General features: G+C 40.8%; 13 protein-coding genes across 43 annotated transcripts in view; 6 read left to right on the top strand and 7 right to left on the bottom strand.

Moving 5' to 3' along the window:
• Positions 1-10,733, bottom strand: part of MRM1 (mitochondrial rRNA methyltransferase 1) — a 17,912-nt gene extending 7,179 nt beyond the window's left edge. The window contains exons 1-3 of one of the 4 annotated variants that reach the window (XM_074974669.1): positions 10,692-10,733; positions 7,718-8,384; positions 4,036-4,109 (exon numbers count right to left, since the gene is read on the bottom strand). In XM_074974669.1, the coding sequence (XP_074830770.1) occupies positions 4,036-4,109; positions 7,718-8,348 (705 nt within the window). In that variant the 5' untranslated portion in view covers positions 8,349-8,384; positions 10,692-10,733. The other 3 variants (XM_074974666.1, XM_074974667.1, XM_074974668.1) reach the window with 3 other exon arrangements.
• A 13,614-nt stretch (positions 10,734-24,347) lies between these two features.
• DHRS11 (dehydrogenase/reductase 11) lies at positions 24,348-95,007 on the bottom strand. 3 transcript variants are annotated; one of them, XM_074974565.1, is made up of 7 exons: positions 94,871-94,950; positions 44,012-44,221; positions 35,334-35,428; positions 33,686-33,815; positions 32,266-32,358; positions 29,930-29,995; positions 24,348-28,078 (listed from the first exon to the last, which is right to left on the bottom strand). In XM_074974565.1, exons 1-7 carry the CDS (start codon positions 94,913-94,915, stop codon positions 28,037-28,039), a joined length of 681 nt encoding a protein of 226 aa, XP_074830666.1. In that variant the 5' UTR covers positions 94,916-94,950; the 3' UTR covers positions 24,348-28,036. The 3 variants fall into 3 exon arrangements, with proteins under 3 accessions (XP_074830666.1, XP_074830664.1, XP_074830665.1); XM_074974563.1 differs by having other exon boundaries at positions 24,350-28,078; positions 94,784-95,006; XM_074974564.1 differs by lacking the exon at positions 24,348-28,078 and adding an exon at positions 28,121-28,261 and having other exon boundaries at positions 94,784-95,007.
• Positions 48,581-51,061, top strand: LOC142000547 (uncharacterized). The gene is made up of 3 exons (XM_074974931.1): positions 48,581-48,595; positions 49,753-50,005; positions 50,594-51,061. Exons 1-3 carry the CDS (start codon positions 48,581-48,583, stop codon positions 51,001-51,003), a joined length of 678 nt encoding a protein of 225 aa, XP_074831032.1. The 3' UTR covers positions 51,004-51,061.
• Positions 95,008-108,452: 13,445 nt separating the features above from the next.
• On the bottom strand, positions 108,453-134,627 carry GGNBP2 (gametogenetin binding protein 2). Of its 3 annotated transcripts, none has more exons than XM_074974598.1 (14): positions 134,609-134,627; positions 133,018-133,142; positions 127,426-127,506; positions 125,656-125,909; positions 124,723-124,821; positions 118,438-118,551; positions 115,511-115,720; positions 114,205-114,379; positions 112,276-112,470; positions 111,191-111,341; positions 110,851-110,976; positions 110,606-110,757; positions 109,759-110,001; positions 108,453-109,027 (listed from the first exon to the last, which is right to left on the bottom strand). In XM_074974598.1, the coding sequence occupies exons 2-14, from the start codon at positions 133,108-133,110 to the stop codon at positions 108,824-108,826; spliced, it is 2,097 nt and encodes a 698-aa protein (XP_074830699.1). In that variant the 5' UTR covers positions 133,111-133,142; positions 134,609-134,627; the 3' UTR covers positions 108,453-108,823. The 3 variants fall into 3 exon arrangements, with proteins under 3 accessions (XP_074830699.1, XP_074830698.1, XP_074830700.1); XM_074974597.1 differs by lacking the exon at positions 134,609-134,627 and adding an exon at positions 134,290-134,417; XM_074974599.1 differs by lacking the exon at positions 134,609-134,627 and adding an exon at positions 134,290-134,417 and having other exon boundaries at positions 115,517-115,720.
• A 3,348-nt stretch (positions 134,628-137,975) lies between these two features.
• On the bottom strand, positions 137,976-143,397 carry PIGW (phosphatidylinositol glycan anchor biosynthesis class W). Of its 2 annotated transcripts, XM_074974429.1 has the most exons (3): positions 143,178-143,397; positions 142,386-142,552; positions 137,976-140,174 (listed from the first exon to the last, which is right to left on the bottom strand). In XM_074974429.1, exon 3 carries the CDS (start codon positions 140,164-140,166, stop codon positions 138,646-138,648), a length of 1,521 nt encoding a protein of 506 aa, XP_074830530.1. In that variant the 5' UTR covers positions 140,167-140,174; positions 142,386-142,552; positions 143,178-143,397; the 3' UTR covers positions 137,976-138,645. The 2 variants fall into 2 exon arrangements, with proteins under 2 accessions (XP_074830530.1, XP_074830531.1); XM_074974430.1 differs by lacking the exon at positions 142,386-142,552.
• A 1,996-nt stretch (positions 143,398-145,393) lies between these two features.
• On the top strand, positions 145,394-175,093 carry MYO19 (myosin XIX). The gene is made up of 25 exons (XM_074975006.1): positions 145,394-145,609; positions 148,958-149,098; positions 151,175-151,319; positions 152,378-152,526; positions 153,090-153,203; positions 153,932-154,064; positions 154,341-154,410; positions 154,854-154,956; positions 155,207-155,303; positions 155,831-155,907; positions 156,747-156,837; positions 158,573-158,744; positions 160,507-160,580; positions 160,683-160,804; positions 162,870-162,983; positions 163,460-163,636; positions 164,665-164,811; positions 165,393-165,500; positions 166,656-166,726; positions 167,898-168,004; positions 169,796-169,965; positions 170,778-170,907; positions 171,126-171,211; positions 171,745-172,053; positions 172,992-175,093. Exons 2-25 carry the CDS (start codon positions 149,087-149,089, stop codon positions 173,118-173,120), a joined length of 2,907 nt encoding a protein of 968 aa, XP_074831107.1. The 5' UTR covers positions 145,394-145,609; positions 148,958-149,086; the 3' UTR covers positions 173,121-175,093.
• ZNHIT3 (zinc finger HIT-type containing 3) lies at positions 173,303-265,516 on the bottom strand. Of its 7 annotated transcripts, none has more exons than XM_074975010.1 (6): positions 265,409-265,516; positions 178,970-179,064; positions 176,819-176,850; positions 176,605-176,697; positions 175,209-175,289; positions 173,303-174,632 (listed from the first exon to the last, which is right to left on the bottom strand). In XM_074975010.1, exons 1-6 carry the CDS (start codon positions 265,490-265,492, stop codon positions 174,442-174,444), a joined length of 576 nt encoding a protein of 191 aa, XP_074831111.1. In that variant the 5' UTR covers positions 265,493-265,516; the 3' UTR covers positions 173,303-174,441. The 7 variants fall into 7 exon arrangements, with proteins under 7 accessions (XP_074831111.1, XP_074831112.1, XP_074831114.1 ...); XM_074975011.1 differs by lacking the exon at positions 265,409-265,516 and adding an exon at positions 196,128-196,198 and having other exon boundaries at positions 173,304-174,632; XM_074975013.1 differs by lacking the exon at positions 265,409-265,516 and adding an exon at positions 208,244-208,325 and having other exon boundaries at positions 173,305-174,632.
• On the top strand, positions 202,359-247,508 carry CA4 (carbonic anhydrase 4). Of its 3 annotated transcripts, none has more exons than XM_074975008.1 (8): positions 202,359-202,485; positions 229,728-229,781; positions 231,491-231,661; positions 235,431-235,588; positions 236,572-236,664; positions 237,271-237,334; positions 237,966-238,129; positions 247,245-247,508. In XM_074975008.1, the coding sequence occupies exons 1-8, from the start codon at positions 202,428-202,430 to the stop codon at positions 247,341-247,343; spliced, it is 861 nt and encodes a 286-aa protein (XP_074831109.1). In that variant the 5' UTR covers positions 202,359-202,427; the 3' UTR covers positions 247,344-247,508. The 3 variants fall into 3 exon arrangements, with proteins under 3 accessions (XP_074831109.1, XP_074831108.1, XP_074831110.1); XM_074975007.1 differs by lacking the exon at positions 247,245-247,508 and adding an exon at positions 239,457-239,790; XM_074975009.1 differs by lacking the exons at positions 231,491-231,661; positions 247,245-247,508 and adding an exon at positions 239,457-239,790.
• A 4,920-nt stretch (positions 265,517-270,436) lies between the features above and the next one.
• On the bottom strand, positions 270,437-419,199 carry USP32 (ubiquitin specific peptidase 32). 6 transcript variants are annotated; one of them, XM_074974362.1, is made up of 34 exons: positions 418,987-419,194; positions 387,106-387,233; positions 359,335-359,440; positions 358,249-358,367; positions 344,891-345,050; positions 327,100-327,231; positions 325,247-325,354; positions 324,027-324,142; positions 323,558-323,620; positions 319,375-319,458; positions 315,570-315,631; positions 315,340-315,442; positions 312,147-312,339; positions 310,172-310,347; positions 309,194-309,334; positions 305,650-305,809; positions 303,015-303,169; positions 300,506-300,587; positions 297,688-297,762; positions 296,832-296,970; positions 295,732-295,837; positions 294,636-294,809; positions 292,733-292,907; positions 291,800-291,951; positions 291,102-291,213; positions 290,102-290,313; positions 288,337-288,521; positions 286,601-286,687; positions 284,913-285,033; positions 277,885-278,076; positions 276,959-277,253; positions 275,930-276,357; positions 273,466-273,558; positions 270,439-272,928 (listed from the first exon to the last, which is right to left on the bottom strand). In XM_074974362.1, exons 1-34 carry the CDS (start codon positions 419,042-419,044, stop codon positions 272,755-272,757), a joined length of 4,866 nt encoding a protein of 1,621 aa, XP_074830463.1. In that variant the 5' UTR covers positions 419,045-419,194; the 3' UTR covers positions 270,439-272,754. The 6 variants fall into 6 exon arrangements, with proteins under 6 accessions (XP_074830465.1, XP_074830463.1, XP_074830467.1 ...); XM_074974365.1 differs by having other exon boundaries at positions 270,445-272,928; positions 312,294-312,339; XM_074974363.1 differs by having other exon boundaries at positions 270,446-272,928; positions 305,692-305,809.
• A 13,896-nt stretch (positions 419,200-433,095) lies between these two features.
• Positions 433,096-442,854, top strand: CHCT1 (CHD1 helical C-terminal domain containing 1). Its single transcript, XM_074974944.1, is given in 8 exon segments — positions 433,096-433,140; positions 433,142-433,287; positions 434,142-434,268; positions 436,216-436,391; positions 438,019-438,118; positions 441,021-441,214; positions 442,678-442,720; positions 442,723-442,854. Coding segments are annotated over 8 exon segments (963 nt in total).
• A 7,134-nt stretch (positions 442,855-449,988) lies between these two features.
• Positions 449,989-489,930, bottom strand: APPBP2 (amyloid beta precursor protein binding protein 2). The gene is made up of 13 exons (XM_074974855.1): positions 489,734-489,930; positions 472,272-472,360; positions 469,789-469,940; positions 468,951-469,074; positions 461,332-461,500; positions 459,386-459,475; positions 457,860-457,927; positions 457,677-457,782; positions 456,613-456,737; positions 456,271-456,356; positions 453,890-454,080; positions 453,248-453,413; positions 449,989-452,362 (listed from the first exon to the last, which is right to left on the bottom strand). Exons 1-13 carry the CDS (start codon positions 489,872-489,874, stop codon positions 452,109-452,111), a joined length of 1,761 nt encoding a protein of 586 aa, XP_074830956.1. The 5' UTR covers positions 489,875-489,930; the 3' UTR covers positions 449,989-452,108.
• Positions 489,931-502,232: 12,302 nt separating this feature from the next.
• On the top strand, positions 502,233-539,895 carry PPM1D (protein phosphatase, Mg2+/Mn2+ dependent 1D). Of its 2 annotated transcripts, none has more exons than XM_074974853.1 (6): positions 502,233-502,939; positions 512,654-512,882; positions 515,514-515,638; positions 531,083-531,273; positions 531,822-532,064; positions 538,475-539,895. In XM_074974853.1, exons 1-6 carry the CDS (start codon positions 502,477-502,479, stop codon positions 539,027-539,029), a joined length of 1,806 nt encoding a protein of 601 aa, XP_074830954.1. In that variant the 5' UTR covers positions 502,233-502,476; the 3' UTR covers positions 539,030-539,895. The 2 variants fall into 2 exon arrangements, with proteins under 2 accessions (XP_074830954.1, XP_074830955.1); XM_074974854.1 differs by lacking the exon at positions 538,475-539,895 and adding an exon at positions 533,991-534,131.
• Positions 539,896-546,605: 6,710 nt separating this feature from the next.
• BCAS3 (BCAS3 microtubule associated cell migration factor) overlaps positions 546,606-576,716 on the top strand; it is a 489,647-nt gene continuing 459,536 nt past the window's right edge. For 6 of the 9 annotated variants that reach the window (XM_074974372.1, XM_074974378.1, XM_074974377.1 and 3 more), the window contains exons 1-7: positions 547,299-547,535; positions 547,817-547,901; positions 548,488-548,575; positions 552,427-552,481; positions 554,714-554,789; positions 556,682-556,788; positions 569,525-569,606. In XM_074974372.1, coding sequence (XP_074830473.1) covers positions 548,505-548,575; positions 552,427-552,481; positions 554,714-554,789; positions 556,682-556,788; positions 569,525-569,606 — 391 coding nt within the window. In that variant the 5' untranslated portion in view covers positions 547,299-547,535; positions 547,817-547,901; positions 548,488-548,504. Of the gene's footprint in view, positions 546,684-547,298; positions 547,536-547,816; positions 547,902-548,300; positions 548,346-548,487; positions 548,576-552,426; positions 552,482-554,713; positions 554,790-556,681; positions 556,789-569,524; positions 569,607-576,716 lie in introns of those variants that run through there. The other 3 variants (XM_074974376.1, XM_074974374.1, XM_074974373.1) reach the window with 3 other exon arrangements.

The raw sequence follows: 576,716 nt of genomic DNA, 5'->3' as shown, positions 1-576,716 counted from the left end.
TTCTGACCAGGGATTTTTAAGGCTGCACAGCTCCCTGCTATGATATCCCCAGCAGGCCAGCCTGCTGCTCTTTCCGAGGGCTATGAACAGTGTATTCCCAGCTGTCACAAGTTACCACACAGCTCTTTCCAAGCACACACACATTTTCTAAAGGTAGAAAGAATTACAGAGAAAGCATACAGAAAACAGTAAACAAATTTAAACACACACTAAACATACCAGGAGTTACCCGTCAGCCTTAGAGGCCAAAGTCTTTCCAACCCTTCCGCAAGGGTCGGGGTCCCTCTTGTCCGTTTGCTGGATCAGAAAGAAGGCCCTGAGTCAATTCAAACCCAGCCTTTTAATACCAAAATCCCTTTCTCTGTCTGTTGGTTTCTGGGAAAACCAGTACATGCAAACCTCCCAAGGGGGTGGTACCTCTCTGGAGGTGTTTGCAACCTAAGTGATTCACTTTAATCGAACTCCACTGTTTCTGGTTCCTGGAGGAGCTGCGGTAACCTTCCCCTCTGGAGTAGAATACATTCATATATAAATTTAACACAATGCCCCCAAACATACTGCAAGGGGTTGCAAATATCTGTCACATAGCTTATACCAGCAAAAAAGTGCTTTTGCCGGCATAACTTATTCCAGTCTGGTGAGCAAAATAAACTATGTTGGCAAAAGAATTTTTTTGCCGCAGTAGCTGCATCTCTGCTAGGATTTCTGCCAGCATTGCTAAGTCCTTAAAAAAATATCACACCTGTAACCAATACAGCTATGCCTGCAAAACTTTAAGTGTAGGCCTGGCTTAAGAAGCCCAAACCAAAATTTTCAAACTTGGGTGCCTAAAATTATACCCTCAAATATGGAACCTGATTTTCAAACACTCTGAGCACTTTCAGCTCCCAGTGCCCTTATCTAACTAGTGGGCCAATTCTGCTTCCCTTACTCTTGTTGAGTGGCAGTTTAGAAGACTAGGAATCCCATTTTGTTTGATAAAATCTCAGTACAGGTGCCTTAATTTGGCCAGGGTCCCTTTAACTAGAAAATCCACTTTAACAAGAGTCAAGTTGCCACTTCTTGCCAGCTTCATTTCCTGTGAAATCTGCACTTTTTACATTACACTACATTAAATTTACGCTCCTGTGATGCCACAGGTTAGACTGACCAATCTGGGTCCAATTAAATGGACTGCAGCAATGGCCCAAAATGTTAATAAATTGAGCTTTATAGTAACACGCTGATTCTTCCAGGTGTTTCAATTAAATATCAATATCTTTTATGTGCTTTTTATCTCACCATCATCCAGAGCTCTGGTGGGAGGGGATGAGGGCTCCGGCTGGGGGTGCAGGCTCTGGGGTGGGGCCGGGGTTTGGGGTGCTGGAGGGAGCTCCAGACTGGGGCCGAGGGGTTCAGAGTGTGGGTGGGGGCTCAGGGCTGGGGCAGAGGGTTGGGGTGTGGGCTCTGGGAGGGAGTTCCAAGTTGGGAAAGGGAGTTAGGGTGCAGGAGGGGGTGCAGGCTCCGGGAGGGAGTTTAGGTGCAGGAGGGGTCTCAGGGCTGGGGCAGGGTGTTGGGGTGCAACAGGATATTTGAGGTGCAGGCCAATGGGAGCTGCGGAGCTGGCGCTCGGGGCAAGGGGAGCGTGTGGAGCCCCCGTGGCCACATCTGCACCTAGAAGCTGGACATGCCGGCTGCTTCTGGGAGCCACGCGGAGCAGGGGAAGGCAGGGAGCCTGCCTTGGCCCTGCTGCACTGCCAACCGGACTTTTAGCAACCCGGTCAGCGGTACTGACTGGAGCCACCAGAGTCCCTTTTTGACCGGGAGTTCCGGTTGAAAACTGGAAGCCTGGCAACCCTAATGCAAGGATATTTTTTGTTTAAAGAGTCTTTTCAAAGCCTTCTTCCCTCTCTGTAGAGTCATTCATCAGAGGCTTCATTATGGAGCTCAAATCTCCAGATTCGTTTTGTAGCTGCCCCTCCAGCGAGGTGAACACATCCACAGCATTTCAACCCACCCACAGTTTCTCTTTTCCTCTACATTTTAACTGCTGCACAATGCTGCCCTCGTGTGACCAGCCTCTGAGCAGCAGCCTGTAGCGGGTGGTGCATAAGACAGAGAAACATTGCACAAACTCAACAGAGGCCTCACAGGTTATGTCTACACTGCAGCTGAGAGCGAGCCTCCCAGCCCAGGGAAGACAGCTAGGCGCTAGCTCCACTCAAGCTAGCGCACTAAAAATAGCAGTGTGGATGTTGCAGCATGGGTGGTAGCACGCACTAGCCGCACAAGTATAAGCTCGTCTGACCCAGTGGATCCATGCTCAGGTGGCTAGCCCATACCACTGCCCGTGCCGCAATGTCCACACAGCTGTTTTTACTGTTCTCCCTTGAGCCCTCCCCAGTGCATCTGTCCACCTGGGCTGGGAGCCTTCCTTCCAGCTGCAGTGCGGACATACTCCTAAAGGCTATCTCAGAGCTGCCTACTTGCTCTGGGCTCAGTGACGTTGCTGCAGCAGTTTCTTTCTCTCAGGCTCCTTAATAACTTCACAAAGATTTTGTGCATCAGCTAACACCCCTTCTTGGGATCTGGTTTATTAATATCAAGTTCTAAAGGAAACAAACCCCCTCCCGAAACTTCTCCTTCAGCAAGCTTGGTCCCTACACTCTAGCCTCTCTAGCTGGTACTGGCTCTGCACTTCCCGAGCCCAGTGCCTGGGAGCTCAGAAGAGTTGTGTAGACCTGCTCACACAATCCTCCTGCTCCCTTTTTAACTTCCCCCTCAGAAAGCCTGATTTAGCCGCATGACCTGCCTGTCATGTGATATTATCATTCTCTCCACCTGCTAAGTGTCACAGGCGGGGCTGGGACCCATCTCCCCTTAAAGGATCAGTCACACTGAGACAGGTGTAGGGTACAAATTTCAAAAGCATCTAAGTGACTCATGAGCCTAAATCCCATTTTTCAAAGTAACTTAAGTCACTGAAAATGGGATTCAGTCGATTTTGATAAATTACATCAATATTAGATCTGCTCTCTTTGCACATTTAGGGGGATTTTCAGAAGCACGTAAGTGCCACTGACTTTCAATAGGAGTTGTGCTTTTGAAAATTCCCTTAGCTCTTTAAGGGACATTCATTCAAAAGGATTACAAAGTGCTTAGTTCAAAAGCATCAACCCAGACACCATGGAAGCAGGTGACTTTATTCGTTTCAGTTTATAAAAATGTTCCTATATGAAGCATTAAGATCTACACCCACTGATACACGGAGAGAGGTACTCACCTGGCCCTGCAATGCATTTATTGCAACTTATTTACTGATTTTAGCCCCCTTAGAAAGCAGACACTGCACAGTCTCCTTTGGCTTGAACCATTGTCCGCAACCAGTGGGGAGTTCTCCCACAGACGCCTTGGACTGAGGCCGTTACTGCTAGTCTAAAAACAGTTTGGGATTTTTATCTAGTTAGATTGTAAACTCACTTGGGCAGGAACCATCTTCATGCTACATATTTGTACAGCGCCTAGCACAATGGGGCCTTAATCCCTGATTGGGGTCATAAGCACCAACACAATACAAATAAATAATAAAGTGGCTGAACCAGGTTCTCACCACTGAGGAGAATCAGAATAAGTGGCAGTGCTGTTATTGTTCAGCTAATACATGGTATGGTGGCCTAAAATAAGCAGTTGATATATATTTATTTATTTTAAATTCCCTTAGCTGTTTAAGGGCTATTCATGCTAAAAGGTTACAAGATCCTTAGTTCAAAAGCATCAACCCAGGCAAGTGCCTTTATTTACTTGATAGATAAAGATACAGCTTATAGCTATAGATAGTAAGTGAAGCTGGGTGTCATTTGTACCTTTGAAAACCTCCATCTCTGTGATCAGGGATAAGTGTGTAACAGCTTATAACTATGCACCTAATGCTGTAAAATGGTGATCTCCCCTACTGACAGGCCACGCAATCTAGCTGGTGAGACAGCCTGAAAGTTCTTGGGACCTGTAGTGGTAAAAGGGCAAAGAAAATAAAAAAGGAAAGCTGGGCTCTTCTACCTTCAGAAATCTCTGGAGATTATCTGTGCTGTATACTTCCAAAACCTCCATGGCTCCAGCGCTTGCTTTGCTCACTGTAGGAGTAAGGGGGCAGCTGTCAGTAGAGAAGCCAAGAAAAGTTCCAAGTTAAAACAAAGCAAAACAAAAACCCTGAAAAACTGTTTTTGCTAGGTCATACTACTGCCTTCATGACTCACTTTAAATCGGTTTACAAATGATTCTAATCACTGTATAGATGCACTTTCTTATAGGGAATGGGAAGTTTTGACAGGAACACAGGGACGAGGCTGGAGGAGCATTTTTGAGCACAATGAACACCAAGACTAACTAAAAATGGTAATAAAACAAAACTTCTCATCAAACCAAGTTTAAATACCTCTGGCTATCTTTATATGTACCTACTGCACTCGTGACTCCTCCCTGTTGTTAAAAATCTATGTGAATCCTAGCCTTGCATACATGAGACCCTCCTGCCACACACCTGAATCAGCGGGGCTAATCCCCTATTTGCCTCCCTCAGCAGAAGCTGTTCAGAAGAGAGAGGGCAGGGAGAAGTGAGCATCCCTCCCATTATCACTGGCCTCACAAGGCTTCTACACTGTCCTCCTTAAAATCTCTCCTTAAAACTACCTCTGCTGTGATGCCTACAATGCAATAGTTAGGCTGCTGGTCTGCTGGGACCATTGCTCATCACCCCGCTCATAATCCTCTCGCTATTCCCTTGTGCTCCCCATGTCTGTCCATTTCCACCTGTTGTTTCTCATTTTATACTTAGATTGTACTTTCTTTAGGGCAGGGATTATCTTTATGGTATTTGCATGTCCAGTGCCTAGCACAGTGGCACCCTACTCCCTGACTGAGGCCTCTGGGTGCAACCTTAATAGTTCTACTACAAAATAATCATATTCCCTCTGCATTAAAATATATTTCCAAAAAACACACACAATGGTGGACTTGCTCAGCAAGTGATATTGATCAGAAAAGCACAGCTCAGAGGTGCAAGAATGCATTAATCCCTGGAGTGAGAACAGCAGGGACCAGGCCAAATCTTGCAATCGTGCAAGCAGCAGTCTTGCACTTTTGAATCTAGAGGCAGAGTGACTAGAATAAACGTACCGTGGAAGGAAAGAAAGAAAAAAAACCTAGGGTAGTAAAGGATTCAGGGCTGTTCTGACTAGCAGCACCTGTGCCTTTTTAAACAAATTATACACTGCCCTTAGGAGCGACGGACACCTGGCAATCTGCGTGTGTGTGTGTGTGTTTGTGCATAGCACAGAACTGAGCATGCTTACAAATCTCTTTGCATCCGGAGAGATCCCATCTCTCTAGCTATCCTGAGGTTGTATACTGCTGCCCGTCATCACAGTAGCTGAATGCCTTCCCTCTAAAATCAGTAGCAATAGTCTTCTCCCTAGCAGACTTCAAGGGGGCTCCAGCTCTGTTTCAGGGCAAAACTCTACTTGGGGGTACAGGTTTTCAATTTTTTCGGTAGCATCTTGGGGTAGAAATCATGTCAGTTCTGTGAGGGTCATTTTTATGATGGAAAGGCCTTCTCAAAGAGGAAAGCTTTGCAAGATTTCCTAAAGATGGTCAAACCCGATGTCCTCTGGGAGTTTGTTCCATAGCCAGATCCCCTCGACCGAGAATGCTTCGTCCCCACCTCTCACATACTTTTTCCTGGGCTTTGTGATCTGCATTGACCCAAAGGAGCGCAGCTGTCATGGTAGCGAACAAATCAAAATTGATGTAGCTGGGGCATGATCTATTAATTGCTTTGAAACTCTCAGTAGCTCAAACATATACACACACCCTATAAAAGGATATGGCCATCCACTTCCGGGGTGGAACATGGCAGCTCAACAATTTAAGACCGAAAGTGAAGAACGCAGCATCCAGCTGAAACTACAAGGTAGGCAGGAGGCAACAACCTGAGCTGGAATGTGTCCAGAGTGGTGGGACTGACTCTTCTATCCTTACAAAAAGGATGATAAAATCTTTAATGCCTATAAAAGGACCTTGGTTTTACCTCTTATTTGAAAGACTGGTGAACTGCTTAGGCAGAGACAACAAAGCAATACTTACTGGAAAAAGGAAATTACTCTTGGCAGCTTGTATAGAATAAGCTCAGAGAAAGGCTCCGGTTCCCTTTATGTGGAGTTAATAGTACAGCACTGGGGGACAGGACAGTTAAGAACATGTGAGCAAATCCTCATTATATCCTGGAGTCCTTCCACATGCAGGATCAGACCCATAGGGTTTGAAAACTTGGACTACAGAAAAAAAATCCCTTAATCTCTCCACGGCTGGAAGGGAATGGCTTTTCGGTCACTGAAATGAATGAGTGCAGAGGGGGCAGTTAGAACGCCAAAGGTTAAGATATGTTTTTAATCCCTTTGCAACTCAGAAACTCCTACAGCAATAAGGGGAAAAAGCAACAATCGGGGATTGCCCAGTGTGCTGATGGCTACACAACACGCTGTCCAATAGGAAGCAGGGGATTTTCTGATTTTGACTCATCGTCCTGCTGCAGAAGCAGTGAGAGGGCAGTCCAATGGGGAAAAGTGCACCCCCCACCCCTTCCAGCTGACAAATGGAAACTGCATTAACTGGCTCCTGAGGCAGTTGACTTCAGCAGCCTCAGGTATAGGAGGAGGACTTCAGCAATAAAAGGGGGGAACGCATTTGAAAATGGAGAGATCCAAGGAGTTAGCAAACAAAACTTTCCCCATCTTCCATCCCTGAAGGAGCACAGGTTGCTGAAACAAAATCAGCATCTGTCCCAAAGCAGCAGGCAAAGCCGATATCCTAATGCTGCCATTATTTACACAGCACTATCAATTCACAAGGCACTAGACAAAGCAAATAAGAGATCTAGGTCCCTGCCCCAAAGACTTTACAATCTAACAGAAACTAAAACAAAACATGGGACTGCACTGGTGAGAGGAGCATCGTAGGAAGGCCCTGTGGAAAGGAGGGGAATTTAAGAAGGGATTTGAAGGAAAAGGAGGGCACTTGGTAGACAAGAGGTGGGGGCTTTTCCAATTATTGGAGGACTCATAAGTGAAAACCAGAGATTGTAGATGGGGTGAAACAACAACAACACCACACTCGACCTGCTTTTCATCAGTAGCTCTCAAAGTGCTTTACAAAGGTCAGCATTATTATCCCATTTTACAGGCAGGGAAACTGTACAGGCACAGAGGCGTGAACTGACTTGCCTAAGGTCAATCAACTGGCCCAGGGTAGAACTGAGAATAGAAGCCAGTGCTCTATCCACTAGGCCATGCTGCCTCCCATATGCAGAGCTTCAGCAGCCAGTGTAGTTTCTATATCTGCTTGGAACACGCTTTGGGGGTCATTTAGGGTAAAAGGAGCTATACAAATATGCAAGATAGTAACATCCTTTGGAAGCCAGCAGTAATGTGAACAGGAAACCCCACCACAGAAGCAAAGCATAAAGTTTACCTGTCCTTTTGGCTGGTCACCACTCTGTCAACTCCTAAGAAGTGTGCGGAACGCAGCACTGCACCCAGATTCATAGGATCCTGTATCTGCTCCAGCACCAGCCAAATCAGCTGTGTGCCCAGTCCAGTGGCAACCCCAACATGGGAAGCTTCAGCTTCTTCCAAGCTCCTAAAATGGAGAGGAGTAGCCTCTAAGCAAACTCCCTGGTGGACTTTACCTTTACAAAGGGCATCCAGCACCTGCCTTCTGACATGGTGCACGGGGACCCCGCAGGCCTCAGCTCGTTGGACAAACTCTTCCATCACAGGCCGTGCGCAGCTGCTGCCCGACTTGAGGAATAACTTGAAAAAGTCCCTCTTTGCCTGCGACAAAGCCAGGGAGCAGGGCGCAATGCCAAACAGGATCTCCGAACCTTTGGTCCTTTCAATGGACATAGGCTTTGGCACTTGTCTCTTCCGCTCTTTTGAAAAGTCATCCTCTCTCAGGTTCCTAAATTCCTCACTGGAAGATGCAGCCTGCTCAGTGCTTCTCATGTTAGACTTCCACTGCCACCGCAAATTCTTCTGACGGGCGAGACCTTTATAGCTTTTGTGAGGAGGATGTGATTTGGGCATCACTTGTGCAGCATCCCCAAGTCCCGACATTGGAAGATGGTGGCTGCCGTGGTGGTGTGAATTTCCTTCATTCCCAAACCCTGGGGGCGATGCACATTGCGAGGGCTCCTTCTCCTGAGTCGAAAAATGTTTGACTGCCTGAAAATGACTGTTGCAACTAAAAGCAAATGAAACTCTTGCAGCTTTCCAGATGCTGAACTTAAAGATCGGCACCATCTCCACCACAAAGGCCATTCTACCACTCAGTCTCCTCCCTCGGAATGGCTACCCCTTGAAAAAGGAGATAAAGGGCCAGTTATGCAATATGGGTTAATATCCCACTAATATTTACAATTTTAAAACATGCTTATGATCAGAAAAAAGGACTATTTACAAATGGAAACTTTACACTTAACTTCAACATCTACTCCCTGCCTGTGTTCCAAGTCATAGCTGTTTTTTGCTGACTAAAATAAGTTTTTAATATTAGCCTAATATGCTCATGGGAGAATGAGCTGGATTCCATTCTTGTTCATGCATCACTAACAGAATTAGCTAAATTCAAACTGCAGAATCTTTCACTGATGGTCACATGTAAGTCACAGAAAGTGTCCAGCTTGACTCTCAAAATTTAGTTAAAATACTCTGGGCCAGATTCTGAGCTGGTGGAAACTGGTATAGCACCATTCAAATAGAAGATGCTATGCCAGTTTAAATCAGTTAATGATCTGGTCCTCTATTTCATCACTCCAGCCCTCCTCAAGCTCTGGCCAATAACAATAACTTACAGTCATGGTTAAGAATGTTCCCTGCATGATTTTCTTTTAAATACACATCTATTTAATGCAAGCATTTCTGATTGTATCAACAGACTTAAGAAGCCATAGGTTGTGCCATATCATATGAGAGAGTATTTCATAGATTTGCAATAAAGTTGTCATACTGAGTATTACCTGTCTACATGATATATTATTGATGAACTCCACGAAGGAAATAAATATACTTTTTTTGTGTAAGTATATATATATATTTACAGTAATAAACTCAACTGGCAGGACTTGTTCACACTGAATATAGTCTATTTAAGGTTTTTATATGGCCCCCATTGTCATACTGAGTACCTTACAAACTGTAACGTATTTATTGTCACAATACCCCCCTGAGGTAGGAAAGTCCCTCTTTCTATTCTGGACTCTCTCGTTGGCCTACTGGATGACCTTGGCCTACTCACTTCCCCCTTCCGTGCCTCAGTTTCCTCATCTGTAAAATGGGGGCTAATGATAATGACTTCCTCTGTAAGGTGTTTTGAGATCTGATGAAAAGCACTAGATAAGAACTAGCTATTATTATTATTATCCCAGTTTTCCAGATGGGGAAGTGAGGCACAGAGCAGCTAAGTGATGGACTCAATGTCAAACAGGAAGTTTGTAATAGAGCAGGAACATGAAGCAAGGTTTCCCACGTTCTAGGCTTGTGTCCTAACCACTGGACCCTCCCCATTCCCCTCTCGGGCATAGCTTTATTAGCCGAATATATTGCTACAGACATAAAAACAATAAGCAGCTGCACCAAGTCTGCATCGATCCTTGCGGCAAAACTTCAGTCATCTTCAAGTGCTTGCTGCTGTTGCAAACCCGAGCACCAAGGCACCCGTCTGCTATCCAGTAGCATTACAGCAGTGGCCCTCAAACTTTTGTACCAGTGACCCCTTTCACACAGCAAGCCACTGAGTGCGACCCCCCCCTTATAAATTAAAAACACTTTTTTGCATATTTAACACCATTATAAATGCTGGATGCAAAGCGGGGTCTGGGTGGAGGCGGACAGCTCGCGACCCCCGTATAATAACCTCCCCACCCCCCGAGGGGTCCCGACCTCAGTTTGAGAGCCCCTGGATTACAGGAAGATGGAAACAAACGGCCTCCAGGGGGGAAAGAACTGCGGGTTTCAGGGCTGACGGGGCCGGGACTCCAGGGCTCTCCGTCCAATTCCCAGCTCGGCCACGGACTTCTTCTGCGGCTCCGGGCAGGTCCTATGCTCTCTGCCTCGGCTGCGCTGGCCACCAGGGCGCCGGGCCAAGGCACGGGCGGACAGGCAGGAGATACCCATGCAGCACGGGGGACGGGGGCCCTGGAAGCACGGTAGCAACAGGGCTCGTTACGGGGAAAACGAGAACGGGGCCCAGCTCCGGGCCGCGGCGTGGGGCTGTTGTCTACCCGCTGCGAAGCCGGAGGCGGGTGGTGCTGGACCAGCCCAACCCCAGGAGGGAAACGGGAGTTCTGCGGGGCTGGGAAACCCCGCGGGCCCAGCGGGGAGGAGACAACGCCGCGCCCGCCCCGCCGCACCGCAGGCGCCTTACCCGCGGGGCTCGGGCCGGGGGGCGCGAGCCGGGCCTGCGGCCCTGGGCGGGAAACCCGGGAGGCAGCGCAGCGGGCTGGGGAGGGGACCCCCCCCCCGCCCTCAGGGAAACGGCTCCAGTCTCCCCGGGCTGGGGGAGGGGTCACCCAGACCCCGCCAGCGGTGACCCCTCGCCGGGAGGGCTGAGAACTCAGCAACCTCTTCCCCGCCTCCGCCGGGCGCCCCCACACACTCCCCTACCTCACACTCCACTTCCGGGTCCGCGCGCCAGGCCCCGCCCCTAACCCACCATAGAGAGGAGAGGACGGCGGGGCGCCCTGCCCTGCAGCGCCACCTGCTGGTAGGCGTTGTCCCTTGCGGGGCGTGCCCCGTGGGGAAGGCCTGGTAGCGTGGGCAGCTGGGTCACTCAGGCTATAGCAGGTCTCGGGGGGGGGCAGCTGCTGGGCAGGGGGCACCAGCACCAGGGGCTGGAGATCAGCTGCGCCCTGGAGGTTGCCCGGGGGACCAATGCGTCCTGCATGTCCTGCAGTGGGCTGGCACAGCCCGAGAGCGCCCCCAAGGTTCTCCCAGGGTGGGGTGACCGTGCCTGTGCCCTGGAGTGGGCCGGCGTGGGCTCTGTGCCCCAGAGAGCGCCATTCCCCGCAGAGAGCCATATCCCAGAGACGTGCCCCATACCCGGCCGGGCGCCTGTGGGACCGGCTGCTGTGCCCGAAGGCTGGGAATAATCATGCTGACGCCAGCAGATGCTCAGGACCCATGGTCAGACTATCCAAGTGAAAACAGCCCCTTGGCAGCGTGCACTGAGAGGAGAGACCTGGCCTGGCACCTGCAGATTTGCCTGCTTTCCCCACTGAGGAAAATCCCACCACCACCACACAATCTCATGCCGAGCACAAGCTTTTGACTCCCATCCACCTACTGTGGCTTTAGTTGCACACTAAATGGTTCCACGGCCTGAGATATAAGCTTATTTTGTAAAGGCATCATTTATGATGATGATTTTCTATCCTTTAGTGTATGTATTAGTTTGTATTACAGTAACACTTAGAGACCACAACGGAGATCAGAGTCCCCTTGTGCTAGGTGCTTTATAAACACAGTGTAATAGACAGTCTTTGCCCCAAAGAGCTTCCATTCTAAATAGACAAGACAGGTAAAGGGGAGACAGAGGCACAGAGAGGTGAAGTGACTTGCCAAGGTCACGCAGCAGAACTGGGAGTGGTATTTAGGTCTCCAGCTTTGCTGATATTTTCTTGGAAAAACTAACTTCTTGGCAATTATTACTTCCCTTCTCTGTAAAGTGATGCACTTCCGCAGAAATTCCCAAAGACAGGGACCAGCTCTTTATCTGTCCTAGTTTGACAACTTGATTTAATTTCCACAACTGCCAAGTAAACCTTGAGAGAATGGCCCAAGTTGCTAAAGATGTTTGATTCCTTGGTTGCCAGCAGAGGGAGCTTGGCTACTACTAATGCACAGAAAACCTCCTGATGTACAATGTTAAAATCCAGTTAGGGTAAAGAGATGCTTGACAAGGCTGACAGCATAAACAAATCTTACAGAGCCAAATTCATCCCAGGTGTAATTCTGTTGGCTTCAGTGAAATCTGGCTCAGGCTTGTGCTTGAAAATGCACGTTTAAAAATGCAGCTTCTTTTGCTAATGACCAAACGCCTCAGCTCCTCTCAAAGAAAAAGCTGCAACAGTTCTAAAATGCCAGCTCGGAGGTTGGGCATGACCTGCTGCTAAAAGCACAGTGATGGTGGACTCAGGTTGCCACTTTTCAGATCTCCGGATTGCCCATGACTTGATACAAGAGAGTATGTTACATGATCTGGTGAGGCTGTGTCATGATGTCAGAAGGCAGTAGCGTCACATACTGGTACGATTGGGTGACATAGACCTCATCGACAATACAAAGTTGTACCCTTTAATAAATCAGTGTAGGCAAAGCAGTGGAACCTTCCTCATGTGGGTTCAGTATAAAGGACTATACTGGTATAGCTATTTTCCTACAGCAAGGGGAATAACTGTACCATATAATGCAACTTTATAATGGTATAACTCTACCTAAACTACAGCGTATACCAGGATAAATCACACCCCTAGCAGACATAGTTATCTTAGTACAACTTTCAAGTGCAGATCTACCCCTAGTGTCATTTGAGTCATAAAACTGTTACAATATCAGAGGGACTGGATATTGTGCTACAAGCTGAGCTTCCAGGATGTGGGACTGATTGGACAAAATCTAGGCTGTCCCACAAATTCTGTGATACACGGCAGATGTGTGCCCACTACGTGCCATCCTGCTCGCCCGCCAGTTTGCTTTCTCTGGCACTCGAAAGCAATGCACATCCTGCTTTCCGACGCTGAGAAAGCAGTGTGACAGCTGGTTACGTACAGTCACAACCCAGCAAGTCCCTGTGCGCAGGATACTTCTACAACAATAATACGTGGACCTTCCATCCAAAGATCAGGTGGAACGTTGAGGAGTGGGATTGGGGGGGGGGGGGGAGTTAAGTGTTTCTTTCAATGAGCTGCAAGAGCCTGGAGACAGGTGAAGGGTTTTGCTCTAGATTGCTGTTGTTAATAACTCTTTATAATTCATATGGTCTCATTAGAACATTCCCACAGGAGCCCATGGTCTGCCTGAAGGACTTGCGCCCCCAGTAACAATCACCTTCTAACGAGTGCCCTGTCTGCCTTTCCCTCTAAGGCATGTTGTTTAAATATTACGAGAGGGCGGGGAAGTGACTCCTCCTATCTCTAATAATCAAAGATATTTGAATAAGGCCTTGCAGCAGAGCTTGGTATGTAGAATTATATTCGACACAGGCAGAGAGCACATGGAAGGAGCTGTCCTACAAACACTTGGCCACAGTCCCCCTGGTTGAAAACAGGTTTCAGAGTAGCAGCCGTGTTAGTCTGTATCTGCAAAAAGAAAAGGAGTACTTGTGGCACCTTAGAGACTAACAAATTTCTTTGAGCATAAGCTTTCGTGAGCTACAGCTTACTTCATCAAAAGCAAAGTCCATATTTTTGCTACTCATCCACGCCCCTCTGTTGCGCAGCCAGTGGCCAGCTGTCCTCGCAGCAGTGCTGAGCCCTTATGGTGCCCACACACAGACTGGGAGGATCCATAAAAAGAGACAGCCTAGTTTCAGAGCTGCAGACTCACTTTGTTTTCTCCTGCAGATCAGGAGGTTCTAGAAATAGAAGGAATCTTTGCACGCTGACTGCAGTGTCCTGGGGACATCGCCCTCTGGATTTCTGCTGCAGGAACAGACCAAATCAATCTGTGCTGCTGCCTTCTCCCCCCAGATTGCTTATGATGTTCCGTGCAGTTAAGGCTGAGGCTGCAGCATGTAAAGATTACAAATAACCTAGCTGGGCTGAGGGCTGGAAAGGATCCATTCTGTCCCCTGGGATCCGTTTTCTTGATGGTTCTGCCTATGCACTCTTCACAATTGCTTATGCCGCATTCCAAGGCATCTCAGGAGGACATAATACTCCACATTTCTTCATGGTGCCTAGTCAGGGGCAGCTGACATGTTTTCTTATGTTATTTATGTTATATTTATTACATTTGCTATTTCTTTGGTGTGCTGGTGAGAGCCCACCTGTTGGTGAAACTTGTGTCACTCAGGGGTGTGGTTTTTTACACCCCTGAGTGACATAAGTTATACCAGTAAATGTGCTAGTGTAGACATACCATAGACACCCATGTCCAGTAGTTAGCCAATGACATGGGACTTCATTTACCCCTCTGTAAAATGAGTAAAATACCATTTATCTAAGTGTCGTGAAGCTTAATTAATGCCTGTAAAGGACTTGATGATGCGAAGAGACACAACCCGGTCTAGAAGAAAAAAACCAGTTCTAATCCTGGCCCTGCCACTGACGGACTTGGCCATCTCTTTTAATCTCTCTGAGTCACATTTGTTCCCTCTGTATTATGGGGATGATACTACTTGCCTCTCTGGGATGTTTGGAGCATTAACTCTTGTTTGTACAGTACTTTGAACATGGAAAGAGCCGAGTGTTAGTTTTTGTAATAATACACTATCCGCAATGTGCATAAAGGGAAATGTACTTTCATTGATTGTGTGTGTTCAGGAACAGCAGCAGCTTGGATGGTGTACGTACACACTTCAGCTCGCAAGCTACTCTTCTGCACCAAGTACTTAGCTCCAGATCATCAAAGGCATTTAGGCACCTAACTCCCATTTCCCACTCTCCCACCCCGCAGTGTCCCAGAGCCCAGGCTCCAGCCTGAGTCCAGAAGTTTACACAGCAGTGAAACAGCCGCTCAGCCTGGGCCCCGTGACCCCAAGTCAGCTGGCATAGGCTAGCCACGGGGTTTTCTGTGCTGTGTAGACGTATCCCTAGAACGGCAGGTGTGAATGACTGCACAACATAGTCAGAGAAGGTGCTACTTCTATTACACTTTGCCTGTGACCCAGAGACAACACATGCACCACCCAGGTGGAGCAGGGTTGTGGCTGAACCAATGGCAAGGTAACAGAACAGAGGAAAACAATTCCTTGGCCTCAGCCTCACAATCTGCAGTGTAATAACGTATTAGGCGGAATATCGGGCTGGTGGAATTGGAACCCTGCCACTGAGCTCTTCTCTTTACTCCACATACAATATATATTTGGGGAAGGATAAATGCTCTGTCTCCTTAGGGCAATTCCAGCTGTGATGGGAAGTGCCTGTTTGGGAGCACAGACCTTTCACGCGCCTTGAAATAAATCAGATTTTTTTTCCCTTGGCTCAATTAAATAGCAAAGTGGCTGCAGCAATAATGAAACCTTTTTCTACATAATGAAGTTTCTGGCTCTCACCGTCAAGCGTCGGAGGGTGTCAGGAGCTGTCTTCAGACTGCTTGGCTCTGGGCTCCAAGATGCAGAGGCATTCAGGAACAGTCCTACACAGCTGTGCTGCCTAGGCCAGCCTCCAGCTGGTGTAAATCAGCTTTATCTCCATTGATTTCAATGGAGCCCTGCTGATTTACACAGGGAACCTGCACATGACTCCCCTAAACAGAGCCAATGTTATCTCTCCGCACGTGTACAGTGAACCCCATACAAGCCACTTTTATTTAGGCAATCTCCTTTCTTAAGAGACTGCCTTCAAAGCCACTGGGCCCACAGCAATGCATCTCCATCCACTTCAGTTCAATACTGTTATTTCTTATGATTCGTATTACCATAGCACCAAGGAGCGTCAGTCAGGGACCAGGAGCCCATTGTGCTAAGCTGCAGCTGTGTAGAGAGGCTGCACTCTGGATCCAAGGACCCCCCAACATAGCTCCAGGGCAGTGGATGGGTTTTCCTTTCCAACTCACTGCCCTATATGACCACATTAGGGCTCATAAGAATGGCCATTGTGGGTCAGACCAAAGGTCCATCTAGCCCATTTTCCTGTCTTCCGACAGTGACCAATGCCAGGTGCCCCAGAGGGAATGAACAGAGCAGGTAATCATCAAGTGATCCATCTGCTGTCACCCATTCCCAGCTTCTGGCAAACAGAGGCTAGGGCCACCATCCCTGCCCATCCTGACTAATAGCCATTGATGGACCTATCCTCCATGAACTTATCTAGTTCTTTTTGAACCCTGTTATAGTCTTGGCCTTCACAACATCCTCAGGCAAGGAGTTCTACAGGTTGACTGTGCATTATGTGAAAAAATAATTCCTTTTGTTTGTTTTAAACCTGCTGCCTATTAATTTCATTTGGTGGCCCCTAGCTCGTGTGTTATGAGAAGGAGTAAATAACACTTCCTTATTTACTTTCTCCACACCAGTCATGATTTTATAGACCTCTATCATATCCCGCTTTAGTCATCTCTTTTCCAAGCTGAAAAGTCTCAGTCTTATTAATCTCTCCTCATATGGAAGCCGTTCCATGCCCCTAATAATTTTTGTTGCCCTTTTCTGAACCTTTTCCAATTCCAATATCTCTTTTTTGAGATGGGGCGTCCACATCTGCACGCAGTATTCAAGATGTGGGCGTACCATGGATTTACATAGAGGCAATATGGTATTTTCTCTTTTATTCTCTATCCCTTTCTTAATGATTCCCAACATTCTGTTCACTTTTTTGACTGCCGCTGCACAGTGAGTGGATGTTTTCAGAGAACTATCCACAATGGCTCCAAGATCTCTTTCTAAAGTGGTAATAGCTAATTTAGACCCCAAACGCTAGCCCTTTTCAAACACAAACCTGTGCAGGTTTCGCAGTTCCTGATCACAAGTGTGCGCCTCTGGGGAACACATTCGCTACATTCAGCTTAGTCAAACGTTGAGCCTAAAAACACCAACATTGTCCCTTTTAGCATGTCTCCACTGTGTGCGTATTTCAAATCAAACGATTTCTAGGGGTTTTCTGCCTCATAATCCTTGAGGGCTGTATTTGTTACATCTGCCTCCTTTACCCATCTCCATAAAAGTCTAGGATGCTATATAAGAAAGGTGAATCCAGTTGTCCTTTCTGCCCTGCACCATGTGATAAACACAGGGTAACAGTACAAACTATTATTATCTTGGATCGATTAAAAGACAGTAAATCATTAGCAACTCACTTTAAAAACAAAAGATATCTACAGAGACAGGAATGTATAGATTACTTCATCTTTCATTTCTATAGAGCGTGCATTACCCTGGCTCTAGCACCTTGTTGTGATGCTAAGGCAGACAGTTAATTTCAGACCCATCACTGAATTACAGCTGTGCATTGGAGACCAGAGGCAGTGGGAAGCAGTTGTGTGTATGTGGGTGTAAATCAGAAGGCCTAAGGCCCTATTCATTAAAACTGTGTTCATTTAGGAAATAGAAAGATGAAACGGCAACTTGCCTTTCCTACCCTCTGGTATTTAAAGCAGTTGCAGGCTGCTGCTGGCAGATGGCATTTTCAAGCAGGCCCATATGTTCCTCTCCAGCTTTATTTAATTATTGTGAAGAACACACACACTCACTCACTCACTCTTTGCACCCACAAAAATAAAATCAAACTTAGAAGTGCAGAGGCAGATTCTATTCTCACATTCCTGGGCACCTGGAGATCAGGTCCAAAAAGACATTGGTCGGGGAAAGAGCAGTTCAATGAGACTGGGATCCTTTGGGAGCTCTTCCATTTTCCAGCAATATTTGACCCTCTGTGCTCCTGAGCCTTCTAGCCTTATAAATAGGCCCTGGGAAGCGAGAGAGAAAAATTACTGTGTTGTAGTACAATGCACTTCGGCCATGCCTCCATCAGCTCCTGCCACTGGGCAGGGTCAGCAGTTTTCCACCAGCTAGCGTCTGTTTTCTGCAGACTTTAGGTGTTTTTATGCTGTCAGGTGAAAAGGGACCTTTGTGTAACTGAGAATCAGGCCCAAGGTCTCACACCAGTTTCATACTGGTGTAACTCACTTGGCTTCAATGGATTACTCCTGATTCATTCCAGTGCGATAAGGAAGCAAGTCTGCACGTTGCAACGGCAACAGGTTTCATGAGACATTACCCCCTGCATTTATAAGGTGCCCATCAGGGTAGTAGCCATCTGCCATTGCATGAGTTTATAAACACATCAAGGCCTTGCTCCAGAAGAGTCAGCCCCCGACCCCCCAACAGAAATGACATTTACTTAAGAGAAAAAAATTAATCTAATTTGCTTCCCAGAAGAGAACAAGTCACCAAAATCATTCCTCAGCATCAAAGCGGGTACGGAGCTCTCTCTCTGCCATTAGTAACACAGCTCAAAAATGTCCATTGAAACCGGATTTTTAACCTGACAGTGCCCTGTCTATATGCATCTGTCTACAGGCCTGATCCTGAGCCCGCTGAAACGGACGATAGTGGAGCCGCTGATTTTAATGAGCGGACACATGCACTATACCTGTCTAGCTCCTGTACATTGATTTATAAGATACTAGGGTGACCAGATAGCAAGTTTGAAAAATCGGGACAGGGGTGGGGGGTAATAGGTGCCTATGTAAGAAAAAGCTCCAAAAATCGGGACATCTGGTCACCCTATAATATACTTATCACTGTAGCATTTGGGCAGAGGTTGTGGATCTGAACAACCTGTCCATGCTCAGCTGGACACAACTGGAGTGCCAACAAGCCCTAACCCAAAGGAAGAGGTATAGAGCAATCCTTATTACCTTTGCATTTATTACTATATGCCCTTGCTTGTAACTAGCCCTGATAAATACCCTCACCACCTAATCCACCTAAGAACGCTCTTTAGGGCTCCTAATTTACCATGATCTTTCAGCGACAGCTTTGTTTTTAGCTTCCCTTTTAGCCTGAGCAGGATGTGCTCCATATACTGTATTCCATTAGTGCCTTTTGTCTGCTTTCCAAACTCAAAGCATTTTTCAAAACCAGGGCTTCTGCTTTGCTGACCACAGTTAAAGGAACATTCTGTCTTCTCCCTGATAGGGTTTGACAGTCTGAACATGGTACCTTCCTGTTGCCTCTTAACTGCCCCTCATTAGGCTGGATGACCCTCAGTTTAGACCCAAATTTGTCTCAGTCCCATCCAATGTTGTGGCCTCTCGCTTTCATCATCATCCAGAATTGACATTCCTGACACCAGGTCATGTAGCTGCCATTACAGACAATACAAACCATTTCTTTAGAGGCTTCTTTTTTTAAGGCAGGGGCAGCTGCTCATTTTGGGGATCTCTCTCCCCACTGCATCCCACATTTGGCCTTGTCATCATGAGGTATCCATCAGTCTCCCCCACTGATGGAGCTACATACCCATCTGCAGAGAGACAGGCTTTGCCAGGGGAACCGCTCTGCGAAGCAACAGCAGTTTGCCTGGTTTAACTCACACTAGAAAACAAAAGAAAAATTAGGACATAGCATCACCAAAAGATCCCAGTTCCAACCTATAGACAATCAGGGCACCGTGGCATGGGTATTCATATTATTCCCGTGTTACGGATGGGGGATACTTACGCACAGAAGGGCTTTCACTGAGCTCACACAGTGCATCAGTAGCAATGGTCGGACTAGAACCCAGAGGTGCTGAGTCCCCATCTCCTGCTCCAACCGTTGCCCATCTGCCTCAGTGTTTCCATGTCCCTTAGTTCCATAGCACTATCTGGGCACCTTTTGTGCCCAGTGCTAATCCCCAGGCTATTGCTGAGCACCATAGGTCTGAGTGGATAATAAACGGGATGTAATAGCAGTCAGCAATATGTAAGGGCTGGCCCTTCCTTGATTTCACTGGAGCCTTAAAGTTATAGTAGCAGGACAACCAGAGAGCTAGCAAGGAAAGGGTCATATACCAGCCGCATTTTTGTAACCAGTGGTTTGTTTCCAATATCTCTAGGGGTTACTAGGTTAAAGAGATTATCCTTAACAACAACAAAAGACATGGTGCATCACGGTGCCTCTGAGCTCATTAACGCAGAGCTCAAGCACCTGCTATCCAATTATCAGGTTTTCATTGTCAAGACATTAAACAGAAAACTCACCGGTATTTTTTTAACCACCTAATTATCACATGCCACAGGCTGGGGTCAGAGCAGGTGTGTGCTGAGCCCGTCCCCGTTCTCCTGCTTCCCAGCAGCTGCCGTGCCCTGATCACCACTCCGCCAGTGAGCCTGGGGGCTCGGGCCTGTGAGCCAGAGCAGAGCCCACACTGCGCAGGAGGGAAAGCAAGAGCAGGAGTGGTGCGTTCAGCAGTAGTGCTGAGGCTGCTGCAGTCAGAAGCCAGACTAGGAATATAGGTCATGTTGGAAAACAAGTTAAATCCCAAAGCTTGAACAAAACCAGCTGATGCTTTCTTACTTTTTTTTTTTTTTTAAAAAGATGTTAGACCCCTGTGTACACTAGCATGTAAACACATATTAGCTAACATTTTAAACATGGATTCTTTTCCTAGTCTCTACATGGCTGGAGAGCAGAGATCTGATCCTCTCTCAGGGCTTGTAAACCTACGAACCAGGCTTGACAACTGGCTACAACCTGTTTCTCCCCATGTGCAGCAAGGCCTTGTCTACATTACTGGGGATCTACCTTGATTTCAGCCATCAGCAGAGCTGCAACCTCCACACGCAAAGCTAGTATTTGGATCGTTGCTACAACGGGAGTTGCACTGGGGCAGTGACACCAAGAGTTGGAAATAGGACTTCCCCAGGATAGACAAGGCCTTAATTAGTTCTGTAAATCCCGCACATACCAATGGGAAAATTACTCTGTCCCCCAGATCCCATTGTCCTCTGCCAAGTGAGGCAGACACTGGCAACGTGGAGCAGAACGTGAAACCAGCCTGCGCAGACACTGCTTCACGGAGGGTCCCCCCAGGATGGTAGACAACAACTGCATCCAAATGCGGAGTGGAATCAAACAGAAAGCCATGTCATCGACGGGCTGACAACTGGGACAGGAAAATTAGCCTCAGCACAGCCAAAGGGAAAAAAAAAAAAAAACTTAAGCAGCTGGGCAGAACAAAGCTAGCTGGATAATTGACCTTTATCAAGGGGGAATATATATGGCCTGGTAAAGGTCAATGTTGTGTCTTCACAGGCAAGGTTACAAAGAACATAAAAGAAGAGTACAGGCTGCTGTATTTGCCAGAAAGCACCGATGAGCCTCCAGGACAGGCGACATGAAGAGACTGCACAATGCTGCCTTATCCAGCAGTGTTTCCTCCCTCCACAGCTTTACGGGGAGGGGTCAGGTGTACCTAGCAGCCCGTGGCAGCACAGCCAGGAAAACAGGCGCACTGGGGCGGGGACTAAGGGCTAAATTTAGCTCTCAGTTGTATCCCTTTAAACTAACAGATTTATTCCGGTTTCGAGGTCAGATTGTGCCACTACGCCACAGACACGACCGGGGGGCTCTGTGGAGCCCTATCAGCCCCCAGGGAAGCTCCAGGCGGAGGACGCATTGCACTGCATGCAGACAAACTGGGCTGGCTTCTCCTCTTCTGTACGCTGGTGTAATTCTGGAGTCACTCCATTGCCGAAAGTTGAGCCCCTGTGGGTGCCAGCTCTGAGCAGCCCCTGACTGTGAGAGCCTAAGGGCTGTGACTGTGGCTGGGCCCTGTAGAGAGGGCTTGAGATGGAAGCTGCATTCATGCATGCACACAAGCTCGCCACAGCCTGGCCCACAGACTGGTTTAAGGCTGGCAGAATTTGGCCTTAGATATCTGTCTGTGCGCACACATCTGGGACCCACATGGGCAGTCTCTTCTGTCCACCCCGAACCCCAGTGAAGTCAATGGGACTCTGTGTGGGAAGAAGGGTCCCTCTGTGGGACCGGGGCCTCAGAAACGTTCCTCTGATGTGTTGCCGGTTTCCAGAGCTGTTCTTGAACTCCTCGCTTCCGGCACCACCACCCAAAGAAACCCAACAGCAAAAAAACAACTGCTGAGAACTCAGGGGCCTCTCAGCCTGGTACGAAGCACATGTACATTCTGAGGCCCAAGGAGCGCCTTAAATATTAAAAAGCAAGTGAGAGAACGTCAGTTACTCCAGAGCTATCTGTGACTCCCTTCTGCAAGGCATTGTGCACTCAGGCAGGCTGTAAAATTCAGTGGACAGCTGAATCTGTCCAAACAATGTCTAACCAGCTGGAAATATAAATTGTAAAGGTGAAATCCCGACCCCTTGAAATCAACAGCAAAACTACGATTGACTTTACTGAGGCTGGTATTTTACCCTAAGTGTTTACAACTGAGCTACATCATATTTGCAACATATTTAGGATTACAAATAGGAATGGTTCATAAACGATGCATTGAATCAGCCAAATCTGCTCCCATTGGCTCCAGTTCACTATTACCCTGCACCTTTACACCAGTGCAAAATGCCACCGTTCTGATTTGGAAGTATTTTTATGTCCTCTTTACACTTGTGTAAATGACTAAACTGGGTGCAGGACAAAGGTGAACTGTGCCCATTGACTTCAGTGGGTGCAGGATCATGTCCATAAGAAATGTGAGTTTGAGCTTTTGGACCTTTAGGGTTTTTTCCTGCACACCTTGCTCACACAAGTAATCCTCTTAGGCCCAGCTCCTGCAAAGTGCTGAGCCCCTTCTGCAAACCTGGAGGTTCAAGGCCTTAGAGCGTGTATTCTAACATTTGGACAATCTTTTAAACAACAAAAGGATTTAATAGAACCAGTCAAGTTTCTTTTAGTCCTTTCTAGTATTGTCAACCTGAAACTTTCAAAAATCATGAATCAGGCCCCCAAAATCATGAGATTAGCTTTAAAATCATAAAATGTAAAGAAACACTGGGCTCTGTTTATTTGCCTTCTGGTTTTTGAACCTTTAGAATGCACTTACATTACCTTTCTAAGGTTTTCTCTGCAGACGGCTAGCAACTTACTATTTTTTAATGAAAGCTGAGATTCTCACATAATCACATGACTCCCGGAGCTAGGGCTTCATGATAAATAGCAAATAATAGGAGACGTATGATAAAAATCACTAGAGTTGGCAATGCTGCCCTTCTATTTCACAAGGTCTTTCTGGCTGCTCACAAGACACCCAACCATTCGTTAATACTCAGTTAACAATTTTTTTCCAGCCACCTGTTTGTGGTTGTAAACAATTCTATTTGCACTTGGGTAAATTAGAAGGTGATTCATAAATAAATAGCCATGATGGAAAAAAGTCTTCTGTATTGTTTGCCCCCCAGTAATGAACGAAAGACTCCCTACAAGGATACAGTGCTAGTTTCAGATGCAAGTCTATGTTTTCCAGGGTGGTCGTAGCTCATTTCTTGAGTAGTTCAAAAATGCAATTCAGAGTCAGATTCTGCCACCCCGATGTTTAGTACTTTACCTCACAGACAGTCCCATTGAAATCAGTGCAAGTACTTGCAGATTAAGGTACTACTCAATGCGAGGACGAGTAGCAGAGTCCAACTTAAACTGGTTATTCATGAGATAACTGAATGCTCTTTCTGCAAACATCTCCCTCTGAAAGACGAACATCCATGAGGCCAATCGAAAGTCCGCTGGAGTCATTGGGACGCCTTATATTGACTTCAGTGGGTTTTGGATCATCCTCTGTATGTTTTAAAGCAATTACACGAATGGTTGCCATGAAAGTAAGAGCCCAACCATCAGCCTTTACTCACCTGAGACCTTGGTTTTAGTGAGAGTACCCTTAGCGCAGACCCTGCAGTGGGATTCATTTGGGTGCTCTGGTGGATCCCTGTTGAAGTTAATAAGGCTCTGTACAGGTGCAAGGCCAACCCATGCGGCCTGACTGCAGGCTTGGGGCCCACCTGAGGAAGGGATCAGACCCAGACCCAGTTGTTTTAAAACCACTCTGTTGGAAAGTGTTTACTTAAAATGCTGAGACAAATAGTTCATTTTGCCCCTGTACTATGAAGTGGGGGACTGAAGGAAGAGGGACAGCTTTCAGGAGGGACCTAGTTAGGTGTGACACCAGAGGCTCCGGATTGTATGCTGGTGGCCCAGTGCTACCTGACATCAGTGGCCTCTCTGCGTGTAAACACTGGTCTCTATGCATGTTCAATAAAAGTCTTTCTCCTGCAACTCCGCCTGCCTGCTGCATCACTTAACCGCTAGCAAAACCACCACCAGCTCTTAAACCAGTTTCTGAGTCACCCATTCTTAGAGATGTAACCTGAGAATCTTCCCTCTGCCATATTCGGACACAGGCATTGGCAGATACTGTCAGAAAGAACATCTGTATCTTTAATAAAAACAATCACTGCTACCATTTAACGTCAAGAATTAACATCCGTTTCCAGTAGTGCCAACAATGTGCTAGGCCCTGTACAAAAACAAAGGAAGCTATGTTCCCCACCCTGAAATCACTCCGCTTGAATTCTTCATAAGACAAGTGTTTTTTTACACACGGATTTAACTGTATATTATATCTTTAAAAAGTAGGACAAAACCATAGTATTTTTATCTTTTTATTTTACAGTTCACAATTAGAAACCTATCGATAAATTAAACAGTTCACCCTTCTGTTTGGGAGTTTCAAAACAACCCCTCCTCTTCCTAGTCGTGTTGCCAATGCCACATCATTCTGGAAAGATGGCTCGAAGTGCAATCCATCTAGGTAAGTGTAAATGAGAGGCAGAGCAGCAGAACTAGCCATCTGTTTTCAAGCCCCTTAAAGGTTTGCACGTGTTTTAGGAAATCAGCCAAAGGTAGAAACTTAACTGGCAGCAGGAAAAAAATTCCCTAAAAAATTTGGAATGGAAAATATACTGGACAGTTGGAAGCAAAATAATTTGAAAGACAACACATTATTTTATCAGTCTGAGAAGGTTACAAATGTAGAAAAGCATTTGAATGGGACTTTTAAAACCACGAGGCTGCCAGTTCATATTTTAAGGAATACTAGCAAACTGGAATGGCCCTTTTCATAGAATATCAGGGTTGGAAGGGACCTCAGGAAGTCATCTAGTCCAACCCCCTGCTCAAAGCAGGACCAACCCCAACTAAATCATAGGAAGATACCTTAGGTACTGCTTTCTGAATTCAAAGCAGAATTATCAATTTAGGCCCTGATTAAGAAACACACTTAAGCATGTGCTTAACTTTAAGCATGTGAGTATTCCCATTGACTTCAATGTTAAGCATGTGGTTAAGTGCTTTGCTGGATGGGGGCAGCAGGTTTCCAATTTCTAAACATTAATTTGGCTCAGACTCCAAATATTGTCACCATTTCCAATATTTTCTTTTTATAACAACACATAAGAATGGCCCTACTGGGGCAGACCAAGGGTCCATCTAGCCCAGTTTCCTGTCTTCCGACAGTGGCCAGTGCCAGATGCCCCAGAGGGAATGAACAGAACAGGTAATCATCAAGTGATCCATCCCCTGTCGCTCATTCCCAGCTTCTGGCAAACAGAGACTACCACAAATGTGGCACAAGTGCATCTGTCAAAATGATGAGCTCCAGTTCCCAATGCATATAAATCTTTGGAAGAACACCAAGAGTTTTAAAGTTAAACCAAGCTGAATATCACAATGGTGCTGTACAAAATCTGGGAGGGCAGCTTTCGAAAATGTCTCACTGCAATAATGCACTAATGCTGTGACCCTCCTTACCCCAGTGCCACAAATCTGAGCACAACAAGGGCTCCAGTATCTAGAAAAGCATGTGCCAATTGTCTTGAGCTCTGTTGGACTGTTGTTAGGGACAGCGTCTGTTAATCAAGGCTGCACTGGTGTCCCCTAATTCAGCACCCAGGGGAATGCTGCCCAAGCAACAACAACAAAAAAAAAGGATGGCCGGAATGCCGCCCCTGGAATTGTGCCACCCCAAGCACGTGCTTGCTTTGCTGGTGCCTAGAGCCAGTCCTGGTTAAGTGGGACTTGAGTGGTGCATTTGCTTGTTTCAAGTCCTCTGCACAGTGATGAATTTACCCTACAATGAATTAAAAAGCCAAATCCAGAAACGGCTGAGTCAGCACTTGCCTTACCCAGGAGGGAGGGGGATGAGAAACCAGGAATGGAAAGAAAAAAAAATAATGAACACACTTTTAAAGAGAAAAAAAAGTTCTTTGTTTTTTCATTTATGCCAGCATTACTAATGTATGCATTACCAGCTATTCTGGCCATATCTGTCTACTGTTGCCAACCTTTGGCACAAGCAATTCTGTGTATCACAAGATGTAATTAATAATACTTAATAACAATACTTAGCACTTACATAGCGCTTTTCATATTCAAAGTGCTTTACAAAACAGATAATGAGTCCTCACAACACCCCTGTGAGGTAGGTAAGTATTATTATCCCCATTTTACAGATGGGGAAACTGAGGCAGAGAGGTTAAGTGACTTGCCCAAGGATAAAGAGGGAGTTGGAATTCAGGAGGTATTTGGCCTGATCCTGGTCTCTCGTACACTGATATAAACAAGGAGTAATACCCATAGATGGTGTAAAACTAGTGTACGTGAAGATATCAAAATCAAGTTCCCTGGCTCCCAGTCCTTGCTCAGGTCACTTGACCAAACCTGCTCCACCTAATACAACAGGTTCACCACCGGAAATGCTACAGGAAATTCAGAGCACAGCAGAAGTGAAATCAGAATCTTAAGGCAACACATATTAACAGCTCCACAATTGCATATCAGGTTGGAGTGCACACCTATGTCTCTTTTATACCATTCTAACGGAGCCTAAACATGGTAGCTAAAGTAGTTTCGCAACTGTAAGTGTAATCAGCTATGGGCCTTACTGTCCTCAGTCCTAAACCAGTGTAAATCAGGTGTAACTCAGAGGAATTACACCAGCATAAAACTGGTTATGAGAGCAGAATGAGGTTTTATGCAGAAGTCATGCATTCTGGACAGCTTCAGTATGGTTCACCCCTCTCTCTCTTCCCCCGCAACTCCAAAAGAATCTGATCGTATACCATTTCACAGTTTCAACATTTCCAACTCACTAACTTTCAGCAATCAGCGTTTAAACAGCACCATACAGCATTTCTAAGACTGCGTCAATATTTCCAAAAAGTGTCACTGCATGCAAATATCAAACATACAAAAACATCAAGAATGCTATGAGATGGTACAAAGGATATATATGATCACAAGAAGACCGTACACAGTTTTATTTTACTTTTATTAAAAAGACCAAACAACTCACTCATACTTTAACTATGCCACTTATACGTTAGATCGTCATTCCCTAACCTGTGGAAATTCAGGTGCGTATCCCTCCGTCTATCTACCTACCTAGAAAGAGAGAGAAACGGCAATCACACAGAGATACTTCTTCAGATCTGTCAGGCACAATTCATGTAAACAGGAAAGGAGTATTCTTTACACTTCTTCTGGCACTGTGGGCTACAATGGGGAAGGGGAGTCACATGCGCCATTACTGACAAGGAAAATTAGCTTTGAATAGATGCAAGAGGAACAGAAATTAGATTGACTGATACACAATATACACCACAAATCTGAAGCATTAAGTATGTTGAAAAAGGTGGACAGCGGATGTCTTGTCTATTGTTTTGACTTTAGAAGAGAGGACTGGTATTAAGACAAATCCTTTGTTCTAAGTACAAAGGAAATCTCCTTCCAATGCATTAGTATGTCACAGCTGAACAGGGAGGAGGTGGAAATCACATCTGCCAAATGAAGTAGTTGGGACACCTCTGACAATAATACTTAAAAAACAGAGAAGAAAGTGACAGGTCATGTGCCATTTAATTCATTGCAACAATTCAAAGAATGCACAACAGCAGAAAGGAATCAGCAACCAAGTGATGCTTTGAAGTTGGCAAATATCTCATGACGCTTCACCTGTGTCTGTCTGGAGCATCAGCAAACAAGACCCAAACAAACTAAACTAAAAACCCAAACCAATCATATACAGTATTCCACTGATTTGCTTCCCTGCAGTGTTTTCAAAATTACATTTACAGTAATAGTGAGGGGGAGAGATACCCAAGACCAATAGTAATTTTTTTTACTGGCTCAGCACTAGCTCAGAGAGAGAAAATGAAAATTAATTCTTCAAATGTGATCCTTGGCATCCAATTAAAATGTTGTCAACCAGCAGATGAAACCCTAAACTGCTGGAGGGTGTGAAGGGGGATTGATGCATGGTGCTGCTTGCATTCTTCTTCATTTGCTATGAAATCTGCTCTGTAGGCCTCATCTGAATATCTCCGATCTGGAAAAGACCAATAGGTGATTTTACAGTAGCACTGAAGCCCATTTTAAAAGGTTCGCAGTGTGCTAAACATAAACATGCTAACCATGAGTGAAACATAATAATGACAAACTGCAAATGAACACAATGCATATGACAAGATATAGATCCCTTCAGAGTTATTCAGCCACCAGTCGTTAGGTTCTGTTGGTTAAAAGAAAAAAACCTGTTATTAAAAACTATGATTTTTTTCTTCTAACAGAATTACAATGATTTTAATCTTAGTACACAGAAGAGAAAGAAGACAGCGTAAACTGATATTGGTTATAAATCCTCATGCTTCAGGGCATAAAGCAACTTCTACCGAATGAGAGTCAGGAAGGAACATTGCTCACAGCCAGGTTATTCTATAACCGCTTATTGCACAGATTCTTGCAACTTTCTCTGAAGCAAGTAGTGGCCACTGTCAGAGAGAGGACACTGGACTAAACGGACCACTGTAACGATTCAGGAAGACCGCTCTTATATCCATATGTCTCATGCCCTGGCTTTACAGGAGCCCATGTAAAGATCTTGCTAGACATTTTTTTCATGTCCAAAGTCATCTGACATGTTTTCTTGCTTTCGTGGTATGGACCTGATATCTACATGGATCTCCACTCATTAATATTTTTTTCAGAGACTCTACAAATGTGGATTGTCAGGGGTTTGTCACTTCACATCAGCAAAGAGCTGAAACGCAGCAGAGAAGCAAACTATTTATTTATTATACAGTGGGTGAAAAATACATCTGGAAGCACAAAAGATTTGAAAACCCCTTTGGGACCCTCGATCAAGAGGCATAATGCGAGTGCAAAATAGGTATCAGGCAGATTTCCTAAAGTGCTCAGCACCCAAAATCTGGCCATATAGCTGAGGAATGAGTGGAGTTTGTGCATAACACAGAGGGAGACATTCAAGTTATTTTCATGTCTGAGCCACAAATTCATTGTGATTTTAAAAGCAACTGAAAGTAAAAACTACTTCAAATGCAAATTTAATAGAGGCATAAAAGCAAGACAGCCAGGAGCAGAGGATCAGCTCTTCAGTGTCTAGGAACTATTGGATTTAGTTGTGGTGAGGTATTGGAAATTTGATACTTCACTCTGAATTCGCAGCTTGCAGGTGTCCTCACTGGTAACAGAACCTGTGCTCTTTAGCACTAAAAGCACAGGCTTCTGGAACTAAAGGAGCAGCAGTAGTAGTAGCCTGTTATCTTCTGTGTGGACCAGCCACTGGAGGGGAGCGGGTGCACCTAGGTGTCAGACCTGTTAACAGCCCATATGGCATCCTTGGGTGAAGTACTCAGTACCCCTTGGGAAGAGCTGAGGGACAGGAAGGATGGTTCAGTGGGTAGAATGCTAGCCCTGTAGGACACCTGCATTCAATTCCTACTCCGCCACACGCATCCTCTGTGACCCTGGGCACTTAGCAAGATTGGGCCCTAAATTGGTGACTGGTAGAATCTGATCTAGCCCCAAGAATGTCCGCAGGACATCAGGCGATTCAGTTCAGAAGGGGCAAGAGATGTCCATGTTCCTTCCATTTTATCTAGGTTCTAGAAGGAGTCCCAGATAACTTTTCTCTGGGGGCAGGAACTTTTTATCTTGTAGACGTACAGTCTTTAGCGGTTGGATCCTTGCAGTTTCAATGTTGCCATAAGGTACATGTAAACAAAAATGATCAATGTTAATCCCTAGGCCATGCTCTTCTGAGCACACAGCTGATATGGAGACTACAATGCTGATTAACAGACGTCAGGTCTGCAAAATTCCCCTTTACTCTTTCAGTTACACACAACAGAGATGTTATTTTACATGAGCTGCAACTTACCTGTACATGAGGTGGAGCGCTTAGTACATATATGACAGCATTGGCCATATCTTCAGCTTTTAGACACTGGAAAGACAGAACCAATATTAGCCAAGACAAAGGATTACTTAGGAAAATTTAACAGTAAAATTGCTCAGTTTTTAACAAACAACACTTAGTGCATTTCAAAAAGAAAAAACAGACATGGGGAAAACTGCATAAACAATTTAACAAGGGAAGTGGATTGTTTTTATTTTTGCATCGGCTATTATTAATATTACTATTACAACAGTGCTTTGATGCATCAGCTGAGATTAGGCCCCCAGTGTGCTAGGTGCTGTACAAAAACATAGTGAGATAGGCGCTGTCCCAAAGAGCTTACAATCTAAATAGATGAGGCAGGCAAGACTCAGAAGGGAAACAGAAGCAGAGAGAGAAAGTGACTTGCCCAAGGTCACACAGCAGGGCAGCAGAAGAGCAGAAACTAGAACCTCGCTTTCCTGACTTCTAGTACCATGTGCTCTCCACTACACCACTCTGCCACTCCTAGGAAGTGTATTTCAACTTTCTGGACCTCAGACACTATCCCTATGAGACATATTGCAAATACTTCTAGCAGATTTTCAGCCAGTGGCATAGTCATAATTTAATGCCTGCAAAGATGATTTTACCGGAGCAATAGATTTTCAGAACTGGGCTGTTTGCTAAGGAAAAATATATACTCTTCTCTCCCTGCCTTAGTCAGCAGCAGACTATTCAGTATCAAAAGTTAAACATACTCTATGCACATCACTCACGTGTGCTGGCTTTTATGTTCCATACTGTGTATAAACAAAAAAGCTACCATGAGCTAACCAGCATAACTAGTGAGTTTGTGATGTGCAGAGAGAGTTGTCAAGCTGCCAAGGAAGACCTGCTCCTTAGGTTAGGCAAATTGTGATCACACTCCATAGATTCTGGCAGGCTCAGGTTGGGTTTTAAGCTTGTTTTAATGGGATCTGTTTTATTTAGACACTTGCTTAATATATTTACAACCCAAAAGGCTGATCAGAATAAAACTCCCAGTATAGTCATTGTGTTAAAGATGAAGGGACAAGTCCCAGGGTGTGTCCAAAAACATCTGGCCCAATAAGCAAAGGATAGCAGCAGTAGCAGAAACCACACATGGGAAAATCACCCTGGCAAGACTCCTCATTTCCCCTCTTAGAAAGGAGGTTTTGGGGTGAGCAAGGGATATGGCCTGTGACAATGTGCATTACACAGATCCACTGGGCCAAAATCCTGCATAGGGTGGGGAGGAGAAGGATCAGACCATATCTGATACTCTTATCCCTGGCTTGGATTACAGCTTATTGCTTTACTTAGGGTTAGACCAATCAGTTGGGTTGAAGATTCCATCCCTCAGCCCCAATGTACTTCCTCACAGAGCTAAACTTTCTGCCCCTTACCCAGGATGGAGACCTACATTCTGTTTTTGTAGTGGGGAAGAGAGGGCAATGTAACTAGGAGAGATATGGAAAAGCAACCTCTCAGCAGAAAGCTAGGGGTTTTATGAGGAATGGGGTGACACTCCAGACTTCATGGACAAATTGGGTAATAATTAGGAACATTGAAATTTCCAGACTGGATCAGTCCAGTGACCCATCCAGTCCAGTGACTCATCTCCATACTGATGAGTACCAGCCATTTCAGAGGAAGGTACAAGAACCCTGCATTTGTCAATTAAGGGATAATCTGCTCCCTTGGAAGGTTCCTTCCTGACCTCCATTAGTTTGAGGCTGGCTTGTGTCCTGAAGCATGAGGGTTTATATTCCTCCTACAGCACTTCATTAAATAAATCAGATTTAAGATGAGCTCCGAAGGCAAGATGCTTAGTTTTTAAAAAATATTTTAAACCAACATCTCTACAAGAAGCTGGTTAGAGTCTGAATTTCCAAAACTGCAAGGTCGAACTTTCAGAAAGTGTAGTAGCTAATGGGGTACACATTCTCTCCAATAAGACACAAGTCACTTAAACCCACACAATGTTAAAAATTGGTTGATCTTTATACTTGGATGTTCGTTCTTCTTGTAAATAAGAAAATTTTAAAAAAAGACTGAGACATATTAAAATCTACAAGGTATATGTGGAGGTCAGTGGTTCAGTCTGAAGAGCCAATCCTGCTGAGAACCTCCTAATGGGTCCTGAGTCCCTTCACCTCCCATTGATTTCAGTGAGAGTTGAGGGTGCTGAGCATTTTTCAGGAAGTGCTCAGTGACATGCAGACTTGGGGTCCTAAAAGATTATTAGTTAGAGAGAGATAATTAGCCATGCAATCAGTGTAAATGTACTCTGCATTCGTTTCTCAGTTCCCTACCCTAATGCTCTCGTAGGTTGCAGCAGCTCTTTCTGGATCATTATCGTGAAGTTTAAAAGCAAATCCAGTTTCCACCAGTCCTGGAGATATACACTGGAAAAGAATAGAGCACATCCTAATGGGATCTGTAACTCCCCTTTCATTTAAAAAAAAAAAAAAAAAGACAACTATGTTAAGAGAATAGATATTGACTTAAAGATCACTGAAGGGTATTACCATGGGGACCTCTGATAGATATCCCCTACCCCACAAAGAGAAGGTTCAGCACAGCAAATAACAAAATAACTTGCAACACAGTATAACTGCTGAATAAAATACCTCTGAGAGCCAAGCTTACTAAACAGTTCGAGCAAAGCTACTATCTGACTGGTATTATCCATTTTTAATATATTTCCCCTCCTTCCTCAGTAAGTTACCGCAGCTCAAAAAAAGCTATTCTCCCAACAGAATCCATATCTCCTGTCTCTTGGTCTGGTTCCCCATCCCTTTCTCAGAAGGGAAACTGAGGCACGGAAAGGCTAAGTGACTCGCCTGAGGTCATTCAGTGAGTCAGGGACAAAGTCAGCAGTAGAACACAGGTCTCATGACTCCCAGTGCGAGGCCTTGTCCATTCACATTTCTATACTTACGTCTATACTCACGTTATCTCTTCACTAACATGAATTAAGCCTCCTCAGACCCTGGTGAGGTAGATAAGAATTATTAACCCCATTTTACAGATGAGGGACCTATGGCATAGATAGGTTAAATTTCTACAAGCATCCTTAATTTTGGTTGCCTCAACTTTTGGGTGTTTAACTTGGACAAATTAGGTGCTGATTTTCAGTATGCGGTATTCTGAAAACTGTTAAATCTGTACGCTGTCACTTTTAATTTCAGGGATTTTTCCTGGTCCTTCTTGCAGGTTAGGGAGGTTGGTAGGGGATCATGTGATATGAGTCTAACAGCAGTCAGTCAGCATTCAGCTTAGAGTAAGGTTGGGTGAGTTGTGCCACTCTGTTTTAGGGAGCAGCCTGCTTTCTCGCTCTCTGTTTATTTGCGGCTCTTACGTGTTATTCTGAATTCTAAGAAATAAAGCAGTGTTACATGGCAACCTTGTGGTAACAGTTTTTATGTTTTTATCTAACTTCTCTCGGTGTGTGCCACGAAACATAACACAGTGGTTCTGAGAGCCTGTATGTTTGAGTAGTAGGTTCTCAACATCCCTTGAAAATCAGGCCTGAGATATCTCAAGTTTGGGTGCCCAGAAGCTGAGGCACACAGCAAGTCAGAGGCAGAGCCAGGAACAGGTCTTCAGCCCTCTGGTTTAGGAGTGCTACCCTCGCCCTCAAAAACATGACTCAAAAGATAAAACTTCCGACACACATCACGAGCGAGCATTCCACTGTTCATTACAATAGCCGAGAGAAAAACCACTCACTGTAGCTCGTATATGAGTCTTGGCTTCCCTAAGTTCTTGTCTTAGCCCCTCCGTCAATGCTGTAACCGCGTACTTGGTGGCACTGTAAAAATGAACAACTGACTGTGGCACGACACTGTGACCGTTCATGCTGAGAAGAGAACAGAAAGAAAGGGGGTGATGGGGGGGGAGAGCAGGGAACAGCCTGAGACGTCCCAAACAGGAACCAGCACCCCAAAGAGGGATGGGGGGAAACAACCTACCTATCCGACATGGATGAGTACATACGGAATTTCCCCCTTTCCCGCTGTGAGCTAGGAAATGAGCTAATGGGCTGTGAATAGTGGAGGAGCATAGTAAACTATAAAATGAAATGGGGGGAATCATGTACGCTGAGATTTTTTTTTCTTTTAACAAAATTGATTTCTAGAACTAGTTGAAAAGTTTGGAGTTTTTTTTTTTTTTTTGAAGGGGTGGGGGCAACATTTTTATGACAATCTTTCCGGCTTTTGACAGGAGTGGTCAGAATGTTGAAAACATTTGAAATTTTCAATGAAAATGTTCCAAGTTTTTAACCAGCTCTACGAAGTTCTCCAAAACAAATTAAAAAGAAAGAAAGTTCAGACCCATCCCAAAGACCGAGCTCCTAGGGCTTCAATATGGGATAACACTAAGGCTCTGTCTACACTGGGAGTGTTAACCAGAGGTAGCTGGTCAGTGGTGTAGCCACACCCGAGAGTCGACAAGAAAAAAAAAAAAAAGCTAAAAGCTGTGATTTGTACTGGTGCTATATGGCTGGATAGACACCAATGGTTGTAACCAGGAAAAATCTCCAGTAAACAAAGCCCGAGTTTATTAGAAGGTGAGAGGAATGTTTGTAATTGTAGGTACAAACAGAATAGGACAACATACAGGGCCCAGCATCAGTTGAAGTCAATATTAGTACCAGACATGGGACTGTATCATGCCAGTGCAGAGGGCCAATAAAATGTGTAAACCCTACATTGTGGCTGTGAATGGAGACCCCCTTCCCAGACGGCTTCTCCATGCTACCCCTACATTTGCCAGCTCAGTGGGCAGCGAAGAGTCTGGGCCAGGGAAGAGACCAGAGGATCCACGTGTTTGTGCAGATTCCTAAGTGGGTCAGCTGTTGTCTCTGCCTGTACCTTGGTCCCGGGCTGGAGGAGTGAATTTCATCTTCCCAAACCCAACACTTCACCCACACAGAGCTCCATCATTCAGGCTTTACATGAATGAATGTTGTCCATGAAGCACTGCCAGCATGGGTGCCTGGGAGAGAAGAGGGCTCATTGATAGCCTGTGTCCCGATTCTGTGTGCACACTGGCACAAGCCTTATCTGGAAAAGGAGAAGCTGCGAAGTGCTACAGTACAGGCCCATTACTAGAGCATGAAACAATGTGGGACTCGTCAGTAACACATACTGGCAAGCTGCTGCACGAATCTTTGGTATCGAAAACAGAAAGGCCCAAAAACATACATGCACAGAAAAACTCCCAGTGAGATACAGACAGACTTCCAGAGACAAGCAGCAGGGGAGACAGGGATGGATAGCTTTGCACTGTAAAGCAACAAAAGAAAACAGCGAAGAAAGCCAACCCACAGCAAATTAGGGTTATTTTCAGTGACAGCCACAATCCAGTCTCTCACCTGTTAATGTTAATAATGTGGCCATCATCAATGTTTCTCTCCTTCATGGACCGATAGACCTCCCGGGTGCAGATACTTACGGCCATAACGTTGACCTGAAATAGCAGGAAAAAAATGAAGATTAAAGCCCATTGCAGTGATCAGGGATTTCATGCTCATCTTTGTATGCTTGGGATAAACTCTGCCTTGACTTACACCCCATGTAACCACACTGCAGCCAAAGAAATGGGTTTTGCTTAAATATACTAGCACGCACTTTAAAACAGGTCACAGAGGGAAATGTGGCTGGAACTAGCGTTGGTGACTTGCAAAGAATCCACAGCCACCTGGGACTTCACAGTTGTCACTACAATTCAACCACTACCATTCAGAACTTAGCAGGATAGAAGTCTGATCCTTCAGCTTCAAAGCACAGGTTCTTACAACTTGAGATAAAAAAGACCTGCCATTAGCTGTCACCAGTATAGGTCCTCAGATAAATGCCAGGCAGTTCTGATTCCACCCTGTAGAGTGCAGTGGTGACATATACACCCTAGCCAGTTCATTACAGTATCTATAGGACTTGTAAAGTTTGATACCATAACAACATCATTCATTTTAGGGGATTAAATTCTCTAGGCTTTGTCTCAGCCAGTATGAATTTGATTTAATTGTTTTAAAACAAAGTGAGAGGAAACTCGTGTTTGGTTGGTTTTGAGTTACGGGAAAGTGAAAACTATGTTTTCTCATTGTGAGTTCTTTGAGGCAGGGACTGACTTTTTATTCCGTGTTTGTACGACACCTAGCACAGTGGGATCCTGGTTCATGACTGGAGCTCCTCACGGCTACCACAATAAAAATAAATTAATTAAATAATAATAATAAATAATAATAGTAAAAAAAATTTTTTTTACTACACATTGGCTGAGCATATAAACACTACCTGGGCATTTAGCCAGCACAATGCCATCACACTGGGAACTTGAGGCTAAAATCCTCACATACCAGGTTAAAAATTTACCTTGGTTATGTGGGAGGTCTCTAGAGGTCTCACCAAAGTTGCCCTGTATTCCAGGGCTGGAGTAAAGCCCAGAATAGGCAGGGTATTTCAAATCTATTTGATTTCACAGTTAGCAAGGTCAAGGAAGTGTGAATGGATTGTTTCAATCCAAATCTTAAACAAACAACCAAAAAAAAAAACCTTTGCGATACAGATCTTGGCTTTTAGTAGCACAAATCCATGAACACCAGTGCTGCTCCCTGTGAAGCCGTAAAGTCGTGAGTATAATGGCCTCAGATTCGTATCTGATGTAAATCAGCATTCTTCCACTGAAGTCAATGGAGCCGTGCCAGCTTACACCAGCTGGGGATCTGGCAGCTTGCCTCTCTATTAGGCTATTTGAAGGAGCAAGGACAGGGAGGACGGGGGGACATTTCTGCACTGTTTAATGTAGAGAGCTAAAATCATCATGATCTTGCAACACAGAGCGCTTTACAACATGCAGTTACGTTTGGGGAGGATGCCAAAAAGTTAACGTTTTACCATCAGGAAAAAAACCCAAAAACCCCACCCACCACACTATGAATCTTATTAACAGCGCTAGTTTAGTGACAAGTGTAGGGAAATCTATCCATAGCATCAAAGAGCCTCCACGCCTCAGCTGGACAAAGGTGAAGAAGCAGCTGCCAGGATTCATTTCACTTGTCCTGAGGCTCGCAATCATCTCAAGTAGTTGAAGCCTATCCAGGAGAACGTGTTAGATCTACTGGCAAAATCTGCCAGTGTCAGAGCTACCGGTTTCACGGGCCTCTGTGAAAACGTGCCTTACACGGTACTGTCTTGTCGCTTTGCATACACACGCAGCAGAGGTATAGTCAAACAAACTGCAAAAAGCACCCCCGGTCAATGAAGAACTGTCAAAAGACCCAAGAGCCAGGACTTTTCACCCAACCCTGCACCATGCAAGAGTTCCTGAATGTGGTAGTATGTGTACTGGAATCTTTTGCCCTGGGCTGGAACATAGCCCACATGGAGTGTATGGAAGGTTCTGCTTGAATTCGTGGCTGTAAAGGTCAGTGGGTAAAATGTGAAGGAGCTGTTCAAAGATTACTGTGTAAAATAAGGTGTGTACACAGCACGGGACTCCAGATGCTCCTGAGCAGAATGTAGAAGGCTGAGCAGACTTTAGTCCGGTCTCATTTAGAGCACAATATTATAAACAAGCTGGGAGAATAGAGGGGAGAATGGAAATCTCATAAACAGGAGGAAAGGAGATGGAAGATTTTTAAGAGCAGGTTAGATACACACTTATCAGGGATGGTCTAGATAACACTTAGTCCTGCTTTGAGTGCAGGGGACTGGACTAGATGACCTCTCAAGGTCCCTTCCAGTCGTACAATTCTACGAAAAGAGAGGAAGGCTAGTCCTGTGGTGAAAGCACCATACTGTGGCCCAGACACTCAAAGGTATCTAGGTTCCTATTTCAGTGAGAGTTAGGCGCCTAAATACCTTTGAGAAATTGGACCTGAGTCTTTGGGCTGGTGTGGATGGGCATGACAGGTGGGACTACAGCCCTGCCTCCTAACCCTTTCCCTTTGGAGGAGCTTAGCCCTGAGTGTCCCCTATACAGCCAAGGCTGTAACTATGACCAGCCTCTGCACTGAGGATGCAGGCTCTTTGCATCCTCCCCCACTTGGGCACCCTTGCAGGGGGCAGCCATAAATCACGCCATTAAAGTTTCAAGGCCTACCAGACATTGCACAAGGTGGTGGCTCTTGCTGAGTTTGAAAGCCTGGATCTCTGATTTGGTGTTAAACGTTAACCTTTGGTTATCTGTTTTCTGGGCATAAACCTGGCTGCTGGAAGCCTCTCTGTGCCAGGAGATGCAGGGATTGTTTTCCAGGTATGGTGCGTGTGCGCTCCTATCCCAAAACCACCACCTTGTGATAATGCAGAGCCATCCCATGACTCGTTGGGCGTTGAGACTTGGGGTGAGATTTTCAAAATCCCACTGGGTTTTATATCCCTAAATCATATAAGTGCTTTTGAACCTTTCCCCCCACCCCCACCCCCGGTTCACACCCTAGCCGGGAGCTGCATTGTACATGTGGAGACGAGCCATGCTGAGGAAGCAAACATTGTTTTCATTCTGCCTGTGATTTTATGAGCTAGATCTTTAGCTGGTGTAAAATCGGCACAGCTCCATCAAAGTGAACAGAGCAACGCTGATTAACACCAGCTGAGGACCTGCTCCAACCCTTGTAAAACCTTTCCTCTTTTTGATCAGAGGGATTGTTGCCTTTGATCCACCTTGCCCGGGATCAGCCAGTTCTCATTTCTGACCTTTTCAATTTCTCCGCTACTTTCTGGCTCTACCTGGAGTGATTCAAAGAAAAGAAACTCAATAAAGAGATATTGGAAAAGTTGGTAATTTGCTGGGAGTCCCAAAATAGAATCAGCTGAGCAATATCCTACCAATATAGCTCTCCTCTCTCAGCAATGGATTGGCAAGAGGCCATTTTTCTGCCCACCCAGCTGGAGACAAAGTACCTTAATAGGAAACAGAATCAGGGGGAAATTCAGACAAAACCATGCTGTAATACCAGCCAAATCGGAGGTCCTTCTCGAGATTCTGGCCAACGTCAATGGGAGTGCATCTGACCAAGGACTGATAAAAATCTCAAGGCTTGTTTCCCAGTTGCTCCATTCTTGCACTTAGGGGAAGGGCACAAGGGTGGCTTTAAACCACCTTTGTACGCCCCATATGCTGGGGTCCTGCAGGAGCCTGGCTAGCCCCTGCCTTGAGACTGCTCGAATGTAGCCCTCTATGAGCCCCGGGACACAAAGAATAGCCGTAATGCAGTATGCATCCGTGATGCCCCTGACGTCCCCCTACACCAGGGGCTGGAGCCAGGGGCCTTCTCCACACCATTCAAAGGAGCTCCTCTGTACAAGGGGCATTTTGTGGATATTTTCAGACTAGGGGATATTTCCACCCATTTTAAGGCCCCCTTATGGGACCAGAGTGGCATAAAATTCACACTCATACACTGTGCATTTGTTAAGTGCCAACAGCTTGCTCAGTGCTGTAGAGGACACAAAGCGGATGTGGTCCATGCCCTAAGAAGCCTGCAGTCAGGGGCGCGGGGGGAATAAACAACAGACAACAGTTCAGGCGACGAGGATCTAGAATCCTGCAGCAGAGCAGTAGGGGCTGTAATAAATAAATGATAGCACTTCTTCGGCTGGTGGAGCCACAGGAACAGGTTTCAAGGAAGAAACATGGGAAGAGGGATCGTTAAAAGTCAAAGTCAGTCTCAAAAGCTCATAAATGATGAAAGAAGGAACAATTTAAAAACCCTTCCACTAGATTTAAGGCCATAAATGTCTCCTAATGAAGGGATCTACGGTTATTTGGGGATTTTTTTTCCCCCCTCTCCTTCAGCACAGCTGGACTTTGAAATGCTTCCGTAACACCCTTCAAAATAAAAGCGTTCTCTAATGCTTTTCTTCCTGCAGAACATTTGAAGAAATTCTCTACGTACTATTCAGAGCACTGCGAAGACCCAATGGCCCATGAAAGGAGCTGGCAGCCTCCGTTTCAAGAAACTCTTGAAAAGTTTTGGAAAGTGCATCAGAACCAGACCAGACAGATGTTGATTAGAGGCACACATGTGGCACTCAGTAAGCATATCCCTCTGATGCATATGTAGTTAGAGAGAGACAGCAAAAGCCCCACTACCAGACCAAAAGTTGTACTCAGCTACAGTGTATTCAGAGAGTGAGATTTCCAAGCTGTGAAAAGGGGACTTTTCAGAGAGGAAGAAAAACCCAGAGCTATTTTTAATGGCATTTTCAATGTTTACTAGCAGGTTAAAAGTCATGAGCCAGGTTCAGTAAAGCTGCTCAGATCAGGATGGCTTATAGCACACGGGGACCTGTGGTTTCCATGGACTTTCCCTCCAGATTAAAAGTGCCACCGAAATTGGGTTCATTAGACACAAGTTAGGTTCAGCTCTCAGCTGCTGGCAAGCTTTCAATAAAGCCTTCACTTGGATAATATTTGGACATCCCGGTTTATCACAGGCGGCATAACATCACCCTGACAATTAATGCCACAGCTAGGTCAAAGCAGACACACACAGGTATGAGGTCTGCACACAATGAGCAGAACATACACTTCCAGAATGGAGGACTCTCTTTGTCATTTCCCATAACTTAAAATTAGAAAAAATAAAGTTTCCAGAAGAGGGAGAGAGAACAGAAAGTATCTCTCATGCTGTAAGATCCCAAATCACCTCACAACCCTGCCTCCATTGCAGACGGACTTCCGACGTTTAAAGGCACAGTGTGGTACAGAAAACAGAACCATAAATACATGCACTTATCGTTAATATTACAATAGCATCTCCAGCTAAGATTCTGGTCCCATTATGCTAGGTACTGTATGTACATATCATAGAAGACTGTTTTTGTAAATAATGTGATAGAATTTCACAATTTCCTAGTACGGCACGTGAAATCAGCTCAGTGGTATCCAGCTCTAACCAGATTTTGAACGGAAAATAAAGTACTAAAGACCAGAAAAAAAGGAATGCTATAGCTTATTAGGCTGAGGGTCGGGGGACTACGGACCTGAGCAAGCAAGATTTAAGCTAACTTGGGGTATGTTGGCTCAGGCTGCAATCACACCCAGTGGCTGCAGTCTAGACATACCCTTAGTCTGTGAGTGGACGTTTGACACAACTACGCGGTAATGACTCCCTGAGTGTGCAGGGATAGGACCGTCCTCTAGGGCTCCTGGAATCAGCATGCCACAGATTCCAGGTCACCAATATTACACACAGACCAGGAGAGAACATTCTATCACATGAAATCTATTAATCAGCCGTGGGTTATAGATACATCATCCACTTCCAAGGAGACCTTTGGAGCATTTGTCTACTATAAAGGGGACCTCCGTGTTGAAGAAGTGTGACACGATCACGACAAAATGCAAATCTACAGGAAATTGAAAGCTTTTGTATTTTGGTACCAAGTCAAAAAAAAAAAGGGCTCATGTACTGGATTTGTCATATTTTTGTTTGGGGGGAGGGTGGATTTGGAGAGGGGGCTGCTTGAAAATAGGTCTTTTTTTCAATTAAAATGAAAACGAGGCCATTCCCAAGTTAAAAATAATGGGAGCTCAGCACCTCTGAAAATCAGTCCTAAGGTAAAATATAATCCAGTTAAAATTCAGAATTAAACAGTGACGCAGTATTGCAGACCCCAGTAATATCACAACCCATAGTTTGGAATTCATGTAACACAAAATGACGAAGCATAGTTTTGGCAAGAAAAAGCAGAATAGTCCACAAGTGGCAAAGCCACAAAAAAGCAAACTGTGGTCTTTGCCTTCACGAAAGAGGACAGCAACAGCAGACCTATCCATGTAATGAAGTCATCCTGCAGGTATGTAGCAGACTCTCCTGGAATGCTGCCACTTCTGTAGCCCAGTGGGCTAGTTTGCCTTTATTTACTGCTTTGCATTATATTCTGATTTGCATTAGATTTAGCAGTAATGCAAGAAACCTACAGGCCTGTATCCTGTAAGACATTAGCTTCAGCAAGTTAGCATAAGGCTAAGATCTGTGACCCTGTGAACTTTGAACAGGTGAACTTTGAACAGATAAACGGCCCAACCGAAAACCCCAAGTATTTGGGGAGTTTAAGGGGAAGTTCTGACCACAGATAAATAATTTAACTACAGAAGTGTCCTGGCAACGAACCGACATACATAACAGGTACATGAGATACATTTAAGGCTGGCCTGCTTACTTGCCTATATATCTTTTCTTATACGTTTGTTATGGGTTTGATTATTTGTTTTATTATAATAGGTTTATAGTAGAGTATATTTTGGCTGTAACATAAGGGACCTGCAAACCACATCCTGTATGTTGAGCTAAGGCAAAGTTAGCATACATATGGTTTGGGACCTTTCACTAGATAAATGGTGACGAACTAAAGCATATGGTTCATATATGGCTGCAACCTTTAACATAGAGGATGCATTGAAGTAGGTTGGCATAGGGGCTTTCCTAAGTTCATACCCTTTTAAACTTAACAGGTACACCACCACTTGGAACTTGGAAAGAGCCAAAATAACCAGTTAGGACAGAAATAACAAATGTGATACCTAACCACAAAAGGGCCATGGTAACGAACAGACATATACGATAATAAGTTAGGATCATTGATAAACTAACCTGTAGGAAAAAGACACTCCAACATTAGTAAGGTGAGGAAATACAAATAAGGAGAAGGGAAAAATCCCCTACTGAACATGCATCAAACATAGCGGCATCAGCATAACGTATTATAAAAGCCTAAGGGCGGTAGGAGAGAAAGATGTAGTCCTTGGGAGGTGCCACAATGATGGCCACTGGTGAAGATGAGGAAGGTGATGGTGATGAGGAAGACGATGGCTAACGTTTCAGGCTGTTCTACAAGGGATGGTGTGAGTATATGGGTGTGCAGATGTACATGCTGTCGTATTTCTATCTTCCTAAGTTGGGGTGTTTGTGACCGTGCTAAATGTATTAATAAACTATATTTGTAAATATAAGAGAGTTCCTATAGTGTGTGTATTGCAACTGTGTACATCAGGGTTCCCAACTGTATAATAATTTAAATAATACTGGGCATGATCTTGGGGCAAGAATCTGGCAGCCCCCAAAGAGATAACTGGGGATTCTTAAGTAATCAATATAATTAATACATAATCTAAAGGTCAGGCAACACTTCTAGGGTGGAACACAGCAGTTGTTTAACAGCACACAGCAACAGTGCTCAATTGAGATGGTGAACCTCTGTGGGGGGTGGAGATTTTGCAACATTTCTAAGACTATTTGTTAGGCTGTGCCTTCACATTTGCCAATCTTTTTCCCATGAAATTTATACCCATGTTTCACCCCATGCCAGAAAATGATCTCATTTAAAACCAAAACTTATTTTTCTTGGTAAAGAGAAGCCTGTGATGAGTACTATATTGGGGCAAAATAATCACTCCCCACCCCAAACTAGGCCAGGACCAGTGGATGCCTACAGCATATCAAGATAGAGAGGCGGGTCTATTGGCTAGGACACTGGGTTGTGACTCAAACTGGGTTTGATCTCTGGCTCAGCCACACCCTGCCTGGGTGACCGTGGGTAAGACACTATCTACTTAATGCCTCTGTTCCCCATGTGGAGACAACAGAATTTTCTACCTCACAGGAGTGGCCTGAAGATAAAATCCATGAATGACTGTGAGGTGCCCAGATACTAGAGTGATGAGGGCCAGATAAATGCCTAGACAGACATACCACAGTGTATTTTTTAATTAGGATGTCCTCTCACCATCCCTGCTCCTTATTTCCCCACAGTCTCTTTGTATTTGGTTTTCACTCCACCTGGTCTCTGCTCCATTTTTTGCCCTATTTTTTCCGGTGGAGAGTTTCCTCCCTTTCTGCTCCCTTTTCCCCCAATCTCTGCCCTACTCTAATCACTCCTACATTCCAGATGGTTCAAGAATCAGGCAAAACACATTTTCCCACCCCTAGCACCCAGCCAGCAGGCGACACTCGTCTCTGCGTCCAAACGCTTGGTCATGGCAAAGACTCCCTTCACTCTGTCCAGCCCATCATAGTTCCCATTGTCTCGCGGGCGAACTACTCACATCTATCATCATCCTCCAACCCTCCGTTTTCCCAGACAGCAGGGGCTCGGGGCGAGCCAAGCCAGCATTGTTGATGCACACATCAACCCCTTGATGTAGAGTCTTGATTGCAGAGAACATAGATAGGATCTCCTCTTCATTGGACAGATCGCACTTATAGGGAATTAGGATGCCAGGGTATCCCGCACTCTGGCATTCTGCTGCCAATTTCTAGAGAAAGAAAAAAGGAAGGAAGAGAAAAGCAATCAGAATCCCTTCCCCTGGGAAAGGCCCAACTGATCAGCTGTGCACTTCATTTCTGCCAGCAAGTACTTTCGTTAATAGTTTGTATTACAGCAGCACCTAACAGCCCCAACCAAGATCAAAGCCCCACTGCGCTAGACCTGTATAAATGCATAGTACGGGACAGTCGCTGCCCCAAAGAACTTGAAGTCTAAATAGGAAAGACAGACAAGGGGAACAGAGGCACAGAGGGGGAAGTGACTCACTCAAGGTCACAGAGCCAGGAACAGAACCCAAATTCCAGCGTGGTACCCTATCCACTGGACCACGCTGCCTCTGCAGATAAGGCTGCCAGAATCTCCTGTTCTGATGACTAAAATTATGGTCCTTGACCCTTGATTTTAAAACGTCTTCACAGAAAGGGACTAAGGCTAGGTCTACACTACAAGCTACACTACCATAGCTATGCCACTGAGGCACAGTAGTGTAGACACTTGCTCTAGCGATGGAAGGGGGGTTTCAGTCACTGTAGTAAATCCACGCCCTCGAGAGGTAGTAGTTGGGAGAATTCATCCATCATCCCATCGACCAAGCCATGTCTAAATCGGGGCTTAGTTTAGTTTAAACTACATCTCTCCAAGATGTGATTTTTTTCATACTCCTGAGCAATGTAGCTACATCAGCCTAAGTTTTAGGTGTAAACCAGGTCTCAGACTTGGCAAGAGGAGGCCTGATCTTATGTGTAGCATAGGCTGTCTTGCTAATTGCCTGTCACTTGCACATTACATTTGCTCATCCAGCTCCACAGAGCTTATCCTCTTGGGTTGGATGCTATAAATGTCACAGACATAACTACTCAAAACTGAATTCCCCTTGGTTTGCATTTGTAAGGCCAGATCCTTAGCTGGCGTATATCAGCATCATTCCACTGAAGTGAATGGAGTTACATTGATTTACCCTAGCTGACAATCTGGCCCCATGCTGTCTAATGTGTGTGCTGGATTGTAGTATTTTACAGTAAGAAGATCACCTCTGCACCTGGCAGATTTTTTAAATATCAGACATTTCCAAGTAGCTTGAATAAATTGAACCAGGGCACAGCATGGACTGTGTTCTCAGAACCATTAAAGGATTTATACAAAGTTCAGTCTTGGCCCTTATGACTCTTCACTGGACAAGACAACTATCCTTCACTGAAGTCATTTTTTAAACACTTAAATGTGCTTATTATTCAGATCACTTAATTCAGCCGCCTTGCATGGTGCACATAATTGTCAACCTCTACATTTATAATAAAGAACAACAAAAAGCAAAATTTGTCCATTGAGCCGCCGGGCAGTAACTCAAACAAAACATATGCTCTTATCAAATAATCCCCCCAAAAACACCCAAAGGAGAGAAAGCCTTGTAAAACAGATAGCTTTGCCTTCTGTCCTGAAGATGGTCAGCAAATTTAGGGCCTGATCCAGTACTGTAAACCATGGGAGCCTTTCCATTTACTTCAATGGGAATTGGATCAGGCCTGGGGAGGAATGAATTCAAGTCAAAGGTCCTCCAAACACACCAATCCTGCACTGTTAGCTTGAGCTTTTTATTGATTTCAACAGGACTTAAGTATGTACTTAAAGTTAAGCACATGTTTAGGTCTTAGCTTCATCAGGGACTTGGTTTAAGCTGACTGGCTTCCATACAAGTACTTTTCAGCGCCATCCGCACTACAGCGTATGCGCCGTGAAACACTGATTTAGATCCACCGAGTGTCTGAGGTCTTGGCACACCCCAAAATGTACAGTAACAGAGCCCACGCCTGGAGGTGACTTGCTGTTGATTTAAGTTTCATTCATGTGGTTTAACTAGCCAAAATAAATTACAAAGCACCAGCTCTTGAAGGAATCTTCCTAAAGGGCACTTAGGTTTGGGAGGACTGGCCTGTCTGCTGCCCACAAGGAAGTGATCGAGGTAAAGGTCTAAGGATCAGATCCAGCAGCCACTGACATCAATGGAAAGACTCCCACTGATGTGAGCGGGCACTGGATCAGGCATTAGCATTGCTGTGCAAGAATGATTCCCAGGCTAGTGATTCAGCCCTGATCATCCAAGGTGTCTTACTGTGACAGACGTAAAGGGTACCATATATAATAATATATATTATTAGTATTAATAATAATACAAATAAATTACAAATAAATTGATCAATTATTATTAAATAATAAATATTACCCTTCCCTTACCAAGTGATATATTCAAAGGGGTTAGCTCTACAAAATGGACTAAAACCTATCATTAATGCTTTTAGGTCATTCTGACCTCCTGTATATCAGAGGCCACTAAACCACCCATACTCAACCCAACAACCAGAGTTAGACCAAAGTACTGTATTACGGCCCTCGGTGACTAAACTATTGTACGTCTAACCTCGCTCTTCCCAGTTGAACTGAGGTGTTTGTTTTATAAACCAGTCTTTGCAGTAACAAGTAATTTAAACAACAACTAAAAGGCAAGCAAAAACCATGCCTGGCTTCTGGCGAGTCCTGTAGAGGACAGGGTCTGAGTGAAATTCACTCTCAAAAATACACACGCAGAGCTTTGTTAATGCAAGCACCAGGAGGGGATGAGTGATTTAAGTTGAGCTCTCCGCAACAATCAGTTTGTCAAAGAAGCATCAGTGGAACATCGACATTAAAAGAACTAGCTCATTTTTAAAAGACACAGGGTGAAATAAATTCTGCCCCACCCAAGGCAATGGCAAAGCTCCCATTGATTTCAATGAAACCAGGATTTCCCCCACCGTGCGTACATTTTGGGAACTAGTTACCTTGACATTGTCTTTTAAAATTAATACATAAAGACAGAGTGAAAGCGTACCAGAGTTCACACATTGCCTTCTTGGAATATAAATACTCAGCTGGAATGTTAAATAACAACATATACCATATAAAGAGTTCCTTTCTTTGAGGGGAAAAAATTAAAAACCAAATCAGTAAATGAAACTGGATTCTCTTAACTGTTCCCCTTCCTTTTCCATAAAATATGAGGGTTACAGCTGGTTCACATTTTTCAAAATTCACCTTTTTGATTACATTTTCCATTGAAATATCTATTTTTGCCCAAGAGGGTTGGGGGGGAGGGAGAAATCACAACAAAATGTGATTCTCTCTCCCCTACTCATTTTCTGATTAGCTCCAGTCAGAATTTTAAAATATTAGCAACTGCTTCAGGGGTGTTTTGGAGGGGGTTTTTTTGGAAGTGGGGGGGACTCAGTCAGTGAGGGGGAGTCAGAAAACCTCTGTTTTGTTCCCAGTTACTGGATTCATTTGTGTGTCACAGCCACATTTTCAAAAGTTACTGTTTCATGTACTTCCACCTTTAGAGGCTGATCTTATCCTTTGAACCTAATTTTCAGAGGCACTCAGCTCCCACTGACTTCAATTGGAGGTTTGCACTCTCAGAGCTCTTAAAATTCAGGAAGTTTGGGACTCCATCAAAGTCAACAGAGCTATCCTGATCTACACCAGCTGAGAATCCAGCTCAAAGAATCTCAGAGGTGGGTACCTAAAATCAGCTGCTACTTTTGAACATTTTGACCTTAACGTATCGCACTGGCAACACTAAAGCGCTTTAATGTGGCTTGTGTGGTTGTGGCAGAGAGCTCTCCCAGCGCTCTAAAAAAACCCCACTTCCACAAGGGGCATGGCTCCCAGCACTGGTGCACTGTTTACACTGGCACTTTACGGCGCTGAAACTTGCTGCACTCGGGGGTGTTTTTTCACACCCCTGAGTGAGAAAGTTGCAGCACTGTAAATTGCCAGTGTAGACAAGCCTAATTCTGACTTGCCTCACAGGCATATTGTGAGGCTTTATTCATTAATGTTTGTGAAGAACTTTGAGATCTTGGGTGGGAAAGAGCTACTGTATTCCAGGTTTGGACAATGCACTCATTATCATGGTATCTGAGCTGGAGACCATGTAAAATAATATTCATAAAGCTTTCAACGTACACACACGGCACCTCCAAATAGGGGCTTGTGTCACTATAAACAATATACATAAGAAACAAGAATGGTTAAAACCTCTAAAAAGTAAGAATATAAAAGCCAGATGGAAGGGTGGGGGGATTCAATACATAAAACAAGAGTCATTTAAAAGACAAAGCACTTGAGAAGGAAAGACAATCTCACATCCTGCAGGCTACTGCAGTGAAGCAAAAGGTTGCCTGCCGACCTGCGGGGAGGTGGTGAGACCTCAGATAGGTTGGGGGAGGGAGTTAAGTCACAAGCAGATCAGCACTGTTTGTGCCAAAGCAAGGAACGTGATCCTTCGGGAATCATTCACTCAGCACTGGTGCAAATGATGAGACAAGGTGTAAGTCAACCAAGACTCAAACCCTGCCCCAGATAAAAGAGAAAAAAAAAATCAAGCTTTAAATATGCAAAGAATAGTACACAGTGATACAAATGCAAATGACGAGACAAGGTGCAAGTCAACCGAGACTCAAACCCTGCCCCAGATAAAAGAGGGGGAAAAAATCAAGCTTTAAAACATGCAAAGAATAGTACACAGTGATACAAAAGTCTGTACCACGAGTAAGTCTGTAAAGTGATGTCCTTTCAAATTAACCTTTCTCCGATATTTTTTCCATATCCTTGTCCTTTATTTCCTTGAAATTTAGCTGGTCACCTTGGGCCTGATTCTCAGTTATGCAAAGGCCCTTTTATGCTACACTGGCAGCATAAAAGAGTGATGGGACTAAGAGTGGATGCAAGTGTAATTCAGGGTTAAAGTAGTTCTCAGAGCTTCCAAACAAGAGGAAAAGGAGTACTAGTGGCACCTTAGCCCTGGTCTACACTAGGACTTTAGGTCGAATTTGGCAGCATTAAATCGATGTAAACCTGCACCCGTCCACACGATGAAGCCCTTTATTTCGACTTAAAGGGCTCTTAAAATCGATTTCCTTACTCCACCCCTGACAAGGGGATTAGTGCTTAAATCGGCCTTGCCGGGTCGAATTTGGGGTACTGTGGACACAATTCGACGGTATTGGCCTCCGGGAGCTATCCCAGAGTGCTCCATTTTGACCGCTCTGGACAGCACTCTCAACTCAGATGCACTGGCCAGGTAGACAGGAAAAGAACCGCGAACTTTTGAATCTCATTTCCTGTTTGGCCAGCGTGGCAAGCTGCAGGTGATCATGCAGAGCTCATCAGCAGAGGTGACCATGATGGAGTCTCAGAATCACAAAAGAGCTCCAGCATGGACCGAACGGGAGGTACGGGATCTGATCGCTGTATGGGGAGAGGAATCCGTGCTATCAGAACTCCGTTCCAGTTTTCGAAATGCCAAAACCTTTGTCAAAATCTCCCAGGGCATGAAGGACAGAGGCCATAACAGGGACCCGAAGCAGTGCCGCGTGAAACTCAAGGAGCTGAGGCAAGCCTACCAGAAAACCAGAGAGGCGAACGGCCGCTCCAGGTCAGAGCCCCAAACATGCCGCTTCTATGATGAGCTGCATGCCATTTTAGGGGGGTTCAGCCACCACTACCCCAGCCGTGTTGTTTGACTCCTTCAATGGAGATGGAGGCAATACGGAAGCAGGTTTTGGGGACGAAGAAGATGATGATGATGATGAGGTTGTAGATAGCTCACAGCAAGCAAGCGGAGAAACCGGTTTTCCCGACAGCCAGGAACTGTTTCTCACCCTGGACCTGGAGCCAGTACCCCCTGAACCCACCCAAGGCTGCCTCCTGGACCCAGCAGGCGGAGAAGGGACCTCCGGTGAGTGTACCTTTTAAAATACTATACATGGTTTAAAAGCAAGCATGTGAAAGGATTACTTTGCCCTGGCATTCGCGGCTCTCCTGGATATACTCCTAAAGCCTTTGCAAAAGGTTTCTGGGGAGGGCAGACTTATTGCGTCCTTCATGGTAGGACACTTTACCACTCCAGGCCAGTAACATGTACTTGGGAATCATTGTACAACAAAGCATTGCAGTGTATGTTTGCTGGTGTTCAAGCAACATTCGTTCTTTATCTCTCTGTGTTATCCTCAGGAGAGTGAGATATAATCCATGGTCACCTGGTTGAAATAGGGTGCTTTTCTTCAGGGGACACTCAGAGGAGCCCATTCCTGCTGGGCTGTTTGCCTGCGGCTGAACAGAAATGTTCCCCGCTGTTAGCCACAGGGAGGGGGGAGGGTTGAGGGGGTAGCCATGAGGTGGGGGGAGGCAAAATGCGACCTTGTAACGAAAGCACATGTGCTATGTATGTAATGTTAACAGCAAGGTTTACCCTGAAAGAGTGTAGCCAGTGTTTTATAAAATGTGTCTTTTTAAATACCGCTGTCCCTTTTCTTTTCTCCACCAGCTGCATGTGTTTCAATGATCACAGGATCTTCTCCTTCCCAGAGGCTAGTGAAGATTAGAAAGAAAAAAAACCGCACTCGAGATGAAATGTTCTCTGAGCTCATGCTGTCCTCCCACACTGACAGAGCACAGACGAATGCGTGGAGGCAAATAATGTCAGACTGCAGGAAAGCACAAAATGACCAGGAGGAGAGGTGGCGGGCTGAAGAGAGTAAGTGGCGGGCTGAAGAGAGGGCTGAAGCTCGAATGTGGCGGCAGCGTGATGAGAGGAGGCAGGATTCAATGCTGAGGCTGCTGGAGGACCAAACCAGTATGCTCCAGTGTATGGCTGAGCTGCAGCAAAGGCAGCTGGAGCACAGACTGCCACTACTTGGTTGTGTAACCAACCGCCCTCCTCCCCAAGTTCCATAGCCTCCACACCCAGACGCCCAAGAACGCGGTGGGGGGGCCTCCGGCCAACCAGCCACTCCACCACAGAGGATTGCCCCAAAAAAAGAAGGCTGTCATTCAATAAATTTTAAAGTTGTAAACTTTTAAAGTGCTGTGTGGCATTTTCCTTCCCTCCTCCATCACCCCTCCTGGGCTACCTTGGTAGTCATCCCCCTATTTGTGTGATGAATGAATAAAGAATGCATGAATGTGAAGCAACAATGACTTTATTGCCTCTGCAAGCGGTGATCAAGGGAGGCGGAGAGGGTGGTTAGCTTACAGGGAAGTAGAGTGAACCAAGGGGCGGGGGATTTCATCAAGGAGAAACAAACAGAACTTTCACACCGTAGCCTGGCCAGTCACGAAACTGGTTTTCAAAGCCTCTCTGATGTGTACCGCGCCCTCCTGTGCTCTTCTAACCGCCCTGGTGTCTGGCTGCGCGTAACCAGCAGCCAGGCGATTTGCCTCAACCTCCCACCCCGCCATAAACGTCTCCCCCTTACTCCTTATTGTGGAGCACACAGCAAGCAGTAATAACAGTGGGAATATTGGTTTCGCTGAGGTCTAAGCGAGTCAGTAAACTGCGCCAGCGCGCCTTTAAACGTCCAAATGCACATTCTACCACCATTCTGCACTTGCTCAGCCTGTAGTTGAACAGCTCCTGACTACTGTCCAGGCTGCCTGTGTACGGCTTCATAAGCCATGGCATTAAGGGGTAGGCTGGGTCCCCAAGGATACATATAGGCATTTCAACATCACCAACAGTTATTTTCTGGTCTGGGAATAAAGTCCCTTCTTGAAGCTTTTGAAACAGACCAGAGTTCCTGAAGATGCGAGCGTCATGTACCTTTCCCGGCCATCCCACGTTGATGTTGGTGAAACGTCCCTTGTGATCCACCAGAGCTTGCAGCACTATTGAAAAGTACCCCTTGCGGTTTATGTACTCGCCGGCTTGGTGCTCCGGTGCCAAGATAGGGATATGGGTTCCGTCTATGGCCCCACCACAGTTAGGGAATCCCATTGCAGCAAAGCCATCCACTATGACCTGCACATTTCCCAGGGTCACTACCCTTGATATCAGCAGATCTTTGATTGCGTGGGCCACTTGCATCACAGCAGCCCCCACAGTAGATTTGCCCACTCCAAATTGATTCCCAACTGACCGGTAGCTGTCTGGCGTTCCAAGCTTCCACAGGGCTATCGCCACTCGCTTCTCAACTGTGAGGGCTGCTCTCATCTTGGTATTCATGCGCTTCAGGGCAGGGGAAAGCAAGTCACAAAGTTCCATGAAAGTGCCCTTACGCATGCGAAAGTTTCGCAGCCACTGGGAATCGTCCCAGACCTGCAACACTATGCGGTCCCACCAGTCTGTGCTTGTTTCCCGAGCCCAGAATCGGCGTTCCACAGCATGAACCTGCCCCATTAGCACCATGATGCATGCATTGGCAGGGCCCATGCTTTCAGAGAAATCTGTGTCCATGTCCTGATCACTCACGTGACCCCGCTGACGTCGCCTCCTCGCCCGGTAGCGCTTTGCCAGGTTCTGGTGCTGCATATACTGCTGGATAATGCGTGTGGTGTTTAATGTGCTCCTAATTGCCAAAGTGAGCTGAGCGGACTCCATGCTTGCCTTGGTATGGCGTCCGCACAGAAAAAAGGCGCGGAATGATTGTCTGCCGTTGCTCTGACGGAGGGAGGGGCGACTGACGACACGGCTTACAGGGTTGGCTTCAGGGGGCTAAAATCCACAAAGGGGGTGGCTTTACATCAAGGAGTAGTTCAGGCAGGACTTCACGGAGGGTTCCAATAAGAAATGGTGCACCTAATTATTGTTCTTATTGGAACAAGGAGGTTAGCCTGGCCTCTGATTGATACATGGCTAGATTTACCTCGCTGCACCTTCTCTGTGAGTGACTGCAGTGTGACCTAGAGGAATGAGTCCCCTAGACAGGGGAGAAGGCAAATGAGTACAAAACAAATCTGGTCTATTTCTTGTTTTGATCCACTCCATCTATCTTTTACATCTTTGGCTGGCAGCAGACGGTGCAGAAGGACTGCATGCCATCCACATCTCATGGCTGCTCGGCAGAAGACGATGCAATAGGACTGCTAGCAATCCATATTGTCTGCCTGCTCACCATAAGACGGTTCAATAGGACTGACTGCCGGACTTAAAAGAATGACCTGGTCAAGTCACTAAAAATTTAGTCCCTGCGCCCATGTCTGCCCAGGCGCTCCTGATCGACCTCACACAGGCGACCAGGAGTACCTCGGACATGACGAGGACGGCTACCAGTCGTATTGTACCGTCTGCTGCCACAAGGCAATGGGTTGCTGCTACTGTGTAGCAATGCCGTGCCGCGTCTGCCAGCACCCAGGAGACATACGGTGACGGTTACCTGAGCGGGCTCCATGCTTGCGGTGGTATGGCGTCCGCACAGGTAACTCAGGAAAAAAGGCGCGAAACGATTGTCTGCCCTTGCTTTCACGGAGGAAGGGAGGGAGGGAAGGGGGGACTGACGATATGTACCCAGAACCACCCGCAACAATGTTTCAGCCCCATCAGGCATTGGGATCTCAACCCAGAATTCCAATGGGCAGCGGAGACTGCGGGAACTGTGGGATAGCTACCCACAGTGCAACGCTCTGGAAGTCGACTCTAGCCTCGGTACTGTGGAAGCACCCCGCCGAGTTAATGCACTCAATGCACTTCTGTGGGGACACACACACTCGAATATATAAAACCGATTTCTAAAAAACCGATTTCTATAAATTCGACCTTATTCCGTAGTGTAGACATAAGAGACTAAGAATAAAGTGACTCCGATGAAGTGAGCTGTAGCTCACGAAAGCTTATGCTCATATAAATTGGTTAGTCTCTAAGGTGCCACTAGTACTCCTTTTCTTTTTGCGAATACAGACTAACATGGCTGCTACTCTGAATCCAAACAAGAGGTAATTTACACCCACTTTAACACCCCTTTTACATGGCTAGAGTGGTGCAACGCAGTGTTAAGCCTGGTCTACACTGAAAATGTCCATCAGCATAGCTACATTTCTCAGGGGTGTGAAAAATCCACAGCCCCGAGAGATGTCGCTGTCTCTAACCCTTGTTGTAGACAGCACCAGGTCGATGGAAGAATTCTTCCATCAACCTAGCTACCGCCTCTCTGGAAAGTGGATTAACTACACCGACAGGAGAACCCCTCCCAGCATTGCTGTGTGTGTCTACACTGAAGAGCTACAGCGACCCAGCTGCAGCGCTGAATGTGTGCTGCTGTAGCATTTTACGTGTCTACATAGTGTAAATGAGAATTAGTCCCTACATCCCCAAGTGACATTAGCAAAAGAAAGACGTCTTTGTGTTTTGTCTCTCCCCAGATACACCTCTTCTATTGAATCCCACAGGAATAACGGCGCTGAACTGAACGCAGTATGGGTTTCAGGCTTTGGGCCTAGGGCTTGACTTCACTGCTAAAAAAAGACGCATTTTTTCATCTCAGGGTAACTAACATGCATGAACCATCCTGAATTAAAAATACAGGAAAGACCAGGCACTTAAGTTTTATATGAGGTAAACTGGGTAAAGTCTAAACTTCACGTGGGGTTATAGTGCTGACCTTGCCTAATTTACCCTGAGGTGAAGCAAAAATGCCAGACTTTCACCGTGTTTTTACCATATTAGTTACCCTGAGGTAAAAAACACACACACCTTTTCAGCAATGAAGACAAGGCCTGATTATGATCTCACCTACACCAGTGCAAACCAGGAATAATTCCACTAAATTAATGGCATTACCAGATTAAAAACAGTGTAAACAAGAGATGACAGCACCTTGTATATTGACAGCCTGGTCCATGACTGGGACTTCTTGGCACTACAGTCATAAAAATAATGATTTATTTACTACTAATAATCAGGACCTGTGGGCCCAGTTCACGATTTCCTGCATCGTATACAATCACACCATGCAAAACTGATTTAAAGTGCTACCATTATCATCTGGTAGCCTTTTATCCCCACTTTGCATTAATGTAAATAACTAAAGGTGCAGGGAAATTGTTCCCTAAACTACAAACCAACTTCCCTAATACTGGCCTTAGCATTACCCCCACTGACTTGTCTGGAGCTCCTCCTGGTTTATACCAGTGCAACTGCAATCACACAGTCATACCTTTAATTAGCAACTAAATCCCAGCAAAAGCGCCTTGTTACAAGTCACTGTCAGTATGCACAATGTAATTTTACATTCAATTTTGTTGAATATTTGCCCTTAAAAAACAAAAAAGGGACACGCATACCATGCTCAGAGAGCACTGGGATTCATTACATATAGTAAACAACAAACCTCTACATTGTGAAAAGCACAATGATCCGGTATCAAAAATCTGGCAAGTGAGAACAGGGTGAAATTCTTCTCCTTCACAAGAAGCCTAAGAAAAGGTCTTTGTGCAGGGGAGGCTTAGGGCTCATTGTATCTGAACAGAAAGATGAAGATTATTGGATACATTTTTTTTCACAGTTCTATTGTACTTGGGTTTGTTTGTCCTGTTTTCCCCCTGAATTTAAGAGGCAAAACTCATAAAGCAGCATTACATTACAGGAACCAAAGGGAATTTGTATGTACGTGCTTTTTAATGTGTATGCTTCCAACATAAATATAGCTCAATTTATTATTCATTTGTGCAGCTTTAAGGGCCTGATTCTCCTCTCACAGCAGTGTAAGTCATTTGAAGTCAATGGTATTACACTGGTGTAAGTCAGAGGGGAATCAGGCCCCGAGTTTATTAGGTGTTTTTTTTTTAATCCTGCCTGCATGCAGAGAGGAATAGAATCTTCACACACATTCACAGGGGATATTAACATTGGTACTGTATTTTGTTTCCTTGCTTAGTTTTCATCTTTTATTGCAGGAGCTTGAATAGCTTTCCAGTGCATCACCTACACACTGTAATGCATTTGTTCTATGCATTCGCACCCTGGAAGCCACATCCTGGTCTCTGCTTCCGCTGCTTTAAAATTGCCCTAGTTTAGAGCAACATTGAGGCTCCTCAAACTTGCACACAGGGCAAAAGCCACGTCCAAACAGCCCCTGGGATCAGAAGGGGGCATGAAAGCAATAGACTTTTGCCTCCCTGTATCAGGTTTTGCATCAAGAACAATACAATGATCTAAACAATACAATTATCTAGCTCCATGTGGCTTATCTATCCTATGTTTTTTTATCCATTCGCCTGGGAGGTTGTGACCTAGTCTGAGCAAACCCTTAATCGTCTCCATGAGAATTTTTAAAGGCAAAAATCAGGTCATTTGAGAGGGGAAAAAAGGTAAATGATCATATTAAAAAAATATTTACACAGACAAGATTCTGAATCTGGATGTGAAAGTCTTTTTAACATTATTTAACTGCATACACATGTTCTATGCGTGTACAGCACCCCGCACAACAGAGGTCTCGTTACAAGATCGAGGCCACTAATAAAGAGAATAAATAACGTCACAGCATGGAGGGTGACAAGCTGTAGGCTTAACACACACAAGTGTGGATAAAGGACACAGCAATTGCATGCATTACCGTTGCTAATTAATCATGATTGGCGATTATTATAAGCATCCAGCTCTTTTATCAAACTAAATGATACAAAGCTAATGAAATGAGAGGCTCTGCGGCTCTCTGTGTGTGTTAATCATTCAACAGCCACAGCCCAAAATTCTCCAGAGGATCCCCTCTCACCCCTTCCAAAGGGCCCTGATGCTAATGAGAAACAGCATCTCATCGCTGATATGTCACATTAGAGACAGTGACAGCTTCCAGTATGAGGCGATAGTCACATGATGTCTGGCTGCTGGGGAGAGATGGACTCTGGCTACAAACATCCACCAAATCACTTGCAAACTCTGTAGCCTGCAGCCGTTTCACCAATGTGACATTTCAGTGGGTGAAATAAAATGTACGTGGCATTAAAGGGAGCTTTCTTTTCCTTTATAGCCCTTCTCTCTGTATCCAAAGTGACTGGCCTATGCGTTTGCAGGACAATGGGGACACAACCCCTCCTGATGTGGTGCAGTGCATGACTATGTGACATACCACATATCATAAGTAGTTTCCTCCACAGGAGACTGATTTGTGTTGCATCCTGACAATGCAAACAGATAACATGTTGCCTCTGCAAAAACTCAGTCAATAAATGGCCCACAGCCACACCAACTTGTGCTGTGATCTGACCCGCTCTCGTGCTCTGTGCAGCCTTATGCAGGGTCAATGCTTGAACAAGAGGCATTCAAGGAGCATCTTGAGAGGGTGTGGTCAAGGATTTCAGAGATGGCACCGTTCCCTCCACGTCCAGGGTGAATAACTGTGGTAGTGTGGCGCTAGGATTTCAGAGCACAGGCTGATTTTTGGATGAGATGTAAAACTAAGGCGTTAGCTGCTTGCAGCGTTTTCCTCATGGGCCATCTCCAGACCGACTGAAATCAGTGGAGCCCTTCCGTTGACTTCCATGGCTGTTGAATTAGGCCCCATCCGGGTAAGGTGCTAATCCAAGCTGGAACCTGGGTGGCCAACAAGGCTGCCTATCTAAATTCCAACTACATTTCTACGGGATACAGTGGCCCAGATTGCGTTGTCCTACAGAAACACCAGTGAGATGAGGCTTGGAAGCTGAAAACCCTGCAAGGATACCCTCCATGTTTTCCCCAAAAGCGTCCCAGTAAATGGACAGCAGCTTTGCCCCCGCAGCTCCTCTGCATCCCAGCTCCCACTTAGGGCAGAGGTTCAGTATAACAAGAGTGATAAACCAGTGCATTAAAGGTATCTCCTGTCTGGGGGACGCTAACAAGCCTGGCAGGCAACTTTCACTGCTTATTAACAGAGTTATTCTTTTGTCAGCTATCACAGAGGTGAACTTCAAACAAAACCTCCAGGTCCAAATGCTATGAAATTCGGGGTTGGTCAGAATTCAAACCAAGACCCAGATCTGAATTTTGCAGCTGGTCCATATCAATATAATGAGCCAAAGCCCACAGATCTAAATACCCTGGTTAAAATCCTGGCCCTAATGAAGTCAGTGGAAGCTTTGCCATTGACTTCACTGGCAATTTCACTCCCTGAACTTTCAGAGTGTTTGAGATCTGACTCCAGAGCCAAATTTTGCAGCTCAGGCACTTCTCAAAGGGTTTTCCTTTTCATCAGTCCATGACTAAGAATGAAGGAAACAGATTCTCTTAACCCTGTTGCACATAGGAAAGCTAAACTATGCAGGTTCCAAGGACGTAAGCAGCTACAATGCATCCTGAATCTGCTGTTGTGAGGGCAGTGGGAATTCTGCTTTCAGAATGCTTTGTTCCACTTGTACAATTATTCAGGGAGGTAGAGAGCATCTGTCAGAGTCACCAAGGGGGCACAAGAAAAATGATCATCTTCTAAATAAATATTAGAGACAGAGAAAAAACAAATGTTATGGCGCACAAGGAAAATGGGGGGGAAAGTACACTGTGAAATCTTCTCTACATGTCACAGGATTTGCAGAGAGAAATGGGAGGGAGTGCAGTGGGAACTGATGTGTGATTGCAGTGTATTTACAAATAATACAGGACCTGTTAACCACAAAACCAAAGCGTGGGCATTGGCTCCTAGCCAGCTTGCCTCTGATGCGACAGATTCCTCCATGCAACATGCGAACAAGAGAGAGAGAACTCTGAAATACATGGCCCCCTACAGCTTTGCAAGAATCAACATTCTGTTCATCTGCCAGCAGAAATTAGGACAGCAACATGGACAAAGAGGCCAGAAAATCCTAACAAGAAAATTTCTCCCTAGCAGAACTTAATGAATTCTGCATCCTAAAAGTGTGACCTGGGAGGCACAACTGGGGATCAGGGTTCTGACTCCAGCTCTCCTGATCACTTGCTGTGTGGCCTTCGACAAGTCACAACCGCCAATGAGTCTCCACTGGGATGAGGAGACTCACAGGCTGAGATTGGGTTTGAGTGCCCAATTCTCATTTATTTTAATTGGAGTTGGACATCCAAATCTCTTAGGCGACTTTGCAAATCTCAGCCTTAATGTCTAAGGGTCTAATCCAAAACCCACCGTCTTCAATGGGCACTAGATCAGGTCCTAAAACACTTCAAATTACTTAAATGAAGGCACTATACTAATGCAAACTGTGATTACTATTATTACTAGCATTACAGAACAAAAGGGGGGGCACTTGCTGAGTTCAGCCTAAATGACGGGGAAATCGATACATTTGAATAGCATCATTCTGTCTGTTGGGCTCTGCTTGTTCTGAGCTAGCCAATATTTCTGTAGGACACAGCATAAAATTGCCCCTCTGATTGAATGATAGCCCTCCGCCCCTTTATTGTGAGTGGTTTCATTTGGTCATCTATGTGATTTTGCTGATAGGCCCACTGTGTGCTGACAAGGTTTGAAGGAAGATGTGTGCTTAAAAAGAGGGGAAAAGACTGTAGCATACACTTAAAGAAACATTTTTAAAAGGCCAGCAGCAGTTAGGCAAATTAAAAGAAGCATCCATAGCTGCTGGGAGGTGTTCAAATTTTAAAATTTAATCAAAGCTAATGTTAAAATTATATAATACACAGGTTAAGGAAGGAGTGTCTGTACATCTGGGTATAGGGCTTAGATCATCCAAAATTACAAAGTTGGTTTTAAAAGTCATAAATTACATACAAAACAATCTGCAATAACCCAAATTTAGATTAAAATTTAATATAGCATCCAAGTTATACAGAGAGTTGGTTTTAGAAAGTAAGTACAGCAATGACCGTATGAGACTCTAGGCAGACACAGCTGATAAGATGGAAAGGGCCATTCATCCATTTTGATCGTAGCTTTACATCAAGGCGTCAGCTTTCATGATTATTTCAGTGGTTGAGAGAGACATAATGCCCCAAGTTCAGAGATCTTCCCAGCCAGAAAACAATCGTGCAGCCTGGATGCCAATACCTCAAAAGGGAGAGCTTATCACGCCATATTTGCCCGTTACAAAGTATCACAGCAGAAGAGTCTCCACAGCGTTGGTGGTCACATTCTTTGCTCCCATAAGCCTGTCCGTGGCCATGTACTTTCTGTACTTGGGATAAGATCTTAATTTGCTCCCAAATGCAATCACTGTATCTTGGTACGTTGTGCCAAGGGAACAGGAAGTCCTAGTAAACAACCTACGCCAGGCACTCAGACACCAAAGGTCACTCTCGATTTTAGGATTTCTGAGCAGCAGACGGCACATGTTAAGCCATCATGCCCACGGCCGTGTAAAATAAACTTTTCAGGAAATTAAGATACACTAATCCAAATGCTGCAGTTAACACGCAGCACAAAGAGCTCGGTTAGTTGGAAGAATATTTCCTTCTGTCCTCTTCCTGATAAGATAATTCTCTCCCCCGCTGAGTCTCCCTAAGAAACTTCACTTGAGATAGATAGAGAGAGGTAGAGATAGAGAGATTTTACACACACACACACACACACACACCCCCCATCAGGTCCCTGCTCCCCCAAGATACAGAAGAAAACAGAACACAGGGCACATGAGTAAACCTACTGGAGACCTGATCCTGTGAAACAGTGTCAAAACTGTTTGGATCAGATTCTCATTTACAGTGCAGAGGGGCCTTAAAATGGGCATGAATTACATTTACATCCAGACCAGTGTAAAAGGGCCTTGTGTAAATGGGAATAAGGCTCCCTCTATCTTGTAATTAAATGTTTAATTGAGGCAAGTGGGGCAATACCCCCAAATTCTGGCATCTGCAGAACATTAAAAAGTTCTAACTGTGGGTGGCTGGGAAGAGAGTGGAGAAAATTAATAGCAACTAATTCCAAACTGACTTCACCTGTCTCTTATTACTGGGAACAGCAAGACAACTGGGCAGAGATGTAACAAGAATGAAATAAAACATCAGGTCGGCTCAAGACTGAGCTGGTCTTAGTTTCGCAAGTCTTGGCCATTTTTAATGTTCCTGAATTGCTCTTCTTTTTAAAAAACTTACAAAGTGCACTGCAGTACACCCAAGGATGATGTGAGAATTTTGTTCAATTACTGTTCCAGCAGTGCCTGGAATTTTGACGGTCACTGTCACTTTCCATCATGGTAAAGCAGGATGCAGTCATTGGATGTTAATGTACCAAGGTACAGAAAACAAAAACAGGACATCCACTATATCTCAAGGTTACCAAGAATCATTGTGCATCTTGGATAACAAAGAAAAAGAGTAAAAAAAAAAACAACAACAAAAAAACCCAACACCACACATTTACAAGCTGTAAAAGTGTAGAGAAACACACACACACAGTCTTTCTTATTTCATTCTCATTGATGCAGGTTTATTGGAGCGATCCAAAATGTTTCAAATTTGAGTTAATTTTGAATTCCAAGATTCAAAATAATGGTAGGAGAGGGGGAATTTTAAACTGTGTGTGGGAAATTACACACGCACACACATTTCTCCCCACACGACCCCAAAGACCAGTAGAGCTGGCTGAAATTCAATGTAATTTCAATGTTTTTAAAATAAATGGGGGGGGAAACCAATCAAATCCCCATCAAATTTCCCCCCCAACCAGGTCTATATGGTCTCCAGTTGTATATGCAACTTTCCCAGCACACTTCTGCACATAGGACAAATCATTGCGGTTACTCTGAGGCACATGCCTACTCAAGGGAGGTTTAAACAGTTGTTGCTTCTCCAGTTTTGAGGGCTGATCTAAGAGCCATGGGACAGTTCAGAAGAATAGGGAACACCTAAAACTTTAGGACATGCTTCACCCCCTTCATCTTTGCTAGATTAGGGAAGAAGTAACACAGAACCAGATAGGTAAAGGTGGGATGGTGGCAGAAGGTGACTAAGGGCTGGTCTACACTACGGGGGGGGGGAGTGTCGATCTAAGTTACGCAACTTCAGCTACGTGAATATCGTAGCTGAAGTTGATGTACTTAGATCTACCTACTGCGGTGTCTTCATTGTGGTGTGTTGACAGAAGACACTCTCCCGTCGATTCCCCTTGCGCTTTTCATTGAGGTGGAGTACCAGAATCGACATTAGAGCGATCAGCGGTCGATTTATCATGTCTATACTAGACATGATAAATCGACCCCCGCTGGAGTGATCGCTGCCCGTCGATCTGGCCGGTAGCATAGACAAGCCCTCATGCTCTGATCTATGCTTTCCATTGACTTCAATGAGCTTAGGATCTGGCCCTCACAGAGCTAGCCCTGGCCAGCAAAAAGTTACTACTTGGCCTGATTCTGATTTCACTTGCATCAGTGGTAAATTAGAAATAATATGACTGAAGTCAATGTAGTTACACTAGAGAAAGAGAGATCAGAATCAGGCCCACTTGCCGTAGGCCAGCGCATAGGGGAAGACTGAGGGGAGAGAATGGATCTGCCAATGCTTGCAGCATCCGAATGATGATGTGAAAAGAACAGAAACACTAGCAGACAGGGATTTTTGTTTAAAGGTTCAACTTCAGTCCTTTGCCCCCTGGGTGTGCTGAAGCTGGCATCACTCACGGGACTGACTGTGTGGACAAGACCACAGGGAAGCCTGGGGGAAGCGTTTTGCATATTCCCTTGGGGAATGAGAACATACCCTCAAATGTATCCAGAGAGAGAGATCCGTCATGCCATTTAAAGTCCACTCCAGGATTCTGCCCCCCTTATTTCTCTCCATGGGGAAAATTTTTAATTCTGCACTGAAAGAAACTAGTTTTGCAATTTCAGGTTTCTCAGGCGATCCATTGCCTTTTCTTTGGTTTGGCTTTCAGCATAAGTTTTCAGTGCACAGTTGTGAGCCAGAGAGAAACCAACATTTCTAACCTCTCTGTTTCCACATTCAGCTGGCTAGTGCTTTTAAACATTCAGTACAACACTGGCATGAAAAAAGATCAGGCCTAGATGCCATAAACCCAAGCGTATGGACCTTGGTGGAGATTCAAACAAAACAGAAGGGTAGACCAGCTGATGATGATCCAGAGCTGCTAATGCTGTTTTCCTGAGGATTGCAAAGGACACACCTTGCCTCTAGTTAATCTCATCATCTTGGCGCTAGAAACCACATACAACAGCATGTAGTTCTTCCTCACTTAATGAAGGGCTCCGCTGTCAAGATTGACCACAGCAATCATCCCAGAAAATCTCCTGAGGGGTTTTTTTTTTGGTTGTTGTTGTTCTGTGCAGTTTGCCACCTGCAGAAACATGAATCAAGATGGCTCTTTTCATCTCCCAGGTTACGTCTGCTCTAGCAAATTCTCTTTGAGAACAAAGCGCCTGGTGTACATCGCTGGCGTTCAGTCTGAGCCAAAAATCGCTTAATGGGATCTTGTGAATAAAGGAAAGTCACAGGCTCTCTTCAAAGACAGACCAGCCTCATGGAAGTTTGCAAAGAAATGGTGCTATGGAAAATATGGATGGCAACTCTACAAACTGAAGGAGATTGTGATATTCTTCCAGGGCATCATTTAACTCTTAGCCAATCCTAAACAAAACACTAGGGACATTTTCTCTGGGTTTCAGAAGGATAGCAGCTGCTGAGCCAACAGACAGCTCAAATAGGAAACAAAGGGTAGGAATAAACAGACAGTGTTCACAGTGAAGAGAGGTAAACAGCAGGGTTCCCCAAAGATCTGTACTGGGACCAGTGCTGTTCAACATATTCATACATGAGCTGGAAAAAAAGGGGGTTAACAGTGAGGTGGCGAAGTCTGCAGATGATACAAAATTACTCAAGACAGTTAAGTCCAAGGCTGACTGTGAAGAGTTACAAAGGGATCTCACAAAACTAGGTGACTGGGCAACAAAATGGCAGAAGAAATTCAGTGTTGATAAATGCAAAGTAAAGCACAGTGGAAAACATAATCCCAACTAGACCCCATCATTTTGTGGGTATAAATTAGCTGTTAACACTCAAGAAAGAGATCTTGGCGTCATTGTGGATAATTCTCTGAAAACATCTGCTCATTATGCAGTGGCAGTCAAAAAGCTAACTCAACATTACAAACCATTATGTAAGGGATAGATAATATGACAGAAAATATCATAATGCCACAGCATAAATCCATGGCACACCCACAGCTTGAATACTGCGTGCAGTTCTGGTCACCCCATCTCAAAAAAGATATATTAGCATTGGGAAAAGTACAGAGAAAGGCAACAAAAATAATTAGGGATAAGGAACAGCTTCCATATGGGCAGGTTCATCTTAGAAAAGACACAACTAAGCAGAGATATGGTAGAGATCTATAAAATCATGAATGGTGTGGAGAAAGTGAATCAAGAAGTGTTACTCACCCTTTCACAAAACACAAGAACCAGAGGTCACCCAAGAAATCAATAGGCAGCAGATTTAAAACTAACATAAGGAAGTATTTCTTCACACAACACACAGTCAACCTGTGGCATTCGTTGCCAGGGGATGTTGTGAGGGCCAATACTATAATGGGGTTCAAAAGAGAATTAGATAAGTTCATGAAGGAAAGGTCCATCAGTGGCTAGTAGCCAAGATGGCCAGGGACACCCAAGCCCATGCCTCTGAACCTCTGACTGCCAGAAGCTAGGACTGGACAACACAGAATGGATCACTTGATAAATTGCCCTGTTCTGTTCATTCCCTCTGAAGCATCTGACACCGGCAACTGCTGGAAGACAGGAGACTGAGCTAGATGGACCACTGGTCTGGCCATTCTTATGTTCTTATATAAATAATACATTTTACTGTCTTTGCTCACAGCTCTTAAATAGTAATAATGATAATCATAAAACTTAGCACCAATATTGCCTGTTTTAATCATAAATATCAAAGCACTTTACAAAAGGTGGGTACACATCATTATCCCCATTTTGGATAATGGGTGGAAATGAGGCACAGAGAGGCGAAGCGACTTGGCCAAGGTCACACTAAAATAGAGTGACAGAGAGAACGGAGGTCGCCTGACTTCCAGGCTGGTACTGTATCCTTTTGCCTTTATATAGCCTTCTGTCTCAACCTGAGATGAGAGATGTCTCAAACCGGGTTCCCAAAAAGTGAGGCACTGAAAATTGATAGAGGATTTGAAAATATGTAGGCGTTAAGTAACACAGCAGGTGACTAACAGAACAAGGACCAAAACCCAGATCTGAGTCCTTACCCTGTAGTTTAGTCGCCACTACACTCGACAAGGCCAGAAGGGACCCCGGTGATCATCTAGTCCGACCTGTTGTATAACACAGGCCATAGAACTTCCCCAAAACAATTCCTAGAGCAGATCTTTTAGAAAAACGTCCAATCTTGATTTCAAAATTGCCAGTGATGGACAATCCATCACAACCCTTGCTAAATTGCTCCAGTGGTTAATTATCCTTGCTATTAAAAATGTACACCTGAGTTCCAGTCTGAATTTGTCTAGCTCGTTAGGCTAATCCCTCCTAACATTCTCCATTGGAAATAGACATTGATCAGAACAGTAAATTCCCTGCTGTTAAGATGACCAAGAACTCAAATAGGGCTGGACCATTTCCATAGGCCAGATTGTCATTTACGCAGAGACTAGTCAGCTTCTGATCACATCTACAGGGGGTGAATAATACAAAAGGCAGTACAGTGAGTCTCTCTAGACATTTATACTAAGCTAATCACCTTGATGTCTATGAAGTGACAGCTTCGATACAGAAATGGGAAAGCCAGGAAATTTTAAAAGCATACGGTAAGCATTTGGTATATGAAGGTGAACTTCAAAGGACAGATTTATCAGCTGAATACCCTTGCTACAGTTTCAACTAAGGCCTTTTCTACATGCAGGAGTTGCATTATTTTAATTATTACATTATTTTAGTTATTACATGACTACTGTTTTCAGCCCCAAAACCCCACAGCATAGACACAGTTAAAAGTGCTTATACCGGTACAGCTTGTTCCCACAGGAGGTGGAATGAGCCTCACAGAATAAGGGACTTTTATACAGGTATAACTGCTTCCATCCTAGGGGTTGTACTCGTATAATAATTTCCGGAAAAATTTTCACCCTTAGCCAAAATAGTGCAAAATCTGTGTGTAGACCAGGCCGAAGGGTCTGATTCTTCATTGCTCTGTGATTTGTGGGGTTATTTACACCAGTGGAAAATGGGTCTGAAATGTGTAAGCAGTTAAACACGATTTGGAATCAGGCTGGGAATGTTTTCCTAGCGTCTAACCGGAGATCTAATCACTGCTCCTGCCCAATCCCAACTCCTTTTGTTCCTATACAATCAATCTCATTGTCATGATCTCATTTAAACCAGGATGCCCTATGGGGGAAGATTATTTCCTGGCAGTTAACCACCAGCTGGTAGAGTTGAAGATTTCAGATGAAGCCCTAGCCCTTTAACCCAGCTTGTCATTAAGTGCCAGCCAGGTGGCCATTAGTACCATTATATATTAGGAAAATATAACAAAGAAAAAATAATTACTTCACATGTTCAAAAGTTTAAAATGGAACCGCCCATTGCCATAGAGACAGTATTTCCTAGCTACTAAGCCTGAAAAGTAGCCAATACAAAAGCAGGATTTGAGCAGGTCATTCCCAACATCCTGTTAGACTTATAATTGTTCATAAAGCACAATGTTTTGCAAGGAGCATCCCTTCAGTGAGGTTCTACTGCATCAGATACTTGACATATAGGGCAGGAATGTCCTCTCACTTATACCAGTCTTACCATTGATTGTGTCTGTGTTAACCTTGACCTAAACTAGCATAAAGGAAAGAAGAATTAGGTCTCCAATAAAGAGCCAAAGGAGGAATCTGGTCCAGCTGTTTAGGATACGTTTGGTTACCTTTTTTTTAAAAAACTGCATCTTGCTGTATCATATGACATGCGCCATGCATATTAAAAATAGACAGCAGCAGTCCTGAGAAGACTTTTGTGCGCTAGACAATTGTAAAGGACACAGTTACATACTTTAGACCCAAAATCTAGGATCCAGTAAATAATTCTTAAAGATTTTACAAAAACTTAATATAAATATTTAAATGACTCTTAAAAAAGGTTTAGGCCCTGATTTGGCAAACTAACCCATTAACTCTATGCTTAATTCATATACTTGAAGGCCAGAACGAACCATAAGATCATCTACTCCATCCACTTGTATATCACAGGTATTTAAATCCCTTTGGCTTAAAGTTAAGCATGTACTTAAGCACTTTCCTGAAAGGGACAGACTGGTGTAAATGCTTACGCGCTTTGCTATATCAAAGTCTTAAACATTTCACCTTGCAATGTTGTAACCCAAATGTTCCATAACAAGAAACTGACTAGAAAGGAAAGTGAAACTGTCTCCTCTATTTTCATTTTCCAAGGTGAGTGAAGTACAAAAAAAAAAAAAAAAAACTGCGTCAATGGTGAAAGGAAATTGGGTTTTGTAAGTTATTTCCATTTTTACTTATTGACAAGTTTGATGCTTGTTTTAAATAAGATGTAAAGCCAGGATGGTAACACAAGAAAGGCACTGCAGCCCAGCGGACAGCACCAGGAGTTCCGGCACAATTTTTATAGTGGGGGTGCTAAGAGCCATTGCACCAAACTGCAAACCCTGTATATGATGGCAACTACTTCAAGCCAGGGGTGTAGCAGATCCTAGTTCCAGCACCTATGGATAGTGAACTGGACTGCGACACAGGAGACCTGGATTTGCTTGCCACTTCTCTGTCACTGCCCTGCTGATTGACCTTGGTCAAGTCATTTCACTTCTCTGTGCCTTAGTTTCCCAATCTGTAAAATGAGAATAATGATACTTATCTCCTTTATAAAGCGCTTTGTGATCTACAGATGAAAACACTAAATAGGAACTAGATTTTTTTTTTGTTTATCTTTAAATCACCAAAAGCAATTGGGATTGCCTATAAACAAAAGTTTAGTCCTTGTTTAACTACAATTGGCTTTTTAAATGATTTCATTAAGCAGGTGGAAAGCACTCTTGGGAGACATTCAAACAGTGTCTGAGTTATATCAATTTAACTAAATTCTTTCAAACAGATTTAAGTGTATCCACACAGGAATATGCACCGGTTTAACTAAATCAATTTACAAAACAAGTTTAACTAAACTGGTGCAATATTTGGGTATTAAATCCCCCTAACTTGGTGTGATATTTGGGTATTAAATCCCTCTAACTTTTTGTTTTTAAATGGATTAAACCAATGTATTTTAAACATAGTTAGTACACTGCTCCTCAACTCAGATCTTCTGTTCCAAGAGGCATGGCAGAAGAGAAAGACTACTTTTGCCCAGATCCCCAAAAGTATTTAGATACCTAACTCCCATTAATTTCAGTGGGAGTTAGGCACCTAAATACCTTTGAGGATCTGGTCTTTTGAAATAGAACATTGCAAGTGGAAAGGCGAACACATGCAGATTAACGAGACATCACATCAGCATTCAACATGGAACGCCAACACCAGGAGCTAACAGAGAACGGAGGAGTCTTGCAGTTTCTAAATAGTTTACACCAAATGCAAATGAAGTGCTGACTCATTAGCAGGAACGAATTTATAACATTGCCCCAGAAACCGTCAGGCTCACCTCTAGGCTTCGACAAAGGAAGATGTGATCAAAAGCTGGTGGAACCTATAGGGAATTCAGCTCCCAACGCACAATTTTCACTCTCCATCATTGTAATATTACAACAGGATATTCTTAGTCAAGACCCGCTCCTGACATGCAAAATAAACTATTTTAAATAATATGTAATGCAGATCAATTATTAGAGCGGATGTTTGTGGAGCAGGGAACACGACACAAGGATTTTCTTGGCCTTACTCACCGTCTATTAACAGTGCACAGGGACAGGCAGCACCCATGGGAAGCAGCTAGGGAAGAGCGGCCACTAGTCATTGTCGCAGCTACTCTGCGAGGGAAGAAGGGAGATTAGATGCCGGCAGTGCTAGAAATGCTGTCTTATCAGCATCTACTGAACTGCCAGTCAAGTAGCTCAGATGAATTGCTATGGCAGAAGCAATGCAATGCAAAGGTGATTTCAGGGTGGTTACAGGTGATTACAGGAACGCCGGCTGGCGTGAGAAATCACAACTCCATTGAGGTCAGTGGAGATTCGTCATTAGCATAAGTGGGTGTATTTGGCTTCATGTTTATAAGGGCACTTGAAAGGGTTTCTGCACTGGCCCCAACCCACCGAGCTCTGCATGTGTTACTTGGATTGTAAGCTCTTTGGACAGGGAAACCTCTTTTTGTTCTGTGTTTATCCAGTTTATCTGTGTAGTAGGTGTCATTAATGATCACTTCAAAACGGTGCTCCTGAATCCAGTTGTTACAGGGAATCATTAGCAATGAACAGATGCTCCACCTGAGTGTTCCACCTTCTTCTGATAGCTTCTGCAGCTTCATAAATCATCTTGCCAGGGTGTGCCAGGCAACAGGAGGAACCCTCATTTAACTCAGGCAGCCTTCTACACACAGAACAAGGTATTATATTGTTGCCAAGAAGGCCAATGGCATTTTGGGATGTATACGTAGGGGCACTGCAAGCAGATCGAGGGACGTGATCGTTCCCCTCTATTTGACATTGGTGAGGCCTCATCTGGAGTACTGTGTCCAGTTTTGGGCCCCACGCTACAAGAAGGATGTAGAAAAATTGGAGAGAGTCCAGCGGAGGGCAACAAAAATGATTAGGGGACTGGAGCACATGACTTATGAGGAGAGGCTGAGGGAACTGGGATTGTTTAGTCTGCGGAAGAGAAGAATGAGGGGGGATTTGATAGCTGCTTTCAACTACCTGAAAGAGGGTTCCAAAGAGGATGGACCTAGACTGTTCTCAGTGGTAGCTGATGACAGAATAAGGAGTAATGGTCTCAAGTTGCAGTGGGGGAGGTTTAGGTTGGATATTAGGAAAAACTTTTTCACTAGGAGGGTGGTGAAACACTGGAATGCGTTACCTAGGGAGGTGGTGGAATCTCCTTCCTTAGATATTTTTAAGGTCAGGCTTGACAAAGCCCTGGCTGGGAGGATTTAGTTGGGGATTGGTCCTGCTTTGAGCAGGGGGTTGGACTAGATGACCTCCTGAGGTCCCTTCCAACCCTGATATTCTATGATTCTATGAAATGTCCAGTCTGATACGTACAAGTCAAATAATTCCGTTTATATTTTAATGAGTGTTCCTGTTACCTTAAAGCACATAAATAATCATTCTCCACATCAAGATTAAAGACACTGCTTTGCAGTGATTGCTAATAGTGTTCTTCTGGGCTGGGAGTATGGACGGAGGGGAATATGCCATTTCTAGTGTGACAGCTCATTAAAACAATGTTTTCCTTGAAGTGTGAATATCCTGAACTGAACATCTTAGATTTCTGCATTTTCCTTAATTCCACAAGGCAGTTCCAGAACACAAATTCAAACTCACCCCTCCCCCACCCTTGTTTTCTATCAGAACATTATTGTTACCATTAAGAAGGAAGTAAATGTTCTGCAGTCATATGTGTCCATTTGCCAGACACTCTGCAGTCTTAGTAACTCACAGAGGGGAGGGTTTAGTGAAAGACTGTGTTGTCCAAAATACATGTAAGTTCTTCCACCCAGCAGGCCTGACTTGTTATGCATTACAGTATGGATCACTGCCTATCTGGGAGTAAATTTCCAAGGCAACCTGCAGATACAAAGCAGTGTGTGCGTGCAATATATGAGGGGAGGATCTGAATTTCAATATCAGCTAGAGAGATACTTTTACAGACACACACACTTCTACTTTATTCTACCACAACTGATGATATTTGTATACAGTTAGATGTTGCTAATTTGTTTTAATTCAACTACACTTGATCAGTTCTTGCAGCAGTTGTGGGAGTATCCATGAAAGTCTGCTCCAGAAAGGTGGGAAACACCTATGGATACACTGTATGAATTTAGGGCTTGGTTCAAAGCTCATCGAAGTAAATAGAAAGGCACCCAAACACACATACCCTTGCATAAAATTATTTTATTAATAAACAAGTCATGATGATGCAACTAGGGGCAATGGGATTAAATTAAAGGGAAAAATTAGGCTGAATGTTATAGAAATCTGTTTTTGACAATTACATCTCTTGGGCTGTGGATCAGTCTCCCAAGGGAAGTGGTGAATCTTTCAAACTAACCAGGGCTAAGCATTAGAAAAATACTTCATGGGAAATAATCTTGCAGGGGTTCCCAGGAGATGGGGTAGATGATCTAACAGGCCGCCTCCGTCTTGATTTTCTAGGGCTCCCCTCAAGTAAAATACACTTGGGGGCTGGCTGAGAGCGGGGAAAGATGTCACAATTGAAGGATTTTTCAGAGTAACAATATTGAGGCAGCATCTGTGGTCAGTGCTTCCCTCCCCTGAAGTGTCAGCATCATACACCACAGTCCTCTGTAACAGCACAGTGGTTCAGCCAGCCTCCCACCAGAATACTCAGAACACTGGCCTCTGCTCTCATTTTTCCCCCCCTAAAACCTTGCTGTGTGAGCCTTTGTATGGACAACAGCTATAAATCAAAGCCAAAATTGTGGAAATGCAAACAAACAAAGGGTAAGGAATGTGCACCTGCTGTTTTCTTCTCTATACTGGAGCTGCTTTATAGATGGACATACACACACATACTTACCTTCCTCACCTCCTCCCCCACAGTTACCCTAAACAGCAGTGTCTACATCTAATCAGCCCAGTGTTCACCAAATCAAGCTGCACCAATGGGCTCCACAATGCTTATGCCTGCATATGAAAAAAAAAAAATACAGCTGAACAGTAGGCCCTTTGAGTCCTCTTACATCCCGTGCACACCCAGAGGGACTGACAACAGAGCAGGGAAAATAGTTTGTGCAATGGGATGTGCCAAGCAGGACTTGGCCTTTGTTCCGAGCGTGTAGCCACAAGGCATTCCCTGGTTCTGGAGACAGCCCTAATTTTTAAGCTCCTCCTCCCTTCAACATCCATTCAGGAAAGATGAACTCTAGGGCTGAACCCGCTCCAACTTACCCAAACTATCCCTATCCCCATATAGCTGATGAATACTTCCTGACCCAGCATATTACTTCCCACCTGATCCCCTCCCACCCCCACTTCTAGAACTCTCCCACATCCCCTAATAAGGATCACTGACCCTCCCAGCTTCCAAACCAGCTAGTTTCAGATTTGCTAGATAGTTTGCTCATATCTGCCAGAGGCCCTGAATGTCTTGCTTCACCTCTGCCCCCTTCTCTTCATACTGATACCTTCTGCAACCTTGGGCCAAGGCGCTTGCAGGCACATGGGGACAACATTTCTTTGTAAAACAGGGTTCATGATTTGAATGTCACCCAGGGGCAAAATGATAAAGTGCCACCCAACACTGGCACAAGAGTTTTTCAAGATGGCCAGGGTGACCTCGCACACTTATGTCAATTGTAAATCTGAGGGACAGTCACTTTCTTTTTGTTTTGTGTTTGTACAGCACCTAGCACCATGGAGTCCTGGTCCATGAACAGGCCACCTGGATGCTACCAATATACAAATAATAAACAACAACTTGACATGGGGGGGTCTAGGAAAGACAGTCTTGGGGCTAAGGTTCAGAAGTGGGAACAAGGAGAATAGAGCCATATTCCCAATTCTGCCACAGGTTCACTGCTTGACCTTGGGCAACTCACTTTAACCATACTCTGCTTCAGTTTCCTCACCTGTAAAATAGGGCATTGTGAGATGAGCCATTCATGGGCTTTGAGAACCTTGGGTAGGAGGGCAAAGTGTTAGTAACAGCAAAGGACGGAGTCTGGTAAATTCCAGGCGTGAATTGCTCAGTTGCAACAAAGTTGGAAGGAGACAGATAAACTTCCAACAACTCAGCTGCAATCTGTGCCACACTATAAGAAACGTGCCTGTCAGTAAAGCAGCCTGCTGACTGGTTGGAAATCACTCAAACACTATCATGGAAAGAACAGTACAAGAACAGCAGGTCCCTGCTATAAGATCAGTCTTTTTTCCTTTTCAACACTCCCCAGTGTTTTGGTTTTTTTTAAACATCCAAATACAGGGCTGGATATTTTCCCACACAGCCCCCAATGTCATTCAGACAAATATTTATGCCAGGGGTGTACAGGAGAGGAAATTATATTCCTCATGCATTTATCTCCATTTCATTGGCTACTACTACATGCCACTATAATCCTGAATGAATTCTCTTCTGAAAAGGAAGATTAACATATGTTTGGAAAGGAGCAGGCTTCTCTCACAGGGCTCTGATATTCCCCACTAGCAAAATATAGTTGATGGTTACTGAATTTTAATATGTTTTGGATTTATGACCCACAGCCAGGTGAAGTGAAGGATTCAGCATAGAGTGGTACAGTAATACTCAGAGTGAAAGACACATACAACAGAGATAGACATTCCAACTTCTGAGCGGAAACACACAGCTGCAGATTTGACATATTGTAATTAAATATCTGCATAAATACCAACACTACTTTAGGCGACCAGCCACAATGGGCCAAGTTCAGATCTAATTTACATCGGTGTTTGTTTCAGAGTAACAGCTGTGTTAGTCTGTGTTCGCAAAAAGAAAAGGAGTACTTGTGGCACCTTAGAGACTACCAATTTATTTGAGCATAAGCTTTCGTGAGCATCCGATGAAGTGAGCTGTAGCTCACGAAAGCTTATGCTCAAATAAATCGGTGTTTGTGTCGTTTATGTTCCTAACAGATACTGATAATTTAAATGTAACCTATGTAAGTTCAGCTTTAAAAAAAAAAATTAAAAAAAATTCATCAGTTCACTTTCCTTTTCTATTCATCCCTAAAGTAATTTGGACTCTTTCTTTGTTGCTCTGACAAGGTCTTCATAAGGATCCTGAACTCCTAGGCATTGTGGAAATGCAAATAAACAAAGCGTAAAGAATGTGCACCTGCTGTTTTCTTCTCTGTACTGGAGCTGCTTTATAGATATAAATGAATAAATAAATAATTGTATGATATGAGTCTTTGATCTTGACTCAATACTTTGTTACTGATATAATTCTCTTGAAATGGTAAGTAATGCCAGTAAGAGTCCACCCCATTTTTTTTTTTTTAAAGAAAGTTTTACTATATATCTTTGTACTTATATGGCCCTGGGTTACCACTGTATCTCTCAGTTACCACTGTATCTCTCCGCATGTTGTAAACGGGGATCTGAGGCACAGAAAGGTTAAATTACTTACCCTAGGTCACGTGTGGAAGTTAGTGATAGCCCTCAAGCTTGAACTTAGGTCTCCCGGGTCCTAGGTACATCCAGTAGCAGATTAGCGCGTGGGCCAATGGGGCCCGTGCCTAGGGGCCCCCACCAATTTGGGGGCCGGCACAGGAGCAGCCAGAACTCTGGCCACACACCTCCACTCCTCCTCTTCCCCCCGAGGCTCACCTCCAGCCAAGCCAGAAGCCTGTGGAAGCGCCAGGTGAGAAATATTCCCCCTGCCTCCAGGCGGAGCTGGCTGAGGTGCCGACTCGCCCCAGCGCCACACTGAACTGGCCCAAACCCCTCCAACAGAGCGGGCCTCCTGCCCCACGCAGCGTGCAGCTGGACCAAGGGCCCCGCCCCCATTCCATGCTGGACCAAGCCCCCCGCCCTGCATGGCGCTAGACCAAGGGCCCCCACTCCGACCTGTGTGGTGCAGGGCTGGAACAAGGTGCACCCCCACACACACACACAAACACTGGAACGAGGCACCCCCACACACATCCTGTGTGGTGCAGGGCTGGACCAAGGGGTCCCTCCCACCCCACGCAACACGGGGCTGGACAGAGGTGCACCCCCTACACACAGCGCTAGAACAAGGCACCCCCACCCCGTCCTGTGAGGGACTGAACCAAGCCCCCCTTCCCCTCCTTCCCCCCCCCGGCATGGAGCTCACTCACGAGCCCCTCTCCCTCCCCTCCACAACATGGAGATGGTCTCAGCCCCCCACCCCCACCGTCGTGGAGCTCGCCTGTGTCCTTCTCCCCTCCCCTGGGCAGGGCTGACCCGAGTGCACCGAAGTTCACCTCTTCCCCCGCTCACACTGCCCCAGCTCCTTTTTGGCAAAACTGAGCATTTGTCCCATTTGTTCTTGCCAGCTAATCACCGTGATGATCAGTTGGCAAGAGCAAATGGGACAAATGCCCAGTTTTGCCACACACACAAAGTCGGGACGTCTGGGGCCAAAATGGGAAGCATGGTCACCCTAGGCCAGGAGTCCCCACACTTTTTCGGTCATGCACCCCCCTCTTACCCATTCTGCGCCTCTCCCGGGAGCCAGGGCCGGGAGCAGGGCTGTGGCCCATGGCTGGGGGCTGTGAGTGGGGGAGCAGCCAGGAGCAGAGCCACAGCTGGAGCTGGGGGCAGGATAGGGCCTCACTGCACCCCCCCAAACACTCCTCTGGGCCCCCCTAGGGGGGTGGGCCCCACAGTTTGGGGACTACTGCCCTAGGCTGTGGTAAGAGCTGTCCAGTGAGCCCAGACTGCTGTGGGGAGCCCAGGACCCTGCATCTAAGCAGCCCCCAGCCCGTGTCCTTGTCCCCCAGGGCAAGTGAAGGGTCCAAAGCTCCTCACAATGGCCCCTGGGCAGCTCTTACCATGACCCGGCTTTGGGCCAGGCCAGGGAGCGGGGCCTTGGGGGTGGGGCCCTATGGCAGAGAGGGATGTAGGGGTCCCAAATGTTCTTTGTGCCCGGGGCCCCAATATTTCTTAATTCGCCCCTGGGTACATCCCCTAACCACTGTCCCATCCTTCCATTCAATCTAATCACCCTTCTTATGGCTGGCTACAGTTCTGTCCAACTGTACCTGTGCTGTAAAAAGCGAGACTATTTTTGGTTAGAAAGCAGAGAGGACTATATATAAATCATAGCCAACCCTCAAAAGTGTCCACCTCTTCAGTGCTACAGATCCAGAGCACTGTGGTCAGAAGATGAATTCGGAAGATGTGGGACTAGGCAGATGGTCTGATTTATCTAATTCTTCCTCCATAAATGCTTATTCTATTTCAGCCATTGAGGCACAATAATGGGCTTGGATGGCAAAATATCTTGATTGTACTGAATCGGAGGCTGTCCTTTTTTAACCTCATTAAGAAATAATAATAAAAAAGAACTGGGGAAGAGATGGGAGATTTTCAAAGCATATTTGAAAAATATAAACACCCAAGGGTTATTTTTTTTAATTTGTTTTTTAAAATGTGTTCAATTCACTCGATTCAAGGGTTGAGAAACTGTTTAGTGCAGTGAAGTATTTGTTCCAGCTGCTCACAAAACACAATTACAGGATCTCTTTCACATTGATCAGGAAAGGAATCTGGTCAAGGGGCAATAAAGGGTGGTTTCTTAGAGGCAGTTAGTATTCAATGTCTCTCAGCCCTTGCTTCCACAAAAGAAAAACAAGCCTTTGCAGGGGGCCAGGAAATTTTGAAGGTCATTAAAATTTTTAAAGGTCGTAAAAAAGCCTCTGGCAAGCTGCGTCTGGGGCCCAATTTAGTGTCAAATTAATGGGGCTCCCCCATGGCACAGAAGCTTTCTGAGCTGCGTGCTCCTGAGGGGTGCTTCCTCTAACACAGCCTCTGCAATCCTTTCCTGTCAATAAGGGGAAATCCAGCCCAAACAAAAATCCCTGCCTTTTAGGAGACCAATTTTTACTCCTCGATAAGAGTGGTCAGCACTGGGGGGAAGCAGCGGGCAGGTTCTAACTCCCCTGGGAAGACAAAAAGAGCAGGCAGCAGCATCTTCCAAGACCACCATGGCAACACAACCAGGAAGCACTCAGAGCCGGATTTCTCCCACTGAAGTCAGTAAACACGGTGGCTGCTCAGCACCTCTGAAAATCAGGCCTCTGCCTTGTTCACTCAGGAGACAGCTGCTTGAGGGGTTGTTACAGTTTTCTGAACATGAGACAGGTAACAACAAAGACTGCAACACAGGCCAGCAAGGTTCACCTTGTCTTTATTAGACCGCCCAGCATTTATATTCTCCTCAGCCAGCTGGGCACACGCACGCACACACACACACACACACACACCTGCCTGTGCTCCCTATCGACATTCTGCCACTTCCTGAATCAATACCCCGTTAAACTGCCTACCGGCAGTGACTTTACCCTCAGACCACAAAGGCTCCCTACTATACCACCATTACTATGCAGAGGAGACAATGGAGATAGCCCTGCATGCTGACCTGGCCTTATCCTTTCAAGTTTCAGAGTAGCAGCCGTGTTAGTCTGTATTCGCAAAAAGAAAAGAAGGACTTGTGGCACCTTAGAGACGAACAAGTTTATTTGAGCATAAGCTTTCGTGAGCTACAGCATCCGATGAAGTGAGCTGTAGTTCACGAAAGCTTATGCTCAAATAAACTTGTTCGTCTCTAAGGTGCCACAAGTCCTCCTTTTCTTTATCCTTTCAAGTTACTGCACATGAGCCTGATCCTACAAACACACAGGAGTAACTTAGCACACATGATAGTCTGGTTGACGTCAAATAAACCAAAGGGCTGTTAATGAAGCAGCAAGCCACTACCGACTTGTGTTGTGTCTTCTACCTACAAGAGAAACAGTCCTGGTTTCGGTTTATTTCTTAAAGATACAGGATTAAAAAATCACAGTGGATAAAGTTCTCATATTACTTTCCGGGACCGTCTTCCTTAAAACTGACATTTGCAGTGTAGTTGAAGCCGTGGCAGTCCCAGGATATGAAAGAGACTAGATGGGTGAGGTAATATCTTTTATTGGACCAACTTCAGTTGGCGAGAGAGAGAAGCTCTTGAGACATGCAGAGACAACAGAAGTTGATCCAATAAAAGATATTACCTCACCCATCTTGTCACCTGTAAAATGGAGTTATTTTAGAGAGACACTATGAACTGAAATATTACCAAGAAGCTATTAACAAAATGCCTAATTATTATTTAGCCTAGAAAATTCCAAGGCAATTTCTGAGGTTGATGCAGCAGGCTAATCATTTTGGAATCGAGTACATTTCTCATTAACTGTTCTCAAGCTGCATGCTGTTCTGTACAGTTCTGTCCCGAGGCTAATTAACTTAGGGGCAGGCTAAAACATCAGTAGCAAAAACGTACCACTTACCCTCAACAAGAAAGGAAATTTATTTTTTACCATTGCACCTAGGAGCCCCATTCAGAGACAAGGACCCCATGGTTCTAGGCGCTGTACAAATACAGAACAAAAAGACGGTCTCTCCCTGCCCCAAAGAGTTTACAATCTAAGTATAACACAAGAGATCAACAGAGGGGCACAGACAGACTGCCGGGGAAGTACAAAGAACCAATGAGACAATATTGGTCAGCATGACAGACCGTGATCTCGGTACACCAGCGTAGCTGCTGTCAATTTTTTTTTTTTAGGAATCGTAGTAAAGGAGAGTTTTTAGGAAGGACTGAAGAGGAGAATGAGGTAGCTTTGCAGATGTTTATGGGGAGCTCCTCCCAAGTGTGAGAGGCAGCGTAGGAGAAAGCATGATGGAGCTTGTTTGAAAATTTAACAAGCTGGTCCTTGGGGCTAACGTCATGGCCAGTTGGAGGCGGGCATTGACATTTCAATAGTGAACTATAGATGGCAGATATGGTGGGAATAAGACATGTAGAGGTTTGAAGGTGAAAACAAGTCTCCATGCATCTGAAGAAGTGAGGTTTTTACCCACGAAAGCTTATGCCCAAATAAACCTGTTAGTCTTTAAGGTGCCACCGGACTCCTTGTTGTTTTTGTGGATACAGACTAACACGGCTCCCCCTCTGATACAAGCAGCTGGTGTTTGTTGAGATAGAGAAGGGACCATTGGTGAAGTGAGTCAGAGAGCAAGGCAGCATGATAAAAGCAATGGGTTTGGAAAATGACCTTTGAAGCAGCATTCTGAATGGACATGAGCAAGACAAGACTGCACTTCACAAAGCGAGAGAAAAGAATGCTGCAGTTATCAGGAGGCAAGTTGATGAAAGCCTAGGCAAGAGTTTTAGCTGTGTGGCTGGAAAGGAAAGGTCATATGTGAGAGATGTTATGCAGAAATAATCAGCAAGATTTAAGGCTTATCTACAAGAAGACGACTTCAGTAAGCTGGGCTGTAAATCTACTTGGCACTGACCGGCCTCACTACCTGGATGCATGCTGCTGACGTAATTTAACAGTTCTTTCAAGCCCTTTGATCTTGTCCTGTTTGAAGGAGGACTAGAGCGAAGCATTCTGACAAACTGTGAACATGCGGTAGTAGTGTGCACAAGGACACTTAGACCACAGCAGGCTAGTGTGGAGTAGAGTCACACCCCAGCTTACCCTGGTCTAACTGTTGGCATAGACAAACCCTTAGACACAGCCTGGATGTGAGGACCTAGAAAGAGTTCCGAATCAAAGAGGACGCCCAGGTTACAGGCCTGAGTGACAGGTAGGATACTAATGTTGTCCCCAGTGATCAAGAAAAGAAGTAGTGAGGAGGGATTTGGGGGAGGAACGGCGAAGAGCTCTGTTTTAGCCATGCTGAACTTCAGCTGATGGCTAGATATCAGAGAGACGGGCCAAGATTTTAGACTGGACAGAAAGAAATAAGTCTGGAGTAGAAGGGTAGCTTTGAGAGTCATCTTTGCAATTTTCCTAGAACCTAATTTACTCCCATGTGCATACACTGAGAGAGAATTTAGCGTTTAGTTAACTAACCAAAATACTGTACAAAGTACATATAGGGTCTAAAGCTTTCCTCTTGCTTTATATTTTATAATTCTGGCACCAATTACTGTGGTTTAAAGTGATTAGCATTTAGTGGTATTCAGAAAATTAAGGCTACCCAAGTCTTAGTGGTCTAGTGTTCTGGGAACTTCAAGCTCAGGACTGGGAAAGATTTTGAACACAACCCATATACCAAACTGAACCAGAGGTACCAAATGCTGGGAAGTTCGGGTTGGACTCAAAAGAACTGAAAGGATAATTTGATAAATATGAACCAATTAAGCTTAAAGACCCACAATTACTGAAGCAGTTTACACTGCCATAAAATAAATCCCACCCGGGGATGGGGTTTGGGAGGGGACTCTGGGTGGGGTCAGGGGGTTGGGGGAGGTGAGGGCTCCATCTGGGGGTGGGGCCAGTGATGAGGGGTTTGGGGTGCGGAAGGGGACTCCGGGCTAGGGCAGGGTCCCGACGGCGCTTACTGCGGTGCCAAGGAAGCAGCCGCCAGGTCCCTGCAGCCTCTAGGTGCATGGACGGGCAGGTGGCTCTGCGCGGTGTGTTCTGCCTTCACGCCTGCATGCACTGCCCCCCCGTAGCTCCCATTGGTCGCGGTTCCTGGCCAACAGGCACTGCGGAGCCGGTGCTGGGGGCAGGGGAAGCGCGTGGAGCCTCCTGGTCCCTGGCCGCCCCGGCGTCTAGGGGCTGTAGCGACCTGGCAGTCGCTTTCGGGAGCTGCATGGAGCTCGGGCAGGCAGGGAGTCTGCTTTAGCCCCAGGCACCGCTGTGCCGCCAACCGGACTTTTAACAGCCCAGTCGACACTGCTGACCAGAGCCGCCAGGGTCCCTTTTCAACCAGGTGTTCTGGTCCAAAACCGGATGCCTGGCAACCCTAAAATCTACACAACTGTTTAGGACAAAGTAAATTTGCCATGTTTACCTGAAGCTGGAGAGGGAATTTATTAAGGAGACAGAATGTAATGAGCTGGAATTGGGCCAGCATTCCTGTTCTTGTGGAAAATGCCATTGGATTGTTAATGTCCGCAAGATCCTGACAAGGTCACATGTCAAAAACAGTGCAGCACATCCTAGTACCTTGGCTCAGTACTGACTAGGAGGAAAGAGTGCTGGCTACTGAATTGCAAACAACCTAGCTTTTCCTTGGCGGTGTCTTATCCAAGTACTAGCCCAACGCAATGGGGCTTTCCTTGCAAGAGGGGAATACAGTAGCACCTGATATGGCTATAGCTCTTATGCAGGTTGCTTGCATTTACTCTATGAGCTGTATATGAATAGGGCATTTGACCGGTACTGATTTGAATTCTTGGCTCTGGCAATAATCTTGGACAAATCATTTCTTCTCTGGGCCTGTGTTCCTCCTTTTGTCTGTCTGTTTAGAATGTAAACTCTTCAGGAGGGACTTCACTGCAGGCACACTGGGGCCCTGATCTCCACTGGGCTCTCTCTTGGCCTTACTGTACTAGCAATAATTAAAAATAATAAATATACAAGTGGGATATATCGGGGGGTTTTAAAGAGTGAACGTTTATATATGTGCATATAGCAGGGAGACTGAGGCCCAGCATTTCTCTTCCCCCTCCTCCTACTTACAGCTTGCTTGAAAAGGAAAGCACTAATCTGTTAAGAAGCTGGGCGTCTAGAATTTACAGTCAATAGCTCATCTTATCAAAGGCTGTTTCTTGAGCAACATCTAACCTTGACAAAGTAGGCCTTGGTTATAAATGTTACCTTTGATCAATAACTGTCACAAATGCATTAAAATTAACCTTTTAAAGCTTGTAACTGGAGCCACATTGTATCACGCTGTGTACAGCCTACCAAAAAAGTTGTTTTGTAGGACACAATATCAATTATAAAAGCAATCCAAGGAAAAAATCAAAACACACTTGTGAAACCAGTTATATCCTGTCTGATCTCCCAACAATCCCCTTTGCTAGTTTGGGTCTCTCTGGTCCTCCTGTTTTGTCCTGTTTATTAAGAACATGGGGGGAATGGCTGGCTAAGGGAACTATGTAATGGGATCCTGAACCTTTTACTTTTCAGTCCCTGATCCTAATCCAACCTAGATTAGTAGTGGCTGAAAGTTGTTGCATTTGGTGGACATTGGGTGGCCTGTGTGATAATAAATAATAAGATACTAACTCATTCATCCATTTTTTATTGTAGTAGCACGTAGGAGCCCCAGTTGTGGACTGGGACCCCATGGTGCTGGGCGCTGTACAAACACAAAACAAAAAGATGGTCCCTGCCTCAAAGAGCTTCCAATGTAAGTGGTCCAATTCCTAACGGCCAGATGTGTGGAGAGAGAAAAGGAAAAAAGTTCCCATTTTGTTGTTTTTTTTTTTTTAGCAGAGAGGCTAAGATTGAAAGAGACAGCTGAGCTCCCTCTCATCCTTAGGCTGAAGGACCTGAGTCAGGGTAAGGAACACAGGTGGGGCTGTGTGGGTAAGCTGTGCATGTTCTGTACATAGAAGACCTCAGTTTCCTGGGCTGTCAATCCAGGAACGTTCACAAGCAATGAATTCACAACATTTTAAAAAAGCCTATAGGTTAATGAAATAAGTGACAGCTGCCACGGGCTATCTTAATGCAAATTGTCAAAGGGAAGACGTGTATGGATCTCTGACTGTTCAAGGATGTGTGTTAAAACCAAGAGGAGAAGAAAGGAAGCACCTCACACTGCTCAAATGTTCCCAGGGGTCACACTACCTGTTTCCAGAGGAAGCCACATCTAGGCCTCCTCAGCTAGAAAGTTGCCTCAATGCAGGAGTTAAAGGAGGATTTAAGATGGAAAAATTATTCTCCAAGAGAAACACAAATCATAGAAAGAGGTAGTATGGTCCAGTGGAAAGAGTCATGGGCTGGGAGATAGTGCTACCCTCTGCCCTGCCAATGACCTGATATGTGACTTTAAGCCAGTTACTTTATCAATCTGTGCCTTGGTTTTCTCGTCTGTAAAATGGGGAGAACGATACCCATCTTTCTACAGCATTTTGAGATCTACAGACGAAAAGAGCAAAAGTACCTTTGGACACCTGTCAAATTATCTACAGTTAGATTCCTTGGCAGCCGTGAGCACAATTTCATAATGCATACTGGTATTAGTACATAGTTAAGGCTCACTCCACCTTGCCACCTATCTCCAAGGTACATTGCAACCATGATCAGTGCTGGCAAATAAAGAACATGTATTTGCAAATCTTAGAGAAAAGGAAAGAGTGGCAGAGGAAGTACGGAGCAATGAGAAGGATAAAACCACCCAAAATTTCACTACCCTTGAAACTTCTTCTCCTATAGGGAAACCAACAGCCTAATGACCTATCAACTTTTCTGAAATGGGACCAGATCCTCAGCCTGTCTAAACTGACAGTTCCATGGGCGAAGCCAATTTACACCAGCTGAGGATCTGGCCCCAAATGAATACAGCTAGGATGGGAGGATGATCCTTATATAAACTAGAAAGAAAGGTGTTTAAAAAGCATTTCACAACTCATCCTGACCCTGGCAAAGCAGATGTGAATGCAGTTTAGCCCTGTGCATACCAGCAGCTAGTTTAGAAACAGTTTTCAATCCCCCTAAGCAGCCGCTAAATGTAATGAAATACGAGGTAGCCCCCTGAGCAGTGGTTAGCACAGCTGCATCAAGTCTAAGCAAGGATCCCACTGAACTCATCCTTTTGCTACAGTCAGAGCTGTGCTCCGTCTGCTATTTTTTTGCTGCAGCTGTGTCCCCAGGGCGTCAGCGCAACGCGCCTGCCTCCCCCTGCTGTGTCTGGATTGTGTTGTGTGTGCAGCACACAGACGACGAGACAACACGCATCTCTGATGTTCCCCTCTTGTGGTGGAGTGGCAGGGAGCCAAGGAAATACTTTAACCCTGTCTCAGTCTTGTAATGTTGTGTCCCACGCTTAATGCTGCGACGTGAACCACAACGTCCTCTTTAGCAACTAGCATCTCACCGTTAAAAGGAAGAATACACATAAATAAAACATGGACAGAATTAACACGGGTGAGGTGAATACGCTTCTGAAGTCTATTACATTTAGACAAAAAGAAACGAAAAATCGACCTCTGTACTCCAAACCCATCTGGTTAAATAGAAAACTAGAGAGCTGTGCAAGAGGCAGCGTGGTCCAGTGGATAGGGCACTGGACCGGGACACAGGGGGCCTGGATTCTACTCCTGACGCTGTTCATGGACAAGTCACCTCGCCTCTCTGTGCCTGTATTCTCTCTTACCCTTTGTTTTTCTTGTCTATTTGGATTGGTTGGGATGTGCATAAGGACAAGAGAGGGGGGTTAATCCAGCCCCAGAGTTTTAAAATAGTAGTTTTAGGTATAGTTCCACAGCCAAGGGGTCGAGGAGAGTGGATTTCTTCCAGCCCAGATGAGCACTTTTATCACATAAATATACAACCCGTACATTGATGACTAAGGTCAGTAGGGAAAAGAGAAAATCACCAGCTAAGGGTATACAATCCAGTCTGAATGGACCTGAAAGAGAACAGGATGATATAGAATTTTGACTGTAAATTCTCTAGGCAGAGGGACTCTATGCTTAGCCCACTTGTCTTATTGTGCAGCATTCTACCACCTACTGCGTTGTGTTAATAATACATGATTTAACGTTGAAAGCCTTCTTATAATTGTACTGGTTAAATTAGCACAAATATGTTCCCTGAAAATTACACAGAGTAATGTTCTGCTGGCTGATAGAAAGAAGGAGTAGCAGAGTGACTTGCTATCTGGTTTCATTCTTACACATGGAATTCATTTTCATATCCCATAGGAGCAGCTTTGTTCTCTCTCTCTCCTCTAAGCCTCTTCTTACAGAGGAAAACATTTAATATGTTCCTGCATTCTAATTAAAAAAAAAAAGCACACTGTTACAAGTGACAGGATGTCCAGCTGCCTTTATTATGCCTCCAAGCCATATAGACCCTACGCTTACCAATAAATACTCAAATTTTATCTCAGGTGTAGAGTGTTGCAAAATGTAACTGATGCATTACATTTTTAAGTAAGAGGAGCAGAGAATCTTGTATCAGCCAGTACAGCCAGGAGATGGGATATTTTATTCTCAGTGACATGAACAGATCTCAAATATTGCTTGAATTTTCTTGTTACTTTAGAAACATATGAGTTTTTTAAATATTCAGCTGTGTTACCAAGTCTTCTCAGTTACAACACTCACAAATTTGTCAGGGTGCCCTTCTCAACACCCAGCGAAAAATGCTATATTCACACACGCAGGTTTCAGACTACAGAATGGTTTTATGAAATGGAAGTCAGAAATTCAAGATGGAAAAAGCCTTGCAGATCACAGAGTCCAACACCCAGAATGAAACACTGCTTGTACACACAATTCTCCTCCCACACAGAGGATAAGAGAAACCACACAAGTGAGTCGCTTAATGCAAAGTACTAAATGCTCTGGGCCAATCCAGCAAAGCACTTAAGTACATGCTCGACTTTAATACATGCATTGCCCAAAAACTTTAGTAATGCGGAATCAAGGTTGACCAGCAGTGCCTGTACCCTTCAAGAACATTGAATACACCTGTACTTAAACGTTGGAAAACTTGGAAATACTGGGTTTCCGTACCCACCAAGAACTGTATTACTGCTTAAATGCCTCAAGGATTCCCACTTAAAAACAAGTCTTTAGCCAAATTAATTTAGCAGACTTGCACAGAAAAAGCAGGGTTATCTTATTCCTCCAAACTTTAATTATAGAAGACCACCACAATTGTACAACTGACACACGTAACCCTTACTCACAAGCGTAGTGCACTGATTAAGATTTAAAGACTTTCGCTGGTGAGAAACTGACTTAAATTGAGTAATGAACTTTTATGTGAGTCACAGTTGCTGGATTGGACCTGTACAGTATTTTATTTTAGACCCTCACTATGGGACATTATTATATAGGATAAATCCAAATGACTAAGCTAGCTCTTTATTGTGCCACACAGATAAAATAACTATTGATCCAAATCAAACCACACAGTAAGTACTGTACTCACTGAAACCAAATGATGTTCTAACTAAATAATAAAGGCCCATGCTCTATTTCATAGAACTGATCCAAAATTTTTCATTTTTCACAACATTTTTGACCAGCTCTAACATTTTACTTTTATTCAAAGTCAAGTAAAGAGTGTACCACTCCCACTACCACTTAAAACCTCAAACCACAATTCGGCAACTCCTTTGTAATCTTGCCTCTTCCTCTTATCTGATTTTCCGAGAGATTAAGAAATCTTGACATAGTATTTATTGCCCTAGATAAATTCCCCCACAAGATTACATATTCTCTCACTCACCAATTTGCAGTAGGTTATAAAACATCTACACATGGTGGTTCCAGCCAGTTTACCTTAGAAGGATTAGAGATTATGAATATGATTATCTGGTTTTGTTTTTAAACCGTACCATTTATGCTCCCCCAGTTAAAGATGGCTTGGATTTATTTTCTACAAACAAGAGTTACGATGGTTTATATATCAATGTATTAGATTTTAATCAGTGAGATATGTACTGTACCAACCGCCTTGCCTACTCTTGCCTCCTTCATCATTATTGCTTCTTCAGCACCCACACTGCCTCTCTCCAATCCATTCAAATAGTCCATGTCACCGTGGCTCCTTTTGACTCCTCCACTGCCTTCCCATTTCCCACTGCATCAAACGCAGGTTGCTTCTCTTCCCCTTTAATTCCCTTCCTGGCTCATCTGCTCTTGTCTCTCACTGCATTGCTCCCATCGCTCCCACTGATGCCAGCCGTGAGCACTCCATTTGCCTGCTTCTCTCCCAAACATGACCAGGCTTCCTTCCACACTGCCCTTTACACATGAAATGCTCTCCCTGAACTAATCCATAGGTCCACTCATCTTTCATATCATATCAGGGTTGGAAGGGACCTCAGGAGGTCATCTAGTCCAACCGCCTGCTCAAAGCAGGACCAATCCCCAATTTTTGCCCCAGATCCCTAAATGGCCCCCTCAGGGATTGAACTCTCAACCCCGGGTTTAGCAGGCCAATGCTCAAACCACTGAGCTATCCCTCTCCCTACTCAAGACCCACTGCCCCTGTGATGCCTACAAGAAACCAGCCTAAGAGTGATGGCTCAGAGGAGCCGCAGTCAGGGATAGCAGTCTGACTTATTTGAAATCACCAAGTTATAAATGAATCTATGTAACCACATGTTCTTTTTAACCTTGCCTTTGTCCTCTCTCCCCACTTCCCAGCTAATATTTGTTACACTCATAGGCGCTGGAACTACAGGTGCTGGGGGTGCTGCTGCACCCTCTGGCTTCAAGTGGTTTCCATCATATAGAGGGTTTACAGTTTAGGTCAATGGCTCTCAGCACCCCCACTATAAATAATGTTCCAGTACCCCTGGTTTCACTCACTTGGGACCCAATCCAGTTCCCACTGAAGTCGACAGGAGACTTTCCATTGACTTCAATGGGAATTGTGTTGTGCCTTTTGCAACTTTCAAATTAGATTCTAAGTTCTTTGGGGCAGGCTTCATGTCTTCCTATGTGTTTGTATAATGCCTAGCACACAAACCTGACCTCCACTCTTTACACTGGTTTCCCATAGTCAAGTTCAAGGCCTTTACCCTCAAGGTGCTGAAGGGCCTGCACCCAGGATATCTAAAAGATCACCTACATCTCCAAGATGAGGACTATGGTTAACAACTCCATTCCAAAATGGAACTTTCTACAAACATGAGGTTAAAGCTTGTCAGTGCAGGAAACAGCTTTCTTGGGGGCCAGTCTGAGACGGCGGAATGACCTTCCCTGGGAGCTAAGGACCACCAGAAACCTCCCACCCTCTGTTCCAAGTGCAAGCTGCACTTCTTTAACCTTGTCTCCTCTAACACAAAAACAGAGCCGTGTGGACACTTAACTATGACCACCAACCAATCAACCAAAACCCTAGCAAAACAAATCACTACACTGCACATCCAATTCCACCCTGGGGACAGGCTGAGAGAAAGAATGGCCCACACAAGACAGATGTTAGTGCATTACTTCATGCACAGCGAAGATGCTCAGATTCTACAGTGACATAAGAATCTAATCAGAATTAGAATATGGAACTTGGTCTTATCTGGGACACTTGGGTACTCTGCAACACAATCTATATACAAATAAATTACCAGTATAAAATGTGCATTTTGTGCTGGTTTTAATAAAAAGCAAAGATTTTAAAAGATAGCATTTCTGAGGTCCACATTATACACAATGTACTTTTGCCAGAGAAGTTTGAGTAACAAAGACCATTAAGCTGAGATTTTCAAAAGCACTTATGAGATTTAGAGAGCACAAGCCTCACTGACTTTCCTGCCCTAAATCTTTCAGATGCTTTGGAAAGTCTCTCCTTTAAAAGTTTTGTGCAATTACCAACATCAGTTACACAACTCAGTAAACTAACCAGTACTACTGTACCAGAGAGGCCCAACAGAAGTCCAATATTCAGTAAACCGCCACTTTAAATGCAAGTCTGTGTACATGTTACAATGGTGCTTATGTTGCCCCACCGGATAGTAAATGTTGTGAAAGGTGATCATCTGTGATTCAAGTTTCAGAGTGAACATTCATTCACGTTTGTGTTTCATACAAGCAGGGCAGAACTCCTTTGTGAATGGATGGATAATGTAGCTGGTTGGAGTGAGGAGTACAGTTTCACAAAGACCAGTCCAACTCGATTAACTAAATATATAAAAACTCTAGCTCCAAGTAAACCACGCAACCCACTTGCAGGATATTATCTGCAATTTTTCAAAAAGGTTCAGATGTAAGCATTACCATATGCCAGTGCTTATGGATACCTAAAAAAGCAAAGGCGTATTAGGAACTGTGCAGATTTAATGCCAGTCTAAAGATATGATAATGAAGATTAAATGAAAAGGAAATGGCAAGATAAAAGGCCACTTTACCAAAGCCTCCCATGGAATGTCAATAATAATTTTCATCTGTATAACTCCTTTCACCTAAAAACCACAAACTGCTTTACAAACATTAAGGGCCTGATCCAAAGCTTTATAAAATAAATGGTAAAACTCCCACTGATTTCAATGGGCTTTTGGATCAAGCCCTAAATAATTACACATCCTAACACACTTGGTGAGTTAAGTAAGCAAGAGCATCTCCCTTTTACAGATCAATAAATTGAGGCACAGAGAATCAGACAAAGATGGGAACAGAACCCAGGAGTTCTGACCTTATAAAAAATTTGGGGTAAACAATCGTTGGCAGATTATGACAAAGCATTACTCTTGCATATGTATAATGTTATCCAGCTTCAGATTAGAGCGCTTCATTATCATAATGGACTAACCTGACCCTCCACAGATCACAATCTTATTGACAAGTTCTGCTATGCCTCTCTAGCAAACAGCAAGTTTTTAGGAGGATCTGATGCTAACCAATCACCCCATAATGAAAGCTATTATAGAGCTAGTTTAGAAGGACTTGTGACCAAGGCGATACGGGAAATGGCTTCTTTTTTAAAGGAAAACTCATACAATGGCATCATTTACAAGATATTACAAAGAAAAAGGAAATGTTAAATAGCCAAAAGACAATAGAGTTTTAAATAATCTGACAATAAACCAGTTTCCCCCATGACAAATTGCTCAGCTCTCCGTCTGTTATGATCTCATCATCCTCGTAGTTTTTATGAAGTATCCGGTTAGACAAAACCTGAATTTCTAGTGTACACACAAAAAGAAAAAAAAAAAACACCACCTTTCACGCCTTTGTTACATTTCATAAAGATGCTTTGTTTGTTTTGTCCTGTATGGGTGACCTTTAAGATTATATCTTTAAAAATAAAACACAGCACCTCCTGACCCTCAAAATATTAGAATGTATGGAAACGCAGTGTTGCTACTGTCACACATTTATTGAGACTCTCAAAATATGAGGTGTTCTTCTTAAAGCCCCAGCCCCTGGAGTCACGTGATTACATGAGACTCAGCTTTTTTTAAAGTAAGCTACTAGCTCTCATGGTTGTGGAGAAAAGTTTGAAAATGTTACCCACAAACACACCAATGGCTGAAAAACCAGAGGGCAAATAAAGATCAGTCCCCAAAAAATGTTTTGTATTTTGGAGTCTGACTTGTGAGTTTTGAATGCTTGGGGCTGGCAATACTGATTTGAGGCCACTCCAAATTCCTTAATTCTGCCCTGTGCTCACAGGGACTGATCCCAAGCTTTCTGAAGTAAATAAGAATCTTTCCACTGACTTCAATAGGCTTTGGCTCGGACTCTGGGTAAAATCTTTGCCCACGGAAGTCAGTGGCAAAACTTCCACTGACTTAAGTGGAGTCAGGATTTTCCCTTTTTACCTTTTGTAAGATGGAGATATCTGATGGAGGACTTTTAAATGAAGTAGGACCTGATGAAGATTTTAAGAAGTTTGTAGCCTGTGACTACAGACATAAATTCCCCTTCTTTGCAGGGTTTACCTGTGGAGTCAAGACTGGAGTACTTGGCTTTGGTTTTAAACTAAAGCAAAATGAATAACTCATAGGGAACAATATATTTAATGAATTGAAGGCCTGATTCTAGTTGGTAAATCAGCTTAGCTCCTTGCTTTCACTGGAGTGATGTTGATCTGTACAGCCGAGAATCTGCCCTTATGACCATTCTCCATTTGCAAATCATCCACAACCAACTTATACATTTTTCAGATTCATTCTTTGTTCAGAGTTATCTGGCAAATACTACTATCATAGCTTGCTTAGAAGAAGGTAATTGTGGTTATCTAATATTTTAAACTCAAAATATATTCGTTAATTTTGATTGGCTAGATGGGTCACATTACATTGTTTTTGCTTCCTGACTGGTTAGGTATAACTCTCATCTCGCAACCCATGCGGCTCTCTCTGTTCTGCTCCCCTGAATACCAGCCCACTCCTCTCTCCCCTATGTGGTTTCCCTCTGCCTCTCCCCACGTGGTGGCCATCCAGAGTTTATAAACTCCACGGAGTTGTTAAGCTATGCAAAAACTGCTTCAAATAACTGCACAATTCCATCCACAAAACTACTCCAAGGTACCAGTCCTTGCCAACCCCAACAGATTAAAACCCATTTGGAGGTTTTAGGCCAAACCATTTTGGAGTTTTGGTGTCCCCAAAATATATATATCAACATGGTCCCAAATAACTTGTTTCATATACCTTAGGCTTGCCCAAAAAATTTCCTACACTGGCATTACAAAAAAAATCACATCTATAACATTTCAGCTAATTTGGTTTAGTTCTGGGGAAGTTTGCTGTAGGGACAAAACTGTGTTTAAAATGAAAAGCTATTTTAACCTCAATTATGGCAAGATCAGCATTTCTCCAATGTTCAGATGGATTTACATGGCCTAGATAAAATGTATTAAACCACACGTAAAATATAAGTGCCTTAAAATGCTGCGTGGCCCCCAGTCAGCTCAGAACATAAACCAATTCTGTTTTTCAGACAATTTTAAAATAATACTTTCCTACAACACAGAAGCTAAAAAACAATAAAATGATATCTTAAATACAGGCAGTAGGTGGTAAATAAAGGTGGATTTTGGTTGAGCTATGTTTAAAACTTAACGGTACAACCTCCAATTCTTCTCTTTGAACAAAGAGCTTTGTGAAAAATCTGATTAGAAACAGGGCAGGAATCTCAGGGGAAGAGCTGATGAAAGAAAAAGTTGAAATTCATTTGCATGGCTAGACTATACAAGGCAAACAGAGACTATTAAACATGTATCTGCAGCAGCCCTATTGATAATAAAGCCAAGAAACTGACCTGAATAAAATAAAATAAACAAGCAGCTGGGGTATCAAATCCTTCTGAGAGAGAAGTCTTCCCAAAGCCTTATTGGCCATGATATTTACATCCTCCTTCCCATGTTCCCTAGATGTCTCAGGTATTCTTCTCTATTACCACAGCCACTCTCCCAAAGCTTCACCATATTCTATTTACATGTATTTTCTGTCTTCAGAGTCTTGCCACCCCATCCCCCAAGCTCTAGCCTCCAAATTCAGGCTTGTTGGGAAGTATTTTTTCCCTCTCTCTGTAGGGGCATAACAATAAAGCCAGCATTTTTAGTATACCTCAAATTTCCAAATACATTGCTGGAGATCACTAGAAGCTGTCAATATTTACATAAACCATGCTACTGCTTAGCTTTTAACTAGCTCTGTAGAGCCAATATTGCACAGAAAGATCTGTCTGGACAAAGGATAAATCAAGCTTTTGGGAATCTTTCCATAATAAAAAGGAAAAAAAAGCATGCCTTACTCTCTAGCAAAACCTAAATTTTCCCAACTAGATTAACAAGCTACTTCCCCTCAAAGGATTTAAACCTAAACTGCGAGGCAACAAATTTAACAATCAAAATAGAACACACACACACACACACACACGTGTGTGTGTGTTTTAGATGTAACCTAATAAAAATATAATAAGTAACTGCTACCCAGTGATTTCTGAGAGGAATATAATTATAGTTGGCTAGTGGTGTACCTCGACTCCAAAAATGACTTTCCAACTTACGCACTGAAGCCCCAGTTCATCCGAGCATTTAAGCATGTACGTAGGACCCAGTGAATTCAAGATTGAACTTAAAGTTAAACATGTGTTTAACTGTTTTGATGAGTTGGGGACCTAAAAGATTTGTAATAAAACTGAATTACTGTACAAAGTGTGATCAAGCTGGCAAAGGAGAGAATATATTTTACATTTATTGCTAGGTGAGTCAATTAAATGTGCCTTTGACCATTACAACAGCAACCACCAGATATGAGACAACGTGTAGTCTTACCCAAAAAAAGTGTATACGTGAATGTATTTCACCCTTACAATCACAGGTGATTTGGGTATCTTTAGTGAACTTCACTCACAGCCCTTTCTGGAAATAATACACATTCATAAACACTAGGTTTCAAACTGGCGTGAACAGTTATGCAGAATACCAAACCATTCTTCACCTCTCCAGCTACATTTTTATAAAATTTACACTCAAAGTATTTATACTATGGTATTTATTATCTTAATGTGGGTAACAGTCAAAATGTACCAGAAACTTTTCTAACAGAGCACGGTGCAGTTTCTGCCCCAAAGAGTTTAGGTTTGGTAGCCATAACACAACAAGTGAAAGCCATAACAGATGAGGGAAAGAGGAGGATGAGCACATGAGGTTTTTACAGAAATATAGTCATGAGGTCACTTAGTTGTTAAGGTCATCTTGTTACAAGATATGTTCATCATTATGCACCAAACTCCCTCTGTAATCTCACCTCTATCCCTCTATTATCCCTTACGGATTTTCTACACTGCAAAATTGTATTGTGCTGGAACATAACTTTTAACAGTTGAATTAGCTGACAGGATGCTGCTGACCATATCTGAGTGGTCTGTCTAGACCAGGACAAATGGTGTTTAGCTTCATATCAGCTGACTGATCATGAATCACACTTAGCTGACCTGATGATGATTCTGAATACAAATTGTCCACTTAGATGTGGTCAGAATCATGTCAGCTAACTTATTTGTTCACAATCATTTTCAAACACCATACAATTCTGCAATGGAGGTAAGCCCTTGTAAAGCAAAATGCCGCCTTACCCAACTACCCTGCACAATCTCCCTCATGTAGGGTGACCAGATGTCCCGATTTTATAGGGACAGTCCTGATTTTGGGGTCTTTTTCTTATATAGGCTCCTATTACCCCACCACCCGCTGTCCTGATTTTTCACATTTGCTGTCTGGTCACCCTACCCTCATAACACTATCTGACCTTTTTTCCCTGTAGTCCTCCTTAACCAACACACCCTTTACTATCCAACCCTCCTTTCTGCTTCATTTTAATATACAGTCAGCTGCATAATGTAATACTTGGCACTTCTATACATCTTTTCATCTACTGAGGTCAAAGTTTTTTATTAGTATTATTTAACGAGAGGGACACTCAGGTCAATTTTTTCCCTAAATTTAGGTTTTGTAAAAACTCATCTTTAGAAATCCTAACACCAATAGAAATATTTCCAGGAATTTTTACAATTTAATTCCAATGGCAACTGTTTTTGTCATGGTTTCCCTGAAATGTCTGCAACCCATACACTGCAGCATTGTGCTAGAACCAGAGAGTAAACTGGGCTCATAAACGGAAGTGAAATTGACAGGACTATTTTCCAAGGTGAAAAGTGTGGAAAGTAAACAAACAGCAAAAATTAGGAGAACTCAGCTGAGTTTTAAAATTTAAGCTAAATACGTTATTTCTAATACACACAGGAGATCCTTTCAAAATAATATGGGCCATGATTTTCAAAAACGGCTAGTGGTTTTGGGTGCTCAGCCTGAGATCCCTTCAAAGGATCTGAAGCTCAAAAAGTGCTAAGAACCCACCTTCTGGAAAGCAGGTCCCTTTCAAGGCACCTCAAATGAGACAACCCCCCCCCCACCCCCCGCATAATGGAGCCAACCACAATTACCAGTCACTTTGGAAAAATCTTGGCCTTGAATTTTAACCTGACAGCTCAATAGAGAGTGTAAGGCTGGGGGGGCGGGAGGGGGGGCGACTATCAACACAGGGGATCTGCAACTTTAACCGGTGACTTGAGAGGTGGGAAGGGAAGAGCTCTCGTCAATTTCAGATGGGGGAATAAGAGTTTGAGGGCCTCCCCACAACTTCCCTGCCCCCAAAATGCACTGGAAGAATAATGGGGACAGGGGCTGCTTGCACTGAGTCCCCAGATCTTTCATCCCCCATCCCCGCTCCGGGCCGCCCCTTGGAAGGTTTTTTCCCCCCCTTCACAGCTGCTGAGAGGGACCCGTCAACCTGCCCCTAGACCCTCGGCTCCCCCACGTGCGGGGCGGGGGGAATCCGGCATTGTCCGCAGCCCGCACCGGGAGCGCTAACCATAAAGGGGCGGGAGGAGAGGCTGCGCCCCAGTGGGGAGGGGAATGAGTGTGTCCCCCCTCCCGGGTCCCAAAATTCAGGGGTTGGGGGGGATCCCCCAGAGACGCCTTCCCATTGCTCCTTCTCTTCCTAGCCCCCTTCTTCCTCCCCCATCCCCTCCCGGCTCCCCCCTACCTCTATCTTGTCCACGCTCCGGGCGCAGCCCACCACCTTCATGCCCCGCTGCACCAGAGCCCGGGCCACCGCCGCCCCGATGCCCACCGAGGCGCCGGTCACCAGCGCCACTCTGCCCTTCCAGCGCTCCATGGCCCGGGCTCGCTCCCCGCACCCGGCCGAGCCGCCTTCCCCCGGGCCGGCACGGGAGACCAGCCAGCCTCCTGCCCGCGGAGGATGAATCCTGCCCCGCCCCTCCTGCCTCTCTCCTCCCGCCCCTTCTCCAAGCCCAGCCTCTCCCCCGTCCTATTCAATATTCAGCAGCCCGGAGCCTGCCCTGCCCTGGGTTTCCTTCGCCCTCAGCCCTGCAGCTTCCCGGGGCGGGGAGGCCGCACAGAGCAGGCTGAGCACTTGCAGACTCGGTGCACACCCTGCAGGGACGGGGAGGCGGCGACCCAAGGACACGCCCGGGAAATGGATTATTTGTATTGCAGGAGCTCGGAGGAGCCCCAGTCACAAACCGGGACCCCAAGGTGCTGTACACACACAGAAGAAATTGAGGGTCGCTGTGGCCAAGGGAGCATAACCTACATGTCTCCTTGGCACTGCTTTCTATTTGAGGGTTGTATGTATTTATTAATTGGTAAGGCACTGCTGCACCAGAGCCCCAGTCAGCTCTCTAATCAGATAAAAATGAGGGTTTCAGCGTAACAGCCGTGTTAGTCTGTATTCGCAAAAAGAAAAGGAGGACTTGTGGCACCTTAGGGACTAACCAATTTATTTGAGCATAAGCTTTTGTGAGCTACAGCTCACTTCATCGGATGCATCCGGTGAAGTGAGCTGTAGCTCACGAAAGCTTATGCTCAAATAAATTGGTTAGTCTCTAAGGTGCCACAAGTCCTCCTTTTCTTTTCATAAAAATGAGGGAATGCAAAGCAGATGAGACAAAGCCCTTAAACTCTTTGGAGCCAGAGACTGTCTTTTTGTGGCATTTGTACAGTGCCTAACACAGCACAGTGGGGTCCTGGTCCATGCACTTCCATGCTACCAGGGTGCAGATAATAAAGTATAATCAGTGATAAGACACAGTAGAATCTCAGAGTTATGAACTGAGCAGTCAACCACAGGCCTCACTTGGAACCGGAAGGCCGCAATCAGGCAGCAGCAGAGACAAAAAATAAAAGCAAATACAGCACAGTACTGTGTTAAACGTAAACTACTAAAAAAATAAAGGGAAAGCAGCATTTGGTTCTGCGTAGTAAAGTCTCGAAGCTGTATTAAGTCGGTGTTCAGTTGTAAACTTTTGAAAGAACCCCTTTTTGTGCAGAGCGACGAACAAACTCCATTCCCAATTTGTTCGTAACTCTGAGGTTCTACTGCAGGGAGGTTAAACAGAAGAGGGGGAGGGGTGGGTTCGGCCCCCCCACTGCGAGTCCAGAACTCATGGTTCTGGTCCTAGCTTTGCCAAGGACTGCCTGTGTGACCCTGAGCTCGTCACTTCAAGGAGCTGAAGGGAGTTAGACTGCCGGCTCATTTGATAATCCCAGCCTTCACCTGGGATAATAAAATACTTCTTTTCTCTCACCTTGCCTATTCTAGACTGTAACCTCTTCAGAGCAGGGACCCTCTCATATATACGTACAGCAACAATTACAATAAGTCCCCAATCTTGGAGGGGGCTTCCAGGGCTACCGTAATAGAAGAAGGATGGTTTTATGGTTAAGACACAGGACAGAGTCAGGACAGCTGGGCTGTAGTCTCAGCTCTGCCTCAGACTAGCTGCGTGACCCTGTGCAACTCCTTTAACCTCTCTGTGCCTCAGAATCCACACCTGTAAAATAGGGATAACACTTCCCCTGCCTCACAGGGGAAAGGGGGTTATCAGGATAAATTCATGAATATTTGTGAAGAGCTCGACATTATAGGCATCTTAGAAATGCCTCTGAATAAAAAGGGATAGACTCCTGTATACATGCTGCTATTTATTTTAATTTATACAATGCTCCTAATTTCAAAAAATCTACATCCATGAAAAAAAAAAATCAATTTAAAACACAGAATACACTAGTGTCACACTGTCACTGCTCAAAACCTGTGACCTACAGAACGGAGGGCCTGATTCTACACCCGAGGAGCTTTTGTATCAATAGAAGCAACGTTGGGCTCTGAGATTACCTACTTCAAAGAAAGAGCCTGATTCTTAACTACCGTTGGCTTCAGTAATGCAGCATTTCACCCAAAGACCTGGATAAAGAGATGAGCTTTGCACCTAGGGTTCTGTAACCTACTTCCTCCATGAGTCTGACAACGCCTGACTGTGTTCTTCCTGCAGCAGGCCCTGTGGATTTACCTATGCACTGAGGGTTTCCCAGGAGGCTAGAGCTGGTTGGAGTTTTGTTTGTGAGCTGAAGGAAATTTCTGAGAGGTCTTTTTTGTCACTTGCAGTGCTTTGTACATGCAGCTAAAGATTAGGAGAGGTGCATATTTAACAAGATATTATGTAACAAATAGATACAAGTCTTCAGAGTCTGGGGCCCTTTACACAGAATAAAAAAAACAGATCAACCAGCCAGCAATAATAACCAGCTAACTTGCTACCCACCTCTTGTCCTTTGGAAAACAGCCCTTTCCTACTTTTAAAGCAACTTTTAAGCTAATGCTTTAGCAAATAGATGAACCTTGCCTTTGTTGAAAGAAACGGAAGGAGGTGAGGATGGCTTAGTCAGAGCCAGGCCAAGGGTCATTAGGAACATGCAGTCAAGCATGGGTCTATTCTGTCCATAGTACCCTCTTCTCCATCAGGCTGACACTGCTCAGGAAAAAGCACAAAGGGAAGGAACAAAGCTCAGACCATTGACAGGAGGCAGAGGAAGGCAACACTTGTAACAATGTAGTAACATTCTCTTTGCAATAGAATAAGATGCTTTCATGAGAAACGGGTAGTGGGGGCAATGAGACCCTCATGATGGCGTGGGGGAGTTTCATAAAGACTTGGAGAAGTGAATTGGGTCTGGCAGGGATGGGGAGATAGGAACTTACCCCCTTAGAACTAAACATCAGGATTGAAATACCTAGTCTCTCGGGGACTTGAAGTTTAAATTCCATCAGGGTGGACTCAGCCCATCATCACTTAGAAGGTAGATTAACCGTGTACCAGGCAGTGTAGAGGGAAGATTTGATCTTCTCTGCATGGATAGCAAAGACCCCTTGGCATTTCTTGTAGGTGCAGAGATTCACTTCAGGGTTCTTAACCGACATTTCCCCCTCTCCACCATTGCTGGATTAGTTGGTTGCCACCCTCAATGCCACCGATGACTGCATTTCCATGTTGCATATTTATATTATTTGCGAAGTGCTTTGTGATCTTTGAGCTCAACGGGGCTATAAAATGTGAGATATTTATATAGATCACCAACCAGACTAACTTCAGATAGAAAAAAACAATGGGAATACCGCTATCTTTTTAACACAACTGTAGGCCATTGAGAGGAACCAGCAAGAGCCAGTATATTTACAGATTAGAAAAAAAACTACTACATTAAACCGGAGGGTTTGGTAAAGGCCAATTATAGCAACAATAAATGGGAATAATTCAAATCTGTGTGTAGGACAGAGTATTTCGTCCAGAATGACTGTGTACCATGTATCTGGGGACAGTTAAAGGCGATTGTCAAGCAGGTTTTTTTTTTTTTTTTTAAAGAAATAGTTTTATATTTGTTTCACCCCTCTTCAACCCAGTTCTTCCCCGTTTTGACTGCCCCAATCTCTCTCAAAGACCAAGTCTATTGCTACCAGTGATGAGCATGGGTTGGATAGACAGGTTAGACTACATAACATTTTAGCTTCTCTTCTACAGAGTTTGCCACCTCAGCCTTAACATGGAACGTTTCAAATCAAACTTTCTATTTGTTTGGCAAAAAGATCACTCAGTCCAGTCAAATTGAACTGAAAATTCACCCAACAGCTTTGATGGGCAAATAGATGAAGACATGGCTACCTTGTCTCCTCGCCTTATAGCACTGCCTTGAGCCCCCAGCCAAGGTCAGAACACCATTGTGGTAGTCTTTGTACATGCACATAGTAAGTCCCTGTCTGAGGAGCTTAACGGCTAAACAGACACAGGATGGGAGGGAATAAAAGAGGGATCATCATCACCAGTTTACAGATAGGGAACTGAGATACAGAGAGATTGTGACTTGCCTGAAGTGCCAACTGAATCCAGATCCAGTCCAGTGCCTTAACCACAAAGCTGTCCTTCCTTCACTTTGACTTCTTGTTTTAACTTGAGTAAGCAAACACCTTTTTTTCTGGCTTAGGTAGGCAATTATCAGCTTCTCCACCTCAAGTGGTGATAAGTCTCCGGAGCGCAGGTCCTAAAACCTGAAACAAATCAAGTGCCCATTAAATGGAACAAGTTTGATTTATTCCTGCGAAGTGCTCAAAAGTCACGTTATGAATAAGGAAAATCTGGAGAGTCAAAGGGAAACTGTGTAATTATGGCTTTTGAGTGAGCCTTGGCAGCCTCCCAAGGTGAGGAGGTAGAGAGGTTCTTAAATAAGTTAGTCCTGAGAAATTGAGACTCTCAGTGTTAGGGCTGAATTTTCAAAGGTGCTGAACAATCATCACAATGGGACATGGGAGTACTCAGCACTTCCGAAAGCCAGGCAAAAAGTGACCTGGACGCTATCTGCCCTTCAGACAAACCCACCCCTTGGAAGCTGTAAGTTTCTCTTTTTGCCTACCATGCTTATTATTTGTACTGCAGTAACAGAGGTCCCAGGGACAACAAGGCCCCATTCTGCTAGTCAGTGTATACACACACACACACACACACACACACACACAAAATGAGAGACAGCCCCTGCCCCAAAGAGATTACAATCTAAACAGCCAAGACAGATAAAAGATGTGAGGGAAAACAAAGGTACAGAAGGGTGGAATGACTAGCCCAAGGTCACACAGCCACTCAGTGAGAGTCAGGAATAAAACCTAGGTATTCTTAGTTCCAGGTCCAGTGCCCTATCCACTAATCATGCTTGGTTTATCCCTATGATTTTGAATGTGCAGTATCTATAAGGCTTGAAATGTATAGAAAACCTGAGGAAAAACTAGGGGAGGTTGGCATTTACATTTTCTTCTAATTAAGTATTTCTGAGAGAGAGTCTCCTTTGGAAGGAATGTATTTGTACCAGACAACTGATGTCACAAATGATGTCATTTTGCAGTGATATGGTTAATTCAACTTCTGAGCAGAGCTGTCAAGCCTCCAGTGACTACTTGTTACTATTCCTACAGCACTTTAGCACTTACACCCCTTTGAACACATAAGAAAACAAGGTCATGCTCCAAGGACCTTTAAAGTTAAGGACCCAATCCCAAAAGATGTAGGTCAATCCTTAGTACTCTGAGCTCAGTTGAGTGTTCATGAAATCATAGAATATCAGGGTTGGAAGGGACCTCAGGAGGTCATCTAGTCCAACCCACAGCAGGACCAATCCCCAATTTTTGCCCCCTATCCCTAAATGGCCCCCTCAAGGATTGAACTCACAACCCTGGGTTTAGCAGGGCAATGCTCAAACCACTGAGCTATCCCAAGTGTTGAGGGCACTCAACAGCTTGCAGGAGTTGCCCAGCGCTTCCCAGGATGAGGCCCTAAATAAATAACCTGAGCAATGCAAGCTGTGTGATGGGAACATCTGCAAGGGATATGAAATCTTTAAAGAAAACTGCTTACAATTCACTAGGCTGGAAAAGGGGCTTCTGTCAGTGACACTCATGCAAAACCGAAGCAGCACATGTTGTCATTGGGACTAGCTAAGCCTTACTTAGTTTCAGACACTGACTAGAATACAAAATTATCAGGCTGTGTATACCTTAACAGAAAGAAAAAAGCCAGTAGGACACAAGGCAACCAACAATACCCAGGAGACTGACAATAATGGGCCCGATCCTCCTGCTATCAATGAAAGTTTGTCAGTGGGTCCTCGACTGGGCCAAATTCATCCCCGCCTGTAACCTTGTTGATGCCCATGGAATGGCACCAGGAATGAATTTGTTGCATGCTGAAAGTGGTAGTGTTTTTAAGGAAGTTCATTTACAAGCTAACCACTATGGCAGGTGTTTTTGAATTCAGATAATATAGTTCTAAACAAAAAGTACAGTACAGGAACCATCATCGACTTCAAGGGCAACTTCCCCCCAAAAGTCAGAAAGCTTTTGCTGTGAAGATAAGGGAGTTCTGTAAAATACAGTAAACTGAGTATGATTTCACTTACATGCGGATATTTACAGGAATAATAGCTGCAGAGTGATTAATATCACTGTCTTATTTCTCAATCATGCTTCCATTGAAATCAATGGACATTTCACCATTCACTTAACTGGGATCAAGATCTGGACCTTAATTTGGTCGACAACCAGCAAAATCAGAAACTACATTTTACTTAGTACCAGGAAATGACCTAAGTATGATAAATAAGATACAAGTTGATGGTGCACCTGGGGTCACAGGATAATTATAGCAGCAGTCTCCAGCGTGCTATAATTAGAACTGTGCCAGTGTTTCCATTTTAAGTTCAGCTTTATGGGATTTAAACAGTCACACTGGACTGGAACTTCACATACAAACTCTGCTTGAAAAAAATGTACACAATTAAAGAGAAATCATATGACCGTTTTTGCAGTAGACAAACAAAACAATCACCGGGCTAAATTTGAGGTGTGATTCTAATGAAAGCAGATGAGTTACAAAAGGAATGAATATAGCCCAATATAATCAAAGTTTTCAAGATGACCTTTCCATTCTTTTTTGGTGCACTGGGGCATGGAGGATGGGATTTAGAAAAAATTATGGGGATTTCAGTGATTTTGAAGTTACAAAAGCAAACACTTTTCACTACAGCAGAGAAGTAAACATTTTTCACAACTTTTTTGTTTTAAACCACATAACTACATGGAGTCCTGTGTACAAGAGACTAAATGGAAAGGTTGCAAAGCCAAGATGCTGGTGGAGTGTTACAAAAATCTACTACCCAACCTCTTGAAACTGTAGGAGTTGTTCTGGATGAAACCACACAGAAGCACATGAAAGAGCTTATCAGAAGGTTGGACCAACTGATGAGTGTTAAACTGTGTTAGGAAGAAGTAACCAACCATATAGTAAGTGTGCTGAGCCCGAAAAGGAAAAAAAGTGGTAAGAAAAGATAATTACATGGACTAATTTTGTAATTACACATTAATTTAATTACATAATTATACAATAATCAATATGAGGTGGGGGAAACCCTGCCTAATTACATATTTAACTGAGACAAGGAAGCCTCCAAAGGGGACACTGAGCCTCTCAGATAAACAACAGGGATATTTGCAGCTGAGTTTTGCTGTAATCCTATTTGTCCATAGACACGCCTAATATGCTCGAGTAGCTGAGATGGCTTGTTTAGATCCTTACATTGTGACTAACTAGATATAGGTTCCCCAACAATACAGCTGCTGCAGGTGTCTGCCCATACTGCTTGTGGGTAACATATTTGCATGCAGGTCAAGCCCATTACCTTAATGTGTAGAACAAACAAGGGCCCCCACTCCTGCAAAGATTTATCACCTTCTCCACATCATAGAATTGTAGAAATAATAGATGAAAAAGCTTCCTTATGCCATCCAGTCCATGTCCCTGCCAATGCAGGATTGTTTCTTAGCACACGTTTACTAGCATGTTGTCCAGTCTGGTTTACATGTTTGAAGCAAAGGGGCTAACACCACCTCCTTGTGGAACTATCAACTCCGTCTACCATGGGCAGAAGTTTTCCGGATATTCAGCCTAAGCTTTCCTTTAACATCACCCCACTTCTCCTAATCATACTCCAGTTTATCTCCTCAAATCATTCTAATACGGTTACGTATCACACTAAAACTCATTTACTGTTATTGATGGCGCACATTTTAAATAGAATTTAAAAAACTGGAAATTCATACACAGACCAGCTTTTCAGTAAAATAGGACAGTGACAGAGTGAAACTAAGAAAATTTAGCCAGCTCAGAAGAGTACCAACTTTCTCCAAAACCTAAGCCTAAAGCGGATCCCAAGAGGCATCTTAATATAAAAAGGAAAAGAGCTGCCTCTTTGAAGTCTGGAAGCCTTTAAAATCGATTGGGCACCAAACCAAACGGTGTGCACTCAAATACATTGCAGATGTTGAAAGAGTGGTTTTCAGACACGTTTACAAGTTCACTCAATTTCAGAAGCATCCCAGAAGACTAGGAAGAGGCAGTCTAATATTAGTGCATGTGGGGGTGGTTGTTCGTGTGCGATCTTTTTTGATAGGCCTATGGGAGCCACTGATGGAGCCAAATCACCACAAGCCCTATGTCAGCCTTATAAATTACTGCCATCCAGAAGCAACTTCCCTCTCTCCCCCCTTGTCAACGTGAAAGATATATTTGGGTGTAATCAGGTTCTTGCAGAGAACAAGTGCTTAGCCCTACTCAACAGTAGAACATCTGGCCTAGGTCATATAAATTTTAAAGGAAAAATGCAGGGACACAGACAGTAGGGTATTACAAAAGACTTCCATTAATTTCAGTTGTGAGAAAAAGTCTGAGGGGAAAAATTTCATAAGATCAAACAGGAAAAAAAGTTCACAGGATAAGCAAAGCTTAATTAAGGACTGTCAGCTTCCTTCGTAAGAAATGAAGATCATGTTTTAATAATTTGTAGAAATTCTTTTGAGGAAACTGCTGAATAAAAACAGCTGATACAAAAGCAAGGATATTTGATTTTATGAAAGAAGAAGAAAGCTGGGCTGTCAGACCACATATCATGTTTCCTGTTTTTCCAAACATTGTGTGTGTTATGATCTCAACCATATTCTAGAAATTATGAAGGCAAAGACCCTCTGGATGCTCTTTACACCACAGACAAATGGTCAGGTCTTAGATTAGAAAACTAGATGCAAATAAATGGGCAAATAATTTTAACCTAAAGGCAATAAATACACAGTTGAAGGGCATGAATTTGAAAGGTGCTGAGCACTTGCAACTGCTAATCTGCTCTTCCAATAAAAATAAAAACCATGATCGTGATAATGCCTTAAGCAGCAGTGCAGAAATATTATATGGGTACTCTGATGACTAAGTATGTGGCAAGGACCATACACTAGTATCAGGGTCATTATTTGCAGAAGTCTATTATAGGTCAAAATCTGTAATTTCTGAGTCACTATGGGCACACGTTATTTCTGCAAGAGCAACAATCAATCATGCACTTACAGTCAGGCTAGATATAGATGGCCCCAATACAGGGTACAGGTTCTAAAAACTAGATCCCGAGTCAAAGTTTGGATCCAAGTCTGTCTTTCCTCTAGGCTGAGGGTAATCATTTTTCAGGGTTTCAGGTCCATGTTTATTAAGAAGAATATATGGACCATGCTCCCAAATCAGAATTCATGCAATGGTGGAGGGAAGCTAAGAACTCCACAGATTTCTTCTACCCTGGACTCCCCTGTTGGATGCAACTTCTCTTGTTAGATACATTTTCCTGCCAGCAAATACAAGAAATTCTCAGTGAATCCATCTGGTGTTACTCCTATCCAGAGCAGGAAAATAAAGTGCCCAAATACCCTCCTTCAAGATTTATCTACCAACTACAATCTCTAGCTTTCTGATTGAAATCATCAGGAGCAGCCACCCACTATGGGAGCCCACTTTGAAAAAAAAGCCAGCCAGATTTGAAATAGATGCTTTCCTTCCACCTTCACTCTCTCACTCTCCTAAAGTGCTGTTTGGCATCAAGTTTTTATTGGTTTAAAATTTATTTCCATTTCCAACATACAAGAATGAAATTACAGAAGTCTGTAGGAAACCAACAAATCCTAGAGCAGAATCCAAGAGTCACAAGTATTCAGCATTTCACTGAAGTATGAAGATACCTAGTTTTACAAAAAATGAAAGGTTGGGTTATATAGATTTATTTTAAATACAAAGTAGCACTTCTTTAGCTCATTTGAGAGGACAGGGAACTGAAAGAGCTGTCTTCCCTTAAAAGCTGAAGTATCCTTAGTGTTTTTCAACAAATGCAACATGAAACCAGAAAAGCGCCATCAAGTGGACAATAGTGCTAAACACACATATTCCTTTGGTTTGTAACTGTCTTTTTTAGCATAGTAAGGAGCTGAAAAACTCATGGATTTGCCATACCAAAAAACCAGAAGTCTTTATTTTATTTTATTTTTTTTTAAAAAGAACAGTTTCAAGAGACTCACTCTCTCTTATTATTTCAAAGAGGTGCTTTAAAGAGAAGGGGGCAATTTTTACAAGGGCATGTCATTAGAGCAGCATGAAGTTTTTTGGACAAATAGTTTATGCAGTTTCCAGAGGAATCAGACTACTCGCAAATTTGCGTCTAATTCTGTGAAGAGTTTCAGCTTTTTTTTTTTTTAAATAATTTTTCTAAGTCATGTTTCAACTTTTTAAAATGAAAGGTTTTGACTTTTTAAAATGTTTTGTTTTGACATTTAGCTAGATTAAAGAACAAAAAAAGCAGAGCACACACAAAAACAAAGAAAAATATCCTGTGGTGCTGAATGAGATGTTTTGCTCAACCCAGAACAATATAGTTAGTTTGGGCTGAACAAAATGTTTAATTTAACCTGAAATGAATTTCTCAGGTTTTTGTTTCATTGAGTAACCCCACAAAAAGTCTATTTTGGGTGAAGCTGAACCAAAAATGGCCACACCAAAAAATCAATTTTTCAGCTCTACACGTCCTATCCATTTTGTTTTCCAGACATCTTGTCCCTTTCCTTTTATATAGCCCTCCATAAAAAGGGCAAGCATCTATTTTCTTACAGCCCACCTCTGCAAGTCCTTCAGGTGTAGAATGCTCTATCCAAATAATTCTACTTACAGACTTGATTATTCAAACTCTGGGATAAGGGAGACTGAGCCTGCCTAACTAAAGGTTTTGGTTAATGATGATATTTTTCATGCAATCATTATATTATAAACTCCCTCAAATAGATATCAAAGGAACAGGACCACGTTTCAGATAGTTGGGAGTTCTAGATAATTGGGTTACACTGTATACCGAAGAAGAGGAGTTCTGTCTCGCTCAAAAGCTTGTCTCTTTCACCGACAGAAGTTGGTCCAATAAAAGATATTACCTCACCCACCTGGTTGCTCTAAACTCCTGGTACCAACATGGCTATAAACACCACTGCAAACTTTAGCCACATGAATCACAGTGGCCCTGATAAAGAATGGTTACTTACACCTTAGAATAACTGTAATCCTTCAAGATGTGTTGTCCATGTGAATCCTGCTGTAAGTGAGCATTCTCTCCATGCACAAGATCATTCTTTTATTAAGCAGTATTTTTGGGACTGCACCTATGCCATGCATGCTCTCACACCCCTACCTGAGGATAGAAAGGCAATGAATGGCCAATCACCATTTTTCTTCACCAATACAAGAATCAAGACTATATTGACTCCATAGTAGCAGGGAAGAAGAGTGGGTTGTTAAAATTCATGGTCTGGGTATGCTTAATTCTGTGTTTCCATGTGGGCAGATGAACTAGTTGACTTCTTGAGGTCCCTTCCAGTCCTACGTTCTTCTTAGGACTCTATGATTGCTCATTTGTGCCCTATTTACCAACCAATCCAGGTTGTTCTGTACCAGTGATCCATCATTATTTACCATTCCTCTAACTTGTGTCATCTGCAAGCTTTATCAATAATGATGATTTTGTTTTCTTTCAGGTCATTAATAAAAGTGTTAAATAGCATAGGGCCTAGAACAGACTACTACTAGAAATGGGACCCTAACAGAAATAACTGACAATGAAGATTCCCTATTTACCATTCCATTAAGACTCATCAGTGGCCAGTTTTTAACCCATCTAACATGTACCATGTTGCTGCTGTGAAATAACTGATTTAACACTCCCATGTTACAAAGTCAAACAGATGATCCACAAAAATGGTTTCAGTAGTCACATGGCTAATTAAGACTTACTCATCTATTTCTTTGTACTTGCATAAAACAGTTGCATTCAGCTGTGTGGTTTGGCACCTATGCTTGAAAGTGACATTTAAATTATACATTAGTATTTTACTTTTAATTAGTAAGAGGACCCAAGGAAAAAAAAGATTCCCTCCCAGCCTGTTCATATTACAGCCAAAAAAAAAAAAAAAAAAAGCAACTTTGATCTAGACTTCAGACATATGAACCTGCTTTGTAAAGCAAAGAAAACCAACCAAGCTCTTACTGATACTAGAGAATCTCTATTTCTGAAGTCTCCTATCAACAGAAATAAGAGGTGGAAGCCAAGTGAGGAAAACTTTATGCCAATCCAAAAACAACTTTTATGGTAGAGAACTTCAATTCAAAGATGTGTAAAGACTGTGTAATCACTTGCATCTCTTTCCCAGCCAAGGCAGTTGCATCACAAGCAATTTGATTATTGGCTACAGAAAGTTTTGGATATTCTTTTGACTAGATTGTTCTTTCCTGCATACTTAATAGGCCAGCAGTGTGATCAGAGATTTAGTCTTACCAAACCATAGATTTTCCAAGTTAACCAGCAACAGAACCATTTCCACATTAAGGGAGAACATGTGTTCAAGACCACCACATTTTACCAAAACAGTGTTTTTAAAATATTAGTCTACAAAAATGAAGTGAGACTCTGAATCAGTGGAGTGCAAGCCAATTTCATTGTACAAAATATAAATGTGGAAGTTTCTGCTCTAAGTACCAACAATTTTAATTGAGTTTTGCATGTTGAATAATTTGTGCGCTTTGGGTTTTTTGTTTTTTAAAAAGCTACTTCCCTTAGCCCCATCCCATGAAGTACACGGATGATTCCATGGCCTGCAGTCTTTGGAAAAAGCACTGCTATTGACACCAAGTTCTGAATGAAGTGTAGTAAGGTAAAAGCAGGACACAATTGGTTACAATCCACCATAAAGTCAGGGGATAGTTCCCAACGACTTCAACGCCAGTTGTACCAATTTACTCCAGTTGAATGTAGTCTACTGCACACAACCTGTGTAATCCACATCTACCAAGAATCAGAAGGCTAATCATTTTTCATGCTGGCATACCTCTCCCACCCCTCCTATCCTCAGTACTGAACAAATAATCCCATGAGACTAATAGGCTGCAACATTATGTTACTGTATTTTTAAACTAACCAAAGCTGAATGTACATTTGTGCAAAAGCACCTGTAATCACCTACTCAAAACCATCTTCCAGGCTTCCACCAGCCAAGGCATCCACCACTCCAGGGAGCAACCCTCCACGTGTGTTGAAATACTGTCTGCTTTTCATTTGTTCAAATGAAGCTTCCAGCCTGTTTTGTGAGGTAAGGAGGGAAATAAGGAAGAGACGCTGGGATACTACTCATCAGTACTAGCATCTGTCTTGTCCAGACATAGCATTTAATCAGTTTGTATGGAAAAGGGCAGGTCAACTCAACTCAGTTCTGCTATCAAAACCTACCAACAGGGACTGATGGTTCAGTAGTTTAGCTGCACTGAAAAGACTTGGTAATACTTACAGCCACAATGTTATGAAAAGTAGAAACATCTAAACCAACTTTTACTATGCATATTAATAAATATTCTTTATTTAAATTTTGCACATTGCGCTTTAACATATTACATCCAAAACATTTTGCAAATGGATGTCTATTTGTAAAATCTTATATTCAGCTCATTGTCATTCTGTACAGAATTATAGGTACAACATTACTTTGCCACTAGGTTGCTTTTTGTAAGTCTCACAGTAAGAGAAACATGTAATGAAAAGAGATGGCATAAATTATGAGAGGCTTGCACAGCTACTCAACTAAAGAAACAAGCCTGAAGAAAGATCAAAATTAACAAAATCATCTCCACCAATCTCCCCACCAAAAAAAAAAAAAAAAAAAAAAGAAAGAAAAAGGATCACATTGATTTTAAGATAAAATTTTGCCGTAAGTCACTAAATTAAGGTTTTGAAAGAGAAGGCGCAGTAGTCATCTTGAGGATTTCAATGAAAGAGAGCTATTTTATTGTATTTAGTTCGCTCCAGCCGTTGTCAACCAACCACTACAAATGGGCCTCTTGTGATCATTTAAGCGGCAGTATTTATTAAATTTCTCCTTCAGATGCTGTCGGTATTGTTCTCTATTGCTGTAAAAAGACTTGTTGTTTGCCATAAATGACTGTATTTCGTCTTGTGAGATAAAGATTTCCTCATCAGAAGTGCATTCAGATTCATCCTACAAAGGAAAAAAAGATAGTTAAAAATATGAACATTGCTCTTCCAACATTGCACATTCTCTAATTTGTAAAATGACAGTGTCTCCAGTTCAAGTTTCATACCTATGTACAGTGTTGTTCAAAGTTTACAGTTGCTCTGAACAAAGAATAATTGTCACATGGTGGCAACACGTAAGTCCTAACTAGCTAGCCCAGTGATCTGGGTTTGATTCACAATGCTTTGCTACATGCGGTGTCTACTCAGCATTGAACTCTGGCAAAGTTAAGCAGCAGCACTGTTTCGCTTTAGAGTGTTATTCTGTTTTCAGGTGAAAGATCACGGCATTAATATGGAACTTTCAAAATAAGAAGCGATGCAGATCAATGAAAAAAAAGGGGGAAATAGTCCAAGAAAATCTGTGCTGGCACTAGCATGCTCCACAAGAACACAGATGGTGCACACATCTTCATTACAAGATTGCCATTCTGCCACTATTATTCCACTGACTCAACTTACTCAAAAATTAGAATGAGACGTCTCCCATAAGGCTGTCTCACCAACACCAACGAACCAGACAGAAACACAGAACACCGGGAACAAGGTATGAGGAGCATCTCCACTTACCTCTTCCCTTTACCAAGCCTTAGCATACCACATACAGAGTTGGAATTCCTCAGAACCTATCCCTAGCACCAAAGATTCAGAGCAGCAGGCTACAAACCTATGCCTTCAAAACAAACGGTTACTTACAAGGAGTTCCACTAAGCTCTTGGCGCCCTTTCCCGAGTCAGGAGCAAGCGAGGGTTCTGTAGACTCTGCAAATCGTGACACCTTTTTCCTGGGGTCAAACCAAGGCAGCTGCTGCCCATTTTTTTCTGAGCTGCAGCAGCTTTCAGCCTGGGGGTCTCTGGGCTTGTCAAGGGGAAACTCTCTGCACACGGTATTTCCTGAGGTCTCCCGGCTACTCGGGTCCGCAATACAACTTCCACGCTTCTGAATCAAAAAAAAAGAGTTAAGATAATTTACAATGGATTACTGGAAGTGTTTTTTTTTTTTTTTTTTTTAAACCTGTAATATTGAATTGATTTCACGATTGGGATACGACGATTTGGTAGAGACACCGGACAGTATTTCCTCACAAAAACAATTCCACAAAGCAGTATTTAGAAAGGGGGTAGAGAAGGCCAGTTCAAATGCTGAATACTTCAGGTGACGGGAAATGGGCACTTGGTATGCTAGTTTACTACCTTCACCTATGTATTATTGATTATGGGACCATGGAGATAACTAGCCTATCACAGGTGTCTCCCACCTGAACAGGGTTGAGGTATTCAGGAAGAGGAGGAGAGGGCATAAGGGAAAGATGCACTACTAAAGTGTATAGGTAGCTGGAGACTTTTTTCAAGACTTAATCTGATACTTGCTTCAAAGATTTTTTTGAATGAGAAAGTGGAGGGAAGGAGGGAGATGAAAAACCCACACCATCTTGCTTATACCTGTAGCATTAGCCACAATCCAAATTGGGTAATCTGCAATAATTATTTTTACAATACATGCATAACTAAGTTAGAATTCTAAAGCAAGCAGTTGTCCTTACATGCTCGTTCTCACACTTCAACATTTTGCTTTTCTTTTTCTTCTTTTTGTTTTTGCCTTTTGTGTTATTCTCTTCAGAATTAGCCCAACATTCCACACAACTATCCCCATCCTCCTCTTTATCCTCACAGCGGTGGACACATGACTCATCACCTGTGAAAGACAGTTGATTTCCTCTCTCAAACACATTTTCTATGCTTTCTATACACTAAGATAATGTTAACATTAAGTTCTTGCTGAACCTACCATTTTCGTCATGGTTACAAATGCCTTCAGTGCAGGCTACATCTGAACCCTCCCGAGATCCCGTTTCACTGCCCTCCATGCTAGATGAATAGCCGCAATCACTACCATTACAATGTGGAGATAAACCTGAGATGAAATGAGAAGTTACTGTAATCTACAGCAGTTAAGTTATAGGTTCTTTAGTTAGGGCTCTACAAACAAGAAGCTCTTAAATTTTTAGTTCATATTCTCTTACTTCTTCCAACTATTTTTTCGAAAGAGAGTGTCTGAAAATATCTTCCCTCACCCTACATTAAAATGTTTTCAGAATAACCACTTATAAAAAATGAGTTTAACATACCTTTCTTTATTTTAGGCGAGCCCAAAAGAGTGCCACTACTGGGACAGGTACATGAAGTGCTTTCGTTGGTAACAATTACTTCTACACAACTGCTAGTATCTTCTGTACTACCACAGGCTTTGCAACTATTGTCCATGAAGTCTGCGTTTTCCTTAAAACAAAACCAAGAGAGGTATGCAAGTGTTGAAATCACCAGCCAGCTGATAACGTTGGTCTATTTCTGCTTTCTTTAAATCTCTAGAAAGGATAGTCCTACCACAAGAGAAACTACTGTGGTCAGATAAGGCTGTTAAATATCATATTGCTTGTTATCACTTCAAAAAGCAAAATATCAAACTTAAATAATACATCCTTTCTTTCCCAGAACGTGGCCATGGAGAACCCTGTTCCAACAGTTCAAAGAACTTACTTCAATAATAGGTACATTTACTGATAGCTAGATTCAGCAGCACAGAACTTGAAGCCATTTGTAAGGAAGAGTACTTTATGGTGCGTCTACACTGCAATTAAACACCCGTGGCTGGCCTATGTCAGCTGACTTGGGATTGCAGGGCTCAGGGATCCCAGTGCTTGGGTTTGTGCACTAGCCCAAACATCTACACTGCAATTTTACAGTCACTCAGCCCAAGCTCGCAAGCTCAAGGTCAGCTGACATCAGCCAGCTGCAAGCGTTTAAATTAAAGTGTAGGCATACCCTTAGTCTCTTTATAAAAGGCCATCATTGGAGGTACTTGTCTTTGAGTAGCATGCAAAACCTGATGTTCTCTTTAGTTAAGTCATCTTTTTAAAAAAAAATTAGATTACTACTTATTCAAATAACCAGAGTTAGATTTCCATAAATCAGAGTTCTTGTTTGAAAACTATTCCTTTACAAGAAGGCAAAACTATTCTAAAGAAGTATAAAGTTTCCTTAGAGAGACACTTAAAAAAAGTTAGTCCCTCAATAAAAATAAATTAAATTAAAAAAAAAAAGCACTGTAGAGTCCAATAACGTGATGAACACGAGAACGCAGAGTGTTATTAACTCAAAATTAGTTAATCAATAGCAACAGAAACTGTTAAACCAATTGATCAGCAATATTTACCTTCTCCTGACTTATTTCTTTCTCTTCTGTTGCCTGTAAGGGAGCAGGAATCTCACACACACACTTATTTTTCCGCCTATTCTTCCGTTTTTGGCGCTTCTTCTCTTGTTTAAGTTCTCGTACTCTTTCCTCTTCTGAAAACTCTTCACAGAGTTGTTCCAATCGACTAATACCCTGCACTTTTTCCACAGCCATCTGTTAATAAAATTCAAAGCCTGTTTAAAGGAGTTAAAGCTAAACTTTAGCTTCTCCATTTATAAAACAGAAAGGGCAATAAAAAGGATATACTGGTAAGTAGTTTGACTCAAAGTGCCTTTGAGTCAATCATAGCACGATCACTCCCAGTGCTTAAGGAAAACTGTCGATTCAAATGTGGCCCCAAATTTAGATTTTTGGGAAGGATGCTCCTAGAAGACTTATGAATAAAAATGCATCAATATAAATTTTATTAAATGATTTTAATTATTTCAAGAAATGTAAGTGGAAAGACATCATAAGCTTAGCTTTGCAGCATTGAAAACCTGAAAACAAACATTAATGAAACAGATTTGTGAATGTTCCTTGTCCAAAGTGAAAAGTGGAAGAGTAAAGCAAGAAAATTGATTTGGAAAAATGTTCTGTTTAAATAATTACGGTACTATTGCAACACAGATAAAGACATAGCAGTATTCTCATGGATATAGCTGCCTGGAGCATCAGCAAGATGAGAAATCTAAACCCTTAAAAAAACATCAGAATCTTCCATAATGTATTTAGAGTTAAGAATATCACAGTAAGGGCTTGCATATATGGGAACTTTGACAAAACATAACTCCCTATGTGGACACTCATCTTGGAATAAGAGTGGCTTTTCTTGGTTAAGCTTAAACCACTTCCAAAGCAACACAAGCTTTGGGGAGTTATACCAGTCTCACTATAATGGTTTATATTTACATCCTACCTGGTATAACTTCCCCTTGTAGACCAGTCCTTCAAAAAAAAAAAAAAAAAAAAAAAAAAAAAAAATCACAGGAAGATTTTAATTTTCAACCGTGTGTTTTAACATATTGGAAAACAAAGGTTTTAGGTTTTGCAAAATAAAAAAACCTGTCACGTTATGACTAAAAATCAGGCTCCCCCATAGCTGTGGTTTTTAAAGCAGCTCCCTCATTAGGGAATTGGAAATGCAAAGCACTGGTAATTCAGAGCCACATCTATAGCAACAACAAAAAACTCTTACAAAAGTGTTTTGTGAGGTTATAAGGTGGGAACAAGTTGAGCCTTAATCTAGTTAAAACTTCACCCAATGGGGATTTTCATCTTTTTTTTTTTCTTTAAACTTGTTCATAAAGATTTTGGACACAGAATCATGAAAAGGAACCAGCAAAAAAGAAAAACCATATAATATACAAGATGGGGAAGACAGAACTATTCCAATAAAAATACTGGAATTTTAGTGTCAAAGGCACTGAAGGATGCATGAGATCATGCGTGAGTAAGTGTTAAAAGGACACTCAGATAAGGTTCTGACCCAAATTTAGGTATTGTAGGTTCTCCCCTTCCCCCCAAGTACTTGGAAGTTTCCAGTGAACGCAGTTTTGTTTGAATGTAGGCATTTTGCTATAGCATTTGTAATTCAAAGGCTTCCCCATCCTCCAATTCTTCACCATAGTTAAAACTAAATAAGGTAACCTTATTACAGCATAGCTAAAACCTGTAGCATAGAGAAGATTTCACCATGTCCCTGTGACCTAGTTCACTGTGGAGAGTCCTGCGTACAGCAGCACTGGACTGGAAAATAAAATAATGGGTGTTTGTCCCATTGTCGAAGCTGCATTTCATGTCAGAATGGTGAAGAATTAGATAATTTTTGTAAGTTAATAGTTAATTTAGAAAACCTTTAGTTTAACTGCTCAGTCATAAGACTTTAAAATAGCCACCCATTTTTACCTCAAAACTCTTGCGTAAAGCATCAACACCAAGGTAAAAAAGCATCTGCCATGTCTGCTCTTCAGCCCGTAGCTTTTGCCAAATTCGGTGTAGTCTTTCATAAAGATGAATACCCAGGCAAGTCAAAACCTCTTCTTGGGCTATGTCTATTGTCTTAGCATGCCTTTCCCTTCGTCTGGAACAAGATTATACTGAGTTGGTTTGGATTATGATGAACAATGTATTGAGGTAGAGATATGCACAGTAATAAACTATTCCTTTCATTAAGAAAGTCAACAGAATCTATTTACTGTACATTTAAGGCAGCTGAATGTGAACATTTCTACAGAAGATAAAACAATCTGAAGAGACATTTGCATAATGACAGTAATGACTGTATAGAGTTCTGCTGTGCCGCATGCAAATGCAAAATACAAGGGACCAGAACAAAAATCTGAAGCTGCATCAATCGTTCTCATGACATGTTCACCTGTGCACAGCACCTTAAGGCTGCATTGCATCTACCATTCTATGGCTTTCGAGGGGAGTTATCCCACCAGTACATGATTTCTACTGGTGGAGGGATATTGCAAGAGCTTTGTTATAATTCTGAATGTCAGTAGGGCACAGTTAAACATTTGATTTTCTAGGATTTATCGTCTATCTAGTTTATAGTCTAGTGAGAATTTTAGTTGCACCTTTAAGAGAGAAAGTAGGAAACAAAATGTTTATAACATCTTTCAAAAAAGGTGAATGCAAGTTTACAAATTACCTACCTTGCAATAAAGCAATTGTATCCCAGTGCCAGTTTATAAACCATTATCTATTAAAAACAAGTATTTGTAACAGCATGCTTCTGCTTTTCTCAACGCACACAACAGTGAGGAAAAGTCTAAGTTATTCAAGTTCAGAACTATATTACCAGTGGAAGATTTTAGGACAGTGGCTAAATTAATCTTTAAATTATGGATTTTATATATATAAAATTACTCAGTAAAACTTTCACTCAGGATTCCCGTTCTATTTCACATATCTTGAACACCTCAATGGGAAAGCAAGGCAGCCCTAACGAGTGAACAAATTAATTTCAAGGCATTTAACAATTTCTTACAATTTTGTTTATAGATTTAAATGAGCCAAGAGATTAATGAAATGTCCACTGCTTTGAAACATCATCATGAAGGTATAGATCAAACACAAATGGTTACATCTAAAAATCCATTATGCAGCAGAGGCAGAAAATATTAATCATCACTCTTGCAACGTATGTTCAGAAATAAAATAAAGAAGCAAAGCGCTAGATAGCCCATTCTAGCAAATTACATACTCATACCCTCCTGCAAACTCTGGTTCAGCTCGACCCAAAAGATGCGCAATGAAGTCTGTTTCACAGCATACATGTATATGACGTTCATGTGGACAACAACGCAAACCCTCATAAAGTGCAGCACAATATCCCTTTTCTTTGCTGCAGTCTAGTTCACCAATAAGAATATTGTATGCCCGGAGCACTTTATTTTTGCAGTCAGTGCAAAACCTGTATTAAAATAAAATAAAATAAAATAAAAAAAAAAAAAGAGAGAAGAAGTGAGTATTCTTATTGAAGTAGCAATTTAGAACAGAGTTTAATACCATTATAAGTGTCATTTAGGAATATAACCGTGCATATTACATTTATTAAACTAAACCACTATAAGTTATTTCAAACAAAAAAGTTAAAAAAAGACTTACATTGATAATATCCAAAGTATATAATAGATTTTATAATATAATGAAGTTGTTAATATGACCTTTCATACTTTAGGGCATAAACCAACCACAAACTCCTAGCATTAGGAAGAAACTTCCCCTAGGGACAGATTATTCCCTGTTGTCTATTACGGAGATTCCTGCAAGATATTGGACCAGGTGAATCACTGGTCCAAGCCAGCACAACAATTCCTGTACCTTTAAAATTATTTTTCCATCTATGGCACATTGTAAGGCGACTTCAGAATGTTTTAAGTAACTACAGTGAATAATGGGAGACATCAAAGAATATATTCTTACCTAGTATGTGCTGCATAAGATCAGTATTTCCATTATAAACTACTTTAGTGCCTTAGATTTTACTACAGCGAAGTGTACATATTAAACAAATAAAATGTGTGCAAGTAGCTGCACAAAGATGTGTAGTTATATATCTAATTCACCTTAAGTGTGTCATAAAACAGTGCACTAAGGGCTTTCAACTAGCTGTGAAGTGCATTATTCACTTTTAGAACAGTGCTAAATCTAAAAAAATGCAACCAAGCTTAAAACTATTTTGAGAAGTAATATTGATATTCAAGGCTTTAATTATTCAAATGACTGACAGCTATGGAAAAAATTCTATGGTCCAAACTCAATGTGCGCCTAGTTCAGTTTTAAATTCTGAAAAGTTGCATGCCTACTTATGTCAACTTTGGGTTGTATGGTGTTGTATTTCCCCGCTAACCCCCCCACAAAAATTGCTTTATCTACTGAAAGAGACAATATTTTATAAGTCAACCACGTTTCAATTGCTAAGCAGTGGCCCATTTCTATCCTATTTTTATGTGGTCAAGTGAGGGAAAATAGAAATATTTATCCAGGTTCCAGTAACATATTATATTAGGCATACTGCCAACTGAAGACAATTTTGAATTTTGTAAAAAGACTGAAGCTGTTTGTGACAGACAGATGTTTGATTAGTTTTATCAAACACTCTGTTCCTATGAATTTTAAGGTTTTCTTTTCTCATAATACATATTGGTGCCTTTGGATTGTTGTAAGGTAAAGAATTTAATTTGGTAAGATAGCTGCCATGCATGTGCAGTTGTGATTTAGTGCACACTCACCAGTTGCCACACTGACCAGAATATTAAAAAAACACTGTCCTATATTTTCCTACGCACTAGAGATAATGGTGCCAAAGGATCATTAAGAACTTTAAAATATTAAAAATAATTTAGATGCTATAGCAACCCTAACTGAACACCCTTGCTTTCACTGGTTTTGTTCTCATTGTTACTTTTATGCTTACACTTTTAAAATAATTCCAAATTAAGACGGTTAATTCTAAATGGAAAGCAATTCTTAAGTTTGCTGAACGGGTCCCATAAATATTATGGCACAACAAGTTTTTATTGAACCTTTTTGGAAATATACAGCTATAACAGCCAGCCGGCTGATCCACAGATCTATTGGACTGTGAGAGAAGTACACGTTAAAAAAAAAAAAAATGCAGAAATTGCACATTTAGGAAAGAATTACTTCATATATTTTTCTAATGCAAGGGGTAAACTAAACACTTTTTACAAAGTGTAATATGGTATCAAGGACCTAAAATGTCAAACAACACTGGAAATACTGTTTTTATTAAACTTAATACATAAAACATAGGCATATTTTGATGGTTAAATATGGTTGATTTTTACCTGCTCTTTTAAAAGTATAACAGGAAACAGTATTGAGAAACTTTTACCATTGTTTTGCTTTAAATACACTCAATCTAGAAAGTTAAAATAATGGTCTGAAGTTCTATCCAGGCATTGCTTTGTTACTACATTTTGATTAAATTGTGAGACTAAGTTACAAGAGCAAGTTAAAAAGGTCAATTATAGCACATTAATGTAGCCACTGTAAGGAATCTAATATTCTCTCAGATCAAGAAATAGTTTTGGAAGTACTGCTCATACTCTTCAATCAAACTCAATAAAAAGGGGCACAGGGTGTAAACACGTGGCGTTTGATTCTTAAGTTATCTTCTGAGAATAGTTTACATCAAATCAAATGCTGATGCCTCAGATAAGTCAACTGCCTCCGATATTTTTCTAATAGCTGCCACATGATAGTTTAATAGTTGCAAATAAGACTTCCACAATCTTTATTACACGGGAAAGGAAATATATTAAAAAAAAGAATGCCATTTCATATCTCAAGTGACTATGTAGCTAGAATTAAGATACAAGTTACAGCGTTGTACTAGCTAAAAATCATAAATGAAAAGTAAGCTAAGGCCTGATCTTAGGGTTCTACATTTCTCCTGCTATGACGCATTATTACTATCAAGCAACCAAAGAGTACATCTTGTTTTTTGGTGTCTCATCAACTATTGCAGAGCTTTGCAAAATTGTCAGAGCTTAACAAAGACCTTTTACGTCAAACTGTATTCTTTATATACTTTGTTTCATGAGAGAATCCCCAGTATGTAAGGTATAAAGCGTAAAAAACATTTTAATTCCCTTAACTTACCTGTGTTTTCGCAGATATGTTTCTAATGTTTCTAAAAGACAACTAGAATCAATTAAAACGACTTCATCCCTGCATTCTTGGGACATGAGTTCCCACACATCCATCCAACAACCCCTGCAGAAAGAAACATAACATACCAATTAAAAACAAAAACTGCACATTAGTTTCTTTTGAGAGAGAAAAAGAGAGAGAAAGGAAAGCAGTAGTGTTATTTTTCTTTAATTATTTTACCTGGCAGCTCCCTGGAAAGGTCCATAGTGGAAAGTGATCCTACATTTGCTCTCCTTCCTGTTGTCTTCACTATTTTTCTTATCTGCACCTAATTTCTCTGTACTGAGTGTGCTATTGCTCCCTTCACTGTAGCATAGTATTAAAAAAAAATTACAGCTATATAACGTCTAGAGTAAACTACAATGTTTTCCTGAAACATGCTATCAAAATCCTACAGTAGCTAATTTAGTTTGAATCCTATATATTCCAAGATACAGGAAAGCATTGCACGTCCCAGAAAAATAATTATTCTTCCATAAAATCAGTGACAAGGACTATCAAATGGAATTTGTTTTCTGCAAGAATCATGATCTCAATGACAAGTTGTAGGTAACATTTCCCCCACCCCCAAAATCAAGTACTACTTTTCATGTAAAGTATCTACAATCTTTATTTCCACAGCAAATTGATATTTAGTTTGCAATCTGAAATTAAGACATGCTTCAATACCATCAACTACTTCAAGTTCAAAGCTAAAACACCATATTTCAGTTATCTTAAACAGCATACATTTGCTGAAAGAGTTAGCAGTTGTATGGCAGAGAAGAAACAAACAATTCACTTTTACTCAAGGGCTTGCTGACTCTCGGAAGTTTACCGAAATAGCGATTTGGAAACAACTACCCTGGAAAATTTATTTCTGTATAAATTCCAGCATTAATACGCCTATGGACGAAAAGGACGAATCTAAATCAGAAAAGGACATGCTTATTCCAAAATAAGGGTATGTCAACACTACACAAGCACTACAGCAGCACAGCTGCAGCTATGCCGCTGTAGTGTGGACACTCACTACGACAACAGAAAGGATTTTCGATCACTAGTAAATCCACCCTGTTGAGAGGTGGCAACTATGTCAACAGAAAAATTCTTCCATCAAAGTGGGACAACCTATGTCGCACAAGGAGTGAATTTTTTTCATAGTCTTAAGAGATACAGCTAGGTCTACTTAAGTTTTAGGTGTAGACCAGGCCTAAAAGTGTCCACACTGGGGCTTTTGTCAAAAATAACTATTTTAGAAGAGTTCTTTTGATAAAATTTCCAAGTGTAAATAATCCTTAAGACTTGAAGTGGAGTCTAAGTTATCTTCTGAGCCCCAAAGGGAACACAATAATGATACGTTTTTTACAATTCAATAGATGGTATGACTATAGGCTCCTAACTACTTGTCAGCCAATAACCACAGTAGTTGACTATTTGTAATTATAAACTACAAATTTAGTATGTTATTGAAAACAAATTAAAACTCCATGTTAAATCTTATATATAATATGCATAATGCAAAGCTGTGATTATCTTATTTAAAGGCAAGGCTTCTTGCAAAGGAAAAATAAAATCAGTCAGAAGTTACTTTGAAGATCATTCACAACTATTTATTCTTGGAGACACACGTAAATTCTATCCCACCTCCTCAGTTAAGCTATTAATACATTTGCCTTCATTCAAAACTGCAGATTTAGTTGGGTTGATAGCAATATTGTGTTGATAGCAATATTGCTAGTACCTGATGATTTCTGCAATATCTAATAGTATATGCAGTACTATATTGAACAGTATATTTTAAGCAAACCGCAAGCCATGTAATTTAAACTGCCTACATACAGCATTATCTGAGAGTTGGAAGCCTCAATTTGCATACTACAGAAATATATATAGATATACAGATATATAGATATAAAATGCGAGTTGAGAGAGCTAAGGCAAAATTTTAATTATGTTCATGTATGAACCATTCTGTTTCACGATCCTCTTTGGTCTGATTCAACCTGAGAATAGGATATATATTTATTAGAGAAAAAGCGGCTTTTGAGGATTCATCTTACAGAAATCAAACGTGCAAAAGACTAAAGTTGTCATATTCCCTTGGATTTACTATATTACTCTAGCTTCTATGCCTCTCCTTATGCCACAAAACAGTGTGTACTACCAATTATATTTCTCTTTATTGAAATGTTTAATCTAGTCAGAGATGGAACTAATGACTAGCTACTATTATCTCAAGTTCAAGACATACGGAGTTTAAAACAAAAAACAGTATCAATTTCATTTCCCTCCTCCTACCCAGCCTCTCAGAGAATGGACATCATAAATGAAAGAGAAGTTTGTGTTAAAAAAAAAAAAAAAAAGTTTGTCCCACAACCTGAAACTTCTGATCAAGCTCTGACATGTTGTTGTTTACTCTGCCAAAGACAGAGCACAACTGATACTGACAAGGTTCCTATACATTCCAATGAGGGATAACATTTACATAGACTTTATAAGGCCAGAAGGGACCATCATGATCATATGGTCTGACCTCCTGCACATTGCCCAGAACCTCATCCCACCCACTCCTGTAATAGGCCCATAACCTCTGGGTGAGTTAGTGAAATCTTCAACTCATGATCTAGACTTCAAGTTACAAAGAGTCTACTATTTACTCTAGTTCAAACAAGCAAGCTTCCAAACTCTAGAGGAAGATCAGAAAAACAAACAAACAAAAAAAATACACAACAAAAAACCCAGGGTCTCTGCCAGTCTGAACTAGGGAAAATTCCTTCCTGACCTCAAATAGGGCGATCAGTTAGATCTTGAGCATGTGGGAAAGACCCACCAAACGGACACCTGGGAAAGAATTCTCGAGGAACTCAAAGTTCTCCCCATTTACTATCCCATCTATAACCCCCAGAGTTGTTTACTAATAGCAATTGCACATGAGCGACATGCCATTGTAGGCAACTGCATCATAGCATCCCCTCCACCAACTTAAGTTTAGTCTTGAAAAAAGTTAGGTTATTTGCCCCCTACTAATCCTCAGTTATTGCCTCCAAAACCAACAGATCAGATAAATTCATGCTTTCATTTGGACTTCTGAAGGAAAAGCTAAAATGGAGTAATGTCTCCATCTCCCTATACATATTTGTAAACACATATGCACTCTCCTTTTCCTTAACTCATGCTGCAGTATTCTGAAGGGTATGTTCTGCAACGCCAGCATTGACTATATTGGATCTTTGTTTCACTTAGTCTTATACTTTTGATCACAAGATTTTCTAAGAATTTCTCTTTTACTAATTAAGGGCTTGTCTATACTTGCAGCACTGCAGCTGCGCCACGGTAGCGCTTTGAAGATGCTACCTATGCCGACAGTAGGTACTCCATCTCCCAGAGAGACAGTAGCTATGTCAACGGGAGAAGACTTCCTATCAACATAGTGCTGTGTACAGGGGGAGTTCAGTTGGTATAACTGCCTTGCTCAGGGGATTATATCAACGTAAATGCGTAGTGTAGACCCGGGCTTAGTTACATTTACATCCCTTGCAGTCCCTGTTATTACACCATTCAACTTAGCAAAGTAAATCCCACCCAACTAGAGATTCAGTATATCTTATTTATTTGCTTGAATTGTTTTTAAAATCAAAAGACCACCACCTAATATGGAAACAAGACAGACAACATGAATGGCAAGATGTCATAGCAGCAGCCAACTAGTAAATTTTACAGTTAAAAAACCAACTACATTTTGAAGTGTGTACACGCCTATGATGGTGGAGGGAACTAATTAATTTTAGGCATTTTTAATACTTCAAGCTCTGCACAGTCCAAATGAGTCAAATATTATGGCATCACATTTTGAATAAATGATATGGTTAACTAGACTTGAGTCTATTTATACTAACATACTATATATTCAATTCAAAACATGTTTATTCATAAAATCTGCAGTCAATGAATCTTGCACACTTTCACACAGATGTATGAAAGACTTACAGAAAGCTTCTACAAGCACAATTAAACACATGAAAACTGATCTAATTTATCTTTATTACACATTCTCTTTTGATTACCAGCAGTGCCTAGGGGCCAACCAAGAATGAGACCCTGCAGTGCTAGGTACTGTACAAAAAAAAAAAAACCCCCACACGAAAGACAGTCGCTGTGCTGAAGATATCATCTAAATAGACCAGACAAAGGGAAAGAGATGCAACATAGAAGCAGAGCTGACAGAATGGTGGTTTGCAACTGTAATGTTAGTATCATGATCCCCCCCCCGCCCCCCCAAAGGAACTGTGGTTTTATTTGTTTCCATGCCCCCCTCAGTTCTTTCCACGGGGTCAAAAAAATCCAGCCACATAAAGCAAACAGCCGTGATAAAAAAAACGATTAGCAATTCAGTAGACTACATTAAGAGAATCAGGGCTACTAATATGCATTAACTTACACATCAGAGCTCTGACCAAGGGCTTGGGGACTAAGTTAGGCCTAATTGTTTATTAAGAAGAAGATTCAGTGGTCACGTTAGAGAGAAAATATTTCAAGTTGATGTGAGAACAGCTACCTGGGCAGAGGAACTGTGACAACAGAATGAGCCACTCAGAACAGTTTGTCTTCGTTCATTTGATACTGACATCATATTTGTTAGGATGGAGGCAGTAGAAAACCGCAATAACTCCACATCCCACCTGAAATACCCACAGGATTGGACATGGGGAAGTAGATACGACTTATTCTGCATGTTGCTATCCCCAAATTGATACGATTGCGATAGGGTGACCAGACATCCCGATAAAAAAATTTGTCCCGATATTGCAGCTTTGGCTGCTCCGGCATTTTTGAGGGTTTTTTTTTTTTTTGCTTCAGCAGCTCGGCTCTGGCCGCCTTTTTTTTGCTTCCCCCATGTGTCCCGATATTTTGTCCATCTCATCTGGTCACCCTAGATCGCGATCCTGCATGTTGCTACTCCCAGATTTTCAACTTTTATATTTTGGGGCAAGTAGTCTTGCCCCAAAATACTGAGCTTACTGAACCAAACTGACTATTGCTTTAAACAAGTATTATAATCCATAAAAAACCTATCACAGGAGTCCAACACACTAGCTGACAGCAATATAAACAAACACTTTTTTAGCTCAGATTTGCAGGACAGTAGAAAATTATCGGAATGTTCTGTACAACAGTTAGCTATTTGCATATATAAAGACTTATTTAACATTTAAATTATAGTAATGCATAGATTCCAATAAGTCTGGGACCCCATTATGTAAACCTTTACGAATATAAGATAATGACAGTCCCGGCTTCAAAGAGCTTATGGTGCTAGTCCTAGGAAAGACCTGGTAAAAGAGGGGATTTTCCTCACAATTTTCATAATTATGCAATTTTTTGTGAAGATAACAAAAAAGTGACACCCCCCCATTCCAAAATCAGCAAAGAATTGTCAAATTAAAAAATGTTGACTATACCCATTATGAAATATTGTTTCAAGCTAACAATATAAAAATATCACTACATTTAAGATGTACATACATTGGTTGGATTTTTCAGTAGTGGTTAAGTGGACTGGATAAGTGAACATATCTGGGTTTCAAATTAACATTGAGCTAACATAATGAGGTTCAGACCACTGTACAATTGTTTCAGTTTGACAGCAGACCGAACCCCCCGCCACTAAACTGGCTTGTAAAAATAACAGTAAGTGTGAGAGAGCTATAAGTTTCCACTGTTTAAGTGAAAGACAGACTTTGCTCTATTCTCTGCAAGTGTTCATCTGTGCTGACTTTCCAACCATATTTAAGAACAGCTGCACACTAGTTTAGCTCCATCCACAATGCTATACATGTTTAAAATATATACATGCACTTTTTAAAATATGGTTTGAAGGCCAATATAGATGGGGCCATTCAAAGTCTTCAAATCAGATTTTTCTGGTGAAGATTTCTACTCTCAAAGTTCACAGACATGAAGTTACAGCAGTGGAATACGACTTTCAAAACAGTTTTATAGCTATAAAATTTTGCTTTTGCGAGGCTGCTAAAAGGGTTTTGGACCTATGCATGCAGTTCCATACTGTATATTGCTGGCCCCCCACCTCTCTGCCTACAAAATTCAGATAAACCTACAGAATTTTCAGTATCTCTTCATAACAACAAATTGTGGAAATAATACTCATCTATAATTCTGTTCTTTGAACATTTTTAGATTTTAAATGTACACAATATACTTTACTGACATAGTATCCAAGTTCTCTTAACTTACCCCAAAGGTTTTGGCTTGTGCGTGTCTAGGGAGTGCAATTGACATCTCTTGTTCTTCTTACTTTTTGGAATTGCATCTATCATATCATTTAATTTGGACCTATGTAGACACATTTCAGAAATCAGTTTTAAAATTAAAGTTACAATTTTGCAAACAAATCTTTACAAGATTATCCAGCGAAAATTAAATGAAGACAGCCTGTTACAGACACTATCAGAGATACAAATACTGTGTCACTCCTTTATTAACTCTAAGCTTTTCTTTTTCCTGCTTTCATTATTGCCTTTGCCTATAAAATGTTTCAGGTAAAGGAGGGGAGGGCAGTAGGCATTTTCCCAACCAACCATTCTAGCAAGCAATACGAATCACAGTCCAATATGCCATCCAGACACATTTATGCCTTTATCGATAGAAAACAAAGCCTCTTCTGTGCCTACTAAGTCCAACCTTTCCTACACTAAAGCATTCCTTCCTCTCACCCCACACGCAAACTTACTGTAGTATAAAATGGTAAGAAAATATCATTTGTTTTAATGTTTACAATCTAGAGAAAAAGGAAAATTCTGTTCTACTGCAAGCATCCTTCCTCTGCCAACGAAAGTCACATATGGCCACTTGGAAGCCATTGGCTAAGAATCTTAATACTAATTCTGAATCCTTTTCACAACTGGAAAAAGCAACAAATTCAACTTGTCATCTGAAAGATTAGCTAGTTTAAACTTTAATAGTTTAACAGATCACACAATTTCCAGTTCAGCTTTGCTTTTGTGTTAATTAGCATCTGATCACAGTGCCAATGATACGTTCGTATCTGCAACAAGAAAACTAAGCAAAACATACATGCAGAAGTTAGCTTATTTCTTTCAGAAAGGGGCATGGAAAGAATAAGCCGAGTGACTGCATTTTGATACATCACTAAGAAGTTAAACTTACCCATGCACATAAAATAGAGTATAAAGCTTCTTTGCATCAGTCATACAGCTTCGAGTTACAGAAAGGACTCCCTTTGGCCCTACCGTAAGGGGCTCAAGTGCTGGATTTCCAGACTCAACGAGCTGGGAAAACAGACGTTCCACACTACGACGACAGCCAACACATGGGACAAGCTGAGAAAGTGCACTCAAGACTTCACGCGATGTCACCATCATGGCAATATTTAGATCCTGCTGTTTAAGCATACTATGTCGCTGAGAGAGAGAGAAAGAGAGAGATGCAATGAATTAATATTTCTAAAGGGTTGATTTTTAAGTTGTTTATTATAGAATTCTAGACTTTCACAGAGGTTTCCTTTCAAAATTCCTTAGTGGATACTGTCTGCAGCCCCAAAATTTCAGGTCACCAGCTCACTACCGTCAAGTTAAATATCACTTTTTTTTTTTTTTTGGGGGGGGGGGGGTGAGATTTGAAGTCCTCCTATTAAGAATTCAGGCCACACCTAACGATTTTTTCTTGAAAGCTACATGCAATTTCATATTAAAAAGTTAATAACTTAATGAAGAGTGTGTACCATTTCTTGGAAACAAAGATTTTGCTTAATAATCATTTACTGAATGTGGGATACAACTTTCAGACTTTGATTTTAACACCTATAACATTAAAGAGCCCCTCATCTTTCAATTACATTTATATAGTTTCAGGAGCCTGAACACCTGTTTAAGAAAAAAAACAAAAACAAAAAAACCCAACACAGCATGTTTCTCTCTTCCCTGTGGTCAGTGAAACTGACCATACAAACAGATATCAAAGCACAAGTTGGGGGTATGAATGTGGGAAAGCATTTTAAAAAAAATATGTTACTAATCTTCTATTGTTACTTGAAACAAAAGTAAAAAATGCAGATAGATAGAAGTCTTTAAAGGAATACCAACATAAAAATATTACCAAAATGTCAGAGATAAATAAAGCAATAGTGTAGCAGTGATGATGCTATGCCGCAATTCTACTCAATATTTGACCAACAGCAGAAGAAACAGTGCAATTATCCTGCATGGCAATGTTTTACATGCAGCATCTGTGTCAGAAATACCACAGTTAAAACTAAAGTACAATATTGAAAGAAGCTACTTTGTCTACTGCTGACAACCCCAGCCTAAAGGAGGTAGAATAAAGAGGGAGAGACAGGATATCCCCCTCACCCCAAAAAGCCAACTTCATTAACATACAGTTTTCCACACCAAAAATTGTGAGAACCACAAATTTGCTTTTTTAGAATCCCACTGTTAACCATACTATAAATTAGTGCATTCACCCCTGCCTTGGAAGTAGTTGCAGGCACCTTATGTTCAGAAGTGACAAATTTAGTTATAATTGAATAAACAGATTAGCAGCATCCTGAAACCAAATAATGGATTAAAATAGAATTAGGAATCACAGTTTCTGTAAAGTATAATACACAAATACACACTGACAACCAGATGTCACTTTGCTAAAAGTTCTGTTTTAAATAACATGGTACTTCATCTTTGGAAAGAAGAGAGTGTAAATAAAGGAGCAGCAATGGGACAAAAGCGTAACATATCCAGTGTCTTTTGGTGCTAGTGCCTAAGACGCATTTCACTGCACATCAAGCTTGCAATGTACTTTATCAACATGGTGACTGATACAGCTTTGAAGAAGTACGTACCATAAAGCAAGTAACCAGAGAAAGTAAAATCTGGCAAATGGATTTTTCAAACTGACAGGAAGTTAAGGATTGTGTCTTACCTGAATGAACTGCTTTAATTGTGCACCATTATTCTGATGTCCATCAAGGTTTAGCACATTATCAGGAAATTCCATCACCATCTAAACAAGAAAAAATAACCTCTCAGAACACAAAAATTCAAACATAAGCCAGACCTGACTTTATTCTACTTCCTTTAAAAAAAAAAAAAAATCTATGTACAGTTGCCTGTTGAATCCCCTCATTCTTCTCACATTACAATAATGGAAGCTTTAAATGTAAGAGTACTCCATACAGAGGTATCAAAATGGTCAGCAAAGCATTCAACTTTGTCTTGCTGTTTTAGAAGACACTTTAGAACATGTGCTTTTCTAAAACATTTCTTTAGGAAGTGGCAACAATCATTAGGTTATACAGCAATATTGATGTTACTAATATGATCTACAAAAGTGGTTCTCAACCGGGGTCTGGGGAGCCGCACGCAGGTTTCGGGGGTCCACGTTACACATGCTGGGGCCCAGGGCAGAAAGCTGAAGCCCCACCACATGGGGTGGAAGTCCAGGGCCCTGAGCCCCGCCATCTGAAGCTAAAGCCAAACATAGTTTCGTGGGGACCCCCAGGAAACTGCCCTGCTTGCTACCTGCTAACACCAACTCTGACTTTTATATGCAGAAAACCAGTAGTTGTGGCACAGGTGGGCCGTGGAGTTTTTATAGCATGTTGTGGGGGGGCTCGGAAAGAAAAAGGTTCAGAACCCTGATCTACAATATTTGAAGAAGTGCTTCAATTAAAAACAAACAAAAAACCCCACCACATATTATTGCAAGGCATTATATAAAGTGATCCAATAGTTCAACTACAGAAAAAAAAAAGTTATGGAAACACGTGTACGACAGTTTAATCACTTCACAGTCTATTCTTGCAAAGTATCAATTTTAAGAAAATATTAATTTAACAAGGTATTCCAAAGGCATTTACATTGCTTTAGATGACTGTAGGTGCAATTCTCAAGTGGTTCAAAGCAAGATGTTAAATCCACAGAGCTATGTGATAATTGGTACAATATTTCATACTATTTCTTGCCTAATTACTTATCATGTACCATGGAAGCCAAAAGATGGAAAAATAAGGTGATCTGGTATTCACTTATGGTGCCATTTGCTAACAGAGAGTCAAACAACACGACTGTTTAAATAACGAAAAGCACTAAAATCTATTTTGCTGGGTTTTGGGTGCAAAATATTTTCTTGTTTACCAAGTGCAAGTTCCCTCAATCCAGTTAGTATTATTTTAAATTTCAGTATCACATCATGGATTGGCAGTTTCAACAGGCAATTCTGTTCTCCCATTTTAACAAGGGGGCATAAATATTTTGTCTGGAACAATAAAAAAAACATTTTACCAGCTGCAGTTAAGAGAACACAAGTCTCTTCCTTTAGTATTCAAATTGCTATTCCCTGCCTTCATCCCATTCCACAAGACATACAGAACTGGATTCCTTCATAGGTACAATTAAGATACGTCTCTTCACAGTTCCTCCAATGTGTATAACAGATAACAGAGGAGATGCAGAAAACTAATCTGTTAATCTTTTGCAGACAGTCAAAGTTTTGTGTACCTTTAATTTAAACACCATTTACTTAAAAAAATGTAACATATTACAATTCCACTCTTACTCTAGTAGCTTACCAAATAACTATAGCTAAATTTCTTCCTCTTATTACCTATGGACTTTAATTTCATTTAACAACCTTGCAGAGAACGTTCCAACCCAGCTGACTATAACTACTGAAAGAACTGAAGCCCTGATGCTACACCTGGCTCCAGGTGCATGGATCATTGAGTCTTCACAGAGCCCCACTAAAGTAAGGATCAGCCTGCCCAGAGCTCTTTATGGAATCAGGGCCCACACCAGTTCAAATTCAGTCCCAAACTTAGATTTTTATTTAAAAAATTGTTTCCATTGGATAGAAACATCCTTGTTTTAAACAAGAAACCTGCTTCAGCGTTTGCATTTCAAATTGCACCATGGAGAGGCAAAGAAAGACTGACTAGAAAAAAAAGTGAAGTTTGCTTAACCGATTTTCATTTTCCAACAGAGAAATGCAGAGAAGTCAAATTTATTTTTAAAATTCAGTTTCAGTGAGCTAACGTGTGGGGGAAAAAAAACCTTGTAATTTAACAGAAGTCTGTTGTTACCGTCCCTTTAAATTGGACTAGTAGCTGAACTAACATGTCAACTCTAAAAATGAAGTAGTTTGCTTCCATTTTCCTTTTCACTAATTCCTTTGCCTCGTTAATTGGCTAGAGAATAGGGGCGCAATCTTCTGAAATCCTCATTCTGCTTCTGCTTCCCCCACAACACTGAAACCAACTCCAGAGCTCTGATGCATCTCCCTTTAGAGCCAGCCAATACTACTCTTTCAGCTAGAAAGACGTTTACTTGAATGATAATATCTATTCTCCCAGCCTTGAAAGCACCTTTGTCCCATTAGAACATGAATGCTTCGTCCTATTCTTTACAGGATTCTGTTTTACTACCCTGTGCCATTTATGGTTTCTACTTCTTTTTTGCCCCTCCTTTGGTCCCACTTTACATGCCTCTGTGGTTCATAACACTTTGCGAGCAACAGCATGTCATTTTTGGTGCAGGATTGTGGTTTCCTACATTTACTATGTTTGTATAGTGCCTGACACAATGGGCTAACCTGGTTCAGGCCTGTAGGTGCTACTGGAATATAAATAATTGTTCCCTGCACCCATATATTCTCTGCCAGTTAATGCTACATATGGTATGCAATCCTGCTGCACATAGCAATTTCCACCAGCTGCCTGAAACTGACAATCTTTGTCAGTGTTGATATCATACTCCAACTGGGAATGTGCTATGTACCAGAATGATCTGTTGCTATTAGTGAAGAAAGACCAATAAGTAATTTCTGTCTTCCACCCCAACATCAGAGAATGCCCTCCAAGGCTCCTGAACAGTACAGTGAAACTGTCAAAGATCAAGCTTTTGCATGAAGTTCTATGGGCAGGAGCTTTTGGATGAAGTTCTATGGGCAGGAGCAACAGCAACCAGTCAGTTCCTGAGGTACTGAAATGGAAGAGGAAGTCCCCACAGTACCAAATCAAACCCATCCCCTCTACAAATCACATAGAGTATGTTATTTTCATGAACTGAAAAGGTAAATTATTTTAATCTTTCAGCAATTTCTCTTTATGAGAAGACAGGACACAAAAGCTAGCACACTGTTCATTTAAAGGGGCAAAATGATACTGCATCTGTGCAGTGTCTATGCCACTTTATCATTATTCCTAGATGATGCAGGAAGTTTCTACCACATTTTAGTTCAAACACACATTTACCAATTTCAGGTCACTTTGATGCTTTGTTTCTAAATTTCAGTTATAGTTTAAGTTTGTATAATGACTTACACAGATGCAGACCTTCTCAATCATCTATGTTTTTAATTAAGTTTTAGATGGGTTACTACCAGTCTGTTTACATCAAATTAACACTCATTGGTACTTTTTTTTAAATTTAAAAGTTAAAGCACTAGAGCTAAGCTTTGCTGACAACTGCAGAACATGCACTACTTTTTCTTAAGTATCTGAAAAAGTATTATAGATACTTAAGACCTAGGGCAAACAAAACAAAAAAAACCCCCAAGGAGACCACCCAATTACTATTCCCATAACTGTTAAAGAGGAGCTTCCAGCATATGTAGAAACGTGAAATTTTTTTGTGACTCCATAGTGGTAACAGAATGAGACTGAACCAATAGTAATGTCTCTATATAATGAGAATGATGGTACTTATACAAATACCTTTCATCTAAAGGGATCACAAAACAACTTACAGCTATACACAAGAACCTCTTCAATCACAACTGTAGCCTACCTCTTGTTTAAAAGCACAATGACAGTCTGATGGCACTGAACAACACTAACCGTTTAGGACAAGAAGAGAAAAATATTTCAGCCCACTAAAATAAGAAGGAATTTTAGGTAAGCAAAATTTAAATTACCCAAATTGTGACTTAGGCAGAACAGCAAGACTTCCCTGGTAAGTCTGTATTTCATTTTAGTCATACTTCAAAAGACACAGGAGAAATACAAGAGGTCTAGAGAGGTAACAAATGCTTAGAAGCAGGAATATCCTTCCATATGAAGAGACTGAACTATTTAGTTCAGAGAGGAGAAATGCGTATACAAAATACTTAACAGCTAAAATACAGCACATCAGGCACTCCTATTCATCATCTCATAATAGGAGCCAGGATAATCACCAAAATAGAAAAACAGGAATTTAACACAGATAAAAGGAAACTTTTTACACAATGCATAATAAACATATAAAGAAAAGGAGTACTTGTGGCACCTTAGAGACTAACCAATTTATCTGAGCATAAGCTTTCGTGAGCTACAGCTCACTTCATCGGATGCATACTGTGGAAAGTGTACTTTCGTGAGCTACAGCTCACTTCATCGGATGCATACTGTGGAAAGTGTACACTTTCCACAGTATGCATCCGATGAAGTGAGCTGTAGCTCACGAAAGCTTATGCTCAGATAAATTGGTTAGTCTCTAAGGTGCCACAAGTACTCCTTTTCTTTTTGCGAATACAGACTAACACGGCTGTTACTCTGAAATAAACATATATCATCCATTGTCACCAGATAGATCAAGGCCAACAACTTAATAGGATTAAAAAAGAGGACATTAATATGGATGAGACTATCCACAGTTCCATTAGATTGGATAAAAATAAAATTAGGGATAAAGTTTCATGCTTCAGGGATAAGGCAAATACTAACCAGCTAGGGTTAGGAAGACACTTTCTCTACAGGCACATTGTGCCACAATTTTTAATTATGGGTTTTTTTGCACCTTCCAGTGAAACACCCAAGAGGATCCCAAACCAAAGCCCCCCAAATTACATTCAGTTAATTTTACTGCATTCACCAGATAGGGAAGAGGGGAGAAGAAGAAGAAGAAGAAGAAGAAGAAAAAAAAAAAATCACACAACTAGATTTTGAACATTAGAAGAGTGCAATGAGAGACAGGACAACCAAACCATCAAGCAATTCAAGGAGAACTGTACAAAGGACAATGTTCTGATGCAAGACCTAAACATCAACAACATCCCTAAATTGTTTTATTTTAAACACAAATTTACCACCAATCCACTTAATCCTCTTCTCACTTATTTTAAAATGTCACTTATATTTGGCCAGCCTCGTTTGTTACCTGAGTTTCATGATTCACCGATTATATTAATCCTATATTATTTAAAGATTGCTTTGCCTTACTTTTGGGTAGACAGACACATGCCTACCACTTCTTGGAAACTGTACATACATGGGCCCCAAATAAGCAAAAAGTATTTTCTGATTTTGTTACCTATATTTTTCTAAAGAAGTCTGGTGAAACATGCATTGCTGCGTTAAGAGTTACCAATTCCCAAAGATTATCGCACTGAGAGAACTCAAAGGAGGAGCCTAAGAGGCATGTCTAAAGAGAAAGGCCTCGCCTAGGAATTGCAACATATCGTCTGTTTATGTTGTAACTGCTAGGTGCTCAGCTAGATACACAGAGATTAGGTGTCACTTGTACAACAGACACTCACTGTAAGGGTGTCATCTATGTAGAGGGGGATCTGCCTCTTTTCGAAGGGAAATTCCTCTTCCCCGTCTCTGCAAACTGCAGCCAGCCGCGCCATCTCTGCTGTTGCTGCTTCCTCCTAGCTTCAGCCTGCAAACAGCCAAGCCCCGGAGAGGTAAATAAGAGCTCTGGTTCTACAAAACACTTTCACCAGCAGGGAAATGAGTCTACTTCATCAGATCGCCTGATTCAACACACTAGGGTGTACATTAAAAATCTCATCTTTCCAGGCACCAGTGCAAAAGACCCCCTCCGCCCAGCCCACACCCATTTTCTGTAGTCAGGTCACTGTTTCTGGGTCTGGAAGAAACTCAGACGGATAAGAGATGGGACTTAAGGTGTAAAGACTGGGAAATGCGACACAGCATGTGGGAGGAGTCAAACCTTGACCCTCTATTGGGGTGTCACCAAACCACGGGGAGGCACTGTGGCAGATCACGGAAAGTCTGCCCAGCCCTATCAAGCGCTAACTAGGAATCAACCCCCTTCCTGTGGGATCACTACGACCGGGGAGGGGAGGGAAAGAAGAATCCGCCCGGGCTGTCAACAGGCCTTTACCCTCAAGCCGTGCCACACACACACACAGGGGGGCCGGGAGGATCCGCCCATCCCTTCGTGGGGCTCAGCCCCATCTCTGAGGCGGTCACCCCCGTGCAGAACCCGCCGCGTGCAGAGGATGTCGCTCAGCCGGCCACCCCAGCAGCACCTGGGCGCTTCCCGGCACGGCGGTTATGTAAGAAGCGGGGGGGGGGGGGGGGAGGAGGTTCCTCTCTCCCGAGCACGGACCCCCCCCCCCGCTCCCGGTCGGGGCCCCTTCCCCTCCACCGGGCCCCTTCTTCCGAGTGCGCCGCCGCCCGCCTCGGGAGGAGGAAAGAGGGGCCCGCTCCCTGCACGGCCCCCCAGCAGAGACCCAGCCCCCGCCAGCTCAGAGCAAAGCGTCGCCGCCCCGGGGCCCGGTAGCGCCCTGCCCCCGCCGCTTCCTGGGCACGCCGAGGAACCAGAGGCTGCCTGCGGCCCACGCGTCCGACCCACCCGCTCAGGCAACTCCCCGGCCTGGGCGCCGACCGGGGGCCGCTCAGCCCGGAGCCAGCCGGCGGGCAGGAATCCTGACAGAGGGGCCCTCCCCTCCCGTCGGGCCTTCCCCGGCCCCCTTGCGCCCGCCTCCCCTGTCCGGCCGCCCCCGTCACCCTCTGCGGGGCCTGTCAGGCCGCCCCGCTCGCCCCGCGGCGGCCTTTACCGGCTCCCGAGCGAGTCCGCAGCCTCAGGCGCTGTGACAAGCCAGCGGACGGCCCGGGCCCCAGCTACAGCGTCTCCTCAGCACCACCCCGGCCCCGCCTACCTCTCGCGAGAAACCGCGGCCCAACCGCCCCCCACCACCATCCCCCCCGCCCGACCCCGCGCCCTCGCCGAAGGAGACCCTCACCCGCCGGAGTCACCCGGGCCTAGGCCGCCGAAAGGAGACCCCCGCCCTGTTACCCACTCGGCTCCCAGGCTCTTCCTGCCCCCGGGCGGTGGAGCCCGTGACCCGCCCAGGCCGCGCCCCCAGCCCTACTGACCTTTACCTCCCGCCACCGCCTTCTCCTCGGGCCTCCGAGCTGGGTTCGGCCTTCACCGGGGGAATGGGAAGCCTCGGAGGTGTCACAAATACCCGCGGGGGCCCAGCGCCCGGCTCCCTCCGCCGCCTCGGGAAATAGTCCGGCGGGGCGTCAGTGCTCCGCTCTCAGGGGCGGGGGTATTGGGGATAGTGCCCGCTGAACCGGAGCGTAAGGGGACTCGGGGCAGCCCCGGGTCATGGAGAGGCGCCGGGGCAACGCCGGCGAGGCGGGATCGGTCCGCCCCTCCCGTCTGCCCTGAGGCGCTGGCTGAGGAAACGCGCTCCCCGCTGTGCGGGTAAGGGGGGGCACCTCCCTCACGGGGGGAGACCCTCTGGGAAGAGAGAGAGGGTGGGGGGCACCCCCCTCTGAGGGGACCTGGAGCCCCCTGCCTGAAGAGGGGTACACACCGCGTGAGGGGCGCCTTATGGAGAGTCAGCTACTTGTCCACCCTGGTTGGGAACATAGTCCAAGGCACCTCCCAGAGACACCCCTGACTTGGCGGGTTTGGTTATGCCAATAAAACTACTAGCAAAAGGCTCCAGTGTGGCCACAGTTATATGGGTATTAAAATCCTTATACGGGCGTCGTTTATGGAGTTCCTCTGGCTAGAGCAGTTATGCTGGTTTAACTGTGTCAACGCTAGGGCGTTTGTGGTCATAGTTATGTTGGTAAAAAAAAATAATCACGCCCTCTTTGACCAACATAGCTATGCCAGTAAAACTTATGTGTAGACCAGGTCGAAGGCCCTGTCTTGAGGGGGTAAAAGGGTGAGAGGGTTTTCCGTCATGTTAGCTGAGTCGGGTTGGCTTAACATAGTTGAAAAACTCTGTTAATGCCAGTGAGGACACAGACTAACATGTCTGAAGCTGTGCTATCAGGCATGCCCTTTGCCTTGTCTATACAGAATTAGATTTTTCTAGCATGGGCTAAGCTCATACCTTTAAAACCCAGCTCTAGATGAGGTACTGGAATACACTATCACCCGCTAACAGGCCCTCTTCTGTGTTTGCCTACATTATACAAGTATTAACAGGGCTTTTCAGTCAGGTTATTAAGCTAAGCCTTGAGCTAACACAATTGAAAAACACCCTTGCTCAAAACTGGGCCTAAGGGGAAAGGAAGGGCTGCCTCTCAGAAATACACACACACGTCCCCAACCCTTGAAAGAAGACAGATGAGGCCAGGTTAATGAGCTCCACCCAAAGAAGACAGCATCAGTTATGAAAGTAAAAAAATTGCTTGAGTCCTGGCACCTCTTCCATTACAAATTAAGCACGGGGTGAGACCCTCCCTCCTAGGGCACATAAAGAGGAAGAGGGTAAGGTGAAAGAGAAATTAGAAAGCTAGTAAGGGAAGGAGAAAAAGTTGGGGGCTAAAAAGGAAATCCCCTGCATTTTATGTGACTGCTGATAAAGGTAGAGGGGAAAATGGGAGTGTGGGATAGGGGTTAAAATAAGAACTAGGTTTAATTCCCACCTGGCGCCTATTTTCAGTGTCATCTGGGACAAATTAGGTAACTTATCCAGCCTTGTGTACATCATGAAAAGTAGCTGTTGCTGCTAACAGATATTACAATAGCTGTTGCTGAACATGATTAGAGTGCATGTGTAGGCAGGAGAAAACTTGTTCAGAACCATTTCCGAAACCATGGCTAAAATGTATACAAACATCAAAATGCAATCTCAGATTCTCCTACCATCATTATCAAGGCCCCATGTACTCTAGCCTAAATTCTCCAGCAGGGTCTTGGTACTGTAGACTGGAAACTCACTTAATTTCTCATTAGAAAGTGATAAGCAAAAAAATGATTTAATGTCTTGTTCATATTGTGCCAGCTTCTCTTGCATCTTCTCAAATCATCACACAGGAGTTAACGTGAAAAGCTTTGTTAATCAAAGAACTCTGCTTTGCATTTATTGGTTCTTTTAACCTGCCCATGAAATATGGTTAGCTATCTGTAACTATTCATGGACTAAACATTCTGTCCTAAAAACTATGCCAATTGCCTCAGGCCAGAAGTTGTTATGCCTGTTATTGACAATAAGGAACATGAATTAATTGGTACTCTCACTAATTCAGTAGTGAATGACTTACTTTATATAGATTTAAAAATGGGTGACTGACCCATGATGTGGAGTTCTGCCATCTTCCACCTACTATGAATAGTTCATTGTTGGGACTGTGACATCAGAGATAAAAGAGCCAACCCCATCCCCTATTTCATAATTTATTTGCATACTACAATCCTATTGGTTTACAGGGCTCAATTGTTAGTCTTTTTCATTACAAACCAAGCCTCCAGTCCTGCAATCAACAGCACGTTCCTGGACTTGAACCCAGCTAGAGTCAGTGGGGCACTGCACAGATACAGTGGGCCTCCTCTAGGGTACATCTACTCAGCAATTAAAAACTGTGGTTGGCCTGGGTCATCTGACTCAGGCTGCAGGGCTGTAATATTGCTGTGTAGATGTTCGGGTTTGGGCTGGAGCCTGAGTTCTGCAACCCCGCAAAGCGGGAGGGTCTGAGTTAGCTGACCTGGGCCAGCTGTGGCTATGCTGCTGGTCTTTTATTCCTGCATAGACGTACTCCTACACTCTACCAGTTGCAGGATCAGGGCCTAAACCTTTGCTCAACAAAGTGCAATTTAAATAATACCTTGCCCAGCCTGCTAGATGTAGTTTGCTTCTTTTACCAACAGACAATTTAACTTTATCATACCCATATACATCCCTATCCTGCACCCAGGCAGAGGTCGTTGTAGGATCTGGGCCTTAGGCTCCAAATCTCCAACCATTAATACACGTGAGTCACTCTGAGTTTATGACTGAGGCCTTAGTTTGGTTGCCACCTAAAGTAACACTTGAATCCTTTTTAATAAATATGTATTATTGGTTATCAGAAAATTGTACTATGAATTAGGGCTGTCAATTAATCACAGTTAACGCACATGATTAACTCAAAAAAATTAATCTTTGCTGGATTGGAGTCACAGTTTTTAATATATTCATTTATTCAATATAAAATTTACCTTTTATAAAATAATTGTTTCTAATACCTTATTCATACCAGGGCCTTATCCAGGAATAACTGTTAATGTACGTACAGTGGCCCCAAACCTACAAACACTTGCACATGTGAATAGTCCTATTGTATTCAATGTGTAAAGTTACTCTTGTGCATAGGTGTTTGCAACATCAAGACAAAGGTCAATAAACAGTTTGTTGATAATACTTTAAAATGTATTTTTAAAAATAAAGAGATCCAGAAATGTAAATAAGGTGTTTATTTAAAAAAAAAAGTGTTACATTTTCCATAAATTTCACAGGGTGATGATATCATTTGGTAAAAATAGACCTGGAAGGATTAGGTTTTTTTCCAGTAAATGTCAATTTCACTGTCAGGACACAAATCAACAACAACAACAAAAAATATTTCCATCAATAATAGCTGAAATTTACAGAAAAGCATAGTAAGAAAAATGCTGCTTAAAAACTTAGTTTGATTTAAGGATATTTACTTAGTAAGTTCTGTTATGTTGACAATTTGTGCATTAATAGCTATAAAGCTTTAACTTCTTGAATCTCAATGTCTACTGTCATTAAATGATTGTCTGACCTTCCCCAATGTCTGATCTCCATAATTTCCCACAATTGTGAAAATTTAAATAGATAAAAATACAAAAAAAAAAAAAAAAAAAAAAAAGCTTAAAACCCATAATTTTGCACACCTGAAATTTAAATTGGTAAACATAGGGAAAATGCTTAAAAATAAACACTGATATTAGCTGTCAAAAAAATTTTTTTAAACTGAATCCTGCCAAGCCTAGATATAAATCATAAATACACAGTATACTACAAACCAATGTGTTTGCACAGAAATAAATCTAAGACAAAATCTGTATTTTCCATTAAAACTATCACTTGAGCATGGCTAACAAAATATAAATTTTACTTGTACACTTAAGATACAAAGTACTAGAACACAAGTAGTTTCAATAGTCACCAGCATTTTAATATTACATTTTTTGCATGCAATATATACATAATTAAACAGTTAGTAAACATATACAAGTGTAGCACAAATAAGGTAAATGTGGTATTGCTGTGGATTGTATCTATCATCATATTCACCATGCCAGTCATAACATTTGCTAGCAAGAAAAAAACTAACTGATTTTTATCAATAGCATTAATTATGCAAATACTTAGCCACTGTCTTTCTCTTTTGATAGATGTGGGCTCTGAATCGTGCTTTGTATTTGTATTAGGTGGTTGTGTAAAATTCCAACAGCAAGGCACTCGAGATCCATTTACCAGAAGTTTTGTAAACACCAAAATAAGATCAGTCACTAAAAAACAGATTAAAAATATCAGGCACTGAGCAACTATCCAGATGCAAAAAGGCAGATTAGCCATCCTGCGGGACACAGGCTCAACATAAACTTGAGACATGGGAAGAAATATAAGGAGTATGAAAACTGTCAGCAGAAAGAAACATATTACTTCAATCCAGTCCTTGACTAAAGTTCTCTTCTTTAACAAATATAACCCCACTTGCACACTAGCCATATAGATAGCCAGATAACCAAAAAGGGAGAACACTCCTTCTCTGTTAGCATTTAAAAATCCAACCCTTGTATCTTTGCCATCACTCCCATATAAAACAAACATCTTCAGATGGGTAGTGTCAAGAATAAGCTGATAAAATACAGCAAGAATCATAGAAACAATCCATGATTTGTTGGTTGGAAATAGAGTTAAAAGTAGTGATGCGGTCATTCTCACAATTGCTAAAGTAAAAAAAAAATTCCAGTGCACTCCATACTCTGAAAAATGTTCATGATACTCTACAGCTTTAACACTGATCAGTCGTCCCAAGCCAAGAAAAACTAATGGCCAAACAGATAACAACTGTCTTGCTAGACAGGAGAATTTGGATTGCACCACACCTGTTTTTTGTCTAACTTCAGGACAAACAAGAGCATTACCAAAAATAAAAGCTCCCACTCCAAAATCCATAGCTCCTGTTCCATAGGTCTCAGTTTTGGCATACCGTCTGGGGTACTGTGGAAAATCCACTGCTAGAATGTTAATTGCAGTTAATATGTTGACGTAAACACGAAACACTGTTATTGATGGAATGTAGTCTGGTTCTAAGCTAGTCTTCAGGAAATCATGTATGATTTGCTTCGGAGGAGTCCTGATACAATGATTTCGTCTGTTGTATATTTTATAAAATAATCCTGCACAGAAGGCCCCAATAGTTATTGGCAAAAGAGGGAGTACAGGGGACAAAATTGTACAGCTGAGCATAAAAGGAACTACTAGCACTGTAAAGTCGAGTAGTAGATGATACTTTCTTGAATGTAAAGGTCTTCCATTGTGCAGATTATACAAAATTAACAGCAAACCTCTGCAAGCTATACACAGTGGAGCTAGAGTTAAACCTATTGAAATTTCTAGAAAACTTGTTCCATTTAAGTTACTGATAAAGGCTTCTTTCAGCAGCTTTTGTGACATTCTTCTTCCTATGCAATTCAAAATGTAAACTAGAATTAATTTTTGTAGTGCAAGAATGTTTTGCAAGTTTGTGTTTAATTTACGCTACGCTTCCTTTTACGTATGGAAACATAAGGCGCATTAAATAAAAATGATTTTCATAAGTACCAACTTAATTTTAGTTACAGGTGAATTCTTTTTGCCTCCCAAAACATACGCTTCCCATAAGAAATGATGCAATGTCATAAGAAGTGTTTTGGCCATCTTGTTGGTTTTTAATGATTCTTAAAATATCTATTAATAAAAATAAAAGATAAAAGCCTCCTTCCCCCCTCCCCTCCCCACCCGACACAATAACAGGCCCACTTCTGCAAACATTTATGTATGTGCTTAACTTGGGACTACTCACAGTAGTAAAGTTAAACACATATGTAAGTGTCTGCAGGATTTATGCCCAAGGTTTAGCATACAAATTTTGCTTTGTTATAGTGAGACATTTAGAAGCCGTATTTTTAAACATAGCTTTGTTACACCAAAGGATTTTTTCTGAACGTTATAAATGTTAAAATACATATGTAACTAGTCTCATAGCATTTATTGTTTTAGAGAATACATTTAGAGGTATTAAATATGCTGCAACAAAAAAGCTGTCGTTATCTATTGGACAGCTGTTCGGCGGCATGTGTGGATTAAACTAGTGGCCTTCATGGAGAAGACTCCAACCCTGCAAGTTACTCCACACAGGTGCAGTGATCTGCCAACACAAAACAATCTGGAAGATTGTGGCCCATGTCCACATCAGAAACATCATCATCACAATTTGCACCTTTGTTTACATTCTCAATGAAGAAACCAAATACAATAGAAACTGACTGAAGTATCCTCTTAAGGCCCCAGTTCTGCAAGCTGTTCCATATAGGCCTGTGTGGAGCAGCATTCAGAAGGACCTAGGTTACACTGGAGGCATATTGGTGGGAAAATAAGCATTGCTCCTGCCTAGGCGTCACTTGTTTTATGGATACATACAGAACATTTCAGTGAAGCTAATCCCTCATTTTTCACAAGCACTAACAATAATTTTGCATATAATGTTAAATAATAAATTTGAAAGCTTACCAGTTGATGAAGCCAGGCAAGCAGAATGATTTCAACATGCATTAACTCAAGTTAGTAGATCAAACCCAGCAAAAGTTTACAAAAATGGATTTTAAAAAGGCATATCAAACATATTAGTTTACATTTCCATTAATACCATTTAAAAAAAAAAAGATTCAAGCAGCTTAATCAAACACAAATTCTGAGGGGCACTGATGTACATTGACAGCTGTCATGCTAAAATTCTTGGAGCCTTCACCTTTAGCAACCATCTCTGTTTTCTCTTTTCTTTACCTAGAAAATGTATCCAGCACAAACTTTGTTGTAAAAAGAAAAAAGAAAAGGAGTACTTGTGGCACCTTAGAGACTAAGGTGCCACAAGTACTCCTTTTCTTTTTTCTTTTTACGAATACAGACTAACACGGCTGTTACTCTGAAATTTGTTGTCAAATGCTCCTTAGAAGATGACTCCTCAGGATTATGAAATAGGAATAAATCATAGAATCCTAGAACCGGAAAGGACCTTGAGAGGTCACCTAGTCCAGTCCCCTGTATTCACGGGAGGACTAAGTATTAAATAATCAATTTCACCCTGTCTCCCTACCACTATAAATACTTTTGAAACTAGCTCTATCTCCATCCACAGCATATTGTAATAATTCACCACCCCTGCTCTCTTAGGCCTTAAACACATGTTTAACTTTATTACTGTGTTTGCAGTGGTGGTGTAACAGTGTTGGTCCCAGAATATCAGATATAAGATAATAGCTTTTATTGGACCGACTTCTGTTGGTGAAAGAAATAAGCTTTTGAGCCATACTCAGAGCTCGTTTTCAGATCTCAGAACCTACTCCAGACTTGAAGAAGAGCTCTGTGTAAGCTCATAAGCTTGTCTCTTTCACCAACAGAAGTTGGTCCAGTAAAAACAGTGGAAAGGTTGAGAGCCAGACTACTATATCCCTTTCAGGAGTCTGATTTGTCTTGTGTACCTGCAAGTTACACCTCACTTAAAACTACTTCCTTACAAAATCAGACATAAAAATACAAAAGTCTCACAGCACACTATTACTGAAAAATTGCTTATGTTCTCATTTTTACCATATAATTATAAAATAAATCAATTAGAATATAAATATTGTACTTACATTTCAGCTTATGTTATATAGAGCAGTATAAACAAGTCATTGTCTGTATGACAGTTTGTACTAGCTTCCCTAGTGCTTTTTATATAGCCTGTTGTAAAACTAGAGAAATACATCGATGAATTGATGTACCGCCCAGAAGACTTCTGCGTACCCCTGGTTGAGAACCACTGCAATAAAAGATATTAACTCACCCACCTTGTCTCTTTAATTTCGTGAGTAATTCCTTTGAAATGAACTACTCGTGGCAGTAAAGTTAAGAAAGTGCGTAAGTGTTTCCATGATCGGGGCCTTACTTGATCTCATAATTCTTTAAATTCACAGAAACAACAACAAAGAACACTGCAAATATATAGCATACCAAGATACAGCTAAATTCAACTGATCAATCACTTCATTTTCGTATTGGACTCCTTGCCCTCCTAGTTTGTCTGTATTTTGTCTATTTAGATTTTAAGGCATTAGGGCAAGCGACGTGCTCTCTTCTCTCTCTGTAAAGTACCATGCACATAAATAGCACTAAATAAATAATAGCAATAAATTAACCAAAATATTGCATCATATAACAATTAAGTCAATTAAATAAAATGAGTTCAAAGACTGTTTTAAGCAATGGTTCCATCTAGTAGTTTCCTTTCTTTACACGTTTGTGACATCCCACAAGAGATGATAGATACCAAGTAATTTTGAAAGAGCTCTAAGGCATTAGCCAGCATATGAAAAATAATAACGGTTTATTTTAATAATTTCTATAACTTCTGTGACTTTGACATTTATTATGCAGGAGATTCTCACCATGAGCGTTCTCTGTGCGGAAGGGAATTTGCTTGTTAAATGAAGTTCTTCCTCCCTCTCTCTGCAACCTACCATTAGCTTCCCTCTCTCTCTCTTCTGCTTGCTTTTACTTCCGGTAGTAGCCTGCCAAAATCCAAATCTAGAGAGGTAAATGAGGACTCTGTTTCCTCCAAACATTTTCACCATTAAGGGAACCAGTCTGCTTTACTTTATTGCCTGATTCAACACACAGTTGGCTAATAACCTCTTCTCTATTTAGTATAAAGCTGCCACCACGAAAAAGAAATGGGGGGGGGGGGAGGAGCCATGCCCTACTTTCTACTCATATAAAGGACAATACCTGATTATTTACCACTACATACAGTTTTTTGGATTAGAGAGTGTGCAGGTGTGGAATATATCTCTACTGTCCCTCTTTGGTGCAACCCAAATATTTACTACTTTTTCACTCTTTTCTTCCAGAAATCTCTTCCAATCCAATCTAGGGGTTTATTGAGCTACATAATGAAGATTTTCTGCTGTTTAATTATTTAAAGATTGTAAAATATTTTAAGATCCTTAGATGCAAGATACTCGGTAGAAATGCAAAGCATTGTTATTAAAAGACACATTTCTATTTTTCTCTTTAAATATCCCTTTTATACTTTCCAAATGTTGGCAAGGGAGGTAGAGAATATGAGAGTTGCCTAAATCCCCATACACTTGTAAATACAAAAAGATGCAATTCACTTGCTTTTTTAGGGTCAAATGTCACCCTCAGATATGTACCTTCAATTTCGATTGAAGTCAGCTTTCCTTAATGTCAATGGGAATTGCAGATGAGCATCCACAGGTGGAATTTGGCAGTTACTGTTTTGGTATAATGGTATATCAATTTAACAATGACCTCTAAAATAATGTTTTCACAAAATACTGGAACATTTCATTTTGGAGGAGACAACTAGGTAGAAAACTACTCTAGTACCTCCCCCGTCCTAATTTTTGTTCTGCACTGAGTTTTTTAACATTTTCTTTAATATCCTGCAAAACAGAAGAATGGGATATAGGCCTGATGCTCAAAAAACAGGATTGCTGTGCAGTTTAAAATAGGTGGAAACTCTTCTTCTGAGTTCTGATCCCCTATAGGGCCTATAATCTCGTGCTGTTTGAGACACCAGAAGTTCCCAGTCTTGCTGTTGGCTGCCCATGAACATTTTGTTCCCCCGGTCCATCCGCCCCTCCAAAGCCACCCAGAGTAGGTGTTGTTGTCTTACATAAGCAGACCATTTAAAACAACTTTTCCCCTGCCTCTGAGTGTTTATGGAATAAGATGGTTGAGGGTTTGATGCTGAAGTTATCAATTAGTTGTTTGAGCTTTGTTGTTGACATACAGAGGTTTCACATAGTCTAGGCATTAGATTTTATGTGAAATATTGTTTTTTTAAAATTATTTTGAAGTTGTGAGAGTTAAAGATAAGCACTTAAAATAAAAACACTTGTATTTTTAGTTCTGAGTGATAATTTACTGTCAATAGTTAGGGCCCTGATCCTACAAAGCCACATGCAACTCCATGCACGTGACAGTCCTACTGAAGAAAATGGGACCGCTCACATGCCTAAAGGTAAGCATGTACTTTAAGTCTTTGCAGGAGTGGGAAATGACATTTTAAATGTGGTATTTCTTGAAAGCGAGACTACAGAAAAGGTTATAAAAATTATGTAGCACTTCTGTCAAGGCACTTTGCAAATATTAATGAATTCAGACTCTCGAATGATCCTTCCCTGGGACAGAGATCGCCATGTTACAGACGGAGAAACTGAGGCACAGTTAAGTGACACTGCAAAACAGAAAGCCGCACTGCCACGCCCCTGTGGTAACCAAAACATCCACATGCCCTCTCTCTTAGCGTATGTATGTACATGACCGATGCAGGCACATCCAAGTTTGGGAGGAGGAAGTGGGAGAAAATGTTGTTAGCATCTCTGCATTAGGGGCTGCTTTTAAAGATTCAGGACAACACCCCTGGATTTGCCATGAAGCCCCACCAGCCCCTACTCCAGAGATCGATGCCCGCAACGTTCCCACCCGCTTCCTCCTGCTTTTAAACCCACAGCGGGGGGGGCGAGGGCTGGAACCAGAGACACGTGTGTTCCCGGCGCCACGTGGTTCTAGCCGCGGTTGAATCAGTCCGGCCGGGAGAAGCGCTGGGCTCGGCAGGCAAGGCCAAGGCGTTCACATTCTTCTTTCCAGAGGCCCGCTGGGTGCCGTCTGCGGGCGGGGTGGCGCCCGGCCAGGGTGTGGGACCGGGCTCTTCTCCGGATTCAAACTGCAGCCTCCGCCCTTGCGCCTTCAACTCCTCCTTCCTCGGCCAGCCCGGCCCCGGCAGCAGCTTTCTCCTTCCCGGCTGCCCGCCTGCCTGGTTGCGGTCTCATGTGCGCGCCCTATGGAACGGGTGAGTCCCAAATTAGGGATATTTATTTTATTCCAGCTCTTCTCCCCCCATTTAACGTTTGCGGCGCTCTCCCACGTCCCACCCTCTCCCCTGTTTAACATCTGATCTGCTCCTTCTCCCCCGCCCCTTATCTCTAATGATGGGAGTGTTTGAGTCAAATTCTCTCCCCCAGCTGCACAAACTCGCCCTGATTCCCTGCACTTCTACACAGTCCTCTCCACTTTACGCATTCTGAGATCAGGAAGAGATTGGTGGTATAGCCATTCTGCTTTACGCTTTTCTGCTATAGACCTTTCTAGATGTGTAGAGTGTAAACTCTTTCTATTTCAGCCCAATCCACAGAATTAACCACTCACTGACTGCATTTAAAAACAGTTTTCAACTTCAGAAGGTCATTGGGGTGCCCTTGAAAGCCTAAAAATCATATTTAAAATCAGCAATAATGCCTTAAATTAAAAATAAGGCTAACTGTTTTACTATAAAGCATCCAGCATATATCTGTAGATTAGATAAGTGTTTGATTAGATAAATAGTTTGTTTTATGCACTATAGAACTATATCTTTAACTTTATATAGGCACTGTAGAAATGAAGTGAGCTGTAGCTCACGAAAGCTTATGCTCAAATAAATTGGTTAGTCTCTAAGGTGCCACAAGTACTCCTTTTCTTTTTACTGTAGAAATGGAGTTTCCTTCATAAGTGTCTTTTGGTGGCAAATCTGGATTAGAGGGGGTTGTCTGCTTATTTTACAAGTCCTTTTGCTTATGGGAAGGTTAACACTAAACTAGATGCTAGCAAAGCCTACTCTAGAATTCCTAGACCACAAAGAGATAATTTCAGTCAAGGTTAAATTGTGTGTGTTTGAATGGAAACATAATCAGGGAAAACTTTAAATAAAACCTCTTTCAGAGATTAATTGAAGGCAGAAAACAAATAACTTTGAACACAACGCAGAAGATGATGCAAACTCCCTCCCCTTTTTAAAAATCACTTTCTAATAGATGTCTCCAGTGTAGTCAGGAAAAGCTATTGTTTTGGTGTTGTGCTTGGATGGAAGTATAGTCTAATAGTTAAAATATGGGGTTGGGAGTCAGATCTGGATTCTATTTTTGGTTCTGTCACAGATTTGCTGTGTGACCTTGGGCAGTTAGTTTGATATCTGTAAACTGGAGTTGTTCTCTCCCGCCCTGTTTCAACAGCTTGTAAGATTTAAATCAGGAGTTTGTAAAGCACTTGCATATTTTAAGATTGGAAGGAGATAGAGAAGTGCAGAGTGGGGTATAACAGTTCCATGCATAACTGTTAATAACATGTGTTGCTCTCTAGATCTTTCAAATTAAGGATCAGTGTACTGTTAAACAAGCCTTATCTTTAAACACCACTTACATGAAACTAAAACCACGGCAGTTCACCCATCTAGGATGTGTGGTAGGACGGATACAGTTATTGAAGCCTAGACAGTCAATCCTTTTTTCATTGCTAGAATAAGAAAGCAAAAAATATGGCAATTGAAGTAAATAGGAACACTCCCTTTGATTCCAGGGGAAGTAGAATAAAGCCAGTAATGAGCAAGTATGTCTTGCTTTAACTTTCAAGAGTCGCACCCTATCCAGAAATGCTCTGACATCACTGATGCTATCAGACCCACTAACTTTTCCTATCTGATGTAACCGCAGGAATGAAGATAAACTTTATTTTCATTGTGAGGAATTTACAATATGCTTTACTCCTCTTAATCCAAGAGAAACCAAGTAGCTGATTTTGCAATAAAGAAATGTTCACACAACTCATTTTCCTAAAGAAGCTTTATTTAATTTTTTTTTTCTTCCTTCAGTGAGTACAAAGAGAATTAGAGGAGATGCACCTAAATAAATGTACTCAGCTAGGTCATGAATCTACTTCCACTCAAGTAAAGAGCAAAGATCCTATTATTTTCAGTGGAAGTAGAATTGAATTTGTTGACCCCGCATTCTTAGGCCAGCTCCACAAAGGCATTGAGGGGCCTAACTCCTACTTAAATCAATGGGAGCTAGGTGTCTGGATACCTTTGAGGATCTGGGCCAAAATGACTTATGCTTTAGAATTGCAAAAAGAAAAGGAGTACTTGTGGCACCTTAGAGACTAACCAATTTATTTGAGCATAAGCTTTCGTGAGCTACAGCTCACTTCATCGGATGCTGTTACTCTGAAACCTGGCTTTAGAATTGGTTATGCATAATGCAATCAAGTTATTCACCTGGACTTCTGAGACTTAAACACATAATGAAAGTTGCACTGAAATACAGAATTTGTTAAAAATAGGACACTTTGGTCTGGTATCACAGCATTCTGCAACTTTAAGGACCTTGATTCTGAACCTGGCTGGGAATCCTAAGAGCTTAACAAGTTCATGTTCACTGGGAAGTTTGGGTGAAGGACAGGATGGCACCTGCAACTTAGTTCAGTACTAAGGTGTCTTTGAGGGAAGCTCTTATCTGGTGGTCTGGCTGGATGAAATGGATTAGAAGTGATCAAACAGTAGCTATAAGTCTACACTTATGTAGAGAACACATGTTAAAATATTAGTGCAAACTGAATTGTAAGAATAGTTTGGGACAATGGAACAAGATGCCAGGACAGATAGTGGAAACTCCTTTGCTGGAAATAGTCAAGACTAGATTTGACACTGCTCTATTGGTGATGAATGATTTGATGATGATGGGCCAAACTGATCATTAGCGTATGTCAATGAACCTGTGAAATTACACTTGTGATGAATTTGGCCCAATTAAAGCGACAAAGGAGAGGGCAGGATTAATGGGCCACTTGGAATCTAAATGAGCCCAAAATAAATAGCTCTATAAGTAAGGCTCTATAAGCTTAAGTAGTTAAATAAAAATGTATTTAATAGGCTAATTCTTTTGAAATCTAAGTGAGGAGTGCATCTAAAGCCAAGTAGTTCTTGGTTCTGCATGTTTCCTAGTTAGGACACTTAAAACTCATTCAATTTGCTTCTTTCAACCCCATGGCTGAAAATATTTTATGCCCCCTCTTTGGTAGTATAACTTGGTGGAGCACAGATGTTGGGAGTATTAATTTTTTTGTTTTTTTTAAATCCCTTTACAGATCAAGTTGCTTAAACGTGGTTGGCTGAGGGCAAACCAAGTATTTTTATTGTTAGTGTAACAACATGTATAAACTAGCTAGCTCCATTGTTAACTAACTCCTTATTCTGGTGGGGCTGGCTTCTCTAGAGAAGAACATTACATCCGTACTAGAGTTCAGGCTTGAGTCTCTTTTTCAGGAAAGCAGTGCAGAATTATGCGGTTTGCATTACTCTTTCTGAAATAACAAAGTTGATTTCTTTTAGGACCTCCACTTTGACTTGAACAAGGTCCACCAGTCTGAGGGCCTTCACGGTATCAACTCTCCTATCCAGGAGTCCTGTTTCTAGAGCTTTACAAATTCACCCATACACAGCATCAGACATCTGAATAATATGCCAAAACAGGTAAAAGCCCCAATATTGTCCGTCTTCACTAATTTAAACTTTTTGTCATAAAATAATGCTGGGCTGAGGTTCAGTTGATTTGTAATCCACAATCGGAGACTGTTAAAGTATTCTCTTCCTCTTTCCCCCTCCCTTGTTGCCCTGCAGCTGCTCCACAAATTTGTGAATAACCTCTGGGTAATATCAAGACACTAGATTTGATAAGTTTAAGGTTTTGATCTGTGTTACTAAAGATTGTTTTTTATATATGGCTGATAAAATGAGTAAGACTAGTGAGTACTGGCAATTCATTAATTTAGGTAGGCCTGCATTCAGGGATGTAGCCCACTACAACTAGAAATTGCAGGATTACAATAGACTATCACTATTTTTTAATCATCATTCTTCAAATTAAATTTTCAATAACATTGTTAAAATGTGCACTTTTTTCCTCCTGCCTGGATTTTAAGAGTTGAGCCAGTTCTTGCATATTTTTGATTTTAGCCATACATATCAATAGATGAAAGTGCATGTAAGGAAGTTGGACTAACTAATAAAAGCCAGCAAAAAAGCCTCCTTTTCCAGGACTTATTACAGCCAGCTCTGCAATGGAGTTTGCAACCATTTATCTACTGTAAACAGTAAACTGATGAGAGGGCAGGGGGAGAACAATGCATATTGTTCCACAGATAGGGGAATCAACACAACAAAACTCGAGTATTATCTGAAGAGCAGTATTTGGCTTTGTATAGTTCAGCATGTCCAGCTGTGAACTCATTGGGTCCTTAATGCTCATACATGGTATGATAATGAAAACCATGTTCATGTCAACATCTGACCTACTCTCGTCTCATTCAACTTTACTGGTAAGCAAATTTTTATTCGTATGCTATAGAATTGTGCATGACTTTAAATCCAGTTATATCCAATCTGGAAAGAAATTGGAGATCCCCAAGTGCATATATTAATTTTGAGGAATTATTATTCTAGTTTGCATATTATTCCTGCAGAGCCATATGTGCAAGTGGTGTCTAGAGGATGTTGTTTGTCCATTTGAATGCTGCTGAGGTCAGTTAAATTGTATTTGCTAACTGTATTCAGCAGCTTTTTGGTATAAACAAAAAACAGCGTGTTAAGACGTGGTCAACTTGTAACGCTAATGATAGTTACATAATTTGGGGGGGGGAGGAGACAGAACGCTTGCAGGAAGGAATGCAAAAATCAGCATTTGCCCAAAAAAAACAACCCAGCACCTGAAACCTGTGTGTACTGGCTACGCTTTTCATTATGTGTGCTTAACAAACAAGTGACCTTCCAAACAGTGTTTTCAAGGACACTGGAGCCCAGAGGCTCAGATTAAAACCTTTAAATAAGTTATTTGTAGAGGGCCAAATTCTGGTTTGATGCAGACAAAATAGCATAACCTCTCCATTCACCTCTCCAAATGGGCACTATATGTACACATTGCAAAACCATAGTTGTGGAGCACTGTTTGGCTCCAAAAAAGGCAAGCCTGGGGAACCTCCATTAGCCTTAGTACCTCTGACAACTAATATGATCTGTGCACCAGCCATTAAGGCTAATAGGCCATTTCCTTGAGTCAGATCTTGTGTTGAATATATGGTGTTTAGAGGAGTCAAAATCCCCTGGTCACGAACCACTGTGTAAGTGTATTTGTTCTTAAAGAATCACAAAGTTGCCAACATCAAGAACTATACATCTAGGGACACATTTATCCATGGTGTCATTCCTCTTGAGTCAGAATTACACCAGGGATGAATTAAGCCCATAAAAATTGTCATTAGTTCACGATCTCTCGTGCATCAAATAAACGCCTTCTAAAGCATGTCTAAAGACTGAAACACAACTTCCACGGTAGTGAGATATATAATAATTTTTTTTTAATACTTCCTGGGCAGAGAGGTCAGACCAGTAGTAAAAATGTGCTGAATTATTTGTTTCTTGCTAAGACTGAGCTTAAATCAAATCTGTCTTATTTGGAAACTGGAAAGGGACTTTAAACTGCAGTTGAAGAGGTGAAAGTCCACCCTGGTGTTCAGTCTATTACAGGTGTTATCTTTTATATGTGCTTTCCAGGTGAATGGCCCAAAGAGAGATCCTGCCATCCAGAATGAGCTTAATGACTCATTCAAAGAAGAGGTTAAAGCTTTTCTGAGTGATGAAGATAAATTGCATCTCTTAGATGATCTTACCAAAGTTAATCCTGTAACCACAACAACAGGTCAGTGTTTGTGGCCGTCAGGGGCATCTCCTGAAAGCTTACTTCACTTCACATAACAAATAACTGTCAACATATACTGTGACAAGATGGATGAGGCAATCTCTTTTATTGGATCAACTTCAATATATTTAAAAGATATTCCCTCATCCACCTTGCCTCTTTAATATCTTGGGACCAACACAGCTACAACAATACTGCATGCAAAATATATTGTGGTTAGCTATTCTGATCCCTGTAATACTAGCATGAAAATAGTACCTGCGGACATGATCCAGAGCCTGTTGAAGTCAATGGAGAGATTTCTGTTGACTTGAGATCAGTCTTTAAACTTGGCTTGATCAATATTCTTTAGCATTGCTTTGAACCCACACCGGTCTCTCAGCAACATGGAACTAAGATTTAAACAAAAAACCTTTCACCTATGTCACTGGTTCAAATACACCTTGAATTGGTAGTGGTTGGCAGTTGTTACTGGATGGCTCTTACATGGCTATGCGAAAGGATTTTGTGCTCTGTCCAGTTTCAATTAACAGATTTCCTTATCTCAAGACACCATCACAAACAGTAGAGCCCTCTTACTGTAATAGTCTTCACAGAGAAGCCAAGGATTGAAATCAGGCTTGGAAACTACAGTCTTCACTTAACTTTAAAAATGGTCCTTTGTAGACTGAGATGAGGCATATTGATGGTACAATGTGGAGAATTCTCCAATGCTTTCTCCTTTTTCTGTGAATGAATAGATGATTCAATCTCCAGGGCTGTGTATGTGGAACCTATAATGAGAATGCATTAGAAATTAATTAGTCAAATTTGGTGTTCTTTAAATTCTTGTTTTTAAGACCAGAAATGAACCTATAAGATGAATATTTATTCATGGTAGACATGCTAGAAATTATCTTATTTGACTATTCTCAAACTCTGTAAAAATCAGATTTAAATCCATCTGTGAATAGGCAGAAAAGATAGTATTTCCTAAAGATTTCTTATACAAATAGGACTGGGGAAAACAAAATACATTTGTTTCCAATAATTGCTAATAGAACGTATGTTTATTTCAGTACTGAAATGTCTGCAAGCAAGGTACAGAGTAGATGTGTTTTATACATACGCTGGCTGCAGTCTTGTGGCTGTAAATCCATTTCAACCTATCTGTCACCTCTATTTGCCTGAGCTTATGAAAGAGTACCACACTGCACTTCGCCCTCAGGTAACGTGGTGACTGTTCTTCTTACAAAGCAAAAGAGATGAAAAGTCATCCAAATCTGAACTAATAAACCAGCTGTGTTAGAACCACTTCTAGCAAAACTATATGCTTTATTCAGCCAGGGCTCTTGTGCATTTTTGCCTTCTCCTCTCGCACTCTTCTATTTGCCAGGTTCATTCCTATAGTGTATAGTTAAGTGCGCGTCTCAAATTTTAGATTTAGAACCTAACATAGAGCTCTATGTAGAAGAAAAGATGTGATTGATATTTCTGTGCTCAAATTCTTCGATCAACTAGAGGAAGAGACAGTATGTTCTAGTGACCTGAGCGTGAAGCTTAGTCAGAAACTCCTGAGGTCTAATCCTTGTTGTGTGGCCTTAGGTTACATAGTTTATCCTTCTGCTTCTGTTTCCTGGGCCCAAATTCTTCTGTTCAGTTCTATTTCCCTACCTCACTGGGTGGGTGAGGATTAAGTAATAGAATCTGCTTTGTGTTAAACATAACTGTTTTCCTTTTCAAACTATATATATATATATATATATATATATACTCACTCTTTATTGTTAGGAGTTGAAACCTCATATCTTTGCTGTGGCTGAACAGACCTACAGAAATGTTGAAAGCCAGATTGAACCAATAAACCAGTCTATAATTGTTAGTGGTGAAAGTGGTGCTGGAAAGGTAAGCATAGGATGTTTGTTTTGTTTGTTTGTTTTGCCTCCCCTTTTTAATCTGGCCACTGTTCTGACATTGTTAGCATGTTCTGAGACTTTAATGTGGTACAAAGCATTTCAGCTAGCTCTCTAATTGGAAGAAGGAAAAGAGAAACACAAATGCAATTGGTACAAAATACAGCAGGCAACTGTAAGCCATTATAGTATGGGGGAAGACAGATGGGAGGGGAATTAAAGGATCTTGGTTAAATTCAAATGTGCCATGCTCAGTAAAACTGCTCTCTGGACCATATTTGTAGTTCTTGATAGAGTAAAATTCCTGTTGAGATCAAGGTAAGGATAGCTGAGTTTGGCCCTTTGTTAGGACTAGATACAATTTAGCGTAAGCCCCACGTGTCAAAACATCCACAAGATTTGAGGAGTTCAGCTTCTAACTCTGACCCTGATTCAACAGTCCATCCCTGCTCAGCAAAGCACTTAAGCAAAGCTGTATGTGAACTATAGCTGTCAATTCTGGCTATAGTTTCTGAATAGCTGTACCTTCATTTTTCTTACAAGAACCTAGGCCAGTAAGGCACGTAAGCTTGTTTCATACATCTGAAAAAAAATCACTTTCCTCAACATAATAACTAGGTGCGCAATGTTGTTTTCTAATAGCCAAAGCTCTTGTCAGACTTGCATCTAATTAATAACGTGAGAGCAGACAAAGGCTTATTGTCAAGATTCTCTTTTTAGACTTGGACTTCCCGATGCCTTATGAAATTTTATGCTACTGTTGCTGCATCATCTACCTCTCCTAAAGGGAATGAAGCAGTGGAGAGGATAGAGAAGAGAGTGCTGGACTCCAACCCTGTTATGGAAGCTTTTGGTAAAGCCCTTTTTTATGTCAGTAGTAAGGGGAAAACAAAACCATGACTACATTGTAAGTTTGTGCGTTTTCAATTTTTATACGAACCTTCACTATTCCCCATTATTACTCTTTTAAAAAATCACCTCTGAAATACTCAAGCAGCATGCAAATCATCCTCTGTATTTGTATGTCCCTAGAAGAAGACTAAAACAAGCTCTGGTTTTTATTGTTTGTTTTCCCCATTATTGGAGAATAATTATGCTTTGTGTCCCCCCACTCCTGGTGACGTCACAGGAAATGCATGTACTCTTCGGAATAACAACAGTAGCCGTTTTGGAAAATATATCCAGCTTCAATTAAACAGGTATTAATTATTATGTAAAATGCTCAAGCTGTGTGGTGGTTTTTTGTTGTTGTTTTTTTGACCTTCACAACTTTCTCTTCTTGCAAACATGTGTGTCTCAAGTCTTCCACAGAAGATGGAATGGAGTGTTTTTTGTAACATCCTTGGTATATTGGGATGAATTAATGTTTCCTGGATTTACCTAGTACATTGTCAACACTGAAAGGACATCTGTCTTGCAAAGATAGCTTTTCAGTCCAGAAGACTGTACCAATGGACTACTCTGCACTGGCATGGCTAATCTATTAAAGATACTATGATAGAGTTCTTAAATTAAGTAAAGACACCAGAAGCTTAAAACAGTATTAAAAGATATGGGGCACCTTGCATGCTGTGTGACAACGGGCTGTCCATAGGACTTCTGTTTTTAAGGGCATATACTAACATGTTTGTTATTTCTCTAGATCACAACATCTGACTAGCGCTTCCATCCAAACATTTCTATTGGAGAAAACCAGAGTTGCTTATCAGGCCCCGCATGAAAGAAACTTTCATATTTTTTATCAGGTTTGTACTAGATTAATTTATCTAGGTATTTCTAAAGTACATTAGTGATAGAACCATTAGATCTAGCAGAAGATCTGCTTGCAACTTCCTGTTTAGAACAGTTCAGTTTTTTACTCATGGTTTAATTCAGTTTTCTGGACCTTGTGTTATCATCCCATTAAGTATGTTCCCAGTTTGCTAATCATCACTCTGCCATTTATGTTTCATACAATATTAGGATTCAGTAGTCTTCTTCTTTTTTTGTTGCAAGATCACAAAAGGTGCCACAAAGGATGAAAGACTGGAGTGGAACCTGCCTGAGGGTGCCAATTTCTTCTGGCTGCCAAATTCTGAAAGAACACTGGAAGGTAAGATTTAAAGTTGACAACTGAGACTGTTGTAGGTAGAATATTAATGGCCCATAGGAGTATGGTCTTAAGGAAGAAAAATCACTCTATAGAGACTTATGGCTCTGGTACATTGGATTTATGTTCCATTTTCACAAAGCCACCTGCCTGACTTTGACTCTGTTCAGATTTCACTTTGCACTGTTAAGAATTTGTACTTGGCATCTCTCTCTGAGGCTAAGTTTACAAACCTCGTGTGATACCTGGCTGCTTCAACAACTTGCTGCCTAACCTCTCGGGCGCACAAAGGTCCAATATTAAGTCGCTCAGTGGCAGTAGTATAATTAATAATATGACTTCTGCTCCTTTGGTTTGGCAGAGCAGATGTTCTTGTGCTTGCAGCTGGTACTTTCAAAGGGGTGCCCCGCCACCTTAGGCTCTGAAAATTTCAGCTGACTTGTCTACACTACCGTTTTGGAGGGATGAGAGTGGTGTTGGGTGGCTTGTTTATGTGTTGTTTTTTTAACAACACCCATTTGGCTTTCCAGAGGACTGCTTTGAGGTGACCAGAGAGGCAATGTTTCACTTGGGCATTGACAGCTCCACACAGAACAATATTTTTAAGGTCAGAAAACACTCTGCAATATCTGTAAACTCATCTTTGAAACTAAGGATCTTGGTATGCATTTGGTTGTTTGGTGTGTGATCAGTCTTAGTACCAAATTCTGCAGGCCTTGCCTTACCAGGCAAATCTCCTACTGATTTCTTAGGCAAAGTTCCCATTAGTAAGGACTGCAGGATTTGACTTGTTAGCAGCAAATCCTAAGCCTGAGTGAGAATCCTGGGTAAGGAATCCTACCCTGCCTCCCCAAGACTGTGGGACCCGTGTGGCTATTGTTGCAGTAGTCCCCGCAACTTCTGCGTTTCTGTCTGTGGGTGCGGAAAATGGCTCTCCTCTGGCATTCCCCAAGATCTTTTTGACGATCCTGCCCACTCCTGGCATCTGTTCAGCTGCATTTAGAGCCCTTGCTAGCAGCAGAGCAGGGTGGTAGGACGATGGGGAGGATGTGCTTCTAATTCTTCATTTCAGCAGTTGACTGTTTTTTGTTCCACAGTGTTCAACGTAATTTTGTAGACAGATGTTAAACTAACGGTAGTTCTTAGTATAGCACCTGTGGCTAGGATATACTATCTAAAGTGTAAATGTTAACTTCCAATGGCTCAATTCTGCTCTCGCTGAAGTAAATGGTAGAATTTTCATTTACTTGAATAGTGCAGGATCAGGAACTAAATTAGTGGCTTAAAAAAAATATAATCAGCGTCTTTCAAAAGATTTCTGGCTTGCATATTTGCGCAAATGTTTCCGCTGCTGTGCTGTTCATCTGAGGTATTTGGAACCCAGATGTCTTTAAAAATGATAGGTGAATCTGAACTCCAGAATTCAAGTGACTGTTTATGTTGCAGATATTAGCAGGACTTCTACACCTTGGTAACATTCAGTTCTCTGATTCAGTGGATGAATCCCAGCCTTGTGAACCAGAAGATAATGCCAAAGGTGAGGCCCCAAACATGCATAGTTTTAGTGTTTAGTTTCCTATTGGGTAACTACTATTGAAAGATAATGGCACCAGAAAGACCTAATGATGTCAGAAGTACATAATCTCATATACTGTATTCTTCCTTTCATTAGGAGACCAAAGTGGGGAGAGGAATGACAAGAACTGTCAGTTAATTGTACCCTCTCCATTATTCCTTTTATCTGTTTTTATAAAACATCAGAATGCTGCACAAACACTAATGTAATCGTCCCACCTCAGTGAGCGATCCCTGTCTTTCAGATCAGGGGAACAGAGTGATTTGCACAAAGGCACAGAGTGAGTTGTTGGAAGAATCATGATCCTTGTTCTTAGTCGTATACTTACACCACATGGTCCCTGGAGGCAAAGAGACCTAGACTGGAAGTTTTATATATATCTATGTGCTTAAATATTCAGGCTGTAATTCCATTTTGAAATTCCAATCTGAGCAAGTCTGTCAAATTGCAGCCTTAGATACTTTACAAGGGAGAACCTATATTAAGCTGCTTTCCTTCTATCCGAAGATCATCTCTATGACCTAAATTTAAATGGCCCCAGTTTTCCATGGAACTAACAGTGAGTGGCCTAATCAGGAAGGCTTCATATTTCTGTTTCACAAGTTCTGACAAATTCCAATGGCTTTAATTTGGGCCCAATAATTTCTAGTACGCTTCAGCTGCTTTTTTGAGTTAGCACGGTCTTAAGTAGTTTACATTTTCTGCATACGTTGCACTAGGAAATCTTGACTCCTCCTACTGTGACAGGGTTAAGTTCTCTAACTATGCCAGATACATTTCCTATTTTCCTAGCAATAATTGTTTGTATACTACCCTTCGTGGATTTAGAGACCTCTTTGGGCAGTGCATGCTGGGGCTTATGTGAGATGACAAAGTAAACAGGCAAGGGTATATTAAGAGATGTGACCTAATTTCGGATGGCCAGTTTTAGACACTGAAGATATGTCTACACTGTATTTTAAGCCCAGGTTTCAAACTTAGGCTCAAGCCTAGCGCCCATTCTGTCTACACACAAATCGTGCTAACCCAGGGTCCCAAGACCCCTTGGGCTTCAAGCCCTATTGCTTTGCAGTGTAGATTCAGCACTACTGGACTCATGTTCTCAGAGTCCACCAAAAGTGTTCCACAATCCCACAGGCCAACTTCCTTTGTCCTCTGGACAGTCAAGTTTGGACAGTCAAGCTTTCCCACACTGCACCGTGAACAAAAAGCTAGAGCGGCCACGTTTTGGGTGGGCATTAGGAAGTCTGGAATATGAGTGATTGGACTGTGGGCCCACATCATGCAGTGTAGATGCTTGAGCTCCAAATTGGGACTCAAGGTTCAACAATTCCTAACCTGGGGCTAAAAATAAGTGTAGATGCTCAAGCCCTAAGTTAACAAACCCAGGGTCTGCTGACTCAAGATCTAACCCCGGGCTTTCATTGCAGTGCAGACATAGCCCCAGAGGTGTGTGCTTTTTAAACAGGCATTGTTGAGCACCTGCAACTTGGGTAAAATTAGTGGGTATTCAAAATGAGAGGCTAGTCTTACAACATTCTGTCTTAAAAGTAAAAGAGCATATTCCATGAAGTCAGAAGCTTCAGTGTGGGCTATCCAAAGGCCACTTTTTAATATATATTAAATTTCTGGAAGGTGCTTAGATTTTAAGAAACAGGTTATATTCCTATGATACTTTTTTGGCTGTTTGAATAAGGTTTTGTGAAGACAACTGCAAACTTGCTAAAAGTATCTGTAGAAGAGCTGCTGGAAACACTAAGAATTCGAACTATAACTGCTGGAAAACAGCAACAAGTCTTCAAGAAGCCATGCTCCAGATTAGAATGTGAAACAAGAAGGGACTGCCTGGCTAAAGTTATCTATGCTAAGTAAGTTCCATCAGCAATGTTGCCGTGACTGTCTATACAAGGTTTAGTTAAAGTGTCAACGTGCCCAACAGGGTTTTATCCTAGTCCAGTCAGTCATTTCTACTATATTCCTCTGCAGGCTATGTAGCATGACTACATGTACTTGTCCTTGGAAAGCTTGCCATGTGATGTCTGTTCAAGAACATTTCTAATCGGTTAAGTTTTATCTTCTACATGTTTGAACATTTGAGGATTTTTTTAGCATTTTCAACTTTCTAATAGCTTCATGTATATAAACATTTTAAAAAAGCATAATATGGCAGCACTTTCCAAACTCTTGTTTTATAGCACTGGCTTTCACATTTTCAGCTGTGAGATTGCATTAAGACAACTGAAAAACAACTACTCTTCCCCTCTCTCTTGCAAATACAGCAATTGCTTACATGGATGTTATGCAATTACAAATGGGAAGGAGAAGTGGTCTGTGCAATCACTAATGGGATTTAAATGCATTTAAAATGTGGCTTATATTATGAAAAAGCTTAGGAATCCCTGAGCCAGTGCTCCTCACTGTAGATATTTGACTTTTATGTTTTGAAAGCGGGAAGTTTGCTTATTGCACGAGTCACTGTTGTTTAGATGCAGCATTAGAGATATATCTCCAAGTTAAAATAGTTTGAATACAGGGGTCAGTGCTGTGAAAATTTTTTCTTCTCATCAACTTCCATGACAGCCCTATGTGATTCTGCCTTCTGATAAACATTAGAGAAACAAATGTGCATATTCTCTCTCCCTCCCTCTCCTCCCCACTTCGAGACCCTGATCTTACAATAAGTTCTGCATAGATAAGGGGCTTAGCACATACCTCATTGTATGACTAGGGCCTTGGATTGTAAGCTTTTTGTGGGAATTGGTCTTGTATTTGTGCAGCTCCTAGCACAATGGGGCCACACTGCTGGTGCTACTGCAGTCGAAGATAAAAAACATGGTATAGGTGATTTTAAAATAAAGAAAACCGTTTCTTGAATAATGACAGGTTTCAGAGTAGCAGCCGTGTTAGTCTGTATTCGCAAAAAGAAAAGGAGTACTTGTGGCACCTTAGAGACTAACCAATTTATTTAAAGGTGCCACAAGTACTCCTTTTCTTTTTGCGTTTCTTGAAGAAACTCTAGATCAGATTCTGCCTTCACACTCTGACTTCCCTTTGATTTGAGTGAGACAACATGTGATGTAAAGTAAGGCAGAATAAGGCCCTGTGTCCTTAACTGAATCAAGCCCTTAAGGGTTTAGGTCCTCAGGGGTTTTTTAGGTGCCATTTTCAAAAGGGCCATAGGCTCCTAAGTCAATTAGTCGTTACAGTGCTGAGCAGAGCAATGCCTAAATACGTGTACTAATCTGCTAAACTCCCACCAAACTCCATGAGACTAGAGGGAGTAAAGGGAACAAACCCGGTAAAATAGGGTCTTGACCTTGTGTTCCCATATTACAGTATAGTCTTCTGCTCTTCAAAACTTATTAGACACAAGTAAGTGAATTAGTGGCGGGGTGTGTGGGCTCTTCATTTGTTTGAGGAGGTCTCTTAACTTTATTCAGATATTCATGGCCTACCTCTGACTTCATAAAAATTAGTTTAGCTGCCAAGATAAAGTGGGAAGCTATAAAATATTGTGGCATTGGCAGTAACAGTCGGAGTCAGAAAAAATCACTGGAAAACATAAATCAACTGATCACTTACCTTGTAAGTATAAATCTTTCCAGCTAATCAGGGTTCTGTTATTTACAGATTATTTGACTGGCTGGTTTTAGTGATAAATGGAAGCATCTATGCAGATTCTCTTGTGTGGACCAACTTTATAGGTATGGTTTCTAGTCCCTTTTAATTCAAGAGTAGAAAGTAAATCTGTAGACCCAAACACACTAGATCTGATAGAAAATAAATATTTTCCCACATTTCTCCAGGTTTGTTAGACGTTTATGGTTTTGAATCTTTTCCTGAAAACAACTTGGAACAGCTCTGTATTAACTATGCCAATGAGAAACTACAGCAGCACTTTGTAGCTCACTATCTGAAGGCACAACAGGTACGGTCCCTCCACAAGATGTCTAACCCAAGGCCATTTTATTTATTCCTACGTTACTACACTGTTAAATTCCTGATTACAAGACTGATTTTGGTTTTTTAACCTAAAACTCTATTTTATGGCCTGATTATGCAATTTTTACTGTGTCACAGAAATAATGGGGATTGCACAGGTAGGTCAGGATTACTTACTTGACCAAGGATTGTCGTATGGGGCCCTTGCAGGGAGGGGGACCATCTGTGGAGGAAATAAAATGTGTATCCACGTACATATTAAAAAGCTGTCACCGAGGGTCCGGTGACATTGGGAATTGCTGAAATGTTCAGAGCTCATCCAGGGGGCATATTGGTGCTGCTGAATTTATTGGGCATCTCTTAAGGTATGTGGAGTCTGAACAGCGATTTCCTCAGAAATTGCAGCCCCCGCACCCCTTTCCTGTTAGGAACAAAGGAGTTAAACCCATGGCTCTGTAATGGTCTTGTGGGCAGTTCCTTAGGGCCAAAATTCATCCCCGGGCAGAGCGCTCATGCAGGGCACTGTAATAAGGGCTTAAATGATACCTAATGCTTTGTGTGGGCCCTTTGCCCTGGCAGTACTCCTCATAAACCAAGTTGCCACTCCCTTGTCCCTTCAATACAAAATAGAACACTTATTGTCTGCCCTGTGTTATTAGTGGGGAAATAGCCCTGGTAGAGGACAAGCAGTATTTCCCACTCTGCATTATAACCACTAGAAAAGAAGGGCTTGAGTTCATTTAGAACCATACAAACATTTATGAAAATACTTTGCGAAGCTGTTTTTGCAACCACTGGCTAGATCACAAGAAACAAACAAATTCATTGCTAATTAGATCTTGATGCATCTGAATATAAATTTCAGACCTATAAACCTTCAGATTGTAAGTGTTTAAATTTGCCAAGTTGTACAGTGTCTAGCACAATGGGGGCCCAACCCTCACTGGGGCTTGTGGCTGCTACTGTAACATACTTGTTGCATTCTAGCCCATTATTACTCCTATATCCCCATTATGCTTTTTGCCCTTTCAAGTGAGCTGAAGGATACAAGGCTATTTACTATTTGTGGCAGTAAGGAGATAGCATAGTAGTGCAAAAGTGGCCCCGAGTGTAAGTTATCCAGAAATTCATGATCTTGTACGCTTGTGTGTTCCACTGACTTTTTTTCTTAAACTGCTCTCCTGGGGTGACTGTGCACAACATGCCAGCACACAAGGGGTTAACAATCCCTACAGATGGAAACCAGGTTTTGCGCATGTGCGCAAATGACTTTTCCCCTTCTGACTGAAACAAAATCATCATCTCCATTTACAGAGCTATTTTATGCCAGCTGCAAGTCACTGCTTGACTTCTTGCCCTTCTTGATATGGCTGCATGCCAAAGAGTTTATATTCCATTCGTGAGTCTGCCTAAGCAAGTTTAACTTGCCACACACTTTTAAAGTTAACAAAAATGAGAACTCGTTCTGCTTTATCACTTGTCCGTTTTGTTTTATAAGAATGCTGAACTCTGCATCACAACTTTGATTTTTAACTGCAATACAATCCTTTTCCTTTTGGATCTAATTTAGTTTTCAAACACAGAACTGTTAGTGGGTGTGTGTTGAGCTCTTGCTTAGGGCTTAATTCTGCCCTAAAGGTGACCATGTGGGACACTCTTTCCCTTTAAGGGAAACCCTGAAGGGGCATCTGAGTCACGACTTGGCTTTAACCTTGTGTGATTGCTCTGTAAAGCATCTTTGCAGTTTTATGAAAAGCTGCACAATTCCCACATATCCCCTACAGATGGCCCTGTGGGGATCTGGTGCTACTTAGGCAAAGATTTTAGAGCTCTTCTGTGAGAAAAAACTTCCAAACATTTGTAGTTCAGAAAATGATGACAAATTTGCTACAGGTGATGTTTAAGGATATGAACTGACTTCTTTAAAAAGCCTACATGAAACAACTGTATGTTGAGTGACAAAAGCCCTATTGTGAAATACTTCACTAAGTATACTGTGAAATACTGGGGCCCTAAGGAGAAGAACATTCTCCACTTTTCTCTTGTATTAGGAAGAATATGCAGCAGAAGGTCTAGAGTGGTCTTTCATAAACTATCAGGATAACCAGAGCTGTCTAGATCTGATAGAAGGAAACCCTGTCAGCATCTTTTCTTTGCTGAATGAGGTAAGTTTAAGAGCTGAACCGATAATAGTGTCTCACCTGCTTTTCTTCCTTTTCTCAACTGTCTCCAAAAATGACCAAAGAAAACAAGTCTGATAGCAGGTATACAGTGTGTACATTCTATTTAGCACGAAACCTGCCAGCAATGAGCTTCATAGTAGATTCACTTAAAGGCGAAAGAGCCAACTGTTCCCATAATACAATACTGGAGCGTCTTTTCCCCACTCCCTCCCCCAGTCTTGCAGGGTATCCCAGGCACTCCATTGATGTCAAACATAGAACCCCAATGACTGGGTCACTTTTTTTTAAAAGTACTTTAACATTAAAGGACTTGGAATACCAAATGCAACATCGACCTTAAGGCATTTTACTTGTCTAAGTTTACTAATGCCTGAAAGATTTTATTTGTTGCGCAGGTAAAGTTTGCCTATATCAAATAGGACATGCTGCCATTCTACCTTTTTGTTTTCATTACACAGGAGTGTCGTCTGAACAGGTCCTCTAACGTCGGCCAGTTCCAAACCCGAATTGAGAACGCTTTGTCTAATAACCGGTGCATAAGCCGGGACAAGTTTAGTAAGAAGCCAAACTTTGTTGTTTCCCATTATGCTGGCAAAGTCTGTTACCAAGTGGAAGGTATGGTGGAGAAAAACAGGGTATGTATTTTAAAAATAAAAATAAGCACATGGCTCATGAAAGAAGCTAGCCTTAAAATAGTGTTTAACTGCTGTTAACACGGTGCATGCATCCACTACTAGTAGATGACTGTTTTGGCCATGTGAAAGGGGTTGATCATCTCAGTCCAGTTCCGAGTGAACAATCACCAGGACAGGTAGCACCTTTGGTAGCAGGCTCAGAGGCCCAAGGATTAAGAGAGCCATGCAGACTCCATGACCTCTCGCCCCTAAAGATGTTCTCTCCAGGGTTTGGTCATGTTGCTGGGGCAGTGTAGAGGCGTTTGCACTACTGTTGCATATTGTGACTAGCAGACTTCAGCTTCCAGAACTGTCATTGTGCATTTAATTATGAATATTAAATTCAGACTTTAAACTTCCACGTGATCAGGGAAACAGCAGCATGGACTTACCTTTGGCCGTTTACTAATATCACAGGGAAACTTAAAACTTAGCGTCTTTCTGCACCATGCCTACCAGGAAGTTAATGAGGTAATCTGTGAACACTAGAATCTATTTTGTATTATGTCATTTCTGATACGGCAAGTCACCTTTTTTGCAAGGAACTTTTAAGAAATGATATCATGTGATGCAGTGAATATCATCTCTTATTCAGCATAGCAAAGTGTTTTAATGTCCATTATGAGGACTGCCTGACGATTAGTTAACTAACCCTAGGGCAGCTTAACTAAAACTAAACTCCATGAGTGCTTTAGTCTTCTCACTGTGCCATCCCTCCATAAGAAAATGCTAGTAACGGACACCATTTTTAGTAAATATGGTCTAACTCTCAGCATTTTCCTATATTTGTGAATTCATATTAAATACATGGGGTCAGATCTGAAATGGTTTCTAAACCATTGCTTTTGTTGAGTAATAAAATTCTGATACAGCCTATTTACTAACCTTATTGACGCCAAATGTGATGACTATTTAGTTACATCTTTAAGGGTGCCTTATGTATCCAAGTAACTCCACCAAATCCTAGTGACGTGTATTTGCCGATATAGGACCCAGTTCCACTGGAGTTACTCCAGCTTCTGAAGAATTCCCAAGACTGCTTGCTTCAGAAGTTCTTTCCCATGACAGAAAAGAGCCAAAATGATACCAAAACCCAGAACAGAGCAGCAGCAGTTACAGTGGTCTCCAAGTTCAAGGTTTGTCCTGTTAGAGTGATGCTACTTAGATACTATATCCTTCTGCCTGATTTCTGCTGCTGTCTTCAAGTAACTTGATGGTAAAATCCTTCCATTTATTTCCTGACTCTGTGCCAAATAATGTTTTGATACACTGGTATAAAACTCCACTGTTCAGTAGAGAGCCTCTGTATTCGAACAAGTAGAAGTTGGAGTCTGTTGTACTTCCTCTGTGCTTTTTAACCCGTCTTGTGGCTGTCTGTCAAACCGATACCTCCGTCTCCGGACTTGCCACAACCGCAGGCATAGAGCAATCAATCCACGTACGAACATTGAATTACCCCCAGAATAAAAAAGTGCCAGAAGCTATCTTTCAATGGAACACTGATCATTTGTTCTAGCTGTCCTAAAAAAAAAACAAACCAGCTGTGCTTATTATGCTGAAATTAAGCAGTTCTGCTCTTGTGGGCCTGTGAACACTGCCATGAATAAACATCAGGATTTTTTAAAAACATAAGTATTGATTAGCCAAACTACTCTGGAAAAACAAAAGGACCTCAGTATGGCATGGTCGTTAATAATTGCTATGTTTGTTTCTATAGGGTTCACTTGAACGTCTGATGCAGATCTTGCATAGCACTACACCTCATTACATCAGATGCATCAAGCCTAATGCTGATTGCAAGGCAATGACCTTTGAAAAAGAGGAGGTAACTCTACAAAGAATTTTCCTCAGAGTCCATGTCTTTCCATTGGTTTCATACTGAGCTTTGCATCAGGCCCTGTATGATAGGGATTGTAAAGCACTTTTCTTAGCAAGTAACTTGAAAGTTTCGTTTGAGACAAGGGAACTTACCAGAGGTATTGTAGATGATACTTAAACTTCTCCAAACTAGGGTGAATCTTCAGTGAGGATCTCTTCACTGCAGCTTCATTGATAAATACTGTGTATGTGAAACCTCAGTTTCTCTTAGATGATGCTGTTCGGTACAAGTTTGGATTTAGTGGTTTGGGGGGCTTGGAGCTCACTCAACCTAGCTCTGAGTCAAGACACATCTTAATGGCACAGTCTATTTTAGAATACACACCTTTAAGCTGTGCCTACTCCTAGTTTCTATACAAGGAGGTCTGCCAACTCAGATGAGAACAGCTGAAATGCATGCTGAATGGGAGGTTCTTTGGGAGCTGAGCAATTGTAGCTAAACTTGGAGAGTCTCAGCTGGTGTAAAATCAAAAGCTCTGTTGAATGGAGCTATGCTGATCCTTATATCTACAAAGGATCTATCTTGATGGCCCTTTATTGACATTAAAAACAAGAATCTGGTTTGAAAATTCAGGATAAGTTTCCTGCCACTTGTGGTGAGGCACACAGGTGGCAAATCCTCAGTACAAATTGCAGGTAAAAGTTTAGCTTGGGGTTGGAGCAAAACAACCTACTTCACAAAGTAAAGGAACTTCTGCCACTAGTGAATGAGCTGAATGTGTGAGGGGGTGGAAATCGGACACCTAGTAAAATTAAGTCTCAAGACTTCTGGCAAACTGCCTGGGATAGGACAGTCCTGTCTTACTTTCTGCTCAGAGTTAAATGTAATGTATCATTTGTTTTAACACACTCACGCTACAGTACTTAGGCTAAACTCCCACTGTAGTAAGTGGGAGATGAGCTCCATAACTTTGCCATCTTTCAAAGAATCAACAGATTTGAGAGATTGAACAGGTGAATGTTAATTGCTCTTGGAAACTTTTTGAATAGAAAGGCTCAAGTCTTTTGAAAAACTTGTAGGTTATCAAAGGTAGTTTGCATTGATAGAAACCCTGGTAAACAATACCTAAACAGAATTAAAGTGTTTACATTCATGCTATAGGTTCTCAGTCAGCTTGAGGCATGTGGCATAGTAGAAACTATCAGCATCAGTGCAGCTGGATTTCCTGTTAGGTAAGTCCTAATGAATTTTAAGTTTCTCGTGTTTACTTTACTTTATCTTCAGAATATAGCTGCTTAGTCTTCATAAGACAGATTTGTCTAGTGTAACTCCACTGGCTTCCACAGAGTTTGACCAGGGACAATTTCATCCCTCTCTACATATTTATATTACAACGTAATTGTGGAGTACTTGTTACTACGGAGATTGAGTGGGTAGATAAGCTCTTACCTGATTAGCCAAATGTAAATTGGCAGGAAACCTACATATTCTGCTGTATGGCTTATTTAGACAAATGCACCTTGGTGAAGAATTTCAAAACAGTGTAGAGAATTTTAGATGCATATTCCGTTTATTTAAACAGAAAAGGCCTAAATTCCCCACCTTCCTTTTAAAATCTCCATGCTGAAAGGCAACAGCCCTATGACCTGTTGGCTTAGGTTACAAATCTTATACCCATATTTCTTATGTCCATTTCTCCACCCCCACATCAGTGTAGCAGTTCATTATGCTGCCACTAGATCAGATCAGCCTTTGTACATGACAATTTTGAAATCTGCCAGTGGCACGGACAAGTCACTTAATTATTCTGTTCTTAGTAAGGAATTTTGTATTCTGAGACTGAGATTTGGAGAACCAACCGGGGATTTAGCAACACAATTCCCACTAATTTTTAGTTAGTTTAATTTAGTTAATGTCTAAATCCCTTAGCTTTTGGTGGAGATTTTTTAAAACCAGCTATCATGAGTGCTGTGTCTGGATTTTTCTCATGGAAACAGTGGGTTTTTAAAGGCATCTGAGCAATTCTTTTGCAGGGTTGTCCTGTATTTAAGAGCCAAGACTTAAAACAGCAGAATAGCTTTGTGATGCAGTAAGTCACAATGATCTCTCTGGGCAGTGATAGCTAGCTTGCCTTCAGTAGTAAAACTGTGTGAGTTTAACCAACTAAAAAAGGAATAATCCTGTTAAACAAGGGCATGGAATATCTGCTGTTGTAGTGTAGAATTCCCTAAACAAAAAATAAGTCTATACCTGTGTGCAATGGAACCTTGCTCATCCTTTCCTTTAATAATCCACGCCAAAAATTTAGTTTCTTTTTTTTTTTCATTAAAAGATAATTTTTAAGCATTGGAGCCATACTGTAAATGGTACTCATGTAGGATTGATTTTCATTTTGGCTGTCAGGGTCTCCTTCCAAAGTTTTACTGAGCGTTATAAGGTGCTGGGAAAATCACGTACATCCAATACAATGCCAGATGAAAATGGTTTCTCTCCCGCTAAGAAGAGAAGAGGTAGGTTTTATTCATTTCGCTGAGCTCACTGTAGTGTACAGAATTTCTTGATATTGCATAAATCAAATACAGCTACTGTATTATCACGTTCAGTTTTGGGGAAGTTCCTCATTTTTGAGCTTTCATAGTATTTTTACATTCTAGTCATTAATTTAATTTCCATACAATCTGGCATTTACGGCAGGTTTTTAAAACTGTTTAACTAAAATTACTTCCATGCTAAACCCTCCATCTTTGTGCAGATGGCTGTATTCTCACCTGGAGTAGAATACGATTTTTCAAATGATCCTGTTTTTTCTTTTGTGAATATTTTTATGTTTTGCATTAGATAAGTAAACTGAAAATTTTTAGTGTTTCTTTTTGTTTGCTTACGGTCCTTTCTCTGTTTCATGTATCTGTTGCCAAATACACAATTGGCCTCTAGCTTTACTGGATTCTGCTGCTGCTATTATACTGCTTCTTCTACCTTTCGCAAACTTCTCTGTGCGAGTCTGTATTTCAGAGCAACAATTGAGGATGCACTGTAAAAAGTAATCCTATTCACAAGGTAATACATATGCTGTGAATTCCTGAAAGAGGGGCTCTTAGGAGACGTACCAGCTCATTCATTGTTAAATTTGGCATGGAAAGTATCTGCAACGTGCACGATATTAATCCATTTTTTAACCTTAATCTAATAAAGTTTGTACATCTAACTTTTAACATAAAAAAGGAAGCCCAGTAAGCTAGGAAACATTGGTCATTGGTGCAAGAGGTTCTAACTCGCCCAGTCTCCTTGTATCTGGGAAAATAACGATTGCTTAGCTTTGGTTAGTTATATGCAGTAAAGTATAGGCAGATAAATATTTTGTCTGTGGCTCTCCATTACAAATTTACTGGACACTGGCCTAGGAAATGCCTTCTCCTGACTAGCTACTTTCCCTGCTTATTGTAGTAGGTAACAGGTTGAGGATGAAGAGGAGGAAACTATTTCCTGTTGAATAAGCAATACGGCTATTGGTTCCCAGTGGTGGCCAATGGAAGCACTGCTCATCCCCAGGTGTTCTGTTGGCAAGAAAAGCAAAACTTCAGCATTCAGCCTAAATGTATTGCTTATTCCAACTCTTCCATCTCCTAAAGAGAAATAAATATTGCAATGAACAAGCAGAAACGTATGCATTGTTAGGGGTGGAAAGATGCAGGGATTTCCAGCTTCCTATATTTGACATTCAGAATCACCAGGCAGCACGATTTTACACTCGGAAAGAGATATGTAGTAGTTCTAGCCTGAATTGTCTGTCCTCCAGTCTTCCTTAAGAAAAATTAACTTGTGAAACCTTTTCTCAACCAATTTCCCTCATTCTCGTGCTCACTCTGCTGTCCCTTCTTTATTTTTTGGCAATTTCCTAATAGTGTGACTAGAACGGTGTCCATCCTATCTCAAAAGTGGCCAGAATAATCCCTCATTCATTGACAGAATCATCTCCTATTTAGGTATCTCAAATGTTTCCCTTTTAAAACTACAATCTAAAGCACTGTGGTGAAGTCCTGCTCTGTGCTTTTGCTTTTTTGCAGAACATTGTCACTGAGGGTCTAAATCCGTTGCCGCTTGCTCCTGTTCTCAGTTTTGTTTTCTAGATTGCATAGGATCTGTTTATCTGTTCAAATCAAGTCTGACTGTTTCTGATCAGTTTCTACATAGGCGGTTTTAACCATTGCAGTAATTCTGCCCTTTTACTTATATTGAGACTATTTTCCAGTCTTTAATTAGATGCTTGACTTTCCCTCCCTTCAACGTCTTGTAATTTGCAGGTTTGACTCCAACAGCAGATGATGATGAAGCGTTACGCTTTGTCATCCATGATATTCTTCAGAAAGTGACTGTGGGACAAAGTGCTGTTTCCCTGAAGCAAACAGAGACTAAATCAAACAACTCTTCGATGTATTGCGGAAAAACCAAAATCTTTATGACCAATTTCATGGTAAGCACGTTACATTCATCTCCTGGAAGAACAAGGGTGCGCTTCTGCAATACGGGTCAAAGCCCAGTTCCATTATAGACAATGACAAAACTGTTGACTTCAGTGGAACCAGAATTTCACACCCTGTTCACATTATTTTAAAAAAAAAAAACAAAAAAAAATAACCTTTTACACTTTGGTATGTGGTGAGAACGCTCCAACGGGAGTAGGCATTTAGTCTTTTAAAAACCCCATCTCCATTGTGTAAGGGACATGAGGTATTCACCCAGACTGTACCTGTTTCCATGCCCACTCATTTGCTATTGCTCGTCACAGGTGCACTGAAGATTATATTCAGTTTCAGGCTGATAAATTTCATTCCTCTATGTGTCAAATCCCCTGTTCACAACGTGCTTAACATGTAGCTGAACTTATAGCTACATGCTTTACTGAACTGGGCCTAGGCTAATGAAGCAGATCACTTTAAACAAGCTTCTTGCATTGGCTTTGATAGAAAGTATCTTTCTTCTAGGCACTTTCCCACCCCTAGGTCTCATCCCTCTCACTTTAGGAATAGCAGACTATCTAATTAGTAGGTCTTTTCTTTGGCTTTTAAAAATATGATCTACAGTTCTAGAAACTGAAATATTTTCATGTCTCCATGGAGACATTAACCCACCACTGTTTAATAGTTTTCTGAAATGTGTTCATGCAAAATACCAAAGGATCCATCTTCTAAATTAATGAAAAATGAGAGGCCAATCACAGCTTTTTCCTTAATGACTGAATGAATATGCAGTCTACTAATGGCAAGATTTTTTTCCTTGCCACAGCTAGAACAACTTGAAGTTAGAAGAGCAGCAGTACTATCTGAGAAAGCATTTTGCATTCAGTGTTGCTGGAGAAGATTTAAGCAGAGGAAGCTATCAAAGCAGAGATGGTCTGCTACCATCATCCAAGCTGGTAGGTGAAAGCCGATACAGGTGTGGTTGTGATGTCCAAAGGTAATTTTTCCAGATGGGTTAAATATTCAAAATGCCAGGGTCTGGGTACCATAATTGAACATTGGCACAAAGTTTACAATTAGGAAATGTATACAACTGGCTTTGTTACAGGTAAGGGCTTTGAGATCCTCTATACACCAGTTCCTTTATTCTTGACTCTTCTGATTAAATCTTCAGCTATTCGCTCCTGGTTAGCAAAGAAACATTTTCAAAGAATGCGCCGGGCTGCTACTGTTATAAAGCGTGCCTGGAGGAAATGGAAAGTAAGTACCATACGAACTGCACTGAGTCAGTGTCTGGTTGCCTGCTTCTTTTTACGTGTTTAAAAATATTCTCCTCCTTCAGGTAGTCATAAGACAACTTAAAAGTACAGTGCTGTGACTGCTGTTTTATTCCTTCCTTCCCATTACTATAAATATGCCTCCTCTGTTTCTCTTAATGGGAAAGGAGAAAACCAGTCTCTGTACTCTCCTCTCCTGGGACCAGAGTTAGTTTTCTCAAGCTGAAGGATGGGGGGGAAAGGCAAGAATTCAGAGTTGAATCCTGCAGTTAGTCCCCTTTGAGGGCAGTGGGATCAACTCCTCAGTTGCTCTTCAGCTTCATTTAATGGGGAGTTAGTGTTTTAACCAGCCACCTAGACTCGTTTAATTCTGCAGAATGTTGTCCTATTGGTTAAATTGCTCATGTTGTTTTTGGAAGATTCTAATAACTTAAGGGCATAGGGGGCTACTTCTGAACTAGCTACCTCTGCTCCTTTCAGTCTCTCAGGAATATTGTTTTGTCTCTCTTCCCTAAGGCAAGAATGGATGCGCTAGCAGCAGAGGAGCTGGATTACGCTGAAGAAAAATTCCATTCCCCTGTTCCTGGTGCTACCGTTTCCTTAGACCGGTCACCTGGTCCACTGGAAAAGACTTGGCCTCTAAGTGCAATAATCCAGTTCTGGCCTCTTGGACTAGTTCTATCTACTGCACCTGTTACAGTGGTTGGGTTTCGAAGAGACCTGTCCCTTCTGGCATGCTTGAAAATACTTCATCGGAACAATGGTTACAAAGTGGAGAGCAATCTGTTCGGCTGTGGCATCACCTCCATTAGAGCACTCCCACAGGTAATGTACCGAACACTGAGAACGCTTCAAAGTCAGCAGTATGACCTGACATGCAACAAACTCTGGTTATTACGTAACGGCATAGCTAGTGAGATTTACTGTCCAAACTTGAGCCTTTTGTGCTTGTAAGACACAGCCTCACCCCACAAATGTCCAAGGCTGAGGGAGACTTCCTGGCTCAGCCAGGCTTCCTATGACCGTAGGCATGTCATTTAACTTATAACTATCTGTGCAGTTTCATAACTTGTGCACTCCATCAGGATGCTGAAGGTTAATATAGTGCTGGAGGCATTTTTGAGACGAAAATGCTTGCAGAAGTGCTAAGTATGGGCCTATAAAGAATCTGCGACACCAGGGCTTTTTAGAATTCAGAGGAGGGCAACACTGAACTATCTCCTCTCCCACTTCTTTGTTTCCAGAAGAGTGCAAATTGGGGAAAGATTGTTAGGTAAAACTACCCCCAACTGGTCAAGTCACAACCCCACATTGCTTCTCCATAAACTGCTCTTTACTTAAAGGCCTAGCTTTTTTTAGTCCTGTTTCTCAGCATGAAATAAACTCTGACACCATCATAGGACGCTAAGCATGAAGGAACATTTGTGTAAGGTGATAAATGTGCTCAGCACACGGGGGCCCTAAATTCCAACCACTGGTTGCATGCACATTGGCATTCAAAACCAAAATCTCCTATTTAAAAATGTAGTATTGTAGCCCTTGCTGGTTTTAATGGCTTATTGTACAAGTTCTTCTCCGCTGTAATTTCCCTGAAGTCTGAGGGCCAAATTTCCCCACCCATACTTACAGTGAGTTGTATTTATTCGCTCTGCAGGTAGTCTAACTTCAGTGGGTTGGTGACTGTTGGTAGCAAACTGAGCCCAGTGTGTGGCTGATTTCTTCCCCCTCCCCCGAAACTAAAAACTAATTATCTTTCTTCCTAGGGCTCTGTCAAGTTTCACTGCAAGAAGTCTCCACTGCCTCACGCAAACATCAGTCCACATAACCAAACCTCTATGATCGCTGGATTCAACCAAATCTTACTGGATAGGAAAAAACTGCTCATTACGTAATATGAACTTTTGGCCACCGTAAATATTTATTGCACTTTTTCCTTCAAGGAAGGACTTCTTTCAAGCTGCTGCTTCTAAATGTTTTAATCTATCTACAATATTCCTGCATGAGACAAATCAGTTTTAAAAATATCTGCTGCTACCCTGGAATCTTGATTCCTCCCCCCCACCCCGCCCCAGTCACATATGTAAGTATTACAGATATATTGGTCATTAGCACAGATTTCTTACTTTCTCCTACAGGTAACAGAGGAAGTATTAATACCAAGAAAACACTACAGTAGGACAAACAATCACAACAACCTTTAATAGAAATAATATTTTTGGGGAAATAATTGAACAAATAGCTCTATGATCTGATGTAAAATATCCTTTCAGCCTTCCACTGCATAGGGAAAACAACTGAGTTTTTCAAGAAATCTGAACACTACTAGGGATCTTCTCCCCCCGGAGGCAAACATACAGCCATTTACCTCGAAGAGCACTAAAATTCAGCAGGTTGCTAATGCTTATGAATAAAATGCAAGAATTGGGGGAGCTTAGTGCTGGACACAACTGTCTCAGGAAAAGTAGGATCATAAGACTGGGCTCAATGTATCTGAAGAAAAATTAACATGCTGCTTTTAAGCAGTTAGATTGTATTGGTCCAAACTCAGATAAAAGTATATAACGAGTTTCACCCTCTTGGTGCTGCTAAGGTCCAGAGCCCTTCACTGTCGCATCCATCCCCAGGATTAGGGTCACAGATTCTGTAGGGGCAGAAGTGTTTCTTAGCATGGGAACCTTTAGAGCAAGAGAGAACTCAAAGGGCTCTTTTCCTCTTGCTTGACCTGAAGCAGGGAAATGTATGTTTTGTTTAATCTTCTCTACCTAGCATTTTAATAAATATCTTGTGCAGCTCTCTGGACTCTAATTTCTCAGCAAGGTTTGTCAAATGCTTGAAGGACAAAGCTTTAAACACTAGGGGGCTTAATCTAACCTTTCTCTTCCTTACACACCTGACAGCAGCAATGCCTAGCACAGCTAGTGTTGGCAATGGAACCTGTACTAAGAGGAAGTAAGTCACAGCACTAAAACCCTAACCTTCAATTACACCTAGTAGATGCACACACATTCCTCTCTTCAGCCACCTGTGACAAAGCTTACCATACGACAACACTGGAGGTGAGAATTAGAGTGCAGACAGCCAGGAGTTAAATATGTTTTACTGGGTGGGGGGGAGAGAGAACCATCTGAGGCTCTTTCAGCAAAGCACATGATAATAAAACGTTTCTTCCAGGTTTAGAAAAATTCATGATTAGTTCTGTTCCTGAAGAGTCTCTCACTCCAAAAGCCAATTCTCTTTCTCTGGAGGTTCAACAACCCTCAAGCAGCAGTCTGCAAACTCCACAAATAATGGCTCTTGCATATATGTTTTCATGAGGGAATCTTTTTCTTTGGCTTGATCTACAGTTAACAGAAGTTGCTGCAGATGGGGGTTGAGTAGTAAGCTTCTCAGTTCTTTAGACTCCCCTATTTTAAAAATAGAAACTTAATTAAAGGAGGAAGAGTGCCACATTGAAATTAAAACAGGCGGGGAATTAATCATGGGTTTGAAAGTGTGTTTTTTGTTTTTTAAATCAACCTAATGCTGCATCTGCTTGAGGAAACCAGAAAAACTTATTATGTAGGAGGGAAACTTAAATATGTGTGTAAGAGGAAAAACCCAAGCCCAACCTTTCCCATTATCTGTTGTCTAAGAGGACTTAAACTCACCCCCCAAAGCTTCAGCAGATGCTACTTTTGTAAATACCTAATTTCCTGCAATTGGAGAATAAGTCCAGCAGTAGAGTCAAAGAATGTATTGCTTATTTGTCCTTGTGTATGTGTTATGGTACTCCCAATTCAGTTTATTCGGAAGTTACTCTTAGTTTTTGTACAAAAACTAACACTTACCTTACTAATGGCATAATAAAGATTCCCATGAAGAACTAAAGACCAAGCACTGAATTTCTCAACTTAGCTTTTAATAGAATTCTTAGGTGTTGACTGAAGCAGAACTGGTGTCAGTTCTTACAGTAGACATCACACATTAATCTTAAAGTTTACCTAAGAGTTTGAGTTTCTGCAGTGGGACTCTGTCCACCTCATCATCTTCTGTCAGGATATCATCTACAGACCAATGGCTTCCTAAGACAAACAGAAATGTGGTTTAACTGATAAAATAGAAAGAAATGTTTGTCTTGTTGCTGTGACTCCTACCTACTACCCCTCACTTAGAACTCAGATGCTTTGCATCACCCGCTGGCAATGGGGTAAACCTCAGCTGTGAAATACTTAGACTCCTTCATCCCACTTTCCTGTAACCTTCTGAGTACCATTCAATGTAGAGGTCTCCTACACAAGACCTTACACAGTTGTAATACCTGAAACACTGAATAGGTATTCACTCACATGGCACTTTCTAAAGAGAAAGGACTTGGCCCTTATGCTTTTGGTATAAATGTATAGGACTCATTTGAAAATCTGGGCAACTACCCATTCAAGTTTAGTCTTAGCTACATATTTAATTTAAAATAAAAAAGCAGGTGTTCCAATTAAACTCACATGTGTTAGCTGTAGAGCCCATTAGCTTGTCACAAGGTACTTTACAAAAGATAGCTATTTAGTAGAAGGATTCTGGGTTCTAAGCATATTCTAACCAGCTAAAGGAACAATTCTATTTGGAAGCAGTACTATTCCAACCAAACAGGCTACATTCTACAGTTATAGAAAAACTTTCCCTCCCTTACATAAACAATAGCAGGCATTTGCTAAAACAGGCAAGTATTCAGCAAAAAGTAGGAACAATTATAAGATTGTTTCAAATTACAGCCTTTATAATAATGTGCTTTAATTTTATGTATTAAAAAACCTGTCTATTTATGGGGGATTAAATGTATTTAGGCAGTTTTAACAGGTTTACAAATCATTGCATTTAAATATCAGACAAAATTATAATCATTACCACAATGAGCTTTTGTTTAGAAAAACATTATATAGTAACCTAATCATTAGATCTCTCTAACTATATTACAGAGGAAGCCTCTTTACCCCAGGATGTGGTGTTTCTGGTACTTTTATTGGAGAGAGTGAAACTTTTGATGACATTTATTAAATCAGGCATGTCTATCCACTGTTAATATAAAAAAAGTGGACAGATGTACTTTTTTTCCTTTTAGCAGACAAATGTTTTTTGCCTGAATACTGAATAAATGGTAACCAAATACCTATTTGTCCTCTATTTTTCTGGGTACATAATTGGTGTGTTAATTTTTCCTAGTCCCTAGGTTTTGGGCTATTTTTCTTTCTCCAATGAGAAGCTAGCAGTAACCAAGCAGATGAAAGATTAACTCTTCGGTTCTTTTTGTGTGACCATTTCTGCTAAGAAGCCACAGAAGGCTCATCTGGTAATCGATATCCAGAATTTATGCTTTTAGTATATTTATAAAGGAAGCAAACATACCTTCATTTTCCACTGGTTTAACTCTTCTGAAAGGTGAGGATGGGTCTGTAATCAGCGTCTTTACAACCCGATCCTGTTTGGGTCTACACTGTTCTATGAAAAATTCAAAGTTACATGAATTCTCAACGGTAGGAAGGTCACAGCTGCAAGTTCGCAGTATCTTAAAAACTCGTTTCGAACAATGTACAACGCTGAGCCAAAGTCATCTTCTTACCTTTATGCTTCTTGTAGCAGGGGACGGAACAACTACAACAAAGAAAAGTGTAAGTAAAGTATAAAAAAAGCCATTTTTTTTTTTAAAAAAAAAACACCCGTTAACGGGTGCCTGTGCGCCACCAGAGACTAACTGCAGCCACGCTCCTTGCAAAGAAAGCAACCTCGGGGATAAGCGGCGGCTCCCCGAGGAGCAGCGCAATGAGTTATGCCCGCTCCCACCACGGGGTCTGGGCCCAGCAGCCCTCGTGAAGGCAGAAACAAAGGGTCTGGCTGTTTTACTTGTAGGGCAGAGGGGGCGCCCCCACCTCTCTTCCCTCCTGCCCCCCCCGCCCCGAGAGGGAAGAGCCATCGCGGGGCTCCGGGGACCCCCGCTCCCAGCTCTGACCCGCGGCGGGCGGAGACCGATGATCCCCTCCCCTGCAACAGGCCGCAGGTGGCTGGGCGGACCCTTCCCGGGCGAAACGGCCAGGCAGCCGGCACGAGGGAGCGAGGGTCCCTTCGCAGCTGAGGGGCCGCGCGCCATTACTGCACGGGGGAGGGGGGAGACCGGGAGCCCTGCGGGGGGGGGGGTCACGGGAAGAACCTGCCGTGCCTGGGAGCCGGGTGCCCCTATGGGGGGGGGTGTTGAACCGGCCGTGACCGGGGGGGGGTTCCCCCCCACGCACTCACTATCTGGCCCGGCAGCCCGGGCAGCGGTATCGGGGGGCGCCGCGCCCCGCGCACACGCAGCAGCCGCCGCCGCCGCTCCCCCCCTGCTGCTCCATGCTCCGTCCGCTCCCAGCCGCCGCCGCCGCCCGCGCTCCGGCTCCGGCTCCGCCCCAAGCCCCGCTCAGCCGCGCGCCGATCGCCTCCACCCGGCCCTACTAATCCATCGCCGAGGCGCGCCGCCCCCAGCGCGGGGGCGGCTAGAGGCCCCTGGCTGGAGGCTCTGGGGACAATGGGGCGTGGGGCTGAGCCAGCCCCTCCCCGCTGGACTGGGGGCCTTGGGGACCGATGGGGACACCCCGAGGAACAGCAGGAGACAAGAGGGGGGGGGGGAGAAGAGGAATTAAGGAGACAACACCCAGGGCCAGGCGCTTAGCACATAGAGCATCAGGGCTGCCCGCCCCCCCGCCCTTAACAGTCACTCAGGTGTTTCTGTAGCAGCCCCGGTGCGAGAACTGGGTCGTGTCTGGTTTCAGAGGAGCAGCGCTGTTAGTCTGTATTCGCAAAAAGAAAAGGACGACTTGTAGCACCTTAGAGACTGTGCCCTAGGGACATGCAGGCTCCTGCCACCCAGGGGTGCACTTGTACTGTTCATTCCCTCTGGGGCCCCTGGCGTTGGCCACTGTCCTTGGGTCTGAGGCCCTGGGGCCCCTCTTATGTTCATGGTTCCAGGGCTCCCAGCCCTTAACTGAGAACCACTCCCCGCGCTGTCCTTCCTGACCTTGTGAGTGGAGGGGTGCTGTGTTACATATTTGGATAGAACAGCATCAGGTGACTGAAGCGTCTCACCCTCATACTCAACTTCCTCGACTGACTCCCTCTTTTGTCCACCTCTTCAACCTACTTCTATTGCCTTTGCCCCAGGAGTGGCTGAGCACTTCCCAGAAATTAAAATACAAACAAAACTCTCTCCTTTTTCCTCCTTTGTCACCAATAGTCATAAAATTGTTTGCTTCCAGTTTTAAGACAGGCATTTTAAAAACAGCAATAGGGCATCTAGTTGCATCTTTGGGTGCCTAAATACCTTTAAAAACCTCGTTCTTACACCTTATTTTCAAGGCTCAGAATGGTCTGGTTCCAGGGTACATAAAAAAAACCCTCCGCCACCCACCAGATCCGTTCCTCTGCTACTCCCCAGAACCATGACCCTGTTGAGAGATTCCAGGGTGACACACATGCCTTGAGGAGACAGCACTATCACAGGGAAGGGACCATAAATTCACTCCCACAGGACCAAGGAATGACACCTCACTGCTTATTTTCAGTCCTGCAATGAGCTCGGATACTGTGGTGATGGACATGGTGTAAGAATCCGAGAACCCATTAACTCATTTTACTTTGCTTCTAAATATTGAGCTACTTTCCAGTTAACAAAAGCATTTTTCCTCTTCTCCTGGCTAGAGTTTCTATTATCATTAGCTAAATTTATGATAACTTTACTTACCTTTGAGACCTTTGTGTGGCTTCCACTTGCAAAGAAAGGGTGGGCATGCAGCTGTAGCTTTTCAACCCAATTTCAGGGCCCTGGGGATGTTCCAGCTGGAAGGAAAAATTGATGGAATCTGGTATTTTCTTTGGTGCAATCTCGTTTATATACAAGGAATGTACAAAGTCCCACTCCTCGCAAACATAGGAAGAACCAAAAACAACCTGAGCAGATTCTTAGCTTACAGCTGCCAGTATCTTTACATACTCAAAAGCTCTCTCTAGTTTTTTCCAGGATATCACACCCCAGACTTCAGAGCCCAAGATCTAACCTGAGCTGCAATGTCTACACAGCTGTTTTTAGAACTGTAGGCAAAGCCTAAATGTGTCAACCTGGGCTCTGAGCCTCACTCTCACAGGCTGTGTAGACATACACTTAGTTACACTAGAGCCCACATAAAAGAGAAGGTCAGGTGTGCTGCCCCAGAAGAATTTTTTTCTCCTCCTTTTTGAGTCACTCTTCTTCTCTCCCCTCCCCTCATCCCTTTTAGATGGTTGAATTTAGTTTGATGCATCCAGACTGGATATTTTTGTTGACTACAGTGACACCTGCTGGAACGAACCTTTCAATGCTCTACAAAGTCAAGTAAGGGGGAGATTTTCAAAGGCATAAAACAGGAGTCAGGTGACCAACTCTGATTAGCTTTTCATTGAGAGTTCGGCTCAAGCTGCCTTTTGTGCCTTTGAAAATCTCCCTGTAAATTCATGCAACTTCAACAGATATTTGGCACTTTTTACCTGGGAGACTATGGGCTCATTCTATTCTATTCTTCCTAGAAACATTACCTACAAGCAATCTACATCAGCATGACCTGCTTTGTTCACTAGGAGCCTGAAAATTAGACAGACAGACAAATCAATGTGAATTTGATGAACCTCAGACTATGGATCACTTTTTGGAACATTAAATATCTATTCTATTCACACAAAGAAAACATTAGTTCATTTAATGTTAGTTAAGGTTACACTGTTACTTCAATAACATCTTCTTCAAGTACTGAAAAACTAGCAGACATATAGTTAAGAACCACGCTTCTATTGCTCTGTCTATACCCATACAAAATGTGTTAACTCTCGCCCATTGCTACCCTTCTTCTACAACTCGTTGTTCATGCCCCTGGCTCTGTACAGTCCCATGCAGCCTTAACTCCAAAATACATACAAGGACAGCACACATGTTCAAAGAAATGTTAAAACCATCACATCTCTTAAAAGAAGAAGTTATAGTTTTAACTATATAGTTATAGTTTTATAGTATGTCTCCTTCTCCTATGTATATTGGATTTAAGGCTGTATGGTGGTTTACAACAAGGAGACAAGGTTAAAAGTTGTTCTCTTTTTCAAAGCAATCCACAAACAAAAGCATGGTTTCAGAGTAACAGCCGTGTTAGTCTGTATTCGTAAAAAGAAAAGGAGTACTTGTGGCACCTTAGAGACTAACCAGTTTATTTGAGCATGAGCTTTCGTGAGCTACAGCTCACTTCATCGGATGCATAGCATATCGTGGAAACTGCAGAAGACATTATATACACACAGAGACCATGAAACAAAACTTCCTCCCACCCCACTGTCCTGCTGCTAACAGCTTATCTAAAGTGATCATCAAGGAAGGCCATTTCCAGCACAAATCCAGGTATTCTCACCCTTCCCCCCCCCACACACACACACACAGACACACATACAAACTCACTCTCCTGCTGGTAATAGCCCATCCCTCTTTGAAACCTCTCTTTATAATGCGCATGATAATCAAGGTGGGTCATTTCCAGCACTAATCCAGGTTTTCTCACCACCCCCCCCCACACACACACACACCCCTCCAAAAACCACACACACAAACTCACTCTCCTGCTGGCAATAGCTCATCTTACAATGTGCACAGCAATAATCCAAGTTTAACCAGAACGTCTTGGGGGGGGGGGGGTTTGTAGGAAAAAAACAAGGGGAGATAGGCTACCTTGCATAATGACTTAGCCACTCCCAGTCTCTATTCAAGCCCAAATTAATAGTATCCAATTTGCAAATGAATTCCAATTCAGCAGTTTCTCGCTGGAGTCTGGATTTGAAGTTTTTTTGCTTTAAGATAGCGACCCTCATGTCTGTGATTGCGTGACCAGAGAGATTGAAGTGTTCTCCGACTGGTTTATGAATGTTATAATTCTTAACATCTGATTTGTGTCCATTTATTCTTTTACGTAGAGACTGTCCAGTTTGACCAATGTACATGGCAGAGGGGCATTGCTGGCACATGATGGCATATATCAGATTGGTGGATGTGCAGGTGAACGAATCTCTGATAGTGTGGCTGATATGATCAGGGCCTGTGATGGTGTCCCCTGAATAGATATGTGGGCACAGTTGGCAACGGGCTTTGTTGCAAGGATAGGTTCCTGGGTTAGTGGTTCTGTTGTGTGGTATGTGGTTGCTGGTGAGTATTTGCTTCAGGTTGGGGGGCTGTCTGTGGGCAAGGACTGGCCTGTCTCCCAAGATTTGTGAGAGTGTTGGGTCATCCTTCAGGATAGGTTGTAGATCCTTAATAATGCGTTGGAGGGGTTTTAGTTGGGGGCTGAAGGTGACGGCTAGTGGCGTTCTGTTATTTTCTTTGTTGGGCCTGTCCTGTAGTAGGTGACTTCTGGGAACTCTTCTGGCTCTATCAATCTGTTTCTTCACTTCCGCAGGTGGGTATTGTAGTTGTAAGAATGCTTGATAGAGATCTTGTAGGTGTTTGTCTCTGTCTGAGGGGTTGGAGCAAATGCGGTTGTATCGCAGAGCTTGGCTGTAGACGATGGATCGTGTGGTGTGGTCAGGGTGAAAGCTGGAGGCATGTAGGTAGGAATAGCAGCAGGACAGTGGGGTGGGAGGAAGTTTTGTTTCATGGTCTCTGTGTGTATATAATGTCTTCTGCAGTTTCCACGATATGCTATGCATCCGATGAAGTGAGCTGTAGCTCACGAAAGCTCATGCTCAAATAAACTGGTTAGTCTCTAAGGTGCCACAAACAAAAGCATATGTCTCCTTCCTGGATAAACTACCATACATGTTGCTTTGCTCTCGCTTTTAAAGAGGGAGTTGCTCACAGTGCTGTTTTCCACATAGTCCTGCTCTGGAGAGGCTTCTTGTGAGAAATAGAGGGACCCTCTTACAAAATACTCATACATTTCTCCCTCTCCCTCACTCTCTCTATTTTGTTGGTCTAGGGATGGGCCTGGAAGAGGGTTAGAGGCATTAGCTGAGATGAGATTCTGAAATAGTCTGGAATTTAGATGGATAAAGGAACAGGCACTCTTCCAGACGAGAAGGACAGAGTAGGAAAAAATATGAATTCTCTATGAAAAAATAGGGATTCTGAAAAGAAAAAGAGAGAACCACTGGCTCTGTACTGTGGCTATGGTAATAATCTGCTACATGGAGTGACATATTTCTGGAAGGAATCCCTTTATAAGACACCGCAAAGGGGTGGACACTGTAGAGCACATTATACATTCTCCAAGTGACAATAGCATCCTGCAGGTTACTGCTGGTTGATCAACAAGTCTCAGTTCCATGCAAGGTGATCAGGAGTGCTAGACTTGAAAGCTAGTGTCCATGTTTGATCTGAAAACAAGTAGAGGGAGAAGGGACCCCCTAAATGGCCGCAAGATAATCTAAAGCAAACATTTACTTCTTTGCAGAGTTAATGGTTGCAGAGTTAATGGTTAAACTGAATGGTTATACTGGCATTAGAAAAGGTTCAGAGAAGGGCAACTAAAATGATTAGTTTCAGAGTAGCAGCCGTGTTAGTCTGGACACAAATCAGATGTTAAGAATTATAACATTCATAAACCAGTCGGAGAACACTTCAATCTCTCTGGTCACGCAATCACAGACATGAGGGTCGCTATCTTAAAGCAAAAAAACTTCAAATCCAGACTCCAGTGAGAAACTGCTGAATTGGAATTCATTTGCAAATTGGATACTATTAATTTGGGCTTGAATAGAGACTGGGAGTGGCTAAGTCATTATGCAAAGTAGCCTATCTCCCCTTGTTTTTTTCCTACAACCCCCCCCCCCAAGACGTTCTGGTTAAACTTGGATTATTGCTGTGCACATTGTAAGATGAGCTATTGCCAGCAGGAGAGTGAGTTTGTGTGTGTGGTTTTTGGAGGGGTGTGTGGGGGGGGGGGGTGAGAAAACCTGGATTAGTGCTGGAAATGACCCACCTTGATTATCATGCGCATTATAAAGAGAGGTTTCAAAGAGGGATGGGCTATTACCAGCAGGAGAGTGAGTTTGTATGTGTGTCTGTGTGTGTGTGGGGGGGGGGGGGGGAAGGGTGAGAAAACCTGGATTTGTGCTGGAAATGGCCTTCCTTGATGATCACTTTAGATAAGCTGTTAGCAGCAGGACAGTGGGGTGGGAGGAAGTTTTGTTTCATGGTCTCTGTGTGTATATAATGTCTTCTGCAGTTTCCACGATATGCTATGCATCCGATGAAGTGAGCTGTAGCTCACGAAAGCTCATGCTCAAATAAACTGGTTAGTCTCTAAGGTGCCACAAGTACTCCTTTTCTTTTTACGAATACAGACTAACACGGCTGTTACTCTGAAAAGAAAAAGGAGTACTTGTGCACCTTAAAGACTAACAAATTTATTTGAGCATAAGCTTTCATGAGCTACAGCTCACTTCATCGGATGCATTCAGTGGAAAATACAGTGGGAAGATTTATATACACAGAGAACATGAAACAATGGGTGTTATCATACACACTGTAACGAGAGTGATCACTTAAGATGAGCTAATACGGGGGAGGGGGGGGGGAGTTTTGTAGTGATACTCAAGGTGGGCCATTTCCAGCAGTTGACAAGACTGTCTGAGGAACGGGGGTGGGGGGGAGGAATACACCAGTCGGAGAACACTTCAATCTCTCTGGTCACTCGATTACAGACCTAAAAGTCAAAATATTACAACAAAAAGACTTCAAAACCAGACTCCAACTAGAGACTGCTGAATTGGAATTAATTTGCAAACTGGATACAATTAACTTAGGCTTGAATAGAGACTGGGAGTGGATGGGTCATTACACAAAGTAAAACGATTTCCCCATCTCCCCACTGTATTTTCCACTGAATGCATCCGATGAAGTGAGCTGTAGCTCACGAAAGCTTATGCTCAAATAAATTGGTTAGTCTCTAAGGTGCCACAAGTACTCCTTTTCTTTTTTAAAAATGATTAGAGGTTTGGAATGGGTCCCATATGAGGAGAGATTAAAGAGGCTAGGACTTTTCAGCTTGGAAAGGAGGAGACGAAGGGGGGATATGATAGAGGTCTATAAAATCATGAGTAGTGTGAAGAAAGTGAATAAGGAAAAGTTATTTACTTGTTCCCATAATATAAGAACTAGGGGCCACCAAATGAAATTAATGGGCAGCAGGTTTAAAACAAATAAAAGGAAGTTCTTCTTCACACAGCGCAGAGTCAACCTGTGGAACTCCTTGCCTGAGGAGGTTGTGAAGACTAGGACTATAACAGGGTTTAAAAGAGAACTAGATAAATTCATGGAGGTCACGTCCATTAATGGCTATTAGCCAGGATGGGTAAGGAATGGTGTCCCTAGTCTCTGTTTGTCAGAGGGTGGAGATGGATGGCAGGAGAGAGATCACTTGATCATTACCTGTTAGGTTCACTCCCTCTGGGGCACCTGGCATTGGCCACTGTCAGTAGACAGGATACTGGGCTGGATGGACCTTTGGTCTGACCCAGTATGGCCATTCTTATGTTAATGAATGTTAGTTACCAGAATTCATCTTACAGTCTGGGTGGCACAAAGCACAATACTCACGTGATCACTCACGAACAGCAGCCTGGTAAAGGGCAGTTTGAGTTTCGGTGCCCTTGGATTTATGATTTGCATTTGTTTTGCAGCATAAATGATCAACAGAAGTGACAGGCAGCATTGTAGGCTTATCAGCACACTGATGAGGAAAATGCAATACACACTCAGGTACCACAGTGATAAGCATATTGTAACTATCCAGAGTATTTTACTTCATATTTTCAGCACTGGATCTACAGTTCCTGTGAAACTAGAGGACCACTTGCAAATCTTGCTTCCCTTACTCACAAGTTTACAGTGCGGAATGCAGCTGCCCTCTTGTGGTGTTCCAAGCAGAACACACATTTCACACCTGTGCTCTCTCTAGCTTTCTGAATGGATCTTAAGATATTAACTCTGCCCTATAAAAGCCAACAAAGCCTGGATACAATGAACCTGGGCTATGCCGTAAGGGTCTTCTGTTTTACCAGGCTTTTACAGGGGCAGCGATGAGGAGGGGGCTGAATAACATGATGAAGTGGGGCGGAGGTCTTTATATGGATGAGTTGGAAGATCTTATTTAAGGTCAATGATCTAATATATTTCTGGGTGTATATAGTATCGACTGTATCTTAGACAGAAGGCTTTTTAAATTTGAAAAAATAAACTAATCTGGATTCCTAATTACTGTACCTTCTCCTGCTTCTTACTGTTATTACTGATGCAATATTTACACACCCTAAACCAAATCAATGCCCCATTGTGGGAGGCACTGAACACACACAGAGCAGGAGACAGTTCCTGCCGTGAAGAGTTTACAGTCTAAATAGACACAGCATGAGAGGGAAAGTAGAGGCACAGATAAGCGAAGTGACTGGTTCAAAGTCACACATCAGTGACAATGCCAGAAAGAGAACCCCAGTCTTCTAGATCCCAGCCCACATTTCCTTCAAGTTAAATCAATGTGAGTTTTGCTATTGACTTTAGTAGGAACAGCACTGTGCCTGAACAAAAGGGGCTGTAGCAGTACAAAGTTTTATTTGCAAATTGATAGGTTTGAGATTAACTTTTCTTTTTCTGGCTAGGGTCCAACTGTTTGTTATCTTGCTTTTAAAAGAATTTCAATATCTTTTACAATCACCAGCATAGATAAATGGTAAATGAAATATTCTGGTTGCTACATGTCAGCTTGCCAAGGTCAACATGGCTGTTAATGCAGCTAAGCAAAATAAATATCACACCCCAGTTTTATCTTTAAAAACAAAACCCACTAAAGGGCAGATTATAATCTCCTGATTTACAACTCAGGTTGAAATATAATTAGTGAGAAACAGCTGTTTAGATGTTGTAATTTCTGAAATACAATTAAGAATACAGTAATATTTAGAAGAAATAGAAGAGAATTTGTCCTACTTGCCCTATAGGACATCATTTATTTTAATGATTATTCATTATTGTTTACCTGGTACTGTCATTTCCTTAAAAGTAATGGATGGCTTTTAAATGCTTGCTTAAAAAAATATAAAAACACCTCCCAGATTTTCCATATTTAGCGTCACAGTCAAGATGGCTTTTGTTACCAATATCCATAAAACACTAAATTGCCAGTATGTAAATGTTGAATTTACCTACGTGTTAATTTAACTGATGCATGTTACCATCATAGTAAACTAAACTTGCTGTTTCAGACCCTCTGAATAAAAGGCTGATGATGTTTAAGGAAAATTTCACCTAAGTCTTTAGAGGTTTCAGAATAATAATTAAAAGCAAACAAACAAACAAACCAAAACCACCCAAAGCACAAACAAAAACCACCTTGAAATGTATAAAAATAAACAGCTTTGTTTTCAAAACTCCAAACCAGCAATTCAAGGACTGATTTTCAAATGATTATTTTGTTTGGTTTATGTGATGTGTGTGTTTGTTTTGTGACTATGAATCCATATTACCTTATTTTCACACACCAGACAATGTCCATTTAAGTAGACTTTTCGATCAAAAAGCTTGTGTAACAAGGATTTCTAAGTGCAGATTTCTGTATTCACAACCATACATGTAGTGCTTTAGGACTACCTCAGATCACTCAAAACTTCTATCCCAAAAATCCCCCCAAAACATTTATCCCAAAAGTTTATTTTGAACAATAAGGGGCAGAGTTGAAAAATTAGTTTTCCATTTTCTAGTCTACGTAAGGAAATATGAAAAAATAAACTATTCAAGTATCCAATTTTTGGGGGGTGGGGAACCCTCCCTCTTTTTAATTAGATGCAGATGAACAAAGTTTAATACCAGTTATAAAATGTTTGCTCTTTTTTATTTGAAAACCCCAACAATTTTCTTGGTACACGATTAACTCCATTGCAGTCTTGATATTGTAAAACTGAAGTGTGTTTTTAACTGAGGTTATAGTTCAAGTTTTAAAGTGGATGCAGTGTGAAACGTAGAAATATGAAGAAATGAAAGGGTAGAAAGTATAGGATCACAAATATTTCACAAAAAAAGACACAATTCATCTATATTTTGCAATTAAAAGGTCTACAGTAAACTACGGTGAGTGCTATGTTAATAGAAAAAGAAATAAATTTTTGCACACAAAAGTGATGATAAATAAATAGCTGAAACTAATTTTTTCCACTGTTTCTGAAAATTTTCATGTAAATGAACACAAAGTCTCCTTTAACAACATGAAACAATACAAAAAAAGGAAGTTTGGTAGTAATGCAAGCACAGCAAAAGCACATCTCCAAATGCAAAGTAAATAGTATCCATGGATTTATTTTTCTCTCTTAATGCAAAATAAATCTTATGTTTCCAATAAAGAGAGACAAATCAGGCATACACAGAACAGTCAGCAGACAAATAACTGCTACTCACAATTCCTGTGTTCAGGGTCAAGGGTTAACTGAATAATCAAGTAAAATTAAAATAATGTAAAGAAAATTGATTTAACTCACAAAACTCTTTCCTTTCAAAACAGCAGCATTGCTATTTTATCACAGCAAGACAAACAGGGGTGCATCCAGAGAAGCACCTAACAGACCATTTGTATGATTGCATTTCTATAGTCCAATGACTAAAGTAGGCTAATGTTCACAGCCAGTTTTTGCTCATTAAAAAAAGCTCCCCTTGTTTGGGTTTTTTGCTCCCACATGCACTCAGTATGAGTTTCTCCACAGATGCCAAAGTTGCAACAGGGAGCTGTCCACTTTCCCTAGTTCTGAAATTGACCCATGGTTGTAGGCCAATCTTTGGCATGCTAAAATCTGAGTGTAGCTTTGCGAGAGAGAACTATAGTCCATTTGAAGAACTACATGCATGCAGAAATAGATAGACAGACAGACAGACAGAATGTGTTATGTTAGTCATATGCAATTCCAGACTAGGTCAGATATTCCCAATGACTTGCACCCGGTTGCTGGCAGGGCACTTCAAAAACTTGAGCTTACCCCCCAATGTTTTGACTTGGAGCGTGTATATGATGGGGTTCCCTAGACAGTTCATGGTTATCATCATAGCAGTACAGTTTCGAAACACATACACACTTGGATACAGGTCAGTGGGACACAGACGGTTGGCTGCATCTAACACAACTCCTACAACGAAAGGTGCATAGGAAAACAGTGCCAGAAGCCAGATAAAGACACCAGTTCTGGCAACCTGGACTTCAGCTGATTTGTAGGTGCCACTGGCTTGTCCACACGCTCCCACTGTGAACTTCTGTTTCCTCAAGACGGCAATGATGCTAAGGTAGGTGAACAGAGGCAAAATAAAAGCCACCACACAGTTGGGGATGGTGATTAAGATGAGGTAGTCAACACAAAAGGGGCTATAGAGAGCAGAGATGTTTTCTTTGTTGTGCAAGCAGTTCCACCCCACTAGAGGTATGCAACCCAAAAAGAATGCAACTGCCCAGTTAATTAGAGCTGCAGCCAGCGACTGGTTTCTGGAAACCCTGCATCTCATCCTGAGGCTTTCTGCCACAGCCAAGTAGCGCTCAATTCCAATGCTGACTAAGTTATAGATGGTAGACAGAATAGACATAGTATAAAAGGCATAAACTATGAGGATATCTTTGGATCCAAAGATTGTGCTTTCTGGATTAGTGATGAACAGCATTGAAATCCAAAAGCCTGAAGAGCTGGTGAGGAGATCAGAAAAAGCCAAATTGCAGAAAAGAATAAAGATGGGTTTATGCAGATCCTTTGTAGACAATATGGTAATGATGACCGCACAGTTGAAGATCACAGATATTATGTTCATGATCAGTTGAGGGATACCCAGTGCAAGGACTAGATGCGAGCTCCAGATTTCAGTGCTGTTGACAGAACAGTTCAGGTATCTGCTCATGGTGGAAAATCCAATTTTAAACTGCTAAAAAACACTGCTTTGTATATCCTATATCCCATGAGAGTGAATACTACAAGATCTATTACTGCCCCCCTGCTCGGCAGTTCAAAAATTTATCTTTTTGATGGAGTTTCTGTTGCCACGATATCATCCTAATAATGGATTAAACTTCAACCCTTGGTGCATTTAAGCGCTTTGGTTATCAATTCAGGGGCATGGCTAAACCCCTTCAGGTTGCTAGGATAACCAAAGGTGGCAAACATATTCAATAAAGTATCATTCCCCTGCCTACGGCAACCTTTATCAAGCAGTAAATATTCACTGCCTACAGTGGCATTATATGATCAGATTAGTAATTATAAAGTCTCTGATGGTATAAAAAAAATAGAAACTAATGTGAATTCAGGCCCTGATTCATAGATAGATTAGACAGAGATAGATATGCTAGTATGGTAATATTTAGCAGAGCATGTCATTGGGTGGAAATTAAATGTGGAAAACAATATTTTAGCTTCACTGTCTTGAGCCCCAATCCATTAAAAACATGCTTAAAGTTAAACTTGTGAGTAGTCCCATTTATTTCAGTGGAATTCTCATGTGCTTAAAGTTAAGCATGTGCTTACATGCTTTTGCTGGCTCAGGGCCCTGGTCTTCAATTCAATTTCTTTGTAGAAAAAGATGCCAATTTATTGCCCAGCTTTCATTTCAGAGCAAATCTTAAAGCGTCTCATATCCTGGATGGTTTACAGACCTCTAGTATTATGTTCTTAACTGAAATCAGCCATTTTCTGCCTCTTTCTAGACCCGATATGAGTCAGGGCTGATAATTTCTTAATCCAGCCTCTCACACAGAATTGTGAGCTGTACTTTCATCTCAGAATGATTCTCAAGGGGTTACACCTACCAGAAATGCTACTAACCATTAAAGCTTCCATACAACACAGCATCCCCTGAGTTAAAATTAAAAATTGTTTTATGCACAAAAATACATATAGTTCATGTGTGCCTAATACATTACATAGGGAATACATCGGAATTTCTAACAGCAATTTGATAGACAGAACCAACAATCTAGTAGCTAAATGCCTGTTGTTCTCACAGTTGCAATTGGTCTGAACAGTAGCTGTTCAAATTTTCTAAGCACAGTACAGACATGGTAAGACAATAGATCCCCAAGCCTGCAATCAAACCCCTTTGCAATGTCCCAGAGGGGCTTCATGCAGGTGAAAGGGTCTGCCCAAACAGAGCCAATTACAGAACTGAAACCTATATTTACAGAAACATCATTTTCAGGCAGGACATTCAAAAATGCTTCATGACCAATAGCTAAATATAAGGGCCTGAGTCTCCTCTCTTTTACAATGTTGTAAATCATGAACACTTCCTACTGTTTTCTTTTTAAGTTAAAACATATACTGAATAAGAGGGTCTAGTCTTTTCGCAGGATTTTCAAAAGCATCCAAGCAGGTTAGGCACCTAACTCTTAATGAAATCAATGGAAGTTAAGCACGTAAGCTACTTAGGTGCTTTGAAATCCCATCATATGTATTTATCTAGTCCTGATACACATTTGTAGAAGGCAAATGACAAGCATCTGTATTTGTATATATTCATTATGGGCTATTCCATGTGGTACCAGTATAATTAATGACTACTTTCTGATCTATTTTTTTTAAAAAGCTATATGAGTTTCAAGAACCAGGTTTAAAGTGCTTCAGCCTAGTTGGAAAAAGGCTGGTGTTGGAACGTACATTATAAAAACGCATGTTAGACAGTAGAGGTCACTGTTGTTATAAAGAATGTTCTACCGCTATATACATTGTGAGTGGAAAAAATGAAGAAATTGGGACAGTATCAGAGCTCTCTGGGAGTACCACAAAAGGGCAAATATTCACATAATCCTCCCTTAGAAAGTTTTTGCTGAGTCTGATGGCTTTCTTTTCTTTTTTTACATCATGTCAGCCAATGCAAACAGTGAATCAATATGTGAATTTGCATTGGTTCACAAACACAGGTACTTTTTTATACCCAAACAGCTGCTTTTGGTCCATAAATTATATCTTTTTTTTATATACAGCCCTCTCTTTTTATCACAAGAAAACCTTCTGGACAGAGGACCTGCTGAAATATTTATGCTGTTATTTGGCTGTCCAAAATGAGGACCCACTGGTGCAAGTTTCCTGTGAGCAAAATAACCAAATTGGGTTATACCGAAAAGTTTATAGAACAGAATAATTACAGAATAATTTTAAATCAGCTGATGATGCACCAAGTCATGAGTCTGCATTATTATTCTATAATCATAGGATTAATTTTTATTCAAAATAAGCATCTATTACAGTGAAATGGTAATGTCGCTACACTGTAACTCCAACAGCGGTTTTGGACTTGATGCAGGAATTCCTAGCATCGGTGAATTTCTATGGACTATGTTATATGGGAGGTCAGAGACTAGATTATCAAAATTGTCCCTTCTGTCCTTAAAATCTATGAACCTGTGAATCACAATAGTTCTGCCAGCATTTTACAACATTCAGCAAACCGGAAACCCAAGGTAAGAAATCCATATGAAAATGCTGGATGGACATGAAAAGGAAACCAAAATAATCCCACTTTATATTAAGGATGCCTTTATAAAGTTGATAAAGGCTTAATAAGTGTTGTAAGCATGTTACAAATGTAAATACTATGCATTATAGAGGGTTATAAGAACATCAGCCAAGGTGTTATGAATGGCTATAAGCAAACTATCGACCTGTTTGACTCTACAACAGTTGATCAACCCTTTATGAAAAAAAAAAATCTATTCATGCTATATTAACCCTTTATAAACATACTCAGTGCAAAGTGTGACCAACAAAAAGTTGTGTGTTAATGCTTGTCTATACACTCTTGTTTGTCCTCTTACGACTTCATCGTCCAAGCAGTTGGCATGTTGTTTTGCTGTGTCCTCTTTTACTATCTCTGCCACTATCACTACCTCCCTGGCAATACCGCAAGGGGCAGCAGTTCCTGTCAGCATCTAGCTAGATCCACTGCATCCACTGATGTACAAGTCAAACAAAAGGGGAGAATAGTGGGACCAGCAACAGTAAAGTTATTAAGGGTAAATTTTTCAAAAGCACCTAAGTTCAATGGAACTGAGGCTCCAAAGTGAAGCTAACACTTTTGAAAACGTTACCTTAAGTCTCTTGGGAATCTAGTGTTCTGGGGTGAAATATCATGTGAAGTGATAGCCTAATTAAAGAGTAATATCAAACAGAGCATAAATAGCTTCTTTGTGAAAAGCTCAGGGATCTTCTTAATTCTCTATTGGATTTGCCAAATAAAATTTTAAAAATCCATCCGATATTATTAGATTAAAGGAGATATTAGTGAAGTAGTAGAGAGTGCTGATTTATTATGCGTTTATGTAGAGGAAGCCAGACTTCTATCTTTTCAGCTTTTTGCAAGAGAGTTTTGAACTTTCAAAAATATATATAAGGAATGGTTTAAAGCTGAGAATGAAAGCTATGCTAGATTGGGGACCACCTACTCTGCCAGAGCTGAACATCTCTCCTGGGCCTCCCCATGAGCGAACAGTGTTACACTGTTGCAAAAAAAGTGATCATCATTCTGGGATGTATTAGTAGGAGTGTTGTAAGCAAGACACGAGAAGTAATTCTTCTGCTCTGCTCGGTGCTGATTATGCCTCAACTGGAGTACTGTGTCCAGGAAAGAAGTGGACAAATTGGAGAAAGTCCAGAGAAGAGCAACAAAAATGATTAAAGGTCTAGAAAACATGAGCTATGAAGGAAGATTCAAGAAACTGGGTTTGTTTAGTCTGGAAAAGAGAAGACTGAGAGGGGACATGGTAATAGTTTTCAAATACATAAAAGGTTGTTACAAGGAGGAGGGAGAAAAAATGTTCTTCTTAACCTCTGAGGATAGGACAAGAAGCAATGGCCTTAAATTACAGCAAGGGCAGTTTAGGTTGGACATCAGGAAAAACTTCCTAACTGTCAGGGTGGTTAAGCACTGGAATAAATTGCCCAGGGAGGTTGTGGAATCTCCATCATTGGAGATTGTAAAGAGCAGGTTAGACGTACACCTTCTCAGGGATGGTCTAGATAATACTTAGTCCTGCCACGAGTGCAGGGGACTGGACTAGATGACCTTTCGAGGTCCCTTCCAATCCTATGATTACCAGAGCATCTGGTGATCTTTATTTAGTGTCACAACACCTCTGAGAAATAGGGAAGTACTACTGTCCTCATTTTACAGATGAGTTACTAAAGCACAGAAAGACTAAGTGATTTACTTAAGGTCACAGGGGAAGTCTGTAGCACAGCAGGGAATTGAACCTAGGTCACTGAAGTCCCAGGCTAGGGTCCTAACCATTAGAACATCCTTCCTTCCATCTTCCCTTGGCCAGAAGCTCAACAGGTTCAGATGTGTACCTGTTACCAGAAAGTAACTGATTTATATCTAGCTGTTTGATACTTACTGATGAAAAGCACTATATAAGAGGTAGGTATTATTATATTATATAGTGTGAAAACAAATGCCAAGTAATAACAATATTTTGCTCTTCTGTATCACCTTTCCCCCCAGGATATCAGAGTGCTTTATAAACATTAATTAAGCTTCCTGTTACCTCTGTGGGGCAGGCAAGTATTAGTGTACTCATTTTACCGATAAAGTGAGACACAGAAATTTGGAGAGGCATGTTTTTTTTAAAATGTCCACTACTAGTGGGTGCCCCAGTTCTTGAGTGCCAGCCTGAAACAATTAGGGTCCGATTTCAGACATGCTGATCCCTTGGTGTTCAGCTGGAGTTGTGGGTTGTCTGCACCTCTGAAAAATCAGGTCCTAGTTGTCCCACACCAAGTCAATTTCCAAACAGGGAGTAGAACCCAGAAGCCGTGACACTCAGCCCCCACACGATAACCATTAAACAACGCCATCTCTTATGAGCACTATAAAAGAAAAAATTGTCTTGAGGTCCGTTAGGTTTTCAAGTGAATCATTAGCCTAATTTAAAAATATTATTTGAATTTTTAAAATGGGAAAGAGTTTGCTGATATATTTAATTTCCAAATTTTGTTGTGGCAAGACAAGAAAAAAATACAGGTCAGGCCTTTGGATCAGGCCTCTCTCTCGCTAGCTCTCTTCTAAATCTAAGAATTTATTTATATTACAGGAGCACTCAGAGGCCCCAGTCAGGCTGAACCATCATTGTGCTGGGTGCTGTATAAACCCACCAAAAAAAAAAAAGGTCAGTCCCCACCCCAAAGACTTTGCAGTCTAATTCGAAACATGAGACAACAGATGGGTCATAGCCTGCAATAGAGGTCATTGGCAGGAGGTGAAAGACCAGGACAGTGGTTCTAGGAACACATGGTTACTTGGACTAGCTATGTGCATAATTTGCAGCTTTCAGTCTTTTTTTAAATGAGACTGAATTGATCTCTAACAGGCCACTTGCCCAGCCATCAGTCAACCTGCTGATTGCTTTGTTTTAAATGCCATATTTTATGTTGCAGGAATATACTGTACCATGCAGAAGATATATGGCACCAGAAAGATCATCTTGTGACTTTAACCATTCTTACGGTCAGCAAACTGATATAAAGAGATAGGAAATTACGGCCTTTTTATTACCGATAGACCAGAGCTCAGGAATGCTTGCAGGAAGTTTGCAGACAAAAAACAGTCCCAATAAACTACAATTTTTTTAGCTACACAAATGAGAATGTAAAGTAGCACGTTTATGGGTGCAAGAGGTCACTTTCCAACATCAAACCCTTTAGGTCCATAGTGTCACATGACTTTTAAGTGCTACATTCTGGTATACATTAGCTTAGGCGTTAGAATATTGAGCCACCCAGCGCTGAATAATTTAACGAGAGTCCTTCAGTCTTGGTCTTACATTGAAACATTCACTTTGAAACTGTGACACCCAACCGTGGAAGGCCCAATACTCTCAAAATGCCCAGTGGCACCAAGAGAGAGCTTGGACTATAGAGTTTTGAACAGCATGTCACTGGGGTCAAGCTTGCAGGAAGTGTGCAATGGAGCTAAGCATGCTCACTTTCCCCCTGAAGACACCCCCTTTTCTCTCTGTGCAGATGGAAGTGCAGGGCACACGCACAACTAGCCTCTCACACCTCGTATGGAAGCGCCTCGGGGCAGGGATCATCATATATCAGTACAGTGTCAAGCATAATGTTATTCAGTCTCAGTTGTGGCCTTTACGTGCTGCTGTAATACAAATAATGAGTGACAGTAATACTATCTGCCAGGATCTGGGTAGAATCGCACCTAGGCGGGCTTCCTGAGAGGGGTCCACTTTATGGGAAAGTCATGCACAGTTTTGTCCATATACATTAGCACAAGGCATGTCAGAATTTGTCCTATGAGGGATATCATGCATCCTGGGTTTTGTGTTGAAACCAAAAAGCAGTTTGTAAAATATCTAAGACAAATTCTGCAAGTCCTTACTCAGGCAAAACTTCTACTGACACCAATGGGAGACATGCCTATCTGAAGACTGCAGAATTTCACCGTGATTTTAAATAAATGCGCAAAAACTGTTCCTGAAGTTATAGGAGAAGATGCAGCACTGCAATGTGATGAGTAAGACAATATTTTGTGTCTCTGTTGCACCTCACATCACCCAGTGTTATCCCTCCAGTCGTTTATGCTTATTTTACATATAGGGAAAGTGAAGCACTGAGAGGTTAAGTGATTTGCCCATGGAAACACAGGAAGGCAGTGGTAGGAATAGGAACACAACCCAGGTCTGGCTCACCATTTTATGCTTGAGCCCCAAGACCTTTCTTGCTATGAAATTCCACAGGCCCAACATACAATAACTATTTTTTCCAACCATCCCCTCATTCTATTAAAAATATTTTTTAACAAACTGTGGACAGCAAATATCCTGTCCCAAATTATGAAAGGCAAAGAGCAGGCTGGGTCTTAAGGAAGAACATACCATTCCTGCTTGCCATGACCTCCAGCACGGTTTTGACACAAGAATACACATCTACTCAGCATTTCAATCTAGATCCAGCAGGCCTGCAAAGAAGGAATATTCAGCAAAGGGGGTAGTAAAAACAAGGAGCCTATTTACCCAATTTTTGTTTTAATTAATGTGGATTAAAGCCTTCCTCTTTGGATAGGAAGACAAGAGTCGAGTGTATAATCTCTTTCCAACATTTTTGCTGGGACTCTTTCAAAACAGAAGGTTTTGCCCCTCCCCCATCCCGTCCCACTCTAGAATTTCTGTGTCCTAATTTTTCAGTTAACTGAAAATGTTCTAGCCATAAATGTGTGGCCCTCAGCAGGAATTTGAATCCAAGATGATCAGGCTTTAATGTCTCAGGTCATTGTTCAGCAGCCCGTTAACAGAACTACATTAGCTACAAGCCACAGATGGAGAAGCAAAAGAAGGAAGTGAAAACCTTCCACAGCCAAAGTAGCACATGACCCAAGGCTATACTAATCTAGTTCTCAGATGTAACATTTTCTAAATGTGCCTAAGTTACTTAGGAGTGTAAGTTCCATTTTTAAAAGTTATGTAGGCATGCATGAGCTTGTCTATACATGGAATTATTCCTGATTAACTCTACCGATTAACCCAGTGGATTAAGATGAACAGGAACCAAGTACTCTTGTTCCAGAATAGGAGTGTCCACACACAGAGCTAACTGGGGATAACTCCATGTGTAGAAAAACCCTTCATCTGACTGAAAGTTAGGATGATTTAGGGCCACATTTAAAATGATATTTTAGGCACCTAAAGACACAGATAGGTGAGATTTTCAAAAGCAACTGTGTGAATTAGGTGCCTGATTTCCATTGACTTTCAGTGGGAGTTAGGTGTCTAAATTGTACGAGCAGTTTTGTAATTCCCTCTAGACACCTATCAGCATTGTTAGTCATTGTTAGACTAAGGGCCAGATTGACAGCCACTTTTGAAAAATGGTACTTAAGCTCCTAGGTCACTTAGGCACATCTGAAAATTCTACCCCAAGTCTGACTAGATCAAGGGCCCAATCTTGTAAAGTTCCCACAGATTTCAATGCGAGACAATTTACAGAGCCAAAGACTCCTCCTGAAAATCTTCTCCGGGCTCTGCACATCCACTAAAATGGCCTTGGCAGGCCCTGTGAATAAACTCCTTTTTCCTTTTCATCTCCTGGACATGGACAGCCTTAAAAGGAAAAAAAACAAAACAAAACAAAAAAAAACATTTTCTGGAATATTACAGTTTGCAATTATTATACTACCTGCACTCGATAAATAATAGTAATTATTATAACTGACAAGAATCACACTTATACTTCATCAAGAATTTTCCAAAAATAGATTTAGAGATCAAGAGAAGGAAAACTTAAAATTTATCTATCTAATCTAGGTACTTATATGACTTCCATTACTGCTATATCAGAGCATCTCAAAATCTTGCACATAGCTTTCACATATCTTCATGGCATCCCTGTAAGGGAAGGAAGTACTATTATTCCCATTTTTGAGATAGGGAACTGAGGCACAGAGAGACTAAAGCTCAAACTTTTAAAGGTATTTAGGCATGGTACAGCCTGTACAATTCACCCAGATGCAGGGCTGTAATTTTTAACCTGCATAGAATTTATGAGGTTGTCTAAAAAGAGAAAGACATTGATGTATACAGCACTGAAAAAGGGAACTTGCGTGTCATGCAGCGAAGTCCCCTACCTATCATTTAATTCTAAAGAAGACAATGCTTCCTGTATTTGCAGTCATAAACCCATCTGTCTCAACATTCCTGCTTTTTGCAACTTGTGCCTGAACCAAAATACCCACGTTCAGACTAGAGGTAAGTTTGGCACAAGGGACTGGTCTTGCAATAGAAGCAGTGTAACAAATCCATGTACTGTAAAAGGCCAACACAATGCCTAGATAAACCACCTGCACACACCTGAGGGCTAGGAGTAGAAGCCTTGTCCTTTAGTTTAAAAAAAAAAACAAAAAACACAGGCCTCTAACACCTGAGCTAAAGGAGAAGTTTTCTGTTACAGCTCTCATTACCTATGAGACGGAAACATCACACACTCATACACACACAGTCATGCCGTAGACCAGAACGACTGCATGGAGATGGGTACAGAGTCACAACAGTTGATGGTAAAGACTTACTGGAGCACATAATGCTGCATATAGTTCTCAGATATAACACAAAACAGATATTAAGCAGGTAACACAAGAACTGAGCCAAAAGGCTCAAGAAGCCCTGCAAATCTCTCTGGATGCCCCACCTACAATGATCTGTTACTGGGATAAGTTCCCCACACCACAGTGAAAAGGGCTCTGCTGTTAATGTTCATCACCCGTTCAAATCCAGCAGAGGCTCGTAGTGAATCAAACTGGTTCGGTGGTTAACGGGTCTTAGTTCTGTTCTTGGAGAAGGTATGTCCATAGTGCAAAAGCAAGCTCCAAAACTGGCACATCTGTTGGCCATCTAAGATTGCGAGGACAGGGTTAAGGTGCAGCCATGGGGCTGTGTGGCCTTTTACTGCCACCACCTATGCTGTACCCGTGTCTGTAGACAGAGGACTTCAGTCTCTAGGGAAGTCAATTTGGCACATTCCACCAGCACTAAAAATTCACTTTTCTTAAAAAATAAACGATCAGACAAACAACCCCCCGACCAAGTTCATGAGCAAATTTGGAAAGGTCTTGTTTCAAACCAGCAAGGGGACACTCTACCAGCATCACCTTTCAGCAGATTAATGCACTGTCTGGAGGGAACTGTTTGCCAGCCTTCCTCACCCCAGAACGAGCACTGTGGCTGCAGCAGCATGGCAGAGCAGACTTGCTGGGAAGGATCAGAGCTAACTCAATGGAGAGAGAAGATGCCTTGGGAGCTTGGATCTCTCCAGGTTTTCCTGCACCTCCTGGTAGGGATATTCCAGCTTTCCCAGCCAGTAGGCAGAAAACCTTCACATAGTGTAATCAGGAGCAACCCCACATGTTCTCTCATTCTTGAGGGCGGGTTTTCCAACTGGAGAGTCCCTAGTTGATCAAGGGTTAATCCTCCAGCATTCTTAGTCCCTCTAAATGCCCCCAGCCTCCCCAGATGGACTCATGTCACTCTCCTGCTCTCTGATCTCCACCCGAAGTGAGACAGGTGCTGACCAAAGCAGGTAGCTGACTGGAGGCAATACACTGAGCACAGTGCCTGCTGCCCGCTACTCTGCCTCTGTTCCATCTGGTGTCCCCCCCTGCCCCCCAGCCATGGTACTCTGATCCAAAGGATCCTGCTTTAATCCTCCCTTGGCTGCTTTCCTCAGATATCCAAGAGGCCTCCAGCCATTCATCTGGAGAGGATGCAAACTGCTTTTACTTCCTGTCTCCAGGCTTCTGCCGAAACAGACTGGCTTAGTCATATGCAAACAGTCCTCAGGAACGTTACAAAAAGCATCACATCAATTCTTGCAGCACATCCTTTGAAGCATTGTGGGGAGTGGCTGGCGAAGGTCAGATCTCTTGGAGGCCAGGATCCAGGCCCCGGCAGGAGATCCCCAGAATTCTTTGCTGCTGAGCGCCAAGCATGATGGCATACCTTTTAGGATGCTTGCTGCTCAGGTTACCAGGCAATACAAGGTTTACCTCTGTCTTGTAGGGGTTCACAAGAGTGTGGAAGGGCTAGTCTGGACTGGGAGAACTTAAAATGTTTTCTGAGGCCAGGGTTTGGGGTAAGGAGAATCTCTGCAGAGAGAGACCACAAAGTGTGGGGGGATCCCACTGTTCTGAATGTCCCCAGTTCTTAGCCCACCCATGGCCAAGGAAACCACTGCAAAATATTCTGCGGAGGAACAGCTATGGAAGGGGATGAATGGCCTTGGGGTTAAAGGTCAGGAGACCTGGATTCATTTTCCAACTCAGCCACAGACTTCTTGTGTGACACTGGATAAGACACTGAGTCTCTCTATGCCTAAATTCCCCCATCACAATACTTCATTTCTCCTACCTATCTTCTCTATTTAGACTGTAAGCTCTACGGGGCAGGGACTATATGTATGTACAGCACCTAGCACAAAACGGGGCCTCTAAGAGTACATCTACACTGCAACTAGGAGCAAGGGTCCCAGCCCAGGTAGACAGACTTGTGCTTGCTTAGCTGGAGCTAGCACACTAAAAGCCCACCCAACTTCCTGGGTCTGAACCTGGGTGGCTAGCTTGTCTCTCCACCGGACCCATGATGTCCACACTGCTATTGTTAGCAACGCTAGCTCAAGCTGATCTAGTGTGAGCCCGTCTACCTGTGTTGGGAAGCTCGCTCCCTGCTGCAGGGTATACATACCCTAAGCATTACTGTAATGTAAATTAAATAATAACGAGAGGATGAACATGGGTATACAGGAGAGAAAAAAAAAGTCCGAATTAAAGGCCAAAGTTTCTCAACCTGATTCTTTGGTCCTAAATAAGGATGACGTATATGAAGTGTGGAATTAAGCTCTTGGCTTTCAGGGAATGCAACCAGACCAGTGGGAGGAAATTGTTCTGGAGGAGCCACCGCCCTCTTCCCCGCCGAAGACCTTATTTTTGCATCTAGCACAACTGAAAAGAGCTCGAACAAACTTTGGTGCACAACCTTCAAGGCCTCCGCTTGACACCGACCCATTCCCTCCCTCCCTCCACCGCTGACTACGTGCTTAGCTTGGAAAACTCCACAGAGGCTGCCAAATTAGGAAGTTCTAAACTCCAACAACCCCCCACCCCAACCCCTTTGTTATTGTCACTGCAGTAACAATTCAGCTCAGCACCAGGTGCTAGGTTCATTATTGTCCGTTCATGTTTCTAAATCTAACCAATCCAGGATGGAAAAATAGCAACCCTTCATTGTTACAACTTTATTTATAGTCCTCATCTCTTGGGGGAAAAACAAAGGCCAGCGCATCACAGATCAGCTGGGAGATATTAAATTGTTATTATTGGCCCCAAACCTTATTCAGGAAAGACACCAACTGAAAGCAAAGGGAGATCTGCCCAAGTACAGACTAAGGAGAGTCTGCAGGATCTGGCTCATTATTGTTGTTTACTATGTACCTGCACACAGAGGATCCCTGCACCAGGGGCTTCCAGTGTAAAGGCTCCGTTCATACGAGGTGATGCTGGGTCAAGTAATTGCACTGGGAGGTGCATGGGGAGAAATTATTGCAGACCTTTACTGGGTAACCCTTACCTTTCCCTTCAAACCAGCTCAGTTCTGATGGATGGCACTTTAAGAGTCAGAGCCCCAGCATACTCATCTCCAGCTGCTCCCTATACTTCTGTTTGATGGAGCAAGCAGCAGGCAGACAACTACGACTCTTCTCCTTCTATCCAAGCCAGGACGTACAGTGCACTAACATGGCCACAGGAAGGATCTTCTCTCCTTTACCCCTTTATTTTCATGCATGGCTGGGTCATAATCTGGCCCTAACTCAGATGCATACAATACAGTTTGAACAGATACACTGTATGAAAGGAAATGCCGCTTGCTAGTAGACTTGTTCATCACACCTCTACTGGCAGAGCATAAAGCCTGTCTGTGAATCAGGCACCTTGAATCAGTGCACTCCATTACAGGGATGAGGCAGTATAAGAACCTGCATTGCATGGCACAGCACAGCAATCAGAAGAGTTGTGTCACTTTTTTATAGTTAAAGGAGCATTGGATGAAAGTTTCGCTCTCATTTAACTGTAGCAAGTTAAAACTATACACACACATAAGGTGCCTGGCAAAATGCATGAAAGCCATATGGCACTTGATAAAACATTGACTGTAATTGCACAAAGAGATCCTGCTTTCTCAGTCTCTAACCCTGCTACAAGTCCGAGTAGCTTCTTATTTTTACAAAGCACTGACCATAATGGACATACTCTCACTTAATCTGAAGGTCATGTGCACTATCAGAGAAGCTGCTATTTTTCAGTGGATAGAAATGAAACACTAAACTAATCGGCTACAAGATATCTGCCCAGTCAGTAAAATATCTGTCATTTAGCCCCAGACACTTATTTAGTGCTGGAAAATCTCACCCCTTCTACAATTCCAGTTTTGGGAGAAATTAATAAATTAAATCAAATCAGGAGTAGGGTATACCTGGAGAAATTAGAAAGGGGAGGAGTTCACCTTCCTGACTACGGCTATCAGGACTGACCACGACTACTTACTCCTGTATAAAAACTCCCAGAGCAGAAATATGATCACATACTAATTGATTCTAGCCTCCTCACTCATCTTATCTAGAATAAGAGATAGATAATGGAATTGATTTTCCTTGTTCTGCTCTCTCTGCACACTGCCAAGACAGCAACAGAAGGTAAGAAGACCATGCTGTTCTTCCCACCCCGGGTATCAAGGTTATTCATATTTGATTATTTGAATTTTGAATACCACTGAATTCTGTTCAAACTCTTTAATCCTTCTATATGATAAATCTGAGGTATTTGTTTGTTTGTTTCTCTCTCAGGTCATTTATGGGTTGGTATCACAAGTGGATTTATTCTGACTGTTTTATTTTACCTTTATGGTTATAGTATTTTTTCACCCCAAGAAAATCCATCAGGTTTTACTTTACCTCTATATGTAATTATAAATGTAAAAGATTCCGTAAAAATGTATTTTCTTTGCCTATGTACTATGCTGATTTAAATGGCATACAACTATAGGTAGCCTAATTATTTTATTTTTCTTCTAATAATGCTAAGAAATAATGTAAGAAATGAAAGAATTCAGGTTCTTTGTCTTATGCTACTTTAGCCTGATAGAGCCATATATTTGTTTAAAAATTAACAGACATTTATAGTTCTCTTTCTTTCTTTAATTAAATTTTTGCTATCCACTGATGATGACTGTGTTAATACCAGATAATGATCTATCATCAGCACTGCAAAAATTTCAGATGGCTTTTGTATGCTAATATTGGATCAGGAATGCAGTACTATTCAATAATATCCTTCCCCATGTAAATATCAAAGTTAAAAATAAACACAACAGTCCTTAGGTAGGGATGAAGGCTCTGAGAGTTTTTGTCCTAAAAAGGAGCAGGCTGCATCATTAAGAAAAAAGATTCAGTATTATCAGATGCATCTAATGTATTGCTGCCCTGTGTCTGAGAGTTTGTGAAAGGGATCAGAGTAGCAGCCGTGTTAGTCTGTATTCACAAAAAGAACAGGAGTACTTGTGGCACCTTAGAGACTAACCAATTTATTTGAGCATAAGCTTTCGTGAGCTACAGCTCACTTCATCGGATGCATCCGATGCTGTAGCTCACGAAAGCTCATGCTCAGATAAATTGGTTAGTCTCTAAGGTGCCACAAGTCCTCCTTTTCTTTTTGTGAAAGAGATGCAGCTTTCAACAAGATAACCCATCTCAAGATCCATTGGCAAAAGTAGCTGAAAGCAGCAAACGTTGAACGTGACGAGGACAGTGTTAAAACCTGAACAGAACGCTACTGAAACGGAGGCGTTTAACCCCAGCGAGGGGTTTTTTAATTCTCCAAATCAACAATCCAGTAATTTACCCTTTTCCACATCCATCCTTTGAGAATGACATTGCAATACAGTTGCAGCTGCTCAATCTGACCGGTGTGGCTCTTCTGTCACTTAAGGCTTCCAATATATAAACCTCCCCATCCACATCTAGTACAGATGCACATGCACAACAAGCCTCTGCTTTTCAAAGTATTCAGCAACTAATATCTCTCCCACTTGGTTCAAAGCCCACAGCTACTAACACACATCTCTCTGACTGCACTCTTGGTGGGCTGTTTTTACAAAAGAGGTTTGTGCTTTTAAATAAGAGACAACCTATAACAGTTTGCTGTATTCACAAGACAGAGCTTAAGTTACTAGGGCTCTGTTTATACTTTTAGGGGGTCTCCCTAAACATGAGTGATCAGAGCTGAATTAAAAGCAGGTTTGATGGGACCATAGCTTGGGGACCTCAAGTTGTAGGAAGCCTTGACCTTTGGTAAGAGAATAATATCACCACCACCAAGCTCTTCTCATGCATATATCTTAAAGTGCTTTATAGAGTAGGTACATTAAGTATTTATTATCCCCATTTTATCAATGGGAAAACTGAGGCACAGAACTGAAGCAACTTTCCCTAGGTCAACCAGAAGCCAGGAGCAGATACAAGAATAAAACGCAGAAGTCCTAAGTCTCTGGCAAACATCCTAACCTGGGCCATGTTGTCTCTCAGTAGGGTAGCATCTCATGAAACATCAGAAATAATTTAATGATGTTAATCGGCTCCTACATATCTATCATTATTCCATCATCAACAGCAGCATAATGTGCCCCCAAAGCATCCCATTTCAGTGCCTCCTGGGGATCACTGGTAGGGACAAGACTGAACATGACAGATCCATGTGAGATCTGGGCAGCTCCAACAGAGACATTCAAACCTTTTGAGAGAAGATTGTTTAAAACCATCTGTAGTACCATCACCATTATTAGCAAATTATGGTCCAGATGTTATGTAACAGGGATACACCTGTCAAAGTGGGGATAGGGAAAATTTCTCCCCAGGGCATATTAGCAGGGACCTTGGAGTGTTTTCACATTCCCCTTGAGCACTGAACAGGAATCAACCATTTACAGATTTACCACCCCAAACTATTAGTTTCTGGAACTTCAAAGGATACACATATGGCAGACCTTGTTCCTTTCATTTTCTATACTTCTACCTTATGTATTTTTGATTCTCATGGAGGTAAAACTTTGTAACATACATTGGCATTGATGGGGTCTGCATGAAATTCTAGCCTTATGTCTCTCTGGGCCATGCAAAGGCAAAGTATGTGCTGTTCATAGCAATGCAGAGTTGCAAGGACAAAAAAATAAAACAGAACAAATAAAGGCATAAGAATTCTTTAACTTTTTCCATTTCCACTTACTGGGGCAAGAACTCTTTACAAACACACATTAATATTTCATACCCAGCTCCGAGATGGCAGAACCATGACACTGTCACCTTAAGATTTCATCTAAAACTAAGGAGAGTGAGAGGTACACGAAAAGAACACAAAGACAGGGTAGTACTGGAGAGCCAAGGAGGAAAGAAATCACTGATAGCCTCCCTGCCTATCCTCACCATCCAACACAAGATTAAATATCACTAACAAGTTATCAAAAACATGATCTTCTCCCAGTAGTTACCTTGGCCATTACAACTGTCAAGGTTCCTTCCCCACTCTGAACTCTAGGGTAAAGATGTGGGGATCTTCATGAGAAACCCCCTACCCTTATTTTTACCAGCTTAGGTTAAAACTTCCCCAAGGTACAAACTATTTTACCTTTGGCCTTGGACTTTATTGCTGCCACCACCAAGCGTCTAACAGGGAAAGAGCCCGCTTGAAACGTCTCCCCCCCCAATCCTCCCAAACCCTACACCCCCTTTCCTGGGGAAGGCTTGATAAAAATCCTCACCAATTTGCATAGGTGAACACAGACCCAAACCCTTGGATCTTAAGAACAATGAAAAAGCAATCAGGTTCTTAAAAGAAGAATTTTAATTGAAGAAAAAGTAAAAGAATCACCTCTGTAAAATCAGGATGGTAAATACCTTACAGGGTCATCAGATTCAAATCAGAGAATCCCTCTAGGCAAACCCTTAAGTTACAAAAAGACACAAAAACAGGAATATACACAGCACAGCTTATTTTATCAGCCATTTAAACAAAACAGAATCTAACGCATTTCTAGCTAGATTACTTACTAAGTTCTAAGACTCCATTCCTTTTCTGTTCTTGGCAAAACCATCACACAGACAGAGACCCTTTGTTTCTCCCCCCCTCCAGCTTTGAAAGTATCTTGTCTCCTCATTGGTCATTTTGGTCAGGTGCCAGGTTACCCTAGCTTCTTAACCCTTTACAGGTGAGAGGGTTTTTCCTCTGGCCAGGAGGGATTTTAAAGGTGTTTACCCTTCCCTTGATATTTATGACAACAACACAGGCAGACTTTTGATCTTAAGTTTATATCCTTAAGCAGGATATGTTCTTCGGTGCTTCCTTTTCTTTCTTCCTTGTAAGCATTCAGTGAGCGGCTGCCAGCACGCTCGCAAAACCTTATCTGAGTTGGCCTGAGAGCATTCATACATAGCTACAGCGTGACAAACTCTTACTCAACAGACCCACTGTAAGCATGAAGGAAGGAAATCCTACGTGCTGCAGGTTACTGAGCATGTGCCAAGAACCGGAGACGCTCAGCCCAATATTTTTCTGTCCTCACTATTCTTCTCCTGGCCCTGTAAGCCTGAAACGCAGGCTTCAGTCATCATGGGAATTGATAGCCCCACAATCTATGCTGTGACAATGAGAAAATTTAACATTTATGTAGTGCTTTACAGCATCAAAGTCCTGTAAAAATATTAACACATCAACCCTCTGATTAAACATCAATCCTGCAATTAATCATTAAACTAATAAGAGCAGTTAATAAGGGAATAATAACTGAGCTTTGGACAAGCCCGCAGAATAGGCAGGAGCGTACCTCACTTGGGATGGAGGATTTGGCCCACAACCGAGGGCTTCTGTGAGCAAGAGAAAGGCGTGGACGGACTGCATGGCAAAGAGACAGAAGAGGAATACGAGGGGAGGAATAGAGGGGAATTCAGGACATATTCATTCATCTCCTTAGGATTATGGTAAGGTTGGAGGCTATGGAAATGCAGCAACTTCAGTCTAATTCACTCCTTAATGCTAAAAGTCCAACGAAAGATAAAAACAAAGCAGCACAGGCATTCGAGTGCTTCCTACTGCGGAGACAGAGACCTAGACGGTTTGTTCTTACTTAGTTGCTTCCATTTTTATGAGACACCCTAACTGGTGGCAGACCAGGAGACACCACTATACGCTACATGGTGTATCTGAAGCTGTCCCCACTTGCAGCCATTACCAGGTGTACTACGTATTCAGGCACAATATGGCCTTTTAAATGAATATACTTTCAGTGTACTGAATTAAAATGTAATAGGCTACGGCGGGTTAGAAACCCCAACTGCTCTTTAATTAAAGAGTGTTTTGTGTGTTCTTACTGGTAGTATGGCAGGAAGCCTCTTCAGAGGTGTCCGAAAGGGTATTATAGCCTTGTATGAAACAAACCTTGAACGGTTTTAATCCTTTACAAGCCACACACCCTCCAGCCAGACAGACATGGCTTCCTTACATATGGCAGAGAAGGAAGAAAACATAGCTTCTTATAAGTCCACTGTATATCCCTCTTTGGCAGTCTTCTTGTAAAAGGATTTCAAAGCAGTATGGTCAACAGCACATGGATACCAAGCACATAATCTTCCGGATACCCCAGTCCCCATCAAACTTCAGGAGTGAATTCAGAGGCTGGTTCTGCAAAGCCTCCTGCAAGCCCCATTGTTCAAGGGGTTGTCCACACATGGAGTTATTCATGAACAGCTCCATGTGCAGATGCTCTTATTCTGGAATCAGAGTGCCTTGTTCCTGTTTATCTTATTAATCAACTCATTGATTAAGCAAGCTAAACAGGAATAAGGTACTCTGATTCCAGAAAGAATATCCACACATGGAGTTATTCTGGAATAGCTACTGTGCTTTAAATTCACACTGTACCTTAATCTGAATTACTTTTCGAATGTAGACAAGCGCTCAAAAGATTACACGGGATCGGTTCCTTAGCCTGCTTCACAGTATGAAACAAGTTGCTGCCATACCAGCAGCTCCGCAACATTTACGTCTTTTTAACCGCTCAACAAATACGGCTGATAGTGCAACAGCAGATGCCTGACCCCACAGTCAATGGGCCAGTACAAGTCCTCCCTTGCTGGATACACGCGTTAGCTCCTCAGCCAATAAAGGGGCTAAGGATCGCAAGAGAGTGCATTCTTTGCTGTGCCAATGCAACCAAGGGCATCACAGTTTAAAGTTCGCAGGTTATTTTTCCCTACTTTTCACTTTGTCTCTGGTAATATTTAATGACTGGGTAGAATTTCTTCTCGTAAAAAAGCGGAGTCAACATCATTAATACTACAAATTCTTTAAAGGATCAGCCTTTGCGTTGTCAGTACAGTGCACGGTCAGCATGTTGTATCCACTCACCCTGTTCATCTCCCTCCCACGTAGCAGGGTAGGTGCAGTATATTACATGCTTCTCCCCAGTGCTCTTCAATCCAGTACACTCATCCTGCAGGAGGAAAGGGACCATCCGATTAGCCATTCCGGGGGAAAATGACATTTCCCACCGGTTTCACGTCAAAGATCATTCCCCTCTGCTACAGCAAAGAGTGCCAACTCCAAGACAAGCACCTGGACAGACAGATACGCCGTTCATAGGAAGCGTCATTTCAAAACAGCGAGAGCATATGCTCATTTCACGACAGCGATAGCAATCGGAGACACTTCTGCTCACAGTCCCTAGATTTAAATTCTGAAAGCAGAAGGGCATGGGAAACTCATTCCCTTTGACTGTTCACGAAGCCCAAGTGTTCAGGCCTTCAGCATGTGTCGCATTAGGTTCATCTTCCCAGTAAACAAGTCCAAGACTTTGGGCTACATATTTGGGATTTTTTTTTTTTTAGTTGGAGCGGGAGATTGGTCAGTAACAATAGCCATTCTCCATATATTGACTTTACTGGATGTTTTGTTTTTAAAGGATACAATATGCCCAGAGGCCCCTTATTAGATTTTTCACTCACATTTCTATGCACGTTACCAACAGGTACATAAAACAGCAAAACTAGGCGAATGTTACAAAAGAATTCTATTCCTTTTTTTTTTTTGTTAGTCATAATCGTATTGAATAGGGCTCCCAAACTTTATCTAGTACTGCCTTAAATAAAGGAAGATAAGAAAGATTCACCTTAGCCCTGCATATCTATTTAACGCCAGCTTCCTTCTTTGATAAGACAATCAAGCTCACCGCAATAGCTTATCATTAGAAAGGAATTTTATTGATGGGACAAGATCATAGGTTATGGCTGGAAAACAGAAAGGGAAACATTTAGAGTTATAAGTTAGAAACTTCCCTTCATGCTAAAGTGACAAGATAATTTGGTTCTCTTTCTTCACCTGGCAGTGAGTTAAGGGCTTACAATTCTTATAAGTCATATGAGATAAGCATATGGGTGTGTATGTGGGGATATATAGATATAGATATATATAGTGACGGGGCAAGGCCAGATGGCTATAGAAAACTAGTGGGAGAGAGATATATTAGCTCCAGGCTAAACAAATCCCTGGTACCAGGATCAGTGAAATGGCAGCTGCTCCAGGTCAATTAAGACACCTGGGGCCAATTAAGAACTTTCCAGAAGGCAGGGAGAAGGCTAGGTTGATTGGGACACCTGAAGCCAATCAGGGGCTGGCAGAAACTAGTTAAAAGCCTCCCAGTCAGTCAGGTGGGTGTGCATGTCAGGAGCTGTGGAAGGTAGTTGCACTGTTGGAGAGGCTGAGTAGTACACACCATATCGGGCACAAGGAAGGAGGCCCTGAGGTAAGGGTGAAGTGGAGCCTGAGGAAGTGAGGGCTGCTGTGGGGGAAGTAGCCCAGGGAATTGTACATGTTATGTTTCTAAAAGGTCAGCTACCATAGCTGATACTATTAGGGTCCCTGGGCTGGAGCCCGGAGTAGAGGATGGGCTTGGGCTCCCCCCCCGCCACCTTTGCCCCCTAATTCTTCACTGAGACTGGAAGACAACAGAGACTGTGCAAGGAAGGATAACTGCTCCTCACCTCCCTCGCTGGCTTATGATGAAAATGGCTCAGTAGACTGTGACCCTTGTCTCTAGAGAGAGAAGGATTACATGCAGGGTCATGGTGAGCCTCTGAGGCTAGCGAAATCCGCCAGGAAATGCGGGACCCACGGAGGCAAGGACAGAGCTTTGTCACAATTATATATATAATGATTAGCTAGATAGACCTATTATATAACTATATGTAAAGCTCCACCATTTTGAGCACATTTTTCTTTAGGCACCCACTTCTTAATGGTCTGGAAGGCATGCATTATAGCTCTCTGTCACTGGGTGACTGATGCCTTTTAAAAGAACAGGTCCAGCTCCTTGTGCTCGAACAGGTGTTCCCAGTTTGGCAACTGAAGAGGGCAGAGCAGCAGCTGTGGCAATGAAGAACCAGGCTGTCAATAAGGAAAGAGGAGCTGGAGCTGCTGAGAATTCCTAAGGTGGGCTGCTGAAGTCCAAGAGGCACGGCAGAGGGAACTGCCTGGGGGAAATGTGCCTCCAGGGAGAGAGCCCTAGGAGGCAGTGGTCAGTTAAAAGGAAGATTCTTGCATTTGGCCCGGAAGCAGGAGTGGGTGTAGCAGTGGGTCCCCCATGGGCTGGGGACAAGCCAGCACCTTACACTGACTGTGAAGAATAAAATTATCATACAAAGGGAAGAAATACTGGGAACTGGAGAGACTTGGTTGAACAAATCTCTGTCCCCAGCTGGTATAGATAAACCACTCGAGAGTTAAATATTGGAGGCGGAGTCTACCCATCAAGGCCGACAATCAAAACTTCCCTGAAATGAGCAGCGCTTTAATTGATAGTGGTTTCCTTCCCCTGTCCCCTAAAACAAGCTAGCCCAGCACAACTAATGCTGATGGTGACTTTGACCCCTAAGCCATTGCATGCAAAAACATTGCTAATAGAGTTAAAGGGCCAAATTCCTTCCTGGCGTACCACTGTAAGCTGCAGGCGAGTACACCAGGGATTAATTTCCCCCCAGTGTTACAATACAGCAGTAACCAGAAGTACAACATATAGGTCAGTTTGAGTATTTTTTTTTAACGTAACGTCAGGAAGACTAACGTAATGTTAGGAAACCAAGAGCTATCAAAAGAAGGATGGCGATGCTGGGAAACCAGGTACCAGCTTATGCCAAGATCTCCATGTCTCCCTGGATACTGACAAATTCATATCTGGAAGTAGACTAGCTCCCCTGGATGTTAGTATTGTTAAACAAAAATGCTTTAATCTCACTTACAATACCTGTATCCCATATTGTAAGGTAATATTTGAGTGTTTACACTGCAATTCTCTCTAACTGTGTAATCACCAGACAGGACCGTAATATGAAATAGTGTGAAATGCTGGCTTCCAACAGAAGGTGTTAGGCCCTGCACAATAGAGAAGGCCAATGGACACCAGACAAACTATTGTGGAACATCGGAGGACAAAAGACTTTGTTGATTGTTCTCCCCACCCCATGGCCACCCCAGCCTGCCCATGAAAAGGTGACATGCAAGTGATTTCCTCCCATCAGCTGAGCTGGTAGCTCAGAGAAAGGGGAAAGGAAATAAAAATCTCTGACAAGAAGAAACTATCTCTGTGCTGCTTGGATTCTTGAAGGCAAGATTTTTTGAGGCATAAACAGATTCCCCAGTGTTTAGCCTGGAGTAGCTCTAAGGGACTTATAGAGCTTGCTTATTATAGAAGTGTGTATTGCCTTTTGAAACTTAAAACTAACTCATTTGTGTGTATGTTTACCTACTTTAACTTTGCATACAATTCTCTTATTTCCTTTTCCTAGTTAATAAATCTTTAGATAGATTATTATAGGATTGGCCACAAGCGTGGTCTTTGTGGTGGGATCAAACGTGCAACTGTCCTGGGGTAAGTGGCTGGTCCTTTGGGACAGGGCGTAACCTGAATGCTGTTGTGATTTTTTTTTTTTTTTTTTTTATGTAAGGGACTATCTATCACAAAGGCATCTCAATCTTTGGGGCACCTAGGGCCATAAAGGCTTTCCAAATCTCAGAGATTTAATCCATGTGTTTAACAATAATGAATAGATAATACCACTTAGCATTTTTCATCCACAGATCTCCAGACACCTTACAAAGATGGGTAAACAGCTCATTTAATCTCTCTCTCTTTTATAGGAGGGCACAATAATGAAAAAGAGGTCAAGGGACTTGTACAAGATATACATAGTAGATCACTGGCAAGGATTGGGAATAGAATCTAGGTATTCTGATTCCCAGTCAAGTGTGCTACCCACTAAGCTGTTAAACAGCAGAGGGTGGGGTTCTAACTAAACGGAGCTGCCCCTTTCCCTGTGCCTTTTGTGGTAGCTAAAACAAATGATGTTCACAACAAAAAACAAAACAATAAACAACTGTATTGTTTCATGGCTGCAGGGGAGCCAAGAAATACTTTTAGTCAGGAAACTAGCGACAAACTGGACAGAGTAGAGACAGAGATAAGTGTGCACTTATTTGCCAAATCCACAAACAAGACTCCTTGGATTTAACAGACGCTGCTACCTTGAACTTTGTGTAGGAAGAAGAGGCCCTGAGGCACAATACACTCTGGTGTAAAACACCAAGGAAGTGAATGGAGTTACGTCCTGTATGTATTGCATCACAGCTTGACCCTGAGATAGCTAAAATGCAGCACAAGGGCCTAATATGGTTCATTTGGCTGTTCTGAGCCTCAGCTGACTTCATCTGTTACAAGATGCAGGTCCTTCTATGCAGACTACAGGTCTCATAACAGCCACCCAGCTCACAGTGGAGCATGGCATGCTGGGCCGTGGTGTCTTGAAGGTCAAGTTGCCAACTTTCTAATTTCCAGAAAACTGAACAGCCTTGCCCTGCCCACTGACCCGCCCCTTCCCTGCTGCCCCACCCCTGCTCACTCCTTCCCACCTCCCTCCATCACTTGCTCTCCCCCACCCTCACTCACATGCTCAATTTCACTGCAAGGCCCAAACAGGCATATTTATTGTTTTGACAGATGTATTATGCTAAGTTCTGGTTTTATTTGTTACAGGGCGCTAGAGCTGGCAGCAAAATAAATAGTCAAAAAGGGTCATTTAAAAAAAAAATTCACAAAAGGTTTTCATGATTCTTTCCCTCCCCTCTTCCCATTTTTCGTAACCAGCTCCATGTTTTTTGTTCATTAAAGTGATTGTAATTGTATGTGTGGAATTAGGACAGTCCCTTAAAGGCCCACTCCTGAAGCCCAAACACAAATCCATAGAGCACAACCACAGAAATGCACCTGTCCAGATACCTATATAATTAAACCTGTAGAAACTGACTCCCACACCTGCATGCAGATATACGTGTGTGTACACATCTAGCATGCACTAACACATATACTTCCACATTATTTATTAAGACAATTGTTGTTTAGTGCCTAGAGACCCCATCTAAAATCAGGGCTCCAGGGTGGTAGGTGCTGGACATAGACGTAAAAAGAGAGAATCTGCAACGAAGAGTTTATAGTGTAGCTAGACAAAGATGGGAAGAAATGTCTGATAGATTGGCTCTTCCGCAATTACTAGTCAACAACATTCACTTTTTAAGAAATAATATTTCTTTTAGAGTTCCCTTCTCTTTTAAAAACTTGTTATGAAATGAATACACAGATATTTTATATCAATTCGTGTGTGCGCAAGCCAGCCAAAGGAATAAAAGTCAAGGAGTTAGGCTGCAAATTTTATTCACACAGGTATACACATGTGGCAATACACGCACCTCCTGACACCAAGACACGCAGTCTCTTCCACACACACAATGCACACATGCACCAACTTGCCTACACAGAGACACTTTCATACACTTTTCCAGGGGCTGCCTAAATCACCCAGCTGGGAAGGGAGGAGGGTGGGCTGGAGGGGAAAAGATGCAGGGGGTAGAGGAGAGAGGATGGGGAGGGAAAGAGGGCACGGTGGGGATGAGAGGGGGCAGTGAAGGAGAGAGGAGTGGGTGTGGGGGGCATGTGGGGATGCAGGGGGAGGCAGAAGGCTACAGGTGCATGAGATGTGGAGGGGCACAGGGGTGTATAGGGACATAATGGGAGTGCAGCAGTGTATGGAGATGAATGGGGTACAGGGTGAGGATGGGATGGGAGAGGGATGTAGTGAGAGGGGATGGGAGTGCAGGGGGTGGCACAGGAAGAGATGTAATGATGGGGGTGCACGACAGGGAGGGATGCAGTGAGGGGGATGGGGTGCAGCCCCATTCCTAGCACTCAGAGACGGGGATACACATACCTTCAACTCCTGAGCGCCAGCGATGGGGCAACAGACCCCGGTTCACAGCAGGGCATGTGCTGCAGCTCGAGCCCTGCCACGCGAGGAGAAGAGGGCCGGGCAACAGCGGGAGAGATGCGTGCCATGCAACCCCTCAGCAGCCGCTTGCGGAGTGCTTGAGTGGTGCTAGTTCCTCCCCTGCCCTGACCCACCCATGGGAGCTGCGCCTGAGAGCAGACCCCCCCCGGCAGCCGCCAAGGCTAGGAGCTGGACATGTCGGCTGCTTCCCGACCTGGGAGCCACGTGGTCTGTAGTGCAGCGGCTAGCAGGAAGCCTGCCAGCCCTGCTGCGGTGTGGCGCAAACCGGACATTCAACGGGCAGGTCAGCAGCGCTGAGCGGAGCTGCCAGGATCCCTTTTGGACCAGTCCAAAACTGGACACCTGGTCACCCTACTCGAAGGGCTGCACCAAAGAGAACGACTGCCAGCTGCTCCATTCTGGGCTAGTGGGGCACATGGCTTTTGAGATCTTGGCCAGACTCAGGCTAAGTGTGGATGCTCATGGCTTAGCCCATTTGTGCCAATAAAACTGGCAAAAGTTTTGGGAACTAAGCTCCAGCAGAGAGTTTAACCAGGCTATTGGGTTGTTACAGCATCAGTGAGAGTGATTCAGCAGCATCCTTGAAGCAGACACTTGTGGGAGGGAATATCAGCATTTCAGTCACAAAGAAGCATTTCCTTGCATTGTCCTGGGCAGAGCCAGTAAAGAATACAGCAACCTTGGAAAAGGGGAGGCTGATGGGAAAAAATCTTATTGTAAATAAGACTTGGAAAACCTTTATCTACAAGCTCTGCTCCATCACCTTCTGGCTTTTAGGCCTCGGAAGTTTTAGGAAGCAGGTTACATTCCCTCTGAAACTCTGTATAACAATGGGAATTAGAAACTCGTTCAGGCTCCTTGTGACTTGAGAAGAAATTAAATGGATTCCAGTGTTAGCGAAAGATATCTAAACAGCAGCTCCGGGGAGAGCAATTCTTCATTTATAATACTATCAGCTGCAGAGTAACTATGCCACCACCCAGGCTGGTGACTCTTCAAAGTAGCCAACCAAGCCACAATTCTGTCCTGGGAGCAGGGGTTCCCTTCTGTTGTTGCTGAGGCTGTTGGCTGTCTCCCCCTTTCTGCTCCTGTGCTAAGCATTCAGGTTGCGTCCAACAGGAAGCAGAAACAGTGGGGAGGCAACCAGATGGTGGCCAAGAATCTCCTGGATCTGCCCACTAATTGCTAATGTGATCAACACCAGAAGGGTGAAAAGAAAAAAGGTAAGAGATGGCCATAGGAAAAGGAATTATGAGGACAGAGGAAGGGGAAAGAGTCAGATGGTCAAAGTGGGCACAGGAGAGAAAGGGGGTTCAGAGGAAGAGCAGAGAATTAGAAGGATCTATGAGAAGCAAGAGGACTCAAGAGAGGGGAAAGACCCAGAAAAGGATATGGACATGGCTATGAGGTGGGGAGGGGCAGGATAGACTGGGGAAATCGGGATCACAGGAGAAACCACAATGAGATAGTTTAAACAGGATTAGGAATTGGAAACCAGGGAGACAGTATTTGAAGACTGTACACACCAGGGAAGGAGAGGAATTGTTTAGAGTGTTAGTAGGAGTGAAGGATAAAGATAAGCAAAGAGAAAATGTAAACTGTACACCAGGAAATGTTTCCTGACAGTGAAGTGGGAGGAGCCCCTGCTTTAGATATTTAAAACTGAACTAGACAAGTTTCAGAGTTGGTATGGAACACCCATTTTTTCATGTTCTCTGTGTATATATATCTTCCTTCTGTATTTTCCACTTCATGCATCCGATGAAGTGGGTTTTAGCCCACGAAAGCTTATGCTCAAATAAATTTGTTAGTCTCTAAGGTGCCACAAGGACTCTTAAGGTGACCAGAAGCCCTGATTTTATAGGGACAGTCGCAATTTTTTGGTCTTTTTCTTATATAGGCTCCTATTACCCCATCCCAATTTTTCACACTTGCTGTCTGGTCACCCTAAGTACTCCTCGTTTTTTTAACTAGACAATACACTCTAGGGGATAATTGCACTGTAGTCCATGAGTAACCGGCTGGATGTGACCATCATCATTTGCATCGTATTCAATGAAAGGTTCAGAAACCAAATCCAGTGGGTGAAGGGAACTTTTACAACTCAAAGTTCACATACACAGGGAGAAATCACACGTTTATTAAATATTGCTTTATCAAATATTGCTTCATAATGCAAATTTTTCAATAACCTAGGCGGGTTTCTGACTAAGTCATAAATACAGTAAACATCCTGGTTCTCAACTTTTCTTAAGAAAAATAATAAAAGTCTTATTCACAACCAACATTAATTCAGCGCTGACTAAGTACTAAAATTAATATTTACTAACAAATCCTTGTCACCTGTTCATTGTGAAACCCACATTCAGATTTATTGACTCTACTTTCCTGAGGAATTCCTGAGTATTTAGCCCATAATATGATCTGTCATTCTAAACCGGAGCTGTGATAGGAGAAAGCTACATACTTATTAATAATTTCTGAACTTCTAAAAGGTTCATAGAAAGTCCCCCAAGGTCAGATGCAGATCCAAATTGTACAAACAAATTATATAATTCATATACAAATTATACAAATCTAAATTATATGCCTCGGTGCATTCTACGTGTAGTAGATATAAAGCAGCCCGGCCTGCCTGAGGTCTGGAGTTTCTCTCGTCTTCTCTAGTTATTTTTCAGCATCTGGATGTGCAGGTTCTTTGGTTAAAGATCCAAGGTTTTTCTGATGCATTCACCTGCCCACTGGAACTGGACGGAGACCCACAAATTCTTTTGACACAGGCCACCAAACAGGGTGTCAGAGGACATTTGATCACATTGGTGAACTGGGCTGGATTCAGACAGGTGATGAAAAGGATCCATACATATCCCACTATCCTTTTCCAGAGGCATTTGCTCCCCTGGCATACGGATGTGGAGATAGTGGATTGTGATTATTAACACCGTCCTGGTGATGCCTTTTTGCTCCCAAGGGGATTCCCCGTGTCCCTCTATGACCCTATTTTCATGGCTTTTGTCCCCATAGTCTGAAAGCTCCAAGAAGCAGCCTCTGCATTTCCAGCCAATGAAATATGCATTTGATACATGCATCCCTCAGATCTAAATCACGTTGTATATTATTATTTAGACTGCAGCAACACCTAGGAGCCCCAGTCATGAACCAGGATCCTACTGTGCTAGGTGCTATTTAAACACGGAATAAAAAGCCAGTCCCATGCCCCCACGAGCTCACAATATATGAACCGGTAACATGTATATTGAACTTAATCAGATCATTTCTGGGCAAAGGGAAAATAATCACTTAATGTCTGAACCAAGGTTGCTTTCAAGGTGCAGTAGTTTTTTTCCAGCAGTTCCTGGGAGAACACACTCTAAAGGAAGCTGCCACACTTCAGTGTGCTTGAGTTCACTGCACTATGCAACTCTGGTGCAATAATTGTTAAAGCACATGATGAGCCACTGTGCTAGCTGGAGATGCCAAAAATACATTGGCAGCCATTCATCTCTGCAACGGTAATGAATATTAAAAAACATGATTGTCAAATGCCATGCAGGTTGACCTGCCCAGGCATTTATTAATTAAGCTTCTTCTGATTAAGTTAGCCAGCCATCCCATCCTATACTTATCGCATCACATTTTACGGTCTCATAATACAGAAGATGTGTTGGTTATCAATTGTGGAGGTGTGGCAATTCTTTCAATGGAGATGGCCCTGAATCAAAACCCTAGATTCAATCAATTTGGAGAAAGCCAGAGCTAAACATTTTGGGGCTCTGTAAATTTTTAAATGTTTGGTAGAACTGGCCAAAAATTTTGCATGTAGAAAGTCTTCCTGCCAAAAAATTAAGATTTAATTAAAACCCCAATTTTTTCATGAAAAATGTCAATGCAAAATATTATAAAAGCTCTAATTAAAGTGTAAAATTTATTCTTCTTATAACATGAATATATATATTTTTACTTAATTAGTTTAGCTGTGACATTCTGAGTAAGTTTCCCTGACCTGAAGGAGAGCTCTGTGTAAGCTCGAAAGTTTGTCTCTCTCACCAACAGAAGCTGGTCCAATAAAAGACATTACCTCACCCACCATTGTCTGTCTAATATCCTGGGACAGACATGGCTACAACAACACTGCATTCATCCCCTAATATCGTCTATATCCCTTCATTTTCACACCTTTTTAAAAATTCCACGAACTGACATGGCCCTCCTTGCTGTCTGCCATCTCTGACAGAAGCAAGAAGTCTGCCCAGCTCTGCACGACTGGCATAAGTGTTGCAAGCACAAAATGCGCAATCCTCCAGTGTGTGCAGAGCCATAATATAGGAATGGCATGGCATTTATCATAGGTGGTTTTTACCAGGTAAAAGCATGGTTTTTACCACCTTGGGAAAAACAAGTGAGTCCCAGTTTAAGGAATTTTCTATATTTTAAAAACTATTCCATTAATGCACATACCACATTACACTTAGTTTTAGTTACATATTCAAATTGTGGTTCAAATTAAAAAACACAGTAAAAGAACTAAAAAAAGCCACTGGGGCTTAACAACCATGTAAAAGAAGCAGTGAGAGATAAAAAGGCATCTTTTAAACAGTGGAAGTCAAATCTGAGTGAGGTGAATAGAAAGGAGCATAAACACTGCTAAATTAAATGTAAAAATGTAATAAGAAAAGCCAAAAAGGAGTTTGAAGAACAGCTAGCCAAAAACTCAAAAGGTAATAACAAAATGTTTTTTAAGTACATCAGAAGCAGGAAGCCTGCTAAACAATCAGTGGGGGGCTCCTGGACCATCGAGATACAAAAGGAGCACTTAAAGACAATAAAGTCATCGCAGAGAAACTAAATGAATTCTTTGCTTCAGTCTTCATGGCTGAGAATGTTAGGGAGATTCCCAAACCTAAGCCGTCTTTCGCAGGTGACAAATCTGAGGAATTGTCACAGATTGAACTATTGCTAGAAGAGGTTTTGGAATTAATTGAGAAACTTAACAGTAACAAGTCACCGGGACCAGATGGCATTCACCCAAGAGTTCTGAAAGAACTCAAATGTGAAATAGCGGAACTATTAACTATGGTTTGTAACCTGTCCTTTAAATCAGCTACTGTACCCAATGACTGGAAGATAGCTAATGTAACGCAAATATTTAAGAAGGGCTCTAGAGGAGATCCTGACAATTACAGACCGGTAAGTCTAACGTCAGTACCGGGCAAATTAGTTGAAACAATAGTAGAGAATAAAATTGTCAAACACATAGAAGAACATAAATTATTGTGCAAAAGTCAACATGGTTTCTGTAAAGGGAGATCGTGTCTTACTAATCTATTAGAGTTCTTTGAGGGGGTCAACAAACGTGGACAAGAGGGATCCAGTGGACATAGTGTACTTTGGGCTATGTATTTGGAATTTTTGCTTTTTTTTTTTTTTTAGTTGGAGTGGGAGATTGGTCAGTAATGATAGCCATTCTCCATATATTGACTTCACTGGATGTTTTGTTTTTAAAGGATACAATATGCCCAGAGGCCCCTTATTAGATTTTTCACTCACATTTCTATATAAGTTACCAACATGTACATAAAACAACAGCAAAACTAGGTGAATGTTACAAAAGAATTCTATTCCTTTTTTTTTTATTAGTCGTAATCGTATTGAATAGGGCTCCCAAACTTTATCTAGTACTACCTTAAATAAAGGAAGATAAGCAAGATTCACCTTAGCCCTGCATATCTACTTAACGTCAACTTGCTTCTTTGATAAGACAATCAACCTCACCGCAATAGCTTATTACAAAAGGGATTTTATTGATAGGACAAGATCATAGGTTACGGCTGGAAAACAGAAAGGGAAATATTTAGAGTTATAATTTAGAAACTTCCCTTCATGCTAAAGTGACAAGATAATTTGGTTCTCTTTCTTCACCTGGCAGTGAGTTAAAGGCTTACAATATTTATAAGTCATATGAGATAAGTATATGGGTGTGTATGTGGAGATATATATATATATATATAATGATTAGCTAGATAGACCTATTATATAACTATATGTAAAGCTCCACCATTTTGAGAACAGGTTTCAGAGTAACAGCCGTGTTAGTCTGTATTCGCAAAAAGAAAAGGAGTACTTGTGGCACCTTAGAGACTAACCAATTTATTTGAGCATAAGCTTTTGTGAGCTACAGCTCACTTCATCGGATGCATCCTGTGGAAAGTGTAGAAGATCTTTTTATACACACAAAGCATGAAAAAATACCTCCTCCCACCCCACTCTCCTGCTGGTAATAGCTTATCTAAAGTGATCACTCTCCTTATAATGTGTATGATAATCAAGGTGGGCCATTTCCAGCACAAATCCAGGTTTTCTCACCCCCCACGCCCCCCCCACACAAACCCACTCTCCTGCTGGTAATAGCTTATCTAAAGTGACCACTCTCCTTACAATGTGTACGATAATCAAGGTGGGCCATTTCCAGCACAAATCCAGGGTTTAACAAGAACGTCTGAGGACGGGGGGGTAGGAAAAAACAAGGGGAAATAGGTTACCTTACATAATGACTTAGCCACTCCCAGTCTCTATACAAGCCTAAGTTAATTGTATCCAATTTGCAAATGAATTCCAATTCAACAGTTTCTCGCTGGAGTCTGGATTTGAAGTTTTTTTGTTGTAACATAGCAACTTTCATGTCTGTAATCGCGTGACCAGAGAGATTGAAGTGTTCTCCGACTGGTTTATGAATGTTATAATTCTTGACATCTGAGTTGTGTCCATTTATTCTTTTACGTAGAGACTGTCCAGTTTGACCAATGTACATGGCAGAGGGGCATTGTTGGCACATGATGGCATATATCACATTGGTGGATGTGCAGGTGAACGAGCCTCTGACAGTGTGGCTGATATGATTAGGGCCTGTGATGGTGTCTCCTGAATAGATATGTGGGCAAAGTTGGCAACAGGCTTTGTTGCAAGGATAGGTTCCTGGGTTAGTGGTTCTGTTGTGTGGTATGTGGTTGCTGGTGAGTATTTGGTTCAGGTTGGGGGGCTGTCTGTAGGCAAGGACTGGCCTGTCTCCCAAGATTTGTGAGAGTGTTGGGTCATCCTTCAGGATAGGTTGTAGATCCTTAATAATGCGTTGGAGGGGTTTTAGTTGGGGGCTGAAGGTGACGGCTAGTGGCGTTCTGTTATTTTCTTTGTTAGGCCTGTCCTGTAGTAGGTGACTTCTGGGAACTCTTCTGGCTCTATCAATCTGTTTCTTCACTTCCGCAGGTGGGTATTGTAGTTGTAAGAATGCTTGACAGAGATCTTGTAGGTGTTTGTCTCTGTCTGAGGGGTTGGAGCAAATGCGGTTGTATCGCAGAGCTTGGCTGTAGACGATGGATCGTGTGGTGTGGTCAGGGTGAAAGCTGGAGGCATGTAGGTGGGAATAGTGGTCAGTAGGTTTAAGATTAAGATTAAGAATGAGCTCTCAAAAATGGATACTCTCAAAAAACCAACCTTCCACACAAACTTCCTTGTGGCTGGACTTTACTAAAACTAGACAAGCCATTTACAACACACACTTTGCTTCTCTACAAAAGAAAAAGGACACTAAACTTTCTAAACTACTACATGCCACAAGGGGCCACAGCAATGGTTCCCTCAACCCACCCAGCAATATTGTTAACCTATCCAACTATACTCTCAGCCCAGCAGAAGCAGCTGTCCTATCTTGGGGCCTCTCCTTCTGCCCCTCCACCCCCACGAACATGATACAATTCTGTGGTGACCTAGAATCCTATTTTCGACGTCTCCGACTCAAGGAATATTTCCAACATACCTCTGAACAACATACTAATCCACAGAGACCTCCCTACCAACACTACAAAAAGAAGGATTCTAGGTGGACTCCTCCTGAAGGTCGAAACAGCAGACTGGACTTCTACATAGAGTGCTTCCGCCGACGTGCACGGGCTGAAATTGTGGAAAAGCAGCATCACTTGCCCCATAACCCCAGCCGTGCGGAACACAATGCCATCCACAGCCTCAGAAACAACTCTGACATCATAATGAAAAAGGCTAACAAAGGAGTGCTGTTGTCATCATGAATAGGTCGGAATATGAACAAGAGGCTGCTCGGCAGCTCTCCAACACCACTTTCTACAAGCCATTACCCTCTGATCCCACTGAGAGTTACCAAAAGAAACTACAGCATTTGCTCAAGAAACTCCCTGAAAAAGCATAAGATCAAATCCGCACAGACACACCCCTGGAACCCCGACCTGGGATATTCTATCTACTACTCGCAAAAAGAAAAGGAGGACTTGTGGCACCTTAGAGACTAACCAATTTATTTGAGCATGAGCTTTCGTGAGCTACAGCTCACTTCATCTCAAGATCCATAAACCTGGAAATCCTGGGCGCCCCATCATCTCAGGCATTGGCACCCTGACAGCAGGATTGTCTGGCTAGGTAGACTCCCTCCTCAGGCCCTATGCTACCAGCACTCCCAGCTACCTTCGAGACACCACTGACTTCCTGAGGAAACTACAATCCATCGGTGATCTTCCTGATAACACCATCCTGGCCACTATGGAGATAGAAGCCCTCTACACCAACATTCCACACAAAGATGGACTACAAGCCGTCAAGAACACTATCCCCGATAATGTCACGGCTAACCTGGTGGCTGAACTTTGTGACTTTGTCCTCACCCATAACTATTTTACATTTGGGGACAATGTATACCTTCAGATCAGCGGCACTGCTATGGGTACCCGCATGGCCCCACAGTATGCCAACATTTTTATGGCTGACTTAGAACAACGCTTCCTCAGCTCTTGTCCCCTAACGCCCCTACTCTACTTGCACTATATTGATGACATCTTCATCATCTGGACCCATGGAAAAGAAGCCCTTGAGGAATTCCACCATGATTTCAACAATTTCCATCCCATCATCAACCTCAGCCTGGTCCAGTCCATACAAGAGATCCACTTCCTGGACACTACGGTGCTAATAAACCATGGTCACAAACACCACCCTATACCGGAAACCTACTGACCGCTATTCCTACCTACATGCCTCCAGCTTTCACCCTGACCACACCACACGATCCATCGTCTACAGCCAAGCTCTGCGATACAACCGCATTTGCTCCAACCCCTCAGACAGAGACAAACACCTACAAGATCTCTATCAAGCATTCTTACAACTACAATACCCACCTGCGGAAGTGAAGAAACAGATTGACAGAGCCAGAAGAGTTCCCAGAAGTCACCTACTACAGGACAGGCCTAACAAAGAAAATAACAGAACGCCACTAGCCGTCACCTTCAGCCCCCAACTAAAACCCCTCCAACGCATTATTAAGGATCTACAACCTATCCTGAAGGATGACCCAACACTCTCACAAATCTTGGGAGACAGGCCAGTCCTTGCCCACAGACAGCCCCCCAACCTGAAGCAAATACTCACCAGCAACCACATACCACACAACAGAACCACTAACCCAGGAACCTATCCTTGCAACAAAGCCCGTTGCCAACTGTGCCCACATATCTATTCAGGGGACACCATCACAGGCCCTGATCATATCAGCCACACTATCAGAGATTCGTTCACCTGCACATCCACCAATGTGATATATGCCATCATGTGCCAACAATGCCCCTCTGCCATGTACATTGGTCAAACTGGACAGTCTCTACGTAAAAGAATAAATGGACACAACTCAGATGTCAAGAATTATAACATTCATAAACCAGTCGGAGAACACTTCAATCTCTCTGGTCACGCGATTACAGACATGAAAGTTGCTATGTTACAACAAAAAAACTTCAAATCCAGACTCCAGCGAGAAACTGTTGAATTGGAATTCATTTGCAAATTGGATACAGTTAACTTAGGCTTGAATAGAGACTGGGAGTGGCTAAGTCATTATGCAAGGTAACCTATTTCCCCTTGTTTTTTCCTACCCCCCCCCCCCCAGACGTTCTTGTTAAACCCTGGATTTGTGCTGGAAATGGCCCACCTTGATTATCGTACACATTGTAAGGAGAGTGGTCACTTTAGATAAGTTATTACCAGCAGGAGAGTGGGGTGGGGGGAGGTATTTTTTCATGCTTTGTGTGTATAAAAAGATCTTCTACACTTTCCACAGTATGCATCCGATGAAGTGAGCTGTAGCTCACGAAAGCTTATGCTCAAATAAATTGGTTAGTCTCTAAGGTGCCACAAGTACTCCTTTTCATTTTGAGAACATTTTTCTTTAGGCACCCACTTCTTAATGGTCTGGAAGGCATGCATTATAGCTCTCTGTCACTGGGTGACTGATGCCTTTTAAAAGAACAGGTCCAGCTCTTTGTGCTCGAACAGGTGTTCCCAGTTTGGCAACTGAAGAGGGCAGAGCAGCAGCTGTGGCAATGAAGAACCAGGCTGTCAATAAGGAAGGACGAGCTGGAGCTGTGGGGAATTCCCAAGGTGGGCTGCCGAAGTCCAAGAGGCACGGCAGAGGGAACTGCCTGGGGGAAATGTGCCTCCAGGGAGAGAGCCCTAGGAGGCAGTGGTCAGTTAAAAGAACAAGGAAGATTCTTGCATTTGGCCCGGAAGCAGGAGTGGGTGTGGCAGTGGGTCCCCCATGGGCTGGGGACAAGCCAGCACCTTACACTGACCGTGAAGAATAAAATTAGATACTTAGATTTCCAGAAAGCCTTTGACAAGGTCCCTCAACAAAGGCTCTTATGTAAATTAAGCTTTCATGGGATAAGAGGGAAGATCCTTTCATGGATTGAGAACTGGTTAAAAGGGTAGGAATAAATGGTAAATTTTCAGAATGGAGAGGGGTAACTAGTGATGTTCTCCAAGGTCAGTCCTAGGACCAATCCTATTCAACTTAGTCATAAATGATCTGGAGAAAGGGGTAAACAGTTGAGGTGGCAAAGTTTGCAGATGATACTAAACTGCTCAAGATAGTTAAGACCAAAGCAGACTGTGAAGAACTTCAAAAAGATCTCACAAAACTAAGTGATTGGGCAACAAAATGGCAAATGAAATTTAATGTGGATACATTTAAAGTAATGCACATTGGAAAAAATAACCCCAACTATACATACAATATGATGGGGGCTAATTTAGCTACAACTAATCAGGAGAAAGATCTTGGAGTCATCATGGATAGTTCTCCAAAGACGTCCACGCAGTGTGCAGCGGCAGTCAAAAAAGCAAACGGGATGTTAGGAATCATTAAAAAAGGGATAGAGAATAAGACAGAGAATATCTTATTGCCCTTATATAAATCCATGGTACGCCCACATCTTGACTACTGCGTACAGATGTGGTCTCCCCATCTCAAAAAAGATATACTGGCATTAGAAAAGGTTCAGAAAAGGGCAACTAAAATGATTAGGGGTTTGGAATGGGTCCCATATGAGGAGAGATTAAAGAGGCTAGGACTTTTCAGCTTGGAAAAGAGGAGACTAAGGGGGGATATGATAGAGGTCTATAAAATCATGAGTGGTGTGGAGAAAGTGAATAAGGAAAAGTTATTTACTTGTTCCCATAATATAAGAACTAGGAGCCACCAAATGAAATTAATGGGTAGCAGGTTTAAAACAAATAAAAGGAAGTTCTTCACTCAGCGCACAGTCAACTTGTGGAACTCCTTGCCTGAGGAGGTTATGAAGGCTAGGACTATAACTGGGTTTAAAAGAGAACTAGATAAATTCATGGCTATTAGCCAGAATGGGTAAGGAATGGTGTCCCTAGCCTCTGTTTGTCAGAGGGTGGAGATGGATGCCAGGAGAGAAATCACTAGATCATTACCTGTTAGGTTCACTCCCTCTGGGGTACCTGGCATTGGCCACTGTTGGTAGACAGGATGCTGGGCTGGACGGACCTTTGGTCTGACCCAGTATGGCCATTCTTATGTTATTATGTTCATGTTACATAAGGCACAGATCAGATTCATAGATTAATTTAGGGTTGTACAAATAAAAAGTAAAGCTGCAGTGAGGGTACTACTAATGTATATAATTATAATATTGAACATCAGAATGTATATATTTTGGTTTGGTATTTTCTCAAGGAAGTTATACGTCATGATTCATATTTCAGTTTTCAATATTATTGAAACAAAAGTCAAAAACATTTGATTATATAAAAGACAATAATGCAGAGTTGTATGCTTGAAGCATTAAGCAATCAGAAGCATACAGAGTTTCAGGATACGAGTGCTGGTCTGTTTAGCCATGCCACACTGTGTAGCAGAAGACCAACTTTGATGTAGTGGATAGACCAAGTCTATTGCTCAGTTTAGAATGGGCAAATCCAAGTTTGAAAAGATTCATTCTATGCTTTTTAGACACTGATGCAATTATTTTTCCCTGTTTCCCGGTTTAAACCGGTATTTACCAGCACTCTGTCCTAAACTAGATTTTCCTGGGAAACTGCCAACCCTGCCATAAGAAAAACCAAATCAGCAGGGAACATGGCGATTTCTTGGAGGACAGTGTATGTGAAGCTGTGGTTGTCAATGTCTGCTGGGGCAGAGATGCTGCCCAGTGTCACATGGAATGTTGGGTGGGGAGTGGTGAAAGGAGGTGCTACACTGGAGTTCTGCAGGGACTGCAAAGGGAGACGAGCCCGAGGTTCACAAGAGTTTGCAACATGCGCATTTGCTGGCGGAGAAGCTCCATTATATCCTTGTGCATCTTCCTCTGCTTTTCCTCGTGGCACTCGTGGCGAACGGGGGAAGTCCCGGATGACTGGAAAAAGGCTAATGTAGTGCCAATCTTTAAAAAAGGGAAGAAGGAGGATCCTGGGAACTACAGGCCAGTCAGCCTCACCTCAGTCCCTGGAAAAATCATGGAGCAGGTCCTCAAAGAATCAATCCTGAAGCACTTACATGAGAGGAAAGTGATCAGGAACAGTCAGCATGGATTCACCAAGGGAAGGTCATGCCTGACTAATCTAATCGCCTTTTATGATGAGATTACTGGTTCTGTGGATGAAGGGAAAGCAGTGGATGTATTGTTTCTTGACTTTAGCAAAGCTTTTGACACGGTCTCCCACAGTATTCTTGTCAGCAAGTTAAGGAAGTATGGGCTAGATGAATGCACTATAAGGTGGGTAGAAAGCTGGCTAGATTGTCGGGCTCAACGGGTAGTGATAAATGGCTCCATGTCTAGTTGGCAGCCAGTGTCAAGTGGAGTGCCCCAGGGGTTGGTCCTGGGGCCGGTTTTGTTCAATATCTTCATAAATGATCTGGAGGATGGTGTGGATTGCACTCTCAGCAAATTTGCAGATGATACTAAACTGGGAGGAGTGGTAGATACGCTGGAGGGGAGGGATAGGATACAGAAGGACCTAGACAAATTGGAGGATTGGGCCAAAAGAAATCTGATGAGGTTCAATAAGGATAAGTGCAGGGTCCTGCACTTAGGATGGAAGAATCCAATGCACCGCTACAGACTAGGGACCGAATGGCTAGGCAGCAGTTCTGCGGAAAAGGACCTAGGGGTGACAGTGGACGAGAAGCTGGATATGAGTCAACAGTGTGCCCTTGTTGCCAAGAAGGCCAATGGCATTTTGGGATGTATAAGTAGGGGCATAGCGAGCAGATCGAGGGATGTGATCGTTCCCCTCTATTTGACACTGGTGAGGCCTCATCTGGAGTACTGTGTCCAGTTTTGGGCCCCACACTACAAGAAGGATGTGGATAAATTGGAGAGAGTCCAGCGAAGGGCAACAAAAATGATTAGGGGTCTAGAGCACATGACTTATGAAGAGAGGCTGAGGGAGCTGGGATTGTTTAGTCTGCAGAAGAGAAGAATGAGGGGGGATTTGATAGCTGCTTTCAACTACCTGAAAGGGGGTTCCAAAGAGGATGGCTCTAGACTGTTCTCAATGGTAGCAGATGACAGAACGAGGAGTAATGGTCTCAAGTTGCAATGGGGGAGGTTTAGATTGGATATTAGGAAAAACTTTTTCACTAAGAGGGTGGTGAAACACTGGAATGCGTTACCTAGGGAGGTGGTAGAATCTCCTTCCTTAGAGGTTTTTAAGGTCAGGCTTGACAAAGCCCTGGCTGGGATGATTTAACTGGGAATTGGTCCTGCTTCGAGCAGGGGGTTGGACTAGATGACCTTCTGGGGTCCCTTCCAACCCTGATATTCTATGATTCTATGATTCCTGCTGGAATTCCTGGGCCTTTTTCCTGTCCGTTCTTTCCTTCTCCAGGCTGCCTGCGACGTTCACCCTCCAGGCCCTTTGCGTAGCGTCATGCAGCACTAGCTTGCAGGATCTCATTGAATGTCATCCCAAGTGCTCTTCTTTCTCCTCCTTATCTGGCTCAGGAATTCCACAGGTGTGGAGACAAATTTAATTGTAGACAACAACCAGGTCAACACAAAACAGCTTACGTTGACCTAACTTTCTGGCACAGACCAGGCCTGAGACAGCAAGAATAAGATGCTCCAGAGGGAAACTCTTGGGCATACTGAGTGAGATCAAATTCAGCTGAGCTGGAATGAGGAGAGATCTTTATTTCTTAAGAAAATTCCTTATTCCACCATATCATCTTTAAAGGTCTAACTTTTTTTTTAAAGATTCCATCCCTGTTAGGTTGAGATGAGATGAGGTTTCTTGTACACAAGAACAAGGGGACATTACATGAAATGAATGGGTGGCAAATTCAAAACTGATAAAAAGAAATACATTTTCCTCACAATACATATTCAGACTGTGGAACTCCTTGCCACATAAAATCATTGAAGCCAAGAATTTAGCAAGATTCAAAAAGGGATTGGACATTGACACAAGAATATCCAGAGTTATAATTGTTAATCCTAACACAGGTTTTGAAAGGGATATTAAATCACGTTTCAGGGTTGAAGCCATCTGTATCAGAGACCAGGATCAGATCTAATGAAGGGGGGAAATTATCCAACCTCTCACTGCAGCAGGGTTCTTACATCTTCCTCTGAAGCATCTAGTATTGGCCATTGTCAGTACTGGACGCATGTCTGATCCAGTAAAACAATTCCCATATTCTGGTTTTGCATCTTTTAATAAAGACTAGGCTTGCCATAGCTTTCAACCTGATTTACACAATGGCTGGGGAATATTCGCTAATGAGCTTTTTGTACAATCACAACATTTGTGTGTGTCATCAGCCAGGGGTTCTCACATATTTTGGAGAGCAGGACACATTTTAATAGAGAGATTGTCTTGTGGACACCTCCTCTCCTCCAGGGACCACCTCTTCTCCCATGCATGATCACATAACATACTTTTGTCAACTATACAGTAGGAAAGTACCTGTGGACTTTTAGCTTTCTTTTAAAGCAATTTAGCAGCTGGAAATAAGGAGTGGGAGTCAAAGCTGTGTGGTCAGCTCGCTCTCTCCCTAGGTCACCGTACCAGAGCCAATATCGCTATGTGGTCATTCTGAAGTTAATCAACGACTCATACAGCTTCTCATTTTAATGCAATTTTGTAAAGTTTGTCTGAAATGTTAATTTCCTCTGTTGCAGGTGAGAAAGAATGGTGCTACCTATCACAAAAATGGACTCACCCCAGCTGTGCAGGTAATTCTAAGCAGTTTGTTTCTGAAATCATTTTAGTGCTGTGCTGTTTTACAAAGGGGCTATTTGCAGCAGTGATACAAATCTTCCCACAACAGCTTCAGCTATCACATGCCACTCCATTATACTCTGAGACAGGGCCGGCTCCAGGTTTTTTGCCTCCCCAAGCTCCGAGAGCGCAACTGCCCAAGCAAAAAAAAAAAAAAAAAAAAAAGGGTGGCCAGAATGCTGCCCCTGCCACGTGCTTGCTTTGCTGGTGCCTAGAGCCGGTCCTGCTCAGAGATTGTATCTTGTGCCTCCATTCTCGGGCCAAATTCATCACTACGGTAAACAGGTGCAAGAACATTGATGTCAATGTAGTAAATCCGATTGATTGTATGTCATCGGAAAGAGGAAAACCCAGTCCAATTAAGTTAAATGATTATTAGGATATTTAAGAGAAGGGGACAGAGATATGTTAATGAGTCCAATGTTTGTTCTGGCTACCAATTTGGTTTTGGCTGAAGAAAACCCTGCCAATATAAGAAGTGGATCTAAAGTGCATCTGAAGAAGTGGGGTTTTTATCCACAAAAGCTTATGCCCAAATAAATCTGTTAGTCTTTAAGGTGTCACTGGACTCCTCCTGGTTTTCCTGTCAATGTAAAAGGAATTTACAACATACCCGAAAGATAACCCACAGGCACCAGGCAGGCATGCAATTCCTTAAAAATACTTGAGGCCTACATTAAGAAAAGTCTTCATATTTTAACTGGACTTGTACCCTTTGTTTTACTTCAGCCCAGTGATACAACAGCCAGCTGTACCACATTCGCTCCTTTGCTTCTATGCTAGTCAGAGCATCTAGTCTCACCTAGGCTGAGATGTAACATACTGGGAATAAAACTCAGGCATTCCTGGCTCCCAGTGCTGCCTTCAGCAAACACTGGAACATGGATCTGCAATTTAAACCTGTCCCATCCCTCCTTTTTAAATACATTCTAAGCTACAGGTTACAAATTTTTACTGTTTATGATCAATTAGCTAAGTCTGACACAGGCATGCTTCCCATTTAATCGGGCATTGCTACACACTTCATCTGCTTACGTTTTCCAGTTGCACCAATCAGTCATTGTTGGGCACATTTCACTGTTTTGCATTTTTAAGTATTTTGTAAACATGTCAAGGAATCTCCCTGTTAAACTCTGCCACTGAAAGAATTTTCCCAACCTCAGAAGCAAATGTAGATCAACCAAGCGGTAGTTTGGCCTTATCAGGATGAAGTCACTTTGTCCTTCAATTCTCAGGGGGTAGCCGTGTTAGTTGTATCCACAAAAACAATAGGGAATCCGGTGGCACCTTAAAAAGACTAACAAATTTATTTGGGCCTAGGCTTTTGTGGGTAAAAACCCCACTTCTTCAGATGCATGGAGTGAAAAGTACAGATGCAGGCATTATATGAAGAGAAGGGAGTAACCTCACAAGTGGAGAACTTGTATGAAGAGAAGGGAAGTTACCTCACAAGTGGAGAACCAGTGTGGTTCTCCACTTGTGAGGTAACTTCCCTTCTCTTCATATAACGTCTGCATCTGTAATTTTCACTCCAGGCATCTGAAGAAGTGGGGTTTTTACCCACGAAAGCTTATGCCCAAATAAATTTGTTAGTCTTTAAGGTGCCACCGGACTCCCTGTTTTTGTCCTTCAATGAAAGCCATTTTTCCTTCCTCTTAAACAGAACCCCGTCTCTGGAATACAGTAAATGTGGTGTGTGGAAAAGATGAACAGTCACCTATCAATATTGTCACCAACAAAGTAGAGTACAAAGGGGACCTGAAACCATTTACTTTTGAAGGCTATAATACCAATCAGTCCTCTCATTGGACCATAGTAAATAACGGGCATACGGGTAAGCTATGGCAATGAATGGGGTTTACTTATTTGCTCTGTTTTATTAGCTCCTTAATTGCTGTCTGAAACATTTTCAGTGTTGAGATTATTTTCTTCACACACTGAAGTTAATTGGCAAGAGCTGATTAATTAGCTATTTACGGATTCAGGTTTAATGTTCTTCCAGGCTGTCTGTCTATTGGGAAGAAATATTACTGGGGATACTCTGTGGCAGTGCTGTGTTGTGTCAGGTTACTAAGTCTAAAAAAACTTTTTTTTTTAAAAAACTTAGTGCTGATTTAACCCTCATATTGGACCAAAAATCACCCAACTATTTCTGTATTATGTCAAAATGGTGGTGGTGGGGGGGGGGAACATGGGAATTGGGATGCATTTGAAGCTGGTTTTACTGTAACCAGTGAACTATACAACCATGCACAAGTTAAAACTTTCCTAGATTCAGATGCGTACTACACAGTACTTGTGTTGGGGTCTAACTGACCACAGGATCAAACACATTTTAAAGAAAGCTACACAATAGTGTCAGGGTCTAACCGAGCCCATGTATGAACAATGAAAATAGATAGCAATAGTAATAATATAAAAGCAAATACAGATACAGCAAACTAGCAACTAAATGGCCTAATACTTGGAAAAAATGGAGCAAAAATTGGTGACCCAGGTTCTGAACATGCAAAGTATTTATACTTCACACATTTCTGATGTATTTTTCTGACTCGTTCTCTGGACCAGAAGTAATATCTTCCCCATTTCTCTGGCTCTGGATCAGTACCCAGCACACTTAGATGCCCCAGCAACAGCATCTGTCAAGTGTGGGCTTGCCAGAAAATGTATCCGACAATCGTGGCTTCCCTGGAAACTTTTCCTAGCAAGTGCAGGCTTCCCAGAAAATCAGTTTGATGGAACTATCTTCAAAGAAATGCAATTTGCTCTACAATTGTGATGATACATGAGGCAAATGTTTTCTGGGGTCTCACACACCAACAGACCATTTCGGTATTTTTTTTTTGCGGGGGGGGGGGAGGGGGCTGAGGGGAGAACACCACTGAAACTGTGATGATAAAAACAATTATGTAGGATTCATATAATCATATAATAATCGCTGCCTCAAAATAAAGACAATCTGATGCTGGAATACCTGCATAATTAATTTGGGGTCCCCCAATGCCTTTTAAGTGACTGTTTTCACTATGCTAAAACCACAACAGGTATGTAGACAAATGCTAACAGGTTGTGCTCATCACAGCTTGAGAATACTTCAAGAAAGAAGAGGCTATGCCTTGCCCATCATGTTTTACTCAAATTTTTGTACCCGTTTGCAGTCCAAGACCGCCCCCCAAGACCTTGGATATACCATACTTTCATTTCCCCACTGACTAACACTGAGGGGTCTAACTGACCCCAGTGACCTTCTCAGTGACTTTTTTTGCTGCACAAAACCCACAACAGGTAGGATAAAATCAATGCAAAAAGATTGACCTCCTCCTACTCTGACAATAATGTATGAAGAGGTACAGGACAGGCATGAAAAAACTATTTATATTTGTGTGCATCCATTTTTGTCAGAGACACCCCAAAGCATAAGGAGAGTTGAAAAAACTTGGGCTGTTGTCAAGAGAACCAGCTGCTTGACAGCCAGCCCCGAATCCGAATGGCCCCATAGCAAAGTGCTCCCCTGGGGGAGAGCTGAAATTTAAAAAAAGCACTTTACAGATGGATTGGGCAATGAGATTTTTGTTTTGAAATTCAGTAGTTAGGCAGATTGTTTTTTCTTACAAACTTCTTCTGATTTTCCACTAATGTGGACAAAGTTAATAGCCTTTTTGGTACAATATAAAATTGTGGAATCTTCAAAGCGTGGCTGACGCTCCGAGAAATGTCTTCGTATAAAAAATAAACTATCGTAGAAACAGCTTAGAACTTTAAGTCCCCAAGACATGCAAAACGGGGTTTGCAGCGGGGGGGAGAAAGTGCAATGAGAATAAGATTGGATGCTATTATTATTTTTAGATTTCAATAGCACCTAACTGCTCTGAGATTGGAACCTCATTGCGCTAGATGTCTTTCGTACACATAGTAAAAGAGAGTCACTGCCAACAAGACCTGACAGTCTAAACAGACAAAAGAAATGTTACTAATCCATTTACAGACAGGGAAGTGAGGAACACAGCTATGAAATGACTCACCTAAGGACATACAGTACAGCCAGTCTTTGGGAGCTGGATATTGAACTCATGTCTCCCGAGTCCCAATCCAGGGCCTTATCTACCAGACCAGCCTTCCTCTCAGGAGGTCCTAATTCCATCTCCCAGAGAGCACAAAGACTGCTGTTTTCAAATGCATCACAAATCTCTCAAGCAGAGGGCGGTTAAGGGAAATTATCACTAGAAAATATTTTTATTCTTCCCGGAGACACGTTTTATTCTCCTGTTAATACCGGACTCAAAGTCTGCTCTTACCTGGGTTTCACTTACCTAGTTTTACTCTATAGCATTGGTTTTAACCCTTTTTCATTTGCAGACCCCTAAAAAATTTCAAGTGGAAATGCAGACCCTTTTGGAAATCTGAGACATAGTCTGCAGACCTCCAGGGGTCCACAAACCACAGGTTGAAAACCATGGCTCTATAGTTAGACTGGTGTAAAGTGAAAGTGAGTCCTAAAGTTGAGACAGAGTAATAGTGTCTTTAACTCTAAACCCTGCAAGACCCTCAAAGCAAATAAATACTGCAGCACACACAATAGGCGACAAAACCAGAAACCTGCAAATAAACCTCTTGAGACCAAGTTCACCTTCTAGAATGCAGCTCTGTACATTTAAAGGGAAAAATCCCTGGTCCAACGTCGCCTTTCTAGATAACAGAGGAAGAAACCTAGGGTTTGTCTTAAAAGTGAGAGAAGCACAGGCTCTTGCTTCTCTCCTGGCAAAAACCAGTCACTTGGACGCTCCCAGCAAGGAAGAGACGGTCAATTAACCTTACGCTGCGTTGAAAAGCTAGTATTGATTTATTTAAAAATTAAATTGATGAGAACAATTGATTGATTACAAAAAGGCAGATGAAGATGCTTCCACAAAAGCTCATTTAACTGGCTTTCACCAAAATAAATAGAACTATAATCCATAGATGGCAGCACACAAATTCTTTTCCGTTATGTAGCATTTTTCATCCATAGGTCTCCCCTTTACAAGGAGAAGTAAGTATCATTATCACCATTTTATAGATGAGAGAACTGAGGTACAGAGAGGTTAATAGCCTGAGCTGTAGAAGTGTTGTGGCACCTGGAGTTGCCATAGACTTCAACTGGAGCCACAGGTGCTCAGTACTTTGGCAAATCAGGCCCTAAGTGACTAGCACAAGGTCATGTAGCAAATCAGAAACTCAAGTATCACAGAATATCAGGATTAGAAGGGACCTCTGGAGGTCATCTAGTCCAACCCCCTCCTCAAAGCAGGACCAATCCCCAACTAAATCATCCAGTATCTGAACTCCTAGTCCTGTGCCCTGGCTATAGGGATTGGACTGTTCCCCATTTTAATTACATTTGAACCGGTACTCAGGAGTGTTCAGAGTCAGATCTGGATCTGAAGTTCATTAATCTAGGTCACTCAATATAAAGGGCTGAGCCAAAGCATTGAATCCAAAACCCAGTGAACTTCTGGGAAACTCTGGATCCAGAGCTTTCGCAACCAATGCCCCTCGCTAGTTTCAACTATTTTTAAAATAAGAGCCAAACAATTTATTTCTTTTTAACTACTTGTTTCTACCAGTTAAAGTTTCTCTTAGCGGGTCAGCAAAGATTGGAGGTGGAGGTCTTCAAAATAAATACAAGGCTATTGAGTTTCACTTCCACTGGGGCACTAAGCTAAGCAAAGGGTACAGCCCTGGATCGGAACACAGCATCGATGGAGAGAGATACGCTATGGAGGTAGGTGAGATTCTCTCTCTGTTAATGCAGCCGGGTCCAAGAACTCTGACTTCTTAACCTAATGTTGAATGAAATAAACCAACAGATTCTTTTGCAAGACTCCAGGAGGAGAATTAAATAACTGAGAATTTATTGTTTGTTGAGCCCTGCGGAGATCACAGAGGGAAAACGATCAGGGTCTGGACGTTTTGCATGGCAAAGGCAAATGTGGAGAGGCAGTAAAACCCAGGGTTATTTAGCCTTCAGAGACGGCAGTAGCATTTCAGGCTATAAAGCATCTATTTCCCAGTCTCACACTTGCTTATTCAGATACTTCTGTTGTGACTGTGCAGTGACAGCTATAAATTCCTTGAATAGCAGTGAGGGCAAATCCTACCCTCCGTAGACAAACCAGGTGGGCTTGATGCAGGAAGGTCCCAAGTGAGTTGGTGGGAGGAAATCACCCTCCACCTCAGGTCATGGAGTAACAGTGGAACCACTGCAGATTCAGGGCGGCAGTAGCCCACAAGCTCCTCTTATACCAGCGGTTCTCAAACTTTTGTACTGGTGACCCCTTTCACACAGCTAGCCTCTGAGTGCGACCCCCCCACCCTTATAAATTAAAAACACTTTTTTATATTTAATGCTATTATAAATGCTGGAGGCGAAGCGGGGTTTGGGGTGGAGGCGGACAGCTCGCGACCCCCCATGTAATAACCTCACGACCCCCGAGGGGTCCCGACCCCCAGTTTGAGAACCGCTGTCTTATACAGATGGGGGAGAAGGGGGGTGGAGCTGCCTTTGGGTGCATGTCTTTGCAAATTCACCAGTCCCATATCTTCCACAGTGCCTCTCGCCAGCTGTGGGCAGGGAGTGGCCCTGCCCCACCTCCACAGTAGAACAGCAGTGGTTTCTCCACACCCAGGGCACAGGGAAGGGGCCAGGATTTGCCGATAAATGGCTATAAAGGGAGTAATAATTGACCTTTAATCCCTGTATTACAGCTTCATATAGTCCACATGAAAGAGGATTTCTCCACTACAGAGCAGGCAGTGAAAGATAAAGAAGGTCTGGCCGTGCTGGGGTTCTTTATAAAGGTAAGTTGCCAGGATTTTTTTAATTGGCCACCTCAGACTGGCACCTACCAAAGCTTGGACCAAGTTGCAGGGTTTGGCTGTAGAACTGGCCAGGAGCCAAAGTTCCCCCAATGTTTTCAGGGGTCCAGATCAATCATTTAAGTCTGGCCTCACCTCTAGTGCTTAGCGAAGGTCTGCACTGCAATCAGAGAGACGAGACTGCAGCACAGCACCCGTAGACACATCGGAGCTAGCTTTGATTTTGCGAGCGTGCACAACAATACCAGTGATGCCACAAGCAGCACAGGCTTCACAAGCCCACCCAGGCCCCTGGGTGTGTACTCACGCACCAAGCCCATGCTACGGCAGCCTCACTGTATTGCGATTCGAGCTGGCTAGATCATAGCTTAGCTTGGGAATGTCTACACATGCAACAGTCACACCTCTGACTGTGGATTAGACCTATCCGCAGTGACTTTCTGTTACGTTCAGCTAATTGATTTTTGTTCAGCTTTCTTTCCCACTTCTCTTCTGTTTCATTAATAATTAAATTAAAAGTTACGCGTCACGGGGGGGGGAAATGTCTGAGGAAATGGATACATTTTCTGACTCAAAATATTGTTTCAGACCGGTGCAAAAAATGAAAACTATGAATCGCTAATAGCGATATTAAATGAAGTTGCTGTCAAAGGTAAGGAGCTTGGATTTATCATCGAGCAATTTGAATTTAACAAGATAATCAGTATACGTTCCTAGGCGTTACAGAGGCTAAGGTCCGGTCTACACAACAGAGCTATACCGGTATAGCTTCGTCGGTCAAGGATATGAAAAATCCACGACCTACCGTCCCATGTCGACAGCGCTGTGTCGGCAACAGAGCTTCTCCTGCCAACATGGCTACCGCCTCTTGGGAGGTGGATTAACTAAGACGACGGGAGAGCTCTCTCTGTCAGCTTACAGCATCTTGATTCAAGCGCTATAGAGGGGCAGCTGTGCCCAGGTAGCATTTTAAGCGTAGACTTGCCCTCAATTCAGAAGAAACTTTGAAGTGATTTTCAGCAAGGAAGCAGGGCGTGGAGAGCTCACACGAGGTGTCCATGTTGTAAAGCTGTGCTCTGCAGGGGCTCTTGAGAAGGGCAGGCACAGTGGTTCCTTGGCTATGCCCATCCAGGAGCCCCCGCCTCCCCCACAACCAGTGATGGGGGACTATGAGGGTGGCACTGCAACAGAGTTGGTAGTAGCAACCAGAGTTGAAGGGAGCTGTAAACCGTGAACCTGTAACCATGCCCACTCCAGCTGACGTGTCTCCATTGTTCTCCTAGGGTCTCAAAAAAATATGTTGTCTTTGCCCCTGGAATCGCTCATTCCAGCTAAAGAGAATCTCACACGCTATTATCGGTACAGTGGCTCCCTGACCACTCCCAACTGCTACCAGGCTGTCGTCTGGACAATATTTCAGGAGCCAATCATACTGAGTGAAAGTCAGGTAATGCATAGAGTTACAGACTGAAAGGAGCAGTGAGGTCATTTTGTGTCTGTCTCACTCACACTCCCCTCCCCACCCTCTTTTCTTCCCTCCCACATATGATCTCATATGCACAAAGTCCAATGTAGGATTGTCCCCTTCTCCATTACCTTCGCAGTCCAGTCTTAAGAGACTCCAAATCCATGTCACCACAACAGATCACACACTGACCAGCATGTTTGCCATCTGTCCCACCACTCATTTTGGTGAAAAAACAAAACAAAACTCAGAATCCTTCCCCGCTCCAAAAAAGGGGGGTGGGCATATACTAGATCTTATATGGCACTTTGCATACAAGGATCTCAGAGCAATTCTCAAAGCAATGTTAGTAACATCACCATTTTAAAGGTGGGGAAACTAAAACACATTGTAATTAAGTGACTTGCCAAAGGCCACACAGTGAGTCAGTGACAGAAGTGGGAACAGAATTCAGATGAATGCTAGTTCAATGCTTTATCCAATGCCCCATAGTGCCTCTAAATGAGGGTCTGAATCATCCCCTAACTTCAGATGTTTTGGAATGTGTCGCTGAATTGCTTCTGAGAACTGAGTAATGGGTGACTGGCCTTTTTCCTCGAGCCCCATTTAGAATTTTATTTTAATAGAACAGAATATTTTAAATTGGTCATGATCTGGTCGCGCTTCCATCTCAGCTCTACCATGAACTCATTGAGTGGGCTTGGACAAGGCACAACCCCTCTGGGTGAGTTCGTCGGCAAACAGTGACCATGATCAGTATGTCCACAGTGTGATACCCCATCAGACTGAGTCCATAAGATTAATGATAGTTGCTCGGTGTTTGCTGAGAACCCAACACCCAGCCAGATGTGAGCCAGTGCAGTGGGGGATGACAGAAATTGGGGGTGTGCCTCACAGCTGGCAGCTGCTGGCTAAATTTCTGCTTCAAGTAGCCAGGAGTTAGGCTCTAGAGAAGAACCAGAGGAGGTGAGGCATGTAATCTTGATCCCCGCAAGTTGTGTCACAGCGACCTGAGGGATGGGGGCAGGAGCGGAACAGAGAAAAGACCTGTCTTTCCAGGGTGGCTTGTGCTAGACAGAACTAGGATGTTTAGCTGGGAGGAAGTTTAAAGAGTCTGCCTGGGCTAGAAGGAAGCATCGATCAGTGATTTGGGGGACAAGTTTTAGTGGCACTGGTTCCATTTAAGCTTTAATATACTCTTGTGGTTCAGAGCAACACCACAGTGAGAGGAATTATAGACTCAAGATAGGACAATTCCCTTTTCTTTCCCTCAGAAAAATAACAACGGTTTTTGGTTGGTGGTGTGCAGGTGGTGAACTTCTTGGAGAAGCTTTACTTCAGTGAGAATAAAACATTACAGATGACCGACAATTTCCGACCTGTTCAACCTCTCAGTAACAGAATCGTGTACCGCTCTGATGTCAGTGTTGTACAGCCTCCTGCAAAGGCTTTATTGGTGATCCCAACACTTATCTACCTCATGAGTCTTCTTTTCCAGTGAACACTACCAGGTTTCTGGGTTTTAATTTTTTGTTTCAAGCACTTCTCTCCAGTTGAGAAGCTCTAGACTACAGCTGATTGTACACCATAGCCTTGGTGTTTTTTCTAACGCTTATCAATAGGATTTTTTTAATATATAAAAATAGGGCTGTCGATTAATCACAGTTAACACACACAATTAACTAAAAAAATTCATCGCAATTAATTGCAGTTTTAATGACACTGTTAAGCGATAATAAAATACCAATTGAAATTTATTATACATATTTTTGGATGTTTTTCTACATTTTCAACTATATTGATTTCAATTACAACAGAATATAAAGTGTACAGCATTCACTTTATATTTTTATTACAAATATATGCAATGTAAAAATGATAAACAAAAGAAATAGTATTTTTCAATTCACCACATACAAGTACTGTAGTGCAATCTCTTTATTGTGAAAGTGCAATTTACAAATGTAGATTTTTTTTGTTACATAACTGCACTCAAAAACAAAACAATGTAAAGCTTTAGAGCCTACAAGTCCACTCAGTCCTACTTCTTGTTCAGCCAATCGCTAAGACAAACCAGTTTGTTTACATATATGGGAGATAATGCTGCCCACTTTTTATTTACAATGTCACCTGAAAGTGAGAACAGGCGTTCGCATGACACTTTTGTAGCTGGTGTTGCAAGGTATTTACATGCCAGATATGCTAAACATTCGTATGCCCCTTCATGGTTCAGTCACCATTCCAGAGGACATACTTCCATGCTGATGACGCTCATTAAAAAATAATGCATGAATTAAATTTTTGACTGAACTCCTTGGGGGAGTATTGTATGTCTGCTGCTCTGTGTTTTACCCACATATTGCCATATATTTCATGATATTGCAGTCTCGGATGGTGACCCAGCACACGTTCATTTTAAGAACACTTTCACTGCAGAGCTGACAAAACGCAAAGAAGGTACCAATGTGAGGTTTCTAAAGATAGCTACAGCACTCGACCCAAGGTTTAAGAATCTGAAGTGCCTTCCAAAATCTAAGAGGGATGGAGCATGCTTTTAGAAGTCTTAAAAGAGCAGTACTCTCATGCGGAAACTACAGAACCTGAACCACCAAAAAAGAAAATCAATGTTCTGTTGGCGACATCTGACTCAGATGATGAAAAGGAACATGCATCGGTCCATACTGCTTTGGATCGTTATCGAGCAGAGCCCGTCATCAGCATGGACGCATGTCCTCTGAAACGGTGGTTGAAGCATGAAGGGACATATGAATCTTAAGCACATCTGGCATGCAAATATCTTACGATCCCGGCTACAACTGTGCCATGTGAACGTCTGTTCTCACTTTCAAGTGACATTGTAAACAAGAAGCGGGCAGCATTATCTCCTGCAAATGTGAACAAACTTGCTTGTCTGAGTGACTGGCTGAACAAGAAGTAGGACTGAGTGGACTTGTAGGCTCTAAAGTTGTACATTTTTTTATTTTTGAATGCAGTTATTTTTTGTACATAATTCTACATTTGTAAATTCAACTTTCATGATAAAGAGATTGCACTGCAGTACTTGTATTAGGGTGAATTGAAAAATACTACTACTATTTTTTTTTTTACAGTGAAAATATTTGTAATAAAAATAAATATAAAGTGAGCACTGTACATTTTGTTTTCTGCATTCAATTTGAAATCAATATATTTGAAAATGTAGAAAACATCCAAAAATATTTAAAATAAATTATATTCTATTATTGTTTAACAGTGTGATTAATCATGATTAATTTTTTTAATCGCTTGACAGCCCCTATATATAAAAATTAATTTCAGGAAACATCCTCAACACTCATGATAAATATAATACAAAGCTCTAGAGAAGCCCTTTTTAAAATCACAAAAGACTTTTCTTTTTAAAGCAATAAAATGTATTAATTGCAACCCTATAACTTTAAAGCAACACTGCAAGTGTGTTTAATGAGCCATCCAGAGGACTTATAGAATCTGTAGCCGGAGTGCCAAAGTGAGGTTCTGAATGCAATATATTTATATGCTGCACCACAAATCAGGGACATGAAACTGCTTTGGTCACTCATAGCATCCGCTATGTCCTCCAACACTAAGGCACAACACCACCTGTTTAAAAAAAAAAAAATCAATCAGTAAGCAATACAGGGCTCATCCTACGTATTGCAGGATACATGGCACGCTTCACCCAGAAGGGAACATTTTCTTGCTTCTCTCTCCTTAAGGTTAATTTTAAAGAAGGGTTTGATTATTTTTTAAATCTACTGCTCTTGGGTTTTAGGAACATAGTTACTATACTGGTTAGACTGTTAGTCCAATCTAGTCCAGCATCCTGCCTCTGGCAGTAGCCAGTATCGGATGCTACAGAGGAAAAGGAAAGCTCCACCCAATACATCTAGCTTCCCACACATGGAAAATTCCTTCCTGAATCCCACTGGAGGCTTAAATCTGAAGAGTGAGGTTTGATGATCCTTTATTGTCTCCCATTGAATAATAAAATACGAGAACTGTTCAGGTAATGCTTCCCCCTGTGGAATTTTTCTTTGAATTTTTTTTTCAGGTTTTCATCAAAACCCTCCAATTTTTTGGTTTAGAATTGATATTTTGTGAACATTTCCATTTTGTTGAAAAAAAAAATGTTCTGATGAAAAGATTTTTACCAGCTCTATAAAATGCTCCCACACTTGTGTGATAGGTAAGACCCATACATATATAAAGGGGGTTGTTCTGTGATTTGGGTTGTTATCTTCAGAGCTTATCCAATCACACACTGGAAATACACTGTGAAGATGGGTTTCTCCTGTTAAATTCTGATCACCTCAACATGCAGAGAGATGCAGTGTCTCAGCTGATTTAATCCTTTGAGCCAATGTAATGTAACATGTTGCAGCCTCTCGGTGAATTTTAAATCTTGGCTATCTCAAAAAGGGATTTTAAACTGGGAGTGCAGTTATGCCTTTTTCTTTAGGGCTATGTTTCTGTACAGGACACTATAATATCACATCCATATAGTCACTCATATGAGAGATATACAAGGGTGCCTGGACACAGTTTACTGAGGGCAAATGGCAGGGTGGGAAATTTTCTTCTTCTCTACTGTATCTATTTAAGTTGATTATGAAGACTTGAAAACCACAATGGAAAAGCAGATTGATATTTATACCTTTAGGAGAATATCCAAAACTGTAGTGTATTTTTATATCGTTTAAGAGATTTCGAGAACTGAATAAAAATAAAAGCTTGTGATTGAATGGTGATGTCTGAATTTTCCATCGGCCTGGCATTTCTCTCTCTCTCTCTCTGCCCTCACAGCAAGTGCTAAGAAGAGGAAGGTATTTTCCCCATCTCTTCTAGACAATTTAGGTTGTATCTTTGGAAGTGTTCCTCATTCCATTTGTGTATTGTGATGCCAATGGTCCCAGAGGTCTTTGGGAGGATCCTTTCTTTACATTGGCCTCCGAGATACTAATTGCACATATTGGAATTATGCAGACTATAGGGCCTGATTTTGCATGGTGCTGTGTGCCCTTCCACTCCTGTTGAAATGGGGGGCGTTCCATTTTATCCAAAGAAATCAGAACCATGGGGTCGCCCAGTACATCTTCATGTCAGAATGGACACATGGCTATTTAGTGAGATGCTAGCTAGCTAGGCATCCATCCATCCCTTAAACATCTTTGTACAAGAAGCAATGGTCTCAAGTTGCAGTGGGGGAGGTCTAGGTTGGATATTAGGAAACCCTATTTCACTAGGAAGGTGGTGAAGCACTGGAATGGGTTACCTAAGGAGGTGGTGGAATCTCCATCCTTAGAGGTTTTTAAGGCCCGGCTTGACAAAGCCCTGGCTGGGATGGTTTAGTTGGGGTTGGTCCTGGTCCTGCTTTGAGCAGGGGATTGGACTAGATGACCTCCTGAGGTCTCTTCCGACCCTAATCTTCTATGATTCTACCTGCCTTCCACTACTTCCACCCATTTCCCAAAACCAGGAAGACTATTAAGAAGCTATGGAGCAAAGAGACTTCACAACGTGTAGTAAACTAGTTATTTGACAGCCTCATGTTTTGCTGCCCCATCCAGGTTTCCAGGCAACAACAGAAACAATGCCATCTTGTATAAAAGCCATGCGTCTTCACTGTTTAAGATCTTAGCAAGGTGATCACTCCCCAGGATCATCTCTCTGAGAACAATGCTCCGTTCATGCAACAAGACCTCTGCATCCTACGAGAGGGTGCTTAAGGTGTAGTCACAGCCTTCTTCACTGAGATCTCACTCGTTTCCACATCCACAGAAGGGTGGGCTCTCAAACTGCATGAAGAGTGGTTAGACCACAGTGCCGGGCTCCAGGACTCCTGGGCGGGGTGGGGGTCTATTTTCAATTCTGTCCCTCACTGCTTGAGTGACCTTGGGCACCTCGCTGTTCCTCAGTTTACCCAACTGGAAAATGGATGTACTCCTTCAGCACTTCAAAGGTTTTGAGACAATGAATTAGTTGTATGCAAAGCACTGAGTTTCTCCTATAAATGGACAAAAAGTGCTACTAATTAACTATGTTAATTCTACTATAGCAAAAAGCAGTTGGAAAACGTGATTTACTGTGAAGGAGACAACACTCATTCACTCCCTAATACTTTAACTGCTGGACGAGGGGGAAGAATAAAAAAGCTGCTGGCAAAGTCAATTGCTTCAGCTCTACACAAAATAGTCTTTCATATTCTATATATGCCTCAATGTGGAAGACTTCAAGCTTACTCTAGGGATATTTTCTTATTCTATATAGGTGAGATTTACCCCAGTGTACAGGGCCTGCATCAATCCCCTTAAACTGCAGTTATACTCTGAGAAGTGAAGCCCCAGTCTCGCAAGGAACTTTGTGTAGGTTCAGGAGTTCCTTGCAGGACAGGGGGAAGAGAACATTATGGGGGTTCTGCCTTATAAGGCCAGATCATCCGCACTCAGTTTACATTTTAAAAGATAGTTGTTTATTTAACTGTCAGCTCATCATATGCTGAAATTCATACTGGCTTCTTTCTGGCTCACACATCAACAGTAATGGTTTTCTATTTGGAATTTAATGAATAATTTTGTTCAAGATGCTTAAGACAGAATAGAATCCAGATCCCTCTTGCAAGGTTGTGTTGGCTCTGAAACGGTAAGAGGATTAAACAAAAGTAATAAAAAATGTACTGTAAGCAGCGTAAGCAGATATGACTCCGCATAGACACAAAGACCTATTGGAGGAGTAGGTGGAACATTTGCGATCACAGTCCAGAGTAAAGCTGACCTTCAAGCCCTTAAAGTGGGGCTCAAGTGGTGATAAGAGACTTGAGCTGTCTTTATGCACAAGGGTGTATTTCTCCCTAAGTGTCTTCAGTTAAACTTATTTAAAGAATCATTTTTCATCAGTATGCAGCACCAGCTGTCGGGCAATGCACTGCATCAGTCTATCTTTGGTCGATGCAAGCTCAGGAATGTTCTGTTCCCTTCCAAGCAATGAGTTTGATGTCTTGTCACCAGTACTTGGCATGCAGCTGCAGCACGTTATTCTTGTTGCATAAAAAAATTAAGGCTCAAGCACTCTATTCCCGTTTATACCATGCACCCATCACAGAAGCCTCGGTCCACGAAGCTCAGTACTGAAAACACCTATATTACAACAATTACATTAATTTGACATGTCATTAAAAAAACCCACCACTCCCTAACAAAACAAAACACAAGACTCCTTTCACCATTCTACCTGCCCCTCAGGAAAAAAAAGTCTTACTATGTATTTTTATTATATGTAATGCCTTGCAACTTACACAGAAAGTTATTAATGCATGTTCTGAGAGACTAGGAGGAGGGGAGAAAATTCAGAAGTCCAGGGCCATTAACTGAGAATCCACCAACATCAGCCCCCCCACATGGAAAAATCTAGCCATTCTCGAAGATGGAAGTGTGCCAGCTCATCTCAGCTACCCCGGTAGAACAGAAGGAGAGACAAGGTCTGTTAGACAACCAGTAGCTAAACCACAAAAGGCTACTTAGGTTAAAGACAATATTTTGAATTGCACCTGAAACCAAACTAGAAATTGGTGCCATCTGCAAAGTGAAGAGATATTAATGGGCCAATGGAACTATAACGATTGACACTTGTTGAAGATCTGGCCCAATATACTCTTTTTGCCAGAATCACCATTGTGCAAGCTGCCAGCCACCTTCCGTGCTAGCACATCTGAGTGCGCTAATTACAGGGCTACATGTCAGTTACTTGGTAAATCCAAGGAAAGCTACAGCAAGGACTATTTGATAAAAAGAAGATTAAAGCAGGATCTTTGGTTTTTCATTAAAAGACAGTTAAGGAAAAATAATTTGTCATTCGCAGTTCATTTCGGTTGCAGGCTCCAGGGGTTGTACATACATAACCATTTATCATCTTACATTTCTATTTCTCTAATGAATTAGCCAGTGCATCTGTTTGAACTGCAAAGATGATACCAATTTAGAGAAGCTCTAATAGCTTCTAATAGCCAAACTATGAAATTACAAGCCCTTGTTTGCCCCTTCAAGTTACCATCAGTCTTTTTTAATCCATTCTCCTTTAAGGTGGTTAAAGGCAATTAAAGGGGATTTATACACAGAAGTTATCTGAAAAAATTGGCATTGGGGCAACTTTAGAGTTAGAGGCTATTGATCGAGAGAACAAGATCTTAACTAAAAATGGGTCAGGGAGGAGGTGTTTCAATCCAGATCAGTACAGTGGCTGGTCAGCGTTTGGCTTCAAGACAGGAATAGGGTTAATGTTCAAGTTTGAAAGTGCAAAACTTTTCTAAAGTTGTCTATTGAGATTATGGCCCAGAATGGCAAAGTCTCACCAGATTAGATGTAGATGTTCTTAAGGATCTCTCTGCCATTCTGGGACTACATCTGAATCATTCTTCTTAGGGTTTTCTATTAGTAGCTATCACTGTAGCATTCAAACACTGCACATGTAATTTTTAGGACTGTATAGAGCACTAAGGTCCCTACTGGACTTCATGGAGTCTTCTATTTTCCTTGTTTAAAGGAATCTCCACTTGGGGCATATACACACCATATACATATTATATCAATTATGGATCCAGAAGTCAGGCCCCTTCCAATTTTGAATCATACTTGGCTTTGGGCCCATGCATTTGAAACTGCCATATTTCTCAAAATTTTGGAGTGTGGGTGGCAGATTTGAGGTACTAACTTGGGTCCTCTTTCAGTTTTAATTTCTAATGCAATCACACTTAATAACTGATTAGCTAAATGAAGTCAGTTCTTCATTGAGAGAGTCACTGTAAACAACTCTAAATGCAATTAAGCTTTCCATCGGGTCACAGCAGTTCAGGAAGCTGAGAGAGACAAGAAATGCCAGATAATACTCATAAGGCACATATTTATATTACCCATCAAGAATTATCTGCAAGACATTGGAAAGGAACATGTCAGTGCAGCTGTGTTGGTCACGTCCTTATAGATATTGAACTTTTGAAGCAGGAGTTCAAGTATATAAAAAAGCATTTTTCATGTGAGTGTTAGCAAGATTTGAAGTTGCCTTTTTTTTTTTTTTTTCTTTCCAGATCGAGCCTTTAAGGGTGGCAGGTGGAAATGACAACACAGCTACCAGATTTTATTCTGAGCAGATGCTTATAACACACCCTTCAGCGGTCCCAATGTGAACTGTACCTCAATTTTTCCCATTACAGAAATGGATATCAAAAGTACTTGCATATCTCACTGCTGCTCATGAGGCTTAATAAATTATTTTTAATCACTACTAGATTTTATATAGAAGAGTACAAAGACAGAATACATCAATATTTTCTGCTGCTATGCATGCAAAGGGGGGATACATTCCAAGCCAAACTGTTACACTTTGGAGACAAAAAGCTAAATGTTAGTGAACAAAGGTAAATTTCTTTTCAATATAGCTAGAAATAGATCTCAGTGGTGTCATCTTTTATTGAATTCATGACTAAAACATAAAACACTTCACTTTACAGAGGATTAAAAAAAGAAAAACAGAAAACCAAGAAACACAACAGTGCTGTGCAGTCAGACCAGACTGTGGAAAATGAGGAATCTGGAAACAAAAGTAATTTTCATAGACAACTTGGGTTTGTATTCGCCTTTGAATTTACTAGTGAATGAATAATGTACAATGATAAGTACAAAAAGGTAATATTTCTGCCCCCCTGGAGTGCCTTCCACATAAGTCTCTCAAAGTGCTTTACACACACACACACACACACTCAAAAGACCCCTGTGAGTCTATTCTTTAACTAATGCATCATCTTCATTGTACAGATAAAGTGAGACACAGAAAAGGGGTGTGATTTGACCAGGGACCTACAGCAAGTCAGTGGCAAATGTGGGAACAGAATCCAGAAACCCAATCTAATAATAACAAAAGTACCTAGTTCTTACATACCCCTTTTCACCCATCAATGACCAAGAGTTTTACAAAGCGGGCAAGTATCATTGCTCCCCTTTTACAGTTGGGAAAAAACAGACACAGAAGTGAAGTGGTCTTCTTAAGGTCACCTAGCAGGGCATAGCTTGCAGTAAAATGCAGGTCTCCCAAATCCCAGGCCAACACTGCATTTGCGAGGCCACACTTCACCCAATGTAATGTCTAGTTTCTCTCTGCATCACTCGGATCTCTCTTTCATTCCATCAGCAATGTCTCTGTTTGAGTCATCACATTTGTAATGGCCCATTGCAGCAGTAGCTAGAAATACAGAGCTTTATGCACAAGACCATCCCTTAACCCTGTACAAGGGGCTGGCTTAGCGGGCTAAACCTCAGGTTCACCCTCTTCCCTCTCAATTGTTTCCCTAGAATGCCAGCACGGGCAACTCGGTCTGGTGACCTGCACAAAGAAGAGACCAGGTCTGGTACAAATGAGTTCAGAGGGGGTCCAGGAGGGAAAAAGACCCTAGAAGCCAAACTCTTGGGTGCTCAGCACAAATACTTGGGACAAATGGAATAAGCGCCAGGGTTTGCCACCACACACCTCGGGGACCTTGGCCCCATTGGCAGAAGGCATTCTGAGCTGAGAACGGAATTTTCTTCTGTTCTGTCACCCACAGGAGTTGACAAAACCATGAGAAAGACCCACAATAATCCTAACACCGGCTAAAACAAATGAGACTTTAAATGTCAGCCTGAAAGGGACAAACAGGGCATCCCTTCACGCACCTTGGGCACGACATGGCTCCCAACCAGGCCCCCTCTGCAGCTCCCACTCCCTGAAGCCCTGCTCACCATGCAGCTTCTGCCCAGTCTAGCTCCCCTTCCCACGCATACACGGCAGCCACTAACGCCCCTACGCCGGCTTCCATGTCTGCTTCCCCTCTCCTCATGCAAGCCCCAAGTCCACTCCCTAGTCTCTTCCCAGCAGGCTGCAGGCTCTAGGAAAAAGCTGAGGTTCCCTATGCAAGGGGGTCCTTCTTACCTGCTTTGTGCACCATTGCCGAGGGGATGAGGCCTGGGCTGCCTAGGAATTCGCCTGGCAGGCTCTGCTGGGCTCTGGTCTGCCAGTCTCACACCTGGGACTGTAGATCTCAAACAGCTGCTCACTGCTGAACAAGCCGTACAACGACCCCTAGCGACCATAGCCGGTACTGCGGGCAGCTTAGCCCACAGGCATGGGGCCAGGGTAGAAACAAGTCCAAATTAGCAAATGCTGGAGAAATTGTCCCTTCCCCGTCTGCCTCAAAGTCTTCCCCCCACCCACAAACCTTGGGGGAGCCGTAGGGGCTGGTCCCCTGGGTGCTGGAGAGACAGGGGGGCCATTACTCATGTTCCAACCCTGTCCTGTGGTTCTAAGTAGGCAGGTGTTGTAGTAAAAAGAAATGATATGATCTAAAAGAAACTGGAATGCAAAGCCAAACAGTTTTAACATGTTTTGGGCATCTCCTCCTCAAGCTTCTTGAATCATCTGTTCTTGGGAGAAAAGCAGAAGCTGCAAACTCCTCAAGCAGAACAGGTTGATGCCAACTTTGATTGCACCTATCAAACCGGTGGAGGCTGGCTTCCCGGTCAGGGAGAGGATGCAGAAAGCTGGGAAATGGTAGACGGGGGGGGGGGGGGGGGGGTATCCAGGTAATGTGGGTAGCATGGACTAGCAGCTGTATTCCTTGTATGTCAGACTGTGCTTGTGACTGACTTCTCAAATTTTAATTGATGGGAACGTTTAAATGTGTAGCAATACATGTATTGGAAACATGTCTTACTGCAAAGCAAGGGATTAAGAATACCTTTTCAAACCCTGATCTGCTACGAGCCAATTCTATTGCTGGAGAATCACAGTCAGACACCACCTTTCAACAGAGATCATGTTTGTGCTGCAGGGACACTGAGAGCTTGTACTTAGGTTTGCTAACCCATGCTTCCACAGATACACTGCTACGGTTATCCAGGCTAGCTAGATTAAAGCTAACACAGGTATGCCTACCCCTACAACAATCACAACTTCACCGGGCAGTGTAGACATACTGTAAGTGGCTCCTCTGGCATGCTTGGCTGAAACTTCAGAGCTGCAACATCTACTGGCTGCTATTCACCCCACCAGTGGCCGCATTTATCCATATTTACAAAACGTGACTCTCTGTGATGGTCTCTGCATTCTTATCTGCAATTCCAAGTTCCCCAAAATTTTCAAGATGGAAACTGGGGGTGGAGGCAGATTTGTTCTCCTAATTGCTTACAAGAGATGTTTTCCCCCTAGCACTCTCCACAAAATGCACAAGCGTTACCCACCCAACACCAAAGCTTTCATTGTATTTTCTCCATTCAGATATTGCAGGAAGATGCTGCCCATTACAATGGGAAGGGGGTGACTGTATCTTGGTAGCCCTTGGTAGTTGCTCCTTTGGAGATGGACATCAGGTAGGGCAACCTGAGAGCCCATCATCCGCAAAGCCAAGGCTATGTAGCTTTCCTTCTAACGCAATGCTCCCCCATCCCTCAATAGGGTGACCCGATAGCAAGGGTGAAAAACCAGAACAGGGGGTGGGGGGTAGTCGTCATCTGTATAAGACAAAGCCCCATATATTGGGACTGTCCCTATAAAATCAGGACATCTGGTCACCCTATCCCTCAACCACCTGCTACAGCTGAGCAGCCGCTAATGATAATGCCGCCGCACAGCGGCCAGACCACAAACAGCATAGCTCCAGCTCAGCATCTCTGCCCTGGGTTCCTCCCTCTATCTCCCCTCCAATCGGAGCCACCCAACTGTTTCAAGAGCTGCCTGCAAGCGCAAGCCACCCCCGACCCAGCGAGCCCCCTCAGGAATTGTCCGCCCATGGTGTCCCTCAGCAGCTGCCCGCGCAACCTTCCTCAACATTTTCCCGCCCAAACCCTCTCCCTCAGCCACCTCAAAATTCTCTCCCCCCCCAGTCCCTTAATGCAGGACACAACTCAGAATTTTCCACCTAAGATCTTTCCACACTAAATCACTATGGTTTTCCTTGCTGCCCCTTCCTCCTCTTGCAGCATCCTCCCCCCTCAAAATCAAGTTAATTTAATAGCACACTGGCCTGCTCTGCAGCAGATTGAACACTTCACACTCCTGGCAGATTTAATGCCTCATCTGCTGTATTAAGACCTCCAGCAAACTCAGCCCCGCAGAGGAGGCACCATTGTAAATTTACCACACAGGTTATCATTGTTCTGTTCCCAGAGATTTAGCACCACTGCTCCTGGTGCTTTGACCAATTTATCACTGCATGGTGCCACTATTTTGTGCCCAGCCCAATTACATGCCTTGTAAATTGATATTTTTGTACCAGAGTACAATGATCCAAAATTTATGCTGAGGAAATTTTCAACACAAAAAAGTTCCCTACAACTAAAAAACTGCAGTGGATTGTTACCGAAGTCAGATGCTTATTAATTACTATTTATTTAGTCTAGCCAAGCGATGGCATCTTCCGTGGCGTGATGCAGTTCTTCTATTTAACGTTCTTCAAAGGGTATTTTAAACACCAATACAACCGTTTCCAGTTTTAACTGACAGGGTAGTAATTTTACCTCATCTTCTCCTTCATGTTTAGGACTCTCACCACTACAAAAAATACACAACAAAATACAGCATTGCCAACCCATTTTGGGTTACATACATTTATACACACATACAAGAATGAAAAGCGACACAACATAATCCTTGAGCCTTAAAATTGCACCTGTCCTGGCACAACAGAGGGAGTTTTATAGGAACTGTGATTAAACAGGCAGCAGGAAAATGTTTGAGTCCAGATCTATACATACCTGACTACACCAATGCAAGAAACTTAAACAGCAAAAATAGATGAACTAGAATGTCTAGCAACTGAAGAGGACTTAGATAAAATAGACATTTCTAAAACATGGTGGGATAATATGGATCAGTTAGATATTGTTTGCAATGTCGTTTTGCTGTAATGGTCCCAGGATATTAGAGAGAGACAAAGTGGGTGAGGTAATACCTTTCATAGGACCAGCTTCTGTTGGTGAAAGAAACAAGCTTTCAAGCTACAAGGATACCTTCTTCAGGTCTGGGAAAGGTACTCAGGCTTTGTCGACATTGCCGTGCTGCTAAAAGGGGTGCAGTGTAACTGCTGTTTGTTGGCAGGGGAGAGCTCTTCTGCCGACAAAGCGCTATTCAAACTGGTGCTTTTCGTCACCAAAACTTTTGTCATTCGGGGGTGTGTGTGTGTGTGTTTTTTTCGCACTTCTGAATGACAAAAGTTTTGCTGACGAAAGTCCAGTGTAGACAAAGCCTCAGTGTCACAGCTAAGCACAAGGTGGAACAGATTGTGTAGCATAAGTAGTTAACACATATTCTAAGAGACCAATCAAGGTGAAGTGGCCTGTTAAAACCTCTGCAGTCATAGGACAAAAAAAGTGGGGTTAGTGTGTTACAGATTGTTATAATAAGCTATAAATCCAGTGTAAAATACTGTAATAGCTGGCTATATTTTATACAGGAAGGAAAGATTAGGTCTTGGAGGTAACGAGTTAAATTATAGTTCAAAGATTTCATTATTAGAAATAACGTTTTTGAGTTGGGAATACCAAATTCCAATGAGTAGATGCCAAGGCCAGAAGGAACCATCATTGAGATCATCTGGTCCAGTGGCTCTCAATCTTTCCAGACTACTGTACTCCTTTCAGGAGCCTGATTTGTCTTGCGTACCCCCAAGTTTCACCTCACTTAAAAATGACTTGTTTACAAAATCAGACATAAAAATACAAAAGTGTCACAGCACACAATTACTGAAAAATTGCTGACTCTCTCATTTTTACCATATAATTATAAAATAAAAATTGGAATATAAATATTGTACTTACATTTCAGTGCATAGTAGATAGAGCAGTATAAAAAAATCACTGTCTCTATAAAATTTGAGTTTTTACTGACTTCACCAGTGCTTATTATGTAGCCTGTTGTAAAACTAGGCAAATATTCAAATGAGTTGCTGTACCATCTGGAAGACCTGTACGTACATATACCCTGGCTGAGAATCACTGATCTAGTCTGACCTGTATAACAGAGGCCACAGAACCTTCCCAAAATAATTTATTTTGAACAATCTTTATTTAAAAGTTGCCAGTAACGGAGAAGTTACCATGATGATGACCCTTGCTAAATTATTCCAAATGTTAATGGCCCTTACTGTTAATAAATTACACCGTATTTCCAGTCTGAATTTGTCTAAATTAAACTTGCTAGCTATATGATCTTGTTATACCTTTGTCTGCTAGACGGAAGAATCCATTATCAAGTATTTGTTTCCCAGGTAGATACTTACAGCCCACTTCCCAATACCTTCCATGTGTCAACAACTGCCACTGTGTCTTCAGTTGCCAAAATCTCTAGCCTCACTCCCTGAAAACTTCTACAATACAGTTATGCATTGTCATCTAAAAAACTACAGGGTATTTAAAATGTAGGGATGGCCTAAAATGAACTGATTTCAATATAACACATTATATCACAAGAAATACTGCATATATGTGTATAGCATTGTTAATTTGCCTATCAAGTGCAATGAGACCCTCACAACTTTTTAATTACCTGAAGCTGGTGGAAAAAAGCTCTACTCTTTGGCCCAGAGTGTTGCAGAAACCAGGAGATCTTGCTGCCCAGTTCAGATCAAACTCAATTCAGAGTATTCTGGGCCTTAAGTCTGCCAACCAATATTATTGGTCAATAATTAGAAAAGTGAGACAGGACAAGGCCAGAACGCTTCTTACAATGAGACTATATTAAATAAATTTTACCATCCTATTAACTAGTTTAGCTCCCTAAAATGTTTACCCCTCAATGCCTCCACATAAAGGTGCTTCATATTTTTTTTTACAAGCATGCAGTATTGCTAATCCTGAGCATTAAAAAAAATAGAGTCAGGCCCCCCAAATCATTACATTGGTTAAAAATCAAATTTTAGAAGTAATAATTGTAGGTGCTTTTTATTTGCCTTTTGTTTTTTTGAGCTGTCAGTGAATACTTGGCTCACATTTCCAAGCTTTTCTGTACAACTACAAGGGATAGAAACTTATTTCTAAACAGAAGCTGAAATTCTCATGAAATTACATGAATTGTAAAGTTGGGACTTTGAAACAAAAACAGCAAAGAGGAGACTCACAATAAAACCATGAAAGTTGACAGCACTGAGCATTCTAAGAACCAACTGGAGTAAACCAAGTTTTAAACACATTTCAGAAGTGGTTCAGTCTCAATCTGCTTGATTTGAACCATGCTAGTGCCAGTGTGGACACGGACAGACTGAACACAGTTCAACTAGACTTCCCACCGCTCACCATCTATTCCTTCTGGGAGCTGTTCTAGGGATTATGGGCTGGGAACTCAAAGGACAGCACAACGAGAACAGTTTATAAAGGTTTTAATGTGGATATGGGGAAAGCCTACGATTCTTAATATTATTCATCAGAGCTAGCATGGACACGGTTTTATTTTAACCAGTTTGGTCTGAGTTATGAGACTGAAAACAATTGCAAGGTACGTGTATAGATTATCCAACTTTGCTCTCAAAATGACACAAGAAAGGCCACACCAAAAAAATCTGGCTCCGAAAATGAAATGCTCCCTCTTCTAGGGAGGCTTGCGCAAATGTCTGTCTATGAAAACTTTAACCTGAAGATGTTGCAAATATCTAATAAATGGAAGGAAGATAAAGCACTAGCCCTAACATTATACATATGAATCTAACACATCTTTTACCAACATATCAAAGGCAACTTTTACTGTGTGAGTTTGGACAAGTGGGAAAACCTTCTTTTGCCTTTAATTCAGCCAAGGGAATATCGGATAAAAGTATTTTCTTTGGGACATGCAAGTCTCCAAGGATTAAGAAGGTTACTGATAAGAATACAGTTTGCAGGTGAGTATCTGTATAAAGACGGTTTCAGAGGAGCAGCCGTGTCAGTCTGTATTCGCAAAAAGAAAAGAAGGACTTGTGGCACCTTAGAGACTAATCAATTTGAGCATAAGCTTTCGTGAGCGACAGCTCACTTATAAAGAAGGATCTTCCTTCATGTAAGTTGGACTGCATGCCTCTTCCTGTGGGGCAGTAGCTAGATGTGGCATTTTTCCAGCAAGTAGTTTAGATTTAAACCACGAGACAGAGAATCCAGCTAAGAATACACAGACTGTTTATTTTTCTGAAAATAAACTTCCTTTTCTTTGCTCTTTGGTTATCTTACTGGCGTCATTCAGAGCTTACGCTGTCTGCATGTCAGTTTTTTCACCGATAACTTTGTTTTCTTCTGGTGCTCTACGGTTGTTTTGAAAAGGACATTAAGAATTATACACAAGATGAAAAATAGTCATACAAGGTATATGTCTGCCTTCCAATGGTGGTCAGGGAAAGAGTTAACACTTTCCCCTTGAACAAAGAATATACCACCTGTATCTGGCCTCACTGAGCCAGAAGCCTAGCCAAAAGTGGATTAGGCCAAACTCAGCTAAAGTGAAATGAAAGGCCTCCCTTTCATTTCATAAGATGAACTCCAATTTAGGGAAGTCCTTTTGCCTGCATTTATTTTAACTCTAGATTTGTGGGCTATTTACACTTCATTCTTCCCTCTCCTTATTCAACCTATGCCATTTCTTGTGTGACATTAATATAATCATAGAAATGTAGGGCTGGAAGGGACCTATAGAAGGCTTCTAATCCACCCTCTTCTCCTGCCCCTCCCTGAGGCAGAGCTAAGTATACCAGACAATCCCCGACAGGTATTGTCTAACCGGTTCTTGAAAACCTCCAGTGACAGGGATTCCACAACTTCCCTTGGTAATGTATTCCACTACTTAACTATCCTTATAGTCAGGAAGTTTTTCCTAACACCTAACATAAATCTCCCTTGATTCAGATTAAGTCGATTACTTTCGGTCCTACCCAGCCCTGTGTTCAAGGGAAAGCACAAGTTTTCAAGTGTAACTTGTATTTTTATCCCATATGATTGTTTAAACTTAATTTCTGCAAGCCATTTGACTACTTTAAGTGCAGACTTTCGATACTGGGAGACAAGAAACTCATCTAAAAAGATGACATGTTAATGTTAGATTCCCCTTTCAGCCAGTAGTACAGCACCAAGCGGAATAAATGAGAAAAATATAGCCACTTGGAGACTCTTAAAATGCTCTGTGTGTGTTTGGGATTTGCTTTTTAAAGATCTTGGCTGCCTGTTCTGTCTTCCCCCAAACTCTTACTCAGCCCCTTCCATATGTTCACTAGTCCAGTCACAAACGTTGCATTATGAGCTTTGGACTCCTTTTTGTAGATCATACTTGGATTCAGATGTTTTTAGAGACAGTTTAAAATAGCAAATGCTAAAGAATTCTCTCTGGTAATTTGCATATGCAATTTCTGGAAAAAGGGAACTGCACAAAAACCTCAATGCTGCAGAAACTATCAGAAGCCTGCATCCCAAGAAAGGGGAAAAAATTCATAGGCAGGAGTTGTAGACCAAGCTGGATGAGCAAGCATCTCAGAGAGATGATTAAGAAAAAGCAGAAAGCCTACAAGGAGTGGAAGATGGGAGGGATTAGCAAGGAAAGCTACCTTATTGAGATCAGAACATGTAGGGATAAAGTGAGAAAGGCCAAAAGCCATGTAGAGTTGGACCTCGCAAAGGGAATTAAAACCAATAGTAAAGGTTCTATAGCCATATAAATAAGAAGAAAACAAAGAAAGAAGAAGTGGGACCGCGAAACACTGAGGATGGAGTGGAAGTTAAGGATAATCTAGGCACAGCCCAATATCTAAACAAACACTTTGCCTCAATCTTTAATGAGGCTAATGAGGAGCTTAGGGATAATGGTAGGATGACAAATGGGAAGGAGGATATGGAAGTAGATATTACCACATCTGAGGTGGAAGCCAAACTTGAGCAGCTTAATGGGACTAAATCGGGAGCGGGGGGGGAAGAGGAGGAGATAATCTTCATCCAAGAATATTAAAGGAACTGGCACATGAAATGGCAAGCCCATTATCAAAAATTTTTAATGAATCTGTAAACTCAGGGGTTGTACCGTAGGATTGGAGAATTGCTAATTCCTATTTTTAAGAAAGGGTGAAAAAGTGACCCAGGTAACTACAGGCCTGTTAGTTTCACATCTGTAGCATGCAAGGTCTTGGAAAAAATTTTGAAGGAGAAAGTAGTTAAGGACAATGAGGTCAATGGTAATTGGGACAAAATACAACATGGTTTTACAAAAGATAGATCGTGTCAAACCAACCTGATCTCCCTTCTTTGAGAAGATAACAGATTTTTTAGACAAAGGAAACACAGTGGATCTAATTTACCTCTATTTCAGTAAGGCATCTGATACGGTTCCACATGGGGAATTATTAGCTTAATTGGAAAAGGTGGGGATCAATATGAAAATTGAAAGGTGGATAAGGAACTGGTTAAAGGCGAGACTACAACGGGTCACACTGAAAAGTGAACTGTCAGGCTAGAAGGAGGTTACTAGTGGAGTTCCTCAGGGATCAGTTTTGGGACCAATCTTATTTAATCTTTTTATTACTGACCTTGGCACAAAAAGTGGGAATGTGCTATTAAAGTTCGCAGACGACACAAAGCTGGGAGGTATTGTCAATACAGAAAAGGACCGGGATATCATACAGGAAGATCTGGATGACCTTGTAAACTGGAGTAATAGCAATAGGATGCAATTTAATAGTGAAAAGTGTAAGGTCATGCATTTAGGGATTAACAACAAGAATTTTTGTTATAAACTGGGGACACATCACTTGGAAGTAACAGAGGAGGAGAAGGACCTCGGAATATTGGTTGATCACAGGATGACTATGAGCCGCCAATGTGATGTGGCCATGAAAAAAGCTAATGCGGTCTTGGGATGCATCAGGCGAGGTATTTCCAGTAGAGATGGGGGGTGTTACAAGTCACAAGTTACAAGGCACTGGTGAGATCTCATCTGGAATACTGTGTGCAGTTCTGGTCTCCCATGTTTAAGAAAGATGAATTCAAACTGGAACAGGTACAGAGAAGGGCTACTTGGATGATCCGAGGAATGGAAAACCTGTCTTATGAAAGGAGACTCAAAGAGCTTGGCTTGTTTAGCCTAACCAAAAGAAGGCTGAGAGGAGATATGATTGCTCTCTATAAATATATCAGAGGGATAAATACCAGAGAGGGAGAGGAATTATTTAAGCTCAGTACCAATGTGGACAAATGGATATAAACTGGCCATCAGGAAGTTTAGACTTGAAATTAGACAAAGGTTTCTAACCATCAGAGGAGTGAAGTTTTGGAAAAGCCTTCCAAGGGAAGCAGTGGGGGCAAAAGACGTATCTGGCTTCAAGACTAAGCTTGATAAGTTTATGGAGGGGATGGTATGATGGGATAGCCTAATTTTGGCAATTAATTGATCTTCAACTATTAGTGGTAGACATGCCCAATGGCCTGTGATGGGATGTTAGACGGGGTGGGATCCGAGTTACTATAGAGAATTCTTTCCTGGGTGTCTGGCTGGTGAGTCTTGCCCACATGCTCAGGGTTTAGCTGATCGCCATATTTGGGGTCTGGAAGGAATTTTACTCCAGGGCAGATTGGCAGAGCCCTGGGGGTTTTTCACCTTCCTCTGCAGCGTGGGGCACGGGTCATTTGCTGGAGGATTCTCTGCACCTCGAAGTCTTTAAACCACGATTTGAGGACTTCAGTAGCTCAGACATAGGTTACAGGTTTGTTACAGGAGTGGGTGGATGAGATTCTGTGGCCTGCATTGTGCAGGTCAGACTAGACGATCATAATGGTCCCTTCTGACCTTAAAGTCTATGATTCTATGAAATGGTAGTAAACAGCCCATCATAAGTACGTACATTATTTACAAACATATACAAAGAATGCAGATTGTTTCCTTGGCTGAAAATTTGACTGTTTAGAACCAGAGAGGATGTTTTCTTAGCTTTCATCTACAAATAAAATCACTATTTATGTCTTTACTGTCATCTCTGTTAACCTGCAATACTTAATTCTGCCTCTTTGCTAGTGCATATAACAGTCATTGCAGAAACAACGTTCATGCAGAGTGTTAAAAAACAAAACCACCAAAAGAAAAACAAAAAACACCACACTTCAGAGTGTGTAAAATCCTCAGGAAAACAGCTAATCCAGCTCATCTGAGAACTGAATATGCATCTATCTGCCATACACCTTCCAGAGCTGCAAGAGCAACAAGGACTTACGTAGACTAGCTCTGCTCATGACTCAGACTCCTTGCCTGTTGAAACAAAAATGTTTGTTTCAGTTTGTATTATATTGAACTCTATCTCTAGTTTTCTTGTGTAAAACTTAAGTATACCAAGCATTAAGTGCTTTGACAATTGCCGTAGCTATTGAGAATTATTTAAATCCCTAATAAATACTTCTGGATTTTATTTTGGGGAGGAAAACATATTTAGAGGTATACTTTTTTTTAAAACAATAACTCCATTGTTTCATATTCCTTCAAATTTGGTCCCAAGACCCCACCCCATATTCTTCTGGTTATTGATAATCCTCATTACACGTCCCCATGTCACTGCCAGTTTTCTTTGCCTCCTGTATCTTGTTGAGTAATCAAATCCCTGGAAGATTATGACAGCAATCCTTCATTATTTCTCTAATTGGCGAACTCTATCTGAAAACATTATGTACGCCAAAGGCTACTTTTTTCCATGGTTCATATTTCACTAGTAGTAATTTAAATTAAAAATAAATAAAAGTAGAAAGATGGGTAAGGAATATAATACTCAGTGAGGTACCCTCAATCTCATCTTGGGCCACCGGCCAAGAATAGTTGGATCTGTGCAGTGACATGCTGCCAATGTTTTATCAAGGGGATCTTACAAAAATTCTCCTTGTGATAAATGTAATTTATTATGGGGATGCAAGTGTTTGCAGTAAGTACTGGTGGGAGGCTGAGGGATTTATTCTGCCTTTGTCCTTTAAACAGGAACATGTTGTTATAGTTACAACTGAGGAACAAGGAAAGACCACTTGATAAACAAATGTCTATTAATTGTACTTGCTGGAAATGCTTATACTTTAAGTAAAAATATGTTGACTAGATTGAGAATGGAACACAATGATCAGTTTGTATCATTTTGGGGGCGGGGGGGGGGAATGCAAGCTTTCCCCATATCTTTTTTAAAAATGCTGATATGGTGCAATAAAATATTTGTATATGGACCAGGGGATAAGTGATCTCTAGCAGGGGTGATTTAGCAGTAAAGGCTAGACCCTTTCATTCAACTTTCTGTTCAGTTTGCTGGTGAAATTTTAACCAGGAATCGATTAACTCAATGTGAAAGATGTTTAATTCAATACATTAAAACAGACAAGTCTGAGCAGCTGCAGCTATAACTACTGGAGGAGAGACAAAGAAGTTATACCTACCTAGAAAGAAAAAGAGAGAGAGAGAGAGAGAGAGAGAGCACGCGTGTAAGACAAAGAATCTTCTGCCTTCTCATGTAAACTGCTCACTCAGCAGTGGTTAGCTTTGCCTTATAAGCCCCATGAGGAATTGCTCGCTGGAGGTCATATGGAGGACCTCTTGCATGTACAGTAGGTTTTTAATACAGCATTAGTAGTGACATGTGATACAAGGCAGCAGCTGCTGATGTTACTGTAGCTGTTACTTCCTTAGGAGTAAAAATAGCATCAGATCAACCTTGCTCTTCACCTTGTCTCATTGTTCTTTTTTCACAAGCACGCTCCCTGGTTTATTTTAATGTCTGCTTAATTTGGCAGTGGAGGGGCTGGATCCTGTCTCTGGCATCAGAGCAAAGGCTTCCCCTCCCTCTTCTTCCCCACATCTTGAGAGCTGAGGCAGAAGGTTCTTCAGGTTTTCCTGTAGCCTCTTATTTAGAGGCCTCCATTTATTCATCATTGTTTCTCCACCACAACCCTACATTCACCTCTAATAGGAAAGAACGGATAACTCTTGTAGGCAAGCCATCACATAGATCAGCCAGCTAGGGGTGTTAAAAAAGTCAAAGGGTCATTTCTGTGTCACGTCTGAGCTCCTCTTAAACAAGGAAGGCCTGAGAATTTCTGTGTAACCTGTACAACCAACCCTCTCAATTTTTTTTAAATATACACTTAAGATCTGCATGATGCCCTTTGCCTCTGCTATTCTTTTAACTTCAGACAGCAACCAGCACTGAATCCACCACCAGGTCACTTAAATCCTTTTCTATTCAGTTCCATTTGTTCTCTACCAATTCACTAGGCCCATAGGCCAGAGAGACTACTCCAGATTCCCCTGAGTTCAGGGGGAAAGTATAAGCACTATATTTGATATCACTAAGAAGATTGGTCACAAATGGTGCAATGCCACTGATGCGTGGAGTTTTTGTGTAGCAGCTATTAACACAAATGGAAGGAGCACTCTGACTTTAAAGTTAAAACAAAGAGCTGAAATCTGACTGGGCAAGTCATTTAACCTCTTGGATCCAGAAGGATAATTTAGTTTGCAAATTACCTTGAAGATACAAGCGCTATGCACATACCAATTAAGGGAGAAAAGGCATGCTTTCTGATATGCAGTGTAGATGAGATTTTAAAGGAATTGAGCTGGAAAAAGAGTTTCTTCTAAATTGTATGGACTTCAGCAGCTGACAAGCCAAACAGTGCAGAGAGAGGTCCTATGGTAGACAGAGTGTACAATATTCCAGTTCCATCATGCCCATGAATGGTCAGTTATTGCAAGAGAAGATAGTCAGTGAGTGATCCAACTTTTATATCAACTCAACCTGCAATTATTAGAGCATGTTAAAAAAAAGAAAAATACAGTTAGTTACTATTTCACTTTTACAAGGTCTATGTTTCATTTAGTTAACTACAGAGAGAGGCTCTATGACACTATATTACTCAAAAAAGAGGGATCAGGATTGGAAAGGGTAGAGAGAGACCTGTTAACAAAAAGGTGTTCTTGCTTCTTTCACCAGAGAAAGTTGAGGTCTGCCTCCTGGAAGCCCCTTTCTGCTCCCCAAAGGGAGTACAGACCTCACTGAATCCAAGGAAGCACATAACTTGAACCCACTTAATTTTCAAATAAGTTAGATGTAACTAGAAAATAACCAACAAAAAATACTAAAAACCAGTGGCGAGTCCTGACCAGCTGTAATGGATGATTACAGTTTATACCGTGTATTACTGGGGCTGAAGCCAATGCTAGTTTTATAAAAAACTTCATTGCCTAGTTACACATGGAGAATTACATAAGCGCTCTCTATCTCACTAAGACTCTGCACCCCATAAAAATACAGCACATTGAAAAAGTAACTTCAGTGACACTTAAGCAATATTACCTGTTTCATAGGTGTTAAGGGCAAGAGGTTGTGGCTTAAAACGTTGGGATAAATAGAGATTATGAAACTTCACTGCGCATCAGTGTATTTTTCCCCCCCGGGAGAAAATAACTTGAATTTTAATAAATCATCATGGCTTGTTTTGCTTTATCAAAGGAGATTTGTTTGCCCTGTCACTATATTTGTAAATTCGGTGTTAAAATCTAGCATACAAGGGTCAATAAATCAGATTGTGTGACATGGAAGCTCCTACTATGGTAGCTGTGTTTTCACAGTTTCAATACTGACAGGGGAAAACACATGCAGCATTCACCACGTGATTTAAAAGAAAACCCAGAAGGTGAAATTCATTCCAAAAGCTGCTGATATGCAACTACAGTCCATAGACATCAGGAATCAATGGGGGGGGGAAAAAACCCTCTACTTTATATGACCACACTAATTTGATCATGACTGACCCAGAGGCTGAAGGGGAGGGAAGCAATAACATATACATGAAAGGTGTGTATACTGTAAATCAGAAAGAAAATAATAAGTAGGATGACAGTTATAGATGCACAGTAAACTATTAAATTAACATAATTAAAGAAGCATCTGACTTTTGAAAGTCTAACAGAGTATGAAAGCCATGAGAAAAGTAGAGTTTGGGATTGTGAAATGGCCCCAAAAGAAAACATTAACTACAGTTAACCAATTTTTTGGTTTTTATATTCACCCGGTCTGGGGTGTGTGGAAAAAACACGCCCCGAGCGACATAGGTTAACCAACAGAAGCACCACTAACTAGCTTTTATACTGGCCACCAGTTCACTAAGACAAACAAATCGTTCAGCTATAAGCATAGGTCCTGAAGAAGGCATCTTAAAAAGACTCCCAAAGAACTTGTTTTACATGACGTAGATTGGACTGGGAGAGAGCTCAGTCCAGAAAGAAAATAAGTAAAAATAAGTAAATTTTCCATTCTGGAAAATCCTGACCTCATTCTGGAAAATCCTTTCCCCCAGACATTTGGGATGTGGCCAGCAGGGAGGAAAAGTTAGCAGGTGGTGGGGACAGAAATAGCTTGAACAGAAGAGAATGTTCCCTCTTCTCTATCAGCAAGGTTACTATATTTTGGGACTACCACTTCGAATACTTTCCTCCCAAAGAAGACATCTGCAGTGAAAGCCTGTAGTGCTTTATGAACACACTGATGCATGATCAGGTGGCAGCTTTACAGATTTCTTCTGTGGTGGCTAACTTCCTTTCTTCCCAGGATACAGCTTTGGAATGAACTGAGTGGGATCTGTTGATTAAACCCTTCTTGGAGCAGTGTATCTACAGCGGACTATGCTTTAGTAATACAGGTTGTTTTGATCCTCCTGCTTTTCGAGGACTTGGCTACCTCCAAGACAAGTGATTTAGGGTGGAAGGAAATCAATGCAAAGGTTTTCCTGAATTAAACAGTTCTACTTTGGTTTATTTTAAGTGCTTTTCTGATATGTTGGAAGTGCCATGTAACCTCTCTTTCACTTTTTGAAGCTTTAGGAAAAATTTTGCCCATACTCTTGCAGAGGCCAAGTATGTGGGAAGATTTGTGAAAGGCCAGGAGTATCTCCTCCTTTCTTAGGACTCATTGTTCAGTGGACAAGCTGTCAAGCTTGAAGTACTCGGAATGGTATATAAAAAAGGACCCTAGGAGAGGAGAACCTGCCTGCTCATAAGATGGAACAAACTTTTGCAACACTTTGTTTTCTATAGAGGTGGAGGCATGTGCACTGTAGAACTGGGTGAAATAACATGATTAAAACGACAACAGGGTTGTAGGCTGAAAGCAGTGGGGGTGAGGACAACCATGAATTGTCTGTTTATGTTTGCTTTCATAGCATATGCACTTTAACAACTGTAGCTCGTTAACCAGCTTGTTTGAACAATGCAAAAAAGGAACAAGAATGCACAAAATGTTTTATTGCTACGGTGCATGCAATATGTCCTTCTCCCACTCAATAAGTCTTAAAAACCTGCGTTGTAAGATAGGACTGTTTCAAAGATTTATATTCTTTTTACTGCAAAGCCGTGTTCAGCTTCACCAAGTCTCAGTATAAATATTGTTATTCACCAATGGGCTGCCAGGGACACTGTTGAAACATTTAGTCATCATCATATAACTAAGATGTTCATGGCATATTTTACTACTCAGAAAAATACAAGCTATGATGTTTAAGGTGACTATGGGACGCTGTGTACTTTCCCATCCTTGTGAAAATGTGTTTGCCAAAAGTTCTAAACACAGAAGTAGGAGAATTCAGAGTAGAGGAAAGGAAAAAAGATTTGAGAAAATAATAGGAAGGCTGGTTAAGGGAATTAGGGAGCTTAGCGTAGAGCAAGAAGGATGGAGACTTTTGTAAAATATGCAAAAGTTTAAATACTATAGAACTTCTATCAGAGGACTTCAAAGCACTTCAGAAAAATGAAGGCGTTAATTCTCCACATATGCCTTGGAGTTGGCTGGTTAAGCTCACCTTTCTTAGTGAGAAAACAGGCCCTCAGAGGTAGCATGTTTTGCTCAAGGTCACACAGAAAGTCTGTTGTATAGCCAGGGAAAAAAACCAAATACCACTATTCCCAGACCAGTGCTCTGGCCACTAGACCAGTCGTCCTCAACCTTTCCAGACTACTGTATCCCTTTCAGGAGTCTGATTTGATTTGCGTACCCCCAAGTTTCACCTCACTTAAAATCTACTTGCTTACAAAATCAGACAAAAATAAAAAGCATCACAGCACGCTATTACTGAAAAATTGCTGACTTTCTCATTTTTACCATATAATTATAAAATAAAGCAATTGGAATATAAATATTATGCTTACATTTCAGTGTATAGTATCTAGAGCAGTATAAACAAGTCATTGTATGAAATATTAGTTTGTACTGACCTTGAGACTGCTTTTTATGTAGCCTGTTGTAAAACCAGGCAAATATCTAGATGAGTTGATGAACCCCATGGAAGACCGCTGCATACCCCCTGGGGGTACGTGTTCCCCTGGTTGCGAACCACTGCACTAGACCATCCTTCCTCATGATGAATTATTCTTATTCGTAAATGAAAGCAGAACAAGAAATAATGGGTTTATGCCACAGCAAAAAAATTGCAGTTTAAATATAATTTTAGAGGAAAATGTTAACTATAGACCTGGTGGGAAATGGAACAACTTGCCAAGAGTATGTGAAATCACCTTCTCTCTTTTTATATATCTATTTATGGACTTAAAAACAATTTGAGGTAATGAAATCAGTCCTGTCAGGATGCAGGTTGGATTAGATGAGCCACTAGGGACCTAGAAAACAGACACTGAAGTGATGTATGATTAAAAACACTAATGTTTATGGGAGGATGGACTTCTCAGTACAAAGCCAAAAGGTGACCATGGTCTCTCCCACTGTTTCTATCTTTTTATGGAGCACTCTATCCATTTGCAATTACTGTTAGATAGCATCATTATGCTTAAGTGTTAAAAAAACTGGCTGTCTATATATTATGCATTCAAAGTACACTCTGCCATGAAAAGTAAAGCAGTATTAATTAACCTTACTAAATAAGAGTGCTGACTTTGATTTTCATTTAACAAATAACAGATGACTAACTCAGCTGTATGTTGTTGGTTTTTTAATAGTGTAACACTAGCAGAGCCAAAATCACACAGAGCCTCATGCAGTTTTTAAGCATCTGGGGTGAGACTTGTGATAGGAGACCTATTTTCAAACTACAGGCCAAATTCCTTAATTGGAGGATCAGAAAACATGATATGGACGATGTAAAAAGTTATAAAAGGTGTAACACTCAGGACTGGGAATCTGTTTACAAAGCCAAAAAGAAAGAAGACAAATAGATTGTCAGAGTCCAAAAAAAACAGTGTCTTTGGGTCTAAATTCTACTGTAATTTATTCTACTATAAATAAGACAATTGCTACCTTCAGTGAAGTAAACACTGGATTTACACTGGTGTAACAAAGGATATGGCTCTATCCCCCCTGCCCCCCACCCCCCCCCCCCAAAATACCATCATCGCAAATGAGAGGAGCTTGTTAAATTCTTTCCAGATGGACACTTAAGTCCTCCCTCACACCATTGTTCAGACACTCTTCAGTGGGAGGATCAACCACCACCACCACCACACGAGGTAGGAGATTCACTTATGAACAGATTTAGAAATGAGCAAAGGCAAAATACATTAAAACATGTTAAAATATTATACTTAAGAATAACTCGTTCAGTCACCATAATAGAGCAGGGAAGCAGCTTGAAAGGAATTAATACTGAACAGAGGGAAATTTATACTGCCCAACACCAATGCATGCCTGCAAACTTGAATTAACAGTCCTGCAGATAACAACAGACATGCCATATAAGTGGACTAGATGTGTCATTCGAGTATACTTTGCATATCAAAATGATTGTAGTGAATCTTCTAATTAAACTGAAAAGTGCTGTTTACTTGGGGTGTGAATAAGTAGATTCTAGTTACTATACTGGGGTTTCATTTATTTTTTTCCCTAGAAAATTAAGTTGGAAGAAGTTTAGATTTTTTGATATTTTAATAGACTTTTACTTTTGTGATTTTAATGTTTTTAAATGTCCATTTTACCAATGCAAGTTATATTCACACTCACATTGTTATAGATTTGCTTTTGCCACAAAATAATTCTCTCATTGCTAAAAATGTATAGGCAATAGTATGTAAACATACCTACACTATCCTCAGATTGATTCCCAGTAGATACCTTCTTTGTATGGGTAAATTCAGCAACAAGTGATGGTTTATTCAGAATTATAGAGAGTTTATAAATCTACTCACTTTAACTTCCAGGTGCAAGTGATCAAACCGGAATTCTTCACTGGGATACCGTGAGAATTAGTTAATCGCACTGAAGTTATAAAACACTGCTTAAGTCTTAAGTAGTACTAATGATATAAGATTTTTCTTAATGTATATTTTCTGATTGACTGGTAGGGAGTACCCATCAATCACATCTGAATCAGCCAATTCTCTCTGCAAAAGAGTTCCAAACTTTTTAGCAGCTCACAAAGTACTTCTGTCTTCAGGAAACTTAATGATTATTATTCACGTGCCAGCAATGTGCTTGGAATTGTACAAGACACAGCATAAGATACTCTTTTCTCTTGCAATCTACAGCCGAGCCCTACTTTGGGATTTGTTAGTGTGGATCACGTTATTCAAGGGGACTCCACAGAAGAGATCTGATGCAGGATTCGGGCCTAAAAAATACACAGACGACAGGCTGTACTGGAAACTCAGAGTAGGAAATAATTTGATATTATAAATGTTAATGCACTTGTGGACATCATATGAAATGAGATAATATCTATATTTAAAGATACCAAATTACTACTTTAAGTATCCTGCTAGTTAGAAGATTAGTAGATAATAAATCAAGTACTTAATCCTTTGGAATGTGGCACAGGGATCTCAAACTCTATTTAAAAGGGGTCCCGGGGGGGGGGGGGGTGAGAGCGCCTGGGGACGCCAGGTGGGGCCAAGGGAGAGACCTGGCCGCAAAACTGCTGGAGCCCCGCAGGCCACATTGGGGAGGTTTGTGGGCCGCAGATGGCCCGCGGGCTGGGAGTTTGAGACCCCCTTTACCACTATGGCATTTCAATACTAAAAACTCATGGGGGAGGGGAAATATTTCAAGAATTTCTATCCGACTAAAGGACTAAAAAATGCTTTAATTTAAGGCAACTTTAAGATGGAACCTCAGTAGTTACTTTCTCTGCATGCCAAGAACACGAAAGCATCACAACTTTCCAAACTGATAATTCTCTCAAATGCTAGTTGTCTCAGCTTTTTTCATCTTTCCTAGAGGAAATGTCATATGAAAGTAAGAAAATAAAACTAAACATGCAAACCAAAGCAATTGTGTGAAAATGTGATCCTCAAGCAAGTAGGAAAGAGATGCTGGTGTTTTCAAGAAAAAAACAGAAAACTTTAAACACTGCCGTTTGAATATCATTGAATTAATGCCTCTATTAGTGACGGTGCCCTTGATTTCAATGGCCAGTTACAATATCTGTAACAAGTTTCAGTTTTAATGGTTAGTTAGACTTTATAGGTTAAACTGGGGAGTCTGAGGTGATTGAAACCCATGGTGCCTGCAGACGTATGCATGGTGCATACAACTGGCAAGCAGGGCCACCAGAGACGAGGGGGCGAGGGGAGGGGAGGGTAAGGGGCAATTTGCCCCGGGCCTTCCATTAGAGAGAGCCCACAAACCAAGTAGCATCGTGACCTGATGCACGGAGTGACAACCCCTGTGCAGTAGGTCACAATGCTACTCACTCGAATTTGCCCCATCTGCCCTCTCCATCTATGGAGTGGCAGACAGGCCAAACCTGAGCATCACTGCGACCCTGTGCACAAGATCACAAAGCCCAGGGTGGAGAGCCGGGCTTGGCCCTGTGGGACAGCAGCCACCGCTGTAGGGTGTGCGAGAGGTGGGCTCACTCTCCAGTCCAGGGGAGTGGAGCGTGGTCCAGACTTGTTGGGGGAGGCACTGGATCCAGTGGCTGCACTGAGGATGGTTCCACAGGGATTGGCGATGATGCCTGGGATCTCTCTGGCCCACATGGTACACGTGTGGACCATGTGAAAGATGTCTGGGGGGCATCCCTGATTGAAACTAGGACCTCTTGCACTGTATCATTAGTCTGTTTTACTTGAGCTAAAGGACTAAGTTCCCTAGCTGAAAGATGTAGCAGACTCATCTGCTTATGCAAACCAGACTCTAGAGAAGGACAAAGACCCATACAGAAGCAATGTGTGAACACTTAAGAAATGTGTTTCTTGGCACATTAATCTGAGATGTCATGACAATTTTTTCACCTGATTCTCTTCTTGCTTTTGCATGTCATACCACGATGGCCCCTTCCACATGAAGGAAATGGGTACTTCACACTCTCTGAAGTGCATTCTTTTACCAATCACATGAAAGAAATAATCAGATCAACACTTGAACCTGAAAGCAAATTGATATACATCATTTATTTCAAATTGTACCATTAACATGAAAAATCTTAACTTCAGCAGTTCTCTTTTTCATTTTGGGGTGGCAACAAGCTTTGAGAAAGAAATAGAAGGCAGAAGATTTTTTTGTAACAGGTAACGTAAACTTGTTACTGTCTCAAGTGAAATTTCTGTAAACAGAAGGATTATTTCCCCTTCTTATTCTTATTTAAAATTCTTGGTGAAAAAAGGCCACGCTGAAAATCCTGACAATGTAGTATTCGGAATTTTGGTTTCTGGAATAAACTGCTTTTATTTGCACCCAGGAAAAACAGCAGTAGTCAACACTGCCACCCTGTGGTTTTGAGCTCCATTGCACTGTTATACTTTCCTTTTTTAAAAAGGAAGGACAGGTCAAATTATTAAGTTTTGTGAAAAAGATGTTATGAAAACTTGAACTGACAAAACTTTGCACTATTTTATTAAAATTCCATTCATTCTAAAACCAAGATTTTCAGCATGAACATTTCCCAACTTCGGGGGCAACCCAAACATCACAATATTGTGCTAGCTTCATGAGAACCTAAAAGTTAAGTGACTAGAAACTATTAAATCTATTTTCATTGTCCAAAGTTGCAAGAAATGCAAAAAGATGACAAAATTAGTTTAATATTTTCACTTTAAGAGGATAAGGTATGATTTGTCAGATAGGTATGGAAATTTACTTCTTAAAAATACGGTTAACCTGACACATTCAGAAAATAAAAGGGACATTGTTAGATTAAAATAATCCAAAGTAATTAAAACCAATTGTTAAAAATAAATGTAGAGAGAATTTTGTTAGCTCATTTAAACAGGTGCAATAGCAATACTGCAAAGAATTTATAACATACCTACTCAAGCCATTCAATCCTTCGGGTCCAAAAACGTATAGAAACTCTTTGAAAAAAAGTACTGAAACTTGAGAGTAGAAAAAATAAACTTTTGCATTAAAAATTAACTTTGACATAAAAAAATTATGACACTTGAGCTGCATCCACAGTTTTTAATTTGTCTGAATAATATAGTTACAGATAAACAAGTTCACTCCATATACAATTACTGATACATTTTTTATACAGCTCATATTCCAATACATCAACACTTTTATTTACATGGTATTTATGTACATTAACATCTTTCTAAAGTCAGTGCATTGTCAATAAGTTTTATACAATAATTTACAAAGTGAATGTAGTTAACTTAATAAATTTCCTGCTAATTCATGAATTAATTTAATTTAAAAAAATAATTACAACCAATGTAACAAACACAGAAGATCAAACAACATTAGTAGATTGTGCTACCTGCTTAAATAAAACCTTTTTAAGTAAATAATTTGAAAATCTTTCAATTTTCATGGAGTTTGGCTAGGGAGATATAGAGAAATGTGATCACAAAATTCCAAAATGAGAAATTCCACAATTCATAACATTTGCTTTTCTTCAACCTCACTGTTTAGACCACTCTAAAGATAAAAGAACACACAAAATAGGGCTCGACACCTTAGGTCAAAGACAATACTTATTTTGAAACTGATCAATCCTTACAACTTCCATTTAAGATTGGGGCGGGGGGGTTGCCTGAGTAAAGACAGCACGATCAACTTTATATAGTTTCTTAAATGGATAAAAACAGCCCCTTTCTGAAAAGTGTATACTTCCTAGTTGATTTGGCATTGTTGTAGAACACACTGAAAGGAGGCTGAATATTAACTAATTTTACAGATCTACAATGTAAATGTAAATTTAAATCAGTAATTATGCCAAGTCTAAAGAGGGATGCTTAAGGAAATGAATGATAAAATTACTAACTTGCTGAGGCTCAGTTGAAGAAAAGGCTGAAAAAAGAGTAAAACATTTACCTCAATTCAGATATGCTAACAATTTAACACGGCTAAAATACTAAAAGAAATGCCTACTCATAAATAACCTTTTTTCCAGTCTTGAACAAGCCCCAACCATCCTGCATTCCTTGCTCAAGCCAAAGCCCCACTGACTTAAAAGGGAGTTTTGGATGGGCAAGGAAAGCAGAATCTAGCCAGTGAGTAATAAAATGAATGCCAAGTAGTAGCAAATTTGTTGACTAATGCTGTTAAAAAGTGGGTTTTTTCAAAAACCCTGCAAATTAATCCCTAGCCTGTTACAGTAAGAAAATTTGAAAATGCAAACCAATTAAAAAACCAAACCCAGTTTAAATTATGAAATGAACAAAAATCCTTCTTGCCTCTTAACATAACTACCTGACAACCATCATTTCTGACGTTTGTTTTAAAAGACATAGTAGACAACGGTGACATCCATTCACTCTGGAGACCTTACAGCAACAAAAACGAACAATGCTTCTGAATTGTACTGGTATGAATTTTTTTTAAAAAGTGCAAAATTTAAAAGCAACACTAGTAATGAAACATAACACCTGTCCTTCCATGAGTTGGGAGCACTTTGTGCAAAGTGCACATTCAGACCCAATGCATATAACCACAGATATTTCTTCTGAGACTTTTCAGTATATAAAAGACAGGATTCCTCAGGCCAGACAGCCATTCCTGAAATTCGCTGATTTGCACAACCAACATGTGGAGAAAACAAAATTATAATAAACCATTCAAGTGCAGAAATCAATCTGCTCTCAAATTATGATTTGGTTGTGCTCCCAACATATTGAAAGCAACAATACACATAAATAGTGGCAAAAATGGAAAAATTCCATAACCATTTCATAAGCTTTGTGCACTTTTCATTTTCTTGCTTTCCCTGTCTTGCCAATAAAATGGGATGAAACTTCAGGAAAAAGGAGGTAGCAATATCGTGTTGTCAATAGACAACACTACAATTTTTTCCCATCATCTTGAATCTAAGGAGAACCTTAGGATTTTGTTAGAATAATTGGTAAACGCTACACTACTCTGTTTAGCTCTTATTTGGACTATTTCATTTAGCTCTTATTTGGTCCTCGTTGCCTTTCATCAAACCATGTTATTTAAAGGCCAATGGCAGTTTTAATCTGATGTCTAACATCAGAATTGTTTAGAGCATGTAGTGAGATATTAGAACAAAAACAACGTTTATGTTAACTGCTATCTAATTAGATTTTTCTTATTGTGCTTTCTGACCACAGGATAAGACAACTGACATTTAGCTTGTTCACTTCAACAACACTGTAGCCAAATGTAAGTTTCATCCTGCATGCTCTCAAACGGTCCATGGAAGATCACTTGTTTACTGTAAAACACAGTACTTTTTATAATCAGACTCAAAATCTTCATCCATGCTGCTTGTGTCTGCCATCTTTTTGCCATCTATCTTTGGCAAAAACTGCGCATAGTCTACCCCCTGCTGCTCGTAGAAAAGAATGTAGGCAGAGTCGGTGTCAATTTCATCAGGATGTAATTCCTGGAAAGCAGAACAAACATTTACTAAAACTTGCAGTTGTACCATTGTGCTACCATCACTGAATTTAAATACATGCATTTACTGTAGAAACAATCATTTTAAATGGACAGTTAGAACAAGAACAGTCACATTTTCTCAATCTGCCTTACTTTATCAGGCGAAATTATTTACTTGAAAGTGAGATGACTTTTATAATGATAATAATAAATGCAATTACTAAGAAAATATTCAAACCACAGTTATCCAGTAGCTTCATCTCAAAATGTCTAGCACAAATGACAACATTTATTTTGTCTAGATTGTTATTGGGCAACTTTTTCATTTTGGTTCAAAATCATCAAGTATGTTTCCTTACTCTGTTAGCAGCTGATATGCAAATTTTAATGTTAAGAGTTTTCCAAGTACAATTTCAGGTCACCATTTTAATGTTCATATGTTACGTTTTTCAAGCGATTCATATTTCTAAACAAACAGTTCACATAAAATTGGGTTTTAGCCCCAACTCAAACTAATCTTTAATGAAAATGAAATATTTACCTTACAGCTGCTGTCATTGTAACAGTACCACTTGTTATTTGGGTTTTTGGCATAAGTGACATAATGACCTCCTCCCATAATTCCTGAATGGCACTAAAAAAAGATTTTTTTGTATTAAAAATATATCATTCATTGAGACTGAAACCGATCTGCCTTCTGTCACTGAGTGGCAATGGTTCAAGACATCCCTTGAAATCAACAGATCCTAAAATGCTCATCTACTGAATGCTTCAATGTTACAGGCTCTACTTGATCAAAGCTCTTTCCTCATGTCAATGCAATCTAGAGCAAGTTCTAGCTACAATCTACCTAGGACATACCCAATTGCGTTATTCAAGGGGATGAAAGGTATGTCATGGATGATCTTCTGGCAGTTCCAGCTCAACCTGGCCAAACTCAATTAAATTTCTCCCTCACACCCTTCTCCTGCATTCATCTTTCTCCATTATACCACCACCATTTTCCCCCATCCCTTTTATCCTTGAAATCATCTAATTCCTTTCCCTATCCATGTGTTAACAATTCATTATCTTCTACAATATCAAGTAAGTTGGATTCTTAATTTGTCACTACAACTAAAAAACAAAAACCCCCACACTTTTCACATCCTAGTCATCCTGTCCCTTGCTTTCTTGCAACCACTCTTCTCTGGCCTCCCTGGTGCCTACATCTCTGCTTCAGCATGTTTAAAATGCTGCTGCAAAGATTATTTTCCTTGCCTGTTGCTCTCACCACATCATTTCCCTCTTTGAACCACACCATTGGCTACTCCTCACCTACCATATCGTGTTTGAATTTCTCATCCCTTACGCATCTCCAGTAACAACGCCAACCTCAGTGTCCCCCTGGTGTTTCTCTCACTGCTCCCCCACCATATTTATCTTCCTCGGTGTTGCACCATATGCTTAGAATAACCTCTCAAACGCAGAGTGTCAAGCTCCCCCTCTCTCTGTGACATTTGTGGGAATCTTGCTGTACAACTTATGAATTCTGGTTGATATTGTAAAGTTATTATGAAATTGCTGTATCATGGAATGCCTCTCTCTCGCTGACAAGGTGTTAAGCATGTGTCCCCAACACCCCAAGACCAGGCACAATGGTGAACTCAGTGACTGCCTGGACTTCATTTGGACTCTGGAGGCTTAAAACATATGGGATCCCTTCACAACAGTTTGGCAAGTATCCAGCAGGGCAAGTGTGTCTAGACCTGACAGTCAAATCTTTCCCAAAGATTCACTTCTTCTGAGAGGTCTACGAATACTCATGAGTCAATTAAATGCCTTCTCCATTCAAACTCAATAAGAGAGAATATAGTGAGAAGGGAGAAATTTAAATAAAATCAAACAGCTATATCATATGCGCACAATGGTCATCAATAACCAGTTAATCTAGTCACTGTCTGCCCCCTTCATTAGGAAAGTGCCTTTAGATGTTGTATTCCTAAGTATTAATAATGGTAAGAAATTAATTAGTTTTGGTATTTTCCAGACTGTCAGACAAATAAATATTCAGTATATCTGTATCTGTCTACAAACATAACCCTCAAACATTAATTTGGCAGGCCAGTATCTGGGAAGCATTTTGAGAAAGTAAAGCTTTATGTAAATGATACTTTAATCATTAACTCTAGGAACAGGTGAGAATCTAAATCTGGCAAAAAAGTCAGGTTAGATATAAGGATACATTTAACAATATGAATTATGAAATAGAATATACTTAAGGAAGACAGCTGAGTCCCCATTATTAATAATCTTCAAAAAAACATTAGAAAAGTTCCCAGTGGACTCAGAGCAAAGAAAGATCTTATTTGACACAGGAAGTAGGAATAGGTAACCTGAAAAGTCTCTTCCAATCCTAACTTCTTATGGACTGTGCTGTATTTCACATATTTTTGAATATCTGGGCTTGGCAAAGCTCACATGCTCAGGATTTAATTCATCACTGTGTAGGGGGGAATCGGAAATAATTTTCTCCCAGTCCAGATTAGCAGTGACTTTGATTTTCTCTGTAGTGTGGAATAAAGGTTGCTTGCCAGGATTATCTGGATAAATCTCACAAACAGTTCCCTGCCATTGTAGGGTCCTCAGGCATTGATGTACCTGTTCTCTGCCTGAGGCACACAATTTCAATTGTTGGGTGTAGCGTGAAGGTGGTGGTGGCGGCCCTGTAATACACAGGTCAGACCTGATGATCTGGCAGTCCCCCTCTGGCAATCCCCCTCTGGCTTTAAACTTTATGACTGACAGATACTCAAGCAGAAAAGCACTGTGCAGAGATTAACTTTTCAGTTATATTCAGCTTTACGGTAAACTGAATTTACTGGAGGATAACTCCATTTAACTCTTCTTTTTGTTATTCTTCTCAAGGACAAATGTTTACTTCAAGTGTATTGCACGAGAAATTCTAAACTTAACAACAAAATTGCAGTTTAAGCATATTTTACTTATATAAAATGTCAACTTACCGAAATGGCATATAGATTGTAAATAGGGTTAAAACAGACTTCTCTTTGGTCATCTGTCATATCTTCCTCACTGTGGTTATCAATCACACCATTGATACTGCCATTACTATATGCATTCTGCTCACAAACGTATCCATTGGCTAAAGTCATCTCGTCCTGAAAAATGAATAATTCACTCTGGCTACCACCCAAAATGTGTCCTTTGCTAATGGCATCTCCTTGGTCAGAAGTAAATTTCTGTTCCTGGTCAGTACCATTCTCTTTACTTGCATCCAAATTTTCTTTGCTATTTGATAGTTTGTTTTTACCTATCTGTGGTAGCCGCAGCCGCCCTTTACCTCTTCCTAAAGTCCTTGGGCTATTATTTGGGCTACTGTTTTTACTTGAAGGACAGCTGGTTCCACTTTTCCTCCCTGGTGATGGAGATGCTGTAAAAGAAAGAAGTTAAAACCTTCTAAGGTAAGCAAGCTGAAAGCCTAGATTTTCCAATATAAGATTTCTTCCAATAACCAGAGACACTAATGAACAAAACTTTTGGGATGGATAACTTCTTTTTTTAAGCGACCAATGCATAGTTTATAGTTAGGACTACAGACTGAAACTATTAATTTTACGTGGATTAGCTGGCAGATCTTACTATGCAAAAAGAGGTCATTTACTCCCCCGCCCCCCAAATCTACAACGGCACATATAGCAGTTGAATAACTTCAAGCCACAGAAAATTTGAAATGCCAATATATACCAACCCTGAATAACTCAACTTCTTATTAATGAATGCTGTAATAGGCTTACAATGGAAGACAGTGGCAGAAATCAACGTTTCAGAATAAACTTAAATTCTGAATCAATAAAACACAAATAACCTCACTTTTACAATGAGTACACTCTTCAATTGGCTTGTATTTTATAAGTTCAAGGGTAAAGATGATTTTGAAGAAAGAACTACCATACGTCTTGTTATAGGTCAATAATCACTAATTTCTACACTGCAATTTATAGAGAGACTGATTTCCACTATTTATTCCCTACCTTTGATATTATTCAAGATGCTACTAGTGTTAAATGAGGATGGACTCCTGTTCAGCACATCCCCTTCGCCTGATGTATAAGTATTTTGGAGATCTGTTTTTCTAGGCTCCCCTTGCAGAATCCGTGGCTCAGAAAGGTCGTCAACCTGGGGAGTTTGTTGCTTTCGTTGACAATGACTTGGATCCCGTTGTACCAGAAAGGCACTTGGGTCAAAATTTTCGCGAGGAAATTTAACAATTTTCTGAGATTTTATCCAGCGGCCATTTACAAACTGAAATCGTTTCAGGTGAATTATCTAGGGTGAAACATATTAAACAAACAAGGTGATGGTTATACCACAATGACCTAATCAAGTAATTTAAATGTTCATTTTATCCTTCCAGAGATATACATACTATAAGATTAGAGCACAAATCAACTTGCATTGTACAATGTGTGTGGTATCTGGGTTTACAGAGGCAACACCTACCAACCAACAGTAGGTAGGAGATACAGCTTTAGTAAATAAATAAATAGTAAAGCATACTTTGTGTGCTTTGGACAAATTCAAAGGCAACAAATGTAGATGCTGCATAATTTAAAGAAGAGAACAAGGCTGTGTTCCATAAAGGTAACACAACCAATGGCACTGCAATAAATGCAATGAACATTTCAATCCTTTGCTGAGCAGAATACCACATTTAAGTAGAGTTATAGCAGGTATTTTTTCATTTACATGATATAAAACGGATAATACACGTGTAGCGACCTCACGTTGCGTCACCTATGATAGCCATGATTCAGTTGAGACAAAAGGGAACACAGGTAGATCTAAACCTTCCTTATTCTGTGAAAGTAGGAAGATGTACCCAGCAATCCGAACTCTCATGATGAGTGTACATTTTTACTGTTGCCCAAAAGAAAAAGAAAATGATTGAAAGTTGTACCAAAATAGGGGGAAGCCTCCAAAGGTCCAGTTTTTTAGTGGCCAGGCAATGAGTCTTGCACTTGGAACAGTAATACATCTCATCTTCTCCCAGTTCCTCCTCACTGGTAAAAGCTCTTAGACAGCTATCCAGATTGATAGGCTCCGCCTGAGCCCGCCGGCTTTGTTCAACACTTTCGTGCTCTTCTACAATCTAAAGAGGTTACCAGATTAAGATGAACTCTGTATCTTGGCAACTTTCCTAATACAGTAGACCCCCAGAGTTATGACCACCAGTGTTACGAACTGCCCAGTCAACCACACACACCTCATTTCGAACCGGAAGTACACAATGAGGTAGCAGCACAAACGCAAAAAAAAGCAAATACAGTACAGTACTGTGTTAAACCAACTACTAACAAAATAACGGGAAAGCAGCATTTTTCTTCTGTATAATAAAGTTTCAAAACTGTATTAAGTTAATGTTCAGTTGTAAATTTTTGAAAGAACCGTGATGTGTTGTTCAGTTACGAACATAGTAGAGTTACAAACAGCCTCCATTCCAGAGATGTTTGTAACTTTGAGGTTTTATTGTACCTCAAAAACACACCAAGTTCTTCAGATTCACATCCAAGGTTCTTAGAAGGTCCTTGCAAACTTATTGGGAAGTAACTTATTTAAGTTGTTTGCAAGGAACTTCAAAAGCAAATTTATGTGATAAAGTCACGTCTGTCATCTTAACATGAAGCTCAGGAACATAAATCTTTCAAGGGCTTAGGTATGACCGCAATACAGAGGATAGCAAGTCTCTCCACTTCAGATCATTAAAGTTGTCAGATGGAGGAAATGGCTAAAAAAGTCAAACTTTTTTATAAAAATGAAATAAGCAGGGCCTGGGGTGTTACCATTTTCATATGCTTTAGTTTACCTAGAATTTCTTCAAGCAGTGGTTTGTTTGTTTGTTTGTTTTTTAGAAAAAGCCCACACTTTGGTACACATTGTGAAATTTAGAAGAGTTATTTATTTTAGCTAGCTCTAGGTCTCCTCTTTAGGATTATTAGGTAGAGAGATGTTACTATACAATTTTTTTAAGACATTTCTATTTTTGTCTGATTCCTCCATTTTTATTGTGCGGGAAGGAAATAAATATAAGGCACATATAATGCCTTTCATCCGAGGATCTGAAAAAAATCCTTTACAAATGTTAATTAAGCCTCAGATGCTCACCTGAGGTACAAGTATTACACATTCACTCTACATACAGGCAAATTGAGGCACATTGAGGTTCATGGCAATTTGATGGCAGCCATCATAAAAACAGGATAACCTTAGGAGATACAGTTATTTTATTGTAGTATGTACTTGGTGGCTTTTCCCATCTTTTCTTTTAATAGGATATTCATTTTCCCTCTCAAAAGTAATGAGATATGCAAATAGCGCCAATGATCCTTTATTTAGATGCAATTTTTTTAGTTTATCCTCTAGAATTTACTCATACTTCAAGCTAAGTTTATTAGCTACCTTCTAACCACCACTTGGGTTACTTCCAGGAAAGTCTCTCTAGAGACATTTTATCTCTACCATTAAATTTAAAGTACTATATTATTGTTTCCTATGCTGTGTTCACACATACTGTGTCCTTTAAATTGGGCGTGGTCTCCTGTTGAACTCCACGTTATTGGAGACTCAGACTGACATCTGTTGGACCATGGTTGGACCATTACATAATGCCTACAGAGGCACCAACTGCTCCTTGTAATAATGGCTGACAGCAAAACCACCAGTCTACTTGTGTGTGTAGGGATCAAGGGTAAAGAACTCAGTCTTTGCCAGCAGAGTTTAACTCTCCATATGTCTGACAGATACCCTATGTGTCTTGAGGTGCATAGTTGAACTTCCATCTTCCCCAAAGTTACCATCTTGGTTCATCAGTACAAGAGTATGGTAATGAAGTTAAAAGCTCCTCCCAATTTAGTCTCACTCTTCCTAAACCTCACATTCTGGAAATAATCTGCAAAAAATTTTGGCCTGACCTTGGTTTTTGGTGTGGATTCTGCCAATCGTAACTTCTTTACACAGCTTGGAGCCTCTAAGTACCAGATTTCTGCCTTCCTTATCTTTGACCTGGTCATCCACCTGTAAAGCTATGGTTTTTTTAAAAAATTATTGCCACCCCTTGTTTCTTCGCATAACCTTCTCTCCTAATCTTGGCACAAGAACCTCTCTGAGATGCGGTACATAAAGTCCTGTATAGTGTCTGGTTCTAAAAGCACTACTCAGTCAGCCAGCCACCCTGTACTCAGCTGACAAGGATACATGGGATCAGCAAGTACCCTGGGCATGAATTTTAAGGGGTGCCATTGGTAATATGGATCTGATTCCCGCAGTGGTGGAGGAATGAACTGGGAGAGAAAGACTGTCCAGTGCTGTCCACTGGTGTCCAGTGTTTTGCTCTCTGAAGTTATGATGGCTCAAGCAAGTTTTCCCTGATATAGGTATCTGGACTTTGGCTGAACCTAGCCTTGTGTTCTACCATTTACTTCAGGATGTAGATAAGGAAAGTCATATCTTTTACATTTAGATATTGAAAGACTTGACATTTTTTGCTATCGCTTTTTTTAAAATACCCACACTTTAGCCGGTGCTTGAAATCCAATTCAAGCAGGCAAAGTCAACTGCTTATTTTGCCATTACTACAACTAGCATGTTTCAGAATGAAACGTAGAGATATTGTGTTTGAACAGTGTCCCTACTCTGACCCTGAAGTTCCAATATTCGAATATTCTAACACTACTTTTCCACAGAGGGCTTGTTTAGACAAACAGCTGATGTGCAGCAAGCTTGGGTGTAAATCCACAGTGCACTAACTGGTCATGTGGACCCTGCTACTGTGCACTAAAAGTTCCCTAGAGTGCTTTGATCTGCTCCGCTGTGAAACAAGAAGCAGGCAGCATTATCTCCTGCAAATGCGAACAAACCTGTTGGACTGAGGAGCTGGCTGAACAAGAAGTAGGATTGAGTGGACTTGTAGGCTCTAAAATTTTACATTGTTTTATTTTTGAATGCAATTCTTTTTGTACATATTTCTACATTGTAAGTTCAACTTTCATGATAAAGAGATTGCACTACAGTACTTGTATGAGGCGACTTGAAAAATACTGTTTCTATTGTTTTTTACATGCAAATATTTGTAATAAAAAACAAAGTGAGCATTATACACTGTGCATTCTGTGTTGTAGTTGTAATCAATATTTGAAAATGTAGAAAACATCCAAAAATATTTAAATAAATGGTATTCTATTATTGTTTAACAATGCGATTAATTGCATGATTAATTTCTTTAATTGTGTGATCAATCACCATTAATTTTTTTAATCGCTTTACAGCCCTAAAATTTACACCACAGTATGCTGTGCACTAGCTGTTCCTCTGAACAAGCCCCAAATTCCATCTGACACTGGGAAATGTTCTCCTTTACAGAGAAATGGGCCAATCCACCCCTTATATAACACGCCACTGGTTTCAATTCAATTAACACTAGAGATTAACTTGGTCCAAATTAAATGATGCCATTACTATGCCAGATGTTTCATGTACCTTTTGGATTGTTACCTCCCCATGTTCTGTAAATCTCCTTCTCTCATGACCTATTTAAAGGTTTTCAACTTCTTCGGCATACTGCAGTCCTTTTCCCCCCAACCCTCCAAACCCTGACAATATGAGTGCCAGCAAGTCTCCAGAATGCACGACATCGAAACTCAAACCAGTTTGCCCCCAATACACAATCATAGCTAGTGACCCCTTCTTTCCTCAGCTAGCCTCTTCCACATTTCGAAACAGAAAAACACAAATTAAGGGAATGCTCCATTCTCCACGTGGCAGGATGTCACAAGCTGCCCCTCCACGGGCAACGCAGGCACACCGGTGTCTCTGTATTGCTAATACAGCCCCTTACTGCTCTCAGAGTCCCCTGAGGACACTTGTCTGAGAATATCGGGAGATCCCGGCTGTCCTTCCTAACTATTTTGAGGGCCCTCAGAGCTCTTCAAAACCCCTCTGAATGACTATGCCTTCAACTTCTGGATTTCAGAAACTACTAACTACATTAAACAAACATCATAATATCTTACAGTAACCTTTCTACTTCTTATTTTAGTAGGGATCGAAGTCTAATTTTGTAAGAGCTCAGCAGTGCTTCCCTTCTTGATCACCGTTAATCCCATGGACCCACCCCAGTGATCTTGCTCTGTTTCTCCTCAGGAGCTCATCGATGATCCTTCAAATTCCAATCAAACCCCTGAAGTTCCAAACTAACAGCCTGGATGCAACTTCCATCCAGGAGGCCAACCCTCCGTGTCTCTGTGCACCCACTGGCATACGTCCTTCACACACATATCCCCTCACACAGTTTCACTAAAGTTTAGTCTATAACATCTGATATCAAACAATTTCAAGTAAGTACAGTCTGTTTTCCACACAGCACATCAGACTTCCTCTAATCTTAGGTCGCCCTCAAACTGATAGGTGAGATGTTTGGTAGAGCTTACATATAATGTGTTCAGGGCATACAATGCACGTTTTAAAATGAGAAGGCAGAGAGCCAACAAAACTTGTGTCTTTCATCGAATGCGACAATATGGGCCAAATTTTCAGTGGGTATCCAAATGTACTTGTAAATACTTTACTAGTGCATCTGCACACATGAAAACCCACTTCTGTGCATCAAGACCATTTAAATGTATGTATAATTGACGGTTTACATGTGTCTCTTCAGGGCTGCATGTGTACAAATAGATTCAGCCTCTGAGCATGTTAAAAATCATAATTCCTTTTGCATGCAGGACACTTTTGAGCAACTTAAGTTGCTCATTATTATTCACCTTAGCAACATACCTCTCTTTGCCAAGTTTAAGAAGGTTACTCACTTGTAACCAGGAGCTCTTCATTAAGGACTCTGCATGCTCACTCATCAGATACACTGGTAATGCAGCTCTGCTGGCTAAATGTTTCACAGTTGTGCCTGTTGGAAATTCTCCTGCCCCCTGCTGCCCTTCCTCTCACTGTTCCTGAATATTCTGAGGGCGAGGCTATAAAAGATGCTGTGGGGCTCAGGCTACCTCAGATCCTCTGATTGTCTCCACAGATCTGAGGCAGTAATTAGGACGCCAAGGAAGAGGGGAAGGTGGGCATGGAGCGTAAATGTGCACAGCCCATGCAATACTGTCATCTGTGGAAGGTGGAATGGGAAGTCCTAATTAAACAGTGCTCTTCAAATACAGCATCCAACCAGAATGCTAGGTCTAGTGCATAATGTTTTGTAAGTGTGTGAACAGAGAGCCATGTAGCAGCTCTGCAAATTTCTACAATGGGAAATATATCTAAGGCATGCCAAGGTATTTGCAGTGTAAAGGCCTGATAGGGATGTGGAAATATGCATCCCAGAAACTGAGACACCCAAAAAATCTGGGGCTATTGGGAGAGAATTATGGATGCTAGGGTCAACATACTGAAATTGAATTTTTTGACGAAGGAGTTGAGCTCTCTCAGGTCTAAGATGGGCCAGAGACAGTTACTGATTCTGAAGAAAGATGGCTATCTGGAATACAATCCCTTTCTCCTGAATTCCTTTGGAACTTCTACTATGGCCCCTACTTCCATGAAAGTGCAAACCGCTATTCTTAGTAAGCTCTCATGAAAGGGACACACTAGCGCCTCCTGAAGTAGTAGGGCATGGAGCCAGTTTTACACTCCCTGTGAACTCTTGAGGTTACGGCGTTGCAGACCACAAATGCTGAAGGAGACTGTCCTTTCACCACTCAAGTCAGATACCTCATATGGGCATCCAAAGCAGGGAATACAACATGATTTAAGAGGCACACCCCTTAAATCATGGCCTCTTCCCCGTTGCAGCCACCACAGGATCTATAAGCTTTCACACCAACATGTAGGAAATAATAAAATAAATACTTAAGAAAATAAAGAAGTTAAAATTTCTAACATTAAGTCTTCTAGGAGGGTAGGTCCAAATTGCATCTCCCTAGAGAGGTTCCTGGCCTGTCTGCTTGCCCAGTTGAAGGGAAGTGAGGTGACCAGAGCACACCACTTCCTCTGATAGCCTTGCCCTTGATTTTCAGGAACAAGAAAGAGAGGGGCAGACAGAGGCGTGAGACAATTCCTATGGGCACTGCTGTGACATGCTCCACTCAAAGCTGCACCACGAGTGCATCCCATGAGTAGGAATGTATAGCGGTCGCTCAAAGAAGGGTCTGTTTTCAAACGCTTACAACCAAAAAGTTACATTTTTAATTTATTTAGGATAAAATTTCAAGAATTGTCAGCCAAGTTCTGTGTGTAAAATGTTTCTTTAAACTATGCACAGACAGGTAATGCATTCTTTTAATGTACAAACGGAGCATGACATCTGGGTTTTGTTTTTGTTTTTTGCTTAAAAAGTCACCCTTGAGGGAGAGCACAAGTATTTTTGTAGGCACAATTTGCAAACAAATCCCAATCCCAAAATCACTTACACATGTTATCTTTAGTCACATAAGTAGTCCCAGTAAGCTAATGAGGCTACTCATGTGTATTAAGTTTAGCTTGTGCACAAGTGCTTTCAAGATTGGGGCCTCTCTTTTTTGTGAATGTTGTCCTGTTTAGTTCATTTATGGAGACTAAATCAAAGGTCATTGTATCGGGACGCACTGGGAATGTGCACCTTTTGTGGTTATCAAAAGCGTCATCACTAAGTAAAAGGCCTATGGATATACCAACGTCACACAAATTGCCCTTTACAGACAACCTTCGTTTTAGCTCTTCCCATTATTGATTTTGTATTCATTATTTCAGTAGAAGATGAAACACAAAAGCAATAATGCAAGTACCTAAATACTGAGAATAAGTTTCTAATCTCGCTCCTGCTGAGATGGACTAATGATAAGCACGCAACCACGGAAGTGATGTTAAAATGGGATATATTTCAGAGCTAATAAAATACAAGTAAATATTGCAACCTACGTTGTGCTGCTGGGTTTATTTTGTAAATGATTTTACCCGTTCCTGTGATGTCTGGTAGCGGAGATGAAGGGCTGTAGGATCCCAGTCTACGGCGATGTAAGCATTTCCAATACAAGCCCTGTCTTCTGCACACTCGATTTTACACCCACGGCAAAATCTAAACGAAAAAAAACCTTTAGCCTCAATGGTGACAGATGAATTATCCAATAACTTAGATTCCTGTTAATCAGGAGGATACTTTGTTCTCCTTCTTTTTCCTGTTCTCAGACCGTGGCCATCACTGTGGTGTTTGAGACTTTGTCTTCAGTGCCAGAAAGGTGTGCTTTTCCAGTAGGATAACCCAGGTACGTTAGCGATCATTCTGTAACATCCTAGTGGAGACCGGGCACTGTAGTTTTTACCACCAGGTAGGCAGGCAAACTCAACACTATACCCCCACCCACAGTTGACCTTGCCTAGCTACCTGGCAGTTAAAAACTACAGTGCCTTATCTCCTCGAGGATGTTACAGCAGGATAGCTAATGCACATACTTTTTCGTAATCAAGACATAGGCTGAATGCTTTCCAACAGCGTATTATGCAACATGACTAGCATCTGTCATGTGTGCTTCTCTTCCCCTCTCCAAATTGTGTGTAGACTTTTAAATGTGTGTGTGATGCAGGGTGGATTATAAGTTAAGGCAAGGTCTTCATCTTCTATAACAGTTTATAACACAAATAGGCTTATTTTTTGTTTCTCTTCAGTCATATTTTTTCCTGGGTATGAAGTCTCCTGGCCCTTGTGAGGACTAGACATCAAGAGGCAGGATCTCAAGGTAAGCCAAGGATTGTCCAGTATAGTGTCAACATGATTAGTTTCAGGTTCACTAAAGGCCCACCTGTATTACAGATATAACCACACACTAGCTTGGTTGTCTCCTACAGTAAGAGATGTACCTGATCTAATATAATTTATTTAATTGTGTGTGAGGACAACGTTGCAGGGTGTAAGACGGTTACACAGTTATATAGTCCAGCCTTAGGTGAATAGTTATACTGGTAATATGAACAGGCCCTAAGGTATAGTTGAGTGTTAAACCTTAAAGAACACTTGGTAATTTTCAAGTGTTTCACACCATAGGGACAAGTCAATTTCTGATGGCTTTTGGGGACTTGAGAGGGTGTTCTAGACTAAGAGAAAAGGTTTCTGGCTACTGGGAAATAGGTTAAGGCTCTTGTCTACAGCAGCTCATACATGCCTTTCCCCAAGGTGAACTGCCTCTGTCACTGTCAATTCCTACTCAGGCTAGGAGGCAATGATTTATATTGGAAGGGCAGGCCTGCAATAGAAAAGACATTTTCTTCATGTGGAGCAGCAGAGAGAAAGCAACCTGGCAACACGGGGACAGTTAGTAAGGGCTTTTTGGATGATCAAAGACTTGTTCTTTTTGGGGGTTTGGTATTGACTTGTCCTGAGGAATGTAACGGGTTAAAATATATTTCAAAACTTGGTGCTGGTTTCCTATGTTGAAGCTTACGTGTCAGAATAGTTTTCAGCTCTGTAAGTCATAAAAGCAATTCTGCAGTGAAAACCTGACACTTGGGGGTTTGGGTTAAATTAAATTCCAAATTCTCATTGTTGGATATTACCTCTTGAAGTCCTGAAATCTATCAAAAATCCATTATCATAAATTACATTTCTGCTTAAGTTATCCCCTGGCTCAATTTTAGAAAGAGCAATTCACCTGTACCATGGACACCACGCACAAGAATTTCCATCCTTCTGAACCACCCTAAGGGTAAATGGATACTGGTACCCCATGCTGTCATCGCTGAAATGGAACAGAATACAACAAGAAATGTAAGTATTGATCTAGTCTGCTGAATTCCTTGCCATACAGCACACACTGTTCACCCCACGTTTGATTTTTTGCTTGGAAGGAACGTTTAATACAGTAAGCAAGCATGATGGTTCATGAGATCAATGCTTAAGGGAGCCGATTCCAACCCATTAAGAGCTGCTTAACAAAACAAGATGCTTCCCTGTGTCATCTAAATTCCACTAAACACTGTAATGTTTACTTTGTAAGTCTGCTCAGCAGGACAGTCACATTAAGCTGCAACATATTTTTGAGGGAGGAGTCCAAAGAGCAGCAGGCATAATTACAATACAAATTAATCAATCAATCAATCACACAATCATACAATCAGACTATAAGCCTCATTTTATCACACGGTAAAATAAAGCTATTGGACCATTTATAAGGACAGTAATAAACTGCAGAGACGGAAATTCATAAATACTTTTAAAGATCCTGCTGAGGTAACAGATCTCACATAAGACTCTACAGCGGTAGAATTCTATGTATACTAGCGGATACATTGAGCCAATTAAGTAATAGTCCAGATTATCAGAGGCTCACAGGAATACACTAAATTGGAAAATGGTCACTCATCTCATCTGAAATACATTGAAATATTTAATTCACTATGTTAAACATTAGAGACTTGTTTAGCAGTCACAATGCTGCAAGAAAGCACCCTGATGTGAACAAAGGGACATAGCAGAAAATTTGCTGGAGGCCAGATCTACACACACAGTTGCACAGATACAACTAAAGGTGTCTGTCTGAACCAATTCAATTAAACCCATACAAAACCCTGTGGGAACATACTTAATTCCATTTAAACCAGGCTTATGTCTGTTAGTCCTGTATACTTGGCTCCTTTCTCTTTCAAGTCTCATTCCTCTTTGAATACATTTAATAATTTGCCACAAAGCCAAACCTTCATCCCATTCAAGTCAAAAGCTAAATTTCCACTAAGTTCACTGGGAGTAGGATTGCCATTGACAGAATATCCATTTACTCCCCTAGCTAACATGGAAACAGACTCACTTGTTTAAATTTCCTCAGCTATAAATTAATCCACCCCACAAGCTACCTATGTAATTCATTACATTCCAGACCATCTAAAATCACTGCCACACAGCAAAAGACCTTATCAGTATCTCATTCTTAAAATACATCAACAGTGCTCACATAAAAAAAAAAAAGTGTATTATTTTCCTGCACCAGGCTATGTAATGAATTATCAATCAACGATTCAAGAATGTGCAGTACGTAAGAATAACTTAAACTGAATCCTAAAAGCATAAGTTAGATAACTATATTAAACGACACATAGCATCATTATTTAATTTGTACTACACGAAGATGGCTTGGCTACAAAAATAACCCACCAGATGGAATCTGCAGGCAACAATGCATTTGACCTAAAAATATATGCAATAGTTTCTAAAATAGTTGACATTTAGAGTTTAATTGGGCATTAAGACCATATCTTCATCTTATAGAATGTCTCATGTCAGCAGTTAAATTTACAAAGAAAGGCTAAGCACTAATACTTTTGAATCCTTATAAAGAAGTCTGTACCATAGTAAAGGGTGATCCCAAGCCATAGGTTAGCACATCCAACTCACCAGTCTTGTGCATGGTTACTAGCTTCCTGGGGAGGGAGAGGGCTGGCAAGCCGGGAAACCTGAATCCATACTGCATCATACAAGTCTTTTTTCCGAGTATGAACAGTACATGGAACAATTAATGGCATTCCAAAGAGACTGGGACGATTCTTCTGAGATGAAAGGAAATATAGTTCCGTCCGCATCTGTATTTACATATTAAAGGAATGAATGTAATGTATTGTTGTGTGCGCATTAACTGATATTATGACTATCAGAAAGCTCTTTCCACTTGTCATTCACTTCAGTATTTTCCTGTGCTCTGTTTGATCTTGAAAGAGACTAATAATTCTACAATTAAATCAGTGAGCATCTCCGAATCATGCAAATAAGTCAGCATTAAAAACTGTTGTTTTTTTAAAGTTGAGTTACAGTCTGAAAGCTCTGTCATTGACTTTTTATTTACTATAGCAAATGTCATATAGACTGCAATTGCTAGGCTGTATCACCGTTTCCATCATAAACCTGTATTAAATTAAACTTCTATTTTCTATTTAATATTACTTATGTCTTTCCCTTCCCCACCAACTGATAACATTTAAAAACGCAAACAAGCACCTCTACATACAAGTCATCAGTCCCATAGTGCAAACCCTGCCCAGTGTTTATCCCTTGAAAAATCAGATGGTATTGTGACTAGAAAACACAACAGGAAATCAGATTTGGGCTTTGTGGACTTTGAGAGATCTTGGACAAGTCATTTAACCTTTGTGCCTTATTCTCCCCATCTATAAGAATGGGAACAATACATCCTATGTAACAGATATTGAGGCTTAATACATTCGTGTTTGTAAAATATATTGAGATCCCTGGATAAAAACAAAAACCAGTATTAGCCAGCTGACCCCCACCATTAATAGAATGCCTAGAAATAGAAAGCTCTAAGCACAAACTTTTGATGGCGTTTCTGCAGGCAATTTGCTTTGCCTTATGGGCTGCATAACCAGTTTGGATCTGATAAAGAACATTACACCAATTCCCTAAAAGATCTCCTACCAACCCTTATATGAGGCCTATGGTGGTGTTATTGGACAATGGTAAAAAAAAAAAAAAAAGCCTCACAAAAATATACTGTGTAAAGGGAAGTTATGCAGTCTTCTAGCCCACAAACCACTGGCTTTAAATGTTAACCGCTTCTAATGCCTGAAGGCTGAGAATGTATACAGAGTGCAGAATTATCTAAGGCACTCAGTCAACCAGCCGTGACATTTATAGTTTAACTTGACTACAGATGCATTTACAAAGAGCAGTTGACACTAATAAAATGACCTGCAAATGTACCATATGCCTTAGCTCTATACTGGTTCTGTAAAGGAGATTATGCAGCTCCAGGTAAAGGGAAAGAAAAGAGTTTCAAGTAGCTTCTCAAATCAGATTTCTTCTGATCAGAGTGGACGCCTGAAAGCAAGATAGATTAGACTACAATGAACAGTCAAAAATGCGTCTTAGCACTAAGGAAATATGCTAAGAGTCTCCGAGGAAAGTAAAACCCCTACATTAGACATGGTGGCTAAACTTTCAAAGGAAAGCATAACACATGCTCATACAACTTCACATGTATGCCTACATAACAGGTGATTGTGCAGATAAATAGGTACTTGTGTGCCCTTCCTAGGACTGCAAATATATATTCATTCACCACAGCTTCATCCAAAAAAAAAAAAAATCACTGCCTTTTCCAAGTAGCCTACACCACACATTTGCAACTAGTGCAGAATATACTAACCATTTTTCTGTGGACTGCAATGATGTAGCCTATAAATGGACTATCAGAAAGCAAGGACATATGACCATTCATCATCCCATTGGCAAGGTTATTCTCGGTTCCACATGGCACTACAGTATTTGGCATTCCATTTGGAATTAGTGTTGGTCTGGGGAAATCCCCATTCATCATTATGTTGAGCATTCCATTAGCTGATGGCCCAGTGGAGAAATCTGAATTTAAGTACAAACACATGGTTACTGAATTATGATACTTGCACCATTAATATTTGTGAACTATGAATCAGCTGCTTTGGCTACAAATCAATCTGCTCAAACTTGCTTGTTAAATGTTATCTTAAATAGAAGTGACCCATGTCATTTACTGAATGCCAGGAATCTACACTCCAAAGTATACACGGACCACAGACAAACATTCACATCTATCCCTTAATACCATCACTTCAAAAACAATTAAGTCTTTGAGAAGCAGATGTAGCCAGCCCCAGTCGCAATATACATCCCACTGTTAGCAGCGTGTCTACTGCTCAAAACAGAAGAATGAATCAGATTCTGTTCCCAGCTTTGCCAAAGATTCACTAGGTGACCTTCAGCAAATCATTTCTCTGTGCCTCCGTTATGCTCCTTTTAAAATGGGTAAATTTAAGATTATGATCTGTTGTGAAGTTTAATCAATGTTTATAAAGTGTACTGAAGTCCTTGGATAAAACACATAACACAGATATTATTGTCCCAGTATTGATGCCAAATCTAATTATAAATACACAATTAGCAACAGCAACCAGAACTTGTAACAGTGTTTTGTTTTGTTTTTTAAACATTTCCCGTTCCATCCAATTGAGTGTATGAAATATTTTTCCCTTCCTCCAAATCATACTTTTTCTTTAGCCTTATCTCTTTCCCCATTATAAAGTTGGATTTTTTCTGTACCTCGCCATCTATACTGATCAATACTCTTGGATCAATTTAAACCAACAGGAAAATGAATAATTTTGTTTTACCTGTTTGCACAGGACTAGACGCTGACGTGGGGGATCCTGGGACCGGTATCTCAAATGCACACAAAAACCCACTCACTGATAACCGAACCTTCTGGTTGTCTTGAGGAAAGTTCTGTAGAGAAAAACAGAATAAAAGGAATAATAGTATAATATAACAGCATTTAGTATTTTCCACTGTGATCCTGCATATATTTATTGTTGAAAATATTTTGTGATGGCAGACTTGGCTTTAAAGTATATACATTTTATTTAGAATTCATAGGTTATTTCTCATCAGGCTTCCGCCCTAAAATATTTGGTAGTGTTTAAACACATTATGTCACTGCTGGTCTTTGAGTTAGGCCCGGTCAAAATGAGAAAGTTGTATCATTTTACCTAAAAATGTGATTTTGAAGTCACTTTAGTTTAACTGGTGCAAATAACTTTGCTTTGGTCTGGTTCTAGAGTGGTTTATTTGGATTCAGCTTAGACCAATTCTAAATGAACCCTGGTTTAAACCAAAATAAAAGCGTTCACATGGACTCACACCATTTAAACTAAATTGATTTAAAAATCACATCTTTAGTTAAACTGGTGCAGTGTTCATGTAGACAAGATCTTATGCTGAAGATATGAAGGAATTTTAGTATGTTGATGTACAGGCTTCAGTAATTACTCTAAGTACTGAAAGGATGCTGGTATCGATGAAAGCATGTTACCTTTATATTAGAGCTATGTACTTCTGCAAGAAGAATCTGTTCTGGTTTTAGCCCACAAAGTTCACTTAGCTGCTTTTTTAAACCTGTATACTTTTCATCCATGTTCAGTCTGAGCCCATATCGAACAGGGGTGGTACCATCTAATTTAATAACTTTAAGAGAAAGAAACACACGTTAGTCAGCAAAATGGCAGTGTTTTTGTGAGAATAATACAGGTCACATTTCTCATTTATTAAAAAGCTATTGTTTCTTCCATTTTAAGACTTGATCTTTTCACTGACTACCAGACACTTTTCTAGCATTTCCAAGACAAAAGAATGTCTTAATACTGGACAAGAGAACCTTCATTACCTGCTTAAGTGTGGGAGCAGCAGTTAAGGGTTTTTTCGTTTGTTTTTTGTTTTTGTTTTTTTTTAAACACTATGTCTTTTTTTTCATGTCTTAAGATCCAAGCATGAAAAATTATTTTTCTTCAGTAAAAGGTCTGAAGATCACGGTACAATTCTGCACTGGGCAGACTCTCAAAAACTATCTGTATAATCAAATTGCTACTGACCTGAAAGCGGTCTAGAAGGCCTCAAACGCTGAATATTACACACTTTAGGCATCAAATCTTTTAGTTGAGACAAAAGAGATGGCAGCACCTGAACTATGCTCACTGCTATGTAAATATTTGATAGCTAAATCATTTTTTTTGTTCTAGTGTAAATGAAGCCCACTGAAATTAGGTAGCTTTTAGTAGTGTAAAAGGGCACATTTATGCTACAATATTTTACCTCAATTCCAAGAAAGGTCCAGATGCATTAGTGCTAAGTGCCAGTGTAGACAGGACTCTTACCACTGTGCCCTGAAAACCTCTTCTGCATCACTGCTGGAATGTGAGTACGTTTTAGGACAGGCAAGACTAGAGTGATTTAAATTCGGACTACCCACCTGTAATTTCTAAGTGCATGTAGCTATCCATTGGAAGAGGCAAGGATAAAAAATTAAAAGGGTCAAATCGAACACTTATGTGCCCACATGTTTTGCATTTTACTTGGGACCTTAGCTGCCCATGAAACAAATCCACTACGATTGATCTGTTTCTTCTCAGATGATTTTCCCAGGCCTGAAACAAAGTGTAAAATAAGTTAGAAATGTAGCACAATTGCTTCAACTTGGTAGAGGGAAGTGTGTTACAAGATTCCAAGATACTTATAAAAATATGGTGCTAATATATGCTGTACTATAAGTTATTTGACCAGTGTTGTAAACAAGCAGGAAACAATTTAGTTTCAACATTAGAAAAACATTTGTGATTTAGGACAATCAGCCAGGGTTACAGTTTCTTTAAGTAGCTCTCGACACTATCACTGGGTATCTTTTCAAGTTTTGCTATACATTGCTTCTGAAAAAATGACTTCCTTAAGATGACATTGTGAGGTTCCACATTTATGTTCTCATAATTTTTAGGTCAAATTTACTCCGTTTACCAGTAACAGTGATTTTTCTAGCTGCCTTCAAATACAACGTAATCTATGAAAAATTCAAGCTGTATTTATTCTGCCACTATCATCATCTGTCACTGATAATAAATATTCTGCTATTTCAATTTAGTGATCAATTTTTTTTTTAAAGGTATGAGGCAGAATAGAATCCAGCTTGCTCTTCCACAGATCTACAAGAGTAAAAATCTATCTGTGTAAGACAAAGAGAGAAGGTTCAGACACAAAGGGAGAAGACTGGCTGAACAGAAAGGTGACATTTGTACAAAGTCAGTTTTCTATTAATGCAATTTAAGAGATGTTATGCTTACTGAAATAGCAGTATATTAATGGAAAGCCTGCTTGAATCCAGTCCAAAACATCCTTCTAAAATGTTTCTACAGATACACATAACACATCGTGTATCTACATAACATCAAGAAAGTTTGGTAAGTTAAGAAAAAAGGGGAGAGTCTCATTAACTTTTACTCAGCATCCATGTGACTGAGAGATCAATAGCTCGAATTTAAGGATCTATCCTACCAAAATATTTATTCCCAGCATCTACAGTTTCTACTGATCCAAATACGATCCTATGTTCAGTTCAGAGGTAACAGATCCAGTATGTAACAAAAGAAAACGCAACAACAGTATTATAATGGAAAATGTAACCTTTAACCTTACTGACAAAATAGAAAGCCAGTATCACAAAAAAAGGTCTATTTACCAAACTACTAAGAAACCATGTGTAACTACCAGAAATACCATAAAATCCGCAAATATAATCTGGCTTTCATCTTAGAGTGCTTGGCTTCATATATATTTCAACTTGCATGAAATCTGAAATTTGAGGGCATATCGCAGACTCCAGAAAGTGAAAGCCAATAAATATGACCAATGCAAAGGTCATGATTAAGAATGAATTACTGTTTACAAAAAATATGCTTTTGCAATGTTAGATAATGTTACGTTGCAATGTAATATTTATTTTCACCTTTTATGGCAGAATCAAGCATCCACAACAAATTTCCTTTTAACCCCACTCAGAGGTGGGCAGGTAAAAGTCTTTATGCCATGAGCAAAATATTTCAGAAATTGTCTAACTGTCCTGCCGTTCTACTGAGTCTACAAACATTCACACACAACGTGCTTCAGTGAGGTCATAAATTTGCATGGATCTTGCTGAAATTAACAGATAAAATCATCACCACTTGCTAAAAGTATTGTGAGGAATCCTATATTGTATTTCAGTTGGATTAAATACTGCTTTAAAAAAAAATCTTTATTTCACTGGTTCTAGAGTGCTGTCAGAAAATTGTGCGTCAGTGCAGATTCTACTGGCCTAGTGTCAATAACTTCCAGTTCAGACACACCTCTGCTGCTACCTCCCAATCGGGTCGACCGTCACTATCTTTCAGTTCTACATATGGCTTATCATGAACTCTGTTCAGATCCTCATGAAGACCATCCAGAAGAAAAGCCAGAAGCTCCTGCGAGTCCTGCTGCTGGAAACCATTAAATCTTGGAGCATATTTTGCTATCGTCCACTATATAAAAAAAAAGAGTAAAAACCAAGAAGTTATTTGATAATAAATCACAGAAACCTTTACTTATAACAACAAATTAACCTAGTGAAGACGTATGATGGTGACCAGTGTAATAAACCACATTTTTAAGTGTTAAAGATGACTACATAAGTTTCCAGGGTCAGAGCGAGGCCAATTGTGAGTTGTGAAAGGTCTTTCATCTCTAATTAAGGGAAATAAAGGACCGTGTTGTCAGCCTGATGTGCACATAAACCAGAACCCCCATTAACATTAGTGACTGTTCTGAATCTACGGCTTCTGCACTGGATTATGACATACCCCACAAAAAGGGTATTACAATGATCATCGTCATGTGTCATATTCATGACATATCTATATGTGCTTGTGTGACACATCCTAAATTGTAATTTAATCTCATAAGAGATTTCTAAATTAAAATTCCTTTAGGTGGGTATCAAACGGTACACTAAATATTCAAAATCCCTTCCAGTCCTATATTTATACGATTCTATTTCTCCAAAGACTGCAAGTAAAATTCACTACTGGTATAAACTACCTACATCACAGACACTTACAAGCTGCACACCTAAGAAAAATTTAGAGGGGTGAATATGAATCTTCTCTCAGACTGTCAATACAGAAACACTGATGGCAGTATATTTATTGAATGGACTAAAGTTTTGAAGGCCATATTTACCACAGCCAGAATTAAGTGGTAAAGAAATGTTTTAATGGTTAAGTTCAAAGCAAATATGACCATTAAACATGCTGAAGTATCATTAAGGAAACTTTTCAAGATTATGAAACAAACAACATCAAAAAGCAGAAAAGGAAAATACATTTGTAATTTTTTTGGACAGTAAAATTTTTGTAATTGCACACCACTTTGCTACCTATAAATAAGGGCACATTAAATCCTTACCCGTAGTTTTAATGGAGCTATGTTCTTTTGAGTTCCACTCCATAGTTCCTGAACCAAATCCCCATAGCACTTGGCCATATGTCCTTTCATTCCTATTGGATTTGTCCTAGAATTCATAAAGTATATTCATTGATGTTTAAATAAAATGAGCGCTTACAAAGCATGGTGGAGGAAAGTGTTTCAGGGTAGCTAGTATTGGTTTATCTCATTCAGCAACAGAAGTCTTCCTTTTTAGGTATGTCTACTCTAGTGCCTGTTACCGGGGTGCCATTTCAGATTTGGGGGGGGTGGGGCGCAACTTTCATCACGATTCCAGGGGCTACTTAGGCACCTGAAACTCTAGGCTTTTTCCCCCCAGATAAGGGGGAAAGGGGCACAACCAAAAATTATAACCCGGGAGGGAGGGGAGAGGGCGGCCTCAGCTCAAAAATTTGAAAACTGCTCAGGGTGCAGGCAGGGGTTAGCTAGGGGCTGTGTGCCGGGAGGGGTGGGGCTCAGGGTGCAGGGAGAGGAGTAGCTAGGGGCTGAGTGCAGGCAGGGGGTAGCTCAGAGTGAAGGCAGGGGGGTAGCTCAGAGTGAAGGCAGGGGCTGTGTGTGGGTATGCTGCTCCGGGGGGTTTGCTGTTGTGGGGCCAGCCATGCACTCAGTTTCTAGTTGGCACAGTGGGGGCAGCTCTGCAGGGTAGGGGAAGGGGTAAAGGGTGCACTCTGCCTGCCCAGGTACATGTAGGCTTGGGGGAGGAGGACACATCAACATGAGCCCATGCCTGGCTCTGTGCAGCAGATCAGGAGGCAGGTGCCCAGTCCTCAGTAGCGCTACCAGTGGTGACTCCATGGCAGGGGGCAGTACAGTGGAGCAGGGCAAGGAGGGGGAGCATTTCCCTCCTGCTGGGAACTGCACCCAAATATTGTGAAGGACTCAAGGAGGGGCAGGTCCCCCCACCCTCTGCCCACCCTAAATGGCACCCCTGGCCTGTTGGGAAGTTGAGTGCTTATAATATTGTGATTGAAAGGACATAGTCATGCTGCCTACTTTTGAAGGCAAAAAGAATTTTAAAGGGTTAAAACATTTAAATGCCAAAGGTCTCACATAAGCATTACCTGTTGAGTTCATAAAGATGTTTTCCTGAGATGAAATACCGTGTTAGAGGTTGTGTGTTACTGACACACTGGATACTAGAATTCATGAAACATGTATTACCCAGATTACTTAATCCAGTGGCACCCTTTTCAGTAGGAACTGAGGGAAAAGAGATACAGTTATTTAACATGATATATTTTAAACACATAAGAAATAGAAGAAAAATTAATCAACGGTGAGATTTCACTAGAAGATTACAACCTTCACCCTGCCCCAATTACAAGATGTCAGTTAATGTGAAGACAACAGACCTCTGAGATAATAAGTGCCCTAAATTTTCATTGAAGTCAACAGAAATTGAGGGTGTCTGGCAACTTGCTAGAATTAGCCCCATTATAAACCACGGAAAAGATACTGGTAATCAGTGCAATCCATGTTGTTTCTGCATCAGTAAGTAAATGATTTTCCTATTCTGCAGTAGCATTACCGTATCATTGTCATTTTTTGTTGTGTTATTCTTGTTCAATAATACCGAAGTCTTCCTTCAACTTAAAAAAACGTAATACACAGAAATATGCAAGTCTTAGATTATAAACGAGGTGAAAAGGAAGCAACTGATTTTTCCAAAAACTGTTAATCCAATTTCAAATTTAGCTGTATTCAGAGTTTGCTGAATGTTGCAGGACTTGATTACCTCTGAATTCAACCCCCAACACTTTTAGGAGCTAAATCTACAACACAGAACAAAACAAATAGAATAGTTGTAACATGTCTGCACCACTACTTTCAATCTTTATGTTCAAAACAAAATGGTTCCACAAACCAGAATATTTTTTTCCCCCTATCATACTTGTGTTACTGCACTTGAACACTTACCTTTATGTCTGTCTATTTTACTACTGTTTGCTATAAATGACATCTCCTCTGGCCAGCTCATGTCTTTGTTTCGAACTAGAAAGAAACACAGTAAAACAAGTTTTATTTTTACCTACTCCAGAGAGCTGAGCATGTAGTTAAAGTGATTTCATTCATTTCCAACTGTTTATTAAAACGTAAAAATTGGTTTATAATTTCAAATTAGTATTCATTCTCAATTTTGTTTTTACTTTATTAACCATACATAAAGACTCCATTGTAATCTTGAGATTTCTTTCCCATTGTAAAAGCCAATTTTCAGGGTTTATTGACTTAAGATTGTAAATGGCATCAGATAATTAGACAGATAGATTATAGGTCCAGATGCAATATCTTTCTCTTTAACAGCAAGATCACTTTTAATTACAAAAAGAACAGGGGTAACTTGTGGCACCTTAGAGACTAACAAATTTATTAGAGCATAAGATACAGCCCACTTCATCCTATGCATCCAATGAAGTGGGCTGTAGCCCAAGAAAGCTTATGCTCCAATAAATTTGTTAGTCTCTAAGGTGCCACAAGTACTCCTGTTCTTTTTGCAGATCCAGACTAACATGGCTGCTACTCTGAAACCTTTTAATTACAAAGGGACAATAGATTCAAATGTATTTAGATATCAGCATGAGGAGAAATTATGACATGAAACCATGCCTCAAGGAGAGAGCAAGATTTAATTTGGTAACTTATTCATCAAGTATTCATCAAATTTTAAGCCACAAAACTCCACATTCATACCCAAAAGTAAGTTAAACGTGCATAGAGGGTATGTCTACACTGTAATTAGACACCCACAGCTGGCCTGTGCCAGCTGACTTGGGGTCAGGGGCAGTTTTATTGCAGTGTAGACTTCCAGGCTTGGGCTGGAGGCCAAGCTCTAGGACCCTGTGAGATGGGAGAGTCTCCGAGCTTGGAAATCTACACGAGAATGAAACAGCCCCATTGCCTGAGCACCAGGAGCCGGGCCAGCCAGGAGTTATCTGCACTGTAGACATATCCAAAGAGTGTAACAGCTCTATCATTATTTTTGTTCAAAAGTTTATTTTTAAAAAGATTTTTGTGACAATATAATCAGTACAAATGCAAGGCTTGAGGCCAATGGCAGTGTGGATTAAGTTTGTACTTAATATATTCCCAAATGTAAGGGGGAAGCTCAAAAGTCTGGCATTAAATTAGCTGAAAGGTCACAAATCTATATACCTTTCTGCCATTGACAAAGGTCCACTCCTTTTTAACTGCTGTTTCCAGTAGTGGTTAGTATAATGCTGGCAGACCAGGTGCCAGCTCATGCCAATGCCCCAAGGCCTTACTAAAGATTGAAAATGCATAGCTGGAAACCAGTCTGGCTCACCTGTATGTTAGTATTGTTAAAACAGGAATTAGATTTGGAGATGTTTTTAGTGTTTGGACTTAATGAAATGCTTGAGATGCATTAATCTCACTTATAGTATTTGTATCCCGTGTTATAAGGTGATATTTACGTGTTTGCTCTGTAACTATAAAAGTGTTTGCAAAGAAACTGGAAACTCCCACAGTCAGGACAGAAGCATTACCAGGTGTGAAGTACTAGAGGTGTCAACAAGAGGTGTCATCTCCTGCCCAACAAGAGGTGTCATCTCCTGCCCAACAAAAAGGTGGTCTATGGACACCAGGCAAACCATTGTGGAACATCAATGGACAAAAGACTGTTGATTGCTCTCCCCACACCCATGAAGCAGGGGCATGCACAAACACTCATCCCATCACAGCTTGAAATGTGGGAGAAAGGAAATGAAAATCCCTGTCACAAAGCAATGGTCATCACAGGCTGGTTGGAATTTGAAGAAGGCAGTATTTCTAAGCATAAGCAACAGATTTCCCAAGCTGCCTAGCTTGTTTTAGTCCTAAAGGACATCTAGAGCTTGCACATTACAGTAGCTTCTATTACCTTTTGAAACCCAAGACTAACTCATTTGTGTGTATGCTTACCTGCTTTAATCTTGTAAATAACTGATTTCCTTTTTCTAGTTCATAAATCTTTAGTTAGTTTACTACAGGATTGGTTACAATCTTTGGTGAGAGATCTAAGGTACAACTGACCCGGGGTAAGTGACTAGTCCGTTGAGACTGGGTGTAACTGGAATATTGTTTTGATTTTTGGTGTAAGGGACTATCTATCACAAAGGCAGGCATCTGGGTGGCAAGTTAGACCAGAGTACCCAAGGAGACCGTCTGTGACTCCATATTAAGGTTGTTAAAGTGCTTGTGGAGCTCACACTTCATACTTGGTCAGTGAAATCTAAAAATTGGGGTTTGTGCCTTGGTTTGTAACAGTCAGCCCGGAGTCTGGCATACACGTTCGTGAGCCACACCAGACAGCTTGACACCCAAAACGTGCCAGGTGCTTTTGAAAGACAGAAGACTACACGATGCCTGCCCCCCAAAAGTTTAAAACCTCACCCATTAGGGACTGAAACATGCAGTGCCATTTCATGATCTGCTGCTTTCTAAATAGGTTGAAGTATCACAGAGTGCATTCTTGCAAACCTTTGTAAATAAAAGCTTTTCTGTGTTTTTTCAGGAGGTGGTGGTGTTGGAGAGGCTGCTTTACTCTTAATTAGTACTATAAGCATCATGGACTGTTCCTGAGATTTTCTTTGTAAGCCAATAATTATATAAGGGATGTATAAGTTTTGTTCCCAAAGCACGGCATATGTTTGACATAGAAAAATTATATTTGTCTAAAATATATCTGTTGATCTTAATGCAGAAACTAATAAATCTTCATTATCCATTTTTATACCTTCTATTACTAAGTGCTGCTCATCTTGGATTTTCAGGTATTCTAACATATGATCCTCATCATCCAGAAGAGTAAGATAGTTCTGCAAAGAAAAAATTACTGTTTATTTCTTGTTTTTAAAAAAATTCAGAGGCTATTTTAAATTTTAATCTTAAAGTAACAGGACTCAGAGTATTAGTCATTTCAGGACATACATTGGTTACCAGCTCCCTACTTGCATACGTTAATTAAACAGAGCTACTTACTTGCATCTCCAAAAGTATCCACTGGCTTTTTAGATAAAACTTAAAAGGTATGTATGTTTTTTCCTTATAATGAGGATAGTGGCATATTGGATGAAACACTAGCTAATTCATAATCAAGAGTAGGTTTTAAGAGACATGGGCAAAAACAACATGGTCTATGAAAAAGCAAAGCAGGAAAAAACGACATCTAGCTAAGGTAAATTATTTCAAATTCCAAGTTGTAATCAAATGTGTTTTTCACAAATGCCTATGGGATTTAAGAGAACATCATTGACCATGAATGGCACTAGTGCTCTTAAATCCTTTCAGCACTTTTCAAAATCTTCCCCTACATTAACTATTCACTGGCTTCCTAGAGCTGATTTGATTTCAATATGTGGTCTCAGAAGTTTTATCATCTTCCATCCTCTCCTCCTTATTAGGACATAGGGAATCTCCATGTATAGATCCTCCCGTAAGGGATGTCCGAACCACGTGCTCTGTCGACTTTCCCTCGGGCACCTGTCAGCTTTCCCCACAGTAAGTAAATAGGTGTGTAGGTAAATTCTAAGGATACACTCTGGCAGCATTGACTTATACAGTCTCTTATTTAGGAAAATCTTTTTTCTTTTGAATATGTGCTATTATATTATGCTGTTTAAGCAAAGAAATATTAATCTATTACATTCTGACTCCCCCTCCATTCTTATCTTTGTTAGTTATCTGTGATTTACAAAATAGGACCAGCATGACGCACATTTGGTTTTGGTCTGCTTTTATTTTTTCCAGTGAAATCTGTAGAAAAGCCACATAAGCAGATTAAACATTTAGGATGTTATTCAGTAAAAAAAGGAGTTCTCTTTTTTTAATGGTAGTCTCCAAATTTTGGATTGGCTTGATTGCTATGTGAAATGTGGCAACAGGCAATAAGCCCCCAAATAATTCCTTTTTCAGACACTCACTTGAGATACCAAGTGACAAACAGCCACTTTTAGCCAAAGAAACAATTCTATTCTTCTGCCTATTCCACAGTTTTAAGTTAATGGACAAATACTACACAAAAACTAATGAAGGTAGTTCTCTCCAATCAGAATAAATAATAAATAATAAATTAATAAATATCAGTGCAGAAATGCTGTATACACCATTAGGCATAGTTGTTAATTTCCTGGGACACCTTTCTTATGGTGACTGTCATGGTTTCTTCTTTTCCTCATAAGCATATAGCTACGTGAGGATCTCCATATCTAACATCACTTCCTATGAAAGCGATTGTAGTGTGTGACGGTAGGTCCATTTGGGGAGACATAGTTCTAGTGCAAATGGCCAGTATGGACTTTTCTACATTATAAAACTTCAATATGTTTGGACCCAGCTGTGAAGAACTGAGTTCCCTGACATGATGGTTACAATAAATTTGCAGACACTGTAGATCAGGGCAAACCATGTTCCTCATTACATCAACTATTCCAGGGGTTCTCAAACTGCGGGTCGGGATCCCTCAAGAGGTCACAAGGCTATTACATGGAGAGTCGTGAACTGATAGCCTCAACCCCAAACCCGCTTTGCCTCCAGCATTTATAATGGTGTTAAATATATAAAAAAGTGTTTTTAATTTATAAGGGGGGGGGGGGTCGCACTCAGAGGCTTGCTATGTGAAAGGGGTCACCAGTGCTAAAATTTGAGAACCACTGAACTATTGTAATTCTTCACTGACATATTCTAACAGCAACGTTCTGCAAGGCAGTAATTTCCCTTTACTATCGACACTTGTGTATATTATGCTTTGTATATTAAAATAATTTAAAATGCAAACACATGAAGAAAGAATGGTTCCTGGATGGCTGCTGACATATTGAAACTGACAGCCTACATGTAACAGGCCGCACCTGAAGGAAGCACATTTTTTAATCTACCTTTAAAGTGGGTGCTATGATGCTACAAATTAGCTCTAAAAATTCAACAGAAGAGGGCTGAGTTGTAATTACATCAGAAAGAAAACCAGGATATATGTAACTTAACATCAGTCTTACAAAGAAAAATTTGCCACATTCTTCACCAAGCAAATCTAAAGATTCCAATTTCACAGCTGGGAGCACATATGAAAACTAACATGCAGGTGGTGGGTCAAAGTCTTTAGTGTCACAACCATTCTGGCCCAAAATTTTCAGACCAAAGTGTGTAAATAGTAGCTACAGCACATGCATCTCTGAATTTGTGTGTTTAGCAGTTTTCTGAAGAGTGAAGATACACACAGCATTTAAAGTCCTTAAAGGTTAAGTTACCTCACTATTGTACAACCACAGCCGCATATCCTCCTCTTTTATACGTAGCCTCTGGGACAGATATTCATGTATCTCTTTAATAGTCTGCATCCGACTAAAGCAGCCTGTATAAGCCAACACTCGTTTTAAAGGAGCACTGGGAGAAGGTACATTCCCTGTGTCACAATCACAAGAAAAAGGCCAAGATGTTCATAACACACATCTGTACATACAGCAACAGGCAGATGAGTTTAATAAGGTTATTCTACAATATACACATTCAAATAAATGCATTTTGTGAAAAAGGAGGAGTACACAGAGCTACTTATGTTATGGTGTTAATATGGGCCATATTGCAATCTTAATAAATCTTAACCCTTGGTCAACTTGCCACACAAGAACACCCAGTATAACTTTGCTAACTTCCATTACCATATTACCATAAGCAGCAACCCTCCCTCCCTGCTTGCTAATAGCAGGGCATTCTAGAGAGGCTGTCCTCGGCAAGACTTCACTACTTTTACAAAATATACTACAGCAATTACCACCATACTATGAAGTAGCAAAACTGATCTGATCTATTTCTTTAGAAGACAAGATATGGAAGGCAAGAGGTAGAGGTTTTCTTTTGTTTTTTAATTAAACTAAAAAAAATTCCTTCATGAAACCTACTCTTAGAAAGCATGTTATATGTAAAGGAAAAATGTGAAAAAATCAGTTTCACTGTTCTTTTCTGGGAAGCAGCACTTCACTGCACCTCTTCTACGGAGATGAATGTTGATCTGTGAAGATTAAATCAGACTGGAAGCTCAGAACAGGATTACTCTCTAACAGACACGGGCTGCATAACACATTTTGGGAAGATGGCTAGGAATTCAACACAGTTTCTCAAGATTCACTCAGATATGTCTGCAAAACTAATTGACTTTGTCAAGTCAAAAATGTCATTATTGGCAGGATTCAATATATGTAGCTCATCTTCGGATAATGTACTTGCAAATATCGGGTTTGAAAAAAATGAGACCAACGTGACCTCTTTCTATTTTTCTGGGGCTTTTTCCAGTTTAAAATTAAAACGTTTTTCCTTCAGTGCACACCCTGACTGAACAGCTGTATTACTTTAAATAAACTGAAGGAGCAGTATAGTTACAGTTCAGTTGTAAAAAGATTAAAAGAACCCAATATACAGCATTATGATACGGAATGACACTACATACTACGGCACTGAAGAGCAAAACTAAATCACAATCATTTTATAAATCAGCAAAGCATCTGTTTTACCGTAAAATACCAAGCAAAGGACTACAATTTTTTTAAACACAAAAAAGCATTTTCTGCAATTAAAGATGAGAGGATTAGTTGTAAGATTACAGCAAGAAAGCATATTTGAAAAAATTCTAAGATTAATATTTGATTCAACAAATAATTAGTGCAGAGCAAAATAATTCCAAATCAAGATTAAATTTGGCATATCAGAAGAACCGATGTATTTGAATTAGAAATGTTTAGGTACCAAACAAAGCTGTTTCCATTATGTAAAATTAAGTAGTAAAAAATGTTTTTGGATACTAGGCGGTTTCTATAGCGCAACTTGATCAAGCAGGCAGCCACTAATTATACAATAATTTTGGGATTGTAATATTACCATATTTTGCAGAATTTGTCAAAGCAGTGAAAAATCGAGCATCTGCATGAGTTTTAAATCGACACTGACTAAAAGGTCAATGTCCTTCCAGGTTCTGATTTCCAGTGATCAGTTCTGCTGGCACCTGTACATGCACTAATATACATGTGCATGCAAATCTCAATTTGTGCATCTCCTGCCACACGGCATGCCAACACTGGAGATTTGCTCGGACACAAATTGTAGGAGTTAGGTATGCAATTGCGTATACAAACCTGATAATTGAAAATCAGACCTCTATCATGCCTTCTCAACCTGTCTGTAAAATATTATGAAACTAAAGGCTACACACTTAGGGTCCAGGACCAGTGTAATCTTAAAATGAGAATAGAGATTGCAATTATGGGGTGTTAGCTGAAATCTAGATTTTCCACTAATCTTACCTGTATGTATTTTCATCCTCTTGCACAAATGCAGCCTTTGTTTGCAAATTGTATCAAGTAAAAGACTTCATATTTCACTTGCCCTAACACTTCTTATCAAGTATTAAATGTGTGTGTTCGAGACTAATTACCTGGTTAACTCAGAACCACTCAATTCACTGTTAAGTGTGAATCAGCAACTGGATGAACACCGCTGATTTATTACAATGTAGTATTGTATGTTAGGGGACTACCTAAAATAAATTCAGATATAAATATTCTATAACTACACAGACTGCAGACAAGGAAAATAAGATTGTCTTCCCCAACTGTTTGTTTTAAGCAGTGCTCATTTCCTCACTCTCACATCACCATTCTGAAATGTGTTTAATAACTACGCAAGTGAACTCACTTAAAAACTGAAAATGCCCCTAGTCTCTCCTCTTTGTACAAGATCTTGATAAAAGCGCTTTAAAGTTTTACCAGTCACTCATTCTGCTTTACAATCGATTAAAAGATGTATAAGCACAGTGGCAGCAAGCTTTTATTGACCTGGGTCTCGCTTTTTTAGAAACTGCGCAGTTGTGTTCTTGCTGCATTCTTACGTTACCTCTCGGTAAATGATGGGGAAACATTCTCAGGCTCATCATACCCATATTCACCCAGATGTTTGATTGCTGTGTTCGAGTGGCAGGTTGCTGTCTCAGAAAGAGCAGATAGCGAGGAAATAACTCTAGCTCAGCGACGCCAGTTTTGCTGTTTTTGATCACCTAGTGAAGACATTTAAAGAAAATTTCAGAGACTTCCCTTCTGAGTCTTCAGGAAGTCCCAAAATGAACCTCTGTAGGGGGCAGAGGCCTGGGAGATCAAAGTACCATACTGAAAATGTACCAGATAAGAATGGACTTTTGGGACAATATGTCTTCAGTTAATTTCCTGGGGAGGTTAATGCAAAAACCCAGCCTTTGGAAGCTACTCCCTGAGAACTGGGTCACTGTCTGCTGATTACCAGTTTCCTACAGATGAGATCAAAGTCTCAAGCGATACAAAAACAGGTGAACTGACCAGCTTGGGTTCTGGCTCTGAATCTGAGACAGTTATGAACTTGAAAAATCCAGTTGTCGGTTTTGAAGAACTGTCACCAACCAGAGCATGAGATGAGAGTTGGGGGTGACCTCTGCTGAAGCTTTTTAGCATGTGTGTAGGTTCTTTTATTGTTTTAATATGTTTTCAACTTAAGAATACATGTGCTTGGTTAGAAGCAGTGTGTTAACTTGTAACTGCAAGCAATACACTGATCACAGCTTCTTGAGAGCGCAAACCACATATGCTGGCCTTTTAGAAACTCTGGCTTGCTGGGGATATCACAGCGTAGGCAGGGAACTGTGCAGCCTTAAAGAACACCTGGACAGGAGGAAGTGAGATGAGGGTCTCTGCACAAGAGAGGTGATGGCTGGGAGCTGGAAACTTTTAAGTGGGCGCCCTCAAGCGACCACTGAGGGGGAGTGCAGGTGCAGTTACCCTGAAACCGTGACAGACGTCTCTTCTAACATTGCTCAAGTATGTTCGTTTGTGTTGTGTGTAAAATGCTGGGGCCTCTTCTAAACTACGAGAGGTGTTTGTTTCCATGAAGATCATGTGCAAGGAGGACAACAGAAGTCAGTATGGTTGTACTGTAAAATAACTGCTACCATTATAGATCAGACAACTGTATAAACTCTTACAACCAACCCTTCTCACCAGCCGTAACACTGAGTATTTAAAAAAAAACATCCTGAAAGAAAACAGTTTAAAAATCTGGTCAGAAACAAAACATTTAAAATACTGAGGATTATTGTACATAGTTGCTTTCATCTAAATGGACCCCCAAATGCTATGAAGTTTACTAAATCAATTGTACGCTATACACAAACAGTCCTTGAATTATAAGATTCTATCTGACCAGCAGGGTGAGCAATACCAAGTTCCTATAAAAGAAAGCTTCTTGAAGGACAGGTGCCACTTTAAGGCTCCAGGGCTACACAGGAGTCATGTCACCCACGAAATACAGTCATCTCTGTGGCAAAACCGAGTACCGGTTAAGCAATGCACAGCAATTTTACGCAAACGTTCAGAACCTGTAGTGACAAACAGTCCATCCAACAGAAGTGGGAGGGCAGATTTTTAGAAGTGAACTTCACAGAATGATGGAATTTGGGCAGGAGACAGGTTCACATCTCTGCTCTTGCACAACTTCTAACTCCATGGGCATGGTGTCAATTTTATGCCTTCTACAAAAGAGGAACTACAGCAACACAATGCCCTTTCCAATGCTTTTAGCTTTAGTTTCACTGACAGTTGAGCACTTGGCTTTGAAACCCTTCCCCTTAAATTGATCTACGGAAGTATAGCCCATGTGTCTGACTAGAACTGACTTAAAGATCACTGTAAGGAACCTGTAATGTCAACAGAATTTTAAGAAAGTTTCAAATTCCTTCGAATTAATAAATCTCGCTTAATTTTTCTTGATCTTGTTTAATTAGTTTTTGATACATTCTGATTAATAATTTATGTATGCCATAGTTAAACTGCATAATACAGCTCTAACAGTATGACCTGTTAAAAGTCATTTTGTAACGCTATATATATTTACCGTGCAGTAGCTAAAGGAGACTTGTGAGACAATTGTATATTTTAACAGTAAATATCCTCATTATTCACTTCTGTTTCAGAAATACTCTGGCTGTGTAGCTATTGCTAAGAAATCACTCAGTAGGATAACAACAGACGTCAACATAATCCATTTATACTCAATTCTATCTACAGTAGGCAGTTTTTGATAGCATGGGGCTGGACTTGAGGTCCCAGGAGGTCCCTTCCTGTCCCTATGTCCCTATCTACATTTGAAAGTAAAAGTGACCTTAAGATACAAGGCAGAATTTAAATGGTTTAGAAACTGCCATGTTTGAATATCGTAAATGCCACTGATATTTACAAATACATCTTTACCCTCCCCTCAGTTTAAGATTACATTTGGAAAACATTAAAAAAAAAAACAGGAGCACCTTGCAGAGTAAGAGACCCATTACTAACTAACTTTTTACGGCAAGTTAGTAAGTGAACATATGCAGTAAAATTCCATGAGCACTGATTCATCATGACACCAATTCATAAAAGAAACTTTGTTGTTTTCATCTGGAGAAAGAGTATCTTAGGTTTAATTATTTATAATGCTTCTTAATAATCATACTATAGTATGTTTGTAAAGGTAACTGACTAAGTAATGTGAAAGCTCACTACAGCCCTCCGCTATCAAGTCTTTGCTGAGAAACGGCTATGCTATCGGGCTTGATGGAAGAAGGATTGGGGTTGTACATTAGGAAGAGGAAGAATTAGGACAAGTAAAATTTTCAGTGGTTGTTAATTTAAAAGAAATAGGCAATCATTGTTCTGTAAGAATAATCATTAATGGAACAAAGCAACTTCTACAATGTTAGCAGTTAACATGGCACAAAAGAAATATAAAAGACCTGGGAGTGAACACCGGGTACAGGATCTGTTCAAAATACAAAGCATTATTTATATTGCCCCAGCACCAAATGGCTCCCGTGAGAATTCAGAGTCAGACTCTGTAACACACAAAACAGTAGCTCTTTGGGGCAGGTGCTATCTAAAAAATAGGTGTTTTTTTGCATTGGCTGGCTAACAAGGATTACAAATTCTTCAAGACAGGGGCCATGTGTTCCCATGCATTTTACAGTGCCTAGCACAGTGGGGCCTCCTAACTCCAATTAGGATTTTTTGGATGCTGCAGCAATATAAAACATCCCCAGGAGACCTAACTGTAGACAACATGGATCACTGTGGAGAAGGTAGGTGGACCTTTGGAGTGAGAACAGCTTACACCCATCTCCCATTTCACACCCCCTTGAAATAACTTATGGAAAGATAATTATAGCCATAGATTGGCTCACGGAAGCAAGGTTGAAATGCAGAGAAAATCTAGAGGGAATAACACTTCAGATTAACTCTGAAACCTTTCGTTAACCAATTGACATTGTGAGACTTGTCCCAGAGGGGAAGATCGATAAGTGGATGTTTAGGCACAAAGGATTGTTAGCATACATGACTCCAGAGTCTGTCCCAAATAAACAGTGGCTATATTCATTACTTACTGGTCTAGGTAATGCCAGGTTTGCCCCATACCAGTGGTAAAGGGCTCTCCATACTGGTTCTGGTACCATTTTATAATCCCTCCCTTCAACCAGATGTGGAGATCGTTTTAATCGTCCGCCTTCCAGTGTTAATGATGCAGCCTTCAAACAAAAAAGGGTGGTGACAGGACTTAAATGGAGAAAATAGCCCACAGCTGCAAAGATTTCAGCTCATGAATTCTAGAACATGTTTTAATTATTTAAATATGCTAGCAAGTGGCAATTACTACCTGTCTTTCATACTGGAAGAAAGTATTTAATTTAACAATTATGTTTAATTTTCACTATTAAATACTTCTCTAAAAGGGACAAGATAAAATTCCTATTTTCCCCCATTTCTTTACCACCACCATCAGGTTATTATTATTTATGTTTCAACATTTATACTGTTAACTGTTTGCATTTCACCCAACCTGAACAGTGAAACTAGACTGGTCAGTTTAATTTTCAATTTATACTCCATTTGTACTTTCTGGTTCACGTGCACAACTGCAACAGCATTATGTTTGGGTTGATAATGCTGTAAGGATATGTTTAAATACAAAAGTGTTTTCAATATAATTGTTAAAATGTTATTTTCATGAAAACATTTCCAGCTGTTTTACTATATTTTGGAAAGCCACTTAAACACAGCTGTAACTTTTTCCTCCTGGAAACTACTTCACAGTGGCCTTTTAAATAAATAGCAAAATAATTTCTGTAGTAAAAGTCAGAACACTGATTACTACACTGCAAATGGTAGATCATACTCAATTTTTTGTTTTGTGGCCAACAAAATTGTGCCAAGTAATATTAAACTAGAAATTAAGTGACAATTGAGAGCTAGTTTTGTCCTGTTGCCTGATTATCTAAATAATAAATTAAGTTTTTACAGCTAGACAATTGGGATAAAGATTTATCAAATATTTTCCTGAATTTCCATAGGTCAGTCACATTTACCTTCACTGGTTCTTGTGTTACAAGTGGTTGGTTATCAATAGCTCCTGGTCTTTGTGGATTAAGTTGTAGCAATATATTTCCACTGGATCCAAGTAAACACTGATTATTATTGTCCGAAGTGTTATGCTGCCTAGCAAAACACATATCGGCTGCTGGAGTACTGGAGTAAAGAAAACCTGTAGAAGAAATGAGAAATGTGTCTCAATTTTAGTTAAATTTTAGCTCAAGTTTAAGTTACATCCCATAAACATGAGCACATCAATTAGAAAATAAGGATAAACTTCTGTGTTAAGACTGTGGTGAAAGTTTCCCCTCAAACAGTACTTGAGTTGTACCAAAGATATATAAATGGGTCCAGGTAACAGAGCACACAACATGCATCTGCATCTGAAAATGGGGACTGGAGTGTAAGATAACTGTATTCCCAAATTAATATTTGGGTATACAAATACCAGTTTCTGGGCACAGTAGCCGGCAGCTCAGGTATGCTGTTACCTAGCTGTGTATATGGTAACCGATATCTAGGTTTCACAATTTATCCCTGTTCATAAAGAGTAACAGGAACAGAGACATGCACAGTAATGCTGTTATATTCTTGGCACCAGACAAGGCAAGTGCCTATCTACATACAGAACCACCTATTGGCTGAATAATGCAATACAGAAATAATGAGGCCTGGCTTCTGGGCTCATAATCAGAAGCAAACAGTTGGCTTTATTAACTGTGAAACATACAGCTGTGGGTGGCTCCAGCATGAGGAAAAAAAGATAGCTTGTTCTGGTCCAGAGAATACAGTATATGTAACCATCCTATTCTTGAATGCCAAATAAAATTGAATCTATTTCCCCATGTTAAGTATCCTCACACCTTCTTGTCAACTGTCTGAAATGGGCCGTCTTGATTATCACTACAAAAGTTTTTTTTCTCCTGCTGATAATAGCTCATCTTAATTAATTAGCCTCTTAGAGCTGGTTTGGCAACTTCCACCTTTTCAAGTTCTCTGTATGTATATATATCTTCTTACTGCATGTTCCATTCTATGCATCCGATCAAGTGGGCTGTAGCCCATGAAAGCTTGTGCTCAAATAAATTTGTTGGTCTCTAAGGTGCCACAAGTACTCCTGTTCTTTTTGCAAATCAAAGTCAGTTAGCTTTCAAGAAAGAAAATCTGTCTCAAATTCTGTCAAGACTTTGCTACCAACAAGATGGCAGAATTTTTTCTGCAGCTGGATTGGTAACATTGAAGTGGGGAGAAAGGAAAGGACAATAGGGAACTCTGAGATGGCCCCTAAAAAAGCAAGAGTAGAGCATCACTTTGAGTGATTGTTCGATCGGCTGGAGCTAAGGAGTGGGGGGGAGGAGTTGAGGTATACAGCTTGCCTGGGCTTTTAAAGAGTCAGTTTGGCTTGGGAGATGGCACAGGGTTGCACTAGTCTGAAAAGATTTCGTTCAAGATAGACAAAGGCTTATCCTAACTCTGGAGATTTGTACTTTAGCTGGGAGACGTATTGTTATGATATTGCTACAGGGACTTTTGTAACTTAAATTATTTCATTTCCTACAGAACCTAAAATTAAGACATATATTGTCCTATATTTTTAATGCCTCAGTCTTTTTCGGCACCTTTCGCCTTCACAGGGAAAGTGGTCTGAGGGCAGATCATTGCATGATGACAGACAGAACTTTATGGGAAATGGAAAACATTATTTTGGAAAATTACAATGATGGGATGATGAAAACAATGTTGAGAATAATTAATAGCATATAGGGAGAAATGTGTTATTTAAGTAATCTTGTCCTCTTTTACCTACCAACCAGACTCAAATGCACTATGACACCAACAGTGCATACACAGCTCATTTTTTTTTAAACTTCAGTCTCGCTACCTTTTAGTCTGGAGGAACCCATGTAATATTTAGATCCCTCGAGACCCATCCTAGATTAAACCTCTATGGGAACAAGATTTTATGCTTACTGCTGGTAGTAGTCTCTGAGGCTTCTGATGCAGTAGAAATATTATCTGAAAACTTTTCTTCTGTGACAGAAAAGTAATTTAGACCTCCTGTTTTGTCTTCTCTCTGTTCTGATGTATGGATTGCATCAGCTACGAGTGAATTCTTACCTCCACTCAAGACAGATGAAGGTTCTATCACAACAGGGTTAGCATCCTATAATTGTTAGAGAAAGAGAAAAAGGTGAACTACTGGCCAACATAAAACTGGAAATTTAAAATCACTCATGTACAGAGTTAATACACCAGCACACATTGTACCAACATTACTTTTAAGGATCTCAAAATGTTCTATAAAAAGATATTTTCCCATCTACACCATGAGGATAACAGAGTTATTCACCATCCAAATCACCGGAATAAGTATTTATATACTATACTGATGCATGTTACAGACAACTATAAAACAGATAAGACTACTTTGTTCTGTCTAAGAATCTGGAAATGGCATGTTTATAAGCAGCTACAGTTATCTGCTATAAACATTTTAAGATCATCTAACTGATAATTGGTTGTAGAAGTCATCTCTACTGGAGGGGTTGGGGGGCTTGGATTGTTAAAAGCTCTGAACAGCAATGAAAAGTTAACTTCAATTAAGTCTGTGAATAAATGTAGGGCTTCTGAAAGTGAACAGCTAAGTCCATTGGGCTAAGCAGGCATGGCATGAGTTATGCACACTTTCCTCACCCCTACAGCTAGGCAGGAAACGATTTTCTTTTCCTGTCAATGTTTTCGAGGTGAATACATTTTCCTGTTCCACACTGGGACACAACATAAACCTTTCTAAGTTTTCTATAAAAAGGAGAGACTGGCCATAGCTCAGGGATTAGGACACGCATCTGGGATGTGGGAAACCCAGGTTCAAGTTCCTACTCTGTTTGAATCCAAGCTCGTCCCCATCTCAGGTGAGCTTCCTAACCACTGCTGTCTTCAGATGTTTTCCATTTTGAAGGTTCAGTTCAGATTTTAATAATTTCAGTTATACTTTAATATCACAAGAGGCTGGGAAAAAGCAACTAGTGAAGGAACAAATTAGAACTATTTTGAGACCATAATGGAGAAATTTGGATAGGAAAAACAAGTAGGTTACTATGGTATAGTGTTTCAATTAGCAGCCATGAAAAACTAGGACAAGCCCATAGTTTTATGGCTCTATAATGGATGCACTCTGAGCCTACACTAATTTAACTGTAGATTTTGACTGATACTTGTTCAATACAAATCACTTTATGTTTCAATTAGATTTTTGGAAAGGTTGCAAATGGAGTTGTTTTAATGTATGTTAAATTTTCCTTTAGTACAACTTCCCTACTCTGTGGTAAAAAGCAATCGTTACAAGAAAAAAAAAATATGGACTTAATTTTAATTCTCGGTAACAGTTTCAAAATATGAAGTTCACTACGCCTCAGCCCCAGCTGCAAAATGCTCTCCTACTAACCTAGGCAACTAAAGAAAATTGTCAGGAAAATTTAACTTCGTTCCTTACTTGTCTGCATTAGAGTTAGGCTAAAACTTAAACCATGGACATTACAAAATGCTGCTTCACTAAAAGATTGGATTCCTGGTCTTCCTCTTGGAGAAACAGCACTGAAAAGGCAATCTGGCTCACCCTTGGGGCAAGGTGCAGGAGAGACCTCCTGTCATCCAAAAGCAACACATCTACCCACTTAAGAAAAAGGTATTGACAAGGTTTGAAAAGAGTCCCATTGAATTTAGAACAATAATAGCCACCAGAGGAAATCTCCAGAGGTTAGAAAGCAGAAGAAAAAATGGGAAATAATCAGAGCTTAAGAGAGCCATGGAATGTCCTTACATCCTCAACAAAAAGAAAATGTATGCAATGGACACTACTGCATTACTGCAAGTACTGCACTACTGCAAGAGTGAAAAAAGGGGAGACCCATTTAAAGTTGCATCTGAACAAGATTTATTTGCAAATTCTTGGCTTGTTTTAAGGCATCATCATCATCGAATAAAGGCAAATTAGCATAAAAAGTAATATGTTCAACTGAATAACAGTGCCCTTGACATAATCCTCTTGTATGTATCTGTAGAGTCCTGTGTAGTTCTTCAATATTTTCTTTACATGGCAGCAGAGTACACATGCCTGTAAGCCACTATGTTGTATAGAGAATCTCACAAGTGCTGGAGTTAAGCAAGGTATTAGGTATGAAACCCTATATGCTTTGAATAAATCACACTATAGCAAGGATCAAATTACTCAGCTTGTCATGCATGAGCAACAGCTGTATTAAATCACTAATTAACAGTGCACACTTTCTAATCTTTACATTTATAAAGCAAGTCACATTTTTATTTATAAGACATCCTCTTCTAACTATTAATATACTTCCTCTTCTGAGAAGCAACTTATTTCACTTAGTTTTCTCCATTTGTGGTTGAGTGAACTGCGAATTATTTTTATTCTGGTCTCAAACAAGTCTTAAATAGATTTTCCCCCCCCCCCCCCACATGTGTATCAAACTGGCAAAGATGTTCTCATTTGCATGCTTTTATGGTAAAGTCTTCAAGGAACATAGCCTCACTTCAATTCACTTTCAAGAGGTTTTGGTAACATACCTTTTAAAAAAAAAAAAAAACCCCACCATGTACTTTGGCTACTTCTCCTTTTCCATCATTGCTACTTATCAGGATATTTGTATATAAATCAAATCATAATCAAACTCCCCCTGAGTTCATTCAGAAAAGGCACAATGCATTATTTGTGACACACACACACACACAAAAAAAAAAATCACATCCATTATTATAATTGGTTATGTTAAAAGCTAACTGGGTTGTGATATTACCAAATAAATCAGACAGAACAAGGAGGCTGTATATTGGCAAGAGGACTCTTATTGGAAAAACTATCTTAAAAAGCTGCAACGATGGGAAAGAAAATGCAGAATAAGTATGACAGCCCAATGGGATCTTAGTGAAAAGTTTAGTATGCAACAGCGATTCTCTAAATCAATTTGTTTCCTGAAATGGATGAGGGATATTTAATTTCTAGCATTCTTTATTTATTTATTCATTGGTTAATTGATTAAGCAATCATTTTGCTTTTCCTTTCCTGTTTTATCAACACCTGCACAAATGGAACATCAAAATGTTGAAATCTCACTGTGTTAACATGAACTACTGCCAAACTTACGTATTTGACATATTCTTTCCATTGCTGCCACCATTGCATTGCGATGAGAAACCAGTTGTGCCCTGGCTGGAGACCATATCTGCTTTCCCGTTCTAACCAACCCCTACAGACAAGAATTAAGAAAACAATACAATCAAAGACATTACTTGAAACATGACAGTTAAAGAAAAAAAGCCAACTACTAAAATGATGGAAACCTATTAAAACAATTTTTTCAATAAAATGCATACCTAATAATTTGTCCTTCCTCTTCTGGGGTAGCAGGTCTTAAACCCAAAACTATATGGCAAACCTAGAGAGAGAAAGGGAGGCAAATCATACCGTGAAGATGTAAGAATGCAACAGTGGGTAAGAAGCAATAAGGGCATCTTCCACACAGAGACCTCTTTCAGAAACAGCATTTGGATGGTGATAGATGATTTCAAATGAACACAACATTCAGAGCCAAGTGTATTTTTTTTGTGGTTTTAGCCAAGCAAGTTACTAAAAGTCATACATTCAACTCCCAAACTCACATGATCCTGTTTGTACTATTTAGCCGAAGGTAAGCCCCAACTTAGATGCGCAAAGGAGAAAGAAAAAGGAAGGGTTAACTAAAAAAATTTTTTTTTTTTTAAAAAGGTCTCTCTCTTGAACTTACTCTGCACAAGAAAAAACACGGAGGTTCCAGTCATCCACTACAACAACGTTTACCCCTGAACTGTAACCCATTTTAATAAACGAATCCGACCCAACTCCCGACAAAGGAAGAGACGACAGCTGGGTAATACAGTATGTAGCTTAGTACTTTTATAGGTCTTCTCCTCTGCTGATCTGAACGTGCTTTAAAAGGAGGGCAAATATCATTACCTCTATTTTGCATGTGAGGAAACTGAGGACTTGCCCAAGGCCATTCAGTGACAGAGCCAGAATTAGAATCCATGCCTCCAATTCCCAGCCCAGTGACTGGTTAGGGCTTTAGACTCTCCTATAAAACAACAAAGGGGTGGCCACCCTGCTCCAAAGAAAGTTCACGCTGTCTGCAGTTTATCCCACTACTGGTGCACGTCAATAACAAAGATCTATCTAAGCTTGTCCACACTTAAGGATTCCCTGTAGAAACATCGATATTCCTAGAGCTCCCTTTCATCTATGAATCAATCCCATCTCCCTGATTATCTTCCCTAGTGTAAGCTAGCTGCATTAGTTACAAACACAGCATCTTACAACAGAGTTTTAACACCTGCTAACTGGGTTGCTCAACAGAAGAATCCTGGCCATCATGTTATGAGGGAGGAAAGAGAAAAGAATCAGAGAGAAAGTAAATCAGTTTCAATACCAATATAGTATTATCAAAATTAATTTGTCTATTAATAATGTATTTCACATGAAATTAATGTTGCTGGTTATTAATGATTGTATGTATTACAGTAATACCTAAGAATGAACCAAGAATGGAGCCCCAGTGGTGGCACTGGCTACACACAGTAAAAGACAATCCCTGCCCCCAAGACCTTGCAGTCTAAAACAGACAAGAGACAGGATGGGGGAAAGTGGTAGAACCCACAGCAGAATGAACAACTTGAAACTTCAAGTTAGTTCCACTATTATTATTTTTGAGTTGGCCTGAAGTGGAAAGAAAAGTGAAACGAGAGAGAACATTGAAGTGAAGTCGAGTGCAGGGACAGGGCGGGGGAAAAGGTTTCTCTCTGCAGTTCAGCCTCCCCCCAGGCCACCTGGCCCGGGGAGGGACCTGGCGGTTAGTTTCCCCAGAGTGGAAGGTTCCGTCTGCATCCATGTGTGTGCTAGGGAAGGGATGGCTATAGCTGGACCCCATTTTACCCCTTTTCCTCCCAGTGCAGCAGTCCCTGATTTGGCTACTTCTGGACCTGCTCCTATAGGTTGGAACCTCTCTGCAGTTGCTCCCCAATAACACATGGGGAAAGAGACCACCCGAGTCCTCCTTTCCCCAGAGTGGGGGGAAGGGTGGGTCCTCCCCAATAGACTGTTTAGTCTTTGAGCCAGTTTCCAGATTGGTTGCTCCTCATTACATGTTTTATAGCCTCTTTTCACGTGTCTTTTGAAGCTATCCATTTGAAAGTCAGCTGGAGATGTCTAACGATTGGTGGAGCAACTGATTTAAATTGATATTACAGTGTGAAAGCTGGTATTCTAATAATCTGAACAAAAGAAAGGCCATTAGCTGCTGGGAAGTGACAGATTTCCCAACAACTATAAACACAGCTGGCTCTGATGTTAGGTTTTTTTTTTTTTAAACTAATGCTATAGTGTACTAGCATCAACTTCTTCAAATAAGCCACTCCTGCTGTTATCAAACCAATTTGTTGAAAGGCTTGATTTAAAGTAATGAAGACTAAATAAATAACAAATACTTCACACTTTCATAGCACTTTCCATTTGTACAGCCCAAGGTCTTCACTAAGGCTGGTAAGCATTATCACCATTTTACAGATGGGGACCTGAGGCACAAAGAAGTTAAGTGACTGCACAAATACATCAGTGGCAGAATTAGTGTCCTCGTCCCCTTCTAATGTCTTGTGCAGTGAGCATGCTGGTCTGGAGATTGCTGCTTAGACAGTAAGAGCTTGGGGGTCCTACTTATAGTGGATTCACGAAGAGAACACGAGGAGGCACGAAAACTCAACTAAAAATATCATTATCAGAATGAGAGTTCTAAACACTTACTGAAGAACAAATACAACAACTAGCCCATCACTGGAGAATGCTTAGATTGCCAATAGTTATTCATTTTAGCTCTGATATACACATATATGTATTAGTTATTAGTTAAGCACTGACAGTGTGTTAGTGCTATTCAGGCCATAAAAATAAAGACATCTGATCCTGAGGAGATTACAAAATGCAAGAAAGAGATAAAATGTACTATAGCTAATGCTACAACATTTATTTAGAAAACAATCGTCCTAGATTTAATTCTGTTTACCAATGAATACATTTGATGGCTTCCAAAAATGGAGATTGCAACACTTCCACCCCCACCCAAATTTTGGCAGAAGTATCATCACAATAAAATTTAAAGTTGCTTTGGAATGAATACATACATAAGAGATCTTGAAGAAAGGGCTGGCTCAGTAGCCTAGGGCTTGGGAGGAATCTGAAATCTTATCTTTTTCTTTGCTGCACCCACGATAACTGCATCCACACACTCAGCTCCTTTGGGAAGGAACATGCCTCTGACCATGCAGCTGATTAAGGAACTACACTGATAAACTCAGAATGGAGCCCCATACAAGTTTTTTTCAGATGGAAGAATGGTGGCTATGTGGGGCCTTATAGGGAGGTAAATTAGGGCAATTCCTCAGAGCTCCATCAGGGAAGGTAACTTCTTTATCCACCTCTCAGGACAAAAAGTTCAGTGGAAAACAGGCAAGGAATAAACAACAAAGAGGAAAACAATCTTTGGGGTTTACATTTTACACAAGATGAGCCAACCTTGAAATGTGGCTGTGCTAAGTTTTTGAGATTGGGCCTGAATTGGATTTTAAAAATTCAATATACATTTGATCCCAAGCTTCTGAATTCCAGGTTTACCTGCATTGTGAAAGGGATGTGATGTGATGATATCTTTCTGTGCATTATTAATAGCTATACATCAATAAAAGACTGCTTAGATACTGTCTACAGAACATGGCAAAAAGAAAAAAAAAGGATTGTAAGCTGCAGGAGCAGCCTCTCTCATTTCCTGTATCACTTTCTTAGGGAAGATTTGGAACATCACCACTTCTAATGGGGAACGTAACTACTGTTACACGTTAAATTTCTTTCCATTTTATGTACCGTGTACTCCATTTTTAACAGCTTGTGCTCCAGGCATCTCACACTTAAGTGAATAATAAGCAAGTACAGCATCATTCAGTCAAGGTAATGCACGTATACAAAAACCACACTTTATTCAAATAGACAAAGCTGTACGTGAGTTGACACAAATGCTGATGCTGTACTATGTGACTGCAAAAAGAAAAGCTGATGAGTTAATTACCATATTGTTAAGGTTTAAATTTGCACTAAATGTACCTGAAAAAGTAGATTTAAAAATTCATTGGCAAGAGCACTCTTCACACTCCAGATCTGATAGTCTTCCAGAGTGAGGTGTCCAAGCTAAGTTAAAAAGAGGGGAAGGCAAATAATGAGCATTATCCATTTTACCTCATTTCTGTGTAAACTGTACATAAACCCATCATACAGAACATGAAAAGTAAGTGTCTGGGAAAGGATTAGCATACATCATTACTGGTATAAAACTTCATGTGAGACAATGATAATGAAATTAAATCCAGATACCAGTTTTAGCTTATCTTAGTCAAAGCACATGTCCCAAAAGAACTACAAAGCACTGAACCTACAAAGAACGAACTATGCAAAGGTACCAGTCTTGGTTCCTGCAACGTAATCCTGTAAGTTTAGTTTCCAATATCCATCAAACACGCTTTCTCAAGCCATGACCAAAACTGCATTGAAGAATCCACATGAATGGACAGGATAGCCATTTTGTAGGATACAAAGCCACACTGAGGCTATGTTTCTGCAACGAGTGCTCCACAGAAATGCCCCAGCATTTCTACAGAACTGCACAGAAGTCAACTGCAGGTTTAGGGTCTAATTGTTGTAAGATTCTAAAGCAGATTTTTTCAATGATGTTCTAATCTTAATTTACAATCTGCACAAAAAAAGCTGATGGCATGAAAGTACCTCTTCGGAGTTTAGAAAAAGCACTGCTCGTTTTAAGTCCATGTATGTCTAATGTGATATGTTGAGTTCTATATTAAATTGATCCTAATAATAAATCTTTAAATGAAAATATAGATCTTTACACGGCAAAATACCAGAATCTTCCTAAGGTCTGATTATTTCATAAACATTTTAAAAGGAGAAAATAATTCAATTCCTTCTTGACAGTCAGGCTGACTGAGGCTCTGGAATCGTGTCTCACCTCGTGTTGCAGGGGTTCTCTTAGTTGGGTTGTGACCAGTAACTCCTCTATCTTTTGCCTGGGACTAGTCAATCCTCCTCCTCCGAGCAGGAGCTCTCCCCCACAGGCCATCTCCCTAAAGCTGGGCTGGTTCTCACCTTAGGGTAGTCTATCTTATCCCTCCTTTAAACAGGATTCCCTCCCTTCATCCTCTCCCTCTAGGGCTGAGAGTTATGTTCCATACAGTCACAAGCTAGGTCTCCTCCTCCTCCAAACAGGAGCCCTCCCTCAGCTCTGTCTCTGGAGATGAGTTGTATCTCAGGCTTCCTTCCTTAGGGCAATTGGTCTTGTCCCTGATTCAAGCAGAAGTTCCCCCTCAACCCTCTTCCTGGGGCTAGGGTTATGCCTCGGGCCTTTTTGGCTCAGGTTAGTCAGTCCTACCCTCCTTCAAGCGGGACTTTCCCTCTTAGTCCTCTCTCTGAAACTACGGTTATGCCTCAGGCCTTAGGTTAATTAGTTTTATCCTCCTTCAAGCCAGAGTTCCCCCTCCAGACCTCTTCCTGGAGCAAGGCTGTGTGTCTTAAGTTAGCTGCAAGGCTTTTACCAATTCCCTTCAGCTGAACATCCTTTCCAGTTAGCTTTCCACTCTGGAGGGTTCAACAGTGTCTGCCCTGTAGTGAGGGACCAGGCAGCCTTTATACTGTTCCCCTTCCCCCACCTCCTTCCCAACTGGTTGGGTGAGAGGGGAGACTTGTCCTGCCCAATCTGCAGGATCCCTGGTTCCATGCTCTTAAAGGTACAACAACAAGATTCCCTCTCCAAGCACTATTCATTCCTGGGGCTGCTTCCACCCTATGCCTGTCCCCCTTAAGTCTCTCGATATCTTCCTACTGGACCTTTCAAACCCTCAAAGGGTCATGTCAGGTTGTATGGTGGGCTGACTAGTAAGAGTTACTGTCCTTGATGGCAGACTACCCCATCACAGAATCTAGGTGCTACATTTAAAACTACACTGCCATTTTGTAATGCTACACAGTTCTGCTTTGTTGTTTCTCCCCCCCTCCCGTGTCTTTACTGTCAGTAACATTAGTAAAGCTTCCTTTTTATGTCAAAATACTTCAAGCAAAGGTCAAGATGTAATACAGCTTTGCAAATGTCAGCTACACAAACTATATTTTAACTATTTGGCAACAGCACAAAGCATTGCTGGCCATAGGTGAATATAAAATACACCCAAGTCAAGAGATCAACAAGAATCCAGATTATAAATATAAACAAGAAATGATGAAGTATAGTGTGACATTGCCCAGCTCTATTACACTTCCTAATTTTTTTTTAATTGCCTGATAAAAGGCTCAATTTGATATTTTCATACTGGCATGCAACTGCATAAACACTTAGTCAGTACTGGTAGTTACTAAATCTCTGGTTACACCTACTTTGTTCACAGTTCATAGGCAAAATGAGATAATGTGCATAGGAGTTCAATAACTCACCTAATTATTGCATCAGCTGCTTTTTCCAGCACTACTTTCATAATCTATTGGGAGGGTCCATTATTTTACATATAATCTTTGTGGAAAAGGTAGGGTCTTTTCCCTTTTACTTAACGCTTTGGGAATGGGTCGTCAACATACTTCGCTACAGACTACCCTCATTGTGGAGCAAACTACAAAAACCTGACGGGATGAAGGAAAGAGCATCTCCGAGGCTACCTTTCCTACTGTTATGACAACGGAAGAATCTTTATTCCAGAGGATGGGCCAGCAACTTCATTGGAACACAGGTCGGTATGGTATACAATTGTTCAAGGTTATAAGCATTTCTAGGTATCCTTGATAACTTTTCAGAAGTAACTTGTAGGTCATCCCATCAACTTCCCCACTTAAGGTAATAAGGCGATGAATTAAATTGTGGAACCAAAGTCATTGTATATTAGGGGAGGTGGGATCATCCTGAACCAAAAAGATTAAAAAGTGCATTTCTCAAATACGTTATTTATCTAGTATGAATATAAAAATGCCTAAAAGTATTATATACGAGCTAGGTATTATTTTGATTATTAAAAGACTGAAGAGCTTTTATATAATCAAGAAAAGTCACGACAACTGCCTCTAGAGTATGTTCCACGGATTCCTGCCTTGGATGTGATAGAGACAGTACTACAGTATATGTACTTCATTACATATGAAAATATTGTAGAAGAAATTTGATCTGAATGTAATATATCTCAACAACTGAAGGCAAAATCTTATGCATTTCAAGGTGATATATATACACAGCATTATAAAGCACTACTGATCACCTGAGGGATAGAACTATTCATCTTCCTATCTGCTGCAGAGTATGAGATACATGCTGACACAGTGAACACACAGGAAGATTATTATCCATTTGTTTTTTATCTAGGACTTGTTGGTTTTTAACAACAAAACACCACAAGGTGTATAAGCCCATTTCTTCTCTCTCTCTCTCTCTCTCACACACACACACACACACAGATTTATTAAAGCAGTACTACTCACACATAAATTCTAGTAATGGCATAGGATGATTAATTTCAGCTGATTATATAAATTTGGACCTGATTTTCACAAGTGTTAAGTTTCACACCGAGATCCCCCACTGACTTCAGTTAAAATTCGTTGGAGCAGCACTTTGGAAAATTTGCTCAGAAGCAGAAAGGTGGATGCAGAAAATGAGCCATGTCATATACACACACACACACCTGATTTTAGCACAACCACCTTCCTTCTTGAAGCATGAACCAATTACTAACATCGTTTTCCTTCTTTGGTGGACAGTCATTTTGCTAGTCATTACTCTTATAAGAAGAGTAATCATTTCAATGCTTTAGGCAAACTTTGTTTTACCAGCATAGAAAAATAATAATTAATTAAGAGGGTGATAATTCTGTTAAAATTAAATTTTACAAACTGACATATGAATCAGAATGTAAGTATAGTCTTTTTCTAATAGATGTACCTGAAAAGTTGCAATGAAAAATGGACATTTGCTTGGTAGAGAACCTACTACTGACAGATCTCTGCACTGAAGCCAAACATGGTAAGTTTACTTTACCTTGGATTACTTTTAAATAAACTGAAATATTTGAGTATTACCTACTTGCCAAGTATTTTCATTTTTATCACAGCTAATCAACTCCTGCCCTTTAGGATTCAACCAGAATCCTTCCCACGTATGTGAAAATACAGTTGGAAAATAAGATAATTGACTGATTCTCTTCAAGTTATCTATTAAAAACGTAAAAGTTCAGCAAGTTCCCACCTTTGTGGTATCATGTGCATCCAAAATGTCTTCTACGATTTCAGACAAGTTCATGCCCAATTCCTTGACAAACGGAGTAGAAAATACAACGTTTAGTGCCTACACATTATTCCAGGGCTATCCATGTCAAGAGGAGGAAAAGAGTGAACATTTAACTTTCAGTGATTTTTATTAAGTATCTGGGTAGTTTAAAATTTGGGGTCTTCATGTCAGCCACATTTTATATCTAAATATCTTTGTACCATAAGCAGAAATTAGAGAGAGTAATTTTACTTTTGTTAGAATCAGCCGGGGGTAACTTACACAAGGTCAATTGCATACATCCCTTTCCTCAATTCAGACATTTCAAGAGGATGTTTTAGTGACATCTGTCTCCAAATAACACTCATACTCTGAAACCTAAAATTGATTCCTATTTTTCAAAGGCCACTACAGAAAACAATAGCAGGTAACTTAAAACATGACTTACAAGTATCTCATCAGTACGGTTGTCTTTCCAGACCTCTAAAAGTGCAACTACCATTTCTTTAAGTTCAGTGCGAGACAAAACTCCATCCCGGTCAACGTCAAAAACCTTAAAGCAAACTGAAGGTGCAGGGGGGCGGGGAGGGGGAGGGGAGAGAAAGGATTATTTTTGCATCTTAAAGATAACTGACAACTATGTTCTAATTAGGGCTACTGCACTTGGTCAACTTCATTGCAGGACAAAACCCTGCAAAGTCACAAGGATGGGACTTAATTGACAGTTTTGAAAATTTCACAGTATGATCTGGGGTTTCTTAGTTGTGGTAGTGGGAAAGAGGAGCTCTCTTTGATGAACTGAAATTCAGTTTTCCCAATTGCTTGATATCTGATATAACAGGGCATGGAATGTACACATATTCAGAATCTGTAGTTTTCCAGCTTGATGGCAATTTTTAAGCTACATAGATGTTGTCATTTTTTCACCTACTTAGGTACATCACAAAATACAAGAAACTCATAAGGAGCCAGTTGAATGAGACTGACAATAAGAGCAAACTGGTTCATGCCAATGGTGTGGTTAAGAGTGGTTAAGCACTGGAATAAATTGCCTAGGGAGACTGTGGAATCTCCATCATTGGGGATTTTTAAGAGCAGGTTGGACAAACACCTGTCAGGAATGGTCTAGATAATACTTAGCCCTGCCTTGAGTGCAGGGGACTGGACTAGATAACCTCTTGAAGTCCCTTCCAGTTCTATGATTCTATGATTACAATAGAAAATAAACTAGCATGAGCACAATTTACGAAAATCTAAAAGGAAGTCCAAATGTTTAGATTTTCCACTATATAATGGGATGCAGACTTTAGCACCATGTATGTGCTAATACAGTTTGTATGTATGAATAGTTAGCAAAATTAAACTACCAAAATAATTTACTGAATACCAACTTTAAAACAAAATTTCTGAAGAGGTTTATAGCTGGAATGAAGTCATAGAATAATAACTCACAAGAATACACTGAATTAATAAATGTTAACCATGTTTAATAAAATAAAGCCTTCATATTTAAACTTAATTCAAGATACAATTGCTAGGTTTTTTCCCCCCTCTATCTCCTTCTCAAGTACAGATTTAAAAATATGTACATTAAATAAATTTGACTGACAAAAACTGAACAGATTTTTTAAAATTAGAAGCTCAATGGGCAATATTTTGCACACTCACATTTTTGCCTTTCTGCCAAGGGTCCCCTGCAACATGCCGACAGCCCACAGGAGATTTCCTTAAAGTCTATGTGATTGTCACGATTTTCATCAAAGGCATTAAACAAACCTACAAACCACAGAAGCATCACCACAAACTGAATGTGATCAGACAAACTCACGAACAATGTTTAGCACTTACATAATGCTTTACATCTTCAAATCAAGGTACAAACATTAGTTACAGTAATTAATCCTCAACACCTGTGAGGCAGATAATTAAGAATTATTATGCCCATTTTATAGATGGGAAAACCAAAAAAGCATGTTAAGTGACTTACCCATGGTTAGACAGAGCCAGGAATACAAAAACCTCAGGAATTCAAAAACCTCAGGAATTCCTGGCCAACAGTCTCATTCTTAGACCATGCTCTCTTCCTAATGTTTAATAATTTACACAAGCCTTTCGTGCATTTGGGGAATAACTTTAGTTGCCAAGGCTGTCATGGTAAATTTTTCAAAAATGCTGAAGGGCAAGATTTTTAAAGTAGTTTAGGCACTTCAAGATACAGATAGGCCCCTAGTGAGATTTTCAAAAATGCCTTGGTGCCTAACTCCCACGAATTTTCATTTGAATTAGGCGCACCTAGGTGCTTTGGAAAAGCCCACTATGCACCTCTCTGCATCTTCATGCACCTAAGTATCTTTACAAATCTGGCTCTGCATAATTTAGGATTATCAATGGGACTTGGGAACCTAAATCCTTAGACACATTTGAAAAATCTTCTCTCAATAAAATCTTTACCCTCAATGACTGAAGTGTACCATTCACAAAAGAGATACAGTAGGTACAATAATAGTTCAGGCTTCTCCACATCAGTCCCAACTAACATGCCCTACCTGTGACACACACCACTTCTTTCTAGGAGAGAAGGGATAGTTTAGTTGCCAGGGTCCATTTAGGGGGCACAATCTAACATGGTTTAAATTGTTTTTGCTTTGTTGGGGACTTACGACAATATAATCCACCTGTGGATGCGCCGCCCCTGTATTTAGCCCCTAATGACATTGCTAACAACGTTGTCAAATAGTGACAATTGTGGGAGTTTTTGTGATATGGACACTAGCTCATAAAGAAGTGGAATGAGACCTGACTTATTCACATGGAGCACCCAACAGCTATTAGATGGTTACAACCTTCAGTCACTACCAACCTGGCTAGGACTTGGAAGGGCCAACCTAGTTATGAATGGCTCTGTATCCCATTACCAAGCTTCTGAGCTAGTCGCTTTCACCCTCTTTATCTTGAGCTGTTATAAAGAAAGGTCTCTTTAATTGACTGTAGGACAACATTTTAACTGAGCACACTGACTATCCACTTTACAGATTAAACTACCTGGAGTTTTTAAAAAATCATTTCCATATTCTTGGCTAAAGACGCAGTGGAATAATTTCGCAAATTAGAGAATTTCAATAATGACAATAAAGAAATTTCAAGAAATCATAAGGTAACTTACACAAAACAGATCAGAACATTTGCCAGCTTTCCTGATAGTTCAGATGTATGCATCTCAGAGGATCTCCTTTCTCTTATCATTCTACATTTGTCAACAAGCAAGCATTCACAACTGCTTTCTATCCTTTTTTTGAGTATTTAGAGCGGAGAGAAATAAATCTTCTCTCAATAGAAGCTTCAAAAAATGAATGAAAAATGTGTTCTTCTGAACACTAAGAAAGCAATACTGCATCTGTGGGAGAGCTTGGCTTTTTAGAGTTCTACAAATAAGCACTTTTGAGATGAGATTAGAGTAGAGTACGATAAGCCCCACACCAATACAACTTCACAGAAAGAGTATTTTTATCAGTGTCCCATACCTTCACTCAGAGACGGATGAATGGGAGGGGAAACTAAAGGGCCAAATGTCTCTAAATCAAAACGTCCAGTTCTTGACTGAGCCTTCAAAAGCCAATATCGTTTTTCAAGATCAATGATGTCTGATTCTTCCACTGTAGATCAAAAAAAAAAAAAAAAGTCAATCTCTGCCAAGCAGAACAAGGTCTTTAAAGCAAACATTTAATTTATATCAATACAAAGAAAATGCATACTCAAGACTGTTTAGATACTTAAAGAAACACTAGAATTATAACATTCACTTATGAATACATAGGAAAGTTGTTAAAAAATCCCATGTAGTTTGTCTGCGAATCTAGGAATATTTGGGACAGATAAACTTTTGCCACTCTTACAGGGAGTTAAAAGACAGCACAATGAAAACATATAATTTCTTTAAAAAGAGAAACAACGAATCATTTTATGCCTGCTTCCTGCACATACAAGACCATACTAACAATGGAGAAACAAGCTAAATTTAGTTTCCTCACTTACAGAATCACTGCACATCACCAGTTACTCCAGAGAGTAAAATCAATTACATTGTGATCTGTCTTGATATCACACGTTCAAAGGTACCACAGAAGTGAACTTTTGCCAGCTGCTGAGTCTGCTGAAGTCTCTTGTTCTATCTGATAAATTTTTTCCCCCTAACACTGATGTCTAACTGCACAGAGAGCATATTTTCTCCAGGCTGGTCCTTAATAGGACATCACACATTTGAATACTGAAATCAGGATGTAAAATGATCATTTATACACAAAATATAATGAAAATCCAAGTACAGGACTTGGCTACTTAATTGAGGCATTAATGTTTGAAAACTGTAAGCTAAAGTTACAACAAATTCCTATACAGAGTACTGTGAAATTAAAACTAACAGTTAATACAACTATGACTTAAACTTACATTTCGACATTACTATCTTTCTACATGTAATATTTATTTCCAACTATAAAATCATTTGCGTTTATTTCTTTTTCTTATTTATTGTTTCTATTAGAAAAGCACCTGGAGACACAATGAGTAGCGAGGCCCCACTGCCCAAATTCAGATTTGGGCTCTTCAGGGCAAGGATTATACTAATTTGAAGACAGGATGCAGTCATGAGTATAACAAGCAATGGGGAAGAGGTGAAGGAAGAAACAGCCACAAGAATGTGCATTAACACAGGCCAGTGACGTACACAACTAGATCGTTTCTACTCTTCTTTTTAAATTTTAAGGTAATTGTCAGATGAATAAGATAAATATGCGAAGTCCCTACTGACCAATTAAATTTTAAAATAGCCAATGGGAAGAGTAAAAGGTTTCCACAAGAAAAGCACGAGCAAAACTCCACATGCAAACAGCAGCCTCTAGAAAACTGAAGTCTTAGATAAACTTCTGTACTTGAAGAAATAACCTGTTCAAGAAATATTTTCCCCAAAGCATTTTACCCATGTGTTATAAGTATGCGTGTCAACAGTGCTTTAGGTTGGTGTGAATTAAGTGTTTCTCAAATATCTATTTAATAACAAAGCTGTCTATATTAAGAAACACCATGTGTGATCTCATTCCCAGATGGTTCTAAGCCCTTAAAACCATGCCAGCTTTCTAATAGGATTTAACTTCAGCTATTTGGCCTGCTTAGACGATAGAAACAAAACAATGTCACAAGGACTAAAAACAGAAGACAGACAAAAAAAGAGACAGTTTTTACATTTCACCTTTGCCTCAACTCCTGGTTTTAGTGGATCAATATAGGCCAATATGTATTCCAGACATAAGAATCTCGTCGGCCTTAATGGCAAAACAAGTTAATAGAAGGGAACACTTCCCCATGCCAATACTGGATTGTGACAGGCAACTTACACTGCCCTATGAATGCAATCACCAGCTGCTTTTTGGTTTACATCTAACCATAAGCATCATACAGATTTTGGAAAAATAAATAGTAGAATAAACTTGCTAACTTGAAAAATAGTTATGCATCACAGCTCAAGGTTAAAGTTGCTAGTTTGTATTTCTCAAACACCACTCATTGGTGCTTTTCATTACACTGAAAAGAGGTGAATGACACAAGAAAAATGTAGTTGTATTAAATTTACTCTACCCAGTTCAGTTCACTAGAGTAACAATCACATTAAAATTAGCGTGAACACATTTTAACAGCCCAGCAGGCATATCGTGTAATGTAGAGCAAGCTACTCAAAGCTACCTTCAACACTGCACATTTGTAGAAATTATTAAAATAAGATTACATTTGAAGCCCAGAGTTTGGACTTCTTTGGGTATCCCTCAACAAAATATTTAAAGAAATTAACGAGAAAAAATGTGCACAATGAAACTATTTTGTTTCCACTGTCTCCACTGCATGTCCAGTAGAACCACAATATTCAATCAGAGCAGTTAGAATTAGCAGTGCAGGAACTCATTACAACGGCGATGAAAACAGCTATTATATTAGCATTGTCATTACCCACAATAAATACAGCATTGATGCACCCACTAACAACCAGTCTAGTTATTCACTGTCCAAGGAGAGTGACGTAAAAAAGCAAAACAGCAGCATAAATCCTGTAAAGGATTTTAAAAATTCTTTCATAGTTTTCATATTCTAGAGTGTAGCAACAACAAATGTAAGGATTTTTTTTTTTCAATGGGCCTTGATCCTGGACTACTCTAGTTTACAGCAACTTCCCTCAGCTGCCTCCAGGCCACTTTGTGACCTGCTGCATACTTTTGTGTCTCAGGAAATTCCTTGCAGGTGTGAAAAATTTCCCCAGGTTCTGGCCCCACTCTAGAATCAAGACCATGCTTTTTAATCTTTACAGCTTCTTTGAGGCCATCATTGCTTTCTCACCATGCTGAAGCATAGGTTAAAAAGGTAAAATTTAAAGGCAGAAAAATAGGTATTAAGCCCACAATTCTGATACTTAAAGAAAAATTTGTTCAAAAATATGCAACTGCAATATTATCTATGAACAGCACGAACAGTGCCTCCTGGAGACTACCAACGTCATAGCCCTGGCTGCTAAGTTGGCTGGATCCAGAGCCCCAAGTCCTGGCCACAGCCTTGCCCTCCTCTCGGATGGCCGTGAACTCCTGCCTTGACTCCTGCAGCAGGGAGTCCTTAAATTCAAACAGTGTGTCCCAGAGGTGCAAATCATACCTCCCCAACAGGGCCTGCTGTTTGGAGATACGGAACTGGAGACTACCCGTCGAATAAACCTTACATCCAAATGGGTCCAGTCTCTTGGCCTCTTTTTTTTGGTGGGTAGCACTCAACAATCTGTCTGTCCCACTCATTCACTGCTGACACGATCAGGGACCCTGGAGTAGGGGCTGCGAGTAAAGGTACTCAAGGTACCCACTTGCTGGAAAATAGGTTTTCTTTGCTGTCCTTTTTGAGGTGGGGGCAGAGAAGAAGGAGTCTGCCATGGTGATCTGACAGGACCCTCACAGCCTCGTTACTGGGCAAGGCCACTATGGAAGGAGCAGCTGCAGCCAGGATATGTATTAGGCTTTGTGCTGACTCCTTAAACTCCTCAACTTCCAGGCCGAAGTTCGCAGTGACCCTTTTCAGGAGTTGCTACAGCAAGAGGGATTGGTCCAACAACTGCCACAAGCAGTAAGACGGTATTGAGAAGGCACAGGGCTGGTGACACCCTTTATACTGGCACGCAACTCCAGAGGGCGCTAAAGCCAGCCCAACAGATAGCACTGAAAGACAAATCTCTGGCAACTGTGCATGCGGTGTGCACACACCTAACCTGGAATGGAAATGAGCAAGAGACTCGAAGAAAGTTAACTTTAAGACCTAACAAAACTATGGTTAGTTTTTAAACCAAAATACACTCAGTATGTAATAAGGGCAAATGTGTTATGATCTGAGATTACTACCAGAGTGATGGGAAAACAAAGTGCACTAAGGACCCTATCCTTCAAGATATGGGGTTGAGGATACTCAGCATCTGGCAGAGTAAAGAAAAACAGATGCGTGGAACAGGAAAGTCCAACGGGCAACTCTTCCATTTTTAGAATTCAGCTGTTCACGCATGCAAGGCAAATTCCTACTGACACCTTATTCTCCACAAGCAACATATGCCATTGTGCTACCTCCAATTTCCTTTCCCTAACACTTGTGTCCATTATGAGTTGTGACCCCTTCCCAAGTACCTCCCTAGACAATCATAAGAGAGTCAGCTTCCAATATAGAAAATGGGAAATGCATATCTATATTCCACCGCAATCCATGATATGTATCCAGAGAAGTAAAAAAAAAAAGTGGACAACCTGAAGTAAGAGGATGTGTCTCAAACAAACAAAAATCCTTGTGAGTATTAAACCACAAAATTCAAAAATATGACAGTGTTTTGACAGAAGAGACCCATGATTTATTTGCTTAAAGCAGTCACTCTGAAGATTAGTTTAAAAGCAAATACCTTCATTTCATATAGGTTTATCCATGTTTTTAAAGGGAAAGGATCAAAACTTTGTGTTGAACAAAAATTAAGCTCTCTATAAAGAGCAAGAACCTGACACCCAAACATTGTGAAAGCATTTTGCATGTTGGGTACGAGCATGCAAAATGGCCGCACCTAGTGCCTAGAAGAAAAACAGGATGTTCTGCATGCCTGCTGTATGGCAACAGCGTAAATGTCCTTCCAGCTCAGAGGTGTTTCATAGTATTGTGGGTTTCTCTCTTCCAGGATGAAAGATTTAGGTGTGCCTGTAAGTACAAGTTATTTTCCCTGTAATCTGCCAGGGAAAATTCTAGGCACGCTTCCTTGTCTTTATCCTCCATGCCACCTGAGTACATACACAAGAAGGTAATTCTAGTTATGAATCAAGAGGTGCAAAAATAGGTAAACTACATGTTTTAAGACTATTATAGCTGCAAGTAGTCTCCTGAGTTTACCTAGAATACTCAACTGGGATGGAACAAAGAATTCAGATCTGGGACATTCTAAAGAGACATTATTGGATTGTCAGGCAGCTAACTCACCAAGATGCAGGTCTAAGATTATTAGAGATCAAACAGACACGGGAGAATCTGTCAGAAGGAGAGAAGACACAGCTGAGGGAAGGTGTATTTTTCTTACAGGTTTAAATGTGCTGGTGTATTGAGAAAGGTCTCGGAAAGTTTCCTGTAAGGAGTGGAGTATTGAATTTCTCTACATTTCTTGTAGCTTCAAAATCAAATGTTTGAGAGAAGAACACGGTCAGAAGAAATGGGCTCCCCTGTGCGAGAAAGTTTTGAGCAAGTGTAGAAAATTGAAGAGTAACATCAATTTATCTGATTATTATTTAGATAATGTGAAACACAAGTTCGTGCTTTCTATGAAAATTTTTCTGCATGTTATGTTGTCCCTAGTTTTCTTGGATTGCTAGAAGTCATGCAAACACTATTTACTTAAGGAACTAAAAACAGCATATAGATTAGTTCCTTTTCTTTTAACCTACCCTTATTTAGAAATAAGGAAATATATAAGGATAACAAGCAGGACAGTTTTGATGCATGATCTAATGGGTGGCTGGTAACGCTTGACAATTACATAAGAAAGGATCAGGGAGTTAACACAATGTCTGAACATCTACCAAAGTAGGTAGCTGGCAGCATAAACATGCTTATTGAGGCATCTGCAACATTTATGTTTAATTAAGGACTATTGGGTAAATTGATTGACAAGATACAAAAATAAAGGAAACTTAAAATGGCTTGTGTTTCATTTAAAAAAACATGTCTAGCATACTTGGTTTCTTCAAAGTTATCTTAATTGCTTGTGCCAATTTAACCTTGGAAAATAATGATTACCAACTAACGTTTTATCTGCATTTTTTGTCAAGCAGTGCTTTGAATAGCAAGGTTATTGAAAAGACTGTTTTCAAATTGCCATCTTTAAAAGGATTACTAATAAAATGAATATGAAATCTGCTACACAGGTAACACTAGCCAGACAGGTCCATTGCATTGATTAGACTTACACACATTATATATTTTAGAAACCAAAAATAAGACAAAGTGTAACATTCTTCATTTACAAGATAACCATGCTTTGTAGAATTCTCCATCAATTTCACTTATATAAAATTGAAGGATTATTGATTACAGTACACGTGGACATGTAGTCTGAGAGGGTCAGTGATTACAGACCATCCAAAATTCTTCAATAAACTTCTGTGTATATAACCTTATAAATCCAACTGCAATGCACAGGATACATTCCTTATTTTTTACTTTATGTTGTAATCTCATATTTTTATTATTATTATTATTATTATTTTAACTAAAATGGCTCCCTTGACCTATTTTTTTTTAAATTGGGTGCCCAATTTAAAAACCACTTTTTACAATTATTAAGCATTTATCCTCTGAAAACACGGCCTCTCTTCAAGGAGTCTCAAATTAAGCACCCAAAAATCGGGCACCAAAATCACCAGTAACCTCTGAAGATGCAGGCCCCAATATTTGTAGTCTTCTGTCATCAGGGTGACCCGATGTCCCGATTTTATAGGGACAGTCCCGATATTTGGGGCTTTTTCTTATATAGGCTCCTATTACCCCCCACCCCCGTCCCAATTTTTCACAATTGCTGTCTGGTCACCCGATCTGTCATTAATTCTGCGGTATGTACTTTTTGTGGTTTTAATCCTTAGCACTGTTTCATATCCCCTGTTTATTTTGTGCAACTTACAGTACATCGTCATTGTATTGCTTTTTGTAACTGAAAATAATGAACACAGTAAAAGATTTTGCACAACATGTAGAATGTCTGAAATATTAGTGTCTCCTAAATAACTGTCAGATGGATAAAGAATTTTACATCTTGGTTCTCCAAATACAAAATACTATAATAAGGCCTGCTCCACTATCATTCAAGTCAATAGGAATCTTTCCACTGACTTTAATGGGTGCTGAATCAGACCTTAGAAGAGTTGGGCTACCAAATCAACAATGTTGTTCATGATGAAACAGACAGGAATTTATTTTCTATATACAAGGAAAACACAATATAGCAACAGCCTTGAATGAAAACATAGATGCAAAATTTCTGGGCACAGCAACTATACAATACGCTGTATATTTTTAAGCTTTTTGTGTAAGTATGTACTCCATACATTTTTGGAGATGCTAGCCTTATACGCCAAGATACACATCTATTACACATTGAGGTTTAATACAATAGGTTGGTAGCCCAGGTCAAATAGCATGTATATATTTTGTAAAGTATGAGACACTTATATCTGGGTTGAGACCCCATTCTACTACATGCTGTACAAATATATAATAAATGGTAGTACCTGCCCCCAGAGTCTCATAAAAGGGGATGAGCCAAAGTGTGTGTTCTCAGTTCATTACATTAGATACTTTCCTAAACTACTAAAGGTATCTAAATTCTTAGGTGGGGAACACATATAGTCATTGTTTTTGCACAGAGTTATAGTACATTGATAGTTTATAGCTCTAAATTCTTTTGTCTTAATGTTTTTGGGTTTTTTGGCAAATTTTAAAGATGAACAACTTTTAGATCTGTAAAATACTTTAAAATTCAAGTTACTTTTTAACAGCAGTTCAACAACTACAATCAGAGCAATGTTAAAAATGTCAAGTGCATATCCAATTACAGCCTTCATAGAGTGTAAACTACTCACAGCTGATATGAGCTTAATAAGTCAAGGTCCTTGCCACCCTTTATCTAATTTTCAAAATATACAATTTCTTGCACTTACAGTAGTAATACAATCATTTATTTACAGTACATATAATCAGAAGAAAGATTAACAGAATATTTTCTGCAGAAATATGGTACCTGAAGAGTTGTCAATCTACTACAGACAGTGAAATAGTTTGAAACTTTATGCACATTAATGCACAGAAAAAGCCTAAGACCATATTCACACAGTTTTGTATTTCCTGCTTAAATATTGTGTACAAGGACACTAATGTTACGAGTATTTCAACATCTCTAAAAATCAATTAATTTTTACCCACCTAAAGGTACAATTCTCTCTGGTTCACAACAATAGAAGCATACCATATTCCCAACATGTTTACTAATGCTCGTCTTGTGTTACTGTTCACCATAATATTCAAGTAAAATCCAGCTCTCATGCACACAAACAGCTCTTCATCTCCAAATAGCTGGGCTGCTACCCAAACAGCAGATGACTGAACAAAAGTATTTTTGTACAAACGCAGTTGTTTGTCACTTTCAAATTAACAGAAGATTCTAGGGCCTCCGGCAGAGAGAGCAGCTTAAAGTGACATACAATGACCCAGCAGCTAAGAGGATAACAAGGTGGTGAGATGAAGATTAAACCATGTTAGGGGTTTTTCATATTGGCCTAAAGCTTGCTATAATATCCTTGTTCTGCTTGATAATAAAAAGGAAAAATGTAGATGCAAGGTGATATTTTTTCTGTTTTATTCAGGTTCTTACGCTGTGCCAGTCATCTTAATATCTAAGCACCTATGCTGCAGATGCAAGTACATATCAATATTAAGAGGAATATAAATGCTCTAATTTCATGACAAACAGGTCCTGACTAAGAATTTCAGGCATATAGCTAAGTTCACAATGCTGGTTCACACCAGAGTATGGTTGTTTTCACATTTACAGTGCAACTGCACAGAGCTAAATATGTATTTCAAGGAAAACTTCATAATTTATACACAGCATCCTTTTGAGTATCATACAGAGATACTGTTGTCAGAAGTGTGATTATAATGATCAAAGAATAGTGTATATAAGTCTAGTTCCAGAAAGCCTTTTACTGAGCGTGAAGCAGATTGCTCATTTCATTTTCCTTTCCTGTTACAGACCCACATTCTAATACATCTCTGCATAAAAGCGTACAGGATTTTAAACCCATTCTTTCCAGAAACAGTGCCCTTCACCAAACATCGTTTCAAACATATGCTCTCTTTTACCACCCATTTGTATTTCAGTCATAGGATTAGCTCTGTGGTTCATCCAAGGCTTCTCTTGTATGAGTTAAATTAACCACATTTTTGGGCAGACAGTATTGCTGAGACATTTTGCAGGGTCAAGAGAGGATCTCAGTAATCATTCACTGGAAACTAATGACTTTCAACATCAGGCTCACCTGCTCCTGTTTGTTCAGATATCACATGAAGCAGTATGTGTAACAATGACTCTCTATATCAGGACAGTCGCTGTACGTTCTACATTTGAATTTCAGTCATCCAAACATTTTTGCTTATGCATAGTGACAATGGTCCGATGGAGGTCAGCACTTCACTTGAACTTAAGCACATGCTCAAGTGCATTGCTGAAGAGAGATGGGATTATTCATGAGTTTAAATTTAGGCATGTGCGTAAATGCATTACTGAACCAAGGACTCTAGAACTAGCTGAATGGATTATCTCAGAATTTTTTCTTGCTCCTGAGTCAATATATTTTTATATAAATACTCCAAACATACTGAAGTCTCAATCAATCATGTCCTGTAAACCCATACCAAAAACAATAACCACAACTTACATTTATAGAGACATCTTGAAAACCCCCCAAACTGACTTAAAAAGATCTCAGTGAATTTACAGGGATAACTCATCCTCTAAAGAAGAGTAACCATTGCCATTCTGCAAAGCCTCAGTAAATCCGGAGCACCTAGCGCACTTGTAGGTTCTACAAAAAAAATAACAAACAAAGGAACAAGTAGAGGAGGAAAAGTAGAAAACAATTTATTTAACTGTAACTAGAGGAAGAATTTTAGGCATTCATAACCCTCGTACAAACACAGAGGGCTGAAACACTGAAGTGATAGGCAAAAGCAGTAGTAAGTGGCATACTGTTATATTAATAAAAACAACACGGAGTCCGGTGGCACCTTAAAGACTAACAGATTTATTTGAGCATAAGCGTCTCTGAGGAATGCATCCGATGAAGTGAGCTGTAGCTCACAAAAGCTTGTGCTCAAATAAATTGGTTAGTCTCTAAAGGTGCCACAAGTACTCCTTTTTTTTTTTTTGCGAATACAGACTAACATGGCTGCTACTCTGAAACTTCTCTAAGGTGCCACCAGACTCCTTGTTGTTTTTGTGCATACAGACTAACCCCCCGATACTTGTTATATTAATAGTGAGTTGACCAGTATGTAAGGAGTTAGAACTTCAGTGATAAGGCCCTATACTGAGAAGAGCTAACAAAAGTTTGCCTTTAGACCAAGTGATAGGTGCTTTTGGAGAAGGAGGATCTCTGTTCTAACCCTGCTGCCAGAGTAAAGTCCTGAACAGCCTGGGTGTGTCACATAGTGAAGTCTCATCTGGCTAAGAACGCTATTACTGAAATACTGTATTTGGTTCTTGGAGTGCCATACAATGTTAGAAACTCCATTTGCAACAATTAATGATTTGCAATGATTTGAGGGGTATTACATTCTCTTCCCACTGAGCACTTGACCGGTATTACAAACTCTGAATTTTATTCTGTTTTGGAGTGCAGAATAAGTTATTATATACTTCCTGATTCTTAACACTGCTTTGTAGACTATGGAATGTAAACAGTATTTTAAATATAAAACCATACATTATTAAAGAGAGATGCAGTAACGTTAAATAAAAAAATGCCAATTAAGAGACCTGTTGACACTGCAGTTAAGCTCCACTCCTGATTTATGGTGTCACTAGAACTCCTTGATAAGATTATAGCCTTGCTTATTACTCTTACATTCAGTATTCAAGAAAATCATGTTAAAAATCAAGAGGTATGGAATACCCAGTCTTACACTCCACAACTGAGAGACATTTAAACTTTGTTTACTAGGAGGAGAGGGTTATATTCCTCAAACCACTGTAAGTCAAATAATATTTCTTACACATACACGGCTAAAAGTTTCTCTCCTCTTCTCATCCCAAAACATCTTTTAAACCCTATAAAATTAAATCACAAAATTATTCTGCTAGCTTTCAACTGAAATAACCACCATTGTAGAATATTTATGATTTAGGTGAAACGGAACAAAATTTGATTAAAAATGGCAAGTGTGTGCAACTTACCGTGACTTCAAAATTTCATTTATAATTGTGCTGAGAAATGCAATTAAACTCATCTGCATTCAAACATAAATGTTATTTACAAGTGAAAAATTGTAATTCTTTTTATGTTTCCTTGATATCGTGGCTCATTAAACAAATCTAAATGGAGTCACTGATGCTTTACAATAAACATTTGCTGTGTGTTTCTAAATCAATGTTAATAACTTCCACTATTTTTATCACAGCAATTTTTCATGTCCGTGCCACATTATTCAAGAAGTTTAATGGAAAATAAGAGGGGAGAACAGTTGTAGCCTGTTTAAACTATGTACCAGCGGAAGACATCCTATGAAATAACAGCTCGGTGTTAGCATCCAGGAAACAGACTAGTAAACCTTTGTTAGAAAGTTTCACTGATTACACTAAAACAGAACTGAAAATAAGCAACTCTGCATTATACTTGGCTAACAGTATTTACCTTTTGTTTTTTAAATATCCTTTCAGTGACTTGTTCTCTCGAAAAGCAAATATCCAAGCAAAAAGCACCAAAGTCAGTCTCCACTCACAGGAAAAACAACTCTCTCACAACAGCACTCATTTTATGAGGGCAACTGTAGTAAGAACACATGGTTAAAATAAAAATAAAAAATACAAAAAACTCTCCTAAAGAATAATGAAGTTGAGTTACACTCTGTACATATCAGAACGTAAAAATTATTCACGCTCTGATACAATTATCTCCAAACTACTCAACCCATTTATATTTTTGTTGCTGCTAAATTTGTATCGTGTAAATCACACAATGACCTTTCTTTTTGACCTCTGGGACCACTAGGGAGATCATCAACAGCAGCCCAGAAAAAGAAATAATGCACAATAGTCAGCAGAGGCAGAATAGTTTACCATTTTCTGGTTGTCATCAGTATGTTCTAGTCAATTTTCCACATTCCAATATCTGATGTGGTATTTACAGCCCTGACACTTGCTCTTTTTCTCATCCTCATTTGCTATACTTAATAGGTAAATAATGGGCAAAATTTATATTTCAATTTTATCCTGAAACTACAACCTATTCTTAGTAATGATGGAGGTTTACTAGATTAAATTAACTACAGCTTAACTTCTTTGCTACACAGCTGTGCGCTCTACAGTTTGAGTCAATTGTATATGGTCAAAGCCATATATAGAATTTTAAGCTACAAGATTCATAGCTCAAATCCTATATGTGGCTGAATATTTAGGAAAGCATCACCTAATGTACTTTTTTATACGTTTTTTGTTGTTGTTTCTTTTAATCCTAACAATGAAAATACAATTTCTTATCAGGTTATATTGCTGGGCAAATGGCCCATAAAAAATGGGAAATCAAAGAACTGACAATACTTCCAACTATCTAGAAACCATTAGTTGTGAGACAAATCGTTCAGTTTCATAATACTATCTGCTTCCTGCTGAAACGCCCAGTAAAGGTTCTAAATTTCACAACAAATAAATATTTGATGATGCTTTAAAATTCTGCTACCTTTACCAGTGGAACTTGTAGCTACAGCCAACAGCATAAGCTGCTATGGTATAGTCAACAAAGCTTGAAAGTTCCTAAAGAAAATTGAAATCAAGGCTCTAGTTTCTCCCAGGACACCTTCACTCACTCGTCTGTTAATATAAAAAATTTTTGGCAGTGAAACAAACAGATTAAAATTTTACAAGTATTAACTCTTCTTTTTTTAATAGGCAGAGAACAAGTTGGTTTCAAAGTTAACACTTTTAGTCAAGACAATTACCATGCCAGAGCACAATTAATTAAATCTAGCAGAAAAATTTCAACACTTTTGAGGAGGTGGTTGTTGTTGGGTTTTCTTTTGGGGAATGGAGAGGCAATTTCTGCAAAGGTGCAACTGGTAAGCCGGAATTGAGATTGTGTAGCTGAACACCTAAGATATCTGAAAGGTATAACTCGTACGTGAAGGGGACAATAAGTATTAAATGGAAAACAGAGACTATTGCACTTCCTCCAGAAGTGCAACCAACCAAACCAGACATTAACCTCACCCTAGTATGATAAGCTTTCACAATCAAAGGAGTTCAACAGCCTATAGAGAGAACTTGTGACACAGGGATTTGATAGAGGCCTGCAAAGTAATTGTTAGAAGTTGTGGTTTTGATAGACTATGGTGAGCATGCAAACATGCACACGCACAGCCAAAATAACTTTAGTACAACCAAATGGAAGGTGAGGTTATCTAGACAAACTTTTTAAAGAGTCAGCCTACTTATGCTATGTAGTCTACTAATTTGACTTAGTCTGCTCTTCTCTCTCTCTACTGTTCATCTTTTTAATTATAGTACTTGGGTATTAGACTTTTTTTTTTTTTTTTTTTTTTTTAGGAATTTCACATAGTTATCAGAAAAGTGAAAATTATTCAGCTTCAGTGATAAGAAGATGAAGGGAGCCTAAAACAAGGGATCTGGGGGAATGGTATAGAGCCAATCCTACTTGGGGCCCGGCTTAAAGGGCATGGACTAAGGAAACCTCCTCTATTAAGTTTCTTGTGCAGGGCACCACTCCAACACACAAGGGAAACAGCTGGAAACCAAAAGACAAAAACTAAGCTGAAGGGGGTCAAATATTGAAAACTAGTAATATGGGACCATCATTCAATAAATTGCGTTTAATATCAAGAATAAAAAAAAGGGGTACTCTACTGGTTTATTATACTTTTTACATATTTAACCAAAAATCTCTATGCACAATTAAAGTTGCAGCAGAAAAAAGGGTTACCTGCCTGTAACTGTTGTTCTTTGAGATGTGATGCAGGTGTGTGCCACAAGGAAGGTCGTTTTCTGACACAGAAAGGAGAAAGAAGAAGCTCGCAAAGGCTCAAAGGGAAGCCCCATAAGAGCTGCTAAGACAGTATTAAGGTTCCACAAAGGAATCGGCTCTTTAACCAGCACATGGAAACAAGTGATTCCTTTCATGTTTCAGAGTAACAGCCGTGTTATGTACCTCGCTGCCACAGGATTTGAAAACACTGACTTCCTATGAATGGGATGATAGCAGCCATACGCCTCAGGAGGTCCTGATACATTTTAAAGTACTCAGACATCAAGGGAGAGGAAGATTTCAGCATGGCAGAGCTGTCCAGGAAGGATAAGGAGGTGGTTTCTTGAGCCAGCAACAGGTACTGTTCTTGCACCACAGGATGCGGTTGGAAAAGCCCTGGAGGTTCCTGGGGGAATGGGCTTAGTGGTCACTTGCAGCTGAGATGGTTTGGGAGTGGGAGCCACCATCAGGACCGGTGAACTTGCTCTGGAACATGTCAAGGAATGGGACTTCAGGAACCAGGGAGCATCACAAGGATTCCAAGGAGGCCACTGGGCATAAGGATAAGGCATTGGGGGACAGTAGCTACCTGGCCAAGAGCCCTTGTCCCGACTATAGGACAGATACCTATACTCAATACCAAAGGGATCTGATGGAGATCTCTGGTGCCCATCTGATGACGATGGGGAAGATGACCCCAACACGGATCTTGAGGAATCCCAGAGGCTCTCTAGTGACAATGGGGTGCCAACCCCAATGGGACAAACAAACAGACTCATCTGATGCCCAATACAGGGAAGGCGCTGGTGCTGAAGAGGAATGGGGGCTTGGCACTGGCAGTACCAAATGAGAGACTCTCCCACCCAGTACTGGGAAGGGCGCTGGTACTGAGGCTAAGGGGACTACCAAACTCGATGAAGGGATCTGCCGCCACGACAACAACAGTTCCAGAGGATGCACCAACGTAGAGGGGGCTAGCGTTCGCCTCAACTCCACCATTTCAGGCCCGAACAGTGCGAGCTGTGGTGCTGACAATCCCTGTAGCTCTGCGATGCAGCCATAAGATGCCAAGGGCACAACGGAGGGTGAGGCAGTAGAAGCTATGGCACCAGTGAACTCTGGAACCAGTGCAGAGTCTAGTGCTGAGATGCAACACAGGTCTAATGCAGCTTGGTATGCTGCCAGCATTGAGACAGCCAGTGCTGGTACTGATGGCTTCGGCACCAGACTGAATGGATGCTCTATGGCTGGAACCAGACTTGAGTGGTACAGGGGAACAGTTAGATGGACATGCTCCTTTCCACGTGCCAGAGGAAGTTTGGTGCCAATCAGCACTCCTCTTGGAAGATGAGTAGGAGACTCCCCAATCCCTGGAATGGTCCTGATTCATTTTATGTGACCTCTTCCTCACTGTACCAGAAGAGGGAGAACGACCCCTCTTCCTCCTGGGGGAAATGCCAGAGCCTGAGCATGGAGTGGCATCGCTTGCCAGATCCAAAGCAGACTGCCAATCAGATGATGGCCTCCTGCTCCAGCAGGTGCTGCTTCAGCCGCAAGTCCCTTGTCACCCGAGCTCTCTTTGGGAACGACCAGCAGATGAACCACCACTTTCTAATGTGTTCTTCGCGCAGATACAGCGAGAACGTCATGTGGGGATCACTGTTAGGGCTGGCCACCCCACACAATGGACAAGCTTGAACCCTGGTGAGAGCATCACACAGGACAGCCAACTCCTCTAATTAATACTATACTAAATAAGAAACTTAACCTAAGGTGCTACTAACTATTACATACAAGGAAACATTTCTCAGAAACTGAGACAAAGCCATGACTCTAGCCATGGGTAGTGAGAAGGAACCAAAGAGCTTGGACTAGCACCAACCTTAAGTGGCCAGGGAAGGGGTAAGGGCCACAGGACACGAACACTGCCCCAGAGGGTACTGATAAGCAGAGTTCTCCGCCTCCAGTGTACAGGGCACGCACACAGCTAAGTATAATACAAAGCTGCATTTTCTCGAAAAAGGACTCTAGTTTGCTGCTCTGGTGATACAGAATCCCAGACCCTTACTGCAGGATTTAGTTCCAGCTTCCTCAGACCACACAGGGCACTGGTTACAATTCATGAAGCCACTTATTCTACTGGAAGAAGTGCAAGTGCCAGAGTTCACAAATCTGGTGGCAGGTATTTAGTTTAAGGGAAGAGGACATTACTTGGATTTTTAAGAGCCTGTGACTGGGTTGACCTCTCACTTGCTAACTGTCAGAAGTGGCTACCTTCCACACATCTTCACTTAATACCATTTACAGTCTCCTCCAGCACATTCCACGTTGCTCATAATTTTCACAAGACCTAGTATAAATAAACTACCTGGCTTCTTCAAGATGCAAGGATATATACACAAACAGTATTAGCCGCCTCATTCCATTTTTTTTAAAATAGGGAATGCTGATCCTGAAGAACCCACAAAGTTACTTATTCCCTCACACGACCATATTATCTGAACACCTCACAAACACGAATGTATCCTATATATAGATATAGAACAAGTACATTATTATCCTCACAGCCCCTCCCCTACCTTGGTCTGCAACATGTCCTGAAAGTGAAACTATCTGGGCAATGTCGAAATCCAAGTAGGTGTTGGGGGGGCGGAATATTGAGAAGTTTAGAAATGAAGTTTTCTTTGGATACTGAGGGGAAAGTACATTTTGATTTGGTTCGGAGAAGTAGTATGATTCACCCTTTGTGTATCTTTCCTGTTCGGACTATAAACTTGGTGGCTTCTGGAACCTCTATCTCAGTTGAGATCTCTAGTCATTAACACAACGTAAATGTTTGTATTACATGCCGGTGCCTCGCAGTTGTATGCATTTGAGGAGAAAACATGCCATTGGATAATCATTAACAATCAAAGCAATGTACTGTATTTTCAACTCATGCCAAGGGCACCTAGAGCTCAGAATAGGAGCTTTTATGGGAGTTATGTAAAACCTAAGTAAACAGACTATATATAATTTTACAGCTGAGATACTGAGGCACAGAGATTAAATGACTTGCTCAAGGTCACACATGAAGTCTGTGGCAGAACAGCAAAATGAACCAGATGTGGTTAAGATATTCGGCAGCAGCTTGACCAAAGATTATCCTTCCTCTCCTAAATGATACCTAAGTCCTTTGAAAACTTTACACAAGGATTATTTATCTACCACTTAAATGTGGCTCGAGAGGTAGCCGTAATACATGCAGTTTTTAGAAGTAGAAGAATAAATTCAATTAAAACTAAGAGAAATTTTGGGTAAGCATAATGTAAAATTAATCAGGCCCTGATTTGACATCCAATCTGAAAAACAGCACCTCATATCATCAAAATGGGCCCTAGTATTACTTCAGGATGGACTCAGAAAAAAAGAGTTCCATCTACATTTCTTTGGCGAGCTTTCCTATATGCAAGTACAGACCAGGTTTCACTCTGTTTAGTTTATATCTAGGACTATAAATAAAGCTAAGACATTGTTCACTGCACCAAGAAATGCAAACGTTAAGAGATACCAGTGACATTTATGAAACACTATTTATAAATCTGTGCCAATATTTGTGATTCTTGGTGCACAAAAAAGGGAATCAAATTAATAAGACTTTGTTTAAGTTCATTAGAAAAAGGAAGATACATGGAAAATATATTTTCCATGTGGCACATTACAACCTTTAAAAAAACAAACTTTGCTGACATCCATTAAAACAAGTCTTGTGACCTCAGTACTGTTTCCGCTAAAAAACTATTTATTTTTAGGATATGCAACAAATAACATTCCTCAATAGTGGAACTGTATGTAGCTTAACTTAATAGAGCAGTAGCGATTTGTTGAATGATCACAGAGAGGCAAAAGTTTTATGAACTCAGGTTAGCAAAGGCCAGATCTATAAGAAAGATACCCATTTATGCAGCAAGAAATGCCATTTACTTACAGTGTGTGACTCCGGCCAGAGTTTGATAGAAGGTAGGGGTGTCACTATCATCGGTGAGTGTAACATACACTCCTCCAGACAGCAGCCAACGAGAGAACGTGAAAGCATCTTTGTTCTGCAATAACCAATTCTTAAACTTTTCATAGTTTACCTTTTCACCCTACAATAAAAGGAAGGAAAACTGAGTAAGTCTTTCTCCTCTTCTCCTGGAGCAATAGTAAATATGAAATATCAAGCTGTATGAATAAGAGGGTGTGGCAACCTCCTCTCAAAACAAGTGCTGAAACAATGTCCATGAGACCATGTCAATTCTTCCACATTGCCCTGTAATCCACCATGAGACTGAGAAATAAGAGCCCTGGGTTCCATTCCAGCTCTGCTACTGACTCAGTGTGGCCTTGGTAAAGTCACTTAAACACGACAATACTTGCCTACCACTCACAAGGTTCTTTTTTTTTAAATCAACTTTAATGTATTTTTATGGTAGCTGATAAAACCCTGAGCACGCTGTAAGAGCACAAAATATTTCCTGCTATATCTATGCAGTGGAAGTGTCTGAAGCCCTTTATTAGTAGAAAACTGACAAATACTAATAGGGACTACTGAAGTTTATCGGTGTCACTGTAACCAGCACATCAGATTTATGCAATACCTATTGACCCCATTGATACCAAAATATTTTGCAATATGTGTATAAATCAATATACAAGTCACACCCAATGAAGATTTCATCCATCACTGAAGTGCAACCATGTTAGAGTGAAACACAGCAGCTGGGTAATATAAAGTATCAACACTACAAATAGTTTAGGGCACAAAATGAAGAAAAATACTGTCATTGAAGCTGCAGGGAAGACTGAGGTAGGCAGAACGTCACTAACCAAGCTGGAATGTGGTTAAGACCTCTAAGTTGACTCCCCTAATTTGCAAAAGTTCCTTGGAATCCTTAATGACCACAAGCAGGCCAGGTCTTGGGTTCCTTATCCGAAAGGCTAAAAATATTAATACGCGGTTCACTGACAACATAATTAAATGGTTTCTCTGCTATTACGATAAATTCAGAAATAGTGAGAAAGGAGATTTAGCTGTAAACAGTTTCTGCGGGCTGCACACTATCGATGATGTTTTTAAGTAGGTAAGTTTTTGTGTCTGTTATGACTCTTAGTAAGCTTCGCAGCATATAAAAATTCTAAACATGCTGCTGCTTAAAGCACATGTATTCATTACGGACTGCCACTCACACAGTCAGGGTATCTATCACCAAAATCTTATCTGTCAATCCAGGACCTTCACGGGTGTATACTTTATGTTTATATATATTCACAGCACTGGCAAGAGATCTGCCAAGGAAGACAATGTTTCCAGGTGAGTTTTAGGATTTTTCAGACTCAGAGTTTAAAGGACAAATACATCTTCTATTCCAACCTCCTGCATATCACAGGACATTAAATTTCAGTTACATCTGTACTGAGCCCAATAACTTGTGTTTAACTGAAGCATATCTTCCAGAAAGGCATCCAGTTTTGATCTGAAGACATCAAGAGACGGAGAATCCCCCACTTCCTTTGGTAGCTTGTCCCAATGGTTAATCACCCTCATTGTTAAAAATGTATACCTAATTTCTGATCTACGTTTCTCTGGTTTAAAATTCCAGCCACTGGTTCTTGTTATATCTTTCAGATTACAGAGTGCTTTAGTACCTGGTATTTTCTCCCCATAAAGGTAATACAATGTAATCAAGGCACCTCTCAATCTTTTCTGATGAACTAATCAGACAGAGCTCTTTGTGTCTTTCAGTGTAAGACATTTTCTCGAGCCCTCAAATCATTTTTGGGATCCTTTTCTACACTGCTCCTGTATTACACATGCAGCACAAAGTCAATTAAGCTAAAACCAATTAAGGCCACTAAATGCTGAATAAGGATGTTCAACGTGGGGTTTAATGCAGTTTAACTAATCCACTTGAAATTCACATCTTTAGTTAATTTGGATTAATTTTCCTGGGTGTCCCCATGTAGGTACGCTTGCTGTGTCATAAACAAATTGAACTGAAGTGACAAAGGAAGTGAAAAGAAATTTTAGAAAAGTGAAAGATACCTTTAAGAATACCTGCATGTTTTTAAAATAAAATGCTATTTGAAATTGCTACACACTGTACTATTGTTTCAACACAGAACTGTGCAAAAAAATTCAAGTTTTCCTGCATCCTTTCTGTAGTTCAGAGGTAATAAGAAAATATTTCACATGCATTATGTAGATTTCCTCAGCTATGTTCCATGAGACCAGTAAAACAGAGTCTGGCTACCTCAATTTTCCCTTTATGTGTAAATGGGTAATTCCCCACTGTGCCTAGATAAAATGCACAAATTGAAACAGAATGAAGTGGAAATGAAACAAGACTATGTTCTAGAATTAAATATGCCTACTTGATAAATATTAAGTTAGTTTTTAACACACATCACTGGATGCAGGACCAAATTGTGCAAGAGTTACACCCTGTGCAATCTTAGTGATGACAGTAGAATTCTATTTTATATTTTCCCCTCTCAAACAACAGAATGGAGAAAAGCTTGTAAATCCAAACACTAAAATTTTGATAGAGTAGACATTTTTAAATAGTATTTTGTACATTTGAAACTATACATCCTTTCTGAGCTCTCATTTCAATAAGGAGGAGTACTTGTGGCACCTTAGAGATTAACAAATTTATTTGAGCACAAGCTTTCGTGGGCTACAGCTCACTTCATCGGATGCATTCAGTAAAAGTACAGTGGGGAGAATTATATACATAGAGAACATGAAACAATGGGTGTTACCACACATACTGTAATGAGAGAGTGATCACTTAAGGTGAGCTATTACCAGCAGAAGGGGGGCGGGGAGGTGGGGTGGGACCTTTTGTAGCGATAATCAAGGTGGGCCATTTCCAGCAGTTGACAAGAATCACTTGCCCCATAACCTCAGCTGTGCAGAACACAATGCCATCCACAGCCTCAGAAACAACTCTGACATCATAATCAAAAAGACTGACAAAGGAGGTGGTGTTGTCATCATGAATAGGTCGGAATATGAACAAGAGGCTGCTCGGCAGCTCTCCAACACCACTTTCTACAAGCCATTACCCTCTAATCCCACTGAGGGTTACCAAAAGAAACTACAGCATTTGCTCAAGAAACTCCCTGAAAAAGCACAAGAACAAATCCGCACAGACACACCCCTGGAACCCTGACCTGGGATATTCTATCTACTACTCAAGATCCATAAACCTGGAAATCCTGGACGCCCCATCATCTCAGGCATTGGCACCCTGACAGCAGGATTGTCTGGCTAGGTAGACTCCCTCCTCAGGCCCTACGCTACCAGCATTCCCAGCTACCTTTGAGACACCACTGACTTCCTGAGGAAACTACAATCCATCGGTGATAACACCATCCTGGCCACTATGGATGTAGAAACCCTCTACACCAACATGACACACAAAGATGGACTACAAGCTGTCAAGAACACTATCCCTGATGTCACAGCTAACCTGGTGGCTGAACTTTGTGACTTTGTCCTTACCCATAACTATTTTACATTTGGGGACAATGTATACCTTCAGATCAGCGGCACTGCTATGGGTACCAGCATGGCCCCACCGTATGCCAACATTTTTATGGCCGACTTAGAACAACGCTTCCTCAGCTCTCATCCCCTAATGCCCCTACTCTACTTGCGCTATATTGATGACATCTTCATCATCTGGACCCATGGAAAAGAAGCCCTTGAGGAATTCCACCATGATTTCAACAATTTCCATCCCACCATCAACCTCAGCCTGGACCAGTCCACACGAGAGATCCACTTCCTGGACAGTACAGTGCTAATAAACGATGGTCACATAACCACCACCCTATACCGGAAACCTACTGACCGCTATTCCTACCTACATGCCTCCAGCTTTCACCCTGACCACACCACACGATCCATCGTCTACAGCCAAGCTCTGCGATACAACCGCATTTGCTCCAACCCCTCAGACAGAGACAAACACCTACAAGATCTCTATCAAGCATTCTTACAACTACAATACCCACCTGCTGAAGTGAAGAAACAGATTGATAGAGCCAGAAGAGTTCCCAGAAGTCACCTACTACAGGACAGGCCTAACAAAGAAAATAACAGAACACCACTAGCCGTCACCTTCAGCCCCCAACTAAAACCCCTCCAACGCATTATTAAGGATCTACAACCTATCCTGAAGGATGACCCAACACTCTCACAAATCTTGGGAGACAGGCCAGTCCTTGCCCACAGACAGCCCCCCAACCTGAAGCAAATACTCACCAGCAACCACATACCACACAACAGAACCACTAACCCAGGAACCTATCCTTGCAACAAAGCCCGTTGCCAACTGTGCCCACATATCTATTCAGGGGACACCATCACAGGGCCTAATCACATCAGCCACACTATCAGAGGCTCGTTCACCTGCACATCCACCAATGTGATATATGCCATCATGTGCCAGCAATGCCCCTCTGCCATGTACATTGGTCAAACTGGACAGTCTCTACGTAAAAGAATAAATGGACACAAATCAGATGTCAAGAATTATAACGTTCAATCTCTCTGGTCACGCGATTACAGACATGAAAGTTGCGATATTAGAACAAAAAAACTTCAAATCCAGACTCCAGCGAGAGACTGTTGAATTGGAATTCATTTGCAAATTGGATACAATTAACTTAGGCTTGAATAGAGACTGGGAGTGGCTAAGTCATTATGCAAGGTAACCTATTTCCCCTTGTTTTTTCCTACCCCCCCGCCAGACGTTCTTGTTAAACCCTGGATTTGTGCTGGAAATGGCCCAACTTGATCATCATACACATTGTAAGGAGAGTGGTCACTTTAGATAAGCTATTACCAGCAGGAGAGTGGGGTGGGGGGAGGTATTTTTTCATGCTTTGTGTGTATAAAAAGTTCTACACTTTCCACAGTATGCATCCGATGAAGTGAGCTGTAGCTCACGAAAGCTTATGCTCAAATAAATTGGTTAGTCTCTAAGATGCCACAAGCACTCCTTTTCTTTTTGCGAATACAGACTAACATGGCCATTATTCTGAAGAATGTCTGAGGAACAGGGGAGGGGAGGGGGGGAATAAACATGGGGAAATAGTTTTACTTTGTGTAATGACCCATCCACTCCCAGTCTCTATTCAAGCCTAAGTTAATTGTATCCAGTTTGCAAATGAATTCCAATTCAGCAATCTCTCATTGGAGTCTGTTTTTGAAGTTTTTTTGTTGAAGAATTGCAACTTTTAGGTCTGTAATCGAGTGACCAAAGAGACTGAAGTGTTCTCCGACTGGTTTTTGAATGTTATAATTCTTGACGTCTGATATGTGTCCATTTATTCTTTTACGTAGAGACTGTCCAGTTTGACCAATGTACATGGCAGAGGGGCATTGCTGACCCCCGCCCCCCCCCCCCACTGTTCCTCAGACGTTCTTGTCAACTGCTGGAAATGGCCCACCTTGATTATCACGACAAAAGGTCCCCCCCCCCGCCTTCTGCTGGTAATAGCTCACCTTAAGTGATCACTCTCTTGTTACAGTGTGTATGATAACATCCATTGTTTCATGTTCTCTATGTATATAAATCTCCCCACTGTATTTTCCACTGAATGCATCCGATGCAGTGAGCTGTAGCTCACAAAAGCTTATGCTCAAACAAATTTGTTAGTCCCTAAGGTGCCACAAGTACTCCTTTTTCTTTTTGCGAATACAGACTAACATGGCTGCTACTCTGAAACCTCTCATTTCAATGTTTTTCAATCTATGATAAATCATGTACAGTAGTCTATGAAACTCTCTACAAGCATTTTTAGCATTTTTAAGGTCCTTTGCTTTACAAGAGGTTTTATTATATTCAAAACTACAGAATTCACTGTTTGGCATCTAGAGGGACAAATCAGTCCTTCACTTTTGGGCATCAGGTGGTCAGTTTTTCCTCACCCCGCTAGGAAAGGCAGTCACAACAGAGAACACAGATTTAGTGCAACGAATGATTTCTCCATGCAGCTTATTTTAATGGGTTTGTCATTAAATCCTTGGGCATTATGCTGAAAATTTACCCCTAAAAGTCTGTACTTCACCTGCAAAATTGTATGAACATCATAGTTAAGCGTGCAGCATTATGGATTGTCTGCAAATACAATGTTTTATTCAAAAGTTATTAAAATGGTAGTAAGTTTTTTTCCTGAATTTTTAATGGAGCTATAAAACATCATGCCTGTTTGGAAAAAGAGCAGGTTCTTCCCAGTCTTCTTCCCATCCCCACTCCCACCAGACACACACTGCAAATCTCTATTACACAAGGTACACCTTAAGATGCCAACACAATACTCTTTGTCAAGTGAACATACCAGTTGGTTATGGTAGAAAACAAAACATAATGGTCTGGCCCAAGTGTGTATTTAGAATAAAATATACAAACGTGACTTAGCTCAGTATCAGAGATGGTCAGTTTTTCCATACCATCAATAGAACAATTTGATAACACTGAATCCAAGAAAACTCGACTCGCTTTCCTAACAGCATTAAAAAAAAAAAAGATTATTAACATTCCCTATATATATGACACTTTCCCACAGAAGAAATGAAGACCATCTCCCAACTGCCTTTTATCCAACTGACCTCCAAAACAGAACAGGCAATTCACTGAATTTGTTTCTTATTCTTGATATGAAAAGAGAGTATCAAACACTTTTAACCACTATCACATGGAGTGACATAATATTATAAAGTCAAGACTGATTTCAAAAGGGCAAACTTAACAATTAAAGGAATGAGTTAGGGAAGTGGACTGGACTGAAGAACTCAAGAATCTGAATGTGGAGGAAGTTTGGAATTACTTTAAGTCAAAGTTGCAGAAACTATTTGGAGCCTGCATTCCAAGGGGAAAAAAATTCATAGGGAAAGGTTGCAGGCCAATCTGGATGAACAAAAGCATCTCATACAAGTTATTGAGAAAGTAGAAAACCTACAAGGAATGGAAGAAGGAATGGATCAGCAAGGAAAGCGCTCTTGGAGCTCAGAAAATGCAGGGAGGAAAAGTGAGAACCACCAAAACCCAAGCAAAGACCTTGCAAAGGAAATTAAAACCAATAGTAAAAGGTTCTTTAGCTATATAAATAAAAAGAAAAAGTGGGACCCTAAGCACTAAGGATGGGGTGGAGATTAAAGAATCTAGATATGGCCCAACACCTAAACGAATACTTTGTCTCAGTTTTTAAACAACAACAAAGAGCCTGGGGACAGTGGCAGGATAGCTTATGGGAATGAGGATATGGAAGTAGAAATTACCACATCAGAGGTGAAAGCCAAACAAAAATAGTTTAATGGGTCCCAAGGGGAGGGGGGCGGTCAGGGTAATCTGCATCCAAGAACATTAAAAGAACTGGCACACGCAATCCCCATAGCAAGGATTTTTAATGAATCTGTAAATTCAGGCATTCTACACTATGACTAGAAGATTGCAAATATAGTATCTATATTTAAGAAAGGAAAAAGAGTGATCCGGGAAAATGCAGGCCTTTTGGTTTGACCTTAACTGCATACAAGGTTTTAGAACAAATTTTCAAAGAGACAGTAATTAAAGATATGGAGATAAATGCTAACTGGAATAACATACAACACTGTTTTACAAAAGGCAGATCATAACAGACAAACCTGATCTATTTTTCTGGGACCAAGGAAATGCAGTAGACCTAATCTACCGGGATTTCAGTAAAGCATTTGATACAGTTCCACATGGGAAATTATTAAATTGGAAAAGATGGGAATTCATATGAGAATCAAAAGGTGGGTAAGGAACTGGTTAAAGGGGAGATTACAACAGGTTATACTCAGAGATGTCTAGCTGGAGGGGGAGTTCCTCAAGGCTCAGTCTTGGGACCAATCTTATTTAATATTTTCATTAATAACCTTGATATAAAAAGTGGGAGCATGGTTAATAAAATCTGCAGATGACACAAAGTTGGGAGGTCCTGTCAATATGGAAGAGGATCCGAATATCACACAAGACAATTTGGATGACCTTGAAAACTGGAGTAATGGAAAGGAGGTGAAATTTAATAGTGCAAAATGCAAGATCATGCATTTAGGGATTAACAAGAATTTTTGCTATAAACTGGGGAATTATCAAGTGGAAACAACAGAGGAGAAAGACCTGGGTATATGGCTTGGCCACAGAATGACTACGAGTTACCAATGTGTTGTGGCCACGAAAAAGGCTAATGCAATCCTTGGATACATCAGGTGAGGAATTTCCAATAGAGACAGGGAAGCATTATTACCATTATGCAAGGCACTGGGGAGACCTCATCTGGAATACTATGTGCAAGTTTGGTCTCCCATGATTAAGAAAGATGAATTCAGAGTGGAATAGATGCAGAGAATGATACCAGAATGATCACAGGAATGGAGAACTTACCTTCTGAGAGGACACTTAAGGAGCTTGGCTTGTTTAGCCTAACCAAATGAAGGCTGAAGGGAAATATGATTGTTCTTTATAAATACATCATAGGGATAAACACCCGAGAGGGAGAGGAGTTATTTAAGTTAAGGGCCAATGTTGGCATAAACCGGCCATCAACAAGTTTAGGCTTGAAATTATAAGACTGTTTCTAACCATCAGAGGAGTGAAGTTCTGGAACAGCCTTCAGAGGGAAGTAGAGGGGACAAAAAAAAAACAACCTAACTTGTTTCAAGACTGACCTTGATACTTTTATGGAGAGGATGATATGACAAGGTTGCCAGCAACGGCAGGTGGCCCATCTGTGACTGCTATTGGTAAGTATCTCCAAGAGCCGGAGATGGGAAACTACCTGGGGAGGGTCCTGAATACTGAAGACAATTCTTTTCCAGGTTTCTGGCTGGTGGGTCTTGCCCACATGCTCTGGGTTTAACTGATCACTATACTTGGTGTCCGGAAGGAATTTCCCCCCAGGTCAGATTAGCAGACCCCTGTTTTTGTTTTGTTTTGTTATTTTTTGCCTTCCTCTGCAGTGGGAGGCATGGATTGCTTGCTGGTTTGAACTACAGTAAATGGTGGATTCTCTGCAACTTGAAATCTTTACATCAAGATTTGAGGCCAGAGGTTATGGACCTATTACAAGAGTGGGTGGGTGAGGTTCTGTGGCCTGCAATGTGCAGGAGGTCAGACTATATGATAATGATGGTCCTTTCTGGCCTTAAAGTCCATGAGCAAGATGCAGTCTAAGTAAAGAAAAATAAAGTCTGTTGCTAATCAAAGTCCAAACCAGCAGAGCATACAAATGTAATGTATTATGGAATTGTACACTTTCATATTAAGTTTGGTTTGGAAGTGAGTTTTGCTTTCCATTTTTTATTTTCCTTTCTCAATGGTTAAAGAAATCAGATTAGTTGCCTGGTATGAGGGAGACTATAAGATGCATAGTATTCACATTAGATTCCATATGGTGCAGAACTTCCCAATAATGAAAGCGATAAGGAAGTTGTATGCACAGTAAGATTTGGAACAGGAAAAAAAAAAAGATTTAAAGCAAATAACAGCACTTGTTACAGAGACCTGTTAGAATTTAGTCCAAAATACTTAAAAATCTATAGCAATACAATTGATTCATTTGTTTTCTGTGTCTCTGAAATAGGATAAAAAACAGGTATACTTTTTCAAGTTTATATTTCTAGTTAAACACATGCTAGAATTCTGTAGAAAAGAATAAAGCTCCCTATAAACATCATCCTCAAAAGAGTAAATCCATCTGTCTTACAATGGGAAGGAAGACCCACAGCAGAAACATAAAACTTTCTTAATATCCAAAGTATGGAACCAATTTGACCAAGTCTGATTAACAGATCAGTAAATCCAGTTGAGAAGGTTATGTCGTCCTTTTTCTATTTCAAAAGAAGATCAATAAAAGACATTTTTGTAAGACCTAAAAACTGTATCAAAGTCAGATAGATTCTTCTCCTCCTGAAATATTTTCATAAAGTATCCTGGACACTATTAAATTAAATTTAGCATATACTTCATCATACTATATAGTAGTGAATACCAGACTGGTCTTTCTTTGCAGTGTACATATAACGTGGGGCTTCTGCGAAGAATGAAGAGCTTATGAATTAAGTATAAAGTCAACATAATATCATTGCCAGATCAGTTGAGGGACACTCAGTCCACAAGTACAGTTTCCTTCCAGGACTCCAAAAGCATTCTCTTTAATAAAGTCAGACAGCCATAAGACAGTCTTCTCTCATTGGGTAAAATACAAATCAGTTTTCAGTGAAATATGAAAAAGTTGACTAAGCTTCACTAGTCTGAAGTCTTCTCATACCAAACAGATGACAGCAATGCAACTAAATCAAAAAACTGATGACACAGGTTACCAGACATGGAGAAATATAGGTTAATATTTTGCTCTACAGACACCCATTTTGTGAGAATCTCAGTTTGCTTTACAAATATTAAGCCTCTCTAACCACTTGAGTGGTGGATATATGTTGTACCCATTTTAATGTTGGGTAAAATGAGGTATAGAAAGGTTAAAAGAATTGCCTAACTCAGATCACCCAACAAGTCAGTGGCTGAACTGGGAATGACCACAACAGTGATAATTCCCAGTTCCCTATTTTAAGGAATGTTAAGGAGGGAGGTTATTGCAATTTAATCTTGATCGAGTAAGACACTGGATTTCTGTTAGAATCCAGATGTTATGCTCTATAAAGTTTTTACGCCACAAACTTAAGACTGACCTATTTATTAAGAGCGCACAGGTCTCTCACCTGCAAGCAAAAGACCTTGTGTGACTCAGTAGTGACTTCATTTCCTTGTCTGGATATAGAGGGCAGGAATGAATTTTTCAAGCAATGAAGGAGAAGCAAATACTAAAAAAGTAAGATTTTCATTTGTCTAGGAATATGTCTTATCAGCCAGTTGAAGAGAAGAGTGCATTTCCCCTCCAAGCAGTCTTGGAAAAATAAAAAGGATTCTATCTCCAAATTCTTCATCAGCAAACTATTTCACTGAGTTAAAGAATTCTTTGCTGGACCTAAACCCTGAGGACTCAAAATTACATCTTTGGTCAGTAGTGTTTTCGGCTGGGTTTTGAATTAATAGGGCTTAGATATATTTGTAATGACCTTTCTAGCAGCATAGTTTCACAGAATTTCTTGTTTTGGTTGAATGCTTAATCTCCCTCATTAGTGCTCAAGTTCAGATATTCCCATCTTCTCTCTATGGGGAAGTTTAACCTATTTTTCACGTGCTCTACCTCGCAAACAACCTCTACTCTCTACCTCACATCCACCCACAAGAAGGAGGGAAGTTGCTAGATGACTAGACTGCTCTTCGCTGTCAAAGCCAACAGGAGTTCTGCATGGATGGATCTTCTTGAGATAAGGGTAAAATTCATGCACCCAACAGGGCACCTTTTGACCAAATAGGAGAAATGCTTAAAAGGTTCTTGAGGGAGCACAAATCACCACGAGACATGGGTGGAATATAATCAGAGTAACCCACGGCATCTGTAGAAAACAGGATCAGCTGAAACAGGGTGAGGGAGTGAGAAATAGGCAGAGGTCTGACCCATAAGCCCAGATCTTAGAGCCCGGGCAACTCCTAGTTCTAACCCTAACCCTAGAATTATAAGGATGAAAATAACTATAAGAGCATAGTACTACTTTCAGTAAGAAAAACAGGAATCTAATCAAATGTGTACTGTTGAACTGTTATAAAAATCCTCTTTTTTTTTTTTTTTAAATATAACAACTGCTGTGGTGATTGCTAGATGACTTGTCAGCCAAACATCTTCTGCTGTACTGTCTGTGCCACTTCTTGAATTAAAAATTTAAAAAAAAAAATTATTTGGGAAAAAAAATCTGACTACATTTTCAATTTTTATTTTTAAAAAGGTTGCTTTTTCAATTGTTTGCTCATTTCTGCAGCTAGCATAGAAAGGTTTGTAAAGGAAGAAGGCATACCTAGCAATGGGACTTAGAAAGCTTTGCAAAGACAACTGAATTGAATTTGCTTTTGGAAAAGCACCTTTCAATGGACTGTGATGTTTTGAAAAGGAGAGTGCTTTCTATCAACTTTCAAACAGAACTATCTGTTTCGATTTACACTCTATCAGAAACAAAAGGGCAAAACACATTAAAACCTAATTCTTATATATGAAAGAAAATGTGTCGCTTGACGTTCTCCCACTGATTTTAATGAAAAGACGTTTAATTTGCTGTATTCTTGAACATAAGAGTTAAACATCTGTATCAAACTGGAGTGTAAAAGGCAACACATTTTAGCGAACTACGTTAAAAAGAAACTTTTACAAATTTTAAATGGCTAAATCCGTGAGTTCAGTGTTAACATACGTAATCTAAATGTAAAACATATGAGATCTATAAGGTAATAGTTAGTAACCTACATCAGAATTACCTGCTGTTTATTCCCACCTTCATGTATAAATCTACAAATACTAGAAATTTCGCCTGCATATAAGCCAAACAAACTCACACAACTTTTTTTTAAAATGACTTCATATCACCTCTTGAAAAAACTGGAGAGATGTTACCTCATCTGGTAATTCAATAGTACACCATGTAATAATGCTGGGAATTTAATTTTCTTTTGATGCAAACCCGATTTTGGTCTAAACCAATGTCAGTGATGGTATACTCCACTATTCTTTTAAATAAAAATCTTATTTCCCCCATAATATTCCAGTGGCCAGCCACCAGGTGAAGAAGATCAATACCCTTCATTCTTTTCAGATGCGATCACTCTATTTAGGGTAACGAGTGTGCTAGCCGGACCACTTTCTGACTCAGTGATGCAACAGAAATCTTTATACTAAAGTCTTGCCAACATGGTTGTTCTTAGTACTCTATCTGAAACCATCATTTTTAAACAGAAAAAACACTGCTAAGTAGAACTTCCCTCAACTTCTTTGTGAGTAAGATTATACCACTGTCCTCAGAAAGAAAATAATCCCTGTACACACTAGACAAGGAAACCCCCATTAACAACATCTGTGTTTAAACTACAGTTGACAGCATGGTTTTAACCACAAGTACTGATCTTGCAAACACACATGTAAAGTTAAGCATGTGTGTAAGTGCTGGATGATCAGGGCCACTGCATAGGCCCTGTCTGCTCCTATTAATGGCAGTTGCATTTGTGGATTTACAACTTTTAAAGCTTGGAATATATACTGTATTTAAACAGTTATTTTATAAAAATATGCATGTATATTGCAAAGAAAATAAACTGTCCAATAAATTAGTAATACGTTCAACTCTTGTAAATTCAATGCATTGAACATTGCACGACATACCTCAGAGAAACATCTCTTGAGCGAATCTGGGATTTTTCCATCAACAATGTGAAGCATCCGCTCCATCTCTTCACGGACAACATAACTCCCAGATTCATTGGAAAAGAGACTGAAAATGTCTAAGTAAAAAAGAGAGATTAAACCAAATGTAATACAAAAGTTGTGCTGATTTTGCAGTTAAGCTTTCAAAAATTCTGTTCAAACCTGCCTCAGGCCACGTCAACACTACCCGCCAGATCAGCGAGTAATGATCGATCTATCGGGGATCGATTTATCACATCTAGTGTAGATGCGATAAATCGATCCCCGATAGCTCTGCTGTCGACTCCGGAACTCCACCAGGGCGAGAGGTGGAAGAGGAGTCGACGGGGGAGCAGCAGCTGTCGATCCCGCGCCGCGAGGACGCGAAGTAAGTGATTCTAAGTCTATCTAAGATACGCAACTTCAGCTACGAGAATAGCATAGCTGAAGTCAACATATCTTAGATCGATCTCCCCCCCCCCATAGGGTAGACAAGGCCTCAGAGTGCCAATAACTGTCTGGTAATTGAAGCACAAGGGTCTTATTTAGGCTCATTCCACCAAGCTCTGGTATTGCTCAATAAGGGGTTAACAAATATTTCCTTCTGTATACTATTACCTACTAGCCAAAGGAAAAGCAAATATTGTTGAGTCAAATTAAGAGGAAGACAAATTAACAAACCTCACTACGCAGATGTTTTAGATTAATGAATATTTTTCAAAAAGAACTGAGACCGTAACTTTCTCACTTTTCCTTACAGAATATCCTCAACAGCCTTTCAACAAGATCCAGACACACTTGGGCATTCACTATGTAATGTCAGATCATTTCACTTTTGTTAAGTGCTGTAAACATAAAAATCCTGAGTGCATCTCGAGATGTGCATTGTTAAAAAAAAAAAATCTCAGTCTTGATTACTTAATTAACTTGTGCTCTGAGTTGCATATAAAAATCTAGATCTACATATTAAAAACCTCAACTTAATCTTTGCTTTATAAAAGCATGTTCTACATGTGTTGTATTCTATGCACCTTGTTACTCTGATTACACGCACTTGTTACTCACATTTTGCTTTCTCTTCATCTCTGCCTCTTGTTAGTAGGACTAATCCCACTATCAGGTTATTGAAGTGTAGCCCTTTGGATGTTCCCCCAAATGAACAGTAAATGACCTAGAAGTAACAAAACAAAAACCGTTAGTTTCATTCTTTAAATTATGGAAGGGAAACTCAAAAGTGTGTGGATGAAAAAATAAAAGCAACAAGCTGTGTTTGGGTCCTGGTTTTTGTTTTAGGCTAGTCACCTTCTATTCAAGTAGAAGCTTTTCTGATCCTTGTTAGTCACATTAGGTTTGCTGTTGTTTCCTATCAATGCCTATAAAAGGGTCTTTCCAAGATATCTTAAATAGTCCATCAGGGAAATAACATCCTCAAGAGTAGATGAGAGCAAGCCATAGGGATAACAGAAAGATTACTGAATACAAACAATTCCTGCCCATCTACCCTTCTTTTTTTTCCCCCTCTTTAAACTGAGAGCAAGTTAACTATTTCCCTTGTGTACAAGGAGAAACAGTCAACAATGCAGTCAATAGTCCAGGCCTGTGGGAAGAGACTGCTGCCTGGATTAGGAGAGGAGTGTAAAACAGGAGTTGGAACCTGCTCCATGCTATCACCTATGGGGAGAGAAAGAACCATGATTGTCCTGCCAAAGGAATTCAGGCACACCCACATTTAGGGCACACTCTTTGACCAATATGCTCCATAGGAGAGGAAGGCCTCCACAACAGAAAAGAAGAAGCAGGACCACCTCAAGACACAGCTGCCTGAATGGGTAACTTGGCTGGGTCAGGGAAAGATCCTAAATTAGTGGCTCTACCAACACAATCTGAAATACACAAAAGACAGCCCACTGTCAAGGACAGGACAGGTTTTATTATTTAGTGGTTGGGGTGGCTGTACTACCGGTAATTACTGATCACAAAAAAATGGCTGTTTGAAAGCTCAGAAATTTGGAATAGTAGCAGCAATCCCAACAGAAATAGATTAGTGGACAAAATGCAGGCAAGAAGATTCATGGTACAAACAAAAGGCAGTTTATTCCAAGGTTCAACAGTTTATCACATGTTTCAGAGTAACAGCCGTGTTAGTCTGTATTCGCAAAAAGAAAAGGAGTACTTGTGGCACCTGAGAGACTAACCAATTTATTTGAGCATAAGCTTTCGTGAGCTACAGCTCACTTCATCGGATGCATCCTGTGGAAAGTGTAGAAGATCTTTTTATACACACAAAGCATGAAAAAAATACCTCCCCCCACCCCACTCTCCTGCTGGTAATAGCTTATCTAAAGTGATCACTCTCCTTACAATGTGTATGATAATCAAGTTGGGCCATTTCCAGCACAAATCCGGTGGGAGAAAACCTGGCTCAAAGCTGTATCACAGACAGGTTCAAGGACAACAGCATAAGATTTAGGAGCAAGAAGAGCAGTTGTCTGATGCTAAGATGGAGGTTCCCAAAAAACAAAACTGAAGAAAATTTGGAGGGCAGGGCATTCCCATGCTGTCTACGGCAGATGTGGATTTATGCCCTCTAACTCTTATGGGGAGATATTATAAAGTCATTAAGGAAAGGAAATTGTTGTTCCATCTCATGGAATGGCAGCTAGATTAGTCATGAGCTGCTTACACAGTCATTGACAAATTTCTGTAATGTTTATAGCACCAGCGAGATGTTTTGAAAGATAATTTGACTGCATTTTATCTGAAATAGTTTCACTATAATTAGTAACTGCTGTAACAGCCCTTTAAAAGTCTTGTCTACAGCAGATTTGTGGGAAGTCTCCCACTGCTGCCCTTCCACCAGTGACAGCAACACAGTGCTAGTCTACACAGGGGTCAAGTGTTCACTTATGTTTATATCACCATGTTTTCTAGACTTACTCCAGAACAGGATTTGGTAACATGGTGCTAAAAGTGCTAGTATCTTGCCTCTATCAGTACCATCATAATTACTACCAGCAGTGGCTCTGCACCAGATAGATGTCCAGCAAAACCTCGACAAAGCCTTACACACTATGTCAGATGAGCTCTATGCCACTCTCCACCAAAGTATTCTTTTAAATGCTCTCCACTGTAGTTTAAGAGACCCATAGGTATGTGAATTCAAATGATATTATAGTACAGATGGAGCACATTCTAAGGAAACCATTAAGTACAACCTTCAATTTCATTCCACTGCTGGTTGCATAATGCTACAAAAATAGATTAGCTTCCCAGAAGATGCTTGGATCATCCTCTTCTATTCAACCCATTTCCAAATGCTCCAGGCGGTACATTACAAAAGCTAAATTTGCGCTTATTTGGATAAACTGACTGTAAATGCTCCGTGCACGCTGTCAGAGTTCTAAATTCCACACTTCCTACTCTTAATCATTTTGATTCCATAAGAGGTCTTCAAGGCTATACTGCATATGTAGGTCATTTACCTTTAGCAGTGAAAGGAAATAATTCAGAGCATTTAAAAATATGCTGTTAGCTCATCTGATCAGGTGAAAGCAATCGTAGCTTTCAAGTATTAATATGGTTACTTTCAAATGAAAAAAAAAAAAATTCTGGATGCACCAGGAGCTATAAAAACCGTGTCTCTTAAATATAACAATCAACTGAATTTTACAGGAAGGTCACTGTATCAAGTTAATAGCGGGGGTGGGGGGTAGGTGTTTGTTTCTTTTTTAAATAAAAAAAAGTAAGTAACTCTTTTGGATGGGAACCCAGATGTAACTGTCAACCGGCAAGTATGTGAGGAAAGTTCCAAGTTAAACTAAATTAGATACATATATATTAATGCTTCTCTCAATTAAATCTCACTGAATTTATTTTGCTAAGACACTTTTCTAAACTGAAGAAAATCCACGAGGGCAAGTCCAAACACTCCTTAAGCATGTAGATCGCGTAAGGCCTTTTCATTCTTAAAACCCTGTAGGTAAATGCTGTCCATTTTAGACAAAGCATGCTCTTTACAATTCGCAATTCCAACATTATACTTTTCAGACCTGCTTCCAAACAGAATTAGAAGCAGTACTCCTGGCAGAATCATGCAGGCTAGAACGTAAGAGGGTAGGTTCTTAGGGGGAAAATAAAATAAAATAAATAAAAATCATCTTCCCTTTCACTACGCGTGGTGAAAATCTTTCTTCTCCCCCGTGTGTCCTACACAGGGGAAGATGAATGGCAGCTGATACGCACCAACTTGGACAGATACTAAACAATAACTATGTGTAACAGGGCTGACCATAGTCACCTAAAACAACTTCATATTAAGTGGTACTAATGTCTCATTTAGACACGTAGCTTGTCACCTCACCCAGAAATAACGGAAGTGTGAGTGACTCTCTAAAAGAGATCCAAGACGTGGACTGAGCAGTCCTGAGGAACTTATGAGCAAACTAGCCTCAGGAGATGGCTAATTTCTTTGTGATTAAAGACAAAACCTCAGGACAGGAATGCAGTTTTGACAGTACAGACTTACGGACTTTTTCAGAACTTGCTAGAAAAGGCACCTGCTCACACAGTTAAAGTCGCTAATGTCGCTGTGGTACAGATACTTATTTTATTATTGGAAGCCAAAAGTACTAAGATTTGGTAAACACCCCACGAGGCAGCAATGGACAACTGTATTGTTCTAGACCAGTAGCCAATGTATGATCCTATTGTAAAAGTACAAGTGTAGAAAGACTGGAAGCAATGCTGTCATGATGTGTCATAAGCATTACAAAGTGTTTCAGAGTAGCAGGCGTGTTAGTCTGTATTCGCAAAAAGAAAAGGAGTACTTGAGGCACCTTAGAGACTAACAAATTTATTTGAGCATAAGCTTTCGGGAGCCACAGCTCACTTCATCGGATACATTCAGGGGAAAATACAGTGGGGAGATTTATATACATAGAGAACATGAAACAATGGGGTGTTCCCATACACACCGTAACAAGAGTGATCACTTAAGGTGAGCTATTACCAGCAGGAGAGCGGGGGGGGGGGGAACACGACCGTTTGTAGTGATAGTCAAGGTGGGCCATTTCCAGCAGTTGACAAGAACATCTGAGGAACAGTGAGAGGGACGGGGGGGGGGGGGGGGAGAAAATAAACATGGGGAAATAGATTTACTTTGTGTAATGACCCATCCACTCCCAGTCTCTATTTAAGCCTAAGTTAATTGTATCCAGTTTGCAAATTAATTCCAATTCAGCAGTCTCTAGTTGGAGTCTGTTTCTGAAGTTTTTTTGTTGAAGAATTGCCACTTTTAGGTCTGTAATCGAGTGACCAGAGAGATTGAAGTGTTCTCCAGCTGATTTCTGAATGTTATAATTCTTGACGTCCGATGTGTGTCCATTTATTCTTTTACGTAGAGACTGTCCAGTTTGACCAATGTACATGGCAGAGGGGCATTGCTGGCACACGATGGCACATATCACATTGGTAGATGTGCAGGTGAACGAGCTTCAGATAGCGTGGCTGATGTGATTAGGCCCTATGATGGTGTCCCCCTGAATAGATACGCGGACACAGCTGGCAACGGGCTTTGTTGCAAGGATAGGTTCCTGGGTTAGTGGTTCTGTTGTGTGGCTGCTGGCGAGTATTTGCTTCAGGCTGGGGGGCTGCCTGTAAGCAAGGACTGGCCTGTCTCCCAAGATATGTGAGAGTGATGGGTCGTCCTTCAGGATAGGTTGTAGATCCTTGATGATGCGTTGGAGAGGTTTTAGTTGGGGGCTGAAGGTGACGGCTAGTGGTGTTCTGTTATTTTCTTTGTTGGGCCTGTCCTGTAGTAGGTGACTTCTGGGTACTCTTCTGGCTCTGTCAATCTGTTTCTTCACTTCAGCAGGTGGGTACTGTAGTTGTAAGAATGCTCGATAGAGATCTTGTAGGTGTTTGTCTCTGTCTGAGGGGTTTGGAGCAAATGCGGTTGTATCATAGAGCTTGGCTGTAGACAACGGATCGTGTGGTGTGGTCTGGATGAAAGCTGGAGGCATGTAGGTAGGAATATCTGTCAGTAGGTTTCCGGTATACGGTAGTGTTTGTGACCATCGCTTATTAGCACTGTAGTATCCAGGAAGTGGATCTCTTGTGTGGATTGATCCAGGCTGAGGTTGATGGTGGGATGGAAAATGTTGAAATCATGGTGGAATTCCTCAAGGGCTTCTTTTCCATGGGTCCAGATGATGAAGATGTCATCAATGTAGCGCAAGTAGAGTACGGGCATTAGGGGACGAGAGCTGAGGAAGCGTTGTTCTAAATCAGCCATAAAAATGTTGGCATACTGTGGGGCCATGCGGGTACCCATAGCAGTGCCGCTGATTTGAAGGTACACATTGTCGCCAAATGTGAAATAGTTATGGGTGAGGACAAAGTCACAAAGTTCAGCCACCAGGTTAGTCGTGACATTGTCAGGGATACTGTTTTTGACGGCTTGTAGTCCATCTTTGTGTGTCATGTTGGTGTAGAGGGCTTCTACATCCATAGTGGCCAGAATGGTGTTTTCAGGAAGATCACCGATGGATTGTAGTTTCCTCAGGAAGTCAGTGGTGTCTCGAAGATAGCTAGGAGTGCTGGTAGCGTAGGGCCTGAGGAGGGAGTCTACCTAGCCAGACAATCCTGCTGTCAGGGTGCCAATGCCTGAGATGATGGGGTGTCCAGGATTTCCAGGTTTATGGATCTTGGATAGCAGATAGAATACCCCAGGTCGGAGTTCCAGGGGTGTGTCTGTGCGGATTTGTTCTTGTGCTTTTTCAGGGAGTTTCTTGAGCAAATGCTGTAGTTTCTTTTGGTAACCCTCAGTGGGATCAGAGGGTAATGGCTTGTAGAAAGTGGTGTTGGAGAGCTGCCGAGCAGCCTCTTGTTCATATTCTGACCTATTCATGATAACAGCACCTCCTTTGTCAGCCTTTTTGCTTATGATGTCAGAGTTGTTTCTGAGGCTGTGGATGGCAATGTGTTCTGCACGGCTGAGGTTATGGGACAAGCGATGCTGCTTTTCCACAATTTCAGCCTGTGCACATCGGCGGAAGCACTCTATGTACAAGTCCAGTCTGTTGTTTCGACCTTCAGGAGGAGTCCACCCAGAATTCTTCTTTTTGTAGGTAATGTGAGTGGACAAAATGGGAACAACATACTGTTTCATCTTTCTAAGATAAACTCAGCACGCCATCTGAATAGAAGCTGACTGAGTTAATTACTGAAATTATAATGTTATAAAGATCTACATTTAGAAATTTGGTAATACACACTTCACTAGAATAGTTCAGTATTGGAAGAAGAATTTAATATGCACTTTGTATATTGACTTTTTATGAACAAAGTTCAAATGATACAACAAAATATAGCACAGAAAACCCAGCAAGAAATGGCCTGGCGCACATTACAACAGGTAGCTTGAAACGGGATGGCTATCATCATGACAAGACAGGGAAAGAATACTACTTTGCTGGTGTCAACAAATTTCCATTACAGATTTTGTACATGTCATCCTGCCTTCATTCACAGAGTGTACACATGAATGTACAAACTGAAAAATCCAGTGACTCTTTGCCAATTGTTTGTGTAGGCAGCTATGTAACTTGCATCCTGCACTTTGCAGTCTTACCCTTAAGGCTACTAGCTTGTGTTATCAGTTGTTCAACTGAATTCTGGAAACCTCTTAAGACTTTTGTTGTACCAATGCTATTTTGTGGAAGACTGGAATCCAATTTTTAAATCTTAGTCTGGTAATAGAGTACTAGTACAATAACTGTGTGTTTAAAAAGTGTTATATATTGTAAATTGAGACAGGAATGTCCCTTCTTTCTATTACCTTTCTGTTTTATGAGTTAATAGAAGATTACATTTAATGCATTGCATAGCTACAGCTACTTTCTCCCTTTATAACACTAGAGTTAGTGTGAAAATAGATTTATGCCTGTAAGAAATTACAAGTTTGGCATTAAAGATGTCTTCACTTCTGCTCTGGTTTCTTAGAATCTGATTTGTGCTTAAAGGGATCACCTGTCTTTTGTAACTTTTTGCTAATTAACAAAGTTTCACAACTTTTTTGCAGTATAAACCAAACATGATCCCACTTGTCACTGGCAAATTTCCATTTACCTAAATGTTTTCTGCGATGAAAAAGTTGACAGAAAGATAGGACAAAGTTAGGATTTTCTTTTAAAAAAGCCAGAATTAAGAAGTCTGGAGGAATTTTAAAAGGGGATGCTTTCTTTGTAACAGATTAAAATGTGCAGGGAAAGAATTGCTACTAAATGGAAAAAATGCAATAAGCCCTAAAAACAACTAGTCTGTCAAAATCCAGAAACCTTGTTCCTCAAAAATGACAGTGTCCTTAGTCCTTAATTTACCTATAGCATTCATAAGGCACAGACACAAAGGACTCCCCGTAATACTACAAGGATAATGAAAAATGTTCCTTCTAGTGTCATTAAAATAAAGACTACAACTCACAATAAATGTGTGGATGTTAACTAGGAAAGAGTTTCCAAATGGTTCAGGAACTTTGACAGAGAGCCCAAACATTAGCAAATCAGTGACATACTCCAACTATAAAATCTTTTCACACTATTTATCTATGCACTATATTTCACAAATAATTAATACAACAAACCAAGTTTCTAGACTAAGTGTTTTTGGAGATATTTAATGAAAAGTTAGAATTTTCAAAACATGGACACCTGTTAGTTCCAAGTTCTAACAACTTATAAATATTTTCAGATTAACTATACATCATATCTCTCTACTCAGACAAAAATAAATTTTCAAAGAGTACTTGGAGAAAGTGAGAGATCAATAAAAACCTAGCCACAAATGTAGCTACAATGAAGGGACTGTAATCATTCCATAATAAGAACTGCTTACAGTACTACTCATGGCTTTTAGATCTGACAAAAAGGCAAGGCTATTACTTAAGGCACCTTTAATAAAGGAGATCTAAAGTGCTGACCTCTATCATCTGAAGTTTAGATTTTTTGTTTTTTAGAACCATTTTTCTTGCCTAAAGTCATCAAAATGCAAATTAGACTTCACATCTGGCCTAGCAACAATTCACTTGGGTTTTTTCCCCCCATTTAGTTTTCTGCCTCTAGGAATACTGTTCCCCCCACCCCATAATAAGAAGTGATGAAGAATAAAACTTACTGTTGTACACAATGGGCAAAATTCAGCTCTGGTGTAACTAGGTCCAATTCCATTGAAGCCAGAGGGTGTGTGCCAAATTCAGTCCAATTGTAACTTAAGGCATCATTCTGGTTTTAACTTTTCCTTCTTTGCCTGTATATTATCACTATTGTTTTCACATTACACAAAAAGGACATTTGTTTTTCTATTCCAATTTTATTCCATTATGCACTTAGCACCCTACCAGAGACAGAGGAGTTGACAAAGCAGAATTAAAAGTGGAGAACCTAAGGGTATGTCTACACTGGAAACTTCAACGCACGCAGCGGGAATGCTCCCACGGCAGCACTTTGAAGTGCACATGTGGTCACGCGCGAGCGCTGGGAGACAGCTCTCCCAGCACTCCACCTCCACAAGGGGATTAGCTCCAAGCACTGGGAGTGTGGCTCCCAGAGCCTGTCTACACTAGTGCTTTAAAGCACTCAGACTTGCTGCACTAGGGGGGTGATTTTTCACACCCGAGTCAGCAAGTTAGAGCGCTATAAAATGTAAGTGTAGACAAGCCCTAAGAAATAGATGGCTGGAAAGGAAAAGGCACTAAAAGAATTTCCTGTGTGGCCAAGTCTTTGCATTAATCAGGGCAAGAGCAAATCACATTCTATGTCTGGAGGCAAGAGCCACATACCTGGGCCATTATCTTTTATCATCCCTCCATATATTTTCCAGTGTAAAACACAGTTTTAAAACTGTTGTAAAAAAAATAAAGCACATCACTACTCATTTAAAAAATAGAGAGAAAAAACAAATCCAATATACTGAAAGAGCAAAATTGATGCCTTCACTGTGAAGCTCTGATTTATATGACACTCAGTATACTTAAGGCAACTTCATGTGCAGAGTCTATCATACCTCTCGTGAGAGTAGGTGCGAAGTTTCCACCTTGCTTAACTAAAACCAAGCCTAGCAGACACAAAAATACCAAGGTCTTCCAGCTGGAGGGGAAGAACTCAAATAAAGTGACAAATTTCATAATGAAACAGAAGTTAATACATACTGCACATCAGGACAGAAACATTCTTAACTGAGGGGAAGCAGTGGAGCCATGCCCATGTCCTCAGACTAGAGTTGTACACACCTAAGCTCTGATTTACATTTAGAACAGATTTCTGGGAGGTAATCTATTTTTAAAGATTAAAATATATGAATGGAACTTAAACAGCCCTTATTTACAATGGTTTTAAAAGACGGGGTTGGATGTAAGAGAGATGAAACCGACGGTTACTCAGTTATAGGACAGTGGTGTGACGAAGACCTGACATCAGCACCACATAGGAATTTTGTTTAATTTCAGAGGACCTTAAATCATTTAACTCATACTGAGGTTGGAATGCCACAGGTGGTCATTGTCCCCCAAATTTTCAAGGCTTGCCTGGGTATTTAGCTTTCCAATTTATTACCATCAACAGAAGTTACCCAGCCAAAATGAAATCTTTGAAAACAAAGCAAATTCAAGCTCAGGAACCACAATAAATGTCTTTACAGAAGAAAATCCACCTAACAATGTGTACAATCAGGTGGTGATCATTTTTATCGTTGGTTAAGTGGATACCACCCCTCTGGTCCTATATGTTTTATATAAATGTCATGTTCTCTGTGTATATAAATCTCCCCACTGTAGCTCACGAAAGCTTATGCTCAGATAAATTTGTTAGTCTCTAAGGTGCCACAAGTACTCCTTTTCTTTTTGTACAGTATGTGTATCCCATTTTGAGAGACTTGGTATCCTCATCCTGCACTTAACCACTAAATAATTATAAGCCCCAGACATTCGCTTACATAGACCATGAAAAAAGATAGAGTGGTATATATCATCTTTTCCAGTCCCATTAGTTATACTTTGTAATGAAAACATGTGGCAAGCCTAATGTAAAACAGCAGACAAAGGATTAATAAACAAGACCTAGCTCGATCCTCTCCAATGAAGTCTAATTTACTAAATTATTTCCAAGTCTCCCCATATTAAAAGCCACAGTCAGGTATTTCCTTCCTTTTTAAATCGCATTCTGCATATCCTTTCCACTTCAGGACAAATTAGAATCACTAATGCACCTCTGTCTTTTCTTCAATATACAAACAATTAAAAGCTAAGACATTTGCGACAGAGAACCCCTTTGAACAAATCAACATCACTCCTAGATTAGCCACAGGGCTTGCTACAGAGGGCTACTTTGTGGAACCTCCGGCCCCTGCGGGCCAAGAGAAAGGAGACGGAGGTCAAGTTTACACAACCAACTCCCATAGGCATGGTAGCAGCTTCACTCGCGCCACTGCAGCGTTTTAAATGTAGACCTGGCCCTATATCAAGTAATCAAACCTGAGCTGATGTAAGTATTTGGGCCAATAAGAGATCCCAAACCTTTTAATTTTCAGGAGACCCTTCACAGATAAGAACACATTGTTTGACTGGCCTGAAGTCAGCCCAATAAGCTCTTGTTTTAACTGATGCTATTAACGGCAATAATTCAGGCAAGTGAGACTTCCCAAGACCTTGAAAGTATAACTGCGCTTTGGTGAATAAATTCTGAGTGCAGTCCCATGACCACATGACTCATCTAGGGTCTCTGCCAACGAACACTTTCATCCCAGTCAGAGCAGAACTGAAGAGATGGGGGAAGTCAATGCTTAGAAAACCCCAGGAGCCTGTCAACGTCCAGTGGTGCTGAAAGAGCTCTGTAGTAACTTACAACATGAAATGTTGTTAAGTTCATCTGGTTATGTGTTTACACAAATCAAACTGGTCGTGTTTAGATTTTCACCATTATTATTTTAATTTTATTTTATCAGTGATCATTTAAAAAATACATTTCTACAACAATTATTTACTAACTGGCCCCAAGCTCCCAAGATACTGCTGACAACAGATACGTTGCAACTGGATTCAAAGCTAAACATTCTGTTAAACAGTACCAGACAAACATGTGGAGATAAGAAATAGGGGCATCTAAAGTATGTGCTTCTCCCTGGTCTCACCTGCAGGGGTAAATAATGATCAGGCCTTAGGAAATCTTCAGAGGATGATCATATCCCAAACTGGAGAGAGAGATGAAGATTGTGGGAGACAGCCCAAGCATGCTTTTTCCATGAAGGTAGTCCCTGAATAAAACCATTTTTTTATTTCATGTGTAGCGGTTTGAAGTAAACACGAAATGTTGCACCAAAAGGTATTATTCAGAAGACATACTGAGTTTAAGATTACAACTTCTTAAACTGAGTATGTCTTCTAAATACCACCTTTTGGTTCAACATTTTGTGTTTACTTATTTTTTGATATCCTGGGTACGTGTTTAGTGTTTTTGAAAGATGCTAATGAGCAGCCTGGAAACTGAAAGTTAACAGCACGACAGTTAAGAGCACAGGCAGCAGCACTAACCCCAGCAATCTTTCCCATCCCTCAGAGTAACTGTCCATTAGGGGTGATAATTTAGTCTACAATCATTCAATTTATGGCTGAGATTATCACAAGGTTGCCAATTTGTACCAACTGCAATGGTGGTTTTCCTATAATCTTGTAGAAGTAGAGACCAAAACACTTATTTTATATAGATCACAATTTCTGAAACTTTATTAGCTCATGGACCATCATCTTAAAAAAAAAAAAAAGTTGTGAACTAAATGGATTTAACCTAAGTTCAAATCCTACCAGTGGCAAACCTATCACAATTTGGGAAAGACTGCCAATGGTCCTTATTAATCTTCTTTGACGGTCTCTAAAAGTCTGATATTGTATAATGAGTTTCACGTAGCTTATCTTCCACCACAGTCACAAAAGATTGCTATGCTATGCAGAACACCAAGATTCTCAAGCTATGCTCTATTACGTTTTGTGATACACCCATTCTCCTGCTTTCCAGGCTAGCAATGATCAGTACGATTATGTGGGCAACAAACTGGCCACAACACTTTTCATTCCTGCCCTTTTGTGAAGCAAAAATAGGACCAGCTTCAAGAACACAGACCACGAATTCTGCCACAGAAGGGAAAAATATTTGAGGAGAAAGAGAAACAGCACCAAAGCGAGGAACAAAAGATAAGAGCAAAAAGTAATGAACAATGTCCGTGTGCAACAACAACTGAGGAAGAAAAACAGAGGCAGAAAAGAAGGGTTCAGACTACGCTTTCTATTGTCCACAGGGAATTATGTACCAAGGACAGAAAGCATGCACTTGAGCTGAGAAATACCTTCATGACAAATAAGCATGAATTATGGGTTGTTTTTTATTTTAAGCTGAACACAAAAATTCTGTAGCTGCGAGGTACTGGTGACAGAAACAAGTAGAATTTCCCAGAGTGGTATTCTATACAGAAGCCCAACTGTTACAGAACATTAGCTGCCCCAGGCCAAAGGAAAACTGGATGAGCCAACTTCAGTGTCTCCACTTCTCATTCAGCTTTGAAAGGCTACAAGAGACTATTTAAAATTGTAGGAAGAAAGGAAGTGGGCTATGAAATAATTTATAAACACTGGAAATTTTCAGACTACCCTGACAAGACTGAAAGGATATCAAACCACATGAGCCAACTTACAGCTCACAAAAATCATTCCCCTGCCACCACAATCGTCAAGAGATTTTTTCGCTAAGTGTTTTCTCAATACTAGTCCTACCCAATAGTAAAAAATACTATACCCAATAGTAAAAAAATACCATACACACCATCCCGTCACATAGTCCATCCTTGTTCTTTTGAAATGTCTAAAAGAGAATATGATTTTGTAACTAAAATACAAGACAGGGAACCAGAAAACCTGAATTCTCCTCCCAGTGAGGCCAGACAGCTGCTGGGTGACTTTGAGGAGCACTTTATCTTTGTTTTCTTATTTGTAAAATAGGGATACTTTCTACCTCATAATGTGTTGAGACCTAATTCATGAATGTATGTACCATGCTCTGAGATCCTCGGACAGAAGACACAACAAACATAAAACATTTTTACTTCTAAAGAAAAACCAGGGCTAATCCATGTGGCTGAGACTCTTTTCTTTGCTGATAGTAACTCCCTCTGTTGAGGGAGGGATTGGATCAAAACGAATTGGCTCTTTTTTGCCTCACTGTATGGGACTGCACTGTAATGGTAGTAAGTAACAAAGCTCCTCTCTCTCATCTGGATTTCAGAGCACTGGATAGAATAAAAGAAAAAGGAAGAAAAATTATACCTTAGTTCAACAGAAAGAAGTGATAATCATGACAGAGGAACTACATTCAGGAATGGGAACTGAGGAGTGACTGAAATCAAAAAGGGCTGGAGAGCACCAGCAGCACCCTTAATTCCTCCCCAGATCCAAGCAGTGCAACAAGGGGCAAAGAACAGGAAGGGAACAGACATGTTTCTGCAAGCCCAGGGGATGAGTATCACCACAATGCGGCTGCTGAAGAGATCAGTAGGCAGGTGGAAGCGTGCAGGCTCTGAAGGAGATTTTTCAGAGGGAGCCTGAACACATCTGATGATGTTGCTCTGGGGACTGCAGCTCTCACTTGCTAAGAAAAGCCCCTTGGCAGAGGACCAGAAAAACATCACTGGATTTTTATTTTTAAGACTAATCAGTTAAAAAATTCAAGTTGACAGTATCCCTTTAAACTACACATGAACTATGATTCATAAGTGTGAATTATTCTAGAGGTTCCTTCTATTATTCAATCCTATATTTTACTCCTTTTTTCACTTTACTCTTAGATCTTTTGTTGCCTGACTAGAAAGAGTAATTCAACTAGATGCGTAAGAGAGCTGGGAAAGGCATTTTACAAGGACAGCAAATTTATAGTTTTTTATTCAGTGTGCCACACCCTTTTCCAAACCCATTACAGAATATATATTGCAGCAGCAGGCCAGTGTATTTGGGGATATATCATTACGGAGGAAGGCCAAGAGGAAGGGATTGTCATTCTTTGATGATGCTTTTTCTGGAAACAGAATCTATACAACCAGCTGCTACAAGCTGGGCTGTTATTATGTTGACATCGTATGTAGAAATATAGCTATTTTGTAAATGTAAAAATTATTGCAAGAAGCAGACTGTAGGGCTGAGTCTATTGCTGTAACAGCAAGAATGGATTAAGAGAAATACTGTCTGAATCCCAATGCGGAGAAATAAGAATAAGATGGATAGCCTTTTGGTATACTGTGGGAGTACCTCAAATCATAAGCAGCATAGATCGAGTCTATGCAGAGTTTAATAAATTGCAGATTTAGTCCCCACCAATCCTGCAATTCACAATGTATGAAGAGACTGCTGTTCCCACAGACCCTCCAGGGACCAGAATGGAACTCCACATGGGCGAACTACAATGCCTGCATGTTATATAATGCAGGACTAGGGGTCCAAGTAAGCGTTTTTATAATATTATTTACATATATTTTTTAAATTAGGTAAAAAAATTACACTTTTGAGCTCTGTATCAGATTAACTTTAGCAACTAAATGCACTTCCATATTTATAATAAACAGAATATGTAACAAAGGTGGTTTCTCCAAACAGCACCTGAACATGCAGATTAAATTTAAAAGGCTAAATATGTAAAAGAGTTTAAATATGTTACTCCAGCGCAGCACTCACTTATAACGAGAGAAGGGTTTGAAAGGATAACCTACTGTAGAACTTTGCATTCTTTGGGATTGCGGGGAGGAGGAACCACTTCTGTGAGTAAAAAAAAAAATTCTCAACTCTTCCGCTATCAAACCTTTCCTTACATTTATTTTTCTTATTACCAAGTTTTTTCAGGAATGATAGACAATCCCATAAATGAGGTGTATGTGCAACAATAAATAAAAGGGTGAGAAAATACATCATGCATCTGAGAAGAATGACGATTTTATCACCAGCCATTTTCTCAAGGGAATATATTTATATGAAGGCATAATTCGTGTAGTTTGAAAAATAATTGAACTTTATATCTAAGAAGCAATTAGCTTGATAGGTGCTACATTCAAAAACATTCCTGAATCTTTTTAAACCCTTGACATTTAAAAAGTTAATATTTTTAAGGCATCTGAACTGTTCTAAACTCAACCCATATTGTTGTATATTCTAACAGAACTTCCTCCATTCATGTGCCACAAATTTTACTTTGCCCTAAAGCTAGGAGAAGTGGTAAGGCAGTTCAGAGAGGAGACTGAGGTCTTGGAAACCTATCAAATTGTACTTACAAATCCTAAATAAAACTGAATCCCATATTATTGGATAATACTTCACTTTAATTATTTTGATTCTAATGAATGGTACAGTAATTGGCATAATAATGTAATTTTTATGTAGGTTATATTAAAATTTACTTAAACATGCATCTTTATTTGTACACAAGCTCCATTATGACCTCTCAGCCTCCTTTGTCCACAGAGTCACTACTTTCCCCGCATCACTGAAAGTAATCAAAATTTGTTACTGGAAGATGAAGGCTATAACAGCTGAAGCATCATCTATTCATGTTTGGGTCATGAAGTTTCAATTTATAAACTAAAAACTTTCAATAGCTATTTTTTCCAGTCATCACACTAAAAATTCATTCTTTATTCACAAAATCAGTATTTTCTCACACACAGAGTGTTGTAATCTCTCTAGGTAATTTGTTCACGCAGCTATAGCCCTAATTTACAAATGCATTCTTTACCTTCTATTATACCATATTCTCATAAAAATAGTCACGTCATCTAAAGTGATAATCTGCATGAATCTAATCTGCATGAATCTTTACTGCAACAAGAATTTAAAATATCCAGCTAATAAGATAATGATGTGCTATTCCTCTGAATTCTGACTGGGTTTTTTGATACTTTGCTTACCTAAGTTATTATTATGACATACATCCAGTGCCAGCAAGAAAAAGTTCACCATACTACACTTCACTAACATTTCTTACACACCTTTCATACTTTTTGTACATTCGGCTTCAAAACCCTATGTCCACGTTTAAAAAAAAAACAAGGCATTAATTGTGCAGTTAGATCCACCAGTAACTGCTTCTCCTGCAATAAAATTTGTTGGCCTATTTTGCTAAAGATAAATAGGCTGCTCCTAGCTCTCAGTTTTACCTAATACAATATTGTAGGTATCCTTCTCAAGAGGAATCAATAGTTCACAAATCAAAAATGGCCAACAGGCCAAAATAATTTTTAATCATTTGGTATCAGCTTCTGGGCAACAACTTCTTGGACATGCAATGAAATGCTTCCTCTCATACTCCTTTAGTAACTACGATGAAGTGAGCTGTAGCTCACGAAAGCTTATGCTCAAATAAATTTGTTAGTCTCTAATGTGCCACAAGTACTCCTTTTCTTTTTATGGGGCAAAAGTCTCTTCTGCTACTTTGCGCACAAACAGCAACTGTGTGAAAGAAAGCAGAAGCTCTTTGCATGGTTTCCTTCTCTCCCAAGACCGTGCAAAGCTTGCATGAAAATGCACTAGAGGCTCCACTAAGCCAAGCATAGCAGGAACCAGAAAGCAGTAGTTTAACATAGCAAGTTTCCCCTGAAAGGGGAACAAAGTGGCAAGCAGAAAGGCTGCAGTAGTTAAAGCTATCCACAAACTTTACTCTCACACAATCTGTTGGGGCTTGTCTACAGTATAAAACTGTATGTTTTAACTTCATTACAAATAATCAAGTCAGCTGACAATGTTGACCATAGCTTACCAGTTAGCGTAGACCTGTTGGTTCAATCACAGTTCACTGATGTTATTCTAAAACACAATTTGTTCAGGAGTAAATTGATGGTCATCGGCATGTCAGCTAACTCAATTTTTCACAATTGTGTTCACATTCAACAACACTCTAATCTAAGCAGCCTTTGACCTCAGTATAAGTGCCGGCTCAACATCCTTTCTCAGGTCTTGACAAACAAACAGGTCTGGCCTCATCCGTATCCATTAAGAATACTGCTGGAAATATCACTTCCCTAGCCTGTCACCTTCATCACCTCACTCCTTTCTTTGTATCCCTCCACTGGCTCCCCTTCTTTATTATAGCATCAAACATCAGCGGCTTGTCTTTACTTTCAAGGCCCCTCATAGCCTATCCTCTCTCTACCTACCATCTCTCATTTGTTAGTGAAATTTCGATTCCTGCCCCCAATCAGCACATGATGCCAACCTCCATCATCCACTTAATAAATTTTCAAACATACATCACTTCTGGTTTTGAAACAATTTCAGAACGGCCTGTTTTTAAGGGTTCAAAAACCAGACAACAAGCAGATTTAAGGATTCAAAAATCAGACAACAAGCAGATTCATTTAGTTCATGGTTAGGACAGTCATATTTCCAACAACATTTCAACAAGACAAACAAAACAGGAATATAATATGCTGGGATTAAGTTGTGTCAGTCTACAAAATATAGTTACATATGTTAGATTGAAAGGGATTTTAAATATCTGCACTGAGATTAACTTCATTAGAGTTAATTATTTTATTTTAGAGTATAATCTGTTTCTCCAAAGATGGTTCATTATACCAGTTGGTGTAGCTGACATCTAGAGCAGTGTTTGCCCAAGCTCCCTAGTAAATAACCTAGCATTAGATATCAATCTGCTTACTTCAACAGCATTTATTTTATTGTTGGCTGAGCAAAACGAGGCCTAACATTCTGGTCAGTGGCATGTCTCTGTTTAACTCTCTGAATCTCGATAACTTTCGAAGACCACAGCCAATCAATTCCAAAGTTTCAGGAAACATTCTAGCCATCAGTGGAAAGAACCCTTCTGATTGTCATCAACATAAACCAGCAAAGCTTAGCTTCTGCACAGGGCCCACTTTGTGCTGCAGGCAGAGGAGCATGGCTGTATCAGAGATAACTGAGCCAAGCATCACCGACTCATTCCTGTTACTTTTCACACTTTGTATTTCAATCAGCAGCTGAAATGAGTCAAGCAAACGAAACTGCAGATCAGGACTGAGGTGCTTTCACAGAGTTGGAAGCAGTGTGGGTTTCAGGACTGGAAGAGTGGGGGCTGCTTCAGATCAGGAGCTATATTGGCTGAAGGGGTGGAAGGCTCGAGATCTGAATTACGGTTACCTCCACACTATGCCTGGCTCAGGCTAGATCATTTACCTTTTCCCAGCTAAAAGTATTATAGTTCATCTAAAAATAGTGCCCATTTGGTGCTGCAAGCCGTGATTCTTTTGGCTGCAACACCAAAAGGACACTGATCAAGGGCAAGCTGTTGATATTAAATTGATTTAAAAAAAAACAACTTCAACGACAATATTTTGGTTTAGTGGCATTATCCTGTATAATTGCTACAGGTTCAGGGATAGAAACTGCATTCCTGCCACCACCTGCCAGCTTAGCCTACATACGCAATGGAGTGACCCTCTAGTCACATAATTTTAAATACATGTTTTCACAACAGGAGTAATAATCTGGTATTTAAGAATACACATAATTATCACATTTCCAAGAGATCTCATATGAAAGCTATTTCAAATCCAGAACATTTCTAAAATTGGAATAAAGAGGGAATACTCCACATCCAGTCTGCAGAAGAGCGTCACTCCAGCTACTCCCTTACTTCCGCCGAAAGAAAAAATTCTAATTTTTCACATTCTATTAGTTGGGCATACCAGGCCTTCCAAAGCAAACAAAAATACAGGAATGTACAAAACAGTCTCACTTATAGACAATACTGAGAGGGATTTCTTCCAGGGAGTTCTCAAGGCCAACAATATAATAGTAAGGTCAGAGGGGTAGCCGTGTTAGTCTGTATCCACAAAAACAACAAGGAGTCCGGTGGCACCTTAAAGACTAACAGATTTATTTGGGAATAAGCTTTCCTGAGTAAAAACCCCACTTCTTCAGATGCATGAAGTCATCTGAAGTGGACTCACTAGAACAGCAAACTCCAGACGGCAAAGGAAGCAGCATCCAGAACAGGGACTGCTATACTAGGAAGACGTAGTAAAATGTGGCCCAACCAAGGCCACTCCTCCACAGCACTGCCTTGGACGCAGAACTGTGTTGGGGACCCACCCCCCCAACATTATGGGAGCACTATGACCCTGCTGGTGCCTCCCTTCTCCCCTGCTATATAGCTCTGGGGGGAGAACTGCAGAGGAGGCAGCCAGAGACTCCAGCTGGTAAGTCCAGAAGCAGTGAAACTAAAAGTACTTCAGATATTTAGAGAGCATTCTACAGTTTTGACTAGACTCTTCCTGCCCTGTGTTGACTAGCAGCTTGTTCCAACCCTTCCCCCTTCCTCAGTCTCTACCTCTCATCTTCACTCCAAACCTACCTTTTTTACCTTCTTCTCCCTGGTCCTGTCCCCCTCATCCAACCTTCTCTTACTTTTTCTTTCCATTTAGCTTATCCTCTGCTAACCAACCCCACCCCAGAATATCTTGGCACTAACATGATGTTTGTCGCCATCACATTGTTCTCTCTAGTTGTATGTTTTACCCCTTCATCTGTCTTGTCTATTTAGACCCTAAGCTCTTCCAGAGAAGACCATATAGTAGTTGTTTATACGGTGTGTAGCACAATGTGTTGGCCTTTAGGCACTACCATAAAAAACAGGAGTACCAACAGTGGTCCAAGCATCCTGAAGACAAGAAAACAGTTTAATTGTGAATAAGTCATAAAAGTATTTGACGGGTCAGAGAAAGCCCAGTTTACAGGCCCCACTGAAAGTCTTCATAGCCCAGTTCAAGACCAGATATCAACATCCAGTCAGTCAATTAAAAGTTGATGTCTTAAAAGTAAAATAACTTAAGAAACATCACTAATTGCTTCTAATCCAATATTCCAGTGATTGTTTATAATTATCTACACATGGCCTGAAGGTTGCCTTCTCCGATGGTTAAGTTAAGCTGTTATTTGCCTTTGGAATCTGCCTATACTTGACACAAAATGCTTCCCCCTACAAAACAAAAAACACAAAAACACAAACCTTTAGAACCCAGATTAACACAGAACCGGTTATAATGTGGCTCTACAAAACACCAAGGATATCCACATGGCATGACGAATAATGAAAAAATTGGTCTATAGATCTGAAATGCTATTAAATTGCTCTCCAGATGCAAGTTACCTTTTGAGAAAAATAACTTTGGCTGACTACTGATCTCCATCAGCAAAGTTAATTTATTCATTTTAAACTTTTATGAATGAGTTTTTTCTTCCTATAATCTGGGAAACTGCTCAAATTTCTATAATCTGGGAAACTGCTCAAATTTCTATAATCTGGGAAACTGCTCAAATTTCTATAATCTGGGAAACTGCTCAAGGGGTAACACTGGTTTTATTATGCCAACAAACGTAGTACAAAAGAGATTTCTCCAGACAGAGGTAGATTTTCAGTGCGATGCATCGCATTTTATCCATCCAACTCACACTATTGCTAATGAGAGCTCAATGTCTAATTTTTTTAATGAAAATTTTATACCCAGAGTCTCAGTCCATTTCTCTCTCATGTGGAATATTCTGTCAGCAAACAAAACAAGCTAAACTGTATTATTTATTAGGTTTGACATTCAGAGTTTGACAGCGGGTAGAGATATTGAAAGCCAGTAATAGTGGAGAAAGGACGTGCAGGAAGTTAAGAGAATTAATGATGGTAGGAGGTATGATTACAAGGTTAAAAGAACCAAGAGAGATTACTGAAAATTCACCATGAGAAAGATTTAAGATTAGCCTTAAAGCTCAAAAGATAGAAGAGTTGCAAAACAATAAAATTGAAGTTTGATTCAGTGTACACTATTAGAACTTCAAAATTCAGTATAGCTCTCTTTGTTCTAATATTCTCCTCCCTAGTTGCATGCAGGTAAGGAAATTCTATTAGTTTATTAATTATATATTTCTTATGATGTGGTTTGAATATTTCTGTTAAACCCAGGCTAATAAACTTCAGTGTATTTATTTCTTGTGCCCATTCTACTCTTTGCTTCGGTAAATATTTATTTACCATTTCTTTCCAATATCTGCAAGGGAATAAGCCAACAACGTCTCTACCCATATTTTTATTTGAAATCTTCAGTAAATAAGCATGCAGACAGTGCCTCTTATACTAGATTTTCAACTACCACTAAGCATCAATATGATGCATTTCAAAAACAGAAAGAGCAAGACTGAAAGTTCCCATTATTCTTTTCACATAAACCTCTTAAGAGGAGTCTTTTATGATGATCTGTTTCAGTACATCACAAGTACAATCACTTTCAGTACAATCACTTATTTCAGTTCCTTGTAACAAGTCTGTGTAAACTAAAACTTCAGGTGTTTGTTTTAACTGCTATTTTAACAAAACCTGGATGCTATTTTAACAAAACCTGTCTGCACAGAACTTGTATGGTATATTGGCAGATTACACCTCTTAAATGAGTGCAGCAGAACCCTGTAACTAATATTTTTGCTAACCAAATCCCATTTATCTATGATCTTTTCTGTAGTTTTCTGAGAAAACCAGGGCGGTGAGAGAAGACTAGCTCTCCTCCTTCCTCCCCTCCCCCACCCCAGCAAAATTTCTCTAGTATTGTATAGCTTAAACAAAATAAAATGAAAAATAGAAGATTTCGTCTATGAGCAGAAGTAACTTTCTCACTTTCAAGGTTCAAGTTCAGAATGAATCTTGTCTGAATATGAAGTCTAATATCCACTCCTAATGGAAATGGCACCTTTCCTATCACACTACTTAATATTTTTGGTAGTTTGGTTGTATCCATTGCTGGCAAAGTAGTGCATCAGAAAAATTTAACTCCTGGACAACTTTTAAATCAAAAGGTTTAAAACATTAAGAACTAGACTAAAACACTGATCGCACAGTGTAAGGTCAATAAGAGCTAAGAAGAGAATCCTATATTGGGTGCAAACTTAAGTTTGTCAAACAAACCACTAGGGGATGGGAAGTTTATTTTGAACTTCTTACACAAGCTTTTAATGAATGAGGGTGTCATTTGGCACCTAAAACGTCACATGGTAGTTGCTAACAAGACATCCCTGAACAGGTGATGAGGTTTCCTAGGAATCAATAAAAAATTAGGCTCAAGTTTCAGGTGTGTACATTGGTAGAAGACGGTCTGTGAGACACACTGTGGGCTGATGTCATATGAACAGGCCTGTTAATTCTATGGCCTGTGTATACTGGAATGACATCCAGTGAAGTTGACACCTTATCTTATCATGGACATGCTACATACAGCACTTTCAAGGAAGAAGGAAAAAACTAAATACTAATCATGGACAAACATTGTTAAACACATTACGTCAACTGTTTAACTGAGAAGAATAGTGTTCTACTCAATCTGACTGCCTGCGAATTTTAGTTTATTAGTATTTACTTCAGTATTTATTTAGCGGCTAATGCAATACCAAAAAGCATAGCTTTTAGGCCAGAAGAAATCCAGCCAGATATAATTTCATAGGACTACTCAATTAATACACTGTATCTTCTCTGTTCTACTCAAATATTTTAAAATATACTGTGTAAAAATTGCCATTTAACTGCTCTAGTCTCAAATATGAAAAAACTGCATTTCTAATACTAACAAATCTTTTTTAAAGTCACACACTTGGAATCATTTGAATCATTTATTGTTCCTGTTGTAAATTGCTAAATAATTTGATTGTCTTTGCTTTGTTTATAATCTTAGCATTATTTAGTTGCACAGGCCACCTTAATACTGAGTGCTTGACTTTGCAATCTTTATCCTGTTTTTAATGAAGGTTTTCAGGTGTAGTTTCCTAGGTTTTTAAACTATCAAACTGAAAACACAAATTCCAGCATGTGGGATTATTTGGAGACCCATATGGTTCATCAGATGGGTTAGAACCTTTAGAGAGCAGTTATGCTAGTGGAGTAATTGATAGCCAAAGTACTCATCTCCGCCTTAACATCATTTAGATCAATGGTTAAAGATAAAAGGTCTCAGAATAGAGCTTTGAGTAACTAATCTTTTTGCTTGCTTTCCCCACTTCCCAAGCCATCCAAGACAAGGGATATCTTCTTTAAAATATGGGTTTAACCAGGCCCTGATTTTGCTGAAGAATCTCATCAAGGTACTCAGTTCACAGAGATGAGTCACAAGCGTATTACTTAAAGTATATTGCCTGACTGACAATTATTAGGCATATTTGGACATTTTAATGCTACATAGTTTTGAGGTGTCACGGTCTCAGCATTTAGCCAGCATAATCCTGGTTCTTGCATTCATCTTGGTTCACTGACTGAAATCTGACACTTGCTGTCAGGTGGCGGGCAAGTTAAAGTAAGATAACCATGACGTAGTCTCTACCAGTGAGCAATGATTTAAAAAACAGAAGACAACCAGCAGACATTATTTGAAAACAAAATCCACTGCTATCTGTGATCACGTCTCATCACTAGAACACAGTTTAATCCCTAACACTGCACTACAAAGGGAGATGAGAGGTCCAGTCTCACAGTGAAATTTTAGGATTATTATTCCAACCCAATAACTCATAGGACAAGATACATTTTTGTTCCTATCCAATCACTTTATAGGCTATTAATAGCGAAAGCATCCTGACCATATATTTGGAAGTTAAGATTAGAGAGAGATTTCAAATGAAGAGTAAGTTATACAAAACCTTTTTTTTTTTAAATTTAATGTGAGCTAGCATGTACATAGCTATTTCCTCTTGGGACTTGGCTACACTTGCGAGTTACAGTGCAATAAAGGAGCCCCGGGCGCACTAGCTCACTACCCGTCCACACTGGCAAGGCACGTAGAGGGCTCCGACTCCACAGCTACAGCGCTGCTGGTACTCCACCTCGGCGAGTGGAATAACATTTGCTGCACCCCCGCTGGACCGCCGCCAGTGTGGACGAGGTGTTGCATTACTGCTCTCTGATCAGCCTCCGGAAACGGCCCATAATCCCCTTTAGTCAAGTGGCCACTCTTGTCATTGTTTTTGAATTACTGTAGGAATGCGGATATGCCCTTTGAAAGCCCCATTTCTGACATCCAGCTGCTTATCTGCTCCGAGACAAAGCAACCATTAGTTGGAAAGCTGTATGAGAGAGAGAGAGGCGGGGGGGGGGGGGGAGGGGTGTCTGCTGCTGAACTTACAAGACAGCATGCTGACATGCTCTCAGCCCCCCCAAAAACCCACTCTCTCCCCCCCCCCACATACACACAACACACTCCCTGTCACACTTCACCCCACCCCACCCATTTGAAAAGCACACTGCAGTCACTTGCATGCTGGGATAGCTGCCCATAATGCAATGCTCCCAATGCCGCTGCAAGTGCTGCAAATGTGGCCACGCCAGTTCACTTGAAGCTGTCAGTGTGAACAGACTGCAGCTCTTTCCCTACTGCGCTCTACGAAGGCTGGTTTAACTCAAAGCGCTCTACATCTGCAAGTGTAGCCATGCCCTTAAACACTGAACAAGTTGCATAAGAAATGTCCAACTATATCATAACAGTGAATAAAATAGTCCATGCTTTCATCATCTGTTTCAGCGCTGGGAAAGAAAAAAAAAAAAAGACAAAAAACTGATTTAAAACAGGCAAAAAAAAAAAACCATATTCATGGAATAAACAGCTATATCTTGGAGTAAATCTTGAGATCGATGCAAAAGAAACATCTGTCATATGTTATTTAAAAAATAAACCTTTTGTATTAAATATTTCCCATATACGTATTACCACGCAGACAGACAAAAGCATAGGTCCTCTAGTTGGTGGGGAAGGAGAGCTAATAATTGAGGACATCGAGAAGGCTGGGTTGTTTAATGACCATTTTGCTTCAGTCTTCACAGAAAATGCTAATGCTTACCAGATAATCAACACAATATTAACAACAAGGGGGAAGGAATGCAAGCCAAAATAGAGAAAGAAAAGGTTAAAGAATATTTAGGTAAGTTAGATGAATTAACATTGGCAGGACCTGATAAAACTCTTAAGGTACTTTAGGAACTGTCTGAAGCAATCTCAGAACCATTTGCAATGATCTTGAAGAACATTATAAGAAAAGTTAGAGGAGGACAAGAGAATAGTATCCATTGTTAAAAAGGGGAAAAGAGGACCTGGGAAGTTTTAGACCAGACAACGTAGTTTTGATACCTGGAGAGATACTGGAACAAGTTACTGATCAACCAACCTAGGGGATAACAGAGTTATAAGGAATAGCCATCATGAATCAGTCAAAACCAAATAAGGCCAAATCACCTGAATTTACTTCTTTGACATAGTTACTGACTTAGTGGATAGGGAGGAATCAGTAGATGTGATATAACTTGATTTATACTTTTGACAGTTCAACAAGACATTCTCATAAGCCAATTAGGGAAATGCGATCTAGATGAAATTACTATAAAGTGAGCGTACAACTGATTGAAAGACTGTACTCAGAATAGTTATCATCAATGGCTTGCTGTCAAACTGGGAATGCGCGTCATACAGCAGTCATCCTGAGTCCAGGACTACTCAGTGTTTCCATTCATGACTTGGTAATGGAGTGAAGAGTATGCTTACAAAATCTGCAGAGGACAACAAACTGGGAGGGGGGTTGCAAGCACTTTGGTGGACAGGATAAGAACTCAAAATGACATTGACAGATTAGAGAATTGGTCTGAAAGCAACAAAAATTCAATAAAAACAAGTACAAAGTACAGTGAAAGCTGTTTTATCCAGCACATTGGGGGTGCTAATAAGTGAAAAATGCCAGTTAACAAAGAGGGAGGGAATTTGGGGGCAGGGGGATTTGAGGTTGGGACACAGGCTCTGGGAGGGAGTTAGAGTGCAGAAGGGGGCTGAGAGCAGGGGGTTGGGGTGTCAGATCCGGGGGGGGTCACTCACCTCGGGCAGCTTCTCACAAGTGGCGACCTGTCCCGGCTGCTCCTAGGCAGAGGCGTGGCAGGCGGCTCTGCACACTGCTCCCACCCCGCCCCAAACACTGGCTCCACAGCTCCCATTGCCCAGAAACCATGGCCAACCGGAGCTGCAGGGGCGGCACTTGCGGACAGAGGCGGCACACAGAGCTGCCTAGCTGCGCCTCCTCCCAGGATCAGCAAGGATAGGTCACCACTTGCGGGGAGCGACGCAGAGCCAGGTAGGGAACCTGCCAGCCCCATGCCAACCGGACTATAAACCGGACTTTCTATGAAGATTAGAAATGCTGATTTATAGAGCTTTCCGGTTGGTACAGGGCCAGATAACACAGCTTTTTACTGTACTACTCTTAGGAAGGAAAAACCAAAAACACAACTATAAAATAGGGAGTAACTGGCTAGGAGATAATACTGCTGAAAAGGATCTGGGGGCTACAGTGGATCACAGATTGAACACAATTCCAATCAACAATATGACGCCGTTGCAAGAAAAAGGCTAACGTTCTGGGGTGTATTAATAGGACTCTCATATCTAAGTCATGGGTGGTAATTGTCCCACTCTAGTGGGCACTTGTGAGGCCTCAGCTGGAATACTGTGTTCAGTTCTGGGCACCACACGTTAAGATGTGGACAAACTGGAGAGTCCAGAGGAGAACAACAAAAGTGATAACGGTTTAGAAATCCTGACCGATGAGAAAAAGTTAGAAAAACTGGGCATGCCTAGTCTTGAGAAAAGGAGGCTGTGATAACCGTCTTCCATTATGTTAAGGGCTGTTATAAAGTGGACTTTGATCAATTGTTCCCCGTGTCCACTGAAGATCGGACAAGAAGTAATGGGCTTAATCTGCAGCAACGGAGATTTACGTTAGCTATTAGGAAAAACTTTCTAAATATAAGGGTAGTTAAGCTAAGCCTTCATGATTGGAGTTTTTTAAGAACAAGTTGGATAAATACCTTCAGGGATGGTCTAGGTTTACCTGGTCCTGCCTCGGCACAAGGGGCCAAATTTGATGAATTGAGATCCCTTCCACCCCTACATTTCAAGGATTATCTTTTAAAAAAATTAGATGTATGTACTGTGTACAAGGTCAGCAAAATTGAAGATATTATAAATATATGATTAGGAATGACAAACAGCAAGATCTCAGCTTAAAGTTCTGGCTAATCTTATTCTTTTCCCTCCAGCATTCAGTATTTTATTAATTTCTCTCTCAAATCACTTCAACACTGAAAAATAAAACATTTTTCTGAACCTCCATATTAATGCACAAGATGGCAGCGTGGTGGGTTTTTTTTGGTGGGGGGTTACACAATATTTTTATATATGGAGCACATTTTGTTTCTGGCTATTTCTGTATTATGTATGAGTCTTTACAAATATAGTTAAGTAATCTTATTTGATTTACAATCTTTTAAGACACTTAAATTGTCAGTAGAATTCTGGAGTAACCAGAAGCATGGGTACCTTTAAAAACAAAGAAAGCCCCACCCTGTCATGAGAACTCTACAGGATCAAGCTCCCACCTCAAATCAACATGAGTCTAGGACTTTGACTCTTTCGAAAATAAGATGGTATACCTCTCCATTCCGTTTCCCCACGCCAATCTCAGGCTGCCAACTGAGTGTAGATGTACCTCATTGTCACTTGACAGCTATTGCTCTGTCTTGATTAAGCAACAACATTGATAGTATCTGACCAGAATCGTGGCCAATTGTCCCCAGCCAGAAAAAGTGAGCGTAAAGCTGTATTAAAAATGGCATGCTCATCACAATTAGGATGGATGTATACTCACACATACATACATCCTCTAAGGAAAACAGTAAATATATAAATATAGATAGATATAATTACCTCTGCAACTTTTGGAGGCACTCCATCACCAAGCACTTCCCTAATGAAGCACTGCTGGCTCATGTAACATGAGAGTCCACAAGTTCTCTTGAAAGCATCTCTCAGACGCTTTAGTTCTACATCTGTAACTGTATTAAGAAAAAGAAATTATAATCAAGGAAGATGTGCAGGAATATTTAGCAGCTTTAACTGCACTATCAAGAAGTCCTTTCACAGAGAAATAAAAACTTCTAAAATATATCCTCTTGTCTTGCAATAAAAATACCTAGATAAATTAAAGAAATCGTGTATTTAAATTTATTAGCTGTCATTAGACATCTGGAAAAATATTCCAGAAAAGGAGTGAAAAGTCACATAGAACAAAAAATTTAACATCAATTGAATATTCTCTGTATAATATATACAAATCTGGACTGAGTATAAGCCAAACGCATGATCTGTAACTGATAGTTGCCAACATATAGTAAGAGTTGAACTAGCCAAGCTGCTTCATGTAAGCAGTTTTCATTTACCAAATAAAAAGGTCTGCTTTTGTGCTATATAAAAAAAGAGTTTCCGCAAATCATCACCTACAGGATCATAATACAAAAAGCATTAATAGAAAACAGATCTAACTACATTATGGTTAAGTTTTGGCAGGAGTGGAAAAATCATTTTTTAAGTTTTTCTTCCACAGTCACAGCTACAAGCTGATTTCTCTACTGAAGCGTATTTGCACCTACCTACGACATATGACAAAAGGATTGATGGGTTCCCCTTTACATGCACACAGGCTTCCTCTTGCCTGAAGAACTGGTCTTTGATTTTAATATTTTACACTTCCAGCATCTTTCTAATGAAGTTCTTCAAGGTCCTAATTCAGCAAGGCACTTAAGCTTGTGCTTAACTCATGTGCTTGAGTGCCTCGTTTGAATGGAAGCCAAAGTGCTCTGACAAAATGAAGTCTCAGAACCCTGTGAGATTCCATTCGATATCCATTTTATAAAGATAAGGTTCGGCACATTTCTGTTCCTTGGTCAAATCCCAAACTGGGTCAATATGCAGTGTAGCTGTAGCCCTGTCGGTCCCAGAATATGGGAGAGACAAGGCAGGTGAAATAACTTTTATTGGACCAACCTCTGTTGAAAGCCTCTCTCTCTCTCTCTCACCAACAGCAGGTGATCCAATAAAAGATATGTCACCCACCTTGTCTCTCTAAAATGGGTCAATGACAGAGCTAAGAACAGAGCCATGGAGTTTTGATTCCTGTTGCCTACTGCACCACCACTCTCTCCCTTAAGACAATCTGAGCAGCATTACCCCCACTTCAATCCTGCATTTAAGTAGTGTGTTAACAGACTTTTCCTGCTGACTTAAAGTAAAAAAAAAAAAAAAAAAAAAAAAAAAGGGCGGGGGGGGTGTTTAGAAAATAAAGTCCTCTGTTTCTGTCAATGAACAAGTAAAACTGTCCCATACCTAAACTTGATAATTAGGAGTATCTAAAACCATTCCCTTGCCAATGCAGGAATAGTTTCTAGCAGATTTTCGAAAGCACATTTATTATAAGCTATTATCAAAACCCTTTGAATCTCTCCTCACCCAAGTATGTGTTCTAATCACTCTCCATTTATATCCTAAGAGAAAAAAGGAATAAAACATTAACTGGAATTCCCATCCCTAGGCTGTGTCAGACTGAGACAGGTTTGTGACCCTATTCTGCCATTAGAAGACTATATGACCCAGATCACGCATCAGTGACATTGTACTGCAGAACAGAACCATTTTTCACACTGCAGCCAGAACACAAAGCAAGCAACATTGGATGCAAAACTAACATTACCACTAGGGCATTTTTCATCGTCTTCATAAGATTACTCAAACCATCTCCCCTCTTGAAGGTCTATAAATCAGCAAGCTAAACAATAACAAACATGCCTGAATGGTTATTGGGGTTTAGGGCTTTGAGTGTTAGAAGCATACAGCACACCACAGATTTCATTCCAACCAGCGTCCTTGAAGATTACAACTTGTCCCTTAACTCACTGAAGATTCATTGTCACTGTTTTGTCAAAATATTTCTCACCTATTTTGAAACTGGTTCACATTTAAATTAAAAATCTACCTTTCATTAATAACTATGTTCACAAGAAATCCCCATATTTATTTTCATATATATTATTGGTTAAAGACAATGATACTGAAATTTTCATATGCTTTTTTTAAACTAAAAACAAGGTTTTAAAGGTTATGAGAAATGGGGTGATAAAGAAAGAAAAGAAGCTATTTTGACAGCATTAATGCTGTCATGAAGAGATAGTTCTGATGTAAGGATTTTACTTGAGCTATTGCCACTGCATATCATACTGATAAAACAAGAACTGACATATAATTAGGTGATCTACTGGCAACGGCATTGTTATCTGGAGCATAAAGTAACATTTAAATTTCATACTCCCATATTAGTTGCTGTCTATATAGTCATTCCCAATTTTTATTTCTTGAGAGAAAGTAGGATTCTATGTAAAGTTTTGCTAAAACATCACAGTCTCGTTAGAAAATTCTCTCTGTGAAAATTCTCTCCTCAGCATTTATCTGGGCACAGGAAACAGCCCAAGGAATAACCTCCACAGCTGTAGGTTGCCCCCAACCTCTCCTGAAGAGTGGGGGACAGGACACAAGGCTAGAGATTCTGCACACCTGATCCTGTATCTCACCATAGCCTTCAAATATGTAAGGAATTCACGTAGCAAGACTCCATACAACGCTTGTCTGACTAAGTATTTTTGTAGGAGTAAACCAAGATACCTAACTCTTGGACAAAATCTAAGTGTGATGAGAACACTGGATGTCCTACAAGATTTAAGTTCAGGACCTTCATGGTATTATTCTCTGAAATGCTTCCAGTTCCACATGTAGGGCTAGAAAGACAGGCAGAACTACCAGGTCTAAATGCATAGAAGAGACATTGGTGAGGGGAGGACAAATTTATGCTTATTAAGAATGGGGAACCTTCTGGGGAAGGAGAAGCCTACAGAGGAAACATAAGCTCCACCTTAACCAAAATGGAACCAGACTGTTGGCATGTAAAATTAAGAAGGCTGTAGAGGATTTTTTTAAACTAAGGACTCTGGGAAACCTGACAAGTATGGAGGAGCACATCCCTTAGGGATCAATTTATTAAAAGATGAGCTCTATATTCTAATATACAGAATAGGAAAGAAATTGCTAAAGTACAGGTAGAAGCTAGTGAGGAACAGCCAAACATAGAAGTCCAATTTAAACATAACTCATGAAAGCAACTAAATACTGACAATATGTACAAGGGCTTATATATAAATGCTAGAAGTCTACGTAAGTCAAATTCTAACAAGGAAAACAGGAAGGAGCACAAACTCTGGCAAGTAAAATGTAAATGTTTAATAAAACAAGATAAGAAAGAATTGGAGAAGCAACTTGCTAAAGATGCAAAAACTAACAGTACAATTTTTTAATTTTTAAGTATACCAAAGGCAGGAAGCCTGCCAAACAAGCAGTGGGGCTGCTACATGAGAAAGGTATTAAAGGAGCACTCCAGGAAGACAAGGCCAAAAGCCCACCTAGTCCAGTATCCTGTCTTCCGACAATGATCAATCCCAGGTGCCCCAAAGGCAATGAACAGAGCAGGTAATCATCAAGTGATCCATCCCGTCACGCATTCCCAGCTCCTGGCAAACAGAGTCTAGGGACACCATCCCTGCCCATGCTGGCTAATAGCAACTGGTGGACTTGGTCTCCATGAATTAATCTAGTTCTCCAACTGGGTGACTGGGCAACAAAATTGCAGATGAACTTTAACATTGATAATGCAAAGTAATGCAGATTGGAAAAAATAATTCCAACAATACATATACAATGAAGTGTTCTAAATTAACTGTTTATCACCCAAGAAAAAGATCTTGGAGTCACTGGATACTTCTCTGAAAACATCCACTAAATGTACAGAAGTGATTTAAAAAAAAAAAAAAAAAAAGCTAACAGTATGTTAGGAAAAAGGATAGAAAAGAAGAAGACAGGAAATATCATAATCACTATATAAATCCATGGTGCACCCATACCTTGAGTAGTGCCCAGTTCTAGTTATCCCATATCAGAAAGGATATAGTGGAATGTGAAAGTGTACAGAGAAGGGCAACAAAAATCATCAGGGTTATGGAACGGTTTCCACATGAGGAGAGCCTGAAGAGATTAGGGCTGCTCAGCTTAGAAAAGAGGCGACCATGAGGGGATATAATAGAGGTCTACAAAATTATAAATGCTGATCTGAATACAGTGAAAATTGAAAAAGTGAATAGAGAAGTGTTATTTATCCCTTCACATAACACAAGATGCAGGGGTCACCAGGTTTAATACAAACAAGAGAATGTACTTTTTCCACACAATCCACAGCTAACCTATGGAACTCATTGCCATGGACATTGTAATAGCCAAACGTATAACTGGGTTCAAAAAAGGACTGAATAAATTCATAAATAAGTCCATCAATGACTATTGCCAAGATAGTCAGGGACACAACCCCATGCTCGCGGAGACCAAAAGCATCCAACTACCAGAAACCAAGAGGGGAAGAAAGGGGTGGATCACCATAACTGCCCTGTTCTGTATACTCCCCCAAAGCTCCGGTATGGGCCACTGTAGGAGACAGGATACTGGGCAAGATGAACCATGGCATGACCCACTATGTTCTTATGTTCTATTTTACAGTAAAATAAAAGTATTATTATGAGACCTTTGAAAAGGGATAAGTGTCTTCCAACACAAAGAGAAACTTTCTCCTAGCATTGTATTTTTCCAAGTCCATTTCTTTTAGTCTCAGTATAAAATCAATCCAATCTTTGTTGTGATTATACAGTGAAGAAAGGCCAAGAAAGATGTTTAAACAACATAACCTAAATCTTGCGTTACCAGATGCTTCAGGGTTTACATAAATAAGATGATGCAATATGTACACCCCACTGGACCCAAGGACCCAATTCAAGGACCCAATTAATGTATTAAACACACCAGCTTGATGCATGGTTACTTAATACAATCCCCTGTCACTCCCAATGCTTTAATTTAATGCACTAAACTAAGTTAAACACCACTTCAGGTTCAGTTTCCTAAAAGAGGTAAAATGCAGAAAGTCAAGAGAATGAACTGACAACCAAAACATACCTAAGTCCTTCGTTCTGCTAAAAGCTTTTCACATTTTTTATTAATTACTGCATCGCTGAATTAGAATACAAACCTTAGCATTGTATGAAGAGACACTGCCAATGATCTGTATTTAAACAAACATCGGCTTCATAAAAACTTCCTGAGGGGTAATATGAATTACTTACATTGAGCCCTTCTCAACCACACCAACAGGAGTATATACTTTTTTTCCATCTACTGAGCAGAAGCACAGCAAAGGAAAGAACCCCGAGTCCACCAGCTTGGTAGATACAAACATTAGAACCTTATCAGTGGTGGTCTATAGTCTAACCTGAAAGACTATAAACCTCAAGCCATATTCCAATCTGTTAACATTGACAGGAGCATGCACGATTCAGAGCAGTATTACATAGCCTTCTTCTGAGTCAATAAAAAGCACCTTTCTTCCTTCTCCTTCCCATAGTCCCAATATTAGTACAAAAGGTGCAAAATGACAACTTTAGGGTAACAACTTTATCTTGCAACTTCTCACTTCCTTTCTGTTTTTTTTTTTAAACTGGATCTCAGCCTTTTGCTTCTGAATCCCCTCATTTTCTAACTTCCCAATGCATGTCCTTTTCTCTACAGTATGCCATCAGAAGCAACAAACACTCCTCCATGGGACTGCAGTTGCATGCCTACAAAGCGCATGTCCCCAGCTGTAATGACAACCCCAGCCACTTAGGAAGAGAATAGGATAGGGCAATTCCAGTCAGTTTCCAAATGCTAATACTGGTGCTTCTAGTTACTGTAAAAGCACTACAGAACAGAAGCACAAGCACACTCCTAATTAATTATATTTAAGATTTTCCTGCTTGGTTAAGTGAAAAAATGCAGCATACCATGCCCAGTTTAAATCTTCAATTACTGTTGTAACAGAAAATTTCATTTACCTGATAAATGTTAATTGGCTGCATATAATATGCTAGAATATAAAGCGACTTTTACTCATCCAAGTGCTTTCCTAGTCATAAATTTATTGGCTGCTCCTTTATAAGATTTACCCGTTTTAATAATTAAAACAATTCATAATCTGGCAACCTTAACTACAGCCATCATTAACACTTCTGCTATAATTTATATAGCACCTTTAAGGGGCTGCAGAGGAAGATTTGGCCTTCTCCCTCCTTCCACCACCACCTGATCCTCCTGTTCCCATCTCAGGTATCCTCTCCCTCCACCAGCCTGACACCCATGTCCCCTACACCAGACCTCTCCAAATCTGAATTAGTGGCATTATGGCCGGGTGCCTGGGGTTACAGTGCCACTCGAGTTTGTCCCAGCCAGCCCCATCACACCTCCAGCTTTCACAGCTTTTGGCTTTCGGCTTTCATCACAAGAGTGCTCTACAAATAATGTATATATAGCAATCACTACACACACCACTGAACTGCAGCCTTCTCTGTGTTTAATATCTCCTCTAATGTCGAACAGCACATACTATTTCCTGTGCTAAACTTGTGTAGTGAAGAACACTGAACTAAACAAACTGTGGAGCAATTCAGGAAGCTGAATATAATTGTGCAAGTTTGAATTGGACTAGGAAACCAAGAATAAAAAACCTCTACTTGTAAGCAGTGGATACTGCAGCTGGGAGCGTGTCTCCCCAGCCAGGAAGACAGACTCACAGCTGGCTCTCTCTAAGCTACCGCAGTAGAAACAGCAGTGTGGACGCTATGGCACACGCAGGGGCTTAGGCTAGCCACCCAAGGGATCCCCTGGGTTCAAACTTGGGTGGTCAGCAAGAGTCACCGCCCACGACAACATCCACACAGCTATTTTTTGCCCGCTAGCTTGAGAGGAGTGAGCAGCAGGTCTGTCTACCCAGGCTGGGAAGCTTGCTCCCAACTACAGTGCAGGCATACCTTAAGTGCTCAAGATCTCTGTTTTAGATCTCATCCAAAAGGCTGTTCTGCCTGCAGCATACTGACACCTAATGCCATGAACGACACAGAAGCTATGTCTACACTACAGACCTCACAGCAGCACAGCTGTACTGATCCAGGTGCCCAGCTGTAAGATCTCATGTAGCCGTTCTATGCCGATGGGAGAGAGCTTGTGGAAGCTTTGTATTTAAATCTCTAGTCACTCTATCAAGTAGCTGAGTCATCTGGAAGTATAAACTCCTTGTCACAAGGGTCCATAAAACACTACCAGGATTTTTTTTTTTTTTTTTTTTATTTTTAATGGGAAGTTTGGATTTTTTTTTCCCCTCACCATCATGGCTGCTTGACAGATATACCACCACTGCCCACACCCAACTGCGATTGGAAACTGAAAAAAGCAGATTTTCCCCTTGACTTACCGACCCCATGCACCACTATATTTCTCTACTATTGAAAAATTTTAAAAAACAGACAAATTTAACAGATATGGAAAAGCTCTCCTCTACTTTAAGGGCATCTGGACAACAGTTAAGTTCAAGAACTGTTCTCCTTGTAACATGCCTATTCCTCCTCTTTCTACTCAACATCATGCATGGTTGCATACCTCCTGAAAGTCTTAATATTTTGGAGGAAGGCCTGAGAAATCTTCAAAAGTCTGAGAACAGAGCACTTAATCTGCTCCCTTCACATTTTCTGTATGGCTTCCCCTTGCTTTCTTCTACCGGTGTTTAACCCCTGGTAAGGAGGAGGGTGTTTTTAATTGTATTATTTGTATTACAATAGTTCTTAGAGATGAGGGTCCCACTGTGCAGTGCCTAGCACAAAAGAAACAGCCACTGCCCTGAAGAGCTTACTATCCACGTTCTTCTCTTTCTTAGGCTCTTGCTTAAAGATGCACTTTCCAATCCCTTTTGCTCTGTTAGTTCCAAAGATGTTCATTCGACATAGGAAAAATTCAGCTCCACGCACCCAGGAATCATCATGTTGGGGCTATATGTTTATTTTTATTACTTTACAAATATTGTCTTGGGCATACACTATTCTTGTTCTAATCTACTCAATCACATTTAAGTATCGGTGCCCTCCTATATTTATATCTGATCTACTTATTCTGTTAAGTTGGCCAAACTGAAGTAATGAATTTTTCTTTCCTAATAACTGGTTTTGCTTTCATTACTACATAAAATATATTGTGCTCACTCAACACTAATATATCAAGTGTTTAATTTGGTTATTCTGCCCAATTTACTGGCTACAGCCAGTGCTAGATGTGTAATATTCCTCAGGAGACTGTTGATGCGGTTCAGAAAGCAATCATTTACTACATCCATCATCTGTCTACATCTCAGTGCATGTCGAAAGGGCTCAATACCAGGAAGGTTCAGGTTACCCAGAGTCATGATCTAGTCATCTTCAAAAGTCCTATGAATTCTAACTTGTGAGATATTGTATTTTGTACTACTGCTCTGCAACATACCACATCAATTATGAACCCATCGATATAGCTTCTAATTTAATATTTTCACAGGAAGCTCAAGAAAATAACTGGACAACTTCCTTCTCCCCAGAACATTTATTTTGGTGTCTCAACAGAAAGGTGTCTATATATGAAGTATTTTTAACTGTTTCTGCCTTTACTGAATCTTTAAGAGGAAAGGACCAAGAGCTTTCCACCTGCTTACAGACACTCTAAAATATGTACATACCTGTTTAGTTTTAAAAAAATGTTTCCAGGAAGGAGACTCCCAAAGTTCCCTTAAAACTTTTTTATACCAGGGAAGGCACAATAATGCTTATGTATTTTACAGGTAAAGCCACCACTAGTGGCTTCCTGGAGCCCCACATAAAGTGACAGGCCAAACCATGGTCTCTCTTTTTAAAGAGCAAAAGGGTATTACTTACACTACCTCTCCCCCCGCCCCCTATCTACTTCCGCCGCTGGAATGGAAAGAAACTCCGAGCCCATCCACCGTCTCTGGCTGCTTAAGGTCAGCGCCCTAGTACTTTAGGAGGAAAGAGCTCGGACAACATTAGAAAGCCTGTACTAGTTCAGCCCAAGCAGTTAAAATTAATTTCTTCACAACTGTTTATTTAAGCTCCTGAAATCATCACAATTTCTGCTGTACCCAATACATTTTGAAACCTATTTTATTTTGGTCTTCCAGGAACATTGCGTATTGCTGCATTGCTGTGCACATTGTAAGATGAGCTATTGCCAGCAGGAGAGTGAGTTTGTGTGTGTGGTTTTTGGAGGGGGGGTGTGTGTGGGGGGAGGGGGGTGAGAAAACCTGGATTAGTGCTGGAAATGACCCACCTTGATTATCATGCGCATTATAAAGAGAGGTTTCAAAGAGGGATGGGCTATTACCAGCAGGAGAGTGAGTTTGTATGTGTGTCTGTGTGTGTGTGTGGGGGGGGGGGGGGGGAAAGAGTGAGAAAACCTTGATTTGTGCTGGAAATGGCCTTCCTTGATGATCACTTTAGATAAGCTGTTAGCAGCAGGACAGTGGGGTGGGAGGAAGTTTTGTTTCATGGTCTCTGTGTGTATATAATGTCTTCTGCAGTTTCCACGATATGCTATGCATCCGATGAAGTGAGCTGTAGCTCACGAAAGCTCATGCTCAAATAAACTGGTTAGTCTCTAAGGTGCCACAAGTACTCCTTTTCTTTTTTCACTCCAGGAATACACAGTGTTTCTATAATAAAACATGGAAAAAATAGCTCACGCCAAACCACGGTTAGCCGTTTGAATTAAACCAGCACGAACAAGTAAACACAAAGTGATGGATGATACTACCATCTCCTTTTCTCATCCAGTTATGCCTAAGCCCTGGATGCATGTGTCAGTATTTTAAACACTGAAAGAGGTACTTGAGGTTGCTGCCCCCAGAGTTTCACCTAACTTCTGTTTTTTATATCCTGTATGGTAAGTGTCTACAGTCTATTTAATTTTTAGTGTACTTAATTTCAAATACTTTTACACTTTTTATTCCTTTAAACATACATTTCATGAAGTCATTGATCAAACAACAAATGTTGATAAACCTTTATTCCCTTTTCATTTGGGCCAGATTTCAAATCAGTGACCTAGAGACGAAAGGTTCCAGATATCATTAAGCCTGAGCCACCCAGTTCCAAAACTTGATGTCCTATGAGGCACAAAAGCTATGTACAAAGGCAATAAAGTGAAACCAGTCTCACTAACAAACCATTCTTTAAAAAGCTATATGCTTAATACCCACTTCAAACAAATGCAACCCTAACACCTGCCCTAGATTCTGATCTTGTTTACTAAGAGAATTCCACTGCCTCTGCCTACTCAATAAGCATTTTTCCATCTCACTAAACTATTATCTATTTTAGCATGTGATAAAACGATCATCCCTGATAGCACACAAATTAGTTACATCTTGCCCATCCTATGCCTTGTACTCACTTTAACATGTGTCTGGTTTTCCTACATGGCAGAATTAAACATAAATGAGGTGGTGATAAATAACTGCAGCATGACTTCAACAAAACAACAATTTCATACAAATTTCACTAACAAATTAGAGAGATTTTGACCCTTGGATACTTTTGTTGTGCATATTCAGACCAATATTTTTGCACTTCTCAAAACTGGAGTAAGTCATAGCAGATTTATTTAAGTGTGAAACTTCCAATTACTCCTTATTGTGTGAATTTGAACTGCAGCTTCACAACGCTGCTGCTTTAACAAGCAGATAACATTGTACCACAATCCCGGGCACTGAAAATGTAAATGATTAATACAATATGAAAGTTCTCAGGACAGATCTCAGTCTGAGATTCCAATGACCTTGTCATTTAAATTAAAAAAAAAAAAAAAAAAAAAACCCCACTCAGGTACTTAAAAAAAAAACCAAAAAACAAAACACACCCTGTTCCTAAGGAATAACTGATTGCAAGCCCTTATGTGAGGTGTTGGTACACTGGTCAGCTAGGGGTTCGCATTAACCTTACACAAAGTGAGGACATTCTATACCTCAGGCTTCTCTCCTTTCTTAGCTTCACCACCTCAGGCTTTTTACTCTGAGAAAGCTCAATTTGAAGAAGTTATGGCCCTTTCCAAGGATGGCATCAGTGGTAACTATAACTGTATTTGTGCAGGAAAGCACTAATTATGTAACGCTGTCTTATTCGACAGCACTGCATTGTCTGCCAGATGGAAGCCAGAAACTGAGAGCAGAACAATCCATCTCAATAGCATGTACAACTTGCACATGATGGCAACCCAGACTTAAAGTCAGACCTTTGGAGGGGTAGACCTCAATATTATTCAAAACTAGTTCAAATTATAATTTATTCTAATTTTAGGTTATTACAAACTTGTCTTCACCTTTAATGAATTCTGACACACAAAATCCCTTGTTATTCAGTCTCAGGCCTCCATGTAGAGATTCCCCATAGTACTGAAATGTGCCAGTTATTTGTTATGAGAAAGGGAAGTGGAAGGAAAAGCAGAAATGAGTTTGGTTTTAACTAAGCAAGATTGTATCCATATTTGTAGAGAAATTAATGTAATGAGCGTATGATAAATGGGACAGTATCTTTACTGTCTGCTACAGAGTCACTTGTTCAAAGAGATCCATTTTACTGGAGAGTTCATGAAACCTACAGCCATAAAAAAAAAAATGCATACAATACTATAGGCATCTGTCAAGTAATGCGATATTACTAGACTATAATAACTAGCTCACTCATCTCCTCAGGGTAGAAACACAAAGGTAGTGAGTGACCTGCTTCAGATTAATACTGACTGAGATTCATGAATGTTTCTACAATGAACTTGAGTTGAACTGTTTGCTTTCTGAAATGTACATTCTTAACAAAAGCAAATTAGCTTTCAAAAATAATCAAAAATATTTTCTCTCGGTAGATAATACATCTATGAGTTATTTTACACACACACACAGTCTGCTGTGTACAGACAATATTTTTTCAAGTATATTGTTAATGTGTTCATAAACTGACAGTAAAAGAACCATACAGCACAAAAAAATCTAGTGTAATTCACCTTCTAAGACAAAACTCATGTTAGCCAACATAGCAATATATTATCGCTTGTCCAATGAAGTGGGATGAAATTTCAGTGTTTTGCAATGGAACTCGTATTATTGTTAATTTGGAGCTACAAGTCCAGTTCTTTACATGTCACATTATAAAGTTATCCCCTGTATCTTTAAAGTTGTAATTCAGATAATTACAGGATTATTTATATTTAGATATTGTACCTGATGTAAAATTATAGCTCTCTCACACATAGCTGAATCCAAAGTAATATCTTATAAAAAAGGAAGATTATTCCTAAATTACACTGAAATAAAATGTTCTTGCTATAAAAGGCTAAGTCACACACAACTCTCCTAAGGAAAGCCATCCTAAAACTGTTTTTCTGCTGGCAGGCTTGCTATAATTTAGAAAACAGTTTAATGAAAGATTAGCACTGCATCCCTTTTCCAGCTCTCTGTAGGGAATGCCTTAACTCCAGTCCTCTGGAGTTAAATTAAATTTAAGTGAAACTGCACAACCTCCGCTAAAAATTCTATTGTAAAATACAGTAGTTATAACATAGCTTCAGTCAATCCAAACATTGGGAGTATTTTTAGTTCAACAGCGTAACTTAAATCTAAAGCAACTTGTACAGACTTATGATTCTAAAAGTTTTTAAATTTGTAAATACCTAGCTTTATAATTTTTAAATATTTCCAAGCGTAATTATATTGTAAAATAAATGAGAAAAATCTCAAGTGATCCCCCAGTTTTTTTTACTTTGGAGTCTAGGTTTTGTTTGTTTTTTTAAAAGGAAAGACCATCCATCACCCATGTGTGTAGGTCAAGAATTCAATCTGAGGTTGCTAGATGTAGCGTGATTTTTAGAGGGCATGGTCACCCACAAATGCTGCTTCTAGCAATGGGAGTTACAGGTACTAAACACCTCCAAAATTTTAAAAAAAAAAAAAAAATCAAAAAAAAAAAATCAAGCTACTTCTAGTCAAGAGCCTAATGTCAGGTACCAAGATCCTAGACATAATGTTTAATGTCATAGGGAAAAAATTTAAGTTGCAGAAGGAAATTTAAATTTTACTGTTTTTCTTCTCATCCTACTTAAGCTGATTCGGAACAGACATGTATAAAGACAAGTTCCCTGCCCTGAGGAGTTTACAGCCTAACGCCCCATTCTGTGAACCTGAACCTGCATATAATTTTAATGGAACTACTCATGTACTTAAAGTCAATCAGACTAGTCAGATGCTTCAAGTTAACTATGTGCAAATGTTTGCAAGACTGGAGCATAAATACTGTATGGAAAACAATTATTAACTTATAGGATTTCATCTTCAAGCAACAGATACCGCAATCTTCAATTGCACACTCTGCAGTACCAAAACTATTTATATTATCTCTAGATGTGAACAGTATTTTATTTAGAAATCAAAATAAAAGTCTAACTAAATCGGAAGACAGCCATTTTTACTAACAAACAGAGCTAAGCAGTGTTTGAAAAATTATACAAAGTTGTCCTAACATTTTAGAAACTCTTCCCTTTTTCTTCCAGCACCCTGTATTTTTACCCCTCCCTGCTTCTTGCCTTACTTTGAAACACTTTAAGATGAACCGACTGCTGTTCAGGATGCACCTTTCCTTTTTAACTAGAGGAAATTCTAATGACTGTCAGATCAAAAAGCACGGACCCACTTTGGCTCAGTCACATCCATGCAACCCTAAGCGGGTTGCACGTGCCTATGACAGCAAATTTACTCTTTTTTTTTTGTTTTTGTTTTTTTAAAAAAAGCCTAGTAGGGATTATTTTTTTAAGACAATTATCAATTGTAAATCAATTAACACAAATATTTTTAAAATCTTAAATTAACACTTCTGCTGTTTGCTTTTTACATTTCACTGTGCCTCAGCGGAAAGAGACTTAGTAAGGCTGACTACTAGGTTCTCACACACTAGCACAATACTGCCTTTTGAGTGAAACACTGTAGGACCGTACTTAAATCTAAAGGCATGTCTAGACTAGAAGTGCTACAGCGGCATCGCTGTAGCGTGACACTTACTACAACGATGGAAGGGGTTCTTCCAATAGTGCAGTAAATCCACCTCTCAGAGGTAGTCAACAGGTCAATGGAAGAATTCTTCCAGTGACCTAGTGGTGTCTACACCAGCCCTTAGTTCAGTTTAACTACATCGCACAGGGCCTGACATTCTGCACAGCCCTGAGCAATGAAGTAAGCAGACCTAATTTTGTAGCACAGACCAGCCCTAAGTCAATATACATCAGTTTAAAGGTCATAACAATTGAAACTAATCCCACCATTTTGCACCTCAGATGCAGAGCAGCGTCCTTTTTAAAGGACTGAGGTCCACCTTTCTTGCTGCTAAGCATGAATGTCAAACAACTAAAGAAACCTAAATGCAGTAACAGTGAAAAATTAAACTCTCCAATTTTCTCCCCAAAACTGATCCTAGTCATTTGGTATCCTGAATTTAAGATGTTCCAGACTATATGTGATGGCACCAAGTCACTTAATTTGAGCATTTGTGGCAAACTATGGTATTTGTATATTGATCACTCGAAAATATCAATGAATAGAGGCTCCATTTTCCTTTTCAATGGGAAACAACATGCTTAGTAATTTTATCCCAGAGATCCTTCTACAGTTTGAAAAAAAAAAAAATTTATTGGCTTCTATACACCATTTGGCTTGGAAAAGGGAGGGTGTTAGTAGAAAACAACTGGTTTCCTAGATAAGTTGGATGATTCCAGCTCTTCTCTTAGAAATCTAACTTACACCTACTATCATCCTGCTTATAGAAGCTGGAAGCAGAGAGGAACGTGTTGATGATCCACTGTGAGACACACTAAATTATACATACAATTTCAAATCCACACAAACACTCAAACTCTAGTCAATCAAAGCCTGGCAGATATCCCAGCCTGTACAATTTCAGCAGTTTTTGCCAAAAACTCAACTGTAGCAGCAGACGTACAGAGCCCTGAATTTGCTATAAAAATATTGTCCGTATACTAACAAACAAGAAAAACAAAAAACAATCTATGAAGCAATGTCAGGAGAAGTGATGTCTTCTAAGAATGCTGAGGTCAAACAAAAATTCATACAACACAGTTCTCTAGTTGATGCCAATAATCATTTTACACCTACGTGAGAAATATCACTACAACAGCTTGAACTTCCCATTTTTCAGCATTTGGCTGCTCTCCAACACCCTTGGGCTGCTCTCCAACACCCTTGCAAAGAAGGTTAGATTCTGCAGATATAACGGACAGAGAGCATCAGACAGTATGACCAAGTGCTGCTATTAAAAATGCAAAAAAGTCATGCTTGGACTACAAGCATCACAGCAGAGAAAGGTCAGGTTCAGAGAAATTCTGTGTAGAGGTTAGACCAGTGGACAGTCAAGATTAATGGGTTCTTTTACTGTAGCACATCGAAACACCAGTGCATACTGTGCCTATGCACAGATCCTATGGTGATGAGCACCACAGAAGTGACTAAAAATATTAATTCTAATCCTATTAGTAAACAACAACAATGCAAACAAGCCAACCAAAAAGCATGTTGTTTCTCCCACATCCCCTCTCAAAAATCCTCAGAATTTTTTGTTTTTTAAATGCTGTAATCACATCATATGACCAGTTACAGATAAGAGGTTGGGTTAGAGCCAGCGTTCATTAATATATAACCATACTTCATTAATATTGGGAGACGTAATAGCACAAAAGGCCTGATGGATCTTTACATACCCAAGATCTCTGATGATACTCCAAACACAACTTTATCTGGCTACACAAAAGGAAGTCAGTCCTTGGTTTTACATTAGATCATTTTAAAAAAACTAAAAAAAACTTAGAAAGTAGAGTCTAACGTATGTACAGTACTGAAACAAACAGGAAAAAACCAGAGGAGATGAGAATTTAATATATGTTGGGGGAGGAACACTCCTAGAATATAGGATTAAAGCACCTTACAGTACTTTTAACACGGCTTGTACTTTTTGCTAAATTATGGTCATACACAAATTCACAAGACACCATACAGGGACATATCTTTTCAGTTCCCATCAACATTACTGGGTAAGAGCACTAATTGCCTGTGCATTGCCTTGGGAAAAATTTACCCCCTAAGTACCAAAGACTACCGAGTACCAACAGTATGTGACTGTACATTGCATGCCATTTGTGGTTTGATAAAAACATGCAAATACTGGATTTTAATGCCAGAGGCTTCCCTGTCCCTATTATGTTGAGCTAAACGCTCACCTTCAACAAAGAAAGTAAAATTCTCCTGCCCCAAGATGTCCCTCAGTTTGAGCTCTGGTTTTACTAATTCTCTTAACGCTCTGATTTTTTTTTTTTTAAGTGACTTCGTTTTACAGGTTCAGTATCAAAAACTTACAGAACATACAATTAATCTCTAACTAAACAATAATTTTCCCTGTAATCACTTGCTCAGTATTTCCCCCAGGAATCTTTGTCCTACTTATACATGAAAATGTTATTACTTTTTCATTACTCTGTATTGTGACTCCACGGCTGTTATAAAGTTGTCAGGAACCAAATCAATTTTGAGAGGTTTCAAAGAGGCAAAATATACAAGTTAATGTAAAATATTTTGGGGAATAATCCCAATCTGCAAAAGGCAATTGAGACAATTGGATCGATGGATTATAAACTCTGTAATATATTGTGAAAAAACTGAGCTACATCCACATTTAAGAATTGTCATGACCAGTCTATCAACAATGACATCATTCAAATTGCATGGTGCATCTCAATTTGAACTAACTCAGATACTCTTATCACATAGTTACTACAAACAGTAGTTAAAAGGAATTTAGGAATGAGAATAGTATAGTTTTGATACTGTTCTAGTAAACATCTGTATTTTCTTTAATAAATCTTTTTCTTGTCAATAGTGACTCATTCCAGTTGTCAGTGAAAGAGTTTGGGATCCATTAGCCCCAACTATAGTGCACATCAAGAGTTTAAGAGACAAGAGTGAAGACAACCACCACATTTTAGGATGCTTATCCAAAATGAACCACCACATCTTTTCATTTTTTCCTATCATCAGTTTTTACACCGTGCTCCCCTATACTTTTTCCTTCCATCCACACTGCCTTTTGCCTTTATGGCATACGTTTCATACTCCACGTAATTCTTTTAACATCCTCTAGAAGGAAAATTTGAATACTTCTTTCTACTTTTTCTATTGTGAGGATGTTTCATCCAACTTAGTTTAAATACAAATCCCTGCTCTTCTGAACTGCCACTTTGTCAATTGTGCTTGCAGTGTGTATCTGTTGCGATTAGGTATTACCAGAAATGAACAAAACACAGTAGGCTCAGCCATGATTCAGAAGAGCGGCTGAAGATGGCTTCTATTTTATTACCTCCAGGAAAAATAGTCAGATGGCTAGCATTTATTAACATATCATTTTACATTAAACCGTGCTTACCCAGAAGTATGAGAAATAACCCAAAGGAAGAGAATATACATGTAAAGAAGAACTACATCCAAACCAGTTAAAGCTAAGCTCAGAATTAAATACTGGTCACAAATAAAGAATTCACTACTAGGAAACTCAGAGACTAGAAATAGTCTGGACATTATCCCATTATAAGTTTCATGTCCTGCCTATACTCCAAATGTATTCATGTTGGAGGAATGCAGTTACGACACAAGCTGCCCACAACGTTAAGTATAGTTCCATTTTAGAGTCCGGGAAAACCTACCTGAATTCAGAAGGATTCTTAACACAGCTACACTGAAAAATGATATCATGTCTAAAAAATTTCAACTCTGCCCACTTCCCTCCTATCTCATGTAGAATAAACATCAGAGTTAAAATTAACCTACATCTTCTGAAGATATTGATTTTAGGAACGGTCTACAATAGCCATACGGCAAAGATTAAGAACTGAGCTTATTCTGCTACAGCCAAATAGGGTTCTAACCAGAACTGTCTGGCTACTATGGACAGGGCCAAATCATGCTAGAAGAATGGCCATCAGAAGGAAAATATACTTCAGCCTAGGTTCCTACCTGGGAAAAGTTCTAACATAGGTTGGCCAATGTAGATGAGGGCCAAATAGACTATGTACAATCCTTGTTTGGCTAAAATATTCAAACCATATTTTGAACAGTTCTTCACGAGACAGATCTTCCCATGTATTTTGCTGTAATTCTTGGAATTCACAATTTTGTTTTAAAATAAGACTCTCTCACCCTACGGCTGTGATGCACATTCTGAGAATAAGTAGATGCACTGTTGGTTTGGTGAGCCTGCAGCCAGATCACAACAGCAGCACCCAGAAAAGCGTGACTCTTCTTTTATTCCTTTTACTTACGTGTTACTTTAAAGCCCAATTACTATCATGGAACCGTTAACTGCTTTACTGCCGAACAACGTTCCAGACATCTAGCAGGGGCCTTTGTCCACCGAGACCAGAAATACTTGCTATGTCCTAATGTTCTATTCATCTGTTACTGAAATAAATGCATATTAAAGCAACAGCAAAGAAAGCTGTAAGGAAAGAAAAAGCAGTGACTGCTGGTGCACCTTTGACCAATAACATATGCAAATGTGAGACCAGAGGGACAACTGTCAGCGAAATGCAACTTAAAATATACACCTACCCACTTAATACGTGCCTAGATACTATGGTGATTAGAAGCATTAAAGGGATAAAAAAAAGAATGAGAAGAATGAAGGCAGAGCGTCCATTTTGTATTTTATAAGTGAGGAGAAAGTGCAATGTAATTTACTTTGTACAATGGATGTGCTAGTGTAGACAGTGCACAACCACTTTACAACACACCTACCACTGCTGGAAAATTGAGGGTTCCCTTTTGCCCTCAGCCTTACTTCACAAACATCCCTCTATATAACCTGAAGACAATCTCAAATGGTACTTAGTGGGTAAATTTTTCCAAGGCTAGGAAGATTATATAGTAAAGCTAACACAAATTACACTACAACAGAAAAATAGTGATTTGGGGAGCTTTAGAGGTGTCCCCTACCTCTGAATGGCATGGTTTCCATTTTTACCATCACTGTCTTTTTAACGGTACGATAATAAAGAATTATATCAATAGTTTAAGTGCCTTAACATGGTCAACCCTGAAACACAAGAAAATCAGGGAAATAACACTTCACCCAGAACAACATCTAGGATAGGTGTTATTTAGTAGCCAGGCCATTAATTACCTTTCTCTCTAGAAGAAAAAAAAAAAAAATCGAGATCCCTTGTGACAGTCTCCAGGAAGTTACCATGAAATACCAAAAGTAATTAGCTCCTGTTATACAATTCCTCCCCCACCATCTACCATTCTTCATACAAATTACCATAAAAAAATAATAGAAACAAACTTCACCACGTAGGGTACAGTGACTCATATAATGCACCAACAGCTTAACAATTATTTTTCCCCCTAAAACAATCCGATTTCATTGAAACAAACTGAAAAAGATACACCCAAATCCACAAATTTTAGTTTTAAAAAAAAGTCACACTTGGAAATTAAGTAGTCATACCACATTTTTTTTTAACATTTGATAAAAGTTCTCTCTCTCCTGATAACACCTGGTCAATTTTCAATCTGGAATAAGTTTTTATTCAAATGCATCCCTGACATAATTCCTACTTCTAGTAGTTTGTATCAGAGAAAGTGCTGATACAATTTAAAACACAGATGCACGCTGATGCTGTCTTAACAAAAATCTTATTTATGGAATCAACTTGACTTGTGAAATCGAAGTTCTACATGGATTATCTATCCCTGCATTTTCATTCCATCACCACACGCTCAAATTCGCTCATCAGTCCAATCTAACTTCTTTTGCTTATTTTTCCAAGTTAGCTTAGCCAGTGTTCCAGTGCTTCACAATCCTTGGTATTTCTAAAATTAGCATAACTATGCTCATTCCTGGCAATTTCCATAGATTCAGCTATATCAAGCCTTCTAATGGCTGTTCAAATAATTTCTATAGCACCGAAGAGATGGGTCTTTTGCAATACCTAATTTGGTATTGCCCAAAGGTTCATGGTGCATTGTCAAAGTAGCCTTAATCTGAACAAAGCCTCACCACCACTGGAGCTAAAAGAGACCTATCTACCAGTTCAGCTATCCAGTCATGACTGCTAGTGAAACTCGTTTACAATTCAGATACCAATGTACCTTAGTAGATAAATAATCCAGAAAAAGAACAAACAGGAAACACTGGATGTTCATCTATAATGCATAAAAAGTATTTTCAAGGCCACCAACTAACTACTAGAACACCCCCATACAATAAGGGTAAAGTGAAACTCTTGGTGTGAGGAACAACTCAAGCTCTTCTGAGTCTGTGTTCAGTTTTTCATGGCTCAAGAATACATTTCCATCCAGAGTGCAATGCTCTCTGGTACTGACCAGATTTTTATTTGTTTAAAATCCTCATCTCTCCTTTCCTTAGCCTTCCCTGAATCTGTTACTAACATAGAAAATGAAGGTCTGATTTAGATTGTAAATCTTCAGGTTGTGGGCTGTCTTTTCAATCTCTGTAAAGCACCATACAAAATTACAGCATTATCTCTACTTGAACTTCAAGAATAAAGTTCCTTTCTACTGGTTTTTCCCCACTTTTTTTCTGTTTTCCACAGCTTAATAGCAATAATAACCTCAAGGTCGGCTATACTTCTTAAGTCAATAATAAAAAAAGCTTGGATTTTGCACAGCATAAGGATTCACTTGGGATATTAACTAAGGTTTTTCTCTTATCTAAATGTTCCATCAATTTTTAAATAAGAAGCCTGACATTACCTAAAGGATGGATGAAACAGTTTAAAAGGATTTAGGCATAAAAGGGAAACTATGGTTTTCCAGTTGTGAACAATTATTTTCAAACTAAATGTCATGGTGTAACTTGCAAAGTATTATTTTGTTATTTCTTTTCTAGCTTGAAGCAAATTCTCCTCAGATGTGTGACTTCGTATCTTAATCATCAAGGTAAGTTACAAACTACTTTTCACCATAATACATAAAGTAAAACTGACAAGAGATTATTGATCAGATGGGAAAACTGAATTATGTTTTGAGGTAAAGCGAAATTGTTGCTAATAATCCTAGAAGATCCTGCACCCAGATCAGGATTAAGGTAGCTGGCAAGATCTGAGGTCAGGGGAAACCTCAGTTTGGCCTTTCAGTTGAGCAAGTGACTATCCCATCGGTCTCCTTTTCAACCCAGCAAACCACATCATCCTTGCCACAGCAACTCAGACCACTGCCATTACTGGTTCACAATTCAGCCTTCTTCACTAGGAAGCCCATTAGTAAGCATAAGTGCAAGATGATGATACATTTTCAGGTAGACAAGTCTTTACAGATGGGTGAAATGGGCATAGGAAGAGTAAAGCGGGACTTGTAACTAACCTCTCTCTCTCATGGAGATGTTAAGATTCATAAAAAGAACAGGGTTATTTAAATACTGTGTGTTATGCAACTAAACTGAAAAAGACTAAAGCTTAAGAAAAAATAGACCAACTAAAAGCAAGATGTTGCTGAATGAAACACAAAAAGGTAATGCGCATTTTGCCACTATTTGAGTAGGATATTTGAGTAGGATATTTTTAGACTACCACTAATTGCTAGAAATAACACAGTATTAAAAGTTTTGCAAATCAGATCCTTTCAAAATCTTAGGCAGAAGCCTGCATTAATGGGTTTTTCTCATTTTACTAGACGGCTTCATTCTTTCATTATGTAAGTTACATTTAATTTTCATATGAAAAGGTAACGGGTGTTTTTTGTAGTTCTTCAGTACTGCAACTATCACATGGATATTCAGACCCAAACCTGAAGAGCTCTGCGTAAGCTCGAAAGCTTGTCTCTCACCAACAGAAGATGGTCCAATGAAAGATATTACCTCATCCACCTTTTCTTTCATGGATATTCGAAGTCATTTAGATGACGTTTACTCTAAAGAAAAAGTAAGTACTTCACGACTACAGTAACAGTACAGTGAATTAACAATTAACTTATTTAAAAAAAAAAAAGAGAGATACTTCCATTTAAGAATGTTATTTTGAACTCAAACTCCAAAGGTTATTTTCTATTCTTGAACCTAAGCTAGGAAACCTTTTTATTGCAGAGAAAACAAAAGATAAGGTTCAGCCAGGCAGCTCTGGAAATTTATACAGCTTTTATTACAAAGCCAGGTAAGAGTGCTCTGTGGCTTTCCTCCCAATTTCTCAATCTACATCTAGAAGGCTGACTCTTTGTGCAACTCAAAGATAATTCAGTCTCTGAGGCAGCTTACAATGTATCTTAATTATCAGATTGTTTTGTGCTGCAGAATGCACTCCACTGGGCACTGAACCATTCAGTGTTTTTCAGCTAAAAAAGGCAAAAATAGTTCCAGAAGGAAGTATGCACACTACAATTAAACTATCAGGAAGGGACGTATTAAAGTAGTTACCTGTTTAAGATAGCAAGTGCCTTCCCCCCCCCCCCCCCGTCCCCGCCCAAAAGATCTTAGTGTTTTTGCCAAGTATATCCAGAAATAATACCACCAAATACTCAAATGAAGCCACCTCTGAGGTAGTAGCCAAGTGGGCAAATGAAACAGCACATTGAACAACAGTGGGGAAGGGAAATGTTACTCAAAGACATTAGGGAAAACTCCTACTTTTACAGAGATCAGGTCTCATCAGAAAAATCTGCACACAAAATGCATACACAACCTCAGTAGGTTAACACTCAGCCAACCCTTCAGAGAGTCTAACCTGTGACCACAAAGAGTCCAGGAGTTCCAAAATCTGATGCTTAGACCATTTCCTTTTTTCTGTCTTCACATCTTGGATTCCTTACACCAATTATTTAAAAAAAGATATTTTGTTTAAAGAAAAAGGTAGTTCGGTAACAAGAATAGTTACCTATCACAGGATTTACAAAACCAATGGGTCAAAAACAGCAGGACTCAAGTTGCCCTTCTCCAGCAATTCTATTTTAAACTAATAGCCTTTTATTACTGATGATGCATACTATTCTGAAGAGCTTCTAAATTCTGAATTCTACATTATTCCTCTAAGACACTGTCAGGCAGATTCAGGCCCCAAAAGATCAACTTGGTTAAGACAAGGTTTTAAAGAACCCAAGAGGAATACAAATATTTTTAAAGATTTCAATTATTGAGCTCCTGCACAAGAACCAGAAAGTGAAACTGACTTGAAATAGAAGTGATTAGTCCATTTTCATGGTGAAAGCTATGAGTGAGTTAAAAAGGCATAAAAACTGTAATCTATAATAAGTAAATGGCCTACACTGTGAAAAATTATAATGTTTTTAGTGTTCAGTTGTTATAATCTATGGTGTTAAAAAAATCAAAATCTTTTCCTGAGTTATCTGACAGTGTATTTCTAGATTACACCAATATTTAATATGATCAGCCACTCAGCATAGAATTTCCTCAGTTTATATTTTTAACTTTCAGACCATCACTGATGACTCTTTTCTTTATCCATGTGTTTTTCTGGCAGATATCTTTCTCTCTTCCATTTTAATCTCTAGTAACAACATGCTGACAACATAAAATCTAACATTATGAAGTTGCTATCACTTACAGACTGATTTTATGCTGCTGAATAGTGAGGACTCTTCTCGCATTCACCAAATCAATTACAAGCAAATGCTTTTGCATTTACTCTTTTTTTTCTCCTGGTTTCAGAGTAGCAGCCGTGTTAGTCTGTATTCGCAAAAAGAAAAGGAGTACTTGTGGCACCTTAGAGACTAACCAATTAATTTGAGCATAAGCTTTCGTGAGCTACGATGAAGCGAGCTGTAGCTCACGAAAGCTTATACTCAAATAAATTTGTTAGTCTCTAAGGTGCCACAAGTACTCCTTTTCTTTTTCTTTTTTTTCCTATTCTTTGGTTTTGTTTTGTTTTTTTTTTAAACAGAGTAATTTCTCATTTATGAAGCACCTGCTTTCTTAGATCTTGTCGATGCTAAAGCCTTCCACGCAACTTGTCTAGCACTACCGGTAGTATGCAACACTGGAGGAACTGTGTAGGTGCTAGGCAACTGCATCAAGAGTCCTAAGGTAAATGTACCATTAATGCAAAAGAAGTTACTCTAAGCTTATCGTAGTTTGAGCATCCATTCACCTCAGAGCACCAAGCATTTGGCGCAAAGGCTACACAAACACACATGTGGTTCCTACTATCTAATCCATTCCTCTAAAACCTAGAGTTGTAGAGAAGTAGAACTCCAAGGAGGAGAGAGAGGAAGGTAGTGATTGTGTATATACAAAGGCAATACACAAACTCCAGTTGCAGGCTAGATACCTCTCTTCTCTGAGAATAGCCTTTGTACATTTCCACTTGTGGCAGTTTAGTTAGGAGTCCTCAAGCCACTTATTTGGGTGTGGTACTGCTGCTTTTTAAAAAAAGGCTGCCCTCCCAAAAGAAGCAGCAGGTCTAGAAGCTAAGTTGTCAAAAATGTTGAGTAGTACCATGTGAGTTTATGAACACCAGGCAATAGCTCTACCGATTTACAGACAGGAAACATCATGAAACCATGAATTAACATGGTTAACACACAGCCTTAAACCATATGAGAGAAAGTCCCAGGACCCTCAGTGACTGTCACCCTATACGATGTTTAAATGTTGTACCGAGACGTTCTCAAAGCAGGTTAGGTTATATATTCTCCCCACACTGATGTCCAAAGGCTACAGAAAGTCTAGACCCCTTCCTAAGTGTTTTCATCCTTTGCACATGAAAACTAAAATTCCCCTTAACATTCTGGACAAGGAGTTCCATTTCCCTGAATGAGAAAAAGGTCTCCTGCAGAATAGCAGAAGATGGTGGTTTAAGGCAAGTGAAACTCAGATTCCAGTTTGGGAATCAGCATGAGACAAGGATACAGGTGTCACCTTTGTCCCTGTGAAATGCACTGAAAGGGCAGTGAACCAGTTGCTCACTCTTCTTGCAGATGTGATTGTGATTAAAAAGGCTGGCTTTATTGACAGGTGAGATAAAAAGAAGTCTCAACTTTGACTGATGGGAATATATTCATTTTATTTACTTCAGTCATTCCACTGTCAAATGGAAGGTAGTATGCTCAGATGCCAGGCAGATGCATCTTGACTGAAGGCAAGAACAAAATGGAAGATTAAATGTACAAAGTTGTCAAAGTTAGTTGACAAAGAAACAGATCACATCAGTAAGATTGTTATCCATTCCAAAAGCTCACTGCAATTTTTAAAAAGGCATTTTAACTAACATCTTCGTGGACTAAGGATTTTTTTTAAGCTTCTGAAGAACATCAGGTGAGATTCAGTCAGTCAAAGCCCTATGATGCAAGCAGCAACGAGTAATAATTACAGATTAGGATAGACGACAAAATAAAGAGGTCTGGGTGACCACTTGAAAATAGAAAGCCTTCTGTTAGACCCCCAGGAGAAAGTGCGTACTATTGTCTAGATTCTAGGAAAGGTAACTAGTATGACCAGAACCCTGTTTTGTCTGACTGACAGCTAGCGAAATTAGTGGGGGGGGGGGGGGCAAGAAGCCCTTTTCACTAGTCTAACGGGTACCGGTTATAACTTGTCTTGATCTGAAGCAAAATCAAAGGCACTGGTCTGTGCACCAAGCCGCAATGCAATCTCCTGATGTAAAATGTCATTTCTTCAATAGGTCCACCGCAGTCTGTTGTAGAGAATATTTCTGCGGGTCCTACAATCTGCAACTTAGATTGTGAGCACATTTCCTTTGCCAGCCAAATGGAAGGCCATGTGATGCACCCAATAAGCCAGGCTCCAGTCCCACAGGCAATTATTTTACAACAGAGTGGTTAGAGTACCTCTTTGCCTGTTATAAACCAATGCTGTTGTGTTGTCCACCAGTACTTCGACCATGCAAGGCTTGCTCAATGGCCAAGTATTTTAGATGGTTCTTAGTTTCAGAACAGTTACAAGGAGCTTGGCTTCCCATGTATGCATCACAGCGCACCATAAGATTCCAACAGTGAACCCCCCAGAGCAGATAAGATGCATCACAGATTACAACCACAGAGGGGATTCCCCTCTGCTCCTACCAACTAAAGGAGCTGGGCATTAAACACCCATTCCCTATCTTCACTAGCCATTCCATTAGTGCTGCTACCAATAAAGCTGCAATGGTGGGAAATATGTAGATAGATATCAGTTTATATGCAGCCTAGATGTCTCACTGTGACATGTGGTAACCTAAAAACAATGTATTCATATTCCAGCTCTAGAAATGTAGATAAACTGTAGGTTAATTTTACATTTTTAATACCACAATCATCTCATTAACCTTGTTACCCTTGAGTCCATTTTATTCCTGGGTCAAGGTTGGGGGGAGGGATAGCTCAGTGGTTTGAGCACTGGTCTGCTAAACCCAGGGTTGTCAGTTCAATCCCTGAGAGGGCCATTTAGGGATCTGGGACAACTATAGGGGATTAGTCCTGCTTTGAGCAGGGGGTTGGACTAGATGACCTCCTGAGGTCCCTTCCAACCCTGAGATTCTATGAAGACAGCAGCATTTCACCCTACAGATGGGTAGGGAAGGGACATTTTCCTTTGCTCTCCAATAGTAAAAAAAGAGAAAAACAGAACATTCTGGTAGATCCCATATGTAGATGAGAATAAAAATCCTACACCATACCCTTGGACATCTTGGAAAATACCCAAACTGGATAGATAACTTTTACTTACTTATTTCTAAAAATACTTTAATTAGGATCATTTTTCAGAGCTTTTCAATAGCCCAAATTTCTCAGGATTTGTCTCTAACTATATCAGTAGCTATTTTTAATTGCACAAGTTTTTGGAAGGCTGTGCCATTTTTTGTGACTACGGATTCTTTGTCCACAAACAATGAAACAATCTATCAACAGCTGCTCATCTCTCCAAACAGTGCGCTCATTGACCACACTGTGATGCCACTGCAATTCCTCAGACCCCATCTTAAGAAAAACATGCAAGACATTTATCTTTGTTTTAAAGTTATCTAGGTCTATGCCTCCCCAAGTACACTGAAGACAAACTGGGCCTTCCTCCCTAAATAACATTACACAGATCCATGACTAGTCACTGAAATTTCTACTGAGAGAGTTAAGTTACCTGACTAAATATTCAAAGCGTATAGAAGCTGTCAATAGTCATGGACTTAGCATGCTTTGGCTCTCTTTTTTTTTAAAATAAATATTTACAGTAACAGATTTGCCTTCTATTGTCACGACTTCCCAACATATTAATAAATTTAAGCGCATCCTATTATTTTCCACGAGTTAATCAGCATGCACTAACAGTTATAAAGAAACAGATTTATGAAGGAATTAAAATCGATTGGATAACAATGGATGCCATCTACCCATTTCTCTCCTGCTGAGTCCTTACCACACAGACTGCTTTAGTACTACATACAGCATACAGTAGTAACAATGAAATTATTTTATTTGTATGTGTTTAGTATATGGGACAAGCACAGATATGGGTTTTTACAGTTTCGTATTTTGTCCAATTCTCAGGGGTCCCCCGTGAACTCCCAAGATTTTAGCAGCATAGGAGAAATCTTAAAATAATTTCACAGCGTCTTTGTTCAGAAGTGGAAAGCCTTTGGACGAGTAAAGGACAAAACTTCCATTTCTCATCTGGATTTTATCACAACCAATTTAAAGTTTGGGAGACTCAAGGGAGGAAATATGTAAAAGACAAGCATGAATGCATGATGGATCCACCACCTATGAGAGCTCTGGGGGAAAACACTAGTCCTTGATATGATAAATGATAATTCAAACTTTCTGCTCATGGTTTATGCTGCTGTCAAAACCACTTTCTTGATGGAATGTCAAAGAGCCTTATACACAGTTTGAGATACAGCGTTCCTTATATTAGCAGGACTGTCTCTCACTTGACCTAGATCCTGCACTGAACTGCACACAAACAGTACTTCTAAAGAACCCTACTGACTTCAAAGGAACACTATGTGGGCAAAAGAGTCCACCAATACAGAGACGAGAACAGGATCAAGGCTTATGGGTTTGCACCTTGCACAGTGGGTCCTCTGGACGCTACTAGATTATAAATAAGAATTACTATAGTTTAACAGTATTAGTAAAAACAAGAGACAGTCTTAAAGAAAATACTGAAGATAGTGATTTATACCAGTGGTGGGCAACCGGCGGCCCGTCAGGGTAATCCACTGGCAGGCCGCGAGACAGTTTGTTTACACTGATCGTCCGCAGGCATGGCCGCCTGCAACTCCCAGTGGTCGCAGTTCGCCGTTCCCAGCCAATCGGAGCTGTGGGAAGCGGCAGCCAGCCCGTGCTGCTTCCCGCCACTCCCATTGGTCGGGAACAGCAAACCGCGACCACTGGGAGTTGCAGGCGGCCGGGCCTACGGACGATCAGCGTAAACAAACTGTCTCGCACCCTGCCAGCAGATTACCCCGATGGGCTACGTGCGGCCCCATGGGCTGCAGGTTGCCCACCACTGATTTATACACATTAAGTCACAGATTAATTCACAGGTAGCAATCTAAATCTAGGAGCAAACACACACCTCAGCCTCACATTCTGACAACCACACGGCCGAGAAGCCATTAGACAGCCTGCCTTTAATTGTATTCTTGGGGGGAGAAAAAAAATGTAAGTTTTAATTACCAAATATCCAGGCTCAGGAACAGACTTTTCCCTTTTTCTGCTCAATATTTAACAAGGTACTAGAAGGAATGAAACTCCTGCCATTCATAATTTTGTTATTTCAAAATAACCCTCATTTTGCCAGTCTGACAGAACCAAACGCATGCACTGTTTTCTCCTCTGAAGAAAATAGTATTGGGCACATTTTAACAACTGCAAGTACTGTTTCTATAAAAGTACTTTAACAACATTCTGAGCAATAACTATTTTTGAAAACTATTTAATCACAGTAAATTTTATGTGGAGCAACAGACTGTTGAAAGAGATGTGTAATCTACATGTAATCTAAAGGTGACGTAAAAGAAAACATTTTATCATTGTTTAATAGCTGAATAAAAATTTTGTAAGGTTGCATACAACCACACACAGAAATAAACTTCAGTAGACTATTTTTTATTAAATCTGTGTGCTTATAATTTATTATCGCAGCTTGCTGTTCAATATCTCCAGAAACAGCACTGTATTGGTACACAATATCTAGAGGAAGATAGCCTTAAAAAATAATGTTTTGATAACTAGACTGTTTTGCACATACAATAACTCACTGGTTAAATAAACAAAATAATTGTTTGGCAAAACTTCAATTTATAACAAAAGATATTAGAACAATGTTTCTAGTCTCTAAAAGAATTACTGCATTCAAAACTCACTGTAGAGGAAGATTAGATTCAGTTCACCATAAATTGAGTGCACATCAGTAAGTTCAATATTAAAAAGTTAATATAGAAAGTTTAATTTCCAATAGGAAATCTTGTGTTCACAAACTTACTTTTAAAACTGACTGTCTTTGAAGGTACTGCACAATTTAATTTTAAAGGTTAAGAACTCAAATTATGATTATTACATGTTTTATAAATATGTGAAGTTTCCACACACAACTTTACCAAGTGACTGATTTCCAAACAGCTAAAAATCAAACACTTCCTGTTGCATTGCATATTCAGTCTGTTCGAGAATGTAAGCAGGTTACATTTGTGATTCTTCCCCCTTCCCCCCATTTAAATACCAGAAGTTATAAAAGGACTTAATATATTCTTACCAGAAGTTAAAGAGATTTCAAAATCCTGAAAATTTAAATCTAAACTGAAAGCCAGTTCTGATACATTCACTCATTTTTCATAACATTTAGGGTATATTGCTCAGTTTTATGCCTCTTTACCCATCTGGGATAGTTTCCCTAAGTAAATGCAATGCTCAAAGCTTTAAAAATGCTTTTCACAATAAAAATATGTATATTTCACATACATCTAAGGTACCCCTTCAATCAACCCACAATTTTTCAGACACTCCAGGATCAATCACTATATTACTCTGAGTTATGGCAAGGAAAGAACTAAGCAGCCATATGTTTCTAAGCCTCTGAATTTCATCAGTCTTGTGTATATCAAACAGGTGCACTGCCTAGAACCCTTTATGTCCTATTTATATTATATCACCAAGAGATGCCTACAGCTCCTCAATAACAAGTAACATAAAAATGACCATAAATGCAATGCATTTAGCACAGAATATTATTCTCCCTTTTGTCCTTAGGCTTGGAAATCAAATCTTGAGAAAGGCAGATGACAGGGAGTAGTTAGTTAATTGTTTTAGAACCCTGCTAGCGGTCAGTATTCATCATTTAATAAGTATGCTTTCACTTCTCTATTCTGTCTTAATACTCTCCAGAAGGGATCCAAAAAAGATTATGAAAACAATGTATATCATAAGCATATAAGCCACTTCTACCCACCTATCTAAATAAGTGTGTGTGCCCTCCCACCTTGGACAACAGCAAGCAAATGTGGGAGAGAGGTATGTGAAAACTGCACTCCCCATCCTGGACACCAGCAAGTAATGGGGCTAATATATATGTGAAAACTATGAAGTAACAGGTAGTGCCATGAAAGGAAAAGCAAGGCAGCTCCTATCACATCAGGATGCAGAATTTCCTAATGACATTTTATACTGTAGATGGGGGAGCTGAGAAGGGACAAGCAAAGGAGATGCTGACTGCTGTAAGAGAACAGTGGCCTTGCAGCATCAGCAGCTGTCTAGACCCTTTGCACCTCAAAACACAGCTACTCTGTGCATGATCCAAACCAGCAAAACCTGCACAGAAGAGTAAAGGGTACTGAATGTTTCTGCTAAAACTGACATGTAAGTGCAGGACGATGCAGGAAACATACTACACCAGGAGGGTCTTACAACAGCTGCCGCCCAGCTCTTTGTAAAAAGGAAGAATAAGCAGCAGCCATGATACAAGAGCTGCTGTATCTGAGGTCTATAACTCTGGTGTCAGGAATGCCAAGGCACTTTGGGCCACTTATCCCTGACACACACTGACAGCTCCAGAAAGAGAGATTTACATGGGTCCCTCCCCTCAACCAGTGACCAACCTCCCTCCACCACACCCCCGCGACAGCCCCCTCCCCCCAGGGGGGGTTACGCCCCCTCCCCCGGGGGGGGTTACGCCCCCCGCGCCAGCCCCCTCCCCCCAGGGGGGGTTACGCCCCCTCCCCCGGGGGGGGTTACGCCCCCCGCGCCAGCCCCCTCCCCCCGGGGGGGGTTACGCCCCCTCCCCCCTGGGGGGGTTACGCCCCCCGCGCCAGCCCCCTCCCCCCGGGGGGGTTACGCCCCCTCCCCCGGCGGGGGTTACGCCCCCCGTACCAGCCCCCTCCCCCCGGGGGGGTTACGCCCCCTCCCCCGGCGGGGGGGGTTACGCCCCCCGTACCAGCCCCCTCCCCCCGGGGGGGTTACGCCCCCTCCCCCGGGGGGGGGTTACGCCCCCCGTACCAGCCCCCTCCCCCCAGGGGGGGTTACGCCCCCTCCCCCGGGGAGGGGTTACGCCCCCCGTACCAGCCCCCTCCCCCCAGGGGGGGTTACGCCCCCTCCCCCGGCGGGGGTTACGCCCCCCGTACCAGCCCCCTCCCCCGGGGTATCTTCTACATCCGTCCTCTCCTCCGTCCCCCGCACCCAACCGCTCCGCCTCTCCACCCACAGCCTGCCCTGCCCTGCCCCCCATCCCTTCAAGACCCCTCCCAGCTCCCCCCCCCACTCACCCCTGCGCAGGGCCTCGTCGTAGCTGAGGAAGCCGATGCGGGACTCCTTGGCGCCCATGGTGCGCTCAGTCCATGGCCCCCGCAGCCCGGCCGGCTGGGAGCCCGGGATGCGCCGCTAGCGACTCCCGAGCAGGAGGAGGAGGAGGAGGAGGAGGGGGCCGCCCGTCGTCTCCGCCACCGCCTCCATGCCGAGTCACGTGGGCTCCCCCGCCTGCCCTCTCCCGGGTCACGTGCCGGGGGAGTGTTGTGGTTCCGCCGCGGGCGCCGCCCCTAACGGACACGGCGCGCTGAAGCCACGCAGGGGACTCCCCGGGGGCGGGGCTGGAACGACCTCTGTCACGTGGGGCATAGAGCGCCCCGGTTGCGCGCGGGGCGTCGGGAGGGGAGGGGCTCGGGATAGGGGGCGGTTGGGGCCTCGCTGGGCCGTGGGGGAAGGGGACACATTGGGTGAGGGAGGGGCCACACTGGATGGGGCCGCAATGGAGAGAGGAGCTACACTGCATGGGGGGGAGGGATCTGGGGAGGGGCCTCAGTGAGGGGAGGGGACACTGGATGAGGCGGGGCCGCGCTGAGGGGAGGGGCCACTGGATGGGGAGGGGCCTTACTGCGGGAGGGGACACTGGATTGGGGGATGGGGAGGGGCCTCACGGGGGGAAGGGGACCCTGGATGGGGGAGGGGATACTCCGAAGGGAAGGGGACCACGGGAGGCGGTTTCCAGACATACCTGGTGATAGCGGATGTGCCACCATTAACGAAGGGACGTGAATTTCCCCCCTGAAATTCTCGGCTCCCTGATCCTGTGACAAGTATTAGAGCTTCTTTGCTAGGGAGGTTTCAGAGTAACAGCCCTGTTAGTCTGTATTCGCAAAAAGAAAAGGAGGACTTGTGGCACCTTAGAGGCTAACCAATTTTTTGGTGCCACAAGTCCTCCTTTTCTTTTTGCTAGGGAGTGCGCTCATAGCTCAATACGAGGGGAAGCCAGGGGTGGGAAGGAAACACTCTAAACTGGAGTAGACAAGCATCTTTAAACACCCCCAAACTCAGAGGGAAAATTGGATATTGATCTAAACTTTGTGGCTTGTATCCATTTACAATGAATGTCACTTTTATGTGCTTTTTCAATCTAAGAAGTGTATCCAGTTCAACGAATGCTGCTGCTATCACATGGCAGGAGCAAATTTCTGTTCCCTTATAAAGGGGTGCATTTAAATTGCATGAGACAGAATAAATGGCTTCCTTATAGGGCTCATGATTAAAAACACCCTTTACTGCCAGTTGCATTTTTTGGAGGGGGTGCGGGGGGGGAGATATTTGTTTTAGAACTCACTCCTTTTTTCTAAAGATTTTGAATGGACATTTCTAAGGTAAGAAAAAGTCATTTTTTCCCTTTTTTTAATCTATCCAACTCAGATAAGATTACGTTTGAAAGTATTAGGCCTAGAAACATACATACTCTGGGTCACTTCCAACTAGAAAATGTAGAAAACTGGTTTCTGTGGCCAATACATTCCAAGTATGGTTCATATAGGACACATAGCCTGTGGGAGAAGGTGGGAGTTGCAGCATCATCACAGTGTCATCTGACTTCTTAGCCCAATACTTGGAGTTTCCTTTTGAGTACTCTCCTTACCATATCAAATAGATCTCAGGGAAGATGAAAAGCCAATTAGATAGAAGCTATTTTATTATTAATAATACTGTGTGCCGGATGCTTTTTAAAACAAATTTCACTTCAGTGAAATTCAGAGATGATATGCAAGTTACTCGCAATAAAGTTAGTTTAAAAAGGCCAAACGCATCCCTCATGTAACTACTGAAGCTGATGAAATTACACCAGGCCTGAATTTGGCCCAAGGAATCGAATTTCTTGTTTGTGGTATCCGTCTTCTGTCTCTAGGCTTGCAATTAGATTTGTTTCAGGGACCATCACTGTTACATGTATGCACAAGGGGCCTAAGGCACTACCACAAGACAAATAACAATAGTGATTGATCATAAAAAAGTATATGTTAAATTGTGGAAAGTCTACTTTAACTCACACCTTCTTGCATGTGCCTGCTAGTTGCTTTTCATGCAACATACCAGTCTTTCATACCCTCAGTGTGAAAAATGCAGCATTTTAGACTCAACTCTCTTACATTCATTTATGCTCGCACCATTTTACATGTGCCCTCTAAAGAGGGGCCACAGTCCCTCCCTTGAACTGCTTCTAGTCTACATTAAGACATTCATTTTTAAAATTCAAATCAAAGTGTTTGCACAATGGGCAATCCCAGGTTTAACAATAAAAGAAAAAGTTCCAGACTGGGAAAACAAACTGAGGCTTTGTGATTGGTAGGTCTATGTCCACCTTAAATTAACTGTTCTCATAGGCACCAAAGCAGGTTAATAGAGTTAAGATTTTAAACACTAATGTAGAATTTGATACACCATTTCATTTATAATGAAGCCTGGTCTTGGAGAGCAAACTTATATAGTTCCCTTCCACTAACATTTTATATCTAATTAAAATTAAATTGAGACACAGTAAGTTTAGATCTATATTAGATTAATTCACTGTATCTGTTCATCTAGGAACATGCCACCCATCCATAATGATGACAACTGTAAAAGACCACTATTCTTTTGACTGATTTGATTTATTGTATTTATGCTTTGTTACACACAATGCTTGGTCTCATTTTATTTCATTATTCACTGACTATTTAGCACCTATTTTCTCTTAAAGGACTTGGCATAATTATAAAATACCTGTGTGAAGAGTAGTGTGTGATAACTGCTGCATATGTGATACAGGGTGTGGGATACATGTTTCCTACATAGATATCTTCAATCACCTCGGTCACCCAGTAGCATTTCTGCCACCCTTTGCTTGTTAGCCCCCCCAGGCTGATGGAAGAACATCACAATAGTCTGATCAACAGCGCCATGGTGATAGGGTTGCAGTAAGCAGACAATGAAAGGAATTTAGATTTGGGCATCTGGTGAAGACATTTGATCTTCAAAATTGATTTGAATTAAAAACAAGCTGATGAGGTGGAGGCCCAGATGAAACAAGGGAGTAAGGGAGTGCACCAGAGTGAGACGTGTGGCAGCATGAGAACATCCGTTGCAAGACCCAAAAAGAACTGTTCAGTAAGGGTGGTTAAACAGATAAATCCCTACAAAAGAGACAAAGCGGATGAATAGAGGAGGAATTGTCAAGATATTGCCAGGACTCAGGGAACATGGGATTAAAGAATAGCAGTACCAAAACCAACAACACTGATACTAAGGCAATGGTCGATAGAGGAGCGTTTCACCTCTAAACTTCAACAGGATAATGGTGCATGGCACTCAAGACTCCCTTGTTTCCAAGCACTCCTAGGTATTTCCCTTTTAATACCACTTCTCTGTGAGTCTTTTTATTGGTACAGATACAAGGCTATTATTACTACTGCCAATTACCGTACATAAAATAATAATGCTGCTGTAGAAATTGGCTTGTGGGTAGATTGTCATTCTTTTTTAAATTTTTTGTGGCTGATGATTTTGCGAAGGGAATTTTGTCTCAAGCACTCCAGCATGAGCGCAGCCAACTACCAAATGTATTTTGTGACTAGCATCCACAAATTTGAGCTTGAGAATTCTGCAGCAACCGTGCTGTAAGGTTTGACGTTTCAAATGTCCAAGGGATAAAAAGCTTCTAGACTATCCTCCCTTCTTTTCCACTAAAGAAGCCCTTCTTCACTGTCTCTGCCTTAATCAATTTCAGAGAGGTAAATAAAATCAACAAACAGCCCCAAGAATTTAAAACCCTCCCTTGCAGCCTTTGCCTTCTCCCCAGTTAAAAGCCATTAAACAGACACATCAAGGTACTTTGGACTTTAGACCATCACACTGCCTCCACTTTTTAAAGAGAACGAGTTAGTGATGGCAGCATTAATGACAAATGCTAAGAGCTCTTAAACTCGCTCACGTTGAAAATGTGACACGACCTGAACGAAACAGGTGCATCAGAATTCCATGCTGCATGGATTTAACATACAAGAGAGCTTAGTGTAAATTTCTCTCAAAGGTTCTTGATTTTGTGGAGCCATCAGCTGTTGACTTCCCCTCCCAGTACTATGAAATCAACTAGTCATGTTAATTCATAAGGTACTAAATACTGAAAGAAACACTTTGCAAAATACACACAAACTTAAAACTAAATAATGTGTGAGATCATTCTTTTGTGTAAGTATAAAGGTGGTCACTGAAGGGAAGAGGCTGTTATTTAAAAAAACAATAGGATGTAGTTTAGATCCAGAGTTAGGTTTTGAAGAAAGACTTACAAAATGTTTTTATGACTTAAAAAAATCTTTTGAAATGAACAAGCACTTTTGTTCCGATTGGGTCCATACTGAAGGAGTGACATACTACTCTCAGATGGTGTCTGGAGATAACTGAGAATGGAATTTTCAAAATGATTTAAGCCGTTCAGGAGCACAAGTCCCATTCACTTTCAGCAGACCTTGTGCTCTTAAGTCACATAGGGTATATCTACATTGTAATAAAAGACCTGCTCGCTGAATCTCAGAGCCTAGATCAATTGACTTCTGCTTATGGTGCTTGGGCTGTGGGGCTGAACATAACAGTGTAAAGTAGATAGTCCAGCTCAGGCTGGAGCCTGGGCTCTGAGACCCTCCCTACTCACCATGTTTCAGAGCCTGGGTCCAGCCCAACGCACAATGTCCCACTGCTATTTTAGCCCCATGAGCCTGAGTCGATTGACTTGGGCTCTGAGACTTGGGGCCATGGGTTTGTCTTTGCAGTGTAGACGTAGCTCTAGAATATTTGGCCAAAACACCGCAAACAAAACTATCTGTATCCTCCAGTCTGGAAAGAAACTTGACGAAGAACTGAATGCCGGGATGATGATTATTATCATTTGTATTACTGTTGCACATAGAGGCCCCAATAAGGATTAGGATCCTGTTGTACTAGGCACTGGACAGATAGAGAATCATCCTTGCCCCCAGTAGCTCACAATCTAATGTAAGACAGGATGCAACAGTGAATATAACACTAGCAAGAAGCAGAGGAAGGATGGGGGGGAACAGCAAGGACGTGTGTTACCATAGGCTAGCTATGTGCATAATGAGATGGTTTCATGTTTTTAATTATCAGATATAACTATGAATGAGCTAAACATGTCAAGTCACTACGTGCCAGTCTAATTCTAGATTAATCAATGGGGTGGGGGAGGAGGGAATAAAAAGGTTTCCCCCAAGAAAATACAAACAAAACTCCACACACAAATAGTAGCCTCTTGCAGCACATTCCGTATTCTCCAGGAAATAAGCGGTATTGCAGAGAAATCAAAGGGTGAAATTCACCACAGTGCTACATGTGACTAGGCCAGGAAATAAACGAACAACCTCTTACCAGCATTACTGTGCGTCACACCTTTACTACATAAACATTGCCTCAGTACTGTTTGCAATCTTAATATTGCAGCATTATTCGGGTACAGGAAAAAAGCAGAAATGGGCCACAGACTTACAGGTTTTCATTATCTATACTGGAGGAAATGCAAGTAAAGAAAACTGAATGAAGGGTGGGAAAATAGATTTCTATTAGTAGAATTTAGTTTTAATAAACTAATTGTTATTAGTAAATAGATAAGGAAATGTGGTTTAAAAATTAGGTTATTTCACGGTAATCTCTTGTGTTTTGAAATAAGTTTTTCAATTAAAATATTCAGATCTTTTATGTACTTATTAACCATTCCGCCATGTTAAAAAACATATTGTGTTAATAAATCCAGTGCTCATAACAAAAAAATGAAGAGCATGGTCTCCAATCAAGTATAAATTGTGCTATTGCATCCTTCCAGCTGCTTCATTATTCTCATTAGTACAAATCCTCCTTTTTTTAAGTCATCCCAAATTTTTAATTTGTGACTTAGGTCAGGGTTCAGATTTGACTGTACTTCGCTTTAACAAGGGAAGTCATATTTGCATTTGTGCTCTTCAGCTTCCTCCTGGATTAGTTTGTAGCCTTCATTTTGTGGGTTCATGGCAGGCTTAGACATAGTCAAAGTGTTGTATATTTCTCCACTTGGTGCATCGACACAGCTTCCATTAATGATAAGAGAAACTATGTGAATTAAGAAAACTAGGCTACCTACACTCGTAGCTGTTTTAACTTTAGTGGTTGGTCTGACACTTTACGTAACACTGCCTCTGCCACACCTAAAGAAAATAGCAGAAGATACATCCCAAACTTGAATCTCTTATTCACACATTTAGTCTTCACTCAGGAGAGTGAGGGTTACACAGTCAGGCCTAGGGGATTTGCTAACATGGAAGATAGCAATAATTATTCTTTTCTTACAGACTTTGCAAATTTGTCCCTGTTCCAAAAGAAGAAAGGTGCAGCAATTAGTGGATGCCACAAGGCAAGAGTAACTTATGTGTTAGCAAATTATGTAGATTTCACATACTTATTTTGTAGCAATTTGTGTGATTATGCTGTATATGCAGAAGTGCTCAGCACTGTGATATTAATCAGGCTGCTGGAGTGAACTCTGTGGGAACAGATGAACTTCGCAAAGCTGTTGCTGTTGTTAAAAAAGTTCTCTTCTCTGTGACAAAGGGAAAAATGCAGACCTGAATCCAAAAATGTGTCATTCATAAAGTGAAACACTGCAATTTATCAACATAATTGAAATTGACGGGAATATAGATCTCCCATCTCACAGTGTTGTCTCTGTGTAAGAGAATAGCATTATCTCTTGTCAAGAAATTCTGTGATGTAAAAAGAAACATGTTTAATAAAAGCTATTCTGTATCCTGTCATGCATACAACAATACTGAGTCACAAGGAACAGCACTGAAGGATTTCTCTGTAGTAAGATCCACAGCAACAAAAGAGGAAGTGGTGTGAAGAGAGGAAGTGCTGGTAATTAATAATACAAGATCAAATGGAAAGATCTAATCCAAAAGTGACTGAAGGTTGACCCCCATCTCAAAAGAGTCAAGCCACAACTCGACATTGCTCCTGTGGCAATGACATCATGCTTGACATCATGCTAACGCCCAGCAGACACCAGCTCACCCCTGGGCACAACAAGGCAACTTTCTCCATAACAAAAGAAATGGCGTCCCCCTCCCATTCACCCCTGCTGGAGATCTGGAAAATCTTCTGTTGTTTGTTTTTTAAAGCATAAAGATTAAACAAAACAATGAAGTGGAACCACTTTTGAATCTGAAGGTTTTGCTAACAGCTGATGGAGCAGTAGGAGGAGCACATTTCACTGAACGCAGGCTTTCCGCTTCGTTGGCAGTCTGTTGGGGCTTTGTGAGCAACGTGATACTGTATTCTTTCCACCTACCTTTCTCTATTGGGCCCTGTCTTGCCAGGGAGAGTGGGGGGAGTTTCCCCCCCTAAAATTAATTAAACTGAGATTTTTGTTTGTCAGTTGTCTTAGCTAAATCAAACTAGTTTACATCTCTGAAAAGGCCTATTAATGCTCATTAAGCTAACAGGGTTGAAGGTGCATTTGCTGGGCCACCCCTTGTCCATACTTGGTACGATAGCTGATCATTTCTGTGATCTGCCTCTGCAGCTGAACTCTGGGAGTGTGAAGCTCAAATGCCCCATAAACAGAATTTTTAAATTTGCCTTCAAAATGATAAATGTGGCTCATGACTGTGAGTACAAACTGCAGCCTACACAGAACTGCTGTAACATCAGAGCCATCAAAGGAATGGCTTTCCCCCCTTAATTTCAGGTGAATTTAGCACTTGTGAAGGGTGCCTAAGTGACAGCCCTGTGAACTCTGAAGGCCTCCATTTAGTACAGCATCAGCAGTCACAGGTCAGTCTGACTCACACTACCTCACTAACGAGCTTAAGTATTGTTCTCCACTAGCATAGTTCACTTCTTCGTAGCCCGTGCAATCCATGATTGGTTGAGATGGTCAAAAAGAGGATGAAATGTGGTGGCCGCTTTGTCCACAATCTAGACCAAGACAACCGGCTCTCCTCACCTAAACCACTAAACACTAATCTGGTCACAATCATATTCAGATGCTGTCAACCTGGGCCAGAGTTAAACACGTGAACTAGACGAGAGAAGTTCCGTAGCCCTATACCCTTTCACATTAAACGGAGCATAAGGCTGCACGCATTTATCGTGGGTTTCTGATGTTGTCTCATAAAGTCTGTCTACTATCAGAACTTCTGCACCTGTAGGCTAACAATAAATAGCGCTAGCTGGGATTTTCAAAGGTGCTTGAGGGAGGTAGATCTCCAACTCCAATTCAATGGAACTTGAGCATCTAACTAGGCTCTTTTGAAAATCCCAGCTAATATCTTTTATCTATGTCAAAGCAGAAACATTCTTTTAAAGATTTCCCTTAGTTATTTTCAAAATAGTAGAACAACTGGGGGTCTGTTATTTAACTATATATATAATTTAGCCAACACCTTCATGAAATGTTGACATGAACTTGTAGTTACTTTCCCACCTCCATTTGTTCAGTTACAGTTCTTGACATATAAGGCCAACATTTTTTATTTACTAAATCAGGTTTTAATTGATAAACACTGAACAAACATTGAACCTGCAAAACATACCACACCCAAAATACAGGAATGTATCAATCATTATGACCTTACCAGCAGGCAGACCTTACAGTCCCACATTATCTCACATCACAGATTGCAGAAAAGGAGTCTGGAACTATTTGTTATATACTCACACATGTGTAGGGTATTGTATATATACTGGCAAGTATATCTGGCAAGGCCAGATGGCTATAGAAAACTAGTGGGAGAGAGATATATTAGCTCCAGGCTAAACAAATCCCTGGTACCAGGATCAGTGAAATGGCAGCTGCTCCAGGTCAATTAAGACACCTGGGGCCAATTAAGAACTTTCCAGAAGGCAGGGAGAAGGCTAGGTTGATTGGGACACCTGAAGCCAATGAGGGGCTGGCTGAAACTAGTTAAAAGCCTCCCAGTTAGTCAGGTGGGTGTGCATGTCAGGAGCTGTGGGAGGAAGTTGTGCTGTTGGAGAGGCTGAGTAATACATGCCATATTAGGCACAAGGAAGGAGGCCCTGAGGTAAGGGTGAAGTGGAGCTTGAGGAAGTGAGGGCTGCTGTGGGGGAAGTAGCCCAGGGAATTGTACATGTCATGTTTCTAAAAGGTCAGCTACCATAGCTGATACTATTAGGGTCCCTGGGCTGGAGCCTGGAGTAGAGGGTGGGCCTGGGATCCCCCCCCCCCACCTTTGCCCCCTGATTAATCACTGAGATTAGGAGAGAACAAAGACTGTGCAAGGAAGGATAACTTCTCCTCACCTCCCTCGCTGGCTTATGATGAAAATGGCTCAGTAGACTGTGACCCTTGTCTCTAGAGAGAGAAGGGTTATGTGGAGGGTCACAGTGAGCCTCTGAGATTAGCAAAATCTGCCAGGAAATGTGGGACCCACGGAGGCAAGGACAGAGCTTTGTCACTATATATATAAATATATATATATCCACTGCTCCCAAATAGTTTCTATTTGCTTTATCTTCTCATTAATTTTTTAACCCACATATCATGGTGGATGATGATGATGGCTTTTAGTGATAAGGTACCAGCTGTGCATCATTGGAAGTTGATACAAATGTGACCTCAAAAAGGTCCAAGTGGCTAGTCAGAACGTGGCTTTGAACAAACAGCGTGTCCTCCTCCAGCCAACTTCTCTGTACAAACATAAGCTTGCTAATACCTACAGAATGATTCCCTTACTCAGCCTCTCCATTTTTATTGTCAAAGACAAACCGATTTCCAAAATCCCTGAAATCAGCCTGGGAAGTTCACATTGTATACTGCTTACAGGAAGATTTTTAAAAAGGTACAGGAAAACCAGCAGAAAAAATATTTCATAGTTCAATTAGCAAACTAAAGGTCTTCAATGAATTGTAACTCCCAGCCTTCTAATTACTAAATTATACACGCAGGTTTGGTGGTTTGGGAAGCTGAAGAATGAATGTTTCACATCTTATGTTGCTAGACACTAGAAGGATGAAATGGATGGTTGGGAAGAAGGAAAGCCAGAGACCTACACAACCTTGCTTAACCTGAGAGGTCCTCCTTCAGAAAGCAGAAATATTTATGATGATTAATAGCCCATTATAAGTAATACCAGCAATTAGTCAAGGTACTCCTGTCATTAGGTACCGTGTTGTAGGTCAGAACAAGCTCTAGCCTTTTTTCATTAAAGCCAAATTCCTTTCTGATATATGTGAATCTTCTTAAGTGCTACATGACCTACATGTAAATGGCTCCGCAGATTCAGTGTGCCTCTGGCTAACTCTGCCCAGCCTCTTCACACTTACTTATTACACTTGATCTAGAGAAACATATTCACTGCCTGCTTTTGTCACATTTTAATAGCCAATGCTTAAGTGTAACTGTCAGGTGACAGGCAGTGGAAATATCACAAATGCCAGGAAAAACAGGAGGAATGAAGGAGAAAAATTATGGAAAAATAATTGATCCCGAGCATTATATGATGAAGGTTCAGAGCTGCATTGCTTTCCTACACTTCTTGGTTTCCTTTTTGGACGGGCATTAGTGATATGAAATGAGGACCTTTGCCAATATCCGTAGGCATGCCCTATCTATGGACCTGATCCTGAACTCCTTAGGCATCTTCAATTGGAACAGATGTGAGTTTTGCCTGAATAGATTACATCTTATTATACAGGTCAGTGACATGAGTGAAAATCCAGAGTAACTCCATTGAAGTCAAGGAAGATATACGCTAGCGTAGATCTGATTTAACTCCATTAACTTTGGTGGAATTAGTCCAGATTGACAGTGGTGTAACTGACCTTCATGACATGCAGGATTTGTATTAGAGATAACTACTAAAGGGATAAAAAATCCCCCAGAAGTTTACTTTTCAATTAAACAGATTTAAACTCCAACCATAATAATGGAGCATTGATTTCCCAAATGTGAGACAAATATCTTTTAATTAAACCTGAAATAAATAAATTTTTTTTTTATTTGGGGTTATAAAGTTGTTAATCAGAATTAAGTACTAATTTGGATTATAAATGTTTTGCAACCTGAATACTAAATGACTGTTGACAAAAGAAAGCTGGGGAAAGAGCAGATATAAAAATTATTACAAATACATGCACACTAGCTAATTTTTGTTTGGTGATAAATAGATTAAAACCCGTATTTACAGTAGTTGAGAGCAGAAATATGGTGTTAGATGGCTGATTGTAGGCATCCATATTTCAACATTTTGGCCACAGAATATTGTTGATTCAAAACACAGAGGATTCCCCTCTAGGCAAAACTTCAAAGTTACAAAAAACAGGAATAAACTTCCCTCTTAGCATAGGGAAAATTCACAAGCTAAAACAAAAGATAATCGAACGCATTTCCTGGCTTTACTTACAATTTTTGTAATCGTAGATTCTTATTTCAGGTAGGGTTTTGGGAGAGGGTTTTTTCCTGCCTGGTCCCTCTGTGTCCCGAGACAGAACAAACAAAACCTACCCCCACAGATTTGAAAGGATCTTCTTCCCTTATTAGTTCTTTTGGTCAGATGCCAACCAGGTTATTTGAGCTTCTTAACCCCTTACAGGTAAAGGAGGGATTTTATGCTACCCTTAGGTGCTGTCATAAACATACAGCTATGTTTACACCTAAATAAAGTAATAGCAACCCTACAACCTGATATTTTGTATTTACTTTTTATATTTTTAAAAAGAAACTGCTTCACCAATCTTTGCTTATTGGAAATCTGCATAATCTTGCACTAAAAGAGCTGCCCTGGTGGAAAGATTAATTAGTTAATGTTTGCACAGCATTTTGAAAGTGTAGAGCACTCTATCATTACTAAGAATTATTATAAACGAAGTGCTGCCAGAGAAAATGGAGGATATTTCCCTTGGGTATACTGTCACAATACAGTGTGTTTGACTAAGGGGACAGGGAGTGTTACGCTCTGCTGTGGGAAAAATTAGATATATAATCTATTTGCCCTACCAAATTTTACATCTACTTAAAATATGGTTTTAGATGGCTGATTGTAGGCATCCATATTTCAACATTTTGGCCACAGAATATTATTGATTCACTTATCAGAGTGATATTTCAGGAGAGATTTGAAATGAGATGAGAGCATTGAGGTTACACATAAAGACTCCCCGCCACACAGGCATAATTGAATCACAGCTGGCATAATTACCCTAAATGTACAAAGGGACAGAACAATTTTATTTATCTGCCTACTCAGAGTGTGGTGGGGGTTTGATAATTTTTCCCTAGTAAATGTTACTTAAAGTAGTTTATTCCCAGAGTCACTTCTAAAAAACCCCTTTCTCCCCCAGCCTTTCCAGTTACCACCTGGCAAGTGCAATGTATTATTCTTTTGAAAGGAGAAAGTCTCTACTATTTGAAACAGAAAGCAACACAAAATTTGATTTTATTTAGGCTGGGATTTTCAAAGAAGTGTAAGAGGTACCCAATGCTGTTGAATTTCAATGGGAGTATGGTTCCTAACTCCCTTAGTCTCCTTTGAAGATGCTAGTCTTAGACTTATATCACACCTAGAACCATCATAGCAACGCCGTGCCTTGTATTCTGCTAATTCTTCCCACCTCAATCAGTCAAGATGTTCAGTCATCCCACAAGGCTTCATTAAGACCCTATAATTTTCTAAAAGGTCTCCTGCCCTTGGATGGTGACAAAGAAATACATCAATCAAATCTTTAATTAAACTAACAAACAACCTTGGCAGTGCCACGTGCCTTGAAGTTTGCCGCATTAGGGCCTTGCTGAACCAAATACAGACACTCCCTGGGTTACGCCAGACCCAACTCACGCAAATTCACACTTACAGAAAGAGTTCCATAAGCCAGAAATAGGATTTTCGAGTTGCGGAAATTTTTGCGTAACATAGGGGTATTTGTTTCCAACTTACGCAAAATTCGAGTTACACAAGGCTTTCCGGAATGGAACGATTGCATAAGTCGGAGAGCATCTGTAGTGGAAAAAGAAACCTGAAGTGAGAATACTCGGGGGTAGGTCCTGGAAGCTGTGTGAGAAAAAGGTTGGTTTTGTGATGATGGTACTTGACTGGAATTCAGGATATCCCCGTTCAATTCCTCACCCTTACTCTTTCACAGATTTCTTGTGCGATTTTGGTCAAATGTCTTTCTCTCTCTGAGCCTCTGATCCCCATCTGCAAAATGGAGATGATAAACTTTCCTTTCTCCCACTCTTGGCCTGTCTAGACTGCAAGTTCTTCAGCCAGGAGCCAGCCCTTACTATCAAGTTGTACCATGCTTAGCACTGGGACATCCAGTCTTGGTTGGAGCATCAAGATAATGCTAGAATACAAATAAATTAAAAAAAACAAAACACCGCAGCAGTTGCAATGGGAGAGGCAGTCCCTGAACTTGCTGGCATTAAGGGTATTAAGCATTATAGCTAATGGCATGAGCAGGGTCCAGAGCCACAGCCAGCCAGTGCAGCATATAGAGTAAGGGTGTTATAGTCACAGCGTTCCCCCATTCTACAAAAGCTTGGATTCTGCATTCCTTCAGCTGAAGGGCCTAGGTCACCTTTAGGGACAGCCCCCATGGTAAAATAATCCAGGATGGCGTAGATAATTGTGGGGAGGGCTACATGAGAGAGAGGTTACAGCCTGCTGGCCTGTGGAAAAGCATGAAGGGACAGTGCCTCTTCCTGAGAATTCAGGAGTAATGAAGGATCTAATAGGGTCCCACATCTACAACTGTACCGAAGAAAGTGTTGTCCCACCTGCCCCCAAAGGACATAATGCTGAACATCTTAACAAGCAGCACTAGCGGTAAATCCAACATTTGCTGCCTGGTTGTCTGGAGCTGAATTCCCTTTTTAAAGGTAGGTCATGACTTCATGTCATGGGGTAAGCTGCTGGTCTAGAGTTTGATGGATGAAGCCTTTGTCCATTAGGACTCTGTGTGGTGAGATTAGCTGCTGCAGCTTTCCTCTTCCTCAGGTCCTCGGCCCTGCTCCATTTAGATGTAGAATTCAGAACCAGCATGCCTCAGAGGTGATGTCACACAAGCAGGTTTGGATTCAAATGCCAGCAAGCTGGACTGCTAGCCACAGGGCGACTTTCCCTTCCCTCCCTTGCCAGAATGGAGGTCTCAGAGAGGGGAGGAAATGGACTGTGCCAAGTGGAGAAAGTGGGCCCAGAAGAAGGTCAGACTAGAGAGAAAATAAGCATGGGAGAGTGGAAGTGCCCAGCTGGGTATGGCACAGCCAGCCAGGTATGCAGAGGGGAGGTGTACAGACAATATGGCCATATGGAGGAGGGCAGGGGAGGATAAAGTACAGGCCAGTTGTGGAAAGGAGACGTAAAATGAACAGCGTGGCCAATGCATACCTTTTTGCTCTGTAGTGTAATCTGGGATACAGTTTTTTTGAAGTGCTACACAAGAACAGAGTGTGCTGTCGACAAGAGAACTTCTCTCACTACACACTTTTTTCAAACCATTTGATTTTTTTCGAACACTGTAAACATGTTTTCCATTGTTTAGTTGTGCCCTTCACAAGCCATGACACACGTAAATGATTCACCTCCATAGATAATGCAAAGAGAGAGCTATTTTCCCAGTGTTGGAAAAGGGAGTTTACACCCAGTCCAGGGAGATCTGATTTCACTGGCTGAGCTTTTGTAAAACTGGCTTCTGTTAAACCCAACAGGTCAAATGCTGATCTCATTGATGTCAATGGAAATTTTGTCTGACCTTGGAGCAGAACTTAGCACAATACATTTATTGTTCCAGTTGTCAATAATAAATTCCAGCTCCTAGTGGATTAGTGTCATTAGAAGCAAGAGATATTTACAACATTTCCTTTGTAATGTACTAAGGCTGGGATTTTCAAAGACACTTCAGGAAGTTAGGCACCCAACTCTCATTGACTTTCAGTAGGAGTTGGGTACCTAACGCTTTTAGGTACCTTTTGAAAATCACATCTTAAATGCTTTGACAGTGCTAATAGTGTCCCTTGTTCAAACTCAGCCTTGGGATAATGTTTGTCCTGTGCAACATTGACCAATGGGACATAAGTTTGTGTAGATCAAAAAATTAACATATACTAACTTCACAATTTGTAGACAACAGAGAATGAGTATTTGCTGAGCAAGGTGAAGGAGGCAACCCCTTTGAAGAACAGTTCGAGTACCATACCATCTGGACATTTGCTTATCCGCTACACTGATGGCCTTGATCAAGACACCTTCAAAATTGTGAGCTATTACATTGATGCTAGCAGTAGAAGTGTGAATGACCCATCTCTTTTAGAATATCAGTGTTGGAAGGGACCTCAGGAGGCCATCTAGTCCAACCCCCTGCTCAAAGCAGGACCAATCCTCAATTTTTGGCTCAGATCCCTAGATGGCCCCCTCAAGGATTGAACTCACAACCCTGGGCTTAGCAGGCCAATGCTCAAACCACTGAGCTATCCCTCTTTTCTGAGACAGTCTGGAAAAAAAGCTGTGAAACATTGAGGGAGAGGGAATGAAAAACCATGATGAAACACCTCATTCTCTACAAACTCTTTGCGCTGAGGATTATCTCGTCTCATTAACTTTTTCCAAGTCTTCCATAACTTATGATCTTTTAGTAAATAACAGACCTTTCCTTTTCTTTCGCTTCTGATAATGACTCACTGTGTGCTTTTGGGCCAGGTCCTTAGACTCATTTTCAAAAGCGTCCACTAGTTTTGCTTGACTCACTTTTTCCAATACTCAACTTCAGAAATCTAGGTCTGATTTCCCCCCCCCCCCCCCCGCAAGGGGCTGAGCCCCTCAAACTCCCATTTAATTTCAACTGGAGCTGTGCGTGCACCATACCAATGAAAGCCAGGCCGATGGGTCTCAAGTTGGACATTCTAAAAAAAAAAAAGGGGGGGGGGCACTCAAAGTTATTGGATACTTCTGATGATTTTCTGCCTCAATTAGCCCACTTATGTGAGTGTTAGTTTCAAAACTGACTCCTAATCCATTTTGATAGACATTTATGAGAACTCAGAGGATTATTACCAACCATTGTACAGGAAGAACTAAACAGCTCCTATTTGCACAACACAGGATGCATTTTTCTCTAGCAAGAAGTTCTAGCTCAGAGAACTTCAAAAAATACACTTTGAATTAATCTGATTTACCTGTTGGAAACATCGATACAGAAAACACGGATGTATGAAATGTAAGCGCATGTGCCAGCGATATTACTTGGCTAACTTCAGCAGGCCTTTGTGTGACTGAACTGCTGAGTTTCACCCGACTATTTCATTTGTCAGTGGGTAACCTGTGCTTCCATCTGTGTTAGTATTCGTCACTGTAGTAGCACCTAACAGTCCAAGTTATGGACGAGGATCCCATTATGGTGCATGCTGTACGTACACAACAAATAATGGTTCTTTCCCATTATGGTTCTTTGCTGTATTTTTCGGTATTGCTGCGTTTTTTCTACCTGTTGGGGAGGAGGAGGGAAACACAGTACAGTTTTGTAGCTGAGGACTAGTGTAACAGCAATGCAGCTTTCCCCCTCCTTAGGAGGAAAGATAGGGGTGTGGAAACAAATGGTGTCTACAGATAAGAGCTAAGAGAAGAGAGTATATTTCAGAGAATGATGCCTGTGTGCTCACTCTAATACACACACACACTTCATGAGACCTTCTGCATAAACTATAGAGAATTTACAACATAGCAGAGGGCCCAAGGATATGGGGAATGATATCAAATGCTTTTCCTTCTCCCCTTGTCGCAGAATGAGGTATCTTGTAAATTCTGTACATTGAAATTTACATTTGTACCTCATGTCAGAAGAGAATTATCCCCCATCCTTAGCAGGTCCTCAAATCCCTCCCCTCACTACTCTTCAAAGGCACACTTTTGACAACTGTCCTTTGGGCTGCCATGCTGAGAATACACCAATTGAGTCTTCAGGGCTCAACCAAACAGCGCACCTACAATGGTCTCTGAAGAAGACGCTAGATTAACTAAACGAATGGATTTATAGCTATGTTCATATAAATTACACTTGTTAAATACAATGCACGTTAGACATCTTTTCAGCATAACATGTTTATATTAAGAAGAAGAATGTAACTGGCTGTTGCCTATTACGTACTTTTAGAGCAATAACCCGGTATTCTGTCAGTAACATTCTGACTGAGCTCTTTGTCTTTACAGTGCAAGGAGTTTCTGAGACCCTTTAAAAAATCTCTTCGGAAACTGGATTTGCCCAAAGATCTTCCCAAGGACAAAAAACTGAAGTACACGAAGAAAAACTTGACTACACTTGGGGATCACATCAATATGTTTCTTCAGCATTACTGCAAATCCTGGGAACTCAAACACTGGAAGAAGTAAGATAATCCTTTCACACTAGCAATGAGCTGTAGCTCACGAAAGCTTATGCTCTAATAAATTTGTTAGTCTCTGAGGTGCCACAGAACTCCTATTCTTTTTGCGAATACAGTCCTAGTTGCAGTCATTTATAAGGAAGGTTGGGCTAGTGGATTAAGCACAGGACTGGGTCTGGTCCTGGCTCTGCCACAGATTTGCTGTGTGCATTTGGGTAGTCACTTAGAAACACATTTCCAGAAGTCACCCGTAATGTGGGTGCCCACTTGAGACTCATGGAGTCTGGTTTTCTGAGCACCCATAATTTTCCCCCACTGGGAGCTGTAGGTACTTAGTACCTCTGAAAATCAGGGCACTGACATCCCAAGTTGGGCGTCCAAAATTAGTGGACACTTGAAAACAAATGGACCCTAACCTACCGCATGGATGTATCTGTGTGCTTGTCTTCACTGCCCAGTTAACTCAAGTGTTACCCCTAACTTGAGTCCCATCCAGGTGCAAAAATCCTTCACTCAAGCGTGGTGGAGCTTTTAACTTGGGTTGGCTGGCCAGTCAGGGGATAAAAGTTAAGCTTCATGTTTGTTCAACTCAGCTGCTGCTATAACATGTCTACTCTGTAGTGTAGACGCCGGCTAGCTCCACTTGGGTGCTGACAGCCCTCCAATGCCTTCCCACAAAAATCCCCTCATTAGCTCCAAAGAACAGACACGTTCTCCCACAATTCACTGGGAAAGAATGTTGAGAGCAGCTTATCGTATTGCCCTGGAAAGAACTTACAAATCTTATTGCCACACACAAGTGAGTGCAGCGCCAGCCTGGCGAAAGCAGATAGTGTTATTTCATAGTGTGGGCACTTTCACTCAAACTAGGCTAACTCGAGAGGAGTAACTGAAGTGTAAATAACTTGTTAACTCTGCAGCGAAGACATATCCTGAGTGTGTGAGGGTTAATTAGTTAAGTGCCTGCAAATCACTATAGAAGCAGCTAAGTATTATTATGGTATTTCTAATGGGACAAGTCTACCATAGTGCCCACAACTTAATCAAAGGGTTATTTGGATTATAAATTCTACCCAATCAATATGTCCAGTTTCATCAATGATAGCACTGCGGTTGTTTTCCTGTTAGCAGGTTCCTAAGACACATGGGGGCCATCTGGGTGTAATTTCAACGGTATACAACTTAACTCAGTGGAATTACACCACGGGTGAATTTAACCCATGGCCAAATAGCGTCTTGTATTATCAGAAGCAACCCAGTTTACGGTAACTGAATGAGCTTATGGTGAAAATACCATCCCTTTTCTAAGGGTTGTAGACCACATGCAGAGGTTTCCTTTACTGAAACCAGGAAGGGTCTCATGAGAAATGCTAACGGTATGGCTGAAGATTATATAGCCTTCTGCCTGGGATCCTGAACCCCACAATAACTCTTCACATTCCAAGGGGAGGGGTCCATCTGTGCAGTTTATAAGCTTTTCTTTTTTTTAAAAAAAAAGAAGCCCATACAAATGGCTGTCACTGGTTACAGGAGAGAGACAGAAATGCATTACCACTAAAAGATGCAAAAAGCAGGTAGGGAAGAATTTGCATTCAAGCAGACTCCTTCACTCAATCATTCCTTCCTCTAGGATGCTGTGGAGATTTGTCTCTCTTTTCTCAGAACTGGACGCAAAACACCTGCACAAACTCTACAAATACAGTAAGAGCAACGAAATGGCTAAGTTTCTGGTAAGATCCATAAATCAATAGCAAACTAAAAAGCTACTACACCAGGTTCTTCCTGCTTACTCACTTTAAGCAGATCTTTTAATCACACCAGGCAGGCATCTTAGTTTACATAATTCCCATTGATTTCATTAGAGTCAGGATTTCTCCCTATGTCTCCTCAAGGGCTGTCAGTTCCTCTGAATTCTTCCGGTTCCTGCTACGCTTTTCAATGACCATCATTCAGCTACTGGTCAATATATCTTAATATACCAAGCAGTAGCGTCTCACTGGGTCTAGAAGCCTGGGAGTATAAAATGGTTTCCAGGACTTTTCAGCACAATTCACTACTTCGTGACATTGTCACATGGATTATCATGAGTTATAAAGACTGGAAATCGTCCAGAGCTGTAGATGTGATGGATAGAGCACATGCTACTTCTCAGACAAGAAATATCTGCTGCCTCATTTCTACCACCAAAAATGAGAGAAGGCCAGATGCTACCCTTTGATGAAGAGATGGTTCCTATTAGCTTCGTGAGAGACCCCAGTGGGATTTGAAAAATAGGTGAATCAGCATAAGCAGTATACAACTCCAAACATTTTTCAAACTTAATTCATATTAAAGACCTCTCATGGCCAGATTTCAGAGAGAGGGTGTCTGTGAAAGTTAATTCTTATTTTCTTAAGGCTCTAGCTCTTTCTTACCAATGTCAGAGTTTGTGATAGGTGTCGTAGGGAGATTTCTACCCCAGCCATAGAGAAAGGGTGAGGAATCCTATCTATAGGGCTGCAGTTCAGCACCTCTTGTTACTACTCATCCTTTATGCAAAAACCCTACCAACACAAGGCGCTCCACTGCTCACACTCCTCCTGGGGAGACAATGAGAGAACAAACACCGTGTCACAGATATTACCCATGTTGCTTAATACACTGTTGGAAGGCCCTTAGTTACAACAGTGAGGAGTGTGAAATATGAATCTATGTAAGACTAAAAATCTGCCGCATATTGTATAATATTAAGATTAAACTGTCTCTATAAGGACTGATAGAAGAAATGACAAATCAGACCTTATATAACGGTTGACAAATGCCTATTGTTGTGCAAGCCAGTGAGAGAAAATAAACATCTTTGTCTTTTGTGTGGAGGGAACAGTGGGTTTCAAAGCCCTGCTAAATCATAAACAACAGGCTGTGGATCGGAAAGTTATCATGCACTCTACAAAACATAAATAGAGTATTTGGAAACTGCTCATTATTTAGACGAGCAAGTATAAATATACAGAACCAATGTTGTAATTAGCAAGCGCTTGAGATTGCCCACAGGTTAATTTGATATCTTTATGAAGTTTACTACATCAGGGAGACGAGCAGAACGGCCAACCAGCCAGTGGTCTGAAGGTCAAACAACAAAACTCCCCTCCCCCGACGTAGCAGGGGCCATCATTGGCTGCAGTTTCAGGCTTCCTTAAAAATGTATCTGCTCGGTTTCTGACAGGAGAATTAACAGAGAATTTTAAATTAAAACCATCTCAGGCGATATAAACCAAATGTAAACCGCCATTTTAACCAAGCCACTCTGAGTTCTTTTCGTACCAAACCCTTGGCTGCAGAGGCTGCTTGGGCTCTGGGGATGCTGTTGGTGTCCCTGCTGCACACAGGGTCTGTTCATGTTGATCCCACTGCAGGATCCGAGCGCCTTATTAGTTTTTGTTTTCTGATGTAACGTGGAAGGACTTTCACACCGGACACTGAGCCTAGGCCGCAAGCATGAGGGCTAAAAACTTTCGTTGCTTAAAAAAAGTAAGCCAAAATTCTCATATTATCACTTGGCTCCAGGAGCTGGAACTTTAAGAAAGAGGCCAAAGAGCATGAACATTTGCAATGCTGCAGTTATGCTCCTGCTCTGTAATTCTATATGATGGCTTAAAGGCTTGTTGTTTGCTAGGGTTTTTTTTTTTTTTTCCTTAAAAAAAACCCAAAACACACACACAAAAATTGTAATTTCTACAAAGCCCTATTGCATTTCTGTAGAATTTTACCAGTTTGATCTCTGTTTACTTCTAAAAGATTTTTCTATAAGGGCTAAGATAAGGACATGAGTTTAGATACTCCAGGCTAGCCTATCAGCAAAGCTTCTCTGCATACAGACGACATCACGAATGCTCAGTGAAACCCTATGGTGGTCAAACAATTAAAATACTGATTTCACTGCATAGGTTTGGGTGAAAAAAATGCACTGATGCACGTATAGGTGCATCTGTTTGAACCTAGGATGAATTTGGCCCAGAAGATGCAGTGAGTAGCTCAGCAGTTGGTGTGTGGGTGTGCGTGTGTCTCTTTCTCCCATAAGTGGAGTTCTCAGAATATATTTCTGGTTTTAAAACAGGATCCATGGTATTTTGACCTCTTGGTTGGCTGGGGTTCAGAGAGACAGTAGTGAGTCAGAGAAATAACTTAGCTTCTAGTCACCTAGCTGCAGGGCTGGGCTGCTTTGGTGGAAGATTAAGAGTCAGGAATGGAAGAAAGCAGAGTCCCTGCAGTGGGTATGGGAAATAGCTTACAAGTAGGCTCCAGCTTTTTTCTTTTCTTAACCTAAATCCACCCCCACCCCCCCCCCAACGCGGTGCCTCCATAGATGCTTGGATCTATATAGCAGGGAGCATAACTCCCACATTGGGGATCTCTGAAGGCAGTTCCATGAGAGAAAGAAGTTAAACTAAACCGTAGAAAACACAACCACCTGCATTTATTAGCAAGTTTCTCATCTATAAACATTGGTGTAGCCAAATAGGACGACAGTTACCCAAGAGTTCATTTCCCAGCATGAGGACTCAATACATGAGCACCTGGTCATACGCTTAAATTTCGTTTCATGCCACCTTCGTGTGTTATGTGAATTTTTATTTTTTTATTTATTTGTAGAAATTGTACTGTAGCTCAGAAAACCCTGATTCAGTTCCAGTACCCGAAAACACCAAGTTGACCAAGCTGTATGATGCATGGGGCCTCCATGGAGACATAAATAATATGCAAGAGAAGCTGAGTCAGATCCAGTCACAGCCATCGCAAATGAGCCGACAGGGTGACTCAGAGGCAGCAAGTAGGACAAAGAAGAGGTACTGCTGCTGAAGGCTGCTAGGCATAGCTGGGAGCAAATGAAGCAAATAGCAAGCCAGGCAACTGCTGGGTTATCCCTCCAAGTACAGATGTACAAAAAAGGCAGTGGATTTGAACGACCAGCAGTGTGCAGGGAAGTGGATGACTCATGGGATGAGATTATGGGAGGTAGAACCAACCCAGGTCTTTTAGCCATTGACCCAAAAACCAAAAAGAGCTGTGGCAAGGGAAAACAGCAGCCACAAGGACTACTGCACCGCAAGGGAGCAGTGGTGGTGAAGTCACTCCACTGCTAATCCAATGGCTGAGTATTTGTTTACACTTGAGTTTAACCTGAGTCAACTGATTAACTCTAGTCAATTGGCAGCTACTATGTTTGTACATGCTAGATTGGTTTATCTTATGGCCGAGCCCAGGGTAAGCCACAAGTATCCAGGCTAGCATGTACAAACATGTTGGCAAACGATGAGAGAAGAGTTAACCTAACTCTAGAGTAGATGAAACCTGAAAGGGAGAATTCCTTCCTGTCCCAGTGGTACTCTCTCATTTACTCACTGTCCTTCCTCTTGGCTTCTCTTCTCTTTTCTTCCCCTCTCCTTCGACTTTCTTCCATTCACTGTCTGGAGTGCCACCTCTAAAAGCCCTCGTTCAGTGTAGTGTGGAACAAACAGAAATCATCAGCAAGGACTAAAGCAACAAGAGAGGACTCCATCAAGGGATAGTGGAAAACCTGAAGAAATGTATAAATTAGGCAGGCAGTATGATGTATAAGATTGAGTATGGAAGTAGGAGCCAGACACTCCTGACTGGCTTTCTTTGTGATGCTGGGGAGTCTTCCTTCTGCTCAGCCTTCCCTTCTGTACATTGGGGCTAATTCTACTTAGCTAACCAAGAGAGCTGTCGTGAAGTTCAGTTCACGTGTATTTGTTAAGTGCATTGAAGATGTGAGGCACTTGGGAATGCCAAGTACAATTACAATGCATATATAGTAATTATTTCAAGAATTTTAAATTGCTTTTCACTTGAAAGGCCCCATCACTAGTCATTACCCGTGACTTGTAACACCACGATTTGAACATAAGAATGGCCATACTGGCCAGACCAATGGTCCAGCTAGCCCAGTATCCTGTCTTCTAATAGCAGTCGATGCCAGATACTTCAGAGGAAATGAACAGAACAGGGCAATTAGTGAGTGATCCATCCCATGTTGTCCAGTCCCAATTTCTGGCAGTCAATCTAACAAGAGCTGATATGCCTCAACTATGTCAGTAGAATGGGAAAATATATATGCATGAAATTGGTTAGAGTAAGGAGCTGAACTGTTTGAGGAGGGTTCTAAAGCACGTGGGTACTGCTTGTTAACAGGACGGCTCAGGGCTCATCTTGCATTTTGGTTTCCTTTCTTGGCTAGAATGTACAACCCCCCAAGCTTACAGAAGTTTTTCCCCTGGTTCTCTTTTAGGCTCTGTAACACCACTTCAAACACCAACAAAAAGAGAGCACCTGACAAACACAGCTCCATCAGCAAGCCTTATGGACAAAAAGCACCATCAGTGCCTCAGTAGTCAAGGGATTTCCCCACACCCAGCAGCTCTTAAGAATTAAAAAATTCCACAAAACAACTAAGTATTTGCAGTAGCGTGGAAACCAACAAATACCAAAGCAAGATCTTGGAAAGGAAGATTAAAGACAGTCTTTATAAATTTAAGAATATGTGGTCTCCTTTGTAAATACCTTGCGTCTTACCCAATGAAAGAAGTTTTTAGCATACTTGTTGGTAAATATTAAACCTATTTGTATTTCTAGCATCATTCTTGCTCACATTTTGGAAGCAACTGGTTTTTAAATAAATTAAATCAGTGAGTAAATCATTTCCTTCTGATGAAGGGAACCTTATTCTAGGAAGAGCAGTGGTTCCCGTTATTTCCAACTATACTGGGCAAATATTGGCTATCTTAGCAAACATTGGTGCTGCTATCCATTGGCTCATTGCAGGAGCGTTTTATTGGGGCTTTCGTCTGAGGGTTGATATTTGCGGAGGGCTTGGTATTTGAGTAATCCTTTTGTGATAACGGAGTGCCTGATTCTTTCTGGTCTGTGGTGGGGGCTGGTTGCTGGATTTGGCTGTGCAGTAGGAGGTGAGTTTGTAAAGAAGTGTTGAACATGCCTATGGCCTGGAATGGGCACCTTTTAGTCTTTTTACAAGTGAAAATAAAATTCCGCCCTATGTTCTGCCAAGGCACCCAGAGCAGCCCAGTTATTTTTACTCATCTCCTCTATATTTGATCTGAAGTGTGCCTGAGGCAGGTAATTTTTGCCTGTTGAATTCTCTCTATGAGCATGTCTATCTAAGTTCCCCTGTGGCTATTTTCAGAACTTTTAAATCACCCAGTTTGCAGCAGGCAGCTTAAAATCATGACGATTTAGCTCCCCCTCTTTCCATTTGCCTGTGGGGGTGGGGGCAGGTAATTTGTGATGGAGAGGACAGCTGTATTATTTTTAGGAGTTTCACTGTAGCATACAAGAGCCATGATATGCACATTTAAGGCTTGATCTGACGTCCATTGAAGTCAACAGGAGACTTCCCACTGACCTCACTGGGGATTGGATCAGGGGCTCAAACCTGATACATTGGCCAAAGAACACCAAGGTCAGGCAAATTAAGCACATTCACGCAGGAGCCTCTCTGAAATTTAAACAGAAATATGGTGGAAGAAATTTAGCCAGGGATGGAGGGGCAGCAAGTGTAACTGATGTTAAAATTTGCCTTTTCTGGGCAACAGTCCCTTGATTGCTTTTCTGCTATTCTATATAGTGAAACCTATCATGTAATACAAGGGTATAATTCCATCAAGGAGTTCCAGGGGAATTATAAGCAATTTGTGGGCAGCAGAAGTGGTTCTTTCCGTAGAAGATGAAATTTCCCAGGATGACTGTTGAATATTTATTTTTCAGAAGATATTTATATTTCTAATTGAAGGTTTTGAGCTTTTCCATTTTATACACCACATAGCAGGTTTGCAACTGGATATAGCCTCATCATAAATATCAGAAAATATTGTATGCCTGAAAATGTCACACTTCTTTAAATAATGTTGACTGCAGTTAAAGTCTGCTCATCCACAAATTATTCTGCGAGTTACCCAATGGACTTGGGGGGGGGGGCGTGTCTTGTTCATTAAAGGCGGGCCCACAAGCAAGGCTCTGAGGCCTACCAAAGTCAGGCATCTCATATAGATGCCTGGGGAGATGGCGCAAGGAAAGGGAGGAAGAAAAGAAAGCAAGTCCAAGGCTAGTATTCATTTCAGCTGAATCCAGTACATCCAATATCAACTAGTCATCTCTGTACTCATCCTGATATTCTGTATCCTAATGTCACGACTGCATCAACATGGGCTTGTTACTTTTTCTATTATAATCTACAATTTTAGGTGCTGGCAAAAGTTGAGAGTTTTAAAGTGGTCTTATAACTGAAAGAGGTCTAACAACTTGATGCACAAGTTTCTTAACTCAGATCTTTACTTTTCAGTATTAAAAAAAAAAAAGATGAATCAGGGATTCATGGAAACATTGTGCTATGGTTTTGGCTATTAATTAAAGCAAGATTTTCTCTAATTTAAAAATTTTCAGTTTAGACCATACATAATGTGGATCACAGTAAAAGAAATAAAGCTGCAGTCAATGAAAGGAAGAATCATTTACAGTTAGCGAGATTAGCTGCAAACTAGAAAGGCTTCAATAGCTTTGATCAGAACAAGCAAGGATAGGAAACTAAATACTGAACGCATGTAAAGCAGCAGTGACATCTGGTGGCCAGCCAAGTTATTCAAAGATTTGTATTCTCAACACATAACCATGAGCACAAAACAGTCTCCATCTTAGTTAGATGTTCACATCTGTTGTGTATAGAGAACTTCCTGTCCCCCAGAAATTCTCTCTGGTTTTCTGATCTCTTGTTTTCTTTTAAAGTACATTTGAGTTATGACAAAAGGTGTAGGGATGACAGCCTGTGAGCCCTCCTTATCTACAAAGAGAAATACACACAACACTTTTGTCAGCACTGCACTGGGACTCGGTGTCATGGGCATTCTTGGGCACAAATAGCAAACTGCTTCTCTTCACCTCTCTCAGAGCTTCTTGGAGGTGGTTTCCCTCCTCCCAGGGTGTGGGTCTCATCTTGGGGAACTGATCCCCGAGGGAAAAATACATCACACGCACTTCCCAAATGGGAGGTAGGAGTGGGAGGATCAGGTCTCAAGTTTACACCCAAATGTTTGGGGGTAACAAGGGGTGTGTGAAAGCTCAACCCCATAGGTCTAAAGGATGGGTGCTGGCTTGTTTGTTATCTGAACAGGTGAAATTATGAAAGGTAGAGGATGTGGATATAGACAGATAAACACGAGAGGAGTGTGGTGTGTATCTTAGGTATCTCTAACAAAAATCATAACTAAGGCTGAAGTTAAGGCTTAAATAAGGCTGCCGCATCATGTTTCTTTACAAAAAATAAACTTAAAAAACCCTCAAACTTTATTTAATAGTGAAACGTGAGTTAGATTTGGTTGAGAAGTGCAAAGTCTAAGAGAGAACCAAACAAACTTCCCCTGCCACAACCACAATTAGAGTTTAAACTGATGAACAGAGTTAATGTTACACTTTTCAAAAGGAGATCAGGCCCTTAGTATCCTTTTCTTCTTTAAGTAGGAGTTGCACACTTTGGAATCCACAGAATATTCACACCTTTCCTCCCAAGCATGAATGATAAGCATTACACTCACTTGTTGGTTGAAACTGTGCTGTAATGCACTCTTCAGCATCACAGAAGGGTACTGCATTTTTGTTCCATCAGTGGAACTTGCTGAAAAAGGTATGCAATCTGCAAGTTGGCTATTCAATTCTACGGGTGTCTATGGGATAGAGGAGAAAAGAACAGGCTTTTTGGAGGGCACAATTGTAACTAAATTCAAGGCAAATACTCTGAATGCAGGAACACTATATTTATTAGGTCAATAATTCATTTTAGCAATACAATTACAGAATATCAATGCTGGTTACAAACATACTCAGTATGGTTTGATGGTTACAAATAATGTTGGGCACTACAGTTTGTGTGAAGTAGGATACGAAAGGTTATCGACACAACAAATAGAATGGTGTTCAGAGTCTAGTAATGATCAAAATACGTTCATATAAATTACTGTGGCACTGTAAGTGGGGATTCCGGTTTCAAAGGTGGTCTTTGTTTTAGTATTTTGCTTTAAATAGTTCAAGCAACGTTTTTTTAGAATGCTATTAAATTAAAATCCCCTGTAGTACAATAAAGTATAAAAATAGTACTGAACCTGGTAATAGTCAATAAAATGCAGAGTTCATTCACATCATAAGGTAAGAAATAAATGGTAAAGTTTTAGTTACCATGGCAACATTGCTTCCCATAAAGGAATATACATAAAAAGAAAAAAAGAGTTACACATATGGTACCTGCGACAGTTATTTAGTGATCCAACACTTAACTTGTGCACCACAAACCAAGTTTCTAGATATCTCTCTATATATTTATATAGTATATATTTTTCATCTTAAAATTTACTTTTGAAAAAAAAATTTGCACTTCAACAAATTCACTAAGGCCACTCATGCTATAGATACCTAGGACTGCAATGAAATATTGTTAACGAGACCCTAGAACACGCATCTTGGTATCAGTGACGGGAAACCTATTTCACTGCCTAAAACACTCCTGAGATTTGGGGACAAAAGCATTACCGGTGATGTCAAATGTGTATATATAGAGTCCAGATCTCTGGATAAAATCCCGCCTCCTCCTTCCCACTGCAAGAATCCCCAAAAGGCCAAGAAATGAAATGTGCAACAGGCCATTTGTGTCAAACATGGAAATCTCCACAACGAACAGAATATTCAGACTTGCAATTAGCACTTGGCCAGCAACACTTTAAAAAAAAAGTTAACAATAAAATTTTAAGTACAATAAAGTTTCTGCACAGGCAACAGGGTTAGAAACTTTGTTTAGAGACCGATAATAGCAACATCCATCCAGCTATCTTTGCTACCATGCTGTAAAGTAAAATCCAGTCAGTTTTAAAATCAAGTAAAGGTTTTGTCAACATATTCAATCATGTTTTAGGCACGCGGAGGTTTCCTTTTTTGTAACTCTACCAGTATGTGCGACTATAAAAAGATAATTAAATAAAATGTGCATTATTTTTGTACCATAAGCAGCAGCACAATGGCACCGTTAGCAAATTACAGACGGCAGCATTTTTTTACATTTAATTTTTAAAGTTATGAAAAGAATGTTATTTTCCTAATAAGTTAGAATTCAACAACAAAAAAACTTTCAAAATTATTGATCAACAAAAACACTTGTGTGCAAAAAAAAAAAGGAGTTTAAACAATTGGTATCTATACAACGAAGTAGTGAGTGCATGTAAAGACTTCTCTGAAAGAGAAAGGCAGACACTTGTTGGTTGTAAGTAACATCACAAAATAAAGTGACCAGCCAACTGTTCGGAGCGCAATAGTTACTAGCTATTTTACTTCAAGTAACAGAGGGATGTGTGTTTAAACATCTTACCGTGACTTTCTCTCCTTGCCCATCTTAAAGTAGCATGTGTTCCTCTCATTCCATAAAAAAAAAACACAACCCCACAACACTCCTCCTGAGGTTGGGAAAAAACATCCATTCTTACAGTTGACTGATTCTAAGAACAGCGGAACAAAGAATAGAGGAAACCCTGACATCACTTTCTTCCTTTTCTTTACAAATTGCAGTGTTTGCATAAAATAGAAGATACAAATAAAACTGATTCACAAAACCAAAGCCCACATTCAAACAAATGTTAGAGCTTTAAATTTAAAACCAAAGCTGAGAAATTTGGAGCGAAAACTGAAATTCTGTCCTGGACACTCTTGTGTCAAGGTATTGCAGACTATTTAAAAAAAAAAAAAAAAATTACTTACCTGTAAATTTAGTTCTTTGGAAAAAGTATTTCACTGGATTCCCACTCTTGGGTCTCCACTTCAAGCCTAAGATTATACAGTACCTCCTCAAGGTCGTTGACCCTTTGAGGAACTCCAGTGCATTTTGCACAGACCAATTGCCAATGCATCAGCCCTGCCTAGTGTTTCATGGTTGGCTGCTCAATGTACAAGTGGCAAAAGTACTCCTAAATTGCAACCCCCTACATAGAGCCACAGGAAAATTACATACGTTCTAAACCGGGTGAGAGAAAAGCATGAATAGACCTCCTTAATTTTAAAGTTGAATGAAGGGCAATCTACAGATGTGGTATCTTTTTCAGATGAAGAATTATAGGGCAAGTCATTTTCTTTGACCATCTCTCACACACTAGAGTCCCATTTATAGGAGCCTAGAGAACCAAAAATCTCTCTGCTTTTTAAACGAAGTGTCAACAATACACTGCAACAGCCAGCAGCGGTAAGGAAAGTCAGGTAATGCGTCTAACCCCACCAAGTTTGTGTCAAACACAATAGTCCAACAAACCGCACAGGAGGTTAAAACTTCTGTAGTAACATGAAGGGGAAATTCAAGAGAGATCCTAAACAGAAAACTATAGGGGGCCAGGAAAGTTTGAGGAACACTAAATGGGGAATAGATTCTGCAACAAGGCAGCATAAGTCAAGATGCCAAGGTACAGCGCTTAGAGGAGGCCATGTGGTTGTTTTGTAAGCCTCCTATACTAAGACGTCTGTAGTTGCCAGCCGCAGCTGTTCTACTCTGCAAGTACTATGCTTTGACATTCAGACCTGCTAGGTCATAGCTGTGAGATGCAACCAGATAGTCCGTTAGGGCCCAATTCAGCAATGTACTAAAATATTCCAATAGTTTTATTAAATTGAGAGTATTCATGAGCTTAAAGTCATGTTTCTCTAGGCCACATAGCCTGCTGGGAGAAGAAAAAAATTCTGGGTAACTTTTAGGGTTTCAAATTCACTCTAGACAAAACCCCACGGGCACTACAGAATATCGGAGTTGCTTCAACAGCACATGCATCTCCGTCTGAGTGATCACATAATGCACCTGTTGCACTGGCTGAAATATAGCCAATGTGCGCTGGAAAGCAAAAAAGTTCTTGGTCAAAAAAGAATTGAAATGTTTTGTGAGGTGACTGGGGAAAAAAAAAAAAAAAGACGTTTCTCTACAGAACCAAGTTGTGCACTCCCAACCTCCCAGTTGCCAACCCCCTCAGGGGAAAAGAGAAGTGGGTACTTTACAACACTAAGAAGATACTATCCATGCTCCCTAAGAGTCTATAATCTAAATTTTAGGCTTGATGCAACAAGGGAAGACAAGAGTCCTTGAAGCAAAATTAAGTTAATCAGGGGAGGAGCAGAAATGACACTGGAACTGTGGCATTTTTTGGAAGCAGTTGTTGACCATTGTTAGAAAGGAACTGATGATGGAACAATAAAGGAGCCTGAGAAAGTGGCAAAGGTGAGTACATAGGACATCTACCAGTATCTCAGGATAAAAAACAAAAACCTTGAGAATTTGGGAGTTCCCTCTTAGTTATAAACTAGAAGCAGAGACCCAAGATTAGGAATCCAGAGCATATGGAATCTGCCGAGAATATAAGATTACTTATTAGTTTGAGGCTTCTGGGTATGTCTGCAATACATAGATCACTAGTTTTGTTTTGGACAGAATTTTAAGCTTTTTTCCCTGAATTTGTGGAGGTTTAAAATAAAATAAAGGGTATTATTTTAAATAGGTTTAAAAAGTGACTTTATTTAAAAAAAGTTTAAAAATATGAGAACAAGCTCTCGTTAACAATGTATCAATTTTAATGCATATTATTTACCCGATAGTCTATAATTATTCCTAAAGTGTAAACAAATATTTAGGGACCTAAATATTTATTTAGTTGCAATTTATCTTGCAAAATGTGTCTGGGGACATTTTAAAAAGTGTAATTTTCACGTAAACAAAAATTACTATGGAGACTCTAATACAGTTTCAGATTACATTAAAAGCTGTTGAAGTCTTAATGCTACCAGTTATTCTACTGGTTTGCATATGCCATCCCCCCCCCCCCTTTTTTTTTTTGATGAAAATCACAACTACACTAGCGCTAAAAACACATTTCCAAATTAAGTAACTAATTTTTTAACTTGGTGTTACTCCCCCTCAAAAAAAACTTGAAGGCACTAGTTTATGAACTATTGGCCTGCAACTTTTCAGTTTAAAACCAAAGCCATTATTAAAATTATAGGAGTTCAAAGAAGTGTCTGAAATCACTAACTTCTATTTTTTTTGTGTGCCGCACTCTTATAATCTGAAGACAAAAAAAACTTCATAACAAATAAAAAAATTCACTCCAAGTACTGTAGTTGTTTGCCATGCTTCAACCTGGACTGAATTTTCACAGCCAAATTATAAACCCCTGAAAATAGGGGGGAAAACTGACAGACCCTTAACTATAGAGGCACTGTTTGTGCCACTATAATAAGAATTGAGGTAAAAGCAATGACTTATTTCTAGTTTGCTATGCTATGTAGATTTTTCAAAAATTTTGATTACCTCAACATTAAAACAGACTTGGTTCAATTAAAGCAAAACAAACAACACAAAACAAAAATTAAGACAAGCTAGTGAGAGAGGCATTGTAAAGGGATCTTTACATCTGACTGAAGCTTTTTAAATTAACATAGAGGAATCAGTTTCTGGTTGTACTATTGTTTAATGTAGAAATGAGCATCACAAAAAAGACCTGTTGTGCTTTTTTGGCATTTTCCACTGACCCCTGCAAACTGTACAATAAGCTGTGATCTTCAGAAACAGAAAATTGAACTGGATTGTAATACAAAACTATTAGTCAGTATAAACAAGTTACTGCCTCAATTGTTAGAGTAAGCCCATTTAAAAAAGAAAAGAATGGCTGCAGGAAACAGTTAAGCATTTCTAGTTTTTGCTTATGGCATTGACATTTTAATATCTGTATAAGCTTACTAGTTGAAAACATGCCATTGCAACTGCTAAAGAATGTTCACTTCCTAGTTTTGTATCTATCACATGAATATATTTTTGTATTATCACTGATCGTACATCTAAATGAAATAATTCTACTGTAAAAGTGAATGCAGGGGCAGAAATATTAAATTAAAGCCACTGGTCCAAAGACACTTTTCTAGACAGGCTGGTCCACTTTTGATTCTCCTGGTCCTTTTATGGAAAATTATTATAGCTCTTGTACTGTACCAAAGGAAATTTGGATTGCTGGTCTACTGGATCTTCTATCACTTACAGATGAATGCTGGTCCAATTCAGATGATTAAAAACAACACACGGCGGTTACTTCCATAACAAACTAGCGTGGTTTACAACACATACACATTTCTTTCTGGAGTGGTTCTTTGCCACTTTTCTTCATAAGGCAGCAAACAAAGCTAGGGCATTTCCTCTTTTGTTAATATTTATCATTAGCTCTGCTACAATGCATAAAGTATAAACACCTTTTTCCATTTCTTACAATAGAGTATTTATTACTTCTACTTGCTGGAAGAATTTTCTTGCTGAAACCTTCCTTTCATAATAAGAATGCAACTCTTTTAACTCTTAAACAGTTTTATTTAAGTTTATTTGCAGATTTCCTGCAAAGTAGCTTCTTTTGCAAAAGAAGGGGGAGGGGGATCCTGGTGTTTGGTATTCAAATTCAATAAGCCAAACTAAACATGCCATACACATGCTGATAAGAACTTAACTCATATTCATCTGTATGGGCACTCTTCAATGGACTGGACCAGTGTTTCAAAGCAAATTCCAGCCCCCAGAAAACTACATGGTTTAGATTTCACAGTATGACTTTCCCTTGTAATCTGGGGGAAAAAACTTAATTGGTTAATCGACCAAGTTCTCTAGCTATTCTGTCCATCAATGTTCTGAGACATCAGAAAAGACTGGACTACTTCTTCAGTGGATTGAGGGCTGGTGCTTACATCCTCCAGAGCATCTGTAACTGAGAACTGCCGATCCCGCAACCGGTTCCAACTGGCCAAAATATTGTGGTATTCAAATACTTTCTCATAATTGCCAATGGAATTGTACAGTTTAATGAGACCTCTGTAATCATATTCTAGTCCACTGTAACCTTCGCCAAAAAGCTTCTTTCCTAAAGAAATCCAAAAAGAAAACAAAATTGAAGAACACGATAATTTAACCATGCTTAATTCTTCATCTCTCAGGCCATTTTGCCTATGATAATATGAACCGCATATTCATTATCTTTTAGTTAGCAGGAGTAAAATTTAGTACTTAATAAAAGGAGTGCAATGCGTATGTTTCCCAGTGACTACTCCCCAATGCATTTCAGCCCTTTTACTTTAATACCCTACTTAATTTCTGGGGCAATCTCAACCAGATTTCAACTGTTATCATAACCCAACACGAAAAAAAGGGAGTCTACGGCGGGGGGTTGGGGTGTCTCATGCCGTTTATCTACCTTGTCTCACTCCAGTGAATTATGAGCACTAACTGAACTACCTTATAAGATTGCGCTAAATCTGACACTATGAATTGAATGTTTCCTTGGGCAAAATTCACTGCAAGTGGTAGATGAGCCAGGGAGGGGGAGGCAAGTCTCATCATAAAAGGGCTGCTGCACATATTGGTCTTCCATTTCTTTGAAGCTCCGACTACAATTCTTGCTTCAAACCATGATTAAAATGAGCCTCTAGGTAACAGTCCAAGAAGTTAAACTCCAAGATAATTAATTGGACTTTCTAAAACAGTCACTTTCCTAAACGTTTCAAGCGTCAATTAGTTTAAAAGTTACTGTTTTGTAGCTACTGTTGACTGGGTTCTCATGGAGCACTAAAATATATTGTTTGCCATTCAAGGTTAAGCATAATAGTTAGATTGAATCCACATATCGGTCATGCAAATGTATTGTATCAACATTCCTTTATTCATTTATACTTTTATTAACAAAGAGGCCTTTGTTTTACGCTATCATCATCATTGCTCAGTACAGTAATTTGTTCTAAAAATTACACACCGATTGCTATTGATCTCAGATAAAGCTTTTCTGCATTTTCATATTGATTCATGTCATAGTTATAGAGAGAAGCTAGATGTCCCACTGATAGGGCGACTTCATAATCTTCTTGACCAAGAAGCTGCTCCTTAATCTGAATTGCTTTGATGTGCATTTCTTCTGCTTCCTGAAAGATCCAAAACCACATAAATAAGCCATGACAGACATTACACCCCCCCCACAAAACCAAAAAAGACAAGGATTCCCATACATCAGACATAAAAAGCAGTGGTATAAGTGACAGCTTTTCTAGAGGATTCCATTACACTTATTCTACAAAAGGCTTGAAATGCAGTGGAGTCTGCAAAGGACTGGTAATCAGGATCTCCGGGCTCTGACACTGACTTGCTGTGTAAGAAAGTAGTTTTTATTAATATCTGTACAATACTTTGGAGAGGTGAAGCACTAAGTACTAGGAAATTTTTCCATCTATGAAGGTAGCACCCATAGTCAGGTTAAAACAATCAGAAGAACATTAAAAAATGGTAATACTCATCTATTACAATGGAATTGATAAGTTGTGCTGCCTTTAGAGCTACTTCTGTAAGAGCTACTGCTTTGTTTGTTTTTTAATTGAGAAATTTAATAGCCACCTGGTCCTACCTTAAATTTTCTCATTGACTGATAAAGTCTGCCCAGGTTGCCATAGTGTTTTGCTGTCTGTACGTTGAATTCCCCAAAGGCTTTTTTAGCTAACTGGAGTGAAGACAGGTGCAAATCGTGAGCTTCTTGAAGTAACCTCTGCTCAGTTTCCTTATTGTGACAGTCAATAGCAATCTCCTCCAGGATAAGTGCTGAATATGGAAGAGAAAAAAAATCACGTCCATGTGTTCTAGATGCACAGAGATATCAGCAATAGAAAGAAGAATCCCATAAGGTTATATTCACAAACCACCACCACATACAATTGAAGAGACTTTCAATCAAGCTTTGTGTTTCCTGTTAATTGTTTCCCATTAAGATATATGTTGCATTTTGTATCTGTTAGCTTTTCAAGTCCATGTGAAACTTAGCTAGAGGATTTATATTTTCAGTAATTTTTACAAGGGCTTATTTATACTTTACAAATATATCTTTGTGCTATAGACAGCATTTGAAATTAGTTTTGACAGGGGAGGTTAAAACCTAATACTTCAAAGCAAAACTGCGTGGGAAGAAAAAAAGTCGTTGAGGCGTTATAAGGAATACTGTAGACAAAGACTCTTGTTTCCAGCAGTTCTTCAGTTATGGAAACCCCAGCCAATTAAGACTCTTCATAGAATTTGGGCCCATACCATTAAGCCAGTTCAGACATGGTAATGAATATTTGTAAGCGTCAGAGAGGACAGAAGAACTGGAATGGAGAGAGGAAGGCAATGGCTACAGGAAAGCACTACTAGAACTTATACCACTACAGAACTAGTTGGTTTCTTTTATTACCTAAGAGTTGTGCAATGCAACTGTCTGATAATGTTCTCGATCCCTTCAAAGGCCGAAGGTCAGGCTAACTTATTCCTTAAGCCTCAGGCACAGCTTTCTACTAAGCCCATCAGTGCCACTGCCTGGTCAGACAGAAAGGGATACTAGACAAAAGAAAGAGGCATTTTCTCCCCTTTCCCCTGGGACTGTGAGGGATTCATCTGCAGTGCTCCCCACTCAGGACTGAAGTCCGTTTTTTTGGTTTAAAAAGAAAGCACTTAAGAGAGAAGTACCCCATCCAATAAGACAGTATATTTTCAGGTTCAAAACTTCTGCAGCCAGGAGACTATTTCATATATTTGGGAGGAAAAACAGCAACAGCCTCTCACATTGTGCATATATTCTAAGCTCCTCTTGGACTCTTGACATTCATCTTTTCGATTTTCACTCTTACATCCCTACCTCCCAGATTGGGCATCACTTCCTAAGACACAGAACCTCCTGTGGATACCTCCATTCTAACCTCTCATGTCTTCCCTTCAGCAACTACAGGGGTTGGTTACACTGAATAATAAGATGACAATATTAAGGAGAAGCATTACAATAAATTCGTTTTAATGCTACTGTCACAACAGTAGGTAACATCTTCCATATTATTGATGAAGTTTATTTTGTCTCCCTGACTGTAAGACGTAACTTTATTAGTACAGAATCTCTTCTCATCACTTGAAGTTGCCACAGTTCTAAACTTTTCCTGATCACTTCACAGTTTGGTTCTGTCTCCCCATGTATTTGCTTCCATCTGCAAATCTGATCACAGTTGCATTTACAACAACAAAAAAAAAAATCTGGTAAAGTAATGAAGCAGCTGCAAAATGCAGAGAAGTACTTGCTTTTCTGCTTCAGTTAGTCAACAGAAGCTTCTAGAAATCAAATGAGAGCTCTGAACTGAGCTGCACCTACTAAGAACCAGAACCATCACTGCTTGAAGACTGACAGTCACCATGTGACAAAAAACTGCTCCAGAGACCAACTGAAGTACTTAGTACACCACCAGTGGTATGCATACCACAGTTTGAGAACCACTGCGCTAAAACTAAACACTTGTTTCTAAAAAGAAAGATGAAACACTGCTAGGTGGTGGAGGACAAGGCCTCCATAGCACTGTCAGGCCAGATAGACAGACATATAAAACCTCAAATTCAAATCACGCACGTGGCAGAACATTGGACAACCTCTATACAACCTGGCTAACCCACCAGATAATTCCCTTTAAATCCACACAGAATTTGGCAATGAATTGATGTAGAATTCTAGGAAAGCTATGAGTGTATAAACAATGGTGAAAATATAAGAAAAATTACCTGCATCTTTACTTTCTAGGAAAGGCTCTTTAAGATACAGTTTTTATTGCCAGACCAATTAATACAATTGTTACTTGGTAGTGGGGGCAAGGAGAGGTGGGGGGGATATCAGTGTTACACTACCTCTATAGGACAACAGAAATAAAATGCAATTCAATAACTGACGTCCACCAATAAGGCATTAAATTAACAATGCTCCAGTACTGTAACTAAACGGGCTACCTTTAACTCTCTTGGAAGAGGCCAAGAGAAGATGATCTTCAGGAAGAATGTGAGTGATAATGCCAATAGCACGTTCAGCATGGAATCTGAAACAAAAGTTCAAATACATATATTTTTGAATTAATTTTCTTATTCTCTAAAGTTGACTGGTCAAATCATCACCAAATAAAAAGGGATCTATAAATTACGTGGACCCAATTTATACATTATAAGACTTAGAGATATTTAATTGGTTTCAAGAAACCCATTTGCAAACTATTTATAAAGTACATTTCTTCCCATTTACTGCACTAAATTAGGGACCAACATTTTCTCACTGCTTAAAACAACCACAGTACTCACAGTGCATTGTCAAATTTTCCAGAACTATACTGGTGAACGTAAGAAGAATAAGCCAAGTCTTCATGAGCTGTAGCTACATGGATGTTTTTACCTCCAAACACTGACTGTCGGATATCAAGAGCTGTCTGAAATAGTCACAAGAAAAGCCCCTTACATTGTGAACATTTCCTGAATTTCTATCATGTTTCTAAATCTAAAGAACTACTAGCTCTCTACAGAAGATATCATTCTTACTGTGGCTTGGAAGTTTATAATTAAAGTGGGAATTCAATTGGTCTCTCTAAAAGTAGGGATACCTGAAAGACTAAATATAAAATGCTTATCTGAAAGTATAATTCAAGCTTCCAAGACAGGATAATTACATAAAGCTCTTTGCAAATAGACACCCTAAGAATTTTACTCTCTCTTTTTGTTAGGGTAATATAATAAATGCACCTGCAAGGTTAGTTAGTTAATTTTTTTCCTTAAAAATAAACTGACTTCCTAGAAATTAACAAGTATTTCTACAACAGAAAAACTTCAACATACTCCACTTCAAGAACACTGTGCTAGCTTGTCTTAAATTATTGGGTATAGTTTTTCACCAGATTACGCTAAACTGAAATAAATCACTCAAACCAAAACGTGCGCAAATGCATGTTACTTTACCTTTTAATATAGACATGAGCTAAGAAAGTTTGTGACTTGATTTACTTGAGAAGCAAATAAGTGACCAACACCAAAAAATACTATATATGAATATGATCATACCTATTTGACTAGTGACTTCTAGTTCAAAATATTAGCAAGTCAGAAAAAAGGGGTGCCAGCACGTACGTGTGTGTGCGCGCGCGCGCACATTCCTACTGCAAAAAACAAACACTTAAAAATTGAAGAAAAAAAAAAAATCTAAGAACTACTAGTTTCTGAAGTTATTTAAAAACAAAAATGAAAACACAAAACCAAACAACTAAATTCTCAGCTACCCCAGACAGCTGCTACATGAGCACAAATGGAAATATTTGAATGTCTATCAACATTAAAACATTAAAAAGAGAACAAAGACATAGGAAACTGAAACTTACCTGATAAATTGCAACCGACTGGCATATATTATCTACGTTGAGCAAGTAAAATCCATAGTCTAATAGAGTGTCTGAATATTTTGGGTGTTTGGCTCCAAAATGCTCCCTTGGAAAGACAAAAATGTTAACAAGTGGCAGTAATGGAAGATAGTTTGAGATGGTATTTTCAGTAGTGTTACTTACCGTGCAAGATATACTGCATGCTTTATTAACTGTTCAGCTTTCTTAAATTCACGTTTTACAACACAAGCCTAAAAAGACAGGAAATAAAGTTTACATGAGACTGTATTTTCAAAGCATGTCTGTTCTAGATATTAACTTATTCACCTACTAGTACCTTCAGTTTCAAAATATTCACCATGATTAAGGCTAAGATTTTGTCACGGATATTTTTAGTAAAAGTCATGGACAGGTCACGGGAAAAAAAGAAATATTCACGGAAGCCATGACCTGTCCCTAACTTTTACTAAGAATATCCCTGACAAAATGGGGATCTGCGGATCCCACACTACTTCAAGCGTGACAGCTGTAGGGAGTAGGAGCTGCCTGTAGCAGCTGGGGGCTGCAGGGTACCCTGCCGCCTGGAGCTCTGGGCATCCCGAGCTGCCCGCAGGAGGCTGGGAGCTCAGGGGGTTCCTCCACAGCAGCCCGGAGCTGCCTGCCATCCCTGGCGGCCAGGAGCTGGAGGGTTCTCCCATTGCACCACTGTCGGGAGCGGGGGGGTTCCCCCACTGCTGCCGGCGGCAGGGAGCTTCAGGGGCTGCCAGAGGTGGCGGGAGTACCCCCCAGCTTCCTGCCCCAGCGGGCAGCAGAGGACTCTGCAGCTCCCAACCACCGCAGGCTGAAGTCACGAATTCCGTGACTTCCGCGACTAAATTGCAGCCTTAACCATGATTACTAAAGAATTCTGAAGTGAATTCGAGAAAGTCTTCCCAGACGCTACTTGCAATTATTTACAGGTAAACAAAAAGAGGACGAAGAGAATATGGACACAGGAAGATTCTGTGCCCCCAACTTGTGAGTGGCAGAACAGCAACTGGGTGGGCAGGCAGTCTGTGTTGCCACATATGCCCACAATTTGCAGCACAAGGAGGCATAGCATGCAGGTGCAGATCAGTGGACACTGCTATTGAAGAATTTCTGGTCCCAGACGCACAACACACGCAGTGAATACCCTCAGGAATCAGCACTCGAAACAGAAGAAACTGTTGCATTTCACCTACTTATGGTAAGATAGGGGAGCAAGCCAACTCTCTACATCATCCACTCACTGCGTGGTGCTTGAGTGTGGTGTGCACTAAGTGTCCGTGTGGACCTTGTTGATGTGTACTGCTGACTAGGTAACTTTTAATGCACCTCAGGACTAAATAAATTACACACCAGCATGCCACACAGTAGGTGTACACACAGACTGGCCTGTAGATAATATTGTTCCTTAAAACAGCTATAACTCAGTTTTTCACAGCAGGAAGCTTAAAGTGTATCATTTTAAATGATATGCTAAGTCTTCGCTGATCCAAAATTCAAGTAGTTGGTTTTAGGCACTAAACAGAAGTTGGCAAAGTAACTGGGCAAACAAGATACCATGCCACTGAACTGGAACAGGTTATCCAAGTGTACTATATGTTTTAAAATATGTTAATTTAATATAAGCTTGCCTTAATAGATCTCATTTGTAACTATGCTACAAATCTGAACGTTAAATTCACCTTTGAAGCTTGTCTTAAGACATCCACCACTACTTTTACTGGCAAGCCAACTTTGATCTCCTTCATAGCTTCTATACACCACTTGTAAGCCTGCGGAATAAAAAGATATCAACATAATAAACTTTGAACTCAACTGTGCTGAAACATTAAGGAAATATAACTTGACCCTCATAATAAAAAAGACTGACTTTTTATAACACCTTTTGATTTAGGAATTAAATTGCTTTAAAGCTATTACTTAAGCCTGAATTCCGGAATATTTCTCTTTTTACAGCCAGGAAGAAAAAAAAAGAAAGAGAGGGATTAAATGACTTCCTTGAATTCATATAAGGAGTCAGTTTCAGAGTCAGGACCCCTGGGAGACTGTACAGTCCTGTACACTATATCATGGCCCTGTACCGTTTTCTAAATAGACATTCTTTTTAGCAGGAAAAGGAGCAAACACATACATGTTTGGTTCTACCTAGAAAGCCCAACTACAAACGTTTACTTACTTATACTTGGACAAATTTATTCAGAGATTAATTCTTAAAGTGTTTTCTAACATTTCAGCTTGAAAAATCTTAGATAAGCCTAATTTAAATTTTTAACTTTCCAGATAATGTTATCCTGCAGTAACATTACAAAGCATTACCTTGTTCAGGCAAGAGGAAAATGGTAATTTTTTATTGTTACGTCATGTTTACAATGCACATAATATTAGGACTTTCTGGTCAGGTTTAAAATATTTAGGAACTGAAAGCAGCCACAGGTTAATACAGTTTTACTGAAATCAGATTCACAGAATGGCTGCAACGAAATACTCTGCTTGTTCGGCTATTCTCATCCATAACGTCACGGCATTTTTTTGCAACATACAGCAGAACCGCAGAGTTACGAACACCTTGGGAATGGACGTTGTTCGTAACTCGGAAACGATCGTCACTCTGAACAGAACATTGTGGTGGTTCTTTCAAAAGTTCACAACTGAACATCGACTTAATACAGCTTCGAAACTTTACTACGCAGAAGCAAAATGCTGCTTTCCCTTTATTTTTTAAGTAGTTTACGTTTAACACAGTACTGTGCTGTATTTGCTTTTTTATCTCTGCTGCTGCCTGATTGTGTCCTTCCGGTTCGAAATGAGGTGTGTGGTTGACTGGTCAGTTCATAACTCTGAAGTTCTACTGTAGTTATTGGTGTAATTATTGTGAAATATGTACCACAAGAAATTACAGGCAAATGTGCATTTGGCTATAAGATACCAGATATACACAAGTGTTAGAATAGCTTTTAAGAAAATGAGGAAGAGAAAAAAAAAATTAATTTAAAATGTCCTCAAATATAAAAATACATATTTTGGGAGTTTCTTGATTATGTTTGGTTTCAGAGTAGCAGCCGTGTTAGCCTGTATTCGCAAAAAGAAAAGGAGTACTTGTGGCACCTTAGTTAGTTTCTAAGGTGCCACAAGTACTCATTTTCTTTTTTCATTATGTTTATGTATTTCTTAAAGCCAAGTCATTTTCATTATTTGGAGCAACCACTTTTTAAATTGTATAAAACAGCATGACAGTTTTCTGTATGTTACCAGTACTTCTGGGTTTGTAGTTCAGGCAAGACTTTGATAAAACAATGGGAGTTTTACTTTACCAACTAAAGTGACATTGGTCCCCTTGTGGTTCATGTTAATTGATAAAAATAAAGTATACCATCAGAGAATCTAATGTGTATCAGTGCCCACTACCATACCAAGCACTGTTCTAACAGTCTATCGCAAATAGCAAAGGAAATACAAAAAAACCTCAGTAAACAAAATATTTGTCTGTTAATCCCTCTCACACACACACATCCTGGTTTGTTCAGAAGTCTGTGTCAGAAAACCAGCCCAGACTACCCACAGAGTCAGTGACAAGGAATCTTAACAGGGTTAATGAGAACTCCCCTAAAGAAAAAACACCACCACTCACCTCATCATAGTGGCTCTTTGCAAAGAGCAGTGCACACAACTCCCCATAAAGTGCTGCTTTGTTTGCCTTTTGACCATGTTTTGCAAGTTTGTCCATATAAGATTGAGCTTGTTTGAATGTTTCTTCTCCCAAGTGGTATTTGCAGTTGCCATTTCGAACATGCAGCAATCTGAGGAAAATATATTAAAATGGTCTTGCAACAGTTTATACTATTTCTAAATAGTTTTCCATAATTGACTTCAATGTACAGCAGTACCAAAGATCTGTAATCTGATATCCCAATTATACCAGGGTTGAGCTATTATCACCTCACAAAATTATGCTTCCTTTGAATCCAGTGCTGCCAAGGAAATATCAGATAGTGCTCTAACAGTAGTGCTCTGCAATGCCATATTTTCTGTTGACTCTTACAAAACAATTTTTACTGTTCGTATGTCTTAGATATATCAACAAATGGTTCAGACATTTTAAAAACATTCAAACAATTGGGCCTTTTTTGTATCCTTAATAAAATCCATTCTGCCCGACACTTATAGAACAATCTCCATCACCACAGTTCTGTGTTGAAGCAAAAACTATGTGCTAATTTTTTTTGCCTCTCCATATCCGAAACCTCTCCATTCTCTCTACAAATGTATCCAATCCTTATTTTAAACAGCACTGTAACTCTCAAACATACACATGGAAGTTATTCTCCCAGAGGCTTACATCACATCCCTGACACATGTGAAACCATATTCATTTGAAAGATAAATTCCCTGTTTGGAAAGGCAGGGATGACAATGTTGTTTGGTCTTGATCTGAGCTCTGTGTCAAACATGCCCATAACAGCGCACTGCTGCCTTTGAGTGCATATTATAGTAGTGATAATAATCTTCACTATACTGGAAGAAGTCTCTTCTCACTCAAATAGATAAAAGAATAACTTATCCTTAATTGCTATGATCATACTTGCTCTAGAAATACATTACGAAGTAGATAATGCTTTGTATTCCAAATATTATTAAGTGTTTCCAGAGGAGCATGTCTATGAGTTTGGAGAAGATAGGTTAACAGCGGAAGCTACTGAAAAGTACACTGAGTTACATAGGACCCTATATTTAGAGAACTTTTCCTACCAAATAAAAGGAGTTTAAATGTACTTACAACAACAACAACAACAAAAATCTATCTATCTATCTAGTAACGTCAAGTCTGAATTCTTACTCTCTAAGCTGTTGGGAGGTGGAAGAATTATGTAATCGTTTGTCCTGCCTGGCCAGCAATTGTTACTAAATGGCTATAAAAAGAAAAAAAAAGGAGTACTTGTGGCACCCTAGAGACTATCAAATTTATTTGAGCATAAGCTTTCATGAGCTACAGCTCACTTCATCGGATGCATGCAGTGGAAAATACAGTGGAGAGATTTTATATACACAGAGAACAAGAAACAATGAGTGTTACCATACACACTGTAACGAGAGTGATCGGGTAAGGTGAGCTATTAGCAGCAGGAGAGGAAAAAAAAAAAAAAAAGCCTTTTGTAGGCTCAAGGTGGGCCATTTTCAGCAGTTGACAAGAATGTCTGAATAAACATGGGGAAATAGTTTTACTTTGTGTAATGACCCATCCGCTCCCAGTCTTTATTCAAGCCTAATGTAATGGTGTCCAGTTTGCAAATTAATTCCAATTCAGCAGTCTCTCATTGGAGTCTGTTTTTGAAGTTTTTTTGTTGAAGAATTGCAACTTTTAGGTCTGTAATCGAGTGACCAGAGAGATTGAAGTGTTCTCTGACTGGTTTTTGAATGTTATAATTCTTGCCTTCTGATTTGTGTCCATTTATTCTTTTACGTAGAGACTGTCCAGCTTGGCCAATGTACATGGCAGAGGGCATTGCTGGCACATGATGGCATATATCACATTGGTAGATGTGCAGGTGAACGAGCCTCTGATAGTGTGGCTGATGTGATTAGGCCCTATGATGGTGTCCCCTGAATAGATATGTGGGCACAGTTGGCAACGGGCTTTGTTGCAAGGATAGGTTCCTGGGTTAGTGTTTTTGTTGTGTGGTGTGTGGTTGCTGGTGAGTACTTGCTTCAGGTTGGGGGGCTGTCTGTAAGCAAGGACTGGCCTGTCTCCCAAGATCTGTGAGAGTGATGGGTCGTCCTTCAGGATAGGTTGCAGATCCTTGATGATGCGCTGGAGAGGTTTTAGTTGGGGGCTGAAGGTGACGGCTAGTGGCGTTCTGTTATTTTCTTTGTTGGGCCTGTCCTGTAGTAGGTGACTTCTGGGAACTCTTCTGGCTCTGTCAATCTGTTTCTTCACTTCTGCAGGTGGGTATTGTAGTTGTAAGAATGCTTGATAGAGATCTTGTAGGTGTTCGTTTTTGTCTGAGGGGTTGGAGCAAATGTGGTTGTATCGTAGAGCTTGGCTGTAGACAATGAATCATGTGGTGTGGTCTGGATGAAAGCTGGAGGCATATAGGTAGGAATAGCGGTCAGTAGTTTCCGGTATAGGGTGGTGTTTATGTGACTGTCGCTTATTAGCACTGTAGTGTCCAGGAAGTGGATCTCGTGTGGACTGATCCAGGCTGAGGTTGATGGTGGGATGGAAATTGTTGAAATCATGGTGGAATTCCTCCAGGGCTTCTTTTCCATGGGTCCAGATGATGAAGATGTCATCAATGTAGCGCAAGTAGAGTTGGGGCATTAGGGGACGAGAGCTGAGGAAGCGTTATTCTAAGTCGGCCATAAAAATGTTGGCATACTGTGGGGCCATGCGGGTACCCATAGCAGTGCCGCTGATTTGAAGGTATACATTGTCCCCAAATGTGAAATAATTATGGGTGAGGACAAAGTCACAAAGTTCAGCCACCAGGTTTGCTGTGACATTATCAGGGATACTGTTCCTGACGGCTTGTAGTCCATCTTTGTGTGGAATGTTGGTGTAGAGGGCTTCTACATCCATAGTGGCCAGGATGGTGTTTTCAGGAAGATCACCGATGGACTGTAGTTTCCTCAGGAAGTCAGTGGTGTCTCGAAGATAGCTAGGAGTGCTGGTAGCGTAGGGCCTGAGGAGGGAGTCTACATAGCCAGATACTCCTTCTGTCAGGGTGCCAATGCCTGAGATGATTGGGCGTCCAGGATTTCCAGGTTTATGGATCTTGGGTAGCAGATAGTATCAGAAGGGTAGTCGTGTTAGTCTGGATCTGTAAAAGCGGCGAAGAGTCCTGTGGCACCTTATAGACTAACAGATGTACTGGAGCATAAGTTTTCGTGGGTAAATACCCGCTTCGTCGGATGCATGTAGTGGAAATTTCCAGAGGCAGGTATAAATATGCAAGCCAGAATCAGGCTAGCGATAATGAGGTTAGTTCAATCAGGGAGGATGAATAAAACAAAAGATGTCAATTAAAAAATTTATTTTGGGTGCTTGTCTACCAGTAGACATTTATTTCAGAATGAAAGTGACTAGAGACAATTTACTTACAGTGAACCAAACTCAAAACAACAGAAGATGTCGAACTCCTAGAAATTATGCATATTAACTCTGCTTCACTTAAAGCAGTAACCTCCTATATTCATATGGTACTTTTAAAAGAGCTCGAGTGTTTGCGTAAGATATCTGAAACTACTCATTGTTTTACATCTCCCAGCTCTCCCCATCAGAACGTCAGTGTCCGTAAGCGCTAAAATTAAGCTATTTGCAGTGTCACTCTAAAACCTGTCTCTTGATCAAATAAAAGGTATTACCTCACTCACCTTGGTCTCTTTAAGACTAAGTTACTCTGTTACAAAGGCATAGAAAAACATTTATTAAATTTAACATTTAGTTTAGGAAAAATCAAAGTTCAGATAAAATAAAGTAAAACTTTCATCTGAAATCCTGAAGGCAGGTGAATTTAGCAAGAAAACTAAGCAGATATTCAAAATATCATCATAATGTTGCACTGCATTTACAGAAATATATGTATACAATTCCTACGATAAGCAACAATGAACTATAATCAATTATTAGAACAAGGAAGAAAATGCAATTTTGCACCACCGAATCAGCACTTTAGATTAACAGTCAACAACAGACTGCTGCAGGAAGGACACTGCAGTGACATAGTCCTCAATCTGGCAACGTCACCTTATGCATCAGCAAGGCACAAAGCCAGCTAAAGGAAAAATAAAAAGCTGTTATCCAAAATGAGACGGGAATCTTACAGGCCAATAATTTCAGTTGATCCAGTGTTAGAATGTTGTTACCACATGTACCATGCAATCTAATCAGATGTGATTATTTGCTCAGGTAAACATAATTAAGGAATATGATGCACAAATAGCAAAGTCAATTAATTTTGAAAAGTTACTGGGGTTGTGTGCGCATAAGATACAGCAAGGCATGGTGTTCCAAGAACTTAAAAGTTCCTGTTCTGGTATGTCGTCAGGTTCCACTATAGGACAAGAAAAAACTTTAAATCTGGAGTCACATGATCTGCTGTGGTGAGTCAACTTCTGTTAGTGCACCTAAACCAGTGTCTGGCCTCAGGCAATAACCAATAATCTGGAGGCTTCAGTCAAAGGTAATAAATCCTTTTAATATACCAGCTGGGTTTTGTAATTTGATCTAATTGTGTGTGAGTATGTAAATCCCTACCAAAAGCCTGGGATTTTAGAAGATCAAGTACAGAACTAGAATAAGATGTCTTAGGACATTTGAGAGTACCTCCAAAGCTTATACTTGTGACCTTCTGAATGTCTGGCTTACTAGCCTCTTGAGAATAGTTTAAAAAAATTGTTTTGTCAAATAAAATCAAAGAAAAACATTACCTGGGCATGCACACACCCCTTTTTTGGGTATTTAGACAACAGTAAGTACTAGCAGATAAAAGTGGAATAGTTACAGCAATTTGAAAAGTTAGCAGAAGATTGAACCAAAGAAGAGGAAATGGGAGGTCCGGACCAACTGGCTATGCTACGTAGTTTAGCATATAATATATATGCTCCTTTTGGTTTGTTTCCATGCAGGTGAGAGAGGAAGAAAGTGTGTGTCACAGCAATAAATAAATTATGTTTTCTGTTTGTTGTTCATAGTAATTTACTGCAGCTACTGCCAATAGTTCTAATACATGTGGTAAGCAAACTCCACACAGTACTTCAAAGTAATGCAAGACCATATTTCTTGAATATTTTTAAACATTATGTTATTTATAATATCCTGTGTAAAAAGCCCAAACTTGAAAACCAATTCCAATGGGACTTGATATACTTTATTTAGATACCCTTTTTGTTCCTTACTTAGGTGCGTAGGCTTAAGTTCCTCACTTATCTACATTTTTCAGCTTTAATCTTTCCCAGAAACTTCATTCGAGCTGTTGTCCCGAAACAGGTATCGCTGGCTGTCCCAGATAACAGGCCAGCAGTCTAGATGTTTTCTGTCACAAAACCATGTTCAGCTGCTAACCCTCTTGCTGAGTAATGAGGCAAACTTGTGTCATGTTTGCATTGTTTGCTCTTTAAGGTGATGACCACATTTGTACTTAACTTGCCTATGACATTTCTAGGTGCTCAAAAAAATAAATAAGTAACAGTTTTTCCCAAGACACTGGTGAGGAGTTCAGAGCATCCTTCTATTTTAATGCAATTGTATTTTTACAGGGTATTCATATCTGTGTCTTCCTTACACAACCTCCCTGACTAGCAAGGATTATTAATTTTGCAGCCATGTTTCTGTAGTTTGAAATTCTTTGCTTCTTATGTTGAGAACAAATTAAGATGAGAAGGTTCCAGGTTCTGTGTACACCTTCTCACAGAGATTTGTAGAGAAATCTTTCCTTTTGCGACCGAACAAGATCGTGCCCACTGTCTCCAATGAGAAGTAGATATGGAGGCTGAGAGAAACAGCAAAACTTTGTTCTATATTTAAACATATTTGGCTTCCTTGAAAACCTTTTGTAGGCAGAATATGGCAATTAGATTGAACAAGTTAAAACTTGGTAAAAAACAGCCTTGTGATCATAGAGTTTGCAAAGAACAAAGCTACATACTCTTTTGTAAGGCTTTACACCCCTAGGGTTAGTCTTCGAGTCATATCATTTGCTCAGGTTCACCAAGAACGCCCTGCCTATAGTAATTTTGCAGTGAACTGTGAAGGTCAATTGCAAAAAGCTGTGTACAAGTAATCTTATATTTAAAGTATGGGAAAGGTGAAGTAACTAGTGACATGTTATTAAAAACTGGCACAGATTATATTCCAAAATTTTCAGACGACCAGAAGCCACTTTTAGGAGACTGGTGTCAAATTTGTCTGCAATATACCTGGGAGATTTGAAGGCAAGATTTGATTAAATTTCCTTTAAAAAAAAAAAAACTTAAAAAATCCAACTTCTTTCTAATATACAGGCACAGTGCTAAGAGCAGGGAATTCTGCAGTGCAAAGCAATCAAATTGTAACACCAACTAATTTACTTGAACATCTCATGCCTTTGAAGTTGCGTGTAGTTATTTCTCTGTCCCCCCACCCCTCCCAAAAGGATTTTTAGAATTATTTATTGTTTTTAGCATTTGTAAAAAGGGCTTCTTGGTGTGGCTATTTGATAGGTCTGCAATTTGAACTGCCTATTGTGTTTTTTTTAATTGTTTGTTGTATGGCTGAACATAAAGAACTGTTTCCTCTCATATGCTTCTGATCAAGGGACTTCATTTTGAAAGCTAAGGGCCGGACTGCACTGTAAGAACCATGGTTGTCTCCATGTTAACCAACATGTTTAAGGACATCCATATTGTAATATACGTTTGGGTTTTTGTTGCTAACATGAAAAGAAAACATGATTCTATAATTGTGTGGGTTCTGATACTGTTCCCTAATATGGAGAGGCGTTGTTTTGCTGTCCACACAAGCAATAATAAAAAAAAAAACAAAACCAAAAACCATGTCCTGGCATACAACTTTGCTAGTGCATAGTTATTCTTGCAGCACAGAGAGATTAACTGCACATTCTTTTGCTAGTTTAGCATTGGCCTTTCAGTACTTCTTGAATTGAAAACTACAGTTGGACTCCGCTTCAGATGAGACATACATAGTTTCCTGGTGTTGGCTGTAATTATACACGTAATGGTAATACAAGTAAACATGACACGTTATTTAATATCTTTGATGATCCTCTAGCTATCTAGAGAAAAATAGTACCATCCCTTGCATTATTTATGGTGAGAACCACGGACCAAACAGTTAGTAGGCAGAGAAACTCCAGATTTGAAGGACAGAGCCTCATGGAATTTCCAGCAGATTTTTTTCTGTTTTCTGTAGAATCTAACCTTCATTAAAAAACATCGGTCCCTTTAAGACCTTTCAGAATATAAACGGATACAATGTTAACTCAGAAATCTAAGTCTACAATGCTAACTTTTCCACTATTGACCATTTATCAGAAATAACCAGGCAATGTATTTATCCATCACTTTTGAAAGCCATGGTGGATATTGCCACAAGGAGCAGCTGGACAGCTGGTTGCTATCAAAGAACTCAGGGACGTAAAGACCAAAAAGAAAAACTCGCAGTAAGACGCTTTCAGAACTCTTCAACATAAACAAGACCTAAGATTTACAATAAATTATGCAACAGGACTCAAAGTAGTTCAAGTCCAAGCTTACCTTACGCAACATTCTACTGCACGACACCAGTGAGGCATCTCATCATGAAGGGAACACAGCTGATGGCAGGAACTGAACACTTTCTCAGCGTCACTGTACCAGCCAGCATCTGATAGGAACCCTCCTGGAAATTCAAGACCAAACAAACCTTTGGACACCATTCAATCGTAAAAGATTAATTTTTCTTAATTGGAAAGCTTGTGAAATTTGTACTATTATGCCTTTTCACTGCAGATTAAGAGTAAAAGAACAGGAAGAAGTGGGTATCCAGTTCCCAAATTAAGATATAGGAAGTCAATGCTACCATAATTTGGAGACAGGATGACCTTGCAGTGACATGTTACTACATCACTTTACAAAGAAATATCGTGAGGTTCTATTCATATTATGGGGATTCTGTTGGGTTCATCAACAGTCCTTGGTTTGAAGGGGATGAAACGTAAATGTGAAAGGATTCATCTTCAATCAAAATATAACTTATTGGTATTATGTATATTTCTCTCCCTCAGTTTTTTGTCAAAAATATATATTAAATTAACCAAAAGTTTTCACGTTGTGTAAATATCGTATCTACCAAATTTCTAATCCCTTCTGTGTATTTAAAAGGGTGGTGTTTAAAAACAGCTCCACTGAATCAGAACCTGACCAGAAAAAATATACGTATATTTATATATATAAAACATATTTTAGAACTGTTTCAAACTCCAAACCCATGTCTAAATGTAATCTTCTAAAGATGTTCTAAAATACTTTATTTTATTCTTTTATGCCTTTAATTCAAGTTTAATTTAAGCTAAAGCATCATAGTTAAATGGCCTTGTACTTCATCACCACTTACCTAAAACAAAACCAATCTGGATTGCTTTGTCTTTTACATCAGAGTCTGATTCTGCTATGTAGGAGCACCATCTACTGAATGAATAGGCCAGCACAGAAGCAACTTTTACTCCATGATCCATCAGAGCCTGAAAACAGTGATGAAGCAAGTGTCTGAAAGGAAAGAAAACAGTATTTATTTAATATGTAATAAAAAAAACTCCTAAGTATTCCAGTGAGTTATTTTAATATTACATACTCAAGTCATAAATACTAAAAAAAAATAAAAAAAATCTAAAACCCCCTGAAAATAGTGCCCAGACCCATCTACCTCAAGACCAGTAGTATACAGTTGTTGCATTGTACATTACAAAGTGGATTTATACAGTTCCGGAAACAGTGCAGGGTATTTTAAAAACAGAAGCCACCTACACACGCCATTAAAAACAGCCAACAAAATTTAAAAACAGATTTTAAAACAGGAAATGATCCATCATTCTGAATTTCAACCAAAAGCCAATTTCACAGATGTGAAACATATTCGGAAGCCTGTTTCCAAAGTTCTTAATTAAAACTGTGTAGAAACCAATAGTAAAAGGAGGTTATTCAGAGTCTAAGACCAGGAAAATACAATAAGGAGAAAGGTGATAGCTTTTTAAAAAGCTAGTGCTTATTCTGGATTCAGAGGAGAATACAGCCCAGTTACAAGTCTAACACAATGGGACTGTCAGAGAGATGGAGTTCCTCAGCTTGAGAAGTTTTTCCTATTATTTTGGCAGACAATCACACGGGCATATAGGGACAGATCCTTTATACATTCGCTATATTCTTACTGGTCTGATTTAAGGCTTTCAAAAAGGATGAAGCTGAACTTGCATTTAGCCTTTTAATACAACATATGTTCTGTGGGGTAAAGAAAACTGAGTATTGCAGCCACAGATCTTTTCAGCATTACATTGGAGGGTTGCCAAAGCCCCCACAGGATTCATGTCTAGCATATTTTAGTTAAGTAAAACTAACAGAAAATTCATATGGGGGACAAATGCTACAAAGATTTTAATGGCTTTACCCATTTACCTAAAAACTAAGAGATGTGACAGAAACAGTGATCTGGAATTCAAAAGCCCTTCTGTGAAGTTGGAATGGAGTTCTACTGTTCATCAGTAAAATATGAGACCATAGGGGAGGGGCACATTCTTCAAATTTAAGACCAGGAGTGAAGCATAAGAGCTGAACACCCAGGTAAAATGCAGACATATTTAAGCTCTGAAGAATGGCATAAAAGTCAGTTTACTTGTAGTAATTTTATATAGTGCTAAAGACCAGCTGGTCCATAAAATTAGATTAGTTTTAAAGGTGTGTGTGTGTGTGTGTGTCTGTATTACACACCCAGTGTATTGGTGCATTTCTTTGTTTGGTATCACATACTGGTCTTATTTTTCTACATTTTTACCTATCCCCTCTAAATGGTAATTAGATTAATTTAACACATGTACCTTTCATTGAACCCTCTGCTGCCTTGTGAAGCATTGCAATGTAATTTTAAAGGGAAAGTTAAAAAAAAAAAGTGACAACCCTAACTGTGATCTGCCCTAGGCATCATGTTCTGTTTTAGCCATTACTTAAAAACAGCGATCGGGAAGTTTCGCTGTGTCCTGAATGATATAAACGTAGTGACAATGGAACAGCGTATTTTTTGGTGTGGGGAAAGGGAGGAAGAAGATTTTATTTATTGATATTTTGCGTCATTTACAACAAGACATTACAATTACATTGCCCTGTCATGTATGGGTACCCGTTGTAATGCAGAATTAACAAGGTTAATTAACATATAACAATACATGGTCAGTGTAGAATATCAACAACATTCCCTTTTTTTCCTGAAGTATTTAAACACAACCCTAACACAGGGTGTGTATGGATGGGTGTGTTTGTCTATCTAGCGACACACCCACCCATTTATATTCTCTTCTTTTGGCAGGGGGGGGGAGAAAGCTGGATGTGTTCTGGGGGGCAAAGGGGAGAGTCTCAGAATAGAAAACTGAATTTCCACCTTTCTCCCAAGATATATCAATCAACTGTTTCAAAATACCCAAGAGGGCTTAGCCCACTTCAGGAATGGCTTGGAAAGTCAGTTATTTCAATACATGAAATTTTGCCTCTATAGCCTGGCAACAATAGAAACCAGGCAAAGTAATGTAATGTCAGCTTTAAAGTCTTGCTAGCCACCCCAACCTCTAGGTACACATTTAGACCGTTTTTGGCTTTAGAAAGATTAGGGAAATACCTTGCCAGGATTAAAATCAGATTTTCTTTAGAACCCCTGATATACTCAACTCCTAAAATGTAAAGAGTCATAGATGAATGTGTGTACTAGAAAGTAGCTATGGAAAAGATACAGATATGAATAGTTCAAGAACATTTTTTGTGTACTTTTTCCAAAAAATGGGATTAAAACAAGACAGAAAAATGAAATGTGATTGAGCAATAATTTAAGATGGTTACCTTTTATCTAAAGCTCGTAACACCTTTGCAAAAACTTCTAGTTCACAAAATTCACTACCCAACTGGCATAAGCGACCTTGTTGGTAAAGCTGGAAGAAGCAAAAAAATTGAAAAAAGTTTAAAATTATGAAATCTACTAAACATTTTCTGAATAGTAAAACAGATATTTTACATTAATAGTAAAATATTATTCTAAAATCTTTACTTGCCACATCACCTGTGAACTACAGCGGACTAACTAGAACAAGGGTAAATAATCACAAGGGAGAGTTCAGTTACCAACAAACAATAACGTGCTATCGCTGTATTCTGTAGAAAAACAGATGTAAAGTTTCAAGGAAAGAGATAAGGTGGATAGTAAGTCACAAAAGGAGTTATCCAGCACTCTGTTCTAAAACATCCATTATGCCCTATTGTCCTTGCTGTCATTCCTTTATTGAACCAATTATGGCCACAAAGATACCAGTTCACTGGGCAACACAGTATATACAGTTGATCACACAACTGCACCATTCACACTTACAGTGGGGACTAGCTAGGTGGAACAGGGGGATGCACCTAGGTACCTTGAAGCATTAGAATGGTTTTCTAATCTCAAAATTCAATTATAAATCCCAGCACATTGCTTTTGAAATGCCATATGAAAGAAGATCACACACGAATGCAGTCAGCCAACCAATCAGTAAACTTATTTAAAAATGATTACCAATTCCTTTGATTCCCAAGATGCTTCATAATGGAAAGCTGTTCAGATTGTCTACTTGCAACCATACCAGCACAGACTGGGATTGCATCAGATCTCGAAGGCTAAACAGAATTGGTCTGTGTTCATTTTTAACTCTAACACCATTCTATAAAATGCATGGTGGCAGACAAAGGGATATTGACAACTCAGAAGGTGTCCCTACTTTATCCAGTGCTGAAACGGACTATAAACCAAAATGAAAGTGAGTAGCCATTCTCCCCCAGTCAACTACAGTTTCGAGCTGAAGAGATGTGACCGTTTTTCTTTCAAAGCCTGTAGAAAGAAGTATTTTAAAAACAGTTTTAGAGGTATTATTTACTCAACACTGTTTGTAGCTCAGAAATATGAGAAACTTCAAATCAGCATTATTCTTTTAACAGTTTTGTGCTGTTGGGAAAAATTAGTTATTGCTTGCCAATTCTCTGATTCTTGTGGAGCATAGGCCAAGTTGGTTTGTTTAGTACATTATGTACTTTTCTGTGCTCATCAAAACACTTAGTTTTGAGGGGGGAAAAGTTAGTTAAGAGATACTGTCGGTTCTTTTGGTCCAAAATTTAAGTTAAGCTAAAATAGTTTTATTTTTTATATAAATTACATAATACTGAAACAGATTTGTTGGGATATATATTTTTTCCTACAGTGTTTGTACTCAGACACATAACATCAGTGTGTTCATACATGAGAAACAGAAACCTAATCAAAACAAGACTGATCATTTCAATGTATAAGCTGAATGCAGAGCAGAAAGTAAGCTACATAAATGAAGATTAAATTTAATTTTTAAAAATTAAGTCATTAGTAATGTAAGGAGAGAAACTCATTTTACACAATATGTAAGTAGATCAGCACACCTTTAATGGACAGAATTTTTTTAAGTACATACATTGCAGCACTTAATGTTGATTCTAGAAAACAGCAAGTTTGGATATTTTAATAAATCCTCCAATAAACCTGAAAACTCGCTGACCTAATAATGTCAATTGCAACAAACACATTTTCCCTTGAGTCATGTATTTTGTTGCAAAAATGTCTCAACACTTTTTAAATGACGTAAAGTTTCATATAATGTTACCCTTCAAATACATACTGCATTTCTTCTGTACTTCAAAGGGTTAAGGTCATCAAAGAAGGGGAGTAACTCACTGCACTACTAAATGTTCCTCTTTTGTCAGAAGGAGGACGTGGTCTTAGAATAAATGCATAAAAGTAAGTACTTCCATTTTCCGCAGCCTAGCTGTCTAAAAGTCAATGAAGTAACAACTTTACATCAAAGACTCTGAAGTGTATTTTCTCTAATTAAAGAATTGCTCAATCACAACTTGAATTTCAATAACACCAATGGAGGCAGATGTCTTGCTGAATGAGGTCATTTGTGAAAGGAACTAAAAAAGTTACCAAGCTGCATTAATATTGATTTAACAATCACAAATACTACTTTAGTGTTCAATATGTACATTGCTCCATTAAAAAAAAAATTCCAAGGTTTTTTTTTTTCTTCCTTTTTTCTGGCAAGCCATTATTAAAGCAGGTTAAAAAGCATTATCCCTTTTTTGAGACTCCCACACTGCTAGCATCATAAACTCAGCCCTACACTCCCAAACATCAATTGTAATTAAAATCCTTTTAATAAAAATATTTCTGAAATATGGGTACACAATCTTATAATGTATGTACTGTAAAATTTCTCTTGTATTTTACTTGTGTTTTGATTTACAGGCTGATTAAGATATGTGGAGTTTTTAGTCAAAATACGTCATAATTTTAAAATCAGAGTCAAAAATCCATATAAATACATATATAATTTGTCTTGGGAAAAGTTACTGATATTTGCTTTTCTACAACCGATTCCTGCAGATCTCTTTTCTTCTTTCAGTGACATAGACTTGCATGCCTGCCATTCAAATGACAAACTTTTCCCTAGTGTAACCCAAAATTCTGACTGCTTGGCGTATTTACCATCCACCCCCTATTCTGCAAATACTGGCAAAAAATTTAAAGGAAGTAACCCAGATTAAGTCTACTTAATCTGTGGTGGTATGAATGCTGCATTTTCAAACACATGGTAACAGATACTTGATTTAGAAAAGAAAGGGGGACTTCAAATTATGATGAGTAGCAGGCAGTTTTTCTAGAAGATTCACTCCTAATAAGCACAAGCACATTCAGAAACCCTTGGAAACAGGATTTCCACTGTTATCCAAGTTTCTCAAACCTGCACCACGTGACCCAAGAAAGGAAGAAATTGTTCTCTGTTGGAAACCCACACAGAGACTGAGAATTCATGATCACAAGGCCAGCTAGTTTATTTGAAACAAATGTCAAGTTCAAGGGAAATATCTATTGTCAAGCATTGTTGTAGTTCTGAACCTCTCAGAATATTTGTTTCTTGAAAGAAATACTTTTTCTGACACAAGCTTAAGCTATCTGGTGTTTAAATGTAAACTCACGTTCAACAATTAACTCCGGTTTTCTGCTTTAGAAGCCATTGCAGAAATAGATATCAGTTACTGCGGTAGATCATTTAACGGCCATCTACAGAAAAATGACATAGGACTCGTCTAGAATGGTTTCCAACTGTATCAAAAAATAAAGGTGCTGCAGCAGGAGTGGGCAATCTGTGACCCCTCAAGGTCATCTGACTGAGGGCCACGAGACATTTTGCGGACGTTGACCGTCCCCAGGTATGGCCCCTGCCTGTTTATGGTCAATGTCGGCAAAACGTCTCGTGGCCCTCAATCAGACTACCCTGATGGGCCGCACGCTGCCTGCGGGCCACAGGTTGTGCACCACTGTGCTACAGCAACATTAAGTCTTGGCACTTCATGCGTGGCTTGGTATTTTTAAATTTAATAATAACCCAAACCACACGGGCCACATCCGGCCCGCGGGACCCTCCAACCCAGCCCCTGAGCTCCTGGCCCGGGAGGCTCGCCCCCGGCCCCTCCCCCACAGCCTCAGCACACTGTGCTGCCGGAGTAGTGTATTAAAGTGCTCCGCGTAGGAATGTGCTACTGGTAGAGTTACAGAGAGCAATTTACTATACTACACCCAGTGCAATACTCTGCAGCGCCGCCAGCCACCTGTGCGGTAAGGGGGCAGGGAGCGGGGCGAGGGGTTGGATAGAGGGCAGGGGAGTTTGGGGGGGGTGGTCAGGGGTGTGGATGGGGTCGGGGTGATCAGAGGGCGGGGAGGGGAAGTCAGGAAGGAGGAGGGGTTGGATGGGGTGGCGGGGGGTGGATGCGGCTGGAGTCCTGGCGGTGGGGGGGAGGAGGGGGGCACGGATAGGGGGCAGGGGCACAGCCTCCCCTAACCGGCTCTCCATACAATTTCTGAAACCCGATGTGGCCCTCAGGCCAAAAAGTTTGCCAGCCCCTGCACTACACACAGCTATAAGACTATCATATGTTCTTCAAAACAGAGTTCTGAGAGTGACACTACTCAATCCTAAAATGGAGAAAATCTCTTTAAAAAGACATCATCATACAAGCTGGGTGCCGCTGAATCTCATGAGGATTCCCCACCCCCACAACACAACCACACACACGAGGATCCCTTGACAAAGGATTGTTTATAAAAAACAGTAGGGAAAGTAAGAAGAAAAAGTCAACCATCATCACCCTATCAAATTATATGAAGTCAGCCTGAAAAAATGGAATGCTCTATATTTCTAGAAATAAGATGACATTTTTAATATGGTCAGATATGCCAATATTCCAGTGAAGAGCACAACAGACTTGTCTATAACTAAAATAAAGGAAAGAGCTGCTAAAAAAATTAAAGCATTTGTCTTGTCAAAATGATATACATCACAGTTTCTAACCTGCCTTCGGGGGGGGGGGGGAACCCCACTGTTGATACTATAGCATAGAATAATTCTTTTAGAAATCTATGTCTATTATTTTAGCTACAGTTGCTAAATTTTCGAAACACTATACCAAACTTTAGAATGCACACTAATCTTCATTCTCATTTACAATGGCCAGGGAAATTCAACAGAGCTTGTCTACACTATGGGCACTACAGGGGCACAGCTGTTGCGCTGTAGCTATGCTGTTTTAGCACCACGTAGACGCTTTTTACAGAGATGGAAAGGGTTTTTCTGTTGCTGTAGCTAAGCCACTTGGTGAGTCATGGTAGCTAGGTCAATCTGATTTTAAAAGTAGACCAGGCCCAACATGGCACCTTTCTAGCTAACCACACTTAAAAAACATTTCTTGGTACTAAGAAGGTAGGCTGTGATCTTGCCAAAACTCAAGGTTAAACAGACCAGTCAGTATTTGGATATGAAACCTCAGGAGGCTAAAGTAAGGTCTTCTCTACAAAGAAACTTGCACTGCTTTAATAAATCAGTTTAGTTAAACTACTGCAAACCCTCATGTAGGCACTTATCTTAATTTAATAGTGGCTTTTACTGGTTTAGCTTAAGACGTTCAGGGGGTTGCACTACTTAACTAACCTGGTTTAAATTCATACCTGGGGTTAAACCAGGGCAACTCTCTGTACAGACAAACCCTGTGATGTTGGCAACGCAGTTGGCACTTAAAGGCAATGATCTTGCAAACTCACATACTACTAAAGTGCTTAAAATTGAGTTTTATTCAAGTCAATGGGTCTACTTACATGGACACATTTTTTCAGGATCAGAGCCCAAGTCACTATTGAACAAATACCAAAGTACAGCACTATTGTGCATTTACTCATGACGTTGCGTGACAAACAAAAAAAAAGGTAAAACACCATGGTGAGTTTCTCCTTCCTCCCCACCCCAAATAAAAAACAAACAATCAGCTCTAGTTCTTATTAAATATTCGATGGTGCTTCTTGTTAGACCAACAGTACTAACTACTAGTCTAAAGCAACACACTATTTTACCCAACACACCCCTAACCTTTCAGTTGGATCCTGTAGTTCCCTTCCCCCTTCCAGCCCTCCCTCCCCCCATTGATGTTAACATGGTATGGTACGCTGTTAAACATGTGCTGAATTCTACCTTACAATTGGTAAGATTAGATTATTCTCATAATAGGCCTGCAAAGTGCTTTGAGGCCCTTCAGGATGAAAGGACATACATTATAAAATTATACTCTTCTACAGAAGTTGTAACAACATAGATTTATTACAGCATGACCACCAAGTTGGATGCTTGAAGATCTGACATGTAAAACACCTTCCCAAAGAAACTGTTGTGTACTTTACTTTTTATCGTGTCATGATAAAAAAAACCAGAACTTAAATTTTTAAATCTATTATAGGCAACAGCTAGGATTATTACAGAGATTAGACATTTTCCTAGTTTATTTACTTTGTACATTTCACAGCACTTTGTACGCCATTTCACTCTTTCCCATGAGCAGTCAGTTTCCTCTATTTGTGCAACTGTTAACAAAGAAAGGGAGAGAAACATTTTCACAGAGAAAGGAAAATGTGCTTTTAAAAAATTGGTAGCGAAATTTGGAACAGGTGTACTTATTACTTACTTAAAAACTTATTTTTTCCCTTAAACGGATAGATTTCAAGTTTAGTGCATCCCTTTGGAAGACTTTTCCTCTACTCATTTCCAACACTATTAAAATACTGTTTATAAATAGGACAAAATTGAGAAATGTAAAGTCAATGTAATCTGGAGACAAGGATAGCTACAAACAGATACATTTTTACTTTAGCAGGAGAAAAGTTATATTGCTTCTGTATTTGGCTCAAGTATGATCCTTACTGAAATACTCTATCCTGTTCTGATTACCACAGTTCCAAGAAGGATGTTGAAAAATTGGATGGGGTTCACAGAAGAGCCATAAGAATGACGGAAGGGTTGGAAAACATGCCTTATAGCAAGAGATTCAAGGAACTCAATCTATTTAGTTTATCAAAGAGAAGATTTTAGGCTGACTTCCCTCTCATGGGGAAGAGATACTTATAATAAAAAGGGTTCAGAGTAGCAGCCGTGTTAGTCTGTATTCGCAAAAAGAAAAGGAGTACTTGTGGCACCTTAGGGACTAACAAATTTATTTGAGCATAAGCTTTCATGAGCTACAGCTCACTTCATCAGTTGCATTCAGTGGAAAATACAGTCGGAATATTTATATACATGGAAAACATGAAACAATGGGTGTTACCATACACACTGTAACGAGAGCGTGATCACTTAAGGTGAGCTATTACCAGCAGGAGAGCGGGGAGGAAAAAACCTTTTGTAGTGATAATCTGTAGTGAAGAATTGCAACTTTTAGGTCTGTAATCGAGTGACCACAGAGATTGAGAACACTTCAATCTCTTTGGTCACTCGATTACAGACCTAAAAGTTGCAATTCTTCAACAAAAAAACCGTCAAAAACAGACTCCAACGAGAGACTGCTGAATTGGAATTAATTTGCAAACTGGATACAATTAACTTAGGCTTGAATAGAGACTGGAAGTGGATGGGTCATTATTTCCCTCCCCCACACCCCGCACTGTTCCTCAGACGTTCTTGTCAACTGCTGGAAATGGCCTACCTTGATTATCACTACAAAAGGTCCCCGTCCCCCCCCCGGCTCTCCTGCTGGTAATAGCTCACCTTAAGTGATCACTCTGGTTATAGTGTGTATGGTAACACCCATTGTTTCATGTTCTCTATGTATATAAAACTCCCCACTGTATTTTCCACTGAATGCATCCGATGAAGTGAGCTGTAGCTCACGAAAGCTTATGCTCAAATAAATTTGTTAGTCTCTAAGGTGCCACAAGTACTCCATTTCTTTTTGCTTATAATAAAAAGTTCTTCAGTCTAGCAGACAAAGGTATAACAAGATTCATCAGCTAAAAGTTGAAGCTAGCCAAATTTAGATTTAGACACTCCATCACTGGACATTTTAAAATCAAGAACTGGATATTTTTCTAAAAGATGTGCCCTAGATCAAACAGGAATTAATTCAGGGCATTCCCATGGCCTACGTATCATGCAGGAGGTCTGCCTAGATCAGGGGTCTCAAACTCAAATGACCACGAGGGCTACATGAGGATTAGTACATTGGCCCGAGGGCCGCATCACTGGCATCCTGCCCCCTGCTGCCCCGGCCCCGCCCCTTCCATGAGGCCCCGCCTCTTCCCACCCCTTCCCTGCCCCCATTCCCAGGAGAGGTTCAGGGTGCGGCAGGGGGCTCAGGGCACAGGGTTGGGGTGCAGGAGGGGGTGTGGGGTGCAGCAGGGGGCTCACGGCAGGGGGTTGGGGTGCAGGAGGGGTTTCGGCTGCAGAGAGGTTCGGGGGCCAGACTCTGGCCCGGCGCACACCGGGGGCAGGGCAGGCTCCCTGCCTGCCAGCCGTGTCCCCGCGCTGCTCCAGGACACGGCCGGAACCTGCGGGAGGGGAGGCACAGGGGTCTGTGTGTTGCCCTGGCCGCGCCTCCAGGCACTGCTCCCTGCAGCTCCCATTGGCTGGGAATGGGGAACCGCGGCCAATGGGAGCTTCGGGGGAGCTACCTGGAGGAGCGGCCAGGGCAACACACAGACCACTGGGCCCCCTCCCCCAAGTCCCGGCTGCTTCCTGGAGTGGCGCGGGGGCAGGGCAGGCAGGCAGGGAGCCTGCCCTGCCTCCGGTGTGTGCCAGGCCAGAGCCGCTCTAGGTAAATGCGGGGGGAACCGCGGGGAGCTGGCAGGCTGCATGAAATAACCCCGCAAGCCACGTGTTTGAGACCCCTGGCCTAGATGATCACAACAGTCCCTTCTGGTCTTACAATCATCTATGAATCCTTCCGTGCCAGCACTGGTTGCTTTTCTGAAAGGTGCTTTTCTTGAATAAATGGGGAGGAGAAAGGGTTGGGGAGAAAAACAAACCGTCTTTTCCATTCCACACTTGATTTCTGCCCCAAAAGTACAGCATACTAAAACCGCACAAACATAAGGTTTGATAAAATCCTTGAAATCACACAGAACATTCACAGCAAAAATCCTACTAATGTAACCCATCAACTTAAGGCTTTTTCCCTTCACTGTAAGACACAGTGCTTATTTATGGCCTTGTTTATACTACTCTGGTCAGAAACCCTCAATCTGGAGGAATAGCTGCAGTTGTTTCACAGTTTATCTACCCTTTCCTCCCTCACTAAATTAACTGCCCAAGTGTCATGAGCCTTGGAACAAAACAAGATTTTTTTGTTACAAACATTTTCTACAAGACTAATTCATCAACAAGCAACGTCAGCTCAGAGAGACACATGATTCGAGCAAACTCAACCATAGGATAGTATCACCACTGTTAAGAATCATTAAATACTGTTGCAAAGCAGAGTTGACATTTTATTGCAAGCCATGTGCTGTTTCAGCAAATTTCTATTTATTCATGTTGTTTTGCTCTAGAGGAGAATTGATTAGATAGACATAATACAACAGCTTTTATTAGCTGTGTGCGTTCCTCTTTTGGATTAGCAGAACACACAGTAAGAAAACATGGTACTTCAGCTACAGTCAAAACATGCATCGTGGCAATTCTAGATTAAGCTAACTCAGAACCTACCATTCATTTTGAAAAACACTCTGGAAGTTTTACCTCATAACTTCAATTAGACAGACGAAGTGATTACAGTGACATTGCTTTTCCCTAAATAGCTATTCTCACAGCACAAATTAATTTTATTGTAGAGCAATTACTGAATGTTACAATTTTAAGTACCAATGTGTTGAAGCAAATTAATGCTATTCCCCCATTGTTTCTGTGATTAACAATCAGAAGGCCTCAAAAGAATGATTTTTTATAAGTCAATTTAGCCCAACAACTTAAACATTTTTTAAAGGGAATTTTGACCAGGAGAACCCAAGGCTACGTCTACACTACATGTACCACAGCAGCACACAGCTGCAGCCATGCGAATGTGAACACTTGCTCCAGGGACAGAAGGGGATTTTCCATTGCTGCAGTAAACCCACCCCCATGCTAGGCCTAGGGAAGAATTCTTCCATTGACCTGGAGGTGTGTGTAATGGGCTATGGGGTGGCTTAACTAGATAGCTCAGGCGTGTGTGAATTTTTCACATCCCTGAGTGTCCTAGCAAGGTTGACCTAAGTTTTAGGTGTAGACTAGGCCTAAGCATTTGAGGACATTCCACATTAACCAATATAAACCACACAGGTCATCCTCATTAGTCTATATTGGTACAAAACTGCAATCCAAGAGTGTAAAAAAGAAAACACTACAACTAACACAGTTTTCAAATCTTCAAATGCACCAAAGGAGCAAGAGAGTCCAGAAAAAAAGCATACATGGCCAGAAAAATCATATATGTCATTGCTTACAATGTCCTATTGAATCAGACCATTGGTCCAGCTTGTCCAGTATCCTGTATTTGTCAGCAGCCAATACCAGAATCTTCCAAGCAAAAAACAAAAACCAAAAAAACCCCCCACACCCCCTACATATATTTCCTTTTGTTGAGTCCCCTTATGTTATTGCTTTGTGAAGAATATGTGCTCCTTACAGTCTTCCAAAGTTTTCACTAATTCGAATAATTGTATCACTGGCAAACTTCACCAGCTTGCTGTCTACTTCTTCCTCCACATCACTGATATCAAACACTGGTCCCAATACTGCCCTGGAACAAACCAATATCAGCTCCATTTGTCATTACTTACCACAACTACAATGCCTATTGCTCAAAATTAACATGGTCAGGTTGAAATACAGACAACTTAAAAAAAATAATTGAAAGTTGTTCTAAGTATTTTACTTGCTGCTGTCTACCTTTTTCAAATGATTTTTGTTTCACAACCATATTTTAATCAATGTTTTTCTCTCCCCTGTTGCCCCATGCAAAACCCCACAAACAGGGGAAATGGACATAACTAATTATATAAGCAAAACAATTAAACTGGGTTATGTACAAAGTGCTGGCAAGTACACAAAGGAAACTGAAAGAAGTAGAAAAATATTTTCCCTTTAATCTCAATTACTTCTTGTAATAAAATAGTTTTAAAGCTTTTCAAACAGAAATGTGATTTTTTAAAATATATTGATAGTGTTCCTTTAACTAGTTTTTAATCTACATTAGAACTCTGCACCTAACTCAACTGTGATTTTCCTTAATAGTCACCAGGGCCGGACACCCTGAGTGAACTTGTATTTTGGCTCAATTTCTTTGAGTTTGAGACCAGCAGCATCGGGCGCAGGGTATGAGGATCAGTTCTGGGCTGCAGAGCCAGGTGGGCTTCACAGGGAGGCGTTTCTGAACCCAGGGGCTCCCATGGTCATATACCCCCTGACCTCCTAGCAGGAGAAGAGCAGGTGTGCGGCCACCACTCATGCCCGTGGGAAAGGCGGACCTAGGGGCTGGCTCACCTGCTCTGGCAGCTCTAGACAGCATGCCCGCACTCTGCCCAGCTGGCCCCGGCTGGCCAGGTGCTCCAGCCCTGGGCTCGCCTGCACTCACCCCCGTTCCGGCAGTCCAGACCTGGCAGCATGAGGTACTTAGATGGTACCCCCCTAACCGTTGGGCAGTTGCCTACATCACCCATCTATAAGGCTGGCCCTGATTGTCACTTATGAGGGACACTTTCTAAAACTTCTTGAAAATCCAAGTAATAGATCCACAAAATTGCCTTTAGCCAGTTAGTCAAGTGCTAGTTTCCTTAAAGTCAAGTTGATATGGCACTGCTAATTCGCTTACATTTAATAAGAAAGCCTTGCTATGCTTTTAAACACCTCAACAATTTATTAACAATGCTGTAGGAGGACAAACATACCTCATATAAAGGACTCTGCTGTCCCTGTAACTTCCCAGGATAGTCCACTTCTTATTACAAGTTGCTCACTAAACACTTAAGTCCACCACAAATAATACTCCACAACCAGATTCAACTCCCTGAATAGCCTAAGAGAAAATATAAGTTCTGCCAGCAATTCCCTCCCTCCATTTTAAAGAACATAGCAACGGCCCTACTGGGTCAGACCAAAGATCTAGCTAGCCCAGTATCGAACAGTGGCCAGTGCCAGGTGCCCAGAGGGAATGAACAGAACAGGTAATCATCGAGTGATCCATCCCCTGTCGCTCATTCCCAGCTTCTGGCAAAAATACGAGGGCTGTCAGTTTGAGCGTCTCTGCTAATTTCAAGTGTTGCTATACTACACAGGGAAAGAGGCAGTCTTTCAGGTCCTAGGGCCCAAACCATTGAGAAGTATAACATTTAATGCCACATGAGAGGCTTTAAATAAATTCTCTATTTTGACCATTATTCCTACCTATGATTTCTTATTTCAAGTGAACTGGCTGGGAGACCTGGAGCTTTAAGGAATAACAGAACTATTTTGAAGTTTGGAGGCTATAAACATTATAGTTAGTGATGGTTTTGCAAATGGTTATATTGACCATTATATATAAAATAGATTTACAGCTTTGAAGGGTCACAATTAGTTAATATTAATAATCCTGATGAAGGCGGAATGTGACCAGGGTTAGTTACCACACTTATTTTTGCAGAACGTGCGGTGAAATTTTTCATAAACACAAATGGTTACAAACTTAGTGGGATTTTGGGGAACCCCTGCATATCAATCTAACCCTTATTTGCAATCACAAATTGCAGGAGGTCGGACTAGATGACCATAATGGTCCGTTCTTACCTTAGTATCTATGAATCTATGAACCTTTAGACATCTACGGCTAGAAAGAGGTTCTCTCTCCAAAATCTGAAAGCGAGTACAGGTGAGTCACATCATACACGCATTTAACTTACATGAATTCAACTATACGCGCTCGGAAAAAAAAAAGAAAGAAAGAAAAAAAAACGAACAACAAGATACCTGTAAATAGTGGGGACGATTCTGCCCACCATTCCACTCAATGAGCATATGTCCCCGAGTGAGCATGAGATTGGAGACGTGAATCTGCTGTTCCCTCAGTTCCCGTGTGCCTCTCATAGTGCGAGCATCTTGCCGCTGCGGAGTGTGATTCTAGTGTTTAAAGATACTGTACTTATTTTTCGTACAACATTGCCCCTAAACGCAAGCCAACTACTTCATCTGGTGCTCAGCCGAAGAAACGGTGATCTGTTCCAACGCTGGAGGAAAAACTGGCTGTGTTGGACTTATTGAGAGACGGTATGTCGGTCTCCAGTGTGGCGCGTAAATATGGCCACAAGGAATCTAGCATCCGTGCCATCAAGATTCGAGAGAGAGAAACTCGTCAAGCTGTGGCTTCAAGTGCTCCAATAATTGCTCAGGTGACGAGCCAGTTGTGTGGTAAGACTTTAATGAAGACTGAAAAGGCTGGAAGACATGAACCATAAATGTGTGCCTATCGATGGCAACACGTTGAGAGAAAAGGCTCTTAGCCTCTACGCGATGTTCAAACCTCCGGCCAAAGAGGGACAGCTTTCTGATGAGAAGCAATTAAAAGCCAGCCAAGGTTGGCTTAACAGTTTTAGGAACCGCTTCAACCTCAAAAACGTGCAGACTACTGTGAAGCTGCTTCTGCCAACGAAGAGGCAGCAAAAGCCTACCCCAAACAATTAAAGAAAATCATAGAAGAAAAGGGCTATCTTCTGGAACAAGTTTTTAATGCTGATGAGACTGGGCTCTTCTGGAAAAAAAATGTCCAACCGCACTTACACTTTGAAATCAGAAAGACAAGCCCCTGGCTTCAAAGCAACTAAAGACCGTGTGACTGTGTTGTTATGTGGCAATGCGGCTGGGCATTTAATAAAGCCGGGCCTGCAAATCCCCGTGCCCTAAAAGACAAGATCAAAAATCTCCTGCCTATGTTCTGGCAATCAAATAACAAGGCTTGGGTGATGGCAGCATTATTTCTGGATTGGTTCCACAAGTGTTTCATTCTGGAGGTCAAGCAGTACCTCGAAGAGAAAGGACTTGACTTTAAAGCACTGCTGATCATAGACAATGCTCCTGGCCACCCTGCGGCACTCCGGTTATCGCATAACGACACTGACGTGGTCTTTCTCCACCCCAATACCACCTCCAACCTCTCAACCAAGGTGTGATTCGCTGTTTCAAGGCCATGAACATGAGGCTTACGTTCTCACGGATACGTAGCGCTATGGATACTGATCCCAATCTTAATGTGATGGAGTGTTGGAAGTCCTTCAACACTGCCGATTGCATCACTTATATTAAACAGGCAATGGATGCAATCAAGCCTGAAACAGTCAATGAATGTTGGCGAAACCTATGGAAAGAATGTGCGAATGATTTTAAGGGTTTCCCGACCATTGACAAAGAAGTGAAACGCATCGTTCAGGTGGACAGGCAAGTGGGTGGTGATGGCTTCGTCGACATCCTTGAGGAAGAAATTGAAGAATTAATTGACGGCCAAAGAGGAACATTGACTAACGGGGAGTTAGAGGAACTGATAAAATCGCCTACAGAAGATGACGATGACGAACAGGAAGAGCCAGCAAGTGTTCCAAGCAGCGAAACACTTGCATGATTTAATTTCTGAATACGATCCCTCTATGGAATGAAGCCTCAAAATCACACATAGTATTACGGACAATTTGAGACCGTATCAAGAAATGTTTGAGCAGCTCAAGAGACAGAGACAGTTGCCGATCACCATGTTTTTCAAGAAAAAACAACCAGCAGCAGATGAGCCTACGCAATCAACTTCTCGAGCTGAACCAGAGCCAACCACTTTGTCTCCGACTCGCTCTCCATCACCCAAGCTCTCCGTCTCCTGGGTCGACATTAAGCCCTGACGACCCCCTGTAATTACCCCCTGTAATTAAAAATACAGTACTGTAAAATTATATTTTGCATATGTACTCTATTATACATATTACCATACAGGGTTGTATACACAAAACCATGTACGGTATATTGTACTCTTGGGCAATTTAAGGGATTTTCAAGGGTAATTTTGACTATAAGCGATTTTCGCCTTACACGCTGACTTTAGAACCTAACCCCCATATAAGATGAGACTCCACTGTATATGCCATTTACGCATTTATTTTCCACTCCATACTATCTGACATTCAATATTGCTCATGCTCATCAATCAGACAATTACTTTTCCTCAATTATACCCAGAGAATAGATACCAAGGAGTAAAAAGTGTTAACAGTTCACTGAGGTCCTATCTCCACAGGACCAACAATTATGTAAATACAGTAAACGCCCAGCCAAGGTTTTCTTAGGGCTTGCCTCCATGATGGCAGAGGCATTAGAAGTTCTTCAGTGTTCTTTAATGTAGTCTTGTTTCAAACAGTACTTTATTAACACACACTAGGGAACTCTAGCGTGCATCAGCAGGGTCAACGCAGGCCAGTTAACACAAAATATGCTTGTGTGCATTAGAATTTACTGGCAAGTGGTGAGGACTAACGCACAATGTAGACAAGCCCTTAGAGTACTAGTGAATTTTGGTTTTCCTACTTAACACATCTTAAAAGGACTCTGCCCTCTGAAAATTAGGCCTCCTTAAACTGTCTCAACTTGGGGACTGAAAATCACTAACATTTTGAAAGTCCTGGCTGTTTAAAACAAACCGAAAAAAAACCCAACCCTACCCAAAATCACCCCCTACCCCAAAACCCAAAATGGTTATAATACAGTTTGGCTTCAGCCACAGTTCTGGCCAACGGTATCATGATCTGATTCAGCCACATTATTGGTTTGTATTGCAATAGTACCTAGGAGCACCAATCAACGGCCCATTGTACTGGATGCTCTGGAGACATGCAGTAAAAAGACAGTCATTGCTCCAAAGAATTTACAGTCTACGGCCTGATTTTACAAGAAGCTTCATGCACCCACCTCCCCACACACACTGAAATGAATGGGGCTCTGCATAAGTGCAGAGTTTCTTCTAGCATTTGAACCTAAATTAGACTACATCCACGGTTAAACCATACTTAAGGACATGACCAAAGACTCAAAGTGAAAAATACAGATGACAATATAAACTATTATGCAAGACATTCAACAAACAGTGTCATGTAGTTTTATTTACTCTACATGTGGAAATTACATAAATCAACATTTTATTTAGTGGGAATGCAAGCTCTACACATTTTCCAGATTCCTGAGATTCTAAATTTTCATTTTTGGTATATTCTTTAGCAAAAATATATTTTAAAAAGTGGATGCAAGTTGGGTCCCTGATTAGTGTGACAGAAAAACTATTCTTGAGGTCAGGTAACACTGGAACAAGGTTTGCACGTTCACTTCTTAGCCGCTCCCAACCAGGGCAACATACTTCTGTTCGTGAGCATAAAGGGGAGATGAGAGAGAAGTCTCTCTTTATCCATCAGAAGGATTGGCTTGTTCCATAATGGAAAAAGAACAATCAAAGCGAATCAGATTCAACCTGAACACATAGTAAAAGAAGTCAGTTACCTATTAACCTCCCTTACAGATCAGGTTTCAAGGATTCAGGAATAAAGGCAGTGAATATAACAAAAAATAAAAAAAAATAAAAAAATCAATACTACCCCTAAAAGCATCTGTTCCTTGTGCATCTTTAGTGATTACTGAAATATACCCACTGCTTGTGAAAAAATACCAAGAGAGACAGCTCCAGCAAATTCTGATTATCAGTTGTTACAGCTATTGGCAGTTTCAAAAACAAAACAAAAAAAATCAAAGCACTCCTTCAGGTTAGTCACAAAACAGTGTTAAATTAATAGCTCACCATAAATCACTCTCTACAGCCATACTATCTATGAGTGTATGCACAGGAGAGAGACTTTTCTGTATCCCTTAGCCTAACACATAATGCAGATGAATAATATCTAGCATACGTAAATTTCCTTGCCTGTTACCCTCTGATAGGAAATATTTTCCCCTCTCAAGTGATCAACCTTACCTCTGAATACTGCTACTCTAGGCTGACAGCAGGGTTGTTATCTGTCTCAAATATATTTCTGAAAAAATGTTTGTTTTCCCTTTAAAGCACTCTAGGTTTCTTTAAAAGCTTTCTGACCTGAGCATGAAAAGGCAATGCCCCACCTCAGGCCCCTACTAGAGGGCTCCAGAACCTCCTGCTCCCTAGGGTGCTCATTTTGAAGACTTCTTTGATATGAAATGCCAGTCTAGTGGACATGGCCAGTGCAGTGAATACACCTTTTATACTGACTCTAGATTTAGAGGGAAGAAGAAGAGTCTCCCCCAATCCCCCCAAATGACAAGACGGCGGTCAATGAATTAAGTGGTTTAAAGCAAGGTCCCAACCTTTTCACCTGGTGGCTGTTTCCCCAGTAGGTCAGTGGAGAAAGTATAAGGTGGAGACGTTTCTGGTCCCTCTAACCTGAGCATCATCTTACTCTTCTTCCCCCAGCCCCAACACACAAAAGGAAAGACTCCCCCCCTCCCCCGTCGCCTCGAAAAAACTAAGCTCGCCCTCCCAAGTCTCCCTCTCTAAAAATGAGGGGAGGCCTCCCTTCTCCCCCCCTCCCCCCCCAAAATAGGGCTCACTCTTCCCCCACAATCCAGTGTCCTCCCCCCGAAATACTTGGGTTCACCCCCGCCCAATCACCACCCCCTACAGGGGATCCGCACCCAGCCAGCCCCTCGCTATCCCCCTCCCTGTCCGGCGGGGGAAGGAGAAGCAGCAGCAGCCCTCGGCCCTGACTGAACCTCAGACCCAGGAGCCCCCCCCCCCCGCGGCCGCCCCACGCTCCCCCATCTGAGGCTAGCCCCGGGGGGCAAACAGGGCCTGAGGCCCTCCCCTTGGAGGGGCCCACGAGCGAGCTGTCGGGGGCAGGGAGCGGATCTGCCCCAGGCCCCGGCCCCCCTCACCTTGTAGTACACGTCGAACTGGATGTTCTCGGGCAGCGAGCGGATGTCGCGCCGCCGGGCCCGCCCGTAACTATCCACCACGGCCGAGATCGCCGTGTTATAGAGCGTCTCCGGCACCCACTCCAGCTCCACCGCCGCCATCTTGGGTGTGCGGAGCCGCCGCCACCGCCGCCCCACCCCGCACCCGGGGGGCTCCCACCGCCCAGCAGCGCCCGGAGGCTCTCTGCCCGCGGGGGGCCAGGAGGATCCGGCGGCCGCAGCGGCGCCAGAGAGCGCGCACGGCGAGGGGGTGGGGAGCTGAGGCGGGAAGGCGCGGGGAGGGGGGTGATTTGCTCCTGCTGGGCCGCAGCCGGGGGGGAGGCGTCAGGGAGAAGGTCCGGGGAGGAGGGGCGGGAGAGAACGGGGGGAAGGGCCGGCAGAGGGGCGCCCGGGGGAGGTGAAGGGGCGGAGAGGGAGGTGATGAAGCCAGGTGGGGGATGGGGTGATGGTGAGGAGACGGTGTAAAGAGAGGGGAGGTGGGGTAGAAAGTGGGGGGCAGAGAGGGGAGAAAGGGGGCAAAGAAAGGGGGGGAAAGAGGTGCATTTCGGGCACGGAGGGGGGGGAAGGGGTGCATTTTGGTGGGGTGGAAGAGGGAGATGGTCGGGAAGAAAAGCTGGGAAGATGTGGGGCGAGGGGAACTTATGGAGATACAGCGGCCTAAAACTGGTGTCAGTGAGAGGAAAACTCGGCTCTTGTGGAGAGAAGAAGCTGTGCATTAGTCACTGGTGCCATGCAATGCCCTGTCCCCACCAAACTGGCGGCTAAATTATTTTCCTGATTCATGTCGTGTCTGTGTCCAAAAAAACCCAGTGGGGGCTGTCCCTGCTATGAAGGAGGTGCAGCCTAATAAAAGAAGGGGTGGATGGGGGGAGAGGGAGAGCATAAGAGCAAAAAGGTCCAGGGAGGTCTGTAAATATTCAGTAACTTCCTAACCTGGAAATGTAATTTTCTTTTTTTCAGTTATGAGCTAAAATGTGGATCCCAGCCTTGTCTTCACTAAGAGAAAGGGTGGGGTTTTTTTTACCATGTATTAATACGTGGTAAAATTCTAGTGTGGATGAGATTATTTGTAGTTTTAGCAGGTTGAGGTCACAAACACTAGGGAGAAGCAGGAGCTTAGTTTTACCTCAGCCTACTAACGTGTTAAAACTACAACTGCCTTGTCCTTACTGGAATATTACATTGTGTAAATTACCATGTGTTAGCTAAAACAGGGTGAAATCTAGCTTTTTTCCCCCTACTGTGGATGCAAACTTTGATTATGGAAATGACACTGAAGAAGAGTTCTGTGAGGTTCAAAAGCTTGTGTCTCTCTCACCAACAGAAGTTGGTCCAATAAAAGACGTTACCTCACCCATCTTGTCTCTCTACTGTCTTTACCCACTCTCCCATTTTTCTCCTTACCATGTTGTTTCAGAGTTATTTTCTCTAACTTGCCTTCTTGATAGGGCCTACTGATGCCATTAAGGATTGTGATAGCTAGTTCTCTGCTACAGTTCATAGACTCATAGACTGTAGGAACACAAGGAATATTAGGATCATCTAGTCCGAAAAAGAAGCCTCTTTGCAGCCCCCTACCCAAGCAGAATGCAGGCAGAAAGTAGGAATATGCACAGCAGACATTCTCAGAAATCTGCAGAGTGTAGGTTTCATACAGTGAATTATTATGGCTCAGGATTGATGGCAGCAATTAAATGCCATGAGTTAAACCATGACTTTGAGTTAGGGACTTCTGTATTGTAAATGTTTTTATTGCAAACATGGATAGATAAAAACACACATCTATAACTGTTTGGAAATGGTGTTTCAGCCTCGATCCAGGCTTAGTCCAACCTGCCATGGCCAATGTCGGATTGCTGCCAACAACATATTACTTTATCCTTCCTAAAAGTTCCAAGGGATTGGGCTTTCATCTGTTTCCAATAATCTTGTAGATGTCACTGTCAAAGGTGTTTGTTTTTCAAATATAGGTTGCGAGAGGATATTGTCCTTTTAGGATTTTTTCCCTTGACAGAGTATCAGTGACCATCATTTCTCTTCTCCTTTCCTTTTCTGTCTCTCAAAATGTTGGCTAGCATACTTCTGTTACTGTTCGCTGATTCTGAGGCATCGATAACAGGATACAGCCTCACTGGGTAAGAATGAGTTTCCCCTTAAGAATAAATGAATCAATGAAGGTATAATAGAATTATACAAAGGACCAGTACAATAAGTTTAATAATACTTATTACTTTATTCCTAATCTACTTTATTAATAGTCTTTTATATAACCTCAAAATACTTAAAAATTAATTAATCCTCACTAAAGCTCTGTGAGGTTATCCTATCCATTTCACAGATTAAGAGAAAGCAGTTGACGTGCCCAAGATTCATAGATTTCAAGGCTAGAGGGGAGCACTGATCATCTAGTCTGTCCTCCTGTACAACACAGGCCATAGAACTTCCCCAAAATAAAGATCGCACAATGAGTTAGTTGGTTTTTTACTATTTTAAATTTTACATTAATGGTTATTAACCTTGTTAAAAAGGCTCTCTGTGGATTTTCTGTACTTGTGTATTTCTCACTATTGGGAGAGATTTAATTTGAGAAATGTACAATATACATTTCTTAACTCTCTGGAAAATGTTGAATAGGCAGGAGTGTGGTTACTTCTAATAATGTTATCTAAGTCTGACTTTGAGCTTGTTTTCCTGGTCTCAATTTATTAGAATGCATTATGTTCCATCTCAATGAGTTGTGTTGTTTGAGATTTGTCACTTGGCTTTATTATGTCTGACAAATATGCCTGCTTTCTTCATTTAGCTGGCTTTAATTATAGAAACTGGCTGACCTACTTTATTCACTGTAACTGTTCTGCACTGCTTACGTACACTGCTTATCTGTTTTTATTTTTTGTAATAATCATCTACTCTTCTGGTTGCTAAAAAATAATTTACTCCTTTAAGCCATATTATTAATTTATAAGCAGAATGTGTACCATTCAATGACCTCTTTGATGCACTTCTATTGTATTAATAACAATTATGCATGCCCAAGTTGCTAAAGTCAGAAGACATCTTTGGGTATGTCTACAGTACACAGACTATTCTGGCATATCATGTCACTTATGGAGGTACTTAGACTGTATTAAAGTCCCCCCTTAACCTTCTCTTTGTTAAGCAAAATAGATTTTAATCTTTGAATTTATCACTATAAGGCATGTTTTCTAATCCTTTAATCATTCTTGTGGCTCTTTTCTGAACCCTCTCCAATTTATCAACATTCTTCTTGAATTGTGGGCTCTAGAATGGGGCACAGTATTCCAGCAGAGGTCACATCGTAACCTCTCTACCCCTACTTGATATTCCCTGTTTGTGCATCCCAGGATCGATTTGCTCTTTTGGCCACAGCATCACACTAGGAGCTCATATTCAACTACTATCCACGACAATTGCCAAATCTTTTTCAGAGTCACTGCTTCCTAGAATAGAGTCACCCGTCTTGTAAGCATGGCCAATGTTCTTTGTGCCTAGATGTATACATTTACATTTAGTGGTATTAAAATGCATATTATTAGGTTGCATCTAGATCTCTCTGAATAAGTGACCTGTCCTCTTTGTTATTTACCACTCCCCCGTTTTTTGTGTCATCTACAAACTTTATCAACTATGATTTTATGTTTTCTTCCAAGTCATTGATAAAAATGTTAACATGCATAGGGCCATGAACTCATCCTTGCGGGATCCCACTGGAAACACACTTGCTCTGTGACAATTCCCTATTTACAATTACTTTGAGACCTAGTAGTCAGTTTTTAATCCATTTAATGTGTGCCATGCTAATTTTATATTGTTCTAGTTTTTTAATCAAAATGTTGTGCAGTACCAAGTCAAATGCCCTGAAAAAGTCTAACTATGTTATGTCAATACTATTACCTTTATCACCCAAACTTGGTCTATTAATATAATACAAGTTATAGGAGTCTCTATAGATAGATTGACATAATCCATAGTGTAGATACAGCCTACTCCAACCGAAGGGGTTTTTCCATTGGTACAGGAACACCACCTCACCGAACGATGGTAGCTACGTTGACAGAGGTATTCTTCCGTTTATATAGCTGTGTCTACAGTGGGGGTTAGGTTGGCATAGCTGTGTCAGTCAGGGGTATACTTTTTCATACTCAAGTCAATAGTTCTTCTGCCATCACTTCAATGGGAGTACTGATCAGGCCTTTGACTGTGCAGCAAAGACCCATCTTCAGAAAGAGCCTTACGTGAGTTTGTGGTATGGGATAGGAGAAAGAGTTCAATGACTTATATAGTCCCTGGTATTTTAAGTGTGTATATATGTATATATATATATATATATATGTAGATGTGTAGGAAATAAAAACAAAGAACACTGTCATCTTATAATATCTTGTAAACAAACTTCCTTTTTTCTCTAATACTTTGTATTATTTAAAAATAACTTTTCATAATCCAAAGTACATGCCACATCTCATGTCTTCATTTACTTTTTCCATGTTTCAGTTTGGCCTTTGAAAAATCAGTGAAGAAACTAATCAGCCTAAAGTGAGGACAATGGAAATGTCATATAAAGAAATCAGATCACAACCTCCTGTTTATAGTGTATTCTGAGTGCAAATGAAACCTTGATTGCTACAATATCATCTAAAAGTTCCTCTTGGAATAAATTCAGACAGGGAGAGTCTATGGAGGAAATACAGAGGCATGAGTTCATGCTGATGTACTTTGATCCTGTTATTCCCATAGCCTAAAGTTTTCCAAAACTAAGCTTAGATCTCTAAAAAGTTATCACTTCTGGCTAACATTGGACTATTTAAATTCACTCCTTACATACTTGAAGGTTGGACAAGCTGGTGGAACTGTTAGGCTCAGGTTTCCTTTTCTACCTCAGCTGGTGTACATGGGGGGAAAAATCACTTTTGGCAATGTGGAGGAAGGTTTAATCATTGTAAACAACTGAATTAATGTTCTACCACTTAGTACTTAAGCCTAGAAAGAAGAGGGGTGGACCTGCTTGAGTTTTTTTTTTACCATGGCACTGAACTCAAAGTGATGGTTCCTGAGAAGCTAATGCCACAAGTTATATTGATATAACAAATTATATCAATATAATTTTAGTTGCCACTATATATATATATATATATATATATATATATATATATGTATATGTGTGTGTTTGTGAATAGAGATTTTTTTTGAGGATGTTTGTATGCATGTATGAAATAAATACTATTATGAGGCTAGACATGAGTCTCATGGTTAGAGCAGCGAGCTAGTAGTCAAGACTCTTAGTTTCTTTTCTTAGTTCTGTCACTGACTAGTTCTGTGACCTTAGCTAAATCACTTAACTGTTCTGCCTCACTTTCTTCCACCTGTAAAATAAATCTAATATCTACATCACAGAGAGAAATGGGAGGCTTCTTTAACTCCCCTCATTTGGGAAGTATACTATAATTAGAATACCTATCATGGTCCCTAGAATACTTTGGGTCAAAAAGATAAATACTTCTAAGGCATTTTGAGATTCTTTGGTGAAAGGTGCTCTATAAGTACTTTGTCTGTTTTACAGGGGAAAAAAAGAATCCTGGATATTACAGATGGAAAAGTCCTCACCTAGTCCATCTCCTGACAAAACAATGTTGTTCCTTACATTCATTTTCTAAAGGTAAGATACTTGCATGAATCCAGTTGATATATTCATAAAGATGAGAGTATACCCATGTGTAATTGAAGCTTTTCATTAAAATACCAGTGAAAAGTGAGATTTCTCAAAAGGTTTAGATAATATTCTCCCATATTTGTATTTTCTCTGAAGCTTCTTAAGCAAGATGAAGGCTTTAAGCTTTGGCATGATTGAGATGTTTGTTCACACTTCAGCAGTTGTGTTAAAATAGATATTTTAAATTATTGGATTAGCTTGCTAGGAAAAATGTAAAAATACTCGCATTTGTAACATAACTTGCTTATTTTGAAGCGGGAAGGAATTAATTGACATACCAAACATAAGGACGAGCTCCATCTTCTTGATGTGGACATTATAGAAACCTTTAAAACAGTATTATGGGGAATTTGTTGGAAGTTTAAAATTGTAAGCTCTAACAGGAAATAATTAAGCTGTAGAGCAGCACTCTGGTGCGTTGGCTCCTGTAAAACTACACAAAGAAAAGGAGAGTATTTGTGTGAACATTCCTCTTGTCAGAAAAAAGTTTTCCTCTTTATGCTGACATTATTCTTTGCTTGCTCCAATTCAGACAAGTAAATTTAATGTTTTGTAGGTTTCATCTATATTGGTCTTACAGTCAAGTTTGGGAAAGAATGTCAGCATAGTAAGAGAAGAGTGCATTGATCCTAGGGCATATAGAACGTTCTAGAGTGGAGAAGAGAATCTAAACTGCTGTCTTTCTGTAGTCTGGCCAGCTGGACATCTTGTATCTCTTTAGAATAATTTTTAAGTAGTAAGATGAAAACAGTTAAATCATTTTACTCTCAAATTTCTTGTGAAATTTTCTCTATCTGTATATAAGCAATTAGATACAAGGAAGCTGTATGTGACCCTGTATCTTGTGTTTATTTAAAATAGTGAATTACTGCAGGTGATTGGTGCAGTGTTCAACTGCCAGGACCAGGATGGAAACATCTTATCAAACAAACAAACAAGTAGTACAAACTTCCCCATACTAATTGGTCAGTATACTTCATCCTTACCCTGACAGGAAAGTGTTGCAAGGGGGAGATAAGTTTCCATGCCTTTCCAATCCTTAGCTTCTCTGAGGAAGATCAACAATAGGGAGGGATGCTGTTTGTGGAGGTAATTGTAATTAAAGGTATGCCTATAGTGCAGTTTAAGGTGTAATTGTGGGGCCGGTAGGCATATCTGCTCGAGGTTTAATCTGGCTAGTGTGGATAACAATGGCAATGAAGATGCTGTGGCACAGCTTCAGTGGGAGCTAGCTGCCCCACTTCAGGTCTGCCAGGGACCCTGGGAATGTACTCGAGTTGCTATTTATGATGGGGTGGGTCTGTGTTGCTGCATCTTCACAGCTATTGTTATCCATGTTAGCTAGATTAAAGCTACCGTAGGTGTGCTTACCATGCTACAATTACTCCTCAATTTGCAGTGTAGGTGTACCCATAGATACTTGCCCACTAGCAATTCTACTGAGACTGCCAACTCACTTCACTTAGGCCACCTAGCAACAATGAGAGGTTAAATAACCTCTGGACGCTATCAACCTGGCTGGGTCTAACATTTGCACTTCACGTTGTCAAAGCATCAATTGCTAATTAGCTAACTTGAACACCAGTTTTCTAGAGGTGAAAGGCTCCATCTCCCATTGCAAAACCCCTAAGGCATCCAGTCCCTCATTATTTTTAAATTAGTAATAATGCAAACTCAAAATGTTTATATCCTCTCTCTCTCTCTCTCTCTATCACTAGAGATGTAATGATTTGAATTAGAGTTGAGTATATTGCATACCACTTACCATATATAATGTGGAGGGCTTGGAAAATATTTAACCGAAGAGAAGGGGGCTGAATTTATTTACCAAGGACAATTACTCCTTGAATATGGGAAGGGACTGGCAACACATACAAGCATTCACACCTTTGGAACATTCCTGAGTCCCCTTTTTTAATGGGTTCATTTGGGTTGGGTTTGGCTGGGACTAGAAGAGCGCCTAGCTCTCTGTTGGCTTTGCCTCTTCTATGGTCTCCCTCCTCAGTGGGCTCTTCATCACTGTGCAGTTCTGGAGTGCCATCATCCAGAAATCACGAAGGGTCCACTGCTACTCACAGATTGGTGGTGGGGTTCCCGCTCAGAATGGCATTTAGCTCTGTGTAGTAGCAGTAGCTCTGGGGAGCAGCTCCAGACCTTTTTGTTGCCCTCCTTTTGGTAGGACTGTTGCAGTTCCTTCTCCTTTGCCCACTATTGGAACTCATCCCTGCTGTACCCCAGCTTCTGCATCTCCCTGGCACTGTTCAAATAAACATCTTACTCTTGTGGGAATTTAGCAGCTGTGCTTGCACTGCTCCTTTCCCCCATTAACTGAGGAAATCCAGGATTTCTTTCCTGGAACAGGCAGAAGCAAAAGGTTTTGCTGCAGTTTTAGCTTTAGCTTTACATGGAGTCTTACCTGTGTGCTTGCAAAGATGGGTTGGCAGGAAGAAAGGCATTTCCAAAACATGCTGGGGATTTAAAAGTGTATGTATATAGCTTCTGGTTGCTGTGACCCCTAGGTAGAGGAGTTCAAAAATTTGACAAAGGTGGTTACTGCTGTGGGGACAGTGGCATTGGGATTGTTGCTGGAGGGCTGTTTGTTGGAGTACAGCTCACGGAGTGTCCACACAGGCATTGTGCTGGTAGAGAACTTATGCTGCTGGCAGAAGTGTAGGGTTTTATCAAAACTGAAGGTGGATGCGTGCTGGCAGAAGGCAAGTTTTACCAGAAAACTTTATAGGGAAACCAGGCTTGAGCTGCTAAAACAATAGTGCTCCAGGTTACCTGACCACAAAATGTCAGAGCACACCTTAGGCCTTGTCTAAACACCAATGTTGCACTGGTTTAATTTAAATCTATTTTTTAAACCAGTGTACTTTAACTGATGCAAACCCCTGTGTAGAAACTAGCCCTGCCTTCATTTATGTCTGTGTACAGCTACATTGCCATAACTATAGCATAACCCCGTAGTGTAGATGCAGCCTACAATGATGGAAGGGGTTTTTCCATTGTTGTAGGAACACCACCTCCCCAGGTGCCGGAGCTAGGTTGACGGAAGCATTCTTCCTTCAACCTAACTGTGTCTACACCGGAGGTTAGGTCAGTATAGCTATGGTACTTAGGAGTGAGGGTTTTCCACAGTCTCTGAGTGCTGTAGCTACCCTGGCCTAAGTTTTAAGCATAGACCAGGGCTAGGAAAAAGGGTTTACTTTTAACATGTATTAGCTAACATCTCCCTACAGGGGAGCCTAGGGTTTACCTCAACCAGCTAGCAACTACAATTGCCTTGTCTACACTGGGATTTTAACTAATGTGCTAAAAATACACCTTTTTTTCCTTAGTGAAGACAAGGCCACTCTTATTTCGGGTTGAGTGACTTATTTGAGTTTAGCTTAAACTTGCTTCAATTGACTTAAAACCAAAATAAAACATGTTTAAACTGGAATAAAACCAAATGCTTGTCTGCGTGAGACGTTATAACAGTTTAATTTATGATGGGATTTTAAATAAACTGAGTTAAATCAGAATAAAAGGCAATATTAATGCTCTTATTTCAGTTTAAAATAGGCTTATTTTGATTTTACTTAAATATGTAAGGAATTCGTTTAAACTAAACCGCAATCAGCCAGTCTTAAACAAAAATAACAGTCTACACAAGCGATTGTGTCAGTTTAACGATCTTGGTGTAAATACCAATTTTAGTTAAACTGGTGCAGCTTTTTCCTACAGATGAGCCCGTACTGTTGACCAAAAAAACCCCAAACCAACCCTCCCAACTACTTTAGCTGTAAGGGGTTATATGTATGAAATTTCTCTGCTCTTTTCCTGTTGATTTTAACTAAGAGCAGTGGGTTTTAGGAAAAGCAAATATATACATATGGGCATATATTGCACATAGAAATAGTTAATTACACTTGATGTATGCAAACTATTTGGGTCTTGAAGTGTGGGGCTGAGGTAATAAGTCTTCATGAAACCAACATCTTTCTCTATACCCTTTGTGTACAAGCTTATGTCACTGCAAGATTACTGTATCTGGTTGGGTTGAACTGAGCTTTTTTGAAGTCTATAAGAATACAAGAACAAATTACCAAATAGGAATGTATTTTAGCATGCTGCATAATCAACAGCAGCTCCACACCCAAGATATTTTAAAGCATTTGTTTTGGGATTTTTTGTGTGTCCAATTACAAATTTGGGGTGTGGCTGTTATACAACAAAAAAACACCCACTCTGCTCTAATTTGGTAAAATGATCTGTATGAGATAAATGCTTTGATGATAAAATATTTAATAAATATTTCCAGTCACCAGACATAAATCAATTTGGCCTGCATGCAACATCACCAACAAATTATGAAATGTTGGATTCCATTTGGAAGTACAAAATGACATCTCATCAGGATGAAAAGGGGGAAAAAGGAACATCTTGGAATTCGTAAACCACTGGTTCTTTTAATCATCATAATGAATTAGATATTCCCCTTGACTTTTCCCTGTTTTGGTGAGCTTCACAAATATCAGAATAACCTGTATGCATATACAGAGACCCCAGGAATGGGAGTTAGTCTGCTTGGTTCTAATTCATGGTTTAAATCTAGCAACAGGAATTGGGATTTGCTGTGATCTACAACCTGTACAATTCATCCATTTGACTTCAGGGAGGATTATACTGTGCAGAATCAGAGCAAGATTTGTCCCAATAAATATTGGAAGAACCTTTCAATAGTAGTTGGGGAAAACAACCTAACTAGTTTTAAGAGGGAGCCTGATACATTTATGAATGAGATTATATGATGGGTTGTCTGATAGCAGGGGACTGGACTCAATGACCTGGGAGGTCCTTTCCAGTCCTATGATCTTATTCCTGGCTCTGTGTGCCCATGATGTGCTCCCTCAAGGCAAGGGACCTTGTCTTAAGTGTTTTAGAAAGCATAATTTGACTTAATGAAAATCTGTGTTTAATAACAATTGCTGTGCCTACACATCTGTGAAATGGTAATACTTCCTTATCGTATTTCTTAGCAGTGTTGTGAGACTTGAATAGTTCCTTGGATGAAACAGACACCAGGGTATTATTATTCTGTAACTTTCTTTCACTCACTTCAAGTGGGCAGTACTGTTTTCTGGCTACACCCTGATAATAATTGGCTCTGTTCACCCACTGATGGACACTGATATCAATAGTGATTGGTTTATAGATGTTTACAGTGCCAATTATCCTCTTAGCAATTGTTTGGTTTGCATTTGTCTCTTAGCCAAAAAGGAAATAAAGTGATCTTGTTTTTCTGGATTGTAGAAAGCTTCTTGGGGGATGCTGTGTCTGTCTTATTTAATTTCATAAATAATATTTTAACCACTGTGGTAAAAGAGGTGTCTTAATGTGGCTGATTTACCTATGAAGAAGTCTTCTCTGCTGGTTCAAGCAGAGAGGTGAGAGAGGCAGGACTTCTGGGTTCTGTACCTGCTTCTTGTAGCGACTTGCTGCATGATCTTCTGCAAAGAATGTAGTGTCTCTGTGTATGTGTACCCAGCCGTAATATACTGTAGGGATATTTATCTCCCAAGATCATTCTGATTTATTAATGCTTGTAACATGTTTTAACTTCTGTAGTACCTGAAGATCTTAAAAGTAACATTGATATATTGGGGATATCATTGATATTGAGGAAAAAGAAAAGGAGTACTAGTGGCACCTTAGAGACTAACCAATTTATTTGAGCATAAGCTTTCGTGAGCTACAGCTCACTTCATCGGATGCATCTGATGAAGTGAGCTGTAGCTCATGAAAGCTTATGCTCAAATAAATTGGTTAGTCTCTAAGGTGTCACTAGTACTCCTTTTCTTTTTGTGAATACAGACTAACACGGCTGCTACTCTGAAACCTATTGATATTGAGGGTATATCAAATGGGCATGAATCAGTATTTCCCACTTTGAGATGCCACCAGCTTTCCTCATTTGAAAGAAGAGTCCAAACTACTTCCATCTATTTTAGTGATGGTTAAATGATTAATTCAACAATGTTTTTAACCCTCTTGGAGCTTTTAGGCGGAAGGTGCTATAGGAATACAAAGTGAAGTATAAATATAATGTACCTGGAACAATTTTGTTTTAAATAAAACTCTTTCTGGCAGTGAGCATATCTTGTTCTGTTATAGAACCCAGGATCCAGCCCTAGCAGTTCTGTCTGCCACTGAGGACCCTATTCTATGGGCCCTGTAGGAGCTACTGCAAAAGATGCCTATGGCAAAGGGTACGTTTCAGGACTTGGACTTGGTAGCTGGCATCCTGTTGAATAAAGCTGTGCTCCCTCCTTGTAAAGTGCCTGTACATTTATGGTGCTATAGCAATCTTCAGTAAAATTAAAACGGAAGTCTTAATAGAGAACTAGGGTGATCAGATGTCCCAATTTTATAGGGACAATCCCAATCTTTGAGGTTTTGTCTTGTATAGGTGCCTATTTCTCCCCCCTGATTTTTCATACTTGCTAACTGGTCAGTGGTCACCCTATAGAGAAGCCTCTGAAGTGGACCTAGGACCAGCAGAAGTTTTAACGCACAGCGGGCAATGGCCTAAGTCCCTCGCTGCCCGCGGCTGCAGGGGGCACTCTTCTGGTTACAACGCTGAGCTCTGCAGAGGGTGGTTGCAAGGCCTGCGTCGGGGACTGGCGCAGGGGGCGCTGTTTCGAACGGTGGAGCTGGAGGTACAGTTAGCCCTGGCGTGCGGCAGGGGGCGCTGCGCCTCGGAACGCTCAGGTTCTGCGGGTTCCATCAGGGATTGTTACATGAGCGCCGCGTTCCGTGCCTCGGACATGCCCAAACAGCGCCTCGAACGTAAACAATAGTCACCGGCCGCGGCTGGAGTTGCTGGCGGGGGAGCGCGCTAGAGCCGCTCGGCTGGAGACCCCGCGCCTGTGCTTTGGGGGCCTGCTACCGTCGGAGAAGCGGCTCCAGCCCCTGCTCCGTTCCCCCCATGGAGGGTCTCTACTCGCTGGGGGTGAGCGTGTTCTCCGACCAGGGAGGCAGGAAATACATGGAGGATGTGACCCAGATCGTGGTGGAGCCGGAGCCGCCGGCTGAAGGGGAGGAGGGCCCCCCTTACAAGGGCGGATCGGTGCCTGGAAGCCAGCGGGCGGCCGAGTCCCGGGCCAGGCACGACCCCTTGCCCGCCAGCTGTCGGAGGAGAGGCGCTAGCCCGAAGGCGGCGGAAGAGGAAGAGCAGTCCCCCGGCTCCAGCCGGTGCCCCCGCCGATCCGTGGCCTTCTTCGCCGTGTGTGACGGGCATGGGGGCCGGGAAGCGGCCCAGTTCGCTCGGGAGAACCTCTGGGGTTTCATCAAGAAGCAGAAGGGATTCTGCTCCGCGGAGCCGGCCGAGGTGTGCGCGGCCCTGCGCAAGGGCTTCATTGCCTGCCACCGGGCCATGTGGAAAAAGCTGCGTAAGTTACAGGCGCTGCCAGATCTGTTCAACTTCTCCCTCGCTTCTCTCCTAATCTTCACCTCCCCATCGAACTGGTAACGGGGCGGCAGTCGCCCCCCTTCCTGCTTCTCCCGCTGCCTCTCCCATTTGGGAATTGGCTGGGCAGTGGTCGCCTCCCCTCCCCCCCCCCCCTTTAGGAGCAGGACAGTCGCCTTTTTACTTCTCTGCTTGCTATTTTCCCCCTGTTCCTTCCAATTTGCACCCCCGCCCCGGGATAAAAAAGCAGCACCCGTCTTCTCTCCCCCCCCCCCCCCGTGCTTTCCTAGTGTCATCCCATTTGGAAACAGCTCAGTATCATCCTCCACTGAGAACAAGACACCACTAACTTTCTCCATGCACTGTTACTGAGAATGGGAAACACACCCCGGTTTCAGCCATCTCTTTCGAACACCCCCCCCCCTTTTTTTTCAGACTGGTGAGTTACATGCTTGCAAAGTTTCCCTCTATTGCTGCTGGAAACAGGACACCAACCCCATCATTATCGTTTCAGTCTACATGTGCAGAGGCTGCAAATATGTCTTGCAGGGCGGGGGGGAACGGTTTTCTGGTTCAATCAAAACATTTGGTAAAGATTTTTTGGGGAAGGGAAAGGACCCCATGCTGTGAGGAGACATTGTGATGGATAGAAATGCACTGTAGGTAAAGACTTGGGATAAAATAGGAGGGTGATTGTGAAGCTGTGTGTTGCTTTGCTAACAATGGAAGTTGGAACCCCTGCTAAATCTTTTCTGTAGATCTTGTTATCTTATGAAGTTGTGCATGTGGTCATCTCCAGGCTTTCCTTACCCAGAATGCCCTGAGACAAAGGGGGAACTTCTTTTAGTACCATTTGGGGTCCCTTCTAAAGGACCTGGCTGACATTTTTCCTCAATTGCCCCGTCTCCAGTTCTGCCCATTGATTGCTGATGGAAGGATTCAAAGCATGCCTGCTGCAACCGGGATTATTGTTTGTTACTTGTTTTACTATTTGAGTATCCAGGAATGTGCTCAGTATGTTCCAAAACAAAGAGCACAGTCCCTGCCCTGAAGACCATACAAGCTAATAATACAGCATGACATAAGTGAATGTCCTAATTATACAAGAGAAGAAGGAAAGATTTAGGTGACAATATTATCACGCATGTGATGTTTCCTCACACATCTAGTAGGTGAGACTGCAGAAGTAAATTTCAGGAGGATTTTAAATGTGGTCAGGGTTGTGGCTTATTCATTAGTTTGGGGAGGCTTTATGCATATGGGACAGCATGGAGACAAAGGGGGTAGGAAGGCTGGCAGGGAGAGGGAACACACAATGAGACCAGGTCAAAGATGTAGGCAGGAGCACTGTGAATATTGGGCCTTGAAGTCAAGGATAAATTAGGATTCCATGCACAACCCAGCGGGGAGCCAATGAAGTGATTCAAAGGGAATGACATGGTTGAAGGAACAGTTGAGATTTTTTGCAAAAACATTTTGGACAGAGCAGGGTTTTCAGGGGTAAGGTATGTATTGCAAAGATCCTGAAAGAACAGGTTGCCATAGTTGGAGTGGGGATGATTAGGGTGTGAGAAAAGTGGCTATTGGGGCAAAAAAGAAGGAGTGGATTTTAGAGCTATTGTAGAGGAAGAAGCAACAGAACTTGATCACAGCCTGGATGTTGGGGAAAAGAGAGGAGTGGCAGCTGACCCCCAGATTATGGGCTTGCATGACAGGAAGCATGGTGATGATTTGGACCCAAACAATGGGGAGAGAGCATGGAGGAAAAAGATAATGAGCTTGGTTTTCTAGTTGTCTCCCTGCTGAGTGTGGTAACCCAGGGTGGTTTACATAGCATATGCAAACTCCCCGCCCCAACTATTGATGTGGTGTAGGAAATGCTATGAGCAACAACTGGTGAGTACCAAACAGAGCTTCTGATGTATAACTGTTCTAAACGGTTTTCAAGGACAGCTAAAGCCAGGGCCCAGTGCACTTGCTGGTAGTTCTGTAACTTCTGTGTAAGTTCTGCAGGAAGCCTTCCTTCCTGATTTCTGGAGCACAAACTTGCTAACTTTTGCTGCAGGTGCAAGAAAACTTGAGGTTTTCATTCAATACAATATTCAAATAAATACTCCATAGTTAAGTCAACCTAACTCCAATGTAGACACAGCTAGGTTGATGGAAAAATTCTACCATCAGTCTAGCCTGTTTTAGCGGCGGGTTAACTACAATGATGGGGAAAACCTTTCCCGGCAATGTAGGAAGCAACTATGCTATAGCCGTGTGGCTGCCGGTGTAGTGCACGCACATCCTGAGTGACTGTCCATGGGTACAGCCAATAAGCCATACTTCCGAGCCAACGACGAAGGTCCTGCAAGTGGGATCTGTCTTTGTTTTGTGGGTGTGGGCAGAGTAAAGCTGAGGTAGAGGAGCATTAAAGCAGATTATAAAACTGCTTCGGTTTGTAGCAAAAGCTTTGTTGATCAGCGAGGACCGAGGGTCAGAAAACCAGCATGGGGCCACCAGAAACAAAAGTTTGTTTATGTTTTTTGAATACTCTACTGTGTAATTGCACAACTGTACTAACATTGTTAGTTTTTCTAGCACTGTTTTGCACATTTAAAAACAAACAAAAACTGTTCCACAGTTTATGCAGGATTTTAGTGATATTTTGTGTGGAAGGAAGAAGGGCTTGCTGTGTGTGTGTGTGTGTGTGTGTGTGTGTAGAATTAAAACAATACTTACCATCTTGTTGTTTTATTAAATCTCTTGCTACATAGTGACTACAACTAGCTTAGGTGTAGTTTAATGGCAGGCTTAGAACACTTGCGTTCCCTGGAACCAGCTGTTCCATTCCTGACAGAGTTGACTTATCTGATTCCACCCTTTCCAAGGTAGGTGGGTTGAGTTCTATGTAATCTGCTGTGTGAATCTTTTGGAGGAGACCTTAAACAATGAGATCCTGTTTTAGTCTGAATGGATGTGTTTAGAAAACAAAACAAAATAATCACAAGGTCCTTTCTGCAAGAGAAGGGTTTTGTTCTGTTCTTGTTCAAAATTTCTCCTTTCCCCCACTATGGTGCACATTGGGCTAGCTGCACTCCTTTGTAATACAAACGCTAAGCTGGTGTCTGTTTTGTCAGTTGGGGCGGGGTATTTATATTTGTGACACCTGTTTAATACTAACTAGTAGTAATGCGTACATTTCTAGCTTTTCAACCCCTGAAGGATTTTCACAGGTGGAAGGAGTAGGTACCTGTCTTAACGTGTCTCCAAACAAGTTTTCAACTTGCCCATTTAAAATTCTTCACCGTAATGGTTCAAAATAGTGTTACTCAATTGCTCTGGACCATTACTGTAGAGTACTTTATGTAGTCTTGTATATAAAAAGCCTAGTGAAGATTTGTTAACACTGTTAACCAGTTTACACACTTCTAATTTGGGGCCTCTCTGTGCCAAAAGTATTAGTGCATGTTAACACATTTGTCTTCTGCTGTTAAGGACATCCCAAAATCTAACTCCTTTCAAAACAGATTGATACTGTGTGGGAAGAGCTATATGAGTTTAGAACTATTAGGCAGGTGATGGTGTTGTAGATGGACGCTAACATTGAGAATATAATTATATGATTAAATATAAAGGTTGGGCTATAGATCCACAGAAGTGAGAAAACTGTAGTTGAATTACATTACTTGGACGTAACAGCAGCTTTTCATTGTTCCTCTGTTGCCGAACATGTAGGAGAGGTTATGTTGTTTACAGGCAGTACGGGTATAATTCTGAGAGGTGAATGTAATTGTGTGTGATGTTGTCTCATCTCAATATTCCTCTTTTGACCACTGTCAACTTAGTGCACAGTGTTAAAGTGGGCAATAATTTATTGTGAACTTAATGATGTACAACGTTGCCTTTAAAGTTGGGTCATTTTGATCTTGCCTTGCAATAGTCTTCTAACTGTTAGAAAAATCCCTATTTATAAAGAATCCTACTGACAGTCCCTCAATCTTAAAGGAACGTTACTAAGACCCCTGGTATGCATTGTGTGTGTTTTTAAGACCGCTTATGTAAACTTCTTAGGATGGAGTAATTGAGCTAAGGCTCCTTTTCAGTGGTCAGGTAGGGAAGAGGAGGGAAGACACAAGGAACATTTGGGAGCCACGGCAGTGTTTTGAATGAGGGATAGCAGAAGCTGGAACCAGGGGCTTGGGAAGCTGTTGCAGCATTTTGGACAGGAAGAAAACCTAATACTGTCCAGAACAAATAATGCATTGTGACTTTTAACTGATGTGCTCTTAGTGCATTTGATTTAGGAAAAATGGCTTTTGTCTACCATATTGGATTATCTGGAATATTGGAGTCTGGTATAAACACAGTGCACTGGACTTGTTTTGTCAAAAGGAAACTTGGTCTTACATTTCACATGTACACTTAATGAAGGGGGGGGGGGGGAAGCTTGAAAGATGCATGTTGCTGGGTTGAGATAATACTCGGTGGCAGGCTACTGAAGTCCTGTTGAGACCTGTGATCCCACTGAAACAAATACTGAACTTAAGCCTCAGTTCCAGATCACCAGATCAGGTGTGGTTAGGTTTGTGTGTCAGCACCTGGCTTCTATGCACTGTAGAAAATGTGAAATTACTGTGGGAATCACCACTTATCTAACACAGCTGTTTTATTGCAGTGTATCCTTTAAGATAACTAGCTGCAGCTCACGAGTTAGCTGGGGAATGGGCCACATGAGAATAGTTGTGTAGTCAGTGGTGGATACAGCTTCATACTTTAAAAAAACAAAACAAACCACAAACAAACAGAAAAAGTTAGGATCATTTGTCTGACTATCTGGTGTTGTGGTTGTAGACACACCTGTAACAACCTGTTATGTCTTTAGTTTACATTTGGTAGAATGAAAAAGAAATTTACATCTTTATATCTTAGTAATTAAAATGAGGGTCTGTCTAGTCTTGGCTTGACCCTTGCTTTGGAATTAACACTGAAACAATTTGTACCAAGAGTTCTTATTTTGGAAGTAAAAGCGCATACCTGACTACTCCTGAACCTTTTGTTTAGTGTAAGAAAAACAAAAAAACCCACTGCATTGATGTTTTAAAACAACCATTCTGCATTAGGGTTATGAAAAGCCTGATTTTGTTTTTAAGTGGTTAAAACAAGGAAATTGAGTTAAAACTGCTACTCTTCTTAATTCTGGGCACTGTGTGGGTCTTAAAATAATGAAGGGAGGAGGGGATCTATTAGCCAACTTAAACTTGATGATCTAAGTCTGAGTGAGGTTCAGAGTGAAATGGCAGGTAAAATCCACCTTGCATTAGCTAACTTGGGTTAACAGCGCTCCCCTACCCCAGTGAAAACAGAACCAAAGTCTTTTACAAGTATGCGTTCAGCATGACAGCCCTTTTTTAAAGTAGGCAGATATGCTCATTTTATGAAGTGAGAAGAAACTTGAGGCATGTAAGTGCCTTCCCCCAGAGTCCTATAGTTTTTAGTAATTGATCTGAATCTTGATTCATCCACTGATGTCTGATCAGGTCTGTGTTCTTTGAAACTAGTATTATGTTAACAGAATCCTTAGTTCTTTGTTTCCGACAATATACAAGTCACTGAATGCTGCATGTCAGATCCATTTTGGGCTAATGCTCATGGATAAACTCTATCACCACATTTGTTTCAGCTTTTTAAATCTTTTTTTTGTGGCCAATGATAATGAATGTATTGCTTGCCCACAGAACAAAGAGGATTTTAATAATTTGTTTACACTAGTTAAAACGCATCTCTCTTGTAGTCCGATATAGCATGATCTGAATCTCTGAAGAAAGTCCTATTCTAGAGTATATGTAGTAGTCGCCACTAAAACAAATCAAGGCTTAACTTGCTTAAGCCCCTTAATGTAGATGGACATAGGTGGGGCTTAGTGAGAGCCTAAAATCATGTGCTCTTGCTGTATCTGTTTTGTTTACAAATATGGGATTTTGGTTACAATGCTTTTTATTTTACATAAACACTAATTTGATTGTCTAACACACTTCTTTATTGCTCAAAAGGGTTTATTGCAGCTAATGAGTTCCTACCAGTTTATGTTGTTGTGTCATAAAATCACAGGTTAAATGGAAATGAGGATTTCAGAGTTCTGCCTCAATCTCACCATTTTATGAGTGTATTAAATATATCCACAGTTGTCATGCTTGTTAGACAAAGCCCTTTCTGATCCACCTGTCAGGTCAAATGCTATTTGTGCTCAATAAATAATTGGGGATGAAATTGATATCTGATGAAATTTTTTAATGGGGAGGAAGTGATGTCTACTGGCTAAACACACAACTGGAAGTTAAGACTCTGGGGTTCTAGACATAATTTTGTCATTGACTTGCCCTGTGGACTCATTTGCAAAGTGGGTGGGATAGTAGTCGTCCACCTCCCAGGGATCTTGGGACATAATGTTTGTAAAGTAATGTTTGATCCCTTGTTGAATAGTGTTATAGAAGTACAAAACACTTAGGCCTGGTCTGCACCTAGAACCTAGGTTGACCTGACTACAGCGATCAGGGCTCTGAAAAATTTTGTGCTCTGAGCCCCATAGTTTGGCCCACCTAACCCCCGGTATAGATGTCTCTAGGTCAATGGAATGATTCTTCTTTTGACATAGTTACCATCTTTCAGAGAGGTGGACTACCTACATTGAGGGAAACACTCCTTCTGTCGATGGAAGAAGCATCTACACCACAGTGAGACAGCTGCAGCAGTGTAAACATATCCTTATTGTCTGAAGGCTCCAGTCCTTTTTGTTCAGTTAACAGAAGGTGAACAGTGGGAAGGCACCTAAACCTATACAAGTGATAACCTCAAAACAACAGAATTGCTGGGCAAGAATTTTAAAATTATCCATGTCTCTGACTGAAGATTTTGATTCCAAAGAGAGAATCCAAAAAACCTTTCTTTTTTAAACAATGGCTAAGAAAACCGATAATTGGTGCATTGTGTTTGAATGCAGCTGCCCACGTTGTTTTCCTGCCTCTGCCTCCACACATTCCTTCTAAAGGTTTTATTGCCTTCATCTATATTGGCCAAAGTAATATTTCTCTTCAAGATTTCATTCGTGGGGGCCTTTCTCCACCATTGTTGTTGGTATACTGGAGTGCCAGCTCTGCTATAGTTCAGATTTAGAATAGTGTTCTGTTTCATGCTGGACTTTTTAAAGTGCTTTAAAATCTCCATGATTACTTTGATTCCTATGAAATTCGGTGTGCCTTATGGGGGCAAAGGTAGGATTAGTGTTCCAAATTTGGGGTCATTTGAAAAGGGGTTCTTGAGGTACAGCTCCCCCTCCTTGTGGGGGGGGGGGGGAAGCAGCTTTTCTTAAGGTTCATGGATTCTACCAGGGCTGCAATCCTGGCACAAGGGTCTTAATTGCTCGAGAGTTACCCCTAGAGAGTGCATGGCACCCAGTGTCCCTGGGGGGAGCAAAATTGCAAATGGTATTCAGGAGAGAGTTTAGCTCTCTAGTTAAGCGTGTGCCAAATTTTTATGCACCAGATGGATTACTGTGCACACGGAGTAGCCAGAAGGCTTTCTAGCCTGCCAGTTTCCGTTGCAGCTGGTCAGCTAAAGGGGGTATGCAGAATCTCTTGATCCTGACCTACCCTCAGCCAATGTTCAGTTCTGCCCTTGAACTGATATGGTTTGAAGGCGTGTTGCTAAAATCTGTCTTTAAAAAAAATAATTATGGGGATATGCAATCAAATTGTTTTTGAAAATAAAATAAATTAGACATGTGAATGCTTGCTGGGAGGTGAAGGAGTGGAGGGATAGGGGGAGTAAGTGAAGAGGTGTTTGGGACACCAGCGAGGGGAGGTTGGATTATGGTGATAGGTGGATGGGGAGAAGGGTTGGGGGGCTCAGATGAGAGGGGGTGAGGATTCTTTCCTTTTAATGATGTAATTCTCCCAGGTTAAAACATCTGGTTTCAAGGCCTAATATGCTGATCTTGGTGTATGTTTTCATTTCCATCCCAGAACATATGGAGGCTGCAACAAAGAGCATAGTTGTCTTGAGTGGTTTGTGAAATTGCTGGAACCTGAAGATAACTCATCCTCACTTTACTGACGCTGGTCTGATTAAATAAGTGTATAAGGTTCTTCATGTTTGTTTTGTTCTGTTATAAAGTGGATGCCATAGGAAAGTACATACTGTACTAGGGTATTTACTATACTATGGTATTTCTGATATGTGGAATATATACTGCAGTGGAGTGTACTGTACTATGGGAAATGCAGACTCTTCAATGGTAACCTTTGTAAGTGTAAATGGTAAAGTACAATAGATAAAATATGCCAGAGAAACAAATGCCTTTTCTGATGAGTTTACGGTCTAAGACACGAGCAGGTGCAGTGCAGAACAAGCATAAGATGAGGTTGCTGTTGACAGTCGGCTTCATGGAAAGGTGACCTATCTGATGTTGTCTAAAGGAGGGAGGGAGATTGTGGGGCTAGGTGTATCTTAGCTGGGGGGCTTCCCCAAACATTAAATGGGCTGTAGGAAAAAATCGTCAAGTCAGGACGTAGACAAAGGGAGCAGTTAGGAGAGAAATTTGGGCACAACTTTTGGAGCAGGAGGGGAGCGTAGGAGGAGATGAAAATAAATGTTGGCAGGGGCAGAGTGGTGACAGTGAGATAAAGCAGGAATTGAATATGAAGAGGTTTGAATTTAATGTGGAAGGGGAGGAGGAAAAGCCAGTGTAGATATGTAATAAGTCTGAATTGGAGGAGTACCTCTTGGGTAGAAGTTTTACATGGGGCTGTGGGATAGCAACCATAAGAAGCCTGTGCAGTTCTGTCCTCAATGTGGACATGTAAATAATTTCTCCTGGGTGATGCAGATAGACAATGTATTTTGAACCACTGTTCAGAATATATTTAAAACCCAAATATGCATAGATATAAAGGCAGTCATTCTGTTCCCTGTAAGGGTTTGCAATGTCCAGACAACTAAGTGACCTGAATTATCTGACACTCCTACAACTTCTAATAGGGAGGTGAACATTAGGCTTCACTGAATCTTGGGAGGTATTCTCAACTAACACCTACATCTCTTATTTTGTGTACTTATTTCCTCCAGCAGCGGTCAGACAACTAAACCCTGGGAGATGCCTTTCAAAATCTCACCTCAGTATTCTGACCTCAGTTTGGATTATTTTTTATTTTTTAATCTGAAGGTAAATTAATTTTATGCTCCTAGAAAGGAAGGACCCCTGAGGGTATTGGTTTGAACCAGTCATAATGTGGTCATACACGCACCTCACTGTAATTTATTCAGACCTCTCTGATACACCCCTGACTCTTGATCTGCTATGCCCCTACTTTCTTGGTTTTTGTTTCTTCATGAATAGAAATTAACAACTGTGCTAAAATCTGTGGGTTTTATTTAATGTAGACAGACAGAGACTATGAAGGCCATTTTCAGTGTGACTTGTGGTAAGGCTTGAAACAGATGAAGAAGAAACACCTATTCAACCACTTAGTTTCTAGTTTGACTGACGCTGGCATGATTTGACCTCAATATGACTTATTAATCCATTCTTGACATCATGGCAAAATATTTTTCTTCAGGTAGTTGTAATATCTTGGGGCTTTTTTAATAATCTCCTGAGGGGGAGTTAATTACAAGTTTCAGAGAATAAAAATGTAGCTTTTATTTCTCATTGCAGCCGAGTGGCCGAAGACCATGACTGGCCTCCCAAGCACATCAGGAACTACCGCCAGTGTGGTAATTATCCGTGGGTCAAAGATGTACGTGGCGCATGTCGGAGATTCAGGAGTGGTGCTGGGAGTCCAAGATGACCCCAAAGACGACTTTATTAGGGCTGTGGAGGTGACACAGGACCATAAGCCTGAACTTCCGAAAGAAAAGGAGAGAATCGAAGGGCTTGGGGGCAGGTAACTCTGTGTTTTGTTTCTCATTTCAGTTTCTCGTTTTCACTGTCCTTGTCCTGCTGATCAAATGGGTTCAAGTCTACTTGTGCATTCACACAGCTCAGTGATGCTATTTGAACCTTTTCTGTGTTTCGACCATTTGGGCTCTGACTATCCAGTGGGTTAGCTGTGGGGAAGTAGTTGTGTTATTTTAGTGTCTGGTACTAATGCCATTTTGCTGGAGGTTTATGGGGTGGGATGATTTTTGATTTCTGAATGGAAGCCCAATGAAATCTCCAAAGTGAGAAGTATATTTGGGGTTCTGAAAAAAGTGGGAGGGGAAAAAAGGGGTGGTTGCTGACTGACCTTGTTCTCCTTGGCTTAAGAGTATTTGAAAGAGAAATTTGTCTTTCCATGTAAATATTAACTATGAGCCGTAGAGCGCTTTTTCTAGCAAATGAAGAAAATATTAAGGTTTTGGTAGCAACGTAGCATTAGTTTTGCAGTTGGTAAGGCCTCAGTTGGAATCCAGTACCCTGTACTGGCAGAAGATGGTATCTTCCATATCTAATTAGGATCTATCTGCTCTATAAAAGTAAAATTTCTGATGCATTTTACATTGCCCTTGAGGTAACAATGCCAGCTGTAGAATAGGCCTTGCAAGACTTTTCTTTAAAGAAAACTAAGATCACAAATTAATAACAGGACATAGATGTATATTTAAACATTGTAAATCTGAATGTTAAGTCATAGTATTTGAACATTGCTACCTCCTCTGCTTGCCAAAGCTGAGTTTAGGTTTCTTTTTCATGAACTGACTGATGTTAAAACATCCCAGAAGGAGTCGAATTGCAGTCATGCATGTTCCCTATAGCTGAGAGGTAGGGGAGCAAGCAGGAAGCCTTGTCAGATGGCACCAGTGCTGTGAAACAAACCTCAGGGCTCGAATCTGGCACAGCTTCACAGGAGCCCTATGCTCTTTTGTTCAACAGTACTACACCAGATGGATGGGCACCGTTCCCTTCTTTTAGCAGCTCAGATGCAGAGATCACTGAAGGTTTTCCTGTTGACATCGTTCACTCAAGAACCCTGTCAGCTCATTAACCTTCAGATATTTGTGTCTTTAGCAGGTGGAAGCAGATCAGCTAGCTGCATTTGGGATAAGAGGTTTCTGAAATGATAACTTGCTGTTTCACTAGGTTAGTGCCTGTAGATGTTACAGGTTTCCAAATGTGCTTTTCTGTCACTGGCTGAAGGACACGGAATATATTTTGAAGTTTCTAGTTGCAAGTGGGCAACTCCTAGAATTTCCTTTTTTACAGGAGTGGTGGGGATTGATACTGTCGTCTTGTTGGTGGTCCTCCAGCTTTTCCCAGAGTTGGTGATGAAACTGGCAGAGACTTCCAAGCTACTCCCAGAACTGTGAGATGTGTGCCACTTGGCAGGAGTATAGTGGGATTGTGCTAGCAGGACATCTTCACTTCCCGTGAGAGAGAGAGAGAGGAGAGAAGAGGAGAATTGGATCTGCTAGTCAAATTAAGAAAGCTTCCCTGCTAAAAATCTGTTTAAATGTCAGCGTGGGATGGGATCTTCTTCCAGGCAGAAATAACATTAACAAGATTTGGCCATTAGGGTTCCAAATGAGCATGGTGAATCTGAGGACATAGTCTTTGTGATCCTTCCTGCTATGCATATCACACCATGCCACGCAATAATGGGGCTTAATTCATCACTGATGTAAGGGCTTCAAAGTCCCTGGAGTTCCACCTGGAATAAATGTCATACAAGGAGTTTGGAGGCTGCTCCATAGCTTTTCAGTGTCTAATTGCCTATGGCTATTCCATAAGTGAAGCTAGCTTTGGTGCCTGGTCCATAGCTTGTTGGAGAGTAAGCTTATTACCAAGCTGCACCAGTGCCTTTTCCCAGTACCTCTTCTGGGTATATGGCTCATTGCCTCTCACCAAAATAAGCCTCTTATTCCGCATGGCTTCTCCTTCACGTCCCCAATAACTTTGTGCGAACTAATCTCACTGCCCAACATCTGAGAGCAGGTGTTAAAATTTAAATGTAGAGCTGTTTCTTTCAGTCAGGCTTGAGAGCAGATGGTGACTGTTCTGTTATTTCTGCCTCCTGTTGCTACTCTAGCAAGAAAACCTCCACATAAGACTGTTTAAGGTGGCTCTTTTCAATTTTTTTTTTAAACCACTCACTGCTGCTGCTGACTATCAGAGCCACAGCAGATAGTAAAAACGAGAGAGAGAACCCTAAATAACACTGCCCTTTGGGGTTTGACATTGATGTTATGCAGCCCAGCATCTCAGGGGAACAAACTTTCAGTTTGTCTCCTCCTCTGATGTGGGGGAGACATTTAGTGGCGTTCAGATGATCAGCAGGAAGCCAAAAATCCTCACAGCTTTTCATCTTTTTTTCTGTCCCCTTTGCCTCGTCTGCCAAAGCTGGGCTAAAACCCTCAAATTATCACAATCTCACTGTGTTCTGAAGGATGCGTCTACACTGCAGGCCTTGACCGAGGTCATAGCATTCATTCCATACACAAATGGGGTAACTGTTTCTGCAACTTAAACCATACAAAGTCAGCTGGGTTGTGACTAACTGTTTTTTTAATCTACACCCCTTTGTTTCTAATACCTCTAGTGTGATCAATAAGTCTGGTGTGAATCGGGTTGTCTGGAAGAGACCTCGGCTGACTCACAATGGCCCTGTGCGGAGGAGTACAGTCATTGACCAGATTCCATTCCTGGCCGTGGCACGAGCGCTTGGTAAGTGGTATCCAGGCCTAGCACCGGTGAAGTAAGATACCTAAATGTTGAAGCCACAAAACAAGCCGCGGTATCTTTTTATAGAAGGGAAGATGTCCTTGCATATAGAGCATCTGAGCAGTGTGAACAGAGGATTTCCCAAATAGAGCTAGAGAGGGTTTGGCTTAATGGGTGAGTGAAAGCTCTCCCCTGTGATATACAGGATGTGCATCCCTGTTAGTCTTGTGAAGCTGGCTTCTTCACTTCAACACAAGTTTTTTTTCCCCTTAAAGGCAGTATGTGTCTGTGAGCTGGAGGGCATGCTGAGTCTTCTCTGTTGAAATAAATGGAAACCACTCCAGAACGCTTGATGAGGTGATATCCAGTATTATTGCAGCGAAATGTGAGAGACGTGATTCTTCCCTTTGTGATGAAGCCTACTATTTTCCACCTAAAGGTCCCAGGAAATAACAGAAGAATTACTGCCAAGTATAAGACTTAGCCATATATTTTTACATATATATTTTTGCCTTTGGTGTGTTGGGATTTTGTGGTTCCCAATAAAAACCAAGTCAGATGCCAGGCAGAATCAAGGGTCTTCAATTCAATTCAGTTCAACAAGACTTTGTTCAGTGTGCACAAAGGGAGAGACCCTGGTACAAAAATCAGCCAGAGTCCCTCCAGCAAGGAGCCCCTCCCATTGCTATTTTATAGCACTTGGCAGTTGCATAACAAGTTACATAACACAAACCTTTAACCAGTCATATTTAACCTTTCTATATATGGATTTGTTCATCACATGCTTATACTTCTCCACTCCACATGTTGAACTTGACACCCCCCCCTTTGGCCTTTTCTAGAATGTTCCTAGGGTGGTGAGCCACAGCATGCTTCTTTATGCATAAGTACCATGACTTCACTCCTCTTGGGATAGTTGGTCAGCGCTCTTATGACTGCATCGTTGTCCCTCAGCCAGCCAGCAGAGGCTGTCAGTGAGGCAGTCTGGCTTCAGAAGTGTGGTGTCTCACGTAGTAATTGCTTAGTAATATTGCCATTGGCTTACAAGTCAGTGCTGTTTGTGCTTCACCTGAAACTGTCCAATGCTAAGAGCAAGTGATATTGCTCTTTTGTGTGACAATAACAGACACGCTAATTTGAATTACATAGCAAGTGTAGGTATCATGTGGCAAACTTGGGGTGTGGAGAAAGCAAGATGAGGGATCAGGTAAAGAACACGGCTCTTCTTTAAATTCTATTAGTAGTCTCTATGTAACACTTTGCAAGTGTTCATTATGCTTCAAAACCCCTGTTGGAGACATTATCCTTGTTTTGTAGCTGGTAAAACAGAGCCAAAGAGGTTAAGTGAGTTGCTCAAGGTTAGGAGACATAGCAGAGCTGTGGAACAAACCTAGGAATTGCGACTTTCAGTCTTGCACTCCAGTTAACTAGGCAAAACATGCACTTGCTTCCCTTTTCTACGAGTGAGTGTGTATTGATCTGGAGACTGTAGAAGAGATTTTAATTTAGTAAAAGGTTCATTCTCCCCTTTCCTTCTTCCTTTTTGTGGGTTTTGAACTGGTCACGTGAATTTTCCAGAAGGTCCAATGGTGTTTGGGTCTGATTCCTCTCAGCAAGTCAGACAAAAGGGTTTTGGCTAGTTTCTATGTGCAGATGGGGATTCAGGGAATGATCCACCTGTTAGGTTCCTATTGTGGCCTTTACAATTCTCATCTGGATGGAAAGGGTTGCTGGAGAGTCTGGGTGCAAGAGAGGAGAAAATGGAACATTTGTCCTATGGCAGCAGTTCTTGTATTCGAAGTCCAGCATGCTTGGATCTTTAAAAAGATGTCCCTAGATGACCTGAACATGCCAAGTTTACGCTGGCTTGAATGACAGTGTTTTGGTTAACATCCTCTTCATGCATGAGGTATGGTTAACCTCTTGGGAGAAGGAACGCAACTGTGTTCCTTTTCCCAGGACCCAGATGGTGCACAGATGCTCAGTTTGGAAACAGGATTTGACTCTGTGAGGGGCATGTTGGCCTCACAAGCTGCTTACACAAGGCCTGCCACAACTAAAATCATTGGTATTCATGCTACTAAGCTCCATTCGACCACTTGGCTAGCTCCCAGCATTGCTGCTCTGGTTGGCACCAACACTTCATGCACTGGAGCCTCCCAAGTCATGCAGTTTGCTCTGACACTAATAACCAGGTTAACCCTGACATACTTTTCTGTTACCAGCACTGTAGTCAATTTCACTAGTTACTTGTACAACGAATGGTTCCGCTGTGCCCAGATTTGGGCATTACACTAATTCTTTGCAGGATGCCAGCAACATAAAATATAGATACCAGATGTACAGGTAGCTAAATGATTGTTTAGGCCAAATTTTTTTTGCCAGGGGAACATCAGTTTGTTAAATAGGCATTCCAATCTGCCTCTAGCAGGCAATGGCACAGAAGTGCATCTGCTCACAGACTGCAAATTTCTGAACACAGACAAGGTAATTATATCTTGTGTGTGTTCTCAGCTTTTGCTCTTCTGACACTTCACAGTGAGATTAATGAGATTTCCCAACTTTCTGCAGCTCATGTCTGTTCCTTAATCTCTTTTTATTCTGATATGGAAATGGGGACATTTTAATTTTGATGATCTATTGATTTTCATTCTCTAAACCTGGTGATCACTGTAAGGAATGCAGTGAACATTTTAAATATAGCCGATGCCATAGAAAAACAAATATTTGGACAGCAAACATGAGATTGGCACAGTATATGAGCCATCCTGGTGAAATTAATTCTCCCCAAATTCCCCTTGCTCTTTTACTTGGGCACACTATCCTTCTGCCCTGAACTACACAGTGGTGCTGTATATTTTTAAACAGCATTTGCTTTCCACGTCAGTGGTGACTGTAATTAAGTAATGTATGACGTAATCTATTTATATCCTATAAACCCCTCTATGGGATGTGTAAGTTTTTAATTAGTTACTTCCCTGTAAAGAGCCTAGTGTGCTCTTGTTGCTATGTAAATGTATGTAAGGTGCCCTTTGATCTTCTAAGGACATGCTATAGAGGTGCAAATATTGTATTGTAATTTAAACATAAATATTTGTACCTAACTCTTCTGAAAAAACCCACTTTACTCTAGATTGTGCCCAGTTTGGTTTGTAATGGCTATTTATAGACACTATATAACCCTCTGAAGCTGTTAACACCTCAGATTTCTAGGGAGGCCTCAAAATGTGGCACCACCAATATGGCCCAGATGGGAATTGGGTCTTCTAAGCACTTGCTCTCCAGAACAAAATGTTTGTGTCAAATGATCCATACTCACTACTTCCCCATTGTAGATTTACGAGCCACTCTTATTACAAGCCCCTCCCACTTCAGGAATAGTGTTGCAAAGACTCCACTGAAAACGCTCACAGACGGCATTTTGGGGAGAAATCTCAAAGAGCAGACTAGTCTCTCCGGAATAGCCATTCTCCGGAACACATGTGGTAAAATAGATTTCCCTGCCTCTCCTTCTCTTTCAAAAGATTGCCAGATGGGTAGCACTTCAATTACATTCCTTATCAAAGTTACATTAACCCGTTAGCTTCCAGTTTCTGCAGCGACTGCTGTGATCAAACATGGCTGCTTTTCAGTGTTCTGTGGGTGAGTGGGCAGGTACCTGGTAGCTAGCACAGGGGTGCGTCTCTTGCTCCCATGTACTTGGCTCAATCGGAGGAACTGAAGTAGTTAGCTTCGATGTTGAAGAAATAATTCTGAAGTAAATTTCTGGTCTGTTTTTATCTTTGTTTTTTGGTGGCATCCAAAGGCCCCAATCTCTATATGGGCCCTATTCTAATATGTTATGTACAAACCTAGCAAGGACGTGGTCTCTGCTCTGAACAGCTTACATAGTAATTTGAAACAGGAAGCAATGCCTGAGTATAACAATGGTAGGAGAAGAGATGAAGGCAATCATAAAATCACGCAGTTGTATAGGCCGGCTATGCGCACAACTGGATACTTATGAATATTTCTTTAGCTAGTATTATAAGTTATCTCCTGCTATTCCACAACCTGGCCAAGATTGTTTGGCTAATACCTTGTGGGCATCATAGCAGGAGTGGGTCTTGAGAGAGCCTTGCAAATCCTGTGGGCAGTCTCTTGATGGGGCAGTGGCTCGGGTCTGAACCCAGTTCTTATTTTCTGTAGGAGTTTCATTTGTTGTCCCCAGGAGGGACTGGTCCAGAGCCAAAATCTGCAACTGTCAGCGAAATTACATAGTGTGAGAGGCCTTGGTTCATTGTAGTTGAATAGTTCTCTTACTACTTCATAAACAGTGAAACCTGTACTAAGGGGACCCAATAGTTAAACTCTTTACTTGACATGGCCACTTTAAGTCTACCCTTGTGATTTCTTGTGTCTGTATGTATGTATGTTTATAATTTTTGTATGTGTATGGTAGGAAAGCCAGGTTTTTTTTCGGGTGGCTGCATAGGCTTGACTCTAATTTTAATAAGTACATTAGGATTCCTGCTGACACCTAAAATAGATGCAGCATATACTGGGGCACTAACTGCATAATAGCTACAAGAATGCTGGCTCTTAAAGAGTTACTTACATAGGAGCGGCATGTCAGAGCAGCGCATTGAATGCCAGAATTGTCGTGTACATTTTTTTTCATGTGCATGCAGTGAAACGCTGGGTGGCAGGTCTAGCTGACCTCATATTATCTAATTAGGTCCTAGTATAAAGATTTAGTTTTCATGTTCATTGAACTGTTAAAAATAAAAATCAGTTACGGTGCAGAGTGGGCATAATTTTCACACGTATGCTCTTTAGGTCACGGGAATATGTTTGTACATAGGATTATTCTTTATGCCATGTCCTATTAAATTGCAGTTTAAGATGTAGATGCATACTAACATTAGAGATTGCAAAACATTGTCCAGATTCTATTGATAAGAGACTAAGTGGTAAAAACTATTATTTGATGATAGCCCAGAGTGCTGCCTACTGTCCCTTTATAAGACTTTTTAAAAAAGAATCTTAATACCTAATTAATAGTGTGAGGATTGATCATCTGAGGTGAAACCTGAGTACATTACCCATTTGCTTGTATTTGCATGTACACACTTGCACATCAGGAGATAAAGATTCCTATTGCATTTCTGTTTAACTCTATATAATCCCCCTAAATTGTAGATTCACAGTAAAGACGTCCAAATTATTTGAAGATGTATTGTTAGCAGAAATTAGCACTTCCTTCTCTCTCAAGAACAATCTTCTCTTTTAAGCTTGCACATCTTTAAGTTGAAAGAAGAAAGTGAAGAAAAAAGAAAACTTTCTAGGGTGAAGGTAACACTAAACAACCTTAACTTTTTGGGCTATTTCCACTGTTGACTCTGACTTTCATTTAACTCCGGACATTTTAAAACAACAAGGTAACATTGTTGTGAATGTAAAATAAATCTGCAATATCTTTATAATGTTCTGTCAAAAAGCATTTGTCCTAGGGATGTCCTTCATCAATCTGTGGAATCCCCCCCAAAAAAGTTTTGTTGAAGAAAATAGCATAGATGTCTGTATAAATTGCAGAATATACATTTCAGCTCCTATCCGGTGACAAGTCTGTGCTGTCTTGTTTGGGTTATATGATTCATGGTGGAGCACATGTGGAGCCATTTACCTTGACAGAGAATTTTTTTCTTTCTAGCTGTCTCTGGAGTTCCCTGTGCATGACTCTTTCTCTTCCTTGAAGTTGTACTTAAAACAATAATTGTTATTTTTAAAGACAGAATCATCTCCATTTTTGGCCACTGTGTTCCCCCTTGTGTTCTCATTTTTCTCTGTTCATGCAGCTGGCCAAAATACTATAGAGAAGTGGCTATCCCTCTGGGATCTGAAATGCTGCCTTCGTGCTCACTGAGGGATGCAATTCCAGGCCAAAAGTCACAAGGCAGCCTTCCATATTCACTTCTTTCTATCCTCCTCCCATTTCCACATCATAGTTTGTAACCTTTTTTCATTTTATTTATTTTTTTGGTTGACCCAATAATTCTTGGGTTCTCGATTCCCCCCCCCCCCTTTTGTTTCAGATCTTTCAGTTTTAGATGCTACCTGCATCCAGCTAAATACACCCCTATGTCTTGTTTGTCCTGCAGGTGTAACAAAAGGGTTTATGCCTTATTGGCGTCTGTGTAACTTACCTGCATACTCTTGGCCGTAGCCTCCTGGTAGCCTTGCCCTTCGTTTTTCCTGGAGTAAGTTTAATAGGTTAGGTTATTTCCATCTTGTAAAAATACATTACGCTGCACTTTTATGATTTTTTCCCCTTGAGACTGCAGTAAAGATGCCCCCTTGTGGCTATAGGAGAAATAGTTAAGAAATTTATTAAGCCACTAGTTTTAGTGACACATCCTTTTTCCATTTGCAAATGAGCCTGAATGAGTTATATGGTTACTGTACAAATCCTTGTAGAGATTTAATTCGTAGTAATGCTGCCTCATTGGGAGTGGGAAGAAGAAATTCTGAGCTCCTTTGCTTGCATTGATAGGCCAAAAATCTATTAGATATAAGTTTAATTAAAAGGTTATTGTGGGATAAATGAAATTGGGGTTGTCTTTTTCTTTTCATTGTGACTTGTTAAAGTAGACTCTCCCCCCTCAAAATTAAAAGTTGATTTTTAAATACAAAAACATATTACAGAAATGTAAGGAAAAGGTTTGATTTGAGCAATTCTTTTGTAACAAAGTTTTGCTTTGAGAGAGATGGGGGACTGGACTGAAGTCTGAGTACATTATAAACTAACAGGTTTTTTTTTTAAAAAAACCTACTTTCCTGGCTACAGTTGGGATGCAAGCAGATTCTAAAATGTGATCCAAAAATAGAACAAACCAGGTAAGAGGGAATACACTGCTTAATACTTTCAAAAATAAGCTGAGTTAGGCCCATACATCACACAGTGCACAAAAAGAGTTGGTATTTTAGGGCTAAATGTTTACTCAGTAGAGAGGGAATGTCTTTTGTGACGTGTGCCTGAAATCTTCTTATGTTCATGAAGTCTAAGCACCAGCACTGTGCTTGTTGTATAGACATGCATACCAGCTCAGCCTCTGCCCTGGAAACTTACTCTAGCGTGTTTATTCCAGTATCAGATGATTTGATCTGCTGGAAGAGATAGAAGGAGTGGTCACCTTTCTCCAAAACACACAAAATCCCTGGTCATAAGACTCCCAAGTGACAGGATTTTTAACAAATTGTTTAGCATGTGGCAGCACATGTTTTTAATTAAGAACAAAAATAGAGCGTGGTCTTGTGAATGGAGACTGGGAGCCTGCAACTCCTAATTTCTGATACTGGCTCTGCTGCTAGCATGGCTGTGGGCAATTCCTATTGCCTGGCTTCCTCAATTTCCCGATCTGTAAAAGGAGGCACCTGCCTACTTTACTAAGCTGCTGAATTAATGTTTGTAAAGCACTCATTACTTAGGGAGAATTGTGCATTTTACCTCTGCATAATTGTATCTAATCTGCCATCCTTCTTTCTAATATTGGAGCATAGATTTCTCTATATAAGGCGTGCTATTTTCCCTAGTTTTATGCCACTTCACCAGCACTATGGTAGATGCTGCAAGATCCCGCTGGCCAGTGGACAATACACAGTTGACATTCGTGTTCTGCCGGTGCAGCAACTCTAAGAAGCATGGGCTTACGCTCTGTCATACGCTACACCAGGGGTGCCCAACCTTATTACACAGGAGGGCCACATAAACCGAAGCACCACCTTGTGCGGGCCAGACAGATTCTACATATTTTAATAAGCTTTAAAGTCACCTGTATTGACTTATATTTTAAGTTCTGCTTGTTTGGTATGTATTTAGGTAGGTTGTTTCTATGTACCGTATTGTCTGTTTACACACTTGTGTAAGCTAAAATGCTGTAACCATGCTGACAAAATGCTAATGAATTGGCTGTTAGTATATTGTATTGAAGCAGGCCATGGGCCGAATGAAGTGTTCTGGTGGGCCATGTACGGTTCGCGGGCTGTCGGTTGAGCACTCCTGCGCTACACCATTTTAAAAAAAAACCTTACTGCCTCACCCCAGTGATATGCCTGGTCTCTACTGGCCCAGGGTGCAAGGATTTGTAAGGTTTTGTCATAGCTGAGGTGAACTGTATGACTCTCTATGATGTGCTGCAGATCGTTCAAGAGAACAAGATTTATTTGCCTGCTTGATTAGTGAACAAGCTGGTGGATGTGGTGGAAGGACTCTTCTGAGGGTGGGGAAGAAGGTGGATGATAGGTCCCCCAGTCTACTCCATTAATAGTATTGATGTGCTGCTCAGCTTGATGTTATTTGCTGTCCTGATTAAAACGGGGCTGGATTGCAAAAAGGTGCTGCGTAAATATGTGAATATTTTTAAAATTCTTGTTGTGTGGTGTCATGGTCCAAATTATAGTAATTAGGCAGGCAGTCCATACAAAAGAAGCCAAAATATCCATTTTTCTATCCTGGGACTTATTCCTCTCACACACCAAACTTAGACTTCGTATGGATGCATTTGGCTGCCTTCCACACCATTTGTGAGGACTGCTTTCTTCTCCCTAGTCTAAGGAAAGTGTAGCTGGGTCTGGAATATACTTTTATGGGGTTTTCCCCAGGGCAGAGGGCCAAAATGCAGATGGTTTTTCCTCCTTTCTCAGCTAGTCGTATCCAAAGCTCCATTTGGCCTATCCATTAAGTCAGAGTCACTTATGGCACGGTAATGCTGCTCCACTCGCTTGTAATTTTGTATGCAGTTCTTGCTTATTCTATGAAGGTTTTCAGCTAGAAGGCTTCACAGCTAGGATGCATTTAATAGTATTGCATTTCAAGGTTAACATACTTCAACTGTACTCCCATAGTGAATTTGAGTGGCCACCTTCAGAGGAGTAATGTTAGGGAAAATGGTTTCAAACCATCTGTGATAAAGAATTCCTTTTGGCAAAATATACATGCTTAGCAAAACACCACTTGGAGACCAGTCTATCCACTCCAGTTCGATGAGCTTTGGAAATACTATTTTCTAGACCAACTTTCCACCTGCTGTTGCTACTACTAGATTCGTTTTTCTTTTCTTGATTTATCTAGACAAGCAAGTGATTAGCACTTCGTAGCTTTTGGTTAGCGATAGATGCATCGATTTAAAGGCCAGAAGAGGACGGCCGGAATCATTCTACAGAACATGGCCCATAGAATTTCACCAAGTGATTTCTGCACACAACTTCTGTTTTAGCTAGAGGTATCCAATCTTGCAATAGGAAAGACTGATGGTATTGAAGAGTTTTCTGTAGTAGCTAGGAAGGGTGGGCTTATTATGATTAAGAAACTGGATTGGACTGAGGTGATCTGAGTTCAGTTTCTGGTGTGCTCTCACAGGCTTCCTGTGTCTCCTTGGCAAGTCCCTTAATTTATTTGCACCTCAGTTCCCTGTCTGTAAATTGGGAACGACAATTGTCGTACGTCTTTTGTCACTTTATATTGTGAGTTCTTCGTACTGTGTGTTTTATACAATGCTTAGCACAATGGATCGCTGTCAGTTGGGCCTCTAGATGCTGCTGTAATACACATAGTAATTGCCACAATGGGGCTTGCTTCATTCCAACTGGCAATGCCAAATTCTCTCCTCCACCTTCAATTTCAACTTGGACGTAGCCCTCTGAATTAAAAACTTTCACCCCTTCACAGTGGGGCTTACAGGATGCTGAGCACCTTTAGCTCCCACTGAAGCCAACAGAAGCTGAGAGTGCTCAGCACCACGCACGATTGGATCCACAATGAGTTGTCTAGGAGGGATGTTATCAAGTGATGAACCCCGTGTACTGTCCTGTCTTCTGGATTATGGGTCTTGATGTAGCACTTCTGAGCTGTCTGCTTATTCCATTCTTGGGAGTCATTTAGCTCTTGACACAAGACACTGGTGTTGTGATGCTCAGGAGACCAGATCAGATTTTTTGAAAGCAGGATCATTTATTATTTATTGTTACTCTGCTTTTTTTCAGAAAGGGCAGCAGGTGGAGTTGGGCATGTGGGTGTGACATGCAAGCACTCACGTGCACTGAAACGAAGATAATCGGTGTAGTATCGGGGTGTGTAACTTACGACTGTCCGTTTTAACTTTAAGTATAAAACATCTTCTCTGTATCAAAGAATATCTTATGTGGTATATGGTGAGCATAATGACCATTCTGTTTGTGCATAATGAGGAGATTAAATCTTCAACAGGCACAAGGAATAAAAGAGAAGAATTGATAAGAGACAAAGCTCCAACATAGAAATCTGTGTGCCTCTAAAGGGAAGAGAAAATCAAATTAACTTACACAGTTATTCTCTTGTTTTGAACTGAAGCATTTTATGTGACTGTGGATCATGCTTTGGCAATCATATAAGTGGTACAGCTGTTAAAAGGAAGTTTTTGTGAGAAAAGGCTACCTTGAGCAAGTTTTTTGCTTTAGATCCTCTAGAGCAGGGGTTCTCAAACTTCATTGCACCATGACCCCCCTTTGAGAACAAAAATTACTACATGACCCCACAAGGGGGGACTGAAGCTTGAGCCCGCCCGAGCCCCACCACCCAGGGAGAGGGGAAGAAGCCAAAGTTCAAGGGCATCAGCCCCAGGTGGGGGCCTGGAACCTGAGCACCATCACCCAAGGCTGAAGCTTTTGGGCTTCAGCTTCAGCCCCAGGCACTGGGGCTCGGGCTTCGGCTTCAGCCCCAGACCCCAGAACGTGTAACGCCAGCCCTTGGGGGTCCTGACCCACAGTTTGAGAACCACTGCTCTAGAGTACTGTTAACCTGTCCTAATGTTTTCTTCGCCTTAAGTCCCAGGCTTTCCCCCCCTTACAGGTTTCTAATAATCAGAATGAAACATGCATATTAAATTATGGAAAACTGAAAAGCTTCTCTATCCATTAGGATGGGCAGATATGCACACTCATTTTCATTGGACAACCAAGTCATTAAAGTGAGGGCCTCTCCTGCTGCTGCTGCTCCTCCTCCTCCTCTCCATTAGTATTAATCCTTCTTTTTTGCTTTTGCCGTCAGCTGTAAGAAAAAGAAAGTTTGTCTTAAAATTATTCCCCAGTAGCGCATAAGGTAATGAATGTGAAGGTAATTAATGTGATATGCTCTCTGCACATGCACAATGAAATAAAAAAAATCCACATTACCCATTGGTAAGTACACAATGCAACCACTGAACCTCGCTTATATAATTAAATAACCGAAGCTGAAACACAAACCACTCAGAGCAAAGAAATTCTTAGATTGTTGCTTCATGGTAATTCTTCAGCATCACTTCTAAAGATGCCCCTCTTCTTGAATGTAAGTAAAATAGCAACTACAAAAATACCTACAGGAAATGCACATGTACATTGTGAAGGTGCATTATTGACACTATTTTAAAAAAAAAAAAAAAAAAAAAAAAAGCATTGCCTTTCTGTTTTGTCCCCGTCTATATGAGGAGCTCAAAGTGCTTTACAAACATTTAATGATAAGATCTTGGAGGTAGGGAAATATCTCCTCAGTTTCCCCATCTGTAAAGTTGGGATAAGTGACATTTCCAAGGTCACAGAATAAGTCAGAGATAGATTGGAAAATAGAACCCACAAGTCTTGACACCCAGTCCACTACTCTCGTTTTTAGACCACACTGTTTTCACTGTCCCCTCCCTCTGTCTCATGCTCTTATGACATACTGTCCAGAAACTTGCTTGTGAATGTAGAAAGGGAGACTCCTGTTTGTTAAGAAGCAAAGCTCCAACATGCTGCTGTGTTACATGCCACACACACAAAAATGAGCTTCAGGACAATGGCACTATTCTGTTGTACCCTGTGAAGGCCATGTGCTTTTGTTGATTCACAGTGAGAGTTCAGTATTTAGCAGCTGTCAGGTCTTCAGATCCCTTACCAGTGGCAGGATAGGTTGCTTATAGCTAAGGCTGCATGTCTGTCACGGAGATCATGGATTTCGTGACTTTCTGTGACTTTGGCAGCTGGTGCAGATGGCTCAGGGGCTGCCCGAGACAAGCTGCCCCTGGGCCAGCAGCAGCAGCAGTTTGGGTGTGGGAAGGGGCTCAGGGCTGGGGCAGAGTGTTGGGGTGTGAGGCGGCACTTACCTCGGGGGGGGGGGGGAGCTCCCCAGCTCCAACTGGCATGTCTCTGCAGCTCTTAGGCAGAGGGGCCAGGGGATTCCGTGCACTGTCCGTGCCCGCAAGTGTCACCTCTGCAGCTCCCATTGGCTGCGGTTCCCAGCCAATGGGAGCTGCAGAACCGGTGCTTGTGGCAGGAGCAGCACGTGGAGCCCCCTGGCTGCCCCTCCCTCTAGGAACTTCAGGGACATGCCGGGAGGAGCCAGGTAGGGAGTCTGCCAGCCCCACCAACCCTCCCCCCCAGCACCAGCGGGGGTCCTGGGCCGTGCGCTGCTGCCTGCCTGCCCCCCAGCACTGGCGGGAATCCTGGGCCATCTCTGCCCAGCACCAGTGGCCCCCCAGCCCAAGTTTTAGTTAGGGGTATATAGTAAAAGTCATGGACAGGTCACGGGCTGTGAATTTTTGTTTACTGCCTGTGACCTGTCCACGACTTTTACTAAAAATACCTGTGACTAAAACACAGCCTTACTTATAGCACCTATAGGGTAGAAGTCCTATAAGGAATATTTCTTCAAAACCACTTAGAAATCTTTGTGGTTTTTTTTTTTTACGCTTCCAGCAAGCTTGCTGTTTGTGCTGCTTTACTTCTCCATTCTTTGCCTCTGGCCTGTATAGTTAATATATTGTAAAAGGGAGGATAATGTAGCTCTGCAACAAATTTAAGCTGTCTGAATCCCTGTAAACATTATGCACCTTGTTTATTTATGGAGAGTTAAATCTGCTACACACCTGGCTTTGTATTTTGTGTCTCCTACTTCGAAAACACGTTTACTGCCATTAATTCACAGGTGCAACTCGACACAGCTGGAATAATCACAATTAGAAATGTGATGGTAAATGGGTATGATGAGCATTCTTTGGCCAAACCCAAACACACCTCGATTGGATTGCACTGTCTAATATATCTTTAAACACTGCGGTGGGTAGTCACCCTCTGTCTGGTGGATAGTTGTCCTGACACAGTGGGTAAAAGAGAAGGAAAGGGGGCATCATCACAGGGCTGGGAATCCAAAGTAACTGACTTGGAGTTGGGGACCACATAGCTGAATTTCTGCAACAACGTTTTTAATGTAGAAATGTAAATTGCTGTATGTCTATGACACTCCACATATTTCTATGTATAGGATGTTCCTTTCGACTGGAATGTGTATGTTTAAAAAAATCCACTCCTTTCCATCTTCAGCTGTACTCTTGCCTCTCAGATATAGAAGATGGTCATTCAAAGTTGGTCTAGATGTTATGGAAGTGCTACCTTCTCTGTAGACAACATATGAACATTGGATATCTTTTGTTTAAATTTGTGAAATAATATGTCCAAGTTTATTTGTAAAAAGAAAAGGAGTACTTGTGGCACCTTAGAGACTAACCAATTTACTAAGGTGCCACAAGTACTCCTTTTCTTTTTGCAAATACAGACTAACACGGCTGTTACTCTGAAGTTTATTTGTGTAAACTTAAATACATGGATGCAAGGCCACTGTAGTGGCTAAGCACCTTACAAAATTGTTTATAACTATGCTTGTTTAGTTCGAAGAGGTAAAGAAGCAATACTGACAAAAACAATAATGATCTGTCAAGGATCAGTTAAAACAATCAAGCAAAACAACTGTTCCCATGTTTCAGTCTCATGCTGCCATTGACTTCCATGGCAAGACTTTAATAGGAGGCAGGAACAGATCCTAAAATAGCTATAAAAAGATTATAAAATAAATGAGGAGTTAAGATTTTATCTGTTGTGGCAATGGCAGGCAAGATTTGAACAAAAGCTTGTGCTCTATAGAAACTTTTAGAGGCAATTACATGCACAATAATTGGTGCGCTGGAGCTCAGCTTGACTGCGACAGTATTTATTTTCATCTTGTTCCCAGCCAGTGAGCTTTGTTGTGCTAGTCTGCTGATGGAGAGAGTGCCTCTATTCAAGTAGGCAAGGCTTTTAATTAGCATTTAGTAGAAGCATGTGTATGTTATCTGCTGCTGCTGCTGTGAAGGTGAATTGGCTCTTTAAGGAGGATGGCCCATTGATGTTTGCTATAGTGAAGTGGAGTAATTGATTTGAAGTATTCCTTGTTCTTCTGAAAAACCTTTTGTACTGGTTGATAGTGCCGAGTGGAGCTAAAGGAAAAGTTCCTACTCCAGGAAGCAGGGAGACAAAGAATTTATTTTTATTATTTTAAAGGGGCATGGTGGAGTGGGGAAAGAAGATGTCAAAAAGAACTGTTAAAAGGACACAAACAGTTACACTTTTTGAAGTCTCAAGCTGAAAAACTTGCTTTTAAAATGAAGTTCTTGAGATTCTAAATGCTTTTCCCCTCTGATATTGAATGAATTTCTACTTTAAAGCACGTGTTGCATACGGGAAGAGACCTGCCAGGGTCTGGAAAATGGTAGTAAATATTCTATTGGATTCGTTGTTAATTTCAAACCTTCGGTTGCCTTTCTAAGGAGTTATTTACTAGAATCAAGTGGAAGATACTTTCTATAAGAAAATTACTTTTCATTCTATTTCTACAATTATAGAATGCTACATATAGGGCAGGTAATGTCCAAGAGAAGAGATGTAGAGGTTAGCCTTGTAGAAACTATGCTGTCAGGCCTGGAAGGAGAAGGCAAGAAAATGTTGGCATAACAGAATGATGGCGCTCCTTGATTTAAAGGGACCAATTTGGAAAACCACATTTGTGTCTGAAAATTTTACTGGTTTTACAAGTAACATCTAAAATCACTATAACTGAAAGAAATTAATGGGGAAAAAGCACTTCTCTCTCTTGCAACAGTTTTACTTAGCGTATTTGACATATTAGAGTATAGTCAGTTTCATTGTTTCCTATGTATTGAGTTCCAGAGTAACAGCTGTGTTAGTCTGTATTCGCAAAAAGAAAAGGAGTACTTGTGGCACCTTAGAGACTAATAAATTGGTTAGTCTCTAAGGTGCCACAAGTACTCCTTTTCTTTTTATGTATTGAGTCAGTTTTTCCCTTCCTGAAAGGACCCTAACAAACGTCAACAGGGAGTAGAGAACCTCTTGTAAACATGGTTTTTAAAATGAAGTAAAAAATAAACCAATCAGAACATACTATTGAAAGAGTGGATGACCAGAAACGAGCAATTAAAAAACCAACAACAAAACCTCATAAGTAGAGTGTCTCACTAAGGGAGTTGCATTGATAGACTTTATAGGCATTTCACTGAAGGTTGGTGTTGAAGACTGCTATAATAAGGGGTCAATGATGACCCTTGACTGACTTTTATTAAACATTTTCCGTGTTTTCCTTCTCCCCAGGTGATCTGTGGAGTTACGATTTCTACAGTGGTCAATTTGTTGTGTCTCCTGAACCAGACACTAGTGTATATACGCTTGATCCCCAGAAGCACAAATACATTATCCTAGGCAGTGATGGACTGTGGAACATGATCCCACCTCAAGATGCTATTTCGATGTGCCAGGATCATGAGGAGAAACAGTATTTTATGGTGAGGGCATGTTTATGTTGTCAACTACTTTAAGATCACATGATAGCTATTAACTCGCTTTTTTGCTGTGTTACTCTATTGCCGTACACTTTAAAAGTATATGCAGTTGTGACATCGAGTGTTATTACTTAATAATACTGTTACAGCATACATGGAGCTATTACAATGATGGTAAACTTATTGTGATAGCTTATGTTTTAGTCATGGTATTTTTAGTAAAAGTCACGGACAGGTCACAATGAGTAGGTACAAATGTATAATCACTTCAGTTACCTTTTAAAAAAAAAATTAGTAAAATGAGTTTCCTCCATGTGACGTCATTATGAACAAAGTTTCACTGTAACTGGTGTTTGCACACTAATTCATTCAAACAATTCTTGACTACCATTCTGTTTGTCTGTTTGCTAGATGCAGGTTTGTCTGAATTCTGATGCTTTACGACCATGAGGTAGAGGTAGAGAATTGCAAACTGTGCCATATAATTTCTTCACTTTATGATCACAGTATAATGGTGATGGGTTTTCTTTGTTTTTCCTTTAAACATTAAGGGAGAACACAGACAGTCTTGTGCCAAAATGCTGGTGAACAGAGCACTAGGCCGGTGGAGGCAGCGCATGCTTCGTGCAGATAATACTAGTGCTATTGTAATCTGCATTTCGCCGGTGCTGGACGATCTGAGCAACTGGGAAAATGAAGAGGAATTGTATCTCAACTTGGCAGAGGGCCCCTGCTACAGCAGTCCTGATATGTGCATGATGACACCGTCCCGCTGCTGTACCCCTCCTGTCAAGGTAAAATTATTTAGAATTTTAAGAATGAAACCCACAAAATTTATAGCTAATTCCTCCATCCACCTCCTGCTTCTTCTCACTAGAGAGAGGCAGCCTTCTTATGTGACTCAGAAAGATCACACACTTCTCCTTTTGGCATATGTTCTTCAGTTGTTTAGTCCTGGGAATATAAATCAAGAGTGTAAAAGTATGAGCTCTGGACTTGGGGACATTCAAAGTCTCTGCGTAATCTCAAAATCTTGACACTTTTTGAATTACCAGTCGAATGCTAACAACTGAAATCTATAACGATAGAATGGTGGTGGTTCGTGTATTTTTGTTTTTAAAAGGTCAGTATTTAAATTATATGTACAGCATCCTTCCTAATGAGTAGTTGCATTTCCCTACGCTACATAAACAGAGAAATGATTAGTTGTTTTAAGAGCACCTTTACTTTCAGGTTGGGAGAGCATATCTGCATCTATCCGTCAATTCAAATTCTCTTCATTAAAAGAGACAGCCTTATTTTTACAGGGATCTTCCTTTGAATTAGACCCTTGTCCATTAACATAGAAGGGAGGTTTTTGGAAGGTCTTTACCATTTTGTTGTTAAAGACTAGGATATAATTGTGAGTGGATGTTTGTTCTCTAATGTCTTTGAATAGCCATCCTTTAGGCCAAGTAAAATTGAAAATCAAAGATCAGGATGAGAGTACTTAACATTTGGTTGATATAGAGACAGACAGCAATAAAACAGCAAGTGGGTTTTTTTCCATTCAGTAGCAGCAGGAGAATGCATGGGAGGAACCCCAAATCCACTGAAAAGGGTAGCAATCCCAAAGTCTTCTGTGGCAAGAGATTATCTGAATTGTAATTATTCCTGTTTTTCAGTCAGTGGTTTTTTGCGTACAGCTTTTGAATTATTTCCAGCCCTCGTCAAGTAAACTTTGGGTCATGTTGATTTGAAAATGTCCCAGAACTAACATTTCAAATAAGTACTCTAAATATCCCTTCCCGCCCTTTCACTCATGTAAATAAATTCAGTACATTCTGTGTGGTGTAGAAATCTGTGCTCCAACGGTCAGACCAATACCAAAAGCAATGGAAGCTCTAGGTCAAAACTTCAGAAGAGGAGTGTCATTCCTTTCATGGCCATTTTCAAACTGCCCTTCAGCTCTGTGCTGGGCCTGCTAGGCTGTTTTTAAGGGACTGTAAATCCCCCCCTTAAAGTCCTCTTGCTGTTTTGGAGTATGCAGCACATGTTAGACTCATATCAAGGCAAATGGTCTTTCATCTCGAAGGTAAGTGCTAAACTGTTACTTCTAACAGTTCAAAGTGATGTTTAGTACTGAGATGAAGGTAACTTTTTATTTTGTTTTAGGGATTGTCTATATAGGGAAAATAACTGAAATACGTACAGCAGAATAAGCTATATTGCTATAGCTATTCCAGAATAGCTCCCCATGTGGCCAGAACACACTGTTCTGGAATAAAAGTGACTTTATTCCAGAATAATTACTCCACTTTGTGTGTGACGTAATTATTCTGGAAGAAATTTTCTTTTATTCCAGAACAGTGTGTCCACACAGGGAGCTATAGCAGAATAGCTTATTATTCTGTAGCCATTCTGGTCAATTTCCTCATGTATGCAAGGCCTGTATGTCCTCTTTTTCTTAGCAGGGCCCTGATGGTAAAATTCAGTTGGCCACAGGCATAGAATGGTTACCATTAAATCTGCTGGTTCCATTTTAAGTACACTTTTTTCCTCTTGCCCTGCTTTACAGTTTTATTTTATAATTTTAAAAATACTTATTTTATTTAGGATAATTCATTCCTATCCCACTTGATTTCTTTTAAAACTGAAATGACTACACAGATACCACAAATATAATTTTTAGCATTAGTATAGGTTGCTGTTTTAGTAACAAATACCATCTATTCTCACAGAATCGGTATAAAAGTGGAAGGAAAGGAAAAAGTGGAAGCAGGAAGTGGAAAAAGAGAGAGAGAAAACAGGGCAACTGTCCTATCAGAATAATATTGAAACATTTAAGGAAAAACAAACATCTCTAGACAGACTAGAATAAATGGAATGACTCTGCATCTGTGTCCCTTTTTGTGTATTTTTGTGAAAGCCCAAAAAGGAGCTTCCCTATATTTTTCAGGTTGTTATTCTGGCTTGACTAATAAGTAACTTTTTTGCAATGGGCATGGGAGTAGCTTTTCATTTCAGTGAGACACAATAATGGTGAGAAGAGCAGATTTCCACACTCGGGTTAATGTAATGGTTGACCAACAGGGTTTTCCATTTAAAGAGCAAACTGCTTCTAAATACATCTTCTGGGTAAAATTCAAGTGCAGGAGGCACCTCTGACTCCTTTTCTTTCTATGAAATTCAAATTACGTTAAACCTAAAATTAACTAGCATGGGAACCAGAGCGTGGGTAAATGAAGACTGCATTGTGCCTTGCTTCAGCCTTTTAAAAAGAAACCAATTCCGTTTTGGAGGGAGGATTAAAATAGCCTATGAGGGACACAATTTTTCCTGCTGGTTCAAACCGTAAAAGTTGGACTTGTGCCTTCTGCAATAACGAATACCTGATCTTCCAGAAGCAGGCAACCCCCACTGCCCAAACCATACATAATCCACCCAGTTGTATAATGCTGTACATGAGGGAGCAGGTAATTGCTTCCTGATCCCTGTGATAATCATACTCTGGCCTTTAAAAAAAATCCATTATTTGACTCTGACAGTGAATTCTAGCGGAATACAGAGTATTTTATACACTAAGGTATATAAAGTATTTTATTTGGTATATAAATGTACCTGCTCTTCACTTAAAGTTGACTGAGTTGTTGTATTATGAGACAGTGAGAAATGGATTGTTTTTTACTATATCCTTCAAAATTTAAAATCTCAAATATTCAGTCTCAAATGGAAGTCATTTGTATAGATTCACAACCAGTATTTTTGGCACGTCAAGAAGTGGACAAAACCCTTTTTTCTAAGACGTATTTTTTCAGATCGGCTGTCCAATCGCTTTTAACCAGTGTGTTGATGACCTAACCTTTGCAGAAGTATACATAACTCCAGTAATGTTTGACTTTTGACTATATTTACTAATTCCTCCCATCAGAGTAAACGTTGCACTTTCACAATAGCCACAGAATTGTTTCCAAATAATTTTTCTTCTGAGAAATGTATGTGGGGAAATATTAGGGAGACAGCCACTGATTACATAATTTAAGGAGTTTAAAAATTGGAGCCTTGCTCCTACATGGTAATGTAAAAGTAGGGGAGGCCAAATTCTTCCTGGGATGCAGCTTATTTGGAAGAAATCATGGTATAAGAGGGGAGGGGAGGATCCTAGATGTGAATATCCATGTGTGAGATGAGTCTAGTGGTGGTCATATTATTGTCTTGAAATTCACTTCTCGCACATGAGAAAGTGAGATGTCACACTAGGAGTTCAGGTCTGTTTACTCTTATGGAGCTTATTTCTGTCCCTTCTAAGTAAGAGTTCCTTTATGTAAAGATTCTGGCATTTTCATGTATGGAGAGACACTACAAGTATTTATCTCCCATCTGAAAAACATCTGTCTTTGCTCCTGTTAATAACCATACCAGAAGGCGATCGGTGTCACAATACCTAAAACCAGAGGGAAGTACCTGATCTGAATTAGCCAGATAGTTAATGCTTTCATGGATTGCAGTTGCCTTTTTCCCAACCTGAGATCCATCATCAAAACTGTGCATGCCATGGGTGTTAGATGTGAGCCAGTGGCAAGAGGTTACTGATGATGGTTCCTTTTATTTACATTTTACTCCTGGGGATTGTGTCTTGGAGGGAAATGGCTCGGCCTTTAAGGCTTTGTCTACACTGGCATCTGAACGACAAACCTTTTGTTGTTCAGAGGTGTTTAAATCCGCGCCCCCCTCGACCCCCCAAGACAAAAGTTTTGCGACAAAAAGCGCATGTGTGAACAGGGCTTTGTCGGCAGGAGCGCTCTCCTGCTGACAAAGCTACCACTGCTGGTTGGGGGTGGAAGTTTTTTGTCAGCAGGAGAGCTCTGCTACACTGCGTGCCTTTTAGCGGCACAGCCATGTCACTAAAAGGTGCATAATGTAGACAAAGTTTAAGAGTGGAGAATATTGATAAGAACCAGCACCTTTGTCTGTTATCTTCAAAGAACTAAAGAGGCATTTGTAACTTTGGGTCTTAACAATCTCAGGTCTCCTAAGTATGGTTATCTCTGAAATAAAATGGAGGCCAAAGCCAAGTTCCTGAATTAAATAAGAGTATCCCCTTGTTTCTGAGTCAGATCTTTTTGGTGCCAACTGTAACTGATTCATCCTTGAAATAGTCCTAAAGTTTAAAAAAAACTCTCAACAATTTCCTATTGCTGTCAGCAGCTGATTGCCCAGGAATGAATTTTGACTGGCCCACACCCTCGGTTCCTTCCCCCCCCCCCTTCTCATTACCCCACTCTACCCTAAATTCCCTTGTACTCCCTCTCCTAATTTTTTCCATTTTAGTGCCCCAAATCATTGTGTTACTGCAGCTATCCATATGGAGCAAGGCTATCGGTGATGAGAGCCATAGCACTGAGGATCTTGCATAGCAAGGCATGCCAGATTAAAAGTCTAACAAAGAGCCAGTCTCAAAAGTATAATTGAGCCTATTAGGCAACAGTTCACAAAGCACCTCCGAATGTGTAAACTACATGGGGTTTTTTGGGTTGTCACTAGAACTGAGTGAAAGAATAACTTCTAAAATACTGTCCATAAATGTCTGTCATCAGATCTATTGATAGCATCTCAAACAGTTCAGTTCACATCTATTAAAAGTTTGAATTTATCCTTTTTGTTTTTTTGCAATAACTATTTAAATTTGGTTTACATTGGATCATCAAAGATACAATAATCTTTCAGTAATGTCCAGATTTCTCACTGGAAAAAAAATCCCTTTGATATATGCCAGCCTGTCTTTTGAAGTGTTTTTTTAAGCGTAGAGTCTAATTTTTCAGATGTGTTGAGCAACAACAGGCCCCTTTGACTTCAAATTGGGCTACGGTTGCTCAAGGTCTGATTTTCAAAAGTACTTAGATTTTGAGATCTCTTGTATTATTTCAATGCGTTCAGTTTCAACTGCAGTAACCGCAGGTGCATTTAGTTTGCAGTATAATACAGTTTCTGGAATAAGATAATCATTAGGTTATTGTCCTTACGTTGGTAATACATAAAATGATGTGGCCTTGAAAAAATGCTTTGAAGGTCTCTCATTGAATAAACAGCAATTTCTCCACAATTTGAATCTTTTAATAATTGTGTCAACATTTACATGTAAAGGGCACTGCATAAATAGCAGTTTATACAGCCCTACTGTGAGATAGTGAAGTCTTCTCTATTTTCCTGATGGTGAAATTGAGATAGAAATGATTTACCGAAGGCCACAGAGAGCAGCGAAGCCAGGATTAGAATTAGGAAGTTCCTGGCTTCCAGTGCATTATACCACACTCTCTCTCTTCAAATTACAGAATACTTCGCTGTGCAGAAAACAGCCAAATTTACTTTGCTGAATAAAGAGAGTTTTGAAAGGCCAGAGCCTAATTTTTATTCAGTCTTCCCCAGTTGTAAGGAATAAGTGTGTTACTAACCTAGAAGGATTGGACGCAACAAACGTAAATTCAGAGGTTAGTGTAGTATTGTCCAGGGAGGCCCTTATTCCATCTCCTTGTACGCCATTAGAACTCCTCCAGCAACAGAGCATTGCTTCAGGCACCTGATATCTTGTTCAGCGGTAACTAAAAAGTCTAAGTGTAATTCAGGTCAGGAGATAAAGCCTGTTCTTTTGCTGTTTGTCCTAATAATACTTGGCCATTCAATGACATTTTTAATCTTCAAAGCACTTTGGAAACAATCTCACAAAACATCTGAAAGAGAGCATTAGCAGCTTCATTTTGCAGAGGATACTGATGAAGACTGGAGTGTGCGGCATTCAGTGCAGACATCCTTTTCGATGTTGGTATTCCAAAGTAATGAAAGATGCAAGGAGGTCCCATAGTTCGGTGACTTACTTATTAACTTTACGCCAGTGAGAATGAAAACACGTATGCTAACTGAGGCGAGACAGGTCTCTGAAAAATCTAATGGCAGACATGTCATCATAGACTTACTGATGGAAATTAACAAACTTGCGTAAGGTTGGAGGGCTGAAACTGGCAAGTTGAGATCCAGAGCCTGAAGTCCACTGTGAAAATGTTCAGGTGTGTTTCGCATCTGGATCTGGAGTTAGACCTGTCTCCAAGAAGCTTTAGTATCTGCTGTCATGTATAGTATCTTTCACCCACATACTTTAGCCATGGTCTGTGGTAACACAATTGGAGTAATGATATTTATGGATAAATAATTCCTTCTTTTTTAATCCCAGCTTCTAGAAGAGGATCTATGGCCACGACTGAACTCCTCTGAGCCTGTTCCTTCTCTCATGCATAGCAATGTGATCTTGGATAAATATTCCGAGCTGTCCAGTGAGATTGCTAAAAGCAGTATACCGTTGGCGGTAGCATCCTCTAGGGATCCAGGCCCACAGGAGGAGAATTGTAGCAAAACACTAGCTTTGAGGATTCATGAATCTTACAGCAATGGCTTGTCAGTTACCCTCTCCCCTTCCAACTCAGCAAATTCAAGCATGGACCAAAAAAGCTTAAAGATGTCTCCTAATGGCCAAACAAAATCCCAAGAAGCAGAGAGGACACCTACAGGAAACTTTAAACGGACATTAGAAGAATCTAATTCTGGCCCAGCTTTGAAGAAGCCAAGACGTAGCCTGAGTCGAAACATTAGCGTCCAGCCAGAAAGCCTGTCCACAACTCCACAGCGCAAAAACTCAAACAAGCTCACCATGCGGCGAAGCCTGAGGGGACAGAAGAAGCTTGGCAATTCACTGTTCCACCAGACCAGGAAAGCCGTTTGCGTTTGCTGAGGGGTGTTTGTGTGAGCACAGTTTGGTCTGATTAGAATGTTGAAGTTGGTGCAGAAATTTGAAACTCTTCCTGTTTATCTTTTTTTAAAGTAGAAAACTTTTTGGTATTGAACAGCTTTATTCTCAGCCTTGTACTGCTTGTATTATAACTGTGAATTTTGTAGATGTGTAGGGTATAAGTCGCTGTAAAATGTGTGTAAATTTGTACTCCTTCATACAAATGTAGTCTCTTTTTTCCCCCTTGTATAATTGTTACAACAGGGCTAAACGTTGTTTAAAAGAAGATGTTTAATCTTTTTTGTTAATTTACTAAAGTCATGAATTTGTATAAGCTTCTTGTGATGAGAATTTCACAACTTTTTAACTGAAGTAAATTATTAAATAGAATGGAAGATATGTATTTTCGTAGTACTATACGTTCAACCCAAAGTGTGTCTTTTAGAGAATACTCTAGACCTATTTTTTGTTCTTAAAATTTAGATTTCTCTATTCAGAAATGAAATGGAAGCAGAGATGTTGTGTTACTTTACACAGCTCAATATCAATTTCTTTATCTTAATTAAAATACTATGCAGTATCTTATTCAGTTGTATTTTTTGTAACCTTAATCGTCAAAGTATTTAGCAAAAAAAATTGTGGGTTTTTTTTTTTTATTTCTGAAAACTCCAACCCATCCTACAAAGCCATTCTCATCCCTGTAGTAATTTATGGCATTTTTATCCAGGCATTTGGTAGTGGTATTTCTTTTAATATATGTGCCCTATAAAGGCATTTTTTGTTATTTCACTAACTGATGGTACTGCTAATTCCTTTCCAACGTAAGTCATCAAATTATTTTATGATTTACAGTTTTCATTGAGTATGTGGACCATATATATGTTCACCTAAATAAAACAAGTGAAAACTTGCTTGGGGTGCCTTTGTTCTTTAACTATGTACAGTATCTTATGCTCAAATTCTTTAAACACTGTGGTTTTGTGTAATTGTGCAAATATTAAATGGTTCCTTCCTTAAAAAAGTCTTTAAAAAAACCACCTGTTTTTATCAACTGGTTCCCAATTCTACGCTTTATTTTTAAAAAGCCGGAGGGGTAGATAGTGTGATGTGCCATGGAGAGGACTTTTGGAATGAGAAATATAGACTTGGATTAGAGAAGTCTACTGTTTCTCTGCATGCTTTGCCTTCCCCCTGCCTGCTTCTGCAGGAAATTTTGATCAGGAAAGATATGCCCACCTGATTTTTGTAGTCCCTATTCAGTGCTTCAGAGGGAGATAAAGAGACCTCAAAGGTTTATGCCAGCATGGTGTTGGGGGAAACTTCCTTGACTGCACACCAGTCTGTTCATCCTGTGCGTGTTGAGTTTAAAAAACAAACTGATCTAATGCCATTTATAGTTACATACATACCTTTATAAAGTGTCCATAACAGTTGTTATGCAGGATGATTTATAGTAAAACACAAATATATCCTGAAAAGCCATGGGTATCCCAATAACTGTCCTTCCCAGCCCACCACCTACTCCCAATCTCTGTAACAGGAATACTGGAACTATCAAGATTCTTATGCACTTTTGCTCTTACTACTGTATTTTTCCATTTTTAAATTCTAGAGGAATGTCCATTCTCATTCTCAGCGGAGGGTTTTTGCTTTATCTTTCAGCATCTCTCCTTCACTAACCAGAGTCTGTTTTTTATGGGAGAATCAGTGGCATTTTGCAGGGTTTTGATGTTAGAGCTGCTCCTTCTGCAAATACCCACTATTTGTGTAAGTTTGATGTGCTTCAACTGAACACTATAGAAACTAAGTTGAGCCAGACGAAATAGAAAAGAGGAAGGGAATGTAGGTTTTTCCTCGTGTACAGCAGTCAGAGGATCTGGAATCATCAACAAGCAACTCTATCTTCTGTCAAAGCCACTATCAATTCATTACATGGGAGAAGGAAGATGTCCAACTTTTTTTTTTTTTTTTTTTGGTAAGCAGAAACTCATTAAGTTTGGTTCATGAGTGAAACATGGCAAAATGAGTTCGAAATGAGGTTGCCTTTATTTTTAATTCTACTGCTGTGGCCAATACAAATGACTTCAGAGTCCATTGCTCTGTCTTGATCTATAAGGATCTTAGCCACTCAGAACAAGATGAAGTGTTGTATGTCATCCTGGTGGGCTGCAATTTGACATGAAGATATAAGATTTATGCAGTCTTCCATTTTATTCAAATTATGTGCAGTTTTTCAGAAACAAAGAGGCCTCAAAAGCAAATGGAACAAGTTAAAACCACTGAACTAGGCTTATTTCTGTGACCTGTGGAAAGTTTCAAAACAGTTCCTCTTTATTTGGATTATTTAAATTCAATTAAATGTAACGGGTCAATGCTTAATCTTAAATATTTATGCAGTTTAGGACTGTTGACATTCTACAGTGTCTTTTGACAGAGCAACTCAAAGTGCTCTACAAATTAATCCTCACAACACTGAATGAGGTAATTACTACAGTCTTTTTCAAAACATTGTTCGTATACATATTTTGCTAGCTCCCTGCTCAACATGTTAGTATTAACTTATTGAGTCACTAACAATACTGGTAGTGCATAGATTGACTGACCAGATTTCTGGTAATGCATAACTCCTCAGTTGACAGAATTTTACTGTATTTGCATTTTCAGTTGGAAGTTAAGATCTGTATTGTTCCTATAGTACCATCTAGAATTTTTAAAGGGACATAGGCAAATACAGTGTTCAATCAACCTGCTTTACTCAAACAGCATGTACTAGTGGTGGGCACTTGACTTGATAACTTAAGTCCCTTCCATCTTTAATTACTACGAAAAATTAATTCTATGGTAACGCGTTAAAATTCTGTCCTGCTATGTCTTTCTAAGGCATTTGGAGTTAATTGGGTTGGCCTTTTATTTCTCTCAAGGTCTCGTTGAGCTGTGCGCAAGAACTTCTTGGTTTAGAAACCCAGTCTGTAGAGTGTTTTCCCTGAAGGTGTCCACCAAAGCCTATTTGTCTGTGTATGAGCAGTCTTTCACTTTGGTCAGTATTTTTATGATCAGTTGACCTTTTTTTCACTTTTTTTGGGGGGGGGGGGCATGTTTTTCTGAGCTGGTCACTTCTGTTATCTAGTTTCTTTAATCATCATGCTTGCTTTATCTTTATTCTAATTTTACGTTTTATGGTGCAGAACATTCCATGTACTGGTTTGGTTATGCACCCAATATACACTATGGCATTTTATACTGAATGTGTTTTGTGTTAGGTGGATATATTATGGTCAGAAGGCTCCTACACGTGACTTGCTTTTAAATGCGCAAGGAAAAGGCCAGTATTCTAGAATTACATCAGTGGCCAGGATTATATTTTTGGAACCTAATTCTTTAATACTGGAACAATAAAACCCACAGGCTAAAATTAGCTCTGCTACCTACATGTTACTATGGCTACAGAAACCCCAAATGGAATCATAGGCTTTCTGAAGATGTATAATTCTCTTTCATCCAAGGAATGTAATAACATCTCTTACAGATATAAATATTAATGTATGGTCTAGGTTGGTCCTTAACCATGGGTTACAATCCCATAGTATGAGAAATAATTTAACAGTTTTTACTAGGGATGATGATTTTTACTGTTGCACAGAAATTCATACACAAAAAAGCAGTTTTTAACTAGCAATCGAGTAGCTATATTTGACTTACTGATCTATAATATTATAAGTCTAAAATATTAACTGCTGGTTCTAATTTGATTCTTGCTTAGTAAACCATTTTTAGTTAAATGAATAATTGCATTTTTCATCTCTAAATTTCAAAGCATTTAATAGATCCTACTTAGCTGCCTATCTGCCAGGGAATTCAAACAACTCTTCACCAGTCTACAAGCTTTTACAGATTTGTAGTAAAAGACTGGTGAGATGTTCAGTCTTTTTTTTTTTTTTAAAAGGATGACTTTTTTTCTTGCCACAAGGAAAACCCAGCTGTAACACATTAAGAATTATGTGAATCTGTATCACAAGTTACATGGAAATACACTGAAGAAAAAAGACTTTGTATACACTGGCACATGTTCACTTTTTTCTGACTATATATGTTGAAGCAAAATTGGAATATATCATCAAGCACATGCACTCAGGTAAGTGTGACCTCTTTTCCCTGACCACCCCCCCCCGCCCCCCCATTCCTCCTGTGTCCCATAGTGCTTGTTTAGGGCTGCAGGGTTTTCTCCATTTGCAGCAGCAGATGTCATCAGTTTAATGTCTGCTTTCTTAGTTTTGAATAAAATAAGCAAAGAGAATTATTTGAAAGGAAGAAGTATAGTACAAATAAAACTTTTGCAATTGCAAATGGAGATTCCCCAGAGCAATCATTCCCTTCCATTTTTTAAAATATATTTTGATTGCTACTGTAAACTGGCTAGAGCTTACCCTTTTGTCAGCTTTGCCTATTTTGATGTCATTTGTCTCCACATAAGTTAATTAGTCAATCAGGATAAGGAAAAAATAAAATTTGCAGCTGACAGCCCTCCTTAAGTGGCAGCAGTAAATCGAATTAGGCCTGTTGAGTCATAGCCTTCAAACATTTTTCATTGTGAAACAAAATTATAGTATGTGCAAGGAGGAAGTTATCTGTGTATCAACTAGTGGTTTTAGGGTGTGTGTGTGTAATTCAAGTCACCATTGTGTACTCTAACCTATTCAACCAGAAACTCCAGCTCTCTTCCTGTAAGGGCATCTCTCTGTTGTGAGACAGTTAACAGATATAGGAACTTAACATTTGAACATTTCTTCAGGCTCGGAAGGAAGTGTCCTTGTATATTCTAACTCCAAACGTACCTAATATTGCTCTACAGGATAGGTTTGTTAGAAGCATTGCCCCTGTTTGACCTGTGTAGTCAAAGTTTGGGGCTTTGGGGATGTTCTAGCTGGTTACAAATTGGAGTACGGTATTTTCTTGGATGTAATCTTGTTTATTTACAAGGACCCTACACCATCTCTGAGTCTAGGAAAAACCAGGCATAACAGGAACAGTTCATTAGCTTACAACCCCCAGTCTCTTTAGCCAACTGAACAGACCCTAAAAGTCTCTGCCTGGCTTTTTCTAGACTCACACATTGCACTCACCAGTTAATGCCTGGCTTGCTTGCTTTTCCTCTTCTGCCTTCCCACCTGCACCCACACAAACACCACTCAACAAAAGATCACCATCAACTCAGCCCAAACTCTTGGACAAATTCACAATCCCTTTTTGTCTTAAGTGGAGGGCTTCTGATTAACTCATCCTGACAATTGTTAATTGAAGGGCATGCTCACACCCAATCTCAAAGAGTTTTGTGACTGCAGTCCCTTGTACTTCTCAGCATAAGGGGTTCGCATAACAAATTTTTTTGGTGATGTCAGAGTGCGGCCACCAAGTCTTGCTGGTGGCCTCTGACAATTTTTCCTACAATACTTAATTTTAGGAAAAAAAAATATCCACATATACATGTCCAAATCATTGTAATTTGTTTGCAGACTTGGTAATAAAAATAATGTACAGTTCTATTCTTTACTGGACCTAAACAGAACAGAAACACACACAAGGTGCTTTGTATGTTTTTGTCTTTTTTTCTTATTGTTTCTTTTGGTTGCTTTTTTTTAAAAAAAGACTTGCTAGCGGGTAAGTCTGCTGTGAAAGGTGATATTAAACAAACAAACATCACTTTTCACAGCAGATGTACTAAGCCTAGGGCCAAATTAAGCCCTGGATGGGGAAGTGGTTAGTGAGGCAGCAGGAACCAGGGGTACTTGGGGAGGGTGAGTTTGCGGCCGGGCCCAGAGCCAATCGCCTCATAGGCAGGGAATGGAGCCTAAACCCCTATGCCCAGAGGATGGGGCCTGGGGATGGAGCCCAAAGCCCCATAGGTGGAGCTTACCACCCACCACCCAAGGGCTGAAGCCCAAACCCTAGGAAGGTGGGGAACTCACACTAGCTGTCTGCTCCTTCAGCTTTGCTGTCTCCCCCAGAGGTGGCCACGGCCCAATCACTGCTGGCAGCCGCAGGGGAGGGGCTGCTGCTTCCCTGCCACCACCCAGGGGGCTGTGGCTGCAAGAAAACCCCCTGGGGGCCAGATGTGGCTACATTTGAGAAATACTACATCTGTTCCATACTACATCTGTTCCAGTTAGGGACCCTCTCCTCTTCTTTTTCGGTCAAGGGCCTAACTTACATTCACTCTTGTAACTAATGATGTAGATCAGTAATCATACAATTGAATCTTTCTGGATGATGAAAACTTGTGGTGTTATCGTTTGCGCTTTCTGAGTATGAGTTTCCTTATTGGTGACGCGTGGCTCTACAAGAGTTGCAATCATCTTGTAAATGTACGGGAAAGGGATGCAACTTCTTGTTCTGTCTATGACATTTTATTTCCAAGCTGTATCCCACAGCTCTCTCATGACCAGACTGTTATGAGAAACCTGGCGTATGCCATCTGAAGGCAGCGTTTGTCAGGTTTTTGTTTTACGCACAGCAGGTTCCCAGAGAGGGTGATTCCAGAATTTATTTATGGAAGTGGGAAGGACATCTATTGCCTAAAAAATCAGGATGCTTCAGCTGGAGTTTTCAGAGTAGTAGCCGTGTTAGTCTGTATCCTCAAAAAGAACAGGCGTTCCTGTGGCACCTTTGAGACTAACCAATTTATTTAAGCATAAGCTTTCATGGGCTAAAACCCACTTCAGCCAGAGGGGCCATTTTAGCCCTGATGTCACCCCAGCCGGTCTTGCTCACTGAGGTTTCGTTGGGCTGCCGTCGCTCGCCGCGCTGCTCAGGGCACTGGGGACACTAGCCCAGGAGCGTCCCGGGGGCAGCGGGTGGAGCTGTGTCCCGCCCAAACACGCGTCTGGGCTGCTCGGGCGGCTCTGTCCCGTTATGACAGGGCCGCTCCCTGTCCGCGGGGCGGGGGGGTGTCCTGCTGTGACACCCCCTTTCCGTGCCCAGGCCTCGCCGCTCTCCGTTCGCCTCATCCCGCCCGCCAGGGCCGTGCCGCAGCTCGGCCCTCGCAGCCTGGCCTCGCTCAACCGCCGTCCCGCTCTGCCCCCACCCCCCCGGTTCTGTGAAGCCTCCGCCATTATCCCCCCCACCCCCACCCCACGACGGGGCGGCGTCTACCCGCTCTGGGCCGGAGAGGAGCGGACCCTCCCGGGGACAGCCGGGGCCTTGGTTTTGTTGCCTCAGCCAGGCCACTTCCGGGATTACGTAATGACGAAGCGGACGGTAAAATAGGATTCTGACGCCTTGATGTGGGCGGGGTCGAAGGTCTTTCCTTCTGATTGGCCGTTGGTCCGTGACTGACAGGATCCTGGGCTTTGCCTCCCTGCACGTGCGTCGGGGTCTCACGATGGCTCTCGCGAGATCTGGATGTAAACAAAGCTAAACGGGCCCAGGCTGCGCTCTGTTCTCTCAACCTACTCTGGCTAGTGAGTGGGTGCAAGCGACAGTCATATCGTCGATGTCCCGCCCACTGCTCCATACCGGGGAGTAGGATTGGGTGACAGGACGGAGGAGCCTGCCTCTCCCGCCTGGTGATTGGCTGTTGGCGTCAGCGTGTGCCAGGTGTCAGTTCCCGAGAGGGTCCCAAACACTGTCAGTGAGGAGCCAGGGCGAAGGAGCAACGCAGCAGGTGAGGGGGGCCGGGGAGGGGGGGATGGGAAACGGGAGGGGGGAGATAGAAGGGGAGGAGACTGGTGGAGGAGGGGGATGAGGAAGGGGATGGGGCGGGGAAAGCAGGGGTGGGAGAGGAGAATAGGGCAGGGGAGGAGGGGGCAGGGGTGGGAAATGGGGAAGGGGCAGGGGAGGAAGGGGAAGAGTGGCAGGGTCTGGAGAAGAGTGGTCGGGGCAGAGGAGGAGGGAGAAGGAGTGGGGGCAGGGGAGGAAGAGATGGGAGGGGAGGAAGGGGCAGAAGTGCGAGAAGGGGATGGGGCAGGGTTGTAGGGGCAGGGAAGGGAGAGAAGGGGGTGGTGATGGCAGTAGGGAGGAAGGGGAACATCCACGGTGGTGACAAGGAAGGAGAAGGGCTGGGAAAGGAGGATGTGGGGTGATGGGGCATGGCAGGAAGGGGGATGGGAGAGGGGGTGGGGTAAGGGAGGAAAAAGAAGGGATGGGAGGCAGGGAGTGATGGAGGTTGGGGGAGCAAGGGGAAGGGTCTGGGAAAGGGGGATGGGGTAGGGGAGGGGTGAGGAAGGATGTGATAGGGGGATGTGCAGGGGTGGATGAAGGGAGGGGAGAGATGGGGGAAAATGAAGGTGTCTGAGTACGGAGGAGTAAAATAAATTGGACTGGTCTGGTGAGCTGTGGTATCTGGGTGGCAATTTGGGGATCACAAGTGTGGGAGGCTGGTCAGGCTCAATTTCCCAGCTCAAGAATTGCCAGTGGGGTTTCTCAAGACTGAACTGGTGATTCCCAATAGCCGTGCACTTCAGGCTCTCTTCCACCCTGGGACTCTGGTGGCACAGGAGCTGGAGTTCTGTTGCAGGTAACAGTGCTCGTGGCTGAATGACAGCAGGCACTGACTGGTACAGATGTACCACTGGGCTTGGAACAACTCCTCTCCTCCATGTCTCTTAGACTGTAAAATGTTTGGAACATGGATCAAATCCTGGCCCCGTTGAAGTCAATGGTGTCAGGATTTCATCTCCAGTCTTTATTTTCTGTACAAAGTACCATGCACACATGCAACACTAAATAATGACTATTATGTTGGGTAATGTGGTTGCAGTGACCTGGATTCAACTGTTGTTGTTTTGTTGTTGCTAGATTGCTAATTGGATGATAGAAGCTGTTGAGGGGCGTGATTAGGACCTGTCATAATTACTGGTGTCTGGTCAATGCCTTTTGCCCTGTGAGTAAAAAACTGTTTTGTTTTTCTACATAAGAGAACTGATCTGAATTGTTCTGAACAACAAAAAGCAGAATGCTTTTGTTTTGTGAAATCTTATGCATTGGTTTTAACCCTAGCCATTGTGATTACTTACTCAATGTCTTGTTTCCCAAGAGCATATTCATTGTGATTAAGTCTATGTTTCTGTAATTTATGTGTGTATTTTTCCTGGTCAGTATCTCATGATGAAATGCTGCTCTCAAGCTGGTGTAATGCAGTTAGTGTATTTATAAAATTTGTTGTTATATATTTTCCTAAGATGTTGGTGCATATGTGCAGTTTACATAATACATGGTTTTCTTTAAATAAAACTCATTTTACCATGCAAGATTTTGTTTTCCCTTTTTTCCTGTGGTGTAGATTGGGATATTGAACAAGAAGAGATTTATTTAAACAGTGCCAGAGGTGAGTATAGTGATTTAGATGTATCTGAGAGAATGGTCCTTCATCTCGAAGAGCTTACAGTCATGCTAGCTAGAGAAATTGACTTATATAAATAAACATTTCCCTATAAATGATTATTTTAAAAAAAATCTACTGCCCATAGGTATCTGCAGAGCAACGATGGCAACAGAATCTCCTCGCCGCCCTAGCCGATGTACAGGGGGAGTTGTGGTTCGCCCCCAGGCTGTCACGTAAGCATGTTTTAGAAGATGTCCGATTACCTTTGTCTGAAATCCCTAGAATGTTCCTGTACAGCAAGTACGTGGTCCTCTCAAAATCAGCAGCAACTTCTTGTCATGAACAGTACAGTTTTGTTGTGCTCAGTATTTTCCGGGAAAAGGAAGTAAATAAACGCCTCTTTCCAGATTTACAAGATTATACACAGCAGGCATTCTCTTTGAAAGGGATACATTTGAGATTGGTAGGCCAAAATGTTCACCAACATTACAAGTTACAGGGTAGATGATTGAACACTTTATATATAAACAAGAAATGACTGCAAAACATATTTTGCTTGCTAAACAAACTCGACGCTAGATACAACTGAGTCATAACAAACTTGTGCTTAGTGGGCATTTGTAGATTTCCTCCCCCCCCCGCCACTGCTGTCTCCCTCTGTTCCATTCTTATATTAAAAGGTATAAAGCTGCTGTTATCTGCACTGCCTCAGTAAGTGAGGTTGCTGTGGATGTCAGTGTACTGCTTGCTCAGGAGAACAGAGAAGACAAGTACAGTGAAGGTTTTAAAAAAAAAAAAAATACAGTGCGTAACAGACTTTCCTACCTTTGCCAGGTCTCCCTAAGTTACCTTCACATGTCAATGGTTGAATGGTGAACATCCTCAATTAGAGTAACCAGAAAACTTGCCTGTCCTAAGTCCTTTTGTAGCAGAATGGGTGAAATTTTCTCAGTGGTGGCATTATGCTGCTGGCTAGTTTTTTTTGCTATGGTATTGCATTGCAATATCATGTATGTTTTGGCAACTTGTACTTTACTTACAAGAGCTGACAAAACATGAACCATGGTAATGATGGGGATGGCTGTCTATTTAGATCTCAGGATTCACTTGATTTTTAGCAGGAACAAATAAAATGCAGTTGTTCCTGTAACTCACTGAATTGCATAAACAACTGGGTCTTTGCAACCTAAGCTTTCATAGAAAGGAGGAGAAGCCTGTAGAAGAAATCTTGCAATTTGCCAAATGCAGTTCTGATTGTAGTAACCTGTTCTGTGGAGTGAGCTTGTTCTCTGGAAAAACAATAATTAAAAAAGAAAAACTCCATAAGAATATTTGATTATGTACTTTTTGTGTGGGGATTATTTTCCAGTTTGTTTTCCCAACCTGCATATCTCCGTTATGGGTACATCACTCATTCTTTATCTCAGAATTGAATTTTCTGGGTAGCATGCTACAAACTTGAACCTCCTGCTCTCATTTTGAAACAGTAGGTTATCAAACAAATGGCAGAATATATTAACAATCCACAAAAACAAGAGAAGCACATGCAAAAGAGAAGCTAGCTTGGGGTGTACTTCAAATACTGATTTATCAATTACCTGGCTAAAAACTAATTAGAAGTTTCATAGGTTTTTTTTTTTTTTTTTTTTTTTTTTTAAATAAGTACATCAAAGAAGAAATTGTCTCAGAAGTTCTTAGCCTTCAGCATTCTGTTTGCTAACCATTGCTTAATTTCTTTCCAAGAGAGGTTTAGTCTACATACATTGAACAAAACATTTCCAAAGCATGCCTGCTTGGCTTACTCATTAAAGATATACTTTGGAAAGCATCAGCACACATTTATGAAATGAAGACATTACCACCCTTTTGTTAAGGCTGTTATACATAAACATTAATTATGTTTTAATTATCCTGTAGAATAGACAAGTTTATAGAGAGACAGAGATCATGACCTGGCCAAGATTACACAATGAGTCAATCAGGAATAGAAAGCAGGTGTCTTGTCTTAAAGTGCTCTGCTCTAACTACTATGATAAACTCTCTTTAGTTTAGTAATCTTTGTATCCACTTTTCTCAGTCTTGGTCTGGAATAAACTGTTTCTCGATCTTCAGGAACAATTTTTCAGATTTGCCTTCATTTCACAGGGCAGGCAACTTGTTACATTTAGAAGTGATGCTCATGGAGCTGTAGGACTGTCCTGTTATAAAAGTGCATGCAGAAACTTACATCTCCTCCCCTAGTGCTGTCATGACTGGAGAGAACAAAGGCTTCCAAGTACTGAATGTCCACAACATTTTATGTGGACAAGATATTTACACAGTTTTATTTAGAAGGAAAGTGGCTGAGCCTTTTGGTAGCAGGAATCTGGATTTCTTTGTTCCAGCAGCAAGGGCAGTAGTGGCAACAACTTGTATTTGCTGCTATTGGTAATTCAAGACTTAACGCTTAAGTAGTTATGTTAAAACAGATTGAATATGTACCAAAATAATCATTAATCTGAAGTATGTCAAATTTGTTGGATGCAGAGAGTTAGCTGAATAAAATTTAGAATCACCACTAACTTTTAAAAAATTATATGGGCAGCTGAACATGTTGTCCATTGCCAAGTTAGGTGACTAGCATTATACAAAGATATCATCAGCCTTATGGGGTGAGTCTACATATTTTGTTGCTCAGCAGTTACACAGCATATCTGAGAGACTCACGTCTCTCTTACGTAAGATACCTTAATAAAAGCCTTAGTTAAAGTCCATCAGAACAAATGTGCCTTGCATTATACACCACTGCACTCTGAAGTGCAGCTGATAATGAATTGCCAAGAGGAGTGAGTTCCACAGTGTAAGACCTCTACTGAAAATGCCTTCCCGCTAATCTTAGTCAGCTTTATCTCGGGAATAGATAGTAGAAATCTCTAGCCTCTCTTAGCTTCAGGATAGTGCCTAGCATATGTAAGCTGGCGGGTAGTTTCCCCAGCCCAGGAAGAGAAATAATGTTTCAGCTATTAGTCTTTTAATGCCCTTTCTTCAGGGCTTGTTTTATTGTCCACAAATCAATCGCAAAACAAAAAGCAAATGGAAAAACACTGAAGAATAATTCCCAAAGGCTTTGCTTGCTTCAGCCAGCCAGGAGGGAAAAGGATACAGCCTTCTCCTTTGACCCAGCTTTCCTTTCCTTTTACACTTTGCCCAGACATGTGACAGGCAGAGACGACTTAATCCTTTACAGACTTCAGTGCCCTTACTTTATGACTAGTGTGGGATAGGCAGTTTATCAAGAAATCGGGTTCCAAATTTTCCAGACTATATGGGTATTGTGTAGTACAGTAGAACCTCAGAGTAACGAACACCAGAGTTATGAACTGACCGGTCAACCGCATGCATCATTTGGAACTGGAAGTACGCAATCAGGCATCAGAGATTTCCCCTCTCCCCTCCCCCAAAGAAGGGCAAATACTGTACAATACAGTACCATGTTAAACATAAAACTACTAAAATAAAGGGAAAGTTTTAAAATAAAGATTTGACAAGGTAAGGAAACTGTTTCTGTGCTTGTTTAATTTAAATTAAGATGGGTAAAAGCAGCGTTTTTCTTCTGCAGAGTAAAGTTTCAAAGCTGTATTAAGTCAATGTTCAATTGGAAACTTTTGAAAGCACAACCAAAACATTTTGTTCAAAGTTACGAACGTTTCAGAGCTTTGAACAACCTCCATTCCCGAAGTGTTTGTAATTCTGAGGTTCTCTTATACCTTGAATTGCACACCAGCAAGGGGTAACACCGTATTTTTCTAAGTGGAATAATTGGGGACATTTTAAATGTAGTTGAGTAGGTGTATAGTGTAAAAAGCAAAATGTAACCCCACAAATTTGTAAAGAAACCATACAGACTGGAATTGGAGGTTTCTCCATCAGTCAAGGCAAATGTAATTTTCTGTGCAGTTATTATCCAATGGGTTGCCAATCATTCTTTTGCAGATAATCTAAACTAAGGCATAGTCTGCATCATTTTCCCCAGTGGTAAATAATAGTCAGTGTATTTATGTCTGTATTTAGACTTCCATAGTAATTAAGGACTCTTCTTTTCCAGGGAACAGTCATATATGGAAAGTGTTGTTACATTTCTTCAAGATGTTGTGCCACAGGTAAGGGCCTAAAACAAACCCACTCTCTTCACAGCGCTAGTAATACGTATAAGTAAGTTGCAGCTAGATAGTCCAATTTATACAAAGATCAACATTTTAAAAAGTGGCTGACTGGTAATTTTGAGTGCTTCAGTTTTTTTATTTATTTATTTTGTTTGGTCACCCATCTTAGACACCTTAAAAGGGCCTGACTTTCAGAAGGTGCGTACGGTCTGAAAATCAGGTGCTTTTGAGGTGTTTCCAATTGGGCACCCAAAATCACTGTCAGGTCAAAGTCTTGGCCAAAGTATTTAAAAACAAGGCTTGAAAAATGTCTCATATATGTACTAGCGAGAGAGGGTTACATTTTCTGCCCACTTAAAGATGTGGTAGTGGTAGCAATGAAAGGCAGAGGCTTACTTGTGAGGTAGATAGACAACATTTTTGTGGGAAGCCCAACCCTCCTAATTGCTGGGACTCCTACCAAGCTGGTATTTCTGGACCGTACTTAGGAACTCATGAGTTTTTGTGTCAACGTCTGGCTAATAGGCATCAGAAAAGTTTGATACACACCTGCTTGTTTTGCAAGTTTAACATTTGCTGGAAAGGAGAAGGGGAGGGGTTTTTCTCTTTTCCTCTCTTCCTTTCTCCACTTGCCTCAGAACCTTCAGGTTGCTGCTGGGTGGAGGAGATTTGCTAATTTACCCCTTCTCCAGCTTGCTGTGAGGCACACCTGAATCTGTCATTCTGCTTTTCTGCCCCACTCCATATCTTGGGTCATTCTCCCCTAAGAATAGCCCTGGTTTCTAGCTTTCCCAAGTAACTGCAGAATGAATTGATATGGCTGTGGTCACCTCAGTGCTGCCCAGGTGGTTCTAAGTAGCAGGCTGAAACTGATCAGAGTGGGATTAATTTCATGCTCCTGGTATTTGGGAAAGCTGTGGACAGTAGTAGCGGAACTGTAACTGTTTACCTGTCCACTCAGGAAGGCAACATTGAATTGATTCATAGCTGGAATCAGTTAATAATAGTAATAAGTTAATTATACAAGCTAGAAATTTCTTTTTTAAAAAGAAATTGGCACACCCTGACTCCTGTTAGGAAAAGTTTCCCACTGAAGGTTCTGACTATTAATAATTTGCCAAATGTATTTTTTCATGTTGTGATTCAAGCTATGATGTAAAAGTAAGGATAGTCAAACTTCTATTGAAGGAATTGTTGTGTTTTAACCTGTTCTTATACTCAGATATTTTTTCTCCATAGTTAAAAAGATGCACTCTTAGTTATATTTTACAAGTCAATTTGCCTTGTAAGCGTGGAACATGCTTTGTTTTGAAAAATAATACAACACTAATTTTTTATTTACACATTGAGTGCATATTATTGCTTGTCCAGCATGCACATAGTGATTATACAAGTTCTTTTCATATTTAATCCAAAATACTGCACAGTATCTTACAATAATTCACTTGGAAACAATGGTATTGCCTCTGTAGCTCATACTCTGATTACTGCAGTTTCTCCTGAGAACTGTAAAACTTAGGTTGTCTAGAAACACCAAGAAGCTTCATTCCAATTTCTCTTGTACCTCATCTCTTTAGGGGCATCTGTAGAATATATTTAACTGAAGTATGGATCTGCTTTGATTTAGTTACAGTACCTTCTGTTTCAAACTTAAATATTTTGGTTATATTAAAATCATAGGTATATAATTAAAATGTCACAGTAGGAATGAGCTTCGTAGGAAAGAAAGGCTTCTGTTTTTTCAGCCACGCTTATAAAGTGTTTAAGTGGGTCAGAAAGGAATTAAAGGAATACACATACCTCTCTCTAAAGATCCTCTTTTTATTCTATTTAAAAATAGTTTAAACTGACAAAATCAAGGATTATAGAAACATCTATTATCTGTTCTGTCCAATTTAATACAAGGTTTATGTTTCTTAGAAGCCAGTTGGCTTTTATTCTCTGTACCTGGAAGGTCTTTGGTTGTGTGTCTTGCCACTTTTTTACTTTAATAAGTGTTGGTACACTAGTTGAATTATATTTAAGATTAAATGTGTTGACCAGGGAACCACTCCTCTCAAAACCTCCCAGAAATGCTGAGGATATAAGTATGCAATAATTGTATGCATGCAATAAGAATATGCAACAATTCTTGTTTTCCTTGCATTACCCGATGTGCTGTATACAGAGAGCAGAAAATAAAGATGTTATACTTCATTTTCTTTCAACCTTTCTCTTTTTTGTGTGTAGGCCTACAGTGGTACTCCACCAACAGAAGAAAAAGAAAAAATAGTATGGGTCAGATTTGAAAATGCAGACTTAAATGGTATGGTTTTATCTCACTCTTTCAGTTTTATTTCTGTATCTTTTGGGCCCATATACAATAATTTAAAACTAGCAAAATTAAAAAATCACAGTTTAGACAAGAGTTGGCTCAAACAGAACTCCCTTTCTAGTCCTTACTAACCAGGAATGAATCGTTATTGTGTAAAATCCTGAGTGAATAGACAGGCCTTTACTCAGCAAATTTCTTGAAATGTGAAGGTGAGCGAACTCTGGTGTTATAGGATTAGTGAGGTCACCAAATTCCAGAGCAAAGCCCCTTGGCCTCCTCACTATCCAGATCAGTTGAAAACAAGACATAGGGCTGAGTGTAATCCATGTATTCGTAGGTTTGTAGCATGAATCACCTAATTATCTCTCCCAGTGGCTTCATGCACACATATTGAATGGCTGCAGAGTCATAAAAAGAAAAGGAGTACTTGTGGCACCTTAGAGACTAACCAATTTATTTGAGCATAAGCTTTCGCGAGCTACAGCTCACTTTATCGGATGCATTCCATGCTGTAGCTCGCGAAAGCTTATGCTTTCGTGATAGTATGACATGACAGGGAATCTTCATGTCCTGGTGGTAAGGAGGGCAAGTTATACTTCTTATAGCTGTTGGAATGGCAAAAAGATTCCTAGTTCACAAATTTATAGATGTTAGAGACGGAAAAGACCTGTTAGGTTAGCTTGTATATCTCACTGCCTCATGCTCAAGGCCAGTGCGTGATTGTTTTCTAGTAGGTTTCTTTTTCCTTGCTGTGCATTTGTAAATGTCCCAGCCACTGGGGCTTTCGTCATGTCCTTTCACTTGCCACAGTATGACAGAAAATCAAACATATCCAATGAAACCTTTATTTTTCATATTCATCCTAAATTTACCTTAGTTCAGTTTAATCATCTTAGTCTTGGTTATACTCTTGTACCATCCTGAAGAGTTCTTCTCCCTGCCTGTCGGAAGTTTACGTGCTTTCAGAACATTATGCTTCTTGCTAACTTTAGGGTAGAGCGGCCTTAGCCAAGATATAAAAACATTTGGTTATTTTAGTCTGTCTTGATATATTTCCTATAGCACCTTCATAGTTTTATGGAAATTGCCTTTTTCAGAGGGGTGTTGTGAGCATTAGATAATATGTGTAAAAAGCTTTGATCATCAAAGTGCTACATAAGTGTCATCTTTGTTATAATTATTATTTTGTTGCTCCTCTGTGATTTTCTTCTGATTTGTCCATACGATAGCATTACATGAACTGGCAGTAATGTAGCTTACAGATGATAATATTTGCTCAATAAAAAGACCTCTCTTTTTTCCTAAATAGACAAAGTACCTCTGAAAAAGTACTGAAGAAGGAATCACCGATCCCTCTATTTTCTGTGTACTCAATCGTTCCTTCTAAATGCACTAATAATTTCTGTAGCTAAATCTCTTAAGTAGAAGAGTACTGTAGACTGTATATATTTTGTAAACTTGGCTTCAGAGTAGTAACTGTGAAATGTGAAGAGGTGCTTTTCTAGAATTTCATGGTGCTTATAGAAAAATAACTTGATCGTGTGCTAATAATCATAGAAGGTAGGAATGACAAAGACCTCTGAGTCATCTTGTCATAGCCTCCTTTCTTATGCTGTGTAGGAAGTTTCCCATCATCACTCCCTCTAAACTGTTATTTTGTACCCTCTCAAATAAAACTCTAATTACAGATCTTATTACTTGTGTCTAAAGGAACATTTTTTTTCACTATTTTTTCAGTTATAGGAGTTAAGGATTAAAAAGCACATTGCTGTGCGTTTAATTATAATATGAATATGGATTTCAAAAAGTGTGTCCAGTATACCAGACATTAAACATAATTTGTCCTAACTTAATGTTCGTTTTGATATTTAAATCCAATTTAGATACATCAAGGAATATGGAGTTTCATGAGATACATAGCACTGGCAATGAACCACCTTTGCTGCTGATGATTGGGTACAGTGATGGAATACAGATCTGGAGCATACCCGTAAGTACATAATAACTCTGTCTGCAGAAAACAAGCCTCTTTGAGATGCTGATTTTATGCCATATCTAATTTTTTATAACAAACTATATTACTTTCAACTAAACAGTAGAAGGCTACAGCATATGTTGTACATGTAAAATGGTTTAACATAAGATTAATTTAAGAGTGTGAGTTAACACCAAATATTAAACTACCTACCTTTAAATCTGAGGGTTTTTTTAATTTGGATACTTGCTGTAAAGGTAATTTTTTGATTTGGAGCAGGGTGTAACATTACAGAGAAGTTAATATCCTATAAATATAGGGGAAAGAAGTCCACACTAAGGAGGAAGGGTAAATTCAACTGTTCTATGAAAAATTATGAAAAGGATTTACATTTCCCAGGAATGCAAGCATGACAATATTAATAGCATTTTACAGTCACAATGTGTGTCTGTCATGTACATGATTTGCAATTTTAATTTTATTTAAAGTCTGTATGTGCATATGGATTTAATTTTATTCTGTCATACATAGCATGCAATTTGTGTTTCAGAATGGTTTGAGCACATGGACTTAATTTGGGAAATTTCCCCCAAATTTCTTGAACTTAGAATAAAGTTTAGTATGGTATGTGATAAAATTCTTAACTCATAAAATCTAGTGTGTCCAATACTTCAAAATAAACCCAGTGCGCATACTGGATGAAATTTCTCCTCTTTGTAGAATACAGAGCCTTTCTGGAAAATATTTTTCCTTTTCATCCCTCCCTGGGTGAGAAAGAGAGTAGTTTTTATGCAGCAAGCTACATTTTAGGAAATTAAATGGAATTTCATTTTCTCTTTGAAAGTACTTTTGCACACCAGCTTGGGAGCTGTGTTAAGGACTAATCATTGCTTTTACAGGAGGGAGACAGAAATGGAATTTTTCTCGCAATTTGTCTTTTCTGTTAAAGAGGAGGAAGAAAACCTTTTTTAGGAAGTTCAGAGCCTGCAGTTTTGGGGGTGGCAGTGTAAAATAAGAGGCCCCAAATGTACCCGACCGTACTTCATGTGGAATTTGGGAATTTGTATATTTTCTTAGATTTCCTGAGGAACTACAGTTGTTTCTCATATTCAAGACCTTTATTTTGAATGGAGCAGAATGGAACATTTGGGTGCTGCTGTATTTTTGTCTTTAAACTTTTTAAAAAAGTACGTTTGTAGAAAAACCAAATTGGTTTGTTTACTTCTTGAGTAAGGAAGTCACAGTATATACTACTGTATAAGAATTTAGCATGCAAAATAATTTTTGTATCCAATTAAAACTTTTTAAACTTGAAAATATTCTTATACAAAAAGTGAGTATTTAAACCTTTTAAAAAATCGCTATGCTTTATTCGTCATGTGTATTACAGGGAACAAACATTAGGTGTCACTAAGATATTGAGCTAAAAAATATAGTACAGCGTCAGTAGTACCAGCGATCCTAACAGGATTCTGAACAAATAAGTTAGAGTACACAGAGATTATATACACTGATCTAAGTTAAAGATTTTTCTATAACATAACTTCTTTGAACTTTCTCTAATGAATTTATTTGAACAGATAAGTGTTTACTGAAAGGTGTATAGAGGCACACACCTGGTGGTGTGATCTTGGACTTCTCTGGGCTAGTTTACAGTAGAAGAGATTAGAGTTTGGGTCTTCATCTGGCAAGGGATCAGTTCTCTGTTGATATAGTATATTCTTGCCCTGGGCACGAGGTAGGAGAGTGTCTTGCTTCCTTATCAGGTGACTCTCTGTAGCTGAAGAAATGAGTGTCTCTGAAGGAAGCCATCTATACTCCTAACCAAGGGGAAGATTGCTATGAGATGGGGTCTTATGTGTAGGGGGAGGGCAAGAGGGGTGGCGTAGGAGTGTCTTGGAGAACTCCATTTCCCTCCTTTTGGGTGGAGGGAATCCTTTTTTTTTTTTTGCATGGAGGTACCATAGTTAGGCCAAACAATGTCATATAACTACAAATTCCTTGTCTCTTCTGTCAATAGAGCAGTCTCCACACAGCCAGTTTACATGTTTTTCCAGTGTATTTCACAATGGAATATTTTCTATTTCTTGTTGTTCCTTTTTATTAGGCTAATAAATACTAAGAAAAAATGAAACTAGGAAATCACAAACCCCTATTGGTATGATTGATTTTTGCATAAGGAAGCCCTTCAGCAGCTTTCAGAAAGTTCTTTCTGAGCTTGAGAATGTGTTCAAGTTGATACACAAGCTGAGGCAGTCTAAATAGGAATAGAGTTGTGTTCTGAAGACTTGTTGCCCCTCTTTGAGAATGCTCAGCTTGGAGCAGGGCATGAGATGTCAAAGTAACACGCTCTGAACGGCAAACTGTGTTGTGACCATGTATGAATCTAGTCTCTGAAATAAAGTGACATTCATTGCTTTGCAGCCTCAGGAAAGTGACTCTGGAGCAGATTCATGATGAGTTCGAGATGGGTTATCTGTAGGTGTTATTTGATATACGTGTCTTGGCAATGTGAGCCATTGTAGCTGGGATAAATGTCAGGAGGTTTGCAGTACTTCAGGGTATCCGTTTTCCCGCAGCATTTGAGGCCAGTAGGAAAGAGGGAAATATTTTTGGAGCAAATGTGGAAAAACTATTATTTGCTATTTGTATGCTTCATTTATGAGGGAGAGTGGTGCCACCTGGAAGTTTTTAGATCTCCAAAGTTAGAACATAGATGCAAGCCTTTCCTGAATAATTAATATGTGTTTTGTGGTGCTGGAGTGGCCCATCATAAATTTTGGGACATGGATTAAATATATTACAAAGGAGAAGTCCAGTGTGGTTTCTTTGGGATCAGTCCTTTGTTACTTTGGTCAATAAGATTTATATGCTGTGGGGTGAGAAGGGTGCTTACTTATACAAGGGGATTTGGTTGAACGGGAATTTGATTAATTATATAATTGTCAGTTCCATAACTGGGCTGGTGTCAGTGGTATGTATTCTTGATTGAAATTAAGTCTTCACTGACATGGTGGTGGAGGGGGGGAAAGAATGCCAGCTACTGAATGACCATCCCTACTTTCTGCAGCACCTAGGGTTTTCCTCTGAGGCCTCCTATTCATATAGCTTGTGAGATCTGATAAAATCACAGCCAGGGATTGTGTAGTTGCAGATTATATGAACAGTATTGCCCACTTATGTGTTTAACAATATAATTTTGGAATGTTTTCCTTGGCATTCATGTTATTCCTCGTTTGGTTTCCCAGTTAGATAATTTTTTCTAAACTTCGATATTCTGTGGATTGGGGATTTGTATCTGAGACTCCTAAGAAGAAAGGACATAGCATAATCTACACTTGCCTACCCTCTTCCTATTGCTATTTAGGGTCCAGGTACAAAAAGAATTGGCAGTTGTGTGGCAAAGTGACTTTATATACAAAATTATGCCATTCACTTGGCAATAGCATATATTCTGTATATGTATCCTTTCTGCATCCTCTTAGGGTCTGGCTACACTGCAGTTGGGGGCGCACCTCCCAGAGCGGGTAGAGACAGATGCGTGCGAGCTCGGCTTCAGGTAGCATGCTAAAAATAGCAGTGTAGACTTTGTGGTGTGGGCAGTGGCGCAGGCTAGCCACCCAAGTAAGGACCTCCTAGTAAGGCTGGCTTGTACTTGGGCAGCTAGCTAGCTGCAATATCCACACTGTTATTTTTAGCACGCTAAAGCTCAAGAAACCTGACAAGAGAAATCTGTAAGATTTTATTTAGAAGCCCTTTCTGTTTTAAGAAGCAAGAGTCCCAAAGTTTAAGTGAAAAGCTATACACTGAGGCTATCATCTGTAGCATTGTGATTTCTTTCCTCCTTCAGTTGGACCCCTATTCAGTACATAATAAAATAATGAGCTGCAGGCAGTCCAGTTTGCGTCTGCGTGATTATGAAGTGTTTATGACAGCTACTAAGCTGACGCTTTTCATAATGGTGTTACATTGACTTCTAAACACCTTTGTAGTCTGCCTCCAGGAGTGTATGTATGTCTCTGCAGTCTGAGTGGTTTTACATTAACATTTCCTTGGAGAAAGATCTTTGACTACAGAAGTGTTACTTGCAAATGGAAGATACCATTTGATCGGCTTCAAAGGACTGAAATAATGTTTGGACTGCTGGGTGCTGAAGTAACGGCTGGAGTTCTGAGGTGTAATGTCTAAATCTGTATTGTATAAGATGCAGAAGGTATCCATCCAAACTGGTTTTCTTTGATCTTTGTTTTGAAATGGGGGTGGGAAGGTTAAAAGTGTTTTTAAAATATGCCTTTCGAAGTGGGAAGAAATCTGGGATTATACAAAAGTAATGACTACAAGTTCCCATTCAGTAATTGTGCAATGTGGTTTTGTGTTGTGTTTGGAATTTGTTTTCCCTTTGCCCTCAGTCTTGTATTTCAAATACAGTGTCAGAACCAGAAAGCAGTTGGAATTGGTTTATGCTTAATGTGGTTTACAAGAATCTGTTTTAGATATTTATTCCTATTCACAGAAATGCATTTTGGCTGCTTTTGTGGGTGATAACTTTTTTCATTGTACACAGGAGGTTTCAGAAGTAGAAAGCGACATTAATTTAGATTTTCCCTATTCAGTTAGAACAGAGTTATTAGGCATTAATTTTAATAAATTAGGAACTTTGACTGTTCAAAGGGAACTGCATAATAGTAAACATAACGTATATTTAAATATATGTTGTAAAAGTTGTGGTACAATGCTGCTACTTCGGTCTTTATTGGTATGGCAGCTTAAGGGTTGATTACATCCACTGATTAGAGACCCATGGAATACTGGTCATAGCTGGGCAAGTTAAGGATGGCATGCTATTCTCTGACTTTTCCTTTGTTTCATTGTCATAATGTAAAAATGATGGGCCAATATTTACCAGTTAATAAATATTAAGATTTTTAATGTGTTACACAGTCTACTGCAAATGCAGGAGCTAGTTGTGTGTGTGTGTGTGTGTGTGTGTGTGTGTGTGTGAATTCTTTTCCCTTCCTCAGTTCTCGAAAAAGCATGGTGGTGGCTGGGAAAACCAGTTCCATTCTCCCTTCCTTCCCCAGTTTAGTCAATGGTGGTAAAAGTGCCTGTGACTTATGCAGTAGGAAGCTAATGACAAATTAAGTGCTTTCTTCCCAGTTTCTTCTGACCAGAGGATATTGGGACCTGAACAGTCATCCCCAACATGGAGACCCTGGTGCAGGCTTGCAGTAGGCACTTAGAAAAATCTGAGACTGACCGAGATGTGTAACCTTTAAAAGCATCAGAAGACTTGGGAGGTGGGCATAAGGACAGGGACTGGGCTAATCATTCTTCTAGGTTTGTTTGTTTGTTTTTCTTTTCATACTACAAATGTTTTGAGTTCTGTACAGATTTAAAAGAGTACTGGTTTTGTTTTAACACACATAACTTGCACAGCCAATTGTGTTGTAAAGCTGTGTGATTTATAATGTACTCAGAACCTGGGGAGAGAAAGAAAAGGAAAACATCACACCGCTCTGCAGCAAACCCTTTGGCAGATGGAGTGGTAGTATGAGTAGGCTTTGGCCTTGTCTTCACTGCTAAAAAAGGGCCCTTTTTAACCTTGGAGTAACTAACACGCATGAGCTATCCCAAGGCACTTTGGTTTTACTGCAGTGCAAGCCTTCCACTGGTTGAGTGGGGTGCGTTTACCTTGCAGTAAAACTAAAGTGCCTGATCTTCACTGTGGTTTTTACCTCAGGATAGCTCGCATCTGTTAGTTACACCAAGGTAAAAAACACACCTGTTTGAGCAGTGAAACAAGGTCTTTGAAGGGCATTCCATGGGACCCTCCTTGGTTAGAGGGCAAAGCAAGAAAGGAGAGCTATAAAGTATCATTCTGTCCATATCCTGATGGTTCTCCATACACCTGCTTCTTTTCTTCTTGTGGGTGTTGAGGGCAGGGGTGAAGAAACACGGTCCCAAATTACAAACATGTATGTAGTCTGCAGCCTGAGCATGTTAAACCCCCTCAAAACATGTTACATTTATAATGGTAGTATTGATGCATCTGTGACCAAATGCATTAGCAAGCTGCTTAACTACACTTTGTATTTTATTTACTTTTTTATTTTGTATTTTTTGTTTGTTTATTTATTTTGTATTTTTATTTAATGTCCTCTGTTTTCCATAGTGGCTGCAATTTTAACACTTCATTCAACCCACTGGGAAGAGTTTTATAATGTTCTTAGATATCTCCACTGTTCTGTTCTCCAGGCAAAGGGAGAACACGCATCTAGGCATACAGAAAGTTTATACCAAATAGGGGAGAATGAAAAGGGTAGCCTCACTCCAACTGGCTGCTGCAAACAGCTGTTCTATATAGCGCATTTATATTTGTATCACACATCCTTACAGGTTCTCATGTTGAGCTGTTAATGTGCCTAGGAAAAGTGTCTGTTTGTTCAGAGGGATATGTCTGATGTGGGGGGATGGGTAGGCAGTCTTATTTTAAGAAACAAGTGGCCTGTGGATATGTCTACACTGCATATGCTTTACAGTGGCATATACAATACACATTGCATGTTCCCTAGCATGGTTATAAATAGCCAGTGTAGATGGTGAGGCATGGCTTAGGTAAGTAGAATAGAGGCATGCCTGACCCAACATGGTTCTCTGCACATCCAAGCAGTGTCTCCTTATCTATGCTCCTGTTTTTAGTAGCATAGCATCCTGCTGCCTCCCCAGTATTTGGAACCTGGAGTGAAGGACTCTGGCAGAGGGGATAGGCAAGCAGCAGGGAAACAGCAAGGAAGGGTTCCAGAAGTCCCCACTGTCTTTCCCTGCCAGAGCCTTTCGCTGCTGTGTATAGTTACACACCACAGTGTGAGTGCAGCCTGCTTTTTGCTGTGATGTGCAGCTACACGTACTCTGTACACCACTGCCAGGAGTGTGCAGTGCAGACATGCCCTACGTTACTAATAATGGTTTGGGTTATTAAAACAAAGAATTTTACAAATCTAATTTTACTTTTGATCATTAACACTGATTGTTTACTTTTTCTTATTTGTCCACTTACACAAGAAAAGTTGAGTAGTCAATTTCTAGCTATTTCACTTTCTCTCTTCATGCTTTTGCCTAATGCAAAAGTAATTGGGTTGTTATCACTACAGAGATTTATTTTTTTTATTACAACTATACATTTGAATGTAAACACTAAAATTCTGGCTGCTTGCTCCCCCCCCCTTCAAATATCTTGTTTGGTAGTATTTCTCTTGAACTGGATCATGTCAAACAGTAGTTCATACAGATATCAATAATAATTTAGGTTTTCCTACGATATTATTGTCATTCAATACAATATTTAAAAACCAAAAGGTAGATTTCTGATATCTTACCTAACATCTTCACTAAGTATTTGTGTGACAGTGCTGTTATTGTATACTAACAATTTGCATTTTTATTTTAAGTGTCAAATTTCTAATTTATTTTTTCCTTCTTTGGGTTTGGTGTATGTTTGGCATTTTTTGACCGAAGGAAACCTATTTTCTATGGTTGGAAAATATTATCTTCCTTACAGTGTAAACAAACCTTTTTGTTTGCTATGGGTTCAAACTGGTATGCCCTAAACAACAGAAGTCTCTCATCAAAAATTAAGCAATGGTCCAGATTGATCCCTGATCTGCCATACTTACGAAGTACTGGCCCAAAATGTTTAAGGGAAGAGGGGATGGCTTCACTCCCTTTCCTCAATCTGTTCTCATATCAGGAGAAAAGAACCAGAGGGAATTGAACTGAAATTTGATGGATTCTTTGCTTGCAATCTTGCATAGAGATCTGAAGCTTTAAAAATACAACCAACCTGTGTCTTGACTCCTTGGACTGTGGAAGCTGCGAAGTCCCACCACACCAGCTTGTGGCCGTCATTTTGGATTCACCCTTTCTATAGAAAGAGTACCTGAGGCTGCTTTTAAAGCTTCATTTTCAATTCTTAAAACCTGTTTGGAAATGTTCTTTGCTTTTGGAATGGGAGAGAAAACCTTTAAGAGATTGAAAGCTGCCACAGGGACTCACTACTTATCTGGAGCAAATCCAAAATGGCAGCCACAAGCCTGTTCCTCTGCAGGTGCTTTCTGAAGAATTTAAAGTCTATTTATATTTTGTCTGTGTTTGGGAGACTGAGTTGCTCAGGGGATTGGTAATGGGATGTGTAGCCTTCCACCTTCTGGTTGCCAACTCACAGCTAGCCCAGGTTGGTGGGGAGAAAGTTGTTAGCCATTATGTGACTGTATGGCTTATGTGGTGGTCTCTCCCAGTCCAGTTCCTAGCAGGACAGGTGTCCAAGTCAGAAAACCTTGGCCCACTTTGTTGGCAGTCTCAGCAAGGAGATGAGGACTAAATCGGCAGAGATGTGCAGTGGCAGTCAAAGAAGCGAACAGAATGTTGGGAATCATTAGGAAAAGGGATAGATAATAAGACAGAAAATATCATTCTGCCTCTGTCTGTCTGATTCCATGGTACGCCCACATCTTGAATACTAGTTGCCCCATCTCAAAAAAGATATATTGGAATTAGAAAATGTTCAGAAAAGGACAACAAAAATGATTTAGGGGTACGGAACAGCTTCCATATGAGGATAGATTAATAAGACTGGGACTCTTCAGCTTGGAAAAGAGACGACTAAGGGGGGATATGATAGAGGTCTATAAAACCATGACTAGTGTGAAGAAAGTAAATAAGGAAGTGTTGTTTACTCCTCATAATACAAGAACTGGGGGTCACCAAATGAGATTAGTAGGAAGCAGGTTTAAAACAAACAAAAGGAAGTATTTCTTCACACAACACACGGTCAACCTTTGGAACTTTTTGCCGGAGGATGTTGTGAAGGCCAAGACTATGATAGGGATCAAAAAAAGAACAAGATAAGTTCATTGAGGATAGGTCCAGCAATGGCTATTAGCCAGGATGGGCAGGGATGCAAAACCATGCTCTGAAGTGTCCCTCGCCTCTGTTTGCCAGAAGCTGGGAATGGGGGACACGGGATGGATCACTTGATGATTACCTGTTCTGTTCATTTCCTTTGAAGCACCTGGCATTGACCACTGTTGGAAGAGAGGCTACTGGGTTAGATGGACCATTGGTCTGACCCAGTATGGCCGTTCTTGTGAGACCGTACAAATGTCACTCTCCTCTGGAGATGGTCCTTTTCCGGTCAGGATTGGGACATGTTACCAGGGCAATGGTGATAAAGCTTTACTTGTTCTGTGGATAAATAAAAGACATCCGTCTCCAAGGCTAATAACTCAGGTCCTTTTACGAACATAAATCACAAAAAAAAAAGAACAGGTATTGTTGGGTGGGACCAATCTGTTTTGAAACCTGTTTATTCTAATATGTAAGTTTTAAACTGCAAACGAGACCATAGAGGTTCCCCTTGCAAACAAACCCAAGAAGCATCTAGGATTTTACTGTTCTGTAAACAACAAAATGCATGTATTAAGATTTTAAAATCTTCACCCTGTCTTTATGCTGCTTAAAGTAGGAGAGAAGGACATGCTGTCGTGGCGTGGGAGTTCTAATGTTGGCTCGGCCACTGACTCTGTGCCTTTGAGCAATTCGCTTTGCTTTCCTTTTGGTTTAGTTTCCCCTATCAGTAAAATGGGAATAATACCTGCCTACCTTCCATAGGTGTGGAGGACTAATAAGTAAATGCTTATACAACACATTGAAGAAGAAAAGCAGCATAGCCATAAGGAACTTGGGCTGGGATTTCCAAGGAAGCCTAACGGAGTTATGTACCCTGTTACAAATGAGTTTCAGTGGGATTTGGGCACCTAATTCCCTTAAGCTTCTTTGAAAATCTCAGCCTTAACTTGTACCACCTCTTCAGCATCCCTAACGAAATATGTATGCTTTTGTAAACTTGCTATATCTGAGATCAGAATCTCAGTTAAGCGGGTTTTGGCCTCCTTAACTGTTTTTTACTGTTGGGCCTCTTACTTTGTTTGGCGCTAGAGCTGATGTGCTGGCTTGCTCAAAAAGTAGCACGAGGTGACTGAATTGGGTTGGTATCATATGTGAATCACTTCTTCCATACTTCTGTTATGTTGTTTCCTTTTTGTTTCCTTTGTAGTCATTTGTGTGCATACATATGTGAACCACTCTTTCATGGTTTTGGGAAAAAAAAACAACCCCTTAACTGCCAATAATAATAGTGTCAAAGTCTTATACTTTCCCACTTTTTCCTTTTTATAGAACTGGTGTGTTCCCACAGATACAAAACCTACTCCTGCCTACATCTCTGCTTTCATTTCCTCTTACTCCTTCTCTCACTTTTTACTCTCTCCAACCTTCCTTCCTAACCATGCCCCATTGGTGCCTTCTTCCATGTTGCCCATTATGCTTGGTACAGGCTCTCTTGTTTTCTCTTCCTTTTTCCTCCCCCAAACAAGAAAACCCATGATCCATTGAAGAATTAAATCTGTGGAGGGTGTCACGGGGAAACGTAGCTTCACCAGTTTGACTTTGAACATCATACTATCATTTGGTTTGTACATAACATGAGTGGCAAGCTCTTTGGGGCAGGGACCACACCTCCTGCTCTAGGAGAGGCAGCGTACTGTCTGTCATCAAATTACTAATTTGTTAAATCTGAAATTATTCTGAAAGAAATAGAATAATTAAAATTTTATGTACTGTACAAGCACTGTTACTAAATGGCAAAGCAGAATCTGTGATGCTGATAAAAGGAGTACTTGTGGCACTTTAGAGACTAACAAATTTCTCTAAGGTACCACAAGTACGCCTGTTCTTTTCGCGGATACAGACTAACACAGCTGCTACTCTGAAACCCCGGATGCTGATAATCTACCTAATAAAATAAGAGCAGGATGGATTAAGGGTCTGAGTCTCCTCTTTCTTACATCAGTTTTATAGCCATCTATATCAGGAATAATTCTAATCACTTAATTGGTATTACTCCTGACTCATTCAGTTGTGAGACTGGAATAGGCCCCAAGTCCCTGGGGAGAAATGTAAAGACAAATATTTCCCAAAATTTTTGTACTGTCCTGAATGTTATTTTAAATTGAATCAGGAGAGTAGGTGGAAAACTGAAATAAAGTTGTCAGTGTTCAATGTTTAGTTATAAAAAGGTGGAGTGTTTACTGTAGAAAGTATAGCATTTGCATATAGTCTTCATAACAAATAGATGGTTCAAGGGGATAAGCAGCAGCAGTTTGACGTACATTATCTCTAGCAATGGTGATAAGCTATAGTTAAGAAGTTGCAACAAAGTGTGAGTTGGAGTTACTGGTCATGATTTGTTGCTCAAATAGCAGTGGATTTTTATTTTTCCAACTTGTCATCTAAACTGCAGGAAGTAATTGAAGAAATATAAAAAGACATTTTTAAAAGGTTGTGTTAGATTTATGGTTTAATACTTATCGAGTTATGAGGTCTTTCTTTCAAATTGTATGCATTTCTGATATAGTAAAATGCTTGTTTGGCAAGCTCTCTTCCAAAAATAGTATGCCAACATGTTGGTTAAATTTTTAGCTTCATTACATCTGTTTTAAGTTCTTAGTTATTTGGAAATGAGTTTCATAATGTTTGCCATTTTCCTGAAGTTTGACATTCCATATCGGATCCATTACCAAGCAGTTATGAAAATACATTGTGACCGACCATTTACAGGAAGTCTGGAAATTCTTCTTAACTACTTTTGATTTAATCTTTTCAAGATTTCCATTAGTGACTAACAATTAGTTTGACTTTGTACTTTTGAAACAATTTTAACACCTATACAATATATGGTGCACTAAGATTTCAGGTTCTCTGACCCTTTAAATCCAATATTTGATTCTCTTAATCAGAGATTCATTTGACTTCTCTAATAAAACATACAGTGTGTACAACAAACTGTATTAATCAGTGGCCAAGTTGAGGACTTGTATCTTCTGAAATATGTACAGTATACTTATGAAAGTTGTATTGCACTCTTGTATTTTATGTAGCCTAATGTAAAACATGAATTTCTTGATGTGAAGGACCTCTGTTAAAAATAACTGACAAATTATAGTAAAGACCTCTAAAATGTCTTCTCTAGGGGAAGGGTATGATTTTGGGGGGGGGGGGGCAGAGGCAGGTTTGAAGATGCTTGGATAGAAAGGAAATATATTTTCTATTCCAGTTTGCTGTTCCAGGTCTTGGGTGAACCAGAACTTAACTTAGTGTATGAAATATTTAAGTTTGCTGAGCACATCTGGAAATTACCAGGGAAGAGAGGAAAAACACTTCCCCTGAAATTTATTTCTAGTGAATTCCTTTTGCCTCTAATTTTTGGAGTCCCTACCTGGCTCCAAAGAAAAGCTACAGCTCACCTAGGGGCCTAACACATAGTTTTTTGCATTGATTTAACTAAATCTGTTTTGTGTGGTTTTTTTTTTTTTTTTTTTTAAGTTGTTAAATCAGCATAGATGCAGTTGTACCAGTGCAAATGTGTTTATAGCTTAAATACCTATATGGTAATTTACCTGCAGATCACTCATGGTTTCAACAACTGTCAATAGGGCATCCTGTGACCCTGTTACAGCGCCAAACACATAAGAACCCCTCAAAACTCTGCAAAGTGGGTTCACTTGTGCTATGTGGAAGGCATGACAAAGTTTAAGAAATGATACTTAGTGAATTAGGTATGGGAGGAGGGAAGTTTTTATGGTTTATTAAAACAAGTAACATTCTTTACGTTGTTTATAATTTGTATATTATGCAGATCAGTGGTGAAGCCCAGGAACTCTTTTCTGTTCGACACGGCCCAGTTCGAGCTGCACGAATCTTGCCCGCTCCACAAATCAGTAAGTGCATTGTTGTGACAGTTCACAGCTAAATGTATGTTCTCTTCAACCTACTGAATGAATCAGTATTTTTTCTTTAAAAGTTTTACTTGAATATTTGTTATAGCCCGGTATGTCAGCTTTCCATTTGTTAGAAGTGTAGTTAAAATAAGTTACTCTTTCAGAGTAGTTTGGTTTTTACTAATATCACTGTTCCTTGATTTTCATATCTATTTGTTCCATGCTCCAGTCTTGACTTGGTCTGTTTCCCAGACATTTTTTTTGTTACTTTATCTGACAGCGACATAAAATTGCCAAGATAACTGCTTCTTTTTAAAAATATATGAGCATAACTTTGTTCACTGTTAAGAACCAATAAACGGAGGGTACTAGAGATGCACAGGAGTGCTTCTTTGTTCTATGGACTCTTTTTTTTTCTGCATGAGATTTTGGTCTCAAAAATGTGTGTGTCTTTTCTAAGTGCTTTTGATTTTTTTCCCTCCATAATTCTGAATTACTTAAAATTTTTAACTCCTGTTTTTAACCCCAGCTGCTGCTTTCTTCATAAGCTAGAGAACTGCTGGGCCTGGATATCTTAAATATTCTAGAGACTCTTATGCTTCTATTTGAAATAATAATATTCATAATTAATTATTATATTATTTATCAATTAATGTGTTAATCTAAAATACTGCTGGGGGGGTGATTTCAGATATTGTTTTGTTTTAAATCCTATCTCCCTATCATAGGAGCAACTATTGTCGGACTGGCAGGGACCTCCAGAGGCCATCTAGTCCAGGCCCTTGCACTCATGGCAGAACTAAGTTTTTATTTAGACCATCCCTGGCAGGTGTTTGTCTAACCTGCTCTTAAAAATCTCCAATGATGGAGATTTCACAGCCTCCCGAGGCAATTTATTCCGGTGCTTAACTACCCTGATGGTTAGAAAGTTTTTCCTAATGTCCAGCCCTAAACTGCCCTTGCTGCAATTTAAACCCATTGCTTCTTGTCCTATCCTCAGAGGTTAAGGAGAACAATTTTTCTACCTCCTCCTTGTAACAACTTTATATGTACTTGAAAACTGTTATCATGTCCATTCTCAGTCTTCTCTTTTCCAGGCTAAACAAACCCACTTTTTTCAATCTTCTCTCATAGATCTTGAATAGTTTTTAATTTCTGGGCTTTCTTCAATTTGTCCACATCTTTCTTGAAATGTGGTGCCCAGAACTGGACACAGTACTCCAGTTGAGGCCTAATCAGCGTGGAGTAGAGCAGAAAAACTACTTCTCATGTCTGCTTACAACGTTTCTGCTAATACATCCCAGAATGATGTTTGCTTTTTTTGCCACAGCGTTACACTGTTGACTAATATTTAGCTTGTGGTCCACTATGACCCTCAGATCCCTTTCTGCAGTATTCCTTCCTAGGCAATCATTTCCCATTTTGTATGTGTGCAATTGATTGTTCCTTCCTAAGTGGAGTACTTCAGAGCAGTACTCTAGTTTGTCCAGATCATTTTGAATTTGAATCCTGTCCTCCAAAGCACTTGCAACCCCTCCCAGTCAAAGAGCATATAGAATGCTGTGCAACAGCGGAAGGCAGGGAAAATTTTCATCAAGGATACTGAAGCAAACTCCCACTCTTAGGAAAATTGTCATGGGATTTTTAAGTTCTACATGTGGGAGACAGGAATTTATTTTTAAAAGTCTACTCCAAAAGGACTCCACAGTTTCAGTAAAGAAAAATTGAGAAAACAGTTTTTAAACCACTACAATTTTTGTAATAATTATTACAATCATTATGATAGAATTGACACTCCATTAATACCTTGTCGTCCTTTACCCCAAGTATCATTTTTTTTCCTTAGCAAGATGATGGTTGCTAGCAATAGGATTAGAAATGCTTTTTATAGTTAGAGGCTCATGTTCAAATACACTGCAGAGTTTATTCATGATTTGTAGTCCTTACCTTCTCAAACTTTCAAACTCTTGGGATGAGTAAAAGATTTTAAGTTTTCTTTGTCATCTGTTCAAGAGGCAGTGCTTGAGATCCAACCTAATGTACATGAAGAAATAACTTTAATAAAAAGTATATAGTGTAAATAATATAGCATACATTAAATTCAAGACGACATTTTGCTTTCTCAAAAGTAAGTAAGTTTGCCAAAAACATGAAGGCTCTTTTTTTATTTCACGTTTGGGAAAAATGATAAGTATTTTCTAAAACTTGTAATATTATAACAGACCACCCATGTGCCCCTGAAGTATCAGCCGTTGAAGCTTTTTCTGGTATTCAAACACAGTTACTTTCCCATTCTGATCAGAAAAATAAGTGGAATGGGAATTCTTTGTCGTTTCTTCTAGTTGGAGTGGAGCTAGCTTTTAATTTGTTCCTCTTTTTGCTTATTTTAAGTAAACCATTTTCAAACAAATTGACCTTTCCAGTGTTTGAGGTTTTTAACATGTCTCTTAATGTACAAATAGCCACCTCCTCTCTTGAAGATTACTTAAATGTGGTTTTATCAAGTTCTGAGACCAGCTGTCTTGCTTGCTCAACTACATTGTTTCAGAAATTCTGAGTAACCTCCTGGAAGAGTTTGCTGAAAAATTTGAGCAACTATGCATAAACAAGCAAATCCTCTTAAAATCTGAGACTGTTCAACCCAAATACAGGCAATTCCCAAATAACAGGCCAGTTCACATTTGCTTATAATCATCTCCAGTATTTTGAAAGTGGAACTACTATGCTCTCAGAAGAGAGAACCGGCATACTAACATTTTAACTTGATATAGCTAAAATAACGAGATGGGCTTCACTAAAACATCAGGTGCTGTTCTGTTGTCTTAAAATTTTCTGTTGATTTGCTAATTATCGGTTAAGAAGTCTGGTCTAGAATTAAGATCCTGACAATTTTGTCATCCAGGATCCCATGGCACTTTTAAGAGCGTGAGGAGTTACCCTGTTAGTGTCCTGGCTGAACCTCAGTTTGGGCAATATCTGTTTGACCAAAACTCGCCCTGTAACTTCAACTGGAGAAGCAAGTCTCCTGCGTACAGCTGCTAAGTAGTGTTTCTTGTGTAAAATGGCTGCCACATTCCACTGCAGTCGACCTAATTTGAGCTGTTGTTTACTTTTCTGTTCAGGTCTGGGGTTAAGTGGGGAAGTGGTACACAAGTTAGGAATCTGTGCAATAGTGTATTGAGAGCTATTTACCAGAACTGTTAAGCAGAGCTTGTCCTTGCACAGAACTCTAAACTAGAGTTAGGTTTAAGTCGATCTTAAATTCAGTTAAAATATTAAACACAAAATGGAATGTGTTAGAGCAGTAGCAACCTACTGTTAGAATTTAATACTTTATATTTAAAATTTGTGCAGGGCTTTTTCTTTATGGGAACATTGTCAACTTTGTAATTAGCTGACAAACTACGGCTATTTTGCTCTTTTCTGTGTCATCAAATATTGGATCCCTGGGTCTTTTTTAAAAAAGGAAAAAAGGGGGAAAGAAGTATAACTACAAGTGAAGGAAACAATAGTTAACATTCCAACAAGTTCTGTTTTTTACTGAGGGTAGAAAAATGCTTTGTGTTGTACAGTCTAGCAAGCAAACTAAACTACTTCTTATGAATTCCGTTGGGCAGTTCTCTCTCTCTCTCTCTCTCTAAACTGCTTATATTTAGCATTTAACAATGATAGTTGCTACATCAGAAAGCTATTCAAATTAGTTCATATTAAATTAAGTTAAACCTTTTATAAACATGTTTTGGTCTCTTTTTACATGGCTTGGTATAAAGTAAATCTGATTAAAAATACACGAATGTATTATTGACCAATATCTGGAATCAGATAAAAGTAAAACTGTAATAAGAGGCCTTAGATAACTGACACACATAAGCTTTAATGATCCTGAACAAAATAAAATGCATTTGTGAAGGAGAAGCTGATTGATTATTATCAGCAATGCTCAAACACAGTTTTACTGTAAAGATGTAAAAAGGGAATTGTTGAATGTGAGGCTCATGGTGGATGAATTTGGCACGTTCCTAGAGATAGATCTGTTTGTGATAAGAAACTCATTCCCAGGTGTGAAAGGAAAAGTTCATGGTTTTAACTCAGTTTTTCAGCAGCACAACTTAATAGTTTGTGGACTATTTTGTTAACGTACTGTAATCCTTTGATGTTTGATTCCCTGTTGCATCATGTTTTTCACATCATAATATAGTACTGTTTTCAAAGAATTAAAGAAGACCTCATCAAATCTGATTTATTAAGTTACACGGCAATGTGTACCTGTGCATTTTAACATTTTTCTATTATTTGAGGATAGGAACAAGCCTTCAATGTCAAATCAGTTTTTTTCATGGTGCTTTCAAACTTTGAGAAGTGTTTAAAATATTTAAACTTTTTTTTTTTAAGAAACTATAATTTTTTTCAATCTTTGTTCTCGTTGACTAACACACATGAAAATTGTTATCTTTAAGAAAAATGGGCCCTGAGTTAGACTGTACTGTGCCTTTTCTCCGTTTCCTTATCGCTCAAATGTATAAAAGAAGATGGCTAGTTTCCTTAGTCAGTCTATATTCATTTATATTATTTTTTATTTGTACATATTGTTAAAGTTAGTCCCCTTTATGTGATTCCACTTTGCTAAATACATAGACATTTACTGTATACTCTGAACTTGCAGCACTGTAGTTGCTAACTTTAAAGCACAGAGATAGAGAAAAATCTAGTGCTAGTAATAAATACCAGGGATTCCAGAGTATAGTTAGTGGAAAGCCTGGACAAAGGTGACTTCTCACTCTCAAAATGTGGCAAAGCTCAAGCTTAAACGTGTTTCCTTCAAGAGCAGATTTCAAAGGCAAGCGTCCACTATTGCAGACTTCTGGCTTGCTTGAGTCTTACACTTGAGACACGTAGATGAACTGTGAATGGTTGAATATTGGAATTGTAACAGGACAGACTGGAAGAAGTCCGAAGTCATAGTACTTTGAACTTGAGCTAGAAGTGAAATGGATGTCAGTGAAGTATATGGTGTATATGCGTAATGAAAATGTGCTTTCCAAGCCCACCTTGCCCGCAGATATGCAGACACATTCTGGTGTACTTGAAGCTTATGGATAGCCTTGAACGTTCGCCTCAAATGAAGTTCATGACGGTAGTCTAGCCTTGAGATAACAGAGACATGGATAACTGAAGAGGCATGTATGTCTCTTGGCTAGCTGAAGGCGAAAAATGTTCTTGGCTATTGCTGCTGTCTGTGAATCCAGGAACAGTGCTGACTGTGGTAACTAACTTTCTGACCCTGACATAATGAACCACCTTCACAATAGCTCAGCAGAGACTGACAAACAAAGGAGAAGTTATAAATGTTGTCTGTTTCTCAAAATGCTTATTCCATCAATCAGCATCATCTCAGTCTTATAAGAGGCTAGAACCGCCCAGACAAACCTTCTTTTCTTTTCCAGCTGTGAACGCTCTTGGCTGTAGCTACAATAGTGAGCTGATGGATTACTTAGAGTATAGGCTATTTTTGGACAGGATTATGTCTGCCTTTGTCTAGCACATTGTGGACACTAATGATAGAAAACACAGTTAGTCCAGAACCTAAGGATAGCACTTCAATATGAAAGACAAGATGGATTGTCTCTCGGTTGTGTTGGAGATCAGATATGTTGGTTATCCACTTGAACATTGTGATAACCAGAAAGAAGACAGATGCAGGGAAAGATTGTATACAGTATGCGAACCTGTCTCTTTTTCTATTCACCTGTTCAGACTAGGGCTAGTGTCAAGTGTGACATGGCTTTATCAAGATGGTGAGTCTGAATATGTATATAAACTGGTCCAAATAGCATTAGTTTGTGCAGTCTTCAAACTATAAGCCAAAATAGGCAATACAGAGGTTATTTCCTACTGATATTATTACATCCATATGTAGCCTTGGAGAAAGGAATCTGTATTTATAAGGCATCCAAGCTCTGCCTTCTTCAAAAAGTCAGATTTTTAATTGGATCATAAAATAATCAGGAAACCAATTAATCTCTTCCCATCCCATTTAAATCCTTTTGGCCTCCAACAGCATGGGTGGTTGTGATTATTATCTGCACCTCGGAATATAGATGGCCTTTTTGGAGACTGAAATATTACTCTGGCCAATTTTCAGGCTTACAGGAGGAAGTACAGATGCTTGGCTAATAATCAGACTATGAGGACATCTTTCTTGATGCTACCAGGCTTCAGAATAAGAATCCTAATCCTAGACATTTTGCATGATTGCATGTTGCATCTGGTTGGCACAGCTTCTTAACCTACCCAGTTACTCACTGTTTTAATCCTTGTGCTGGGATTGACTTGAGTACTTATTCCATATGTGTAAAGGTGTCTAGTTTTCTGAGGACTCTGAATTTCTCCTGGTCTGTTCAGACATGCAGGAGAAAAGATTTGTTTGAAGACAAATTGGTCTGATTTTCCTGTTTGTTGGGGGTGGGTGTTGGGTGGTGGAAACCTTACGTGGTAGATGTAAAGGAAGATGAGGCTGGGGCTCTGCCAGTTAAATTAATTAACTCTCCCAGTGAAATGGAAATAGTTGGTAACACTGTCATAGGTTGGGTAGCCTGGGAATAAAAAGCAAAAATCAGGGAATATTAACTTTTCTCATTTGCTGTGATAAGTTTTTGTGACCTCCTCCTCCTCCTGAAATTGCTTTGTATTAGGCTTCCCCCCGTAATATATAGTGGTTCCATTTAACTACATTAGTCCAATCATACTCTTTATGTAGCATAAAGTGTTTTCATCACTTCTTCCAAAATTCTTACTCATGCCTTAATCACTTCCTTTCGGAACTGTTGCAGTTCTCTGTTAACTGGTTTCCTGTGAGAATTCGGGGAACCTACGTACGACTTCTAAATTTTGGTTGAAACGATGAAGTCATTAAGAAGTTGCTACAGCAAATTTCATGAGTGTGATTGTTCTTTACCTCTCTACTCACTTTGAGGACCGTGTTGTAGTTGTAAATATTGACAGTTGAGATAACATAAATGGCTTCTTACAGTTTTTGTAGCAGAATCAGAATATGCTTGCTCTATGAAGTGGATTAGTTTGGTAGAATATCTTATTTTTCCCCTTCTTACT

This window comes from Natator depressus, chromosome 17 (assembly GCF_965152275.1).
Source record: "Natator depressus isolate rNatDep1 chromosome 17, rNatDep2.hap1, whole genome shotgun sequence".
NCBI lineage: Eukaryota > Metazoa > Chordata > Testudines > Cheloniidae > Natator > Natator depressus.
This window is presented reverse-complemented; position numbering and strand designations above follow the sequence as displayed.

Bases quoted from the DNA above. Each gene is read 5' to 3' on its own strand.
- ZNHIT3 (XM_074975010.1), bottom strand. From the start codon at position 265,492: ATGCAGCGGTCTTCCATGGGGTTCATCAACTCATCTAGATATTTGCCT. The intron at 176,851-178,969 runs GTAAGTAAAGTT...TCTTTGTTGTAG, and splicing joins GCCACACAAAGGTCTCAAAG to TTGTTCCGTCCCCTGCTACA. The intron at 175,290-176,604 runs GTATGTTTGCTT...TGTTTGTCTTAG, and splicing joins TAAACCAGTGGAAAATGAAG to GAAGCCATTGGTCTGTAGAT.
- DHRS11 (XM_074974563.1), bottom strand. From the start codon at position 94,915: ATGGAGCGCTGGAAGGGCAGAGTGGCGCTGGTGACCGGCGCCTCGGTG. The intron at 35,429-44,011 runs GTGAGTAGTTCG...CTGCTATTTCAG, and splicing joins GTTGGAGGATGATGATAGAT to GTCAACGTTATGGCCGTAAG. The intron at 32,359-33,685 runs GTGAGTGGTTTT...ATTCTTTTCCAG, and splicing joins AGACTCATATACGAGCTACA to TGTATATCTCCAGGACTGGT.
- LOC142000547 (XM_074974931.1), top strand. The intron at 50,006-50,593 runs GTGAGTGTACCT...TTTCTCCACCAG, and splicing joins AGGCGGAGAAGGGACCTCCG to CTGCATGTGTTTCAATGATC.
- GGNBP2 (XM_074974598.1), bottom strand. From the start codon at position 133,110: ATGGCGCGGCTGGCTGCAGTTTGCAGAGACGGGGAAGAGGAATTTCCC. The intron at 114,380-115,510 runs GTATGTAATTTG...ATCTTGTTCCAG, and splicing joins GAGTTTGCAGGAGGGTATGA to ACGAAGGGAAAGGCATGCTA. The intron at 110,977-111,190 runs GTATGTTAAACT...ATTTCATCTCAG, and splicing joins CTCGCCTAAAATAAAGAAAG to GTTTATCTCCACATTGTAAT.
- USP32 (XM_074974362.1), bottom strand. From the start codon at position 419,044: ATGGGCGCCAAGGAGTCCCGCATCGGCTTCCTCAGCTACGACGAGGCC. The intron at 359,441-387,105 runs GTAATTATATCT...TGTTACTTCTAG, and splicing joins TGCCTCCAAAAGTTGCAGAG to GTCATTTACTGTTCATTTGG. The intron at 297,763-300,505 runs GTATAAAAATGG...GTTTCTTTCTAG, and splicing joins GCAGCACTTAGTAATAGAAG to TTCGAAACAAAGACATGAGC.
- CA4 (XM_074975007.1), top strand. From the start codon at position 202,428: ATGGAATTGATTTTCCTTGTTCTGCTCTCTCTGCACACTGCCAAGACA. The intron at 229,782-231,490 runs GTAATTCTAAGC...CCTCTTAAACAG, and splicing joins GACTCACCCCAGCTGTGCAG to AACCCCGTCTCTGGAATACA. The intron at 236,665-237,270 runs GTAAGTTGCCAG...ATATTGTTTCAG, and splicing joins TGCTGGGGTTCTTTATAAAG to ACCGGTGCAAAAAATGAAAA.
- APPBP2 (XM_074974855.1), bottom strand. From the start codon at position 489,874: ATGGCGGCGGTGGAGCTGGAGTGGGTGCCGGAGACGCTCTATAACACG. The intron at 457,783-457,859 runs GTAAGTAACACT...TGTCTTTCCAAG, and splicing joins CATGCAGTATATCTTGCACG to GGAGCATTTTGGAGCCAAAC. The intron at 454,081-456,270 runs GTAGCCCGTTTA...TTCCATATTCAG, and splicing joins CTCTTCCAAGAGAGTTAAAG to CACTTATCCTGGAGGAGATT.
- PIGW (XM_074974429.1), bottom strand. From the start codon at position 140,166: ATGTCACAAAAGCTGCTGAAAGAAGCCTTTATCAGTAACTTAAATGGA.
- MYO19 (XM_074975006.1), top strand. The intron at 153,204-153,931 runs GTAAGCATAGGA...TTCTCTTTTTAG, and splicing joins GTGAAAGTGGTGCTGGAAAG to ACTTGGACTTCCCGATGCCT. The intron at 154,065-154,340 runs GTAAAGCCCTTT...GTGACGTCACAG, and splicing joins CCCTGTTATGGAAGCTTTTG to GAAATGCATGTACTCTTCGG.
- PPM1D (XM_074974853.1), top strand. From the start codon at position 502,477: ATGGAGGGTCTCTACTCGCTGGGGGTGAGCGTGTTCTCCGACCAGGGA. The intron at 515,639-531,082 runs GTAAGTGGTATC...CCTTCTCCCCAG, and splicing joins GGCCGTGGCACGAGCGCTTG to GTGATCTGTGGAGTTACGAT. The intron at 531,274-531,821 runs GTGAGGGCATGT...TTAAACATTAAG, and splicing joins AGGAGAAACAGTATTTTATG to GGAGAACACAGACAGTCTTG.